Source organism: Phyllobates terribilis, unplaced genomic scaffold (assembly GCF_046119375.1).
Source record: "Phyllobates terribilis strain yellow unplaced genomic scaffold, ASM4611937v1 Scaffold_1__5_contigs__length_1240528914, whole genome shotgun sequence".
In the NCBI taxonomy this organism is placed as follows: domain Eukaryota; kingdom Metazoa; phylum Chordata; class Amphibia; order Anura; family Dendrobatidae; genus Phyllobates; species Phyllobates terribilis.
The window spans coordinates 337,134,506-337,711,221 of NW_027362761.1; the positions used below are offsets into that span (position 1 = coordinate 337,134,506).

The 576,716-nt window shown below is 45.0% G+C and overlaps 1 protein-coding gene across 1 annotated transcript; it reads right to left on the bottom strand.

Annotated features, from left to right (window-relative positions):
* Positions 1 to 16,366: 16,366 nt before the first annotated feature.
* On the bottom strand, positions 16,367 to 478,805 carry PIWIL1 (piwi like RNA-mediated gene silencing 1). Its single transcript, XM_073676134.1, has 21 exons — positions 478,715 to 478,805; positions 449,594 to 449,668; positions 406,410 to 406,518; positions 353,029 to 353,154; positions 348,672 to 348,883; positions 318,503 to 318,624; positions 300,959 to 301,039; positions 294,131 to 294,328; positions 246,638 to 246,749; positions 214,560 to 214,686; positions 202,845 to 202,962; positions 177,662 to 177,776; positions 163,429 to 163,616; positions 150,071 to 150,143; positions 108,091 to 108,291; positions 93,365 to 93,468; positions 91,925 to 91,995; positions 74,923 to 75,076; positions 69,095 to 69,220; positions 17,545 to 17,692; positions 16,367 to 16,763 (listed from the first exon to the last, which is right to left on the bottom strand). Exons 2-21 carry the CDS (start codon positions 449,657 to 449,659, stop codon positions 16,647 to 16,649), a joined length of 2,568 nt encoding a protein of 855 aa, XP_073532235.1. The 5' UTR covers positions 449,660 to 449,668; positions 478,715 to 478,805; the 3' UTR covers positions 16,367 to 16,646.
* Positions 478,806 to 576,716: the final 97,911 nt, after the last annotated feature.

Consider the following 576,716-nt stretch of genomic DNA (forward strand, 5'->3'; position numbering starts at 1 on the left):
GCATTCAAAAAGTCAAACAGTGCTCCTTCCCTTCCGAGCTCCCAAACAGTGGTATTCCTCCACATATGGGGTATTGGCTTACTCAGGAGAAATTGCACAACAAATATAAGGGTTCATTTTCTCCTGATACCCTTGTGAAAAGAAAAAAATTGGGTTTAAAGTAAAATTTTTGCAAAAAAAAGTTAAATGTTCATTTTTTCCTTCCACAATGCTTCAGTTCATGTTGTTTTGAGCACCTTGAGGGGTGCAGTTTTTAGAGTGGTGTCACTTTTGGGTATTTTCTGTCATACAGACCCCTCAAAGTTACTTCAAATGTGATGTGGTCCCTAAAAAAATGGTTTTGTAAATTTTGTTGGAAAAATGAGAAATCGCTGGTCAACTTTTAACCCTTATAACTTCCTAACAAAAAAAAATTATTTAAAAAATTGTGCTGATGTAAAGTAGAAATGGAGGAAATGTTATTTATTAATTTAAGGGCATAGTAATACAAAGTTTGAAAATTGTGAAATTTTCGCCAAATTTCATTTTTTTTCCCAAATAAATGCAAGTCTTATCGAAAAACTTTTGCCACTATCATGAAGTACAATATGTCACGAAAAAACCTTCTCAGAATCAGCGGGATCAGTTGAAGCGTTCCAGAGTTATTACCTCATAAAGTGACAGTGGTCAAATTTAAAAATGAGGCAAGGTCATTAACCTACAAAGTGGCTCGGTCCTTAAGGGGTTAAGTAAAACATTGTTTAAAAACAGTCAGTGAAATGTTTTACCTCACAGAAAGCTGTGAGGTAAAATCAGCTGTGATCCTTTGTTGTAATGCCTGCATACTCTGCTACATCCTCCCCTGGAAATGTGGTATGATCAGACCATGTTCCTGCAAGGTGAGACACAGCCATTACACAGTACACAGCAGGGGCACATTTATAAGATTATCTCGGCACAGGAACATTTTATTTAAACATATCAAATTGTGGAAGTTATTACTATTCCAATATCTATTGATTAAAATCAACTCCACTCGCCATGTTTGGAGGAAGAGGAAGTTTGAGTACAACTCCAAGAACACTGTCCCAACTGTGAAGCATGGTGGGGGAAACATTACACGGTGTGCAGAATTATTAGGCAAATGAGTATTTTGATCACATGATACTTTTTATACATGTTGTCCTACTCCAAGCTGCATAGGCTTGAGAGCCAACTACCAATTAAGTAAATCTGGTGATGTGCATCTCTGTAATGAGGGGTGTTTCAACACTATATAAGGTGTGCTTAATTATTAGGCAACTTCCTTTCCTTTGGCAAAATGGGTCAGAAGAGAGATTTGACGGGCTCTGAAAAGTCCAAAATTGTGAGATGTCTTGCAGAGGGATGCAGCAGTCTTGAAATTTCCAAACTTTTGAAGCGTGATCACCGAACAATCAAGCGTTTCATGGCAAATAGCCAACAGGGTCGCAAGAAGCGTGTTGGCCAAAAAAGGCGCAAAATTACTGCCCATGAATTGAGGAAAATCAAGCATGAAGCAGCCAAGATGCCATTTGCCACCAGTTTTGCCATATATCAGAGCTGCAACGTTACTGGAGTATCAAAAAGCACAAGGTGTGCGATACTCAGGGACATGGCCAACGTAAGGAAGGCTGAAAAACGACCACCTTTGAACAAGAAACATAAGAAAAAACATCAAGAATGGGCCAATAAATATCTTAAGACTGGTTTTTCAAAGGTTTTATGGACTGATGAAATGAGAGTGACTCTTGATGGGCCAGAGGCTGGATCAGTAAAGGGCAAGGGCAGAGAGCTCCACTCCGACTCAGACGCCAGCAAGGTGGAGATGGGGTACTGGTATGGGTTGGTATCATCAAAGATAAACTTGTGGGAACTTTTCGGGTTGAGGAAGGAGTGAAGCTCAACTCCCAGACCTACTGCCAGTTTCTGGAAGACAACTTCTTCAAGCAGTGGTACAGGAAGAAGTCGGTATCATTCAAGAAAAACATGATTTTCATGCAGGACAATGCTCCATCACATACATCCAACTACTCCACAGCGTGGCTGGCCGGTAAAGGTCTAAAAGAAGAAAAAATAATGACATGGCCCCCTTGTTCACCTGATCTGAACCCCATAGAGAACCTGTGGTCCATCATAAAATGTGAGATCTACAGGGAGGGAAAACAGTACACCTCTCGGAACAGTGTCTGGGAGGCGGCTGCACGCAATGTTGATCGAAAACAGACCAAGCAACTGACAGAATCTATGGATGGAAGGCTGTTGAGTGTCATCATAAGAAAGGTGGCTACATTGATCACTAATTTTTTTGTTTTTGCATATCAGAAATGATTATTTCTAAATTTTGTGCACTGATATTGGTTTACCTGGTGAAAATAAACAAGTGAGATGGGATTATATTTGGTTTTTATTAAGTTGCCTAATAATTCTGCACAGTAATAGTTACCTGCACAAACAGATATCCTCCTAAGATAGCCAAATCTAAAAAAAAACCCACTCCAACTTCCAAAAATATTAAGCTTGGATATTTATGAGTCTTTTGGATTGATTGAGAACATAATTGTTGATCAATAATAAAAATAATCCTCTAAAATACAACTTGCCTAATAATTCTGCACACAGTGTATATTTGGGGGTGCTTTTCTGCAAAGGGGACAGGATGACTCCACCGTATTGAAGGGAAGATGGATGGGGACATGTATCAAAAGATTTTGGCCAACAACTTCCTTCCCTCAGTAAGAGCATTCACGATGGGTTGTGGCTGGGTCTTCCAGCATGACAATGATCTGAAACACACAGCCAGGGCAACTAAAGAGTGGCTCCGTAAGAAACATTTCAAGGTTCTGCCGCTGCCTAGCCAGTCTCCAGACCTGAATGCAATAGAAAATCTTTGGAGGGAGCTGAAACTCAATGTTGCCCAGTGACATCTTTGAAACCTGAAAATCTGGAGAAGATCTGTATGGAGGAGTGGGCCAAAATTCCTGCTGCAGTGTGTGCAAATTTGGTCAAGAACTACACGAAACATCTGACCTCTGTAACTGCAAACAAAGGTTTCTGTACCAAATATTAAGTTGTTTTTCTAATGTATCAAATACTTATTTCATGTAATAAAATTCAAGTTAATTATGTAAAAATCCTACAATGTGATTTTCTGGATTTTTTTTAAGATTCTGTCTCTCACAGTTGAAGCGTACCTATGATAAAAATTACAGACCTCTCAATTCTTTAATGGTGTGAAAACTTTCAAAATCGGCAGTATATCAAATACTTATTTTCTCCACTGTATATGATTACATAGCAGGGCTTAGAACGAAGTAGCACGATTTGACTTATGGAGCTCAGATTTTGCTGGAATAGTAGTGGGTGCCTTTTGCGTGCCCTTAACCCCTTTGCAACCCATGCCGTATTAGTACGCACATTTGCGTACCCCCCGTTCAGTGAGGGCTGCTGCGCTGAGCCCTCACTGAACCGAGCACATGTCAGCTGATTCTTACAATCTCCGACAGCGGCATTTAACGCGCGCTTCCGAGTAGCGAGTCATAAGCCCCGCCCATCAGCGACCCCATCACATGATCGCGGGTCACCGAAGGGTGGACATGACAACCCAGGGTCTGCAGCAGACGCCTGTGGTTGTCATGATCTGGTCGCTATGAGCGCCACCTAGTGGTCGGCGCTCATAGCACAGGACCATTTCTGCTGCATGCAGGGGATCTGCTCGTCCCCTGTATGTAGCAGAGCCGATCGGATAGTGGCTGCTTCTAGTCTCCTATGGAGACTATTGAAGCAAGCAACAGGTGAAAAAGCACCTTCTCATTTAAAGATTTTTCTGTATTTTCATGACTTTGAAAATTGTACATTCACACTGAAGGCATCAAAACTATGAATTAACACACGTGGAATTATATACTTAACAAAAAAGTGTGAAACAACTGAAAATATGTCTTATATTCTAGGTTCTTCAAAGTAGCCACCTTTTGCTTTGATGACTGCTTTGCACACTCTTGGCATTCTCTTGATGAGCTTCAAGAGGTAGTCACCGGAAATGGTTTTCACTTCACAGGTGTGCCCTGTCAGGTTTAATAAGTGGGATTTCTTGCCTTATAAATGTGGTTGGGACCATCAGTTGTGTTGTGCAGAAGTCTGGTGGATACACAGCTGATAGTCCTACTGAATAGACAGTTAGAATTTGTATTATGGCAAGAAAAAAGCAGCTAAGTAAAGAAAAACGAGTGGCCATCATTACTTTAAGAAATGAAGGTCAGTCAGTCCGAAAAATTGGGCAAACTTTGAATGTGTCCCCAAGTGCAGTTGCAAAAACCATCAAGCGCTACAAAGAAACTGGCTCACATGAGGACCGCCCCAGGAAAGGAAGACCAAGAGTCACCTCTGCTTCTGAGGATAAGTTTATCCGAGTCACCACCCCCAGAAATCGCAGGTTAACAGCAGCTCAGATTAGAGACCAGGTCAATGCCACACAAGAGTTCTAGCAGCAGACACATCTCTTCAACAACTGTTAAGAGGAGACTTTGTGCAGCAGGCCTTCATGGTAAAATAGCTGCTAAGAAACCACTAAGGACAGGCAACAAGCAGAAGAGACTTGTTTGGGCTAAAGAACACAATGAATGGACATTAGACCAGTGGAAATCTGTGCTTTGGTCTGATGAGTCCAAATTTGAGATCTTTGGTTCCAACCACCGTGTCTTTGTGCGACGCAGAAAAGGTGAACGGATGGACTCTACATGCCTGGTTCCCACCGTGAAGCATGGAGGAGGAGGTGTGGGGGTGCTTTGCTGGTGACACTGTTGGGGATTTATTCAAAATTGAAGGCATACTGAACCAGCATGGCTACCACAGCATCTTGCAGCGGCATGCTATTCCATCCGGTTTGCGTTTAGTTGGACCATCATTTATTTTTCAACAGGACAATGACCCCAAACACACCTCCAGGCTGTGTAAGGGCTATTTGACCAAGAAGGAGAGTGATGGGGTGCTACGCCAGATGGCCTGGCTTCCACAGTCACCAGACCTGAACCCAATCGAGATGGTTTGGGATGAGCTGGACCGCAGAGTGAAGGCAAAAGGGCCAACAAGTGCTAAGCATCTCTGGGAACTCCTTCAAGATTGTTGGAAGACCATTTTCGGTGACTACCTCTTGAAGCTCATCAAGAGAATGCCAAGAGTGTGCAAAGCAGTCATCAAAGCAAAAGGTGGCTACTTTGAAGAACCTACAATATAAGACATATTTTCAGTTGTTTCACACTTTTTTTGTTAAGTATATAATTCCACATGTGTTAATTCATAGTTTTGTTGCCTTCAGTGTGAATGTACAATTTTCATAGTCATGAAAATACAGAAAAATCTTTAAATGAGGTGTGTCCAAACTTTTGGTCTGTACTGTATATAAACAAACCATATTGTCAATTTTGCTACTTTTTTTGTTACTTTAACACACTAAAAATGAATTTTTTTTATAAAAAAAAAAATCTTTTTTTGGCCAGCTCTAACTTTTTTATTTTTCAGTTGACAGCTGTGTGAGGGTTTTTATTTTTGGATCATTTGAAGTTTTTATTGGTAGCAATTTGGGATACATAACATTTTTTGATTTCTTTAAGGCTAGTTTCACAATACTGTGCTCCATGCTGAGCACTTATGTCGTGGTTTCCCTCTACATCACTAAAATATGTGATTCAGACAAAACCCCAACATAATCATACACTATAACAAGGCAGATGTTACTTTGGATTGTATACCAGCAGTATCCTGTCTCTTTAGGCATACACACAATTGACGTCTACAACACTTTAGTACACTAAAAAGACAGACACCACCCGAACACAGGCCAGACAAGAGCAGGGCTGTGGAGTTGGTAAGCCAAACGCCAAACCTCCGACTCCACGACTCCCTCATACATGGCTCATTTTTAAGTGATAAATTTACTGTAGCACAGATTCATCTCAGCTAAAAGTCTAGACCAGGGGTCTCAAACTCAGCTGGGCATATGGGCCGCACACGGAAAAAATTTAATTTGGGGGGCCGCATTATTTCCATGACAAAGTGACATTTTTAGTGATACCATTTTATTTTCTATACGCCTTTTGAACTGGTCATCTTGCAGACATGGTCTCCCCTCCAGGTCCCCCATCTTGCAGACATGGTCTCCCCTCCAGGTCCCCCATCTTGCAGACATGGTCTCCCCTCCAGGTCCCCCATCTTGCAGAAATGGTCTCCCATCCAGGTCCCCCATATTGCAGACATGGTCTTCCCTCCAGGTCCCCATATTGCAGACATGGTCCCCCATATTGCAGACATGGTCTCCCATCCAGGTCCCCCATATTGCAGACATGGGCCCCCATCCTGGTCCTTATCTTGCAGACATGTCCCCCATCCAGGTCCCCCCATACTGCGCACAGGGTCCCCCCCATACTGCGCACAGGGTCCCCCCCATATACTGCGCACAGGGTCCCCCCCCCCCCATACTGCGCACAGGGTCCCCGTCCCCCCCATGCTGCGCACAGGGTCCCCCCCCCCATACTGCGCACAGGGTCCCCGTCCCCCCCCCATACTGCGCACAGGGTCCCCGTCCCCCCATGCTGCGCACAGGGTCCCCCCCATACTGCGCACAGGGTCCCTGTCCCCCCAATACTGCGCAGAGGGTCCCCCCCCCCCCAATACTGCGCACAGGGTCCCCGTCCCCCCTATACTGCGCACAGGGTCCCCATCCCCCCCATACTGCGTTCAGGGTCCCCGTCCCCCCATACTGCATTCAGGGTCCCCGTCCCCCCATACAGCGCAGTGCCCCGTCCCCCCATACTGCGCTCAGGGTCCCCGTCCCCCCATACTGCGTTCAGGGTCCCCGTCCCCCCATACAGCGCACAGTGCCCCGTCCCGCCATACTGCGCTCAGGGTCCCCGTCCCCCCATACTGCGCTCAGGGTTCCCGTCCCCCCATACTGAGCTCAGGGTCCCCGTCTCCCCATACTGCGCTCAGGGTCCCCGTCTCCCCATACTGCGCTCAGGGTCCCCGTCTCCCCATACTGCGCTCAGGGTCCCCGTCCCCCCATACTGCGCTCAGGGTCCCCGTCCCCCCATACTGCGCTCAGGGTTCCCGTCCCCCCATACTGAGCTCAGGGTCCCCGTCTCCCCATACTGCGCTCAGGGTCCCCGTCTCCCCATACTGCGCTCAGGGTCCCTGTCCCCTCATACTGTGCTCAGGGTCCCCATCCCCCCATACCGCGCTCAGGGTCCCCGTCCCCCCATACTGCGCTCAGAGTCCCCGTCCCCCCATACTGCGTTCAGGGTCCCCGTCCCCCCATACAGCGCACAGTGCCCCGTCCCGCCATACTGCGCTCAGGGTCCCCGTCCCCCCATACTGAGCTCAGGGTTCCCGTCCCCCCATACTGAGCTCAGGGTCCCCGTCCCCCCATACTGCGCTCAGGGTTCCCGTCCCCCCATACTGAGCTCAGGGTCCCCGTCTCCCCATACTGCGCTCAGGGTCCCCGTCTCCCCATACTGCGCTCAGGGTCCCCGTCCCCCCATACTGCGCTCAGGGTCCCCGTCCCCCCATACTGCGCTCAGGGTTCCCGTCCCCCCATACTGAGCTCAGGGTCCCCGTCTCCCCATACTGCGCTCAGGGTCCCCGTCTCCCCATACTGCGCTCAGGGTCCCCGTCCCCTCATACTGTGCTCAGGGTCCCCATCCCCCCATACCGCGCTCAGGGTCCCCGTCCCCCCATACTGCGCTCAGGGTTCCCGTCCCCCCATACTGAGCTCAGGGTCCCCGTCTCCCCATACTGCGCTCAGGGTCCCCGTCCCCTCATACTGCGCTCAGGGTCCCCATCCCCCCATACCGCGCTCAGGGTCCCCGTCCCCCCATACTGCGCTCAGAGTCCCCGTCCCCCCATACTGCGTTCAGGGTCCCCGTCCCCCCATACAGCGCACAGTGCCCCGTCCCCCATACTGAGCACAGGTCCCTTGTGCAGTATTTCACATGACAGAGAAAAAAAAAAAAGATTCTCACCTGTCCTCCGTTCCCTCGGCGTCCTTTCTGCACCTGTGGCTCGCAGGCACAGACCCCATAACGATCACGGCTCTCTCCAGCAGCCGCGGACATCAGCACTGTAGAGCAGCGTATTAACGCGCAGAGACTGGCTCTCTGCACAGCAATACCAGTGTCAGCCGCCTGCCTATCAGAGGTCAGCAGCTGACTTCTGCGCATGGCAGTGACGTCATACGCCGCTGCGCTGGGACGCAGATGTCAGCTGCTGGCCTCTGATAGGCCGGCGACTGACACTGGTATTGCTGTGCAGAGAGCCGGTCTCTGCGCGGCAATGCGCTGCTCTACAGCGCTGATGTCGGAGGCTGCTGGAGATAGAAACACAGACATAAGTGCTCGGTGTAAAGCACAGGAAGAATATGAACCTAACTTTAATCTGTTTTTTTTTTGGGGGGGGGGGGGGGGGAGTTCAGGAATTCTTTTGTTACACTGTCTACAGTGCAATATAAGCGGTAAGACAGCTTCTTTGGGTCAGTACGAATAAAGCAATACCATATTTAGTGTGGGGGAGTGGTTTTGTTACTTTTGCTAAATATAAACAAAAAAACAAAACCTTTTTATAAAAAAAAAATTTCTGCCATATTATGAACTATAAGGCTATGTGCCCACGATGCAGAAATGCTCAGGATTTTTTCCCGAGGGTTTCCGCATCTCCCTGGCAGAAAAAAACGCATGCGGATTGTACATGTGTTTTCCTGCCAGGGACATGCGGAAATGAAGAGTTATTCATTGACATTTCCGCATGCGGATTGTACATGTGTTTTCCTGCCAGGGACATGCGGAAATGGAGCGGTTACCCACTGACATTTCCGCATGCGGATTGACAAGCGCTTTCCAAGCGATTAGCATCACTTGGAAAGTGCTTGTGACAACTAGGTCACACTATATAAATCCATGCAAACTGCATGAATTTATATAGTGTGACCCGAGAGAGTGGTTAAAAATAAAAAAATAAATATATACTTACCCTCCGATGGCCCGCGCTGGCTTGCTTCGCTCGGTGCCGGCAGCGGTGGATTGAAAGACCTGCCGACGTCAGCATCGCGTGACCCGTCACATGACTCTGACGTCAGCGCAGGTCCTTCAATCCACTGCAAAGTGCCGGGAAGCAAGGAGGAGCGCAGCGTGGGCCGCCGGAAGGTAAATATACATTTATTTTTTATTTTATTCTTTTTTTTCACAGATTTTTTAATGGTACCTGGGTGTGGATGAGACTCTCCTCTCATCTACACCCGGGTACCATCCGCACATTAGAACGCACTAATTAAGCAAGTACAGATGCAGTCTTGCGGAATTGGTGCGTTCCAATGCAAATCAATGGCGGCAAAAAAGCAGCATTTCAGCAAAATAATTGGTAGTGCTGCGTTTTTTTCCGCAATGATAATCCGCAGCGGAAATTTCCGCAGCATGTGCACAGCACATGCGGATTATCATTGGGGAACATTGCAGCCCTTCTACCATGCGTTTTTAATGCGTTTCTGCAGCTGCAAAAACGCTGCAGAAACGCATTAAAAACGCATCGTGGGCACACAGCCTAAGGGTTTGGTGTTTATGGAATGACAAAGTTTTTATTTGTACCACTTTGGAGTACATAACATTTTTGAATTGTTTTTTCATTCGGGTTTATTGGACACAGGATGAACAGAAAATAGAAATTTTTGAATTATTTGTATTTATTTTTTTAACGCTATTCACTTTGCTTAGTTCCACTACGGGGCTTGTACTCGTAATGATCCCATTGCTGATATCATACACAGTAATGATGCCTCCCCTCGAATCTCCCGTCATATTCCTGTAAAAAAAAATGCGCCTGCTGAGATCTGCCAGCCGATATCTGGCGACAATAGGGAATTTTTCCTATTGGTTTCTTTTGATCTCTGTGATAAATCCTATCACAGTGTTCAAAAGCTAAAAAAATAATAAATCAAATCCCTCTTTGTCACCCCCTTGGTTAGATAAAAATTATAAAATAAAAAAATATTTTTTTCCATTCTTTGCTGTTAGGGTTGGAGTTCGGATAAGGGTTTTGCTAGGGTTCGGATTAGGTTTGTAGTTAGGATTGGAATTTTCTTCAAAAGTAAAGCAAAAAAATGATGACAATATGACGACTAGTGTTGAGCAATGCTCGCTACTTGAGTTGGCATCGGGTGTTCGAGTGACATGCTCAAGTCCCTGCCCCCATGTTTCGCAGCTGTTATACAGCCAAAATAATAAAAAACAAACCACGAGGATTGCTTGCCATGCGTGGGCAATCCCTGCATGTATTTTTTTGGATGTCTAACAGAGCGAAATATGTGGGAGGGGACTCCAGCATTTGCAATACTCAATGCATACCCGAACACCGGATGCAAACTCAAGTAGCGAGCACTTTCGCTGAGCACTAGTGACAACATATTCAAAATGATGACCTAATGTTATCAAATTCTGTCATCTGGGTTCAAAATGCTCACTACACCCCAGGGCTGTGTAGTTGGTGTACATTTTGGTGGAGTCGGAATAAAGTGGACCGACCCCAACTCCTATATAATAAATTGGGTACAGTAGTTCAATGCAGTTTGTGGGCAATATTTTTTTCATAAGAATTTGGGAAAGTTATGAAATGTCCTATAAAATGTCTGTCCTATTCCTGATATAAGGGTATAGACTTTTAGCTGAGATGAGTCTGTGCTACAGTACATTTATCACTTAAACATGAGCCATGTATGAGGGAGTCGGTGTCATGGAAATTGAGGAGTCGGAGATTTGGCTTACCAACTCCACAGCCCTGCCTTAAAGAGAGAAAAAATAGCTGCTAAACTTTTATTCTTCTTTCTTACTTTTATTATCTTCTACAGTAACATTCTAACAAAATAAAGGGAGGTTTAAAAAACGATACTGACATAAAGTTGACATATGGGAAATGTTATTAACTTTTATTGTGTAGTATATCTATTTAGTGAAAGGGTATAAACATTCAAAGTTTGAAAATTGCTAATATTCTGAAATCTGTCAAATTTCTAAAATTTGATAGAAGCTTGAGAAACCGTTATCTGTTTTTCTTGTTGTGTACCGTATTTTCAGACTACAAGATGCGCTGGACCAAAAGACGTGCTCAAATTTTGGGGAGGAAATATTTTCTTTTTTTAAATGTTAAAATGGGAGTCTGTCTTATAGTCTGAATTTACCTTACCTGGGGGAGGTGGTGGCGGTGAAGTGGGGTCACAGGAGTCATGATCACTGCTGCAAGCATCCTGAGTGGGGCGATGCTGTGGGTCCAGGACTGGGAGGAGGGGGTGTTCCGGCGGTGTGAGGCAGCGGGCCCTGGGTTTCAAGAAAATATTGGTGGTGAGGCAGGAGCAGAGTCCCCACTCTGCACTGCTGGGACACCCCATCCTCCCAGCCCAGGGCCTGCAGCATCGTCCCTGCCTTCTGTGACCACCACTCACCCCCAAGTTAAGCTACATTCGGACTATAAGATGCACCCATATTTTTCTCGCAAATTTTGGGTAGAAAAAGTGAGTCTTCTAGTCTGAAAAGTACGACAATCAAAATACTGATGGTAAAAACTGACATTAGCCAAACACTAATTCTGATCCAAGACACATGAAAATTGGTCTGTTTCTTGCCCACACAAAAAAAATCACTGTCTGAATGATGCAGTTTTTTCATGTACTATGTGTTACATGTGCTACTGTGTTCTATCCAATTTTTTCCCAAATATAACCTGTACCCATCCATGGTGCTGTTCAAATGACTGTCCATAAAAAAAAAAAATCACAGTCCCTTTTTGATCCGAGTCAAGGATCAAAATTACCTATACAAGTCTATGGGTCTGTGAAAATCACAGACAGCAAACGTATGGCATTACTGTGCTGTCCGTGATCAACATTATATTGTGTAGGAGAAGCTTTGCAATTGATTTATTTTTTCTCACAAGAAAACCACTGGTTAAACTCTGATGATAAAAACAGACATAATGATGAAACTCAGACCAGAAAAATGACTGACATCTGAATGAGGTCTAATTGTCAGTTTTCCCTCAGGGCAATTCTGGTGTTGATGGAAATTAACTGCTGTGATTTCTTCCATACAGTAGTCTCCCTATCTCATAAGCAACATGGATATTATGCAGAGAGAACACAAATTGAACAAAGCAAATCATATATACTAACTTGGAAGGGTGAAATAAACACTGTAGTGCAGCAGTGATACATATTTGCTTGGAAAAATGGCAGACCATTCGGAAATAAGCAGAAAAACTAAAAGAACACCGAACAAAGGGTCAAAGAGACATCAGGGACATAGGTGGATAGAATAAAATACCTTTATTAATCAATGTGGTATATGGTGGCACTACGGAAGAAGAGTGCCACCAACCAAGAACAAAAACCACAATAGGGTTTGTGGTTAGCCACTTATGTGTTTGGTTAACTGATCACAACATAGCATTACACACTCTACACTATTGGCAGCCTTGTGTCACTATTCATATATTGAAATGTACGACATACTGGGTTTCTTTCTGTATGGTCCTTGATTCACTGTTTTTATAATATTATGTATTGTTTTTATCAAGTGCGGGCACTCTTCTTCGGTAGTGCCACCATATACAACCCCTGGCAAAAATTATGGAATCACCGGGCTCGGAGGATGTTCATTCAGGTATTTAATGTTGTTGAAAAAAAGCAGATCACAGACATGGCACAAAACTAAAGTCATTTCAAATGGCAACTTTATGGCTGTAAGAAACACTAAAAGAAATCAAGAAAAAAAATGTGGTACTCAGTAAGGGTAATTTTTTTCAGACCAAGCAGAGGGAAAAAATTATGGAATCACTCAATTCTGAGGAAAAATTATGGAATCATGAAAAACAAACACAGAAAAGAACACTCCAATACATCACTAGTATTTTGTTGCACCACCTCTGGCTTTAATAACAGCTTGCAGTTTCTGAAGCATGGACTTAATGAGTGACAAACAGTACTCTTCATCAATCTGGCTCCAACTTTCTCTGATTGCTGTTGCCAGATCAGCTTTGCAGGTTGGAGCCTTGTCATGGACCATTTTCTTCAACTTCCACCAAAGATTTTCAATTGGATTGAGATCCGGACTATTTGCAGGCCATGACATTGACCTTATGTGTCTTCTTTCAATGAATGTTTTCACCGTTTTTGCTCTATGGCAGGATGCATTATCATCTTGAAAAATGATGTCATCATCCCCAAACATCCTTTCAGTTGATAGGATAAGAAAACTGTCCAAAATATCAATGTAAACTTGGGCATTTATTGAAGATGTAATGACAGCCATCTCCCCAGTGCCTTTACCTGACATGCAGCCCCATATCATCAATGACTGTGGAAATTTGCATGTTCTCTTCATGCAGTCATCTTTATAAATCTCATTGGAACGGCACCAAACAAAAGTTCCAGCATCATCACATTGCCCAATGCAGATTCGCGATTTATCACTGAATATGACTTTCATCCAGTCATAGTCCACAAATGCTTTTCCTTAGCCCATTGTAATCTTGATTTTTTCTGTTTAGGTGTTAATGATGACTTTTGTTTAGCTTTTCTGTATGTAAATCCCATTTCCTTTAAGCGGTTTTGTAGCATCGGCGTCCCTGCCCTCTGCTAGCCAGGGACGCCGTCCCTCTCACCTCCGCGCTCCTCACGTGGGTCCCTCCAGCGCTCCTCTCTCTGTCGTCGCAGGGGCGTCCCTGCCCCATGTCAGACAGGGACACCGTCTCTCTCGCCCCGGCTCGGCTTCTCCCTGCGCTCTGTTCCCTGCTGTGGCCGGCGCGCGTTCCTCCTCCAGCAGAGTGCTTAGGGCGCGAACGCACTCCCCCCCCTCTTAAAGGGACTGCGCGCGTCTTCCTAAATGTCCCCGGCCAATGGCCAGAGGACTTCCCACATTTAAGGCACCTCCTCCAAAATGGAGGTGCCCGAGCAACAGTTGTCGCACTGTGTCTTCACCTCTGCTTCAGCCCTCAGGTCCCTCCGCTAGCCTGACTAGTCCAGCCTGATTTCTACCTGCTTACCTGGAAGCACCTGCCAGCACCCGCTGAGTTTATCTACCTGCTTACCTGGAAGCACCTGCCAGCACCCGCTGAGTTTATCTACCTGCTTACCTGGAAGCACCTGCCAGCACCCGCTGAGTTTATCTACCTGCTTACCTGGAAGCACCTGCCAGCACCCGCTGAGTTCATCTACCTGCTTATCCGGTAGCACCCGCCAGCACCTGCCGCGGCTATCCTCCTGCTTACCCGGAAGCACCTGCCAGTACCTGCCGTGTCTATCTGCCCGCTGGGTTGAAGGTCCCTGCCTGCTTACCCAGAGACTGTCCCCGTCACTTGCCGTGACCACCTGCCTGTCTACCCAGAGACTGTCCCCGTCACTTGCCGTGACCACCTGCCTGTCTACCCAGAGACTGTCCCCGTCACTTGTCGTGACCACCTGCCTGCTTACCCAGCGACTGTCCCCGTCACTGGCTGTGACTACCTGCTTGCCTTCCCTGGGAGTCACCCGCTTCCTTACAAGGACTTCCCCTTTGTATTGCAGCTCAGAGGTTCCACCTCCCGGACCCGTTACAGGTTTCTTACAGTTTGGTCACAGACATTGACTCCAGTTTCCTTCCATTCGTTCCTCATTTGTTTTGTTGTGCATTTCCTGTTTTGGAGACATATTGCTTTAAGTTTCCGGTCTTGACGCTTTGATGTCTTCCTTGGTCTACCAGTATGTTTGCCTTTAACAACCTTCCCATGTTGTTTGTATTTTAGACACAGCTGACTGTGAACAACCAACATCTTTTGCAACATTGCATAATGATTCACCTTATTTTAAGAGGCTGATAATCCTCTCCTTTGTTTCAATTGACATCTCTCGTGTTGGAGCCATGATTCATGTCAGTCCACTTGGTGCAACAGCTCTCCAAGGTGTGATCACTCCTTTTTAGATGAAGACTAACGAGCAGATCTAATTTGATGCAGGTGTTAGTTTTGGAAATGAAAATTTACAGGGTGATTCCATAATTTTTTTCCTCAGAATTGAGTGATTCCATATTTTTTTCCCTCTGCTTGGTCTGAAAAAAATTACCCTTACTGAGTACCATATTTTTTTCTTGATTTCTTTTAGTGTTTCTTAAAGCCATAAAGTTGCCATTTGAAATGACTTTAGTTTTGTGCCATGTCTGTGATCTGCTTTTTTTCAACAACATTGAACAACTGAATGAACATCCTCCGAGACCGGTGATTCCATAATTTTTGCCAGGGGTTGTATATACCACATTGTTTAATAAAGGTATTTTATTCTATCCACCTATGTCTCTTTGACCTTTTGTTCAGTGTTCTCCTTTTGAGCTTTATGGATATTATGCAGAAGTACTGATCAAGTATAGCTATGAATCCAGAACTAGGGTGAGCTAAAAAGTGCACTAAAAAACACAGTAGCAGCATCTCCATACAGTACCAGTTGAAACATTTGTTTATGAAATGGTATTCCTTGTTCTTATTGGAATGTGCACATTGTATATTCAGACAAAAGGTGAAAAACCACAAATGAACACACATGTAAACAGGAGTAAAGAAACACGTGAAACAAACCAAAAATATGTGTTAAACCTTAAATTCCTCAAAATATCCTGATTTTACTCTGAAGACTGCTTTACACACCCATGGCATTCCGCGAAACAGCTTCATCAAGGTGAAGCTGGCCGGGGGCCATGCTGGAATAGTCAAGTTTCTCACTACCGTTACAAGCTGGATTTCAAACTATATTTTCTCTAAAATGTTGCTGTGTTTCAAAGTAAATCATACTTAGCTACATTCTGTATTGTGTAAATTAATATCATCTGTCTAGGAATAATAAGAATAGAGTGGAACCCTTCTTTTAAATGCTGCTGGTAATCTCTAATCAGGTTTAAATCCCCTAAGGGGGGTTTTACAGTAGTGGATGTGCTAGCTGATTAACACAGTGTAGAGTAGGCTCAGCTCCTGATCTATACACCAGTGTACTATTACATCCTTGGGAGAGAAGGGTTCCATCTCCATGCCTTTTTTTCATCATCAGATAAAATCTAACTTACACAAAACAGATAATAGATCCACAAAACAATAGTGCATTTAAAGAGGAAAAATTAAAACCTATGAGACCCTTACATGTACTCAAATTGAGAATGAATAAAATGTAAAAAAATAAACACAAATCCAAGCAGAAAGTTTCAATAAATCAACTTTATATTTACTTAAAACAGCAATGTGCAGAAAGTAATTTTCAACAAGCTAAAGGAATCCTATTATTTTGAGAACAAAATAAAACATTTATCATGTTTCTGATCTTACAAATTAACTTTTGAGAAGAAATATTGTTTTATATATCCAGTTCATGCTATTTTTCCATAGCATATGAACTCAATACAAATTTATCAGTTGTCAAGTGGAACGGTACAAAACTTTATTTTGAATTACAATGGCCAAAAGCTTAAGGTACAGTAAGAAAAAAACTTGGCTGTTTTAGATACATGCCACACCAGTATTTCTATTTTTTTTTACAGCTCCTATGTTAAAATAAAAATAGAAATATAGCTTTAACTCAATAAACAAACACAAGCTCTGTGAAGTTACAGGTAGAAGAGCCGGTCAGCAAGAGACACATGTGGTTCTTTGTGTACACTCTGTCCCACCAAAAAGGCTAACTTATGGGCGTATTGACAAGGTGCAGGAACTCGGATGACTCCCTGGGAAATAAAACAAACAAACAAGAGAAATGGGATTCAGATGTCAGAAAGTGTGCTGTATGTTATAATAGCAGGATAGTTATATTATACTAAATGGAGGCTCAATGCTATCGCATCGGGAGGGTGGTAATGTCACGCTGCGCTCTGCCTGCTCACGCCGCGCTCTGCCTGCTCATATCACTGTGCTCTGCCTGCTCATACCGCTCCCGCTGTGCTCTCCCTGCTCATACTGCTCTGCTGTGCTCTCCCTGCTCATACCGCTCTGCTATGCTGCCCTGCCTGTTGACGCCGCTTGACACCGCTCTGCCCTGCTCCTTTTCCCTGTTCCTGTATCACGTCTTCTCAGACCAATCATTCAGTTTAATGAGGCTATGTTGTATCAAGATCTAGTGCGGTAGTAAGCTCTGAATTGTACAGGTGCAAAGCTGAGTTTGTCGCTTGGTTCTGTGACGTCACTGCATAAGACTACAGGGAATCCTACAGTCTCATAGATCTTATAGTACAAAGGTTGTCTGCTGAAATTCTGCCTGAGGAATCCCTGACATTAGATACGGCAGTCAGTGAACCATTCGGCTAATCCCGAAGGCGGCGTGTTCACGACGGTGTTCCGCTGGTGGTACCGCGCAAGAGGCTGGTACCACCAGCGGTTTCCATATTGAGACACCCATCACTAGGGTGTCCCAATATGGCGGTCGACGAACTTCCGCCGCTTGGAATTCTGGGATCCGGACCGAATAGGATGTGAAGACATTACAGGGTAAGTATATATTAAGATACTCACAGGCCAGTTGTAGTAAAGATGGCACAATTTGTATGTCAGTCTCTGCATGTAGTCTGGTTTCAAGGTTCCAGTGTCGAACACAACATTGTAGTGAGTAGGAGAAACGGTGCCTTGTCTCACTGATTGGCTGATTATGAAGAAATCATACCTAAAGCAGGAAGGCATAAAATTAATTTAAAACACCTTCCCTTTGCTTAAGTATTGTATTCAAACATTTAGGTATCACAGATGAAATTTCTGATACTCCAATAAAAAAAATATGTAGCTCAAAACAATCAAATCAAAAAGAGCAATACATAGTACTGTGTAAATGTTTTAGGCAGATGTGGAAAACATGCTGCATATTAAGAATACTCACAAAAATAGAAGTGTTAATAATTTAATTTTATTTATCAACAAAATGCAAAGTGAATGAACAAAAGAGAAATCTAAATCAAATCAATATTTGGTGACCACCAAAACAGCATCAATTTTTCTAGGTACACTTGAACACAGTTTATTAAGGAACTCAGCAGGGAGGTTGTTCCAAACATCTTGGAGAACTAACCACAGATCTTGCTTACACAAATAAACTTTTGTCTCTTTGTGTAATACCAGACGGACTGTCACGCAAGGTGTGGGAAGGAACAAGTGTACAACGACGGGAAGAGGGGGAAGGGAGCCCAACAACTAGGGAACTGGGAGTGAAGACCCCTAGGTAGATCTAATATCACCCTGACTACCCTAGCATCCCTATATAGGTTCCATAACTATCGACGAGCAGGAAACCTAATCCCTGAATGTCACTAGAGCTAGGCCCTAGGAAGGGAGGGGGGGGGAGTTGGGGAACTCTAGTCAGTCCCCACTGTAACTACTTACAACAAGGTAAACAAACAAAGGGGATACACTTAGCTTGAGAAGACACCAGAGAGATAAGTAGGTCCAATAATCTAGCTGACTATTACTACTCCAATCAAGGACAGAGGAACATAGAACTATCACCGGCGACTCTCTGAGTTTTTAACTACCAAGCAAGGGTGTGTCAATTAGCAGCAGAAGGTGGAGGTCGCTGCTGGGTCCTAAAGGAAGGATATCACTACACTACAGAGATAAGAGGATCAAGAAGGCATCTGCAATGCCAAGCGCAGTGACCTTCTACAGCCGGATCCAGAGCGAGCGTCTGTCACACTTGGTACACCCATGACACTGACTTGATGTTGATAATCAGGGCAGTGTGGGGGCCATATCATCAAGCCCAGGAATCCTTGTTCTACTTTATACTCTTAATGACATTGGTTGTATGTTTGGGGTCTTTGTTCTGATGTAGAATACATTTAAAGGCAATCAAATACCTCTCTGATAGCATTGTTTTATGGATCTGCCTGTGTTTCTCAGCGATGAGGTAACCAAGAAGTGGGCAACAATCAGGACCAAAGACGCAAGGAAATTTAGTGCAGCATGTGAAAGACACATCATGCTTACTTCCCTTCGAAATTGGAAGATGTCCAGCTGTGTCACAAACTCAAAACTGGCAAACAGTGGGATACAACTGCACCGATTTACAGTTCAGAAGAAGTCTGGCCAGAAGTGGTCTTCGTTGAACACTTTTTGGCAAAAAATACATACCTACCTCATACATTGAGACTAGGCCAAATGACTCAAATGTGCACAAAAACGTAAGAACTGGGGTGCAGAAAAATAAAAGTCAGTGTATTGGACTGATGATGAGTCAATATTTTCCTATAATACAAGGTAGTTTGTTTTCTGAAGGGATGGAGAGTGGTACAATGAGTGTCTGAAAGCAACAGTGAAGCATGGTGGAGGGTCCTTGCACGTTTGGGGCTGCATTTCAACAAATGGAGTTGGGGATTTGATTAAGATTAATGGTGTCCCCAATGCTGAAAAATACAGGCAGATACTTATTATTCTGACAGTGACCCGAAACATACAGCCAGTGTCATTAACCCCTAGCTGAAGCATTGCTATGTATAATAATAGCCAAGGTGATCGGAAGATCGTAGCTTCAAGTCTCCTAAATTTAGTAAAAGTATTTTTTTTAAAAAAAAAAACCCACAAAAGTTCAAGTCACTCTCCTGTTACTCTATTGAAAAAATAAATAAATACATATAAAAAGTACACATATTTGGTATTGCTGCATCCAGAAATGTCCGATCTATCCAAATATAAAATAAATTAATCCGATCGGTAAAGGCACGAGAAAAAAAATCTAAATGCAAGAGTTACGTTTTTTTGGCCACCGCAACATTGCAATAAAATGCAATAACAGAAGATCAAAACATTGTATCTACTCCAAAATGGTATCAATAAAAAAAAATCAGCTCAGGGTGCAAAAAATAAGCCTTCACACAGCCCCAGATACCGAAAAATGGAGACTTTACGAGTCTCGGAAAATGGAGACAAACGTAAAAACTTTTTTTTATACAAATTTCGGTGAATTTTTTTTCACCACTTAAAAAATAAAACTATACATGTTTGGTATCTGCGTACTCATACTGCCCTGGGGAATCATAGTGACAGGTCAGTTTTACAATATAGTGAACATGGTAAATAAAAAACCTCAAAAAACTATTGTGGAATTGCACTTTTTTTTGCAATTTCACCGCACTTGGAATTTTTTTCTCATTTTCCAGTAAACTATATGGTAAAATCAATGGTGCCATTCAAAAGTACAACTGGTCCCGCAAAAAACAAGACCTCATACGGCTACATTGATGGAAATATAAAAAAGTTATGGCTCTTGGAAGAAGGGGAGAAACAAAAAAAATAAACCCCCCAAAAAAAAGGAAAATGGCCATGGCGTTAAGAACTACCGCATTTTTCAGACGATAAGACGCACTTTTTTCCTCCAAAATTTTGGAGGAAAGTGGGAGGTGGGTCTTATAGTCCAAATACATATGTATACTAATGCTGTGGGTGGAGAGGCAGTGGGGCACAGGAGGCAGCAGCTGCCTGCTGCAGCTTACACTGTGCCCGCTACTAAAGAAAATGAATATTCTCTGCTCCCCACGCCCAGGGGCGGAAACGCTTAAAAAACGCATAGTAGGCACACAGCCTAACAGCCACGGGTGGAATCGCGATCCACCCGTGGCTGTTAACTAGTGAAATGCCGCTGTCAATCTCTGACAGCGGCATATAACATTGCCGCACCGGTAGCGCATCACTAGTTCTGCCCATCGGCACCTGTGTCACATGACCGCGGGTTACCGATAGGTTGGCATTACAACCCGGAGTCTGCAGGATGCTGTCATTGCCAGGATGCTATGAGCGCCGCCCACAGCAAGTGAGCACTTTTGCTACACACAGCAGGGCTGAGGCCCCGCCGTGTGCACGACAGGCAAATGGATGATGGCAGCTTCTAGTCTCCCATGGTGACTATTGAAGTAGGTAAAAAGTAAAAAAAAAATGTTTTTAAAAATATTAACAAAATAATTTAAAAATTCAAATTACCCCCCCTTTTGACCTATTCATAATAAAACAATTTTAAAAAAATCAAATCTACACATATTTGGTATTGCCACATTCAGAATCGCCCGATCTGTCAATATATAAGAAGAATTAATCGGATCGGTAAACAGCATAACGAGAAAAAAAAATCAAAACGCCAGAATTCCGGTTATTTGGTCGCCGCAACATTGCAATAACAAGTGATCAAAAGATCATATCTACCCCAAAATGGTATCAATAAAAACGTCAGCTCGCAAAAAATAAGCCCTCACCCGGCCCCAGATCCCAAAAAAAAGGAGACGCTACGGATCTCTGAAAATTGCGCCTTTTTTTTTTTTGCAAACTTTGGATTTTTTTCCCCACCACTTAAATAAAATAAAAAAGAACCTATACATGTTTGTTATCTATGAACTCGTAATGACCTGGGAAATCATAATGGCCGGTTAGTTTTAGAACTTAGTGAACATGGTAAAAAACAAAAACAAAACAATTGTGGAATTGCACTTTTTTTGCAATTTCACCGCACTTTGATCCCCCCCCCCTTTTCCAGTACAAGATATGGTGAAACCAATGCTGTCGTTCAAAAGTACAACTCGTCCCGCAAAAAAAGAAGCTCTCACATGGAAATGTGATGGAAAAATAAAAAAGTTATGGCTCTGGGAAGGCAAGGAGCGAAAAACTAAAACGCAAAAACCCAAGGTTGCGAAGGGGTTAAAACGGTCTCAATATTTAATCCCTGCAGTGAACATTGTAAAAGAAATTGTTTTTAAAAGTAAAAACAATGATTTTTTATCAATACAGCTCAATAAAATGTGATTTGACCTATCTAAACTATTAATATGGACATACCGGTTATAGACTGCTGAAAAAGTCCTACCTGTATGCCTCATATCAGATGCCTTGTTAATTTTATCACCTTATGTAAAGACCTCTTCCAGGCTACAGGGAGGACACTGCCTTGAAGACAACTCTGCCTCCAGAGCTTATTAAAAATGACAGGGAAGTAACCAGTGTGATATGTAATGGCCGCTCTCCTTATCTCACTGCAGAGCTGTGTGTGAATATACCAGACTCCTCTGCAGGTTCCTCTCATCTTCCATCTCACAGGCAGACGGGGCTGCAATATTGTCACAATACAACAGAGTTCAGAGAGTTGCAAAAAATGTGTTTGCAAGAAGGCAGATTTCAGTTCTCCTGTTCTGTGTTAGTCACTTGTCTCTCCCTGGTAATTCTCCATCATGTAAAATAACCTCTGGAGGCAGTTATCTTCCAGACAACATATTCCACATAGCTACATAAAGTGATAAAAGACAAATTAACAAGTCACTTTTATCAGCAGTATATATAACCTGTATGCCCAAATTAATAGCTTATTACCAGATAGTTTGAAAAACAACTTCGTTAGACCGTGGTCTAATAAGAAACTTTTTTTATTTTGCAGATATAGTTGATATACACTCTAGGGTTTTAGTAACTTTTGAGACTTTACAATTGTACTTTAAAATTCCATTGAACTCCTGTTACTGATATATGCAAATTAGACACTATATGCACTCACAGAAAAACCAAAGACAAGCAAAATACCCAAATAACTGGAAGTAATATTATATTATTATTAAGTAAATGGATAAATCGCACAGTTCAAAAAAAAATTTTGATAAATAATAAAGGGTATTTAGTTAACATAATTTTAATCAAAATAATGTAAAAGCCATCCTGCCACCTCACGGCAACCCTTATGGGACAGTCCTAACTCTAATATTAAAACTTTACCAGCTGTCAAGTGACATACATATGGATAAGGGCAGAGAGACTGAACCCCTAGTAGAAGCATAGGCCTGATTGGCAGAATGAACCTTTCTGCTCAGAAAAAGGGCGTCCACACCCTTATACGCACTTAAGCACACTAAACTACAAAGAAAAAATCTGAGAGTCTGAACTGAAACGTAAATTGTAGTTTAGTGTGGTTAAGTACATATAAGGGTGTGGCCGCCCTTTGTCTGAGCTGAAAGGTTCATTCTGCCTCTCAGGTCTATGCTTCTACTAGGGGTTCAGTCTCTCCACCCTTATCCATATGTATGTCACTTGACAACTGGTAAGGTTTTAATATTAGAGTTAGAACTGTCCCATAAGGGTTGCAGTGACGTGGCGGGATGGCTTTTACATTATTTTGATTAAAATTATGTTAACTAAATACCCTTTATTATTTATCAATTTTTTTGCACTGTGCGATTTATCCATTTACTTCCGGTTATTTGGGTATTTTGCTTGTCTTTGGTTTTTCTCTGTCTAGTGGCCTTATGTGAACATGCATTTACATTTTGCATGCACATCAATTTACTTTTCAGTTCAGACTCCCAGGTTTTTTCTTTGTAGTTTAGTGTGCTTCAGTGCATATAAGGGTGTGGCCGCCCTTTGAGCTGAAAGGTTCATTCAGCCTCTCAGGTCTATGCTTCTACTAGGGGTTCAGTCTCTCTGCCCTTATCCATATGTATTTCACTTGACAACTGCTAAGGTTTTAATATTAGAGTTAGATCTGTCCCATAAGGGTTGCAGTGACGTGGCGGGATGGCTTTTACATTATTTTGATTAAAATTATGTTAACTAAATACCCTTTATTATTTATCAAATTTTTTTTGCACTATGCGATTTATCCATTTACTTCCAGTTATTTGGGTATTTTGCTTGTCTTTGGTTTTTCTCTGTCTAGTGGCCGTATGTGAACATGCATTTACATTTTGCACGCACATCAATTTACGTTTCAGTTCAGACTCCCAGGTTTTTACTATATGCACTCACTCTTCTACCTTAGGGTGCTTTCACATAGTGTTGTGTGTCCCCGTCGGGGCATACGTCCTAAAATACCCTGCAAAACGGGGTCCGGACGTATGCTCTGACGGGGGCAATAGACAGCAATGGTGACGGCGGAGCGAACGTGCGCTCTGCCGTGCACTTTTTTAGGGAGTGTACGACCACAGAAGGCAGACACTCAGACGTAGGCTGCTGCGTTCTGAGTATACGTCCGGACCCCGTTTTGCAGGGAATTTTAGGACGTATGTCCTGACGGGGACACAGAATGTAATGTGAAAGCACCCTTAAGCCCCAAAGGCTGTTTCCACTTTAATGACCAGGCCAATTTTTACAATTCTGACCACTGTCACTTTATGAGATAATAACTCATCTCACTCATTCTGAGACTGTTTTTTCGTGACATATTGTACTTAATGATAGCGGTAACATTTATTTGATATGACTGGGGTTTATTTGTGAAAAAATGGGAAATTTAGAGAAAATTTTGCAATTTTCAAACTTTGAATTTTCATGCCTTTAAATCAGGGAGATATGTCACACAAAATAGTTAATAAATATAATTTCCCACATGTCTACTTTACATCAACACAATTTTGGAACCACATTTTTTTTTTGTTAGGAAGTTATAATTGTTAAAAGTTGACCAGCGATTTCTAATTTTTCCAATAAAATTTACAAAACCATTTTTTTTAGGGACCACATCACATATGAAGTGACTTTGAGGGGCCTTTATGGCAGAAAATACCCCAAAATTCTAGACACCATTCTAAAAACTCAAGGCGCTCAAAACCACATTTAAGAGGTTTGTTAACCCTTCAGGTGCTTCACAGGAAGTTTTGGAATGTGGAAGAAAACAATGAACATTTAACTTCTTTGTTTTTTTAGGGTATGTGCACACATTCAGGAACTGAAGCAGAAATTTCCTGAGAGTTTTTGACTCTCCCTGGCAGAAAAAATCGCATGCGGATTTACATGCGTTTTTTGAAGAGTTTTTGAGCATCAATGAATGATTTTTAGAGCTAAATAAAGTTGGTGGGACATTGCTTAAGCCCCTGGATTACAATAAGAGCTGGGGTGAGTATATTGGTTCATTTAAATGATTAAAGGATGTGTCTGTTGTATTTCAAATAAAGTGTTTACACTGTGTCTGTGTCTATCTGTTTCTTTACTTTGTTTGGTCATGAAAAGTTCTGATTGACACCTTGTCATCACCAAACAAGAGCTGGGTGTCAGCTAGTTCCATTCACACAATCATCATTAGCATTTCTATTAACCTAATTTGTGCGACTGCTGCGAGATATTTTTCCTTAGCCTGGGAAGGTGCCATTAGGCAAACATTTCCCTGGCCATAATTAACATCTCACAGCTGGTTCGTTAGCCACTAAGCCCCAGATCAGCACTCAGCAGCACTTTGGACACAACGTATTTATGTTGCATCCAAAACGCGGTGTTCTAATGCAGCACTTTTGTTGTCGGTACATGTGAATCCACCAAATATAATGACACTTCAATCGGTCAAAATCAGCAGCGGAGACTAGCGTGTCCGCTACAGAAATTGATACGCTGCGGGTGAGTTTGGGCACATGGCCACGGTCAGGAGCCGCTGCAGGTTTGACGCTGCGTGTATATACAGCGTCAAACCGCAGCGCCCAGATGTTACAGCATAGTGGATGGGATTTCTAGAAATCCCATGTCCGCTATACGTGCATCAGAGGCCGTGAATCACCTGTGGACACTAACATGCGACGCGTCTTTCAGGACCGCAGCATGTCAATTTCTCTTGTGGAGTCGCTAGTCTCCGCAACAGAAATTTGACCACTAGAAAGTATTGAATCAAGTAAATACACATGGTTCAGTGAACACATGTGGATTTACCTGCGTTCAATAGAATGCAACGTTTTGGAAGCAGCAAAAAATTGCATCCAAAGTGCTGCTACGTCTGAATTATGGGCACAAAGCCTAAAATTAAAAAAAAAAAATGGCGTGGGCTCCCGCATCAATTTTATAACCAGCAGAAAGAAAGTCGACCGCTGGGGGCTGATATTAGTAGCCGCGGAAGGGGCCAGTAGCCAACAATGTTCCCTGGCTATTAATATCAGCCCACAGCTGTATGTTCAGCCTTTACTGGCTAGATTACAGGGGAACCTCAGAAAAAAATTGATGTGAGGTCCCCCTATAAAATCTAGCCAGCAAAGGCTAAACTAGACAGCTGCGGGCTGATATTAATAGCCAGGGAAGGGGCCATGAATACTAGCCTCCTCCGCGGCTATTAATATCACCCCTCAGCAGTCCCAGAAATGGCGCATCCATAAGATGCACCAAATCTGGCACTTAGCTTCGCTCTTCCACGCTGCCCTGTAGCGGTGGCAGGGGGTAATGGGACTAGGGTTCACATCAACCTTGTATTGGCGGCTGACGTAAAGCCCAGGTTAGTAATGGAGAGTGTCTATAAGACACCCCCATTACTAACCGCGTAGTAGTAAAATGATCGGCGCATTTTCAATAAAAGACAAGGCCAGAATAAAGAATTTAAATGAAATAAAACAAACATGGTTTTAAATTTTTTTTTATTACCCGTCTCCGTGAAGCCCTCGATCTCCTGAAAAAAAACAAGCAACAATATTCCTCACCTGTCCGCCGTCAACGACGTAATCCACATAACGCCAAGGTCCCACGACGATACGGATCATTTCTACAGCCGTGACATCAGCAATCACTGATGTCACAGCTGTCTACAGCACTGTATACTGACAGGGGTGTAAAATCTATCAGTATACAGTGCTGCAGGAGAGGTCACTGGGGTTCATCAGCTGATGAGCCCCAGTGAGCTAGAGAGAGCGTTGGAAAATTCTTGTGAATCTTCCCACGCTCAGCATCAGCTGATTGGTCGTGAGCACGATCAGCTGATTAACGGCTTTAGCAATCAGCTGATGGTCACTTGACCATCAGCTGATTGCTGCGGCACTGATCACCTGATGGTTGCATGACCATCAAGTGATCAGTGACATCACCGCAGGTCCTGGAAGTACACTGCGGGGTGTGAGCCCGCGCCGCGCAGTGTACAGAGAGCCACCGACGGGACAGCATAGCCCAGAATGACACCAGGGGCCGCCGGAGAGGCGAGTATGAAGGTTTATTTTTTTATTTTTACTTTTTGATTCTTTTTACACTGCCGCTGGCACGCAGGCTGGGAGAAGCAGGCTGCTGCTTCTCCCATCCACGCTGCTCTCGCTGTTATCAGCCAGAGCAGCGGTCAGATGAGAGGAGCAGCAGTCTCCTCTCCCGACCCGGGTACCAGCCGCGGTGCGATTTTGAGCCTATTGTTCTACATTGAAACGCAGCAAATCCGCATGTATATATATTATACATTCGGGTTTGATGCGATTCAATGCAAGTCAATGGGCGAGATTTCGCCGCGAAATCGGCGCCTAAATTGGTTGTGCTGCGGTTTATGCCGCAATGTTAATTCGCAACGTAAATTTCAGCATCATGTGCACAACACTTGCGGATTATCATTTCTGTACATGGCAGACCTCATACAAAGCAGCTTTAATGCGTTTCTGAGGCGTTTTTTCCACCGCGGAAACGCATTAAAACCGCATTGTGTGAACTTAGCCTTACAAAAATATTACTTTAGATGCAATTTTTTTTATTTTCGCAAGGGTAACAGCCAAAATTTGTTATGCAATTTCTCCTGAGCACGCCGATACCCCATATGTGGGGGAAATCACTGTTTGGGCGCACGGCAGGGCTCGGAAGGGAAGAAGTGCCATTTGACTTTTTGAATGTAAAATTGTGGGAAAGACTAAGTGCAACACGAAGGGATGAGGGGAAGGTAGCCCAGACACTAGGGAAAGGAGAAGTGGAGACCCCTAGGCAGATCTAATAACACCCTGCCTACCCTACCATCTCTATATTGGTTCTACATCAATCGCCGAGCAGGAAACCTAAGCCCTGTATATCCATAGAGCTAGGCCCTGGATAGGAAAGGGGAGGGGGGTGAACACTGGTCAGTCCCCATTATAAACTAAAGACAACAAGGGAGACAAACAAAGGGGCGAAAATTTAGTTTGAGCTGACACCAGAGAGATAACACCAAACGTCCTTCAAGGGCACCAGAGAGGAAGCTAGACAACTGCTTTAGCTCCAAGCCTTCACAAGGGAAAATGAGAATATCACTGGCGACTCCCTGAAGCAGACTGAGAGTTTATAAACGCCCAGACCAGGGTGTGTCAATCAGAGCAGAAGGGAGATTGCTGCTGGGTTCAAAAGTCAGAAAGAATAAGATGGCGTCTGCAATGCCAAATGCAGTGACTTTTGCAGCCAGATGCAGGGCGACTGTCTGTTATATCTGTGGGGAAAAACCACTGTTTGGGCGCACGGCAGGGCTCAGAAGGGAAAGAGCGCCATTTGACTTTTTGAAAGTAAAATTTGCTTGAATAATTAGAGGACACCATGTAGCGCTTGGACAGCCCCTGATGTGCTTAAACAGTGGAAACCCCCCAAAAGTGACCCCATTTTGGAAACTAATCCACTCAAGGAATTTATGTAGATGTGTGGTGAGCACCTTGAACCGACAGGTGTTTCACAGAATTTTACAATGTGGATCTGTAAAAATGTTGTTTTACCCCCAAATATTTTCATTTTCACAAGGATAGCAGGAGAAACTGGACCCCAAAAATGTGTTGTGCAATTTCTCTTGAGTACACCAATACCCCACATGAGGTCGAAAACTACTTTTGAGGAACAGTGCAAAGCTCAGAAGGGGAGAAGAGCCATACAGGAGATCATATTTTGCTGGGCTGGTTTGACGGTGCCATGTCACATTAGCTAAGCCCCTGAGGTGCCAGAACAGCAGAATCCCCCCATAGGAACCCCCATTTTACAAACTACACCTCTCAATGAATACATCAAGGGGTGCAGTGAGCATGTTGACACCACATGTGCCTCACAGAATTTGACATCATTGGGAGGTGAAGAAAGAATAATTACATTTTTACCACCAAAGTTTTGATTTAGCCTCAGATTTGACATTTTTACACTGGGAAATTGGTAAAAAAAGACAACAAAATTCGTCAATTTCTGCTGAATGTAGATATACCCCAATTGTGGCTGTACAGTACTGCTTAGCTACACGGTGAGACTCAGGAGGGACGGAGTGCTATTTGCCTCCTGGAGACCAGATTTTCCTAGAATAGTAAGCAAACTCCATATACAGAGACCCTAAGTGCTAGAAGAGCAGAATCCCCCCCAAGTGACCCCATTTTGGAAATTATACCCCTTTTTGTGAATTTATCTACAAGGGTGTTTTCCAGAAACAAGCAGCAGTGGATGTTGCTGAGTGAAAATTGCAAAATGCCGTTGCAGTGACAGGTACGTTATGCCCAGCTAGTGCTTCTGGAGACATGCACCGGTAAATTAGGTGGGCTCTCATAGTTACAGAAATGCCAAACATGTGGACGCTAAGTGCGGTTTAGGCACACTGTGTGGCTCAAAAGGGAAGTGGGCATTTGTATTTGGGAGGACAGAATTTACTGAATTTCCTTTGGGGGGCAAGGGACATTTTCGTTTCCAGAGCCTTTGTACAAATAGTAAAGTGGAAGCCCTCTATATTTCTGTTAACAGATGACGGACCTGAGTGGGGACTTGCTTTTTTTGTGGATTGAGTCAAAGCTTTTATTGCAAACATTCCAAAATGTTAGGTAAAATGTTTCCATTTATCCTGTGCTCTACACTTAGCACTGAAATCGGGGTTTCCATTTAAATGTCTGAGTGATGTAATTCAGATGATACCCCAAGGGATCAATTCACTATAATGAGGCAGCAGAATTACTCTGGACTTTGTCTGTCCTCTGTGCATCGGTGTCCTTTTTTTCAGAGGCTCTCAAAACTGTGGCCGATGGCACTTTTATGCACGTCTAATAAAAACACGGACCCCGTGGGAAACAGGCCAAACAGCGTCCACAGTGCCTCATTACAGGGAATCTTCTGCCGGGGGTTCCGGCGGAATCACATATTTCAGAGATTTACATGGAAACCCTGGTGTAAGAGCTCAGTCAGGGCAGCATAAATGTGAGCCGAGCCATACTGCGATCTTTGGGAGACAGAATGAACAAATCAGCAGCAGGTGAAGAATTGGTTTTATTTATTTTTTATGCTGTTCCTCATGCAGTATGAGTGATTAAAGACTTTTTCTTCGGGTCGGTGCGATTAGAGTGATACCAGATTTATATTGGGTGTTTGTGTTCGGCTGTTGTCACACACTAAAAAACGTTTTTTTTTGCAAAAACTAGTTTTTGCATCGCCATATTTTGAGAGCTTTAATTTTTCCATATTTCGGCCGACAGTCATGTAAGGGCTTGTTTTTTGCGGGACAAGTTGATGTTTTTATTGGTACTATTTTCGGGCTCGTGGCATTTTTTTGATCTCTTTCTATTCCAATTTTTGGGAGGCAGAATAAACAAAAACCAACAATTCTGGAATTGTTTTTTCTTAATGTCGTTCCGCGTGTGGTGAATTTGATACGGCAGGTTTATTCTTCGGGTCAGTACGCTTACAGAGATACTACATTTCTATAGTTTTTTTTAATGTTTTGGCGCTTTTACACAATAAAAACTACTTTGTACTTTTATTGTTTATTTTTTCATAATATTTATTTATGGGTGTAATATATATTATTATTATGTGATTTCTTTTTAAATATTGTTACAATTTTTTTTTTTTTAACACTTTTTAACATAGTCCCATTATGGGACTTTTACTTTCTGCAGTCTGATCACTGCTATGCCTTATAGCTGTCAGCCCTGCAGACACAAGATAGTTAGATCATGTAGTGTGCATCATCTAACTACCTTGCTAGTGTGTGGTGACCCGGATGTTGTCATGACAACATAGAGTCACCATGGCAATGATCAGGACCCCACGATGATGTCGCGGGGTCTCAGATCCAAGAACAGAGGGGCTTTTGTCCCTCTGCTCGCTTGCTAAATGCTACGATCGCAGCATTTAGAGGGTTAAAGAGCCGGGAGTCAGCTGTCAAGAATCAGCTGACACCCGGCGGCGATCGCAAAGCATCTGTGCGCACGTCGAGACGTATCCATACGTCCCTGGTCAATAAGTACCAGGGCACAGAATACGTCAGAAAAAGGTTAAAGATGTACTCCACGGAGATAAAAATTTTTTATACTGTCCCTGCCCTCATAGACGATAAAGATGAGATGTGCAGTGCAGTTTTATGATATTTATAACCCTTGTAATCCTGAGTGACAGGATCTGCTCCGCCTTCCAGTCTGGGTCATTACATCATACACCAGTGTGCTACTCTCCCCTGTAAGGAACAGCCAGTGTGAGAAGAGGGGGAATGGCCACGCCTCCTGTTCTCTGCAGAGAATGCAGATAATCAGCTATTATTAGGAGTCTGGCTGATAACAGCATGCAGCTGTGCACTGCTGTAGTAACCCAGACTCAAGAGAAAACTTTCTGGACCCCCAGAAGAAGGCATTACGCTGAAACGTACGTTGGGGTTTTCTCTCGAGTCTGGCACCACATTTCTACACAGTTAACTACCCATTTACCCCTGTGTTCTGCGGGCCACAGGTGCAGAAAGGACGCCGAGGGAACGGAGGACAGGTGAGAATCTTTTTTTTTTCTCTGTCATGTGAAATATAGCACAGGGGACCTGTGCTCAGTATGGGGGGAGGGAAACTGTGCGCAGTATGGGGGGACGGGGACCCTGAGCGCAGTATGGGGGACGGGGACCCTGAGCGCTGTATGGGGGGACGGGGACCCTGTGCGCAGTATGGGGGGACGGACCCTGTGCGCAGTATGGGGGGGGGGGGGGTTGACGGACCCTATGCGCAGTATGGGGGGGGGGGGGGCGACGACAGACCCTGTGCGCAGTATGGGGGGGACCTGGATGGGGGACATGTCTGCAACATGGGGACCTGGATGGGAGATCATGTCTGCAATATGGGGACCATGTCTGCAATATGGGGGACCTGGATGGGGGACCATGTCTGCAATATGGGGGACCTGGATGGGGGACCATGTCTGCAATATGGGGGACCTGGATGGGAGACCATGTCTGCAATATGGGGGACCTGGATGAGAGACCATGTCTGCAATATGGGGGACCTGGATGGGAGACCATTTCTGCAATAAGGGGGACCTGGATGTGAGACCATGTCGGCAAGATGAGGACTAGTTCAAAAGGTGTATAGAAAATAAAATGGTATAAAAAAAAATGTCACTTTGTCATGTAAATAATGCGGCCCCCCAAATTAAATGTTTTTCCGTGGGCGGCCCATATGCCCAGCTGAGTTTGAGACCCCTGTATAGATGATACTACTATGATTTTTTGCCATCTGTATATAGGGAAAATATATATTCTTGTACCGTGTTAGCCAGTAGATAGAAAAATATTTAGATTTGAGAGTCCTCAGTGGTTGATACCTTTTAATGGCTGACTGAAAAGATGGTAACAAATTGCAAGCTTTCGAGACTACTCAGGTCGCTTCATCAGGCATAGTTTAACACAAAATCTGAAGAGTCACATATTTATACACAATAAGACACACAAGAGAAAAAAAAAATACAATAAGTAAGACAGGTGATGAAAAGCAGAGTTATTAGGGAAGAAATAAACAGTTCTGGCTATAAATATTTTAGCAGTTAATAGAAAAGGAGTGTGAAGGTTTTATTGTCCTGTGTCCAGTGTTGTGATGACCTCACAGGTCTGGGAGTCTGAGGAGCACATTCCTTAGTTGATGTAGAATGACATAAATCCATGCGACACATTCATTCCTGCTCTGAAAGTGTTAAAGGTCATCATCAGTTTATATTCTGAGACTCTCCTTTCTCTCTGAGATTTGAAGTTACCTTTTCATACTAGTAAAATACGAGTAGTCTCGAAAGCTTGCAATTTGTTACCATCTTTTCAGTTAGCCATTAAAAGGTATCAACCACTGAGGACTCTCAAATCTAAATATTTTGCCATCTGTAGTAACGTATACCTGTGGGAATGTGGAGCCATCTTGTGGTTTCCCACGTTTTTACATGTTTTTAATTAAAATGTCATCTTCCATGTTAATAATACAATTTGATATTTTGTTTACAAATATGGTTCTCTTGTAAACTTATTTCTGTATGATGTATTTATGATTATAGATGATCACTGTATTTCAGTGTCTATATTTCAGGTATATGCCAGATATTTTTAATGTATATTTGCTTTCACTTTTTACTCTGTTGGATGTCAGAATTTTACTAGTGCACAGTAATTCATCAGACATTATTGCTCTTTCTACAGTGTTTTCCATGTTCTATTTATAGCAAAAACTATTTTTGAATTACTGTTTTGTTCACTCGGCTTACAAAAAAACGGTACTGAAAGCGATCAAAAAATGTTATGTACTCCAAACAAATAAAAACTTCAACACATTGTGCAAAAATAAAACCCCCACATGACTGTCAGCAGAAATATCAAAAAATTGTAGCTCCCAAAATACGGCAATGCAATGTAAGTGATTTTTAGTGTGCGATAGTAGCAAAACATAAAATCCAATATAAAACTGTTATCACTGGGACTGACATGAGGAATAAAGCTGTGTTTTCAGTTATACCACACGATGAACAGCATAAAAGAAAAATATAAATAAATAAAATAAATTCTTGAATTGCTGCTGATTTGTTCATTCTGCCATCCAAAGATCAGAATAATGCTTGGTTCACATGGATCCTGTGTTTTTAACTGAGCATTTATATTTGGGTTTCTGTCTAAATCTCTGCAAAATTTCATTCAGACAAAACCCAGACAGAAAATTCACTATAATGAGGCAGATTGAGTGCATCATTTTAGGCAAGCACAAAAGCACGGTTGCCCAAAGTTTTGTGTACCAATGAAAAGAGTCCAGACAGAGTTTCTCTGCTTGACTCATTATAGTGAATGGATCGGATCTCTCGATGGTTTAACTTGAATCACATACAGTTAGGTCCAGAAATATTTGGACAGTGACAGAATATTAGTGATTTCGGCTCTGCATGCCAACATTTTGGATTTAAAAGGTTTAATTAAAGGGGTGTAAGATGACAGACGGTCAGGTCCTTGAGGGGAGATATGTGTCACCCAGGTTGGCAGCTTTGGTTATGTAAAACCGGGAAAGCATGCTCCAGCACGTTTAGTGCTGAGAGGGTTAATAGGGCGTATCAGGGCCGGTTTTTACGAGCAGCCATAAGAGATTGGTGAAAAAAGAGGACATGGGACAAAAAAGGCACCAATTTTTCACGATATTGCGCACATATTTAATTATTCGGTGTGTTTGGTGCCTTTTTTGTCCCATGTCCTCTTTTTTCGCTTGCCTATATGGGGACTTTGGCACAAACATGCAGTTAGATAAATTGTGGTGCTAGGTCAGACATTTTCTTTTTATAGCCATAAGAGATTGGTGGGAATGACTGCTCACTAGTATTGAGCGAGCATGCTCGACACTCGCCCGAGCATCTCACTACTCGGGATGTTCGGCGAGCACCGAGCATTTTCGGGTTAATCGGGTGGGAGCTCGGGTCACTGTAATGCCGCAGCCATGTAGGATGTGGGCATTACAGTGATTGGCTGGCCGCACAGCGTCACCTCGAGTATTTAAAACCGGGCGCCGCCATCTTGGACACAGTCGCTCCGGATCAGACAGTTTAGGGAGAGTGCTGCTGAGCTAGGGAGAGATTTATACTGCGAAATAGGTAGTGCAGGGTCTCTAAAGCCTGCAAAATCAAACAAACAGTCCTTCTGAGGACTAATATCCATCCCAGATTTCAGGCAGGCAGGCAGGCTGTATAGGAGACAACAAACACTGCATTACAGTCCTGTGTGCTGCTTCTCAAATTGATAGACTTAGCCCCAGGTCTCAGGAAAAATCCTTTTTTTTTCCATCTAAATACTCTTTTTTTTTCCTCAGTCAGACTGTACAAATACCCGTCTTATTAACCTTTTGGTATTCCCGCCCCCCTCCCCCAACAAAAAAATTTTTGTGTGTCTGTGAGTGTTCAGACACAAATATATCTGTTTAAAAGAGTCTGGTGTAGGCCAGATTACTAGAACTGTGGTTTTGCAGTTCCAAGGTTCAAATCTCTGTATTATCCACTTTTTTTGCCTTTTTTCCATAAAAAAACAGTTTGAGTGTCTCGCTGACTGTTCAGACACAAATATATCTAGAACTGTGAACTGTGGTTTTCCTCTTCCACGGTTCAAATCTGCGTGTAATCCACCTTTTTGCCTTTTTTACATAAAAAAAAAAGTTTGAGTGTCTCGCTGACTGTTCAGACACAAATATATCTGTTTAAAAGATTCTGGTGTAGGCCAGAGAACTAGGACTGTGGTTTTCCTCTTCCACGGTTCAAATCTGGGTGTTATCCACCTTTATGCCTTTAGTATATATATAAAAAAAACAGTTTGAGTGTCTCGCTGACTGTTCAGACACAAATATATCTGTATAAAATATTCTGGTGTAGGCCAGAGAACTAAAACTGTGGTTTTCTTCTTCAACGGTTTAAATCTGGGTGTAGTCCACCATTTTTACATAAAAAAAAATCAGTTTGAGTGTCTCGCTGACTGTTTAGACACAAATATATCTGTTTAAAAGATTCTGGTGTAGGCCAGAGAAATAGAACTGTGGTTTTCCTCTTCCACGGTTCTACTCTCCTTTTTATTACCCTTTTGCCATTGATAGTGCGAGTGTAAGCTATTTTACTTCATTTACAATGGGCAAGGCGCGTGGCAAGGGACGTGGAACTGAACGTTCTGGTGACGGTGCGTGCAGAGGATGGAGCCGTGGCCAAGGTGAAAATGTCGCAAAACCAACAGCCACATCTTCTCGCTTCCAGTTCTTGACCGAATTACTAGGGAAGCACACAACAACACCACTATTGCGAACTGATCAGTGTGAACAGGTTATTAATTGGATAGCAGATAATACTTCCAGTCACCTGGGCACCACCACCTCCGGTCCGTCTTCCACACGGTCAAGTGTTAGTAGCCGTGAATCTCGACCGCGTACTCCTCCTCACCCTGATGCTCCTTCCTCCCACCATGCCGAGTGTCGTCAGACAGCAACTGATCCCACAGTTGGACACTCTGAAGAGCTGTTCACTGGTCCATTTCCATATTTGGACCCCTCGCCTACTCCGCTTGAAGTGGTGGAAGAGGAGATCCCATGTAGCGATGGCCAAATATTTGAACAGCCACGGCCACAAGAAGGCGACGCTGGCAATTTGTCACAAGAGGTGGACGATGACGAGACACAATTGCCACGAAGTGAGGAGGAGGACCGTGTTGGGGAAGTGGAAGAGGAGGAGGTGGTGGATGATCTAGTAACTGACCCAATGTGGCAGGAGGACACGCAGAGCGAGGCCAGCAGCTCACAGGGGGAGGGAGGCAGAGTACCTCACAGGCAGGAAGAAGCAGTGTGGTGGCCGCAGACAGAAGACGGGCAACCGTTCCCCGTAACACCAACACGAGGGACGTTGCCAGTACAACCGGTAGGTCTTCCAGAGTCTGGAATTTTTTTAAACACTCTGCTGATAACCCCAAAAAGCCATTTGTACCACCTGCCAGGCCAGCATCAGCAGGGGTGACAAAACTACCAGCCTGACCAGCATGATCAGGCACATGTCAGCAAAGCACCCGACTTTGTGGGGCGAGCCCCACGGTCCACGACCAGTGTCAGGAGGTGTCACCACTGCTTCTTCCACTGTTGTGTAAGAGAACCCCCTGTTGTGCGTGCAAGGCAATCCCCTGTCCACACTGCATGCAAAGATGCCCCCTCCTCCTCACTTGTTATGGCAGTTTCTCAAGAAACAGCATCAACATCCACGTCCACGTCCCACCGCAGCTTTCAATTGTCCATATGCCAGACCTTTGAATGAAAGCGCAAATTCGCAGCCAACGCACCACAGGCCACAGTCCTAAATTCGCACATTTCACGACTGCTTGCGTTGGAAATGCTGACTTTTAGGCTGGTGGAGACGGAATCCTTCCACAACCTTAAGGCGGTGGCCGTCCATCGGTACTCGGTCCCCAGCCGACACTATTTTGCCCGGTGTGCCATCCCCGCACTACACAAGCACGTGTCCCAAAACATCTGCTGTGCCCTCAACAACGCAGTTACTGGGAGAGTCCACCTGACAACGGACACGTGGACAAGTACTTGTGGCCAGGGACGGTACATCTCCCTGACGGCACACTGGGTAAGCATAGTGGAAGCCGGGACCCAGTCGGACCTTGGGACGGAACACATCCTCCCCACATCGAGGATTGCGGGCCCTATGTCAGTCAGAGTTGCCCCCACAGTGTACAGCTCCTGTGCATCATCTTCCTCCTCCTCCTCAAGTTCAGCCACCATCTCAGATATCACCACATCAGTTACAAGCTGGAAGCACTGCAGTACTGCCTCAGCCAAGCGGCAACAGGCTGTGCTGAAACTCGTAAGCTTAGGTGATAAACCTCACACTGCTTGTGAGTTGTGGACAGCTGTGAAAGAGCAGGCAGATCTGTGGCTGAGACCGCTGAACCTACATCCAGGCAAGGTCGTGTGTGACAATGGCCGTAACCTGGTGGCAGCTCTGAGGCGAGGCGAGATCACACACGTACCATGCCTGGCTCATGTGCTTAACTTCGTGGTTCAGCGGTTTCTTAAATCGTACCCCGAGTTGCCAGATCTGCTCGTCAAAGTACACCGCTTGTCAGCGCATTTTCGCAAGTCGGCTACAGCTTCCGCCGCCCTTGCTGTGTTGAAGCAGCGTTTGTAGCTTCTGGCACACCGACTGGTGTGTGATGTCCCCACACGTTGGAACTCTACCCTCCACATGTTGCAAAGGAATTGTGAGCAGAAGAGAGCAGTTGTGGAGTACCAGCTGCAACAAGGCCATCGATATTCAGGTCAGACTCCACACATAAGACCTCAGGAGTGGACCTGGATGTCTGACATATGTACCATCCTGACAAACTTTGAGGAGTCCACCAAGATGGTGAGTGGCGATGACGCCATCATTAGCGTCAGCATCCCACTTGTCCGTCTTTAGCAACGCTCTCTGCAGAGAATTAAAGAGGATGCATTGGAGCCAGAGTATGATGAGATGGATCAAGAAGCCGTAGTGGGCGATTACACACAGCCCAGCCTCATCTAATCCCAATGTGCATTGGGGGACAATGAGGGAGAGGAGGAGGAGGAAGAGGAGGAGGAAGAACAGGAGCTGGTATCATGCGCTGTAGACGGTAGTACCTGTACAACTATCATACCGTCGGTTCAGCGTGGGTGGCCTGAGGACAGGGGGGAGGAGAGCATGGTCAGTCGTCATCTTGGTGAGGACACGGAAGTCTTGCCTGTTACCAGTCTGGCACGCATGGCTGACTTTATGTTACGCTGCCTTAACCGTGACCCTCGCGTTGTCAAAATGTTGGGTGACAGTCATTACTGGTTGGTGACACTTTTAGACCCCCGCTACAAGGAGAACTTTCACTCTCTTATTCCTGAGGTGGAGAGGTCTACAAAAATGGGGCAGTACCAGAATGCCCTTGCTGCAGAACTGTTAAAAAAAATTCCCATCTGAACACGCTAGCGGCAGAGGTCACAGTTCGTTGCCCAACCAAAGCGTACAGGCGAGAGAGACGCAACTCCAATCCAGCAGGGGCAGGGGAACACGGTCAACGTTCTGGGACAGTTTTCTGAGACCCGCCCAGCTTACAGGCCCTGAGGCGCAGGGTACTCTCACAAGGAGTGGAAAGTTTCAAAAGATAGTGAGGAAGTACCTTGCCGACCATACCAGCGTCCTCCGTGATTCCTCTGTGCCTTTTAATTATTGGGTATCCAAGCTGGACACTTGGAATGAACTCGCTCTGTACGCCTTGGAGGTCCTGGCCTGCCCTGCCGCTAGCATGTTATCGGAGCGTGTTTTTAGTGCCGCTGGGGGAATTATAACTGATAAGCGCACTCGCCTGTCAACTGACAATGCTGACAAGCTGACCCTTATCAAAATGAACAAGGGCTGGATTGGGCCAGACTTCTCATCACCACCAAATGACAGCAGAGTAACAAAGTCAAATCCACTGTGTTATTTCGGGAGGTGTATTCCCAAGCACCGCTTCTCACCCACACATGGGTATACGCTTCCTTATTTCGGCTGTTTTTTGCTCTTCTCCTTATCCTCAGCCTCCACCACCACTATACCACCAGGGTGACCGTGGTCCGTGTTGCCAGCATTGCAAGTTCCTCCGTCCTAATTTTTGGCAGCTTTTGCTTGGAAGGCATAGGCAAAGACTATGGGAGACCCACTCCCCAATAATGGGAATGTTTTTAATATGCTGTACTGCATGGCTCTTGTAAGGGGCATTGCAAGTTCCTCCGTCCTAATTTTTGGCAGCTTTTGCTTGGAAGGCATAGGCAAAGACTATGGGAGACCCACTCCCCAAAAATGGGAATAATGTTTTTACTATGCTGTACTGCATGGCTCTTGTAAGGGGCATTGCAAGTTCCTCAGTCCTAATTTTTGGCAGCTTTTGCTTGGAAGGAGTAAGCAAAGACTACGGGAGACCCACTCCCCAATAATGGGAATGTTATTAATATGCTGTACTGCATGGCTCTTGTAAGGGACATTAAAATCGTCTTGTTAAGCTACTGTGACCTCCACGTCTCTTCCAAGGGGCATTAAAACTGTCTTGTTAAACCACTCTGAACTCCACCACTCTTCCAAGGGGCATTGATATTGTCGTTTTATTCCACTGTGACCTCCACGTCTCTTCCAAGGGGCATTAAAACCGTCTTGTTAAGCTACTGTGACCTCCACGTCTCTTCCAAGGGGCATTAAAACTGTCTTGTTAAACCACTCTGAACTCCACCACTCTTCCAAGGGGCATTGATATTGTCGTTTTATTCCACTGTGACCTCCACGTCTCTTCCAAGGGGCATTAAAACTGTCTTGTTAAGCTACTGTGACCTCCACGTCTCTTCCAAGGGGCATTAAAACTGTCTTGTTAAACCACTCTGAACTCCACCACTCTTCCAAGGGGCATTGATATTGTCGTTTTATTCCACTGTGACCTCCACGTCTCTTCCAAGGGGCATTAAAACCGTCTTGTTAAGCTACTGTGACCTCCACGTCTCTTCCAAGGGGCATTAAAACCGTCTTGTGAAACCACTCTGAACTCCACCACTCTTCCAAGGGGCATTGATATTGTCTTTTTATTCCACTGTGACCTCCACGTCTCTTCCAAGGGGCATTAAAACCGTTTTGTTAAGCTACTGTGACCTCCACGTCTCTTCCAAGGGGCATTAAAACCGTTTTGTTAAGCTACTGTGACCTCTACGTCTCTTCCAAGGGGCATTAAAATAGTCTTGTTAAACCACTCTGAACGCCACGTCTCTTCCAAGGGGCATTAAAATCACCTTGTTAAGCTACTGTGACCTCCACGTCTCTTCCAAGGGTCATTGATATTGTCTTTATATTCCACTGGGACCTCCACCACTCTTCCAAGGGGCATTGATATTGTCTTTTTATTCCACTGCGCCCTCCACCACTCTTCCAAGGGGCATTGATAGACGAATTTTGGTAAGACCTTACCTGTAAAATCCTTTTCAGCAAAGGTAGGAAGGGAGACACAGATCCATTTCTAGTGGGTAGGCGGAGCCCCACAGAATAGTTCACCTCAGATTCGAAAAAAGTGACGGCCGGCCCCTCCAGCTTAGGCTCCTCCTACTCCCATGTCCTTCAGTCCGTAAACAAGCTAAGGAAGAGCAGACAACACCAGCGGAATAACACAACCCGTTCCGAAAATTCAGAAATGCGAGAGAACAGGTTATGCATATAACAGAAAAAACACACAGTCCCAGGCACTACTCACTGGACCTGACAACTGCGATGAGCTGGCAAAGCTGGAACAGAGCCCTAGCGCGCCGACCCCAGCCCAGATGACCGCCATCAGAGAGGAGTCGCGCCGCATCTGGAAAACAATAATACACTTCTGCCATGGGAGGGTGCTGTGTCTCCCTTCCTTCCTTCGCTGAAAAGGATTTTACAGGTAAGGTCTTACCAAAATCCGTCTTTCAGCAGCAGAAGGGAAGGAAGGGAGACACAGATCCATTACTAGTGGGATGTCCCAAAGCAGTCCAGAACTCAAGGGTGGGAAACAGTGGCAGAATCGCCAACACCCCAACAACTTAGGCAAGCGCGCAACAAGCGCCGAAAACGAGATAAAGAGATAACCTAAACCACCACCGCCTGCAGGACCCTGCGTCCCAAGGCCGCATCGGCGGAAGCACTCACGTCCTCTTTATAAAATTTAGTAAAAGTGTGAACGGAGCGCCAGGTAGCCGCCCGGCAGAGCTGCGCTGCCGAGGCCCCCTGACGAAAAGCCCACGACGAACCAACAGCTCTCGTTGAATGAGCTCGAACCTTAACCAGACAAGGCTCACCCTTGAGCCGGTACGCCTCCAGGATAGCCGAACGTATCCACCGAGCTATAGTGTCCTTGGAAGCCCGCTGACCACGCCGACGACCAGCAGGAATCACAAAAAGAGAGTCCGACTTCCGAAACCCTTGCGTGATTGTAAGATAGAACTTCAATGCCCGCACCAAATCCAACGAGTGCAAGGCCCGCTCCTTTGGACTCTTCGGACAGAGGGAAGGCAACACGATGTCCTGATTGACGTGGAAACGCGACACCACTTTAGGCAGAAAATCGCAACGGGTACGAAGCACCACGCGATCCGAGTGGAACTCCAGAAAAGGGGGCGAGCAAGACAGTGCCGACAACTCAGAAACCCTTCTCAAAGAGGTGACCGCCACCAGGAAGGCCACCTTCCAAGAAAGCAAGTAAAGCGTAGCTGAATCCATAGGCTCAAACGGCCCATGCTGAAGAGCCTCCAAGACTAGATTGAAACAAGGAGCCACAAACGCCCTCCGAGGCCGAAACTGACGTGCAACCCCGCGAAAAAAACGAAAACACATCCCTGCGCGAGGCAATAGCCTTCCGAAAAAGTACGGATAGTGCGGATACCTGACCCCGCAAGGTACCAACCGCCAGACCCTTGGCCAAACCACATTGCTGAAAAGCCAAGAAGTTGGGAATGAAAAAAACCCTCGGGTTCCTTGACGATCCAGAACACCATGAATAGAAGGCCTCCCAAGTTCTGTGATAAATCCTAGTCGTAGCTGGACCTCTGGCCGCCCGCAAGGTGGTAATGACCTCGGCCGAAAACCCACGACGGATCAAGATCTCGGTCTCAAGTGCCACGCCGTCAAACGAAGTGACTTCAGGTCCGGATGACGAATGGGCCCTTGGGTTAACAGGTCGGGGCGAAGAGGCAGTGGAAACGGAGGCGCCGCCAGAAGAGACACCAGCGTTGAATACCACGCCCTCCGCGGCCAATCCGGCGCCAACAAAATCGCCGAAATTCGTTCGAGTTTGATCCGCCGGATCACCAGAGGAAGTAAGGATACCGGCGGAAACACGTAGATCAGCTCGAACTGGTCCCACGGGGCCACTAGAACATCTACCGCCACAGCCTCCGGGTCCCTGTACTTGGACATGAACGTCGGAATCCTGGCGTTCAGCCTGGATGCCATCAAGTCCACTTGGGGAGTCCCCCAACGGGAGCACAGCAGTGCAAAAACTTCCGGATGAAGACTCCATTCTCCGGGATCCACCTGCTCGCGACTGAGGAAGTCCGCCGTGATATTCAGCACTCCTGGGATGTGAATTGCGGAGATGGCTGGAACCCTGGACTCGGCCCATACCAGGATCCGAGAGACCTCCATCATGAGTCTGGAACTCCTCGTCCCGCCCTGATGGTTGATATACGCGAAAGCTGTCGCATTGTCCGTCTGAATCCGGACTGGCAGACCGCTCAAAGGGACCGTCCAATGTCGGAGGCAGAGAAATATTGCTCTCAACTCCAGGATGTTGATCGGCAGAGACGACTCCTCTGACGACCGGACCCCCTGAACCCAGAGATCGTTCCAACCCCCCCCCCAGCCAGTCAGGCTGGCATCGGTGGTAATAACCGACCACCGTGGGATGAGGAAGGATTTCCCCAGGGATAAAGCCTCTGGACGTAACCACCATCCAAGAGACTCTCGCACCCTGCGGGAGATACCGACACAGCGATCCAGCGAAGCCGGCTATCGATCCCAACGGGTCAGAATAAGACCTTGGAGACCCCGGGAATGAAACTGTGCAAACGGTACCGCTTCCATTGCCGCCACCATCAGACCCAGAAGGTGCATACACTTCCGAAGGGACATCGCCATCGCCGACCTCATAGCCTGGACATGGTGACGAAGGTTCGCTTGTTTGTCCAGAGGCAGGGACACCACAGCCCGTACCGTGTCGAAATGCATCCCCAAGAACAGGATTGACTGCGACGGCTCTAATGACGACTTCTTCCAATTGACCAGCCACCCGAAGTCCTCCAGGTGCTGAAGGGAGAGATCGCGAGCTGTCACCGCCTCCTCCGCTGTGGGCGACACAATTAACAGGTCCTTGCCTTCGAAGGAGCGCCATGAGCGGCACCAGAATCTTTGTAAAAACCCTGGGCGCCGAGGCCAACCCGAATGGTAGGGCCACAAACTGGTAAAGGGCCTGACCTATGGCGAAACGCAGGAAGCGCTGGTGAGCCCTGCCGATAGGGACATGCAAATAGGCGTCGCGGATGTCGATCGACACCAAGAAATCGTACCGCGACAGGGCTGCCACGACAGAGCGAAGAGACTCCATACGGAATTTCCGGGTCCGGACAAGAAAATTCAATTCTTTGAGGTCCAGAATGGGGCAAAACTTGTCCTCCTTTTTGGGGACCACAAAAAGGTTGGAGTAAAACCCCCTTCCCCGGTCCTCCAGCGGAACCACCACACCCTGCTGCAGAAGAGAGTCGACCTCCCGCAGCAGTGCGGCAGCCAGCTTGGGCTCGGAAGGGATGCGTGACTGACGAAACCTGTCCGGGGGTCGAGAATGAAACTCTATGAAATAGCCTGCCAAGATAACCCGCGTCACCCAGGCGTCCGATACGTGGGACGCCCAAATCGACCCGAATTGTAGCAGACGACCTCCCACCTGAGAGCCCTCGAGAGGGTTCCTGGCGTCAGTAAGCTTTAGCGGGCTTTTTGTCAACCTCCCGTTTGTCCTAACGGAAATGTTGTTTCTAGGGTGTACGGGATTTCTGGGTGGTCTTCTTTCCGGAAGACGAGGGACGACCCGATCTCCAAGATGGCTGACCGAACCGTCCTCTGGGCCGAAAGGACCGACGACCACTACCGGCACTTGACTTGCCAGACGTCGAAGCCGCTGCTTTCCGCTGCAGCAAAGCCGTATCCTTGGCCTTGGCAATCAGCTCCGTGAGGTCCGAACCAAAAAGCTGACCGCCCTTGTACGCCAGACTCAGCAAACCTTGTTTGGATACTGCGTCTCCAGTAAACTGTTTAAGCCACAGTGCTCTCCTGACTGTGACGGCCGAGGATTGAGCCCTGGACAGAACCGAAGTAGTATCCAGCACTGCATCCCTGCCATATCGGGCCGCCTCTTCCAACAGCTGGAAGAGCCTTTCCACCTCAGACAGCGGAGTCCCATCCCACGCCGTCCGCAGCTGATCCAACCACCGCAGAGAAGCCTCACCAGCCCACATGGCCCCCAAGGCCGCTCGGAATCCATGACCCGCGGCCTCATAGATGGACTTCGCCGCTAACTCCGTCCTTCTGTGCAGCGGTTCCTGTAGACTCGACTTCCCTTTAACAGGAAGCAAAGAAGATTTGCTCAGCTGAGACAATGGCACGTCCACTTCAGGAGAGGGGACCCAATTAGCGATCGTCTCCGTGGAGCAGGGATACAGGGCATCAAAAAACCGCATCCCCTGGAAGCGTTTATCCGGACACAGGCGTTCTTTCTCCACCGGCAGCGTCGAACGAGCCCGACGCGACTCCTGATACAGCCGGGCCGACTTGCCAGGGCGCCTCGTCACCTCTTCAGACAGCTGTAACGCTTCCCGCATAGCCCCAATAAAAGCGTCCACGCGGCCCGAAAGCGAAGCAGAGCGACCCTGCCGATCCTCTTCATCAGAATCGGAGATCTCACCAGCAGAGTCTGTCGGTGATTTCGAAGCCTCCTACGCACTGCGCGGAGGAGACAGCGCCACCACAGGCCTGTGGCGCTTCTTGCCTCGTGACGTCGGTTGGGACCTAGCTGATACCCAATGACCAAGGAGGTCAGACAGACTGTCAATGGACCAGTGTCGAACCTGACGCCGTCGAAGACCCCGGCGTATCAGATACGCGTGACCGATCCTGAAGCGGACCGGGAGAGAGGTCCGCGCCCCCTGGTCCGACATGCCCCCACACAGTTGCGAGCGTCTCGGATAAGGCGGTAATAACCCCTTACAATGGGTACAGCAACCGAGGATGTGTGATTCCGCTACCACAGCCTGTTCCTACACAAAAAATCACCAAGCACTGAAGGGTTAAAGCTCCTCCTTAGAGGGAGAAGAGCTACCCCAGCTGCCGGCAGAGCAAAAGTTAACCTAACAGACTAGGGTGATGCACCCTCTGATCCCTGCACATCCAGAAAGGGTTAACTGCCCTGATGAGGCCAGACCCCGTTCAGAAGGGGTTAATGCTGCTGACCACGCAATACACCTTTGCCTTAAAAGGACAGAGGTGTGCGAGTCCCAGAGCCTCCTCAGCAGAGAGGTAGCAGCGCCGGATATAGCACACCCTGTCTGCCTTAACAGGCCAGCAGTAAGGTGCTCTGCGCTGCAATCGTGAGAAAAAGGAATCTTCTGCCTTAAAAGGCAGAAGTGACTCACCAACTGGCCGCGGTGACTGCTCTTCCCGGTGTAGAGAGCGGGGAGCAGGAGGCGCTGCACGAGGTAATGGACAACGGCAGAAGGACCCGGAAGAAGGGGCTGGGTCAGCTCCAGTGCGCGCTTTCCGGGCACTTCCTGCCTGAGGCTAAGATGACAGGCAGCAGAGAGGCGCGAAGCCACGCCTCCCGCCGCCGCATACTAACGGAGCCCGCGGCTCCTCCGTCCCTGCTCCCCTGCTAGCAGAGAGTTACACAAATGCCGTATGCAGAAGTGATATCCTTCCTGCAAGGACAAAAACAGCAGTCACCACTTGTAACAGTAACAGCGGCTGCCGCCGCAGCCGCTGAAGCACTCAGACCTTGAGAGCACTTACCCAGCTGAGCGCCACAGGGACCCCCAGGGATGTGTGGCGCCGTGGCCCTTTGCTCCCCCCCACGGCGGAGCGCGCAGGGACCCACAGAAGCGGTGTGCGTCTCCGCCAGGGAGCGCCCTGTATCCCCCTGGGGCCGGTAGGCTTCTGCGGGGACCTCCTTAGGGGGTACGCAGATCTGCCAGGGGAGGGTCAGCGGTCCCAGCAGCGCCAAGACCCCCTGAGACCTCTAGACCACGGGGGGTTCAGGTCCGGAAATGATAAAATAAATTTTTTTTCTGAGGAGCTGCAAAGGCAGCGACTATCCTCTGCAACCTCAAATTTTAGACTGAAGGACATGGGAGTAGGAGGAGCCTAAGCTGGAGGGGCCGGTCGTCACTTTTTTCTAATCTGAGGTGAACTATCCTGTGGGGCTCCGCCTACCCACTAGTAATGGATCTGTGTCTCCCTTCCTTCCCTTCTGCTGCTGAAATTGTATTTTAATTCCACTGCGACCTCCATGTCTCTTCCAAGGGGCATTAAAACCGTCTTGTTGAACCACTCTGAACTCCACAGCTCTTCCAAGGGGCATTGAAATGTTGTTTTTAATCACCTCTAACCTCCACGACTCTTCTAACGGGCATTGCATTTCCTCCTAATTTTAGTCAGATTTTGCTTTTCAATGCATAGGCGAACACTAAGGGAGACCCACTCCCCAATAATGGGTAGAAGGTTTTTAGTACGCTGTAATCCACGTCTGTTTCAAGGGGCATTGCAATTCCTCATAGTTTTTGGAAAGCCTTCCATTCACTGCTTAGGCCAACAGTGTACAGGAGACCCAGTTGCTATAAATGGAAAAAACGGTTTAGTAAAGGCCCTCTGACCTCCATGTCACTTCCAAGGGGCATTGGAGTGCCTCGAATTTTTTGGTAGGCATTGCACTCAGGGTATGCCCTATAACTGTGTAGCCGAACTGCTCCTTTTGGTACAGAAACATATCCTACAAGACATGTGTGGTTGACTGGCCTGATATTGATGTGAATGGTCCCTGTTCCTCCTGCTCTTTCTCCTTTGCCACCACCTCACCCATCATTCATCACCTGAAGCTTTGTTTGAAAGGGAGTCATAGAACTGGGATAGTAGCAGGAAAACATCCAGCAATCCTCGGAGGAGGTAAGATATGCGCCAAAACGCTGACCATCTCAGGCCTAGCCGCTACTACATACATGCGCTTGCATTCCAAGGAACAGAAAGCTAAGGAGTTGGATGGCCTCATGGTCATGAATCATTTACTCGTTGTGTAGGAGGCCGACCACTGCTGCTGTCTACCTTCTGAACTTTGTGTTGAAGCCTGATTGACCCAGGACCCGCAATCCTCTATGTCTGGAGGACGTGTTGTATCCCAGTGTCCAACTGTGTCCCGGCTTCCACAAAATTAACCCAGTGTGAAGGCGTCAGTGAGATGGACCATTCCTGGCCACATTCACTTGTCCACGTGTTTGTGGTTAGGCTGTCCTTCCCACTAAATGCACTGGGGATGGCACAGGTAATGTTTTGGTATGCGCGCTTGTGTATAAGGCGCACCGGGACAAATAGGGGCGGCTGGCGACCGAGTATGGACACCTGGCCGCCCCCCCTGGCGGCTGGGGACCAAGCGTGGACACCCAGCCGCCGGGCGGCTGGGGACTGAGTATGGATGCCAGGCCGTCGACGCAGCCATGACATGGTGGCTAGATTCCGCCTCCACATGCCTAAAAGGCCCAATTTCAAGTGCAAGCAAGCAAGCAGTATGGTATTGCAGCCTGGGGGGTGGGTGGCAGGCTGCATACTTTGCTTGCATTGCAGGGAATGGGGGAGGTACAATTGAACACTGCCCTGGGACAATGACTTGCACGGGGATAGTTGCAAGTCTGCATCTTCTGATGCGGCAAGGATCACTTCTGATGGGCACACTTTTAGGCAGTGACCTGGGTGTCAGAGATGCTTCCATGGTTCTTCCCCATGCTGTTCCCATGTCTTTTCAGCACTGTATGCATGTGTCACACGGCCAGATAAGGTTGTAAAATGTTAAAATGACATTTCCCGGTGAATGCATTTGTCACGGTTGAAAGCAATACAAAAGTGCAAAAACGTATAGAAAATGCTACTTGTGAACATATCCCAAGGTGTGGAGGAGTATTTTTGGTTATTTATTTTACCTTATACACAAGTCTTTACCCTGGAAAGGATGTTCCTTAACATATTTCACAGGAAAACAGTTTCAGTTTTGCTTTTGAACGTTTTATTGTGAGCCCGTAAAAGTGGCTCAATACCTCTGACCACGTTGTTGACAGCAGTGACCTGGGGGTCAGAAATGCTTCCTGAGGCGATCCCCAAGCTGTCCCCGTCATTTGAGCGCTGTCACTATCGTTTTGGTCACTTTTTAGGCTTTCTACAGACTGCCGGGGGTGCCGCCGCAAAAATGCTCGCGTCTCCCATAGACTAACATTGGGCTCGTTGCTCGGGTCGAGCACCCGAGTATCACGGTGAGCTTGGCCTGAGCTTCGAGCACCCGAGCATTTAGTGCTCGATCAACACTACTGCTCACATATCCCCACACCGGGGTGTGGTTTTATGTAAATAAAATGGAGGCCAAATGGCTCATTCAGAGTCTGTGTCTGGAGATGTGTGGATCTCCAGAGTGTTGGTCTGTGTTAGGACCTAAGGACTGGACTCTAACCTGAGCGGGAGAACGTGCAGCGCAGTATGGACATTTTACTTTGTGTTTCCACTTTGTGCCGGAAAGGCTGTTTTTTTGTCTGTCTTCCTGAGTGGTTTATGCTGTGCAATAAACCAGCCTGGATTTCACTGAAAAAGCTTCTGTGCCTACCTCTACCGCAGCCGAGTGAGTACCCTACAGGGGTTAAACAAAAATATCCAGTAAAATCTTTAGGAATTTCAGCCACTGTCCTACAAAGGCTCCTCATTTCAGGGGCTCAAAATAAAGTGGACAAATTAACTTTACCATAAAATGTTATTTTTTAATACTTTATAGAGAATCCTTTACAGTCAATGACTTCCTGAAGTCTGAAAGAGATGGACATCACCAAACACTGGGTTTCCTCCTTTTTGGTGCTTTGGCAGGCCTTTACTGCAGCTGACTCCAGTTGTTTCTTATTTGAGAGTCTTTCTGCCTTAAAGGAGTTTTCCCACGAACAAAAGGTCATTTTAATCAATAGAGCTTGGAATAATAATAAGTTCCACAGCGGGATGTATTTAAATAAAAATGTTCCTGTGCTGAGATAATCTTATAAATGTGCCCCTGTGTAATGGCTGTGTCTGACTGTGTACGGAACATGGTCTGATCATACCACATCTCCTGGGCAGGGGAGGAAGCAAATGAGTATACAGACATTACAGCAGGGGATCACATATGATTCTTTCTTTGAAGTAAAACATTGTTTAAAAACAGGCAGAGAAATGTTCTACCTCACAAAAAGATTCAGCTGTGATCCCGTGCTATAATGTCTGTATACTCATTTGCTTCTTGGCCTGCCCAGGAGATGTGGGAAGATCAGACCATGTTCCGTACACGGTCAGACACAGCCATTACACATTTATAAGATTATCACAGCATAGAAACATTTTATTTAAACACATCCAATTGTGGAAATTATTAATATTCCAAGATCTATTGATTAAAATGAACTTTCGTTTGTGGGAAAACCTCTTTAAGTTTTGTCTTAAGCATGTCAAATGCCGCTCAATGTGGTTGAGATCTGGTGATTGCCTCTGCCATTGCAGAATATTCCATTTCTTTGCCTTAAAAAACTCCTGGGTTCCTTCCACAGTCATTACCATCCACTGCATTTAAATGAATCTGAGCAGATAATATAGCCCCATACACTGCATGTGCTTGCGCCACCCTCATGACTGGAACCAGCCCAAACACTGCTGGCAGGAATAAAGTTTATTTCCTCCAAGTAGCGGGGCTCTAAGTGTGGACACCAGTCAAGTTCAGAACACTATTAACCAGCAAATTAACCCCATATGTATGTTAATAGTGTTTTTCACGTGACAGGTTTCCTTTAAAGAGCTTTTGAGATAAATGTCCATTTACTTTTGATACCTTGAAAAAGAGGCAGCTTACATAATAAAGAGCTTTAATTCCTAAACCCTTACTCCAATTAGGATGTGAATACCCTCAAATTAAAGCTGAGAGTCTGCACTTCAGGCCCATATTAATTATACAACTATCTTGAATATGTTGTGGCAAACGGCTAAAATGCCAAAACTTGTGTCACTGTCCAAATATCTCTGGACAGAAAGGTATTTCATAAATTTTGAGAGAAACCCCTACAGGGCTGGACTGGTCATCTGGCAAATGCCAGATGGGCTGGTCCGGCTGTGGGCTGTATCAATTGCAACTCTGTTAATGGTATCGATATCCTCAGGATGCTGGTACTGTTAACAGCAGTGGCGCAGCACGGAGACTCTGCTGTTATTTACTTCAGTAAGACACAGGATACTTTCGGTCCGGGGCCTGCTGGAGGCCAGCGCCACGTAGGTGACGTTGCTGGCGCAATTACGTCACTGCCAGCGTCCACTGCAAGACACGATAGAACAGGAAGCAGAAGCCATGGTGGATGCGGAGGTTGGATTAGGTGAGAATAAAGGTGTTTTTTTTTTTTGTGAGTTGTAGATCCAATAATGCTGTGGGGGGTCCATCATACAGTATTGGGTTGCAAGGGGGACCATTATACTGTATAGAAGCTGTAAATGAGTTCATCATACTTTACTAGGGATATGAGGGAAACCATCATACTGTATTGGGGCTGTGGGGGATCATAGAATGTTAGAGTTAGAAGGGACCTCCTTGGTCATTGTGTCCAACCCCTGCTCAATGCAGGATTCACTAAACCATCTCAGACAGATGTCTGTCCAGCCTCTGAAGACTTCCAATTAAGGAGAACTCACCACCTCGGGTGGCAGCCTGTTCCACTCATTGATCACCCTCACAGTCAATAAGTTTTTTCTAATATCTAATCTGTATCTCCTCCATTTCAGTTTCATTCCATCACTTCTCGTGTTTCCATGTGCAAATAAGAATGAGGATGATCCTTCTACACTGTGACATCCCTTCAGATATTTGTAGACAGCTATTAAGTCTCCTCTTAGTGTTCTTTTCTGCAAGCTTAACAATCCCAGATCCTTTAATCATTCCTCATAGGACATAGTTTGCAGTCCGCTCACCATCCTGGAAGCTCTTCTCTGAACTTGCTCCAGTTTTTCAATGTCTTTTTTAAAATGTGGTGTCCTGAACTGGATACAGTATTCCAGATGAGGTCTGACCAAATAGAAGTAGAGGGGGATACTTACTTCACGTGATCTAGACTGTATGCTTCTGTTAATACATCCCAGAACTGGGTTTGTCTTTTTTGCTGCTGCAACACACGGTTGACTCATGTGCGGTCTATGATCTATTAGTATACCCAAGTCTTTTTCACATGTGCTGTTGCTTAGTTCTATTCCTCCCATTCTGTAGATATAATTTTCGTTTTTAATGCCCAGATGTGGAATCTTGCAATTCAATATCAATACTATTATATTAGTCGCTGCTCATTGTTCAAGCTTATTTAGATCTTCATGAATTCTTTCTGTCTTCTCTAGAGTTAGCTATCCCTCTTAGCTTTGCATCGTCTGCAAATTTGAAATTTGATTAGTTTACCTTCAGCTCCCTCATCCAGATCATTTATAAATAATTTCCTTTTTTGAAGATAGGGACAACATTTGTGTGTGAGGTATCATTTTGTCTATGTTTATATTTTTACTGATTTTAGGAATGTTGTCTTATTACTCTGTATCATTCTGTGTATTCCCTATATCAGTGCTGGCGAACCTATGGCACTCGTGCCAGAGTGGGCACGCAGAGCCCTCCCTAAGGGCACGCGCGCCATCACCGCAGCACTAGCGCTCCTGGACCAGGACCTGGCCCAGCGGGTGAGTACTCAGAGCCCGCCGACGCCAGTCCCCAATTCAGCTAGATGTGCGTTCTCTGACACACATCTAGCTGAAGTGTATTTCAGCGCACGAGTTGCCAAGCCCGTGTGCCGCAATACACGCTGCTGGCCAATCAGAGGCCAGCAGCTGATGTCAGCGTACACGCGACCGGGCGCATGGCAATGATGTCATGCGCCCAGTCGCTAGGTCGCTGAAATCAGCTTCCGGTTACAGGAGAGGAAGGAAGGCGAGTAGGAGTGTTTATTACGTTTTTTTTATATGAACAGCGGTGCCAGCAGGATGGAATGGGGGGCGGGACAGAAATATATACATGGAATGAGGGGCGGGAGGTAAACAGCATATATACATGGAATGGGGGGTGAGGGAAACAGCAGATATACATGGAATGGGAGGGGGGAAGGAAAGAGCATATATACGTGTAATGAGGGGTGAGGGAAAGAGCATATATACATGGAATGGAGGGTGAGGGAAAGAGCATATATACATAGAATAGGGGGGTGAGGGAAAGAGCATATATATACAAGGAATGGGGGGTGAGGGAAAGAGCATATATACATGGAATGGGGGGTGAGGGAAAGAGCATATATACATGGAATGGGAGGGGGGAGGGAAACAGCATATATACATGGAATGGGAGGGAAAGAGCATATATACATGGAATGGGAGGGAAACAGCATACATACATGGAATGGGAGGGAAAGAGCATATATACAGGGAATGGGGAGGGAAACAGCATAAACCCTGGTTACCCTGGAAAGTACTGCTGGAGGAACCCATACGGAGAAGAATCTGGAGCCGCACTGCCATATCGATCTTTAACCCCTTAAGCCCCGCGGGTGGTTTGCACGTTAATGACCGGGCCAATTTTTACAATTCTGACCACTGTCACTTTATGAGGTAATTACTCTGGAACGCTTCAACGGATCCCCCTGATTCTGAGATTGTTTTTTCGTGACATATTGTACTTCATGATTGTGGAAAAATTTCTTCGATATCACTTGCGTTTATTTGTGAAAAAAACGGAAATTTGGCGAAAATTTTGAAAATTTTGCAATTTTCAAAATTTGAATTTTTAAGCCCTGAAATCAGAGCGATATGTCACACAAAAGAGTTAATAAATAACATTTCCCACATGTCTACTTTACATCAGCACAATTTTGGAACCAAAATTTTTTTTTGTTAGGGAGCTATAAGGGTTAAAAGTTGACCAGCGATTTCTCATTTTTCCAACAAAATTTACAAAACCATTTTTTTAGGGACCACATCACATTTGAAGTCACTTGGAGAGGTCTTTTTGACAGAAAATACCCAAAAGTGACACCATTCTAAAAACTGCACACCTCAAGGTGCTCAAAACCACATTCAAGAACTTTATTAACCCTTCAGGTGCTTCACAGGAATTTTTTGAATGTGGAAGAAAAAAATGAACATTTAACTTTTTTCACAAAAATGTTACTTTAGACCCAATTTTTTTTATTTTCACAGGGGTAACAAGAAAAAATGGACCCCAAAATTTGTTGTGCAATTTCCCCTGGGCACGCAGATACCCAATATTTGGGGAAAAAACACTGTTTGGGCGCACGGCAGGGCTCGGAAGGGAAGGAGCGCCATTTGACTTTTTGATTGTAAAATTTGCTTGAATAATTAGCGGACGCCATGTTGTCTTTGGAGAGCCCCTGTGTGCCCAAACTTTGGAGCTCCCCCACAAGTGACCCCATTTTGGAAACTAGACCCCCCAAGGCACCTTTATAGATGCATAGTGAGCACTTGGAGCCCCCAGGTGCTTCACAAATTGATTCGTAAAAATGAAAAAGTGAAAAAAAAAAAACAACACTTTTTCATTTTTACGAATCAATTTGTGAAGCACCTGGGGTTCCAAGTGCTCACTATGCATCTAGATAGGTGCCTTGGGGGGTCTAGTTTCCAAAATGGGGTCATTTGTGGGGGAGCTCCAATGTTTGGGCACACAGGGACTCTCTAAATACAACATGGTATCCGCTAACAAATTGAATGGAAAATCGGCTCAAATTGTTAGCGGACACCACATTGCGTTTGGAGAGCCCCTCTGTGCCCAAACTTTGGAGCTCCCCCACAAGTGACCCCATTTTGGAAACTAGACCCCCCAAGGCACCTTTCTAGATGCATAGTGAGCACTTGGAACCCCCAGGTGCTTCACAAATTGATTCGTAAAAATGAAAAAGTGAAAAAGACACTTTTTCATTTTTACGAATCAATTTGTGAAGCACCTAGGGGTTCCAAGTGCTCACTATGCATCTAGATAGGTGCCTTGGGGGGGTCTAGTTTCCAAAATGGGGTCACTTGTGGGGGAGCTCCAATGTTTGGGCACACAGGGACTCTCTAAATGCAACATGGTATCCGCTAACAAATTGAATGGAAAATCGGCTCAAATTGTTAGCGGACACCACATTGCGTTTGGAGAGCCCCTCTGTGCCCAAACTTTGGAGCTCCCCCACAAGTGACCCCATTTTGGAAACTAGACCCCCCAAGGCACCTTTCTAGAAGCATAGTGAGCACTTGGAACCCCCAGGTGCTTCACAAATTGATTCGTAAAAATGAAAAAGTGAAAAAAAAAACACTTTTTCATTTTTACGAATCAATTTGTGAAGCACCTAGGGGTTCCAAGTGCTCACTATGCATCTAGATAGGTGCCTTGGGGGGGTCTAGTTTCCAAAATGGGATCACTTGTGGGGGAGCTACAATGTTTGGGCACACAGGGAATCTCTAAATGCAACATGGTATCCGCTAACAAATTGAATGGAAAATCGGCTCAAATTGTTAGCGGACACCACATTGCGTTTGGAGAGCCCCTCTGTGCCCAAACTTTGGAGCTCCCCCACAAGTGACCCCATTTTGGAAACTAGACCCCCCAAGGCACCTTTCTAGATGCATAGTGAGCACTTGGAACCCCCAGGTGCTTCACAAATTGATTCGTAAAAATGAAAAAGTGAAAAAAAAAAAACACTTTTTCATTTTTACGAACCAATTTGTGAAGCACCTAGGGGTTCCAAGTTCTCACTATGCATCTAGATAGGTGCCTTGGGGGGGTCTAGTTTCCAAAATGGGGTCACTTGTGGGGGAGCTCCAATGTTTGGGCACACAGGGACTCTCTAAATGCAACATGGTATCCGCTAACAAATTGAATGGAAAATCGGCTCAAATTGTTAGCGGACACCACATTGCGTTTGGAGAGCCCCTCTGTGCCCAAACTTTGGAGCTCCCCCACAAGTGACCCCATTTTGGAAACTAGACCCCCCAAGGCACCTTTTTAGATGCATAGTGAGCACTTGGAACCCCCAGGTGCTTCACAAATTGATTCGTAAAAATGAAAAAGTGAAAAAAAAAACACTTTTTCATTTTTATGAATCAATTTGTGAAACACCTGGGGTTCCAAGTGCTCACTATGCATCTAGATAGGTGCCTTGGGGGGTCTAGTTTCCAAAATGGGGTCAATTGTGGGGGAGCTCCAATGTTTGGGCACACAGGGACTCTCCAAATGCAACATGATATCCGCTAACAAATTGAGCCGACAATTTGTTAGCGGATATTATGTTTTTTTTTTCACTTTTTCATTTTTACGAATCAATTTGTGAAGCACCTGGGGGTTCCAAGTGCTCACTATGCATCTAGATAGGTGCCTTGGGGGGTCTAGTTTCCAAAATGGGGTCACTTGTAGGGGAGCTCCAATGTTTGGGCACACAGGGGCTCTCCAAACGCAACATGGCGTCCGCTAACAATTTGAGCCGATTTTCCATTCAATTTGTTAGCGGACACCATGTCGCGTTTGGAGAGCCCGTGATGTGCCTAAACAGTGGAGCTCCCCCACAAGTGTCCCCATTTTGGAAACTATACCCCTCAAGGATTTTATTAAGGTGTATAGTGAACATTTTGAACCCAGAGGTACGGCACAGAATTTGTTTACATTAGGTCATCATATTGAATAAGTTGTCATTATTCTTGAGCGCAAGTGCTCGCTACTTGAGTTTGCATCGGGTACTCAGGTATGCACCATGTACAGCGTGTGCTCGAGTGACATGCTCGAGTCCCTGCTCCGCATGTTTCACGGTTATTAGACACCCAAAAAAAAACATGCGGGGATCGCTCGTGCATGGCAGGCAATCCCCGTAAAGTTTTTTGGCCGCGAAGCATATGGGGCAGAGACTCGAGCATGTCACTCAAATACCCACGATACTCAATGCATACCAGAGCACCCGATGCAAACTCAAGTAGCGAGCACTTGCTCTCAACACTAGTCGCCATATCGTCATCTTTTTTTCTTACTTTTGAAAAAAATCCCAACCCCAGCCCTAACCCTAGCACAACCCTAGCCCTAGCACAACCCTAGCCCCAGCACAACCCTAGCCCCAGCACAACCCTAGACCCAGCACAACCCTAGCCCCAGCACAACCCTAGCCCCAGCACAACCCTAGCCCCAAACACAGCCCTAACCCTAGCCCAATCCTAACCCAAGAGTTTATTTTGACGCCGTTCCTTGTGCGGTATAAGTGATTGGACGACTTTATTCTTCGGGTCGGTGTGATTACAGCAATGCCAGAATCATATGGGGTTTTTATGACTGACAGCTGTCACACACTAAAAGACGCATTTTTTGTAAAATCTAGTTTTTGCATCGCCATATTTTGAGAGCTATAATTTTTCCAGATTTTGGCAGACAGTCATGTGACGGCTCGTTTTTTGCGGGATGACTTGACGTTGTTATTGGTGCCATTTTCAGGCACGTGACATTTTTTGATCGCTTTCTATTCCGATTTTTGGGAGGCAGAATAAACAAAAACCAACAATTCAGGAATTGTTTTTTTTTTTATTCTGTTCCGCGTGTGGTAAAATTGATGAGGTAGCTTTATTCTTCGGGTCAGTACGTTTACAGCGGTACCACATTTGTATAATTTTTCTATGTTTTGGCGCTTATACACAATAAAAGCTATTTTATAGAAAAAAATATTTTTTAGCATCGCTTTATTCTGAGAGCTATAACTTTATTTTTCGGCTGATGGAGCTGTGTGGCGGCTTGTTTTTTGCGGGACGAGATGACGTTTTCAGCGGTATCATTTTTATTTATATGCGTCTTTTTGATCGCGTGTTATTCCACTTTTTGTTTGGCGGTATGGTGATAAAGCATTGTTTTTTGCTTCGTTTTTTTTTTTTTTTTTACCGTGTTCACTGAAGGGGTTAACTAGTGGGACAGTTTTATAGGTCAGGTTGTTCCGGACGCGGCGATACCAAATATGTGTACTTTTATTGTTTTTTTTTTAATAATATTTTTTGATGGGTACATTATATTTTTATTTTTGGTGTATTATTTTTTTTATAATATTTTTGCACATTTTTTTTTCCCCACTTTCACACAGTTTATACACTTTATTACTTTGTCCCACTCTGGGACTTTCACTTTTTTTTTTCTGATCGCCTGCATGGCACAGGAATGAAGCACCATCCCTATGCCATGAAGGCTGTCAGAAGTGCACAGTGGGAAGATTGCTTGGAGATGCACTGCGCATGCCCAAGCAATCTTCCTGCTCTCTGGTGACCCGGATGTTGTCATGACGACATCGGGTCGTCATGGCAACACCCGGGAAGCCTTTGCAGACTGCGCTGGAAGCCGGAAGAGGAGGTGAGTATCGCCGATCACCTCCCCTTGCCCCCGCAATGCCGCGATCGACTTCGATCGCAGCATCGCGGGGGTTAATGTGCTGGGAGCGGTGCAGGACCGCTCCCTGCACATAGTACCGGGTGTCAGCTGTGACAATCAGCTGACACCCGGCAACGATCGCGCCGACGTACTAATACGGGTCTGGCTCTTAAGTCCCAGGGCACAGACGCGTATTAGTACGTCAGATGTTATTAAGGGGTTAAGCAGAGGATTGTGATTCTCATTTCCCGGGGCATTTATCCCGTTACTGGACTATATCCGTGTTCCTGGACTATTTCATCCTCTGTGTGGTAGATTGTTTTATGGACCTTGTGGTTTGCAAGTAATAAAGGTTCTTGGGACTGTTCACCCATCTCTCGCTCTGTTGATTGTGTGAAAGCACAGTAGGACTCAGTGACTACTACTACAGGGGGGCGATTTACGATATAAAGGGTGCAGTAGAGTTGTGAATGGACAGTCAGCAAATGTCAGCAGGGGTTCATCAAGAGGCATGGACACATTCAGGCTGCAGATGGTAACCGAGCTAATTCAATTATCAAACTTTTTGTAAGGTAATTAAGACTCTAGGCAATAAGAGGAATAAACAAAATGATACAGAGCAACAAGACAACATTCCTAAAATCAGTAAAAATATAAACATAGACAGAATGATACCCCACAAACCATATCACACCATCACAATTTGTCATCCAATCTACTGAGACCTTTCCTGTTCTCCAGGATTTTTCAAAGATTCTGGCTAGTGGTTCTGAATCAAATATTGGCTCTGGCTGCTCCATTCCAAAACGATGATCTTCTGGCAAAGCCATTCTTTTGTTAATTTGGAGGTATGCTCAGGGTTGTTGTCTTGAAAGGTGAAATTTCTCTTCATCTTAGGGCTTTTAGCAGGGGTCTGAAGTTTTTGATGAAAATCGACTGATATTTGGAACTGTTCACAATTCCATCCACTTTCACTAAGGGCCCAGTTCCAACTGCCAAAAACAACCCCAAAGCATAATGCAGCCTCCACTATAGTTCACTGTGGGTAAGATGTTCTTTTGGTAATGCATAATGTTGGCTTTGCACCAAACATACCTTTTTGAATTACGGCCATAGAGTTCAATCTTGGTCTCATCAGACCATAATATGTTTTTCCACCTGCTTTTGGAAGACTTGATATAGGTTTTAGCAAAATATAGCCAGGCTTGGATGTTTTTCTATGTAGGAAAAGGCTTCTGTCTTTGTACCCTACCCCACAGGCCAGATATATGGAAAATACTAGAGACTTTTGTCACATGTAATATAAAACCAGTACTTGCAAAAAATTAATGCAGCTCCTTTAATGTTGCTGCTGGCCTCATGGCAGCCTCCTGGACCAATTTTCTTCTTGTATTTTCATCAATTTTTGAGAGATGTCAGGTTCTACATAATGTCACTGTGCCAAATTTTAAGGGAACCCGACAGCTGATACATGCTGTCCAATCCACGGGTAGCATGTATCAGACACTGGCTAAATTATATCAGATACAGTGGGGAAAATAAGTATTTGATGCCCGCCAATTTTGCAAGTTTTCCCACCTATAAAGAATGGAGAGGTCTGTAATTTTTATGGTAGGTATGAGAGACAAAGTCACAAAGTCTAAAAATAAAAAACAGAAAATCACATTGTATGATTTTTAAATAATTAAATAGCATTTTATTGCATGAAATAAGCATTTGATCACCTACCAACCAGCAAGAATTCTGGCTCTCACAGACCTATTAGTTTTTCTTTAAGAAGCCCTCCTACTCTTCACTCATTACTTGTATTAATTGGACCTGTTTGGACTCGTTAACTGTTTAAAAGACAACTGTCCACACACTCAATCAATCACACTCCAATCTCTGCACCATGGCCAAGACCAAAGAGCTAAGGACACCATGGACAAAATTGTAGACCTGCTCAAGGCTGGGATGGGCCAGGGGACAATAGGCAAGCAGCTTGTTGAGAAGGCAACAACTGTTGGCACAATTATTAGAAAATGGAAGAAACACAAGATGACTGTCAATCTTCATCGGTCTGGAGCTCCATGCAAGATCTCACCTCGTGGGGTAAGGATAAGTCTGAGAAAGGTCAGGAATCAGCCCAGAACTACACGGGAGGACCTGGTCAATGTCCTGAAGAAAGCTGGGACCACGGTAACACACTACACCGTCATGGATTAAAAGCCAGCAGGGCACACAAGGTTCCATTACTCACGCCAGCATATGTGACCAAAATAGAATTTTTTCGTATCAACTCCACTCGCTGTGTTTCGAGGAAGAAGGATGAGTACAACCCCAAGAACACCATCCCAACTGTGAAGCATGGTGGGGAAAACATCATACTTTGGAGGTGTTTTTCTGCAAAGGGGACAGGACTACTGCACCATATTGAAGGGAGGATGGATGGGGTCATGTATCATGAGATTTTTGCCAACAATCTGCTTCCCTCAGTAAGAGCATTGAAGATGGGTCGTGGCTTCGTCTTATCACATTACAATGACAAGAAACACTCAGCCAGGTCAACTAAGGAGTGGCTCCGTAAGAAGCATTTCAAGGTCCTGGAGTGGCCTAGCCAGTCTCCAGACTAGAATGCAATAGAAAATCTTTCGATGGAGCTGAAACTCAATGTTGCCCAGCGATAGCCCTGAAACCTGAAAGATCTGTATGGAGGAGTGGGCCAAAATCCCTGCTGCAGTGGGTGCAAACTTGGTCAAGAACTACAGGAAATGTCTGACCTCTGTAATTGCAAACAAAGGTTTCTGTAACAAATATTAAGTTCTGTTTTTTGAATGTATCAAATACTTATTTCATGCAACAAAATGCAAATTATTATATAAGAATCATACAAAGTGATTTTCTGGTTTTTATTTTTAGATTTTGTCTCTCACAGTTGAAGTGTACCTGTGTTACAGTGCTGGCCAAAAGTATTGGCACCCCTGCAATTCTGTCAGATAATACTTAGTTTCTTCCTGAAAATGATTGCAATCACAAATTCTTTGGTATTATTCTCTTCATTTAATTTGTCTGCAATGAAAAAAACACAAAAACAATTGTCCTAAAGCCAAATTGGATATAATTCCACACCAAACCTAAAAATGGGGGTGGACAAAAGTATTGGCACCCTTTGAAAAATCATGTGATGCTTCTCTAATTCGTGTAATTAACAGCACCTGTAACTTACCTGTGGCACCTAACAGGTGTTGGCAATAACTAAATCACACTTGCAGCCAGTTAACATGGATTAAAGTTGACTCATCCTCTGTCCTGTGTCCTTGTGTGTACCACATTGAGCATGGAGAAAAGAAAGAAGACCAAAGAACTGTCTGAGGACTTGAGAAACAAAATTGTGAGAAAGCATGAGCAATCTCAAGGCTACAAGTCCATCTCCAAAGACCTGAATGTTCCTGTGTCTTCCGTGCGCAGTGTCATCAAGAAGTTTAAAGCCCATGGCACTGTGGCTAACCTCCCTAGATGCGGATGGAAAAGAAAAATTGATGAGAGATTTCAACGCAAGATTGTGCGGATGGTGGATAAAGAACCTCGACTAACATCCAAACAAGTTCAAGCTGCCCTGCAGTCCGAGGGTACAACAGTGTCAACCCGTACTATCCGTCGACGTCTGAATGAAAAGGGACTGTATGGTAGGATACCCAGGAAGACCCCACTTCTTACCCAAAGACATAAAAAAGCCAGGCTGGAGTTTGCCAAAACTTACCTGAGAAAGCCTAAAACGTTTTGGAAGAATGTTCTCTGGTCAGATGAGACAAAAGTAGAGCTTTTTGGGAAAAAGCATCAACATAGAGTGTACAGGAAAAAAAAAGAGGCATTCAAAGAAAAGAACACGGTCCCTACAGTCAAACATGGCGGAGGTTCCCTGATGTTTTGGGGTTGCTTTGCTGCCTCTGGCACTGGACTGCTTGACCGTGTGCATGGCATTATGAAGTCTGAAGACTACCAACAAATTTTACAGCATAATGTAGGGCCCAGTGTGAGAAAGCTGGGTCTCCCTCAGAGGTCATGGGTCTTCGAGCAGGACAATGACCCAAAACACACTTCCAAAAGCACTATAAAATGGTTTTAGAGAAAGCACTGGAGACTTCTAAGGTGGCCAGCAATGAGTCCAGATCTAAATCTCATAGAACACCTGTGGAGAGATCTCAAAATGGCAGTTTGGAGAAGGCACCCTTCAAATATCAGGGACCTGGAGCAGTTTGCCAACGAAGAATGGTCTACAATTCCAGCAGAGCATTGTAAGAAACTCATTGATGGTTACCGGAAGCGGTTGTTTGCAGTTATTTTGGCTAAAGGTTGTGCAACCAAGTATTAGGCTGAGGGTGCCAATACTTTTGTCCGGCCCTTTTTTGGAGTTTTGTGTGAAATGATCAATGATTTGATTTTTGCTTCATTCTCTTTTGTGTTTTTTCCTTGCAAGCAAATTAAATGAAGAGAATAATACCAAAGAATTTGTGATTGCAATCATTTTCAGGAAGAAACTGAGTATTATCTGACAGAATTGCAGGGGTGCCAATACTTTTGGCCAGCACTGTAAAAATTATAGACCTCTCCATTCTTTGTAGGTGGGAAAACTTGCAAAATTGGCAGTGTATCAAATACTTATTTTCTACACTGTATAAATGTTTAACTCTGAAACGCTGTGGTGTTTCAGTGACAAACAGTGTAAAAGCCACGAAAGTATAGTCGGACAGGTTGATCTATAGCGGTGTTTCGTCTCTCGCTCCCCTGGAGTAACAGGTCTCTCCCTAAACTCGCTCGCAGGGAGAGACCTGTCACTTCAGTGGAGCGGGCAGCTAGACACCGCTGAGGACCTGCCTGTCAGACTAGTCTTCCGCGCGACTCTGTCCACGATGGTGTTTAAACTGTTCTTCTATGAAAAGCAGCAGAATTTCAGAGTTAAACATACAGTTGGGTCCAGAAATATTTGGACAGTGACACAAGTTTTGGCATTTTAGCTGTTTAACAAAACATATTTGAGATACAGTTATATAAGCAAAATTGGATTAAAGTGCAGACTCTCAGCTTTAGGCCGGGTTCTCACGGATATAGATTCTCTCTTAGGAGAGAAACTGGCGGATTATTCAAATGATACTCAGCTCAAACTCTTTCAGACTTTGTGCCGAGTGTCAATGCACTGTGCTCCTATTCTCTCGCATGAGAGAATCCCAGCACAGGTGCGGAAGAGACGGAGAAAGTAATTTCTCCATTGCTTGACATGCACCCATAGACTTGTATGGGTGCGTGCAATCTGATTCGCTGATGCACTCGCAGCATGCTGCAATTGTTTTCTCATGTCGAATCGATCTGCACTGCCCCACAGTATAATATTGGGCCAAGTGCTATCCGATAAAACATATCGGACATACTCGTCAGTAAAGGGTTAAAAGCTATTTACGCCTTTGCACCCAGCATTTTATTTAATTGATGATTTGCTTCATAAATGCAAAGTTAAGCACCTTTTTGCTGTACTTAAAGCCTATAAGTCGATTATTTAACCAAGTGATGAGCAAAAATGTTACAAATCCGTCAGAGCTGCTGCTCAAACTCCTCTCATTCAATGTTAGAGATAGTAGTAAAGGGCTGTACACAAATCTCCACAGCATGGAGAGGGAGAAACCATGTACCATGTCGTAGATTGTGAGCCCTCGCGGGCAGGGTCCTCGCTCCTCCTGTACCAGTCGCTGTCACATTGTGTTCAAGATTATTGTAATTGTTCTTGTATTATACCCCTTTTTCACATGTAAAGCGCCATGGAAAAAATGGCGCTATAATAATAAATAATAATACAGGAAGTGCAGATAAAACAGGATGCAAAAAAGTTGGAAAAACATGAAGAGGAAACAGATATAGGATAGAAGATGCGCTAATACATGAACTAATGAAGACATACGGACCACCGAAACACCGAAGATTGCAGACTAAAACTGCAAGTGGAATTTTATTAAGTAAAGGTAACGATAAACACGCAAATAATTTTTTCCTATTAAAGTTGGTAAAGCTTTTAAAGGGAACCTGTCAGGCCCGATAATGCTATCAACCTGCAGATATAGGGTTAGAGGGGTGATCCGGAAATTTTACTCTAATCCCTATCTATTTGATGCTGTAATATAAATTAATTTCTAATATGATTACATTACTGTTACCTAACTACACTATGTAAGAGCTGTTGTACTTTTTTCCCAACTTCCTGTGTGATGAAGCTTTGTTTGAGAGTCCCAGTGCATGCTGAAATACTCAAAGGAAGCATCATCAGAGCAGGAAGCAGAGGCTGCGGTCACTGTCACAGCCCCTGCCCTTTTCCTGAAATGAAGTGTCATCAGTGACAGTCGTTTCAGGAGTGGGGCAGGCCCTGCTTACTGTCATTGTACTGTGCGTTGCCGACTCAGATCACTAGTAGTGAGCCGGCAACATAGAAAAAAGCACACTGTAAGAGAACCGTGTCAGGGTAGCTGGCGTGCGGAGACTATTGCTGCGGCCCCGCAAGTGACAGCAGCCTCTGCCACATGCTCAGATGATGCTTCATTTCAGTATCCCAGCATGCACTGGGATTCTCAAACGCTGCATCATCACATAGGAAGTAGGGGAAAGAAAGTACAATAGTTAGGGAATAGTAATGCAAATAATGCAGCGTCAAATAGATATGGTATTTAGATTCAAATTTCTTTGACCTCTTGGCCTCCCTTTTAATCTGCAGGATAATAGTGTTATAAAGGTGCCAAACTGCTGTACTGAAAGTGTGGCAATTGGGAGAAAATTAACTTTATTTCTCCTGGGAGCCGCAGGCTTTCAATCATGCAGGTGTGTCCGGAGCAATCACAGTCACCGCTCATAGCACGGAGAACGGCAGCGGTAAGCATGCCCCAATACCAATCAGTGCAAAGGCGTAGTTACAGTTGTCGCTCTCAGTGCTATGAGCAGTGACTATAGCCACACCAGAATGACTGAAAGCTGGCGGCTACTGAAAGAAGTAAAGTTAATTTTCAAGCGGGTGCCACACTTTCAGTACTGAGACTGAGCACCTTCATAACGCAATTAATATGAACAATAACCCGATATCTGCAGGTAATAGCGTTATCGGTCATGACACCTCAAGAATTTAAACTTATGCAGATGGATTATCCTTTTTACTGAGGAACATATAGAAAATCATGGGCTACTCAAAAAAGGACTCAATTGCACAGAATAGCAAGACTCATGTCCCTTACCAGACACTGAACAAAGTAACAAAGTTACCAATTCCAGGAGGGAAACACAAAAAAACGAATAAAACTGACGTGTCAACCAGCCCATACAGACTATTTTGAGCCATTATATGTAATCAGCCAAATTTGCAATAAAGGTGGAGGTTTGTTTGTCTTGAACATAGGCGGATTATAATGAGGGCAATCTGGGCTACCGCCCGGGGCCTCGGGCCTCCAGGTGGGCCGGGGCTCCGGGGTGTCTATGGCCAGATTGCCCTCATTATATGAGCGGCGTCGCGGCACATACTGGCAGACAGTGGCAGGGGGGGGGGGGGGCGGCCTGGACCGCTCCCCCAGCAACGGCGCACGGATGCTGCTTTTTCTCCGGCCGGGCCAGCACTGCAGCTGTTAACTTCCCTGTGCTGGCCCGGCCGCGTCACTGCTAGGAGACACGGCCCTGTGCGCGGCCGTGTCTCCTAACTGTGACGTCACACATTGCGCGCCTGGCCAGCAGTGCTGCACAGGAAAGGAGCAGGGGGACTGGAGCCGAGTCGGGGGATGGTGAGTCTGTGTATGTGAGAGAGTGTGTATGTGAGAGAGTGTGTGCAGGCAGATATCATTGTGATGTCTGTTTATATGTATTTTTGTGTTTCAAACGTGTTTATGCGTATATGTACAGTACACACCAAAAGTTTGGACACACCTTCTCATTTAAAGATTTTTCTGTATTTTCATGACTATGAAAATTATACATTCACCCTGAAGGCATCAAAACTATGAATTAACACATGTGGAATTATATACTTAACAAAAAAGTGTGAAACAACTGAAAATGTGTCTTATATTCTAGGTTCTTCAAAGTAGCCACCTTTTGCTTTGATGACTGCTTTGCACACTCTTGGCGAGCTTCAAGAGGTAGTCACCGGAAATGGTTTTCATTTCACAGGTATGCCCTGTCAGGTTTAATAAGTGGGATTTCTTGCCTTATAAATGGGATTGGGACCATCAGTTGTGTTGTGCAGAAGTCTGGTGGATACACAGCTGATAGTCCTACTGAACAGACTGTTAGAATTTGTATTATGGCAAGAAAAAAAGCAGCTAAGTAAAGAAAAACGAGTGGCCATCATTACTTTAAGAAATGAAGGTCAGTCAGTTCGAAAAATTGGGCAAACTTTGAAAGTGTCCCCAAGTGCAGTTGCAAAAACCATCAAGCGCTACAAAGAAACTGGCTCACATGAGGACTGCCCCAGGAAAGGAAGACCAAGAGTCACCTCTGCTTCTGAGGATAAGTTTATCCGAGTAACCAGCCTCAGAAATCGCAGGTTAACAACAGCTCAGATTAGAGACCAGGTCAATGCCACACAGAGTTCTAGCAGCAGACACATCTCTTCAACAACTATTAAGAGGAGATTTTGTGCAGCAGGCCTTCATGGTAAAATAACTGCTAGGAAACCACTTCTAAGGACAGGCAACAAGCAGAAAAAACTTGTTTGGGCTAAAGAACACAAGGAATGGACATTAGACCAGTGGAAATCTGTGCTTTGGTCTGATGAGTCCAAATTTAAGATCTTTGGTTCCAACCACTGTGTCTTTGTGCGACCCAGAAAAGGTGAACGTGTGATGGTGTGGGGGTGCTTTGCTGGTGACACTGTTGGGGATTTATTCAAAATTGAAGGCATACTGAACTAGCATGGCTACCACAGCATCTTGCAGCGGCATGCTATTCCATCCGGTTTACGTTTAGTTGGACCACCATTTATTTTTCAACAGGACAATGACCCCAAACACACCTCCAGGCTGTGTAAGGGCTATTTGACCAAGAAGGAGAGTGATGGGGTGCTACGCCAGATGAACTGGCCTCCACAATCACCAGATCTGAACCCAATCGAGATGGTTTGGGGTGAGCTGGACCGCAGAGTGAAGGCAAAAGGGCCAACAAGTGCTAAGCATCTCTGGGAACTCCTTCAAGATTGTTGGAAGACCATTTCTGGTGACTACCTCTTGAAGCTCATCAAGAGAATGCCAAGAGTGTGCAAAGCAGTTATCAAAGCAAATGGTGGCTACTTTGAAGAACCTAGAATATAAGACATATTTTCAGTTGTTTCACACTGTTTTGTTAAGTATATAATTCCCGATGTGTTAATTCATAGTTTTGATGCCTTCAGTGTGAATGTACAATTTTCATAGTCATAAAAATACAGAAAAATCTTTAAATGAGAAGGTGTGTCCAAACTTTTGGTCTGTACTGTATATGTTTGTGTGTGCGTGACTACGTGCGGCCTCCTGCTGTGTATAGATGGCGCCGTGTGGCCTCCCGCTGTGTATAGATGGTGCCGTGCGGCCTCCCGCTGTGTATAGATGGCTACGTGCGGCCTCCATTTGTGTATAGATGGCTACGTGTGACCTCCCGCTGTGTATAGATGGCTACGTGCGGCCTCCCGCTGTATATAGATGGCTACGTGCGGCCTCCCGCTGTGTATAGATGGCACCGTGCGACCTCCTGCTGTGTATAGATGGCACCGTGTGGTCTCCTGCTGTGTATAGCTGGCTATGTGCGGCCTCCTGCTGTGTATAGATGGCTACGTGCGGCCCCCTGCTGTGTATAGATGGCTACGTGCGGCCTCCTGCTGTGTATAGCTGGCTATGTGCGGCCTCCTGCTGTGTATAGATGGCTACGTGCGGCCTCCCGCTGTGTATAGATGGCTACGTGCGGCCTCCTGCTGTGTATAGATGACTAAGTGCAGCCTCCTGCTGTGTATAGATGGCTACGTGCGGCCTCCCGCTGTGTATAGATGGCTATGTGCGGCCTCCCGCTGTGTATAGATGGCTACGTGCGGCCTCCCGCTGTGTATAGATGGCTACGTGCGCCCCCCCGCTGTGTATAGATGGCTATGTGCGGCCTCCTGCTGTGTATAGATGGCTACGTGCGGCCTCCCGCTGTGTATAGATGGCTACGTGCGGCCTCCCGCTGTGTATAGATGGCTACGTGCGGCCTCTTGATGTGTATAGATGGCTACGTGCGGCCCCCTGCTGTGTATAGATGGCTGCGTGCGGCCTCCTGCTGTGTATAGATGGCTACGTGCGGCCTCCTGCTGTGTACAGATGGCTACATGCGGCCTCCCGCTGTGTATAGATGGCTATGTGCGGCCTCCCGCTGTGTATAGATGGCTACATGCGGCCTCCCGCTGGGTATAGATGGCTACGTGAGGCCTCCCACTGTGTATAGATGGCTATGTGCGGCCTCCTGATGTGTATAGATGGCTACGTATGCTCCATATTGAGTCATACAATTAATGTAAGGCTACGTGCAGGTCCTTTTCAGACAATCGTGAGCTGCCGGCAAGGCAGGACACATCGGATAAAGACACCGGGGGCCATCAGTAAGTATAATATTTATTTTTTATTTTATTCTTTTTTTACAGGTTCTATGGTACCCGGGTCCAGAGGAGAGTCTCCTGTCCTCCACACCCGGGTACCATCCGCACATTGAAAAGCATGGATTCTGCATGTACACATGCAGTGATGCGGATTCCATGCGTTCCAATGCAAGTCAACGGCGGCGAAACCGCCACGCTTCCGCAAAATAATTGGTAATGCTGCGGATTTTTCCGCAATGATAATCCGCAGTGGAAATTTCCGCAGCATGTGCACAGCACATGCGGATTATCATTGGGGAACATGGCAGACCTTCTACCAAGCGTTTTTTAAGTGTTTCTGCAGCGGAATTGCCACTGCGGAAACGCTTAAAAAATGCATAGTGGGCACACAGCCTAAAAAAAAATATTATAATTAATATTGTGCCAAATTAATTTCACGTGAACTATCACATGATCTATCACAGGGGATCATGTGACATGTGATACATCTGTGGTGTGTGTGTAGGGGGCCCGTGCCTTCTAAACTGCCCGGGGCCCTTGCTACTCTTAATCCACCCCTGGTCTTGAAAACTCTTTTTAGTTACATTGCTAAAATTACCCTTTCCAATCTGAAGTACAACACAGTCAGTACAGCATCATTTTATTGCTAACTTGGCTAGTATTTTCTTATTTAAATTATCAGTTATAACTTTGCATCACATAATGCATTTTCTGAGCTGGCTTATAAAAAGTATACATTTTACATCCCTGGTCTTCTACATATTTTCATTATCTGAAGGAGGGGAATATTTGAGGATATTAAATAAAGGAAAAGAAAAAATAATGCATCAGAAAACAAGACATACCATTCAGGTCTTGTTACTTCTACATCAACAATGGTTCCAGGAGGTGGATTTTGAAGTCTTCCACCCAAATGAGCAAAGAATCTTGCACTAATTCTCTTCTTTACGACAACAACAGTTAGCTTGGGACTGAAAAAGAAAAAGTGTAGTTGAGAATTTTTTTCCCCATCATTATAAATAAACTGTTATTTCACAGCTATACTAGTAATATTATGTAATTAGCAGATTAAAAGTTGTTATGTAAATATACACATTTTTTTTTAGATATTTTTTATAAGAAACATTTTTTGTCTTTATTAGCTATTGAATTTGAAAAACATATTCAATTGATGATGTCAAAATGATTACTTCAAGCTATTGCTGTGGTTCTACAAACTTTAGATTCATAGGTTTTACATAACCTTTCCACCCCCTTTCGATTTTCCTTTTGTTTTCCCCCTCCCCTTCTTTCAAGGGTCATAACTGTTTTATTTTGCTGTACACACAGCCATATGAAGGCTTGTTTTATACGGCATGAGTTGTACTTTTAATTGACATAATTTATTTTATCATGTTATGTACTGGAAAGCGGGGAAAAAAATTCCAGTGCGTTTAAATAGCAAAAAAAGTGCAAACCCGTTTTTGTTTCTTTTATTTACCATGGAAGGGTCATTCCATGTCAAGTGAACCAATGAATTTTTCCTCTATATTTTCAATTCGAGATTTGGTTCTCTGGTAAAAGTGTGTTAGAAAATGCAAAATGTGAAGAAAAATATCTATATATTTTTTATTATTAATTTTCAAAGTTTTGAAAAAAATGTGAATTTCTGTGTTGTATGCCTCTACGTTTCTTCTCATAACTCAGGCCAGAACCAAGATAGAGAAATTGAAAAAACACCATTACACTCAGAACTGTACAGGCTTTTACCTGATATGTCACAAGAGAATCTTTGTTCATATTTTACCCATGAGGATTCAAAAGCAACATTTTGAATAGCATTTCCAAAAAAAAACTATATGATTTAAAATTTTCAAAAAATTCACATGTGCCTCCTATGCTCCTAGCCACATCTGTACCAAAATTCAAGTTGGGATCTCAAAGTAATCATACGTCAAAAAATAAAAATATATATGGACATCTCCAATTCATATCTGTTCAGCCTGTGGTCTGAAAGTGTAAGATCTATGTTTTCCATAGAAAAGAAAAAAAGTTTCAAGACTTGACCTGATCTTAAACCAGGCAAATTAAATAAATCTATAGTGAATACAGTGAAAGGTTTTTACAATAGTGATGATGTGAGCCGAATTATACCTGGCAAGAAAGACTGTGTGTCTATGAAAGTAAACGGTAAGAAAACTGATGTCCATAAGAGGCTGGTTCTTGCCAATTTGAAATAGACCTAAGAATTTTTTTTTTTTTGAATTCAACTTCTACCAAAATAGAATTTTCTAAATTTTCTGATTTGTGACCTAAGAATTGTGTCCTGGCTTGTAGTCGTGATGCACACTCACTCCTTTACTGAACTAATGACATGAAGGAGGTAAGCTGAAAGATACTCAGATTGGTGAGTCCAACCTTGGTGATTACAAAGTATGTGTCTCAAATAATCTGTCCAGAAAAGAGTTCAAACTGTTACCTAAATATCTGCAAAAAATGTCCCCCAGTAAAGGCTCTCCGAGAAAAAATATTACATCATTTTGAAGAGGCTATGGTAGATAGTATGACTTATAAACAGTGGATATCTGGTGACAGATGTACTTTGACACTGTTTCTAAAAGTGCAGAAGAGTTTGTAGAACGTTTTTTTATGACCAGCTGATAGTCCTTAAAGGGTTAGTCCAAAGCCCAAAAGTAAATTTCAATTAATAAATCTTTAAAAACTAGAAATTTTAGTAATTCAAGTCATGGTAAAATTCCCTACCATTCACTCTGTACTGCAACTTAGGGTTCTGTTTATAATACCCACTTACTATGATGATTCATTTGAGAATCATCAGTGCATGATGGGATACTCAAACGAATCATCATCTGCTGGATGAAATTGCTGTCACTCCCATTTCCGCCCTGAAACAAAGTGTCAGGGAAATATTAATGTCAGAAAAATGTTCTTCCATATTTGCCTGACATAGATGTTCAGCCCCTTCCTTATTCCCCTTTTGCTTAGCACAAAAGCCCCAATTAACACACGCCTGAGAAATAGCTTACACAAACAAATGGCAGCCAAGGAGTGTTATAACTTCGTTAGGAATCAAGCCTCTTGTCACTGGCACACGCAGGGGGGGTAATTACTGGCAGGATTGCACTAATTTGCTTTTAACTGGGAAAGTTGCTTTCCCGAGCTTAACAGAGAAATCTCCAGACAATCTGAATATGAAACGAAATCTGAAATATTGTAGGTTCCATGTGTCTGACACTAATGGGACCCATATTTCTAGTGACAGAAACAGCCGAGGAATGCATAGTTTTTCATTGTTGCAAGCCAAATCAGAGAGCTGTAGCGCAAAAACACCAGAATAGCAGACGGCAGCTATGCGATGTGTGGTCTCTAACTGAAGATAAAATCATAAGGGAAAATGGCGTCGTTAGCACGCTTCTGCGATCAACGACCGATGAGTTATCGCAGAAGTTAGCGTTTTTAATAAAAATGTAAAGGCTGGAGACCGGCCCACATGATGTCACCACAGGGGGTGTGTGGCCAGATCACCCCTTAGGTATAAGAGAACCCATGGACAGTACAGACTCACTCATTGCCGGGGGTATAAGGATCATAAGCAACGGGTCGCGTTCGATAACGCTCAAATCAACTGGGGAGCCCCTCCTCCACCTATGCTGATTCGCCCCTGCGAGCTGTACAGTGTAAGTTGTCTTCTTTTATCCTGTTTATTTTATGTAACTGCTTATGTATTTTTAATGTCTCCTTTGTAACATCCTTGTATATATTTTTCCTAAACACTGCCTCCCTTTTGGATTAAATATAAAATTTAATACTTCTGTTTTTTTTGTTCTGTAATAGTCCCATTCCCCGAAGCCATATACACTACCAAAATGCAGGTGTGCGGCTAGGCCTGTATTATATTTCAAACTCGGCCGGTGAAGCTGACAGTGACCGTACAGAGGGCGTAAACACAGATTCCAGGCTTTTGAACACAGAGGTGTGACGCCATACTCTCACTGGTTGCTTGCCGACATCCACGTAGAGAGTAGTCTGGATCGCGTGCTCGCGATTCGGGACGAAATACTGACAGCGTGGTGAGATATCGCGTGATCTCCCCAGTGTCATCCCTGTCTGTAATCCCTGACACAAAGTGTCATCGAAGGGGAAGTGGCTGGGACAACCCGAAACTCCCCTTTGTTTGCCGCCCTGAAATGAAGCGTCATCAGTGACGCTCGTTTCAGGGGCTGGTCCCTGTGTTTCCCTTGTGCAATGTCTCCCCCAGTATCCTCTGCAATGAGCGCAGCGTCCGGTCTGTTGTCTGCTAAGCTGAACATTAATATGCCGGCTCTGCTTACAGTCAGAATTAAAATACAAAAGTGTAGTTATGCTGAGTGCTTACTTCATGATTCAATAGCTGTTCATTTGTTCCAAAAAATTTATTTCAGGGATAAAAACTGACACCCTACTAAGTTTGAGCAAGGTCTACTACTTCTCGGATGGTTCTTCTGATTGCTTTGAAAATGCTTTTTATAAAATCATTTTACCTATGCCTGTTGCCCGGGGGACGCCAAGAGATCCCCGCCTACTTAATTTCAATATTCCCCCCTCCCCTGCACGTCACAGGCCTTTGTGATGTGCAGTTCCCGTGCCGAATCCAGCGCCTTCACAATTTACCTAGTACGCAAGGCGCGGTAATTCCGTCAGTCTGTGTATCCTTGTGGAGCAGGGATCTTCTACGCAGGCGCCGGGAAGGCGCAGTGACTCGTGGCTTTAATGAAAAAAGCGAGTTAGTGATGCACATTGCATCACTAACAACGCAATGGGGGCAGTTCAGATACTACAAAGGACATGACAGGTTCTCATTAAGAACAGAAATGTTCAGGAAGAATGGTAAATTCTCAAAGCACAATCGTTAACAATCCCTAAAAGAGGGAAGAATAGGAAGCATTTAAGGAAACCAGGATGGATGAACACAGAACTAACACATGTTAAAAAGGAAGAGAGATATGTTTATCAAATGGAAAGAGGGAGGCATATCTAAAGAAGAATATAATGCTGTCTGCAGAACCTGCAGGGAACGCATCAGATTAGCTAAAGCTGATAATGAATTAAGACTTGCAAGAAATCAACAAGGAAACTGTTCCAAACATCGTGGAAAACTTACCACAGATCTTCTGTGGATGTAGATTTGTGCAAATCCTTTTGTCTCCTCATGTAATCCCAGAAAGAATTGACAATGTTGAGATCAGGGCTTTGTGAGGGACATATCATTACTTCCAGAACTACTTGTTCTTTACACTGAAGAAAGAGATTGTCCAGGTTTGGAATGAATACGTGACTGCATACTGTCACAGGTTTACGGCGACAGAGAGGAGCTAGAAAACCGCGCGTCTGATTTCTCCTACTTCTGCACTGTTTAGAAGCACACCAAAAAATGTAAAGTAGGAAAGTCACCTCCAGATAAAATCTTCAAGCTTTATTTCATTGTCAAAAAGTTAAAATTTCCACATGTTAGTGATAAAAAAACACTCTGACGCGTTTCTGGCACCCGATGCGCCCTTAGTCATAGAGTATAGTGTTAGAAGCATTTCACCTTCATATTAAACGGTGTAGGTTTCTTCTAGCAGTGCAGAGGTTAATCTGTTCAGTTGAGAGCTCTTGGAAGCTTTCCTGGGTGATGCTCTTAGCTGTTCAGTGCCCCTCTACTGTATACACTGGCTTCTGGCAAGCAGGCATTGCCAGAGTTAGCTTCATGCTGCATGGTTCAAGAGTTGTGGAGCTTTGTTGTTTGAGAAGGCGTTTCGTGGATTTAGCTAAAGACTGTTGCGTGGTTTTGGTTGCGTGCAAATCCTCTCCTACTTTGGTTTTTCCCTTCCTTCACTTCCAGTGTTTTCCTCTGTTGTTTGTGAGAGCATATTTGTATGATTGCTATTTTCTTTTATCCCTGTATGTATTACCTTGTTAGTCTACTACTCCCCTCTTCCCTGGGTGGGGGAAGAGAACAGACTGAGTGGATTCAGGAGCTCAGCAAGGTACATAGCCCTGACGACTTCACCATTAGAAGTAATCTGAGTAACAGGGATAGCTAAGGAGGCCCTGGGATAATAGACAACAGTCATGACACAAAATTTTGAATCCTCACAGCATAAGACCCAAACACGTTTAGGATTATCTGATGCGAGAGGCAAGAGCAGGTGGTCACGTGACTAAAAGTATATGATTTGCATACTTCTTGACACATTCCAACTACATGTCAGCTTCCTCGCTCAATACAAGCGAATTGGGCAAGGCCACGCATGTCTTGTTGGCATGAATGTAATATTTCCAGTCACGTGACTGACCATTCTTGCCGCTGGCACATGAGAAGCCTAACAGCATGCGAGGCATAGAGTGACTGCAGACTAGTATGCACACATTCAAATAAATAAGGAACAATTCTATAAACTGATCTCACTCTAAGGGTTTAGTCAGACTGCTGTATTACTCGCGAGAGGATCACATCGCAATCCTCAGACTGGTAGTCTGATCTCCTGACCGGAGTGTGACAGCTGCATAGAAATATATGCTATCACACCCAGGTCAGGAAAGCCAACTACCAGTCCAAGGATCGCGATGCGATCATCACGCCAGTAATACGACCATCTGACTGCACCCTAAAGGTTAAGCTTCTCTTTTAGAATTAAGTTTTAAATGATACCTGTAGTCTTTGCCAGTAGCTTTTATACAGTTCACAAGTTGTTCAACTTCATAGCTAATAAATGTATTCAGCTGGCCATCTCCAACACCATCTCTGTAGATTATGATACGTGATGGTAGGATTTTGTTGCAGGCATACCAAGCATTTAAAGCAGCTGAAAAAAATGTCATAATTCACAAATTTAGGTGAGATAATCTGTCATGTCAGCAACTTCTACCCTCAGTTAGTGTCTCCTTCCCCCTTTAAAGGGGTTTGCCCACGAACAAAAGTTCATTTTAATCAATAGATTTTGGAATACTAATAACTTCTCACAAATGGATATGTTTAAATAAAATGTTCCTGTGCTGAGATAATCTTGTAAATGTATCCCTGCTATTCCCTGTGTAATGATTGTGTCTGACCGACCGTACAAGGACATGGTCTGATCATACCACATCTCCTGGGCAGGGGAGGAAACAAAAAGTATACAGACATTACAACATGGGATCGCAGCTGATTCTTTTTGTGAAGTAAAAAATTACCCTGCCTGGTTTTAAACACGGTTTTACTTCAAAGAAAGAATAATTTCCGATCCCCTGCTGTAATGTCTGTATATTCTTTTACTTCCCTCCTGCCCAAAAGCTGTGGTATGATCAGACCATGTCTCATGTCACTGTCAGTCACAACCATTACACAGTACATAGCAGAGTCACATGTATAAGATTATATCAGCACAGGAACATTTAATTTAAACATATCCAATTGTGGAAGTTATTATTATTCCTTTAACCCTTCTCCGACACATGACAAAAGTAAATCATGATCGGCAAGGGGTTACAGCAAATTGACATACAGTTACTGGTAGCAAAAAGGCTCTGTAAAAGTGACAGGACTCCACCCAAAAGAAATCCAGTGATGTTTGAACTTCCAAATAAAAATGCCCCCCTCCTCCTGAGCCCCACATGTTTGGCATTTACTGTAGTGAGGAGAGCGTGCTTAATTTATGGGTACATGGCTTCAGAAGCACAAGCTGGGCAAAATATATTGGGCACTACAATGAAGTAGATGAATTCCCAGAGGGGTGTAAATTCCTATAAGGGGTCACTTGAGTGGGGCTTGTGCTGTTCGGGCACTTAGGGTCTCTACAAATAGAATCCACAAACTATTCTAGGAAAATCTGTGCATCGAAAGTCAAATAGTGGTCCTTTCCTCCTGAGCCCTGCAGTGTGGTCAAACAGTACTGTACTGTAATTTTCATTAGAAAATATGTAATTTTTCATTGTTTTCTTCCACTTTGCTATTATTTTTGTGAAGCACCTGCAGGGTTAACAAACTTCCTGAATGCAGTTTGGAATATAGTGAAAGGTGACGTTTTTACAATTGGGTCCTGTTGTTTTTTTTTTTTCGACATATAGGATAGGATTTGTAAATTTCATTGTACACCGCTCATGAAAAATTATGAAACAAATTATGGGGCCATGTATACCTATTTCACCTTGTAAAATAAAAATCTGGGGCTAAAATAGTATTTTAGTGATAAAAATGTAATTATTATTTATTCAACACCAAAAGGTATAAAATTCTGTGACACACCTGTGGTGTCAATGTGCTCACTGCATCACTACATGTATTCTGTGAGAGGTGCAGTTTGTAAAATGTTTTTTTTTTTTAGAGGATTGTGCTGTTCTAGCACCTCAGGGGCTGTGCCAATGTGACATTCCATCCCCAAACTATACCAATAAGATCTGAGCTTCTATATGGGGCCCCTTCCTTTCTGAGCTTTGCACTCTGCTTCAAAAGTAGTTTATGACCACATATAGGGTATTGACGAAAACAGGAGAAATTAAGTAACACATATTGTGGTCCTTTATCTCCCACTAGTCCGTTTGAAAATTAAAAACAATTCTTTGAAATATTCGTGGGTTTAAAATGCTCAATACACCCCTATACAAATTATTCAAGAGGGGTAGTTTCCAAAATGGGGTAATTTGAAATAGGTTTCTGCTGTTTCTGAACCTCATGGGCTCTATAATTGTGAAGTCCACAGTCTATTCCAGCCAAATCTATGCTTGAAAAGTCAAATGGTGCTCCTTCCCTTCCGAATCCTGCCATGTGTCCAAAACTGTAATGTTCCCCCACAGAGGGGGTATCAGTGTACTCAGGATAAAATTCACAAATTGGGTATTCTCTTTTGTTATTCTTGTGAAATAGAAAGATTTGGGGCTAAAGAACATTTTAGTGAAAAATATGTAATTTTTCATTGCTTTCTTCCACTTTGCTATTATTTTTGTGAACCTGCAGGGTTAACAAACTTCCTGAATGCAGTTTTGAATATAGTGATAAGTGGCATTTTTACAATTGGGTGTTGTTGTTTTTTTTTGGACACATAGGATCTTCAAAGTCACTTCAAAACAGATCCCTATTTTGAAATGACTTTTAGTTTTCCCTAAAAGATAAGATTTGTAAATTTCATTGGAAAAATGACTGTTTAACTTTCAACTCTTCTAACTTCCTACCAAAAAAACATGTAAAGTAGACATGTGGTGAATGTTATTTATTAATTATTTTGTGCGGTATTATCATTTGTTTACAGAGCATAAAAATTCAATTATAAAAAGTTGCAAATTTGCATCAAATTTCCGTTATTTTCATAAATAAATGCAAATCATCTCAACCTAAATTTCTAACGATCATGAAGTACAATGTGTCAAGGTAAAACTATCTCAGAATCACTGGGATACGTTAAAGCATTCTAGAGTTATTGCCACATAAAGTGACACTGGTCAGTATTGAAAAATTTGGCCTGGTAAAAACAGGGTTTGGTGGGAAGGGGTTAAAGAAGCACTCCAATGAATATTTTTTTTACATTAAATGTGTGTATATTATAATCATCTAACGCTGCTCTCGCCAGGATTCTACACCGTTCTGCTTCTCAGTGACGTCACCCCCCTGCAGACTCTTTGGATCACACTGTGATGTGCGTGACCCAGAAGTAGCTTTTATACTGTAATTCTTCAGAGCGTCAGGAGAAAACGGCAGTAGGTGAATATATTAATACACTCACACTACACTGCATATACACAAAGTTAATGAAAAATGTTCACGGGGGTGCTTCTTTAAGCCATGTATTGTTATTTGCTATGTACCATCAAGTTAATTATTAAAGGGGTTCAAATTGATAAGTCTGCAGTCACTCTGTGTGAATTCAGACTAATGAATTCCCCCAGCGCACGCACTGTGCACTGCGCAGATTCACCAGTTTCTGAGCCGGGACCAGACGGTATACATACTCTGCCTTCAGAGCTTATTTTACATGAAGGGGGAGTTACCAGTGTGGGAGCAGAATTTATTTATCAATTCTGACTCCATTTTGGACATTCTATGTCCATCTCCTGCCTAACAAAATGGAGTTTGAGCCAGTATGTGTGTTTTGAGATAACAGAGGTCTTAGGAATTTCTTTGTCTAAAGACTTAGACATAACGGAGAAACAAAACTAAATGAGAAACACACCTAAACTCTTTAGCTGAGTGAGGACAGTATTACCTTTAGCCAATGAGATGTACAGTACAGACCAAAAGTTTGGACACACCTTCTAATTTAAAGATTTTTCTGTATATTCATGACTATGAAAATTGTACATTCACACTGAAGGCATTAAACCTATGAATTAACACATGTGGAATTATATACTTAACTAAAGAGTGTGAAACAACTGAAAATGTCTTATATTCTAGGTTCTTCAAAGTAGCCACCTTTTGCTTCGATGACTGCTTTGCACACTCTTGCCATTCTCTTGATGAGCTTCAAGAGGTAGTCACCAGAAATGGTCTTCCAGCAATCTTGAAGGAGTTCCCAGAGATGCTTAGCACTTGTTGGCCCTTTTGCCTTCACTCTGCGGTACAGCTCACCCCAAACCATCTCGATTGGGTTCAGGTCTGGTGATTGTGGAGGCCAAGTCATCTGGCGTAGCACCCCATCACTCTCCTTCTTGGTCAAATAGCCCTTACACAGCCTGGAGGTGTGTTTGGGGTCATTGTCCTGTTGAAAAATAAATGATGGTCCAACTAAACGCAAACCGGATGGAATAGCATGCCGCTGCAAGATGCTGTGGTAGCCATGTCATGTCCGTGCTCTCCCCACCCCAACCCTCTATTCATCATCGTTTACTCTCTACCATGCCCCATTTGCTCTCCCCACCCCCCACTCCCAATTCATCATGTGCTCTCCCTACTCCCAATTCACCATGTGCTCTTCCCACTTACCCTCCCAATCCACCATGCGCGCTTCCTCCCCCAACTCCCAATTCCCCATCATGTGCAGCTCATACTCCCCCCACTCCCAATTCCCCATCATGTGCAGCTCATCCTTACCCCACTCACAATTCTTCATGTGTAGCTCACCCCCCCTCCCAATGTGCAGCTCATCCTCCCCCCACTCCCAATTCCCCATGTGCAGCTCATACCCCCCACTCCCAATTCCCCATTTGCAGCTCACCCCCCCCCTCCCAATTCCCATGTGCAGCTTATCTTCCCCCCACTCCCATTTAATTAATTTTATTTTTTTAAAAATTGTCATACTTGCCCCTCATACGATCCCTGCAGCATCCTGGCGCTCCTGCTGCGACGAGGAGATGCACGCCGCCGCCGGGTTCTCCTGACTTCTGGTTAGGCGACGGCGTGTAAGCGCTGTCACGTGACCAGAAGTCAGGAGAAGTATGAAGTAGCTGCGCAGCTCTGGTAAGGAACCCAGCGCCGAGCCACCTAAGGCGGCGAATGGCACTTTATTACAGCATGGGGCCCCATGAGCAGAAGCACAAGAGGGGGGGGGCCCGATTGGGCCGGGGCTCCCCTTCTGTACTGCTGCTCACGGGTCCCCATACAGCAGTAAGGGCAGTAATGCCCTGATGGCGGCCCTGCATATGGGGGAGCAGCGTACTCACGAGAAATTGCACAACAAATTTTGGGGTCCATTTTCTTCTGCTATCCTTGTGAAAATTAAAATACTGGGGGCTAAAACAACATTTTTGTGGGAAAAATATATTTTTGCCATTTTTACAGATCCACATTGTAAGATTCTGTGAAACACCTGGGGGTTTAAAGTACTCACCATACATCTAAATAAATTCCTTGAGGGGTCTAGTTTTCAAAATGATGGCACTTGTGGGGGGTTTCAACTGTTTAGGCACATCAGGGGCTCTCCAAACGACAATGCGTCCGCTAATTATTCAAGCAATTTTACATAAAAAAAATCAAATGGCACTCCCTCCCTTCCGAGCCATGCCGTGCGCCCAAACACTGGTTTTCCTCCACATATGGGGTTTCAGCGTGCTCAGGAGAAATTGCACAACAAATTGGGACCCATTTGTTCCTGGTACCCTTTGCGAAAACAAAAAAATGTGGGTCTAAAGTAAAACTTTTGTGAAAAAAAAGTTACATATTAATTATTTCCTTTCACATTCAATTAATTGCTGTGAAGCACCAGAAGGGTTAATAAATTTCTTGAATCTGTTTTTGAGCACCTTGAGGGGTGCAGTTTTTAGAATGGTGTCACTTATGGGCATTTTCTGTCACATAGACCCCTCAAAGTCACTTAAAATGTGATGTGGTCCTTAAAAAAATTTTTTGGGTAACTTTTGCTGGAAAAATTTAAAATCGCTGGTCAACTTTTAACCCTTATAACTTTCTAAGAAAAAAACATTTTTGTTCCCAAATTGTGCTGATGTAAAGTAGATATGTGATATATCTCTCTGATTTAAGACATAAAAATTCAAAGTTTGAAAATTGCAAAATTTTAACATTTTTGATTTTTTTCACAAATAAATACCAGTTATATCAAATGAATTTTACCACTATCATGATGAACAATATGTCACGAAAAAAAACAATCTTAGAATGAGTGAGATCCCTTGAAGCATTCCAGAGTTATCTCATAAAGTGACACTAGTCAGAATTGTAAAAATTGGCTTGGTCATTAACGGCCTTCGGAGTTAAAAGGGTTAATACACTGTGTTCCAAATTATTATGCAAATAATATTTTCTCAGATTTTCCCAAATTATCTATATGAATTGCAGTCATTGTAATTTTCCAGTCAAATAACTATTAGAGTACAATTGAAAGGTTTTTGTACAAACTGCCTATGATAACAGTATATTTAAAAAAAAAATAAAACTCTCAAACTGCACTCAAAATTATTATGCACAGCAGAGTTTTCAACCTTTTCATTTTAATAAAGAACAAAAAAATGGTCATTTTTGAAATTATAAGCATTAGCAGGTTATTACAAACTGAAATCAAACAGTTTTCAACTCAAAACTTTATTCTAGGTGATGTTACATTTGCACATAGGACCCCTTGTTCGAAAGGAGCTTCTGAACTCTCTCGTCCATTGAATTTGTCAGGTTTTGGATGGTTTCTGCTTCAATTGTTTTGCATGAGGACAGAATACCCTCCCAGAGCTGTTGCTTAGATGTGAACTGCCTCCCGCCATCATAGACACTCCTTTTGATGATGCTCCAGAGGTTCTCAATGGGGTTGAGGTCAGGGGAGCATGGGTGCCACACCATAAGTTTGTCCCCTTTTATGCCCATAGCAGCAAGAGATGCAGATGTGTTATGTGCAGCATGAGACGGGGCATTATCATGCATGAAATGATCTCGATGGTCCAGATGGATGGAGTGGAGGATGGCTGGTTGATGGACACCCCATGCAAACACGGCTACGGCGCTAACAAGGAGGAGGTGGAGTAATGTTTTGGGCTGGAATCATGGGGAGAGAGATTGTCGGCCCTTTTAGGATTCCTGAAGAGGTAAAGATCAACTCCATAATGTATGTTGAGTTTCTCAAACAGCACTTCCTTCCATGGTTCAAGAAGAAGAACCGTGCATTCCGCAGCAAGATCATTTTCATGCATGATAATTGAACATTTCACAGTAAAACTAATAGGCTTATTGAAAGAATATTCAAAGCATATTATTATGTGGATCTGCAGCAAAATCCTCTTCTATATCCTCGTGAAAAACTGTGTGAATAAGCCCTAAAGAGGCCCATTTTTTTTACATTCTTAATTTATGGCGTACAAGATACCAAAGCAGGTTGCCATTTTTAACAGTGACAGGCTGACCCATTTGTTGGCAAGACAGGAACAATTACAGGCAAATGCAATGTTTAGCTAAGTCTGCACTTATTTTGGGCCTCGTCATTTGGTCAAATTATGACCTAAGTGGAGGTATATTTGAACACTGAAGGAACAGAGCAATATTCTGTTGTGATATTTTACTCAGTGCCATTTACCAATTACAAAAAATATGTAAAAAAAATGACATATTTGTAAAAAAAAAAAAAAAAAAAAGAAAATAAATTACAATTTAATTCTTTAGACTGAAATTTGATTTAATTCTAATGGCAAGTTACTTACACTACAAATATATAATTGAGAGGGTGTAGTTTCCAAAACTGGGTCACTTTTTGGAGATTTCTGCTGCTCTGGAAGCTCTTGGCATATGGAAACTGCTCCAGTGAAACCTGTGGTTCAAAATCCTAAAACTAAATTGCATTCCTTCTGTCTAAGCCCTGCTGTGTGCCTAAAAAAGAGATGATGGTCAAGAATGTTTGTGGGGTCTATTTTTTCACGTTTACCCTTAGTGAAAATGAAAAATTTTAGGCTAAAGCATTATTTTAGTAAAAATAGAATTTTTCAATTTTCTGGTCCAAAGATAAAAAATTTTGTGAAGCATATATGTGCTCAAAATGCTCACAATAATTCTGGTAGAAATGTAGTGTAGTCTCCAAAATGGGGTCACTTGTGCAGGATTTCTGTGTTTGCTAATTCAGCAGCTCTGCCAATGTGACAATCTGAAATCTATTTCAGCCAAATTTGCACTACAAAAAACTATAAACAAGCACTTTTGCAATTTACTGTTTATTAAACCCTTAGGCCACATTCATGCCAGCGCAGCACCTCCCCTCTTCTTCTGCTGCCTGATTCCTGAGGGAGTGAGGGAACGGAGGGCCCTGCGTTCCTGCTCCACCACTACCGCAACTCCCGGCTGCTGGTGCATAGCCTTCTCGCACCCACGTCTGCAGCATTCCTTCACTTTCGCCAGCTTCCTGAAAGGACCCTGACTCCCGTACCACCGCCCCCCAGGTAAGATACTGTACCTATTCAACTATAAGACGGACCACCATATTATAAAAAATATTTTTTTCCTATTTTCCAACCCAAAATTTGGGGTGCTTCTAATGGTCCGGTGCTTCTTATAGTCCGAAAAATACGGTAAATATTCTTCAATACACATATAAATAGACAGAAATATGTGAGTGAGATATATAATCAGTGCTTTGTGTGTGTAGCTTACTGTACATGTATTTAAGTAATACATTAATTAATGAAAAAAATGGCGTGGTGTCCTCATAATTTTTATTAACTAGGTGAGGGAAAGACGATAGCTGGGGGCTGATGTTGGAAAGAGGTAATAAACATGGATCTTCTCAGGCTGTTAATAACAGCTCCCGGCTGTGTACTTAGCCTTTACTATTTATTATTGCATTTTTCAGTAATAGATGGGTAAAATGGGGGGGGGGGGGAGCATTTATCTTAATATATACTTACCTTGTAATGTCTTCACATCCTGTTCCGTCCAGATGAGTCCAGAACCCAGAATTCCAAGCCTCGGAAGTTCGTCGACCGCCATATTGGGACACCCAAGTGATGGGTGTCTCAATATGGAAACCGCTGGTGGTACCAGCCTCTAGCACGGTACACCAGCGAAACACCGTCGCGAACGCTTCGTACATGCCGCCGCCGGGATCAGTCGAATGATTCACTGACCGCCGTATCTAATGTCAGGGATTCATCGGGCAGAATTGCAGCAGACAACCTTACTATAAGATCTATGAGACAGTAGGATTCCCTGTAGTCTTATGCAGTGACGTCACAGAACCAAATGACAAACTCAGCTCTGCAATTCAGAGCTTACTACCGCACTAGATCCTGATACAACATAGCCTCATTAAACTGAATGATTGGCCTGAGAAGACGTGATACAGGAACAGGGAAAAGGAGCAGGGCAGAGCGGTGTCAAGCGGCGTAAGCAGGCAGGGCAGCATGGTAGAGCGGTATGAGCAGGGAGAGCACTGCAGAGCAGCATGAGCAGGCAGAGCACAGTGGTAAGAGCAGGTGAGGGAAAGACGATAGCTGGGGGCTGATGTTGGAAAGAGGTAATAAACATGGATCTTCTCAGGCTGTTAATAACAGCTCCCGGCTGTGTACTTAGCCTTTACTATTTATTATTGCATTTTTCAGTAATAGATGGGTAAAATGGGGGGGGGGGGGGCATTTATCTTAATATATACTTACCTTGTAATGTCTTCACATCCTGTTCCGTCCAGATGAGTCCAGAACCCAGAATTCCAAGCCTCGGAAGTTCGTCGACCGCCATATTGGGACACCCAAGTGATGGGTGTCTCAATATGGAAACCGCTGGTGGTACCAGCCTCTAGCACGGTACACCAGCGAAACACCGTCGCGAACGCTTCGTACATGCCGCCGCCGGGATCAGTCGAATGATTCACTGACCGCCGTATCTAATGTCAGGGATTCATCGGGCAGAATTGCAGCAGACAACCTTACTATAAGATCTATGAGACAGTAGGATTCCCTGTAGTCTTATGCAGTGACGTCACAGAACCAAATGACAAACTCAGCTCTGCAATTCAGAGCTTACTACCGCACTAGATCCTGATACAACATAGCCTCATTAAACTGAATGATTGGCCTGAGAAGACGTGATACAAGAACAGGGAAAAGGAGCAGGGCAGAGCGGTGTCAAGCGGCGTAAGCAGGCAGGGCAGCATGGTACAGCGGTATGAGCAGGGAGAGCACTGCAGAGCAGCATGAGCAGGCAGAGCACAGTGGTAAGAGCAGAGCGGTATGAGCAAGCAGAGCGGTATGAGCAGGCAGCATGCGACATAAGCAGGCAGAGCGCGGAGTGAGCAGGCAGAGCGCGGGGTGAGCAGGCAGAGTGCGGCGTGACATTACTGCCCTCCCGATGCATCGGGCCTTCATTTAGTTTCAAATAAAGGACTTTAGTCTATCTGTGTGTTTATTAAATTTGACTATGGGGTTAGTAATGAGGGTGTCTTATAGACGCCTCTCCATTACAAACCCCTGGGCTTGATGTCTGCATCCATAAAACAGCTATAATACAACCCCACAAGTATTATCCCACTTGCCACCGCACCAGGGCAAGTGGGAAGAGTGGAGGCTAAGCGCCAGAATTGTCGCATGTGATGGATGCACCATTTCTGGGGCAGCTAAGGGCTGATGTTCTTACTCTGGGAGAGGGCAAATATCCATACCCTTACAAGCCTATTAATATCAACCCACAGCTGTTTGCTTAGCAATTGCTGGTTATTAAAAATAGGGGGGCCCCATATCATTTTTTTGTGGGGTCCACCCATATTAATTACCAGTAAAGGCTAAGTACACAGCTGTGAGCTGATATTTACATGCTGGGAAGATCCATGTTTATTACCCCCTTCTCATGCTATAAACATCAAACCCCAGCTGTTTGTTTTCCCTTAGCTGGTTGACAACAATATGGGGGACCCCACGCCATATTTTTCTTTTATTCTATCTAGATCTATTCTATTCTGACGGTTCACACTGTGATTTTACTGTACTTAGCTGATGAAATTTCGGGTTTCCTATGAGATGGGTGCCTAAAAATCGCATAGCACACGCATGGTACGTGTGGTGTGCGATTTTTTTCTCGCACCCATTGGCTTGCATTGGCGAGTCTCGTCCGATATACACGGCCACTTTCAGCATGCTGTGATTATTTTCCCACTCCGATCCGAAAAAAAAATCATAGATGAACGAGCTGAGAAAAAGAATCGTAGATTCACTGATTAACATATAGTCAAGAGTGCAATCCGATTTTTTATCAGACTGCACTTGTCCGTTTTAAACGCAGATGAGTATTAGCCCTTTGACTCAGGAATTGAGCCAGTCTGGCTAATTTAAAGAAGAGCTGCAAAGCTCATTCACATTGCGTTTTGGCACCAATTCATTCGTCCTGTCAGGGCTTATATCCAAACCCCCTCGCAAAATGGGATTGGGGCATATGCGCCGACGGGGCCATAGACTGTAATGGTGCAGACAGACTGAACCGTGTGACCTGTTGTGCATCATTTTCTAGCGCACACTCAAGACGCAGTCTACTACGTCTGAGTGTCTGCCTCCAGTAGGCGTATATGCCCAAAAATGATGCATGGCAGAGCACACATTCAGTCAGTCGTCACAATTATAGACTATAGCCCAGTCGGTGCATACGCCCAAATCACTTTTTGCGGAGGTTTCAAAAGTAAACTCCAACAGGGCCATCAAAAGTGTAACAAAACACAACGTGAAAGCACCCCGTGTCACTTATGGGGGGTTTGAGTCTGAACTTCAATATTATAACAGGGGTAAATGGGAAGGGGGAAATCAGCTCACCACGTTTAGATGCACATTGCTTTAACTGACGAGCACCGCACGGAGACGTCCTAGTTTGGGAAGTAAAAATCAAAAATGAAGGAAAAAAGACAGAATCTTCCAGTGATGACAAATAAGTTAAAAATTAGAAAAATCATCTTTATTGATTCAATAATAAAAAAGAGTAAATACACTGGTCACCACGGGATATCCAAAGTACACACCAACGCGTTTCAGCTAGAAGCCTTAATATTCTTTGCCCTTAAGGCTATGTGCCCACGTTGCGGAAATGAAGCGGAAAATTGACACTTCATTTCTGCATGTCCTTTCCCGGAAAAACGCATGCGGAATTTCGCAAGCGTTTATCACGCGTTTTCGACATGCGGAATTGCCTTGCGTTTTTTATTGCATTGAAAAGGCAATTCCGCATGCGGAAACGCAAAATTAATTGACATGCTGCGGATTTTTGTGTGCATCAAAAACGCTGCGGAAAAATCCGCAGCATGGGCATAGAACTTGCGGATTCTCATTGGGGACCATGGGGTGCGGATTACCAAGCGTTTTACAAGCGTTTCCGCTGCGGAAATTAAGCATCAAATACGCTTGTAAAACGCTATGTGGGCACATACCCTAAGGGTTAAAATTAAAATGAACTTAATTAAGCTACTCATTCACCTGTGTTTGTTCTGTATGTGGTATATAAGGAAGCCCTCCTTTTTTTATTCACATACCATGATTAAGGCTTCTAGCTGAAACGCGTCGGTATGTACTATAGATATCTCATGGTGACCAGTGTATTTATTATTGGATCAATAAAGATGATGTTTCTACTTTTTAACTGTTCAGTCATTGCTGGAGGATTCTGTCTTTTTTCCTTCATTTTTGAACTTCAATATGGCGCTTTTTTCCTTCTGAGTTTTCCTCTGTGTCTCAAAAGTAGTTTTCAACCATAAATGGGGTATCGGTATGCTCAGGAGAAGTTGCAGAACAAATTGTATGGTCCATTTTTACTCCTGTTACCCTTGTGAAAGTGAAAAATTTGGGGCAAAACAAACATTTTTTTGGGGGAAAAATATTTTTTCATTTTCTTAGTTCAATATTATAAACTTCTGTGAAGCACCTGGTGTTTCAAAGTGCTCACCAGTGGTTTTGTTTCCAAAATGGCATCACTTGTGGGGGGATTCCACTGTTTAGGCCATCAGGGGCTCTCCAAACCCATCATGGCATCCACTTTCGATTCCAGCCATTTTTGCTTTAAAAAAGTCAAACAATGCTCCTTCCCTTCCATGCGCCCAGTCGTTTTTCCCACACATAAGGGGTATCGGCGTGCTGAGGAGAATTGCACAAAAAAAATTTGGGGCCCATTTTCTCTTGTGAAAATAAAAAATTTGGGGCTAAAAGAATTTTTTTGTGGGAAAAATGAGATTTTTTATTTTCATGGCTCAACATTATAAACTTCTGTGAAGCACATGGGGGTAACAGTAGTTTTCCACCACATGCTGGGTTTCAGCATACTCAGGCGAAATTTTACAACAAATTTTATCCTGTTACCCTTCTGAAAATAAAAAAATTGGGGTTAAAGTAAATTTTTTGTGAAAAAAAAGTAAAATGTTAATTTTTTTCCTTCCGCGTTGCATTAATTTCTAAACGGTGAAGCACCTGTAGAGTTAATAAACTTCTTGAATGTGGTTTTGAGGACTTTGAGGGTTACAGTTTTAAGAATAGCATCACTTTTGGACTTTTAATATCATATAGGCCTCCTAAAGTCACTTCAAATGTGATGTGGTCCCTAAAAAAAATGGTTTTGTAAATTTTTTTGGAAAAATGAGAAATTGCTGACCAAATTTAATCCTTCTAATTTCCTAACAAAAAAACATCGTGTTTCAAAAATTGTGCTGATGTAAAGTAGACATGTAGGAAATGTTATTAACTATTTTGTGACAAAAATCTCTGGTCTAAGGACACAGGAAATAATAGTATGAACCTTTTCATTTCACAAATAAACGAAAGTCATATCAAACAAATTTTACCACTGTCATGAAGTACAATATGTAAAGAGAAAACAATCAGTTAAGCGTTCCAGAGGCGACCAAAAGTTTTGCATTTTTTTTAAAAGTGTGATTACTTCTGTCTGGTTGTTGTGATGCAATTTTCCTGGTGATTTTAGTAAACTGGAAGCAAATGGTTGTCAGCTATGAGGACGAAAATTGTGTTTGACATTGTTTTATCCCTTTATGTGTTACTTTTCAACATTTGCTGGCCAAATGTTTTGCATATTTTGTCATGGGTAGTCAAATTTTGCAGAATTTTTAGGTGTGTGTTTTTAGGTTAAAACATGGCAAAGACCAAGCCAAATTTATCAGTAGATGTCAGGAAGCTTATTATTCTGAAAGTGAAGTCAGGCAAAAGCCAAAGAGGTAGCTATGGAATTCAACTGAGTTAAGGGTCACGTATATCAAAGAAAAAGAAAAAGTTATGGAACAGCTGACAAACTTAGAAGTGGAAACCACAGAAAACTTCATCCAGAGTTGATCACATTATTAAGAAAAAGTCAGTATCTGGTGTCCATAAAAGTACTGTACAGATTTCGCATGAAATAGAATATGGGGTCAAAGTGAGTCGCCAAACTGTGGTCCGACAGCTAAGAGCAATAGTGTTGAATGCACGAGTTCCAGTCAAGAAGCCTTTCATTTCTGCAAAGAATCGGAAAGTCTTACTTGAGTTTGCCATAGAACACAGCCAATGGAGACAGATTGGTCTCAGATGTTGCGGTCGGATGACTCCAAGTTCAATCTGTTTGGTAGTGATGGCAAGAACTATATATACTGTCCAATTTGAAAATGTAATGATGTAAAGTACCAAACACCTACAGTAAAACATGGTGGTGGCAATGTCATGGTTTGGGACTGCTTTTCTGCATCTGCCATTGGCCCTTTGCATAAAATTTATGGAAATGTACAACGATATACTGGAGAATGTAATGTTGCCACATGGTAAAACCAATGTAGGCAGGGGATGGAAATTCCAGCAAGACACTGATCCTAAGCACAATTCCAATTTAGTAAAAAATTGGTTAGCAAAGAAAAAAGTTCGCCTGTTGCAATGGCCAAGTCAATTACCTGATTTAAACCCTATAGAGCACCTTTGGGATGAGTTAGGGCGACGAGTTGGGGCCCGTACCCACCAGATGACTTGCTTGCAGATTTGCAAATGGAATGGAGCAAGATCCCTCAAGTTGTCTTGAATACCCTAGTGGCTTGAATGCTCCGTCGGTGTGGTGCAGTAATTAAAACAAGAGGTTATGCTACAAAATGCTAAGTTATGGCATTGTAAATAATGAATTACTCTCTATGTTTTGATCAATAAATAGTATATGCAAAACTTTTGGCAGTCAGTTTTCTTTAATTAAATGATTATTATATTTAAAAGCATTTGGTTAAAATTAAGGTCTTGTATGATGACGACTTCATGCACTTTCAGTTCATCACCAGGAAAATGGCATCACAACAACCAGACAGAAGTAATCACACAAAAATGCAAAACTTTTGGTCGCCACTGTATTACCATATAAAGTGACACTGGTCAAAATGGTAAAGTTTGGCCTAGTCAGGAAGGGGAAAACTGGCTTGGGGCATAAAGGGGTTAAAACAAGGGCACAAATATATATAAAAAATATTATATACGGCTTCTTCTACTCGCAAAATATAATAGGGGCAAAAAGTGGAGTTTTATTTGTACTCCAGATGAATAAAAGAATTGGGACACAAGTCTTAATCATTAAACTCATGATTTTCATTCAGTCCCAATGCCACAGGTGTATGGCTGCGTGCCCACGATGCGTTTTTCATGCGTTTCTGCTGCGGAATTTCCGCAGCGGAAACGCGTCAAAAACGCATGGTAATCCGCACCCCATGGTCCCCAATGGCATTCTGCAATGTCAATGCACATGCTGCGGAGTTCTCCGCAGCGTTTCTGCAGCGCAAATAAATCCGCAGCATGTTCATTAATTTTGCGGAAGCGCCGCCATTGACTTGCATTGAGACGCATAGAATCCGTGTCTGTACATTTGTACAAGCGGATTATATGCGTCTCTATGTGCGGATGGTACCCAGTTCTGGAGGAGAGGAGACTCTCATCCAGACCTGGGTACCATTGTACCTGTGAAAAAAAAAATAAATAAATAAATAAAGTTATATTCACCTGTCCGGCGGCCCCTGCAGCGCTTATCTTCCAGGACCTGAGATGACGTTGCGGTCATGTGACCGCAGGCTGTCTCGCGAGATGCCGGCAACCTGGAAGAAGCCAGGATGAGAGCGACAGCACACGCGGCGGGGGATCGGGGGTAAGTATAGCTTTATTTTTACGGTCACACTGTATAAATCCATGCCTTTTGCATGGATTTATACAGTGTGACCTAGTTGTCAAGCACTTTCCAAGTGATGCTATCGCCTGGAAAGTGCTCGTCAGTCCGCATGCGGAAACACATGCGTTAACGCATGTGAATCCGCATGTATTCTGCAGGAAAAACGCATGCACAATCTGCATGCGTTTTTTTTGCCTGGGAGATGCAGAAATGCTGCAGACATTTTCTGCTTCATTTCTGCATCGTGATCACATAGACTATAACATCAAGCTTCTAGTCATGCAGAATGGCTTATTCTAAAGGTTTCATATTATTAGAGTGTGGCTGAGTAATAGGATGCAACAAGTCAGTTTGTAAAATCTCTTATTGTATTAAGCTGCAGATTAACCACAATATCTTCAAGTCAATAGTATTATTGGACCTGACAGGCTCTCTTTAACATCAGCACAAAAGCTTTGAACCAGGAGCATGATTTACATCACCAAACACAATGCAAAGTGTCAAATGGAGAAGTGTAAAGCATGCCACCACGGGACTCATCCATCAGACTGCTAGATAGAGAAGCATAAGTCTTGGTTTGGCAAATGCAAAAAAAAATACATCACCAAATTTTACATAAAGCAGTCAGGAAGGTAGAGAAAGGTTAATGATAGGGATTTTGCTTTTCTGGGGTTGGCTCCTTAGTTCTAGTGAAGGGAAATCTTAATGCTTCACCGTACCAAGACTTTTTGGACAAATTTGGGAAAGCCCTTTTCTGTTCCAGCATTACTGTGCCCCAGTGACAAAGGAAGGTCCATAAAGGGATGGTTGAGGGAGTTTGGTATGGAAAACCTTGACAGACCCACACATCGCCCTGACCTCAACCCCACTAGAAAGAAGTAGAAAAGATTAGAAGCCACGTCCTTTCGCCAACATCAGTATCTTACATCAGAAATGCTTCTCTAGGTGAATGGGCAACAATGCCTATATTCACATTATAAAATCTTGTAGAACGCCTTCTCAGCAGAGTGGAAGCTAATTTCACTTTTAAGGGTATAACAACTCTATATTAGTTCCTATGGATTTAGAATGTAATATAACAGTTATAAAAGCTCCTGCAGGTGTAATGTTATTCCAGATTATTTCTTCCATACAGTGTGCACAACAAGACTATCATAGCCACTGCATCAACTTTTCATTACAATACCTTGCATACAAACTTTAAGTCCATCAACGATCTCTTGCTTTTGATCTTGCAGAATGCAACGTGAAAACCACCTTAAAAATAAAAAATAATGAATCAAGAGAATAAATATAAAGCTTCTTTTGAACCACATGGGAACTTTAAAATGACATTCAATGTACAACATTCCTTGCTGCACTGCCCAAACCAGTGCACTAGTTTCTGCATTAAAGGGGTTGTCCCACGAAGAAATTTCATTTTAATCACTAGATCTTGGAATAAAATAAGTTCCACAATTGGATGTGTTTAAAAAAATGTTCCTGTGCTGAGATAATCTTATATATGTGCCCCTGCTATTTATTGTTTTTATTTACTGTGTCCGACCACGTAGATTTGTTCCAGTTCATGGTCCCACATAACATAGCTCCTGTAAGTGTAAGTCGCTTCCTCGCCTGGCCAGGAGCTGTGGTATCTGGCAACCATAAACTGGAGCAGATCTGCGTGGTTAGACACAGTAAATAAAGATGGCACATAGCAGGGGCACATTTATAAGATTACCTTAGTGCAGGAAGATTTTTTTAACACATTCAATTGTGGAACTTGTAAAATCTATTTATTAAAATGTACTTTGTTAGTCCGACAACCCATTTAAGCACAATACAATAGTTAACAGGTTTTAAAGCACACCTGCCAGCAGGATTGTGCTCAGTAAACTACATACACTAAATGCATTATGTAAAATAGGAGGCAGGTCAGTGAAGGCACAGCGAGCTGTCATAAGAGCATACAGATGAATATGTAAGCAGAGCACCAGATAGAGCGACCCCCCACAGGCCGCCCCGAAGCACAGGCATATCATTATCTCCAAACTGAAAGTAAAGATTACACAAGAACCACAGGACGGATTTCATCAACCAAGGGATCATATTAATCAATGTAAGTAATGTAGCCCAACTGACAATGTATGTACTTTACTGAGCACAATCCTGCTGACAGGTGTGCTTTAAGATGCAACACTTTTACAATAGAAAGATATCACTTTCCCGCACTTGTAATAGAATGAAACATATTTAATAAAAATATAAAGCATTTAGTGCTGTAAAAGGCACTGCAAATAAGACTATTTCCAAGCATATTGTTTTCAGACTAGCAGGTTGTGAGTGTTAGACCTTGTTCACATGTACTTTTTTTGTCTGTATATGACCATTGTTTATCAGTGCTCTGAATCTTGTTTTTCATTCATTTTTGCTCTGTATGTGCAATGTTATCATCAGTGTGGCATCCGTTTTCTCGCATGCAGAATTTTTTTTTCTTAAGATTCAATTACCCATTAAATAGTAAAAAACAGACATATTTTTTCTTTTTTTTGCAGACACTTATTTTATTTTATATTTTCAAAGCTTTATGTAATACTAAACCTGCTTATGCTTTCTCATTATTCTTTCGAATGTGGGTTTTCCTTACCGAGTCATCCTTTGATTCAAGCTGGCAACAAATCCTGCAATAGATCTTTTTCCAGCCAATGTGTCATGGTAGCAATCAATTCCAACAATCATTATTTCTTTCAGCTAAACAATAAAATAAAATAAGACAATTATTAAATCCATCATTAAAGGGGGTTGTCTAATACTGGACAACCCCTGCTTAACCACATCAGGGCCCAATTGAAAATTAAAACAATAGATACCCATCTACCAAAGCTGTGCCGTTCCAGCAATTTCGCCGCTGCAATTCCTGGCGGGTCATGTGATATTGTTGCGACATGGATCTGATGCAACCAATCAGCGGCAGCAGCTCATCAATACTCTGCCAGATCGGACTTCAACTCTGCTGATATAGTAAAGTAGAAGCAACCACTGATTGGCTGCAGCAGACCTACAACACAACATTATGTGACTCGCAAGGAATAAAAGCTGCGACATGACTAGAACATATAAAATACATATTGATAGGTCCGCCCTCACAAAAGGACTGGAAAGACTTGGTGTTCAAAAGAAAGACAGGTGACTACGCAACACAACCAGCTCCGCTTACATTAATGGCTGCCAACTACAGATAACCTTGAAAATGAACAGATTCGTCGAAACTTAAAGAAGTTGTCCAATACTTTATATAATCCCCCCCCCCCTAATGTATCCCCCCGGGGCCCATTACGTTGCTGTTTCTGCCTGTGAGCGGAGCTATCCTTGGCAGCTCACAGGCATCACGTGACCCCGCGCTGACGTCAAGACAAGTGAGGCGTGACTCAGCGCTGGGGTCCCCGCGGTGGCTGCTGGGTTGTGGGCGGTGTTACCTCCCGCGACACACACAGCATCAACCGCGCTCTTTCCCAATGAATGGGGAGAGGCACAGCGCGCGGTGGATGCCGGGTGTGACGTGGGGGGGCGGCATCCACCGTGGAACGCATAAGACAGAGACCCCCAGTTGCTGCCAGCACTTGTCGTGACTTCAGAGGATGTCAGAGCCGGGGGTCACGTGATGCCTGTGAGCCGCTCACAGGCAGTATCTGCAACGTAAGGTAATTACAAAAATCCTTAGGGGCCCGGAGGGATACATTGGGGGTGGGGAATATAAAGTACTGGAAAACCCCCTTTAATACACAATCTCTTATATACCGTATTTTTCGGACTATAAGACACACCGAACCATAAGACGCACCTAGGTTTTAGAGGAGGAAAATAGAAAAAAAAATTTAAGCAAGAAATGTGGTCATGATGCCCTGTTATGGGGGAGGGGGTCTGCTGCTGACACTGGTATTGAGGTAATGTCGCCCAATTCTGTTAATATCCTCCATCCTGGTATGTATGGCCCCTCCTTCCTGGTATACGTTTCCCTCATCCCCATCCTGGTATACGTGGCCCTCATCACCATCCTGGTATACGTGGCCCTCATCCCCATCCTGGTATACGTGGCCCTCATCCCCATCCTGGTATATGTGGCCCTCATCTCCATCCTGGTATGCATGGCACCCCTAGTTCCCCCATCCTGGCATGCATGGCACACCTTGTTCCCCCATCCTGGCATGCATGGCACTGCTTGACCCCCCCATCCTCGTATGCATGACACCCCTTGATTCTGGTATGCATGGCACTCCTTGATCCTGGAATGCTTGGCACCCCTTGATCCCCCATCCTGGTATGCATGGCACTCCTTGATCCCCCATCCTGGTATGCATAAGATCCCTTGATCCTGGCATGCATGGCACCCCTTGATCCTGGTATGCATGGCACCCCTTGATCCTGGTATGCATGGCACCCCTTGATCCCCCATCCTGGTATGCATGGCAACCCTTGATTCCACCATCCTAGTATGCATGGCACCCCTTGATCCCCCATTCTGGTATGCATGGCACCCCTTGATCCTGGCATGCATGGCACCCCTTGATCCTGGTATGCATGGCACCCCTTGATCCTGGTATGCATGACACCTTGATCCTGGTATGGATGGCACCCCTTGATCCTGGTATGCGTGGCACCCCTTGATCCTGGTATGCTTGGCACCCCTTGATCCTGGTATGCATTGCACCCCTTGATCCTGGCATGCATGGCACCCCTTGATCCTGGTATGCATGGTACCCCTTGATCCTAGTATGCATGGCACCCCTTGATCCTGGTATGCTTGGCACCCCTTGATCCTGGTATGCATGGCACCCCTTGATCCTGGCATGCATGGCACCCTTGATCCTGGCATGCATGGCACCCTTGATCCTGGTATGCATGGGACCCCTTGATCCTGGTATACATGGCACCCCTTGATCCTGGTATGCACGGCACCCCTTGATCCTGGTATGCATGGCACCCCTTGATCCTGGTATGCATGGAACCCCTTGATCCTGGTATGCTTGGCACCCCTTGATCCAGGTATGCACGGCACCCCTTGATCCTGGTATGCATGGCAATCCTGGTATGCATGGCACCCCTTGATCCAGGTATGCACGGCACCCCTTGATCCTGGTATGCATGGCAATCCTGGTATGCATGGCATCCCTTGATTCCCCCATCTTGCTATGCATGGCACCCCTTGTTCCCCCATCCTGGTATGCATGGCACCCCTTGATCCTGGTATGCTGGGCACCCCTTGATCCAGGTATGCATGGCACCCCTTGATTCCCCCATCTTGGTATGCATGGCACCCCTTGATCCCCCATCCTGGTATGTATGGCACTCCTTGATTCCCCCATCCTGGTATGCATGGCACTCCTTGATTCCCACATCCTAGTGTGCATGGCACCCCTCGATTCCCCCATTCTGGTATAATTGGCACCCCTTGACCCTGGTATGCTTGGCACCCCTTGATCCAGGTATGCATGGCACCCCTTGATCCTGTTATGCATGGCACCCCTTGATCCAGTTATGCATGGCAGCCCTTGATCCAGGTATGCATGTCACCCCTTGATGCCCCATCCTGGTATGCATGGCACCCCTTAATCCCCCATCCTGGTATGCTTGGCACCCCTTGATCCTGGTATGCTTTGCACCCCTTGATCCTGGTATGCATGGCACCCCTTGATCCTGGCATGCATGGCACCCCTTGATCCTGGTATGCATGGTACCCCTTGATCCTAGTATGCATGGCACCCCTTGATCCTGGTATGCTTGGCACCACTTGATCCTGGCATGCATGGTACCCTTGATCCTGGTATGCATGGGACCCCTTGATCCTAGTATACATGGCACCCCTTGATCCTGGTATGCACGGCACCCCTTGATCCTGGTATGCATGGCACCCCTTGATCCTGGTATGCTTGGCACCCCTTGATCCAGGTATGCACGGCACCCCTTGATCCTGGTATGCATGGCACCCCTTGATCCGCAATCCTGGTATGCATGGCATCCCTTGATTCCCCCATCTTGGTATGCATGGCACCCCTTGTTCCCCCATCCTGGTATGCATGGCACCCCTTGATCCTGGTATTCTGGCCACCCCTTGATCCAGGTATGCATGGCACCCCTTGATCCTGGTATGCATGGCACCCCTTGATTCCCCCATCTTGGTATGCATGGCACCCCTTGATCCCCCATCCTGGTATGTATGGCACTCCTTGATTCCCCCATCCTGGTATGCATGGCACTCCTTGATTCCCACATCCTAGTGTGCATGGCACCCCTTGATTCCCCCATTCTGGTATAATTGGCACCCCTTGACCCTGGTATGCTTGGCACCCCTTGATCCAGGTATGCATGGCACCCCTTGATCCTGTTATGCATGGCACCCCTTGATCCAGTTATGCATGGCAGCCCTTGATCCTGGTATGCATGTCACCCCTTGATGCCCCATCCTGGTATGCATGGCACCTCTTAATCCCCCATCCTGGTATGCATGGCACCCCTTGATCCTGGTATGCATGGCACCCATTGATTCTGGTATGCATGGCACCCCTTGCCTAGACCCTGGTATGCTTGGCACCCCTTGGTCCAGGTATGCATGGCACCCCTTGATGCTGGTATGCATGGCACACCTTGATTCCCCCATCTTGGTATGCATGGCATCCCTTGATCCCCCACCCTAGTATGTATGGCACCCCTTGATTCCCCCATCCTGGTATGCATGTTACCCCTTGATTCCCCCATCCTAGTATGCATGCCACCCCTTGATTCCCCTATCCTGGTATGCATGGCACTCCTTAATCCTGGTATGCATGGCACCCCTCTTCCTGGTATGCATGGCAACCCTTGATCCTAGTATGCATGGCACCCCTCCATCCTGGTATGCTTGGTACCCACTGATCCCCATCATGCTGCCCACAAAAAAAATAAACAATCAAACTCACCTCCTCTCTCCTCTAGCGCTGCATCCCGCTCTGCTGCAGACACTCTCACTGTGTGAGCCACGCATGGCAGGGTTCGCATGGCGAAGTGCTGTGCCGGAATAGTCACTGCTCCTCACGCCGGGACTCTATGTGTGGGGAGCAGTGACCATTCACTCTCTTCAATAGCGCGCACACTGTAGCCGCAGCACGGCTCCTACTGCGCTCGGCGGTCAGTGTGCAGGCTATTATAGACCATCAATATTCACTACAACCCATGTAAGTGGGTTGTAGCAAATATTCATGAGCTTTAGTAGCAGGCACACAGACCGCTGGCCGCACCAGGAGTCGCGCTGTGCCAACAGTGAGCACACTATTAAGGAAAATGAATATTCATTGCACTCCACGCCCAAATATTCATTTTCTTTAGCGCAGAAGGGCACAGCGAAGGCTGCAGCAGGCGGCTGCTGCCTCCTGTGCCCCGCTCCTCCCCACAGAACATATGTTCGAACTATAAGACGCACCCCCCACCCCCGCGCTAAGTGCGTCTTATAGTCCGAAAAATACGGTATGTTGGAATCATTAAATGCACTTGAGCTTTATTTTCTAATTTGCCTCACATTTCGGAGCCGAAGAGGTTTCCCATGAACAAGGTACACTTTAATCAATAGATTTTGGAATAAAAATAAGATTCATAATCAGATGTGTTAAAAAAATGTTCCTGTGCTGAGATAATCTTATAAATGTGCCCCTGCTGTGTACTGTGTAATGGCTGTGTCTGACTGTGCAGGGACATGGTCTGATTATACCACATCTCCTGGGCAGGGGAGGATGCAAAAGAGATATACAGATATTACAGCACAACATCACAGCTGTTGGTTTTTGTAAGGAAAAAACATTTCCATGCCTGTTTAAAAACTTGTTTTACCTCACAGAAAGAACCCTTTTTAGCGATCCCCTGCTGTAATGTCTGTATACTCTTTTGCTTCTCCCTCCTGCCCAGGAGATGTGGTATGATCAGACCATGTCCCTGTTCGGTCAGACACAGCCATTACTCAGCAGGGGCACATTTATAAGATCATTCTGTGACAAGAACATTTTGATTTAACACATCTAATTGTGGAACTTATTTCTATTCTAAGATCTACAAATTTAAATGTACTTGGCCGTGAGAAAACCCCTTTAAAAGGGTTGTCTGGTCCAAATAGATAACTCTGCAGTCACTCTATGTGACTGCAGACTTATGAATTCCCCCAGTGCACGCACTGTGAGCTGCGGGGATTCATCGGTTTCAAATCAGGGACCAAAGGATTTGTATGAGTCACAGATACTCCTGGCCATGCCCACTGACCAGGAGTATGTATAACTCATACATACCCTCCGGTCTCAGGTCTGAATCCAACGAATGGGGAAATTCTGCAGTTGGACCGGACAACCCCTTTAACATATTTGACATTGCTGGAATGGTGGCACAGTGGGAGATCAGTATTCATTTTTCTTATTTTAGATGGGACCCTGAAGTGATTAACCCCTTTACCCCCGAAGGCTGTTTGCACGTTAATGACCAGGCCAATTTTTACAATTCTAACCGCAATTTTTTAACTTTAAATTTTCATGTCCTTAAATCAGAGAGTCATGTTACACAAAATAGTTAAAAAATAACATTTCCCACATGTCTACTTTACATCAGCACAATTTTGGAACCAAAATTTTTTTTTGTTAGGAAGATTTAAGGGTTAAAAGTTTTCTAATTTTTCTAACACAATAAAAAAAAATTTTTTTTTAGGGAACACATCACATTTGAAGTCACTTTGAGGGGCCTTTATGACAGAAAATACCCGAAGGGACATCATTCTAAAAACTGCACTCCTCAAGGTGCTCAAAACCAGATTCATGAAGTTTTATTAACCTTTTAGGTGCTTCACAGGAATTTTTTGGAATGTGGAGGAAAACAATGAACTTTTAAAGCGCACCTGTCAACAGGATTGTGCTCAGTAAACCACATACACTGTCAGATGGGCGCCGTTACACTGATTAATATGATATCTTGCTTGATGAAGTCCGTCCCATGGTTCTTTTATAAACTTTATTTTCAGTTTGGAGATAATTAGATTCTCATGTTTCGGGGCAGCCTTTGGGGAGGCGCTTTATGTGGTGCTCAGCTTATGTATTCCACTGTATGCCTTCTGACAGGTACTGTGCCTTCAGTGACCTGCCTACTATATTAAAGGGAATCTGTCACCACCCTGGGACCTATCAGACCTCTAATATGGGCATACAGGTGATAGAAATGTAAATCTATACTTACCTGTATATCCCATATTAGAGGACTACTTGCTTTGTAATAGCTTTTTATTAAATTAGTTTTGGCAAGCTCTTCTTCCTGCCGTCTGTGTAGCCTTGTGGAGCAGGAAACTTGTGCGCAGGCGCCGGGAAGGCAGAGTGACTCACCAGCGCCTGCGCACAAGGCTACAAAGACAGCGGGAAGAAGAGCGCTATCTGTACAGGGTAAATTGCACAAGCCCGGGATCCGGCCGGGAACTACACGTCACAGAGCCCTGTGACGTGCAGGAGAAGGGGGGGAGGGATATGGATATGAAGCTAACAGGCAGGGATTTCTTTGCGTCACCCCGGATGCTAAGCTTGCCAAAACTTATTTAATAAAATGCTATTACAAAGCAAGTAGACCGCTAATATGGGACATACAGGTAAGTATTAGGGTTGAGCGAGTATGTTCTGTCCGAGTACGCTCGGGCCGAGCTCCGAGTATTTACAGCTGCTCGGTGATAAGGTTAAATCGCTCCCGTGTGCATGATTTGCAACTGTTTGACAGTTTTATTACATGTGAGGAATGTGTAAGAAATAGACATTCCTCACATGTAATAAAACTGTCAAACAGTCGCAAATCATGCACACGGGAGCGATTTAACCTTATCACCGAGCAGCTATAAATACTCGGAGCTCGGCCCGAGCGTACTTGGCGAAAGGGTTAATAGAACATATTTGCTCAACACTAGTAAGTATCGATTCACATATCACTTGTATATCACTGTATTCATTCACATATCACCTGTATGCCCATATTAGAGGACAGATAGGTCCCAGGCGGTGACAGATTCCCTTTAAATACTGCATGTGTAATTGTGGTATAAATCCTGAAATTTGCCTGCAGCAAAATGGCCCCGCCGCTCGCACAGTAGCACCTCTCGTTTGCCAAGACACGCTACTGCGCAAGCGCGGCAGGTGGCACCATATTGCTGCAGGCAATTTTTTTCCTCCAGCAAAATGGCGCCGGTGCGTACGCAGTAGCATCTATCGCTTACAGATAGATGCTACTGCGCTAGCACGGCTGGTGGCGCCAAATTAATGCAGGCAAGCGATAGATGCTACTGCACATGCGCCATTTTGATGGAGAAAAAATAAAGTTGCCTGCAGAAATATGGCGTCATAGGCTGCGCTTGGCGATAGATGATACTGCCCAAGCGCCGCTATTTTGATCGAGGAAAAAGAAATTTGGCTGCAGCAATATGGTGCCGCCGGCCACGCTTGTGCAGTAGCATCTCTCAGCAAGAAACAGATGCTACTACGCATGCGGCAGGGCCATTTTGCTGCAAGTAAATTTCAAATTGTACCACAATTACACATACAGTATTTAAAATAGTAGATAGGTCACTGAAGGCACAGTGACATGTTAGAAGGCATACAGTTGAACACATAAGCAGAGCACAACATAGAGCACAACATGAAGCACGAGAATCTCATTATCTACAAACTGAAAATAAAAATTATAAAAGAACCACGAGATGGATTTCATCTAGCAAGGTATCATATTAATCAGTGTAACGGCGCCCACCTAACAGTGTATGTAGTTTACTGAGCACAATCCTGCTGACAGGTGTGCTTTCACTTTTTTCACAAAAATGTTATTTAGACCCACATTTTTTTATTTTAGCATGGCTAAAAGCAAAAAATGGACCCCAATATTTGTTGTGCAATTTCTCCTGAGCACGCCGATACCGAATATGTGGGGGAAAACCACTGTTTGGGGGCAGGTCAGGGCTCGGAAGCGAAGGAGCGCCATTTGACTATTTGAATGTAAAATTTACTTGAATAATTAGCGGACGCCATGTCGTGTTTGAGGAGCCCCTGATGTGCCTAAACAGTGGAAACCTCAAAAAAGTGACACCATTTTGGAAACTAGACCCCATAAAGAACTTACCTAGATGTGTGGTGAGCACTTTGAACCCCCAAGTGTTTCACAGAAGTTTATAACGTAGAGCCAGGAAAAAAAAAAAATCACTTTTTTTCCACAAAAATTATCTTTTAGCACCAATTTTATTATTTTCACAAGGGTAACATGAGAAATTGGACCCCAAAAGTTGTGCAATTTCTCCTGAGTAGGATGATACCCCATATGTGGGGGAAAACCATTGTTTGGGCACACGGCAGGGCTCGGAAGGGAAGGAGCACCGTTTGACTTTTTCAACGCAAAACTCGCTGGAATTGAAAGCAGACACCATGTCACGTTTGGAAAGCCCCTGATGTGCCTAAACAGTGGAAACCCCCCACAAGTGACACCATTTTGGAAACTAGACCTCTTTAGGAACTTATCTAGATGTGTGGTGAGCACTTTGAACCCCCATGTGTTTCACAAAACAAGCCGCTTCGCGTGTGGTAAAATTGATAAGGCAGCTTTATTCTTTTGGTCAGTAAGTTTACAGCGATGCTACATTTAAATTGTTTTTTAATGTTTTGGCACTTTTACACAATAAAAATTATATTTGATAAAAAAATATATATTTTTTTGCATCTCTTATTCTGAGAGCTATAACTTTTACTTTTCGGCTGATGGAGCTGTAGGGCGGATTGTTTTTTGTGGGACTAGATAATGTTTTAAGCAGTACCATTTTTATTTACATTCGTCTTTTTGATTGCGTTTTATTCCACTTTTTGTTTGGCGGTATGATGATAAAGCGCTGTTTTTGCTTCATTTTTTTATTCATTTTTTTACAGTGTTCACTAAAGGGGACAGTTTTATAGGTCAGGTCGTTCCAGACGTGGACCAAATATGTGTACTTTTATTGTTTTTTTTTCATAATGATATTTATTTATGGGTACAATATATATATATATATATATATATATATATATATATATATATATATACAGTACAGACCAAAAGTTTGGACACACCTTCTCATTGAAAGATTTTTCTGTATTTTCATGACTATGAAAATTGTACATTTACACTGAAGGCATCAAAACTATGAATTAACACATGTGGAATTATATACTTAACAAAAAAGTGTGAAACAACTTTAAATATGTCTTATATTCTAAGTTCTTCAAAGTAGCCACCTTTTGCTTTGATGACTGCGTTGCACTCTTGGCATTCTCTTGATGATCTTCAAGAGGTAGTCACCGGAAATGGTTTTCACTTCACAGGTGTGCCCTGTCAGGTTTAATAAGTGGGATTTCTTGCCTTATAAATGGGGTTGGGACCATCAGTTGTGTTGTGCAGAAGTCTGGTGGATACACAGCTGATAGTCCTACTGAATAGACTGTTAGAATTTGTATTATGGCAAGTAAAAAGCAGCTAAGTAAAGAAAAACGAGTGGCCATCATTACTTTAAGAAATGAAGATCAGTCAGTCAGAAAAATTGGGAAACTTTGAAAGTGTCCCCAAGTGCAGTTGCAAAAACCATCAAGCGCTACAAAGAAACTGGCTCACATGAGGACCGCCCCAGGAAAGGAAGACCAAGAGTCACCTCTGCTTCTGAGGATGAGTTTATCCAAGTCACCAGCCTCAGAAATCATAAGGTAACAGCAGCTCAGATTAGAGACCAGGTCAATGCCACACAGAGTTCTAGCAGCAGACACATCTCTACAACAACTGTTAAGAGGAGACTTTGTGCAGCAGGCCTTCATAGTAAAATAGCAGCTAGGAAACCACTGCTAAGGACAGGCAACAAGCAGAAGAGACTTGTTTGGGCTAAAGAACACAAGGAATGGACATTAGACCAGTGGAAATCTGTGCTTTGGTCTGATGAGTCCAAATTTGAGATCTTTGGTTCCAACCACCGTGTCTTTGTGAGACGCAGAAAAGATAAACGGATGGACTCTACAGGCCTGGTTCCCACCATGAAGCATGGAGGAGGAGGTGTGATGGTGTGGGGGTGCTTTGCTGGTGACTCTGTTGGGTATTTATTCAAAATTGAAGGCATACTGAACCAGCATGGCTAGCACAGCACCTAGGGGTTCCAAGTGCTCACTATGCATCTAGATAGGTGCCTTGGGGGGTCTAGTTTCCAAAATGGGGTTACTTGTGGGGGAGCTCCAATGTTTGGGCACACAGGGACTCTCTAAATGCAACATGGTATCCGCTAACAAATTGAATGGAAAATCGTCTCAAATTGTTAGCGGACGCCACATTGCGTTTGGAGAGCCCCTCTGTGCCCAAACTTTGGAGCTCCCCCACAAGTGACCCCATTTTGGAAACTAGACCCCCCAAGGCACCTTTCTAGATGCATAGTGAGCACTTGGAACCCCCAGGTGCTTCACAAATTGATTCGTAATAATGAAAAAGTGAAAAAAAAACACTTTTTCATTTTTATGAATCAATTTGTGAAGCACCTGGGGTTCCAAGTGCTCACTATGCATCTAGATAGGTGCCTTGGGGGGTCTAGTTTCCAAAATGGGGTCACTTGTGGGGGAGCTCCAATGTTTGGGCACACAGGGACTCTCCAAATGCAACATGATATCCGCTAACAATTTGAGCCGACAATTTGTTAGCGGATATCATGTTGCATTTGGAGAGTCCCTGTGTGCCCAAACATTGGAGCTCCCCCACAAGTGACCCCATTTTGGAAACTAGACCCCCCCAAGGCACCTATCTAGATTCATAGTGAGCACTTGGAACCCCAGGTGCTTCACAAATTGATTCATAAAAATGAAAAAGTGTTTTTTTTTTCACTTTTTCATTTTTACGAATCAATTTGTGAAGCACCTGGGGGTTCCAAGTGCTCACTATGCATCTAGAAAGGTGCCTTGGGGGGTCTAGTTTCCAAAATGGGGTCACTTGTGGGGGAGCTCCAAAGTTTGGGCACAGAGGGGCTCTCCAAACGCAATGTGTGTCCGCTAACAATTTGAGCCGATTTTCCATTCAATTTGTTAGCGGATACCATGTTGCATTTAGAGAGTCCCTGTGTGCCCAAACATTGGAGCTCCCCCACAAGTGACCCCATTTTGGAAACTAGACCCCCCAAGGCACCTATCTAGATTCATAGTGAGCACTTGGAACCCCAGGTGCTTCACAAATTGATTCATAAAAATGAAAAAGTGTTTTTTTTTTTCACTTTTTCATTTTTACGAATCAATTTGTGAAGCACCTGGGGGTTCCAAGTGCTCACTATGCATCTAGATAGGTGCCTTGGGGGGTCTAGTTTCCAAAATGGGGTCACTTGTGGGGGAGCTCCAATGTTTGGGCACACAGGGGCTCTCCAAACGCAACATGGCGTCCGCTAACAATTTGAGCCGATTTTCCATTCAATTTGTTAGCGGACACCATGTCGCGTTTGGAGAGCCCGTGATGTGCCTAAACAGTGGAGCTCCCCCACAAGTGTCCCCATTTTGGAAACTATACCCCTCAAGGATTTTATTAAGGTGTATAGTGAACATTTTGAACCCAAAGGTACGGCACATTATTTGTTTACATTAGGTCATCATATTGAATAAGTTGTCATTATTCTTGAGCGCAAGTGCTCGCTACTTGAGTTTGCATCGGGTACTCAGGTATGCACCATGTACAGAGTGTGCTCGAGTGACATGCTCGAGTCCCTGCTCCGCATGTTTCACGGTTATTAGACACCCAAAAAAAACCATGCGGGGATCGCTCGTGCATGGCAGGCAATCCCCGTAAAGTTTTTTGGCCGCGAAGCATATGGGGCAGAGACTCGAGCATGTCACTCAAATACCCACGATACTCAATGCATACCAGAGCACCCGATGCAAACTCAAGTAGCGAGCACTTGCTCTCAACACTAGTCGCCATATCGTCATCTTTTTTTCTTACTTTTGAAAAAAATCCCAACCCCAGCCCTAACCCTAGCACAACCCTAGCCCCAGCACAACCCTAGCCCCAAACCCAGCCCTAACCCTAGCCCAATCCTAACCCAAGAGTTTATTTTTGACGCCGTTCCTTGTGCGGTATTAGTGATTAGACGACTTTATTCTTCGGGTCGGTGTGATTACAGCAATGCCAGAATCATATGGGGTTTTTATGACTGACAGCTGTCACACACTAAAAGACGCATTTTTTGTAAAATCTAGTTTTTGCATCGCCATATTTTGAGAGCTATAATTTTTCCAGATTTTGGCAGACAGTCATGTGACGGCTCGTTTTTTGCGGGATGACTTGACGTTGTTATTGGTGCCATTTTCAGGCACGTGACATTTTTTGATCGCTTTCTATTCCGATTTTTGGGAGGCAGAATAAACAAAAACCAACAATTCAGGAATTGTTTTTTTTTTTTATTCTGTTCCGCGTGTGGTAAAATTGATGAGGTAGCTTTATTCTTCGGGTCAGTACGTTTACAGCGGTACCACATTTGTATCATTTTTCTATGTTTTGGCGCTTATACACAATAAAAGCTATTTTATAGAAAAAAATATTTTTTAGTATCGCTTTATTCTGAGAGCTATAACTTTTTTATTTTTCGGCTGATGGAGCTGTATGGCGGCTTGTTTTTTGCGGGACGAGATGACGTTTTCAGCGGTATCATTTTTATTTATATGCGTCTTTTTGATCGCGTGTTATTCCACTTTTTGTTTGGCGGTATGGTGATAAAGCATTGTTTTTTGCTTCGTTTTTTTTTTTTTTTTACCGTGTTCACTGAAGGGGTTAACTAGTGGGACAGTTTTATAGGTCAGGTTGTTCCGGACGCGGCGATACCAAATATGTGTACTTTTATTGTTTTTTTTTTATTTTTTTTATAATAATATTTATTGATGGGTACATTATATTTTTATTTTTGGTGTATTATTTTTTTTATTTTTTTATAATATTTTTGCACATTTTTATTTTTTTTTTCCCACTTTCACACAGTTTATACACTTTATTACTTTGTCCCACTCTGGGACTTTCACTTTTTTTTTTCTGATCGCCTGCATGGCACAGGAATGGAGCACCATCCCTATGCCATGAAGGCTGTCAGAAGTGCACAGTGTGGAGATTGCTTGGAGATGCACTGCGCATGTCCAAGCAATCTTCCTGCTCTCTCGTGACCCGGATGTTGTCATGACGACATCGGGTCGTCATGGCAACACCCGGGAAGCCTTTGCAGACTGCGCTGGAAGAGGAGGTGAGTATCGCCGATCACCTCCCCTTGCCCCCGCAATGCCGCAGCATCACGGGGGTTAATGTGCTGGGAGCGGTGCAGGACCGCTCCCTGCACATAGTACCGGGTGTCAGCTGTGACAATCAGCTGACACCCGGCGGCGATCGCGCCCGCACAGCCTGTGCGCGCGCGCGATCGCGATGACGTACTAATACGGGTCTGGCTCTTAAGTCCCAGGGCACAGACGCGTATTAGTACGTCAGATGTTATTAAGGGGTTAATTTGACTCTCTCACATTTAGACTTAGTTATTGAACTGGAGGAGAAGAATGTTATGGGCAGCATGGTGCCTACATGTGGCCATGTATGATTCTGTGAACCACAGGGCAGGTTAAATTACCCTGTACAATTTAGCTTTGCATTTATACCGATATACTTTTAACAAGGAAGACCATGATTTTTGAGGTTACTATGGGCTACTTTTGTCCCCTTTTTTTCCTCTTTTTCTTTTCTATTATTATGCTACATTAATATATTACCTGTGAGCCTTTCTGTGAGCCTTACTGATACGTCTGTATTACTGTGTGGGAACTTTTCCCCTTTCTCGAGCCCATGCCACGGGACAGGGCTTTATTATATGTCTTTTTTAATGTTTTGTCTAATAATCAATAAAATTATGTTTTGTCTAAACATGTTGTTTGACCTCCTATGACTCGTAGTAGTTCTGTGTAGGTCTTACAATAAGATGACGTATAGCTCCTACAGTCCAGTGAATTGGTGAGCCTAGGCAGCGTGCAGAGTTCCTAGTAGGGCAAGCATAGGAGATAGGGCTGGTGTCCGAGCCTAGTCTACTATGACCTGTCGCTGCTGTATATACTGTAAGTGTTGTGCTCGGACACTTACACACCAGCAAATAAATATTGTGATGACCCAGTGGCTGAAGAGAACATTTATTAAAAAACTAAACGTTAACAGAGAAAATTGTATTTTGTTTAAAAATAAAAGCTTATATAATTAATAAGTTTTAATAAAAACTGAGACATTCCATTTACATATTCAAATTCAGGCATATTTTGGATTTATTATTATAAATTTAATAGGTATACTTACTGGGATTTCTACACTCCAGAGTTCTCCACCCATTTTACAATTCATTTGTAAAGCAATTTTTAAAGCAACTGAAAAAATGGTTTGAGGTTTGCTCAGGGTTTTTGCAAGGACACATTGACTTGGAACAGGGCACTCGGCACATAAATATTTCTTGACTGCATCATATCGATCCTTTCTGTTACTGGACAATACGCAGACAACCTATAAAACAAAACATTAAAAAAACACATCAAAATCTAGTAATAACTCATGAAAAATTATTATGCTATTACCCATTAGGGAGTGGAAATGCGATTCGCAGTAAAGTTGCAAAAATTATTAATGTTTCCCTATGGATATTCAAAAATAACCTTGTGATCACGGGAAAAAGCACTCCTTCCCACATTTAAAACACCACTCCAGCGTTTTTCTTCAGCGCTGGAGTGGTGCTTCTATTGTCTAGTGCCCCCGAGTTTAAATACTCAGATGTTGTTACCTTTTTTGGCACGGCTCTGGTCCCGCAGTGCCATCTTGTGACAGCAACTTATGACTGGTCGGAAGTCATAAGTTACGCCACAAGCTCTCAATGCTTGTATTGAGTTGTGATCTCCCGCTCGCTCCAGGAAACACTGGAGCGATACGACAGGTGACAAACTGCCAGAGACTGATGGGAACGGCGGTGATAAAAGGTGAAGATGGCTGATGATGAGTATAAGGTTACATTCCCAAGATGAGATTTTTATGCTGCAAATTTTTGAAAAAATGCAAGTAACCTTTTTACTTAATGGATGCAGAAAATGAAAAACTCACCAAAAGTTCATCGTGGGAAAGTAGCCTAAGAGTAGAGTCAGGGACCTTAAATTAGAAACACCATTCAAGCAGTAAAATAAAAACAAAATGCTATAGTGGTGTTTTAAGGTCATATTCACACTATCAGTATTTGGTCAGTACTTTACCTCAGTAATTGTAAGCCAAAACCAGGAGTGGGTAAAAATTGCAGAAGTGGTGACGTGTTTCTATTATACTTTTCCTCTGATTCTTTCACTCCAGATTTTGACTTACAAACACAGAGAGGTAAAAACTCACCAAATACTCATAGTGTGCAGGTGGCCTTAAAATAGGTTACTTGTGTTTTATTTCATTGTGTTTTTAACTCTGTGTTTTATGTCTCTTTTTGGTATGTCATGTTTTAAACAAAGCTGCTTTGCTTTTGATATTTCCTGGTACTAGGCTTTGACAAAGCTTTATTAATAAACTCAAGTGCGGATTACATGCGTTTTTGATGTGTTTCCACTGCAGAAACACACTGAAAATGCATGTACGTTTTTTACTTGCAGATATTTTGCATTTAATGAGAGACTATAGGAAAAATGTGCACAATAAACTCTGCATACTCCCAAGAGAAATTGACTTGTTGAGTATTTGAAACACGCACCACCGGTCACTTTACACTGAGTGAAAAAGAAGCACAGTGGGCATAAGATTTCTGTACATCCCATTCACTTTGTTGGAACTGTTAGATGATGTGTTTTTGACACAGTGAAAATATGCCGCGACAAAAACTCATCGTGGGCACACAGACTAATGAGTTCTTGTAGATTAACACTTTCAATGCTGGGTACTTTTTTGTTTTTCCCCCACTCCCTCTTTGAGGAGTCATATCTATTGCATTTTTGGTCCACATAGCCATATTAGGGCTTTTTTTATTTTTGCAATATGAGCTGTAGATTTTAATGACCCCATTTTTTTTTTACAAAAAATGTTCTGAAAAATCCAAGAGAGAAGAAAAATGGAAAAGAAATGCAATTCCACAACGGCTTTTTGGGTTTGCTATTGCAGGGGTCACAGTATGGTAAAAATGTCCTGAAGATATGGTTGTAGAGGTCAATACAATTTGCACAGTTTTTTTTATTTAAAGAGGACCTGTCGACAGAAAATTGGATTGCACTCTGACTAATGTTATTCAATGATTCCTTGCTCATTTGCAATATTTTTCTCAGCTCAGATCGGACTGAGAGAAAAATCGCAGCATGCTGCGAGTGGCTGAGTATATCGTGCGAGACTCGCCAATGCAAGTCAATGGGTGTGAGAAAAAAATCGTACAACAGCCATCTCCTAGAAAACCCGACATTTCATTAGCCGAGTACAGTAAATTCATTCACACTGTGACCCGTCAGAATAGAATGAATACATATACACAGTACATAGTATAGATAGAAATATGTCAGTTACATACATAATTAGTGCAGTGCGTGTGTAGTTTAATGTTCATGTATTTAGCTAATAATTGATTAAATGAATTAAAGAAAAAAATGGCGTGGGGTCCCCCGAAATTTTAATAATCAGCTGAGGGAAAGCTGACAGGCTAATCGGGGGGACCGCATCACTGATGTCATGCCTCACTTTGACGTGACATCGGCGGGGGTTAAGTGATGCCTGTGAGTGGTCAAGGATAGTGCCGCTCACAGGCAAACAGGGCAACTAAAGGTAATTACAAAAACCCTTTTGGGCACCGGCTGAATACATTGGGGGGATAATAAAAAGATGTGGACAACTTCTTTAATATTTGGTACAGAAATCTTTGTTTGCAATTACAGAGGTCAGACATTTCCTGTAGTTCTTGACCAAGTTTGCACCCACTGCAGCAGGGATTTTGGCCCAATCTTCCAAACAGATTTTCTCCAGAGTTGTAGCTGGGCAACACTGAGTTTCAGCTTCCTCCAAAGATTTTCTATTGGATTCAGGTCTGGAGACTGGCTAGGCCACTCCAGGACCTTAAAATGCTTCTTATGGAGCCACTCCTTAGTTGCCCTGGCTGTGTGTTTCAGTGCATTGTTATGCTGGAAGACCCATCCATGACCCATCTTCAATGCTCTTACTGAGGGAGGTTGTTGGCCAAAAATCTCGTGATACATGACCCCATCCTTCCTCCCTTCAATATGGTGCAATCGTTCGGTCTCCTTTGTAGAAAAGCACCCCTAAAGTATGATGTTTTCCCTACCATGCTTCACGGTTGGGACGGTGTTCTTGGGGTTGTACTCATCCTTCTTCCTCCAAACACGACGAGTGGAGTTGATACCAAAAAGTTCTATTTTGGTCTTATCTGACCACATGACCTTCTCCCATGCCTCCTCTGGATCATACAGATGGTAATTAGCAAACTTCAAATGGGCCTGGACATGTGTTGGTGTGAGCGGGGGGCCTTGCGTGCCCTGCAGGATTTTAATCCATGACAGCGTAGTGTGTTACTAACGGTAATGTTTGAGACTGTGGTCCCAGATCTGTTCAGGTCATTGACCAGGTACTCCTATGTAGTTCTGGGCTGATTCCTGATCTTTCTCAGAATCATCCTTACCCCACGAGGCGAGCTCTTGCATGGAGCCCCAAGCCAAGGAAGATTGAGTCATCTTCTGTTTCTTCCATTTTCTAATAATTGTGCCAACAGTTGTTGCTTTCTCAACAAGCTGCTTGCCTATTATCCTGTACTTCATCCCAACCTTGTGCAAGTCGATAATTTTGTCCCTGATGTCCTTAGACAGCTATTTGGTCTTGGCCATGGTAGAGAAGTTGGAGTGTGGACAGGTGTCTTTTATACAGGTAACGAATTCAAACAGGTGAAATTAATACAGGTAATGAGTGCAGAGTAGGAGGGCTTCTTCAAGAAAAACTAACAGGTCTGTGAGAGACAGAATTCTTTCTGGTTGGCAGGTGATGAAATAGTTATTTCATGCAATAAAATGCAATTTAATTATTTAAAAATCATACAATGTGATTTTCTAGTTTTTTCGTTTTTCTTTTTAGATTCTATCTCTCACAGTTGAAGTGTACCTACAATAAAAATCACAGACCTCTCCATTCTTTGTAAGTGGGAGAACTTGCAAAATCGGCAGTGTATCAAATACTTATTTTCCCCACTGTGTAAATTCTGAGGGTTCTGGATGTAAATTTACTACACTTGGCTGATGACATTTCCTGGTTCCTTTGAGATTTGTGAGAGAAAAAAACGGCTGGCATATGTTTGTCCGTGTGCCATTTGTTTTGTTTTTCTCGCACCCACTGACTTGCAGTGGTAAGTCTCGTCCGATATGCGCGGTCATACGCAGCATGCTGCAATTTTTGCCTCAGCCCAATGCCACATGAGGTAAAACTCGCAGACGGACAATAGCTCATTGAATAACACTGGTGCAAGTGCAGTGCAATTTTTTTTCTTGCATTGCACTGGTCAGATTTATACACAGATGTGAGCGAACCCTTAGGCTGTGTGCCCACAATGCAGATTTAATGCGTTTCCGCAGCTGCATTTCCACAGCGAAAACGCATTAAAAACGCTTGTTAAGTTGTCTGCCATATTTCCCAATGATAATCCAAATGTGCTGTGCACATGCTGTGGAAAAATCCGCAGCACAACCATTTCTTGTGCATAATCGTGGCAAAATCGCCACCATTTACTTGCATTGAACCGCATAACTTCCACATGTATAAGAGGAGACTCTCATCCGACCCGGGTACCATTAGTGAAAAAAAAGAATATACTTACCTCTCCGGTGGCCCCCGGTTTCCTCTCCGGTGGCGTCCTCAGTCCTCGGCGTCCTGCGGTGTTCTCAAAGCACCTGTGGTGACATCATTTAGTCATGTGATGGTCACGTGACCGCTGGCGCGACCTATTAGCTGACTAAATGACGTCACCGCAGGTCCTTTCAGAACACCGCGAGACGCCGATGACAGAGGATGCCACCGGAGAGGAGACCGGGGGCCACCGAAGAGGTAAGTATAATGTTTTTATTCTTTCTTTTACTATTCATGCGGCATTTAAAGCAGCATAAGTTGGTCACACAATATAAATCCATGCCAGTTGGATGGATTTATATTGTGTGACCAACTTTTCAAGCACTTTTCCAAGTGATGCTCAAAATCGCTTGGAAAAGCGCTTGAAAAAACGCATGCGGAAATGCATGCTAAAACGCTTAAAAAACCCTTCTCCCTGGCAGAAACGCTTAGGAAAAATCTGCATCAATTCTGCATCGTGGGCACATAGCCTTAGATGAATTCACTGATAGGTGTAGTTTGTAAAATGGGGTAGCATATGGGGGATTTCTCCTGTTCTGCCACCATAGGGTCTCTTCCACTGGGTCATGGCACCCGCAAATCAAAACACTAAAATATGCACTACAATATGGCGCTCCTTCCCATCTGAGCTTTGCACTGTGCCTGAAAAGTAGTTTCCAATTACATGTAGGGTATTGGTGCACTTAGTTGAAATTGCACAACAAACTGATGTTCATTTTTTCCTATTAAGCCTTATAAAAGTTAAAAATTAGGGGCTAAAACAACATTTTAGTGGTAAAAATGTAACTAATTCTTTCTTCCAGGTCCAATGGTATAAAATTCTGTGAGGCACATGTGGTGTCAACATGCTCACTGTACCCCTAGATAAATTCATTGGGTGGGTGTAGTTTGTAAAATAGGGTCACTTATGCAGGATTCTGCTGCTCTGGCACCTCAGGGGCTCGGCCAATGTGACATGGCACCCTCAAACCATTTGTCACAGGTTTTTCAGGTTAGACACACAGTTATACAGATGTAGAAGGTCGCTGCGTTTAGCTTTGCAAACATCTTCCTGATCCTTTCATGAGCCTTCTTCCTTTAGGACCCAGCGGTGATCTTCATCTTGCTTGGGGATTATACCTTTAGGACCCAGCAGTGATCTTCACCTTTTGCTGCTAATTAGCATGCCCTTGCTGTATCCTTAAATACACTCAGTGTGTTCTGATCTATTCAGGCCTGGAATTCTAGTAGTCGGCTAGAATTTTCTTGGAGTTCCTTTGTGGATTGTGGCCATGTTTCCTCCGGTTTCATCTTGAAGCTAAGTGTATTCCCTTGTATGTACTTTAGTTTGCAGTGGGGCTGACTAGTGCTTACCCCTTCCCCTCCCTACCTAGGTCCTAGCTTTAGGGTCAGGTTTCCTGCTCAGCGATAAGTGCAGAACCTATATAAGGTCCATAGAGGAGTCAGGGTTTGTCGTTTGAGGTTTTTAGGAGTCACCACATCCCCTTCCCCTACTTGCAGGGCACTCTTCCCTTTTCCTGTCGTAATACACTGGGTTCCCCTCATACCCAGCGTGACACCATTCCGGCAAAATCTGAACTCTAATATGGCACTCTTTCCCTTCTGAGCTTTTTTACTGAGCCTCAAGGGTAGTTTTTGGCCACATATGGGGTACTGGTGGACTCACGAGAGATTGCGTAACAAAATTCTACTGATCATTTTCTCCTATCCCTTTTAAAAAATTAAAAACTTGGGGCCAAAGCAACATTTTAGTGGGGGAAAAAAAACTATACTTTTCCAGAGTCAACCCAATGTTATACAGTTCTGTGAATCACCTGAAGTTAAAAAATGCTCACTACACACCTAGATGAATTCCTGAAGATGTGTAGTTTCCAGAATAGGGTCATTTGTAGGGGTTATTGCTGTCTTGGCATAACAGTGGCTGTTTAAGGCTATGTGCCCACGATGCAGAAATGAAGCAGAAAATTTCTGCAGCATTTCTGCATCTCCCTGGCAGAAAAAAAGCATGCAGATTGTGCATGCGTTTTTCCTGCAGAATACATGCGGAATTACATGCGTTAACGCATGTGTTTCTGCATGCGGACTGACAAGCACTTTCCAGGCGATAGCATCACTTGGAAAATGCTTGACAACTAGGTCACACTATATAAATCCATGCAAAAGGCATGGATTTATATAGTGTGACCGTAAAAATAAAAAAATAAAGCTATACTTACCCCCGATACCCCGCCGCGTGTGCTGTCGCGCTCGTCCTGGCTTCTTCCGGGTTGCCGGCATCTCGTGAGACAGCCTGCGGTCACATGATCGCGACGTCATCTCAGGTCCTGGAAGGAGAAGTGCTGCAGGGGCCGCCGGACAGGTGAATATAAACTTTATTTATTATTTTATTCTTTTTTTCACAGGTATAATGGTACCCAGGTCTGGATGAGAGTCTTCTCTCCTCCAGAACTGGGTACCATCCGCACATAGAGACGCATATAATCCGCTTGTACGAATGTACAGACACGGATTCTATGCGTCTCAATGCAAGTCAATGGCGGCGCTTCCGCAAAATTAATGAACATGCTGCGGATTTATTTGCGCTGCAGAAACGCTGCGGAAAAATCCGCAGCATGTACATTGACATTGCGGAATGCCATTGGGGACCATGGGGTACGGATTACCATGAGTTTTTGATGCGTTTCCGCTGCGGAAATTCCGCAGCGGAAACGCATGAAAAACGCATCGTGGGCACGCAGCCTTAATGTGATATGGCAATCCAAAAATGTTATTTTCACGGCTCAACGTTATAAACTTCTGCGAAGCACCCAAGATGTTTGGTCACTTGTGGGGGTTTCCCACTGTTGTGAGGTTGTGGGTTATAATTATCAACTAGGTAGGTTATCGATGCAAGTATTATTTATTCCTTATGTCTGTAGTTTTAGAACAACTCCGGGTTCATGACCAAAATACATTGTCCCCAGTCGGCAAAATCCCCTCCCCGGAGCTGGTAGTCCCACTGCCCCCGTACCAGGTGATACGCACTGTCTCCCATCTATTGGTTGGCCCACAGATTTCGTATCACCCGCCAGTATAGTCTGAAGTCACAGTCCACAATCCTCCAGACGACAGATAACACGACTGAAGCCCATGTATCCAGCAGCAACAGTCCTTAAGAAAATTCCTAAAAATCCAGACAACAGATCCCTCAACCATAGCCTGTTTATCCACTGCAGCCGGCAACTGATCTCCAAACTCCATAGGCCATCTATCCATGGGCTCCAGGACCTCAACCTAGATCTTCGCCCCTCGACGTCACTCCACCAACACCTCACTAAAACTTAATTGTCCAGCCTCTCCTGGGATAAGCCCCCTGGATTAGCAGAAGTGTTCACACCCTACCCCTTAAACACTTGCTTTTAGCTCAAGGAAGAATATTCCCGAAGCTCATCACCTGGGACTGCAAGTGAGACTCCCTTTAGTGAAGGCTCCGCTTGGTCTACAATCCCCATCCACACAATGGGACTTGTGGCTGGGAGAACAATGGAATGATTGCGCTCCTTGATTACCAATCTTGGGTCTGGCCTCATGTATGCAAAAGATTTAGCCTGCATGTCTTCCTCTGCTTAGTGTCACTGAATGGAAACACTTACTCCTGAGGTTGAACTGACAAGCAAGCAAATCTCTAATAAAAATACAGAAAGCAAATCTCTAATAGAACAGAACAATAATATTGACATAATCGGTGATCCGTGCTGGAAAAAATCTGCATCTCTTAGAGCCGCGGAGTCCGCTCTATGTTTATTGGTTCAATAGTCTTTAGAACAAGACGAGCTCCTCACAAGGCACATCAGGGGCTCTGCAAACACGATATGGCGCCCTGCTGTCTATTCCAGACAATTTTGCACTCCAAAAGTCAAATGGTGCACCTTCCCTTCTGAGCCCTGCTGTACAGTCAAACAGTAATGTTCCATCACAAATGGGTATTGGTGTGCTCAGGAGAAATTGCACAACAAATTGTACGGTCCATTTTCTCCTGTTACCCTTGTGAAAATGAAAAATTTGGGGCAAAAAAAAAATATTTTTGTGGGAAAAATTACTTTTTCATTTTCACGGCTTAACGTTCGTTCAAGGTGCTCACTACACCTCTAGATAAGTTACTAGTGGGGTTTAGTTTTCAGAAAGGGGCCACTTATGGGGGTTACCACTGTTTAGGCACATCAAGGGCTGTCCAAACACAACATGGCGTCTGCTGTCGATTCCGGCCAATTTTGTGTTCCAAAAGTCAAATAGTGCTCCTTCCCTTCCGACTTTTCCACCACACAGGAGAAAATGATCAACAAATTTTGAGGTCCATTTTCTCTTGTTACCCTTGTGAAAATGCAAAATTTGGGGTTAAAGTAACATTTTTGTGGGGAAAAAGCAAAATTTTCATTTTTTTTCCTTCCATATTGCTTTAATTTCTGTGAAGCACCTGAAGGGTTAATAAACTTATTGAATGTGTGAATGTGGTTTTGAGCTGAGAGGTGCAGTTTTTAAAATGGTGCTGCTTTTGGCTATTTTCTATCATATAGGTCCCTCAAAGTCACTTCAAATGAGTCCCTAAAAAAATTGGTTTTCTAAATTTTTTCGGTAAATTTGAAAAATTACTGATAAATGTTTAACCCTTCTAACTTCATAACAAAAAAAGTTATATTTTAAAACTGATTCTGATGTAAAGTAGACATGTAGTATATGGCATTTATTAACTATAGTGTGTGGTATAACTATCTGGTTTAAGGGCATAAAAATTAAAAGTTTTAAAATTGCTAAATTTTCGCCAAAATGCTGATTTTTTCACAAATAACTGCAAAAAATTTTTTACCCTAAATTTACCACTAAACTCATATGGGCAGCACGGTGGATCAGCGGTTAGCACTGCAGCCTTGCATCGCTGGGGTCCTGGGTTAAAATCCCACCAATGGCAACATCTGCAAGGAGTATGTATGTTCTCGCTGTGTTTGCGTGATGTTTCCTCCGGGTTCTCCGGTTTGGTCCCACATTCCAAAGACATACTGACATACTGGCAAGCTGCCCAGCTAGGAGAGCCCTTGAGGGCCGGGAATACTCTTCACCCAGCTCTCAGTAAATGGAGGGGGGACTTTGGCAGAGCCCTTCTCAAGCCCACGGTCGTCGGTGCCTAGTCAAGGAACAGATGAGAACCTTTGCTAGAACCTCAGGAAGTGTAACAAGAAGACAAAATGAGAAAGCTCCTGAAAAGATAGCAACACTACTGCTAGCATGACTCACCACCACAGCACATAAGAACTGCAATAAACAGCAAAGGACTGGGCAGGGAACAGGGTTAAATAGCCCGCCTATTGATCAGGTGTTGAATACCTCTTAATCATCCCCAGACAACCACTCCCTGCTAGCTTGCACAGCAGAATAGACAAGATCCAATCACTGCCTAGTGCCAGACACAGCAGCGTACTTCATTGCCTGGCAACCGGAGAAATCAGTGAGACACGGCATCCAGGGTCCTCAAACAAAAAACCTAAAGTGTCCTTGCTTGATTTTTTTTGGGGAAATCGGAAACAATTTAATAATTTTAAGGAGGGGTGCAAATTATATTTCCAACTTCGCCCAGTTTCTTCGAAGAATGAAGGTACTCGGGTGGGTTTTGTTATTATGAACCGGATCGGGTGGCTTTACCTGAATCCCATCTTAAAGGGAACCTGTCATGTCATAGGTACTATGTAAACGGCCCCGATTGCGTTGTTAGTGATGCAATGTGCATCACTAACACGCTTTTTGCATTAAAATTGGGGCAACTATAATGAGTTTATAACATTGTATATACTTATAATCATACTTGCTCGTTCAGTCATAGGGGTGTGATCCTCACATTCAGTCATCGACGGGCGCCACATCAGTCAGGGCTGGCGCCGCCCACGTATTTGAATTTTGCTCCCGGCGAGCGCTGAAGTTATGGGACGCTTGCGCAGTATGACACAGCCTCACTGCGCACGCGCGGGGAGCCATGTGTCAGAGCGCATGCACGGCTCCCAGTGATGCAAAGCTTTATTGCCGGCTGTGTCATACTGCGCAAGCGTCCCATATCTTCAGCGCTCGCCGGGAGCAAAATTCAAATACGTGGGTGGCACCAGCCCTGACTGATGTGGCGCAGCCCATTACTGAATGTGAAGATCCCACCCCTATGAAAGAACGAGCAGGTATGATTATAAGTATATAAAATGTAATAAACTCATTATAGTTGCACCAATTATAATGAAAAAAGTGTGTTAGTGATGCACATTACATCACTAACAAAGCAATGGGGGCAGTTTACATAGTAGCTAGGACATGACAGGTTCCCTTTAACTCCTTCACCGTGTTTGCACCTTCATGATCGGGCCAACTTTTTGAATTCTGACCACTGTCACTTTATGAGGTAATAAATCTGGAATGCTTCAACGGATTCCGGTGATTTGGAGATTGTTTTTCATGACATAAGGTACTTCATGATTGTGGTAAAATTTATTTGATATAACTTACGTTTATTTGTGAAAAAATTGGAAATTTGGCGAAAATTGAGAATATTTTGCAATTTTCAAAATTTTCATCTTTATGCCCCTAAATCTGAGAGTCATGTCACAAAAAATAGTTTAAAAATTTCCCACATGTCTACTTTACATCAGCAAAATTTTGGAACAAAATTTTTTTTTGTTAGGAAGTTAAAAGGGTTAAAAGTTGACCAGCGATTTCTCATTTTTCCAACAAAATTTACAAAACCATTTCTTTAGGGACCACATCACATTTGAAGTCACTTTGAGGGGCATTTATGATAGAAAATACCCAAAAGTGACACCACTCTAAAAACTGCACCCCTCAAGGTGCTCAAAACCACATTGAAGAAGTTTATTAACCATTCAGGTGCTTCACAGGAATTTTTGGAATGTGGAAGAAAAAAATGAACATTTAACTTTTTTCATAAAAATGTTACTTTAGGATATGAAACCACGATGCAGAAACGCTCCCGATTTTTCCTGAGCGTTTCTGCATCTCCCCTGGCAGAAAAAACGCATGCGGATTGTACATGCGTTTTTCCTACCAGGGACATGCGGATGTGAAGCGTTCTTCACATGCATTTCCCCGTGCGGGTTGACAAGCGCTTTCTAAGCAATTTTAGCATCACTTGGAAAGTGCTTGACAACTTGGTCACACTATATAAATCCATGCAACCGGCATGGATTTATATAGTGTGACCCCCAAAGAATGGTTAAAAATAAAAAAATAAATATATACTTAACTTCTGATGGCCCCCGCAGTCTTGCTTCGCTCCGTCCTGGCTGCCGGCAGATAGCGGTAGACTGAAGGACCTGCCGACGTCAGCATCGCGTGACCCGTCACATGACTATGACGTCAGCGCAGGTCCTTCAGTCCACCGCGATCTGCCGGCATGGGAAGGTAAATATAACATTTATTTTTTATTTTATTCTTTTTTTCACAGGTTCTATGGTACCCGGGTCCGGAGGAGAGTCTCCTGTCCTCCACACCCGGGTACCATCCGCACATTGGAACGCATGGAATGCGCATCTAAATATACAGTGATGCGGAATCCATGCGTTCCAATGCAAGTCAATGGCGGCGAAAACGCAGGGCTTCCGCAAAATAATTGGTGGTGCTGCGTTTTTTTCCGCAATGATAATCCGCAGCGGAAATTTCCGCAGCATGTGCACAGCACATGCGGATTATCATTGGGGAACATGGCAGGCCTTCTACCATGCGTTTTTTAAGCGTTTCTGCAGCTGCGGAACGCTTAAAAAACGCATCGTGGGCACACAGCCTTAGACCCCAATTTTTTTTTATTTTCGCAAGGGTAACAGGAAAAAATGGACACCAAAATTTGTTAAATTTCTCCTGAGAAAGCCGATACCCCATATGTGAGAGAAAACCACTGTTTGGGCGCACGGCAGGGTTCGGAAGGGAAGGAGCGCCATTTGACTTTTTGAATGTAAAATTTGCTTAAATAATTAGCGGATGCCATATTGTGTTTGGAGAGCCCCTGATGTGCCTAAACAGTGGAAACCCCCACACACGTGACACCATTTTGGAAACTAGACCCCTTAGGGAACTTATCTAGATGTGTGGTGAGCACCTTGAACCCCCAGGTGCTTCACAGAAGTTTACAACATTGAACAGTGAAAATAAACAAAAAAAATATCCCGCAAGAATGTTTTTAGCATAAAATTTTGCATTTTCACAAGGATAACAGGAGAAAATGAACCCCAAAAATTTTTTGTGCAATTTCTTTTAAGAATGCAGATACCCCATATGAGGTCGAAAACTACATTTGAGGTATAATGCAAAGCTCTGAAGGGAAGAAGAGCCATATTGGAGTTCAGATTTTGCTGGACTGGTTTGACGGTGCCATGTCACATTGGTAGAGCCCCTGAGGTGCCAGAACAGCAGAATCCCCCATAAGAAACCCCATTTTACAAACTACACCTTTCAATGAATTAATCTAGGGGTACAGTGATCATATTGACACCACAGGTGGGTCACGTAATTTTGTACCATCGGGCAGTGAAGAAAAAATAATAACATTTTTAACACGGAAATTGTTTCAGCCCCAGATATCACATTTTCACACTGGGAAATGGGTAAAAATGGCACCAAAATTTGTAACACAATTTCTGCTGAATTTAGAAATACCTCATATGTGGCTGTACAGTACTGCTTAGCCACACAGCGAGACTTGAGAGGGACGGAGCGCAGATTTTCCTAGAATTGTTTGCGGACTCCATATACAGAGCCCCTGTGTGGTAGAAGAGCAGAATCCCCCCTCAAGTGACCCCATTTTGGAAATTATACCCCATTGTGAATTTATCTACAGGTGTAGAGCCGATTTTGACTCCATGGGTGTTTCCACAAAAAAGCAGCAGTTGATGTTGCTAAGTGAAGATTGCAAACTGCCGTTGTAGTGACCAGTATGTTGTAGTGACCAGTACAATGGGGTTACCAGTACATTATGCCCAGCTCATGCTTCTGGAGACATGCACCCGTAAATTAGGCAGGCTGTTATCTCTACAGAAATGCCAAACGTGGAAGCTAATTGCGGTTTAGACACACACTGGAGCTCAGAAGGGAGGGGTACATTTCGATTTGGCAGCGCAGAATTCGTGGGATTTCTTTTGGAGGGCAAGGAGCCATTTCGTTTTTCCAGAGCCTTTGTGCTACCAGTAATATGGAAGCCCCTATATTATTGTTAATAGATGACGGACCTGAGTGGGGACTTGCTTTTTTTGTGAATGGAGTTGAAGCTTTTATTGGGAACATTTTACATAACATTTTGGATCACACTTATCCTGCGCTGTACGCTGAGCACTTATATCAGGGTTTCCATCTAAATCTCCAAGTGACGTGATTCACATGAAATCCCCAAGTGATCCAATCGCTATAATGAGGCAGCAGAGTTACTCTGGACTCCATCTCGCCTCTGTTCAGCAGTGTCCTTCTTTTTTAAGAAGTGCACAAAACTGTGGCCGACGGCACTTTTATGCAGGCCTAATAAAAAGACGGACACCATGGGATCACAGGCCAGATGGCGTCCACAGTGCCTCCATCTGCCTCATTACAGGGAATCTTCCGCCGTGGGTTCCGTCTGAATAACGTATTTCCGAGATTTACACGGAAACCCCGGTGTAAGCGCTCAGGCAGATCGCAGGATAAATGTGAACCGAGCCTTACTGCCATCTTTGGGAGGCAGAATGATCAAATAAGCAGCAGGAAAATAATTGATTTTATTTACTTTTTACGACTTTCCTCGTGCAGTGTAATTGATTAGACGACTATATTCTTCGGGTCGGTGCGATTACAGCGAAACCAGATTTATATCGGGTTTTTATGATTGACAGCTGTCTCACACTAAAAGATTGTTTTTAGCGTAAAAACAAGTTTTTGCATCGCCATATTTTGAGAGCTATAATTTTTCCATATTTTGTCCGACAGAGTCATGTGAGGACTTGTTTTTTGTGGGACGAGTTGACGTTTTTATTGGCACCATTTTCGGGCACGTGACTTTTTTTGATCGCTTTTTATTCCGTTTTTTGGGAGGCAGAATAAACAAAAACCATCAATTCAGGAATTGTTATTTGGGGATTTTTATTATGCCGTTCCGCGTGTGGTAAAATTGATAAGGCAGCTTCATTCTTTGGGTCAGTATGATAACAGAGATACCACATTTATGTATTTTTTTATGTTTTGCCGCTTTTACACAATTAAAACTATTTTATAGAAAAAATAATTATTTTGGCATCGCTTTCTTCTGAGAGCTGTAACGGTTTTATTTTTCTGCTAACGGAGCTGTGTGGCGGCTTGTTTTTTGCGGGACAAGATGCCGTTTTCAGCGATATCATTTTTATTCACAGGCGTCTTTTTGATCGCGTTTTATTCCACTTTTTTTTCGGCAGTATGATAAAGCATAATTTTTTGCCTTGTTTGTTATTTATTTATTTTACGGTGCTCACTGAAGGGGTTAACTAATGGGACAGTTTTATAGGTCGGGTCGTTACGGACGCGGCATTACCAAATATGTGTACTTTTTTTATTATTTTTTTTACACAAATAAATATATTTATTGGATTAATGTATTTTCTTTATTTTGTGATTTAAAAAAAAAAAAAAAAAAAAAATATTTTTACTTTTTTACCTTGTCCCAGGATGGGACATCATTCTCAAACTTTCAGATCGCTGATCTGATGCTCTGCATCAGACCAGTGTCTGACAGGCAGGAAGGAGGCGTCTCAGCTCCTGCTCTCGCTGAGTGGCCACCTTCCTGCAGGACCCTGAAGGACCCCGCGGCCATCTTGGGACCGGAGGTAACTATGGAGACCATCAATACAACGAGATCACATCGCGTTGTGCTGATGGGATCACAGAGGGAGCCCACTCCCTCTGCGATGCCCTGTGATGTCGCTGTCACTACTGACAGCGGCATTAGAGGGTTTACACGCCGCGATCAATTCTGGGGGTGTCAGCTCTCACACAGAGCTGAAACCAGCATGTGATCGCGACGGCGCTCAACGTGAGCTCACCCACCCCCGATCATTGGGCAGTACATGTACTTCTCTTTGCGGGAACGCAACTCCCGCAGAGCAGTACATGTACTGCACATGTCGGGAAGGGGTTAAGGCATTGTGTCAGCAGGACCTCACTGCGGAGGGCTACTGCTCCCAGTTTCGTAGGTGGGCCATAGAGACTGGGTGGAAGGATACCGCTCTTCGCAGTACTTTCCTGTCTGGGCTTAATGAACATATTAAAGATATGCTAGTGCACCACTATCCTCCCAAGTCATTGGATGCTGCCATGACTTTAGCTGTGCAGCTTGATTAGAGAAGATGGGAGGGATGTCGGGAAAAATTGTCCCTTGGGCGGAGTTCATCCATACCCTCTCCCGGTCCTGAGGCTGAGGGAGAACCAATGCAGCTTTGTGGAGTTGGTACCTCTCGCGAGCTAAGGCAGCAAAGATGGCGTCGGCAACAGTGTCTTTTGTGTGGTTCCTCGTGCCATCTGGTTCAAGAATGTTAACGCCTGGAGCTGGTGGGAAACGACTGCGTCTTACTGGGTTCAGGGATCCCCAGTTAGTCGCTCAGGTACCCCTAGCACAGAAATTACTTTTACCTATGGTTACCACAATTAGCTGTAAGAGTGTGGAGGGTTATGCTTTTGTTGATTGAGGGGCTGAGATAAGTTTTTTAAATGCTGCTGTGGCCAAGGAGTTAGAGGTTCCTCTTATCTCCTTGGATGTTTCTAGAACATTATCTTCTCTTGATAATTCTTCCTTTGCCCAGAGTATTGTGTATCGCACTGCCGAACGTATCTATCATCACAGTATGATTGCATAAGGAAGAGGCATGCTTTTTTATTTTACAAGATCTTCCTACTGCGGTGGTGTCTCCCTTGGCTTGGCACTCATAATCCTATTATTGACTGACAAAGGGGGGATATTGTTAAGTGGTCCTCCAACTGCCAGTCCATTTGTATTACCAAGCCTCCTAAGGTAGTAGGTTCCACCTCCCAGGTCCCGTGGTATGTGGCAGAGTTCCCACAGGTGTTCTCCGAAGAGGCCTTCCAGAAATTACCTCCACATAGGTAATTAAAGTTAACTAAGAGCAGAATTTTTAACCTGTCAGAACCCGAGAGGAAAGCCATGAGGGAATATATTTAGGAAAATGTGAAAAATGGGTTTATCCACTCTTCTAAATCCCCAGTTGGAGCAGGGTTCTCTTTTGTGGCCAAAAAGGATGGCGGTTTGAGACTGTGTATTGACTATCGTGAGTTCAACCGCATAACTGTATTTAATCAGTAACCTCTCCCACTCATCCCTGACCTCTTTAACCAACTGGTGAGGGCAAGTTGGTTTACTAAGCTTAAGCTCCTGGGGGCTTACAATCTGATTCGCGTCACAGAGGGGGATATGTGGAAATCGGCCTTCAATACCCCCGAGGGTCATTATGAGTATTGTGTCATGCACTTTGGGCTCTGTAATACTCCAGCTGTGTTTCAGATGTTTGTAAACAATATGTTCCGAGATCTTTTGGGTATTTGTGTCATTGTTTACATCGATGATATCCTATCTTCTCCAGAGACCTGGCTGCGCATAGGGACCAGGTGTGTACCATTCTGAAAAGATTAAAGGATCATTTTCTTTATGGCAAAAAAGAAAAATGTGTTTTCGAAGTGCAGGAGCTAGGGTTCCTGGAACTAATTCTGTCCCTCACAGGGAAGGTGAGGGCGTTGTTGGAGTGGGCAAAATCGGTTAACCTCAAGGGGTTGCGGTTTGCCAATTATTACTGGAGATTTATTAAGGGTTTTTCCAAGGTGGTGAAACCCCTCACCGATCTTACCCATAAGGGGGCAGATGTGTCTAATTGGGGTCTGGAGGCCATTAAGGCCTTTAATGCACTTAGGATGGCCTTTTTCTCCACTACAGGTTTGATCCAGCCTGATGTCAATAAGCCTTTTGTGGTGGAAGTGGATGCCTTTGAGGTAGGAGTGCGAGCGTAACTCTCCCAGGGTTCCACTAATCTAACGCATTTGAAGCCTTGTGTGTTATTTTCTCGGAAATTCTCTCCTCCAGAGCTCAGTTATGACATCGGCAATCACAAACTTCTTCCCATAAAGTTAGCTTTGGAAGAGTGGAGGCATCTACTTGAGGGAGCTAAGCACACATTCACAGTGCTTACTGACCATAAAAATATGTTTTTGTTTTTTAGAGAATGCCAAGACTCTGAACGAGACAAGCCCGGTGGGCCTAGTTTTTTTTACCAGATTACATTTTTCGATCCCTTACCTCCCTGAGACCAAGAATGTTTGGGCAGATGCTCTCTCTCAGAGTCTTCGTCCTTGTGAGTCTGAAATTACAGAACCGGATTTCATTCTTCCAAAGGGCATTGTAGTCTCTTCTGTCAATTTAGCTTGGGAGGTGGTTAAGGCACAGGTCCAGCTCACCTCAAGATAAATTATTTGTTCCGATGCAGTTAAGGCTGGGCTTACTCAGAGAGTTTCCAGCAGGCCACCCGGGCATTAACGGGACTTGTCAACAGGGCTGTGGAGTCAATAAGGCAAACCTCCGACTCCTCAGTTTCCATGACACTGACTCCAACTCCGACTCCACGACTCTCTCATATATAGCTCATGTTTAAGTGATAAATTTACTGTAGCTCAGATTCATCTCAGCTAAAAGTCTAGACCCTTAGATCAGGAATAGGACAGACATTTATAGGGCATTTCATAACTTTCCCAAATTCTTATGAAAGAAATATTCCCCACAAACTGCACTGAAATACTGTACGCAATTTATTATATATTTTAGGAGTTGGAGTCGGTCCATTTTATACCGACTCTAACTCCACCAAAATGGACACCGACTCCCGACTACTCAGCCCAGCTTGTCAACTGTTGAGCAGAAAGTTTTGGTGGCCGTTCTTGCGTAAGGATGTTGAAGCTTATGGTAAGGCAAGCAACATCTGTGCCAGGAACAAGGTGCCTCGCATCGCCCCGGCAGGGAAACTTCTCCCTTTGCCCATTCCTGTACGTCCTTGGACCCACATATCCATGGACTTCATTATGGATCTCCCTGACTCCAAGGGTATGACTACGATGTGGGTTATTGTGGACCGATTTTCTAAACAAGGCCTTGGTTCCTTTGGCTCAGTTGCCCAGTTCCCAGAACTTGTTCCTTGTTAAGGTGGTAAGATTACATGGGGTTCCAATGAATATTGTCTCCGATTGTGGGTCCCAGTTTATCTCCAGATTCTGGAAGGCTTTCTGTAAACGCCTCGGGTTGGAACTCTCATTTTCATCTGCATACCATCCTCAAACTAATGGGCAAATTGAGTAAACCAACCAGTGTCTTGAGTCCTATCTAATATGGTTTTGCTCCCATACTCCGCATGATTGGGAATCATTCTAGCCTTGGCAGAGTTTGCCCTAAACAATAGACACCACGAGGGGTCGGGAATGTTTTCGCTTCTTCTGTAATCTAGGATTCTATCCTAGGTCTCCATGTTTTGATGGAGAGGATAATGTACTTCCGGTGGTCTCTGCTACTATCCACCACCTCCACAGGGTTTGGGGAGAAGCCCATGTTCATCTCAAGTAAGCAGGAGAGAGCAAGAAAAGGCTGGCTGATGAGTGCTGTCTGCAAGTTTGCAAACTCAGAGTGGGGGACAGAGTTTGGATGTCTACTAAGAATCTCAATTTTCAAGCTTTAATTTCTATGCCCTTAAAATCAAGAGCGTTATGTCACACAAAATACTTAAATAAAATTTCCCACATGTCTGCTCTACATCAGAACAATTTTTGAAACATACTTTTTTTTTGTTAGAAAGTTAGAAGGGTTAAAAATTGACCAGCGATTTCTCATTTTTACAACGATGTACAATACAAAATTAGACTGTTTCGGTAAAAAAGTTAAATCTGACATTTTGGACTGACACCACAAAGTGCCACACAATATCAGTATGGAGGAAAGAAAAGCCATACAATCTTTAAAAGCCAACAACAATATCATCATCAAACCAAGAGATAAAGGAGGAGCTGTAGTCATTATGAACATGTCAGATTACATCCAGGAAGCACACAGACAACTCTTGGATACAAAATACTACAATCCACTTCAGGAAGATCCCACCAAAAAATACACAGAGGAACTAACACATAACATCAATGGGTTTGATTCTACTTCATCCTCACTACTGGAACTAATACCAGACAATCCCCAAACAGGTACCTTCTACATGTTACCTAAAATACATAAAAAAGGTAATCCTGGGAGGTCAATCATTTCTGGCATTGGGACATTAACGGAAAATATCTCAGGATGGGTGGAAAACATTCTGAAACCCTTGGTGAGACGCACACCCAGCTATATCCGGGACACCATGGATATTCTCTGCAAATTGTAAGCCCTGGGCCCACTTCCGGAGGACACAATACTAGCCAACATGGATCTAGAGTCTCTCTACTCCAACATTCCTCATGAGGATGGGATTGCAGCATGCAAACATTTCCTACAAAAAAACAATCTGGCCACAGAACCAACTCTGCAATTCATCAGGTTAGTGCTCCATCACAATTATTTCTCTTTTTCAGAACAATTTATACCAACAATGTATGGGCAGCGCCAAGTGAAGCAAAATGTCCCCACAATATACTAACCTATATATGGCTAAACTAGAGGAGGAGTTTTTGCCATCTTGCTCTATTAAACTCCTAGCATACTTCCGCTACATTGATGATCTGCTAATAATCTGGACAGGCTCAAAAGATGATCTGCTCACCTTCCATGATAACTTCAATATGTTCCACCCAACCATCAAGCTCATCCTCAACTCCTCAAAATCCCAAATACATTTTCTGGACACGACCATATACATCAAAGACAACACTATACAAACATCAATTTATCATAAGCCCACAGGAAGTCCGGCATATCTTAGATGGAACAGCTTTCATCCAAGACACACAAAAAAATCCATCATATACAGTCAAGCTCTGAGGTACATTCGAATCTGTTCAGACAGCAAGGACAGAAAACTGCAGCTACTATCACTGAGGAATACATTCCTACAACAAGGATACCATCCACTGGTAATAGATGAACAGATTCACAGTGCTACAAGAATACCAAGAAGCAGCTTCTTGGATTATAGACAGAGGGAGGACAACAACAGGGTACCTCTTGTGGTCACATACAACCCCCACATGAATATCCTAAGGAAAATTGGTGCTGATCTCCAACCCATATTCCACAGAGACCACAAACTGAAAGAAATATTCCCAGAACTACCACGTCTCTCGTACAAAAAAACCCGTATCTTAAGGAATCTCCTTGTCAGAAGTGCCCTCTCATCACGATCAGTGACGGGCACATTCCCATGTAAAAATAAAAAATGCAAAACTTGTACCCACATATTACCATCAAATACAGTCTGAATATGTAACACAAATCAGGACTACAAAATCATGGATGTCTTCTCATGTACATGCTCAAATGTGGTGTACATGATACAATGTACAAGGTGCACGGAAGGAGTTTATATTGGAGAAACGATGCAAAAACTGCAAACAAGAATGAATTTACACAGACACACAATTAAGAATGAACTGGACACATGGGTGGGAAAACATTTCTCAGCCCGGGGGCACTGTATGAAATATCTAAACGTTTTAATACTAAAAGGTCACTTCAAGGGCAACAGAGAAAGAAAAATGTGAGAATTCAAATTGATAACGATGTTCACTGACAACAGGACTAAATATAACACCTGGGTTTATGCCTCACTACAGGGACACAATTCACACCTCCAGATAATTAAACATTCCCAAGGCCTCTCATTTTGCAACAAAAAAATCAAATTTGATCTCCCTGACTAATCAGTAGGAGCCATCACAACTTACACCTCATGAACAAATGTCTTGTTGTAACATCTCTCAAATGTTGTGCCTTTTGTCTTATGAATTCATTTGTAATCTTGCCTGACGAAGGAGCCTCTGTGCTCTGAAAGCTTGCATATATATATATATATATATATATATATGTTTTTCCGGTTAGCCAATAAAGGTATCACTCCGAGAATAATTTTGTTATTTTTGGCAAAAAAGTAGTTACACTAATTTTTACAACAAAATTTACAAAACCATTTAATTTATGGACATCTCATCACATTTGAAGTGACTTTGAGGAGTTTACAGTTAGGTCCATATATATTTGGACAGAGGCAACATTTTTCTAATTTTGGTTCTAGACATTACCACAATGAATTTTAAACAAAACAATTCAGATGCAGTTGAAGTTCAGACTTTCATTTGAGAGTATCCACATTAAAATTGGATGAAGGGTTTAGGAGTTTCAGCTCCTTAACATGTGCCACCCTGTTTTTAAAGGGACCAAAAGTAATTGGACAATTGACTCCAAGGCTATTTCATGGACAGGTGTGGGCAATCCCTTCGTTATGTCATTCTCAATTAAGCAGATAAAAGGCCTGAAGTTGATTTGAGGTGTGGTGCTTGCATTTGGAAGGTTTTGCTGTGAAGTAAACATGCGGTCAAAGGAGCTCCTCCATGCAGGTGAAACAAGCTATCCTTAAGCTGCAAAAACAGAAAAAATCCATCCGAGAAATTGCTACAATATTAGGAGTGGCAAAATCTACAGTTTGGTACATCCTGAGAAAGAAAGAAAGCACTGGTGAACTCATCAATGCAAAAAGACCTGGGCGCCCACGGAAGACAACAGTGGTGGATGATCGCAGAATAATCTCCATGGTGAAGAGAAACCCCTTCACAACAGCCAACCAAGTGAACAACACTCTCCAGGAGGTAGGCGTATCAATATCCAAATCTACCATAAAGAGAAGACTGCATGAAAGTAAATACAGAGGGTTCACTGCATGGTGCAAGCCACTCATAAGCATCAAGCATAAAAAGGCTAGACTGGACTTTGCTAAAAAACATCTAAAAAAGCCAGCACAGTTCTGGAAGAACATTCTTTGGACAGATGAAACCAAGATCAACCTCTACCAGAATGCTGGAAAGAGAAAAGTATGGCGAAGGCGTGGTACAGCTCATGATCCAAAGCATACCACATCATCTGTAAAACACGTCGGAGGCAGTGTGATGGCTCGGGCATGCATGGCTACCAGTGGCACTGGGTCACTAGGGTTTATTGATGATGTGACACAGGACAGAAGCAGCTGAATGAATTCTGATGTATTCAGAGCAATACTGTGTGCTCAGATCCAGCCAAATGCAGCCAAACCGATTGGTCATCGTTTCATACTACAGATGGACAATGACCCAAAACATTAAGCCAAAGCAACCCAGGAGTTTATTAAAGCAAAGAAGTGGAATATTCTTGAATGGCCAAGTCAGTCACCTGATCTCAACCCAATTGAGCGTGCATTTCACTTGTTAAAGAATAAACTTCAGACAGAAAGGCCCACAAACAAACAGCAACTGAAAACCACTGCAGTGAAGGCCTGGCAGAGCATCAAAAAGGAGGAAACACAGAATCTGCTGATGTTCATGAGTTCAAGACTTCAGGCAGTCATTGCCAACAAAGGGTTTTCAACCAAGTACTAGATATGAACATTTTATTTACAATTATTTAACCTGTCCAATTACTTTTGGTCCCTTTAAAAACAGGGTGGTACACGTTAAGGAGCTGAAACTCCTAAACCCTTCATCCAATTTTAATGTGGATACCCTCAAATGAAAGCTGAAAGTCTGAATTTAAACTGCATCTGAATTGTTTTGTTTAAAATTCATTGTGGTAATGTATAGAACCAAAATTAGAAAAATGTTGTCTCTGTCCAAATATATATGGACCTAACTGTATATGACCAAAAAACGAAAAGTGATACCACTCTAAATACTGCATCCCTCAAGGTGCTCAAAACCCCATTCATTAAGTTTATCTAACCCCTTTAAAGCCCAAGACGTATTAATAAATATCTGTGCCCTGGGCTTTAAGAGCCTGATACGTATAAATACGTCTATGCGATCGCGCCCACACACAGGCTGTGCGGGCGCGATCGCCGCCGGACACCCGGCGCTATGTGCTGGGAGCCGTCCCGCACCGCTCCCGGCACATTAACCCCCGCAATGCGTGGCAAGGGAAGGTGATCGGTATACTCACCTCTCCTGCCGGCCTCCAGCGCTGTCTGCCGCGGCTTCCCAGATGTTGCCATGACGACCCGATGTCGTCATGACAACATCCGGGTCACCAGGAAGATATTTTGATCATGCGCAGTGCATGACCAAAATATCTTCTGCGCTGACAGTCTGTATGTATAGCACAGGGATGGTTCTCCATCCCTGTGCTATATAGGCGATCAGAATAAAAAAAGTGAAAGTCCCATAGTGGGACAAAGAATAAAAGTAAAAAAAAAGTGTTAGAAAGTGGAAAAAAAAAATTTGAAAAAATATAAAAAATAAATAAAATAATCCACCAAAAATCAAAATATAATGTACACATCAATAAATATTATTATGAAAAAAAAAACAAAACAAAAAATAAAAGAACACATATTTGGTATCGCCGCGTCCAGTACGACCTGACCTATAAAACTGTCTCACTAGTTAACCCCTTTAGTGAACACGGTAAAAAAATAAAAAACGAAGCAAAAAACAATCATCAAACCGCCGAACAAAAAATGGAGTAACACGCGATCAAAAACACGAATATAAATAAAAATTGTACCGCTGAAAACGTCACCCGGTCCCGCAAACAAGCCACCAAACAGCTCCATCAGCCGAAAAATAAAAAAGTTATAGCTCTCAGAATAAAGCAATGCAAAAAATATTTTTTTCTATAAAATAGCTTTTAATATGTAAAAGCGCCAAAACATAGAAAAATGATATAAATGTGGTACCACTGTAAAGGTACTGACTCGAAGAATAAAGCTATCTTATAAATCTTACCACACGCGGAACAGCATAAAAATAAAAAAAACAATTACTGAATTGTTGGTCTTTGTTTATTCGGCCTCCCAAAAATCGGAATAGAAAGCGATTAGTGTTGAACGAGCACTAAAATGCTCGGGTGCTCGAAGCTCGGGCCGAGCTCACCGTGATACTCGGGTGTTCGACCCGAGCAACGAGCCCAATGTTAGTCTATGGGAGACCCGAGCATTTTTGCGGCAGCACCCCCGGCAGTATGTAGAAAGACTAAAAAGTGCCCAAAACGATAGTGACAGTGCTGAAATGACATGGGGACAGCATGGGGATCACCCCAGGAAGCATTTCTGACCCCCAGGTCACGGCTGTCAACAACATGGTCAGAGGTATTAAGCCACTTTTACGGGCTCACAATAAAACGTTCAAAAACGAAACTGAAACGGTTTTCCTGTGAAATATGTTAAGGAACATTCTTTCCAGGGTAAAGACTTGTGTATAAGGTAAAATAAATAACCAAAAACAAAAATACTCCTCCACACCTTGGGCTATGTTCACAAGTAGCATTTTTTATGCGTTTTTGCACTTTTGTATTGCTTTCAACCGTGATAAATGCATTCACCAGGAAATGTAATTTTAACATTTTACAACTTTATCTGGCCATGTGCTGTGTGACACATGCATACAGTGCTGAAAAGACATGGGAAGAGCATGGGGAAGACCCCTGGAAGCATCTCTGACACCCAGGTCACTGCCTAAAAGTGTGCCCATCAGAAGTGATCCTTGCCGCATCAGAAGATGCAGACTTGCAACTATCCCCGTGCAAGTCCTTGTCTATCTGAGATGGATATTAGTCCTCAGAAGGACTGTTTGTTTCATTTTGCAGGCTTTAGAGACCCTACACAACCTATTTCGCAGTATAAATCTCTCCCTAGCTCAGTAGCACTCTCCCTACACTGTCTGATCCGGAGCGACTGTGTCCAAGATGGCGGCGCCCGGTTTTAAATACTCGAGGTGACGCTGTGCGGCCAGCCAATCACTGTAATGCCCACAACCAACATGGCTGCGGCATTACAGTGACTGGCTGGCAATCCCTGCATGTTCATTGGCTCTGTAAAGAGTGGCAAACATGCAGGGCGGAGACCCGAGCTCCCACCCGAGTAACCCAAAAATGCTCGGTGTTCGCCGAACATCCCAAGTAGTGAGATGCTCGGGCGAGTACCGAGCAGTGTCGAGCATGCTCGCTCAACACTAAAAGCGATCAAAAAATGTCACGTGCCTGAAAATGGCACCAATAAAAACGTCAAGTCATCCCGCAAAAAACAAGCCGTCACATGACTCTGTCCGCCAAAATATGGAAAAATTATAGCTCTCAAAATATGGCGATGCAAAAACTAGATATTACAAAAAAATACGTCTTTTAGTGTGTGACAGCTGTCAATCATAAAAACCCGATATGATTCTGGTATCGCTGTAATCGCACGACCCGAAGAATAAAGTTATCTAATCACTTATACTGTACGAGGAACGGCGTAAAAAATAAACTCTCGGGTTAGGGTTGTGCTAGGGTTAGGGTTGTGCTAAGGTTAGAGTTGGGCTGGGGTTAAGGTTGGGCTAGGGATAGGGTTGGGCTAGGGTTGGGATTTTTTTCAAAAGTAAAAAAATAAAGAAAAAAGATGGCGACTAGTGTTGAGAGCAAGTGCTCGCTACTTGAGTTTGCATCAGGTGCTCGTGTATGCACTGAGTATCGCGGGTGCTCGAGTGACATGCTCGAGTCTCCATCGCATATGCTTCGCAGCCAAAAAAAACCTTGTGGGGATTACCTGCCATGCACGAGCGATCCCCGCGTGTTTTTTTTGGGTGTCTAATAACCGTGAAACATGCGATACATGGTGCATACCTGAGTACCCGATGCAAACTCAAGTAGCGAGCACTTGCGCTCAAGACTAATGACAACTTATTCAATATGATGACCTAATGTTATCAAATTCTGCGTCGTACCTCTGGGTTCAAAATGTTCACTATACCCCTTGATAAAATCCTTGAGGGGTGTAGTTTACAAAATGTGGTCACTTGTGGGGGGTTTCCACTATTTAGGCACATCAGGGGCTCTCCAAACGCGACATGGCGTCCGCTCTCGATTCCAGCCAATTTTGCGTTCAAAAAGTCACACAGTGCTCCTTCCCTTCTGAACTCGGTTGTGCGCCCAAGCACTGTATTTTCCCCACATATGGGGTATTGGTGTACTCAGAAGAAATTGCACAAAAGTTTTTGGGGTCCATTTTCTCCTCTTACCCTTGTGAAAATAAAAAAATTGGGGCCAAAACATAATTTTTGTGGAAAAAGTTTGATTTTTTATTTTCACGGCTCCATGTTATAAACTTCTGTAAAACACTTGGGGGTTCAGGGTGCTCACCACACACCTAGATAAGTTCCCTGAGGGGTCTAGTTTCCAAGATGGTGTTACTTGTGGGGGGTTTCCACTGTTTAGGCACATCAGGGGCTCCCCAAACGCAATATGGCGTCCGCTAATTATTCAAGCAAATTTTACATTCAAAAAGTCAAATGGCGCTCCTTCCCTTCCCAACCCTGCCGTGCGCCCAAACAGTGTTTTTTCCCCACATATGGGGTATCTGTGTGCTCAGGGGAAATTACACAACAAATTTTGGGGTCCATTTTTTCCTGTTACCCCTGCGAAAATAAAAAAAATTGAGTCTAAAGTAACATTTTTGTGAAAAAAGTTAAAGGTTCATTTTTTTCTTCTACATTCCAAAAATTCCTGTGAAGCACATGAAGGGTTAATAAAGTTCTTGAATGTGGTTTTGAGTATTTTGGGGTGTGCAGTTTTTAGAATGCTGTCACTTTTGGGTATTTTCTGTCATAAAGACCCCTCAAAGTGACTTCAAATGTGATGTGGTCCCTAAAAAAATGTTTTTGTACATTTTGTTGGAAAAATGAGAAATCGCTGGTCAACTTTTAACCCTTATAGCTCCCAAATAAAAAAAAATATTGGTTACAAAATTGTGCTGATGTAGAGTAGACATGTGGGAAATGTTATTTATTAACTTTTTTGTGTGACATATCTCTCTGATTTAAGGGCATAAAAATTCAAATTTTGAAAATTGCTAAATTTTCAAAATTTTTGCCAAATTTCCATTTTTTTCACAAATAAACGCAAGTGATATCGAAGACATTTTCCACAATCATGAAGTACAATATGTCATGAAAAAACAATCTCAGAATCAGGGGGATCCGTTGAAGCGTTACAGAGTAATTACCTCATAAAGCGACAGTGGTCAGAATTATAAAAATTGGGCTGGTCATTAACGTGCAAACCACCTTGGGTTCTAAAGGGGTTAAATTGCTGGACAGGAATTAATGGAATGTGGAAGGAAAAAATGAGCATTCAACAGTTGGCGCTCATAGTACAGGAGCAATTCTGCTACATAGAGGTTATCTGCTCATCACCTCTATGTAGCAGAGGTGATCAGACAAATGCTGACTCTAGTCTTCTATGGAGACTATAGAAGAAAGCAAGAAGTAAAAAAAAAAAAAGTTTTTAAAAATATATATATAAAAAAAAAATAAAATAAAAGTTTAAATCACCCCCCTTTCAAAATAAAATAATAATAAAAAAACCACATACACATATTTGGTATCGCCGCGTTCAGAATCACCCGATCTATCAATATAAAAAAAAATTAATCCGATCGGTAAACGGCGTAACGAGAAAAAAATTCTAAACGCCAGAATTACGTTTTTTTGGTCGCCGCAACATTGCAATAAAGGGCGATCAAAACATCGGATCTACCCCAAAATGGTATCAATAAAAACTTCAGCTCGGCGCGCAAAAAATAAGCCCTCACCTGGCCCCAGATCCTGAAAAATGGAGACGCTACGGGTCTTGGAAAATTGCGCCATTTATTTATTTATTTTTAGCAAACTTTGGAATTTTTTTTCACCACTTAAATAAAAAAGAACCTATACATGTTTGGTGTCTACAAACTCGTAATGACCTGGAGAACAATAATGGCAGGTCAGTTTTAGCATTCAGTGAACGTGGTAAAAAAAAAAAAAAAAAACATCTGTGGTATTGAACTTTTTTTTGCAATTTCACCGCACTTGGAATTTTTTTCCCGTACACAATATGGTAAAACCAGTAATGTCGTTCAAAAGTACAACTCATCCCGCAAAAAATAAGCCCTCACACAGCCTTATTGACCAAAAAATAAAAACACTATGGCTCTGGGAACAAGGGGATCAAAAAACGAAAATTTAAAAACGGAAAATCCCAGCGTTGCGAAGGGGTTAAAGTTTGATGATTTAATTACTATACTCTGCTTAAAAACTTGAAAAAGGACATGTCTAGTGATGTAATAAAAAAAAATTATATACGTATATTTAAATATTTAATATTGCTTCTTTTACTTTAGTATTAAACATATGATCAGGATGAGACTGTATTTAGAAAATCACTTAAACATATGATCCCAAGGAGAGCCCAACTTGAATCCTTGTACAAATGCAACCAAGAACTCAAGTGACACATATGCCTTTTTTGAAAATTTTATAACATAGTTTTTTTTTTTCAAAATAGCGCATGAAAAACAAAATATCAACAAACGTAATCTTGTGACATATCAAATTAAAGCCTGTACCATTCTAAACAAAATGGTGCTTCTCCCATCTCTTTATCTTATTTCTAACCCGAGATATGATAAAAAAATTTACATCATACAAGCCCAAAATTCAGGCTTTCTCAAAACTTTAGAAATCCATAAAAAATTAACTAATAAAGATAAAAATGCAAATTTTTTTATTTTTTTGTAGTTCACTAAAGTAGCATTTAAAAAAAAAAAAAAGAAACAAAAAAAATTTTGAAAACATAGGGTAAAAAAAAATTCATATTTGGATCACTTGACATGAAATGACCCTTACACGGTATGTGGGGCCCATTATACTGTAAGGATGACTATGTGGGTCCCATTACACTCTATGGGCACTATGTGGGGCCCAATATACTGTATGGAGGACTATGTGGGTTCCAATATACTGTATGGAGTACTATGTGGAGACTACTATACTGTATGTAGCACCACGTGGGGCTCATTACCCTGTATGGAGGACTATGTGGGGCCCATTATACTGTACGGAGGACTATGTGGAGCACATTTCACTGTATGGAGGATGTTTTGTGCCCATTATACTGTATGAAGCACTATGTGTGTCCCACTATACTGTATGGAGTACTATGTGGGGCCTATTACACCGTATGGAGCACTATGTGGGGCCATTATACTGTCTGGAGGACTATGTGGGGCCCATTATACTAAAAAACCACATAGAAAAGAAAACCCTTACCCAATTAGAGACATATATTAACATGTAGCAAACTGATGGGTATATATAGGTAGGAATATGGATAAAGATATAAACCTAGAATGCCCCTAAGATAGCACTAAATTGCTTACCCTACTTGGCTGCGGAGGTTGGTACCCTAGATATGCAATGTGGTGACTGACCCACACTGGTCCTAATTAGTGAAGAGCGAGTATGTTCTGTTAACCCTTTCGCCGAGTATGCTCGGGCGAGCACAGAGTAGTTACAGCTGCTCGGTGTTATGTTTGAATCGCTCCCGTGTGCATGATTTGCGACTGTTTGACAGTTTTAATACATGTGAGGAATGTCTATTTCTTACACATTCCTCACATGTATTAAAGCTGTCAAACCGTTGAAAATCATGCCCACGGGAGTGATTTAAACTTAACACCGAGCAGCTGTAACTACTCGGCGAAAGGGTTAAACAGAACGTACTCACTCATCACTAGTCCTAATATATGCCATCTCAGTAAAATACAAACACATGCCACACAAACACCAAAAACCTAAAAACAATCTGCATCTTCCCCAAGCCTTAGGGTCTCTGTCCAAAAATGTATTTATAGGACACCAGCCTATAATGATCGGACAACAATCTATAATAATTCAATATTCAAAGAGTTATAATCACACAGCCAGTTGTCCACCAAGAAACATGCATGTATATATGTACAGGGTGGGCCATTTATATGGATACAGCTAAATTAAATGGGAATTCTTATTCAGAATTTCATAAGAAAAACAATGGTGTGCTTGGTTTTAACTTAACTTTATTCTTTCATGAGTTTTTTTACAAGTTTATGACCATATATAAAATGTGTTCAAAGTGCTGCCCATTGTGTTGGATTGTCAATGCAACCCTCTTCTCCCACTCTTGACACACTGATAGCAACACCGCAGAAGAAATGCTAGCACAGGCTTCCAGTATCCGTTGTTTCAGATACTGCACATCTCGGATCTTCACAGCATAGACAATTGCCTTCAGATGACCCCAAAGATAAAAGTCTAAGGGGCTCAGATCGGGAGAACTTGGTGGCCATTCAACTGGCCCACGACAATCAATCCACTTTCCAGAAAACTGTTCATGTAGGAATGCTCGGACCTGACACCCATAATGTGGTGGTGCACCATCTTGTTGGAAAAACTCAGGGAACGTGCCATCTTCAGTGCATAAAGAGGGCAACACATCATCATGTAGTAATTTCAGACATCCAGTGGCATTGAGGTTTCCATTGATGAAGAATGGCCCACTATCTTTGTACCCCATATACCACACCATACCATCAAGATACGAGATTTGTGAAAAAATCTGAAATTTGGCGAAAATTTCTCAATTTTCCAAATTTTATTTTTCATGCCCTCAAATCAGAGAGATATGTCACACAAAATAGTTAGTAAATGACATTTCCCACATGTCTACTTTACATCAGCACAATTTTGGAACCAAAATTATTTTTGTTAGGAAGTTATAAGGGTTAAAAGTTGACCAGTGATTTCTCATTTTTCCTACAAAATTTACAAAACCATTTTTAGGGACCACATCACATTTGAAGAGACTTTGACGGGTCTATATGACAAAGGGGGGAGGCCGAAGCACAAAAAATGATGATCCATAGCAACAACATATTAAAAAGGTATAAATTTATTAACAATAGGGGTGAAGATACACACATAAGATGCAAAGTATTAAAATGGCGCACACATTAGATGGAAGAACTCAGGATCAGGTAAAATATACATATGGCTACAGATACACAGCCGCCTGGACCTGAACTGACTTGAGTAAATAACAATTGTAATATAAAGCATAGTTCATGGAGACCTGGTAATATATATAAACCATACTAAATAGCATGAGAACATGTCCCTAATAAAGAGTATACCTGTTCCTGTTATGTGTGCGCCAACCCAGACGCGCATTTCGGTGATCAGCCTTTGTCAAGGGGTATGTACAGAGTGATAACAGTGCAGTATAAGAAGGCACGAACAACTAATGGAAAAGGTCCCACATGCCACGCCCCCCCGCTAATTAATCACGTAGCACCTGCATATCTGTGAGAGTCCCGCACGTGAAGCACAGACAGGATGTGGTGTACCGTTGTCATGGAGGCATGCGTGTAACATGGAAGTGACGCCCATAGATATTACCCAGGAGTGCAATGCGCAAACCGGAAGTGACACGCCCGTTCCCGCAGTAACCAGGACGCACTCCAGCGGCGACGTCACTGGCTGGAGTGAGTACAGGGACCACGGGACGCGCGCGTACAGGTAAGCGAGGTAGCCTAATGGGTTAAAGAGGCGGGGAGGAAGTACAACCATAAGGCTTTGGATACGTCTGCCCATGAATGGAAATAAAGATTTTGTGTTAATACATTTACTTTCCATACATGAGGCCTAATGTATATAGAGTTTATGGGCATTTAGACAGAATATCATATTAATGTAGTAATTTATCAATAATTTATCAGAATATATACAAAATTAGAATGCCTATTATCTAATCACCCATACATAAAGAAATAGGTGGAAATGCAATATAATATATTCACAGCAATAATTTCAATATACATAAGTAAGGCGAGATCTCATACATAGTAATAATCCATGACCAATTATAGCTGTAGAGAAAGATGTTTGTATAGAAATGCAATATAATATATTCACAGCAATACAATCAATATACATATGTGAGACGAGATCTCATACATAGTAATAATCCATAACCGATTGTGGTTGTAGAGGGAGATATTTGTATGCCTCAATAACACATAGTTCTTATCCTGAGTGATCATAGGCATCATGTAGACGCAGAGTGGGACATAGAGGGACGTATCTAAGGTTAAACATATAATTAAAAACAAATGAAATAAAAAATTACAGTGAATCCTCAGTGTGCATGTGGATGACAAAAGGGGAAAAGGAAGAGAAGAGGGAGGAAAAAAAAGGGGGGGGGGGAGACGAACGGAAGAGGAAGGGGGGGGGGAGGAAGAGATGGCAATCACAGAAAGGGAACGAAACTCAAATTCTCGTTAAGACCATGCGGATTGGTGGTATTGAGTGTCCAAATCCACCTGGCCTCAAGTTGGGCCAGGCGTCTAGAAATGGGCCCCCCACGAATCCCCATGTCTATGCAGTCAATTCCTTTTACTCTCAACAAGTTGCCATTACATTGATGGTACTGTTTAAAATGGTGTGGGATAGTTTTTAGACTAGGCATGTCAGTCTGCTCCAATGCCGCAAAAATACCCAAAATATGTTCCCTGATCCTTATTTTGAGTTGGCGTGTGGTCAACCCAATGTAAATAAGGCCACAGGGGCATGTAGCATAGTATATTACGTTCTTAGTAAGGCAGTTAATTCGTTGTTTAATTTTATATACTTTCTGACCGCTAGCATCACAGAAGTCAACGGCTCTGTCAACATTAATACACGCTCTACATTGGCCACATGGTGTACAACCATATCTTTTAGATGGAGTATCTAGGAAAGAAGGATTTGATTCACCCACATAGTGACTTCTAGTGAGGTGATCCCGAAGATTCCAAGATCTACGAAATGTAATAAATGGTGTAGAAGAAATTAATTTAGATAATATGGGATCACATTTTAGCACTGACCATGCTTTAATTAGTGCCCTTTTCATGGCAGGGATCTGTGTATGGAATTTAGTTATAAATCTAACTACCTCCTTCTGTGGCGTCTCGTGCATCTTGTATAATAGATCATGGCGTGATGAAAATTTCGCTCTATGGTACGCTTTTTTTAGAGATCTCCCACTATAACCACGTTCACGAAATCTAGATATCAAATCTTTGGCTTGAATTTCAAAGTCCAGGTCCATCGAACAGATCCTGGTCAAAAAGATTTATGACTCGCAAAGTAATAAGTTTAACCGGGATATGCGTGACTACCAAATGAAAACGGTTTACCGCTGGCGCCAGACCAGGAACAATTATTCCCATTCGTCAAGGACTCCATCCGTTGCTTCAGTGTCGTCCCTTAGTGAGGGTTCGGACACCTCATCATCATCCATGATGACTAGGTCAAGCATTGCTAAACAACACGACTACAATTTTCATCCATATAGAAGACATGAATCCATCTCAATAGTCAAGAGGAGAAAAGACAAGGTAATTAACCTCAGCAACCATGTCCTCTCTATGGATGATTTATCCTTACTCTCCAAGGGCCTCACCGTTTCCCCTTCCTCTGGGTTTGATCAATTCACAGCTATTAAAGATTTACATATTTTCGCTAGGTCATTGATGTTCAAACGATATTTCCACGATACTAATCTTGACAAATTGTTTCCAACAGAAGAGGAACAACTGGCCTTAAGAACTCTTGAAGAGCTTGCCACTGAACATGCCACCTCTGAGCATGGTAAGATTCCTCCATCTATTGCACCTCACTCCAAGAAGTTTCCTCCCCTCTCGAGTTGTACCAATGTGGATTTATTTGTACAAATTGTAACTAATGAGTTCCGCAACATACCTAGTCAAATCTATAGGGATAATCTTACCAGGGCTGAACGGACTAGATTACAATATTTGAGTAACCTGTCTGATGTCGTGCTGAAACCGGCGGACAAAGGGGGTAACATTGTAATCTGGCCTAAGAAAATGTACGAACGCGAGGCATTAAGCCAGTTAAATAATACCACATGTTACAAAAAACTTACCTACAACCCCTTGTCCGCCTTCAGCCGACAACTACAGGTTATTCTCAACAAAGCATTGAATAACAAAGTGATCACTCGTGATCTCTTTTTGGAATTAACTGTTAGTGAACCTACCATACCTACTCTCTATCTCCTACCTAAATTGCATAAAAATGCATGTACTCCCCCTGGTCGACCTATAATATCTGGGGGAGGAAACTACTTGGAGTAGGTCAATAGATGGATTGATTCTAAACTTCAACCCCTTGTTGAGACCCTGCCCTCTTTTATAAAGGACACTATGGACCTGTTACGCAAGGTGGATGGACTATACTTAGATACAGATACCATTTTGGTTACAGCTGACATCGAGTCGTTGTATACGAACATCAAACACAAAGATGGGTTAATGGCAACCAAATACTTTTTCAATGGGTCTGACATCCCAGAGTCAATTAAGGAACTGGTACTTGAATTATTAGAATTCACCCTCACTCATAACTTTTTTATTTTTAAGGGGTCCTTTTTTCTGCAGCTCCAGGGGACAGCGATGGGAGCGGCCTTTGCGCCCTCCTACGCCAATCTGTTCCTGGGGCTGTGGGAAAGGGACCTCTTCCTGTCAGATCGCTTGCCGGCGATGTGCCGCATCCTTTCCTGGACGCGGTACATCGACGACATTTTGATTATCTGGCAGGCTACCGATTCTGAATTGCTATCATTCATGGAAATGTTGAACGTCAATGACCTTAATATTCACATCACGTACCAATATAGTGCAGTGAAAGCTGAGTTTTTGGATGTTTCCCTGAGGAAGGCTATGGAGGGTCGGGTACAGACCGACATTTATAGGAAGCCTTCCTCAACCAACATGCTTCTACATGCTTCATCATCCCACCCCCACCATGTAATACAGTCGGTACCAGTCGGACAGTTCCTGCGTCTACGCAGGATATGTTCGACGGACCTGGACTTTGAAATTCAAGCCAAAGATTTGATATCTAGATTTCGTGAACGTGGTTATAGTGGGAGATCTCTAAAAAAAGCGTACCATAGAGCGAAATTTTCATCACGCCATGATCTATTATACAAGATGCACGAGACGCCACAGAAGGAGGTAGTTAGATTTATAACTAAATTCCATACACAGATCCCTGCCATGAAAAGGGCACTAATTAAAGCATGGTCAGTGCTAAAATGTGATCCCATATTATCTAAATTAATTTCTTCTACACCATCTATTACATTTCGTAGATCTAGGAATCTTCGGGATCACCTCACTAGAAGTCACTATGTGGGTGAATCAAATCCTTCTTTCCTAGATACTCCATCTAAAAGATATGGTTGTACACCATGTGGCCAATGTAGAGCGTGTATTAATGTTGACAGAGCCGTTGACTTCTGTGATGCTAGCGGTCAGAAAGTATATAAAATCAAACAACGCATTAACTGCCTTACTAAGAAAGTAATATACTATGCTACATGCCCCTGTGGCCTTATTTACATTGGGTTGACCACACGCCAACTCAAAATAGGGATCAGGGAACATGTTTTGGGTATTTTTGCGGCATTGGAGCAGACTGACATGCCTAGTCTAAAAACTATCCCACGCCATTTTAAACAGTACCATCAATGTAATGGCAACTTGTTGAGAGTAAAAGGAATTGACTGTATAGACATGGGGATTCGTGGGGGGCCCATTTCTAGACGCCTGGCCCAACTTGAGGCCAGGTGGATTTGGACACTCAATACCACCAATCCACATGGTCTTAACGAGAATTTGAGTTTCGTTCCCTTTCTGTGATTGCCATCTCCCCCCCCCCTTTTTTTTCCCCCCTTCCTCTTCCGTTCGTCTCCCTCCCCCTCCCCCCCCCCTTTTTTTCCTCCCTCTTCTCTTCCTTTTCCCCTTTTGTCATCCACATGCACACTGAGGATTCACTGTAATTTTTTATTTCATTTGTTTTTAATTATATGTTTTACCTTAGGTACGTCACTCTATGTCCCACTCTGCGTCTACATGATGCCTATGATCACTCAGGATAAGAACTATGTGTTATTGAGGCATACAACCACGATCGGTTATGGATTATTACTATGTATGAGATCTCGTCTCACATATGTATATTGATTGTATTGCTGTGAATATATTATATTGAATTTCTTGCATACAAACATCTTTCTCTACAGCTATAATTGGTCATGGATTATTACTATGTATGAGATCTCGCCTTACTTATGTATATTGAAATTATTGCTGTGAATATATTATATTGCATTTCCACCTATTTCTTTATGTATGGGTGATTAGATAATAGGCATTCTAATTTTGTATATCTTCTGATAAATTATTGATAAATTATTACATTAATATGATATTCTGTCTAAATGCCCATAAACTCTATATACATTAGGCCCCATGTATGGAAAGTAAATGTATTAACACAAAATCTTTATTTCCATTCATGGGCAGACGTATCCAAAGCCTTATGGTTGTACTTCCTCCCCGCCTCTTTAACCCGTTAGGCTACCTCGCTTACCTGTACGCGCGCGTCCCGTGGTCCCTGTACTCCCTCCAGCCAGCGACGTCGCCGCTGGAGTGCGTCCTGGTTACCGCGGGAACGGGCGCGTCACTTCCGGTTTGCGCATTGCACTCCTGGGTAATATCTATGGGCGTCACTTCCATGTTACACGCATGCCTCCATGACAACGGTACACCGCATCCTGTCTGCGCTTCACGTGCGGCACACTCACAGATATGCAGGTGCTACGTGATTAATTAGCGGGGGGGCGTGGCATGTGGGACCTTTTCCATTAGTTGTTCGTGCCTTCTTATACTGCACTGTTATCACTCTGTACATACCCCTTGACAAAGGCTGATCGCCGAAACGCGCGTCTGGGTTGGCGCACACATAACAGGAACAGGTATACTCTTTATTGGGGACATGTTCTCATGCTATTTAGTATGGTTTATATATATTATCAGGTCTCCATGAACTATGCTTTATATTACAATTGTTATTTACTCAAGTCAGTTCAGGTCCACGCGGCTGTGTATCTATAGCCATATGTATATTTTACCTGATCCTGAGTTCTTCCATCTAATGTGTGCGCCATTTTAATACTTTGCATCTTATGTGTGTATCTTCACCCCTATTATTAATAAATTTATACCTTTTTAATATGTTGTTGCTATGGATCATCATTTTTTGTGCTTCGGCCTCTCCCCCCTTTGTGTAGTGCTACACGATGATCCTTTACTGAATAGTCCTTAGGTGGGCAATTTGTTATAGATATGGAATATAGGGTGTGTACAAAGGCCACTATTACCATATTGCCTAAATCTACCAAGCTCTTGGGTCTATATAACAGAAAATACCCAAAAAACAATGAACATTTAACTATTTTTTCACTTTAGACCCAATTTTTTTTATCGCAAAGATAACAGGAAAAATGGACACCAAAATTTGTTGTGCAATTTCTCTTGAGCACACCGATACCCCGTATGTGGGGGAAAACCACTGTTTGGGTGCACGGCATGGCTTGGATGGGAAGGAGCGCCATTTGACTTTTTGAATGTAAAATTTGCTTCAATAATTAGTGGATACCAAGTTGCGTTTGGGGAGCCCCTGATGTATCTAAACAGTCAAAAAACCCCACAACTGACTCCATTTTGGAAACTAGACCCCTCAAGGAACTTATCTACGTATGTGGTGAGCACCTTGAACCCCCAGATGCTTCACAGTTTATAATGTAGAGCCGTCAAAATAAAAAATATCTAACTTTTTCCACAAAAATTATCTTTTAGCCCCAATTTTTTTATTTTCACAAGGGCAAGGGGAGAAAATGGACCCCAAAAACTGTTGCACAATTTCTCCTGAATATGCAGATACCCCATATGTGGGGCAAAAAACACTGTTTGGGCAGACGGCAGGGTTCAGGAGGGAAGAAGCACTGTGTGACTTTTTGAACATGCTGGGATTGCCCGTGCATGGCAGGCAATCCCTACATGTTTTTTTGGCTGTATAACAGCCGCAAAAAATATGGTTCAGAGACTCGAGCATGTCACTCGAGCACCAGCGATACTCGGTGCATACTCAAGCACCCGATGCAAACTCAAGTAGCGAGAACTTGCGCTCAACACTAGTCGCCATATCGTAATTTTTTTTTCTTTACTTTTGAAAAAATCTCAAACCCAACACAACCCTAACACTAGCCCTACAAATAACACTAACCCTAACCCTAACACAACCCCACCCTAATACAACTCTAACCGATAACACAACCCTAACCCTAACACAACCCTAGCCCTAGAGTTTATTTTGTACGCCGTTCCTCGTGTGGTATAAATGATTAGACTAATTTATTCTTCGGGTCGGTGCGATTATAGTGATACCAGATTATTATCAGGTTTTTATGTTTGGCAGCTGTCACACAATGAAAGACACTTTTTTTTTTTGCAAAAATACGTTTTTGCAATAATTTTTCCATATTTCGGCCGACAGAGTCATGTAAGGACTTGTTTTTTGCGGGACAAGTTGACGTTTTTATTAGTACTATTTTCTGGCAAATAGCATTTTTTGATCGCTTTCTATTCTGATTTTTGGGATGCAGAATAAACAAAAAACAACAATTTAGGAATTGTTGTTTTTTTTTTATGCCGTTCCGCGTGTGGTAAAATTGTTAAGGTATCGTTATTCTTCGGGTCAGTACGTTGACAGCAATACTACATTTATAACGTTTTTTTTATGTTTTGGTACTTTTACACAATAAAAAACAGTTTATAGAAAAAATATTTTTTTTTTGCATCGCTTTATTCTGAGAGCTATAACTTTTTAATTTTTCGGCAGATGGAGCTGTATGTTGCCTTGTTTTTTTGCGGGACAAGAGGATGTTTTCAGAGGTACCATTTTTATTTACATTTGTCTCGTTTTTATCGCGCTTTATTCCACTTTTTGTTTGGCGGTATGACGATAAAGCATCGTTTTTTGCTTTGTTTATTTATTTTTATAACTGTGTTCACTAAAGGGGTTAACTAGTGGGACAGTTTTATAGGTCAGGTCGTTCTGGACACGGCAATACCAAATATGTGTACTTTTATTGTTGTTTTTTTTCATAATATTTATTTATGGGTACAGTATAATATTATTTTTTTGGGATTATTACTTATATATATATATATATATACACATATATATATATATATATATATACACTACCGTTCAAAAGTTTGGGGTCATTTAGAAATGTCATTATTTTTGAAAGAAAAGCACATTTTTTTCAATGAAGCTAACATTAAATGAATCAGAAATACACTCTATACATTGTTAATGTGGTAAATGACTATTCTAGCTGCAAACGTCTTGTTTTTATTGCAATATCTACATAGGTGTATAGAGGCCCATTTCCAACAACCACCACTCCAGTGTTTTAATGGTACATTGTGTTTGCTAACTGTGTAAGAAGGCTAATGGATATTTAGAAAACCCTTGCACAGGTATATTAGCCCAGCTGAAAACGGTTTGGCTGATTTGAGAAGCTATAAAATTGACCTTCCTTTGAGCTAGTTGAGAATCTGGAGCGTTACATTTGTTTGTTCTATAAAACTCTCAAAATGGCCAAAAAAAGAGAACTTTCATGTGAAACTCGACAGTCTATTCTTGTTCTTAGAAATGAAGGCTATTCAGGGCAAAGTGGAAACGAAAAAGCCATATCTGAGACTGGCTAATAAAAGGAAAAGCTTAATATGGGCAAAAGAACACAGATATTGGACAGAGGAAGATTGGAAAAAAGTTTTGTGGACAGACGAATCAAAGTTTGAGGTGTTTGGATCACACAGAAGAACATTTGTGAGACGCAGAACAACTGAAAAGATGCTGGAAGAGTGCCTGACACCATCTGTCAAGCATGGTGGAAGTAATGAGATGGTCTGGGGCTGCTTTGGTGCTGGTAAAGTGGGAGATTTGTACAAGGTAAATGTGATTTTGAGTAAGGAAGGCTATCACTCCATTTTGCAACGCCATGCCATACCCTGTGGACAGCGATTTATTGGAGCCAATTTCATCCTACAACAGGACAATAACCCAAAGCACACCTCCAAATTATACATGAAGTATTTAGGGAAGAAGCAGGCAGCTGGTATTCTATCTGTAATGGAGTGGCCAGCGCAGTCACCAGATCTCAACCCCATTGAGCTGTTGTGGGAGCAGCTTGACCGTATTGTACGTAAAAAGTGCCCATCAAGCCAATCCAACTTGTGGGAGGGGCTTCAGGAAGCATGAGGTGAAATTTCTCAAGATTACCTCAGCAAATTAAAAGAGAATGCCAAAGGTCTGCAATACTGTAATTGCTGCAAAGGGAGCATTCTTTGACGAAAGCAAAGTTTGAAGGAGTAAATTATTCTTTCTAATAAAAATCATTATTTCTAACCTTGTCAATGTCTGGACCATATTTTCTATTCATTTTGCAACTCATTTGATAAATAAAAAGTATGAGTTTTCATGGAAAACATAAAATTGTCTGGGTGACACCAAACTTTAGAACGGTAGTGTATATTTTTTTACAACTTGTTTTTATCACTTACTGACACTTTCTTTCACTTTTACACTTTGTCCCACTATAGGACTTTAATTTTTTTGCAGGCTGATCGCTTGTATAGAATAGAGATGCGGCAGAATCCTTATGCTATGTAGGCTGTCAGCTCTGCGCTAGCACAAGTTAGATAGATGATGCACTATCTAACTTCCTGATGCCTGGTGACCTGGATGTCGACGACATCTGGTCACCATGGCAACGATTGGGACCCTGCGCTGACAGTGTGGGGTCTCCGAACCAAGGTAAGAGGGGCGCTCTTACCCCAGCCTGCCTCGGAAATGCTGAGATTGACTTCGATCGGGGTTCATGTGCCGGCAGCTGTGCGGGACTGCTCCAAGCACATAGTACACATAGTACCAGGTGTCAGCTGTCAAAATCAGCTAACACAAGGCGGCCATCGCGATCTGTGAGGGGTAATAATACGTACCGGGTCCTTAAGGCCCAGGTCACAGAGACGTATTTTTATGCCTTACGTCAAAAAGGGGTTAAACAGACGGCCTGCTGAGGCATTAGTTGTTCAGTGTGAGCTCTGGAGAGTCTAACTCCAGAGAAAGGAGCTTGGGGTTGTACGGACCTGAACCATCTGTGATTTGACCTCCCACAGGCCTCTGGACTGTGCTATTAATTTTTCTTTTGTTTACCCCTTCATGCGAAGAAAGGCCTGTTTGTTTTGCTGGACTTGACTGTGGTTTAAGACGTGCCTTAATAAACCACTGAGAAATTTAAAGCAACAGCGTTCCTGTGTCTACCTCCATGTGCAGCTGAGCGAGCCAATCTACCAATAACACTAAATGCTTACATTTGATGATTTGCTTAATTATTTAGAAGGGGCTGCATTTTTATAAATCATTTGATAGCTATACTGTGAAACCTAAATTATAAACTTACCATCTGTGTATCAGGTCGAACCTTCTGCTGCAAGACTTTCACATATGCATCTGTGCTATCATCAACTTCAACCCTGTCACAATATAAATAGGAAATGCAGAGTAGAGTAACTCACTACAATTCATTGGTAACAACAAATTAAATTATTACAAAGTGGATAGCAGAGGTTTGCTAATCTACCCACTAGCATCAATGAAAATTATCCCAAAGAATGTCAAATTGTAACATAAAAAATATTTCTTTCCATTATTGTTTTCCTACTCTTACACAGAAAAATAAAATGTAATAACGGCAAAAGCAATGACGTTCAGAAATTGCGTGCACTTCACTGACAGCTTTTCATGACTATGAGCACTACAGCTTGTCAATTCTTTCAGCGTTTTTTTTCACGGATAGAAAGCAATGAGACTGAAAAAAATGTGGCACAACATTTGTGCTGCGTCTTTGGTGAATAAAGATAATGTTATTAACATGTACTGTAAACAAATAACACAAATAGTCTTCCTTAACCCCTTAAAGACCGCCGATACGCATTAAAACAGCGGAAGCTAAGGGGCATTATTCCCTCATTGCTGTTTTAAAACGGCGATCGAGAATAAGGGTATAGGACCTCCCAGAGTCTGAAAATCTCCAGGGTCTCAGCTACCGGTAGCAGCAGAGACCCTGGAGAACACTATCAGGGCCGGATTTTCTGGTCCTCAATCACGTGATCGCCATTATTCAGATAATGACGGCGATCAGGAAAAAAAAACGGTGCCCGCTGTTAATATATATGTTATACATTTCAGAGGAGAGAGAAATGATGTCTCCGAACCTCCTTGTCATTTTCCAGAAAAAAAAGACTAGAGCATACAAGTTCCCCCGCCGAGAGAGATCTGCCGGGAGGCACCCAGCAACAGCAGAGGTATTTTTCCTATTGGTTTATTCTGATCACTGTAATAGGGTCTATCACAGTGATCAAAAGCCAATAATTAGTATGTCACCGTCCCAGGTCATCCCCTTAATCAGATTAATTTTATTTTCATTATAATTTTTATTTCTTTCATTTTTTTGCAGGTAGGGCTTAGGGTTGGGTTAAGGGCTAGGGTTGGTCTTAGGATTTTTTTAAAAAGTTTAAAAAAATAAAATTGATGACGATATGATGACTAGTGTTCGAGTTTGCATCGGGTGGTCAGGTATGCGCCGAGTATTGCGGGTGCTCGAGTCCCCGCCTCGCATGTTTCGCGGCTGTTAAGACAACCAAAAAACATGCGGGAATTGTCTGACATACGCGGGCAACAGCCACAAAACAGGTAAGGCGGGGACTCGAGAATTCACGATACTCGGCGAATACCGGTGCACCTGATGCAAACTCCAGTAGTGAGCACTTGCGCTCAACACTAATGACAACATTCAATATAATGAGCTAATGTTATCAAATTCTGTGTAGTGGGTTTAAAATCCTCACTATACCCCTGGATAAAATCTTTGAGGTGTGAAGTTTCCAAAATGGGGCCAGTTGTGGGGGATCTCTGCTGTTTGGGTGTCTTAGGGGCCTGAAAAAGTGACATGTCGCCCGCAATCTACTTCAGCCAATTTTTTATTCCAAAATTCAAATATTGCTCTTTCCGCTCCGAGCCCAGCTGTTTGTCCAAAGAGAACTTTTTGACTACATGTGGGGTATCACAGCGCTCATAAGAAAGTGGCTAACAAACTGTGGGTTCCACTTTTTGGTGTTACTACTTGCAAAAGTGAGACATTTTGGGCTAAAGCAAGATTTTTGTGAAAAAAACTTTTTCAAAATGACAACCTAATGTTATCAAATTTTGTGTCGCATCTGTAGGTTCAAATTGCTCACTATATCCCTGGGTAAAATACTTGAGGGGTGTAGTTTACAAAATGGGGTCACTTGTGGGGGGTTTCCTCTGTTTATGCACATCAGGGGCTGTCCAAAAGCAACAAAAAGTCGATCCTTGCCTTCCGAGCCCTGCTGTGCATTCAAACAGTAGTTTTCTCCCACATATCTCAGCATACTCATGAGAAATTGCACAACACATTTTGAGGTCCATTTTCTCTTGTTATCCTTGCAAAAATAATTTAGGGCTAAAGTAAAATTTTTGTGAAAAAAAATTAAAATGTTAATTTTTTCTTTTACATTCCATTAATTACTGTGAAGTTGATGAAGGGTTAATAAACTTCTTAAATGTGGTTTTGAGCATCTTGAAGGATGCAGTTTTTAGAATGGTGTCACTTGGGAATTTTCTGTCAAATAGGCCCCTCAAAGTCACTTAAAATTGGATGAGGTGCCTAAAAGAATGGTTTTGTAAATTTTGTTGGAAAAATGAGAAATCACTGGTCAACTTTTAACCCTTCTAACTTTCCAGCAAAAAAAAAAAAAAGTGCTCATGTAAAGTAGACATGTGGGAAATGTTATTTATTAACTAATTTTGTGTGATATACCTATCTGGTTTAAAGGCATAAAAATGAAAAGTTTGAAAATTGTAAAATTTTCAATATTTTCATAAATAATATCGACCAAATTTTATCACTAACATGAAGTATAATATGTCATGAAAAACAATCTCACAATCACTGGGATCCACATAAGGTGACAGAGGTGAGATTTCAAAAATTTGGCCTGGTCATTAACATGTTCCAACAGATCCCACTGATTCTGAGATTGTTTTTCATGACAAATTGTACATAATAATAGTGGTAACATTTATTTGATATAACTTGCGTTTATTTGTGAAAAAATTAGAAATTTGGAGAAAATTTTGAAATTTTCAAACTTTGAATTTTCATGCCCTTAAATCAGAGATAAATCACACAAAATAATTAATAAATAACATTTCCCACATGTCTACTTTACATCAGCACAATTTTGGAACCAAAAAGTTTTTTTGTTAGGAAGCTATAAGGGTTAAAAGTTGACCAGTGATTTCTCATTTTTCCAACAAAATTTACAAAACCATTTTTTAGGGACCACATCACATTTGAAGTCACTTTGAGGGGCCTTTATGACAGAAAATACCAAAAAGTGACACCATTCTAAAAACTGTGCTCCTCAAGGTGCTCAAAACCACATTCAATAAGGTTAATTAACTCTTCTCGTGCTTCACAGCAATTTTTGGAATGTGGAAGAAAACAATGAACATTTTACTTTTTTTCACAAAAATGTTACTTTAGACCCAAATTTTTATATGTTCACAAGGGTAACAGGAAAAAATGGACCCCAAAATTGTTGTGCAATTTCTCTTTAGCATGCCGATACCCCATATGTGGGGGAAAACCACTGTTTGAGCGCTCGGCATGGCTTGGAAGGGAAGGAGCGCCATTTGACTTTTTAAATGTAAAATTTCCTTGAATAATTAGCGGATGCCATATTGCGTTTGGAGAGTCACTGATGTGCCTAAACAGTGGAAACCCCCCACAAGTGACACCATTTTGGAAACTAGACCTCTCATGGAACTTAGCTAGATGTGTGGTGAGCACTTTGAACCCCCAAGTGTTTCACAAAAGATTATAACGTAGAGCTGTGAAAAAAAAAATCACTTTTTTTTTTAACACAAAAATGATCTTTTACTCCAATTTTTTTATTTTCACAAGGGTAACAGGAGAAATTGGGCCCCAAAAGTTATTGGGCAAATTCTCCTGAGTTTGCTGATACACCATATGTGGGAGAAAACTGTTTGGGCGCACGTCAGGGCTCGGAAAAGAAGGAGTGACCTTTTGGAATGCAGACTTTGATGGAATGCCTGTGGGTGTCATGTCGCATTTGCAGAGACCCTGATGTGCCTAAACAGTGGAAATATCCAAGTGACCCTTTTTTAGAAACTAGAACCCCCCACCAAATGAATATATCTAGATGTGTGGTGAACACCTTAAACCCCCTGGGGCTTCACAGAAAATGATAACGTTGACTTGTGAAAATAAAAAAATCACATTTTTTTCCAAAAAAAATCACATTTTTTTCCACAAAAATGTTATTTTAGGCAAAAACAATTATTTTCACAAGGGTAAAAGGAGAAAGTGGACCTCAAAATTTGTTGTGCAATTTCTCCTGAGCACGCAGATACCCCGTATGTGGGGTTAAACTATTGTTTGGGCGCACGGCAGGGTTCAGAAAGGAAGGAGTGACATTTTGAAATGCAGACTTTAATGGAATGGTCTGCGGGAGTCATACCACGTTTTGAGAGCCCCTGATATGCCTAAACAGCGGAAACTCCCCACAAGTGACCCCATTTTGGAAACTAGACCCCTCAAGTAATTTATTTATATGTGTGTTGAGCACCTTAAACCCACAGGTGCTTCACCGAATCTTAAAATGTGGATCTTTAAAAATGGATAAAATGTATTTTTCCTACGAAAAATGTTGTTTTAGTCCCCAATATTTTAATTTTTACAAGGATAGCAGGAAAAAATGGACCCCACAATTTGTTCTGCAATTTCAGAGTAAGTTGATACCCCATATGTGGTCGAAAACTACTTTTGAGGCACAGTGCAAAGCTCAGAAGAGAAGAAGCACAATATTGGAGTTCATATTTTGCTGGGCTGGTTTGCCGGTGCCATGTCACATTGACAAAGACCCTAAAGAGCCAAAACAGCAGAACCCCACATAAGTGACCACATTTTACAAACTACACGTCTCAATGAATTCATCTAGGGGTACAGTGAGCATGTTGACACCACATGTGCCTCACAGAATTTTACACCATTGGGAGGTGAAGAAAGAATAATGACATTTTTACCACCAAAGTTTTGTTTTAGCCCCAGATTTTACATTTTCATACTGGGAAATGGGTAAAAATGGCACCAAAATTTGTCACACATTTTTTGCTGAATGTACAGGGTGGGCCAATTATATGGATACACCTAAATTAAATGGGAATGGTTGGTGGCATCAACTTCCTGTTTGTTGCACATTAGTATATGGGAGGGGGAAAACTTTTCCAGATGGGTGGTGACCATGGCGGCCATTTTGAAGTCGCTCATTTTGGATCCAACTTTATTTTTTTCAATGGGAAGAGGGTCATGTGACACATCAAACTTATTGAGAATTTCATAAGAAAAGCAATGGTATGCTTGGTTTTAACGTAACTTTATTCTTTCATTAGTTTTTTACAAGTTTATGACCACTTATAAAATGTGTTCAAAGTGCTGCCCATTGTGTTGGATTGTTAATGCAACTCTCTTCTCTCACTCTTGACACACTGATAGCAACACCACAGAAGAAATGCTAGCACAGGCTTCCAGTATCCGTTGTTTCAGGTGCTGCACATCTCGTATCTTCACAGCATAGACAATTGCCTTCAGATGACCCCAAAGATAAAAGTCTAAGGGGCTCAGATAAGGAGACCTTGGTTGCCATTCAACTGGCACACGACGACCAATCCACTTCCCAGGAAACTGTTCATGTAGGAATGCTCGGACCTGACACCCACAATGTGGTGGTGCACCATCTTGTTGGAAAAACTCATGGAACGTGCCATCTTCAGTGCATAAAGAGGGCAACATATCATCATGTAGCAATTTCAGATATCCAGTGGCATTGAGGTTTCAATTGATGAAGAAAGGCCCCACTATCTTTGTACCCCATATACCACACAATACCATCAAAATACGAGACATTAAACACATTTTATAAGTGGTCATAAACTTGTAAAAAACTCATGAGAGAATAAAGTTACGTTAAAACCAAGCACACCATTGCTTTTCTTATGAAATTCTCAATAAGTTTGATGTGTCACATGACCCTCTTCCCACTGAAAAAAATAAAGTTAGTTCCAAAATGGCCACCATCCATCTGGAAAAGTTTTCCCCCTCCCATATACTAATGTGCCACAAACAGGAAGTTGATATCACCAACCATTCCCATTTAATTTAGGTGTATCCATAGAAATGGCCCACCCTGTAGAAATACCCCATATGTGGCTGTACAGTACTGCTTAGCCACACAGTGAGATTCGGATGGGACGGAGAGCTATTTGCCTCCTGCAGAGTAGATTTTCCTAGAATAGTATGCGGACTCCATATACAGAGACTCTAAGTGCTAGAAGAGCAGAATCCCCCCTCAAGTGACCCCAAAATGTATACCCCTTTGGGAATTTACTTACAGATGTGGTGAGGATTTTAACTACGTGGGTGTTTTCCAGAAACAAGCAGCAGTGGATGTTGCTGAGTAAAAATTGCAAATTGCCGTTCTAGTGACCAGTTGGTTATGCCCAGCTCATGCTTCTGAAGACATGCACCCGTAAATGATCTCATCACTACAGAAATGCGAAACATGTGGACGCTGACTGCAGTTTAGGCACACTGTGAGGCTCAAAAGGGAGGTGGGCATTTGTATTTGGGAGCACAGAATTTGTTGAATTTCTTTTGGGGGGGGCAAGGTCCATTTTGCTTTTCCAGAGCCTTTGTGCTACTAGTAACGTGGAAGCCCCCTATATTTCCGTTAACAGATGACGGACCTGAGTGAGGACTTGCTTTATTGTGGACTGAGTCGAAGCTTTTCTTGTGATCCACAATGTTATGTAAAATGTTCCCATTCATCCTGTGCTCTGCGCTGAGCACTGATATTGGGGTTTCCATTTAAATCTCCGAGTGACGTAATTCAGATGAAACCCCCGAGGGTTCCATTCACTATAATGAGGCAGCAGAGTTACTTTGGACTCCGTCTGGACTTTGTTTAGGGCTATGTGCCCACGATGCAGAAATGCTCAGGACTTTTTCAAGAGTGTTTCTGCATCTCCCTGGCAGAAAAAAACGCATGCGGATTGTACATGCGTTTTCCTGCCAGGGACATGCGGAAGTGAAGCGTTCTTCACTTGCATTTCCGCATGCGGGTTGACAAGCACTTTCCAAGTGATTTTAGCATCACTTGGAAATTGCTTGTCAACTTGGTCACACTATATAAATCTATGCAAACGGCATGGATTTATATAGTGTGACCTGAGAGAATGTAAAAAAATAAATATATACTTAACTTCTGATGGCCCCCGATGTCCTGCTTCCCTCCGTTCTCCCTTGCCGGCAGCAGTACACTGAAGGACCTGCCGACGTCAGCGTCGCGTGACCCGTCACATGACTATGATGTCAGCGCAGGTCCTTCAGTCCATCACGAACTGCCGGCATGCGAGGAGGAGCGCATCGGGGGCCGCCAGAAGGTAAGTATATATTTATTTTTTATTTTATTCTTGTTTTTTACAGCTTTCTATGGTACCCAGGTCCGGAGGAGAGTCTCCTCTTCTCTAGACCTGAGTACCATCCGCACATTAGAACGCATGGAATGCGCATCTACATATACAGTGATGCGTAATCCATGCGATCTAATGCAAGTCAATGGCGGCGAAAACGCAGCACTTCCGCAAAATAATTGGTAGTGCTGCGTTTTTTCCCCGCAATGATAATCCGCAGCGGAAATTTCCACAGCATGTGCACAGCACATGCGGATTATCATTGGGGAACATGGCAGGCCTTCTACCATGCGTTTTTTAAGCGTTTCTGCAGCGTTTTTGCCGCTGCGGAAACGCTTAAAAAACGCATCGTGGGCACACAGCCTAGCAGTGTTTTTTTTCAGTTCACCAAACTGTGGCTAACTGCACTTTTATGCACGCCTAATAAAAAGAGGGACACTGTGGGATCACAGACCAAACGGCGTCCACATTGCTTCGATCTGCCTCATTACAGGGAATCTTCCTCCGGGGGTTCCGTCTGAATAACGTATTTGAGAGATTTACACGGAAATCCTGGTGTAAGCGCTCAGCGCAGGATAAATGTTAGCCGAGCCATACTGCGATCTTTGGGAGGCAGAATGAACAAATCAGCAGCAGGTGAAGAATAGTTTTATTTCTTTTTTACGCTGTTACTCATGCGGTATAAGTGATTAGACGACTTAATTCTTCTGGTCGGTGTGATTACAGCAATTTTTATGACTGACAGCTGTCACACTAAAAACAGCTTTTTTGTTGTTGCAAAGACTAGTTTTTGCATCAACATATTTTAAGAGCTATAGTTTTTCCATATTTTGGCGATCAGAGTCATGTAAGGGCTTGTTTACTGCGGGACAAGTTGACGTTTTTATTGTTACCATTTTCGGGAGCGTGACATTTTTTGATCACTTTCTATTCCGATTTTGGGGAGGCAAAATAAACAAAAAACAACAATTCAGGAATTGTTTTTTTTATTATTCCATTCCGTGTGTGGTAAAATTGATAAGGCAGATTTATTCTTTGGGTCAGTACGATTACAGTGATAGCACATTAATATAGTTTTTTTTATGTTTTGACGCTTTTACACAATAAAAACTATTTTCTAGAAAAAACATTTTTTTTTGCATCGCTTTATTCTGAGATCTATAACTTTTTTATTTCTCAGCAGATGGAGCTGTATGACGGCTTGTTTTTTGAGGGACAAGATGACATTTTCAACGGTACCATTTTTATTTAAATTCGTCTTTTTGATCGCATTTTATTCCACTTTTTGTTAGGCAGTATGATCATAAAGCATAATTTTTTTGCCTTGTTTTTTATTTTTTTTTACCGTGTTCACTAAAAGGGTTAACTAGTGGAAAGTTTTATAGGTCAGGTTGTTACGGACACGGCGATACCAAACATGTACTTTTATTGTTTTGTTTTTTTCTGCATATTTTTTTCAGATTTTTAACTAGTCCCACTATGGGACTTTCACTTTCTGCAGTCTGATGTCTGCTGTAAGGTGTAGCAGTGCAGGGTCACTGCTATACCTTATAGCTGTCAGCCCTGCAGACACAAGATAGTTAGAGCATGCACTAACTACCTTGCTAGTGCCTGGTGACCTCATGACGACATCGGGTCACCATAGCAACGATCGGGACCCTGCGATTAGAGGCTGTTGTCCCTCTGCTCGCTTGCTAAATGCTGCGATTGCAGCATTTAGGGGGTTAAAGTGCCGGGAGCAGTGAGGGCACTACTCCTAGTACTGAGTGCCAGGTATCAGCTGTCAGAATCAGCTGACACCTGGCAACGATCGCTTGCGCACAGCCTGTGTGAGCGCAATCCGTCACTATACATACCTACTCATTAAGGCCCAGGGAACAGGTAGGTATAATTATGCCTCACATCAGAAAGGGGTTAATGTATAAGACCAACTAGGGACAATAGCAAGGCCAGACGAGGAGGATCAGGGGCACCATTAGGTGTATTAGAATTAGCGTGCCAACCCCTGAGGTTAGGTAAGGAGAGACAGATTAGGTACAAAAGAGGGGTAGAATTAGCACACTAATAGGTTCCTAGGTGTCTTTCATACCCTTATTATAATTTCATATATTTTTATCAACCACTAAAAAATTATTTGTTTTTCAATAAAAGGAATAAAGGTTATATTTTTTAGGGCTTTCTTTTTTCTGTTTTTCTCTGGTTGATGGGACTACAGTATAATTTTTTGTTTTTGCCAAAAGCTGAGAACCAGTATGTCAGGACGAATTGCAGAAGTGTAAAAAAAATAAGTGTCTACATTGAAAATATTGATCCTTTTCACAAACCTGATGTAAAAATAACTACAAATACAGATAGCGTGGTACAGTAAAAAAAAGTAATGTTCTAAACTCAGGACTCACCATATGGCGGCTGCACATCTTGCGGTGCTCAACTTAAATGAAATAGCTGCAATAAATCAGTCCAATGTAGAAATGTGGCACTCACCATCCGTAAAAAATACTTTTACATAATCACCATTAAAAACCATGCTGCTAGAGGACTTACAGGATGGGATGAGTCTAGCAGCATGATTTTTAATGGTGATTATATAAAATACTTTTTTACAGATTTCTACATTAGACTGATAAGCTTGATATATTTGAGAGTAAAATGAAATGCTTCTAAATGTACTTATGTACTTCAGTAATCATAGAAACATCTGAAAAGATATCTAAAATCATTGAAGCAGCAAACTTTGTGAAAAACAAAATTTGTGTCCGTTTCAAAACTTTTGGCCACTACTACAATATTTATGGTGATATGTACCGTATTTTTCGGACCATAAGACGCACTTTTTTTCCCCAAAATTTGGAAGGAAAGTGGGGGTGCGTCTTATGGTCCGAACCATACTTTACCGGTTGTGGTGGAGCGGGGATCGCAGGGTCCTCCGGCGGCGGCAGAGGCGAGATGCGGCTGGAGCCGGGGCCTGTACCTCTGCTGGTGTCCGGCGGTGAGGCAGAGGAGCCGGGGCCTCTGCCGGGCTGTGAGTGGCGTCTGGCGGTGAGGCAGACGAACCGGGGCCTTTGCTGGGCTGCGAGCGGTGTCCGGCGGTGCGGCAGAGCAGCGTGTGCGGCTTCCGGTGGCCATCTTCCCGAGGCCGTAATCCATGGGAAAATGGCCGCCGGTACCGGCACATGCGCCGACTTGGAGCCCCGGCCCCCATTTTCCTGCAGATCACAGCCTCAGGACGCCGGAAACCGCACACGCTGCTCTGCCGCATCGCCGGAAACCACTCACAGCCCGGCAGAGGCCCCGGCTCCTCTGCCTCAAAGCCGGATGCCGCTCACAGCCCGGCAGAGGCCCTGGCTCCTCTGTCTCACCGCCGGACACCAGCAGAGGTACTGGCCCCAGTCCACAAGCCAGGCCAGGCCCCAGTCCACAGGCAAGGCCACGCCCCAGGCCCGTCCACAAGCCCCAGGCCAGGCCCCAACCAGACACCAGCATCTCGCCCCTTCTGCTGCCGCCGGGTTCCAGAGGCAGGGAACGGAGGGACCTACGATCCTGCTCCACCACCCGCCAGGTAAGATACCTAATCAGACTATAAGACGGACTCCATCTTCTAAAAATTTTTTTTTTTCCTATTTTACACGGGTGCGTCTTATAGTCCGAAAAATACGGTAAACAGTGTAAAATGAGGGCAATTATTTTTTTTCTTTCATTTAACCCATAATAAAAGATAAAATACATTCAAATCTTATCATACACGTGAGGTGATGGGAAAATTTTTTTTATTACAAATTTACATATACAGCTGCCTCTCCGCTTCTTTATTGCACGTATACTATATACACACATGTATGCATTACAGGCTATTTTTTTACATGTATGTAAGATTCTGTTCAGATCTGTACATAAATGTGTGTAATGAGTACATGTATCACGTGTATTTTGATACTTCATATACACATTTGGTATTAATACACGAGATGGCCATGATGAGAGGACCCAGACGCGGTATTCTTATGCTGGCAGTTTCTGCCCATGGAGTTTGAGCTATGTGGATAGCGGTAGCTGTTAGGCTGTGTGCCCATGATGCGTTTTTTAAGCATTTCCGCAGCGGCAAAAACACTGCAGAAATGCTTAAAAAAAGCATGGTAGAAGGCCTGCCATGTTATCATTGCGGGAAAAAAACGCAGCACCACCAATTATTTTGCAGAAGCACTGCGTTTTCGCCGCCATTGACTGGCATTGGAACGCATGGATTCCGCATCACTGTATATGTAAATGCGCATTCCATGCGTTCCAATGTGCGGATGGTACCCGGGTGTGGAGGACAGGAGACTCTCCTCCGGACCCGGGTACCATAGAAACTGAAAAAAAAAGAATAAAATAAAAAATAAATGTTATATTTACCTTCTGATGGCCCCCGCTGCGCTCGTCCTCCCATGCTGGCAGATCGCGGTGGACTGAAGGACCTGCACTGACGTCATAGTCATGTGACGGGTCACGTGATGCTGACGTCGGCAGGTCCTTCAGTGTACCGCGATCTGCCGGCAGCCAGGACATAGCGAAGCAAGACTGCGGGGGCCATTGGAAGGTAAGTATGATATTTATTTTTTATTTTTTAACATTCTTTCGGTCACACTATATAAATCCATGCCGTTTGCATGGATTTATATAGTGTGACCAAGTTGACAAGCACTTTCCAAGTGATGCTAAAATCACTTGGAAAGCGCTTGTCAACCCGCATGCGGAAATGCATGTGAACAACGCATGTCCCTGGCAGGAAAAACGCATGTACAATCCGCATGTGTTTTTTTCTGCCAGGGAGATGCAGAAACGGTCAGGAAAAATCCGGAGCATTTCTGCATCGTGGGCACATAGCCTTACAGCTATGTTTCTAGAATTTATCACAGATTCCTCTCTCTGCATTCCAAAAGGTGACATCTGCAGTAAAAAATTCTCCGGCATAAATTGGCAAATGCCGAATGAGAAACATCATTAAATTTATACTGCGGATCTTCTCCCTACCGTTTGGATGCCATTTCATAAAATCTCATCCACAAGGACAGTACTATAGTATGAAGAGGATTTTCTGTCTGAAATATCATTTACAGAGCAAAGCTGCCTCATGTAAATAAACCCTCACTTGTATGTGTACAGGCACGGCTATATTCCGGTATGGAAGCACTTATTATCAGTGCACCAACTATGGTCTTTCTCCTCTAACATTTGGTTTGTCCCCTGATGAGCCCCGGATCGAGGAGGGGGCAAAACGCGTTGGGACTACTTTAAAAGTGACATTTTTTGCTGCTGGGTCTACATCACCCTGGGACTATTTTAAAGGGACATTGTTTGCTGCTGGGTCTATATCACCCTGAGTGACCAAGAAAGTGGATGCCCGGCTCGACTGAAAAATTTTATGTGAAGTCCACAAGTGTGAATTTATACTGTGATTGGGACTATATAGCCACCTGTCAAAGGGCCTAAAGAACTATCTTCTAAGACATCTGTCGGGGCCCCCAGATGGACTAGAGACCAGATAAGTCCATTCACTTGTCTTTGACCAATGTATTTCTGTCTAATTGTGTGGGATCCTGTGTGTGGCTATTGTGGGGCTCCCACTTATATATACTAGTGTTGGGAGACTAGTTCCTGTTCCTTGTTATATTTAGGGGATAAAATTTCCTTCTGTCTTTGCATTTTTTTCCCCTATTTACATACATGTTGTGTGATATTTGGCATGTCAATTATGACATGATTGTATTCGATGCTGGTCAAACTATGTCATCTGTGTGTTTGTTTAGGGAGATCTAGGGAAAGGTTAGGGACAGCCTCCGTGGAGCGGGGACACCAACTCGTATCGTTAGGGTGAAAATACTCCGCTGGTAGGTAGGGTATTCCATCCCACAAGGGTTATTTACGGTAAGTCTGATTGCAAACATATTTTTTCTACCCTGACTATCCTTCCCCATATATGTTTTTATTGATGTGTGTAGTTATGTTTTTGTCCCATTTGGACTATTTAGTACACTTTTAATGGTAATTATTAAAAGTTAAATTTTACTGGGTATTTTTTTCTGTTTGGTTTACATTGAAATATGTGGACCTCCACTTCACATTTTCCTTATTTGCTGTAATCTACATAATTAAATTATAAATAACTTCAATAAAGTCTTAAAACATCAAATTGCTATTACTTACAAAACTGCCTTGTTCATCCTTATTCCCAGTTGTTGAGACACTTTGAACAGATTTTGTGTAAGAATATTGGCAGCATCATAGTTTCTTCGACTGTAAATCAACAACCAGTTATCCAGAGGCTTCGCATGAATTAGAGTAGGTCCTTTTAATTCTTTTGACCAGTCGGCAAACTGAGCATCGACGTTCACCTATATAAGCAGAGCACATGTGAATATACTACTGGAGGAACTAAATATAAATAAACAATCATAGCTGTACCATACTGATTTTGTAAGCACAAAATGGTGAAGCGTTATCAATGCATATTTAACACTTTTATGGCTATAAAAATTGTATGAAATTATGTACTGTGAACTATATTTCCCTATGGCACATATCCACCACAAATGACTACTCGGATTCCCTATGACAACAAAAAAGCCAGAAGAAATGGGGAGCTATGAAAAAATACAAGAGAGCAGGAGGCTCTTATCCAATTAATAATTGGTACAATTGGTAGAAGGACACTACAGAGAATTCAGGAGCGGATTCAGATTCCATGGAGGTGTGGATGCCAGAAAGCTTGGAGACTAGCGGACAACAGGAAATAACTGACAAATCAGAGAGCTTTCTCTTGAAGGAACTTAGGGGAAGTAGACACTGGCGAATCCTCGCAGAGCAGAGTGCATGCGTTGGGAGGATTCACAGCTCTGTAGTCACACAGAGACAGCAGATTTGTCATGCTAAACCTGACAACCCCATTAAGAATATAAGGAAAGTATGAAAAAAGCTATTTTATAAAATCTTCATTAAATGCTTTTAACAAAAAAAAAAGAGAAAATATTTTCGACCCAAGTTTATTGCTAACATAAAATACAATGTGTCATGAAAAAAAGATATTTCAGGACCACCAGGATATAAGGAAGCATTCCAGAGTTATTACCACATAAATAAACACTGGCCAGGTTTAAAAAATGGGGCTTGGTCACTAAGCTCAAAATTGGCCCTGTCACTGATTAATATCTACACTGTGTGCAGAATTATTAGGCAAATGAGTATTTTGATCACATGATACTTTTTATACATGTTGTCCTACTCCAAGCTGCATAGGCTTGAGAGCCAACTACCAATTAAGCAAATCTGGTGATGTGCATCTCTGTAATGAGGAGGGGTGTTGACTAATGACATCAACACCCTATATAAGGTGTGCTTAATTATTAGGCAACTTCATTTCCTTTGGCAAAATGGGTCAGAAGAGAGATTTGACGGGCTCTGAAAAGTCCAAAATTGTGAGATGTCTTGCAGAGGGATGCAGCAGTCTTGAAATTTCCAAACTTTTGAAACGTGATCACCGAACAATCAAGCGTTTCATGGCAAATAGACAACAGGGTCGCAAGAAGCGTGTTGGCCAAAAAAGGCGCAAAATAATTGCCCATGAATTGAGGAAAATCAAGCGTGAAGCTGCCAAGATGCCATTTGCCACCAGTTTTGCCATATTTCAGAGCTGTAACGTTACTGGAGGATCAAAAAGCACAAGGTGTGAGAAAACTCAGGGACATGGCCAAGGTAAGGAAGGCTGAAAAACGACCACCTTTGAACAAGAAACATAAGATAAAACGTCAAGAATGGGCCAAGAAATATCTTAAGACTGATTTTTCAAAGGTTTTATGGACTGATGAAATAAGAGTGACTCTTGATGGGCCAGATGGATAGGCCAGAGGCTGGATAAATAAAGGGCAGAGAGCTCCACTCCGACTCAGACGCCAGCAAGGTGGAGGTGGGGTACTGGTATGGGCTGGTATCATCAAAGATGAACTTGTGGAACCTTTTCGGGTTGAGGATGGAGTGAAGCTCAACTCCCAGACCTACTGCCAGTTTCTGGAAGACAACTTTTTCAAGCAGTGGTACAGGAAGAAGTCGGTATCGTTCAAGAAAAACATGATTTTCATGCAGGACAAAGCTCCATCACATGCATCCAACTACTCCACAGCGTGGCTGGCCAGTAAAGGTCTAAAAGAAGAAAAAATAATGACATAGCCCCCTTGTTCACCTGATCTGAACCCCATAGAGAACCTGTGGTCCATCATAAAATGTGAGATCTACAGGGAGGGAAAACAGTACACCTCTCGGAACAATGTCTGGGAGGCTGTGGTGGCTGCTGCACGCAATATTGATCGAAAACAGATTAAGCAACTGACAGAATCTATGGATGGAAGGCTGTTGAGTGTCATCATAAAGAAAGGTGGCTATATTGATCACTAATTTTTTTGTTTTTTGTTTTTGTATGTCAGAAATGTTTATTTCTAAATTTTGTGCACTGATATTGGTTTACCTGGTGAAAATAAACAAGTGAGATGGGATTATATTTGGTTTTTATTAAATTGCCTAATAATTCTTCATAGTAATAGTTACCTGCATAAACAGATATCCTCCTAAGATAGCCAAATCTAAAAAAAAACCACTCCAACTTCCAAAAATATTAAGCTTGGATATTTATGAGTCTTTTGGGTTGATTAAGAACATAGTTGTTGATCAATAATAAAAATAATCCTCTAAAATACAACTTGCCTAATAATTCTGCACACAGTGTAGTCCCATCCTAATGTGTAGCAGATTGGTGGGGGTCCAGGTGCTGAGTCTGTACACCAATCTGTGTATGATGAGTTCAAGCAGGAAATCAACAATACTGCCTACTGAGTAGCACATTTTTTCTTTAAGTGTTATCTGTAAGGGACCTGGACACCCTCCAATCTGCTGCACATGTTAAGAAGGAGTAAATATTAAATGAAAAAGAAAAAAAACCTCAAACAATATTAATTATTATTTTAGAAAGGTGAGAAAATGATTCTAGACATCTATTGTCCGGTAAGTTTAAGTTTTGAGGACATTAAAAAAGAGATGACCTGCAAATATACAATGCAGAGAATAATATAATAATTAACAAACAGCATGGATTCACGAAAGTTACAGGGAATCTGTCAGCAAATTTTTATTATGTCTGCTGAAGGCAGCATGATGTAGGGGCTGAGAGAAATACTGCAGCGATGTGACACTTAGGCTGCGTGCACACGATGCGTTTTTCATGCGTTTATGCTGCGGAATTTCCGCAGCGGAAACGCATAAAAAACGCATGGTAATCCGCACCCCATGGTCCCCAATGGCATTCCGCAATGTCAATGCACACGCTGCGGATTTTTCTGCAGCGCTCATAAATCCGCTGCATGTTCATTAATTTTGCGGAAGAGCCGCCATTGACTTGCATAGAATCCGTATCTGTACATTTGTACAAGCGGATTATATGCGTTTCAATGTGCGGATGGTACCCAGTTCTGGAGGAGAGAAGACTCTCATCCAGACCTGGGTACCACTGTACCTGTAAAAAAAAGAATAAAATAATAAAGTTTATATTCACCTGTCCGGCGGCTTCTCTCTGCTTGCCGGCAGCGCTTCTCCTTCCAGGACCTGAGATGACGTCGCGGTCATGTGACCGCAGGCTGTCTCGCGAGATGCCGGCAACCCGGAAGAAGCCAGGATGAGCGCGGCGGCATCGGAGGTAAGTATAGCTTTTATTTTTTTATTTTTAAGGTCACACTGTATAAATCCATGCCGTTTGCATAGATTTATACAGTGTGACCTAGTTGTCAAGCACTTTCCAAGTGATGCTATCACCTGGAAAGTGCTTGTCAGTCCGCATGCAGAAACACATGCGTTAACGCATGTGGGTACGCATGTGAATCCGCATGTATTCTGCAGGAAAAACGCATGCACAATCTGCATGCGTTTTTTCGGCCAGGGAGATGCAGAAATGGTGCAGAAATTTTCTGCTTCATTTCTGCATCGTGGGCACATAGCCTTAAAGGGCTGTGTGTTATTTTAATAAATTCAGTGTTTTAGCAGCAAGAAATTATCACTACAGGATTAGCTGCCTTGTCAACTGCTCTGTATAACCATGCCCTCCAACGCTGATAAGCAGCTCTTTACTATTGTAAGTGTACACAGAAAGCTGCCAATCAGTGCTGTGGGCTGGGTTATACAGGAACACAGTGATTATAAACAGTGATTATATCAAAATGATTGCAAGTAGACAAGCAAGTGACACATTGTTGGAATTGGGGACTAAGCCCCAACATCATGCAAACATTAGATTACATGGCAAAAACCTGCTGACAGATAGAAACCCAGCATATTATTGGTTAGACATGACATACAGGGGTATGCCACGTCTAATCAATATGCTGGATTTCTATAAGCAGATAAGCACAAAACTGGATGTTTTTAAGCTGGCCGATATGATATATCTGGACTTTGCAATTGATACTGAGCCACACAGAAGTCTTGTTCTATCATCGTAATTAATACGGGGAAACTTGGTGGCTCAGTGGTTAGCACTGTATAGCCTGTGTTCAAATCCACCAAGGACAGCATCTGCAAGGCGTTTGTATGTTCTCCCCGTGTTTGCATGGGTTTCTTCATACGCTCCAAAGACTTATTGATAGGGAAACTATCTTTTGAGCCCCTATGGGGACAGTGATTAAGATGTTTGTAAAGAGCTGTGGAATTAATGGCACTATGTAAGTGAGTAAAAATAAATAAAAAAATAATGACCTTGTGGATGGGATTGAGAGAAAAGTATCAGACTTTGCTGATGGCACAAAACTTTGTAGGATAAAAACTGAGCTTGACAATTTAATATTACAAAATGATCTGGATACGGTGTCTGTATGAGCAAACACATGGCAGATGAGGTGTCATGTTGATAAATATAGAGTTATGCACCTGGGCCGGAGTAATCGTATTGCTGCATATAGAATGAAAATATACTCGGGACAACAGTACAGAAGGACTTAGGGATTTTGCTTACAAGTAAGCTGAGCAGAAGTACTCAATGTCTGGCAACAGCTGCAAAAGCAAACAAGATTCTAAGGTGTAGAAAAAGAGAGATAAAATCCTGTGATTCAAATGTATTATTACCCCTCTTTAAATCACTTGTGAGGCCACAGCTTGAATTTGGGATCCAGGTTTAGCTCTGCATTTTAAAAAGGACGTTGAGAAATCAAGAATCAGTTCATAGGTGGGCAACTAGATAATTATATGGGTTGGAAGGCCTCTCCTATAATGAGAAGTTAGAAAAATTAAGCTTTTTAGCCTGAGAGATCACCTCATTTACATGTACATACACAGAACATGTGTGGTCAACAAACAAAAGACTGGCATATGACTTACTGTATTTTTCAGACTATAAGACTCACATCACAATAAGACACACCCAAGGCTTAGAAAGCAGAATATATAAAAAACATTTTTCCTATTAATTAAAACTTTCCTGGTGGTGTAAGGCTGGAAGGTCCTTCAGCAGCTCAGCTCATGCAGCCTTCATTCAGATTCCTCTTCCTCTCCTACTCTGCACCGATCCGAAAAATCAATGTGGGGCATGAGAGAACAGTTCGCTGATCGGGAAGGATGCTGTGTCAGTGTTCACAGGAGACTGGCTCTGGACTACAAGACTCACACACTTTTTAGTGAGAGTTTTTCATGTTAAAAAGAGTATCTTATAGTCCGAAAAATACGGTATTTCATCCAAAGAACTAACAAAAGACCAGGGGACATTTATTTGGTGTGGAGGAAAGGCAATTTCAGCAGTTTTAAATAAGAAAGAGTTCTTAACAGTAATGGCTGCCTATTAATTTTTTTTTATAAGGCCACGGCCCACTATTGGTATTTGGTCAGTATTCGGTCATTATTTTTTCTCAGGAGTGGGAGCCAAAACCAGGAGTGGGTGACCAATGCAGAATTGGTGACTTGTTTCTATTATACCTTTTCTCTGATTGTTCCTCACCTGCTTTTGGCTTCCACCCCTGAGAAAAAATACTGCCCAAATACTGATAGTGAGCCGTGGACTAAATGGCATTGGGGGTTATAAATAAATCTAGTGATAGAAAATGTATAGCTGATGGAGAAAGAATGAACTTGAGGGACCTGTCTTTTATCAACCTTTGTAACTTTGTAAAACAGTGGCATGTAAAAGTTTGGGTACCACTGGTCAAAATTTACTATTATTGTGAAAAATTAGGCAAATTAAAAATGAAATGATCTCTAAAAAGGGCTAAAGTTTAAGGTGTTTTCCCACGAACAAAAGTTCATTTTAAAAATTGGCTGTCTAACCGTGTACAGAACATACCACATCTCCTGGGCAGAGGAGGAAGCAAAAGACAATACAGACATTACAGCAGGGGATAGCAGAGGATTCATTTTGTGAGGTAAAATATTGTTTAAAAACAGGCAGTGAAATGTTTTACCTCACAAAATGAATCCCCTGTGATCCCCTGCTGTAATGTTTGTATTGTCTTTTGCCTCCTCCCCGGTCCAGGAGATGTGGTATGATCAGACCGTGTTCCGTTCATGCATTAACCACTTTAAAGCTTGGGGCGTAATAGTACGCACCAGACCATCACCCCCAGTTCAGTGAGGGCTCCGGCGCTGAGCCAGCACTGAACCAGGCACATGTCAGCTGATTTATAGAGCCGACATGTGTCCGCAACAACCATGGGTGGAATCGCGATCCAGCTGTGGCTGTTAACCAGTTAAATGCCGCTGTCAATCTCTGACAGCGGTATTTAACAGCGCCGCGCCGGAAGCGCACCACTTACCCCACCATCGGTGACCCCGTCACGTGATCGCGGGTCATTGATGGGTGGGCATGACAACCCTGGGTCTGCAGCAGACCCCAGTGGTTGTCATGTAATGATCGCTGAGCGCCACCTAGTGGTCGGCGCTCATAGCACAGGAGCATTTCTGCTACATAGAGGTGATCTGCTCATCACCTCTATGTAGCAGAGGCGATCAGACAGTTGCTGGTTCTAGTCTCCTATGGAGACTATAGAAGCAAGCAAAAAGTATAAAAAAAAAAAAAAAAGTTTTTAAAAATATAAAAATTTTTTAAAAAATATAAAAGTGTAAATCACCCCCCTTTTGCCCCATTCAAAATAAAATAATTAAAAAAAAACCCCACATACACATATTTGGTATAGTCGCGTTCAGAATCGCCCGATCTATCAATATAAAAAAAGAATTAATCCGAACGGTAAACGGCGTAACGAGAAAAAAATTCTAAACGCCAGAATTACATTTTTTGGTTGCCGCAAGATTGCAATAAAATGCAATAACGGGCGATCAAAACATCGGATCTACCCCAAAATGGAATCAATGAAAACTTCAGCTTGGCGAGCAAAAAATAAGCCCTCACCCGGCCCCAGAACCGGAAAAATGGAGACAGTACGGGTCTTTCTTTTTTTTTTACGCAAACTTTGGATTTTTTTTTCACCACTTAAATAAAAAAGAACCTATATATGTTTGGTATCTACGAACTCGTAATGACCTGGAGAATAAGAATGGCAGGTCAGTTTTAGCATTCAGTGAATGTGGTAAAAAAAAAAAGTTTAAAAAAACATCTGTGGTATTGCACTTTTTTTGCAATTTCACCGCACTTGGATTTTTTTTCCGTTTTCCCGTACACGATATGGTAAAACCAGTAATGTAATTCAAAAGTACAACTCATCCCGCAAAAAATAAGCCCTCACACGGCCATATTGACCAAAAAATAAAAACGCTATGGCTCTGGGAACAAGGGGAGCAAAAAACGAAAATCCAAAAACGGAAAATCCCAGGGTCCTTAAGGGGTTAATATCAACAATTGGATATATAGATCCATTGTTATGCTAGTAAGCTAGATGGGTGTCCCAGAGTTTGATCATAACCAAAAAAATAGCCCCCATTTAAGTTGTACAAATAATTGTAAAGTACTAAAGTCTATTATCAATTTATTTAATCTTTATTGAACACATTTAGCAGAAACACTAAAAACTGTCCCTAAAATATCCCATTAAAAATCAATTGGGCAGTGTGGTTGACAATGCTAAGGCACAATTATATAAAGTCAAGATGAATATAGACAAATACACAGGAAGTTTATACAGAGCCAGATAAATACATAAATATAAATAAATACATAGATTAATCAATTCATATATAATCAGTAGAATAATCGCCTGTATAACAGTATATATGGTCAATGGGCCAGTTATTAGACAATATAATTAATCATATTCCAGTATCAAGTATATATTAATGAGAACATAAGTAATTAGAGTAATCACATGTCAATAAGACCACCATACAATGTACATATACATAGATTGATCCTACAAACCGTGTGCCATTTAGAGTCATAGTCATAGAATGGTAGAGTTGGAAGGGACCTCCTGGGTCATCTGGTCCAACCCCCTGCTCAAAGCAGGATTCACTAAATCATCTCATGTCTGTCCAGCCTCTGTTTGAAGACGTCCATTGAAGGGGAACTCACCACCTCTCGTGGCAGCCTGTTCCACTCATTGATCACCCTCGCTGTCAAAAAGTTTTTTCTAATATCTAATCTGTGTCTCCTCCCATTCAGTTTCATCCCATTGCTTCTAGTCTTTCCTTGTGCAAATGAGAATAAAGATGATCCTTCTACAATGTGACAGCCCTTGAGATATTTGTAGACAGTTATTAAGTCTCCTCTCAGTCTTCTTTTTTGCAAGCTAAACATTCCCAAATCCTGTAACAGTTCCTCATAGGACATGGTTTGCAGACCGGTCACCATTCTAGTCGCTCTTCTCTGAACTTGCTCCAGTTTGTCATTGTCTTTTTTAAAATGTGGTGCCCAAAACTGAACACAGTATTCCAGATGAGGTCTGACCAAAGAGGAGTAAAGTGCGATAATGACTTCACGTGATCTAGACTGTATGCTTCTGTTAATACATCCCAGAATTGTATTTGCCTTTTTTGCTGCTGCATCACACTGTTGACTCATGTTCAGTCTATGATCTATTAGTATACCTAAGTCTTTTTCACATGTACTGTTGCTTAGCTCTATTCCTCCCATTTTGTATATGCTTTTTTCATTTTTATTGCCCAGATGTAGTACTTTGCATTTTTCCCTGTTAAAAAACATTCTGTTAGTTGCTGCCCACTGCTCCAGTTTACTTAGGTCTTTTTGAATCCTCTCTCTCTCTTCTCTAGTGTTAGCTATCCCTCCTAGCTTTGTGTCATCAGCAAATTTAATCAGTTTACCCTCAATTCCTTCATCTAAATCATTGATAAAGATGTTGAACAATACAGATCCCAGGACAGAGCCCTGTCGTACCCCACTTGAGACATTCATCCAACTGGATGTGAAGCCATTTAGGACCACTCTTTGAGTCCGATCACTAAGCCAGATATGAATCCACCTAACAGTTGCCTTATCCATTCCATACTTGGCCATTTTTTCAATAAGGATGGTGTGAGATACTTTGTCAAATGCTTTTGCAGTATCCTCACTGCCCATTACCCCTACGCGCATTGTGGATTTTGACATGTGTTTAAGATCATTATTCATTTGTAGAAGCCATCCTCTTTTCAAATTCAGCTTTTTCCAGATGGTGTTATGTTTGTTTAAGAATTTGTTAAAATTTCATTTAATGCATTCTTCTTTCCACCCGTGAAATATGCATTGGCTGCAACACAACACCAAAGCATGATTGATCTATCTCCATGCTTAATGGTTGGCAAGATGTTCTTTTCCTGAAATTCTGTGCCCTTTTTCTCCACACATACCTTTGATCATTGTGGCCCAAGTGTTCTATTTTAACCTCATCAGTCCACAGGACTTGTTTCCAAAATGTATCAGTCTTGCTTAGATGTTCTTTTGCATAGTTCTGACACTGAATTTTTTGATGAGGATGCAAGAGAGGTTTTCGTCTGATGACTCTTCCATGAAGGCCATATTTATACAGGTTGCAACATCCCTGGCAGCGTGCTGGCATGGCTTACCATCTCTCACAATGCAAAACTGCCAACTTACCTACCAGTCTAGGCTGCGCACTATGCTCCTCTACTTGCTGCGTGTTTGTCTCTTGTCTGCTGGCTTAGGGCTGCGGTGCTGGAACTTCCTTATTCTTAAAGTTACAGTGTGCACAGTCCTAATGCGTCCCCAGCCTATTGCTGTGAGTCACTGGATAGTTAAACCTCCTGCACCCAGTGGGAGGTGCCTGAGCAACACTTTCTAACAGTGTGTTCTGTGCAACTGTGAGTTGCCAGGTCCTTTCCTGAATATTGCCTGTTTCTGCCACCCTAGGGGCTGAGTACCCAGGACTGTACCTGTGTCCTGTATCTTTCCTGTTCTGCCACCCTGGAGGCTTGAGTACCCAGGCCCATTAACTGTATCTGTGACTTCTAGTCTATTTCTGCCACCCTAGGGGCTGAGTACCCAGGCCTGTTACCTGTATCTGTGATTTTTAGTCTATTTCCGCCACCCTGGGGGCTAAATGCCCAGGCTCATTCCTGAATCTCATTTCTGTGTCAGTTCCTGTCTGAACTGTGTCCTAGCCAGTTACCTGTTGGTCTCTATAGGGAATTCTTTCCTTTTCCTGCAGTGTCTGAACCAGTTCCTAACTTCAACTTGTGTCCAACTGTGTCCACTCGCTACTTCATAGCAAGTACCTTGTGTGTATCTGGCTCTGATTTCCCGTTTCCCTGCCTCCGAATCTACCTCCTGTGTTCTAGGTATCTTCCTTTGTTTTCCCATCCGCACCTGCGGCTCAGCTCTGCTCTACTTCCCGTCCGCACCTGCGGTTCTGCTTTGTTCTGCCCCGCTTTCTGTCCGCACCTGCGGATCTGCTCTGCTTCCCGTCCACACGTGAGGCTCTGTTCTGCCCTACTCCGCTTCCTGTCCGCACCTGCGACTCTGCTTTGCCCTGCTCCGCTTCCCGTCCGCACCTGTGGCTCAGCTCTGCTCTGCTCCACTTCCCGTCTGCACCTGCGGCTCAGCTCCGCTTCCCATCTGCACCTGCGGCTCTGCTCCCCGTCTGCAACTACGGCTCTGCTCCACTTCCAATCTGCACGTTTGGCTCTGCTCTGCTTCCCGTCCGCACCTGCGGCTCTGCTCTGCTTCCCGTCCGCACCTGCGGCTCTGCTCTGCTTACTGTCTGCACCTGCGGCTCTGCTTCCTGCCCGCAACAGCGGCTCTCCTCTGTCCTGCTATGCTTCCCGTCCGCACCTACGTTTCTGTTACTGTATCCCAGTTTGTACTGGTCCCTATCCAGCCTGTTTACCTACCTGAAAGTACCCGCCTGTCTGTATACCAGCCATGCCTGCCAGTCTGCATACCAGCCAAACCTGCCCGTTCCTGCATTCCCCGGTGTGGGTCAACAGTTGTGTGAACGGGGTCTGACCTGGAGTAGCAGCTGGGCCACCTCCCTCGTCCCTACTCGGACCACGGAGTCGGTTAAGCCGTCGTGCGTCTGTGGTCGGATCTGGTAAGGCCCCTAGTCACGCCCCTCCAGGCAATCCTCAGTTCGTGGCCCAGTGGGACCACTAACCACACTCACGCCAAACAGTCCGGGAGTGACCGTAACAGAGGTGTCTCTGAATAGTAGAATAATGTACCACAATTCTAAAGTCTGTTAAATCTTTCTGAAGTTCTTTTGCAGTCAAGCGAGTGTTCTGATTTGCCTCTCTAGCAATTCTACGAGCAGCTCTCACTGAAATTTTGCTTGGTCTTCCAGACCTTATCCTAATCTCCACTGTTCCTGTTAACTGTCATTTTTTAATTACATTTTGAACTGGGGAAAGGGCAACTTGAAAACTCTTTGCTATCTTCTTATAGCCTTCACCTGATTTGTGGGCCTCCACCATTGTCAGAGTGCTAGGCAGTTGCTTAGAAGAACCCATGACTGCTGTTTTTTGGCACAAGGTTAGAGGAGGCTGGGCTTTTATAAAGTGGGGAAATTTTTATAAAGCGGGGAAATTTGCATCACCTGGCATTTCCTAATGATGATCGTGAACAAGGCATAACCTTAACAGGCTAATAAAGGTCTGAAACCTTGGTCAAAGTTAATTGAGCACACAAATTTCAAAGGGTGCCTAAACGTTTGCATCGGCCCATTAACCTTTTAGTAATTTTTAAAATGTAAAAAATGACTATATATGTAATTTTTTTTTGTATTTTTTTGCCTAAAGTACAAAGGAGTCATCTTTAACTTTAGCCCTTTTAAAGATCATTTCATCGTCAAATCTCTTAACTGTTCACAATAACAGTAATATTGACCAGGGGTACCCAAACTTTTCCATGCCAATGTAGATGCCCTTTGAAGTAGGCAACTACCATGGCGCTCTAAACCCTCAAGGTTTGACTGGCCATGACAAACTGGTAAAGACTAAGTGCAAAGTGTAAGAACTGCTTATGAAGCACACAGAGGGGGATGTGTAGGTATGCATCCCTTATGTCCATAGGGGGCAACAACTCCCTTTTCTATTTCATGAATGTGATTACTGACCGATCATTTCACTCAGAACTGTTGAACCATTAGGTCTAAGGTGAGTTTACCCATTCATCCTACATTTGGATCATAGAAAGGTTTGAATAAAAAATGAATGAAGAAAAGGTGGGGAACATATATGCCACCTAATAAATAAAAAAATATACACACGTGGTCAAAATTGTTGGTACCTCTCGTTTAATGAAAGAAAAACCCACAATGGTCACAGAAATAACTTGAATCTGACAAAAGTAATAATAAATAAAAAATCTATGAAAATGAACAAAATGAAAGTCAGTCATTGCTTTTCAGCCCTGCTTCCACATAATTAAATTCATAAAATAGGCCTGGACAGAAATGATGGTACCCCTGAAAATAATGTGACAAAAGGGACATGTTAAATCAAGTTGTGTCCACTAATTAGCATCACAGGTGTCTACAATCTTATAATCAGTCAGTGGGCCTGTATATAGGTCTACAGATACTCACTGTGCTGTTTGGTGACATGGTGTGTACCACACTCAACATGGACCAGAGGAAACAAAGGAAAGAGTTGCCTCAGGAGATTGAAAAGAAAATTATAGACAAGCATGTTAAAGGTAAAGGTTATAAGACAATCTCCAAGCAGCTTGATGTTCCTGTGACTACAGTTGCACATATTTATTCAGAAATTTAAGATCCATGGGACTGTAGCCAACCTCCCTGGACGTAGCCGCAGGAGGAAAATTGATGACAAATCAAACAGATGCATAATACGAATGGTAACAAAAGAGCCTAGGATAACTTCTAAAGAGATTAAAGGTGAACTTCAAGCTCAAGGGACATCAGTGTCAGATCGCAACATCCGTTGTTGTTTGATCCAAAGTGGACTTCATGGAAGATGACCAAGAAGAACACCATTGTTGAAAAAAAATCATAAAAAAGCCAGACTGGTATTTGCCAAACTACATGTTGACAAGCCACAAAGCTTCTGGGAGAATGTCCTATGGACAGATGAGACAAAAATGGAAGTTTTTGGCAAGGCACATCAGCTGTATGTTCACAGATGGAAAAATGAAGCATATCAAGAAAAGAACAATGTCACTATTGTGAAACATGGAGGAGGCTCTGTTATGCTCTGGGGCGGCATTGCTGCATCTGGCACAGGGTGTCTTGAATCTGTGCAGGGTACAATGAAATCTCAAGACTATCAAGGGATTCTAGAGAGAAATATGCTGTCCAGTGTCCTGTCTTGCAACAGGATAATGACCCAAAACACACAGCACTCCGTTCTCTCCTATGAGAAGCTGCTCACTGTCAATAGACTATGCACATAGAGAGCCTGGTGTGGGAAGGCAGGGTTAGCTTTCTGAGCTATGATTCATGCTGAAAATAAGAACTCCGAGTAACAACTGTTGTACCTAGTAAACCAAGTGATACATCTTTGGATTCAGGGTCTCCTTGCCTACATAATGCTGCTCTCAGATAGCCAGTGATGTGGAGTCAGAGTCGTCATCCATTTTGGTGGAGTCTGTGTCAGAGTTGGTATAAAATGGACTGACTCCGACAATATGTAATAAATTGGGTAAAGTAGTTCAATGGAGTATGTGCTGATATTTTTTCATAAGAATTTGGGAAAGTTATGAAATGTCCTATTGATGACTGTTCTATTCCCGATCTAAGGATCTAGGCTTTTAGTTGAGAAAAATCTATGTTGCACTTTATGTACATGCTCAGTCGTGAAGCTCCTCCTTGCAGTGCTGTGGAGTCAGAGTTGGGAGTCAGGGAAATTGAGGAGTTGGAGGTTTGGCTTAAAGACCCCACACCCCTGAAGGTAGCAAAAACCCGCTGACAGATTCCCTTTAATGTGAAATATTGTTTTCTTTTCAAACTCCTGACAGAGAATTGTAATGTGTTGAACAAACTCTTTAAATACTTACAATTTTATTAGATAGCAAAATTCTCTCTGGAGGTACAACTCTTCCAGTGAAGGACAGAAGTTTACTGTCAAAGTTTAATCCCCAATCACGAAGCTCTTTTTGGACATTGTCATCTCTGGTAGGAAAAAAAAACACAATTTTTGCAGCTATTACTAAATAAGATTAATTATATTTGCCATTTAAACTTAATATTAGAATAAATCAAACAAAACTGTTACCCTAAACATTTTTGAACAATGCAAAATTCTAACATTTTAAGAGGCATAATAAGCCACAGACTAATGTTGATAACTCAAATAATAATTGGACAGAAAAAAATGTATGCAACCCTTGTATACACATACAGTGGGGGAAAGAAGGATTTGATTCCTTGCTGTTTTTGTAAGTTTGCCCACTGACAAAGACATGAACAGTCTATAATTTTAAGGGTAAGTAATTTTAACATTCAGAGACAGAATATCCCCTCAAAAATCACATTGTATAAATTAATTTTTTTTGCATTTTGCAGTGAGAATAAGTATTTGATCCCCTACAAACCATTATGAGTTCTGGCTACTACAGACCAGTTAGACGCTCCTAATTAACTCGTTACCTGCATTAAAGACAGCGGTCTTACATAGTCACCTGTATAAAAGACTCCTGTTCACAGACTCAACTAATCAGTCAGACTCTAACCTCTACAACATGGGCAAGAACAAAGAGCTTTCTAAGAATGTCAGGGACAAGATCATAGACCTGTACAAAGCCGGAATGGGCTACAAAACCATAAGTAAGACGCTGTGTGAGAAGGAGACAACTGTTGGTGCAAGAGTAAGAAAATGGAAGAAATACAAAATGACTGTCAATTGACATTGATCAGGGGCAGCATGCAAACTCTCACCTCATGGGGTATCCTTGATCATGAGGAAGGTGAGAGATCAGCTTAAAACTACACGGGGGGGACGACGGGGACTTGTTAATGATCTCAAGGCAGCTGGGATCACAGTCACCAAGAAAACCATTGGTAACACGTTACTAGTGTTGAGCGAGCATGCTCGACACTGCTCGGTACTCGCCCGAGCATCTCACTACTCGGGATGTTCAGCGAGCACCGAGCATTTCCGGGTTACTCGGGCGGGAGCTCGGGTCTCCGCCCTGCACGTTTGGCGCTCTTTACAGAGCCAATGAACATACAGGGATTGCCAGCCAGTCACTGTAATGCCGCAGCCATGTTGTTTGTGGGCATTACAGTGATTGGCTGGCCGCACAGCGTCACCTCGAGTATTTAAAACCGGGCGCCGCCATCTTGGACACAGTCGCCCGGGATCAGACAGTGTAGCGTCAGTGCTGCTGAGTTAGGGAGAGATATATAGTGCGAAATAGGTAGTGTAGGGTCTCTAAAGCCTGCCAAATCAAACAAACAGTCCTTCTCAGGACTAATATCCATCCGATATATCAGGCAGGCAGGCTGTATAGGAGAAGCAGTGGTTATACCAACAAACAGTGCATTACAGTCCTGTGTGCTTCTGCAGGTCAAATTGCTAGACTTATCCCCCGGTCTCAGGGGCCTGGAAAAATCCTTCTTTTTTCATCTAAATCCTGAATTTTTTTTTTCCTCAGTCAGACTGTACAAACACGAGTCTTATTAACCTTTTGGTATCCCCCCCCAAAAAAAAATTGAGTGTGTCTGTGACTGTTCAGACACAAATATATCTGTTTAAAAGATTCTGGTGTAGGCCAGATAACTAGAACTGTGGTTTTGAAGTTCCACGGTTCAAATCTCAGTATTATCCAGCTTTTGGCCTTTTTTACGTAAAAAAAAAAAACAGTAATGGTGTCTCCCTGACTGTTCAGACACAAATATATCTGTTTAAAATATTCTGGTGTAGGCCACATAACTATAACTGTGGTTTTGCAGTTCCACGGTTCAAATCTCAGTGTTATACAGCTTTTGGCCTTTTTTCCGCAAAAAAAACCAGTAATAGTGTCTCCCTGACTGTTCAGACACAAATATATCTGTTTAAAAGATTCTGGTGTAGGCAACATAACTATAACTGTGGTTTTGCAGTTTCACAGTTCAAATCTCTGTGTTATCCAGCTTTTGGACTTTTTTCCGTAAAAAAAAACAGTAATATTGTCTCCTTGACTGTTCAGACACAAACATATCTGTTTAAAAGATTCTGGCTGCCACATAACTATAACTGTGGTTTTGCAGCTCCACGGTTCAAATCTCTGTATTATCCACCTTTTTTACATAAAAAAAAAAAAATTGAGTGTCTCGCTCAGTGTTCAGACACAAATATAACTGTTTAAAAGATTCTGGTGTAGGCCAGAGAAATAGAACTGTGGTTTTCCTCTTCCACGGTTCTAATCTCCTTTTTATTACCCTTTTTCCATTGATAGTGCGAGTGTAAGCTATTTTACTTAATTTACAATGGGCAAGGCGCATGGCAAGGGACGTGGAACTGGACATTCTGGTGATGGTGCGTGTAGAGGACGGGGCCGTGGCCAAGGTAAAAATGTGCCACAACCAACAGGCACATCTTCTCACTCCCACTTCTTGACCGAATTACTAGGGAACCACACTACAACACCAGTATTGCATATTGATCAGTGTGAACAGGTTATTAATTGGATAGCAGATAATACTTCCAGTCACCTGGGCACCACCACCTCCGGTCTGTCTTCCACACGATCAAGTTTTAGTAGCCGTGAGTCTCGACCGCATACTCCTCCTCACCCAGATGCTCCTTCCTCCCACCATGCCGAGTGTCGTCAGAAAGCAACTGATCCCACACTTGGACACTCTGAAGAGCTGTTCACTGGTCCATTTCCATATTTGTGCCCCTCGCCTGCTCCGCTTGAAGTGGTGGAAGAGGAGATCCCATGTAGCGATGCCCAAATATTTGAACAGGCAAGGCCAGAGGAAGTCGACGCTGGCAATTTGTCATAAGAGGTGGACGATGACGAGACACAATTGCCACGAAGTGAGGAGGAGGATCGTGGTGCGCAAGTGAAAGAGGAGGAGGTGGTGGATGATCTAGTAACTGACCCAACGTGGCAGGAGGCCAGCAGCACACAGGGGGAGGGAGGCAGATTACCCCAACAGGCAGGAAGAAGCAGTGTGGTGGCCGCACACATAAGGCGGGCAACACTTCCCCGTAACACCAACATGAGGGACGTTGCCAGTACAACCGGTAGGTTTTCCAGAGTATGGAATTTTTTTAAAGACTCTGCTGATAACCCCAAAAAGGCCATTTGTACCACCTGCCATGCCAGCATCAGCAGGGGTGACAAAACTACCAGCCTGACCACCACCAGCATGATCAGGCACATGTCAGCAAAGCACCCGACTTTGTGGGGCGAACCCCAGGGTCCACGACCAGTGTCAGTGGGTGTCACCACTGCTTCTTCCGCTGTTGTGCGTGTAAGAGAACCCCCTGTTGTGCGTGCAAGGCAATCCCATACAAGGCAATCCCATACATACATCCCATGCATACAGTACAGACCAAAAGTTTGGACACACCTTCTCATTTAAAGATTTTTCTGTATTTTCATGACTATGAAAATTGTACATTCACGCTGAAGGCATCAAAACTATGAATTAACACATGTGGAATTATATACTTAACAAAAAAGTGTGAAACAACTGAAAATATGTCTTATATTCTAGGTTCTTCAACGTAGCCACCTTTTGCTTTGATGACTGCTTTGCACACTCTTGGCATTCTCTTGGTGAGCTTCAAGAGGTAGTCACCGGAAATGGTTTTCACTTCACAGATGTGCCCTGTCAGGTTTAACAACTGAGATTTCTTGCCTTATAAATGGGGTTGGGACCATCAGTTATGTTGTGCAGAAGTCAGGTGGATACACAGCTAATAGTACTGCTAAATAGACTGTTAGAATTTGTATTATGGCAAGAAAAAAGCAGCTAAGTAAAGAAAAATGAGTGGCCATCATTACTTTAAGAAATGAAGGTCAGTCAGTCCGAAAAATTGGGAAAACTTTGAAAGTGTCCCCAAGTGCAGTTGCAAAAACCATCAAGCGCTACAAAGAAACTGTCTCACATGAGGACCGCCCCAGGAAAGGAAGACCAAGAGTCACCTCTGCTTCTGAGGATAAGTTTATCAGGGTCACCAGCCTTAGAAATTGCAGGTTAACAGCAGCTCAGATTAGAGACCAGGTTAATGCCACACAGAGTTCTAGCAGTAGACACATCTCTACAACAACTGTTAAGAGGAGACTTTGTGCAGCAGACCTTCATGGTAAAATAGCTGCTAGGAAACCACTGCTAAGGCCAGGCAACAAGCAGAAGAGACATGTTTGGGCTAAAGAACACAAGGAATGGACATTAGACCAGTGGAAATCTGTGCTTTGGTCTGATGAGTCCAAATTTGAGATCTTTGGTTCCAACCACCGTGTCTTTGTGCGACGCAGAAAAGGTGAACAGATGGACTCTACATGCCTGGTTCCCACCGTGAAGCATGTAGGAGGAGGTGTGATGGTGTGGGGGTTCTTTGCTGGTGACACTGTTGGGGATTTATTCAAAATTGAAGGCATACTGAACCAGCATGGCTACCACAGCATCTTGCAGCGGCGTGCTATTCCATCAGATTTGCGTTTAGTTGGACCATCATTTATTTTTCAACAGGGCAGTGACCCCAAACACACCTCCAGGCTGTGTAAGGGCTATTTGACTAAGGAGGAGAGTGATGGGGTGCTACGCCAGATGACCTGGCCTCCACAGTCACCAGACCTGAACCCAATCGAGATGGTTTGGGGTCAGCTGGACCGCAGAGTGAAGTCAAAAGGGCCAACAAGTGCTAAGCATCTCTGGGAACTCCTTCAAGATTGTTGGAAGACCATTTCCAGTGACTATCTCTTGAAGCTCATCAAGAGAATGCCAAGAGTGTGCAAAGCAGACATCAAAGCAAAAGGTGGCTACTTTGAAGAACCTAGAATATAAGACATATTTTCAGTTGTTTCACACTTTTTTTGTTATGCATATAATTCCACGTGTGTTAATTCATAGTTTTGATGCCTTCAGTGTGAATGTACAATTTTCAAAGTCATGAAAATACAGAAAAATCTTTAAATGAGAAGGTGTGTCCAAACTTTTGGTCTGTACTGTACATCCATCCATCCATACTGCATGCAAAGATGCCGCCTCCTCTCAGTCTTCACTTGCTATGGCAGTTTCTCAAGAAACAGCATCAACGTTCACGTCCCACTGCAGCGTTCAATTGTCCATATCCCAGACCTTTGAACGAAAGCGCAAATTCGCAGCCAACGCCCCACAGGCCACAGTCCTAAATTTGCATATTTCACGACTGCTTGCACTGGAAATGCTGCCTTTTAAGCTGGTGGAGACGGAATACATCCGCAACCTTATGGCGGTGGCCGTCCATCGGTACTCGGTCCCCAGCCGACACTATTTTGCCAGGTGTGCCATCCCCACACTACACAAGCACGTGTCCCAAAACATCTGCCGTGCCCTCAACAACGCAGTTACTGGGAGAGTCCACCTGACAACGGACACGTGGACAAGTGCTTGTGGCCAGGGACTGTACATCTCCCTGACGGCACACTGGGTAAACATAGTGGAAGCCGGGACCCAGTCGGACCTTGGGACGGAACACATCCTCCCCACACCGAGGATTGCGGGCCCTATGTCAGTCAGCGTTGCCCCCACAGTGTACAGCTCCTGCGCATCATTCTCCTCCTCCTCCTCATGTTCAGCCTCCATCTCAGATATCACCACATCAGTTACAAGCTGGAAGCACTGCAGTACTGCCTCAGCCAAGCGGCAACAGGCTGTGCTGAAACTCATAAGCTTAGGTGATAAACCTCACACTGCATGTGAGTTGTGGACAGCTGTGAAAGAGCAGGCAGATCTGTGGCTGAGACCGCTGAACCTACATCCAGGCATGGTTGTGTGTGACAATGGACGTTACCTGGTGGCGGCTCTGAGGTGAGGCGAGATCACACACGTACCATGCCTGGCTCATGTGCTTTACTTGATGGTTCAGCGGTTTCTTAAATCATACCCCGAGTTGCCAGATCTGCTCGTCAAAGTACGCCGCCTGTCAGCTCATTTTCGGAAGTCGGCTACAGCTTCCGCCGCCCTTGCTGTGTTGCAGCAGAGTTGCAGCTTCCAGCACACAGACTGGTGTGTGATGTCCCCACACGTTGGAACTCTACCCTCCACATGTTGCAAAGGATTTGTGAGCAGAAGAGAGCAGTTGTGGAGTACCAGCTGCAACAAGGCCATCGATATTCAGGTCAGACTCCACACATAAGACCTCAGGAGTGGACCTGGATGTCTGACATATGTACCATCCTGACAAACTTTGAGGAGTCCACCAAGATGGTGAGTGGCGATGACGCCATCATTAGTGTTAGCATCAGGGTGGATAAAAATCAATGGTTTTTTTAAAAAAATAAAAAAAATCGGATTTTTTTGATTTAAATCGGATTTTTTTGATTTATATCGGATTTTTTTCAATAAACTGCTTTTTGAGGAAAATATTTTACCATCCAAAGGTTCTTCCATCATGAGATAAAGCTGAGTTGTTTAACTCAGTAGAATAAAGGCTGTATATGTGTAACATTCACAATGCCATGCTCTTCCAGAGGTTTCTGTAGGATTAGTGGGCAGTTTCTCTCCTATATTATCACAGACGCTCGCTTTACTTACGCAGTTCTCAAAACTGAATTTGACTCCGCAGAGGTCCCAGCCTCTTCTTCACGGCAAAAATGTTACAACATGAACAGAGTTGAGAAAAAGACCTTAATCCTATTGTTCTACAAACCTATGAATACAGAATCAACCCCTTCAGTGCCAAGTCCAAGAAGTTAGACAATATGTTTCTGATTGTTTGGAGTGGAATAGATCTGCACAACACAAGAAGAATGTGAATCTAAGTGTGAGGAGGAGGAAGGGCAAGCAGACAAGAAAATGAAAGTGAAACTTTGAGCACAATACTGCAGCATAGCCACAGACAGACAAGTCTGGATCTGTTTGTGTGCACGATCTGAGGTTTATTACATTCTTTCCTTATAATGGCAGCAGGCCGTAAAAGAGACCCAGTTTGGGAATATTTTAATGAAGCTCCTTCGCCTATCGGTAAGGCAGGCATGCGTGCAAAATGCAAACGATGCAACAAAGAGATGCAAGGCCTGGTGGCGCGAATGAGGCAACATCATGAGAAGTGCGGTGATGAAGATGACCAAAGAAACACTTCTGAACAGGCCGGATCTGTTGGTAAACATTTTTATTGAATCCTGTTTCTAAAGACTGAACTGTCGTGTGAGAAAAATTATATTTCTTATTATTACTGCATGTTACTGTCATTTGGTACAGTTATGAAGAAAAACAAATATTCCTTTTGGGGCAGGGGCAGTGATGTGTTGTGTACAATAAGCATAAATTGTATAAACAATAAAATAACAGCATTGACTTTTTTCGTTTAGGGGAATTCATGGATTCTGGAAACTATCCACCTCCAAGATCACCATCATCCTGTTCTACAGTTTCAGAGTTATCCATCCAGGATAGTGCTTCATTAGCAGCAGCATCATCATCAGACACCCACAGCCACATATCACCATCACCCAAAAGGAAGAAAAAACCTTTACCTCCTGGAACCACCATAGATAGGTTTGTGATAAGAACTAGCAGATTATAAAAAGAGTTGATTGATGAAAAAATTGCCCAGTTTATTTATGCAACGAACTCTTCTTTCCGTCTGACTGAGAACCCACATTTCATTAATATGGTTCAGTCACTGAGACCAGGATACAGTCCACCCAGCAGAGCTGATGTTGCAGGGAAACTGCTGGATCAAGTGTATGACAGAGAAATGGAGCAATGTGCAACAGCTCTGGAGGGTAAAATTGTTAACCTAAGTATTGATGGGTGGAGTAATGTCCACAATGATCCTATTGTATGTGCTTGTATAACAACAGAAGAAGGTAAAGTCTTCCTTGCACAAACAACTGATACGTCAGGAAATGCACACACAGCAGAATACTTACAAGAAGTGGCAGTAAAAGCTATAACAACATGTGAACAAAAATTCAAATGTCTAGTATGCAGTTTGGTCACTGACAATGCTGCAAACGTATCCAAGATAAGAAGAAATTTAGAAGAGCAGGGAGGGAATACAAAGCTGCTAATAACATATGGTTGCAGTGCTCATTTGCTGCACCTTTTAGCCAAAGACTTAAGTGTTCCAGAAATAAAGGCTAATGTTGTTGAAATTGCTAAATACTTCCGTAATAATCATTTTGCAGCAGCAGCTCTGAAAAGGATGGGTGGAACCAAGCTAACGCTCCCACAAGATGTTAGATGGAACTCTGTGGTGGACTGTTTTGAGCAGTATATCAAAAACTGGCCTATTCTGATGACACTTTGTGAAGAAAATCGAGATAAAATAGATGGCACTGTCACGGCCAAAATCCTCAACATTGGGCTTAAGAGAAATGTTGAACATATGCTGAGCTTCCTGAAACCCATCTCTCAAGCTTTAAACAAAATACAGAAAAATAGCTGTTTTATTGCGGATGCTGTTGAAATTTGGAAGGAACTGAGTGAACACTTAAAAACAGAACTACACATGGACAGAATTAAATTACAAGCAATAAACAAACGAATGGGACAAGCACTGACTCCAGCTCATTTTTTGGCAAATATTGTCAATATCCAATATCAGGGTCAAAACCTAAGTGCTGAGGAAGAGGAGTTAGCTATGACATTGGTATCCAGCAATCATCCATCTTTAATGCCAACTATAATAAACTTCAGAGCTAAGGGGGAACCATTCAAGAAATATATGTTTGCTGAAGATATTTTAAGGAAGGTCACACCAGTAAACTGGTGGAAGTCACTTAAGCGCTTGGATTTAGAGACTGTTCCAAGTAATGATTTCACTTTTAACAGCAGTAGACGCAACTCCAATCCAGCAGAGGTAGGGGAACAGGCATTGAGGCGCGGGGTACTCTCACAAGGATTGGAAAGTTTCAAAAGATGGTGAGGGAGAACCTTGCCGACTGTACCAGCGTCCTCCGTGATTCCTCTGTGCCTTTTAATTATTGGGTATCCAAGCTGGACACTTGGAATGAACTCGCACTGTACACCTTGGAGGTCCTGGCCTGCCCTGCCGCTAGCGTGTTATCGGAGCGTGTTTCTGGTGCCGCTGGGGGAATTATAACTGATAAGCGCACTTGCCTGTCAACTGACAAGCTGACCCTTATCAAAATGAACAAGGGCTGGATTGGGCCAGACTTCTCATCACCACCAAATGACAGCAGAGAAACATAAAGTCAAATCCACTGTGTTATTTCGGGAAGTGTATTCCCATACACCGCTTCACACCCACACATGGGTATACGATTCCTCATTTCAGCTGTATTTTGCTCTTCTCCTTATCCTCAGCCTCCAACACCACTATACCACCAGGGTGACCGTGGTCCGCGTTGCCAGCATTGCAAGTTCCTCCGTCCTAATTTTTGGCAGGTTTTGCTTGGAAGGCATAGGCAAAGACTATGGGAGACCCACTCCCCAATAATGGGAATAATGTTTTTAATATGCTGTACTGCATGGCTCTTGTAAGGGGCATGAAAAGCGTCTTGTTAAGCTACTGTGACCTCCACCACTCTTCCAAGGGGCATTAACACCGTCTTGTTAAGCTACTGTGACCTCCACGTCTCTTCCAAGGGGCATTAAAACCGTCTTGTTAAGCTACTGTGACCTCCACCACTCTTCCAAGGGGCATTAAAAGCGTCTTGTTAAACCACTCTGAACTCCACAGCTCTTCCAAGGGGCATTAAAACCGTCTTGTTAAGCTACTGTAACCTCCACCACTTTTCCAAGGGGCATCAAACCCGTCTTGTTAAGCTACTGTGACCTCCACGTCTCTTTCAAGGGGCATTAAAACCGTCTTGTTAAACCACTCTGAACTCCACAGCTCCACAGCTCGAAGTCGATTGCGGAGGCAAGGGGAGGTGATCGCAGATACTCACCTCCTCTTCCGGCTTCCAGCGCCGTTTGCTGTGGCTTCCAGGATGTTGCCATGACGACCCGATGTCGTCATGACAACATCCGGGTCACCAGACAGCAGGAAGATTTTTTGGACATGCGCAGTGCATCTCCAAACAATCTTCTCCCTGTCCAGCGCTGACAGACTGCATGACACAGGGATGGTGCTGCATTCCTGTGCCATGCAGGCGATCAGAGAAAAAAAAGTGAAAGTCCCATAGTGGGACAAAGTAATAAAGTATAAAAACTATCAGAAAGTGAAAAAAAAAAAATTGTAAAAATATTAAAAATAAAAAAATAATCCACCAAAAATAAAAATATAATGTACCCATCAATAAATATTATTATAAAAAAACAAAAAAAAAACAATAAAAGTACACATATTTGGAATCGCCGCGTCCGGAACAACCTGACCTATAAAACTGTCCCACTAGTTAACCCCTTCAGTGAACACAGTAAAAAAAAAATAATAAAAAACGAAGCAAAAAACAATGATTTATCACCATACCGCCATACAAAAAATGGAATAACACGCGATCAAAAAGACAAATATAAATAAAAATGGTACCGCTGAAAACGTCATCTCGTCCCGCAAAAAAGAAGCCGCCATACAGCTCCATCAGCCGAAAAATAAAAAAGTTATAGCTCTCAGAATAAAGCTATGCTAAAAAAATAATTTTTTCTATAAAATTGCTTTTATTATGTAAAAGTGCAAAACATAGAAATACGATATAAATGTGGTATCGCTGTAAACGTACTGACCCGAAGAATAAAGCTGCCTTATCAATTTTACCACACGCGGAACAGAATAAAAAAAAAAAAAAAAAAAAGAAATAATTCCTGAATTGTTGGTTTTTGTTTATTCTGCCTCCCAAAAATCAAATGACTGCCAAAATCTGGAAAAATTATAGCTCTCAAAATATGGCGATGCAAAAACTAGATTTTACAAAAAATGCGTCTTTTAGTGTGTGACAGCTGTCAGTCATAAAAACCCCATATGATTCTGGTATCGCTGTAGTCTCACCGCCCGAAGAATAAGTTCGTCTAATCACTTATACCGAATGAGGAAAGGCGTAAAAAATAAACTCAGGTTAGGGTTGTGCTAGGGTTAGGGTTGTGCTAGGGTTAGGGTTGTGCTAGGGTTAGGGTTGTGCTACGGTTAGGGTTGTGCTACGGTTAGGGTTGTGTTAGGGTTAGGGCTGGGGTTGTGATTTTTTTCAAAAGTAAGAAAAAAAGATGACGATATGGCGACTAGTGTTGAGCGCAAGTGCTCGCTACTTGAGTTTGCATCGGGTGTTCTGGTATGCATTGAGTATCGTGGGTATTTGAGTGACATGCTCGAGTCTCCGCCCCATATGCTTCACGGCCTAAAAAGACGGATTTTGGTAAGACCTTACCTGTAAAATCCTTTTCAGCGAAGGAAGGAAGGGAGACACAGATCCATTACTAGTGGGTAGGCGGAGCCGCACAGGATAGTTCACCTCAGATTTATAAAAAGAGCAGATAACACCAGCAGAACAACACAACCCCTTCTGAAAAATCAGAAGTGCGAGAGAACAGGTTATGCATATAACAGAAAGAACACACAGTCCCAGGCACTACTCACTGGACCTGACAACTGCGATGAGCTGGCAATGATGGAACAGAGCCCTAGCGCGCCGACCCCAGTCCCAATAACCGCCATCAGAAAGGAGTCGCGCCGCATCTGGAAAACAATAATGCACTTCTGCCCTGGGAGGGTGCTGTGTCTCCCTTACTTCCTTCGCTGAAAAGGATTTTACAGGTAAGGTCTTACCAAAATCCGTCTTTCAGCAGCAGAAGGGAAGGAAGGGAGACACAGTTCCATTACTAGTGGGACGTCCCAAAGCAGTCCAGAACTCAAGGGTGGGAAACAGTGGCAGAATCGCCAACACCCCAACAACTTAGTCAAGCGCGCAACAAGCGCCAAAACTAGATAAAGAGATAACCTAAACCACCGCCGCCTGCAGGACCCTGCGTCCCAAGGCCGCATCGGCAGAAGCACTCACGTCCACTTAATAAAATTTAGTAAAAGTGTGAACGGAGCGCCAGGTAGCCGCCCGGCAGAGCTGCGCTGCCGAGGCCCCCTGATGAAAAGCCCACGACGAACCAACAGCTCTCGTGGAATGAGCTCGAACCTTAACCGGACAAGGTTCGCCCTTGAGCCGGTACGCCTCCAGGATAGACGAACGTATCCACCGAGCTATAGTGTCCTTGGAGGCCAGCTGACCACGCCGACGACCAGCAGGAATCACAAAAAGAGAGTCCGACTTCCGAAACCCTTGCGTGATTGAAAGATAGAACTTCAAAGCCCGCACCAAATCCAACGAGTGCAGGGCTCGCTCCTTTGGACTTTTCGGATTCGGACAGAGGGAGGGCAACATGATGTCTTGATTGACGTGGAAACGCGACACCACTTTAGGCAGAAAATCGCCAACGGTATGAAGCACCACGCGATCCGAGTGGAACTCCAGAAAAGGGGGCGAGCAAGACAGTGCCGCCAACTCAGAAACCCTTCTCAAAGAGGTGACCGGCACCAGGAAGGCCACCTTCCAAGAAAGTAAGGAAAGAGTAGCTGAATCCATAGGCTCAAACGGCCCATCCTGAAGAGCCTCCAAGACTAGATTGAGCCGCCAAGGAGCCACAAACGCCCTCCGAGGCGGAAACTGACGTGCAACCCCGCGAAAAAACGAGCGCACATCCCTGCCCGAGGCAATAGCCCTCCGAAAAAGCACGGATAGTGCAGATACCTGACCCCGCAAGGTACCAACCGCCAGACCCTTGGCCAAACCACATTGCAGAAAAGCCAATAAGTTGGGAATGGAAAAAACCCTCGGGTTCCTTGACGATCCAGAACACCATGAATAGAAGGCCTCCCAAGTTCTGTGATAAATCCTAGTCGCAGCTGGACCTCTGGCCGCCCGCAAGGTGGCAAGGACCTCGGCCGAAAACCCACGACGGGTCAAGATCTCAGTCTCAAGTGCCACGCCGTCAAAAGAAGTGACTTCAGGTCCGGATGGCGAATGGGCCCTTGGGTTAACAGGTCCGGGCGAAGAGGCAGTGGAAACGGAGGCGCCGCCAGAAGAGACACCAGCGTTGAATACCACGCCCTCCGCGGCCAATCCGGCGCCACCAAAATCGTCGGAATACGCTCTAGTTTGATCCGCCGGATCACCAGTGGAAGTAAGGATACCGGCGGAAACACGTAGATCAGCTCGAACTGGTCCCACGGGGCCACCAGAGCATCTACCGCGACAGCTTCCGGGTCCCTGTATCTGGACATGAACGTCGGAATCCTGGCGTTCAGCCTGGATGCCATGAAGTCCACTTGGGGAGTCCCCCAACAGGAGCACAGCAGTGCAAAAACTTCCGGATGAAGACCCCATTCCCCGGGATCCACCTGTTCGCGACTGAGGAAGTCCGCCGTGATATTCAGCACTCCTGGGATGTGAATCGCGGATATGGCCGGAACCCTGGATTCGGCCCAAACCAGGATCCGAGAGACCTCCATCATGAGTCTGGAACTCCTCGTCCCGCCCTGATGGTTGATATATGCGACCGCTGTCGCATTGTCCGTCTGAATCCGGAACGGCAGACCGCTCAAAGGGACCGTCCAATGTCGGAGGCAGAGAAATATCGCTCTCAACTCCAAGATGTTGATCGGCAGAGACGACTCCTCTGACGACCAGACCCCCTGAACCCAGAGATCGTTCCAAACCCCCCCCCCCCAGCCAGTCAGGCTGGCATCGGTGGTAATGACCGACCACCGTGGGAGGAGGAAGGATTTCCCCAGGGATAAAGTCTCCGGACGTAGCCACCATCCAAGAGACTCTAGCAACTTGCGGGAGATACCGACACAGCGATCCAGCGAAGCCGGCGATCGGTCCCAATGGGTCAGAATAAGATCTTGAAGACCTCGGGAATGAAATTGTGCATACGGTACCGCTTCCATTGCCGCCACCATCAGACCCAGAAGGCGCATACGCCTCCGAAGAGACATCGTCATCTCCGACCTCATAGCCTGGACATGGTGACGAAGGATCGCTTGTTTGTCCGGAGGCAGGGATACCACTGCCCGTACCGTGTCGAAATTCATCCCCAAGAACAGGATTGACTGCGACGGCTCCAATGACGACTTCATCCAATTGACCAGCCACCCGAAGTCCTCCAGGTGCTGAAGGGAGAGATCGCGAGCTGTCACCGCCTCCTCCGCTGTGGGTGACACAATTAACAGGTCGTCCAGGTAGGGGAGAATCGTAACTCCCTGCTTTCGAAGGAGCGCCATGAGCGGCGCCAGAATCTTTGGAAAAACCCTGGGCGCCAAGGCCAACCTGAACGCTAGGGCCACAAACTGGTAATGGGCCTGACCTATGGCGAACTGCAGGAAGTGCTTGTGAGCCCTGCCGATAGGGACATGCAAATAGGCGTCGCGGATGTCGATCGACACCAAAAAATCGTGCTGCGACAGGGCCGCCACGACGGAGCGAAGAGACTCCATACGGAATTTCCGGGTCCGGATAGGCAAATTCAATTCTTTGAGGTCCAGAATGGGGCGAAACTTGTCCTCCTTTTTGGGAACCACAAAAAGGTTGGAGTAAAACCACCTTCCCTGGTCCTCCGGCGGAACCGGAATCACCACACCCTGCTGCAGAAGAGAGTCGACCTCCCGCAGCAGTGTGGCAGCAAGCCTGGGCTCGGACAGGATGTGCGACTGACGAAACCTGTCCGGGGGTCAAGAATGAAACTCTATGAAATAACCTTCCGACATAACCCGCGTCACCCAGGCGTCCGATACGTGTGACGCCCAAATAGACCCGAAATGTAGCAGACGACCTCTCACCCGAGAGCCCTCGAGAGGGTTCCTGGCGTCAGTCCGTCTTAGCGGGCTTTTTGTCAACCTCCCGCTTGTCCTGACGGAAATGTTGTTTCCAGGGAGTACGGGATTTCTGGGAGGTCTTTTTTCAGGAAGACGAGGGACGATCCGATCTCCAAGAAGGCTGACCGAACCGAAAGGGCCGACGACCACTACCGGCACTTGACTTGCCGGACGTAGAAACCGCTGCCTTTCGCTGCGGCAAGGCCGTATCTTTGGCCGTGTCCTTAGCAATCAGCTCCGTGAGGTCCGAACCAAACAGCTGACCGCCCTTGTACGCCAGACTCAGCAAACCTTGTTTGGATACTGCATTTCCGGTCCACTGTTTAAGCCACAGTGCTCTCCTGACAGAGACGGCCGAGGATTGAGCCCTGGACATCACCGAAGTAGTATCCAGCACTGCGTCCCTGCCATATCGGGCCGCTTCTTCCTAGAGCTGGAAGAGCCTTTCCACTTCAGACAGCGGAGTTCCATCTTGGCATGCCATCCGCAGCTGATCCAACCACCGCAGCGAAGCCTCACCAGCCCACATGGCCCCCAAGGCCGCTCGGAATCCGTGACGCGCGGCCTCGTAGATGGACTTTGCCGCTAACTCCGTCCTTCTGTCCAGCGGGTCCTGAAGACTCGCCTTCCCTTTAACAGGAAGCAAAGAGGATTTGCTCAGCTGACACAATGGCACATCCACTTCAGGAGAGAGGACCCAATTAGTGGCGGCATCAAACAACTGCAACCCTTGGAAACGTTTATCCGGACACAGACGTTCTTTCTCCACCGCCTTGTTAAGTTCCTCGTGCATCGGCAGCGTCGAGCGAGCCCGACGCGACTCCTGATACAGCCGGGCCGATTTGCCAGGGCGCCCTGTCACCTCTTCAGACAGCTGTAACGCTTCCCGCATAGCTTCAACAAAAGCGTCCACGCGGCCCGAAAGCGAAGCAGAGCAACCCCGCCGATTCTCTTCATCAGAATCGGAGATGTCACCAGAAGAGTCTGTCGGCGATTCTGAAGCCTCCGACGCACTGCGCTGAGGAGACGGCGCCGCCACAGGCCTGTGATGCTTCTTGCTTCTAGACGTCGGTTGGGACTTAGCAGAGACCCAATGACCCAGGAGGTCAGACAGGCTGTCAATGGAGCGAGTGAGCGCCTCCACCTTAACATCACTGAGACCCCCAACTAGCGTCGAACCTGATGCCGTTGAAGACCCCGTGACCGATCAGATACGCGTGACCGATCCTGAAGCGGACCGGGAGAGAGGTCCGCGTCCCCTGGTCCCTAATCCGACATGCCCCCACACAGTTGGGAGCGTCGCGGATAAGGCGGTAATAACCCCTTACAATGGGTACAGTAACCAAGGATGTGTGAATTCCACAACCACAGCCTGTTCTTGCACAAAAAATCACCCGGCACTGAAGGGTTAAAGCTCCTCCTTAGAAGGAGAAAAGCTACCCCAGCGGCCTGCAGAGCAAAAGTTAACCTGACAGACTAGAGAGAAGCACCCTCTGATCCCAGAAGGGTGCACCTCCAGAGAGGGTTAACAGCCTGATGGGCAGACCCCGTTCAGAAGGGGTTAATGCTACTGATCCACACTACCCTTTTTGTGAGGTGTGCGTCAGAGCCATCTCAGTAGGGAAGAAGCAGCGCCGTATACAGCACACCCTGTCAGCCTAGGACATAAGGAAAGTGCTCTGTGCTGTAGAAGGAACTTTCTGCCTAAAAGGCAGGAGAGACTCACCAGCTGGGGTAGAGACTGCTCTTCTCGGTGTGATGAGAGCAAGGAGCAGGGAGTAGGAGACGCTGCGCGAGGATGGACGCTGGCCGGAAGTAGAATGGGCTGGGACATCTCCAACGCGCGCTTTTCCGGCACTTCCTGTCACGAGCTAAGAAGACCGACAGCAGAGAGAAGCTAAGCCACGCCCCCCGCCAAGCTACGGAGCGCGCGAATCCTCCGTCCCTGCTCCCCTGCCCGCCGAGGATCAAACGCTGCATGCAGAGGAGAAATCCCTGCAAGCCAGAAAAAAACAACAGTCACCACAAAACACACATACAGTGACAGCGGCTGCCGCAGCAGCCGCTGAAAGCACTCAATAAGAGAACTTACCCAGCTGAGCGCCACAGGGACCCCCAGGGATGTGTGGCGCCGTGGCCCTTCCTCCCCCCCACGAGCGGTTTGCGTCTACGCCAGGGAGCGCCCTGTATCCCCCGGGGCCAGCAGGGTTCTGCGGGGACCTCCTTAGGGGGTATGCAGATCCGCCAGGGGAGGGTCAGGGGTCCCAGCAGCGCTGAGACCCCCCCGAGACCTCTAGACCACGGGGGGTCCAGGTCTCCGGAATAAAAATAAGAAAATCTTCTGAGGAGCTGCTAAGGCAGCGACTATCCTTTGCGACCTCAAATTTAAAACTGAGGAACATGGGAGTAGGAGGAGCCTAAGCTGGAGGGGCCGGTCGTCACTTTTTATAAATCTGAGGTGAACTATCCTGTGGGGCTCCGCCTACCCACTAGTAATGGATCTGTGTCTCCCTTCCTTCCCTTCTGCTGCTGAAAACTTTGCTGGGATTGCCTGCCATGCACGAGTGATCCCCGCATGTTTTTTTTTGGGTGTCTAATAACCGTGAAACATCAAGGCGGGGACTCGAGCATGTCACTCGAGCACACGCAGTACATGGTGCATACCTGAGTACCTGATGCAAACTCAAGTAGCGAGCACTTGCGCTCAAGACTAATGACAACTTATTCAATATGATGACCTAATGTTATCAAATTCTGTGTCGTACCTCTGGGTTCAAAATGTTCACTATACACCTTAATAAAATCCTTAAGGGGTATAGTTTCCAAAATGGGTCACTTGTGGGGGAGCTCCACTGTTTAGGCACATCAGGGGCTCTCCAAACGCGACATGGTGTCCGCTAACAAATTGAATGGAAAATCGGCTCAAATTGTTAGCGGACGCCATGTTGTGTTTGGAGAGCTCCTGTGTGCCCAAACATTGGAGCTCCCCCACAAGTGACCCCATTTTGGAAACTAGACCCCCCAAGGCACCTATCTAGATGCATAGTGAGCACTTGGAACCCTTAGGTGCTTCACAAATTGATTCGTAAAAATGGAAAAGTATTTTTTTTCCACTTTTTCATTTTTACAAATCAATTTGTGAAGCACCTGGGGGTTCCAACTGCTCACTATGCATCTAGATAGGTGCCTTGGGGGGTCTAGTTTCCAAAATGGGGTCACTTGTGGGGGAGCTCCAATGTTTGGGCACACAGGGACTCTCCAAATGCAACATGGTGTCCGCTAACAAATTGTCGGCTCAAATTGTTAGCGGACACCATGTTGCGTTAGGAGAGCCCCTGTGTGCCCAAACATTGGAGCTCCCCCACAAGTGATCCCCATTTTGGAAACTAGACCCCCCAAGGCACCTATCTAGATGCATAGTGAGCACTTGGAACCCTTAGGTGCTTCACAAATTGATTCGTATAAATGGAAAAGTATTCTTTTTCCACTTTTTCATTTTTACGAATCAATTTGTGAAGCACCTGGGGGTTCCAACTGCTCACTATGCATCTAGATAGGTGCCTTGGGGGGTCTAGTTTCCAAAATGGGGTCACTTGTGGGGGAGCTCCAATGTTTGGGCAAACAGCGGCTCTCCAAACGCAACATGGCATCTGCTAATTATTCAAGCAAATTTTACAATCAAAAAGTCAAATGGCGCTCCTTCCCTTCCGAGCCCTGCCGTGCACCCAAACAGTGTTTTTTCCCCACATAAGGGGTATTTGCGTGCCCAGGGGAAATTGCACAACAAATTTTGGGGTCCATTTTTTCTTGTTACCCCTGTGAAAATAAAAAAAATTGTGTCTAAAGTAACATTTTTGTGAAAAAAGTTAAATGTTCATTTTTTTCTTCCACATTCCAAAAATTCCTGTGAAGCACCTGAAGGGTTAATAAACTTATTGAATATGGTTTTGAGCACCTTGAGGGGTGCAGTTTTTAGAATGGTGTCACTTTTGGGTATTTTCTGTCATAAAGACCTCTCAAAGTGACTTCAAATGTGATGTGGTCCCTAAAAAAATGGTTTTGTAAATTTTGTTGGAAAAATGAGAAATCGCTGGTCAACTTTTAACCCTTATAGCTCCCTAACAAAAAAAAATTTTGGTTCCAAAATTGTGCTGATGTAAAGTAGACATGTGGGAAATATTACTTATTAACTCTTTTGTGTGACATATCTCTCTGATTTAAGGGCATAAAAATTCAAATTTTGAAAATTGCAAAATTTTCAAAATTTTTGCCAAATTTCCGTTTTTTTCACAAATAAACGCAAGTGATATCGAAGAAATTTTACCACAATCATGAAGTACAATATGTCACAAAAAAACAATCTCAGAATCAGGGGGATCCGTTGAAGCGTTCCAGAGTAATTACCTCACAAAGTGACAGTGGTCAGAATTGTAAAAATTGGCCTGGTCATTAACGTGCAAACCACCCTCAGGAGTTAAGGGGTTAAGCTACTGCGACCTCCACCACTCTTCCAAGGGGCATTAAAACTGTCTTGTTAAGCTACTGTGACCTCCACGTCGCTTCCAAGAGGCATTAAAACCGTCTTGTTAAGCTACTGTGACCTCCACCACTCTTCCAAGGGGCATTAAAACTGTCTTGTTAAGCTACTGTGACCTCCACCACTCTTCCAAGGGGCATTGATATTGTCTTTTTATTCCACTGCGACTTCCACCACTCTTCCAAGGGGCATTAAAACTGTCTTGTTAAGCTACTGTGACCTCCACGTCTCTTTCAAGGGGCATTAAAACCGTCTTGTTAAGCTACTGTGACCTCCACTTTTCTTCCAAGGGGCATTGATATTTTCTTTTTATTCCACTGTGACTTCCACCACTCTTCCAAGGGGCATTAAAACTGTCTTGTTAAGCTACTGTGACCTTCACGTCTCTTCCAAGGGGCATTAAAACCGTCTTGTTAAGCTACTGTGACCTCCACCACTCTTCCAAGGGGCATTGATATTGTCTTTTTATTCCACTGCGACTTCCACCACTCTTCCAAGAGGCATTGATGTTGTCTTTTTATTCCACTGCGACTTCCACCACTCTTCCAAGGGGCATTAAAACTGTCTTGTTAAGCTACTGTGACCTTCACGTCTTCCAAGGGGCATCAAAACCGTCTTGTTAATCTACTGTGACCTCCACCACTCTTCCAAGGGGCATTGATATTGTCTTTTTATTCCACTGCGACCTCCACCACTCTTCCAAGGGGCATTAAAATTGTCTTGTTAAGCTACTGTGACCTTCACGTCTCTTCCAAGGGGCATTGATATTGTCTTTTTATTCCACTGCGACTTCCACCACTCTTCCAAGGGGCATTAAAACTGTCTTGTTAAGCTACTGTGACCTCCACCACTCTTCCAAGGGGCATTAAAACCGTCTTGTTAAGCTACTGTGACCTCCACCACTCTTCCAAGGGGCATTGATATTGTCTTTTTATTCCACTGCGACTTCCACCACTCTTCCAAGGGGCATTGATGTTGTCTTTTTATTCCACTGCGACTTCCACCACTCTTCCAAGGGGCATTAAAACTGTCTTGTTAAGCTACTGTGACCTTCACGTCTTCCAAGGGGCATTAAAACCGTCTTGTTAATCTACTGTGACCTCCACCACTCTTCCAAGGGGCATTGATATTGTCTTTTTATTCCACTGCGACCTCCACCACTCTTCCAAGGGGCATTAAAATTGTCTTGTTAAGCTACTGTGACCTTCACGTCTCTTCCAAGGGGCATTAAAACTGTCTTGTTAAGCTACTGTGACCTCCACCACTCTTCCAAGGGGCATTGATATTGTCTTTTTATTACACTGCGACCTCCACCAGTCTTCCAAGGGGAATTAAAACTGTCTTGTTAAGCTACTGTGACCTCCATGTCTCTTCCAAGAGGCATTATAACCGTCCTGTTAAGCTACTGTGACCTCCACCACTCTTCCAAGGGACATTAAAACCGTCTTGTTAAGCTACTGTGACCTCCACCACTCTTCCAAGGGGCATTGATAGTCTTTTTATTCCACTGCGATCTCCACCACTCTTACAAGGGGCATTAAAACTGTCTTGTTAAGCTACTGTGACCTCCACCACTCTTCCAAGGGGCATTAAAACAGTCTTGTTAAACTACTGTGACCTCCACCACTCTTCCAAGGGGCATTGATATTGTCTTTTTATTCCACTGCGACCTCCACCACTCTTTCAAGGGGCATTAAAACTGTCTTGTTAAGCTACTGTGACCTCCACGTCTCTTCCAAGGGGCATTAAAACCGTCTTGTTAAACCACTCTGAACTCCACAGCTCTTCCAAGGGGCATTGAAATGTTGTTTTTAATTACCTCTAACCTCCACGACTCTTCCAACGAGCATTGCATTTCCTCCTAATTTTAGTCAGCTTTTGCTTTTCAATGCAGAGGCGAACACTAAGGGAGACCCACTACCCAATAATGGGTAGAAGGTTTTTAGTACGCTGTAATCCACGTCTGTATCAAGGGGCATTGCAGTTCCTCATAGTTTTTGGAAAGCCTTCCATTCACTGCTTAGGCCAACAGTGTACAGGAGACCCAGTTGCTATAAATGGAAAAAACTGTTTAGTTAAGGCCCTCTGACCTCCATGTCACTTCCAAGGGGCATTGGAGAGCCTCAAATTTTTTGGTAGGCATTGCACTCACTGTATGCTCTATAACTGTGTAGCCGAACCGCTCCTTTTGGTACAGAAATATATCCTACAAGACATGTGTGGCTGACTGGCCTGATATTGATGTGAATGGTCCCTGTTGCTCCTGCTCTTTCTCCTTTGCCACCACCTCAACTGTCATTCTTCACCTGAAGCTTTGTTTTAACGGGAGTCATAGTACTGGGATGGTGGCAGGAACCTCATATTGATGTGCATGGTCCCTGTTCATCCTGCTCTTTCTCCATTGCCACCACCTCATCCATCATTCATCACCTGAAGCTTTGTTTTAACGGGAGTCAGAGAACTGGAATAGTAGCAGGAAAACATCCAGAAATCCTCGGAGGAGGTAGGATATGCGCCAAAACGCTGACCACCTCAGGCCTAGCCGCTACTACATACATGTGCTTGCATTCCAAGGAACAGAAAGCTAAGGAGATGGATGGCCTCATGATCATGAATAATTTACTCGTTGTGTAGGAGGCGGACCACTGCTGCTGTCTACCTTCTGAACTTTGTGTTGAAGCCTGATTGACCCAGGACCCGCAATCCTCTATGTCTGGAGAGCTCCCTGAGGAAAGATATTTGAAACGTACGTCGGGGCGACAGACGGGCTCTAGCGTCAATATACAGATTCAGGTAATTACATTTAGTATTTCCCTGTTGGCGTGACCTAATTAGGTTTTTCCACTGTTGTCTATGTTTTGATGCTTATGGGCTTTTTCCTGCATCTTTTTGCACAATATTTTATAACATTCCTTTCACTAGCGACCATGGCTTTACAAAGATAGATAATTTTATTGGCACTACTATGTTTAATTTCACTTATATCTTTGAACAAGCAATATGGTCGCATTTGTGAGTAGTATACTGCAAATTTGCAACTCCATATCCATAGCAACAGTAGTTGTGTATATATATATAAGCCCGTTCTTATATGTGAAGCACTGTGATTTGTTTTACCATGTTTTAATGCTGTCTTAATAAAATATTGATTTTTTAAGGTTTAAATACTCGTTTTCTTTTCTCGAGGGACTTGTGTCCCATTTGAGAAGAGTAGGTGTGTCAATGTGAATTGAGTTTAATAACCAGTAACAATTTTCAGGATTCCAAGTGCGGAACTTTGTTTTTAATGTCTGGAGAACGTGTTGCATCCCAGTGTCCAACTGTGACCCGTCTTCCACAATATTAACCCAGTGTGAAGGCGTCAGTCAGATAGACCATCCCTGGCCACATCCACTTGTCCACGTGTTTGTGGTTAGGCTGTCCTTCAAATAAGGGCGGCTGGGGACCGTTTATGGACACCCGGCTGCCCCCAGGCGGCTGGGGATCGTGTGTGGGCACCCGGCCGCGGGGCGGCTGGGGAATTAGTATGGACACCCGGCTGCCCCCTGGCGGCTGGGGACCAAGCGTGGACACCCGGCCGCCGGGGACTGAGTATGGATACCAGGCCGGCGACGCAGCCATGACGTGGTGGCCAGATTCCGCCTCCACATGCCTAAAAGGCCCAATTTCAAGTGCAAGCAAGCAAGCAGTATGGTATTGCAGCCTGGGAGTGGCTGGGTGGCAGGCTGCATACTTGCGCTTGCATTGCAAGGAATGGGGGAGGTACAATTGAACACTGCCTTGGGACAAGGACTTGCACGGGGATAGTTGCAAGTCTGCATCTTCTGATGCGGCAAGGATCACTTCTGATGGGCACACTTTTAGGCAGTGACCTGGGTGTCAGAGATGCTTCCAGGGGTCTTCCCCATGCTCTTCCCATGTCTTTTCAGCACTGTATGCATGTGTCACACAGCACATGGCCAGATAAGGTTGTAAAATGTTAAAATGACATTTCCTGGTGAATGCATTTGTCATGGTTGAAAGCAATACAAAAGTGCAAAAACGCATAAAAGATGCTACTTGTGAACATAGCCCAAGGTGTGGAGGAGTATTTTTGTTTTTGGTTATTTATTTTACCTTATACACAAGTCTTTACCCTGGAAAGGAAGTTCCTTAACATATGTCACAGGAAAACCGTTTCAGTTTCGTTTTTGAACGTTTTATTGTGAGCCCGTAAAAGTGGCTTAATACCGCTGACCACGTTGTTGACAGCAGTGATCTGGGAGTCAGAAATGCTTCCTGGGGCGATCCCCATGCTGTCCGCATAGAATTTGAACACTGTCACAATCGTTTTGGGCTTTTTACAGACTGCCGGGGGTGCTGCCGCAAAAATGCTCAGGTCTCCCATAGACTAACATTGGGCTTGTTGCTCGGGTCGAGCACCCGAGTATCACGGTGAGCTCGGTCCGAGCTTCGAGCACCCGAGCATTTTAGTGCTCGCTCAACACTACACATTACGCCTTAAAGGTTTAAAATCGTGCAGTGCCCGCAAGGTCCCCCTGCTCAAGAAGGCACATGTGCAGGCCCATCTGAAGTTTGCCAATGAACATCTAGCTGATTCTGTGAGATATTGGGAGAAGGTGCTGTGGTCAGATGAGACAAAAATTGAGCTTTTTGGTAATAACTCAACTTGCCGTGTTTGGAGGAAGAAGAAGGATGAGTACAACCCTGAGAACATCGTCCCTAATGTGAAGCATGGTGGGGGAAACATCTTACTTTGGGGGTGCTTATCTGCAAAGGGGACATGACGACTGCACCGTACTGAAGGGAAGATGGATGGGGTCATGAATCGCGAGATTTTGGCCAACAACCTCCTTCCCTCAGTAAGAGCATTGAAGATGGGTCATGGCTGGGTCTTCCAGAAAGACAATGACCCAAAACATATATCCAAGGCAACAAAGGAGTGGCTCAAAAAGAAGCACAGTATGGTCATGGAGTGGTCTAGCCAGTTTCCAAACCTTAATCTCATTGAAAACTTATGGAGGGAGTTGAAGCTCCGAGTTGCCAAGCGAAAGCCTCAAAATCTGAATGATTTAGAGATGATCTGCAAAGAGGAGTGGACCAAAATTCCTCCTGACTTGTGTGAAAATCTCAACATCAACTACAAAAAACGTCTGACTGTTGTGCTTTCCAACAAGGGTTTTGCCACCAAGTATTAAGCGTTGTTTGCCAGAGGGATCAAATACTTCTCACTGCAAAATGCAAAAAGAAATTATCTAATTTATACAATGTGATTTTCTTTCTTTTTTTTTTTTGGGGGGGGGGGGGGGGGGGGGTATTCTATCTCTCAATTTTAAAATTAACCTACCCTTAAAATTATAGACATTTCATGTATTTGTCAGTGGGCAAACTTACAAAAACAGCAAGGGATCAAATACTTATTTCCCCCACTGTACATAAAACATATCTACATTTGCATACATACAGTGCTTTGATAAAGCAATCATTCCCCATGAACTATTCTAATTTTTTTCAGGTTACACCCACAAACTTAAATATATGTTACTGGAATTTTATTTGATATACCAACACAAAATAGCAAGTATTTGTGAAGTGTAAAGTAAACGATACATGGTTTTCTAAATATTTTAAAAATCTAAATCTGAAAATTAAGATATGTATTTGTAGTCAGGCCTTGTAGTCTGATACCCCTAAATAAAATCCTAATTGCGAAGAGTGTTGACGACCTACTCACCTGTGAATATGGTCCAAAAATGTTCCCACTTGTTTTTCTCTCTGTTCTGGTACTAGTCGAGTGTGATTTGCTAGCTCTTTCATTACAGAATAATCAGCTCTCATTCTATCAGTTAAACCTAAAACAAACAAAAAAACAACATTGCTTTCAGTAAGGCGTCTTTTACTGAAAAAAACAGAGACTATATTCTCAATCATATTGCAACGCCATGTCACGTCTGATGTTAAGCCTTATGGGCACCTTTGTGTTAAGTTTAAAAATCCAAAAACTTTCCCTGTTCAGGATTTTTCTCCTGTGGTCCCCTCCTCTCTGGGGTTTAAATACTTTAAATACTTTTTCTATAGCACAAAATTTCAGGTGTAATGTGTTCCCCCCCCCCCCCCCCCCATGAATATTAGCAAAGTGCCTAGATACAGCCGAGCTATTCAGTTTCAGCAGGCCTGTGGAATCGGAAACATGCCTGCGTATTCTTTTTTTCAAGGGGTCCAAGGTACATCCCACATATTGGACATTACACATGTCACATTCCACCAAGTATATTACATTTTTAGTATTACAATTCATAAATTAATTTATTTTATATAGCTGTGCTGTGCTCAAAAGTTAACATACCCCGGCAGAATTTTTCCTTTCTTGGCCTTGTTTCAGAGAATATGAATGATAACAGAAAAACTTTCTCTACTCATGGTTATTGGTTGGGTGAAGCCATTTATTGTTAAACTACTGTGTTTTCTCTTATCATTGAGACACTCTGGGGAGATCTCAAGGGCGCAGTTCATGCTAGACAGCCCAGGAATTTACAGGAACTGGAGGCTTTTTACCAAGAAGAATGGGCAGCTTTTCCATCTGAGAAAATAAAAAATCTCATCCACAACTACCACAAAACACTTCAAGCTGTCATTGACGTTAGAGGGGGTAATACACGGTATTAAGAACTGGGGTATGTGAACTTTTGATTAGGGTCATTTGGATGTTTTTGGTTGTCATTAAGATTTAAAACGAGAAAACACAGCAATAAATGGCTTCACTCAACCAATAACCTTGAGTGGAGAAAAAGTTTTTTTGTTATCATTCATACTCTCTGAAACAAGGCCAAGAAAGGAAAAATTCTGCGGGGGTATGTAAACTTTTGAGCACAACTGTATGTTATACATGTGGAAAAGGAAGAAAATTCAGTGCTTCTTTTGACATGGTTACAGCACAGACACACTGTGTGTTTACATCTATAGAAACCTTTTATTTCCAACCATGTCTGCTTCTGTTCATCCTGATTTTTCACAAACAGACTTGGTGATATCATACTGTAGAACCAATTGTGGGTGCTTTTTCAGCAGCAGAAGGGAAGGAAGGGAGACACAGATCCATTACTAGTGGGTATGCGGAGCCCCACAGGATAGTTCACCTCAGATTTCTAAAAAGTGACGACCGGCCCCTCCAGCTTAGGCTCCACCTACTCCCATGTCCTTCAGTCTAAAATTTGAGGTCGCAGAGGATAGTCGCTGCCTTTGCAGCTCCTCAGAAAAAAAATGTATTTTATCATTTCCGGACCTGAACCCCCCCGTGGTCTAGAGGTCTCAGGGGGTCTCGGCGCTGCTGGGACCCCTGACCCTCCCCTGGCAGATCTGCGTACCCCCTAAGGAGGTCCCCGCAGAAGCCTGCCAGTTCCGGGGGATACAGGGCGCTCCCTGGCGGAGACGCACACCGCTTCTGTGGGGTCCCTGCGCGCTCCGCCGTGGAGGGGAGCAAAGGGCCACGGCGCCACACATCCCTGGGGGTCCCTGTGGCGCTCAGCTGGGTAAGTGCTCTCAAGGTCTGAGAGCTTCAGCGGCTGCCGCTGTTACTGTTACAAGTGGTGACTGCTGTTTTTGTCCTTGCAGGAAGGATATCACCGCTGCATACGGCGTTTGTGTAACTCTCTGCTAGCAGGGGAGCAGGGCCGTTAGTATGCGGCGGCGGGGGGCGTGGCTTCGCGCCTCTCGGCTGCCTGTCATCTTAGCCTCAGGCAGGAAGCGCCCGGAAAGCGCGCGCTGGAGCTGACCCAGCCCCTTCTGCCAGCATCCATTACCTCGTGCAGCGCCTCCTGCTCCCTACACCACCAGACACCGGGAAGAGCAGTGACCGCGGCCAGCTGGTGAGTCACTTCTGCCTTTTAAGGCAGAAGATTCCTTCTTCTCACTATTGCAGCGCAGAGCACCTTACTGCTGGCCTGTTAAGGCAGACAGGGTGTGCTATATCCGGCGCTGCTACCTCTCTGCTGAGGAGGCTCTGGGACTCGCACACCTCTGTCCTTTTAAGGCAAATGTGTATTGCGTGGTCAGCAGCCTTAACCCCTTCTGAACGGGGTCTGGCCTCATCAGGGCAGTTAACCCTTTCTGGATGTGCATGCTTCTGGGATCAGAAGTCTGTTAGGTTAACTTTTGCTCTGCAGGCAGCTGGGGGTAGCTCTTCTCCCTCTAAGGAGGAGCTTTAACCCTTCAGTGCTTGGTGATTTTTTGTGTAGGAACAGGCTGTGGTAGCGGAATCACACATCCTCGGTTACTGTACCCCATTGTAAGAGGTTATTACCGCCTTATCCGCGACGCTCGCAACTGTGTGGGGGCATGTCGGATCAGGGACCAGGGGGCGCGGACCTCTCTCCCGGTCTGCTTCAGGATCGGTCACGCGTATCTGATACGGCGGGGTCTTCGACGGCGTCAGGTTCGACACTGGTCGGGGGTCTCAGTGATGTTAAAGTGGAGGCGCTCACACGCTCCATTGACAGTCTGTCTGACCTCCTGGGTCATTGGGTATCAGCTAAGTCCCAACTGACGTCACGAGGCAAGAAGCGCCACAGGCCTGTGGTGGCGCTGTCTCCTCCGCGCAGTGCGTCGGAGGCTTCGGAATTACCGACAGTCTATGCTGGTGAGATCTCCGATTCTGATGAAGAGGATCGGCAGGGTCGCTCTGCTTCGCTTTCGGGCCGCGTGGACGCTTTTATTGGGGCTATGCGGGAAGCGTTACAGCTGTCTGAAGAGGTGACGAGGCGCCCTGGCAAGTCGGCCCGGCTGTATCAGGAGTCGCGTCGGGCTCGTTCGACGCTGCCGGCGCACGATGAACTTAACGAGGCGGTGGAGAAAGAACACCTGTGTCCGGATAAACGCTTCCAGGGGATGCAGTTTTTTGATGCCCTGTATCCCTGCTCCACGGAGACGATCGCTAATTGGGTCCCCTCTCCTGAAGTGGACGTGCCATTGTCTCAGCTGAGCAAATCTTCTTTGCTTCCTGTTAAAGGGAAGGCGAGTCTACAGGAACCGCTGGACAGATGGACGGAGTTAGCGGCGAAGTCCATCTACGAGGCTGCGGGTCATGGATTCCTAGCGGCCTTGGGGGCCATGTGGGCTGGTGAGGCTTCTCTGCGGTGGTTGGATCAGCTGCGGACGGCGTGGCAAGATGGAACTCCGCTGTCTGAGGTGGAAAGGCTCTTCCAGCTGTTGGAAGAGGCGGCCCGATATGGCAGGGACGCAGTGCTGGATACTACTTCGGTTCTGTCCAGGGCTCAATCCTCGGCCGTCACAGTCAAGAGAGCACTGTGGCTTAAACAGTTTACTGGAGACGCAGTATCCAAACAAGGTTTGCTGAGTCTGGCGTACAAGGGCGGTCAGCTTTTTGGTTCGGACCTCACGGAGCTGATTGCTAAGGCCAAGGATACGGCTTTGCCGCAGCGGCTTCTACGTCTGGCAAGTCAAGTGCCGGTAGTGATCGTCGGTCCTTTCGGCCCAGGGGACGGTTCGGTCAGCCCCCTTGGAGATCGGGTCGTCCCTCGTCTTCCGGAAAGAAGACCACCCAGAAATCCCGTACACCCTGGAAACAACATTTCCGTCAGGACAAACGGGAGGTTGACAAAAAGCCCGCTAAAGCGGACTGACGCAAGGAACCCACTCGAGGGCTCTCGGGTGGGAGGTCGTCTGCTACAATTCGGGTTGATTTGGGCGTCCCACGTATCGGATGCCTGGGTGACGCGGGTTATGTCGCCAGGCTATTTCATAGAGTTTCATTCTCGACCCCCGGACAGGTTTCGTCAGTCACGCATCCCGTCGGAGCCCAAGCTGGCTGCCGCACTGCTGGGGGACGTCGACTCTCTTCTGCAGCAGGGTGTGGTGGTTCCGGTTCCGCTGGAGGACCGGGGAAGGGGGTTTTACTCCAACCTTTTTGTGGTCCCCAAAAAGGAGGACAAGTTTCGCCCCATTCTGGACCTCAAAGAATTGAATTTTCATGTCCGGACCCGGAAATTCCGTATGGAGTCTCTTCGCTCTGTCATGGCGGCCCTGTTGCAGTACGATTTCTTGGTGTTGATCGACATCCGCGACGCCTATTTGTATGTCCCTATCGGCAGGGCTCACCAGCGCTTCCTGCGTTTCGCCATAGGTCAGGCCCATTACCAGTTTGTGGCCCTACCATTCGGGTTGGCCTCGGCGCCCAGGGTTTTTACAAAGATTCTGGCGCCGCTCATGGCGCTCCTTCGAAGGCAAGGAGTTACGATTCTCCCCTACCTAGACGACCTGTTAATTGTGTCGCCCACAGTGGCGGAGGAGGCGGTGACAGCTCGCGATCTCTCCCTTCAGCACCTGGAGGACTTCGGGTGGCTGATCAATTGGAAGAAGTCGTCATTGGAGCCGTCGCAGTCAATCCTGTTCTTGGGGATGCATTTCGACACGGTACGGGCAGTGGTATCCCTGCCTCCGGACAAACAAGCGAACCTTCGTCACCATGTCCAGGCTATGAGGTCGGCGATGGCGATGTCCCCTCGGAAGTGTATGCGCCTTCTGGGTCTGATGGTGGCGGCAATGGAAGCGGTACCGTTTGCACAATTTCATTCTCGGGGTCTCCAAGATCTTATTCTGACCTGTTGGGATCGATCGCCGGCTTCGCTGGATCGCTGTGTCGGTATCTCCCTCAGGGTGCGAGAGTCTCTTGGATGGTGGTTACGTCCGGAGGCTTTATCCCTGGGGAAATCCTTCCTCCTCCCACGGTGGTCGGTCATTACCACCGATGCCAGCCTGACTGGCTTGGGGGGGGGGGTTTGGAACGATCTCTGGGTTCAGGGGGTCTGGTCGTCAGAGGTGTCGTCTCTGCCGATCAACATCCTGGAGTTGAGAGCAATATTTCTCTGCCTCCGACATTGGACGGTCGCTTTGAGCGGTCTGCCGGTCCGGATTCAGACGGACAATTCGACAGCTGTCGCGTATATCAACCATCAGGGCGGGACGAGGAGTTCCAGACTCATGATGGAGGTCTCTCGGATCCTGGTATGGGCCGAGTCCAGGGTTCCAGCCATCTCCGCGATTCACATCCCAGGAGTGCTGAATATCACGGCGGACTTCCTCAGTCGCGAGCAGGTGGATCCCGGAGAATGGAGTCTTCATCCGGAAGTTTTTGCATTGCTGTGCTCCCGTTGGGGGACTCCCCAAGTTGACTTGATGGCATCCAGGCTGAACGCCAGGATTCCGACGTTCATGTCCAGGTACAGGGACCCGGAGGCTGTGGCGGTAGATGCTCTAGTGGCCCCGTGGGACCAGTTCGAGCTGATCTACGCGTTTCCGCCGGTATCCTTACTTCCTCTGGTGATCCGGCGGATCAAACTCGAACGAATTTCGGCGATTTTGGTGGCGCCGGATTGGCCGCGGAGGGCGTGGTATTCAACGCTGGTGTCTCTTCTGGCGGCGCCTCCGTTTCCACTGCCTCTTCGCCCGGACCTGTTAACCCAAGGGCCCATTCGCCATCCGGACCTGAAGTCACTTCGTTTGAAGGCATGGCACTTGAGACCGAGATCTTGACCAGTCGTGGGTTTTCGGCGGACGTCATTGCCACCTTGCGGGCGGCCAGAGGTCCAGCTACGAATAGGATTTATCACAGTAACTTGGGAGGCCTTCTATTCATGGTGTTCTGGATCGTCAAGGAACCCGAGGGTTTTTTCCATTCTCAATTTCTTGGCTTTTCTGCAATGTGGTTTGGCCAAGGGTCTGGCGGTTGGTACCTTGTGGGGTCAGGTATCCGCACTATCCGTGCTTTTTCGGAAGGTTATTGCCTCGCGCAGGGATGTGCGTTGGTTTTTTGCGGGGTTGCACGTCAGTTTCCGCCTCGGAGGGTGTTTGTGGCTCCTTGGCGGCTCAATATAGTCTTGGAGGCTCTTCAGGATGGGCCGTTTGAGCCTATGAATTCAGCTACGCTTTACTTGCTTTCTTGGAAGGTGGCCTTCCTGGTGGCGGTCACCTCTTTGAGAAGGGTTTCTGAGTTGGCGGCACTGTCTTGCTCGCCCCCTTTTCTGGAGTTCCACTCGGATCGCGTGGTGCTTCGTACCCGTTGCGATTTTCTGCCTAAAGTGGTGTCGCGTTTCCACGTCAATCAGGACATCGTGTTGCCCTCCCTCTGTCCGAAACCGAAGAGTCCAAAGGAGCGGGCCTCGCACTCGTTGGATTTGGTGCGGGCATTGAAGTTCTATTTTACAATCACGCAAGGGTTTCGGAAGTCGGACTCTCTTTTTGTGATTCCTGCTGGTCGTCGGCGTGGTCAGCGGGCTTCCAAGGACACTATAGCTCGGTGGATACGTTCGGCTATCCTGGAGGCGTACAGGCTCAAGGGCGAGCCTTGTACGGTTAAGGTTCGAGCTCATTCCACGAGAGCTGTTGGTTCATCGTGGACTAAATTTTATAAAGTGGACGTGAGTGCTTCCGCTGATGCGACCTTGGGACGCAGGCTCCTGCAGGCGGCGGTGATTTAGGTTATCTCTTTATCTCGTTTTCGGCGCTTGTTGCGCGCTTGCCTAAGTTGTTGGGGTGTTGGCGATTCTGCCACTGTTTCCCACCCTTGAGTTCTGGACTGCTTTGGGACGTCCCACTAGTAATGGATCTGTGTCTCCCTTCCTTCCCTTCTGCTGCTGAAAGACGGATTTTGGTAAGACCTTACCTGTAAAATCCTTTTCAGCGAAGGAAGGAAGGGAGACACAGCACCCTCCCATGGCAGAAGTGTATTATTGTTTTCCAGATGCGGCGCAACTCCTCTCTGATGGCGGTCATCTGGGCTGGGGTCGGCGCGCTAGGGCTCTGTTCCAGCATTGCCAGCTCATCGCAGTTGTCAGGTCCAGTGAGTAGTGCCTGGGACTGTGTGTTTTTTCTGTTATATGCATAACCTGTTCTCTCGCATTTCTGAATTTTCGGAAGGGGTTGTGTTGTTCCGCTGGTGTTGTCTGCTCTTCCTTAGCTTGTGTACGGACTGAAGGACATGGGAGTAGGAGGAGCCTAAGCTGGAGGGGCCGGTCGTCACTTTTTTCTAATCTGAGGTGAACTATCCTGTGGGGCTCCGCCTACCCACTAGTAATGGATCTGTGTCTCCCTTCCTTCCTTTGCTGAAAAGGATTTTACAGGTAAGGTCTTACCAAAATCCGTCTTTTTGCTACATATCTAATTGTGTTCGTGTCTATGATTTTTCTCAATTTTTCATCTTGGTTCAACATGGGGACATATTTTTTGATGATTTTTGTAATCTCATTATATTCTGTGCTGTATTGTGTACTGAATGTGATATTCTTATTATCTCCCGTTTTTTCTTTGGTTTTATTTGCAATGAGGTTCTCTCTGTTTACCAGTATCACTTATTTTACTTTTTCTAGTGACTTTTATGTATACCCTCTTTCCACCAAACGTTTTTGCACTATATGCATATATATTCCAATGCAGAGATGTTTGAGCAATTTCTCCTTGTTCTTATAAATTCTACCTTGGGAATATTACTCACTACATGAGCAGGATGACAAGAACTCGCTCTGAGGATCGTATTGCTGTTTGTGTCTTTCCTGAAGGGGATGAAAAGAACTTTTTTCTTCCCATAGGGCCATTGTAAGATTTGCCAGTGAAGGGGAAAATTCCCCCCCCCATACTGACACCTCTTTTCTGGATATAGAATTCTTTGTTGAAAGATAAATAGTTTTTAGTTAATAAGAAATCTACCGCTTGGATGACAAAGTTCTGGACTTCTTGTTTTAAACCACTGTAGTTTTTTCGGAAATATTCTAAATATGCTAAATAACTCTGACATTTATGATAAATTAGGGAAAGATCCTACCAGGGAATTCCAGGAGGAAATGTATAAACTATTACAAGAGGGAAAAGCAATGGGGGCCCTGGTTCAAAAGTTAGTCGACTTTTTATATGTGCAATTCCCGGTGACACCAATCTACCACGCTTTACCTAAAATCCATAAGAATATTTTTCCACCTGTGTTCCGACCGATTATTTCAGGTATAGGGTCGTTGACAGAAAGGCTAGGAGCGTGGATAAATCATCTATTGCAGCCAATGGTAAAAGATATCACTGGGTTTATTACAGACACAAAATCAGTAATAAAACCTTTGAAAATTTTGAGTGGGAAAATGACACGAGTTGGATTACTGCAGATGTGGTAGCTCTATACCCCTCAATACCCCACAAAATAAGCTTGGAATTTTTATAATATTTCCTAAAAAATTGCAGTGGTTTAAAGCAAGAAGTCCAGATCTTTGCAATCCAAGCTGTAGATTTCTTATTAAACTAAAAACTACTTTTCCTTCAACAAAGAATTCTATATCCAGAAAAGAGGCGTCAGTATAGGGGGAAATTTTTCCCCTTCGCTGGCAAATATTACAATGGCCCTATGGGAAGAAAAATATATGTTTTCCATCACAAACCCATACTATGAAAAACTACAATGGATGGGCAGGTATATTGATGATTTTCTGTTTGTGTGGAAGGGGAGTGAGGAGGAAGCCAAAGGATTTGTACAGTATATGAACACTAAGGCTGTGTGCACACGATGCGTTTTCGCAGTGTTTTTGCAGCGGAAATGCATTAAAAACGCATGGTAGAAGGGCAGCAATGTTCCCCAATGATAATCCGCATGTGCTGTGCCCATGCTGCGGATTTTTCCGCAGCGTTTATGCTGCGCTCAAAAATTCGCAGCATGTCCATTAATTTTGCGGAAACGTGACGTTTTCGCCGCCATTGACATGCATTAGAAAGCGCCAATACCGCAAGACTGCATTTGTACTTGCGTTATTGGCGCGTTCTAATGTGCGGATGGTACCCGGGTGTGGAGGACAGGAGACTCTCCTCCACACCCAGGTACCATTAAAAAGCTGTAAAAACAAGAATAAAATAAAGATATATTCACCTTCCACCTTCCGACGGCCCCCGGTCTCCTTCCCTCTGCTTGCGTGCAAGACTGAAGGACCTGAGGTGACGTCACAGTCATGGATTTATATAGCGTGACCTAGTTGTGAAGCACTTTCCAGGTGATGCTAAAAGCGCCTGGAAAGCGCTTGTCAATCCGCATGCGGAAATGCATGTGAATCCGCATGTATTCCGCAGGAAAAACGCATGTACAATCCGCATGCGTTTTTTCTGCCAGGGAGATGCAGAAATGATGCAGAAATTTTCTGCTTCATTTCTGCATCGTGGGCACATAGCTTCATTTCTGCATCGTGGGCACATAGCCTAATACTTTCAATTTGAATTTCACATATACAGTACAGACCAAAAGTTTGGACACAGCTGATAGTCCTACTGAATAGACTGTTAGAATTTGTATTATGGCAAGAAAAAAGCAGCTAAGGAAAGACAAACGAGTGGCCATCATTACTTTAAGAAATGAAGGTCAGTCAGTCCGAAAAATTGGGCATACAAAAAGCATAAAATCAGCTTCCTAGATGTTACTCTGTCAGCGGAGAAAGACAGGAATAAAGTTCTTATTATCCCCTTCAGGAAAGACACAAACAGCAATACGATCCTCAGAGCGAGTTCTTGTCACCCTGCTCATGTAGTGAGTAATATTCCCAAGGGAGAAATTACAAGAACAAGGAGAAATTGCTCAAACATCTCTGCATTGGAAAAAGAAATGGATATAGTGCAAAATAGGTTGGTGGAAAGAGGGTATAAACAAAAGTCAATGGAAAAAGTAAAAAAAAGAAGTGATACTGGTAAACAGAGAGAAACTCATTGCAAATAAAACCAAAGAAAATCCGAGAGATATTAAGAATATCACATTCAGTACACAATACAGCACAGAATATAATGAGATTACAAAAATCATCAAAAATGTTGAACCAAGATGAAAAATTGTGAAAAATCATAAACACGAACACAATTAGACATGTAGCAAAAAAAAGCACACACAATTGTTTTTTTGATATCACCAAGTCTGTTTGTGAAAAATCAGGATGAACAGAAGCAGACATGGTTGGAAATAAAAGGTTTCTATAGATGTGGACACACACTGTGTCTGTGTTGTAGCCATGTCAAAAAAAGCACTGAATTTTCTTCCTTTTCCACATATAAAATAAATTCATTTATGAATTGTAATACTAAAAATGTAATATACTTGGTGGAATGTGACGTGTGTAATGTCCAATATGTGGGATGTACCTCGGACCCCTTGAAAAAAAGAATACGCAGGCATGTTTCCGATTCCACGGGCCAGCTGAAACTGAATAGCTCGGCGGTATCTAGGCACTTTGCTAATATTCATGGGGGGACACATTACACCTGAAATTTTGTGCAATAGAAAAAGTATTTAAACCGCAGAGAGGAGGGGACCACAGGAGGAAAATCCTGAACAGGGAAAGTTTTTGGATTTTTAAACTCAACACGAGGGTGCCCGTAGGGCTTAACATCAGACGTGACATGGCGTTGCAATATGATTGAGAATATAGTCTCTCAGAGAAAACGCTAGGATCATGATCACATTTGCTATGCCGAGTTAAAAGAATCAAAAAATGTGGGGTGTTTTATGTGAATTTTATGTGCCGGAAAGTGATAGGTGGATAAACAAAACATAGAAATGCTAGGACCACGTTCACATTTGCCATCCTGAGCTAAATGAATTAAAAGGGTCAGTTATTCGGTGTGAAACTGTATGTGTCTAACAGTGATAGACAGGCGGATAAATAATGCATATGACATTGTATATAATGAAAGTAGTAGCAAACAGCATTAAAACACCACACATAGCTACAAAGTGTCATTGATATTAAATTCTAAAAGAAGCAATATGTGATCTTTGTTTTTATGGGTTAAAAAATAGAAAAAAAAACATCTGAAATAGAGGACATGCATACATATATTTTCCATTTATTTATTGTGTGTATGTTAATGATTCTGCATCTATATGTTATACAGAAGTGATCTATATACAACATGAAACTGGTGTAAAATGATAGTAGGATTGCCCAGACTAATGAGAACAGGGACTAATGAAATACAGAGGATGAGGACTCCAATTGGACCGGAAAGGGGCGGTTCCTTTTCCCCAGAAAGAAATTGTGAAACTTGGACTTCTTTATAAGACTTTTAAACACACATATAGAAGCAACTCCATGATTAAGACCTGTTTGGGTCGAAACATGTTGGTTTCTATGCCTTGTTTGTAATCATGAATGTATCCAAACTGCCTGACCTTCATGCTATCAGTTTTTAATATGAAGAATTAAACAGATGTTTTAAGAAACCTTGGATTTCCTGGGATCATTTGTCCAAAAAGGCACTGGATGCTTATTATTTTGTGCATATCGATTTTCACCCAGTGAATCCATGCAGTCCGGAGGACGCGGCAACCAGAGGAGGAGGTGAGCTGACAATCTCATCTTATATAAACAAAATCTATGGTTCAAAATTATGCAAAATGATATTACCTAAAAAAGTTGCAAGTTACCTGTTAAATTGCAGAATTCCGGAATCAGAATAATAGGCCCTGTTGGCATTTTTTCTGGGCCTCTTGTTTTTTTGGAATTGTGGATGAGAGCAGGCTGTTTCAGGTCTGTGATCTGCTTGTTATATTGCTATAAAGAAAGTATTAACACTTTAAACATTATATTAGATACACATAAAGGCAAAATAAAAAAAGTTCAAGTGAATAGAATACATAGATGGCAAAAGTGGTGTGAATAAATTCACACGATCCAGTCCATCGGTCACATCATTTATCTGTAGCCACTGAGCAGTAGCCCTGAAAACTGCCTCTTACATGATGGCATCCACGGTACTGAAACAACGGATACTGGAAGCCTGTGCTAGCATTTCTTCTGCAGTGTTGCTATCAGTGTGTCAAGAGTTGGAGAAGAGGGTTGCATTGACAATCCAACACAATGGGCAGCACTTTGAACACATTTTATAAGTGGTCATGAAATTGTAAAAAACTCATGAAAGAATAAAGTTACGCTAAAACCAAGCACACCATTGTTTTTCTTATGAAATTCTCAATAAGTCTGATGTGTCACATGACCCTCTTCCCATTGAAAAAAATAAAGTTGGACACAAAATGGCCGACTTAAAAATCGCCGCCATGGTCACCACCCATCTGGAAAAGTTTTCCCCCTCCCATATACTAATGTGCCACAAACAGGAAGTTGATATCACCAACCATTCCCATTTAATTTAGGTGTATCCATATAAATGGCCCACCCTGTACTGTTTGGAAACAAGGCAGAGCTCGAAAGAGAGGGAAGGGTATTAAAACTTTTGGAGCACAATTGTGACTAGAATAGATTGACAAAACAGGAGATACCTAATTTTGGAAACTACACCTCTCAAAGAATTAATTTTCAATAAGACTTAAGCTATGTGCCCACGATGCAGAAATACTCCGGATTTTACCTGAGCGTTTCTGCATCTCCCTGGCAGAAAAGACGCATGCGGATTTTACATGCGCTTTTCTTGCCAGGGACAAGAGGAAGTGAAGCGTTCTTCACATGCATTTCTGCATGCGGGTTGTCAAGAGCTTTCCAAGCGATTTTAGCATCACTTGGAAAGTGCTTGTCAACTTGGTCACACTATATAAATCCATGTAAACGGCATGAATTTATATAGTGTGACTGTAGAAGAATGTTAAAAAAAAAAAAAAAAAAATATTATACTCACCTTAAGATGGCCCCCGGTGTCCTCATCTGATCAGTCCGGTGTCCCTGGTGGTTTAAAAGGACCTTCCATGACGTCATTAAGTCACATGACGGGTTACGCGACCGCCGACGTCAGCAGTCGCGTGACCCGTCACATGACTAAATGACGTCATGTCAGGTCCTTTTAGACCATCGCGAGCTGCCGAGGACACAGGCCGGATCGCTATGAAGACCGCGGCCATCAGAAGGTAAGTATAATGTATATTTTTTATTTTATTTTATTTTTTTTTTACAGGTACTATGGTACCCGGGTCTGGAGGAGAGTCTCCTCTTCTCCAAACCAGGGTACTATCTGCATATTGAACCGCATGACATCTGCATGTGCACATGTAGTGATGCGGATATTATGCGATTCAATGCAAGTCAATGGCGGCGAAAACGCTGCGATTCCGCAAAATAATTGATAGTGCTGCGGATTTTTCTGCAATGATAATCCGCAACGGAAATTTCTGCAGCATGTGCACAGCACATGCAGATTATCATTGGGGAACATAGCAGACCTTATACCAAGTGTTTTTTAAGCGTTTCCGCACCGGAATTGCCGCTGCGGAAACGCTTAAAAAACGCATAGCGGGCACACAGCCTAAGAGATTGAACAAAAAGATCCTTTGAAACATTTAGGAATTGCAATAATTTTTCTACAAAGACGGATTTCAGGGGCTCAACAGAAATTGAACAAATTAACTTTACCATAAATAAAATTATCATTTTTAATATTTTGTAGAGAATCCTTTCCAGGAAGTGACTGCCTGAAGTCTGGAAGCGATGGACATCACCAAATGCTGGTTTTCCTCTTTGTGATGCTTCGCCAGACCTTTACTGCAGCTGACTCCAGTTGTTGCTTGTTTTGTCTTAACCCATTAAGGACCGAGCCACTTTGTAGGTTTATGACCGGCCTCATTTTATAAATCTGACGACAGTTACTTCATGAAGTAATAATTCTAGAATGCTTCAATGGATCTCAGTGGTTCTGAGACTGTTTTCTTGTGACATATTGTACTTCATGATAGTGGTAAAATTTATTCGAAATGCATTGCGTTTATTTTTGAAAATATCGGAAATTTGGTGAAAATTTCAGTTTTAAAACTTTTAATTCTTAAGCCTTTAAACCAGAGTTATGTCACACAAAATAGTTAATAAATAAAATTTACTACAAGTCTGGTTTGCATCAGCACAATTTTTGACACATAATTTTTTTTTTGTTAGGAAGTTATAAGGGTTAAAAGTTATTCAGCAATTTCTCATTTTTCCAACAAAATTTACAAAACCATTTTTTAGGGACCAAATCACATTTGAAGCGACATTGTGGGGAAGGGGGGGGGGTCTATATGACAGAAAATAGCCAAAAGTGACACCATTCTAATAACTGCACCCCTAAAAATTTGTGTTTTACTGCTAAAATGTTGTTTTAGACCCAATTTTTTGATTTTTAAAAGGGCTAATAGGAAAAAATTGACCTCACGGTTTGTTGTGCAATTTCCCCTGATTGGGCCAATACTCTACATGTAATCGGCAACTACTTTTCAGGCACAGTGCAAAGCTCAGAAAGGAAGGAGCGCCATATTATAGTGTAAATTTTACTGTCATGGTTTGTGGGTGCCATGACCCACTGGGAGAGCCAGAACAGCAAAATCCATCCATAAATGACCCTATTTTCCAATCTATACCTCTCAATGAAGTCATCGAAGGCTGCAGTGATCATATTGACACCACAGGTGTCTCACAGAATTTTATACCACTGGGCAGTGAATAAAGAATAATTACATTTTAACCACCAAAATTTAGTTTTAGCCCCAGATTTTACATTTTAACATGCAAAATTGGGTAAAAATGGCACCAAAATTTGTCACACAATTTATGCTGAACATGGCAATACCCCATATGTGGTTGTACAGTATTGCTTAGCCACATGGCGAGACATGGGAGGTATAGAGCGCTACTTGCCTCCTGGAGCGCAGATTTTCCTAGAATAGTTTGTGGACTCCATATACAGAGCCCATGAGTGCTAGAAGAGCAGAATACCCCCCTCAAGTGACGCCATTTTGGAAATTATACCCCTGCCAAACATGTGGACGCTAAATGTGGTTTAGGCACACTATGGGGGTCAGAAGGGAGGGGGGATTAGGATTTGGGAGCGCAGAATTTGCTGGATTTCTTTTGGGGGATGGATGGGGCATAGCGCTTTTCCAGAGCCTTTGTACCATCAGTAATGTGTAAGACCTATATTTTTCTGTTAATGGATGACAGACCTGAGTGGAGATTTGCTTTTTTTGTGGCAGTTTAAGTCTTCATTGGGAACATTTTACATAACATTTTGGATCACATTTACACGGTGCTCTACGCTGAGCACTTTTATCGGGGATTCCAATAAAAAATTACGTGATTCAGATGAAACCCCCAATGGGATTCATTCACTATAATGAGGCAGCAGAGTTACTATGTCTGGCCTCTGTTCAGCGGTCTCTTTGTCAGAAGTGCACAAAACTGTGGTCGACCGCACTTTTATGCACGCCTAAAAAGACGGACACCGCCAGATCATAGGCCAAACGCAGTCTCCATCTGCCTCATTTCTGCCTAATTATAGGGAATCTCTTGCTGGGTTTTCTGTTTGAATCATGTATTTCAGAGCAGGGCTGTGGAGTCGGTAAGCCAAACCTCCGACTCCTCAATTTCCATGTCACCGACTCCATGATTCCCTCATACATGGCTCATGTTTAAGGGATAAATTTACTGTAGCACAAATTAATCTCAGCTAAAAGTCTAGACCCTTAGATAAGGAACAGGACAGACATTTATAGGACATTTCATAACTTTCCAAATTCTTATACAAAAAAAATATTCCCCACAAACTGCATTGAACTACTGAACCCAATTAATTATATATTTCAGGATTTGGAATCGGTCCATTTTATACCAACTCCCGATTCTGACTCCAACAAAATGAACAAGGACTCCACAGTCCTGTTTCAGAGATTTACACGAATAATCCGATGTAACCGTTCTGAAAAGGATAATTGGCTGCTGTCACACACTAAAAGACGCTTTGTCCCCCAAAAAAATAGTTTTTGCATCGTCAGATTTTTCCATATTTCTGCTGACAGCCATGTGAGGGCTTATTTTTTGCAGTTGACGCTTTTAATGGTAAAATTTTTGGCCAAATGACATTTCTTGATTGCTTTCTAATCGGATTTTTGGGAGGCCCAATGAAAAAAACCCAGCAATTCAGGAATTGTTTTTTTGGGGGGGGTATTTTTATGCCGTTCCACGTGTGGTAAAATTGATTAGGCAACTTTATTGTTCTGGTCAGCAGGATTACAGTGATACTCCATTTGTATAATTTTTTTTCATGTTTTGGCGCTTTTACACAATAAAAACTTTGAGCTATAACTTTTTTATTTTTCCACTGACTGAGTTATACGGTGGCTTGTTTTTTTTGCAGGACAAGACAACGTTTTCAGCTATACCATTTTTATTTCTATTCGTCTTTTTGATAGCATTTCATTCCATTTTTCTGTCCAGCGGTTCCTGTAGACTCGCCTTTCCTTTAACAGGAAGCAAAGAAGATTTGCTCAGCTGAGACAATGGCACGTCCACTTCAGGAGAGGGGACCCAATTGGCGATAGTCTCCATGGAGCAGGGATACAGGGCATCAAAAAACCGCATCCCCTGGAAGCGCTTATCCGGACACAGGCGTTCTTTCTCCACCGCCTCGTTAAGTTCATTGTGCGCCGGCAGCGTCGCACGAGCCCGACGCGACTCCTGATACAGCCGGGCCGACTTGCCAAGGCGCCTTGTCACCTCTTCAGACAGCTGTAACGCTTCCCGCATAGCCCCAATAAAAGCGTCCACCCGGCCCGAAAGCGAAGCAGAGCGACCATGCCGATCCTCTTCATCAGAATCGGAGATCTCACCAGCAGAGACTGTCGGTGATTCCGAAGCCTCCGACGCACTGCGCGGAGGAGACAGCGCCACCACAGGCCTGTGGCGCTTCTTGCCTCGTGACGTCGGTTGGGACTTAGCTGATACCCAATGACCCAGGAGGTCAGACAGACTGTCAATGGAGCGTGTGAGCGCCACACTTTAACATCACTGAGACCCCCGACCAGTGTCGAACCTGACGCCGTCGAAGACCCCGCCGTATCAGATACGCGTGACCGATCCTGAAGCGGACCGGGAGAGAGGTCCGCGCCCCCTGGTCCCTGATCCGACATGCCCCCACACAGTTGCGAGCGTCGCGGATAAGGCGGTAATAACCCCTTACAATGGGTACAGTAACCGAGGATGTGTGATTCCGCTACCACAGCCTGTTCCTACACAAAAAAATCACCAAGTACTGAAGGGTTAAAGCTCCTCCTTAGAGGGAGAAGAGCTACCCCAGCTGCACAGACTAGGGTGATGCACCCTCTGATCCCAGAAGCATGCACATCCAGAAAGGGTTAACTGCCCTGATGAGGCCAGACCCCGTTCAGAAGGGGTTAATGCTGCTGACCACGCAATACACCTTTGCCTTAAAAGGACAGAGGTGTGCGAGTCCCAAAGCCTCCTCAGCAGAGAGGTAGCAGCGCCGGATATAGCACACCCTGTCTGCCTTAACAGGCCAGCAGTAAGGTGCTCTGCGCTGCAATAGTGAGAAGAAGGAATCTTCTGCCTTAAAAGGCAGAAGTGACTCACCAGCTGGCCGCGGTGACAGCTCTTCCCGGTGTCTGGTGGTGTAGAGAGCGGGGAGCAGGGAGCAGGAGGCGCTGCACGAGGTAATGGACGCCGGCAGAAAAACCCGGAAGAACAAGGGGCTGGGTCAGCTCCAGCGCGCGCTTTCGGGCGCTTCCTGCCTGAGGCTAAGATGACAGGCAGCTGAGAGGCGCGAAGCCACGCCCCCCGCCGCCGCATACTAACGGAGCCCGCGGCTCCTCCGTTCCTGCTCCCCTGCTAGCAGAGTTACACAAACGCCGTATGCAGCGGTGATATCCTTCCTGCAAGGACAAAACAGCAGTCACCACATGTAACAGTAACAGCGGCTGTCGCCGCAGCCGCTGAGGCACTCAGACCTTGAGAGCACTTACCCAGCTGAGCGCCACAGGGACCCCCAGGGATGTGTGGCGCTGTGGCCCTTTGCTCCCCCCCACAGCGGAGCGAGCAGGGACCCCACAGAAGCGGTGTGAGTCTCCGCCAGGGAGCGCCCTGTATCCCTCGGGGCAGGCAGGCTTCTGCGGGGACCTCCTTAGGGGGTACGCAGATCTGCCAGGGGAGGGTCAGGGGTCCCAGCAGCGCCGAGACCCCCTGAGACCTCTAGACCACGGGGGGGCCAGGTCCAGAAATGATAAAATAAATTTTTTTTCTGAGGAGCTGCAAAGGCAGCGACTATCCTCTGCGACCTCAAATTTTAGACTGAAGGACATGGGAGTAGGAGGAGCCTAAGCTGGAGGGACCGGTCGTCACTTTTTTCTAATCTGAGGTGAACTATCCTGTGGGGCTCCGCCTACCCACTAGTAATGGATCTGTGTCTCCCTTACTTCCCTTCTGCTGCTAAAATGTAGTTTCCGACCATATATGGTCAGGAGAAATTGAACTGTGGGGTCCATTTTTCCCGTTTGCACTTGTGAAAATTAGAAATTTGAAGCTAAATCAACTTTTTCATGAAAAAAAACTGCTATTTCATTTTCACGTCCCAATATTTTAAAATTCTTTGAGGCACCTGTGGTATCATGATGACATCCGGGTCATCTGACACCAGGAAGATACTTTGATCATGCGCAGTGCACGATCACAGTATCTTCTCCCTCTGAAGCTGTGACAGCCTGTATAGCACAGGGATAGTGGGACAATGTGTAGAAGTTAAAAAAGAATCAGAAAGTGAAGAAAAAAAACAAAACAAAAAAAATTGTAAAAATATGTATAAAAAAAATAAAAAATGAAAAAAATAATCCTCAAAAAATAAAAATAGAATGTACCCATCAATAAATAGTATTATGAAAAAAAAAGAAAAAAAACAAAACAATAAAAGTACATATATTTGGTATCGCCGCGTCCGGAATGACCTGACCTATAAAATTGTCCCGCTAGTTAACCCCTTTAGTGAACACGGTAAAAAAATAAAAAATGAGGCAAAAAACAATGCTTTATCATCATACCGCCCCACCCCCAAAAAAATGGAATAAAACGGCATAAAAAAAACGAATGTGAATAAAATGGTACTGCTGAAAACGTCATCTTGTCCTGCAAAATACAAGCCGCCATACAGCTCCAATGGCCGAAAAATGAAAGTTATAGCTCTCAGAATAAAGTGATGCAAAAAATATATTTTTCTATAAAATAGTTTTTATTGTGTAAAAGCGCCAAAACATAAAAAAAACTATATAAATGTGGTACCGCTGTAAACGTACTGACCCGAAGAATAAAGCTGCCTTATCAACTTTATCACACGCAGAACGGCATTTTTGTTTTTTGCTCATTCTGCCTCCCAAAAATTGGAATAGAAAGCAATCAAAAAATGTCATGTGCCTGAAAATGGTACCACCATGGTAAAAACGCCAACTCGTTCCGCAAAAAACAAGCCGTCAAATGACTCTGACGGCCGAAATATGGAAAAATTATAGCTCTCAAAATATGGTGATGCAAAAACTAGTCTTTGCAAAAAAAAAAAAAAAAAAGCGTCTTTTAGTGTGTGACAGCTGTCAATAATAAAAACCCGCTATAAATCTGGTATCGCTGTAATCGCACCGACCCAAAGAATAAAGTCGTCTAATCACTTACATGGCATGAGGAAAGACGTAAAAAAAAAAAACTTTAGGATTAGGGTTGTGCTAGGGTTAGGGTTGTGCTAGGGTTAGGGTTGTGATAAGGTTATGGTTGGGCTAGGGTTAGGGTTGTGCTAGAGTTAGGGTTGTGTTGGGGCTGGGATTTTTTCAAAAGTAAAGAAAAAAAGAAGTGATGATATGCCGACTAGTGTTGAGAGCAAGTGCTCGCTACTTGTGTTTGCATCGGGTGCTCGGGTATGCGGGTGCTCAAGTGACAAGCTCGAGTCTCCGCCCTATATGCTTTGGGGCCAAAAAAAACCTGGCGGGGATTGCCTGCCATGCACGAGTGATCCCCACATGTTTCTTTTTGGGTGTCTAACAACCGTGAAACATGTGGGGCGGGGACTCGAGCATGTCAGTCAAGCACCCGCAATACATGGTGCATACCTGAGTACCCAATGCAAACTCAAATAGCGAGCACTTGCGCTTAAGACTAATGACAACTTATTCAATATGATGACCTAATGTTATTAATCTCTGTGTCGTACCTCTGGGTTCAAAATGTTCACTATATTCCTTCATAAAATCCTTGAGGGGTGTAGTTTACAAAATGGGGTCACTTGTGGGGGATTTCCACTATTTAGGCGCATAAGGGGCTCTCCAAACGCGACATGACGTCCACTCTCAATTCCAGCCAATTTTGCGTTCAAACGGTCACACAGTGCTCCTTCCCTTCTGAACCCTGCCTAGTGACAAAACAGTGTATTTTCCTCACATATGGGGTATTGGCGTACTCAGGAGAAATTGCACAAAAATTTTTGGAGTCCATTTTCTCCTCTTACCCTTGTGAAAATAAAAAATTTGGGGCTAAAACATCATTTTTGTGGAAAAAGTTAGTTTTTTTTTATTTTCACGGCTCCATGTTATAAACTTCTGTGAAGCACCTGGGGGTTCAGGGTGTTCACCACACATCTAGATAAGTTCCCTGAGGGGTCTAGTTTCCAAAATGGTGTCACTTGTGGGGGTTTTTTACTGTTTAGGCACATCACGGGCTCTCCAAATGCAACATGGCATCCGCTAATTATTCAAGCAAATTTTACATTCAAAAAGTCAAATGGCGCTCCTTCCCTTCTGAACCCTGCTGTGCGCCCAAACAGTGGTTTTCTCCCACATATGGGGTATTGGCTTACTCAGGAGAGATTGCACAACAAATGGTATGGCGCAATTTCTCTTGTTACCCTTCTGAAAATTCAAAATTGGCGGCTGAAAAACACTTTTGTGGGGAAAATTTTAAAATTGTATTTTTACGGCTCAATGTTATTAACTTCTGTGCAGCACCTGGGGGTTCAAGGTGCTCACCACACACCTAGATAAGTTCCCCGAGGGGTCTAGTTTCCAAAATGGCGTCACTTGTTGGGGGTTTTCCACTGTTTAGGCACATCAGGGGCTCTACAAACGCAACATGATATCCGTTAATTATTCAAGCAAATTTTACAGTCAAAAAGTCAAATGGCGCTCCTTCCCTTCCGAACCCTGCCGTGCGCCCAAACAATGGTTTGCCCCCACATGTGGGGTATTGGCGTACTCAGGAGAAATTGCACAACAAATTTTGGGGTCCGATTTTTCCTGTTATCCTTGCAAAAAGAAAAAAATTGGGGTCTTCTACTTTCCAAAAATTCCTGTGAAGCACATGAAGGGTTAATAAACTTCTTGAATGTGGTTTTGAGCACCTTGAAGTGTGCAGTTTTTAGAATGGTGTCACTTTTAGGTATTTTCTGTCATAAAGGCCCTTCAAAGTGACTGCAAATATGATATGGTCCCTAAAAACAAATGGTTTTGTAAAAATTTTTGTAAAAATGAGAAATAACTGGTCAACTTTTAACCCTTGTAGCTCCTTAATAAAAAAAAAAATTTTGTTCCAAAATTGTGCTGAAGTAAAGTACACGTGTGGGAAATGTTATTTATTAACTATTTTGTGTAACATATCTCTCTGATTTAAGGGCATAAAAATTCAAATTTTGAAAATTGCTAAATTTTCGCCAAATTTCTGTTTTTTTTTTTTATTTTTACAAATAAACGCAAGTGATATCGAATAAATTTTACCACTATCATGAAGTACAATATGTCATGAAAAAACAGTCTCAGAATCAGCGGGATCCGGATTACCTCATAAAGAGACAGTGGTCAGAATTGTAAAAATGGGTCCGGTCATCAACGTGCAAACCACCCTCGGGGGTAAAGAGGTTAAGCTTGTGAAATGTATGCTCGATGGGGTTGAGATCTAGCGATTGAATCGGACATTGCAAAATATTCCACTTCTTTGCCTTAAATTCCTGGGTTACTTTCACAGTATGATATCTGTCATTGTCCATCTGTACCGTGAAGATTCGTCAAATCCAACTTGCTTTGGTTGAATCTGAGCAGAAAGTATAGCTATGTAGACTTCAGAATTCATCCGGTTGCTCCTGTTTTCAGTCACATCATCAATAAACATTAGTGACTCAGTGCCATCGGAAGCTATGCATGCCCGTGTCATCACACGGCCTCCACCATGTTTCATAGAGGATGTGGTGTGCTTTGTATCATGAGCTTTTCCAAGCCATCTCTGTATTTTCTTCTTCCCATCTTTCTGATACAGGTTGATCTTGGTTTCATCTGTCCAAAAAATGCTTTTCCTGAACTGGGCTGGCAGCTTTAGATGTTTTTTTTTGGCAAAGTCTGATCTGGCCTTTATATTTTTAAGGCTGATTAATGATTTGCACCTTGTGGGGAACCCTCTGTATATGCTCTCATGAATCCTTCTCTTTATGGTAGACTTAAGCCCCCGTCTCACATAGCGAGATCGCTAGCGAGATTGCTGCTGTGTCACGGTTTTGCGATGTCGCTATGTGTGACACTTTGCAACGATCAGGCCCCTGCTGTGAGGTCGCTGATCGCTGCAAAGTGTCCTGGACCATTTTTTGGTCGTTGCCCTCCCGCTGGTCAGCACACATCGCTGCGTTTGACCGGCGGGAGCAGCGATCAGGCTGGTAACCATGATAAACATCGGGTTACTAGGGGCACACGCGCACCTAGTAACCCGTAGTTTATCATGGTTACGAGCCTGCTAAAGTGAGCAGTAACCTCCCGCTCACTGTAGCAGAGTGGTAACCATGATAAACAACGGGTTACTAGGTGCGCGTGTGCCCCTAGTAACCCGATGTTTATCATGGTTACGAGCCTGCTAAAGTGAGCGGTAACCTCCCGCTCACTGTAGCAGAGTGGTAACCATGATAAACGGGTTACTAGGTGCGCGTGTGCCCCTAGTAACCCGCTGTTTACCATGGTTACCAGCCTGCTCCTGCTTCAGCAGGCTGGTAACCAGGAGCAGGACATCGTGGAAAGATTCTTTCCACGATGTCGCTGCTCCCCTGATCGTTGGTGAGCCTGCCAGTTTGACAGCTCACCAGCGACCACATAACGACGCAGCAACGATCCCTGACAGGTCGTATCGTTGTCGGGATCGTTGCAGCGTCGCTAAGTGTGACGGGGCCTTTACATACTGAAACACTGGCTTCCCGGACAGTGTTCTTCACTTGGGCTTCGGTGGATGTTGCAAAGGGGTTTTAATTCACCATGGAATGGATTCTGAGATCATCCACCACTATTCTTTTCCATTGACATCCAGACCTTTTTGAGTTCATAAGCTCACCAGTAAGCTCTTTTTTTTTTTGCAGAATGTACCAAACTGTTGATTTGGCCAGGAGTTTGCCTTATTAAGGCAAAGAAGTGAAATATAAGGCAATGGTCGAGTCAATCACCAGATCTCGACCCCACTGAGCATGCATATCATGCGCTTAAGACAAAACTTAATGCAGAAATACCCACAACCAAGCAATAACTTATGTCAGTTGCAGTAAAGGCCTGGCAAAGCATCATAAAGAAGGAAACCCAGCGGTTGGTGACTTTCATGACTTCTAGACTTCAGGCAATCATTGACTGCAAAGTATTTAAAACAGATTTTTTACTTTTAAACGTGAAATGAGGAAGTTTTGTTTAAAAAAAAATGGTTACAATTTGTAAATGTTTTAAAGGATATTTTTCGTTTAACCCCTTAACGACCACCGATATGCCTTTTAACGGAGATGTTTAAGGATGCTTTTTCCTCAGCGCCGCTTTTTAACGGCGCTGAGGAATAGAATCATAAAATGTTACAGTTGGAGGGGACCTCTAGGGTCATCTGGTCCAACCCCCTGCTCAATGCAAGATTTACTAAACCATCTCAGAGTCTGTCCAGCCTCTGTTTGAAGACTTCCATTGAAGGAGAACTCACCACCTCTCGTGGCAGCCTGTTCCACTCGTTAATCACCCTCACTGTCAAAAAGTTTTATCTAATCTCTATCTTCTCCCATTCAGTTTCATCCCATTGCTTCCAGTTTTTCTTTGTGCAAATGAGAATAAAGCTGATCCCTCTACAGTGTGACAGCCCTTGAGATAATTGTAGACAGCTATTAAGTCTCCTCTCAGTCTTCTCTTTTGCAAGCTAAACATTCCCAAATCCTCTAACCATTGCTCATAAGACATTGTATGCAGACCGGTCACCATTTTGGTCACTCTTCTCTGAACTTGCTAATAGTATAGTGCTGCCCCGCGGGTGAATTTCAGGCGGGTGTCAGCTATGTATGACAGCTCACACCCTGCAGTATTGGCTACAGTCGGTTTAGAAGACTATCAGGGCCGATGAACCCCTTAAATACCGCCGTCAATCGTGGCAGCGGTATTTAGGTTCGTACAAGGCGGTCACAAGACCCCTTAGTAAGCATCGGAACTCCGCGATGAGAATCACGGGATCCAATGGTTACGATGGTACCCTGCGTTCATTTGATGATCTCAGGGTACAGTGGAATGTGAGATCCAAGTGGGAAACTGGGTCTCACAGGGACAGCCAGCGAGACACTGACAGGTGTCATCCACTGCAGTACACAAGTATTGCAGTGTGAGACCAGGGATAAAAGTGAAAATTATACATGTCTCACAGTAAGAGTTAGTGAAAAAGTTAAAAAAAAAAAAAAAAAAAAAAAAAAGTGCACATAAATCACTAAAATCCGTTTCGCTACACGAAACGCAGTGTTTGTGATAAAACAAAAATAAACAAAAAAGTACACATAATTTTCTATTGCTGCGTCTGGAGAGACTCGACTCGCTCTATAAAAATGGCAGGTTATTTATTCTGTATGGCGAACGCAATTAAAAAAAGGCAAAAATGTCGTTTTTTCATCATACTGACTCACAAAAAAATGAATAAAAAGTGATCAAAAAGTCTTATGTAAAAAAAAATTGTATAAATAAAAATGCCAAACCGTTCCGCAGAAAATAAGCCCTAATATGGCTAATTCGGCAAAACAACAAAAAAGTTACAGCTCTCACAATATGATGATGCAAAAACAAATTCATTTTTGTAAAATATTGTTTTTAGTCTGTAAAAATAGCAAAGCATACAAAATACAACATAAATCTGGTATCGCTGTAATCATACCTACTCGACGAACAAATTGGTATTATCACTTTTACTGCATGGTGAACGGCGCAAAAAATAAAAACAATAACTGAATTGCTGTTTTTTGTGCGTCTGAAAAATCTGAATAAAAAGCAATCAATAACTATGTGCCCTAAAATGGTACCAAAAAATCTGCAAATCGACCCGCAAAAAATAAGCCCTCATACAGCGCTGCTCACCAAAAATTAAAAAATTACAGCTCTCAGAATATGCCGACGAAAAAAAACACTTTTTATGAAAAAACATTTTTACTGTGTGACAGCAGCAAAACCTAAAACCTCTTACCACCTACTGTCGCCTTCAACTGAAAAATATTTCCAGAATCCGTCCTTTCCTCAACCCTCAATCTAGTAAAATGGTTGTGCATGCCGTTATCATCTCCCACCTTGACTACTGCAACATCCTTCCCTGTGGCCTTCCTACTAACACTTTAGAGCCTCCTGTGGCCTTCCTACTAACACTTTAGCGCCTCTCCATTCTTAAAGGGAATCTGTCAACCCCTGGGACCTATCAGAACTTTAATATGGGTATACAGGTGATAAAAATGTGAATCCAGAGGTAAGCAAGTAGACATCTAATATGGGACATTCACATTTCTCTCACCTGTATGCCCATATTAGAGGTCTGATAGGTCCCAGGGGGGTGACAGATTCCCTTTAACTCTGCTGCCCGAGTAATTCATCTCTCTCCTCACTACTCCTCCGCTTCTCACCTCTGCAAACCTCTTTACTGGCTCCCAATTCCCCAGCATATCCAGTTCAAACTACTAATACTGACCTACAAAGTCATGCATAACTTGTCTCCTCAGTATATCTCTGAACTAATCTCTCGATATTTTCCCTCACGTAATCTCCAGTCCTCCCAAGACCTCCTTCTCTACTCCAGTTATTCGTTCCTCGCCAAATCGCCTCCAAGACTTCTCCAATCCTCTGGAATTCTGTGCCCCAACACATCCGATTACCTGTTACATTCGGATCCTTCAGACAGAACTTGAAAACCCACCTATTCAAGAAAGCTTACAGCCTGCCTTGACCCCGCAGCCTTCTCACCACCACCGGAGCTGCTGTATTACCCCCAACCTACTGTCTCCTTCCCCACCATCCTTTAGTATGAAAGCCCACAAGAGCAGGGTCCTTTTCCCTCTGTACATGTCCATCAATGTTAGTTTGCTTACTATAAGTGATATCTGTATTTTGTATGTAACCCCTTCTCATGTACTGCACCATGGAATCAATGGTGCTATATAAATAAATAATAATAAAAAATCCTGATATAAATCTGGTATCGCTGTAATCGCACCGACCCGAAAAGTAAATCCGCCTTGATCACTTATACCGCACGGTGAACCACGCAAATTAAATAAAAACCCTAATTTATCGAGCACAAAATCAGCCTCCACTCAGGTCATTCATGTATCACTGGAAATATAAGGAGTTCTCATGTAACTGGTAGAACAAAGACTCTGGAAGAGCGACATGGCTCTCGCACCCTCAAATAAAATCCAGTGAATTCTGCGCTCTTAAGTCTACAAGCCCCCTCCTGAGCCCCACTGTGCTTAAACCACAGTAAGTGGCCACATGTTTGGCATTATTGTTGTGGGGAGAGAGTACTTGACAATTTACAGGGTGCATGTCTCCAGAATCACAAGGTGGGACCAATGTATGGGGGCGCTACAATATATGGAGGCACAATGTGTGGGCACTAAAATGGCAAATTTGTAATTCTCCAAAAAAAAGCCTGGTGTGGATATTACAAAATAGTCACTGCAGCCGTAGATTGAGAGGTGTAATTTCTACAATGGGGTCACTTTTGGGGTTCTTCTGCTGTTCTAGCACCTACGGCACTTCGCAAACGTCGCCCGTAAACTATTATACCAAAATCAGCGCTCCCGAAGCCAAATAGCGCTCTTTCCGTTTCAACCCTCATGTGGCCTAACATTAATTTCTGACGACATATGGGAGATCACCACGTTCGGGAGAAATTGCGCAATAAATTATGGGGTGTGATAAAAGTCATTGGTGTGATATATGAGGGGAGGTATATGTCACGCAGGTTGCTCTCCTGTGTGAACTGAAACCTACTAAATTTCTGCCAGCATGTTACATGCTGGGGGTTAACTCTCTTAAAGGGTGTAGTTTTATGGGAATGGCAAAGAGGGTGGGAGGCCATTCCCCTACCTCCCCTCAGGGTGTGGCTGAGCAAGCTTTAAATCTCAGCCCCATTTTTTTTCTGTTGTTGTGGTTTGGAGACGCAAGGTCTCCAGACTGGGAAACCTTGAGCTCAGGACGGAGCTGTAGGCTGGGACTACAACCTGTGTGGGCGAATCCAACACTCATATGGTCTGTGCTATCGTTTAATCTTTTGTTTTGTCGTTTTGCCAGTAAGGCCGTGTTTATTCTGCTGGAGTTGTAGGGCTTTATGCCATACAATAAAGCCTGCAGAGAAATCCCGGGTTCCAGAGTCTACTTCCGGAAGTAGCTGAGCGAGTCGTCTTGCCACAGGGGTCAAGGGTCACCTTTTAACCCTTGTGTACATGACAAATTTGCAGCAAATACAAAACTTACATTTTTACCACGAAAATGTCATATCTCCACTATGGGTTCAAAATACTCTCTACAGTGAGAAAAATTCCTTAGGCAGTGAAGTTTCCAATATGGGGTCACCTGGGGGATTTTCAGTTGTTCTGGCATCTCAGGGGCTCAGCTAATCGAGTTCACAATCTATTATAAAGAAATCTGTGTTCTAAAAGCCAAGTAGCGCTCTTCCCATCCAACCTCTGCTGTGTGCTCACACAGTAGTGTACAACCACATATGGGGTATCACTGTGTTCGGTAAAAATTGCATTCCAAATTGTGGGGTCCATTTTCTCCTATTACCCCTCGTGTAAATTATAAATTTGGTGCTAAAACAGTATTTTAGTGGAAAAAAAATAATCTTTTGTTCTAACATCAAGAAGTTATAAAGTTTTGTGAATCACCTGTAGGTTAAAAGTGCTCAGTACACCCCTAGATTAATTGTTTGAGGGGTTTAGTCTCCAAAATGGGTTCACATGTGGGGGGTTTCTGCTGTTATCGCATGTCAAGGGCTCTCCGAATGTGAAATCACAATCTATTCCAGATAAACAGCGCTCTATAATTTCCTAGCCTTGCCATGTGCCCAAACAGAAGGTTTTTTTACCACATATGGGCTATCATCACGTTCGGGAGAAATTGTATAACAAATTATGGGGTCCGTTTTCTCCTACTATCCATTGTGAAAATAACAAAATTGGGGCTAAAACTAAATTTTTGTTAAAAAAAATTCTGTGTAGAACCTGTGGGTTCAAAATGCTGACTATAATCCTGGATCAAATCCTTGAGGGTGTAGTTTTGGGGTAACTTGGGGGGGGGGAGGGGAGTTCCACTGTTTAGGCACATCAGGGGCTCTCCAAACATGACATGACGCCTACAGGCGATTCCCTAAAAGTCTGGGTTCCAACGTCACTCCTTCCTTTCCAAACCCTGCTGTGCGCCCAAACAATAGTTTTCCCCTACATATGGGGCATCGGTGTACTCAGGAGAAGTGCTCCATTTTCTCCAGTTACCCTTGTGAAAATAAAAAATTTGGGGCTAAAAGTAAATTTTTGTGAAAAAAATGTGATTTTTTATTTTCACGGCTCTACGTTATAAACTGCTGTGAAGCACCTAGGAGTTAAAGATGCTCAACACACATCGAGATGCATTCCTTGAGGGTCTAGTATCCAAAATGGTGTAACTTTTGGGGGGTTTCCACTGTTAAGGCACATCAGGGTTCTACAAACGCGACATGGCGTCCGCTCTCGATTACAGCCATTTCTGCATTCAAACAGTCAAACGGTGCTCCTTCCATTCCGAACCCTGACATCTACCAAAACAGTAAGTTGTACATCAGATATGGGGTATCAGCGTACTCAGAAGAAATTTCACAACAAATTTTGGGGTTTGTTTTCTCCTGTTACTATTGTGAAAATGAAAAATTTGGGGCTAAAGTAACATTTTTGGGGAAAAAAGAAAAATGTAAATGTTTTTCCTTCAACAGTGCTTTAGTTACTGTGAAGCACCTGAAGGGGTAATAAACTTTTTGAATGTGGTTTTGAGAACTTTGAGGGGTGCAGTTTTAAGAATGGCGTCACTTTTGGGTATTTAATGTTATATAGGCCCCCAAAAGTCACTTCAAATATGATAAGGTCACTAAAAATTAGTTTTGTAAATTTTGCTGGAAAAATTAGAAATTGCTGATCAATTAAAATAAAATCAAATAAAATCCTGAGTGACCAATTGCCTCCAGAAGTCACATAATTAGTAAATTAAGTCCACTTGTGTGTAATTTACTCTCAGTTTTAACTACAGCTGTTCTGTGAAAGACTCAGAGGCTTGTTTGAGAATATTAGGGGTCAAACAGCGTCATCAAAACCAAAGAACAGAAAGTTGTGGAGAAGAATGAAGTAAGGATAGGTTCTAAAAAAATATCCCAAGCTCTGAATACCTAACAAAGCACTGTTCAATCCATCATCCAAAAATGGAAGGAGTATGGCACAACTGCAAACCTACCAACACATGGCTGTCCACATAAACTGACTTCCCAAGCAAGGAGAGCAGTAACTAGAGATGCAACCCAGAGGCCTATGGTCACTCTGGAGGAAGTGCAGAGATTCACAGCTCAGGTGAGAGCATCTGACCACAGGACAACTATTAGTTGTGTAATCAAAAAATCCGGCCTTTATGTAAGAGTGGCAAGAAGACATTCTTTGAAGGCAAGCCATAAAAAGTCCTGTTTGCAAAAAAGCCACATAGGGGACACAGATAGCATGGGGAAGAAAATGCGTTGGTTAGATGAGACCAAGGCAGAACTTTTTGAGCTGAATGAAAAAACACTGTGTGGTGGAAAACTAACACTACACATCACCCTGAAAACACCATCCCCACAGTCAAACAAGGTGATGGCAACATCAATACATGGGGATGCTTTTCCTCAGAAGGGACAGGGATGCTGGTCAGAGTTGATAGGAAGATGGATGGAGCTAAATACAGGGCAATCCTGAAGGAAAACCTGTTAGAGGCTGCAAGACTTGAGACTGTGGTAGAGGTTCACCTTCCAGCAAGACAACAGCCATAAACATACTTCTCGAGCTACAACTACAATGAAATGCTTTCGATCAAATTATATTCATGTGTTTGAATGGCCAGGTCAAAGTCCAAACCTAAATGCCATTGAGAATCTCTGGCAAGACTTGAAAATTGCTGTTCATCAGGGCTGTGGAGTCGGAGTCGTGGAGTCAGTGTCCATTTTGGTGACTCAAAATATATTATAAATTGGGTTGATTAGTAAAATGCAGTATGTGCTTTAAATGTCTTCACAACAATCTGAGAAAGTTATGAAAGACGGATTTTGGTAAGACCTTACCTGTAAAATCCTTTTCAGCGAAAAGGATAAGGTAAGGTCTTACCAAAATCCGTCTTTCAGCAGCAGAAGGGAAGGAAGGGAGACACAGATCCATTACTAGTGGGACGTCCCAAAGCAGTCCAGAACTCAAGGGTGGGAAACAGTGGCAGAATCGCCAACACCCCAACAACTTAGGCAAGCGCACAACAAGCGCCGAAAACGAGATAAAGAGATAACCTAAACCACCGCCGCCTGCAGGACCCTGCGTCCCAAGGCCGCATCGGCGGAAGCACTCACGTCCACTTTATAAAATTTTGTAAAAGTGTGAAAGGAGCGCCAGAGCTGCGCTGCCGAGGCCCCCTGACGAAAAGCCCACGACGAACCAACAGCTCTCGTGGAATGAGCTCAAACCTTAACCGGACAAGGCTCGCCCTTGAGCCAGTACGCCTCCAGGATAGCCGAACGTATCCACAGAGCTATAGTGTCCTTGGAAGCCGACGACCAGCAGGAATCACAAAAACAGAGTCCGACTTCCTAAACCCTTGCGTGATTGTAAGATAGAACTTCAATGCCCGCACCAAATCCAAAGAGTGAGTGCAAGGCTCGCTCCTTTGGACTCTTCGGATTCGGACAGAGGGAGGGCAACACGATATAATGATTGACGTGGAAACGCGACACCACTTTAGGCAAAAAATCACCACGGGTACAAAGCACCACGCGGTCGGAGGGGAACTCCAGAAAAGGGGACGAGCAAGACAGTGCCGCCAACTCAGAAACCCCTCTCAAAGAGGTGACCGCCACCAGGAAGGCCACTTTCCAAGAAAGCAAGTAAAGCGTAGCTGAATCCATAGGCTCAAACGGCCCATGCAGAAGAGCATCCAAGACTAGATTGAGCCGCCAAGGAGCCACAAATGCCCTCCGAGGCGGAAACTGACGTGCAACCCCACGAAAAAACGAACGCACATCCCAGCGCGAGGCAATAGCCTTCCGAAAAAGCACGGATAGTGCAGATACCTGACCCCGCAAGGTACCAACCGCCAGACCCTTGGCCAAACCACATTGCAGAAAAGCCAAGAAGTTGGGAATGGAAAAAACCCTCGGGTTCCTTGACGATCCAGAACACCATGAATAGAAGGCCTCCCAAGTTCTGTGATAAATCCTAGTCGTAGCTGGACCTCTGGCCGCCCGCAAGGTGGCAAGGACCTCGGCCGAAAACCCACGACGGGTCAAGATCTCGGTCTCAAGTGCCACGCCGTTCAAAATAAGTGACTTCAGGTCCGGATGGCGAATGGGCCCTTGGGTTAACAGGTCCGGGCGAAGAGGCAGTGGAAACGGAGGCGCTGCCAGAAGAGACACCAGCGTTGAATACAACGCCCTACGCGGCCAATCCGGCGCCACCAAAATCGCCGAAATTCGTTCGAGTTTGATCCGCCGGATCACCAGAGGAAGTAAGGATACCGGCGGAAATGCGTAGATCAGCTCGAACTGGTCCCACGGGGCCACTAGAGCATCTACCGCCACAGCCTCCGGGTCCCTGTACCTGGACATGAACGTCGGAATCCTGGCGTTCAGCCTGGATGCCATCAAGTCCACTTGGGGAGTCCCGGAAAGGGAGCACAGCAGTGCAAAAACTTCCGGATGAAGACTCCATTCTCCGGGATCCACCTGCTCGCGACTGAGAAAGTCTGCCGAGATATTCAGCACTCCTGGGATGTGATTCACGGAGATGGCTGGAACCCTGGACTAGGCCCATATCAGGATCCGAGAGACCTCCATCAGGAGTCTGGAACTCCTCGTCACTCCCTGATGGTTGATATACGCGACAGCTGTCGCATTGTCCGTCTGAATCCGGACCGGCAGACCGCTCAAAGGGAAAGTCCAATGTCGGAGGCAGAGAAATATCGCTCTCAACTCCAGGATGTTGTTCGGCAGAGACGACTCCTCTGACGACCAGACCCCCTGAACCCAGAGATCGTTCCAAACCCCCCCCCCAGCCAGACAAGCTGGCATCGGTGGTAATGACCAACCACCGTGGGAGGAGGAAGGATTTCCCCAAGGATAAAGCCTCCGGACGTAACCACCATCCAAGAGACTCTCGCACCCTACGGGAGAAACCGACACAGCGATCTAGCGAAGCCGGCGATCGATCCCAACGGGTCAGAATAAGATCTTGGAGACCCCGGGAATGAAATTGTGCAAACGATACCGCTTCCATTGCCGCCACCATCAGACCCAGAAGGCGCATACACTTCCGAAAGGACATCACCATCGCCGACCTCATAGCCTGGACATGGTGACGAAGGTTCGCTTGTTTGTCCGGAGGCAGGGACACCACTGCTCGTACCGTGTCGAAATGCATCCCGAAAAGCAGGATTGACTGCGACGGCTCCAATGACGACTTCTTCCAATTGACCAGCCACCCGAAGTCCTCCAGGTGCTGAAGGGAGAGATCGCGAGCTGACACCGCGTCCTCCGCTGTGGGCGACACAATTAACAGGTCGTCCAGGTAGGGGAGAATCGTAACCCCTTGCCTTCTAAGGAGCGCCATGAGCGGCGCCAGAATCTTTGGAAAAACCCTGGGCGCCGAGGCCAATCCGAATGGTAGGGCCACAAACTGGTAATGGGCCTGACCTATGGCGAAACGCAGGAAGCGCTGGTGAGCCCTGCCGATAGAGACGATCGACACCAAGAAATCATACTGCGACAGGGCCGCCACGACAGAGCGAAGAGACTCCATACGGAATTTCCGGGTCCGGACATGAACATTCAATTCTTTGAGGTCCAGAATGGGGCGAAACTTGTCCTGCTTTTTGGGGACCACGAAAAGTTTGGAGTAAAACCCCCTTCCCCGGTCCTCCGGCAGAACCGGAACCACCACACCCTGCTGCAGAACAGAGTCAACCTCCCGCAGAAGTGCGGCAGCCAGCTTGGGCTCGGACGGGATGCGTGACTGACGAAACCTGTCCGGGGGTCGAGAATGAAACTCTATGAAATAGCCTGCCGACATAACCCGTGTCACCCAGGCGTCCGATATGTGGGAATGCCAAATCAACCCGAATTGTAGCAGACGACCTCCCACCCGAGAGCCCTCGAGAGGGTTCCTGGCGTCAGTCCGCCTTAGCGGGCTTTTTGTCAACCTCCCGTTTGTCCTGACGGAAAAGTTGTTTCCAGGGAGTACGGGATTTCTGGGTGGTCTTTTTTCCGGAAGACGAGGGACGACCCGATCTCCAAGAGGGCTGACCCCTGGGCCGAAAGGACCGGTGACCACTACCAGCACTTGACTTGCCAGACGTAGAAGCCGCTGCTTTCCGCTGCGGCAAAGCCGAATCCTTGGCCTTAGCAATCAGCTCCGTGAGGTCCGAACCAAAAAGCTGACCGCCCTTGTACGCCAGACTCAGCAAACCTTGTTTGGATACTGCGTCTCCAGTCCACTGTTTAAGCCACAGTGCTCTCCTGACTGTGAAGGCCGAGGATTGAGCCCTGGACAGAACCGAAGTAGTATCCAGCACTGCGTCCCTGCCATATCGGGCCGCCTCTTCCAACAGCTGGAAGAGCCTTTCCACCTCAGACAGCGGAGTCCCACCTTGCCACGCCGTCCGCAGCTGATCCAACCACCGCAGAGAAGCCTCACCAGCCCACATGGCCCCCAAGGCCGCTCGGAATCCATGACCCGCAGCCTCGCAGATGGACTTCCCCGCTAACTCCGTCCTTCTGTCGAGCAGTTCCTGTAGACTCGCCTTCCCTTTAACAGGAAGCAAAGAGGATTTGCTCAGCTGAGACAATGGCACGTCCACTTCAGGAGAGGGGACCCAATTAGCGATTGTCTCCGTGGAGCAGGGATACAGGGCATCAAAAAAACGCATCCCCTGGAAGCGTTTATCCAGACACAGGCGTTCCTTCTCCACCGCCTCGTTAAGTTCATCGTGCGCCGGCAGCATCGAACGTGCCCGACGTGACTCCTGATACAGCGGGGCCGACTTGCCAGGGCGCCTCGTCACCTTTTCAGACAGCTGTAACGCTTCCCGCATAGCCCCAATAAAAGCGTCCACGCGGCCCGAAAGCGAAGCAGAGCACCCCTGCCGATCCTCTTCATCAGACTCGGAGACCTCACCAGCAGAGTCTGTCGGTGATTCCGAAGCCTCCGACGCACTGCGCGGAGGAGACAGCGCCACCACAGGCCTGTGGCACTTCTAGCCTCGTGATGTCGGTTGGGACTTAGCTGATACCCAATGACCCAGGAGGTCAGACAGACTGTCAATGGAGCGAGTGAGCGCCTCCACTTTAACATCACTGAGACCCCCGACCAGTGTCGAACCTGACGCCGTCGAAGACCCCGGCGTATCAGATACGCGTGACCGATCCTGAAGCGAACCGGGAGAGAGATCCGCGTCCCCTGGTCCGACATGCCCCCACACAGTTGCGAGCGTCGCGGATAAGGCTGTAATAACCCCTTACAATGGGTACAGTAATCGAGGATGTGTGATTCCGCTACCACAGCCTGTTCCTACACAAAAAATCACCAAGAACTGAAGGGTTAAAGCTCTTCCTTAGAGGGAGAAGAGCTACCCCAGCTGCCTGCAGAGCAAAAGTTAACCTAACAGACTAGGGTGATGCACCCTCTGATCCCAGAAGCATGCACATCCAGAAAGGGTTAACTGCCCTGATGAGGCCAGACCCCTTCAGAAGGGGTTAATGCTGCTGACCACGCAATAAACCTTTGCCTTAAAAGGACAGAGGAGTGCGAGTCCCAGAGCCTCCTCAGCAGGGAGGTAGCAGCGCCGGATATAGCACACCCTGTCTGCCTTAACAGGCCAGCAGTAAGGTGCTCTGAGCTGCAATAGTGAGAAAAAAGGAATCTTCTGCCTTAAAAGGCAGAAGTGACTCACCAGCTGGCCGCGGTGACTGCTCTTCCCGGTGTCTGGTGTAGAGAGCAGGGAGCAGGAGGTTGCACGAGGTAATGGACGCCGGCAGAAGGACCCGGAAGAAGAAGGGGCTGGGTCAGCTCCAGCGCGCGCTTTCCTGGCGCTTCTGTCTGAGGCTATGATGACAGGCAGCAGAGAGGCGTGAAGCCACGCCCCCCCGCCGCCGCATACTAACGGAGCCCGCGCTCCTCCGTCCCTGCTCCCCTGCCAGCAGAGAATCACACAAACGCCGTATGCAGCGGAGATATCCTGCAAGGACAAAACAGCAGTCACCACTTGAAACAGTAACAGCCGCAGCCGCCGAAGCACTCAAACCTTGGAGCACTTACCCAGCTGAACGCCACAGGGACCCCCAGGGATGTGTGGCGCCGTGGCCCTTTGCTACCCCCCACGGCGGAGCACGCAGGGACCCCCAGAGGCGGTGTGCGTCTCCGCCAGGAAGCGCCCAGTATCCCCCGGGGCCGGCAGGCTTCTGCGGGGACCTCTTTAGGGGGTACGCAGATCTGCCAGGGGAGGGTCAGGGGTCCCAGCAGCGCCGAGACCCCCTGAGACCTCTAGACCACGGGGGGTCCAGTTCTCCGGATAAAAATAAAAAATTCTTCTGAGGAGCTGCAAAGGCAGCGACTATCCTCTGCGACCTCAAATTTTAGACTGAAAGACATGGGAGTAGGAGGAGCCTAAGCTGGAGGGGCCGGTCGTCACTTTTTCTAATCTGAGGTGAACTATCCTGTGGGGCTCCGCCTAACCACTAGTAATGGATCTGTGTCTCCCTTCCTTCCCTTCTGCTGCTGAAATGTCCTATAAATGTCTGTTCTATTCCTGATCTAAGAATCTAGGCTTTTAGTAGAGATAAATTTGTGCTGCACTTAAAGCGCACCTGTCAGCAGGACTGAGCTCAGTAAACTACATACACTGTCAGGTGGGCGCCATTACACTGATTATGATACCTTGGTTGATGAAATCTGTCCTGTGGTTGTTGTGTAATCTTTATTTTCAGTTTTGAGATTATTATATTCTCGTACTTCAGGGTGGGCCTGTGGGGAGGGGCTTTATCTTGTGCTCTGCTTATATATTCACTTTCTGCGTTTTGGACAGGTCACTGATCCTTCAGTGACCTGCTTATTTTAAATACTGCATATGTAGATGTGTGGGTCAAATGCAGAAATTTACATGCAGCAAAATGGCGCCGCCACCCGCGCTGTAGCATCTCGCATTTGCAGATAGATGCTACTTAGCAAGCGTGGTCGGACGTCATTATCTCAAAACTGAAAATAACAGGTGCACTTTAATGTACATACTCAGTAGCGATGCAGTGCTGTGGAGTTGGAAATCAGAGAAATTGAGGAGTCAAGAGTTTTGGGTTATCGACTTCACAGCCCTGCTGTTTACAGGCTCTTGCCATCAAATTTCACTTAGCCAACACTAGTGTGAAAAGAAAAATGGGCAAAAATGTCAGCATCTAGAAGTGCAAAGCTGGTGGAGACAAACCCCATAAGACTTGCAGCAGCACTAATTGCAGCAAAAATTTGCCCTACTCAGGGGGTCTGAATACTAATGCATGTCACAATTTTCAGGTTTATATTTTTAAAATATTTAGAAAAACATGTATCATTTCCTTTATACTTCACAAATACGTGCTACTTTGTGTTGGCATATCACATAAAATAGCAATAAAACACATTTTCAGTTTATGGGTGTAATGTGAAAAAGAGGGATTTTTGGTACTCAACGTAAAATCTCTTTCTTGGAGCCTTCATTGGGGGACACAGAACCATGGATGTATGCTGTTGTCACTAGGTTGACACTAGGCAAAAAAAATTCCTCCTCCGCAGCATACAACCGCCTACAGGCACCAAGCTCACCAGTTAGTGGCTAAAGCAGTAGGAGGAACTTAAAACAATTAACTATGCAAGGCACAACCGTGAAAACTAAATTAGATGCCCAACAGAGCCCACTGTACCTATGCCCAAAATCAGGGAGGGTGCTGTGTCCCCCAATGAAGGCTCCAAGAAAGAAATTTTACGGTGAGTACCAAAAATCCCTCTTTCTTTACCTCTTCATTGGGGGACACAGGACCATGGGAAGTCCAAAAGCAGTCCCTAGGATGGGAGAACATAAAAAGGTAGCCACAGACTAGGTCTGACTGCAGGCAACTGCTGCCTGCAGAACCTTCCGTCCAAGACTGGCATCAGCCGATGAATAAGTGTGGACCTTCTAAAACCTTGAAAAGGTGTGGAGTGAAGACCATGTTGCGGACTTACAGAGCTGAGAAGCTGAAGCCTGATGGCGAACAGCCCAAGAGGCCTCCACCGCCCGGGTGGAGTGAGCCCTTACCCCCGGAGGGGGAGTTTTGTCCGAGACGCGATATGCCTCCAAAATGGTTGAACGTATCCAACGGGCGATGGTTGACTTGGAAGCAGGGAGACCCTTGCGACGCCCCTCAGGAATGACAAACAGGGCGTCCGAACGCCGAAGGGAAGCCGTTCTAGAAAGGAACACACGTAGATCTCTGACCAGATCCAATTTTTGCAGGGATTTCTCCCGAGGGTGCACTGGGGTCGGGCAGAAGGAAGGCAAAGCAATGTCCTCATTGATGTGGAAAGAGGAGACTACTTTTGGCAAAAAGGAAGGCTCTGGCCTGAGCACTACCTTGTCTTGATGGAAGACCAGAAAAGGCGACCGACAAGAGAGGGCTGCGAGCTCTGCAACCCTCCAAATAGAGGTAAAGGCCACCAGAAAAGCCACCTTCCAGGAGAGAAGAGAGGCTGAGATGGGGGCTGTTGAAGGACGCTCAGGACCATGTTAAGGTCCCATGGATCCACCGGGGGACGATAAGGCGGCGCCAGGTGAGCTACCCCTTGCAGAAAAGTGTTGACCTGAGGACGGAAAGCCAAGTTACGCTGGAATAGAATGGACAAGGCCGAAACTTGGCCTTTGAGAGTGCTTAGAGAGAGTCCCGCCTCCAGGCCAGACTGAAGGAAAGCCAAAATGACCGGTAGCGAAAAGGACATGGGAGCTAGCTGATCCTTCTCGCAGTGACGAAAAAAGGCTCTCCAGGTTCTGTGGTATATGCAAGAGGTTACGGGTTTCCTGCCACTAATTAGGGTCTGGATGACGTTGTCCGCAAAACCCGCCTTCCTCAACACTGCGGCCTCAACGGCCATGCCATTAAATTCAGAGAACGAGAACTCTGATGAAGAATAGGTCCCTGAGATAGGAGGTCTGAACGGTCCGGTAGTCTCCAGGGGCAGTCGACGAGCAGGTTTACTAGATCTGCGTACCAGACACGTCTGGGCCAATCCGGGGCTATTAGAATTACCGGTACTCCTTCTGTCTTGATCTTTTTGACGACCCAAGGGATCAATGGTAGGGGGGAAAGAGGTAGGGCAGCTGGAACTGAGACCATGAGATGACTAGCGCGTCTTGAGTGATCGCAAGGGGATCGCGGGACAAGGCTACGAAGGATGGAACCTTGTGGTTTAACAGAGACGCCATGAGGTCGACGTCCGGCGTGCCCCATCGTGAGCATATCTGATGGAACACCTCGGGATGGAGAGACCATTCTCCTGAGGCAAGGCCCTGCCGACTGAGGAAGTCGGCCGCCCAATTGTCGACTCCCGGGATGTGTACTGCTGAGATTGCCGGAAAAGTGTTCTCGGCCCAAACTAGCACTCTTGTCACTTCTTTTAAGACGGACTTGCTGCGCGTTCCTCCCTGACGGTTTATGTACGCCACCGCCGTGGCGTTGTCCGATTGTACGCGGACTGGTAACCCTGCAAGAATGTCCTGCCAGTGACGCAACGCCAGGTAAATTGCCCTTATCTCCAATATATTGATCGGTAGGGAGGCTTCGTGGAGACTCCAACGGCCCTGCGTTGTGTGGTGGAGGAAGACTGCCCCCTAACCGATAAGGCTGGCATCGGTCGTGACCACCTGCCAGCGAAGCGGTAGGAATGACCTCCTGGGTCTGAAGGAAGAAGGACAAGTCCACCATATTAATGACCTTCTCACATGGTAGAAGAGGTAACCTGATGCGTCGATCTAGAGACGACGGGTTCTTGTCCCATGCCGACAGAAGGACCAGTTGAAGAGGCCGAGTATGGAACTGGGCAAACGGGACAGCTTCCATAGCTGCCACCATTTTTCCCAAGACACTCATGCACAGGCGAAGACGGTGTGGATTTGGGTCAGAGAGAAGGTGAATCCCCCGAAGGAGAGAGTTTATCTTCTCCCTTGGGAGAATGACCCGGGCATGGGTCGTGTCGAACTGCATCCCTAGAAAGGTTAAGCACCGAGATGGGACCAGGGGGGATTTGTCTGTGTTGATCAGCCAGCCTAACCGAGAAAGCGTGTTCAGGGGGATCTGGAGACTGTGGAGGCAGTCCCTGAACGTGGGACCCTTGATCATTAGGTCGTCGACGTAGGGGATAAATACAATCCCCCTGGCTTGTAGAATGGCCATGACCGTCGCCATTACCTTTGTGAAAACCCTCGGGGCGGAGGCAAGCCCGAAGGGGAGAGAAGTGAACTGGTAATGTGCGTTCTGGAAGGCAAATCGAAGGAACTTCTGATGTGGTGCGCAGATTGGGATATGAAGATAAGCATCCTGAATATCCACTGAACATAGGTATTCCCCGGCCTCCATTGAGGCGATTACCGACCCGAGGGACTTCATTCTGAAGTGCCGTACACGTATCTGTCGGTTTAGTTGTTTGAGGTCTAAGATCGGACGTAGTGAGCCGTCCTTTTTTGGAACGACGAAAAGATTTGAGTAGAAACCCGAACACCTTTCTTGAAGGGGGACTGGAACTATAACTCCTGAGCGCAGAAGGGAGGCAATGGCCTGAAGGAAACCGGGAAGTAGAGATGGATGCGGGTGGCGGGACTTGAGAAATCGTGTTCTTGGTATGGCATTGAACTCGATCTTGTAGCCTGAGGTCACTATCTCGTTGACCCAGGCATCCTCTATTGCCGATACCCAATGGTCTCGGAACAGAAGTAGACGGCCGCCCACCCTGGGAGAAAACCCAGGTGGGGGTGACCCGTCATGCTGAGGAAAATCTGTTGGATCGTGATCGGGATCCAGAGGGCTTGGAAGAGCGACCCTTTGCGCGCCAGTTGGGAGTGGGCCTAAAGGTAGGCTTACGTTTGTCCTGCTGTGCTGGGGTACGGTCCTGTTGAGAGGAGGGTGCTGGTTGAGCGAACCGACAAAAGGACCGAAACTGAAGGTAACGTTTCCTAGGAAAGGGGCGATGATCTGGTCTAATTTAGACCCAAAAAGTCTGGAGCCCTGAAAAGGGAGATTTGTTAGTGATTTCTTGGAGGCCGGGTCGGCGTTCCAAGCCTTCAGTCAAAGAATCCTACGTATGGCAATGATATTGCTGGAGACGCGGGCTGAACAGGTAGCGGCGTCAAGGGACGCCATGAGAAGATATTTCCCTGCGTGGGCGATCTGATCCGCTAGGTCGGCCAGATCGCCTGGGGAAGCTCCGGTGAGGATGCCCTGCCTAAGCTGTTTGGCCCATGCGGAGACTGCTTTTGATACCCAAGTTGAGGCAAAGAAAGGACAAAAGGAGGTGCCAGCGGCCTCGAAGGCTGACTTAGCCAAGGCCTCAACCTGTCTATCCATAGTGTCCTTGAGGGAAGAACCGTCTGGAAGGGACAGTACCGTCTTAGCCGAGAGACAGGAGGATCCACAGAAGGGGACTCAACCATGTCCTGGACTCTAGAATATTGGTCCGTGTCGGATCCAGAGTCAGAATCTGATTCCGTGTCTGATCCCGGAGCGACCTCTGGGAAAGAGGGAGCAATTTGGAGTCTGGGGAGCTGGAGGATGAGCTTGTGTGAGTCCGATTCGGAGAACGTGCCCTCGGTCTGCCCTTAGAAGGAGGGGGCAGGGGTGCCTGCGAATCGTCCGTTGGAACGTTCGGAGCACCAGAGATTGAGATACCTTGGTGAGATCAGAGACAGATTGGGACATAGCAACAGCCCACTCCGGAGGAGGGGGAGTTACCTCGTCCTGGGTGGCAGGGGGGTCTTGGGGTGCCAGCATGGTGGGAGGCTTGCAGGTTGAGCAGAAAGCCGTTGTCAGACCCGCGGGCCACTAAGTACTGCAAAGAGCACAGGCGTAATATGTGACTGTGTGAGTGGGACGGACTAAAAGCTCCCTGGGATTGGGCATATGTGCCTAACCAGGAATACTGCAGAGGAGGGAGCCTATGATGTGGGGAAGTGGCAGAGTAGGGCCTACCCGGTCTGTAATGGGCACGGTCCCGTATCCCCCGTCGGAAAGTCCGGAGCCGCGGAGAAAGGAGCAGGGCTGCGATGATGAGGCAGTCACAGAATGATGCTGCCGGAGCCAGACCGAGAGCAGCGTAGAGGGACGGAGCCGGAGCGGAGCGTGCGGCCCTGAGCAAGCTAAGGGAGTTAAAGCTCCGATAGGCAGAAGGGATGGAGGCGGGCTTAAGAACTCGGCCGCTGATAGGCCCCCGGGATAAAAGTGGGAGTAACGGAAGTGTCATATTGCTCCTCGGTCCTGATTGGCCGGTTTTCGTCAGGGGCGTATACCCGAGAGAAAGAGTAAAGCCCAACCCGAACCGCCCTCCGACAGAGAAAGCGCGGGCAGAAATGCCACGCAAAGAAGGACAGAGAAACAGGGGGGGGGGGGGGGGGTGTCGGCGACTGTGGAGGACGCCATGCTATTGTGAGTCCGAGGCCCCCGGTTCGCTTCCCGATGTCTGTGAGGAGAGGGTGCATGTCCAAGCGCTGCTGTAAGTGAGCGTCGGCGGGGAAATGTGATGCCCCCCTTATTATCCCAGGATTTACAGGGCCCGTGCCAAAGCTGAGATGTGAGGGACCTGGGGCTGAGGAGGTAGCAGGGAGGGATTGTACCTTTCCCGATGACTCTTCTTCCGCTTTCCCTCTGAGGATGGACACAGGAGGTCCTCCGTGGATAGGGGGGATCCTGGCTCTTCTTCCTTCCCGCACTGACCAGTCCTGGACAGTGCAGGAGACAGTGTGAACCCCAGAATCTGGGGGAAGGTCACCGTAGTGACCACCGTCTCCCTCCCAGGCCGTTCCGCGGAGGGTGCTGGGGTGGGGAATGGGCAAGGACTGGCCACCGAGAATCACCCTGAGACACCCGAAGGTGACAGGGGATAGGTCCTGCCCAGCGGGTCCAAGAGTGGGCGATGTGGGAAATGCCACACTGCTCTCTTGGTCGCTTTAGAATGGGGATAGCAGGGGACACAGTGTTCCCTATTAACCCTGAAGAGCTGTATCAATGTAAAAATAAAGAAGAAAACATTAATAAAACACAACAGGGTTGGATCAGTAGGATCCAGGTCTACCTCCTACAGACACTAAGCTTAAACTGGTGAGCTTGGTGCCTGTAGGCGAGTGTATACTGCGGAGGAGGAGCTTTTTTCTTTTTTTTTGCCTAGTGTCAACCTCCTAGTGACAACAGCATACACCCATGGTCCTGTGTCCCCCAATGAAGCGATAAAGAAAACTTGGTTACGTTTTCAAATTTTGTTTAGATTTTTCAAACTTTATTTTTTGGGGCAGTGTGAAGTCTGGATGCTATGAGCTTCACATCCATGAAAACATAATTGGAGAAGGTTTCTCTGAATATTGAGGAAGGGCCAAAAATGAGGGCTTGACCAGCAATCAGCGGAAAAAGTTGGTAATTTAGTTGGTCATCTAAGACATAGCTGTATAGCTGTGGATTCCACTTTGAAGATTTAGGTAGATGAGGTGTGGGGGATCCCATAATAATCAATACCTACTTGAACTCAGAGCCCTCAGTTTCTATAGCCTCATCCACTTTCCCACCTCCCCAAGAGATGCATTTCTACATTTCATCCATAAACAAGTTTGCCTCCGAGGATGAGGTCTCAGATTCAGTCCCTTAAGGAGAAGCAGGCTCTTTTTAGGGACTAAGTGTGAGTTGATCGTTTGAGTACTGTGAAAAAGGTCACTGATTTGCTTGTTCAGTCATAGACAAATCATGTAGAAAGACTTGAGATGACCAACATTGCAATTTTGTATTACAAAAATACCAGTCAAATGGGTATCTATGTCAAGCACCAATTGATAGGTTCTTGGGACCTTGAATCCCCCTCATCAATCTACAAAACAGGTTAGGCAGTATCTATTATTAAGAAAAAATCAATAAAAACGTTAGGTACTATTTGCAATATTAAAAATTGTAAGTATTTGATAGATACAAAGTAAAATCATACATTTTTGTAATAATCGATGAAACTGATTTCACTGCCATCTGACTTCTTGAAAGTAGACTCCGGAGTAAAATCCCAGTTGATATCATCAATGCGATATGTGCGATTGTTGTATCTAAAATCATAAAAAAATTAATGTTTAAAGGTAGTATAAAAATAAAGCAGTCACTTAAGAAATACATGTCATATTCATAATAAATGCCTTCACGTAAAGCTAAGAGTGTGATCTCCTGTCCCTTCTGCTACACTAGTCACTACTCAATGTGACGCTAGTCACTGCTCACAGACTTACCGTAAGGCAGGATACTCAAGAGGTCAGGGGTCAGTATAAAGGGGGCTCATAATAGACAAAGCGAAAAGACAAAAGCATAGTCAGGTAACAGTACGAGGTCAGTGTATCACAAAGGTAGCGGATCAAGTCAAACAGATGGTAAAAATGGTAAATCCAAGGTTGATAATGGAGATCAGAATACAACTCAGAGAACAGAGCAAACATACACACACACACACACACACGAGCAAAGCTACAATGGGCAAAGGTGCTAATAGTCCTGTAATCACTCAGAATAGATGACACCCGGATGAGGTCTCACAGACACAGCCAGATAGGACGGCTGAGCTGTCAATCACAATACACACACCTCTGTCTCTTATTGGGTGGTAGAATTGTCACTCACAATCCAGCCAGCCCTCGATACCATAGGGCGGCAGAACTGTCATTCACAGCATCCTTAGGACACCTTGAGTGGTAGAATCATGACTAGAGATGAGTGAATCTTTAAAAGTTTGATTCATTTCAGATCTGCGAACTTCCCATTGTTCGCCGAACAGTTCGTTGAACACTTCAACGAACATTTCCGAATCCCATTGTATTCAATGGTAGACAAAACCAAACGCATACATAACACCTTCAAAGGGGCCAAAAAGCTGCCAAAAAAGCTTAAATTAGGGGCAGACACCAGGAAAAGTGGAATCAATTGACCCACAATACAAATAGTATAATTGTTTATTATTATAGCGCCATTTATTCTATGGCGTTTTACATGTGAAAATGGGTAAACAAAGCAAACAACAAGTACAATAATCTTGAATAAAAAAAAGAGTCACTGATAAGTACAGGAGGAGAGAGGACCCTGCCCACGAGAGAACACAATCTACAAAGGATGGGTGAGGATACAGTAGGTGAGGGTACAGACGGTCATGCAACGGTATGGTGGAGCGAGGGTTACTGCAGGTTGTATGCTTCTCGGAAGAGGTAAGTCTTCAGCTTCCTTTTGAAGGTTTCCACGGTAGACTAGAGTGTGTTGGGGTAGAAAGTAGGGGAGATGCACGGGACAAATCTTGTATAAGGTTTTGAATGGCTTTGTATGTCAAAGTTAGGGTTTTCAACTGGAGTCTATGGGCAACAGGGAGCCAGTGAAGGGATTGACAGAGGAGAGAAGCCGGGGAATAGCGGGTTGACAGGTGGATTTGTCGGCCAGCAGAGTTTAGGAAAGATTGGAGGAGTACAAGAATGGTAGAAGGGCGGTCACAGAGCAGGAGGTTGCAGTAGTCGAGGCGGGAAGTGATGAGGGCGTGCACTAGTGTTTTTGCAGATTCATGGTTGAGGAATGTGTGGATCCGGGAGATATTTTGTAGCTGGAGTCGGAAGGAAGTGGAAGGGGCTTGGATCTCAGGTTTGAAGAAGAGATCAGAGTCAGGCTTGCGGGACTGGGGAGAGTGGGCAACCATTGACTTTGATGGATAGGTCAGTTGGGGGGGGTTGAATGATATGGTGGAAAGATGATGAATTTAGTTTTATACATGTTAACTTTTAGAAATCTAGCAGAGAAGAAAGATGAAATAGCGGAAAGACTTTGTGGGATTCTGGTCAGTAAGGAGGTGACATCAGGTTCAGAGAGGTAGATCTGTGTGTCATCAGCATAGAGGTGATACTGATGAGATTCAGATACTTGAGGCGCACGCGGACTGTACTGTGCTGTCAGCGCAGGAAGAGGAGGATGGTGACTCTCAAGGCGAGAAGTGGAAGAACAGATAGGATGACAATGTGGTTGTTGATCTCTCTTGGTGTGAACCCAAAGGCAAGCAGCTGAGTAGCTCAGCAGTAGGCGGAGGAAGACGAGTATACGTTGCGGCTTACCACACAGACACTGAGTGATGCAACTAAGACAAGCACTGCATCCATAGCAACAACTGTGGCTGTGGCCAGCAGCGGTCGTGGGTCTGCAGTTCGCAGGGACAGCAAGGTTTGCTTAGCCTGTGTCTTTTGGGAGACAGCAAAGGATAACACGTCTTTGTTAAAACAGACTGAGTAGAAGGAAAAATTGCAATAATTTGACTACTACGTGCATGAACTGGCACATGAGCAATCAACATTCGTAAGACTGGGAATCTCAGTGCGCTAAAATGCAGATTACCGGGCCTGACCAACCACAGGCCGCCCCATCAAACGCATCTGCTGCTTCTTCCTCCTTCATCACCGTAGTAAGTGTTCTCACACAAGTCTAAGGCCGAAGAACTCCTACTTGTTTACACGCTATAGTCAGGTTGACTGAGAGCCAGTCAGATGATACGGAATTAGACATGCCTGATGATTTTGACCGATCTCAAACACCAAGCACACCATATCTTTCTCAATCCACCGTAACATCTCCGCCTGCACCTCTCTCACAGTACAGCAGTTTGCCGTATTCACCTTACTTCACCCTCTCTCAGCACAGCAGCCAGCCCTCAGTCCACAGTTGTGGTCACGTAAAAAATTGTTTACTACTACACATGCCAAAGCAAAGAGCTTGAACTTCACCATCTCCAATCTGTTGGCCATGGAAATGCGCCTGGTAGGTACAGACATTTTCTGAAAGTTGATGGCCGTCGCAGACCCCCAGTACCAGTTGCCCAGTAGCCATTACTTCTCTAAGAAAGATGTGAATGCACTACACCAGCATGTTGCAGACATTTCTTGAAAAAATCTGTCTGACAGGGTGAATTTTACCACTGACATCTGGACAAGCAAGTATGGCAGTGGCGTTACATCTCGCTGACTGGGCACTGGGTGACTCTGGTGGCTGTGGGGGCAGGCGGGGAATGGGCTGCTCAACAAGTTTTGGAATCCCCAAGACTTGCAGGGTGCTTGGGGATGGAGAACTAAACCACGACCCACCAGAAGATGGAGAACTAAACTAATATACAACAAGGGTTGGAGAACTAAACTACTAAACACTTAGGGATGGAGAACAAAACAAATACACACCAGAATATGGGAGAACTAAACTAATAGACAACAGGGGTTGGAGAACTAAACTGCTAAACACCTAGGGGGGGGGGGACTAAACCACTACACACCAGGGGATGGAGAACTAAACCACTAGACATCAAGGTGTCACTAAACATGTCTTGGAATCCCCAAGGCTTGCGGAAAAAACCTCTGTATCTAACACTTCCTCCACTGCTTCGGCCTCCTCCACCTCCTCTAGAGCCTCCACCTGCGCCCTTAACCTCTGCCTTAATGAAACACGCGTTCTGACAGTGCAGAGAGAAGTCCCCCCCACAAGGCATGACACAGTGTGTTATTTTGCATAGCTTGGGAGGTTCATGGTACCAGACAAACTGTTAGTGAAGGTGCAGGAGCCGAGGAACAAATGGAGGAAGACGAGGAGAAAGAGATGATGGACGCGCAACAATTAGGAGATTAAGAGGATAACTATCCCCTCTCTGTTGTCCGTGGTTGACAGGTGGGGATGGAGGAAGCAAGCTTGAGTGTTATCCTGCCACCAACATACTACGGACTTGGACCTCAGGAAAAAGACCGACCCATGAGCGCCTTTTTGCAGCACTATCTGCAACAGGATTTTTGCCCATATTGTTAGGATTAGCAATAGTGCTGACTACTGGGTTGCCGCTCTGCTCGATCTACGGTACAAGAGTTTTTGCCAGACGCGCCCTCACCCCTGGAAAGGGACACATCCATGCTGGAGTATAAAAACATGCTTGAAGACAATCTTGAGAGTGATTTTCCCCAAGACAGCAGTGAGGCACACAGTGTGCATCGCAGTTATAGACTTCCAACCCCGGAAACGTTGAGTCGTCAATGCAAAAACATTACCAGCATTGCAGCGCTGGGATCCTTGCCTTCTAACCTTACCAAGGACGACATGTGCAAGGAGTTTGCATGTTCTCCCCGTGTTTGCCAGGTCTCCCTCCAGGTACATATTTTTCTTCCCACACTCCAAAGATATACTGACAGGAAATTTAGATTGTGAGCCCCAATGGGGACAGTGCCACTAATGTCTGTAAAGCGCTGTGGTATTAATGGCGCGATATGATTAAACTGCATTTTGGTCTTCAAATATGAAAGAGTGGTCTGAGTTTGCCGGTCACACCATGGAGGTTTTGTCATGCCCGGCAGCCAACCTTCTGTCAAAATATGTCTTCAGCAAGGCTGGTGCTGTCCTGACAGATAAGCGCATCTGGCTGTCCCCTGAAAGTGTAGACCGCCTAACTTTCATCAAGATGAACAAGTCATGGATCTCCAATGACTTTTGCATCCCAGTCGCAGATTGTGCAGACTAGGCAATGGTGTAGTTTTTAGTGTGCTGCATTGTTCTCGCATTATTGCAGTCTGTGAGATCTTTGTCATGGCTTCTGTGCCTGCTGTTGCTACTGCTGCTGATGTTATCAATAATTTTTTTGAAATGTGGAGACTAAAAGTTGGGTCTCCATTTGGTAGGTTGCCTGTAGTGGAAGGGGTGTCAGAGCCACATTATACTATTTCTACTATGGGGAAACTAATAATGTCTGTAAAGCGCTGTTGTATTATTTGCACTGGCTATATAAGTGAGTAAAATAAATAAAGAGAAATTGATGCCACTTTAGTGGTATCTGCCCATAATTATTGGAAATGTTTAGTCTCCAAGTTGAGTTTCCTTCATGTGTTTTGCCTGAAATTGGCAGAGGTCTCAGATCACCAGGCCTACACCTGTTACTCATCCATCAGTTACAGATCAAAGTTTAAGCTAGAAATGCTGCTCCAAGCCCTGTCCAATGCTTAAATGTGGAATGATTTCAGGACCACGCTATTAGCACAACCAATTTAGATTCTAAAATTTGGACTCCTGGATGGAGCACAATATTAGCACAAACTATTTATCTGCTGAAATGTGGCCTGGTTTCTGGACCACGCTATTAGCAAAAAGAACTTATATTGTGAAATGTGGACTCTTGGCTGGAGCACAATACTAGCACAAAATAATTAAAAGCTGAAATGTGGTCTAGTTTCTGGAGCACAGTAGTAACACAACAAATTTAGATTTCATAATGCGAACCCCTGTATGGAGCTGAACATCAGCACGAAAGAATTAAAAGATTAAATGTGGCATGATTTCTGTAGCATAGTAAGACAATAAATGTTAAACCTCTGGATTTAAAATGCTCACTATACCCATTGATAGAATCCTTCAAGCTCTCCAAACACGACATGGCGTCCGCTAATTAGGTCAGCAAATTTTACATTCAAAAAGTCAAACAGTGCTCCTTCCCTTCCATGCCCTGTTGTGCGCCCAGTGTTTTTTTCCCCCGTACATGGGGTATCAGCGCACTCAAGAAATTCAACAATTTTCAGGGTCCATTTTCTCCTCTTGCCCTTGTGAAAATAAAAAAAAGATCATTTTTGTGGAAAAAGTTAGATTTTTTATTTTCACGGCTCTACATTATAAACTTCTGTGAAGCACCTAGTGGTTCAAGGTGCTCACCACACACCTAGATAAGTTCCCTGAGGGGATAGTTTCCAAAATAGTGTCACTTGTGGGGGGATTACACTGTTTAGGCACATCAGGGGGTCTCCAAAAGCAACTTGGCGTCCACTCTAGATCCCAGCCAATTTTGCGTTCAAAAAGTCAAATGGTGCTCCTTTCCTTCCTAGCCCTGCCGTGTACCCAAAGAGTGTTTTTTCCCTCACGTAAGGGGTATCGGCATACTCAGGAGAAATTGCACAACAAATTTTGCAGTCTATTTTCTCTTGATACGGAGTCTGACGTAAAATTTGTGTGTAAAAAGTTAAATGTTAATTTTTTCCTTCCATGTTGCTTCAGTTCATGTGAAGCACATAAAGGGTTAATAAACTTTTTGAATGTGGTTTTGAGCACCTTGAGGGGTGCAGTTTCCAGAATGGTGTCACTTTTTGGTATTTTCTGTCAGTCATAGAGACTCAAAGTCACTTCAAATATGATGTGGTCCCTAAAAAATGGTTTAGTAAATTTTGCTGGAAAAATGAGTAATCACTAGTCAAATTTAGACCCTTATAACGTCCTAACAAAAATGTTTTCATGCAACACCTGTGCTACTGTAAAGTAAAAATGTGGGAAGTGATATTTATTAACTATTTTGTGTGACATGACAATAAGAATTCAAAGTTTGAAAATTGCAAAATTTTCACCAAATTTCTATTTTTATCACAAATAAACACAAGTCACATCGAACAAATTTTACCACCATCAATAAGTACACTATGTCATGAAAAAAAACAATCTCAGAATCAGGGGGATCCGTTGATGCGTTCCAGAGTTATTATTTCATAAAGTGAGAGTGGCACAGTAGCAAGACAACAAATTTAGATTTTATCAAGTGAACACCTGTATGGAGAACAATATCAGAACCAAGGAATAAAATGCTGAAATGTGGCCTGCTTTATGTAGCACAGTAGTAAGACAAAAAATTTAGATTTTATCATGTGAACCCCTGTATGGAGAACAATATCAGCACCAAAGAATTAAACGCTGAAATGTGGCTTGCTTTATGTAGCACAGTAGTAAGACAACCAATTTAAATTTTATCATGTGAACCCCTGTATGGAGAACTATATTGGCACCAAAGAATTTAAAGCAGAGATGTGACCTGCTGAATGTATCATGGTAGTAACAGAAGAAATTACTGTATATACTCGATTATAAGCCGACCCGAATATAAGCCGAGGCACCTTGGTAAGCATTGCCCCCTCATCGCCAATCCTGGTATGCATGGCCGCTCATCCCCAATCCTGATATGCATGGACCCCTGTCCAGCTATGCATGGACCCCTGTCCTAGTATGCATGGAACACTGTCCTGGTATGCATGGACCCCTCATCCCCAATCCTGGTATGCATTGCACCCCATCACTGTACACATGAAAAAAATAAACACTTCTACTCACCTTCCTCCCCTCTGCTCCAGCGTTGCGTCTGGTTCTGCCAGCAGCTGATCTCAGCATTTGAGCAGAACATGATGTCACTGCCATGTGCTCTCAGACGCTGAGGTGAGCTGCTGGGATATTCTCTCCTCTCCACGAAGGGACTATGGGCGTGGAGAGGAGTGAATATGCATTTTCTTTAATAGTGTACATGGTCAGCGTCGGCCGTGGCTCGCCGATTTGCTGTGCCCGCTACTAAAGTGAATGGATATTCACTCTTCTCCATGCCCATGGGTGTGGAGAAGAGTCAATATTCATACTCTTTAATAGCGGGCACACAGGATCGCTGAGCCGCAGCAGGAAGCCGGCGACTGCGGCTACAGTGTGCGCTATTAAAGAAAATGAATATTCACTCCTCTCCACTCCCATGGGCATGGAGAAGAGTGAATAGTCATTTGCTTTAGCAGCGGGCACACGTGGTAGCAGCAGCAGCCACCTAATGCTTGTGCCCTGCTCCTCCACCGCTCGTAATACCCCTCTACAGCCGGTATATACTTACAGTATAGATATAAATTCACTAAGTATATCCTCAAATATAAGACGAGGGGGGCTTTTTCAGCCTAATTATTGTGCTGAAAGGTTGGCTTATACACGAGTATATACGGAAGATTTTTTGACTGTGGCCGAGCCCTGCATACAGCTGAATCTCACCGCAAAAAAATGACAAGCTGAGATGTGGCCTACTGTATGTATCACGATAGTAACAGAAAAAATTATAATTTTTACTGTGGAGCCCTGGATACAGCTGACTCTCAGCGCAAAAGAATTACAAGCTCAGATATGGCTTGCGTTATGTTGCATAGTAAGAACAGAAAAAAATTGAGTTTCAAAGTTATACTTCTACATGGAGCACATCAGCGGTGCACAACAGAGTTCTATGCTGAAATGTGGCCTTCTGTCTCTGGACCATACTAATAGCAAAAACGATTGTTCTGCTGGAAGGTCGCTTTCACAGCCACACAGAACCCTATCTATCTAAACTATCTGACTAAGAAGCAACCGCCTAGCTAACTATCTCAATCTCTCAGTATCCAGGAGAAGCCTCTCTGGGCTGTTACACTGACAAAATTGTGCTAAAACAAAATGTCCGCTCTTTATATGGAGAGGGACATGTGACTTCAGCAGCCAATGGCACAAGCCCTTGTGTCTTGATGTTGTGAATGAACTTAATGAGTTCAAGAGAAGCCTGGACGCCTTTCTTGAGAACAATAAAATTACATCTTATGCTTAGTGATAGTTAATTAATCCAGGGATTTAATCTGACTGCCAGATTGGAGTCGGGAAGTGAATTTTTCCTCAATGATGTAAATTGGCCTATACCGCATGGTTTTTTTTTGCCTTCCCCTGGATCAACGCTGCGGAATAGCTGCAGTGCACAAGAAATAGGCTGAACTGGATGGACGCTTGTCTTTTTTCGGCCTTATAAACTATAAACTATGTAACTATGTAAATGGTTCCTGCACCCTGATTGGCTTGCCGCAATCTGTTCACATTAAGTTAAGAAAGAAAAAAAAATTAAGATTAACAGCCCATCACTACACTGACCTCTCCTCAACCCCTTCTCTCATCAAAGACACCCTCCCTCCCTTCCCCTACTCATCATACAGCACCACTATCCTAACCAAAGTAATAAAAAATACAGTAGTGGAAAAGCGATCTTTTACTGCAGTTTTGCCGAATTGGGCTGATTTTTAGTGAAAACGCTCAGGTGTCCGATCACGAATCTGAATGTGCAATGTTCATGCCGAAATTTAAAAAAAAAAAATGAACGTTTTCTGAACATGTTCACTCATCTTTAATCACGACATCTTCATCTTAAAAATTCTAAATTCCCATGTGAAATCTATATTCAATGAAGACAGATTGTTACATTACTGAGATAGGAGATGGCAGTTAGTTTATAAAAAATTCTATGTAGAACGGAGGGGAGAGATCTGCCACTAGGACCTTTCTGCGCCTCCTCTCTACATATAATCATATCAATACCAACTGTCATCTCTTATTTTAGTAATCTAACAATCTGTCTTCACTGGAAACATATTTCACAAGAAATTGAGAATTTTGAAAATGAATGATCAGTCCAAGAGGAAAAAATGCAGATTTACCGGATAACATATATACCAAAGTTTCTTATTTGATTTATTTCATTTCTTTGATTTATGAAATAACAATTAAAACTCTTTAAGGTTGTTTCCTTATAAAAAAAAAAAACAGCAAAAAAAACATGTTATTTTCCGACACGTTTCAAGTAAGTATGACTCTTACTCATTAAAGAAAATATGTCACCAGGTTCTTGCTATGTAATTTGAGAGCCACATGATGTGGGGGCAGAGACTCTCACTTCAGTGATGTGTCATTTACTGTGCAGCTTAATGCAGTTTTAAAGCAGCACTACAGCGGGCGGGGTTTTTTATAGCTCTGTAGTGGCGCTTTAAGTGTAAGCCCCCAGCCCCGGGTTATGTACTCACCCTCCAGCCTCTTCACCAATTTTCAGCACTGCTCCAGTCTCGTGGAGCCATTTTGTGAGAGCAGCTTCTGACAGTCAGAAGTCAGCAGCTCCGCTCACGGGAGCCAAAACAAGGCTCTCATAGACTTGTATTGAAAAGTGACCTCCGTGCAGCTCCATGAAACACTGGGGCAGCGAGCAGGTCATGTTTCACAGGAGAAGGACCGGAGCGATGCTGGAAACCGATGAAGGCGGCGGAAGGTGAGTATATGACCGGGGGTATGGGACTTACATTTAAAGCACCACTCCAGAGGTGCAATAAAAAAAATACTGGAGTGGTGCTTTAATAAAACCACTGCTTTATCTACTGTAGACCTATGTACCAGTTCTCTGAATGCTGAGCGCTTTATAACCCTGCCCACAACACTGTGCATAGCCAGAAAGCCACTAATCGCTGTTGGGGGCAGGGTTACACAAAGCAGGAATACACAGCAAGAGACAACTAGTCCCCCCAGTGATAAGCTACTGCTGATTTAAAAACAGATTTTATTGAAACTATAACAAGCAGCGTAGTAAGGGAAACCTTACTGGAATCATAGTATCTAACCCTACTTCATGTTGCTTTCAGATTAAATATCATAAACCTTCAGACAGATTACTCTAGGTTTAAGATCACTAAAGCTAACAGCCTTAGTGAAACAAATCTCCCCTCCAGTACATTGCTAATGACTTTGTCACATTTCCCCCCTTCCTCTGCCTAAAGCCGTGGCTTTTGGCACCTTCAGTCACCAAACAGGTAAGTCTAGACAGGGTATCTGCATTACCGTGTACCTTCCCGGGCCTGTGCTCCACAAGAAAACTAAAGTCCTGGAGCGCTAGAAACCACCTAGTCGCCTGAGCACTCTTCCCCTTCCTTTCCCTCATCCATCTCAAGGGCGCATGATCTGACGCTAACCTGAACTTCCGACCTAACAGGTAGCACCTCTGTGTTTCAATTGTCCATTCGATGGCCATGCACTCTTTCTTTCCACAATAGTGTAGTTTTTTTCACAGGCAGAGAGTTTTCTGCTTAGATACAGGATGGGATGTTCCTCGCCATTTACTTCTTGGTACAACAGGGCTCCTAACCCGACCTCTGAGGCGTCCGTCTGGACTACGAACTGCTTACTGAAGTCAGGTGCGATCAAGACTGGCTGCTTCCACAGGGCGAGCTGCAACTCTTGGAATGCCATTTCTGCTTCAGAAGACCATTTGGCCATCGAAGTCTTCATGTCTTTAAGAACGTTGGTAAAGTTGGACGGCTATCATAGTGAAGTTCGACATAAATAGCAGATAGTATTCCACAATTCCCAGAAATGCCCGAATCGTTTTCTTCGACACCGGTTGCGGCTAATTTTGGATTGCCTTCACCTTATTCACTTGCGGCTTTATTTCGTGCCTTTCGATGATGTAGTGAAGTATTTTGCCTCTTCTTCCCTTATGGTGCACTTCTTTGGGTTTATGATATATCCTGCTTTCCTCAAGGAATCCAGTACCCCCTGGACCTTCTACAGGTGACTTCCCCAATCCAGGCTGAAGATAACAATGTAGTCTAGGTAAGCAGCGACGTAAGTTTTGTGAGAGGCTAGGATCCAGTAAGTGGCCCTCTAGAAGGTAGCTGGGGCTCCCTGCAGATCAAACGGCATCCTGGTATATTGAAAGCACCCATCAGGTGTATAGAAGTACATATTCTGCTTGGCACTTGGGGACAGGAGAATTGTATCTGGCTAAACCAAGCCTCACAATGAGTTCATCAACTCGGGGAATACGCGTCGAATTTGGAAACCTCATTTAGCTTCCAGTAATCGTTACAAAAGCGCCATTCTCCATCAGGCTTCAGCACCAGGGCAATGGTGCTGGACCAGCCGCTCTTTAATTACTCAATGACGCCCAGGCTCAACATTCTCCTGACCTCATGGTGGGCTTCGCCAATCCAATACAGCTTCTGGTTTACCCACACATGCGGTTGTGTCACGATTCCATGCTCCATAACCTGCACACATCCTGGCAACTATGAAAACAGTTCCTGCTTCTGTTGAAGCAGTTCTCGGCACTGTTGCTTCTGGACCCGTGACAGTGTCTCTGCCACTGTGACATCTTCGACCCTGGCTTCAGGATTGGCCCCCAAGCACATAGCTTTAACCGGTTCTCTGTCTCGCCACGATTTGAGCAGGTTGTTGTGGCATAATTGGTACGTCTTTCTTCTCCCTTGCTTGTGGACCGTGTAACTTCCGTCACTCAATTTTTCAACCACCTCATATGGCCCTTGCCACTTGGCCAGAAATTTACTTTAGACTATGGGTACCAACAATACACCCGGTCTCCAGGGCTGAACTGTCTCAGACTCACTCCGTGATTGTAGACCCTTGTCTGGGCCTGGGCTTCTTGTGATTGCAGGAGGCTCTCCTTCAAAATCAGCATCACCTTCTCGATCCGGTCCTACATCCGGTCCTGATGCCGTCCGTAAAGCAGCTCGAACGGTGAGGAACCCGTTGAGACCTGTGGGACTTCCCTAATGGAGAACAACCAGTAGGCAATACCAGTCTCAGCCATCCTTCTCCACAACCTTCTTAAGCAAGGGTAGTAGAGAAGGATGTTCAACCTGTCCACCAGCCCGTCCATCTGCGGATGGTACACCGACGTCCGGAGTTGTGTAATCTGGAGAGCTTTACACAACTCTCTCATTACTTTGGACATAAAATGAGGTCCTTGGTACGTTAGGATCTCCTTTGCCAGGCCGTCCAGGGGAAAACATGGACTAGCTCTCGGCTATACTCCTGGCGGAGGAGATACTCAGTGGTACCGCCTCCTGGTACTGTATTGCATAGCCCATTACCACTAGGATGTACTGGTGCCATCTGGCAAACTTAACTAAGGGCCTGACACGTGTAAGATGCCTCAGCGAGGTAGTCGTGGGCGAGCTGTGGGTCCTCCCTCTGATGTGTGGCCATGTATATGGTGCTCTCCACTTACTTCAGACCATCTGATCGTGGCAGTCTCCAGGCATTTCTCTTCTGGGACCAGGGCAGCAATAAATTCAGAGGACACGAGGTTTTCAACCATACCTGGGTGTTTACTTGGAGAAGAGGAATATGTACAATATTTACAGGCAGAAATAATGGATAAGACCAGACAGGTTATCGTCTCCCTCACAGGCGCTGGCAACATCTTCAGCCCTCGTTCCCTCCTTAAGTGAAGCATCTCTGTGACTCTAATCTCTAGCCCAAGAGAATCTTCCTCACCAACGACAGTATATCCGGATCCTATATCTCCCCCATGTCTTAGCCCGGAGTCCTATCTTCCTCCTCTGCTGCCTACAGACTGAAAGTGCCCTGGGTCCTCAATACCTCCGTTGAGTTTCTCCGGCCGGCTAACAGGACTCTTGCGTAGGGATCCTACTGTCTGGGGTACAGAGCTCCCGTCTACCCTAGCAGCCACCACATAATCTGGCTGCCCGTTCTTTTCACTGTCCAAGCTCTCAAGGAATCTTTCTGGAAACTCAATACTCATTGCCTAGAGTGCCCACCCTCTCTGGGCTGTTCTTTTACCTAATTAACTCTTCACTGTCATCCTGCTAGTAGACTCTCACTAACAGATGTACCCGACAGTGGCATCTTGTGGCAGGTTACTCTACTGACTGGACCACTACAGATAACCCCTTAGCTTGATCTAACAACAGTTCAGAGAGGTCTAACTCCGGGAGCATTCCCTTTTAACTACATCAGTGCCAAAGGAAGGCTACGTCCTTCCCCACTACTACACAAAGTCCATGGAAATACGGTCAAATGGGACCTCTATAATAAGCATTGGCACTGTGGGACTCTGGAAGTGGGATATGGAAGCAGTTAGCTGACAGGTAGAGCAGGACCGGCAGTAGTTAACAATCTCTCTGTGACATCCAGGCCAGTAGAACCTCTGAAGGACCCGCTCTTGAGTTTTGTCTACTCCCAGATGCCCATCCAAGACATGAGAATAGGCCAGGTCTAGTCTAGTCCCTATGCTGCCAAGACACGCACTGGACTCCGCATATAATATATGTCAATGCATAAGTTTAAGTAGCATAGTGAGTTTCTACAGAATATACACTACCGTTCAAAAGTTTGGGGTCATTTAGAAATTTCATTATTTTTGAAAGAAAAGCAAATTTTTTTTTCAATGAAGCTAACATTAAATTAATCAGAAATACACTCTATACATTGTTAATGTGGTAAATGACTATTCTAGCTGCAAACGTCTTGTTTTTATTGCAATATCTACATAGGTGTATAGAGGACCATTTCCAACAACCACCACTCCAGTGTTTTATTTGGTACATTGTGTTTGCTAACTGTGTAAGAAGGATAGTGTATGTTTAGAAAACCCTAGCTCTATTTCAAGTGTTTATTTCTGTTAATGTTGATGATTATGGCTTACAGCCAATGAAAACACAATAGTCATTATCTCAGTAAATTAAAATAATTAACAAAAAACACCTGCAGAGGCTTCCTAAGCATTTAAAAAGGTCTCTTAGTCTGTTTCAGTAGGCTCCAGAATCATGGGGAAGACTGCTAACTTGACAGATGTCCAGAAGGCAGTCATTGACACACTCCACAAGGTCCCAGAGTTCCGATTTTCATTTGGAAATCAAGGTCCCAGAGTCTGGAGGAAGAGTGAAGAGGCACACAATCCAAGCTGCTTGAGCTCTAGTGTGAAGCTTCCACAATCTGTGATGGTTTGGGGAGCCATGTCATCTGCTGGTGTAGGTCCAATGTGTTTTACCAAGACCAAAGTCAGCACAGTTGTCTACCAGGACGACAAGCTTTTTGGAGATGGAAATTTCATTCTCCAGCAGGACTTGGCACCTGTCCACACTGACAAAAGTACCAATACCTTGTTTAAAGACAACAGTATCACTGTGCTTGATTGGCCAGCAAACTCGCCTCACCTTAACCCCATAGAGAATCTAATGTTTTAAGGATTTTTTTATTACTTACTGCAAAGTCAAAAGTTTACAAACACTAACATTACTATGCCTTTAAACAATTCTGGACTGCCCATATAATGATGTCATGTGTTTGGAAGCTTCTGATTTTTTTTTTTGTGGCAACATCTGAGTTAATTAGAGACATACCTGTGTATGTATTTTAATGCAGACCAGAAATACACTGCTTCTTTGTGTAGCATCATGGGAAAGCCTAAAGAAATCAGCTAAGATGTCAGGAAGAGAATTGTGGACTTGCACAAGTCTGGCTCATCGTTGGATACAATTTCAAGATACCTAAAGGTGCCTTGTTCATATGTACAAACAATTATACAAAAGTACAAACAATATGGGAATGTCCAGCCATCATACCGCTCTAGAAGGAGACGGGTTCTGTGTCCCAGATATGAACGTGCTTTGGTCTGACAAGTGCATGTCAACCCAAGGACAAAAGCAAAAGACCTTGTGAAGATGATGGCGGAAGCTTGTAAGATTGTGTCAATATCCACAGTAAAACGAGTACTGTATCAACATGGGCTGAAAGACCACTCTGCCAGGAAGAAGCCATTACTCCAAAAGAAACATAAAAAAGCCAGAATAATGTTTGCAAATGCACACAGGAACAAAGACCTTAATTTTTTGAGACATGTTCTGTGGTCTGATTAAACTAAAATGTAACTTTTTGGGCATAAAGGGCCCTATAAGTACCCCATTTATTGTCACGGGACATGCTTGCGGCCCCTTAAAGGGCTGACAGTCCACACTGCAGCCGGAATAAGTATTCTATGAACAGCGCCTGCCTATGCTGCAGTCCATCTGTTCAGAGGACATAGGATAATGGGAGACTATATGTCCAGGAAGGTGACCCCTCCAACAGAGCGTCACCAGCAGCCTTTGGCAACCCATAAGCAATCCTTTGGCACCTTAGACTCCCCCAAGTTGTGGCTCTACTACCCCTCTTCTGAGATTCGGACTCCATTTGGGTACCCCAGTATGGGGATGCAACACTGCCTGGCTTCCTTAGCAACCTCTCGACCACCTGCTACTTTTTGACGAGGCCAACTAGGTCATCCGCATTCTGGAGGTCTCCCTGGACAACCCAGGTCTGAGGTGGCCTAGGAAGGGAGTGGCTAAATCTATCCATAACAACCCACTCGACCATATGGCCTGGAGTGGCGGAATCCAGCTGCAACCACTTCTGTAGAAGATGCAGTAAGTTGAACATTTTGAAGCAAGGGGTTTTGTCACCACAAAACGCCCAGTGGTGAACCCTTTGTGCTCTGATTGACACTTTTCACTACTGAGCGTGTCAAAATTTGAGTTTTTAATTTGGCATACTCCTGTGCATCCCGTAATGTCAGGTCATAATAAGCCTTTTGGGGCTCACCTCTTAGGTAGAGGGCCAGCATCTGCGCCCACTGCTCTGGTGGCAGCTTCTCACTCTCTGCCACAAGTTCAAATACAGTCAAAAATGCCTCCACATCATCCCCTGGGGAAATCTTTTGCAGGGCTCATCTTACCACTTTCCGAACCTATGAGTCATCACCTGGACTTGGGGGAGGGGCTGCCAGCCTCCAACGAACGGCCTCTGCAAGGAGATCCATCTACCCTGTAAGGACCTACTGTTGCTGTCACTGCTGCTGTTGGAGCTGCTGCACCAACAGTTTGTTTACTGTTGCACCAGGTGCTGCTGCTGTGCTTGCTGCTGCTGTTGATGCTACTGTTGGACTTGGACTAGATGTTTCATCAGCTCCTCCATGCTGTCTGACGTCGTTTCCTGGCTTATGGCTGCCTTCACCCAGGTCAAGCGGTTTGTCCACAGCAGTCACACGCACTTTGCGGGGAAAATGCCTGCATGTCTAGCACCAACGGTGGTAGATCGGCTCACTCAGCTACACACGGATATAGACACAGGAACACTATCTCTTTAAATCTTCCACTGGTTTATTATATACATGCAGCATAAACCAGTGCAAAGCAAAAATAAACATGGGCTTTCGGGCAAACAGGAAAACAAAACAAAATGGTATACAGTCTGTGTATCGGCGAGGGTCCGCCTGCTCAGGATTACCAAAACCAGGTTCAGTATGGTTTAATATGAACACTTCTCTGGAGCTGTCACCTTTAGACACACAAAACACCTAATGACCCAAAAGGCTGGCTATTTATCCTCTGGACCCCACCCTGGACTGGAGATATGGCGAACAACCTCCCACCTGCTCTTTGGTTGTTCACATAAAACCTACCCTTAAAATGTCCGATTAACCCCTCTCAGCAGTAAGTGTGCTTGAGTAAATTTCTAGGTTTCAGATCACTGAAGCTAACAGCCTCAGAGAAACATATCTCCCCTCCATTACTTTGCCATTGACTTTGTAACTATATACAGGGTGGTCCAAAAGTAGCTGGACAGAAAGTGTAATAAGGTTATGAAGGGGGGGATTTATCAAACAAAATCCAGTAATTTTAGATAACATTATGCGGAGTGATGAAGCTTCTTTCAAATTATCCGGCCATATTAACAGACGTAATTGTATTTACTGGTATAATGAGAACATGCATTTAACAGTAGAGCAACAACTAAATGAGCCTGGTGTCAATGATTGGGCTGGTATTTCAAGTTTTGGTGTTTTAGGACCAATATTTTTTGATAGAACAGTCACAGGAGATAAGTATCTCGAAATTCTAATGAATCAAGTTGTTCCCCAGTTACAGCAACAGCCTAATTCAAATGACCTTTATTTCCAACAAGATGGGGCCCCTCCACATTATTCAAGAGTAATCCGCGAGTATCTTGATGAAACATTTCCTAATAAATGGATTGGCCCAAGAGGCCCACTTGATTGGCTGGCACGTTCACCAGACCTGACCCCAAAGGATTTTTTTCTTTTGGGGAGTACTCAAGGACAAAGTTTATAGTCAAAAAACAAAAAGTGTCAGTGATTTGAAAAATTACACAAGAGATGCATTTCAAGAAATTAATACCCAAAGAGACTTGTGCAAAAAAGTTTGTCGAAGCGTAAGAGGCAGACTTCAAAGCTGTGCAAATTGTAATGGAAACAGTTTGAGCACCTGCGTTGATAAAATTTAAGGGCTTTTGTATTATTGTTCAGTATAAAATTTAATTGTCAATGTTATGCTTGTGTTAGTAAATATAATTTTAAATATAAATCAAAATAAATGTTATTATTTTCAGTCCACCTACTTTTGGACCACCCTGTATATCTATCTATATTGCATACACTAAAGAGTGCGCACACAATATATGGTTATCATGACAGGTCAGGGTATTAGCTCCTGTGATCGCCATCTCATAAGTCAGACGTCAGACTTTCAGGCACTCCAAAACATAGTTCACACCAGGCAGGTTTGATGCAACTGGCTGCCACCACTTTTATTGACATTGTACAGAAATCAGGAAAACAAAACAGAAAAAATACAAATGAAAACTCTAGGTGAGCTGTCCTATACACTTAAACCCTGATTTAAAGGGGTATTCCCATCTCCAAGATCCAAATATGTAATAGGTGTTGTAATAATATTAGCAAATACCTCCAACTAATGTAGTATAGTTCTTTGGATTAGCTATGTCGCTTAACCTATGTGCAGGGCATTGGTGTAGCTTAGGTATCCATGGTTATGACCACTCATATAGTGACAGTTAGTTGGTTAGAGGTTGTAACCATGGATACCTAAGCTACTGCAATGCCCTGGACATGGGGTAAGCGACATAGCTTGTCCGAAGAACTATACTACATTTTTAACAGGAGGTATTTGTTAATATTATTACACCTTCTACATATTTGGGATAGGATCTTGGAGAATACCCCTTTAAGAGAATTGAGCCTAATGCAGAAATTCCCCAACAACTGCTTTACTCACAAAGCAGATTTCCAAGAAGCATATAGAGCCATCAGCTTGTGGACTCTACCCTCTTAGACCATAATTGAGAAGGTGAATAGTCACACAATTATCCTTAAAACCTAAAATTGCTCAATAGAGAGGGGAAAATACACAGTTTCCTGCTACCAAACACCCTGACTAATTTGTTTACATAGTCTAAGATAAGAAGCAAAGGGAAATGTACACACCTACACACCATCAACACCTTTCCCCTGGTCCTGTTATGCTATATAATTTAACTCAAAAAATCATATAAACTTTTACACATCCACTATTAGGCTATGTGCCCACGATGCAGAAATGCTCCGGATTTTTCTTGAGCGTTGGCATGCGGATTTTACATGCGTTTTTTCTGCCAAGGACAAGCGTATGTCACGCGTTTTGCACATGCGATTTCACATGTGGTTTGTTAAGCGCTTTTCCAAGAGATTTTAGCATCACTTGGAAAAGTGCGTGACAACTTGGTCACACTATATAAATTCATGCAAAAGGCATGGATTTACAAAGTGTGACCAAGTAAATAGTTAAAAAAAGAATAAAAATGGTAAAAAATATAAAACATTATACTCCCCTTCCGATGCCCCCGGTCTCCTTCTCCGATGCGTTCGGTGTCTTGGGCGGCTCACGGTGGTGTAAAGGGACCTTCCATGACGTCATTCAGTCATGTGACAGGTCACGCGACCGCCGCGGTCGCTTGACCAGTCACATGACTAAATAAAGTCATGGAAGGTCCTTTTACACCATCACGAGCAGCCGGGGAGCCAGGACGCACCGGAGAGAAGACCGCAGGCCATCAGAAGATGAGTATAATGTTTATTTTTTATTTTAAATTCTTTTTTTTTTTTTTTTTTTACAGGTACTATGGTACCCAGGTCTGGAGGAGAGTCTCTTCTCCAGACCCAGGTACCATCCGCACATTGAATCGCAGAATATCCCCATGTGCACATGTAGTCATGCGGATATTAAGCAATTCAATGCAAGTCAATGGGGCCGAAAACACTGCGATTAAACAAAATTAATGATAGTGCTGCGGATTTTTCAGCAGTTGAAATTTCCGCAGCATGTGCACAGCACATGTGTATTATTATTGGGGAACATTGCAGACCTTTTACCAAGCATTTTTAAGCGTTTCCGCGGCGGAACTGCAACTGTGGAAACGCTTAAAAAGCGCATCGTGGGCACCAGGGCTGTGGAGTCGGTAAGCCAAACCTGCGACTCCTCAATTTCCCTTACACCGACACCGACTCCACGACTCAGACTGCCACATACATTGCTTATATTTAAGTGAAAAATTTATTGTAGTACAATGTGAACATCAGACATTTAATCATTTTTATGATACAATAATCAAGATATTTAGATAGAATATAATGATGGATAGCTGGAGGGATAGATGAATGGATAGATAGATAGAGGGATGGATAGATAGAGAGATGGATGGAGGGATGGATGGAGGGATGGATGGTGGGATGGACGGTGGGAGGGATGGATGGATAGATGAGGGATAGATGGAGGGATAGAGTGTGATAGACAGATGACAGCTACAGACAGCAAATAGTACATTGCACATATCGCACATATAGTTCACACACATTGTACAGAGAGCACATAATAATCACCTACAATATTAGCATTAGTTACCTTCCTGTGACAGAGATGAGCAGTAGTACTTTCACTTTCTCCAGCTGCCCCCCCCCCCCCCCTGCCCCTCGCTGGCTACGGCCATGATTCACACAGCGTTTTTGCGGATCCGTTTTTTTTGCAGTAAAATGCAGTGTCTCTGGGCATCCCAGCAAAGTCAATGGGTTTCAAGATATGACATTCAGACACATCGTTTTGTGAGGATCCGTTTTTGGGCTCAAAAACGGATCCTCACAAAGAATGAGCATGTCAGTTTGTTCGGCGTTTTTCTAATCTGCTTTTGCTATTGAAAACATTATCTATGAGCTCAAAAACCTTTCAGGTGGTGCAGTTTTTTAAAAAGCTGATCTGCTTTTGCAGCTGAAAAACGTATCCTCAAAAAACGCAGCAAAAACGCTGTGTGTGAATGTAGCCTTAGATCAGGAATAGAACAGCCAATTATAAGACATTTCATAACTTTCCCAAATTCCTATGAAAAAATATTCCCCACAAACTGTATTGATCTACTGCACCCAATTTATTATATATTTTAGGAGTCGTTGTCGGTCCATTTTATACCGACTCCACCAAAATGAGCACCGACTCCACGACTATGACTCCACAGCACTGGTGGGCACGCAGCCTAATAGTGATGTCCACACTGAGCGGCAATTAAATCTAAGATTATATGTATGGATGCAATTTATTATGATTATACAGTATATAAGTTACTGACAATATCAAAATTATGATGTACAATAAAAAATTATATTGCGGTACCATGTTAGGCAGAAAAATCAATGTTTTTATGCCTGAAATGACAAAAGTATCCTAGGAGTGATGATTAGAGATGAGCGTTGTTCTACTCGAACTGTTCGCCAATCTCAAATTCGAGCTGTTTTGGGCAGTGTTCGAGCCGTTCGGCGAACACGAACAATTTGAGAAAAATTCGGCTGTTCGAGGTTATGTTCGATAACTGTTCGTGCACCAAAATCATAACTGGATTTTTTCTCAGTAATGATGAAAATTAATGTTAATACGCAGTTTGAGTGTACAGCGGGGGTGGGGGGAGGGGCAGGGGATGGATCTCTGCAGGAATAATGAAGATCTCCATTTTTTTTTCTCTTTCCCGCATTTACAGTGGGGAGGTGCAATCTGTCAGCCTATCAGCAGCGCACACACGGAGCGAAGTGCTTTTTTTCACACAAGCAAGGGCTTGTGTCATTGGCAGTGTATGTCACATGTCCTTGCCCTATAAGACCAAGCCATTTTCTCCGTCGCCACCATTTTCTCACTGCTGCAGCTGCGTGTTAGACGGCACCGCTGTTGCTGTGTGCGCTATACCTTGTTAATTTCAAGCCAATTTTTGCACAAATCTACAGATAGCTTGGGAGTAGGGAATAGTTGTGATTGTAGTCCTTTTAAGGACTAGGTTACAGCATTTCCTACGACTTTTATCAGGCAGGTCTGTGCTCTTAAATAGATAGGTTGTGGGAGTAAAGACTAATTGTAATTGGAGTCCTTTTCAGGACTAGGTTACATCAGTTCCTATCAGTTTTTGCCAGGCAGGTCTGTGCCAGTGCTGTGCAAGTTTTTTTCACAGCATTTGGCTGAATCTAGCAAAGCTAATCCTTTTTGGCCTATTGCAGAGTGTGTTAGTCAGTGGAGTAGCCTATCTGTGTTGCAAGATATACCACCTGTGTATAGAATACCAATTTTTTTACTGCACCTAGTGAAGTAAAATCTTTTGGGCATAGCATCATTCTATTAGTCCATCTATACTGACCTCCATCAGGTTGCAAATTGAATATAATTTTTTTCTGCATCTAGCTCTGAAAAAATATTTGGCCTTCTAGCAGTGTGTGGGACTTTCTCTATTAGTCCATCTATACAGACCTCCATCAGGTTGCAAACTGAATATAATTTTTTTCTGCATCTACCTCTGAAAAAATATTTGGGCTTCTAGCTGTGTGTGGGACTTGTTCTATTACTCCATCTATACTGACCTCCATCAGGTTGCAAATTGAATATAATTTTTTTCTGCATCTAGCTCTGAAAAAATATTGGGCTTCTAGCTGTGTGTGGGACTTGTTGTATTAGTCCATCTATACTGACCTCCATCAGGTTGCAAACTGAATATATTTTTTCTGCATCTACCTCTGAAAAAATATTGGGCTTCTAGCTGTGTGTGGGACTTGTTCTATTAATCCATCTATACAGACCTCCATCAGGTTGCAAACTGAATATAATTTTTTTCTGCATCTAACTCTGAAAAAATATTTGGCCTTCTAGTAGTGTGTGGGACTTTCTCTATTAGTCCATCTATACTGACCTCCATCAGGTTGCAAACTGAATATAATTTTTTTCTGCATCTAGCTCTGAAAAAATATTTGGCCTTCTAGCAGTGTGTGGGACTTTCTCCATTAGTCCATCTATACTGACCTCCATCAGGTTGCAAACTGAATATAATTTTTTTCTGCATCTAGCTCTGAAAAAATATTTGGCCTTCTAGCAGTGTGTGGGACTTTCTCTATTAGTCCATCTATACTGACCTCCATCAGGTTGCAAATTAAAAATAATTTTTATCTGCATCTAGCTCTGAAAAAATATTTGGGCTTCTAGCTGTGTGTGGGACTTGTTCTATTAATCCATCTATACTGACCTCCATCAGGTTGCAAATTGAATATAATTTTTTTCTGCATCTAGCTCTGAAAAACTATTGGGCTTCCAGCTGTGTGTGGGACTTGTTCTATTAATCCATCTATACAGACCTCCATCAGGTTGCAAACTGAATATATTTTTTTCTGCATCTACCTCTGAAAAAATATTGGGCTTCTAGCTGTGTGTGGGACTTGTTCTATTAATCCATCTATACAGACCTCCATCAGGTTGCAAACTGAATATATTTTTTTCTGCATCTACCTCTGAAAAAATATTGGGCTTCTAGCTGTGTGTGGGACTTGTTGTATTAGTCCATCTATACTGACCTCCATCAGGTTGCAAACTGAATATATTTTTTTCTGCATCTACCTCTGAAAAAATATTGGGCTTCTAGCTGTGTGTGGGACTTGTTCTATTAATCCATCTATACAGACCTCCATCAGGTTGCAAACTGAATATATTTTTTTCTGCATCTACCTCTGAAAAAATATTGGGCTTCTAGCTGTGTGTGGGACTTGTTCTATTAATCCATCTATACAGACCTCCATCAGGTTGCAAACTGAATATATTTTTTTCTGCATCTACCTCTGAAAAAATATTGGGCTTCTAGCTGTGTGTGGGACTTGTTCTATTAATCTATCTATACAGACCTCCATCAGGTTGCAAACTGAATATATTTTTTTCTGCATCTACCTCTGAAAAAATATTGGGCTTCTAGCTGTGTGTGGGACTTGTTCTATTAATCCATCTATACAGACCTAAATCAGGTTGCAAACTGAATATATTTTTTTCTGCATCTACCTCTGAAAAAATATTGGGCTTCTAGCTGTGTGTGGGACTTGTTCTATTAATCCATCTATACAGACCTCCATCAGGTTGCAAACTGAATATATTTTTTTCTGCATCTACCTCTGAAAAAATATTGGGCTTCTAGCTGTGTGTGGGACTTGTTCTATTAATCCATCTATACAGACCTCCATCAGGTTGCAAACTGAATATATTTTTTTCTGCATCTACCTCTGAAAAAATATTGGGCTTCTAGCTGTGTGTGGGACTTGTTCTATTAATCCATCTATACAGACCTCCATCAGGTTGCAAACTGAATATATTTTTTTCTGCATCTAGCTCTGAAAAAATATTGGGCTTCTAGCTGTGTGTGGGACTTGTTCTATTAATCCATCTATACAGACCTCCATCAGGTTGCAAACTGAATATATTTTTTTTCTGCATCTACCTCTGAAAAAATATTGGGCTTCTAGCTGTGTGTGGGACTTGTTGTATTAGTCCATCTATACTGACCTCCATCAGGTTGCAAACTGAATATATTTTTTTCTGCATCTACCTCTGAAAAAATATTGGGCTTCTAGCTGTGTGTGGGACTTGTTCTATTAATCCATCTATACAGACCTCCATCAGGTTGCAAACTGAATATATTTTTTTCTGCATCTACCTCTGAAAAAATATTGGGCTTCTAGCTGTGTGTGGGACTTGTTCTATTAATCCATCTATACAGACCTCCATCAGGTTGCAAACTGAATATATTTTTTTCTGCATCTACCTCTGAAAAAATATTGGGCTTCTAGCTGTGTGTGGGACTTGTTCTATTAATCCATCTATACAGACCTCCATCAGGTTGCAAACTGAATATATTTTTTTCTGCATCTACCTCTGAAAAAATATTGGGCTTCTAGCTGTGTGTGGGACTTGTTGTATTAGTCCATCTATACTGACCTCCATCAGGTTGCAAACTGAATATATTTTTTTCTGCATCTACCTCTGAAAAAATATTGGGCTTCTAGCTGTGTGTGGGACTTGTTCTATTAATCCATCTATACAGACCTCCATCAGGTTGCAAATTGAATATAATTTTTTTCTGCATCTAACCCAGCCAATAGTTTTGGCCTAACACCACAGTTTGGCCACTCAGCTCTGCTCGGTTCCCATCCATTGTTTTTTTGTGCAAACAACTCCAGAGTTGTGAATTAGTTAACCACCAAAATGAGTGGAAAAAGGCCTGCTGCTGGTGGAAAGGGGAATAGGCGTGTTGGGAAGGGGAAAAAAGGTTGTGTCCGTGGGGTAGGTGTTAAAGCAACAGTAACATCTGCAGAAGAAAGACCATCTTCCAGCCAAACTAAAATGTCTACTTCTTTTAGCGGACAATGTGATAAGATCCCTTTCTTACGGCCACGCCAATCGCTACAAATTCCAGATGAGGCACAAAAACAGCAGGTGCTTCAACGGATATCAAGTGCTCCATTAAGTGGGCTCTCCTCCACATCAACTTCAACATCACAAATACTCCAGTCCTCAAAGGTGTCACCCCAATCGCACTTGCTTCCTCACAGCTCCCAAATCTCCAGCTGCCCGTCTGAGTATGAGGTAGAACAGATGGTTGAGTCTGCAGAGCTGTTTACTCATACTATAGCCTGGGAATCAGAGGTCGACTCCAGCGCTTCTGTGAATCCAGACGAGGAAATGATCTGCACTGATGCCCAGAATCTTTATGAGTCGGATCCAGGACCAGACGCAGAAGGTTCTGACCATAATGTAGACCCTCATTCCCAAACTGTAACTCCTGTTGGTGGAGACAATGAGGAAGACGATGATAAGACTCAAATACCTGATTGGAGCGACAACTTTAGTTTTTTGTCAGGGCAGGAACAGGTTGGCTCTGAGGACGACGGGTGTGATAACGCACAGGGTGATGATGATGAGGTTGGAGATCCCACTTACTGTCAACCCACAGTCAGCCAAGAGATGAGGTCAGCAGAGGAGGTGGAGGAAGATGCTAGTGACGACGAGGTCAGGTTGCGCCTTCCTGGACAGAGACGTAGTACTGGAAGCACGTCAACAACTGCATCCTCAAACACAACTCTGCCTCTCACCACAAGTCGTGGTGGCTCTTCAGGTCGCATGGGTGCTAAGCCTTGCATAGCCTGGGCATTTTTTCAGATCGATAAAGATGACCCAACTCGTGTTATCTGTAACATTTGTCAGCAAAAGCTAAGTAGAGGCCAAAAAATACATAGTTTGAGTACTTCATGCATGAACCGGCACATGGACATGAAGCATAAGTTGCAGTGGGAAGCTCAGTGTGCTACAATGCGGCCTAGCCAACCACCGTCTGCCATATCTTGTGCATCCGCGGCCTCTTCATCCTCTGTGACTGGGGGGACAGCAGTCACACCTGTTTTGGGGCGCAGACCTGCCACCTCTTTACCCGCAACAGCCAGCGTGATTGGCAGGTCATCATTTTCTTTGGAGGTGGTAACACCAGCTGGTGTTGAGCGCTGTACGACATCGATAGCACCACCTTTGGATCAAGGCAACCTAACATCTCCGCCTGCATCTTCCTCACAGACCGGCAGTTTGCCGGGGACACCCTTATCAACCCCGTCTAAGCACAATAGCCAGCCCTCGGTCCCTCAGATGTGGACAAGTAAAAGACCATTTCCTCCTAGCCATGAGAAAGCTAAGAGGTTGAATTTCACCATCTGCAAGCTCTTGGCTACAGAAATGCTGCCTTTCCGCCTGGTGGACACAGAGGATTTTCGAGACCTTATGTCCGTCGCAGTGCCCCAGTACCAGATGCCCAGTCGGCACTACTTCTCAAAGAAAGGTGTGCCTGCGCTCCACCAGCATGTCGCACACAACATCACCGCTTCTTTGAGAAACTCTGTGTGTGACAGGGTGCATTTCACCACAGACACTTGGACGAGTAGGCATGGACAGGGGCGTTACATGTCGCTGACTGGGCACTGGGTAACTATGGTGACAGCAGGACAAGGGGCTGCTGTCCAAGTCTTGCCGTCCCCACGAGTTGTGCGTCAATCCTCTTTATGTCAAAGTTCCTCCACTGCTTCTGCCTCCTCAACCTCCTCTCGGTCTTCCACCTGCACCCAAAGCCTGTCTGGTCATGCCACAAGCTTTCTAACTGCGCAGAAGGGATCCTGCACACCTCCTTACTATGCTGGCAGTAGGGCTCAACGTCATCAGGCGGTTTTTACATTGAAATGTCTGGGAAATGTGAGTCACACAGCTGAGGAGTTGTGGTCAGCTCTGGAGAACCAATTTCATGAATGGTTGTCTCCACTGGACCTGAAACCAGGGAAGGCCGTGTGCGACAATGCTGCAAACCTGGGTGCGGCCCTTCGCCGGGGCAATGTCACACACGTGCCTTGTATGGCTCACGTGTTGAACCTGGTTGTACAGCAATTTTTAGCCCACTATCCCAGACTAGATGGCCTTCTGCAGAGGGCACGGTCGCTGTGTGCTCACTTCCGCCGTTCGCATCCCGCAGCTCAGCGACTTACATCTCTACAGAAGTCGTTGGGCCTGCCACTTCACCGGCTAAAATGCGATGTGCCTACCCGGTGGAATTCAACTCTGCACATGTTGCAGCGACTGTGGCAGCACCGACAAGCCCTGGTGCAATACGTTCTGACGTATAGCCTGGGCCAACGAGATTCAGAGGTGGGGCAAATCACGCTGGAGGAGTGGTCTCAGATCAGGGACCTATGCACCCTTCTGCACAGTTTTGAAATGGCGACGAAGATATTTAGTGCTGACGATGCCATTATCAGCATGACAATTCCAGTGATTTACATGTTGGAGCACATGTTAAACAGAATTCGGAGTCAGGTGGTGGCACAAGAGGAGGTGGAGGAAGTAGAGGAGGAGGAGTTGAATGCGGAAGGGCTAACATCTGCAAGGTCCAGACGGTTGGCAGCACCAAGGCGGCAGGCATGTGAGGGTGGGGGAGATGGTTTTACTAGGGCGCATGGTAGCAGCCCAACTAGTGAGGAAGGTGCAGGAGCCCAGGAAGAAGTGGAGGACGAACTGATGGAAGACTCATCAGATGAGGGAGACCTTGATCACATTTCTGTTGTGCGAGGTTGGGGGGAGAGGACAGAGGAAGGAAGCATGATTGTTACCTCGCCACCAACACAACAGGGACTTGGTGCTCCTGGATGCGCAACACACATGAGTGCCTTCTTGCTGCACTACCTGCAACATGACCCTCGAATTGTGAGAATTAGAAATAATCCTGACTACTGGGTTGCCACACTGTTAGATCCCCGGTACAAAAGTAAATTTGCAGAAATTATTCCTGCCATAGAAAGGGATGCACGCATGCAGGAGTATCAGCAGAGACTGTTGCAGAATCTTACATGTGCTTTTCCACAAAATACCAGTGGTGCACGTAGTGAATCTCACAGTTCCAACTTGCCAACCGTGGGACCGTCAAGTGTTCAGCACTCAAACCGTAACAGAACCACAGTATCTGCTGGTAACATCAATTTTGCGGACTCATTTCACCACTTTTTTAGCCCATCCTTTGCAAGGCCACAGGAGACAAGAAGTCTGACACATAGTCAACGCCTAGAGACGATGGTACAGGAGTATCTCCAAGTAAACATTGAAGCCACGACTGTGTCACTGGACCCTTGCTCTTTTTGGGCTTCCAATCTGGATAAATGGCCGGAGCTAGCCACTTACGCCTTGGAGATCTTGTCATGCCCCGCAGCCAGCGTTCTGTCTGAACGTGTGTTCAGCGCTGCTGGTGGTGTGCTGACAGATAAGCGCACGCGGCTCTCCACTGATAATGTAGACAGACTCACGTTCATAAAGATGAACAAATCATGGATCCGAAACGACTTTTCTACCCCTGTGTCATCCTGGGGAGAGTAAAAGCTTGATGATTGGTTAAAATCACCCTACCAACCGTTTTAAGCTTTCAAATTACTAATCATGTTTATCTGTATCTTGGCTGGAAAATAATTTGGGCTTTGTAGCAGTGTGCAGCACTGATTATATTAGGCCATCTATAATAAGCTCCACCAGATTTAAAATTACTAATCATGTTTATCTGTATCTTGACTGGAAAATAATTTGGGCTTTGTAGCAGTGTGCAGCACTGATCCTATTAGGCCATCTATACTAAAGCTTCACCAGATTTAAAATTAATAATAATTTTTAGCTGCATCTAGCCCGGAAAATAATTTTGGGGCTCCGAGATGCGCAAGACACATAAGTGCCTTCTTGCTGCACTACCTGCAGCATGACCCTCATATTGTCAGAATTCGAAGTAATCATGACTACTGGGTTGCCACACTCTTAGATCCCTCAAACTTTTCGATCAACCTTTTCATTTTAATAAAGACCAAAAAATGGTCATTTTTGAAATTATAAGCATTAGCAGGTTGTTAGAAACTGAAATCAAACAGTTTTCAACTCAAAACTTTATTCTAGGTGATGTTACATTTTCACATAGGACCCCTTGTTCGAAAGGAGCTTCTGAACTCTCTCGTCCATTGAATTTGTCAGGTTTTGGATGGTTTCTGCTTCAATTGTTTTGCATGAGGACAGAATACCCTCCCAGAGCTGTTGCTTAGATGTGAACTGCCTCCCGCCATCATAGACACTTTTAATGATGCTCCAAAGGTTCTGAATGGGGTACAGGTCAGGGGAGCATGGGGGTCACACCATAAGTTTGTCCCCTTTTATGACCATATCAGCCAGAGATGCAGATGTTTTATGTGCAGCATGAGATGGTGCATTATCATGCAGAAAAATGATCTTGCTGTGAAATACACGGTTCTTCTTCTTGAACCATGGCAGGAAGTGCTGTTTGAGAAAATCCACATACATTATGGAGTTCATCTTTAGCGCCTTCAGGGATCCTAAAGGGGCCGACAATCTCTCTCCCCATGATTAGAGCCCAAAACATTACTCCACCTCCTCCTTGTTGGCGCTGTAGCCGTGTTTGCGTGGGGTGTCCATCAATCAGCCATCCTCCACTCCATCCATCTGGACCCATCGAGCGCTGCACGGCACTCATCCGTGAACAAAACAGTTTTGAAATCAGTCTTCATGTAATGTTTGGCCCACTGGAGCCGTTTCTGCTTGTGTGAAGTGGATAGAGGAGGTCGACAGGATGGCGTATGCACAGCTGCAAACCTCTGAAGGACCCTGCATCTTGTTGTTCGGGGGACGTTGGAGGCACAAGCAGCTTCAAAAACTTGTCTGCTGCTATGACAAGGCTTTTTTGCCGCTGCTTTCAACCTGACGTAATTGCCTGTAGGAAAGAGTCCTCAATTTTCCCTTATCAGCACGCACACGTGTGTACTGTGAATCAGCTACATACTTCTTGATTGCCAAGACACTTCATCCTGATCATCGCACAATGTTGATTGTAGTCATGCCTTGACCTAAACACTCCACAATTTGTTGCTTCTCAGCAGCCGACACATCCTTTTTCTTTCCCATTTTGGCAGAAAATGTAGGCTGCTTAATAATGTGAGACAACCTTCTTAAGTAGTCTTGCCTTTCATTGGACACACCTGCCAAACTAATTAGCACAGGTGTCTGCAATTGCTTACAGTGATATAAAGAGCCCTGACACACATCACCATCAATGAGTTTAACTGACAAACAAACAAATTCTTCCCTTATCACTCCTAAACACTTTTTGCATAATAATTTGGAACGCAGTGTACATGTGCTTTTCCACAAAACACCAGTGGTTCACGTAGTGAATCTTACAGTTCTAACTTGCCAACCGTGGTCTGTATGGAGTTGTTCAATAAAGGGCCCAAAATTAAGATAACATAGATGGGAGAGGTCTCTATGAATAGGAATTCCTAAGTATTTGATACCCTGTGAGGGCCAGGCAAAGGGAAAGTTGGACTGGATGGAATCCTATATGGATTTGGGGAGGGAGACATCAAGAGCCTCAGACTTCGCTGCATTGATTTTAAAATTTGACCATGTAACAAAGTGATCTATTTCAGCCATAACAGCATGGATGGATATATGTGATTGAGTGATATATACTAGGACATCATCAGCAAATAGAGAGCACTTGTACTCGGTGCCTCCCACCTCAATCCACCTAATATTGGGGTTATGGCGAATTGATGAGAGCAGGTGCTCCGTCACTAGGATGTATAAGAGAGGGGACAGAGGACATCCCTGCCTTGTCCCATTGGTGATTGTGAAAGGTGATGAAAATGTTCTGATGCACCCCCTGGGCCTTGGGACACCCGGAGCCGGACCCTTTTTGGTGGATGCTGGTGGTTGTAGTCTTCGTGGCGGCGACCCGGTTCCGTGGCTCAGGGTGGTCAAACCAGTGGCGGAACTATTTATGTGGTTTTGATGTTTAAATGTCCGACTACGCCACCTGTGGATTGCGGTCAGAGTGAACAGGCGCTGCAGGGCAGACCGCTGAGGCTGGTGTTGTGGGTGCAGCAGAGCGTAGCATAACTCCCCACGGGAGGAGTATAGCCTCAGGGCAGTGTATGCGGAGGATGGGGGTGATGGTGCAGGGCAGCAGCAGTAACGACACGGAGTCAGTGATGCAGTCCAGGGCCTTTACTCACAGTTCTTATTATCCAGACCACGTCTGCAGGTAACGGCTGCCCACGTCGTACTGTGCTCACCAGGTGAGGGGCTCAGACAACTCCCAGATAACTTTGGAGCGCTTCACAGGACCCCCTTTGTGTGTCCTTTGTCTGGCCTTTCATACCAACCCTTCTGTCCGGCTGCCTCGGGCCTCCTCTTGGTAAACTTGGCGCCAGTTTCCCTGACCCTATGTGGTGCCTTCCTAGCGGGTGTAGCGAGGGGGTGCGCCACATAAAATGTCACAGCCTCCGGTTTCTAGCTGAGGGTCGTTTCCTGCCTCCACTAGTTTCGGGGACCGGTCTCCCCCTTTGGCCTGACCCCTCCACGCAGGTGGATTCGGGCGTGCGGTGGCGACTCGCCCGTCCGCACCCCTGGGATCCCTTCATTCCTCGTTCCTGGAGCCTTCTCCGCTCCTCTTCCTTCCTTCTCCCTCTTCCAGGCCTGGGCCTCTGTTACTAGGCCCGCCTCCGGAGCAGAGCTCATGCAGAGCCCCTGCTCCCTGCCACTTCTGCTCAGACTTCTCTGCACTGAACTAAGATGGTGCCCACCTTTTATACTCCCTTCTCAATGCACCCAGGAACTGCTTCCTCCCTGCTCCTGCACTACAGGGTTCCCCTTCCTCAGTGTTCCCTCCCCCCACTCCAGTCAGGGACAGGGACTGTCGTGCCCATCTCAGAGGCATATTGGTCGCCCTGCCCCACGGCAATGTGGTGTAATGCATGCAGGTGTCGGGTCCTGATCCACACTACATCCTTACCTGAGAGTGAGATATCACACCTCTGGGTGAGGTGCAATACCTCTGTAGCAACCGAGCCCTCAGGGTGCTACAGTTCCATTTATCTTCAGCCTAGGTGACGTATTGTGATACAGGGCCGTGATTTTGGCTATAAAAGGGTCCCCTAGACCCCTACCCCAAGCTTTTTAAGAGAATCATATATGGCGTGCCAGGAGACTCTATGGAATGCTTTCTCAGCATCCAACGAGAGTATCTAATTACAAATTTTTAACTGCATCTAGCCCAGGAAATACTTTGTGCCTAGTAGCAGTGTCTGCTAGTCAGCGGATTATCCCGGCTGTTAAGCAAGCTACACCACCTGTAGTTTAGACACTTAATTTTTTCAAAGGAAATGCTTCGGGACCATGGGATACTCAGTGAAGAGCATCAGGAGGCACCCCAAGGCATAGGGGCTGGGACTGGCAGTAGGATGCCTTGCGGTGGACAGCCGAGCTCGATCCTTATAAAAGCTTTTTAACTGCAGCAGCTTTAGTGGACGCTACTGGAGCTGGAATTACGCGGCTGCTGGCATGAGACTTGCCCTCCAATAGATCCTTGTAAATGGATTTAAAGTGTATTCATGCAAAATAGAGAGACAATTTAAATTAAAAAGCTTAGAGCTGCCTCCACCACAGGGGGGCTCGCTCGACCCACCAGCGGACAGGCACCAGTATTGGGAGAGGGGGGCTGGCCATCAGGGTTCACCGCGGCTCTGGCACAAACCCGGCGACACGGAGGTGGCACGGGCAGGAGCGGACTGGCCGTGTCGGCTTCTCACTTTTTGGATTTTAGAAGGGCATGACATGCCTATATCTGTGTCTCCCCCTCCTTTTACTCCTCCACCTCTTTTATTTTCGCATGACTATATGTACTTGTCACTTTTCCATGTGTTAGTTATGTCTTCTGAGCAGTTTGTCAGCTTTTGGACACCTTTGAAGGTGTTTTCTATGTGTTTTTGTTTGCCTGCCATTGGTTTTAACGGTGTTCGACGAACAGTTCGGCGAACACACGGGTGTTCGACGAACCGAACCGAACTCGAACACTACGGGGGTGGCTCAACACTAGTGATGATACCTTTATTGGCAAACTAGAAAAATTATATTTGCAAGTTTTCAGAGAAACAGAGGCTCCTTCATCAGGAGGGTTTACATTTTGTAAACCTGCCTTAAAGCTCCACTTCAGCATTTTTTTCAAGGCTGGAGTGACGCTTTAAATGTATGCCCCCTCCCCCGTTCTTATACTCACCATACAGTGGCTTCACCTTTTATCAACGCTACTCCAGTCCCATCTTGTGCCCTTGAAGGGGTTTTCCCACAAACAAACGTTTATTTTAAAAATTGTCTGTCTCTGACCGTGTATGGAACATACCACAGCCCCTGGGCAGGGGAGGAAGCAAATGACAATACAGACATTACAGCAGGGGATCGCAGAGGATTCATTTTGTGAGGTAAAACATTTCACTGCCTGTTTTTAAACAATACTTTACCTCACAAAATGAATCCTCTGTGATTTGCAAATATAATTTTTTATCATGTCACTCACTGCTTCTAGCACCACCCTTAAATGAGATGTCTTCAGCAGGGCTGTGGAGTCAGTAAGCCAAACCTCCAACTCTTCAATTTCCCTGACTCAGACTCCACAGCTCTAGCTCACTACTGAGCATGTACATAAAGTGCAGCACAGATTCATCTCAACTAAAAGCCTAGATCCTTAGATCAGGAATAAGGCTGTGTGCCCACAATGCGTTTTTTAAGAGTTTCCGCAGCGGCAAAGACGCTGCAGAAACGCTTAAAAAACACATGGTAGAAGGCCTGCCATGTCCCCCAATGATAATCCGCATGTGCTGTGCACATGCTGCGGAAATGTAGGCTGCAGATTATCATTGCGGAAAAAAAAGCAGCACTACCAATTATTTTGAGGAAATGCTGCGTTTTCGTCGCCATTTACTTGCATTAGAACGCATGGATTCTCCTCCGGACCTGGGTACCATAGAAAACTGTAAAAAAAAAAAAAAAGAATAAAATAAAAAATAAAGACGAATTTTGGTAAGACCTTACCTGTAAAATCCTTTTCGGCGAAGGAAGGAAGGGAGACACAGATCCATTACTAGTGGGTATGCGGAGCCACACAGGATAGTTCACCTCAGATTAGAAAAAAGTGACGACCGGCCCCTCCAGCTTAGGCTCCTCCTACTCCCATGTCCTTAAGTCCGTACACAAGCTAAGGAAGAGCAGACAACACCAGCGGAACAACACAACCCCTTCCGAAAATTCAGAAAAGCGAGACAACAGGTTATGCACATAACAAAAAAAACACAGTCCCAGGCACTACTCACTGGACCTGACAACTGCGATGAGCTGGCAATGCTGGAACAGAGCCATAGCGCACCGACCCCAGCCCAGATGACCGCCATCAGAGAGGAGTCGCGCCGCATCTGGAAAACAATAATACACTTCTGCCATGGGAGGGTGCTGTGTCTCCCTTCCTTCCTTCGCTGAAAAGGATTTTACAGGTAAGGTCTTACCAAAATCCGTCTTTCAGCAGCAGAAGGGAAGGAAGGGAGACACAGATCCATTACTAGTGGGACGTCCCAAAGCAGTCCAGAACTCAAGGGTGGGAAACAGTGGCAGAATCGCCAACACCCCAACAACTTAGGCAAGCTCACAACAAGCTCCGAAAATGAGATAAAGAGATAACCTAAACCACCGCCGCCTGCAGGACCCTGCGTCCCAAGGCCGCATCGGCGGAAGCACTCACGTCCACTTTATAAAATTTAGTAAAAGTGTGAAAGGAGAGCCAGAGCTGCGCTGCCGAGGCCCCCTGACGAAAAGCCCACGATGAACCAACAGCTCTCGTGGAATTAGTTCAAACTTTAACCGGACAAGGCTCGCCCTTGAGCCGGTATGCCTCCAGGATAGCCGAACGTATCCACCGAGCTATAGTGTCCTTGGAAGCCCGCTGACCACGCCGACGACCAGCAGGAATCACAAAAAGAGAGTCCGACTTCCGAAACCCTTGCGTGATTGTAAGATAGAACTTTAATGCCCGCACCAAATCCAAAGAGTGCAAGGCCCGCTCCTTTGGACTCTTCGGTTTCGGACAGAGGGAGGGCAACACGATGTCCTGATTGACGTGGAAAAGCGACACCACTTTAGGCAGAAAATCGCAACGGGTACGAAGCACCACGCGATCCGAGTGGAACTCCAGAAAAGTGGGCGAGCAAGACAGTGCCGCCAACTCAGAAACCCTTCTCAAAGAGGTGACCGCCACCAGGAAGGCCACCTTCCAAGAAAGCAAGTAAAGCGTAGCTGAATCCATAGGCTCAAACGGCCCATGCTGAAGAGCCTCCAAGACTAGATTGAGCCGCCAAGGAGCGACAAAAGCCCTCCGAGGCGGAAACTGACGTGCAACCCCGCGAAAAAACGAACGCACATCCCTGCGCGAGGCAATAGCCTTCCGAAAAAGCACGGATAGTGCAGATACCTGACCCCGCAAGGTACCAACCGCCAGACCCTTGGCCAAACCACATTGAAGAAAAGCCAAGACGTTGGGAATGGAAAAAACCCTTGGGTTCCTTGACGATCCAGAACACCATGAATAGAAGGCCTCCCAAGTTCTGTGATAAATCATAGTCGTAGCTGGACCTCTGGCCGCCCGCAAGGTGGCAATGACCTCGGCCGAAAACCCACGACGGGTCAAGATCTCGGTCTCAAGTGCCACGCCGTCAAACGAAGTGACTTCAGGTCCGGATGGCGAATGGGACCTGGGGTTAACAGGTCCGGGCGAAGAGGCAGTGGAAACGGAGGCGCCGCCAGAAGAGACACCAGCGTTGAATACCACACCCTCCGCGGCCAATCTGGCGCCACCAAAATCGCCAAAATTCGTTCGAGTTCGATCCGCCGGATCAGCAGAGGAAGTAAGGATACCGGCGGAAACACGTAGATCAGCTCGAACTGGTCCCACGGGGCCACTAGAGCATCTACCGCCACAGCCTCCGGGTCCCTGTACCAGGACATGAACGTCGGAATCCTGGCGTTCAGCCTGGATGCCATCAAGTCCACTTGGGGAGTCCCCCAACGGGAGCACAGTAGTGCAAAAACTTCCGGATGAAGACTCCATTCTCCGGGATCCACCTGCTCGCGACTGAGGAAGTCCGCCGTGATATTCAGCACTCCTGGGATGTGAATCGCGGAGATGGCTGGAACCCTGGACTCGGCCCATACCAGGATCCGAGAGACCTCCATCATGAGTCTGGAACTCCTCGTCCCGCCCTGATGGTTGATATACGCGACAGCTGTCGCATTGTCCGTCTGAATCCGGACCGGCAGACCGCTCAAAGGGACCGTCCAATGTCGGAGGCAGAGAAATATTGCTCTCAACTCCAGGATGTTGATCGGCAGAGACGACTCCTCTGATGACCAGACCCCCTGAACCCAGAGATCGTTCCAAACACCCCCCCCCCCAGCCAGTCAGGCTGGCATCAGTGGTAATGACCGACCACCGTGGGAGGAGGAAAGATTTCCACAGGGATAAAGCCTCCGGACGTAACCACCATCCAAGAGACTCTCGCACCCTGCGGGAGATACCGACACAGCGATCCAGCGAAGCCGGCGATTGATTCCAACGGGTCAGAATAAGATCTTGGAGACCCCGGGAATGAAATTGTGCAAACGGTACCGCTTCCATTGCCGCCACCATCAGACCCAGAAGGCGCATACACTTCCGAAGGGACATCGCCATCGCCGACCTAATAGCCTGGACATGGTGACGAAGGTTCGCTTGTTTGTCCGGAGGCAGGGACACCACTGCCCGTACCGTGTCGAAATGCATCCCCAAGAACAGGATTGACTGCGACGGCTCCAATGACGACTTCTTCCAATTGACCAGCCACCCGAAGTCCTCCAGGTGCTGAAGGGAGAGATCGCGAGCTGTCACCGCCTCCTCCGCTGTGGGCGACACAATTAACAGGTCGTCCAGGTAGGGGAGAATCGTAACTCCTTGCCTTCGAAGGAGCGCCATGAGCGGCGCCAGAATCTTTGTAAAAACCCTGGGCGCCGAGGCCAACCCGAATGGTAGGGCCACAAACTGGTAATGGGCCTGACCTATGGCGAAAAGCAGGAAGCGCTGGTGAGCCCTGTCGATAGGGACATGCAAATAGGCATCGCGGATGTCGATCGACACCAAGAAATCATACTGCGACAGGGCCGCCACGACAGAGCGAAGAGACTCCATACGGAATTTCCGCGTACGGACATGAAAATTCAATTCTTTGAGGTCCAGAATGGGGCGAAACTTCTCCTCCTTTTTGGGGACCACAATAAGGTTGGAGTAAAACCCCCTTCCCCGGTCCTCCAGTGGAACCGGAACCACCACACCCTACTGCAGAAGAGAGTCGACCTCCCGCAGCAGTGCGGCAGCCAGCTTGGGCTCGGACGGGATGCGTGACAGACGAAACCTGTCCGGGGGTCGAGAATGAAACTCTATGAAATAGCCTGCCGACATAACCCGCGTCACCCAGGCGTCCGATACGTGGGACCCCCAAATCGACCCGAATTGTAGCAGACGACCTCCCACCCAAGAGTCCTCGAGTGGGTTCCTGGCGTCAGTCCGCCTTAGCGGGCTTTTTGTCAACCTCCCGTTTGTTCTGACGGAAATGTTGTTTCCAGGGTGTACGGGATTTCTGGGTGGTCTTCTTTCCGGAAGATGAGGGACGACCAAATCTCCAAGAGGGCTGACCGAACCGTCCCCTGGGCCGAAAGGACCGACGACCACTATTGGCACTTGACTTGCCAGACGTAGAAGCATCTGCTTTCCGCTGCGGCAAAGCCGTATCCTTGGCCTTGGCAATCAGCTCCGTGAGGTCCGAACCAAAAAGCTGACCGCCCTTGTACGCCAGACTCAGCAAACCTTGTTTGGATACTGCGTCTCCAGTCCACTGTTTAAGCCACAGTGCTCTCCTGACTGTGAAGGCCGAGGATTGAGCCCTGGACAGAATCGAAGTAGTATCCAGCACTGCGTCCCTGCCATATCGGGCCGCCTCTTCCAAGAGCTGGAAGAGCCTTTCCACCTCAGACAGCGGAGTCCCATCTTGCCACGCCGTCCGCAGCTGATCCAACCACCGCAGAGAAGCCTCACCAGCCCACATGGCCCCCAAGGCCGCTCGGAATCCATGACCCGCGGCCTCGTAGATGGACTTCGCCGCTAACTCCGTACTTCTGTCAAGCGGTTTCTGTAGACTCGCCTTCCCTTTAACAGGAAGCAAAGAGGATTTTCTCAGCTGAGACAATGGCACGTCCACTTCAGGAGAGGGGACCCAATTAGCGATCGTCTCCATGGAGCAGGGCATCAAAAAACCGCATCCCCTGGAAGCGTTTATCCGTACACAGGCGTTCTTTCTCCACCGCCTCGTTAAGTTCATCGTGCGCCGGCAGAGTCGACCGAACGAGCCCGACGCGACTCCTGATACAGTCAGGCCGACTTTCCAGGGCGCCTCGTCACCTCTTCAGACAGCTGTAAAGCTTCCCGCATAGCCCCAATAAAAGCGTCCACGCGGCCCGAAAGCGAATCAGAGCGACCCTGCCGATCCTCTTCATCAGAATCGGAGATCTCACCAGCAGAGTCTTTCGATGATTCCGAAGCCTCTGACGCACTGTGCGGAGGAGACAGTGCCACCACAGGCCTGTGGTGCTTCTTGCCTCGTGACGTCGGTTGGGACTTAGCTGATACCCAACCAGTGTCGAACCTGACGCCGTCGAAGACCCCGACGTATCAGATACGCGTGACCGATCCTGAAGTGGACCGGGAGAGAGGTCCGCGCCCCCTGGTCCCTGATCCGACATGCCTCCACACAGTTGCGAGCGTCGCGGATAAGGCGGTAATAACCCCTCATAATGGGTACAGTAACCAAGGATGTGATTCCGCTACCACAGCCTGTTCCTACACAAAAAATCACCAAACACTGAAGGGTTAAAGCTCCTCATCAGAGGGAGAAGAGCTACCCCAGCTGCCTGCAGAGCAAAAGTTAACCTAACAGACTAGGGTGATGCACCCTCTGATCCCAAAAGCATGCACATCCAGAAAGGGTTAGCTGCCCTGATGAGGCCAGACCCCGTTCAGAAGGGGTTAATGCTAGTGACCACGCAATACACATTTGCCTTAAAAGGACAGAGGTGTGCGAGTCCCAGAGCCTCCTCAGCAGAGAGGTAGCAGCGCCGGATATAGCACACCCTTGTCTGCCTTAACAGGCCAGCAGTAAGGTGCTCTGCGCTGCAATAGTGAGAAAAAGGAATCTTCTGCCTTAAAAGGTAGAAGTGACTCACCAGCTGGCCGCGGTGACTGCTCTTCCCGGTCTGGTGGTGTAGAGAGCGGGGAGCAGGAGGCGCTGCACGTGGTAATGGACGCCGGCAGGAGGACCAGGAAGAAGAAGGGGCTGGGACAGCTCCAGCGCGCGCTTTCCGGGCGCTTCCTGCCTGAGGCTAAGATGACAGGCAGCAGAGAGGCGCAAAGCCACGCCCCCTGCGGCCGCATACTAACGGAGCCCGCAGCTCCTCCGTCCCTGCTCCCCTGCTAGCAGAGAGTTACACAAATGCCGTATGCAGCAGTCACCACTTGTAACAGTAACAGAAGATAGAAAAAACTAACAGGAGGGTTCTAACAGTACCCCCTCTTTAATGAGGATCCTGCGGATCCTCCAGGCCCAGGCCTATCCGGAAACCTCCTGTGGAAAGCTTTAACAAGCCTAGGAGCAGAGACATCATCCGTCCTTACCCAGGAGTTGTCTTCAGGACCGAAACCCTTCCAGGAGACAAGATACTGTAATCTCCCTCTATGCCATCTAGAATTGAAGATACGCGAAATTTCATATTCGCCGTCTTCCACCACAAGAGGAACTGTGACAGTGGCATCCCTATCAGATACGTCAGCCTTTTTCAACAAGGAAACATGAAACACAGGATTAATCTTCCAGGAAGTAGGGACATCCAACCTAACAGCAGACTGGTTAACAACCTGAAGCACTTTAAATGGACCCACAAACTTAGGACCCAGTTTTTTAGAGGGAATCCTCAACCGCGGGTTCTTCGAGGACAACCAAACCATGTCACCCACAGTAAATAAAACCTCTTTACGTTTCCTGTCAAAATACTTCTTGGACATTTTGTTAGCCTCTTGAAGGTTACAACGTACATTAGTCCAAACGCTCTCCAAATCACCGAAAAAATTCTCCTCCTCCAGCACCGCCGACCCCAATTTGGAGAACGAACGGATGTCTCCCAGTACAACAAAAAAAAAGAGAACACCCAGCAGAGGAGGATGTATGATTGTTAAGAGCAAATTCTTCGAGAGGCAGAAACACCAACCACACCTCTTGATTGTCCGCCACAAAACAACGCAAAAACTGTTCAACATCCTGGTTCTTTCTTTCAGTCTGTCCATTAGACTCAGGATGATAACCAGATGAATTGACAAATGGACTCCCACCTGTCACAAAAAGCACGCCAAAAGCGAGCCACAAACTGAGGTCCTCTATCAGACACAATATCCGTGGGAACGCCATGGAGCTTGACAATCTCTTTAACAAACGCCTTAGCAAGTGTCTTGGCGCAGGGCAACTTAATGAATGGAACCAAATGACACATCTTACTAAAACGGTCCACGGCCACCCAGATGACAGTAAAACCCTCGGACACAGGAAGATCAGTAATAAAATCCATAGTGAGATGAGTCCAAGGCGCACTAGGAACCTCCAGAGGGCAAAGCAACCCGGCAGCAGGAGTATGTGAAGCCTTTGACCTAGCACACACAGTACACTGACGCACCCACTTGATGACTTCCTTTTGCCATCCAGGCCACCAAAAACTGCGACTGATCAGTCTCTTACCGTCTCCGAAATTCCTGGATGACCTGCCAACAGAGACTCATGAGACTCCACAAACAAATCTCTCCTAAAGGCTCTAGGCACGAACAACCTCCCATGGGGAGTGTTAGATGAAGCATCATCTTGAGCTTTCAGAATCCCATTCTCCAAAACGGAGTCCAAAGCCGCCATCACAACTCCTTTCTGTAAAATGCTCTCCTCCTCCTCGGCACCGACCGTAGGAGAGAAGCTGCGAGATAAAGCATCGGCTTTAACATTCTTAGTACCAGGGATATAGGTAACAGAAAAATGAAACCGAGAAAAAAAAAGTGCCCACCTAGCTTGACGGGCATTCAAGCACTTGGCAGCATCCAGATAGTTCAAATTCTTATGATCTGTGAAAACCTGAATAGGAAATCTAACGCCTTCCAAAAAATTACGCCAATGTTCAAACGCGAGTTTAATAGCGAGCAACTCCCGATTTCCAACATCATAATTCAGTTCGGTTTCCGAAATTTTTTTCAAAAAGTAGGCACAAGGATGTACTCCACCCTTGTTCTCCAGAGACAAAACTGCTCCGACCCCCACCGATGAAGCATCGACCTCGACCAAAAAAGGCTTGGTCTCATCAGATTGCATAAGTATAGGGGCAGAACTGAGCCTCTCTTTGAGATACTCAAACGCTTCAATGGCCTCAGTAGTCCACTGGGCCGTATTCGCACCTTTCCTGGTGAGATCGGTTAGAGGTTTAACAATTACAGAAAAATTCTTAATGAATTTCCTGTAATAAATGTCAAACCCCAAAAATCTCTGTATAGCTTTCAAACCAATAGGCCTAGGCCATTCCTGCACAGCCTGAACCTTCACAGGGTCCATCTCAAAGCCCTCGCTGGAGACAATGTAGCCCAAAAAACTAATTTTCTGCACAGCGAACTCACATTTCTCCAGCTTAGCAAAGAGTGAATTATCACCCAATAACTGCAAAACTTCACGTACACTCTGCCAATGGGACTCCAGATCTGGTGAATAAATCAAAATGTCATCCAAATACACAACCACATTCTTACCAATCAGAGGTCTCAGGATGTCATTAATAAGGTTCTGAAAAAAATGCAGGTACATTGGTAAGACCAAAAGGCATCACCAGATTCTCAAAATGACCTACCGGAGTGTTAAAAGCAGTTTTCCATTCATCACCCTCCTTCACACGTAACATATTGTATGCCCCAATTTTGGAGAACCACTTGGCTCCCACTAACTGGTTAAACAAGTCAGGAATTAACGGTAATGGGTAGGAACTGCGTAAGGTAATCTTATTAATTTCACGAAAATCCAGACATGGACGAAAACCGACGTCCTTTTTTTAAACAAAGAAGAACCCAACTGCCTTAGAAGGTCTAATGTGACCAGCAGCCAGGCTAGTCTGTATGTACTCCTCCAAGGCCTTTCTTTCAGGGACAGTCAGATTAAACAAGCGACTTTTGGGAAGAGTAGCACCCGGAACAAACTCAATGGCGCAATCATAATCCCTATGAGGAGGTAAAACTTGTGACTTCTCCGAAAAAAACATTCAAAAATCTTCAATAGGTACAGGTAATTCCACTTTTTCCACAGCCGCAATGCGACCATTACAACATTTATCATAGCACTTCGGACTCCAAGACTTAATCACATTAGTAGACCAGTCCAATAAAGGATTGTGCAGTTTTAACCAAGGTAATCCTAGAACAACTGGAGAGGGTAAATTATCCAAAACAACCAAGTCCAAAATTTCTTGGTGAACTCCATTGATAGTGAGAGGAAATGCAGCAGTCTTGTGAGTAATACATTTCAAAGGAGTGTTATCAATTGAAACCACAGAAATAGGTGATGACAAAGGTTTGGATTTCAATTTAAGGTTTTCCAAAAACCCTTTATCAATCACATTAAGTGTTGAACCACAATCCACAAACAGATGCAATTCAATCAAATCTCCCTGCAGAGTAGTACTCCCAGAAAGAAATACTCCCGCAGAGCGTAAACAAGCTATACGGGTGTAACTGACCCTTTTTTTTTTCTTTACTTAAACGACACTCACAATACTTAATCAAATGGTCACCTTTACCACAATAAAGACACAATCCCTCGGCGATTCTCCGGTCTTTTTCCCGACAGCGGAGTGATCTCCCCCCAACCTCCATCGGTTCCCCGTCAGAGCAGATTTTCTGGGGACTAGGACCTGACATTACAGGAGTCTTTACCTCATTGAGCCTGCACCTCAGTCTCCTGTCTATACGAACGGCTAACTGCATAGCTTCCTGCAGAGTCTCAGACGCAGGGAATGCAATTAGCAAATCCTTAACCCTTTCACTCAGACCTGCAAGAAATAAACATCTCAGCACCCAATCATTCCACTTAACTTCTGAAGCCCATCTCCTGAAGTGTGTGCAATAATTTTCAACATCATCAGACCCCTGATTCAAACGTCTAAATTCTGATTCAGCAGATGAGATTCGATCAGGAACATCATATAATAGCCCCATAGCAGAAAAAAATTCTTCAACAGAACTTAACCACGGATCATTAGGCTGGAGAGAAAAGGCCCAACCCTGTACTTCTTTGCACATAAGTGACATAATAAAACCAATGCACTGTGATTCATTCCCAGAGGATCTTGGTCTCAACAAAAATATAACAAACAAGCATTTTTAAAATAAAAAAAAATCTTGCTGTTTACCACAAAAAACATCAGGAAGTCCTACCTTGGGTTTGACAAAATGCGCTCCAGGACAGCTACTCACGTGTTGCTGAAGCTCGGCCACCTCCAGAGACAATCTCTTCAGGCGTTGAGCCAACTCCTGGACGGAAACCATACTGATCCCCGAATTTCTTTCCTTTTAGTTTTTTTGGGCTGGACTTACTGCTATGATCTGCAACAAGAACTAAGGAAAGATGTCCCTACAATAAGACTAAGCTGAATCCCTACGATGTAGCGGCCTATTTGTTCCTAGTGAACAGACCCGCCTTCGTCCTCGGCTAGTCTGAACGAAGACCTATAGAATTAAGGGAGGGGTCCCTAAACGAACTAAGGACTGGGATAAAAATGGGACACCTCCTAAACAGAAATTGTTGTAGAGCACAAAAGACAAACTGACAAAAAGTACTAGAGGTCCCAGAGGACCAAGAAAACTGACAGAGATAGGCACCGAAGCACCAGGCTAGCAAAACAGTCAAACAACACTGAAGTCCAGCAAAGCCAGAAGGGCGGAGCTGGAATATATAGGCAGATGGTCACGTGACAGCAAAACACAAGTTAGAAAAAACTAACAGGAGGGTTCTAACAACTGTATATCTGCAGACAAAAAGAAAGAAGGCTGACAGCACTCAGTAAGTTGGATGCTCGTTTAAAGTTCCAAGGAACCCACTTGGAGGATTAATAGCATAAAGCAGACCTGGGCAAAGTGCGGCCCGTGGGTCACATCCAACCCTCTGGCTGTTCCAGTCCAGCCCGCGGACCGAGACAGCCGAGGGACTGATAACAGTGGCCCATGGGCCGCATTGTGCCCTTCCCTGCTCGCGCGCACGCCATCACAATCCACGGTGAATGCATTGGTGGAGGAGGGGCCGCCGCCTCCCTCTTCCACCAATCTGTGTTAGAAACAGCTGGCGTCAGCCTGCGCACTGCGGAGAGTCAGTGCATTGCAGCCAGGAGCTGGGGGGGGGGCTTGGGCTCTTATGCTGGACACGGAAAGCTTTAATGCTGGACACAGGGGGGGCTTTAATGCTGGACATGGGGGGGGGGGGGCTTTAATGCTGGACACAGAGGGGGCTCTCATGCTGGACACAGGGGGGGCTGTCATGCTCGACACGGGGGTGGGGTCTCATGCTGGACACGGGGAGTCTCATGCTGGACACAGAGGGGGGCTCTCATGCTGGACACTAGGGAGGGCTGTCATGCTGGACACGGGGGGGCTTTAATGCTGGACACTGAGGGGCTGTCATGCTGGACACGAGGGAGGGCTGTCATGCTGGACAATGGGGAGGGCTGTCATGCTGGACAATGGGGAGGGCTGTCATGCTGGACACTGGGGAGGCTCTCGACCTCTCATACTGGACATGGGAGAATGGGTGGTGCTCATGCTGGACATGGGAGGGCTGTGTGGGGCTCATACTGGACACGGGAGGGCTGTGTGGGGCTCATGCTGCACACAAGAGGGCTGTGTGGGTCCCATGTTGAACATTGGGGGGCTGTGTGGGGCTCATGCTGTATATAAAGAGGTTGTGTGGGGCTCAAGCTGTATATAGGTGGACGTCAGCACACTTAATTCTGCTCAATATTAAGTTATACAATTAATATTAATGTAATCATTAATAATATAATAATTAGAATTAATATGTTAATATTAATATTGAGCAGAATTCATTTCAGATTATTGGTTCAGCCCTCCCCAACACTCACGGTCTCTCATGTGGCCCTTCGGGAAAATTAATTGCCAACCCCTGGCATAGAGGCAAACAAACAGCTTCCAGTCCAGGACGATGCATTTCAAAAGTTGAAGTTTATTCTGCATCATACATTTCGACCTGTTATAAGTCTTTATAAACTATACCCCGATACATACAGAGCACCAATCACCACAGAAGCCAAACTCACTCATTTAACCCCGTTACACCCCAAGGTGGTTTGCACGTTAATGACCAGGCCAATTTTTACAATTCTGACCACTGTCACTTTATGAGGTAATAACTCTGGAACGTTTCAACGGATCCCACTGATTCTGAGAATGTTTTTTTGTGACGTACTGTACTTCAGGATACTGGCAAAATTTCTTTAATATGACTTCGGTTACTTTGTGAAAAAATTGGAAATTGGGCAAAAATTTTGCAATTTTCATGCCCTTAAATCAGAGAGATATGTCGCACAAAATAGTTAATAAATAACATTTCGTACATGTCTACTTTACATCAGCACAATTTTGGAACCAATTTTTTTTTTTGTTAGGAAGTTATAAAGGTTAAAAGTTGACCAGCGATTTCTCATTTTTGAAGTGACATTGAGGGGCCTTTATGACAGAAAATAACCAAAAGTGACACCATTCTAAAAACTGCACCCCTCAGGCTGTGTGCCCACTATGCGTTTTTCAAGCGTTTTTGATGGGGAATTTCCGCAGCGTAAACGCTTGCAAAACGCTTGGTTATCCGTGCCCCATGATCCCCAATGAAAATTTTCATGTTCTGTGCCCATGCTGCGGAATTTCCGCAGCGGATTTTCCTTGTGGAAAAATCCGCAGCATGTCCATTATTTGTGCGTTTCTGCATGCGGATTTGAGGTCCCAAAAATGCAAGTCAAATCCGCATGTAAATACGCTACCAAAACGTGTCAAAAACGCGTGTAAAATCCGCAAGCATTTTTGACTGCCAAGAACATGCAGAAACGCTGCAGAAATTTTCCGCTTCATTTCTGCATCGTGGGCACATACCCTCAAGGTGCTCAAAACCGCATTCAAAAAGTTTCTTAACACTTCAGGTGCTTCATAGGAATTTTTGGAATATGGAACAAAACAATGAACATATAACTTTTTTTCACAAAAATGTTACTTTAGACCCCATTTTTTTATTTTTGCAAGTGTAACAGGAAAAAATGGACCCCAAAATTTGTTGTGCAATTTCTCCTGAGCACGGCGATACCCCATATGTGGGGGAAAACCACTGTTTGGGCCCACGGCAGGGCTCGGAAGGGAAGTAGCACCGCTTGAATTTTTGAATGTAAAATTTGCTTGAAAAATTAGCGGACGCCATGTAGCATTTGGGGAGCCCCTGATGTGCCTAAACAGTGAAAACTCTCCATAAGTAACACCATTTTGGAAACTAGACCCCTCACGGAACTTATATAGATATGTGGTGAGCACCTTCAACCCCCAGGTGCTCCACAAAACTTTATAACATTGAGCCGTAAAAATAAAATTTTCATATTTTTACCACAAAAATGTTGTTCCGCCCGCAATTTTGCATTTTCATTAGGGTAACAGAAGAAATTGCACCAAACAATTTGTTGTGCAATTTCTCCCGAGTATGCCGATACTTCATATGTGAGGGAAAATCACTGTTTAGGCGCATGGCAGGGTTCGGAAGGGAAGGAGCACCATTTGAACAGGGCTGGAACCGAAATCTGACTGTTATGAGTTTGTCAAGTATGCTTTAAGCCTCACAAGATTAATCTGTGCACTGGTGTGGTTCACTTTAACATTGAGTAGGGCGCGAGCTTTATAAAACAACCAATTGTTCTACAATTTCATCTACAAGTTGTATATGATCATAACAATCAGTATCAATGATCCTTAAATGTAGAAGGTGGTCACAGTAAGAACTCAATAATCAAATGTGCTTTTTTGGCTGCATACTACTGCCTCTCTGCATTTTAAGTGCTACAAGTACAGTACTGCTCTTTGCAGCAAGAATACAAAAGAACAAGGTTTATTTATAATACGTAAAACCGTAATAAGGTAATATTTTGGTGCTCGTGAAGTCAAATACCATTTCTTTCTATAGCATTATATTCTGAATCAAATCACAATATTTTCAAATTACAATAGCTGTCCCAGATCAAATTATTTTAATGTTAGGGAGCACTGAACTAACTTGGTAAGAACTATCTGTCCAATCAGTTCTTTGCTGCAGGCATCATAGAAGGCATGTGATCCAATTTTTGAGTGCAAATTGTACATTACATCCAGAACAGTTTCACTTCGAAGGACTTTATGGCTCACATCAATGCACAACATGATACTAGTCTCATACTGCAAAATTGAAGTGGTAAAGCCTTGCCACACAGATAGGCTGAAAATAATGAGAATAAAATATAGTTAATAACATGGAAGTAAATATACAATTATATACAGCATATGCTCTAGGTGAAGTCAATTTGTACATATGCATTGACTGTGGCAAAGCTATTTAAATAGTTTTATATGGAAAACATAAGATTTAAATGGGCTGGGTGACTCCGAGAACAGCAAGGCCGACTTCGCAGGAAAGGCGCCGCCTCCTCGAGATCAGTATTAATCACTTTTATTTAAAAAATTCCTGAATTGACTAAACAGATAATGGACAACCCCTTTAAAGGGAACCAGTCACTTCGGAAAACACTACTAACCTGCAGATATAGAGTTAATCTGCTGATAGACGGATTTTGGTAAGACCTTACCTGTAAAATCCTTTTCAGCGAAGGAAGGAAGGGAGACACAGATCCATTACTAGTGGGTAGGCGGAGCCCCACAGGATAGTTCACCTCAGATTAGAAAAAAGTGACGACCGGCCCCTCCAGCTTAGGCTCCTCCTACTCCCATGTCCTTCAGTCCGTACACAAGCTAAGGAAGAGCAGACAACACCAGCGGAACAACACAACCCCTTCCGAAAATTCAGAAATGCGAGAGAACAGGTTATGCATATAACAGAAAAAACACACAGTCCCAGGCACTACTCACTGGACCTGACAACTGCGATGAGCTGGCAAAGCTGGAACAGAGCCCTAGCGCGCCGACCCCAGCCCAGATGACCGCCATCAGAGAGGAGTCGCGCCGCATCTGGAAAACAATAATACACTTCTGCCATGGGAGGGTGCTGTGTCTCCCTTCCTTCCTTCACTGAAAAGGATTTTACAGGTAAGGTCTTACCAAAATCCGTCTTTCAGCAGCAGAAGGGAAGGAAGGGAGACACAGATCCATTACTAGTGGGACGTCCCAAAGCAGTCCAGAACTCAAGGGTGGGAAACAGTGGCAGAATCGCCAACACCCCAACAACTTAGGCAAGCGCGCAACAAGCGCCGAAAACGAGATAAAGAGATAACCTAAACCACCGCCGCCTGCAGGACCCTGCGTCCCAAGGCCGCATCGGCGGAAGCACTCACGTCCACTTTATAAAATTTAGTAAAAGTGTGAACGGAGCGCCAGGTAGCCGCCCGGCAGAGCTGTGCTGCTGAGGCCCCCTGACGAAAAGCCTACGACGAACCAACAGCTCTCGTGGAAGGAGCTCGAACCTTAACCGGACAAAGCTCGCCCTTGAGCCGGTACGCCTCCAGGATAGCCGAACGTATCCACCGAGCTACAGTGTCCTTGGAAGCCCGCTGACCACGCCGACGACCAGCAGGAATCACAAAAAGAGAGTCCGACTTCCGAAACCCTTGCGTGATTGTAAGATAGAACTTCAAAGCCCGCACCAAATCCAACGAGTGCAAGGCCCGCTCCTTTGGACTCTTCAGTTTCGGACAGAGGGAAGGCGACACGATGTCCTGATTGACGTGGAAACGCGACACCACTTTAGGCAGAAAATCGCAACGGGTAAGAAGCACCACGCGATCCGAATGGAACTCCAGAAAAGGGGGCGAGCAAGACATTGCTGCCAACTCAGAAACCCTTCTCAAAGAGGTGACCGGCACCAGGAAGGCCACCTTCCAAGAAAGCAAGTAAAGCGTAGCAGAATCCATAGGCTCAAACGGCCCATGCTGAAGAGCCTCCAAGACTAGATTGAGCCGCCAAGGAGCCACAAACGCCCTCCGAGGCGGAAACTGACGTGCAACCCTGCGAAAAAAAGAACGCACATCCCTGCGCGAGGCAATAGCCTTCCGAAAAAGCACGGATAGTGCGGATACCTGACCCCGCAAGGTACCAACCGCCAGACCCTTGGCCAAACCACACTGCAGAAAAGCCAAGAAGTTGGGAATGGAAAAAACCCTCGGGTTCCTTGACGATCCAGAACACCATGAATCGAAGGCTTCCCAAGTTCTGTGATAAATTCTAGTCGTAGCTGGACCTCTGGCCGCCCGCAAGGTGGCAATGACCTCGGCCGAAAACCCTCGACGGGTCAAGATCTCGGTCTCAAGTGTCACGCCGTCAAACGAAGTGACTTCAGGTCCGGATGGCGAATGGGACCTTGGGTTAACAGGTCCGGGAGAAGAGGCAGTGGAAACGGAGGCGCCGCCAGAAGAGACACCAGCGTTGAATACCACGCCCTCCGCGGCCAATCCGGCGCCACCAAAATTGCCGAAATTCGTTCGAGTTTGATCCGCCGGATCACCAGAGGAAGTAAGGATACCGGCGGAAACACGTAGATCAGCTCGAACTGGTCCCACGGGGCCACTAGAGCATCTACCGCCACAGCCTCCGGGTCCCTGTACCTGGACATGAACGTCGGAATCCTGGCGTTCAGCCTGGATGCCATCAAGTCCACTTGGGGAGTCCCCCAACGGGAGCACAGCAGTGCAAAAACTTCCGGATGAAGACTCCATTCTCCGGGATCCACCTGCTCGCGACTGAGGAAGTCCGCCGTGATATTCAGCACTCCTGGGATGTGAATCGCGGAGATGGCTGGAACCCTGGACTCGGCCCATACCAGGATCCGAGAGACCTCCATCATGAGTCTGGAACTCCCCGTCCCGCCCTGATGGTTGATATAAGCGACAGCTGTCGCATTGTCCGTCTGAATCCGGACCAGCAGACCGCTCAAAGGGACCGTCCAATGTCGGAGACAGAGAAATATTGCTCTCAACTCCAGGATGTTGATCGGCAGAGACGACTCCTCTGACGACCAGACCCCCTGAACCCAGAGATCGTTCCAAACCCCCCCCCCAGCCAGTCAGGCTGGCATCGGTGGTAATGACCGACCACCGTGGGAGGAGGAAGGATTTCCACAGGGATAAAGCCTCCGGACGTAACCACCATCCAAGAGACTCTCGCACCCTGCGGGAGATACCGACACAGCGATCCAGCGAAGGCGGCGATCGATCCCAACGGGTCAGAATAAGATCTTGGAGACCCCGGGAATGAAATTGTGCAAACGGTACCGCTTCCATTGCCGCCACCATCAGACCCAGAAGGCGCATACACTTCCGAAGGGACATCGCCATCGCCAACCTCATAGCCTGGACATGGTGACAAAGGTTCGCTTGTTTGTCCGGAGGCAGGGACACCACTGCCCGTACCGTGTCGAAATGCATCCCCAAGAACAGGATTGATTGCGATGGCTCCAATGACGACTTCTTCCAATTGACCAGCCACCCGAAGTCCTCCAGGTGCTGAAGGGAGAGATCGCGAGCTGTCACCGCCTCCTCCGCTGTGGGCGACACAATTAACAGGTCGTCCAGGTAGGGGAGAATCGTAACTCCTTGCCTTCGAAGGAGCGCCATGAGCAGCGCCAGAATCTTTGTAAAAACCCTGGGCGCCGAGGCCAACCCGAATGGTAGGGCCACAAACTGGTAATGGGCCTGACCTATGGCGAAACGCAGGAAGCGCTGGTGAGCCCTGCCGATAGGGACATGCAAATAGGCGTTGCGGATGTCGATCGACACCAAGAAATCGTACTGCGACAGGGCCGCCACGACAGAGCGAAGAGACTCCATACGGAATTTCCGGCTCCGGACATGAAAATTCAATTCTTTGAGGTCCAGAATGGGGCGAAACTTGTCCTCCTTTTTGGGGACCACAAAAAGGTTGGAGTAAAACCACCTTCCCCGGTCCTCCAACGGAATCGGAACCACCACACCCTGCTGCAGAAGAGAGTCGACCTCCCGCAGCAGTGCGGCAGCCAGCTTGGGCTCGGACGGGATGCGTGACTGACGAAACCTGTCCGGGGGTCGAGAATGAAACTCTATGAAATAGCCTGCCGACATAACCCGCGTCACCTAGGCGTTCGATACGTGGGACGCCCAAATCGACCCGAATTGTAGCAGACGACCTCCCACCCGAGAGCCCTCGAGTGGGTTCCTGGCGTCTGTCCGCTTTAGCGGGCTTTTTGTCAACCTCTCGTTTGTCCTGACGGAAATGTTGTTTTCAGGGTGTACGGGATTTCTGGGTGGTCTTCTTTCCGGAAGACGAGGGACGACCCGATCTCCAAGAGGGCTGACCGAACCATCCCCAGGACCGACGACCACTACCGGCACTTGACTTGCCAGACGTAGAAGCCGCTGCTTTCCGCTGCGGCAAAGCCGTATCCTTGGCCTTAGCAATCAGCTCCGTGAGGTCTAAACCAAAAAGCTGACCGCCCTTGTACGCCAGACTCAGCAAACCTTGTTTGGATACAGCGTCTACAGTCCACTGTTTAAGCCACAGTGCTCTCCTGACTGTGACGGCCGAGGATTGAGCCCTGGACAGAACCGAAGTAGTATCCAGCACTGCGTCCCTGCCATATCGGGCCGCCTCTTCCAACAGCTGGAAGAGCCTTTCCACCTCAGACAGCGGAGTCCCATCTTGCCACGCCGTCCGCAGCTGATCCAACCACCGCAGAGAAGCCTCACCAGCCCACATGGCCCCCAAGGCCGCTCGGAATCCATGACCCGCGGCCTCGTAGATGGACTTCGCCGCTAACTCCGTTCTTCTGTCCAGCGGTTCCTGTAGACTCGCCTTCCCTTTAACAGGAAGCAAAGAAGATTTGCTCAGCTGAGACAATGGCACGTCTACTTCAGGAGAGGGGACCCAATTAGCGATCGTCTCCGTGGAGCAGGGATACAGGGCATCAAAAAACCGCATCCCCTGGAAACGTTTATCCGGACACAGGCGTTCTTTCTCCAAAGCCTCGTTAAGTTCATCGTGCGCCGGCAGCGTCGAACGAGCCCGACGCGACTCCTGATACAGCCGGGCCGACTTGCCAAGGGGCCTCTTCACCTCTTCAGACAGCTGTAACGCTTCCCGCATAGCCCCAATAAAAGCGTCCACGCGGCCCGAAAGCGAAGCAGAGCGACCCTGTCGATCCTCTTCATCAGAATCGGAGATCTCACCAGCAGAGTCTGTCGGTGATTCCGAAGCCTCCGACGCACTGCGCGGAGGAGGCAGCGCCACCACAGGCCTGTGGCGCTTCTTGCCTCGTGACGTCGGTTGGGACTTAGCTGATACCCAATGACCCAGGAGGTCAGACAGACTGTCAATGGAGCGTGTGAGCGCCTCCACTTTAACATCACTGAGACCCCCAACCAGTGTCGAACCTGACGCCGTCGAAGGGTCTCAGTGACGCCGTCGAAGACACCGCCGTATCAGATACGCGTGACCGATCCTGAAGCGGACCGGGAGAGAGGTCCGCGCCTTCTGGTCCATGATCCGACATGCCCCCACACAGTTGCGAGCGTCGCGGATAAGGCGGTAATAACCCCTTACAATGGGTACAGTAACCGAGGATGTGTGATTCCGCTACCACAGCCTGTTCCTACACAAAAAATCACCAAGCACTGAAGGGTTAAAGCTGCTCCTTAGAGGGAGAAGAGCTACCCCAGCTGCCTGCAGAGCAAAAGTTAACCTAACAGACTAGGGTGATGCACCCAGAAGCATGCACATCCAGAAAGGGTTAACTGCCCTGATGAGGCCAGACCCCGTTCAGAAGGGGTTAATGCTGCTGACCACGCAATACACCTTTGCCTTAAAAGGACAGAGGTGTGCTAGTCCCAGAGCCTCCTCAGCAGAGAGGTAGCAGCGCCGGATATAGCACACCCTTGTCTGCCTTAACAGGCCAGCAGTAAGGTGCTCTGCAATAGTGAGAAGGAAACTTCTGCCTTAAAAGGCAAAAGTGACTCACCAGCTGGCCGCGGTGACTGCTCTTCCCGGTGTCTGGTGTGTAGAGAGCGGGAAGCAGGGAGCAGGAGGCGCTGCACGAGGTAATGGACGCAGGCAGAAGGACCCGGAAGAAGAAGAGGCTGGGTCAGCTCCAGCGCGCGCTTTCCGGGCGCTTCCTGCCTGAAGCACTCAGACCTTGAGAGCACTTACCCAGCTGAGCGCCATAGGGACCCCCAGGGATGTGTGGCGCCGTGGCCCTTTGCTCCCCCCCACGGTGGAGCGCGCAGGGACCCCACAGAAGCGGTGTGCGTCTCCGCCAGGGAGCGCCCTGTATCCCCCGGGGCCGGCAGGCTTCTGCGGGGACCTCCTTAGGGGGTACGCAGATCTGCCAGGGGAGGGTCAGGGGTCCCAGCAGCGCCGAGACCCCCTGAGACCTCTAGACCCAGGGGGGTCCAAGTCCGGAAATGATAAAATAAAAAATTTTTCTGAGGAGCTGCAAAGGCAGCGACTATCCTCTGCGACCTCAAATTTTAGACTGAAGGACATGGGAGTAGGAGGAGCCTAAGCTGGAGGGGCCGGTCGTCAATTTTTTCTAATCTGAGGTGAACTATCCTGTGGGGCTCCGCCTACCCACTAGTAATGGATCTGTGTCTCCCTTCCTTCCCTTCTGCTGCTGAAAAACAGCATTACATTCAGCTCAACCACCTTATTCAAAGTGCGGATACCGGGAGAAAATGAACTTATTTCCTACTGGGATCCGCTGACTTTTAGTCGTGGAGAGAGGCTACAGTCACTGCTCACTGTACTGTGATCAGCGGGCGTAAGCACAACCCTGCACCTTGATTGAAAGCTCACTCTTTAGATTGTGCTATCCAATATCAAACTTTGTAAAACTTTATACAAAATAACATGATGCAGCAAATAATTTACATACTTGTGTGTTCTGACTTCTGTAACATCATTTGGGTTATAATAGTTCCGGCCTATTTGCTTCATATTCATCATCTTCAGAAGCCTATAAAAAAAAATGGTAAAATTAAAGTTCTAGGACATTTTTTTTACTTAAAGGGGATGTTTGTTCTAAAATAAAAAGTCTGCAGTCACTCTGTGTGACTGCAGACTTATGAATCCCCCCAGCACGCGCACCGTGAGTTGCAGGAATTTGCCGGTTTCTGAGCTGAGAACGGCGGTGATGTATGTGATATGCATAATCCCGTGCAAAAGCCGTCTAATGGGCAGGGACCTCGCTCCATACAACAGTATGGAGAGAGGCCACGCCCATTAGACGACCACATCCAGTGGACCGCTGCGCTTTTGCTGCAAACACTTGTATGGAGCGAGGCTGTGGCCTGTAGACAGCTTCTGCCCAGGAGTATGCATATCACATACATCACAGCTGTTTCCAGCTCAGAAAAAGACGAATCCTTGCAGCACACAGTGCATGCGCTGGGGGGATTCATAAGTCTGCAGACGCAAAGAGTGACTGCAGACTCTTCATTTTAGACCGGACAACCCTTTTAAATGTGTGCATTTTAATCTGAAAAGCATTCTGCAAAAGAGGTTTATTAACCTTTTACCAAACTCCACCATACATGTACAGTGTATATCGGGGCGCAGGCGTAATGAGCTCCGGTCACCACATCTCTCAATAAAAATACAGAGTAAATGGGATCAAATGTCATATGTACAAAACAATGACAATGATAACTATACACCATATACCACTGTATAACATATAGAAAACATGCGAACATACCCCTTCATTGATAGAAAATCTAAAAAAAGGTTACAGGTCTCTAAAAAAAATGGGGAAATAAACCAAATTCTTCTAACCACAAAAATGTCCCTAAAGGTGTCCTTTGCATAATCAGTAGATGAACAAATTAGGCAATGGACATTTATTTTTTTATAGCAAACAAACTAGAGATCACATGAAAATATTCACATTTTATTTTTATTAAAGCGGGTTAGTCATCAGATGTCACATTAAAAACTGCAGATACTGAACCAATCTCTGTGACCCGATGACTCACTTTGAAAATACCCTTCAGAAACAGTAAACATCAGTCAGGCTCGGTTGGCACTTACTGAATATGCGTGGACTCATGACCTCTCTCCATCTTTAGCTGCATTCATAGAAAGCTTGTATTGATATTATGATTATTTAGACAATTCAATATAAATTTTCAAAAAAAGCACAGAAGTTTCAGTAGGTCCAAAAACGTAATAATTTAATATTGTATACAGTTTGTATTGTTAAATTTGTTTAAACAAGTACTTTAACCTTTCCCGACATATAACGTACAAGTACATCATGATCGAGAGGAAGTTCTTGCAAACAGATGCACATATACATCATGATGATCAGACTGTGATTAAGATAGGAGCGCCACTAAACTGACAGACAAGCTCCCGCAGCAACAATGTCAGTCACAGCACAGATTCTGTCTGTTTAACACCAGTGCACCTGTGGCATCTAAGTGACTAAGAGAGCCATAAGCAGGGTCTAATAGGCTTTGTATCAGTGTAAAACTGACAGATCTAACATGTGGGTATCAGGTCACAAAGTAGGGTTAAGTATATATATGAAAAAAAAAAAGATAAAATTTTTAAAATTATCTTTAAAAAAAAAAACCACTACCCCGAATTCCCGAAAAGTTGAGACCCTGTGTAAAGAAAACTAGAAAGCGATCATTTGCAAATCTCTTCTAGCCAAGCAGTCCTCGGGTTGCTAACCAGGTGCGTTCTATGTTTCTTCGCAATCCGAATATGTACAGTATGTAAATTGGAACATTCTTGGGGGAAAAAAAATAATGCATCACACCACCGCTGCTTGCTACGGCTGTCCGCTGCTCACCAGTCCTTTTCGTTCCACCATTGCGCATCGCCTCTATGGGCTTCTTCACTATAGCCCAGTATTTCACGCCGCGTCCAGGCCTTGGAAGTTAATGTACATCATTAGGTTGAAACGTCGCATTTGTCACTTGGTTTAATTACCAGCTCAGGACATGTTGGACAGAGATTGTAGTGCAACGGATTCTGCTCTTGAAAGATTCAGATGAGGTTTTAATCTGGTCTGAGAGTGTCCAACAATTTTGGTGAGATCTTCGCTCATCTGTTGTGCGAAAGCTTCGATATATATGGGTACTTGTTGAGAGAAACTACTATACTTAATGATCTATATTGTGCAATGTGGAATCAGAGGTCTTAAAACTTAACCCTTTAACCCCAAAGCCTTTTTTCACCTTCCTGACCAGGCCAATTTTTTTTAATTCTGATCAGTGTCAAATTATGAAGTAATAACCAGGAACATTTCACCGGATCCTGGTGATTCTTAGATTGTTTTTTCGTGACATATTGTACTTCATGCTAGTGGTAAAATTTATTTCATATGACTTAGGTTTATTTGTGAAAAAATCGTAAAGTTGGAGAAAATTTAGCAATTTTAAAAGTTTTCATTTTTATGCCCTAAAATCAGAGAATCATGTCACACAAAATAGTTAATAAAATTTCACACATGTCTACTTTACATCAGCACAATTTTTGAAACAATACATTTTTTTGTAAGTTATAAAGGTACGTGCACACGATCAGTGTTTGCTGCTGATTGGACGCAACGCACTTGCGCTGCATCCAATCCGCAGCGACTAGATGTTAGAGCATAGTGGATGGGATTTCAAGAAATCCCATGTCCACTAAGTGTCTGTGTGCTCCTGCGGATCACCCGTGGAGATTGACATATGGTGCGTTTTTCCAGATCGCAGCATGTCAATTTCTATAGTGCAATGTATAGGAAGGATGCGGTGAATCCGCATGTGTTCAATGAATACATGTGGATTCACCTGCGTGCAGCGCTTTGGACGCAGCATAGAATATGCTGTGTTCAAAGCGCTGCCAATACCGACCGTCTGCACATACCCTAAGGGTTAAAAGTTGACCAGTGATAACTCATTTTTACAACAAAATTTACAAAACCTTTTTTTTTAGGGACCACATCACATTTGAAGTGACTTTGAGGGGTCTAAGTCAGTGATTTTCAACCAGTGTTCCGCGGCACACTAGTGTGCCGCGACACATGGTCGGGTGTGCCGCGGGGAAAGTTCCCCAAACTATGGTGCCCCCTGTGTTTTGTTTCCCGGCAATGCGCAGTCACGCCTTCTTACAATGTAGGAGACATGTACAATAACACATGCGCAAGCTTTGAACCTCGCGCGACTTAATGACGTCACCGAGGCCGGAGCGTCATCCTGAGAGCGGAGAGACTCTCGCATTTGCCCGCCGCCAAGGTAATGCCCGCCAATAATGCTGACTATATGAGCTTTTGCCTGAGTATATGAACTGTTGGCAGAATACTCAGCATATGAGCTGGTACTTTTAGTACTCCAGCAGTATACTGCATATAACAATGAGAAATGTAAAATGAGAAATACTATAGTCATGAGGCTGGAGTACTACAAGTACCAGCTCATATGCTGAGTATATGAGCTAGCACTTGTACTGTGGCCTCATGGCCATAGTACTTCTCATTGTACCCCTTTATATTGCAGTATATGAGCCACATAATAATCAGCACCATATACTGTGGCGCTGTACAGTGCACATCACCACAGTATATGATGCTGATAATCATGTGCTCATATACGTGGGACTGTATTTATGAGGTTACATGGGATTGAATATATGAGGGGGTTATCCTTTTTTATTTCACTTTTTTAAAATAAATAATTTATTGAAAGGACCTCTGCCAGGCAGATTTCACTCTTGAGGGCTAAAAAAGTAGCTCTTGTGGTGGTAAGAAGCTGATTTAAAACCCCCAAGAGTGAACTCCGTGAGAGTTGTATGTATGGAATAATAAATTATATTAGTACCGTTCTTCAGCAGTCATGTCCTGCTTGAATTGACTCTAGTGGCGTAGCACTTGGCAGCCGGCTCTATTCTACTTATAGAGAAAGCTGAGTGCTACGTCACTAGTGTCAATTCAAGCAGGAAATGCAGACCGTAGTAATATAAGTTATTATCACACACATACAGCTCTCGCGAAGTTCACTCTTGGGGGGTTTAAATCAGCTTCTTGTCACCACGAGAGCTGCTTTTTAAGCCCTCAGGAATGAAATATGCCTAGCAGAGGTCCTTTAAGTGTGGCAGATAATGTAATACTCTTCTATTTTAGTGTGTGGCTTAGCACACTATCTCAGCAGTGATGGAGAAGTATTTGAGAATGGAAAAGGCAAATGCCGAACAGGACCCTGGACACAATTCTAACCCAAATGAAGGCCCTAGTATGAGAGTTCGACAAAAGAAAAAAGACAAGACGGTGAGCTCAAGGCAATATAGTGAAAGCTATCTTTCATTTGGATTTACTTCCACTGGGGATGCGACAGCACCAACACCACTGTGCTTGGTGTGTGGTGAGAAGCTTTGCAATAGCGCTATGGTGCCAAGCAAACTTAAACGCCATCTCCAAACGAAACACCCTTCTGTTCAAAATAAACCGATGGAGTATTTTGTACGCTTACGTACAAACAATGAGAAAGGGGCAACTTTTTTGAGAAAAAGCACAAAGGTAAATGAGAGCCCTCAAAGTTAGCTACCTTGTTGCTGAACTCATAGCTAAATCAAAAAAGTCCCACACTGTGGCAGAAACATTAATACTACCAGCTTGTAAAGCTATTGTAAATGAGATGCTTGGCCCTGAAGCAGCTAAAGAGATAGCTAAAGTGCCTCTCTCTGATAACACAATTGCCAGACGGATTGATGACTTGTCTGCGGACATTGAAACAGTTGTTTTGGAAAAGGTGCGCATCAGTAAGAAATTTGCCTTGCAACTTGATGAGTCGACGGATATCAGTGGACATTGTCAGTTGTTGGCCAATGTGCGTTTTGTGGATGGTGAAGCCATTAGAGAAAACTTCCTATTTTGCAAGGCACTGACAGAAAAATCAACAGGAGAGGCAATATTCCAAGTCACATCGGAATATCTTGATAAAAGTGGACTTACATGGGAAAACTGCACAGGTGTCTGCACTGATGGAGCCGCAGCCATGGTCGGGCGCATCAAAGGCTTTGTAAGTAGGGTTAAAGAAAGAAACCCAGATGTTCTTGCTACCCACTGTTTCTTGCACCGTGAGGCCCTCGTTGCAAAGACCTTACCAGCAGATCTAGCTCCTGTGTTGGATGATGTTGTGCGCATAGTGAACTTTGTGAAGACGCGACCTTTGAGATGTCGCTTATTTGCGTCTTTGTGTACAGAAATGGGAGCGGAACATAAAATCTTATTGCTCCACACGGAGGTCAGGTGGCTGTCACGCGGCAAAGTGCTGGCCCGTGTGTATGAGTTGCGAGAGGAACTTAAAATATTTCTTACAAACGAGAGGTGCGATTATTCAAAGCTGCTTGCAAGTGATAAGTGGTGTGCAAAGCTGCCATACCTGGCTGATATATTTCAATATCTGAATGAGCTAAACACACGGATGCAAGGTCGAAATGAAAACCTGCTTACAAGCACTGATAAAATGAACGGATTCCGTTTAAAGGTGCAGCTCTGGCAACAACATGTGCAGGGTGGCAACCTTCAGATGTTCCCACTCACCGAGAAACTGCATGATGACAATACTGCTGCAATGTGCGAAGCGATTGGCAGACATTTGAAAACTCTTGAGGAGAAGTTGTCGTTCTATTTCTCTTCAGCCTTCACAGAATGCCTTGACTGGGTTAGGGACCCATACAGCTCATTATCCGTTGCTGGAAAGGACATGACTTTAAAGGAGCAAGAGGAACTCGTTGAACTGAAGCAAGATCGCGGTTTAAAGCTAAAGTTTGCTGATCTTCCTTTGGACAGTTTTTGGTTATCTGTTGCCAAGGAGTTCCCCATTCTGGCCAACAAATCTATTTTGACATTGCTCCCATTTTCAACCACATATCTATGTGAGCTGGGCTTCTCAAGCTTGACTGCGATAAAAACTAAAAACAGGGAGAAACTGAGAACTGTTGAGGAAGAGCTTCGTGTGTGTCTTTCCACCATTCCTGCCAGGATATCCCTTTTGTGTTTATCGAAACAGGCCCAGGTTTCACACTGAGTGAGTAAAATAAATTTAGAATCTATATTATTAACTATATGTATAATATGACTGTTTTAGTGCCATTTTGTGCTATTTTGGTTGGTGGTGTGCCCCAGGATTTTCTAAGTATAAAAAGTGTACCGCGGCTCAAAAAAGGTTGAAAATCACTGGTCTAAGTGACAGAAAATACTCAAAGTAAGAACATTCTAAAAACTGCACCCCTCAAGGTGCTCAAAACCACATTCAAGAAGATTATTATCCCTTCAGGTGCTTCACAAGAATTAATGGAATGTGGAAGGAAAAAATGAACATTTAGCTTTTTTTTCACAAAAATTTTACTTTACACCCAATTTTTTTTACTTTCACATGAGTAACAAGAGAAAATGGATCCCAAAATTTGTTATGCAATTTGTCCTCAACACACCGATACCCAATATGCTTGGGAAAACCAGTGTTTGGGTTTTTGAATTTAAAATTTGCTGGCATAATTAGAGGACACCATGTCGCGTTTGGAGAGCCGCAGATGTACCTAAACGGTGGAAAACCCCACAAGTGACACCATTCTGGAAACTAGACCCTTCAGAGAACTTGTATAGATGTGTAGAGAGACACTTAAACCCCCAGGTGCTTCACAGAAGTTTATAATGTTGAGCCATAAAAATAAAAAAAAAATCACATTTTTCCCACACAAATGTTTTTTAGCCCCATATCTTGCATTTTCACAAGGGTAACAGGAGAAATTGCACCATGCAGTTTGTTGTGCAACTTCTCCTGAGTACACGGATACCCCATATGTGGGTGAAAATCACTGTGCGCATAGCAGGGATTGGAATGGAAGAAGTGCCATTTGAGTTTTTGAATGTAAAATTTTTAGGAATAATTAGCATACGCCATGTCGCGTTTCGAGAGCCCTTGATGTGGAAACCCCCCCAAGTGACACCATTTTGGAAACTAGATCCCTCAGGGAACATATCTAGGTGTGTGGTGAGCACCTTAAACAACCAAGTGCTTCATGGAAGCTTATAACGATGAGCAGTGAAAATAAAGAAATCACATTTTTCCACAAAAAAAAAAAATTAGGCCCAAATTTTGCATTTTCACTAGGGTAACAGGAAAAATAGCACTATGCAATTTGATGTTCAATTTCTGATGAGTAAGTCAACACCCAATATGTGGAAGAAAACTACTGTTTGGGCGCACGGTAGGGCTTCGAAGTGAAGGAGCGCCATTTTTTATTTTTTGAATATAAAATTTGCAGGCATTATCAGCGGACACCATGTTGCAGTTGGAGAGCCCCCGATGTGCCTAAAAACTGGAAAACCCCACAAGTGACACTATTTTGGAAACTAGACCCCTCACGCAGCTTGTCTAGAGATGTGTGGTGAGCACCTTGAAAGCCAAGGTGCTTCACAGAATTGATAATGTTGAGACGTGAAAAAACAAACACTTTTTCCCGCAAGAATATTTTTTAGCCCCAAATTTTGCATTTTCACAAAGTTAGCAGGAGAAAATGGACCCCAAACTTTGTTGTGCAATTTCTCCAAAGCATGCAGATACCCCATATGTGGTCAAAAACTGCTTTTGAGTCATAGTGCAAAGCTCAGAAGGGAAGAAGCGCCATTTTGGAGTTCAGATTTTGCTGGACTGGTTTGAGGGTGCCATGCAGGGCCGGCGTCAGCACCCGGCGCACCCGGGCAAGTGCCGGGCCCCTGAGCAGGCAGGGGGGCCCACTCGCCGTCGGGCACCCCGCCACACTATGGGACCCGTGAGCGGAGTCAGCTCCCGCCGCCATCCCCCCCTCCGCTTGCTCAGAGCACCGGGAGCCGACGCAATACTTACCTCTCCCCGTGCCGCCGCAGCAGGACTTGTCTCTTCCTCGGCTGCTGCACAGTGACGTCTCAGGTCAGAGGGCGCGGTGACGTCTTTCCACCGCGCTCTCGCCTGAGCCGTCACAGCGCAGAGCGGGAAGACACCGGAGTCCGGAGCAGCGGCAGGTGAGAAGTGAGGCATTTGATTTTATTTATTGTATGGAGGCATGGGGCATTATATGATGGGGTGGGGTGGGGGTGTGTGACATCCTGCATGGAGCATTATAAGGGAGGGGGGGTGTGACATCCTGCATGGGGCATTATAAGGGAGGGTGGGTGACACATCCTGCATGGGGCATTATAAGGGAGGGGGGTGTGACATCCTGCATGGGGCATTATAAGGGAGGGGGGGGGTGACATCCTGCATGGGGCAGTTTTTTTTGTTTTGGCGCTTTTACACAATAAAAACTATGTTATACAAAAAATAATTATTTTTTCATTGCTTTATTCTGAGAGCTGTAAATTTTTTATTTTTCCACTGAATGAGCTGTATGGCAGCTTTTTTTTTGCAGGACAAAATGACATTTTCAGTAATACCATTTTTAAGTACATTCGTCTTTTTTATCACGTTTTATTCCACTTTTTGTTAAGCGGTATGATAAAGAATAGTTTTTTGACTCGTTTTTCATTTATTTTTTTTACGGTGCTCACTGAAGTCAGACAGGTTTATAACATGCAGGTTGTTCTGGACACGGGGATACCAAATGTGTACTTTTTTAAAAAAAATTTACACAGACAAATGTATTTATTGTATTAATATTTTTTCTTTTTTTTTTGCTCTTTATTTTGTGATTTTTTTCTGTTTTAAATAATATTATAATTTTTATTAACTTTTTTTTTTACTGTTTCACATTGTCCCAGTATGGGACATCAACTTTCCGTGCCCTGATCGCTGATCTACTACTCTGCAATGTTTTTGTACTGCAGAGCATCGGGTCAGTGTCTGAGAGGCAGGAAGGAGGCGTCTCAGTTCCTGCTCTCTGAGTAGTTGCTGAGAGTCCACCTTCCTGCAGGATCCGCCATCGCTTTGTGTTGATGTGAGCAGACAGGAAGTGGGCTCCCTTTGCGATGTCGCTGTCACTATTGGCTGTGGCATCACAGAGCTCAAACCCCCGCGATAGGTACTAGCACCGATTGTGGGCATCACCGAGGGGTGTCCGCTCTCAGCGTGAGCCCGCACGATCAAGGCGCAGTATAAGGTGCTTTCGGGAACACAGCTCCATATAAAGTGAAGGAAATAAGTGATGGCCCCCGGTGTGCTAGTCTTGGCTTGCCGGCAGATCGCGGTAGACTGAAAGACCTGCGCTGACGTCATTTAGTCATGTGACGGCAGGTCCTTCAGTGTACCGCGAGCTGCTGGCAAGAGAGGACGGATCGAATAAAGACTCCAGGGGCCATCAGAAGGCAAGTATATATTTATTTTTTACCATTCTTTAAGGTCACACTATATAAATCCATGCCGTTTGCATGGAATTATATAGTGCGACCAAGTTGTCAAGCACTTTCCAAGTGATGCTAAAATCACTTGGAAAGCGCTTGTCAACCCACATGCGGAAATGCATGTGAAGAACGCTTCACATCCGCTTGTCCCTGGCAGGAAAAACGCAAGTACAATCCGCATGCGTTTTTTCTGCCAGGGAGATGCAGAAACGCTCAGGAAAAAATCCAGAGCATTTCTGCATCGTGGGCACATAGCCTTAGATAAATTTATTTGCATTTTGCAGTGAGAAATAAGTATTTGATTCCTCTGGTAAACAACACTTAATACTTGGTGGCAAAACTCTTGTTGGCAAGCACAGCAGTCAGAAATTAAATGTAGTTGATGATGAGGGTTGCGCACATGTCAGGAGGAATTTTGGTCCACTCCTCTTTGCAGATCAACTCTAATTCATTCAGATTTTGAGATTGTCGCTTGGCATCTCGGAGCTTCAACTCCCTCCATAAGTTTTCTATGGGATTAAGGTCTGGAGACTGGCTAGACCACTCCATGACCTTAATGTGCTTCTTTTTGAGCGACTCCTTTGTTGCTATGGATGTATGTTTTAGGTCATTGTCTTGCTGGAAGACCCAGCCACGACCCATTTTTAATGTCCTGGAGGAGGGAAGGAGGTTAAAGCCTGGGGCGTGGTTAAAGCCTGGGGCATATTGGTACGCACCAGGCCATCACCCCGGATTCAGTGAGGGCTTCCGGTGGTGAGCCCGCACTGAACCGAACACATGTCAGCTGATTTATACAGCTGACATGTGCCCGAAACAATCACAGGTGGAATCGCGATCCACCCGCGGCTGTTAACCAGTTAAATGCAGCTGTCAATCTCTGACACGTCGGAAGCACTTCACTTACCCCGCCCATCAGTGACCCCGTCACGTGATCGCAGGTCACTGATGGGTGGGCATGACAACCCTGGGTCTGCAGCAGACCCCAGTGGTTGTCATGTAATGATCGCTATGAGCGCCACCTAGTGGTCGACGCTTATAGCACAGGAGCATTTCTGCTACATAGAGGTGATCTGCTTCTCACCTCTATGCAGCAGAGGCGATTGGACAGTTGCTGCTTCTAGTCTCCTATAGAGACTATAGAAGCAAGCAAAAAGTGTAAAAAAAAAAAATATTTAAAAAAATATAAAAAAAGAAAAAAAAAATATAAGAGTTTAAATCACCCCCTTTTCACCCCATTCTAAATAAAATTATAACAAAAAAACCCCACATACACATATTTGGTATCGCCGAGTTCAGAATCACCCGATCTATCAATATAAAAAAAGAATTAATCCGAACGGTAAACGGGGTAACGAGAAAAAAATTCTACATGCCAGAATTATGTTTTTTGGTCGCCGCAACATTGCAATAAACGGCGATCAACACATCGGATCTACCCCAAAATGGCATCAATAAAAACATTAGCTTGGCGTGCACAAAATAAGCCCTCACCCGGCCCCAGATCCCGAAAAATGGAGACGCTACGGGTTTCGGAAAATGGCGCCATTTTTTTTTGCAAACTTTGGAATTTTTTTTCACCACTTAAATAAAAAAGAACCTATACATGTTTGGTATTTACAAACTCGTAATGACCTGGAGAATAAGAATGGCAGGTCAGTTTTAGCATTCACTGAACGTGGTAAAAAAAAATAAAAAAAAAACCATCTGTGGTATTGCACTTTTTTTGAAATGTCACGGCACTTGGAATTTTTTTTCCCGTTTTCCCATACATGATATGGTAAAAGCAGTAATGTCATTCAAAAAGTACATCTCGTCCCGCAAAAAATAAGCCCTCATACGGAGAATATTGACCAAAAAATAAAAACGCTATGGCTCTGGGAACAAGGGGAGTAAAAAAAACGAAAAAACAAAAACGGAAAATCCCAGGGACCTTAAGGGGTTAATGTCCTTGCGGAGGGAAGGAGGTTGTCACTCAGGATTTTACAGTACATGGCTCCATCCATTCTCCCATTGATGCAGTGAAGTAGTCCTGTGCCCTTAGCAGAGAAACACCCCCAAAACATAATGTTTCCACCTACATGATTGACATTGGGGATGGTGTTCTTTGGGTCATAGGCATTTCTCTTCCTCCAAATACGGCGAGTTGAGTTAATGCCAAAGAGCTCAATTTTTGTCTCATTTGACCATAGCACCTTCTCCCAATAACTCACAGAATCATCCAGGTGTTCATTGGCAAGCTTCAGACGGGCCTGCATGTGACGATACAGAGTAAAATCTTAATTATGCCAGACATACTTTCTGATGGCAAGAGAAGTATTCCGTTATTTTTATGTTGACACTTTAATCTCTGTTCTTTAGTTGATTAACACAGACTATTATTTGAATAACCCTGAATGCTATCTGCTCTTTGATTCTGAAACAATGATGTATAATTACAAGAGCCCCTGTGAAATCAACTATGTAAATGGATTATCTCAAACAATGATAGGTGAGCCCTGCACCTTTACCTCTGACACGTGATATACACACAAAGCTTTGGGGGAGGAGGGTGAGAGCAGTTCTGCCATTCAGGGAGCTGAGCCCAGAGAAGCAGAAGGGACATGTGTTTCTGAGACAGAGGGACTCTTGGGACAGAGATTCAGACAGACTTTGGAAGGAGAATGAGAGACATCCTCCATGACAGCAGATGAATTACATGGCATTAACAAAATGACACAGATTTGAATTCTATAATATTCTAGCCTACAGGTATCGGCCCTGATTGGAAAGATTTGGATCTGCTCCATCAGAGAGATCATGGATACATTTTGGGGAGTCAAGAGGATGAAGAAGTCACCTGGCCCCATGGATATGTTGTTTTGGGGTTCCCAGGAGGGACCCACCGGTAGCCTAGAACCCACAGAGACATTTGGCGTTGCCAGGAGGGACCCACCGGTAGCCTGGCCCCATGGAAACTCTCAGAGCGGCCAGATTTGGACCCTTGGATCTCCTGGTCTTGTACCTCGATGGACTGCTAGCTTCATAAGCTTGCCGATACCTTCTCTCTATGGGGGCCCGCCAGAAGCAGGGGGCCACTGGTTGAGGTAGTTGGCCCTGGAAGTCTCCAAAGTCGCAGCTGTTCTATCCCAGGCGGGCAGAGTGGAAGGGTATGTGCACACATGTTGTGTTTTTTCTGCACGTTTTCTGCACCAAAATTTGCATGAAATCTGATAACTTATCTCTGGCAGAAAATTAGCTGCGTCAAAAAACGCAGGATTACCTGCATTTTTTGTTGCGTTTTTGCAGCGTTTTTTTTCACTGTCCTTCTGTCTCTATTTAGTAATGCACATAAAGTTCTGTGGAAAATAAAGACTCCCATTCTATTTTGCCATCAAAAACGCTGCAAATACGCAGCAAAATACGCAGGTGCGTTTTTTAAGCATTTTTTCATCCCCCCATTACTTCCTATGGGTGAAAAAATGCTGAATCACTGAAAATACACAAAAAGCAAGATGTGGGAACAGCGAATTCTGGTTTCTCATACACTTTGCTGGTACTGCCAGACGCAGCTGAAAATTTACATAAAAATCTGCAGCAAATACGCAGCAAATCACAACATATTTGCACATACCCAAAGGGTGAGACTGTGTAATGTTGTACTATCTTGGGTATTTGCTGGGACTGTTCTGTGTGTTTATTGTCCGCTTTTTGGTTCAATAAAGTGTTGCCATGCTGTTTTACCCTCACACTGTGTTGTCTGAGAAGCGTTACGCCCACGGAAGACCCCGGGTCTTCACACTGCACATGTGCATTCTTGAGCAGGGGGACCTTGCAGGATTTTAAACCTTTAAGGCGTAATATGTTACCAATGGTTTTCGTGGTGACTGTGGTCCCAGCTGCCTTGAGATTATTAACAAGTTCCCACCGTGTAGTTTTAGGCTGATCTATCACCTTCTTCATGATCAAGGATACCACACGAGGTCAGATTTTGCATGGTGCCCCAGATCGATGTCGATTGACAGTCATTTTGTATTTCTTCAGTTTTCTTACTATTGCACGAACATTGTCTCCTTCTCACCCTGCGTCTTACTTATGGTTTTGTAGCCCATTCCAGCTTTGTGCAGGTCTATGATCTTGTTCATGACATCCTTAGAAAGCTTTTTGGTCTTGCCCATGTTGTAGAGGTTAGAGTCTGATTGATTAATTGAGTCTGTGGACAGGAGTCTTTTATACAGGTGACTATGTAAGACAGCTATCTTTAATGCAGGTAACGAGTTGATTAGTAGCGTCTAACTGGTCTGTAGGAGCCAGAATTCATAATGGTTTGTAGGGGATCAAATATTTCTCACTGCAAAATGCAAATAAATTTATCTAACTTATACAATGTGATTTTCTTGATTTTTGGGGGGATATTCTATCTCTCAATGTTAAAATTAACCTACCCTTAAAATTATAGACTGTTCATGTCTTTGTCAGTGGGCAAACTTACAAAAACAGCAAGGGATCAAATAATTATTTTCCTCACTGTATATATGGCGCATATCGGGAAGGAGTTACAGAGTAACCGTCGTTTTCATTTTTATTTCATAAATCAATAGTACACGTGAAAATAGGAGATGAGAGCTGCTATTGATGATATTCTATGTATACAGGAGGAGAGAGGATCTGGAGACAAAGCTCCTCCCTCCTCCTATTTAGAGTCTTCAACTGCCATCTCCCATCTCTGCATTCTTCACGGAATGCAGATTTACTTGTAAATTTATAATTCTGAAAGTAAAAGATCAATCCAAGAGGAGAAAGACGCAAATTCCTCAGACAACATATATTACAAAGTATTTTCATGTGTACTATTGATAAATAAAATAAAAATTAAAACGATGGTTACACTTTAACCCCTTTACCACCTCAGGTTTTTCCGTTTTCGTTTTTAGTTTCCTGTCTTCCCAGAGAGACACCATTTGTTTTACCACATCATGTACTGGAAAACTGGGGAAAAAATTCAAAGTGTGGTGAAATTGCAAAAAATAGTGCAATTCCACAATTGTTTTTTTTTTTTTTCACCATATTCACTAAATAAGCATATATACAGTTAAAACCAGAAGTTTACATACACTATATAAAAAGATACATATGCATGTTTTTTTTCAATATCTGACATGAAATCAGAATAAACCTTTCCCATTTTAGGTCAACTAGGATTACCATAATTTTTAATATTTGCCAATTGCCAGAATAATGAGAGAGAGAAAATGTTTTAAGGCATTTTTATTACTTACTGCAAAGTCAAAATTTTACATACATTTCATTAGTATTTGGTACCATTGCCCTTAAACTGAATGACTTTAGTCAAATGTTTTGGATATCCTTCCACAAGTTTCTCACAATAGTTGGTCGGAATTTGGGCCCATTTCTTCTGACAAAACTGGTGTAATTGATCCAGGTTTGAAGGTCGCCTTGCTCGCACCTGCCTTTTCAGCTTTGCCCATACATTTTCAATAGTATTGAATCAGGGTTTTGTGATGACCACTCCGAAACATTGACTTTGTTATCCTTAAGCCACTTTGTTACCATTTTGGCAATATGCTCAGGGTATTTGTCCATTTGGAAGACCCATTTCAGCCCAAGTTTTAACTTCCTGACTGATGTCTTGAGATGTTGCTTCAGTATTGCCACATAATCTTCTTTTCTCATGATGCCATCTATTTTGTGAAGTGCACCAGTCCCTCCTGCAGCAAAACAACCCCACAACATGATGCTGCCACCCCTGTGTTTCACAGTTGGGATGGAGTTTTTAGGCTTCCAAGCTTCTACCTTTTTCCTCCAAACGTACCGATAGTCATTATGCCCAAAAAGTTAAATTTTAGTTTCATCAGACCACAGGATATATCTCCAGAAAATAAGGTTTTTGCTCCTGCGTGCATTTCCAAACATTAATCTGTTTTTTATGCATCTTTTGAAGTAATGGCTTCTTCCTGGCAGAGTGGCCTTTCAGCCCATGTTGATACGGTACTCATTTCACTGTGGTTATTGACACAATCTTAACCAGCTTAAGCCATCATCTTCACAATGGTGTTTTGCTTTTGTCCTTGAGTTGATATGCACATGTCGGACCAAAGCACGTTCATCTCTGGGACACAGAACTCGTCCTCTTCCAGAGCGGTATGATGGCTGGACATTCCCATCTTGTTTGTACTTGCGTATAATTGTTTGTACAGATGAACGAGGCACCTTCAGGTATCTTGAAATTGTACCCAAAGATGAGCCAGACTCGTGCAAGTCCACAATTCTCTTCCTGATATTTTAGCTGATTTCTTTTGACTTTCCCATGCTACAAAAGAAGGAGTGTGTTTCAGGTGTGCATTAAAATACATCTGCCAAAAAGCTTTCAAACACATGACATCATCATATGGACAGTCCAGAATTGCTTAAAGGCATAGTAATCAGGGCTGTGGAGTCGGTAAGCCAAACCACCGACTCCGACTCCTCAATTTCCATGACACTGACTCCAACTCCGACTCCATGACTCAAACTCCCTCATACATGGCTCATGTTTAAGTGATAAATTAACTGTAGCACAGATTCATCTCAGCTACAAGTCTAGACCCTTAGATCAGGAATATGAGATTTCATAACTTTCCCAAATTCTTATGAAAAAATATTCCCCACAAACTGCATTGAACTACTGTACCCAATTTACTACATATTTTAGGAGTTGGTCCATTTTATACGGACTCCGACTCCACCAAAATGGGCTCCGAATCCACAGCCATGATAGTCATCTTAGTGTATGTAAACTTTTGACTTTGCAGTAAGTAATAAAAATGACTTAAAACATACTCTCTCTCTCTATTATTATTTTTCACTATTAGGGGACTTCAATCTTCTATCGTTCGTTCCATATACTGACGTACCTGTGGTATTGCAGTTTAAAGTCAATATTACACTCTCCTATGAAGTCAGGGCAGGGTGAGCTTCATAGGATGCCTTTGGGCTAAGTCCAAACTACGTCCTCATGTGAGCCAGTTTCTTTGTAGCGCTTGATGGTTTTTGCAACTGCACTTGGGGACACTTTCAAAGTTTGCCCAATTTTTCGGACTGACTGACCTTCATTTCTTAAAGTAATGATGGGCACTCGTTTTTCTTTACTTAGTTGCTTTTTTCTTGCCATAATACAAATTCTAACAGTCTATTCAGTAGGACTATCAGCTGTGTATCCACCAGACTTCTGCACAACACAACTGATGGTCCCAACCCCATTTATGAGGCAAGAAATCCCACTTATTAAACCTGACAGGGCACACCTGTGAAGTAAAAACCATTTCCGGTGACTACCTCTTGAAGCTCATCAAGAGAATGCCAAGAGTGTGCAAAGCAGTCATCAAAGCAAAAGGTGGCTACTTTGAAGAACCTAGAATATAAGACATATTTTCAGTTGTTTCACACTTTTTTGTTAAGTGTATAATTCCACATGTGTTAATTCATAGTTTTGATGCCTTCAGTGTGAATGTACAATTTTCATAGTCAGGAAAATACAGAAAAATCTTTAAATGAGGTGTGTCCAAACTTTTGGTCTGTACTGTAATTTGTGAGCGTATGATGGCCACAGCCAGAATGGATGCTGAGGCATCTGTTCACCATAGGGACAGATTGTAAAGAAACTTATACTGCATGGTGTATGTTTCTTTGGAATAATCCTGTATATGTGGAGGGTACACAGATGCATACCGGTCAGATGGGAGGCTAAAAAAACAAACTTTTGGACTTCATCAGGCAAATTGGGGCCTATGGGAAAATAACAGTATATGTCGGGAAAAGTTCCTAACGTATACTGTAGCCTAGGTGCACAAATGCAATGTACACCTCACCTAAGATGGCAATCATTGAGGCCTTCAACAGTGATTGGACCTAAGTCCTATCGCTGCTGTTACAGGATGATGCCGACTGTGTAATCTCCTGAATGAGGGCCATATACTGGCACCTGGCATATGACGTACAATTAGGTTATAATTTGGGAAGGCGTTAAATATGTTTGACTCCATACTGCTAGTTATTTTTTTCTTGTGGATGAAAGGACTGCAAATGATTCAAGGGTGCTTATACATAAAGGAAAGACATTGCTGCTTAAGAGCTTACCTTCGGAAGATAATGTTGTAAAAGTGAAAGCAGGTTGGTGAAGTTGGTGGTAACTCATTTGTCAAAGTAATTGTAATCTTTACCATTTCTCCATTGCGTGTGCGGCTAACCACCTCATTGACCTAGAAAAAGGAGGAAATAAAAATAAATTGAAGTTCTCCAATTTATTCAGATATATAAGGTGTCTTCAATCTAGGATCTTCTTACTTTCTTTTCTCTGACACTGCACCACTCTCCAATGGTATTGCCACAAAGATAGAAGGCTGGAAAATTCCATATCTCAGCCTTTGAAGCATGTTAACTTTCTACTTGCTTTTACTTGTAGCTGGAATAAATCCAAACGCTGCCAAAAGACCACACTGACTCTAAGGGCTCGCTCACACAAGCGTATAACACTGCCGAGTGCTATGCGATGTTTTATCGGATAGCACTTGGCCCAATGTTATACTATGGGACAGTGAAGATTAGCGCTTTTTATATCTCATGACGATTCAGCATGCTACCAACATGAGTTAAAACAGTGAGATAAAGTTATTTGAATGCAGATAATCCTAACATGTTAATTGGTTTCTGGATATTATACGTCATTTGTATGTTTAAACTAGCTGTGCCAATTTCAGAGATGCTCTGCCTATAAATGGAGTAGGTGGACATTACATGTGGTATCTCTGACGAACTTCTCAGAAACCCGCTGGGATTTTTAGTGCATGTCACATACCATACTTGTAAAGTCACGAGTCTACAGCTCCATTTTTTGAAGGGACAATATTAGTGGAATGTGTTACCAGCCGGGGCACCATCCACATACATTCTGTGGATTTATACAGTAGTTTACTTTATATGGCAGTTTACAAACTTTGGATACAGTCACCATGCACAGTACCTTTAGACACTAGCTGTGAACAGGTTGGCTAATCCTTGGTTTTATGTACTTATTAACCCCTTAAATACCGGGGACGTATTAGTACGCATATTTGCGTACTGCCCCTTCAGTGAGGGCTGCTGCGCTGAGCCCTCACTGAACGGAGCACATGTCAGCTGATTCTTACAGCTGACATGTGCCCGCAACAGCTGCGGGTGGAATCGCGATCCACCCGCGGCTGTTAACATGTTAAATGCCGCTGTCAATCTCTGACAGCAGCATTTAACGCGCGCTTCCGGGTAGCGCGTCATAAGCCCCGCCCACCCCATCACGTGATCGCGGGTCGCCGATGGGTGGGCATGACAACCCAGGGTCTGCAGCAGACGCCTGTGGTTGTCATGATCTTGTCGCTATGAGCGCCACCTAGTGGTCGGCGCTCATAACACAGGGCCATTTCTGCTGCATGCAGGGGACCTGCTCGTCCCCTGTATGTAGCAGAGGCGATCGGATAGTTGCTGCCTCTAGTCTCCTATGGAGACTATAGAAGCATGCAAAAAGTAAAAAAAAAAGTTTTTAAAAATATAAAAAAAAATAATAAAATATAAAAGTTTAAATCACCCCCCTTTTGCCCCATTCAAAATAAAATAATAAAAAATAAACCCCACATACACATATTTGGTATCGCCGCGTTCAGAATCGCCCGATCTATCAATATAAAAAAAGAATTAATCCGATCGGTAAACGGCGTAACGAGAAAAATATTCTAAACGCCAGAATTACGTTTTTTGGTCGCCGCAAAATTGCAATAAAATGCAATAACGGGCGATCAAAACATCGGATCTACCCCAAATGTTATCAATAAAAATGTCAGCCCGGTGCGCAAAAAATAAGTCATCAACCAGCCCCAGATCACGAAAAATGGAGACGCTACGGGTCTTAGAAAATGGCGCTTTTTTTTTTTACCAAATTTCGGAATTTTTTTTCACCACTTAAATATAAAAGAACCTATACATGTTTGGTGTCTATGAACTCGTAATGACCTGGAGAATAAGAAGGGCAGGTCAGTTTTAGCATTCAGTGAACGTGGTAAAAAAAATAAATAAAAAACAACTGTGGTATTGCACTTTTTTTGCAATTTTACCGCACTTGGAATTTTTTTCCCATTTTCCCGTACAGGATATGGTAAAACTAGTAATGGCGTTGAAAAGTACAACTCGTCCCGCAAAAAAAATAAGCCCTCACATGGCCATATTGACCAAAAAATAAAAACGCTATGGCTCTGGGAACAAGGGGAGCAAAAACGAAAATGCAAAAACGGAAAATGCTCCGGGGCTTAAGGGGTTAACCTCATGTACACTACCATTCAAAAGTTTGGGGTCATTTAGAAATTTCATTATTTTTGAAAGAAACGCACATTTTTTTCAATAAAGCTAAAATTAAATGAATCAGAAATACACTCTATACATTGTTAATGTGGTAAATGACTATTCTAGCTGCAAGCGTCTTATTTTTATTGCAATATCTACATAGGTGTATAGAGGCCCATTTCCAACAACCACCACTCCAGTGTTTTAATGGTACATTGTGTTTGCTAACTGTGTAAGAACGCTAATGGATGTTTAGAAAACCCTAGAAAACCCTTGCACAAGTATGTTAGACCAGCTGAAAACTGTTTGGCTGATTTGAGAAGCTACAAAATTGACCTTCCTTTAAGCTAGTTGAGAATCTGGAGCATTACATTTGTTTGTTCTATGAAACTCTCAAAATGGCCAGAAAAAGGGAACTTTCATGTGAAACTCGACAGTCTATTCTTGTTCTTAGAAATGAAGGCTATTCCATTCGAGAAATTGCCAAGAAACTGAAGATTTCCTACAACGGTGTGTACTACTCCCTTCAGAGGAGAGCACAAACATGCTCAAACCACAGTAGAAAGAGAAGTGTGAGGCCCCGCTGCACAACTGAGCAACAAGACAATCGACGCCTCACAGCTCAATTGGCAGCTTCATTAACCCCTTAACAACATCTGACGTACTAATACGCGTCTGTGCCCTGGGACTTAAGAGCCAGACCCGTATTAGTACGTCATGGCGATCGCGCGTGCACACAGGCTGTGCGGGCGCGATCGCCGCCGGGTGTCAGCTGATTGTCACAGCTGACACCCAATACTATGTGCAGGGAGCGGTCCTGCACCGCTCCCAGCACATTGACCCCCACGATGCTGCGATCGAAGTCGATCGCAGCATTGCGGGGGCAAGGGGAGGTGATCGCAGATACTCACCTCCTCTTCCGGCTTCCAGCGCTGTCTGCAAAGGCTTCCCGGGTGTTGCCATGACGACCCGATGTCGTCATGACAACATCCGGGTCACCAGACAGCAGGAAGATTGTTTGGACATTGCATCTCCAAACAATCTTCTCCCTGTCCTGCGCTGACAGCCTGCATGACACAGGGATGGTGCTGCATTCCTGTGCCATGCAGACGATCAGAGAAAAAAAAGTGAAAGTCCCAGAGTGGGACAAAGTAATAAAGTATATAAACTTTCAGAAAGTGAAAAAAAAAAAAAAAAAATTGCAAAAATATTAAAAATAAAAAAAATAATCCACCAAAAATAAAAATATAATGTACCCATCAATAAATATTATTATAAAAAAAAAACAAAAACAATAAAAGTACACATATTTGGTATCGCCGCGTCCGGAACAACCTGACCTATAAAACTGTCCCACTAGTTAATCCCTTCAGTGAACACGGTAAAAAAAAAAAAAAAAAAAAAAAAAAAAGCAAAAAACAATGCTTTATCACCATACCGCCAAACAAAAAATGAAATAACACGCGATCAAAAAGACAAATAAATAAAAATGGCACCGCTGAAAACGTCATCTCGTCCCGCAAAAAACAAGCCAACATACAGCTCCATCAGCCGAAAAATAAAAAAGTTATAGCTCTCAGAATAAAGCTATCCTAAAAAATATTTTTTTCTATAAACTTGCTTTTATTATGTACAAGTGCAAAACATAGAAAAACTATATAAATGTGGTACCGCTGTACCGAAGAATAAAGCTGCCTTATCAATTTTACCACACGCGGAACAGAATAATAAAAAAAAAAAAAACAATTCCTGAATTTTTGGTTTTTGTTTATTCTGCCTCCCAAAAATCGGAATAGAAAGCGATCAAAAAATGTCACGTGCCTGAAAATGGCACCAATAACAACGTCAACTCATCGCGCAAAAAACGAGCAGTCACATGACTATCTGCCAAAATCTGGAAAAATTATAGCTCTCAAAATATGGCGATGCAAAAACTAGATTTTACAAAAAATGCGTCTTTTAGTGTGTGACAGCTGTCAGTCATAAAAACCCCATATGATTCTGGTATTGCTGTAATCACACCGACCCGAAGAATAAAGTCGTCTAATCACTTATACCGCACGAGGAACGGCGTCAAAAATAAACTCTTGGGTTAGGATTGGGCTAGGGTTAGGGCTGGGTTTGGGGTTAGGGTTGTGCTAGGATTAGGGTTGTGCTAGGGTTAGGGTTGTGCTAGGGTTAGGGTTGTGCTAGGGTTAGGGTTGTGCTAGGGTTAGGTCTGGGGTTGGGGTTAGGGTTGTGATGGGGTTGGGATTTTTTTCAAAAGTAAGAAAAAAAGATGACGATATGGCGACTAGTGTTGAGCGCAAGTGCTCGCTACTTGAGTTTGCATCGGGTGCTCTGGTATGCATTGAGTATCGTGGGTATTTGAGTGACATGCTCGAGTCTCTGCCCCATATGCTTCACGGCCAAAAAAAACTTTACGGGGATTGCCTGCCATGCACGAGCGATCCCCGCATGTTTTTTTTTGGGTGTCTAATAACCATGAAACATGCGGAGCAGGGACTCGAGCATGTCACTCGAGCACACGCTGTACATGGTGCATACCTGAGTACCCGATGCAAACTCAAGTAGCGAGCATTTGCGCTCAAGACTAATGACAACTTATTCAATATGATGACCTAATGTAAACAAATTCTGTGTCGTACCTCTGGGTTCAAAATGTTCACTATACACCTTAATAAAATCCTTGAGGGGTATAGTTTCCAAAATGGGGTCACTTGTGGGGGAGCTCCACTGTTTAGGCACATCACGGGCTCTCCAAAAGCGACATGGTGTCCGCTAACAAATTGAATGGAAAATCGGCTCAAATTGTTAGCGGACGCCATGTTGCGTTTGGAGAGCTACTGCGTGCCCAAACATTGGAGCTCCCCCACAAGTGACCCCATTTTGGAAACTAGACCCCCCAAGGCACCTATCTAGATGCATAGTGAGCACTTGGAACTCCCAGGTGCTTCACAAATTGATTCATAAAAATGAAAAAGGGTTTTTTTTTTCACTTTTTCATTTTTACGAATCAATTTGTGAAGCACCTGGGGGTTCCAAGTGCTCACTATGCATCTAGATAGGTGCCTTGGGGTGTCTAGTTTCCAAAATGGGGTCACTTGTGGGGGAGCTCCAAAGTTTGGACACACAGGGGCTCTCCAAACGCAACATGGTGTCCGCTAACAATTTGAGCCGATTTTCCATTCAATTTGTTAGCGGATACCATGTTGCATTTGGAGCTCCCCCACAAGTGATCCCATTTTGGAAACTAGACCCCCCAAGGCACCTATCTAGATGCATAGTGAGCACTTGGAACCCCTAGGTGCTTCACAAATTGATTCGTAAAAATGAAAAAGTGAAAAAAAAAACACTTTTTCATTTTTACGAATCAATTTGTGAAGCACCTGGGGGTTCCAAGTGCTCACTATGCATCTAGATAGGTGCCTTGGGGGGTCTAGTTTCCAAAATGGGGTCACTTGTGGGGGAGCTCCAATGTTTGGGCACACAGGGGCTCTCCAAACACAACATGGTGTCCGCTAATTATTCAAGCAAATTTTACAATCAAAAAGTCAAATGGTGCTCCTTCCCTTCCGAGCCCTGCCGTGCGCCCAAACAGTGTTTTTTCCCCACATACTGGGTATCTGCGTGCCCAGGGGAAATTGCACAACAAATTTTGGGGTCCATTTTTTCTTGTTACCCCTGTGAAAATAAAAAAAATTGGGTCTAAAGTAACATTTTTGTGAAAAAAGTTAAATGTTCATTTTTTTCTTCCACATTCAAAAAATTCCTGTGAAGCACCTGAAGGGTTAATAAAGTTCTTGAATGTGGTTTTGAGCACCTTGAGGCGTGCAGTTTTTAGAATGGTGTCACTTTTGGGTATTTTCTGTCATAAAGACCTCTCAAAGTGACTTCAAATGTGATGTGGTCCCTAAAAAAATGGTTTTGTAAATTTTGTTGGAAAAATGAGAAATCGCTGGTCAACTTTTAACCCTTATAGCTCCCTAACAAAAAAAAATTTTGGTTCCAAAATTGTGCTGATGTAAAGTAGACATGTGGGAAATGTTATTTATTAACTCTTTTGTATGACATATTTCTCTGATTTAAGGGCATAAAAATTAAAATTTAGAAAATTGCAAAATTTTCTAAATTTTCGCCAAATTTCCGTTTTTTTCACAAATAAACGCAAGTGATATCGAAGAAATTTTACCACAATCATGAAGTACAATATGTCATGAAAAAACAATCTCAGAATCAGGGGGATCCGTTAAAGCGTTCCAGAGTAATTACCTCATAAAGTGACAGTGGTCAGAATTGTAAAAATTGGCCTGGTCATTAACGTGCAAACCACCCTCTCGGCTTAAGGGGTTAAATAGTACACGTAAAACGACAGTGTCAACTGAGGCGACTCCGGGATGCTGGCCTTCAGGGCAAAGTGGCAAAGAAAAAGCCATATCTGAGACTGGCTAATAAAATGAAAAGATTAATATGGGCAAAAGAACACAGACATTGGACAGAGGGAGATTGGAAAAAAGTTTTATGGACAGACGAATCAAAGTCTGAGGTGTTTGGATCACACAGAAGAACATTTGTGAGACGCAGAACAATTGAAAAGATGCTGGAAGAGTGCCTGATGCCATCTGTCAAGCATGGTGGAGGTAATGTGATGGTCTGGGGTAACTTTGGTGCTGATAAAGTGGGAGATTTGTACAAGGTAAAAGGGATTTTGAATAAGGAAGGCTATCGCTCCATTTTGCAACGCCATGCCATACCCTGTGGACAGCGCTTGATTGGAGCCAATCCTACACAGGACAATGACCCAAAGCACACCTCCAAATTATGCATGAACTATTTGGTATTCTATCTGTAATGGAGTGGCCAGCACAGTCACCAGATCTCAACCCCATTGAGCTGTTGTGGGAGCAGCTTGACCGTAGGGAACGCAAAAAGTGCCCATCAAGCCAATCCAACTTGTGGGAGGGGCTTCAGGAAGCATGGGGTATAATTTCTCAAGATTACCTCAGCAAATTAACAGCTAGAATGCCAAAGGTCTGCAATGCTATAGTTGCTGCAAAGGAAGCATTCTTTGACGAAAGCAAAGTTTGAAGGAGAAAATTCAGATAAAAATCATTATTTCTAACCTTGTCAATGTCTGGACTATATTTTCTAATCATTTTGCAACTCATTTGATAAATAAAAGTATGAGTTTTCATGGAAAACACAAAATTGTCTGGGTGACCCCAAACTTTTGAACGGTAGTGTACATAACATTATATTAGCTTGTATTGTCATTTTGCGCGAATAGTCTTTTAACTATATATTTTTTTTAATTCTCACATGGAATGAGAATATTATTCAGCTGCAGGTGATACAAAAAAGGTGTACACTATTAAGAGCAAAAGTGGATAAATTATATACATTTTATATATTGCTTTTATAATTCAGAGGGAACATGTACACACATTAACCCCCTTCACCCCAGGCGATTTTCTTTTTCTTTCAAGAGCCAGAATTTTTTTTTCCCGTCCACATGGACGTATGAAGGCTTGGTTTTTGCAGGACGAGTTGTACTTTTGAATGAAATAATTCATTTTAACATGTGAAGCAGAAAAAAATTCCAAGTGAGTTGAAATGTAAAAAAAAAAGTGAAATTCCACAATTGATTTTTTATTTATCATGTTCTCTATATGGTAAAACTAACCTGGCAATATGATTCTCCCACTATAGGGACTCAGATACCAAAAATGTAGTTATTATTATTATTATAATTTAACCATTTAGTGACCGAGCTAATTTTGACCTTAATGATCAGGCCAAATTTTTCAAATCTGACCAGTGTCACTTTATCTAGTAATAACTCTGGAACCCTTCAACGTATCCGAATGATTCTGAGATATTTTTTGTGACATATTGTACTTCGTGATAGTGGTAAAAATTTGTTCAATATGACTTGTGTTTATTTAGGAAAATAGTTTTTGTGAAAAGTTTAAAAAAAAAAAAGCAATTTTCAAACTTTTAATCACATCCTTAAACCACCTAGTCTTGCTGCACAAAATAATTAATAAATAACATTATCCATATGTTTATTTTACATTTGTATCACTTTTCAAATGTCATTTTATTTTGTTAGGATGTTGGAGGGGTTAAAAATTTAGCAGCAATTTCTCATTTTTTCAAGAAATTTGCAAAACCTGTCTTTTTAAGGGACTATTCAGACTTAAATGGACTTTGAGGGGCCTATATATTGTTAACTCCCCAAAAATGATAACCCCTTAGTGACCGAGCCAATTTCGAACTGAATGACCAGGCCAAATTTTTAAAAGTGTCACTTTATGAGGGAATAACTCTGGAACGCTTCAACGGATTCCACTGATTCTGAGGCAGTTTTTTCGTGACATATTGTACCTCATGATAATGGTAAAATTTCTTCTATTTAACTTGCACTTATTTGTGAAAAAAATGGAAATTTGGCAAAAATGCTGCAATTTCCAAACTTTTAATTTTTATGCCCTTAAACCAGAGTTATGTTACACAAAATAATTCATAAATAGTATTTACCACATGTCTACTTTACATCAGCATAATTCTTGAAACATATTTTTTTTAAAGGGTTAAAAGTTGGCCAGTGATCTTATTTTTCCAATAAAATTTACAAAACAATTTTTTTAGGGACCACATCATATTTGAAGTGACTTTGGGGGGCCAATATGACAGAAAATATCCAAAAGTGACACCATTCTAAAAATAGCACCCCTCAAAAGTCCCGAAAAACACATTTTATACGTTTATTAACCCTTCAGGTGCTACACAGGAATTTAATGCAAAGTGGAATGGAAAAAAATGTTTAATTTACCTCTAAAATCCTGCTTTAACCCCAAATTTCTCACTTTTGCAAGAAGTAACACCAAAAAGTGGACGCCAGTTTGTTATCCACTTTCTTACGAGCGCAGCGATTCAGTCATCCATCATTGTCCTCTCCCCCACATCCATCATTGTTCTCACCCATCCCATCATTGTCCTCTCCCCCACATCCATCATTGTCCTCTTCCCCACATCCATCATTGTCCTCTCCCCCACATCCATCATTGTCCTCTCCCCCACATCCATCATTGTCCTCTCCCCCACATCCTTCATTGTTCTCTCACCCATCCCATCATTGTCCTCTCCCCATCCCCATCATTGTTCTGTCCTCTCCCCCACATCCATCATTGTTCTCTCACCCACCCATCATTGTCCTCTCCCCACCCCCAACATTGTTCTGCCCCACCACCCCATCATTGTTCTTCCCCACCTCCATCATTGTTTACCCACACCACCATCATTGTTCTCCAATTCTATAATTGTTTTTCTCACCTCTATAATTGTTCTCCCATCATTGTCCTCTCCCCCACTCCCATCATTGTCCTCTCCCCCGCTCCCATCATTGTCCTCTACCCCACTCCCATTGTTGTCCTCTCCCCCACCCCGATCATTGTTCTCCCCCACATCCATCATTGTTCTCCACCTCCATCATTGTTCTCCACCATCCCATCATTGTTCTCCCCCACCTCATTCAAACCCACGTCCTTCATTGTTCTCCCCCACCACCATCATTATTCTCCCCACTTCCACCATTGTTCTCCCCACTTCCATCATCATTGTTCTCCCCCACATCCATCATTGTTCTCCCAAACATCCATCACTGTTCTCCCAAACATCATCATTGCTCTCCAAATCCACCTCCATCATTGTTCTCCCCCACCTCCATCATTGTTCTCCCCAACTTCCATCATTGTTCTCCCTCACCTCCATCATTATTCTCCCCCACATCCATCATTGTGTCAGAGAGAAAGTTGCCGGTGATGATGATGCTGTGGGGGAACGAATGGAGAGGTGAGTATAGTGGTGTTATTTGTTTACCAATACACGGGGGAGAACAATGATGGATGTGGGGGAGAGCAATGATGGATGTGGGGGAGAACAATGATGGATGTGGGGAGAACGATGATGGAGGTGGGGGGGAACAATGATGGAGGTGGGGGAGAGTAATGATGGAGGTGGAGTAGAACAATGATGGAGGTGGAGAACAACGATGTATGTGGCGAGAACAATGATGGATGTATGTGGCGAGAACAATGATGGATATGGGGGAGAACAATGATGGAGGAGAAAAACGATGGATGTGAGGGAGAACAATTATAGAGTTGGGGAAGAGGACAGCGATGGAGAGGACAATGAGTGGGGAGAGGACAATGATGGGAGTGGGGAGAGGACAATGATGGGAGTGGGGAGAGGACAATGATGGGAGTGGGGAGAGGACAATGATGGAGGTGGTGGAGAACAATTATGGAGGTGGGAAAAAACAATGATGGATGTGGGGAAGAACAATGATGGGGTGGTGGGGTAGAACAATGATAGGGGTGGGGGAGAGGACAATGATGGGGTGGGGGAGAGGACAATGATGGATGTGAGGGAGAGGACAATGATGGATGTGGGGAGAGGACAAAGATGGATGTGGGGGAGAGGACAATGATGGATGTGGGGGAGAGGACAATGATGGATGTGAGGGAGAGGACAAAGATGGATGTGGGGGAGAGGACAACGATGGATGTGAGGAAGAGGACAATGATGGATGTGGGGGAGAGGACAATGATGGATGTGGGGGAGAGGACAATGATGGATGTGGGGGAGAGGACAATGATGGATGTGGGGGATGTGGGGGAGAGGACAATGATAGGAGTGAGGAGAGGACAATGATGGGAGTGGGGGAGAGGACAATGATGGATGTGGAGAACAATTATGGAGGTGGGGAGAACAATTATGGAGTTGGAGAACAATGACGGGGTGGTGGAGAACAATGATGGTGGGGGAAAACAATGATGGAGGTGGGGAAGAACAATGATGGGGTGGTGGGGGAGAACAATGGAGGTGGATGCGGAGAACACTGATGGGGATGGGGAGAACAATGATGGATGTGGGGAGAGCAATGATGGATGTGGGGGAGAACAATGATGGATGTGGGGAACAACAATGATGGGGGTGGGAGAGAACAATGATGGATGTGGGGCAGAATGATGGGAGGTGAGGGAGAACAATGATGGGAGGTGGGGGAGAACAATGATGGGAGGTGGGGGAGAACAATGATGGATGTGGGGGAGAACAATGATGTATGTAGGGGAGAGCAACAATGATGGAGGTGGGGGGCAACAATGATGGAGGTGGGGGAGTAATGAGGGGGGAAAAATGATGGGGTGGTGAACAAAGATGGAGGTGGAGTAGAACAATAGAGGTGGAGAACAATGATGGATGTGGGGAGAACAATGATGGATGTGGGGGAGAACAATGATGTATGTAGGGGAGAACAATGATGAGGAGAAAAACGATGGATGTGAAGGAGAACAATTATAGAGTTGGGGGAGAGGACAGCGATGGAGAGAGGACAATGATGGATGTGGGGGAGAGGACAATGATGGATGTGGGGGAGAGGACAATGATGGATGTGGGGGAGAGGACAATGATGGATGTGGGGGAGAGGACAATGATAGGAGTGAGGAGAGGATAATGATGGGAGTGGGGGAGAACAATTATGGAGGTGGGTGAGAACAATGATGGAGGTGGGGAGAACAATGATGGAGGTGGTGGAGAACAATGATGGAGGTGGGGAGAATAATGATGGATGTGGGGGAGAACAATGATGGATGTGGGGGAGAACAATGATGGAGGAGAAAAACGATGGATGTGAGGGAGAACATTTAGAGTTGGGGAGAGGACAGCGATGGAGAGGACAATGATGAGAGTGGGGAGAGGACAATGATGGGAGTGGGGAGAGGACAATGATGGGAGTGGGGAGAGGACAATTATGGGAGGGGGAGAGGACAATGATGGAGGTGGTGGAGAACAATTATGGAGGTGGGGAGAACAATTATGGAGTTGGAGGAGAACAATGATGGGGGTGGTGAACAATGATGGAGGTGGGGGAAAACAATGATGGAGGTGGGGGAAAACAATGATGGGGTGGTGGGGTAGAACAATGATGGGGGTGGGGAGAGGACAATGATGGATGTGGGGGAGAGGACAATGATGGATGTGGGGGAGAGGACAATGATGGATGTGGGGGAGAGGACAATAATGGATGTGGGGGAGAGGACAATAATGGATGTGGGGGAAAGGACAATGATAAGAGTGAGGATAGGACAATGTTGGGAGTGGGGGAGAGGACAATCATGGAGGTGGGGGAGAACAATTATGGAGGTGGGGAGAACAATTATGGAGTTGGAGAACAATGACGGAGTGGTGGAGAACAATGATGGTGGGGGAAAACAATGATGGAGGTGGGGGAAAACAATGATGGAGGTGGGGAAGAACAATGATGGGGTGGTGGGGCAGAACAATGATGGCAGTGGGGAAGAGGACAATGATGGGGTGGGTGAGAGGACAATGATGGATGTGGGGGAGAGGACAATGCAATCATGGATGTGAGGGAGAGGACAATGATGGGAGTGGGGAAGAGGACAATGAAGAGGTGGGGAGAGGGCAATGATGGGGGAAAGGACAATGATGGATGTGGGGAAAGGATAATGATGGATGTGGGGGAGATGACAATGAGGGATGTGGGGGAAAGGACAATGAGGGAAGTGAGGGAGAGGACAATGAAGGAGGTGGGGGGGGGAAATGAAGGAGGTGGGGGAGAGGACAATGAGGGATATGGGGGAGAGGACGATGAAGAGGGTGGGGGAGAGAACAATGAGGGGGTGTCGGCTTGGGATGGGAGTAAGTGGGACTTATAATGGACTTATTGGTAGGGGGAAGAGGGCGTTAGATATGGATGAAAAATGAATTAGGTGGAGGAGGAAGCTAAGTTCCTGATAGCGTCCTGCCCCATCTCACAATTCATTATGACACTATCAGGGACTTAAAATGTATTGGGGATTGGGAGAGGAGGCAGTAAGGTGCATAGGACATTTTATAATGAACTGAATGGTGGGAGAAGACGCTATTCAGAGACTTGTAATGAATTGGGAAGGTCCCTTAGGAATGCCTTTGTCTAACAGACTTATGTAAGAGAAAATATAAGAAAGTTTAAGAAAATGAATTTTCAAGCAAGATAGTTAAAATATAGCATTTATTAGATATATATTAAAAAAAATCCCTTTTTCTTTCAAGTAAAAAAACCCTAATGGGCTAAATAGTGAACCCTGGGTCTTTTGAATTATCATCAATGAATTATGATAGTGTATACATGCGAACCACACCTCAACATATCAAATGCCAAGTGTGTAGGGTTTAGAAAAATCAACCTCAATTCATCTAGAGCATGGGATTAAACACTACCCTTGCTAATATTGGTTGGTTTTTTTTTATTTTTTATATAACCATCATATAGGGATACCATGTGTGCGCTCAAAAAAAAAAAATAGGTATACAATGAACTCCCATATGACCTTTAAGCACAGAAGGTACCATGGATTATACAGTAAAATCCCACATGACCTCTATTCAATAAGGTACCGTGGATTATGTCAGGGGAAATCAACAAAGCCCGACTGAAGGAATCCTTCGGGTTATAGTTATATCAAACAAAATGAAACAATCTCACCCAATCCTAAAGTGCATCATGGCTTGATTCGTCCTAGTGTAATGTCATCCTATAATTCATGACCAAAACATACTGGAGGTATCCTGCTCCCAACGCGTTTCCTCCTAAAGTAGATTCATCAGGGGAGACTGAAAAAGGGGGCTGAGGGTCTCCACCATTTCAAACAGCCCCCATCCTCCTCTCAAAAGACCCAGGGTTCCACCTGTCACTTCCTACACCGTGTCTCCTTTAAAATGCCGCGCTAAACGACACGACGCTACGTCACTTCCGGTCACATGGGCTGGTATATCCGGTATCTGGAACACAAACCATCGGGTGGAACGCATATGGAATCCCGCCGACGTCACATCCGGTGACGTCCTTCCTGTTTCCGGTAAATGGAACGCATGCATATTGAATTGAAGCGCATCTCAGGCACACTAGCGCTTCAAACCAACCAGAACCGCCGATCCAACTCCACACAGCGGTGATTGGGGAGGGAGAGACACAATAAACCGCTCTCTCAGACACACAGACTGGGAGGTATAATACCCCTCCTCTCCTACATTTACAAATATATATTCGCCACTACAATCCTGCAGCAATATATCAAACAATGGGACCGGATAATTTATAACAATTCAACTTTTTAGAAAAACAGGAAGCATCTATCGTCCCACCCCTTAAGGGTTAAGCATGGCCTCCCACCATAGGGCTTATTTTAACCAGACAACTAGGTAGGCATGAGTAGGAAGCTAAGACCAACACGTATTTGTTTAAGAAAATGAAACCTAACTGAGACACACCTAGACTATTCTGATGGGAGTAGACAGTATTACCTTCAGCCAATGAGATGTATGTATGCTAATGTAAAGGGAGGCCAGCCCTGATGCTCAATGTAATAGGATGGCTCTAAGGGGAACGTATTTGAATTTTACATTTTAATTTGGAACAGGCACAACGTCTCAGAAAGTCCCACATTATGTGGCGATGACAAAACCTGGCGCCCAAACAGGGACCCGCTAATGCAAAAGACTGCTGACCCAACCAATTTGCTGGACCCCAGACAGACGGATAACTCGGGACAGCTGCAGCAATTGGTAAGAAGTTTTATTCTTACACTACCTGAATTTGTCACTCTGTTTTGGTAGTTAGGGGAACGCCTTGTGACCTCTGTCTGACCAGCCTGCTTCCAGCCTACAACTTTGGTAAGAATACCACCCCAAATATAATTCTTTAAAGCTACAGGTATTTTTTCCTGTAACCCAGTGATTAAGGGGTATGAGGGTATTCTCTTACCATATTAATTTAAATAGCATCTAGCACTTTATATACTGCAGGTCTGGTCTTTCTTTCCATTGTGCCACTCAGGCACGCCACTGTTTGGCCAGCCTACTGTCAGCCTGCCAGTCATGGTATGACTATCACCCTTAATAAGCTCTCGGAGCCACAGGTGTACTACATATTTTTCTGTGACTTTGGCTATAATAGTAAGCGATTGATTATCTTCTGTCTAGTAACGGGGGCTACAGGTGTAGTGTCTTACTTCCATGGCTTTTTAGGTACCATTTCTTGCAACTTTGCACAAATTGAATGAGTATATAACACCTTATATAGTGGGCTGCGCTTAGTCTGGTCGTTCATATCATTGTTCACCTTGCACTTTACCCTGATGTTTTGGGCTCTCTTTTTTAAATGAACTTTGTCTAATAAAATATGTACTATTTTCTAAGCCGTGATGACTCTGCCTTTCTCTCTATAAAAAATTGTGTTGGGTAAGTATGTCGCAGGTCATTCGATCTGTTCATAGTAAGTGGGTCCATTATTGTTAAGACAATGAACCCTGATGAGACATTGTGTACTATGTTGAATTCCTATGTTGTATGGGGAGCGTGGATTTGGCATTTCACTGGTCATCTGTAAGTTGTGTTGGATTGTCGGATTAGTTGACTGTACCCTGTGGAGCAGACGTTGGTGGTTGTCTGAAGCAGCCTCTTGTATTGCTAAAGAAACCCATATGTTTCCAGCTCCTAGATGTAGGAACTGATGCTTTTCGTTTGAATATATATGTCAGGCATGGAGTGACAGGCAGGAAACCATAGTGAGTGTGGTATGAGTCCTCGCTGGTTTGCCTCTCTAGTCCTGTATTCCTGTTTTCAGAGAAACAGAAGATGGGTAATCTGTTCAATAAGGGGCAGATTTAACATTGTAGAGGTGCTGTACATAATAGAAAAACCATAGTGAATGTGGTAAGAGTCCCCGCTGGATTGTCTTTCTAGTCCTGTATTCCTGATTTTTAAAGAAACAGAAAGAAAGAAAAGAAATTGGTGCAGAAAATGCTTAGGTTTTGTTCAGTGTCTGGTTGTCCACCGGGTGGCAGATTTGATGAAGGTTTCTTGAAAGTATTGAAGGAAAAGCAAGGTTGTTTAAATGATGCAGCCTTATTAGACCAGGCTGAGATATGGTAGAAAAATTCTAAATGTTTAACTACAGGCGAAAGGAAGGAAGGAAGAAAAACATGGTGATAAGTTTTTGTATATTAAAATATGGAACAAAGACAGCGTTGATCCCCCTGCTACTCCCAACTCCACACCTGTACATTGTGCCCCCTGTTGGCACATAGGAACCATTAAACCTTCTACTCCTAAACAATGATTCTACCCTTTTTGTTAACGCCCCACAATCCATTTGAATAGTGTGGAGCCCCATGGCCAGTATTTCAAGTGCTATGCCCCCATAAACCTCGGCCAGGCCCCCAATGAACATTATGCCCGCCCTGGATGGGACTAACGCCCCTTCAGGATCTGCCCTGCCTTCCAGCTCCTCCCCTGAAAACCCAAAGGGATGCAGCAGTTATACGTCAGTCTTTTGCTGCCATCCAAGACTCACTAGGACAATTATTCAGTCAGAGTGGGCAGCTCACCTCACACCGCAGACTGGGGGACCTGATACTGTAGAACCCCAGGAGGGTATGTGACGTCCCTGGAATCCTAGTGAAATGCTGGCCATGAGTAGAATGCCTGACCCTGAAATATTTCCCATGCCATTTGTTAGAGAAGGTAAAGAAAATTAGAAAGGCTTTCTCTAGTTGGTGGGATTTGGAGGACCCGGTGTTAGCAAAAGACGGATTTTGGTAAGACCTTACCTGTTAAATCCTGTTCAGCGAAGGAAGGAAGGGAGACACAGATCCATTACTAGTGGGTAGGCGGAGCCCCACAGGATAGTTCACCTCAGATTAGAAAAAGTGACAAACGGCCCCTCCAGCTTAGGCTCCTCCTACTTCCATGTCCTTCAGTCCGTACACAAGCTAAGGAAGAGCAGACAACACCAGCGGAACAACACAACCCCTTCCGAAAATTCAGAAATGCGAGAGAACATGTTATGCATATAACAGAAAAAACACACAGTCCCAGACACTACTCACTGGACCTGACAACTGCAATGAGCTGGCAATGCTGGAACAGAGCTCTAGCGCGCCGACCCCAGCCCAGATGACCACCATCAGAGAGGAGTCGCGCCGCATCTGGAAAACAATAATGCACTTCTGCCATGGGAGGGTGCTGTGTCTCCCTTCCTTCCTTCGCTGAAAAGGATTTTACAGGTAAGGTCTTACCAAAATCCGTCTTTCAGCAGCAGAAGGGAAGGAAGGGAGACACAGATCCATTACTAGTGGGACGTCCCAAAGCAGTCCAGAACTCAAGGGTGGGAAACAGTGGCAGAATCGTCAACACCCCAACAACATAGTCAAGCACGCAACAAGCGCCAACACTAGACAAAGAGATAACCTAAACCACTGCCGTCTGCAGGACCCTGCGTCCCAAGGCCGCATCGGCGGAAGCACTCACATCCACTTTATAAAATTTAGTAAAAGTGTGAATGGAGAGATAGGTAGCCGCCCGGCAGAGCTGCGCTGCCGAGGCCCCCTGACGAAAAGCCCACGACGAACCAACAGCTCTCGTGGAATGAGCTCAAACCTTAACCGGACAAGGCTCGCCCTTGAGCCGGTACGCCTCCAGGATAGCCGAACGTATCCACCGAGCTATAGTGTCCTTGGAAGCCCGCTGACCACGCCGACGACCAGCAGGAATCACAAAAAGAGAGTCCGACTTCAGGAACCCTTGCGTGATTGTAAGATAGAACTTCAAAGCCCGCACCAAATCCAACGAGTGCAAGGCTCGCTCCTTTGGACTTTTCGGATTCGGACAGAGGGAGGGCAACACGATGTCCTGATTGACGTGGAAACGCGACACCACTTTAGGCAGAAAATCGCCACGGGTACGAAGCACCACGCGATCCGAGTGGAACTCCAGAAAAGGGGGCGAGCAAGACAGTGCCGCCAACTCAGAAACCCTTCTCAAAGAGGGGACCGCCACCAGGAAGGCCACCTTCTAAAAAAGCAAGTAAAGCGAGGCAGAATCCATAGGCTCAAACGGCCTGTGCTGAAGAGCTTCCAAGACTAGATTGAGCCGCCAAGGAGCCACAAACGCCCTCCGAGGCGGAAACTGACGTGCAACCCCGCAAAAAAACGAACACACATCCCTGCGCGAGGCAATAGCCTTCAGGAAAAGCACGGATAGTGCAGATACCTGACCCCGCAAGGTACCAACCGCCAGACCCTTGGCCAAACCACATTGCAGAAAAGCCAAGAAGTTGGGAATGGAAAAAACCCTCGGGTTCCTTGACGATCCAGAACACCATGAATAGAAGGCCTCCCAAGTTCTGTGATAAATCCTAGCAGTAGCTGGACCTCTGGCCGCCCGCAAGGTGGCAATGACCTCGGCCGAAAACCCACGACGGGTCAAGATCTCGGTCTCAAGAACCACGCCGCCAAACGAAGTGACTTCAGGTCCGGATGACGAATGGGCCCTTGGGTTAACAAGTCCGGGCGAAGAGGCAGTAGAAAAGGAGGCGCTGCCAGAAGAGACACCAGCGTTGAATACCACGCCCTCCGCGGCCAATCCGGCGCCGCCAAAATCGACGGAATTCGTTCGAGTTTGATCCGGCGGATCACCAGAGGAAGTAAGGATACCGGAGGAAACAAATAGATCAGCTCGAACTGGTCCCACGGGGCCACTTGAGCATCTACCGCCACAGCCTCCGGGTCTCTGTACCTGGACATGAACGTCGGAATCCTGGCGTTCAGCCTGGATGCCATCAAGTCCACCTGGGGAGTCCCCCAACGGGAGCACAGCAGTGCAAAAACTTCCGGATGAAGACTCCATTCTCCGGGATCCACCTGCTCGCGACTGAGGAAGTCCGCCGTGGTATTCAGCACTCCTGGGATGTGAATCGAGGAGATGGCTGGAACCCTGGACTCGGCCCAAACCAGGATCCGAGAGACCTCCATCATGAGTCTGGAACTCCTCGTCCCGCCCTGATGGTTGATATACGCGACAGCTGTCGCATTGTCCGTCTGAATCCGGACCGGCAGACCGCTCAAAGGGACCGTCCAATGTCGGAGGCAGAGAAATATCGCTCTCAACTCCAGGATGTTGATCGGCAGAGAAGACTCCTCTGACGACCAGACCCCCTGAACCCAGAGATCGTTCCAAACTCCCCCCCCCGAGCCAGTCAGGCTGGCATTGGTGGTAATGACCGACCACCGTGGGAGGAGAAAGGATTTCCCCAGGGATAAAGCCTCCGGACGTAACCACCATCCAAGAGACTCTCGCACCCTGCGGGAGATACCGATCCAGCGAAGCCGGCGATCGATCCCAAAGGGTCAGAATAAGATCTTGGAGACCCTGGGAATGAAATAGTGCAAACGGTACCGCTTCCATTGCCGCCACCATCAGACCCAGAAGGCGCATACACTTCCAAAGGGACATCGCCATCGCCGACCTCATAGCCTGGACATGGTGACAAAGGTTCGCTTGTTTGTCCGGAGGCAGGGACACCACTGCCCGTACCGTGTCGAAATGCATCCCCAAGAACAGGATTGACTGTGACGGCTCCAATGACGACTTCTTCCAATTGACCAGCCACCCGAAGTCCTCCAGGTGCTGAAGGGAGAGATCGCGAGCTGTTACCGCCTCCTCCGCTGTGGGCGACACAATTAACAGGTCGTCCAGGTAGGGAAGAATCGTAACTCCTTGCCTTCGAAACTTTGCAAAAACCCTGGGCGCCGAGGCCAACCCGAATGGTAGGGCCACAAACTGGTAATGGGCCTGACCTATGGCGAAAAGCAGGAAGCGCTGGTGAGCCCTGCCGATAGGGACATGCAAATAGGCGTCGTGGATGTCGATAGACACCAAGAAATCGTACTGTGACAGGGCCGCCACGACAGAGCGAAGAGACTCCATAGGAATTTCCGGGTCCGGACATGAACATTCAACTCTTTGAGGTCCAGAATGGGGCAAAACTTGTCCTCCTTTTTGGGGACCACAAAAAGGTTGGAGTAAAACCCCCTTCCCCGGTCCTCCGGCGGAACCGGAACCACCACACCCTGCTGCAGAAGAGAGTCGACCTAACGCAGCAGTGCGGCAGCCAGCTTGGGTTCAGACGGGATGCGTGACTGACGAAACCTGTCCGGGGGTCGAGAATGAAACTCTATGAAATAGCCTGCCGACATAACCCGCGTCACCAAGGCGTCCGATACGTGGGACGCCCAAATCGACCCGAATTGTAGCAGACAACCTCCCACCCGAGAGCCCTCGAGAGGGTTCCTGGCGTCAGTCCGCCTTAGCGGGCTTTTTGTCAACCTCCCGTTTGTCCTGACGGAAATGTTGTTTCCAGGGAGTATGGGATTTCTGGGTGGTCTTTTTCCCGGAAGACGAGGGACGACCCGATCTCCAAGAGGGCTGACCGAACCGTCCCCTGGGCCGAAAGGACCGACGACCACTACCGGCACTTGACTTGCCAGACGTAGAAACCGCTGCTTTCCGCTGCGGCAAAGCCGAATCCTTGGCCTTGGCAATCAGCTCCGTGAGGTCCGAATCAAAAAGCTGACCGCCCTTGTACGCCAGACTCAGCAGACCTTGTTTGAATACTGCGTCTCCAGTCCACTGTTTAAGCCACAGTGCTCTCCTGACTGTGACGGCCGAGGATTGAGCCCTGGACAGAACCGAAGTAGTATCCAGCACTGCGTCCCTGCCATATCGGGCCGCCTCTTCCAACAGTTGGAAAAGCCTTTCCACCTGAGACAGCGGAGTCCCATCTTGCCACGCCGTCTGCAGCTGATCCAACCACCGCAGAGAAGCCTCACCAGCCCACATGGCCCCCAAGGCCGCTCGGAATCCATGACCCGCGGCCTCGTAGATGAACTTCGCCGCTAACTCCGTCCTTCTGTCCAGCGGTTCCTGTAGACTCGCCTTCCCTTTAACAGGAAGCAAAGAGGAATTGCTCAGCTGAGACAATGGCACGTCCACTTCAGGAGAGGGGACCCAATTAGCGATCGTCTCCGTGGAGCAGGGATACAGGGCATCAAAAAAACGCATCTCCTGGAAGCGTTTATCCGGACACAGGCGTTCTTTCTCCACCGCTTCCTTAAGTTCATCGTGTGCCGGCAGCGTCGAACGAGCCCGACGCGACTCCTGATACAGCCGGGCCGACTTGTCACTTCTTCAGACAGCTGTAACGCTTCCCGCATAGCCCCAATAAAAGCGTCCACGCGGCCCGAAAGCGAAGCAGATCAACCCTGCCGATCCTCTTCATCAGAAATCTCACCAGCAGAGTCTGTCGGTGATTCCGAAACCTCCGAAGCACTGCGCGGAGGAGACAGCGCCACCACAGGCCTGTGGCGCTTCTTGCCTCGTGATGTCGGTTGGGACTTAGCTGATACCCAATGACCCAGGAGGTCAGACAGACTGTCAATGGAGCGAGTGAGCGCCTCCACTTTAACATCACTGAGACCACCGACCAGTGTCAAACCTGACGCCGAAGACTCCGGCTTATCAGATACGCGTGACCGATCCTGAAGCGGACCGGGAGAGAGATCCGCGCCCCCTGGTCCCTGATCCGACATGCCCCCACACAGTTGCGAGCGTCGCGGATAAGGCGGTAATAACCCCTTACAATGGGTACAGGAACCGAGGATGTGTGATTCTGCTACCACAGCCTGTTCCTACACGAAAAAAAAAAAACAGGCACTGAAGGGTTAAAGCTCTTCCTTAGAGGGAGAAGAGCTACCCCAGCTGCCTGCAGAGCAAAAGTTAACCTAACAGACTAGGGTCCAGAAAGAGTTAACTGCCCTGATGAGGCCAGACCCCTCAGAAGGGGTTAATGCTGCTGACCACGCAATACACCTTTGCATTAAAAGGACAGCGGTGTGCGAGTCCCAGAGCCTCCTCAGCGGGGAAGTAGCAGCGCCGTATATAGCACACCCTGTCTGCCTTAACAGGCCAGCAGTAAGGTGCTCTGCGCTGAAATAGTGTGAAAAAGTAATCTTCTGCCTTAAAAGGCAGAAGTGACTCACCAGCTGGCCGCAGTGACTGCTCTTCCTTATCGGTGTCTGGTATAAAGAGCGGGGAGCAGGGAGCAGGACGTTGCACGAGGTAATGGCCGGAAGAAGAAGAGGGGGCTGGGTCAGCTCCAGCGCGCGCTTTCCTGGCACTTCCTGTCTGAGGCTATGATGACAGGCAGCAGAGGCGCGAAGCCACACCCCCCGCCGCCGCTACTAACGGAGCCCGCGCTCCTCCGTCCCAACTCCCCTGCCACCAGAGAATAACACAAACGCCTGCAGCGGAGATATCCTCCTGCAAGGACAAAAAAGCAGTCACCACTTGAAACAGTAACAGCGGCTGCCGCCACAGCCGCTGAAGCACTCAAACTTGAGAGCACTTACCCAGCTGAGCGCCATAGGGACCCCCAGGGATGTGTGGCGCCGTGGCCCTTTGCTCCCCCCCACGGCGGAGCGTGCAGGGACCCCACAGAAGCGGTGTGCGTCTCCGCCAGGGAGCGCCCTGTATCCCCCGGGGCCGGCAGGCTTCTGCGGGGACCTCCTTAGGGGGTACGCAGATCTGCCAGGGGAGGGTCAGGGGTCCCAGTAGCGCCGAGACCCCCTGAGACCTCTAGACCACGGGGGGTCCAGGTCTCCGGAGTAAAATAAAAAAATTCTTCTGAGGAGCTGCAAAGGCAGCGACTATCCTCTGCGACCTCAAATTTTAGACTGAAGGACATGGGAGTAGGAGGAGCCTAAGCTGGAGGGGCCGGTCATCACTTTTTCTAATCTGAGGTGAACTATCCTGTGGGGCTCCGCCTACCCACTAGTAATGGATCTGTGTCTCCCTTCCTTCCCTTCTGCTGCTAAAAGCAAGGGATACTTTCTACTACTTGTGGTAGAGCCAATAGGAGCTCCATCCGCAGATGATAATTCACTAGATTCTGGTAAGCAGTATGTGAGAAAACTCACCCAGTGGGGGCAGGACAGGTTAGCTTCCCAGTCTGCCACTCTTTATGATATCCAGCAGGATGACACAGAGTCAGTAGAAAAATATTATATCCGGCTCTGGCAGTGATAGTAAAACTTATGAGAACACGTCCGAGGTCCACATCCAATTACTGTCCTGTGCCTTTGTTGAAGGTTTAAAGCCCGTGATTAGAGAGCCACTAATAGTGTCCCACCCAGAGTGCTGGGCCATTATACTCCAAGTAGCCATCGGTGTGGGAACAATAAATGCCCTGAATAATAAGGCAAAAACCTGGTCCAGAGTCCCTCTTATGTATCACCAGACCAGGCAAGGACGAAGAAATTTCACATGTTATAATTGTGAAAAGCCTGGACACAGAAACTGCAGTCTCCCTCTTAGACTCATGATAATTGTTCTGATTTTCTCCCTCACTGTGTACGTCTCTCATGAAGTTACTGCCATTCTTTTTCAGTACTGCTGGACATCTCAGAATTTATTGAGTCCTCCTTATGCCTGACAGCATCACATTTACCTTTGCACTATTCTGAATCCAGCCACCTTCTTGCCTCTGGAGGGGGTAGGGTTGATAGTGATAATGTGGGTGGCATGCTAGTTGAGCCACAAGAGGAACATGACTGTGTACAAATAATGTCCCATGGCGGGTTTCAGTCATGTTACCGATGTCCCACTAGATAACCTAGACCATGGGCTCTTTGCGGATGGATCGCAGTAGGCCGGTTCAACACTGGATGTGCGGTTTCCCTCGAAACCATAAATGTAAAAGCAGAATCGCTGTGAGCTTTTAGTCAGGGAACCCTTCCTAGTCTAAAAATCGCAGCTCTCAGCTGCCCCAGAAATTAAATGAATGGGAATTAGGGTTAATGGGATTAGTGTTTATGTGTCAATGACACCAAGCCCTTTGTTTAGTGATCAAGAGGTGTCAACCAGACACCCTAATTACTAAACCTGTCAGCTATATGTAAATAGTTAAATAAACACACACACTGAGAGTAAAACACTTTATTTGAAATAAAACAGACAAATTCTTTAATCATTTAAATTAATCAATATACTCAGACTAGGTCCGACGGTAATCCAAGGGTTAAAGCGATGTCCCACGTTTCTTTTTTCAAATATCTTTATTTAGCTTCAAAAAGCATTTATTGATGTACAAAAACGCACCAAAATAACAGCAAAACGCGTGTTTTTGCCGCAGCGTTGTTCATGCCAAGAGATGCAGAAACCTTGCAGAAATTTCTGCAATCAAATCCTGAACGTGCGTACATACCCTAGAGAGAGAAAGGAGTGGCCCTTTACGCAGATGATTTGCTGCTGTTTGTAGATTATATAAACTCCTCACTACCCATCATAATGGAAATAATAGGAAACTATCTCTGGCCTAACCATTAACTGGTCAAAATCTGCCATGCTTTCTATAAATGGTTCCCCTACGATTGATCTCGGCATAACAGTCGTTAATAAATTTAAATACCTGGGCATTCTTATTACGAAGGAGGCCAATGACTATATTCCCTTAATAAGTCTGTTTGTTTCAAAGTCGAGAAATAAAGTGAGGACGTGAGTGAAGCTCCCTCTTTCTGCCTTCGGTAAAAAGAATCTCATAAAGATGTGTGTGAAGAATGGCAGCAGAGAGATCCCGCAGAATCCCATCGCTGCCACCATTGTGAACAATGGCAGCAGAGAAATCCCGCAGTATCCCACCACTGCCACCAATGTGATAAATAACAGCAGAGAGACCCCGCAGAATCCCAACGCTGCCACCATTTGCGAGGGATCCGTACCTACCCTCCCGCCCGACGTGACAATTACGTCAGTCGGAACACGTGATACGGATCTGCCCTTTGCACCAACGTGACGTTCTGCAGCCCCTCAAGGACGCGTAAGGTCAGATTGGTACAGTTCTCCACAGACAACCCCTGTCCACAAGGGTACAGGAAGGCACCAGGAGTGAGAAGAGGTGGCCCACTCAGTCACTGACGTGGCCCCACACTTGCTCACACCCCTGACAGGCTGATAGGCCCCTTCACTAGCTCCAGTGAAGCAGTCTTGTCGGCCTGGTAGAGCCACCACCAGTTTCTATTACATATAGGTGCCCTGTCCGTTAATGGGAATTATATCGGGCCAGAAACCCGCCCCGGTAGCATGAGGATTGAGCCAAACATTGGACGTGTGAGTTCGTGGATCGAGATAAAAGAGCAGCTCAAGGTTAATGTATATATTTATCGCCTTATGGGCACACTAGACATTACATTATATACATAATGGTTATACATATATAATGGTCAGAGAAGCAAACACAATAGTAGTGGTACAAAAGATAAAAGCAGAACTTAAGAGTCAGTTACCAGTCAGACGGAAGATCTAGCTTGTAGGGGAGGGGCTGCCACATGGAAGGCTTGTGGGGCCCTCTCTCTTTGTTTCAGGACTTCTCCCTCACGATATATACTCGCGACCTCCTAGGGACAAAGACAATGGAGCCAGGGATGCTGGAGCTCTTAACCCCTGTGGGTCATTACCACTCCTGCCATCTGGCTGGACCTAAATCTCCACCCCTGGTCTCTCTCAGCTACAAACTCCAAAAACTAAAATGGGCTATAACTTCCTTAATTGACGGTCCTAGGGAGCAGGGTTCTGGTGTCCATGGAGACGAAGCACAGTGGCCCTAGGAGCTCCCGAAAGGCTGTGCTGTGTATCTCTCCATCCGTACGCGCTAGACAGGACTGGAAGCCAGGGTGATGATCCCCCGATTCGGGTGTTTCCAAAAATCTATTTGGTGTATCACTGGGATGTATCGTATTCCCATAACTCGGTATTGAATTATAATTGTCTGACACAAAGGACCGCATGGCTTGAGGTCCACAGGGGTCTTCCTGTGCAGTTCCACAGCTGCTGTGAGGTATTTGTCACTCTCTGCCTCTCGACCCCCTCGCTTGCAGAAGTGTCTGGTTTCAGCTTTACATTTGTAGACCTCCATAATCCCCCACCAAGCATGGCACAATGATAGACATGGGATTATAACTTGAGTATTCTTCACAATGTGCCTTATGCCCTCTATACTTTATGTGCTCCAAAATTCCCCCATCTAAATCCAAAAATCTTGGTTCAGAAAGATGCACAACATTTTTAGAGATCTAGTGTGGAAGGAAGGTATATCAAGAATAAAGCAAGAAAATCTACAGCTTGCAAAGAATCGAGTGGGGACCTCGTCCTTCCCCATGCATGGGGGTATTTCTTAGAGCCCTAATTTCACGATTTCAATGGGTGGGCATTAGATGAGAGGAATGAGACAGGGAACTCAGTTCTTGGATTTTTGGGGGGTCAAGAACCTACTGGATTTAATTTAGTCACATAAATTTGAAGCCAATTCAAAACAATTCCACACCCTCCTTTTAGTACATGTCTGGTGGACCTGTAATAAAATACTATGATTGCAGGATTGCTCTAAACATACTCCCATATGGGACAATCCTTATTTGAGAGAATTCAATTATCTAGAGGGGTTTGGAGGTTGGGAATAAAGTATGTGTTTCAATTATATCAAGACAGGCACTTTTGCTTTTTGATTTGGGCAATTCTGATTTTTATAAATAACTGAAACTGTGACATGCGGTGAGTGCCGAGGAAAGTATATCTGATCATTCTATCTCCTCGAGCAATATGGTGGATTATGTGGTTCAAGCCAAAACAACGAAATGCATTATCTCCTTGCTGCTATCTAATATATTGGCTTTGGTTAAGTCATGTTGGGAGAGAGATATGGGGCCTATCTTGGTGAAAAATTAAATGACATCCTGGAGTCATCAGGGAAAAATCTCTATTAGGGTATGTGCACACAATCTGTACAGGCAGGGCTTTGAATGCAGCATACTTTGTGCCGCGTAAAAAGCGCTGCGTTATATGAACGTAGGTGAATTCGCATGTGTTCATTGAACAATGCGGATTCACCGCATTCAATACATTGTAGCGATCCAATTTCTCTTGTGGAGACTAGCAAATCCGCAAGAGAAATTGACATGCTGCGGTCTGGAAAGACGCGCTGCATGTTCGTGTCCGTGGGTGATCCGCAGGTGCACGGAGAAGCATAGTGGACATGGGATTTCTACAAATATCACCCACTATGCTGTAATATCTGGCCGCTGTTGGCTTTTAGTGTGTGATAGCAGCCAAATATGAAAACCCGATCTGGTCTCGCTCTAATCACACCGACCCAAAGAATAAAGTCGACTAATCAATTACACCGCACGAGGAAGGGCGTAAAAAATAAATAAAACCAATTCTTCACTTGCTGTTGATTTGTTCATTCTTCATCGCAAAGACCACTGAGCACTTACACCGGGCTTTCCGCGTAAATCTCTGAAATACGTGATTCAGACGGAACCCATGGCGGAAGCTTCCTTATAATGAGGCAGAAGGCACTGTGGACGCCGTCTGGCCTATAATCTGTCGGCGTCCGTCTTCTTATTAGGCATACATAATAGTGCCGTTGCCCACGGTTTTGTGCACTTCCAAAAAGAAAAATGCTGAAAACAGGTCAAATGGAGGCAGATTACCTCTGCTGCCTCACTATAGTGAATGGATCCCTCGAGAGTTCATCTGAATCATGTCACTGTATTGATATAGATGGAAACCCCGATATAAGTGCTCAGCGTAAAACGCAGGATAAATGTAATCCGAAAATTTATGTAAAATGTTCACAACAAAAGCTTCAACTCAATCCACAAAAAAAAAGCAAGCCCCCACTCAAGTCCACCATCTGTTATCGGAAAAAAGTGAGTTCCACGTATCTGGTACTGTAAAATGAAAATTTATTTTTAAAGATCAACGTTGTAAAATTCTGTGAAACACCTGTGGATTCAAGGTGCTCACCAAACATCTAAATAAATTCCTTGAAGGGTCTAGTTTCCAAAATGGGGTCACTTGTGAAGGGTTTCACATCAGGGGCTCTCCAAACGCGGAATGACACCAGCAGACCATTCCACCAAAGTCTGAGTTCCAAAATGTCACTCCTTCCTTTCTGAGCCCTGCCGTGCGCCCAAACAATAGTTTTCCCCCACATATGGGGTATCTGCGTGCTCAGGAGAAATTGCACAACCAATATTGGGTTCCATTTTTTCCTGTTACCCCTTTGAAAAGGAAAAATTTGGGGATAAAAAACATTTTTGTGAGATGGTTTTTTTTTTATTTTCACTGCTCCATGTTATAAACTTCTGTGAAGCACTTGGGGGTTCAAGGTGCTCACCACACATCTAGATAAGTTCTCTGAGGGGTCTATTTTCCAAAATGGTGTCACTTGTGGGGGTTTCCACTGTTTAGGCACATCAGGGGCTTCCCAAACGCGACATGGCGTTTATTCAAAGAGTAAAATGACACTCCTTCCCTTCCAAGCCATGCCGTATGCCCAAACAGTGATTTTACCCCACATATGGGGTATTGGCTTACTCCGATGAAATTGCACCACAAATGGTTTGGTGCAATTTCTCCTGCTACTCTTATGAAAATGAAAAATTTGGGTCTGAAAAAAAAATGTTGTGGTAAAAATGTTATTTTTACAGCTCAATGTTATAAACTTCTGTGAAGCACCTGGGGTTCAAGTTGCTCACCACACATCTAGATAAGTTCCCTGGGGGGTTTAGTTTAAAAAATGGTGTCATTTGTGAGGGGTTTCCACTGTTTAGGCACATCAGGGCTCTCCAACGCGACATGGCATCCGCTAATTATTCAAGCAAATTTTATATTCAAAAAGTCAAATGGGGCTCCTTCCCTTCCGAGCCTAGTCGTGCGCCCAGTGATTTTTTCCCCCACATATTGGGTATCGGTGTGCTCAGGAGAAATTGCACAAAAAATTTTGGGGTCGATTTTTCCTGTTACCCTTGCGAAAAAAAAAAAAAAAAATAGGTCTATAGTAAAATTTTTATGAAACAAAGTTAAATGTTCATTGTTTTCTTCCACATTCCAAAAATTCCAGTAAAGCACCTGAAGGGCTAATAAACTTCTTGAAATGTGGTTTTGAGGTGCAGTTTTTAGAATGGTGTGACTTTGGGGTATTTTCTGTTATAAAGGCCCCTCAAAGTCACTTCAAATGTGATGTGGTCCCTAAAAAAATGGTTTTGTAAATTTTGTTGGAAAAATTACAAATCGCTGGTCAATTTTAACCCTTATAACTTCCTGAGAAAATAAAATTTTGGTTCCAAAATTGTGCTGATGTAAAGTAGACATGTGGGAAATGTTATTTCTTAACTATTTTGTGTGACATATGTCTCTGATTTAAATGAATGTTCACAGTTTGAAAATTGCTAAATTTTCTAGACTTTTGCCTAATGTCCAAATTTCATCAAATACATTTTACCACTACCATGAAGTACAATATGTCACGAAAAAACAATCTCTGGATCAGTGGGATCCGTTGAAGCATTATTACCTCATAAAGTGACACTGGTCAGAATCGTAAAAATTGGCCTGGTCATTAACGTGCAAACAGCCTTCGGAGGTAAAGAGGTTAAATAATAGTAATCATAACACAGTTGTGAAGAAGGACGGACAGGGGACCTATGACTCCGCCTATAATTAAATGTAGTATTACCAGTAGTTAAAGTGAAAAACAATTATAGGGCAAGATTTAAAATTTTTTTTTTGGTTAGAACCTTATAAGCCTTGAGATAACTAGAGGGACCAGTGCATTTTTATATTTTAGATCTGAAACCGCATATAATGGAAACCTTTCATCAGACTCCCTTCTTTACATATTTAAATAGAAAGAGACCTGTCAAATGAAAATACGGAGAGGTGACACACTGCAGACATTCCTCCCCAAAGCTATCTTTTTTTAAAACCATAAAACCACATTTTAGAGAAAAAATGAGGACACTTGCTGTTGCTTAATGCAGTCCATGGTGGGGGAACAATAAATTGATGTCAGGAATGCTTTCAGTGCTTGGTAAATTAACAAATTAAACGTCAGAAGTTGTGCTTACAGGGGTCCAGATTGTAGACTCTCATTCTTACTAGAAGTTAAATTAACAATTTTCTTATAAATTACCTTATTCAGTTTTTTTGGCAAGAAAAGAACAGCTCCATCAAAACCACGTGCTTTTCCTATTAATTCATCGTGCTGGTAAAGTAGAGCTGACCTCAGAGATCTGGATTCCATCTGTGGACAGTAGTCCACATGGTACTGGTACAAAACCCACTGGGGTCTAGCAATCAATTTGACATGGTTTGTGCACAGCTGAAGAGAGTTGCCAGAAACACCTAAATAAAAAAAATAATAGGAACCTATTTAAAATACTTCTAAATATAAAAGGTGCCATTAAATATATATTATACAGTACAGACCAAAAGTTTGGACACACCTTCTTATTTAAAGATTTTTCTGTATTTTCATGACTATGAAAATTGTACATTCACACTGAAGGCATCAAAACTATGAATTAACACATGTGGAATTATATACTTAACAAAAAAGTGTGAAACAACTGAAAATATGTCTTATATTCTAGGTTCTTCAAAGTAGCCACCTTTTGCTTTGATGACTGCTTTGCACACTCTTGGCATTCTCTTGATGAGCTTCAAGAGGTAGTCACCGGAAATGGTCTTCCAACAAGCTTGAAGGAGTTCCCAGAGATGCTTAGCACTTGTTGGCCCTTTTGCCTTCACTCTGCGGTCCAGCTCACCCCAAACCATCTCGATTGGGTTCAGGTCTGGTGACTGTGGAGGCCAGGTCTGGTGACTGTGGAGGCCGGGTCATCTGACGTAGCACCCCATCACTCTCCTTCTTGGTCAAATAGCCCTTACACAGCCTGGAGGTGTGTTTGGGGTCATTGTCCTGTTGAAAAATAAATGATGGTCCAACTAAACGCAAACCGGATGGAATAGCATGCTGCTGCAAGATGCTGTGGTAGCCATGCTGGTTCAGTATGCCTTCAATTTTGAATAAATCCCCAACAGTGTCACCAGCAAAGCACCCCCACACCATCACACCTCCTCCTCCATGCTTCACGGTGGGAACCAAGCATGTAGAGTCCATACGTTCACCTTTTCTGTGTCGCACAAAGACACGGTGGTTGGAACCAAAGATCTCAAATTTGGACTCATCAGACCAAAGCACAGATTTCCACTGGTCTAATGTCCATTCCTTGTGTTCTTTAGCCCAAACAAGTCTCTTCTGCTTGTTGCCTGTCCTTAGCAGTGGTTTCCTAGCAGCTATTTTACCATGAAGGCCTGCTGCACAAAGTCTCCTCTTAACAGTTGTTGTAGAGATGTGTCTGCTGCTAGAACTCTGTGTGGCATTGACCTGGTCTCTAATCTGAGCTCCTGTTAACCTGCGATTTCTGAGGCTGGTGACTCAAGATAAACTTATCCTCAGAAGCAGAGGTGACTCTTGGTCTTCCTTTCCTGGAGCGGTCCTCATTTGGGCCAGTTTCTTTGTAGCGCTTGATGGTTTTTGCAACTGCATTTGGGGACACTTTCAAAGTTTTCCCAATTTTTCGCACTGACTGACCTTCACATCTTAAAGTAATGATGGCCACTCGTTTTTCGTTACTTAGCTTCTTTTTTCTTGCCATAATACAAATTCTAACAGTCTATTCAGTAGGACTATCAGCTGTGTATCCACCAGAATTCTGCACAACACAACTGATGGTCCCAACCCCATTTATAAGGGTATGTGCACACGATGCAGAAATGAAGCAGAAAATTTCTGCATCATTTCTGCATCTCCCTGGCAGAAAAAACGCATGCAGATTGTGCATGCGTTTTTCCTGCAGAATACATGCGGATCCACATGCAGATTGACATGCGTTTCCGCATGCAGATTGACAAGCGCTTTTCAGGCGATTTTAGCATCACCTGGAAAGTGCTTGACAACTAGGTCACACTATATAAATCCATGCAAACAGCATGGATTTATATAGTGTGACCCGAGAGAGTGTATATACTTACCTCTGATGGCCCGCGCTGTCCTGCTTTACAAAGTTCCCGGCTGCCGGCAACTTTGAATTGAAAGACCTGCCGACGTCAGCGTCACGTGACCCGTCACATGACTCTGACGTCACCGCAGGTCCTACAACTCACTGCAAGTGCCGGGAACCAAGCGGGAGCGCTGCGCGGGCCGACAGAAGGTAAGAATACATTTATTTTTTATTTTATTCTTTTTTTACAGCTTTTTTAATGGTACCTGGGTGTGGATGAGACTCTCCTCTCCTCCACACCCGGGTACCATCCGCATATTAGAACGCGCCAATAACGCAAGTACAAATGCTGTCTTGCGGAATTGGCGCGTTCTAATGCAAGTCAATGGCGGCGAAATCGCCGCGTTTCCGCAAAATTAATTGACATGCTGCGGATTTTTGACCGCAGCGTTAACGCTGCGGAAAAATCCGCATCATGGGCACAGCACATGCGGATTTCCATTGGGGAACATTGCTTCCCTTCTACCATGCGTTTTTCATGCGTTTCCGCGGCGTTTACGCAACTGCAAAAACGCCGCGGAAACGCATGAAATACGCATCGTGTGAACTCAGCCTTAGGAAAGAAATCCCACTTATTAAACCTGACAGGGCACACCTGTGAAGTGAAAACCATTTCCGGTGACTACCTCTTGAAGCTCATCAAGAGAATGCCAAGAGTGTGCAAAGCAGTCATCAAAGCAAAAGGTGGCTACTTTGAAGAACCTAGAATATAAGACATATTTTCAGTTGTTTCACATTTTTTTGATAAGTATATAATTCCACATGTGTTAATTCATAGTTTTGATGCCTTCAGTGTGAATGTACAATTTTCATAGTCATGAAAATACAGAAACATCTTTAAATGAGAAGGTGTGTCCAAACTTTTGGTCTGTACTGTATATATATATATATATATATATATATATATATATATATGTATACAGGGTGGTCCAAAAGTAGGTGGACAGAAAGTGTAATAAGGTTATGAAGGGGGAGATTTATGAAACATGGTGTAAAGTGAAACTGGCTCAGTTGACCTTAGCAACCAATCAGATTCCACTTTTCATTCCTCACAGACTCTTTGGAAAATGAAAGGTGGAATCTGATTGGTTGCTAAGGGCAACTGAGCCAGTTTCACAGATCTAGTTTTCACAGATAGATCTCCCCCAAATCTGTTTTCTTTTCAGATAACACATAATGGCAAATAATTTAAATACAGATCAAAGAAAATGGATTTTAACAGAGTATCAGAAATCTCAAAATGCTGAAACCGTTAGAGCAAATTGGGTTGAAACATTTGGTACTCAAGCCCCAAAGAGACAAACCATTTACCGCATTCGTGACAAATTCAATGCCACGGGCTCAATCCTTAATGCTCCAAAAACAGGTCGACCCAAAACAGTCTGTACAGAAGCTAATAAACAACTTGTTGCTGAAACATTTGTTCAGAGTCCAAAAAAGTTCACCAGAAGAGCCTCTTTTGAATTGGGAATTTCACGAGCTTCTATCATGCGAATCCTGAAATCTATTGGGTGGAAAGCTTATCGTCCACGTCTAATTCATGATTTATTGGAGGATGAAAATCTCCCCCTTCATAACCTTATTACACTTTCTGTCCACCTAGTTTTGGACCACCCTGTATGTATGTATGTATATATATATATATATATATATATATATATATATATATATACATATACATACATACATACAGGGTGGTCCAAAAGTAGGTGGACAAAAAGTGTAATAAGGTTATGAAGGGGGAGATTTATCAAACATTAAATTGCAGCCGCGTGTCTGGATCATCCTCCAATAAATCATGAATTAGACGTGGACATACATACACACAACCCATATTTTTCGCTTTATAAGACGCACTAACCCCCCCCCCTCAGATTTGGGGGTAAATAGGGGTGAATCTTACACAGCAAAATCATCTTACCGGCTGCGGTGGAGTGGAGTTCTTGATATGTTGCGGGGTACCAGAGAAGCTGGGGAGGCAGGACGGGGTGCTTTGAGGCGGCTGCGGGCCCCATGCAGCCTGCCAAGTTCTGCTGGAGGTGTTCGGTGGTGTGGGGGCTCCGCCGACATTTAGTGGCAGAACTAAATATATACACACACACAGTATGCACACACACACAGCATTTGCCTATGCTGGCCTTCGCCATATAGTTGCAGTTAAGAGATTTCATAGCATAGCAAGCATGACTTTTTTTTCTACAAAGAATCGTCCTATGGAAAACTATACAACTATAAACCATAGATTAACAATTACAAAGGATTTCCAAGCTTACAATTTCCAAGTTCCAAAACATTTTAGTACCCTAGATAAATTATTACCTGCAAAATCATTCTATTTTTGCTAATGTAACAATACAAAACTTTAAATTGAGTACATTTTTTTTTAGAGATGATAAAACAAAAAGTGGGACCATATAAACATATTACCAGATTTTGATTCTATGACATGTTCGATTGATTGTCTAGTGCAAACACCCATATCATGGAAGTCACGTCTGCGGCCACCACGCTCTCCAATTGACACATCTTGAAATCCAGCCGAAATGTCCAAATCTATAGTTTGGTAATAAAGTAACAGGTTAATACACTGCTGCTTTTAGAATCTTTACACAAAAATGTACATATTTTAATCCAACAAACCTAGTTGTAACTATATTGATAATTTTAAAAAGAAACTATTAGAACAAGGGAGTTAAGGCTAAGTTACCATGAAGAGCATATGGTGAATTTTTGATGTTGCATATTTTCGCTGAGCAAGAAGCTCAGCATTTTACAGTTTCACCAGGAAAACATGACATACCAAAAAAATACTAAATCAATAGCAGAAAAACACATGTAAATAAAACCATACTCAAAAACACAAAGAAAAACTGCAAGTAACCTAATGTAGCTAATTGGTGCAGAAATGCTGTAACATCAAAAATGCACTAAAAACTCAGAACTTAAAGGGGTTTTCCGGTCTAAATCGATAAGTCTGCAGTTATTCTGTGTGGCTGCAGACTTATGAATCCCTCCCAGAGCACGCATTGTGAGCTGTGAGGATTTGCCAGTTTCTGCGCCGGGATCAGCGGGTGCGTATGCATTATGCATACTCCTGGCCAGAGCCCTATTAGTGGGCATGGCATCGCTCCATACACGTGTATTGAGGCCGCGCCCACTGGAGGGCTGCGTCACTAGACGGGGCGCAGCTTTGCTCAATAGAAGTGTATGGGCAGAGTCCGTGCCCACTAGTTGGGCTCTGGCCGGTAGTATGTATAAAGCATACATACCAGCTGGTCAGAAACTGCCGAATTTTTGCAGATCACAGTGCGGGGGCTTCATAAGTCTGCAGTCACACAAGAGTAACAGCACACTTATCAATTTAACTTAAAAATTGCTAGTATAAGAGCTAGGAATAGTTGAATGAGCTTTCCCACATGCGTGGTTAAATGGTTAACCATACCCCTCCACCCCCCCCCAGCCTGTTTTCAACTTCATGACCAGTCTAATTTTTTCAATTCTAACCATTGTCACTTTATGTGGTAATAGCTTTGGAACGCTTCAAAGTATCCTAGTGATTCTGATGTTTTTTCGTGATATATTGTACTTCATGATAGAGGTAAAATTTGTTCGATATGACTTGCGTTTATTTGTGAAAAATTGGAAATTTGGCGAAAATTTAGCAATTTAATTTTTATGCCCTAGACCAGAGATATGTCACACAAAATAGATAATACATAACATTTACCACATGTCTACTTTACATCAGCATCATTTTTTTAAACATACATTTTTTGTTAAAATAATGAGAAAGCAAGCAAAGATGTCTCCAGCAGGACCAGGGTTGTATATATCTTGTTAAAACTTCACTTTTAATTTCAAATTGTAAAAGCCAAGGATGAGTTACAGATAGTGTTAAGCATTCCGACACTGAAATATCGGGTATCGGCCGATATTCGCGGTATCGGAATTCCGATACTTTTACAATATCGAATACCGGAATCGGAAGTTTCCATAATGCCTGCACTCTGCAGTGTCTCTGAAGGATGACGAGCTGGATGGCAGCGCTCAGCTGCGATCCAGCCTGTCATCAGAATGCCATCCCAGCGTGAGAGAATTCTCCTGATTGTTTAAAAGCCGGCGGGCGGTAAAAAGCCGCCGGCTTTTGAACAATCACACAGCCCCATACTGCTTCCCCGCAGCCTCCCACCCCGATCCTCCGCTCCCCTCGCCACCTCCCATCCCGATCGTAAGTTAGGACCGGGCGGGGAGCGCAGCACCAAGGAGCGGGGAGCGAAGGACCAGGGCGGGGAAGCCGGCAGTGAAAAGACTTCACCGCCGGCTTTCCCGTTCTGTGCTGCGCTTTTCCGCCGGTTATTTCAAATGAACAGCTGAGGTATCAGGTGATGCCGATCAGCTGTTCATTTGAAGTAGCCGCGGTGCCCTCAGAGGGTTCATGTGAGTTCATGCTTGACTGCATTGCATGAACTCACATGAACTTTCCCACGGCCGCACAGGTCAGCCTCACCTCCCAGACTCGTCATGATTAGTGTGTGTGTGGGTGTCTGTGCGATGTCTGCGGGTGTGGGCGGGTGTGCGCGCAGGCAAACATAGGCCGATGTGACACTACTACTCCCATCGGCCTATGTCTGTTCCCCGTCCACTCGTGCCAGCAGGATCAGCTCGATGGGAGCAGTAGTTCCCATCAGCCTGATCCAGCTATTTAAACTGCCCCATGGTCTCCAATAAATGTTAAATACATGTCATTGGTGGCCAGTGGTTACCTACAATAAATTAGTTTATACATTACCTGTCCCCGCCGATCACCACCTAAAATAAAATAAAAAAATACACCTATACTCACCTAGACACCTAATTCCCCGAAGCCACCGATCTCCTGTAATAAAATATAAAATAATAAGCCACAACCTTATCCTTACCCTTCCGTAGTAGTCCACGAGTGTCCCACGAAGATCTCCAGTTTAGAGCAGCCACATAGAATGTGACCGCTCTGAACCGCTGCCGCCGCTAGAATGATGGGGCCGTAAAGCAGCCCCGTCATTGCATAAGCGGGTTCGCCGGAGTTCAGGCAGCGCTGCTCCGGTTAGCTACTTTACGGCCCCGCTGTACCGTGAGAAATTCCCACGGTACAGCAGTGCCGTAAAGGAGGTCTCCGGAGCTGCGCTGACTGAATGCACTCCGGTGACCACAGTCAGTGGCTCCAGCTGCCGGGAGCGGACGTGTTCCCGGCAGCGTGAGCTTACAGCAGCCATGCACAGCTGTCACCATCTCCAGATGTGACAGCTGTGCATGGGAGATCAGCGCAGGAACGTGGACAGGTAACTATTTTTTTTTTAGTAAACTAAGAATCAAATAAAATGGTGTTTTATTTCAAATAAATAATTTTTTCTGGGTGTAGTGTGTGTTTTTTATTTTTAACACTTTGTAGGTTAGTAATGGGGGTGTCTTATAGACGCCCATCATTACTAACCTCGGCTTCATGGCAGCTGGCGCTGACATGAACCCCACCACTATTACCCCCTGCCACCGCACCAGGGCAGCGTGGAAGAGCGAGGCTAAGTGCCAGAATCCTATGGATGCGCCATTTCTGGGGCGGTTGACGGCTGGTGTTTCTAGCCTGGGAGGGGGCCAAAATTCATGGCACCCTTCCTGGGCTATTAATATCAGCCCCCAGCTGTCTGCCTAGCCTTTGCTAGCTATTAAATTAGGGGGGACCCCACGTCATTTTTTTGGGGGGTCCCCCATTTTAATAGCTAGTAAAGGCTAGGTATTCCGCTGGGGGCTGATATTAGTAGCCTGGGAAGCTCCGTGGGTATTACCCCCTTCCCAGGCTTCAAACATCTGCCCCAGCTGTCTGCTTAACCTCCGCTAGAGCCTAAAATTACGGGGAACCCTACGCCAATTTTATTTTTAATAAATCCTTTATTTTAACACTAAATGACACTTGAGGGGTTAATAAAGATGCAGTCCCTAAATTATTATTTATTTTTTAATTAATTTTTCCCAAAAATTTTGACGTGGGCTTTGCCATATTTTTGTATGCCAGCCAGGTACAGCAGGCAGGAACGGGCTGCCCCCAACTCCCAGCTGCCTATTTGTACCTGGCCGGACACAACAATATAGGGAAGCCCTTTTTTTCTTTATTATTTCATGAAATAATTAAAAGAAAATTGATGTGGGGCTTCGCACTATATTTGTGTCCAGCCAGGTACAGCAGGCAGGAACGGGCTGCCCCCAACCACCAGCTGCCTATTTGTACCTGGCCGGACACAACAATATAGGGAAGCCCTTTTTTTTTATTATTATTTCATGAAATAATTAAAAAAAAATGACGTGGGGCTTCGCCCTGTTTTTGTGTCCAGCCAGGTACAACTAGGCAGCTGGGGGCTGGAATTCGCAGCGCTGGGAGGCCCAAGCTTTCTGGGCCACCCGCGCTGCAAATTGCAGTCCGCAGCCACCCCGGAAAATGGCACGTTCATAGAAGCGCCATCTTCTGGCGCTGTACCCAACTCATCCAGGGCCCTGGTGCGGTGGCTCACTGGGTAATAAAGGGGTTAGGGCCAGCTTGGTATTATCAGCTGGCCCTAAGCCCGAAATTCATGGGGTCACGCCAATATTAGACATGACCCCCATGAATTTCTAGTAAAGTATTTAAAAAAAAACACAACACCCAGAAAAAAGTCCTTTAATTGAAATAAACACACAATTCTTTATTGTTCTAAATTAAACCATACTTACCGTCACGCCCATTCCAGCTGAAGCCAACGATCTCCTGCAATAAAAGAAAAATAAAAAACCAACATCATCCTTACCTTTCCATGGTTCCAACGACAGCTTCAGCTCTGCTACATCGAGATGACCTGCTGGACCGCAGCAGAACGCTGCCATCCAGCCTGTCATCCCGCAGACACTGAGAAGCACAGGCATGCTTGCGCTCCTCAGTGTCTCGCTGTGACGGCATAAAGATGAGCCGAGGTCATGGTCAATGAACTCGGCTCACCTCATGCACGTCACTGACAGCGTGGGAAAATTCTCCTGCACTCAGCGCTTCAGCATGAGAATTTTCCCACGCTGTCAGTGACGTGCATGAGGTGAGTTCATGTCCAATGAACTCAGCTGACCTCATGCACGTCACTGACAGCGTGGGAGAATTCTCACGCTGAAGCGCTGAGTGCAGGAGAATTTTCCCACGCTGTCAGTGACGTGCATGGGGATGAGCCGAGTTCATTGGACATGAGCTCACCTCATGCACGTCACTGACAACTTGGGAGAATTCTCACGCTGAAGCGCTGAGTGCAGGAGAAGTCTCCCACGCTGTCAGTGACGTGCATGAGGTGAGGTCATGTCCAATGAACTCGGCTCAAGCATGCAAAGCTGACCGATCTGTTTCTGTTCCTGTCTTTTCCTCTGGTTAACCGTCTATTAACTTTCCAGGGGTAAACTTCATTAGTTTCATCAGTTCATTTTCCAGTTTTTCAATTTTTTGAAGGATTTCTTTGTTTAATGCTGTAATTTCTTCATTGTGCCCATAAGAATTTATTGAGCCACGTACAGAATTAATTTCCTCCTTTATTTTTATAAGTTCCATATCTTCATATTTAATAATCAAAGACATCAGATTTAACGAACATGTAGAGAGTATTTCATCCCACTCCTTTTTGAAATTTTCTGGATAAGGAAAAGTGCAGGATTTTTTTATCCTTAATCCCCGCGGGATCATGTTTCTAGAGACATAGGATTTTAAAAAAGTGCAATCCCACCACATTTTTGTTTCTTTTCTCATTTTTGATTCCAATTCTTTAAAAAGAGATTTAAAATCGCAGTTTGAAGAGCCGCTAGTTGTGAGTGTACTGGCTTCTGTATTTACAGAAAAAATGGAGGCTAATTTCTGTTGTCGTTTGTTTTCATCATTATAGTTCTCCATTTCAATATAAGGAGAATGCTTTTTTGCTGTAGTTAATTTTAGCTGCCAATAATGGGTTAATTCTCCTCTGGGCTGTGGTCCAACACCTGAAGCAATCACCAAGAAGTGTGTTTTATTTAACTTCAGCTAGTAGGCTTAGTTCTCACATTATTCCATGAATAAGGTTTAGCCGAAACGCGTTGGAATGTGCTGTACCTAAGAGCCGCTATATTGCTCATTCTGTAACTCATCCTTGGCTTTTACAATTTGAAATTAAAAGTGAAGTTTTAACAAGATATATACAACCCTGGTCCTGCTGGAGACATTTTTGCTTGCTTTCTCATTACTTGAACCTTGGTAGCCCATGACCTGGGCGTCTCCGTTGCAAGACTTCGTTGGGACTGGATGAGTCTGGCTATTACATGGTGAGCTGACATACGTTTTCCCTTTCCCCTTGTTTTTTCATTTTTTGTTAAAAGGGTTGAAAATTGATCAGCAACTTCTCATTTTTCTTACAAAATTTACTGAACTGTTTTTTTTAGGGACCCCATCACGTTTAATTTGACTTTGAGGGGCCTATATGACAGAAAATAGTAAAACTGCACCCCTCAAACTGCTCAAAAACACAATTTATTAACACTTCAGGCTCTTCACAGAAATTAAAGCAATGTAGAAGGATAAAATGAGCACTTTTTTCCACAAAAATGTTACTTTAGCCACAATTTGTTTATGTTCACAAGGGTAACAGGGGAAAATAGGCCCAAAAATTTGTCGAGCAATTTCACTTGAGTACGCCAATACCCCAGATGTGGGGGAAAACTACTGTTTGGGAGCACAGCAGGGCTCAGAAAGTGTACCATGTGACTTTTTGAACACAATTGTCTGGGATCGAGAGCGGACGTCATGTCTCGTTTGGAGTGCCCCTAATGTGCTTAAACAGTGGAAACTCCCCATAAGTAACCCCATTTTTGGAAACTAGACTCAAGGAATTATCTAGATGTGTGGTGAGCACCATGAACCCACAGATGCTTCACAGAAGTTTATAATGTTGAGCTGTGAAAATAAAAAGAATCAGTTTTCCAACAAAAATGTCGTTTTAGCCCTAATTTTTTTATTTTCACTAGACTAACAGGAAAAAATGAACCACAAAATTTGCTGTGCAATTTCTCCTGAGTATGCCAATACCCCATATGTGGGCGAAAGCAAGGAGTGACGTTTAAAAACGCAGACTTTGATGGAAAGGTCTGCGGATGCCATGTCGCGTTTGGAGAGCCCCTGATGTGCCTAAACAGTAGAAACCCCCCACAAGTGACCCTGTATTGGAATTGATCTAGTGTTTTCCTGGTATGTGAATTCTATAATGTGGTGGCATGTGTGAGTTGTGTAGAGTGCATCAGGTTGGCATACATGAGTTGTGTAAGTCAAAAATAAATTTAGTAGTCCAAGGATGAGTGGAACAGTTTGAAACATTCTTTTTATGCACAGGCCAAGTTTGTCGGGCAGGTGTCGCATTGATAAGTGGTGTCCTTTCTTGTCCCCCCTTCTGTAACACACTCCGCACTTTTTTGTGGCCTTCCTTTTTCGCTTTCATTTTAGTTTGAGGGACCTCAGCTGGGAAATGTTGCCATTTTACAATACGACACCTTCAATTCCAAAAGTTCTGGGGCCCGCTCCTACCTGACTTCCAAATATTAGGGCCTTGATCACTACCTCCTGGAGCTGAAGTAATTTGCCGGTATAGCCGGCAAACCATGATAGCTCAAAAGCGTTATATAGTGCCATCTGTACAATGTGCACGGACAGCTTTTTGTACCACAGCTTTTCACATGACACACTAGGGCTGGAGGACTTGATCAGGGAGATCAATTCCCCCCATGATCTTGTTAAACCCCAGGTCTGGTTTGTGGAACTGTGTAGAGACACCTCGTACAGTGGTGTGGGTGCTGACATCACCATGTATGGTGGTCAAGAAAAGCACATCCCTCTTGCCTGTGTACTTGACCACCAGCATGTTGTCGCTATATTGGGCTCTGCTCTCACTCTTTCTGGGCAGCTGCCCAATTAGCGTCTATGGGAGGCCTCTCTGGTTTTTGCGTACAGTACCACATGCTGCGGTAGCTCTGGCAAAAAGGGATTTGAAGTGTGGGTTGCTGGTATAAGGTTATGATCACACCAGGCGTTTTTTCAGCATTTTTTTTTTCTGCAGTAAATCCTGATCTCTTGGCAGGAAAGAATCTGCGTCAAGAAATTAGGTTTTGGTGCGGGGGTTTTTTGGGCGTTTTTCAGGATCCTAAAGTTCAGCTTTGCTTTCACCACAGAAACATGAACACAGGTCACTAATGCAGGACATATGTGAAACCATATTAACCATAATTTCAAATGTAACAGTGAGGCTGAGTTCACACGATGCGTATTTCATGCGTTTCCGCGGCGTTTTTGCAGTTGCGTAAACGCCGCGGAAACGCATGAAAAACGCATGGTAGAAGGGAAGCAATGTTCCCCAATGGAAATCCGCATGTGCTGTGCCCATGATGCGGATTTTTCCGCAGCGTGAACGCTGCGGTCAAAAATCCGCAGCATGTCAATTAATTTTGCGGAAACGCGGCGATTTCGCCGCCATTGACTTGCATTAGAACGCGCCAATTCCGCAAGACAGCATCTGTACTTGCGCTATTGGCGCGTTCTAATATGCGGATGGTACCCGGGTGTAGAGGAGAGGAGAGTCTCATCCACACCCAGGTACCATTAAAAAAGCTGTAAAAAAAGAATAAAATAAAAAATAAATGTATTCTTACCTTCTGTCGGCCCGCGCAGCGCTCCCGCTTGGTTCTCGGCACTTGCAGTGAGTTGTAGGACCTGCGCTGACGTCAGAGTCATGTGACAGGTCACGTGACGCTGACGTCGGCAGGTCTTTCAATTCAAAGTTGCCGGGAGAACGGAGTGAGCAGGACAGCGCGGGCCATCGGAGGTAAGTATATACACTCTCTCGGGTCACACTATATAAATCCATGCTGTTTGCATGGATTTATACAGTGTGACCTAGTTGTCAAGCACTTTCCAAGTGATGCTATCGCCTGGAAAGCGCTTGTCAATCTGCATGCGGAAACGCATGTGAATCTGCATGTGGATCCGCATGTATTCTGCAGGAAAAACGCATGCACAATCTGCATGCGTTTTTTCTGCCAGGGAGATGCAGAAATGATGCAGAAATTTTCTGCTTCATTTCTGCATCGTGTGCACATAGCCTAAGGGAGGTTAATTGTTCAGGAATAGTTTAACTAAGACACTGGCAGTGCATTGAGTTTGTAGGACACTATTTATTTTCACACTATGGTTTGACATTGAGTTGCTCAGGGATTGTTCAATTTCACACCTCCGTGGGTCACGGGTATTGTTTAATCTCAAACCTAGCTCAGTCAATGTTTACATTGTACACATCAATAATTTAATTAAACTATCCTAATCCAAACTACCATCTCAGGTGACCAAGACAAGATGGTAAAATCACAAAAATAAATGAGTCTCACATGCTGCTGTACTTGCTTTTTTTCACTAAAAATGAAGCAAAACATGATAGCTATGTTCATACTAGGCGTTCTTTCAGCGTGTTTTCACCACCCATTACTTTCAATGGGTGAAAAACACAGAAAAAACGCAAAGAAAAAAACAATGAAAGAAGTGACATGCTTTTGACAGCAGGGTTTATACTTTATCCTGACTCCATTTTGATTTTCGGACGTGTGACTCCTTGCTTTCTGAAATGGAGTTTGAGCCAGTATGTGTGTTTTAAGATAAGAGGATTTTAGGAATGTCTTTGTCTAGTGACTTAGAGATAAGTAAGAAAAGAAACTAGAAGGTAGAGAGGTTCCTAAAATCCAAAGTCTGGGTGAAGACAGAATTACCTTTAGCCAATGCCAATGAGATGTATGTATGCTAATGCCGGCACATATTTAGAGATAAGTGGAGTAAATTATATTGTTACCATGTATGACTATTAACAACCTATAAAATCCTGACCACATACGGAAATAAAGAGACCTCTCCTGATTCTCAATGTATCAGTGTAGTTCTTACGTGTACGTATTTGAATTTAACATTTTAATTTGGAACAGGCACAACATCTCAGAGCATCCCACATTATGCGGCGATGACAAAACCTGTCTCAGCGAACAAGGACCTGCTAATTTTAAGGACAGCTTTTTCCAAACGTTTTGCTGGCGCCTAGATAGACTGACAAATTAGGACAGCTGCAGCAAGGTAACAAGTTTTATTCTTAAACTACCTGAATTTGTCTTTCTCTCTTGGTTCTGGTCTGAGTTGGGTAAGTTTGTCTGCAGATCATTCAATCTGTTCATAGTAAGTGGGTCCATTATTGTTAGACAGAGAACCCTGATGAGACCTTGTGTACCGTGGTGAATGGGGACTGTGGATTAGGCATTTCACTGGTCATCTGTACGTGGGGTTGGATTGTAGTGATTAGTTGATTGTACCAGTGGAGCAGACGTTGGTGATTGTCGACAGCAGTTGTATTGCCAAGGAAACCGTTATGGTTTTGGCTCCTAGACGTAGCTGCTGGTGTTTTTTGTCCGATTATATATATGTCAGGCAACGAGTGATAGAGTAGAAAGCCATAGTGAGTGTGGTAAGAGTCCCCACTGTTTTTTTTCTCTAGCCCTGTATTTCTGTTTTTAAAGAAACAGGAGATGGGTAATCTGTTCAGTAAGAAACAGATTGAGCATGGTAGGACTGCTGCTGAATTCGTAAAAGAAAGAAAACAAATTTGTACAGAAAATGCATAGGTTTTGTTCAGTGTCTGGTTGTCCACCGGGTGGCAGATTTGATGAAGGTTTCTGGAAGTGTATTGGAGGAACAACAAGATTGTTTAAATGATGTTGGTTTACTAGACCAAACTGAGATATGGTGGAAAAAAACTCTAAATCTGTAACTAGAGGCAAGTTGGAGGAAGAAAAATATGGTGATACGTAATAAAGATGGCGTTGATCTTTCTGCTGCTCCCAGTTTGACTCCAACCCGTTACATTGTCCTTGAAGGATGGACATGCTGTGTATGCAGAAATCAGAATCCAGATTGGGGGAGACCTGTAGTGTATGTGGTGTCCCCTGTTAGCACATAGGAATCATTAAACCTCCTACTCCTAAGTAAGGATTGTATCTTTTGTTAACGCCCCAAAACTCATTTCTATACTGTGGGCCCCCCTTGGCCAGTGCCCCATGTGCTAGGTCCCCACAAGTCTCAGCCATGCCCTCAATGAATATTATGCCTGCAGTGGATGGGACAAACGCCCCTTCAGACCCTGCCCTCCAGCTCCTCCCCTGACAACCCAAATAGATGCAGAAGTTATACGTCAGTCTTTTGTTGCCATCCAAGATTCACTAGGACAATTACTCAGTCAGGGTGGTCAGCTCAACTTAACCCTCCTTCCATCCCCTCCCATCGCCCGCAGCTCTCGCTCAGACTACCACCAGCCCTCACACCCCAGTCTGGGAGACCCGATACTATAGGGTGTATGGCGTCCCTGGAATCCTAGTGCTGGCCATGATGAGTAGAATGCCAGACACTGAAATGTTTCCCATGCCATTTGTTACAGAAGGTAGAGAAAATTAGAAAGGCTTTCTCATGTTGTTGCTGGGATTTAGAGGACATGGTGTCAGCAAAAGACAAAGCATATCTTCTACCCCCTTGTGGCGTTGGCAATAGGGCCCCATCCGTAGATGATATTTCACTAGATTCGGGGAAGCAGTATGTGAAAACTCATAGAGTGGGGTCAAGCCAGATTAGCCTCTCAGTCAGCCACCCTTCATGATATTCAACAGGATGACATCTCCGTCCCCCAGCACTTTCTCTCCTCTGTCCCCCAGCACCTCCTCCCTCTCCACTCATCTCAGCTGAAGACACTGCCTCATTCAGAATGACACCATCAGACAAAGCTTTTGCCATAAGTCAACACAGTCCCTCCTCATATCTACTCAACTCTCCTCCTCCAAAACCAGCTTCACCGTCATCATGGAAGATCAACTTTCCTCTTTACTCTCCAAGTCACATCTCACCACCTGCAAAGTTGACCCAATCCGGTCCCACCTCATCCCAAATCTTACCGCAGTCTTCATCCCAACCCTAACCCACCTCTTTAATCTGTCACTAGCAACTGGTGTCTTCCCCTCATGCTTCAAACATGCCTCGATCACATCCATCCTCAAAAAGCCATCCTTTGACCAATCCTCTCTGTCTAGCTATTGCCCCATATCATTTCTCCCCTATGCCTCAAAACTACTGGAAAGAGTCCATTTTGACCTGTCCTCCCACCTCTCCTCCAGCTCCTTCTTTGACCACTTCCAATCTGGCATCCGACCGAACCATTCTACTGAAAATGACCTGACTAAAGTCACCAACGACCTACTGACCGCCAAATCCAAGAAACACAACTCTGTCCTTCTCCTTATGGACCTGTCATCTGCCTTTGACACAGTAGACCATTCCCTCCTACTACAGACTTTCTCATCTCTCGGCATCACTGACGCGGCCTTATCTTGGATCTCCTCATACCTAACAGACAGCGTTTCCCACTCACACACCACCTCCTCACCTCACCCCCTATCTGTCGGTGTTCCCCAAGGCTAAGTTCTAGGATACCTGCTCTTCTCCGTCTACACCTTCGGCTTGGGACAGCTCAGAGTCTCACGGCTTTCAGTATCACCTCTATGCTGATGACACACAGATCTACCTCTCTGGACCTGATATCACCTCCTTACGAACCAGAATCCCACACTGCCTGTCCGCTATTTCATCCTTCCTCTGTTCGATTCCTAAAAATTAATATGGATAAAACAGAATTCATTATCTTTGCACCATCTCGCTTAAACCCCCCCCCCCCCCAGATCTGACCCATCTATCAAAGTCAATGGCTGTCCACTCTCCCCAGTCCCACAAGCTCTCTGCCTCGGGGTACCCCTTGACTCTGATCTCGGCTTCAAACCTCATATCCAAGCCCTTTCCACTTCCTGACGACTGCAGCTCAAAAATATTTCCCAGATCCGCACATTCCTCAACCACGAATCTGCAAAAATACTAGTGCATGCCCTCTTCATCTCCCGCCTCGACTACTGCAACCTCCTGCTCTGTGGCCTCCCTTCTGCCACTCTCGCACCCCTCCAATCTATCCTAAACTCTGTTGCCCGACTAATCCACCTGTCCCCACGCTATTCCCCGGCCTCTCCTCTCTGTCAATCCCTTCACTGGCTCCCCATTGCCCAGAGACTCCAGTTCAAAACCTTAACTATGGCATAAAAAGCCATCCACAACCTGTCTCCTCCACACATCTGTGACCTAGTCTCCCAGTACTTACCTACACGCAACCTCCAATCCTCACAAGATCTCCTTCTCTACTCCCCTCTTATCTCCTCTTCCCACAATTGCATACAAGATTTCTACAGTGCATCCCCCCTACTCTGGAACTCTCTACCCCAACACTTCAGCCTCTCGCCTACCGTGGAAACCTTCAAAAGGAACCTGAAGACCCACCTCTTCCGACAAGCCTACAACCTGCAGTAACCCTCGCTCCACCATATAGCTGCACGACCCTCACCTACTGTATCCTCACCCATCCCTTGTAGATTGTGAGCGGGCTCCTCTCTCCTCCTGTACCAGTCGCTCACTCATAGAATGGTAGAGTTGGAGGGGACCTCCTGGGTCATCTGGTCCAACCCCTTGCTCAAAGCAGGATTCACTAAATCATATCAGACAGATGTCTGTCCAGCCTCTGTTTGAAGACGTCCATTGAAGGGGAACTCACCACCTCTCGTGGCAGCCTGTTCCACTCATTGATCACCCTAACTGTCAAAAAGTTTTTTCTAATATCTAATCTGTGTCTCCTCTCATTCAGTTTCATCCCATTGCTTCTAGTCTTTCCTTGTGCAAATGAGACTAAAGATGATCCTTCTTCAATGTGACAGCCCTTGAGATATTTGTAGACAGCTAATAAGTCTCCTCTGTCTTCTTTTTTGCAAGCTAAACATTCCCAAATCCTGTAACCGTTCCTCATAGGACATGTTTTGCAGACCGGTCACCATTCTGGTCGCTTTTCTCTGAACCTGCTCCAGTTTGTCAATGTCTTTTTTAAAATGTGGTGCCCAAAACTGGACGCAGTATTCCAGATGAGGTCTGACCAAAGAGGAGTAAAGTCCGATAATGACTTCACGTGATCTAGACTGTATGCTTCTGTTAATACATCCCAGAATTGTATTTGCCTTTTTTGCTGCTGCATCACACTGTTGACTCATGTTCAGTCTATGATCTATTAGTATACCTAAGTCTTTTTCATATGCACTGTTGCTTAGCTCTATTCCTCCCATTTTGTATATGCTTTTTTCATTTTTATTGCCCAGATGTAGTACTTTGCATTTTTCCCTGTTAAAAACCATTCTGTTAGTTACTGCCCACTGCTCCAGTTTATTTAGGTCTTTTTGAAGCCTCTCTCTCTCTTCTCTAGTGTTAGCTATCCCTCCTAACTTTGTGTCATCAGCAAATTTAATCAGTTTACCCTCAATTCCTTCATCTAAATCATTGATAAAGATGTTGAACAATACAGGTCCCAGGACAGAGCCCTGTGGTACCCCACTTGAGACATTCATCCAACTGGATGTGAAGCCATTTACGACCACTCTTTTGAGTCCGATCACTAAGCCAGTTATGAATCCACCTAACAGTTGCCTTGTCCATTCCATACTTTGCCATTTTTTCAATAAGGATGGTGTGAGATACTTTGTCAAATGCTTTGCTAAAGTCAAGATATACACTGTGTTCCAAATTATTATGCAAATAATATTTTCTCAGATTTTCCCAAATTACCTATATGAATTGCAGTCATTGTAATTTTCCAGTCAAATAACTATTAGAATACAATTGAAAGGTTTTTGTACAAACTGCCTATGATAACAGTTTATTTAAAAAAAATAAATAAAAAACTCAAACTGCACTCAAAATGCATGTTCCAAATTATTATGCACAGCAGTTTTCAACCTTTTCATTTTAATAAAGAACAAAAAAATGGTCATTTTCCACCCAGTCAGTCATCCACCTCATTTTTGTTCAAATTATTGTACTTGTTATTTGCTATGCATACCCCTTTACAGCCCATGACGTATTAATACGCGTCTGTGCCCTGGGACTTAAGAGCCTGACCCGTATTAGTACGTCATGGCGATTGCACGCGCACACAGGCTGTGCGGGCGCGATCGCCGCCGGGTGTCAGCTGATTGTCACAGCTGACACCCGGTACTATGTACAGGGAGCGGTCCCGCACCGCTCCCGGCACATTAACCCCCGCAATGCTGCGATCGAAGTCGATCGCAGCATTGCGGAGGCAAGGGGAGGTGTTCGCAATACTCACCTCCTCTTCCGGCCTCCAGCGCTGTCTGCCGTGGCTTCCCGGGTGTTGCCATGACGACCCGATGTCGTCATGACAACATCCGGGTCACCAAGCAGCAGGAACATTGTTTGGTCATGCGCAGTGCATGACCAAACAATGTTCTCACTGTGCAGCGCTGACTGCCTGCATGGCACAGGGATGGTGCTCCATCCCTATGCTATGCAGGCGATCAGAATAAAAAAAAGTGAAAGTCCCACAGTGGGACAAAGTAAAAAAGTGTAAAAACTCCCAGAAAGTGAAAAAAAAATTGTAAAAATATTAAAAAAATAAAAATAAAAAAATAATCTACAAAAAATAAAAATATAATGTACCCATCAATAAATATTATTATGGAAAAAAAAGCAAACAAACAATAAAAGTACACATATTTGGTGTCGCCGCGTCCGGAACGACCTGACCTATAAAACTGTCCCACTAGTTAACCCCTTCAGTGAACACGGTAAAAAAAACGAAGCAAAAAACAATGCTTTATCATCATACTGCCAAAGAAAAAATGGAATAACACGCAATCAAAAAGACGAATATAAATAAAAATGGTACCGCTGAAAACGTCATCTTGTCCCGCAAAAAACAAGCCGCCATACAGCTCCATCATCCGAAAAATCAAAAAGTTATAGCTCTCAGAATAAAGCGATGCAAAAAAATAATTTTTTCTATAAAATATCTTTTATTGTGTAAAAGCGCCAAAACATAGAAAAACTATATAAATGTGGTACTGCTGTAAAAGTACTGACCCGAAGAATAAAGCTACCTTATCAATTTTACCAAATGCAGAGCAGAATAAAAAAAAAAAAAAAAAAAAAATTCCTGAATTGGTGTTTTTTGTTTATTCTGCCTCCCAAAAATGGGAATAGAAAGCGATCAAAAAATGTCACGTGCCTGAAAATGGCACCAATAAAAACATCAACTTGTCCCGCAAAAAAAAAGCTGTCACATGACTGTCTGCCAAAATCTGGAAAAATTATAGCTCTCAAAATATGGCGATGCAAAAACTAGATTTTACAAAAAATGAGTCTTTTAGTGTGTGACAGCTATCAATCATAAAAACCCCATATGACTCTGGTTATCGCTGTAATCGCACCGACCCGAAGAAAAATGTCGTCTAATCACTTATACCGCACGAGGAACGGCGTAAAAAATAAACTCTCGGGTTAGGGTTGTGCTAGGGTTAGGGTTGTGCTAGGGTTAGGGTTAGGGCTAGGGTTAGGGTTGTGATGGGGTTGGGATTTTTTTCAAAAGTAAGAAAAAAAGTTGACGATATGGCGACTAGTGTTGAATGCAAGTGCTCGCTACTTGAGTTTGCATCGGGTGCTCTGGTATGCATTGAGTATCGTGGGTATTTGAGTGACATGCTCGAGTCTCCGCCCCATATGCTTCGCGGCCAAAAAAAACTCTGCGGGGATTGCCTGCCATGCACGAGCGATCCCCGCATGGTTTTTTTTTTGGGTGTCTAATAACCGTGAAACATGCGGGGCAGGGACTCGAGCATGTCACTAGAGCACACGCAGTACATGGTGCATACCTGAGTACCCGATGCAAACTCAAGTAGCGAGCACTTGCGCTCAAGACTAATGACAACTTATTCAATATGATGACCTAATGTTATCAAATTCTGTGTCATACCTCTGGGTTCAAAATGTTCACTATACCCCTTGATAAAATCCTTGAGGGGTCTAGTTTCCAAAATGGGGTCACTTGTGGGGGGGTTTCCACTGTTTAGGCACACAGGGGCTCTCCAAACGCGACATGGTGTCCGCTAACAAATTGAATGGAAAATCGGCTCAAATTGTTAGCGGACACCATGTTGCGTTTGGAGAGCCCCTGTGTGCCTAAACATTGGAGCTCCCCCACAAGTGACCCCATTTTGGAAACTACACCCCCCAAGTGAGCACTTGGAACCCCCAGGTGCTTCACAAATTGATTCGTAAAAATGAAAAAGTGGAAAAAAAAATACTTTTTCATTTTTACGAATCAATTTGTGAAGCACCTGGGGGTTCCAAGGTGTCTTGGGGGGTCTAGTTTCCAAAATGGGGTCACTTGTGGGGGAGCTCCAATGTTTAGACACACAGGGGCTCTACAAACGCGACATGGTTCCAATTTGTTAGCGGACACCATGTCGCATTTGGAGAGCCCACATTACCACTACCCACCCCCTTGTTGCCTTCGGAGGGGGTAGGGGGTGGGTAGTGGTAATGTGGGTGACCTGCTAGTAAAGCCACAAGAGGAACATGACTGTGTACAAATAATGACCCACGGGGAGGTTCAGTCAAGTTACCGATGTCCCATGAGATGACCCAGACCTTGAGCTCTTTATGGATGGATCGCGACATGCAGAGGATGGCCGGTTCTACACTGGATATGCTGTTTCCTTCCATGAAACCATGAAAGCAGAATCGCTGCTCCTACACATGTCCAACCAGGAAGCTGAACTCCGTGCCCTTGAGAAAGCCTGCAGACATGCTAAAGACTAGACTGCCACCATTTATACAGACAGCCGCTATGCTTTGAAGACTATAGACGTATATGGAGAGCTCGATCTTTCCTCGCATTGGCAAGTAAGCCTATCAAGAATAATAAATCCGTCCAACGCCTGATGGAGGACCTACCTTTACCTGAGAAAATTGCCATAGTGAAAGTTAAATGACATGCAAAGGACGACTAAATTACAGCTAAAGGCAACCACCTGCCAGACCAGACTGCAAAATCTGCAGATTACCAACCAAGAGACAACACTGCCGAGTGGCAGCTGCACAGGTGGACTCTGCCGCAGACCCACCTGTGACCTACGACCTTTTCCAGAAGCCACAACAGGCTGGTGTTGAAGAATTCACCAGATGGTAAGAGAAGGGAGCCGTGCAGTCATCAGAAGGATTGTTGCATATGGAGGACAAAGTTTCCCTTCCCCGAGTTCGGTAGCCCATGATGGCTCAAGCCACCCACGGCAATACGCATCAGTCATTGATTGCCGTGACAGACATCGTTCACAGCCATTGGTATGCTCCTGGGTTCAGTGTTACTGCAGCCAAACATGTTCAGACTTGTCTGACCTCTGCACTCAACGTGAGACACATCACCAAGACGCCTTTGAGACACACACCGAGGTTCCTGAACCTGTTCCAGCATCTTCAGAAGGACTACATTCAACTTCTCAAGATGCAAACCTACATGTATTTACTTGTGTGTGTTAATTTCTTCTCAGATGTACAGAAGCGTACCCAGTGTCTAAAGCCACTGTTAAAGGCTACAGCGAAGAAACTAATCACAGAAGTCGTCTGCAGATACAAGGTGTCTGAGACCATAAAGAGTGATAGAGGCACCCACTTTACCGGTGAAGTAATGCAGGAAATGTCTGCCCTGGGAGTGGAAAAAGCCTTACACACTATGTACTATCCACAAAGTAGCATAGAGAGATTGAATGGGACCCTGAAACTGAAAATCCAGAAAGCCATGGCTGAAATGGGCAGACCATGGACAGAATGATTTGCCCCTTGCACTAGTGATGTGTCGGTCGCGAAAGATTCTACACAAAGAGCCGTCTCCCTGCTGTGACTGACGGGAGCCGACACCCCAGTGTTCGAAGGTCGTAACTCCGCCCACCTGAGAGAAACCCCACCCACTCTTCAATCTAATTGGCTACTTGTAAGTGGGTGTGGCTTCGGCTATGGGTGGGCAGAGTTTCGGCGGCATCTATGTCATCTTAAATATGTGTTCACCTTTCATGAACACATATTTAATAGGGATCTATTTAGGATCCAAAAGAGCTCTTTTTGGTGAGTGGAGCCAGAAGACCCAGATAACCAAAAAGAGCCGGACTTCCCATCACTATCTTGCACTCTTCTTAGCAAGGTATACTCCCAACAAAAAGACAAGCCTCAGCCCATATAAGGTGTTATTTTGGGTCAGCCCCTAGGCTAGGGTTGCATTTTCCACAGCAGCTCCAGACATGATAGGCTGTCTTATGCTATTGCCAGGGCTGTGAAGTCGGAAAGTCAAACCTCCGACTCCTCAATTTCCATGACACCGACTCCAACTCAGACTCCCTCATACATGGCTCATGTTCAAGTGATAAATTTACTGTAGCACAGATTCATCTCAGCTAAAAGTCTAGACCCTTACATCAAGAATAGGACAGACAATTTATAGGACATTTCAGAACTTTCCCAAATTCTTATTAAAAAAATATTCCCCACAAACTGCATTGAACTACTGTACCCAATTTATTATATATTTTAGGAGTTGGTCCACTTTATACCAACTTCGACTCCACCAAAATGAACATCGACCCCGACTCCACGACTCCTTCTCCCGACTCCACAGTCCTGGTTATTGCACTTACAAAACGCTTGTCTAACATTTACTCTTCTTTTCTAGATCTAGATTCTGTGGGAGGGAGCCACCCTCTGCAGCCCAGAGACTGGATGGTGGTCAAAAAACCTGTCAGAAGAGCCTCGATTTGATGGGCCCTTCCAAGTCCTGATGACAACTGAGATGGCCGTAAAAGCTTGAGAGGAAGCCCAACTGAATCCACAACTCACACTGCAGGAAGACAGCTGAGCCCAAGAAAGCCACCGAGTGATGCGGACTCACACCCGGTGCCTTATGCATAAATATCCTGGGGGGCATTGAACGATTAGGACACTTATCTTAAGGAAATCAGGGATCGACCTATTCTAGATAAGACTGAAAGCCCGCAACTTAATACTTCCAAAGACTTATTCCTGGTGCCCTTCCCTATAAGGCCATGTGAAGGACAAGGCTCCAAAAGTTCATAATTTCTACTGCATCTATGGGAGTCCTGTTAAAAAATTATGAAATGGAGTTTTGAGACAAAAGTTGTTAGGAGTATATTTGTTTCAGCAACCATGAGATCTACAACATTTTAAAGAGAAAGACGGATTTTGGTAAGTCTTTACCTGTAAAATCCTTTTCAGCGAAGGAAGGAAGGGAGACACAGAATTTTTACTAGTGGGTAGGCGGAGCCCCACAGGATAGTTCACCTCAGATTTATAAAAAGTGACGACCGGCCCCTCCAGCCTAGGCTCCTCCTACTCCCATGATTCTCCAGTCCGTACACAAGCTAAGGAAGAGCAGATAACACCAGCGGAGCAACACAACCTCTTCTGAAAACTCAGAAAAACCGAGAGAACAGGTTATGCATATAACAGAAGAAACCACACAGTCCCAGGTACTACTCACTGGACCAGACAACTGCGATGAGCTGGCAATGCTGGAACAGAGCCTTTGCGCGCCAACCCCAACCCAGATAACCGCCATCAGAGAGGGGTCGCGCCGCATCTGAAAACAATAATAAACTTCTGCCATGGGAGGGTGCTGTGTCTCCCTTCCTTCCTTCGCTGAAAAGGATTTTACAGGTAAGGACTTACCAAAATCCGTCTTTCAGCAGCAGAAGGGAAGGAAGGGAGACACAGAATCTTTACTAGTGGGACGTCCCAAAGCAGTCCAGAATTTAAGGGTGGGAAACAGTGGCAGAGTAGCCAACACCCCAACAACTTAGATAAACGCGCAACCAGCGCTAAACTCAAGTTAAAGAGATAACCTAAACCACCGCAGCCTGCAGGACCCTACGTCCTAGGGCCGCATCAGAGGAAGCACTGACGTCCACCTTATAAAATTTTGTAAAAGTGTGAACGGAACTCCAGGTAGCTGCCCGGCAGAGTTAAGCTGCCGAGGCCACTTGGTGAAAGGCCCACGACGACCCCACAGCTCTAGTGGAGTGAGCTCGAACCTTAATAGGGCAAGGCTCGCCTCTGAGCCGGTACGCCTCTAGGACAGCCGACCGTATCCACCGAGCTATAATGTCTTTGGAAGCCCGCTGACCACGCCGACGACCAGCAGGAATCACAAAAAGAGAGTCCGACTTCCGAAACCTTTGGGTGATTGAAAGATAAAACTTCAAAGCCCGCACTAAATCCAACGAGTGCAAGGCCCGCTCCTTTGAATTCCTCGATTCTGGACAGAGTGAGGGCAACACGATGTCCTGATTAACATGGAAACGTGACACCACTTTAGGTAGAAAGTCACAACGGGTGCGAAGCACCACACGATCCGAGTGGAATTCCAGAAAAGGGGGCGAGCAAGAAAGTGCCGCCAATTCAGAAACCCTTCTCAAAGAGGTGACCGCCACCAGGAAGGCCACCTTCCAAGAAAGCAAGTAAAGCGTAGCTGAATCCATAGGCTCAAACGGCCCGTGCTGAAGAGCCTCCAAGACTAGATTGAGCCGCCAAGGAGCCACAAACGCCCTCCGGGGCGGGAACTGACGTGCAATCCCGCGAAAAAACGAACGCACATCCCTGCGCGAGGCAATAGCTTTCCAAAAAAGCAAGGATAGTGCAGATACCTAACCCCGCAAGGTACCAACCGCCAGACCCTGGGGCCAATCCACATTGCAGAAAAGCCAAGAAGTTGGGAATGGAAAAAACCCTCGGGTTCCTTGATGATCCAGAACACCATGAATAGAAGGCCTTCCAAGTTCTGTGATAAATCCTGGTCGTAGCCGGACCTCTGGCCGCCGGCAAGGTGGCGATGACTTCGGCCGAAAACCCACGACCGCTCAAGATCTCGGTCTCAAGAACCACGCCGTCAAACGAAGAGACTTCAGGTCCGGATGGCGAATGGGCCCTTGGGTTAGCAGGTCCGGGCGAAGAGGCAGTGGAAACGGAGGCGCCGCCAGAAGAGACACCAGCGTTGAATACCACGCCCTCCGAGGCCAATCCGGCGCCACCAAAATCGTCGGAATACGCTCTAGTTTGATCCGCCGGATCACCAGTGGAAGTAAGGATACCGGCGGAAACACGAAGATCAGCTCGAACTGGTCCCACAGGGCCACCAGAGCATCTACCGCCACAGCTGCCGGGTCCCTGTATCTGGACATGAACGTCGGAATCCTGGCGTTCAGCCTGGATGCCATCAAGTCCACTTGGGGAGTCCCCCAACGGGAGCACAGCAGTGCAAAAACTTCCGGATGAAGACCCCATTCCCCGGGATCCACCTGCTCGCGACTGAGGAAGTCCGCCGTGATATTCAGCACTCCTGGGATGTGAATCGCGGATATGGCCGGAACCCTGGATTCGGCCCAAACCAGGATCCGAGAGATCTCCATCATGAGTCTGGAACTCCTCGTCCCGCCCTGATGGTTGATATATGCGACCGCTGTCGCACTGTCCGTCTGAATCCAGACCGGCAGACCGCTCAAAGGGACCGTCCAATGTCGGAGGCAGAGAAATACCGCTCTCAACTCCAAGATGTTGATCGGCAGAGACGACTCCTCTGACGACCAGACCCCCTGAACCCAGAGATCGTTCCAAACCCCCCCCCCCCGCCTTCCCCCAGCCAGTCAGGCTGGCATCGGTGGTAATGACTGACCACCGTGGGAGGAGGAAGGATTTCCCCAGGAATAAAGTCTCCGGACGTAACCACCATCCAAGAGACTCTAGCGCCTGGCGGGAGATACCGACACAGCGATCCAGCGAAGCGAGCGATCGGTCCCAACGGGTCAGAATAAGATCTTGAAGACCCCGGGAATGAAATTGTGCATACGGTACCGCTTCCATTGCCGTCACCATCAGACCCAGAAGGCGCATACACCTCCGAAGAGACATCGTCATCTCCGACCTCATAGCCTGGACATGGTGACGAAGGATCGCTTGTTTATCCGGAGGCAGGGATACCACTGCCCGTACCATGTCGAAATGCATCCCCAAGAACAGGATTGACTGCGAGGCTCCAATGACGACTTCTTCCAATTGACCAGCCACCCGAAGTCCTCCAGGTGCTGAAGGGAGAGATCGTGAGCTGTCACAGTCTCCTCCGCTGTGGGTGACACAATTAACAGGTCGTCCAGGTAGGGGAGAATCGTAACTCCCAGCTTTCGAAGGAGCGCCATGAGCGGCGCCAGAATCTTTGTAAAAACCCTGGGCGCTGAGGCCAACCCGAACGGTAGGGCCACAAACTGGTAATGGGCCTGACCTATGGCGAAACGCAGGAAGTGCTGGTGAGCCCTGCCGATAGGGACATGCAAATAGGCATCGCGGATGTCGATCGACACCAAAAAATCGTGCTGCGACAGGGCCGCCACGACGGATCGAAGAGACTCCATACGGATTTTCCGGGTCCGGACATGCAAATTCAATTCTTTGAGGTCCAGAATGGGGCGAAACTTGTCCTCCTTTTTGGGAACCACAAAAACGTTGGAGTAAAACACCCTTCCCTGGTCCTCCGGCGGAACCGGAATCACCACACCCTGCTGCAGAAGAGAGTCGACCTCCCACAGCAGTGCGGAAGCAAGCCTGGGCTCGGACGGGATGCGTGACTGACGAAACCTGTCCGGGGGTCGAGAATGAAACTCTATGAAATAACCTTCTGACATAACCCGCGTCACCCAGGCGTCCGATACGTGTGACGCCCAAATAGACCCGAACTGTAGCAGACGACCTCCCACCCGAGAGCCCCCGAGAGGGTTCCTTGCGTCAGTCCGCCTTAGCGGGCTTTTTGTCAACCTCCCGCTTGTCCTGACGGAAATGTTGTTTCCAGGGAGTACGGGATTTCTGGGAGGTCTTTTTTCCGGAAGACGAGGGACGATCCGATCTCCAAGAAGGCTGACCGAAATGACCCCTGGGCCGAAAGGACCGACGACCACTACCGGCACTTGACTTGCCGGACGTAGAAACCGCTGCCTTTCGCTGCGGCAAGGCCGTATCTTTGGCCTTGGCTTTAGCAATCAGCTCCGTGAAGTCCGAACCAAACAGCTGACCGCCCTTGTACGCCAGACTCAGCAAACCTTGCTTGGATACTGCGTCTCCGGTCCACTGTTTAAGCCGGCCGAGGATTGAGTCCTGGACATCACCGAAGTAGTATCCAGCACTGCGTCCCTGCCATATGGGGCCGCTTCTTCCAAGAGCTGGATGAGCCTTTCCACTTCAGACAGCGGAGTTCCATCTTGCCATGCCGTCCGCAGCTGATCCAACCACCGCAGCGAAGCCTCACCAGCCCACATGGCCCCCAAGGCCGCTCGAAATCCATGACCCGCAGCCTCGTAGATGGACTTTGCCGCTAACTCCGTCCTTCTGTCCAGCGGGTCTTGAAGACTCGCCTTCCCTTTAACAGGAAGCAAAGAGGATTTGCTCAGCTGAGACAATGGCACATCCACTTCAGGAGAGGGGACCCAATTAGTGATCGTTTCCGTGGAACAGGGATACAGGGCATCAAACAACCGCAACCCTTGGAAACGTTTATCCGGACACAGACGTTCTTTCTCCACCGCCTTGTTAAGTTCCTCGTGCATTGGCAGCGTCGAGCGAGCCAGACGCGACTCCTGATACAGCCGGGCCGATTTGCCAGGGTGCCCCGTCACCTCTTCAGACAGTTGTAACGCTTCCCGCATAGCTTCAACAAAAGCGTCCACGCGGCCCGAAAGCGAAGCAGAGCGACCCCGCTGATTCTCTTCATCAGAATCGGAGATCTCACCAGAAGAGTCTGTCGGCGATTCTGAAGCCTCCGACGCACTGCGCGGAGGAGACGCCGCCGCCAAAGGCCTGTGACGCTTCTTGCTTCTAGACGTCGGTTGGGACTTAGCAAAGACCCAATGACCCAGGAGGTCAGACAGACTGTCAATGGAGCGAGTGAGCGCCTCCACCTTAACATCACTGAGACCCCCAACTAGCGTCGAACCTGACGCCGTTTAAGACCCCGGCGTATCAGATACGCTTGACCGATCCTGAAGCGGACCGAGAGAGAGGTCCGCGCCCACTGGTCCCTGATCCGACATGCCCCCACACAGTTGCGAGCGTTGCGGATAAGGCGGTAATAACCTTACAATGGGTGCAGTGACCAATAATGTGTGAATTCCACTACCACAGCCTGTTCTTGCACAAAAAATTACCCGGCACTGAAGGGTTAAAGCTCCTCCTTAGAAGGAGAAAAGCTACCCCAGCGGCCTGCAGAGCAAAAGTTAACCTGACAGACTAGAGAGAAGCACCCTCTGATCCCAGAAGGGTGCACCTCCAGAGAGGGTTAACAGCCTGATGGGCCAGACCCCGTTCAGAAGGGGTTAATGCTACTGATCCGCACTACCCTTTTTGTGAGGTGTGCGTCAGAGCCATCTCAGTAGGGAAGAAGCAGCGCCGTATACAGCACACCCTGTCAGCCTAGGACATAAGGAAAGTGCTCTGCGCTGTAGAAGGAACTTTTCTGCCTAAAAGGCAGGAGAGACTCACCAGCTGGGGTAGAGACTGCTCTTCTCGGTGTGATGAGAGCGGGAAGCAGGGAGTAGGAGACGCTGCACGAGGATGGACGCTGGCCGGAAGAAGAAGGGGCTGGGACATCTCCAGCGCGCGCTTTCCCGGCACTTCCTGTCATGAGCTAAGAACCGACAGCAGAGAGACGCTAAGCCACGCCCCCCGCCGAGCTACGAACGGAACGCGCGAATCCTCCACCCCTGCTCCCCTGCCAGCCGAGAATCAATGCTGCATGCAGAGGAGAAATCCCTGCAAGCCAGAAAAAAACAGCAGTCACCACAAACACATATACAGTGATAGCGGCTGCCGCAGCAGCCGCTGAAAGCACTCAACAAGAGCACTTACCCAGCTGAGCGCAACAGGGACCCCCAGGGATGTGTGGCGCCGTGGCCCTTGCTCCCCCCCACGGCGGAGCGCGCAGGGACCCCACACGAGCGGTGTGCGTCTCCGCCAGGGAGCGCCCTGTATCCCCCGGGGCCAGCAGGGTTCTGCGGGGACCTCCTTAGGGGGTATGCAGATCTGCCAGGGGAGGGTCAGGGGTCCCAGCAGCGCTGAGACCCCCTGAGACCTCTAGACCACGGGGGGTCCAGGTCTCCGGAATAAAAATAAGAAAATCTTCTGAGGAGCTGCGAAGGCAGCGACTATCCTCTGCGACCTCAAATTTAAAACTGAGGAACATGGGAGTAGAAGGAGCCTAAGCTGGAGGGGCCGGTTGTCACTTTTTATAAATCTGAGGTGAACTATCCTGTGGGGTTCCGCCTACCCACTAGTAATGGATCTGTGTCTCCCTTCCTTCCCTTCTGCTGCTGAAAGATTACGTCATAATGTGTATCTATAACGCGCCCCCAGCTAATATGACAGTTCTTAAGAAGGCGATAAGCTTTGCCCTAAATTATCCGGATGCACATATTATGTGCATGGGAGATTTTAACCTTGTCATGGACAGAGGTCTTGATAGACTCAGATTGGATGAAGGAGCCTCCGGGCTGACCTCCTCTCCATCCCAGTTATCAATGTTCATGGAAGGCAATGGCTGGTTGGATCTGTGAAGGGTACATCATCCTGATGTGAGAGAATATACTTGCCACTTGTCCACTAGAAGCACTTTACCCTGTATAGCCTATATATTTGGATCTGGTAACTTGGCAATGTGGGTGAGGGATGTGGAACATGGTAACGGGTATTTCAGATCATAGTCCGGTAATACTTAAACTCAGGTTTGGCCAAACAAATCATAATTTATTTTGGAAGCTAAACCCATTCTGACTGAAATTGATAGGCTCCAACGATAGAACTCTAGATCAGTTGAATTGTTTCATTTCATCTCACCCTGAACCCCAAGATATTAACTTGTTCTGGTATGTCCATAAAGCATATTTAAGAGGATGTTTATCTTCTACAATATCTTATATTAAACGGGTGACATCAAAGGAGGATGATGAAATCGAAAAACGACTGAGGGATTCGGAAACAACTTATATAACTAATCAAACAAATAAAAATAGAATTGAGTGGTTGAACTCCTATACGTTATATACCCAATATATGGACACCAAATCTAAGAGTAAATTATTCTTTACTCGCCAGTCATATTTTGAATTAGGGAACCAGTCCAGCAAACTACTAGCATTTAAAGTACGCCAGCATAACACATCTAATACCATACTTCAAATTCGAAAACCAGATAACTCGATAGTAACCTCAAAACTACGCTAAGGCCAGAGTCATACTACCGTATAACACGGCCGAATGCTATGCAATAGAACATCGCATAGCACTTAGACCTGTGTTATTCTATTGGGCAGTTCAAATCTGTGATTATTTATTTTCTCATGCCGATTTGGCATGAGAGAACAATCGCTCACTTGCACCCATACAAGTCTATTAGTGGGTGTGAAACATCGGACTGCATTCAGATGTTAACCCAGTGCAGTACGATATATGCCGAAATTACTTTCTGTCTCCTCCGCACCTCTGCTTCTATTCTTTCATGCAATAGGTACCTCATAAAACTTTAGGACGTTGAGCCATGGAAATAAAAATTTACATTTTTACATTAAAATGTTACATTAGCTGCAAATTTTTCATTTTCACAAGAGGTAACAGGAGAAAATGGACCCCACAATTTGTTACCCAGGCACTGCTTATTATGCACTGTGCAGTGACTGCAGTCGCGCTGGCATATTCCCTACGACTGAAAGCCCAAGGCTGCTGAGAGGAATAAAGTTAATTTCCTTCCGGCAACGGGGCTCTAGGTGCGGGCACTGGGCAGCTTCAGAATGTTAGTAACCTGTACATTAACCCCATATCTGAAGGTCAATAGCGTTTTTCACATGACTGGTTTCTTTTAAAATACAGGATTTACCAGCGGATTAGCCAATCATGTGAACTCCCATCCTGTGCTGAACATCACTAAATGAGTCTCATGCAACTGCTAGACCGACCATGCCCCCTGCTGTGATAAGCAGCTTGCTTTCAATAGACAATGTACATAGAGAGCTGTGCTGTGGGCGGGGTTAGCTTTCTCACCTCTGCTTCATGCTACATCTAAGGACTCTGATTGTGTCACAACTGTTGCACCCAGTAAACTCAGTGATACATCGTTGGAATCAGGGTCTCTAATCCTACATTATGTTGCTTTCAGATGAGGTAGCAAAACCCTGGTGACAGATTCCTTTTAAACTTAGTAAATTCACAGTGAAATTTACTAAAAAAGTGTCACAAAAAGACACAAAAAGTAAAAAGATCTCATTCAACTAAAAACATTTAAAATTATTAAAAATGAAAATCTTTAACCCCTTCACGACCTTTGACATAAGTTTACGTCATGGTCGGGAAGGTGTTCACGACCTATGATGTAAACTTACGCAATGGCAATCGTGCGGGCACCCCGGTGTATAACCCCCGGCGGATGATTGCCTATAACACTGTTCTACATATTTTCAAAAGTTGTCAGGTTCAGTTATGAAATAACCCATTTCTTAATGATTTTGACCTCGTGAATTCAATTCTGTCAATGAAAATTTTTTGTTGGCTCTTGTTTCTATGATTTCAAAGAGTTTTCCAGCCTTTCTTGTAACATTCTGTATTGCTTAGTAGCATGTTGGCCTGTTTCTCATACATTTGGTTGGGCCAAAAAACAACATTACCACCTTTATCGGTGAGCTTGAAAACCACATCACGCCAACTTTGAAGGTCATTTAGGGTCATTTGTTCATTTACATCTACATTTTGCACTCAATTTGTTTCTTTTTTGTGAAAGTTGGACGATATTCGCTGTGACTAATTTAGTGAAAATATCCATGGCCAGACACAGAGCCAAGGTGAAGCACCAGATTTCAAGCATCTAATGTTATGCTTCACTTACTTTTGTGGCGGCTGCCCAGCGAATCTAATGTACTCCAGAGCGTAGTGACCAGGAATGTCTGAAGAGCAGTGACGTTACTGATGTCACCATTCTTCAGAGGGAAATGTGACTCGGCACCTCTGAAGAACGGTGACGTCAGTAACGTCACTGCTATTCAGATGTTCCTGTTCACTCTGGACTAAGTTGTACTTGGTGGGCTAAGGAGGACCTGTGTGGGAACTTTTTAAGTAATGAACGAGGGATAGTGTCTTGTTATTTTTGTGTTTATTGTTTACAGGTTTCCAATTGTGGACTATGTCAAATTTGGTTGGACTGCATCAGATTCGGTGGACTACGTCGGACCCAAGTGGAAGTTTTTCTTTTCAATAAATTGGTGAGCGAGGGATAGTGTCGGTTAGTGTTTATTTCATTTAAGTATTTTTGTATGTATTTTTATTACTTCTGTAGGCTAGTAGTGGGAGTGTATGATAGACAACTCTCTATTAATAACACCAGGGCTTGATGTCAGCTGTGTTTTTGGACAATTCACAGCTGACATAACCCCAACTACCATTACCACAATTGCCAATGCACCAGGGCATAGGGAAGAGCCGAGGCAAAGCACCAGAATTGGCGCATCTCACGTGATGCACCACTCCTGGGGAGGCTGAGGGATGGTATTTTAAATCTTGGAAGGGCCCTTCCCAGCTTGATAATATCAGTTCTCAGCTGTCTGCTTTCCAAAAAATGGGGAGGGGCCCACTTAATTTTTTTTCATTTATTTAATCATAAAAAGCTGTCAGAGGGTTGTGCAATTGGCAGGGTCCTCTCTCCTCTTGTACCAGTTGGTGACTTGTATTGTTCAAAGATTATTGTACCTGTTTTTTATTATATTTAAAATCCTTAATTTATTACAAAATAATTTAAAAGATCATACAGGTTGGGAATACATCTCAAAGCCGTTTCTCAGTGAATAAGGGCTTTTTGCCAGAAACGCGTTGAGATGCATTTCCAACCTGTATGATCTTTTAAATCATTTTGTAATAAATTGAGGATTTTAATTATTTTTGGGACTCACCAAAATTATTTTCTGATGTGAAGCCGTAAGTCACGGCGACTGGTTGGAGACCCATAACATTGTAAGACGGACTGAGTCATATAAACAGGACACGGTGAGGCTGCTTTTTTGTTTATTTACCCTGTTTTTTATTGTGTATTCCCCTTTTCACATGTAAAGCGCCATGGAATAAATGGCACTATAATCATTAATAATGATATGTCTATATATCTGTCTGTCTTTATCTATTATACATCTCTATTATCTATCTATATAGCATTCCCAAATCCTAATGCCCCCCTCACTTCTGAGCCCCACAGTGTTCCTAAACTACATTTAGCGTCCAAATGTTTGTCAATTCTATAGCGATGAGATGAGGCTTAATATATGGGGTCCATGTCCCAGTAGCACGAGCTGGGCACAATGTACGGGCACTAAAATGACAAGATATGTAATTTTCACACAGCAACATCCACTGCTGCTTGCTTCTGGAAAACACCCATGGAGTCAAAATCGTCACTACAACTGTAGTTAAATTTCCAGAGGGGTGTAATTCCCAAAATGGGGTCACTTGACAGGGGATTCTGGTCTTCTGGCACTTAGGTACTTTGTATATGGAGTATGAGAACTATTCTACAAAAATTTGTTCTCAAAGAGTCAAAAAGGGCTCCGTTCCTCCCAAGTCTCGCCATGTGGCTAAGCAGGATTGTACAGCCAAATATGGGGTATTGCCACGTTGAGCACAAATTGTGAGACATATTTTGATGTCAATTTTACCCTTTTCCCCATGTAAAAATGTAAAATCTGGGGCTAAAAAAAAATGTTGGTGCTAAAAATGTAATTATTTTTTCTTCACCGCTTAATGGTAAAAACATTTGTGACACACCGTGGTGTTAATATGATCACTGCATCTTTAGATGAATTCATTGAGAGGTGTAGTTTGTAAGATGGGATCACTTATGGGGGTTCTGCTCTTCTGGCACCTCAGGGGCTCTCCCAGTGGATCATGGCACCCGCAAACCGTAACAGCAAATTCTGCATTATAATATGGCAACCCTTCCTTTCTGAGCTTTGTGCTGTGCCTGAAAATTATTTCCCGATTACATGTAGGGTATTGGCGCACTCAGCAGAAACTGAAGAACAAACGGAGGTCCATTTTTTCCTATTAGCCCTTATAAAAATTAAAAATTTGGGGCTAAAAACGGTAAAAACGTAATTATTCTTTTTTCATCACCCAATGGTATAAAAATTCTGTGAAGCACATGGTGTCAGTATGCTCAATGCACCCCTATAAAAATTCAATGAATGGTGTGGTTTGTAAAGTGGGATCACTTATGGGGTAGGGTTTAATTTATGGCATGTCAGGGGCTTTGCCAATGTGATATGGCACCCTCAAACCATTTCAGCAAAATCTGAACTGCAATATGACGCTCCTTCCCTTCCGAGCTTTGTACTGTGCCTCATAAGTAGTTTTCGACCACATGTGGGGTATTGGCGTACTCAGGAGAAATTGTGTAATAAAGTATAACGTTCACTTTCTCTTATTATCCCTTTTGAAAATTATAAACTTGGGGCTAAAGCAACATTTTAGTGGACATAATGGTAATTTTACATTAACTCAGTCCAATCTTGTACAATTCGTCTAAGGTTTAAAAATGCTCACACCACCCCAAGATGACGTTTCCAAAATAGGGTCACTTGTGGTGGTTTCTGCTGTTTTGGCATGTTAGGGGTAGAGATGAGCGAACCTTTAACCAGGACGGAGACAATTTTTTCCTTAATGACCAAGCCAAATTTTACAATTGTGGTCACTGTCACTTTATGAGGTAACAACTCTGGAACACTTCAATGGATCCCACATGTCTACTTTACATCAGCACAATTTTGGAACCCAATTTTTTTTTTTGTTAGGGAGTTATAAGGGTTAAAAGTTGACCAGAGTTTGGGGAGCCCTTGATGTGCCTAAACAGTGGAAACCTCCAACAAGTGACCCCATTTTGGAAACTAGACACCCCCCCCCCCGGGTGAACTTACCTAGATGTGTGGTGAGAACCTTGAACCCCCAGGTGCTTCACAGAAGTTTATAACATTGAGCCGTAAAAATACAATTTTCACATTTTCCCCATAAAAATGTTTTTCAGCCCCCAATTTTGCGTTTTCATAAGAATAACAGGAGAAATTGCGCCATACAATTTGTTGTGCAATTTCCCCTAAGTGCCTGTTTAGGCACACGGCAGGGTTCAGAAGGGAAGGAGCACGGTATGACTTTTGAACACAAAATTGTCTGGAATCGAGAGCTGGCGCCATGTCGCGTTTGGAGAGCCCCTGATGTGCCTAAACAGTGGAAACCCCCCACAAGTGACCCCATTTTCAAAACTACACCCCTCAAGGATTTTATAAAGGGCTATAGTGAACATTTTGAACCCAGATAAACGACACATTTGATAACATTAGGTCATCATATTGAATATGTTGTCATTAGTGTTGAGCGTAAGTGCTCACTACTTGAGTTTGCAGCGGGTACTCGGGTATGCATCATGTATCGCGGGTGTTCGAGTCACAAGCTTGAGTCCCCGCCCCGCATATTTCACGGTTGTTAAAAGACACCCAAAAAAAAAACCATACAGTGATTGCTCGTGTTTTTTTGGCCGTATACCAGCCGTAAAACATGCGGAGCGGTGACTCGAGCATGTCACTCGAGCACCCGCGATATTCTGTGCATACCTGAGCACCCAATGTAAACTCAAGTAGCGAGCACTTGCGCTCAACACTAGTCGCCATATCGTCATCTTTTTTTTTTTCTTTACTTTTGAAAAAATCCCAACCCCAACAAAAGCCTAACCCTAACACAATCCTAACCCTAACCGTAACACAACCCTAACCCTAATCCTAACACAACCCTAACCCAAACACAACACTAACTCTAATCCTAATAAAACCCTAACACAACCCTAACTCAAGCCTAACCCTAATTCTAACCCTAACTGCAAAGAATGGAAAAAAAAATATTTTTTATTTTATAATTTTTATCTAATTTTTTTATTTTTGTTTTGATCACTGTGATAGGGAAAATTCCCTGTTGCTGCGGGGTACTGGCTGGCATATCTCGGCGGGTGCACTGCGCATGCACCTGCCTTTTTTTCTGCAGCAAGATGCCAGAGGGCCACGGGACGATCAGGGAGAGATCAGGGGATGGCGGAGGTAACGGGTTCGAGGGCCTTCATTTTTCTCTCCTCTGACATGTATATCATGTCAGAGGAGAGAGAAATTATTGTAACCACGGGCACACTTTTTTCTTTGTGATCACCGTTATTCGGTGAATAACGGCGATCACGTGACAGGGGACCGTAAAAAACTGCCTTGATCATATTCTCCAGGGTCTCCGCTACCCCTGGTAGCGGAGACCCCAGAGAATTTCCGACTCTGGTGGAGCGCTACAGCATTATTCCTTAGCGATGTATTTTCACGGCACTGAGGAATAAGTACCCTTAACTGCCGCTGTAAAAATGCGTTACGGCGGTTGTTAAGAGGTTAAATGCTTGGTTCGTCCTGGCTCGGCGAACTTCCCAATATTTGCAAAATATTTAGTTGAACGGTTCGACGAACATACCGAACCCCATTGGATTCAATGGGAGGCAAAACAAAACGCATACACAACACCTTCAAACGGGCTCAAAAGCTGCCAAAATAGAATTAGGGGCAAACACCAGGAAAGTGGCATCAATTGACCCAGAGTACAAGTATTATAAATATTATTATTATTATAGAGCCATTTATTCCATGGTGCTTTAGATGTGAAGAGGGGTCGCCGACTGGTACAGGGGGAGAGAGGACCCTGTCCGCAAGGGCTCACAAACAATCTACAATGGATGGATTAGGATACAGTAGGTGAGGGTACAGCTGGTCGTGCAGCGGTATGGTGGAGTGAGGATTACTGCAGGCTGTAGGCTTGTCGGAAGAGGTGGGTCTTCAGCTTTCTTTAGAAGGTTTCCACGGTAGGCTAGAGTCTGATGTGTTGGGGTACAGAGTTCCAAAGTAGGGGAGATGCATGGGACAAATCTTGTATGCGATTGTGGCAAGAATAGATAAGAGGGAAGTAGAGAAGGAGATCTTGTGAGGATGGGAGGTTGCACGCAGGTAAGTACAAGGAGACTAGGTCACAGATGTATGGAGGAGACAGGTTTTGGATGGCTTTGTATGCCAAAGTTAGGGTTTTCAACTGGAGTCTCTGGGCAACAGGGAGCCAGTGCAGGGAATGACAGAGGGGAGAAGCCAGGGAATAGCGGGGTGACAGGTGGATTAGTCGGCCAGCAGAGTTTAGGATAGATTGGAGGGGTCCGAGAGTGGTAGAAGGGAGGCTACAGAGCAGGAGGTTGCAGTAGTCAAGGCGGGAGATGATGAGAGCGTGCACTTGTGTTTTTGTAGATTCTTGGTTGAGGAATGTGCCGATCCGGGAGATATTGTGGAGTTGGGAGTCAGCAGCAAGTGGAAAGGTCTTGGAACTGATGTTTGAAGGAGAGATCAGAGTCAAGCTTGCGGGACTTGGGAGAGTGTGCAGCCATTGACTTTGATGGAAAGGTCAGATGGGGGGGATGAATGAGATTGTGGAAAGATGATGAATTCGGTTTTATGCATGTTAAATTTTAGATATCTAGCAGAGAAGAAAGATGAAATAGAAGACATACATTGTGGGATTCTGGTTAGTAAGAAGGTGATATCAGGTCCAGAGAGGTAGAACTGTGTGTCATCAGCATAGAGGTGATACTGAAAGCCGGGAGACTCTATGCGCAGTACCAAGCCAAAGGTGTAGATAGAGAAGAGCAGGGGTCCTAGAACTGAACCTTGGGGGACACAAACACATAGGGGGCAAGATGAGAAGGTGATGAGTAAGTGGGAGACACTGAATATCCTGTCTGTTAGGTACGAGGAGATCCAAGAAAGGGCCAGGTCTGTAATGTCAAGAGATCAGAAAATCTGTAGTAAAAGGGAATGGTCAACTGTGTCAAAGGAAGATGACAGGTCCAGGAGGAGGACAAACGAGCGTCGCTTGGATTTGGCGGTTAGTAGGTCACAGGTGACTTTAGTCAGGGCAGTTTCAGGGCAATGGTGCGGTCGGAAACCAGATTGTAAGCAGTCAAAGAGGGACCAGGAGGAGAGGTGGGAGGAGTCGAGGACAGTTCAAAATGGATGTGCTGTTCGAGTAGTTTGGAGGCATAGGGGAGAAGTGATATAGGATGATAGTTAGACACAGAGGATGGTTCAAGGGAGGGCTTTTTGAGGATGGGTGTGATCGACGTATGTTTGAAGCAGGAGGGGAAGACACTAGTGATGAGCAAGCATGTTCTGTTAACCCTTTCGGCGAGCATTCTTGAGTGCTCGCCGAGTATCTTCAGTGTGCTCGGGTGTAATGTTTGAGTCACTCCATATGCATGATTTGCGACTGTTTGACAGCTTTAATACATGTTAGGAATGCCTAAGAAACAGGCATTCCTCACATGTATTAAAGCTGTCAAACAGTCGCAAATCATGCGCGCGGAGTGACTCAAACATAACACCCGAGCACGCCAAAGATACTTGGAAAACCCGCGAGCATGCTCATAAATCTCGAGTAACGAGCATGCTCTCATCACTCTAAGGGTATGTACCCACGTAGCGTTTTACAAGCGTATTTGATGCGGAATTTCCGCAGCGGAAACGCTTGTAAAATACTTGGTAATCCACACCCGATGGTCCCCAATGAGAATCCGCAAGCTCTATGCCCATGCTGCGGATTTTTCTGCAGCATTTTTGATGCGCACAAAAATCCACAGCATGTCAATTAATTTTGCGCTTCTGCATGCGGAATTGCCTTTTCAATGTAATAAAAAACGCAAGGCAATTCCGCATGTCGAAAACGCGCGATAAACGCTTGCGAAATTCCGCATGCGTTTTTCCGGGAAAGGACATGTGGAAATGAAGCAGAAATTTTCTGCTTCATTTCCGCAACGTGGGCACATAGCCTAAGACACGAGTTGTTAGTGACAGATTGAAGAAGTGGGTTAGGGTTGGGATCAAGACTGTGGTAAGGTTTGGAATGAAGTGGGACGGGATTGGGTCAAGTTCACAGGTGGTGAGATGTGATTGGAGTGTAAATGTGTGGCATATACTGAAGTAAATTTTACGTCTTATGCATGGTGTTTAGATTTTTGGCAGGGTTTCGTAGTTATCCCTGCTGTATTTGCTCAAAATTGGGAGCCCATCTGTATTGTGCTGTTGTTTGTGTGATGTCTCCTTTTATATTGTATTTTATTGATGCCAATAAAGTTTGAATTTGTAATTACTTTGGCAGCTTTTACTAAACTTTGCAAGTTGAAGGTTTAGACAAAATGCAGACTATCGGGCCTCGTCAAACACTGGCCGCCCAATCAACCGCATTTACTGCTTCCTTCACCTCCGTCCCCATGGCATGTGTTCTCACACAAGTCATCGGCCACAGAACCTCCACTTGTTTATCCGCTACAGTCGGGGTGAGTGAGAGCCCATCGGCTGTTACGGAAGTGGACGTGCCTGATGTTTTTGACTGACTTCAGACACCGAGCAACCAGGGCTGTGGAGTCGGTAAGCCAAACCTCCAACTCCTCAATTTACATGACGCCGACTACACGACTCCGACTCCCTCATACATTGATCATGTTTAAGTGATAAATTTACTGTAGCACAGATTCATCTCAGCTAAAGTCTAGACCCTTAGATCAGGAATAGGACAGACTTTTATAGGACATTTCATAACTTTCCCAAATTCTTATGAAAATATATTCCTCACAAACTGCATTGAACTACTGTACCCAATTTATTATATATTTTAGGAGTTGGAGTTGGTCCATTTTATACTGACTCAGACTCCACCAAAATGGGCTCAGACTCGGACTCCACAACCCTGTGGAGAACGAAATAAATACACACCAGGACATGGAGAACCAAACTAATAGGCAACAGGGGTTGGAGAACTAAACTACTAAACACCTAGGGTGGGAGAACTAAACCACTACACACCAGAAGATGGAGAACTAAACCACTAGACACCAAGTCTTGGAATCCCCAAGGCTTTCGGGACAAACCTCTGTATCTAACACTTCCTTCAGTGCTTCTGCCTCCTCCACCTCCTCTAGGGCCTCCACCTGCACCCTCAACCACTGTCTTAAAGGGGTCTTCCCACGATCAAAAGTTGATTTCAGAAATTGGCTGTCTCTGACCGTGTACGAAACATACCACATCTCCTGGACAGGGGAGGAAGCAAAAGACAATACAAACATTACAGCAGGGGATCACAGAGGATTAATTTTGTGAGGTAAAAAATTTCGCTGCCTGATTTTAAACAATATTTTACTTCAGAAAATTAATCCTCTGTGGTCGCCTGCTGTAATGTTTGTATTGTATTTTGCTTCTTCCCCTGTCCAGGAGATGTGGTATGTTCCGTACACGGTCAGACACAGCCAATTTTTAAAATTAACTTTTGTTAGTGGGAAAACCCCTTTAATGAGACATATGTTCCAACAGTGCAGAGAGAATCCCCACCACCTCCATACTGCGCAGCAAGGGCTCACCACAATTAGGCAGTGTTTCATTTAATGTTCCTTGGAGATCGCAGTCATACAGATCAAGAGTTGTGGATAGCTATCCATGTCGAGTTTGAGCAACCAGTGAACCTGGAGCCAGGGAAGGCTGTGTGAGATAGCGGTGCAAACCTGGTGGCAGTCGTATGCCGGGGCAACCTCACACACGTGCCTTGCATGGCTCACATCCTCAACCTGATGGTACAGCAACTTCTCCTCCACTATCCTGGCCTGGATGCGCTGCTCCAGAAACCACAGTCGCTGTGTGCTCACTTCCACCATTCGCAACCCGCGGGACATCGACTTGCGTTGCTGCAGAGATCTTGCGGCCTACTGTTTGATATGGGATGTGTCGACATGGTGTAATTCAACTCTGCACATGTTGCAGCGACTGTGGCAGCAGCCCTGAAGCAGTATCTCATGTTGTATAGGCTGGGCAAACGCAGTACGGACGTGGTGCAAATCAGACTTGCGAAGTGGACACAGATGAAGGACCTCTGCACCCTTCTGCACATTTTAGAGATGGCTACTAAGAGTGTTATCGATAACAATGCCTTCATCAGCATCACTATTTCGGTCATCTACATGCTTCAGCACACTTTGAAAAGTCTGCGGGAGGAGGTGGTGGTCCCATGGGAAGAGGAGGAAGCAAAGCAAGATGCAGAAGGGCTAACAATATCTCTAAGTTCCAGACGGTCGTCGCACAGGCAGTTGCCATGGGAGAGTGGATTACAGTGATCAGGGGGGCTAATGGTACCAGACAACCTGTTAGTGAAGGAGCCGAGGAACAAATGGAGGAGGATGAAGAGGAAAAGATGACGGACGCGAGTAGAAGAGGATAATGATCCCCCCTCTGTTGTCCGTGGTTGACAGGAGGGGATGGAGGAAGCAAGCTTGAGTATTATCCTGTCATCAACACACTATAGCCTTGGACCTCATGAAAGAGACCGACCCATGACTGCGTTCTTGCAGAACTACCTGCAACAAGATTGTTGCACGTATTGTTAGGATTCTAAATAGTGCTGACTACTGGGTTGCCACTCTGCTCGATCCACGTTACAAGAGTAAATTTGGTCAAGATGCGTCCCTTCCATGGAAAGGGACGTGCCCATGCTGGAGTATCAAAACATGTTTGAAGACAATCTTGGTTTTCCCCAAGGCAGCAGTGAGGCACACAGTGTGCATCGCAGTTATAGACTTCCAACCCCGGGAATGTTGAATCTTCAAAGCAAAAACATTACATGCGATCCACCGCATGTAATGACACTTCAATAGGTAAAAATTTGCAGCGGAGACTGGCGTCTCCACTATAGGAACTGACATGCTGCAGGTGAGTCTGGGTATGTGGCCACGATCAGGAGCTGCGTGTTTATGCAGGGTCAAATTCGCAGCAGCCAGATGTTACAGCATAGTGGATGGGATTTCTAGAAATCCTATGTCCACTATGCATGCATCTGAGGCTGTGGATCACCCATGGACACCGTCAAATTCTCTTGTGGAGTTGCTAGTCTCCGCAAGAGAAATTTGACCACTAGAATGTATTGAATGCGGTAAATCCGCATGGTTCAGTGAACACATGCGGATTTACCTGCGTTCAATAGAACGCAGTGTTTTGGATGCAGCAAAAATATGCTGCTTCCAAAGCACTGCTACGTCCGGATCGTGGATACATAGCCTAAAATTTTTTAAAAATGGCGTGGGCTCCCGCATTATTTTCACAACCAGCAGAGGGAAAGCCAACAGCTGGGAGCTGATATTAGTAGCCAGGGAAGGGGCCATTAGCCAAAAATGTTCCCTGGCTAATAATAACAGCCCACAGCTGTTTGCTTAGCCTTTACTGGCTAGATTACAGGGGGACCCCAGAAAAAAAAATTGACATATGGTCCCCCTATAAAATCTAACCAGTAAAGGCTAAACAGACAGCTGTGGGCTGATATTAATAGCCAGGGACGGGGCCATGGTTCCTGGCCCCCTCCGCAGCTAATAATATCAGCTCTCAGCAGTCCCAGAAATGGCGCATAAACAAGATGCACCAAATCTGGTGCTTAGCGTCGCTCTTCTCACTGCCGTGTAGCGGTGGCGAGTGGGGTAATAAGGTTGGGGTTCATGTCAGCCTTATATTGGCGGCTGACATGAAGTTCAGGTTAGTAATGTGGGCGTCTATAAGACACCCACATTACTAACCCCGTAGTAAGGTTTACAATGCTTTTTCAGTTAAGACTCGGCCAGAATAAAGTCTTTTATTGAAATAAAATTACACACGGTTTTAATAATTTATTATTCTCCTAATCCCCGAATCCCTCGTCTCCTGTAAAAAAAAAAAAAAGCAAAAATAAAAAAACAACCATATCCCTCACCTGTCCGCCGTCATGACGTAATCCGAGTGTCCCTCGGCGATCCGGGTCATTTCTACAGCAGCCACATCAATCACTGATGTGACTGCTGTAGAAGACAGAACTATACACTGACAGGAGTGTAATCATTCCTGTCAGTGTACATCGCTGTGCTGCTAGCTGAGTTCACCTGAGTTCATCAGCCGAAGATTAGCTGATCAGCTCCAGTGACCTCATTTACAGCATCAGTGATACGTGGGAATATTCCCACACAGCACCGATGCCGTAACGTGAGGTCACGGAGCTCGTCAGCTCATCGCCAGCTGATGAACTCCAGTAAACTCAGTCACGGTAGCGCAGCGATGTACACTGCTGGGAGTGAGCGCGCTCTCTTCAGTGTACCGCCGGGGGACATCGGGAGGACGCCGGACAGGTGAGAATGAAAGGTGTTTGTTATTTTAATGTAGATTTTTACTCTTTTTTTTTTAACACCGCGCACAGACGCCGGCTCGGCTGAGAAGACTACTTCTCCCCTCAGCCGCGCCGCTCTCGCCGTTATCAGCGGAAGCGGCGGTCGGATGATGGGAGAAGTAGTCTTCTTCCCCGGTCAGCATACCATTCTTTTGTGCGTTTTTGCGGCGTATTTGACTCACTGACTTGAATTGAGTCAGTCAAATACGCAGCAAACATCCGCAGCAAATCCACAGATATATTTATACCTGTGGGTTTGCTGCGGTTCAATTGACCCCTATGTGCGAGAAACACTGCAGAAACGCTACAAAGAATGGACATGCTGCGGATTTATGCAATGACAATCCTGAGCGGAAAATTCCGGATGATGTACACAGCACATCAGGATTGTCATTGGATTACTTGACAGATGGATTACCTAGCGTTTTTGGTGCATTTCCGCACAGAGAAAACGCAGCAAAAACGCATCAAAAACGCAGTGTGCACATAGCCTTAGAAGCAACCTCCCAGCAGCCTCTCTCTGTTTTACACACAAAATGGCACTAAAACATGTCCACTCTTTATATCTTTATATACAGGGGGACAGGTGATTTCAGCAGCCAATGGCACAAGCCCTTGTGTCTGAACATTGGGAATGGTTCCTGCACACTAATTGGCTAGCTAGAGTTTGCACACATTAATTTAGGTGGGGGGGGGGGGGGGTTAAATTAGATTACAAGCACGCCGCTCCTCTGACCTCTCCCCTTCCGTCATCAAACACCCCCCCACTCATCATACAGCACCATTATCCTAGCCAAAGTGCTGAAAATACTGTAGTGGAAACGCAATCATTTGCCAAATTTTTACCGAATTTGCCTATTTTAAGTACAACCGCTTGAGTGTCTGATCACGAATCCAAATGTGCAACGTTAGTGCCAAATTTGAAATTGGCGAAAGCTTTTCGAACATGTTCATTAATCTCTAGTTAGGGGTTCTTCAAATGTTACATCAGGGCTGTGGAGTCGGAGTCGTGGAGTCGGAGTTAGTTTTGGTTGGAGTCGGAGTCGGTAGAAATGTACCGACTCAGACTCCAGCTTTAAAAAAAATGTATTAATATTTCATAATTGAACTTTCATATGAATTTTATAAATGTTACTCAAATATATATGTTCTATCAAACTATGAACAACAGTGATAAGTAGTTCTGCTGGAGATAGAGACATTTCTTACTTCTTGTGTGTCACTGTTCTCCACTGCCCTTATCTAATCTTATACTTGGTTAACTTCATGCTGCCCCAACCCCCCTACTTACAATATATGAAACGGAAGGTGAAAATGTGTTGCAAATTCTTAGTAGTAAAGCTCCTCCTCTAGACTAGATGTTTACTAGGTGTGCGTCATCCAAGCATCTCACAGCTGCTACTCAGAAGAGGAAGACTGTAAGAAGTATTATCCTTTCAACAAACTTTGCATCAGTTAACTGTGAGTACATGAGGAATAACAGTATTACTGACCACTATATCAGTTGTAAGACCTGGCAATAATTTTGTACAATTGTTTTTAGGAAAAACAATTGTCATTTGGATTGTGAATGCAGAATTAAAAACCTGAGAATGTCAAAGAAGCGTCACATTAAATCAGCTGTATTTGAACATTTCACCATCACTCAAGATAGAAAACATTATGTCTGACAATGCTTCAAATATGATAAGTACTATTAAGCTAATGAATGAGAGTAATGATGGTGACCAGCAGCTAGAAGAACATTCTGGGTCCACAGACACAGAAATGTTTGAAATAGAGGAACACAGTATTGTAACTGAGGAGCAAATTGAAGTTGCTTCAGATGAACAGCAACATGAGAGTTTAGATGATCTTGTTGAAACTGTGTCAATACGTTCTTTCATTCATCACATGCGCTGTGTTGTGCATACGCTACAGCTGGCTATAAGAGACAGTCTGCAAGAAGGACATGCTGCTGCACTGATTGGCAAGGTGAGAAAATTGGCTACTGTTGCCAGAACCCCTAAAGTTGACTCAATTTTGAAGAGACGTGCTGGAAAAGGGGCAATTATTGATCAAGCCACACGATGGGGCAGTACTTACTTAATGATTCAGCGCTTGGTTGAACTGAAAACCTTTCTTGTAGACATGGTTAACCCTCGACTGACGCTAAATGAAAGTCAGTGGAATCAGGTGACTGAGCTGGAAAAATTGCTAGAGCACCCATTTACAGTGACTAAAAAATTACAAGCAGAGGACTTAACTCCAGGTATTTTCTTAAAGGAGTGGAAGAACCTGATGTTTCGCCAGTCCCAAAGAGGAGGGTTAATTGCAAGTGGCATTGCTACATCAATGAAATGGAGAGAGGAGCTACTATTACAACATAACATTCTTTTGGCAGCTATTTATGTAGACCCAATGCATCGGATTCTTCTAGATGATCAACAGCTAACTAAAGGAAAAGAAGCTCTGTTTGAAATAGCAGTAAGGATGAAAGGGTTGCAGAACAGTCAGGAGGAACAAGAAGAATTTGGTCGTCCTGCCACATCTTCACCCTCATCATCAACTGATGAAGAATTTAATTTCGAAAAATATTTGGATCACAAGGACCGTGCAAAGAGTTCCCGCATAGAAGAACAGTCATCCCCATCAAAGAACACAGCCAGTACATTTCAGCAGAATTTTTCATGTGCACTAAAAGAAATTGAGAAATTTGACCGTTCATCAAAAATAACAGTGCAACAAGCGATTCCTCTGTATCCTGACATTGTCAGAGATGTTGCCTGAGTGGTTACTGCTTTGCCACCAACCCAAGTTAGTGTAGAGAGGTTGTTCTCTGCTCTCAAAATAATTAGATCAGATTTGAGGGCATCCATGAAGGAGGATCTGACAGAGGCAATACTTTTTCTGAGGACAAATTTATAGATTTCTTCTTATTAACTGCATAACAGTATTTATTGCATATTTACTTACAAGAGTTTAGAAAAGTTTATAAAAGTTATTTGCTATATTCTAATTGTATTCTAATAAATATAGTTTTTGCTCTAAGTGGTCTGATTACTTATATGATGGTGAGAAACTGAATAAGCACGATGTTAATATTTTACAACAGTAAATTTATTGTTACAAATTGATCATTTATGAAGGAGTCGGAGTCGGAGCCGGAGTAGGAGCCGGAACCTGATAAAAGACGGATTTTGGTAAGAACTTACCTGTAAAATCCTTTTCAGCGAAGGAAGGAAGGGAGACACAGACATTACTAGTGGGTAGGCGGAGCCCACACAGGATAGAACACCTCAGATTACAAAAAAGTTTTGACCGGCCCCTCCAGCTTGGGCTCCTCCTACTCCAGCTCTCCAGTCCGTACACAAGCTAAGGAAGAGCAATTAACACCAGCGGAGCAACACAACCCCTTCTGAAAAACTTAGAAAAAAGAAAGACAGGTTATGCATATAACAGAAAAAAACACACAGTCCCAGGTACTACTCACTGGACCTGACCATTGCGATGAGCTGGCAATGCTGGAACAGAGCCTTAGCGCGCCGACCCCAGCCCAGATAACCGCCATCAAAGAAGGGTCACGCCGCATCTGAAAACACAACAACACACTTCTGCCATGGGAGGGAGCTGTGTATCCCTTCCTTCCTTCGCTGAAAAGGATTTTACAGGTAAGTTCTTACCAAAATCCATCTTTCAGCAGCAGAATGGAAGGAAGGGAGACACAGACATTACTAGTGGGACGTCCCAAAGCAGTCCAGAAATTAAGGGTGGGAAAAAACAACAAAGGCAGATTCCCAACAACTTAGATAAATGCGCAACCAGCGCTAAACACAAGTTAAGGAGATAACCTAAACTACAGCCGCCTGCAGGACCCTACGTCCTAAGGCCGCATCCGCGGAAGCACTGACGTCCACCTTATAAAACTTTGTAAAAGTGTGGACGGAGCGCCAGGTAGCCCGGCAGAGATGAGCTGCCGAGGCCCCTTGATGAAAAGCCCACGATGAACCCACAGCTCTCGTGGAGTGAGCTCGAATCTTAATTGGGCAAGGCTCGCCCTTAAATCGGTAAGCTTCTAAAATGGCCGACCGAATCCATCGAGCTATAGTGTCCTTGGAAGCTCGTTGACCACGACGACGACCTGCTGGAATCACAAAAAGTGAGTCCGACTTCCGAAAACCTTGAGTAATAGACAAATAGAACTTTAACGCCCGCACCAAATCCAAAGTGTGCAAGGCCCGTTCCTTCGCATTCCTCGGCTCTGGACAGAGCGAGGGCAACACAATATCCTGGTTAACATGAAATTGTGACACCACCTTAGGTAGAAAGTCGCCCCATGTGCGAAGCACTACACGATCCGGGTGAAACTCCAGAAAAGGAGGCGAGCAAGAAAGAGCCGCCAACTCAGAAACCCTTCTCAAAGAGGTGACCGCCACCAGGAAGGCAACCTTCCAGGAAAGCAATGAAAGGCTAACAGAGTCCATAGGCTCAAAAGGCCCATGTTGAAGAGCCTCCAAGACAAGATTGAGCCGCCAAGGAGTCACAAGTACCTTCCGCGGTGGAAATTGACGGATTACCCCGCGAAAAAAGGAATGTACGTCCCTACGCGAGGCGATAGCCTTCCGAAACAGCAAGGATAGAGCGGAAACCTGACCCTTCAGGGTGCTAACTGCCAAACCCTTGTCCAGCCCATACTGCAAAAAGGCCAACAAATTGGGAATGGAAAAAATCCTCGGGTTCCTTGAAGAACCGGAACACCACGAGAAGAAGGCTTCCCAAGTCTTGTGATAAATCCTAGTGGTAGCAGGACCTCTGGCCGCTCGCAGAGTGGCAATGACTTCGGCTGAAAATCCTTGACAGGTCAAGATTTCGGTCTCAAGAGCCACGCCGTCAAACGCAGAGACTTCAGGTCCGGATGACGAATGGGCCCCTGGGTTAACAGGTCCGGGCGAAGTGGAAGCGGAGGCACTGCCAGAAGCGACACCAGCGTTGAGAACCACGTCCTCGTTGGCCAATCTGGGGCCATCAACATAGCCGAGACTCTCTCCAGTTTGATCCGACGTAACACCAGAGGAAGTAAGGATATCGGCGGAAACACATAGATCAGCTCGAATTGGTCCCACGGAGCCACTAGAGCAGGGGTCTCAAACAGACGCTGCTTTATGCGGCCCGCAGGCACAGACCCCTTGACGATCCCGACCTGGTCCAGGAGGAGCCGCCGACAGCAGCGCTGAATTGCCACACAGAGACCGTCTCCCAGCACTGCATTTCCAATGCCAGCCGCTGGCCAATCAGAGGCCAGCAGCTGATATCTGCGTGTCGGCGCAGCGAGTATGACGTCATTGCCATGTGCAGATGTCAGCTGCTGGCCTCTGATTGGCCGGCGGCTGACATTGAAAATGCTGTGCTGGGAGACAGTCTCTGTGCGGCAATGCAGCGCTGCTGTCGGCGGCTCCTCCTGGACCAGGTCGGGATCGTCAAGGGGTCGGACTCTGTGGTGCCTGCGGGCCACATCTGCAGGAAGGCCGCCGAGGGAACGGAGGACAGGTGAGAATCATCTTTTTTTTTTTCTATTTTATGTGTGTGAAGAACAGCACAGGGGGCACATAGCCACAAGAGGGGACCTGGATGGGGCACAGAGCCACAAGAGGGGACCTGGATGGGGCACATAGCCTCAAGATGGGGACCTGGATGGGGCACATAGCCACAAGATGGGGACCTGGATGGGGAACATTGCCACAGGATGGGGACCTGGATGGGGCACATAGCCCCAAGATGGGGACCTGGATGGGGCACATTAGTACAAGATGGGCGCCAGGATGGGGCACGTTGCCACAGGATGGGGACCTGGATGGGGCACATAGCCACAAGATGGGGACCTGGATGGGGCACAGAGCCACAAGATGGGGACCTGGATGGGGCACATTAGTACAAGATGGGCGCCAGGATGGGGCACGTTGCCACAGGATGGGGACCTGGATGGGGCACATAGCCACAAGATGGGGACCTGGATGGGGCACAGAGCCACAAGATGGGGACCTGGATGGGGCACAGAGCCACAAGATGGGGACCTGGATGGGTCACAGAGCCACAAGATGGGGACCTGGATGGGGCACAGAGCCACAAGATGGGGACCTGGATGGGGCACAGAGCCACAAGATGGGGACCTGGATGGGGCACATAGCCACAAGATGGGGACCTGGATGGGGCACATTAGTACAAGATGGGCGCCAGGATGGGGCACGTTGCCACAGGATGGGGACCTGGATGGGGCACATTAGTACAAGATGGGCGCCAGGATGGGGCACGTTGCCACAGGATGGGGACCTGGATGGGGCACATAGCCACAAGATGGGGACCTGGATGGGGCACATTAGTACAAGATGGGCGCCAGGATGGGGCACGTTGCCACAGGATGGGGACCTGGATGGGGCACATTAGTACAAGATGGGCGCCAGGATGGGGCACGTTGCCACAGGATGGGGACCTGGATGGGGCACATAGCCACAAGATGGGGACCTGGATGGGGCACATAGCCACAAGATGGGGACCTGGATGGGGCACATAGCCACAAGATGGGGACCTGGATGGGGCACAGAGCCACAAGATGGGGACCTGGATGGGGCACAGAGCCACAAGATGGGGACCTGGATGAGGCACATTAGTACAAGATGGGCGCCAGGATGGGGAACGTTGCCACGTTGCCACAGGATGGGGACCTGGATGGGGCACATAGCCACAGGATGGGGACCTGGATGGGGCACATTAGTACAAGATGGGGACTTGGATGGGGAACATTACTACAAGATGTTTTCCATTATTACTATATGATGCTAATTGTAAGACAATATTACTGTATGTGGCCAATTGGGGGAAATAAAATTGTAAAAAAAATAAAAAATAAAATAAAGCATGAAAAAATATTGGGCACTAAAAATGCTGTTTTATATGTAAACTAAAGTAAACACAAAAAAGTGCACGTTTATTATCACCACATCCATAACGACCCAAGCCATAAAAAAATAAACACGGCAAAAATGTTCAAAAGGTGTATACAAAAAAAATGGTATCACTAAAAATGTCACATTGAACAAAGAATGCGGCCCCCCAAATTCAAATTTTTTCCATGTGCGGCCCATATACCCAGCCGAGTTTGAGACCCCTGCACTAGAGCATCCACAGCCACAGCCTCCGGGTCCTTGTACCTGGACATGAACGTCGGTAACCTGGCGTTGAACCCAACGGGAGCACAGTAGTGCAAAAACTTCCGGATGAAGACTCCATTCTCCGGGATCCACCTTCTCGCGACTGAGGAAGTCCGCCGTGATATTCTGGACTCCTGGGATGTGAATCGCGGAGATGGCTGGAACCCTGGCTTCGGCCCATACCATGATCCGAGAGACCTCCATCATGAGCCTGGAGCTCCTCGTCCCACCTTGATGGTTGATATACGCGTCCGCCGTCGCGTTGTCTGTCTGCACTAGGACTGGCAGACCGCTTAAAGGGACCGTTCAGTGTTGGAGGCAAAGGAAAATCGCCCTCAACTCCAGGAGGTTGATCGGCAGGACAGACTCTTCTGACGACCATACTCCCTGAACCCAGAGATCGTTCCAGACCCCCCCCCCAGCCCGTCAGACTGGCATCGGTGGTTATGACCGACCACCGCGGAAGGAGGAAGGACTTCCCCTGGGATAATGCTTCTGGATGTAACCACCATCCTAGAGACTCTCGCACCCTGTGGGAGATGATGACACTGCGATCCAGCGAAGCCTGTGATCGATCCCAACGGGTCAGAATGAGCATTTGGAGACCCCTGGAATGAAATTGAGCAAACGGGACCGCTTCCATTGACGCCACCATCAAACCCAGAAGGTGCATACACCTTCAAAGTGACATTGCTGTCGAAGACTTCATAACCTGTACATGTTGACGAAGACTTGCTTGCTTGTCCGGAGGCAAGGACACCACTGCCCGTACCGTGTCGAAGTGCATCCCCAAAAACAGGATTGACTGCGACGGTTCCAGAGATGACTTCTTCCAATTGACTAGCCACCCGAAGTCCTCCAGGAGCTGAAGGGATAGATTGCGAGCCCTCACCGCCTCCTCCTCTGTGGACGCCACAATCAAAAGGTCGTCTAGGTAGGGAAGAATTGTCACCCCCTGAGTTCGAAGGATCGCCATGAGAGGCGCCAGAATTTTTGTAAAAACTCTGGGCGCTGATGCCAACCCAAATGGCAGGGCCACAAACTGGTAATGGTCCTGACCTATGGCAAAACGTAGGAAGCGCTGGTGAGCCCTTCCGATGGGAATATGCAAATAAGCGTCGCGAATGTCGATTGACACTAAAAAATTGTTCTGCGACAGAGCCACCACAACTGAGCGAAGCGACTCCATGCGGAATTTCCGGGTCCGGACATGCAGATTCAATTTTTTGAGATCCAGAATGGGGCGAAATTTGTCCTCCTTTTTGGGGACCACAAAGAGGTTGGAGTAAAACCCCCTTCCCCAATCCTCCGGCGGAACCGGCACCACCACACCATTCTGCAGAAGGGAATCGACCTCCCGCCGTAGAGCGGTAGCTAGCTCGGGCTCTGACGGAATGCGAGATTGACAAAATCTGTCCGGGGGTCGAGAAAGAAACTATGAAATAGCCTGCCGACACAACCCGCGTCACCCAGGCGTCTGAAACGTGGGACGCCCAAGTCGACTCGAACTGGAGCAGGCGACCCCCCACTCGAGGACCCTCGAGTGAAACCCTGGCGTCAGTCCGCCTTAGCGGGCTTTTTGTCAGCTTCCCGTTTGTCTTGACGGAAGTTCTGTTTCCAGGGAGTGCGGGATTTCTGAGAGATCTTTTTTCCCGAAAACAAGGGACGACCCGATCCCCAAGAGGGCTGACCGAACCGTCCCCTGGGCCGAAAGGGCCGCCGACTACTACTGGCACTAGACTTGCCAGACGCAGAAGCCACAGCTCTACGCTGCGGTAAAGCCGTTTCTTTTGCCTTGGCCTTCGCAATCAGTTCCGTGAGGTCAGACCCAAACAGCTGACCACCCTTGTAAGCTAAACACAGCAAACCTTGCTTGGAAACCGCATCTCCGGTCCACTGCTTAAGCCACAGTGCTCTTCTGACTGTGACAGCCGAGGATTGCGCCCTGGACAGCAGTGACGTAGTATCCAGAACTGCATCTCTGCCATATCGCGCTGCCTCTTCCAACAACTTCAAAAGCCCTTCTACCTCGGATAGCGGGGATCCATCTTGCCACGCCGTCCGTAGGCGGTCCAACCACCTCAGGGAAGCTTCACCAGCACACATGGCTCCTAAAGCCGCTCTGAATCCATGACCCGCGGCCTCGTAGATGGATTTAGCCGCCATCTCCGTTTTTCTGTCCAGCGGATCCTGCAGACTCGCCTTCCCTTTAACAGGAAGTAATGAAGATTTGCTAAGCTGGGATAAAGGGACATCCACTTCAGGAGAAGGAATCCAATTAGCAATCGACTCCGTAGAACACGGATACAGTGCCTCAAAAAAACCGTGCCCCCTGAAAACGCTTATCTGGACACAGGCGTTCCTTCTCCACCGCCCCATCAAGTTCATCCAGAGATGGTAACGTTGACCGCGACCTATGCGACTCCTGAAAAAGCCGGGCCAACTTACCAGGGCGTCTAGCTACCTCCTCCGGTAACTGTAACGCCTCCCTCATAGCTCCAATAAAAGCATCCACACGGCCCAAAAGAGAGGCAGAGCGCCCCTGCCGATCCTCTTTATCCGAATCGGACATCTCCCCAGCAGAGCTTGAAGGGGAACCCTCCATATCAGAGATCTCCGAGTCGCTGCGCGGGGAGGACAGTACCGGCCTGTGGCGCTTCCTGCCATGAGAAGACAGTTGGGATCTAGCTGACACCCAATGACCTAGAAGGTCAGACAGGCTATCAATAGAACGAGTGAGAGTCCCCCGACCTGCGCTGCACTTGACGCCGTCGAGGACTCCTGCGAGTCAGATACGCGAGACTGATCCTGTAGCGGACCTGGGAGACGGACCGCGCCTCCTGGACCCTGATCTGACATGCCCTCACACAGTATATAGCAGGCTTAAGCCTGTCAGTAACTAGGACAGTGTGGCTTCTAAAAGGAAAGAAACGAATGCTGAAGGGTTAAGGCTCTTACAGGGAGAGCTACCCCAGCTGTCCCCCAATTAAGGGTTAACCGCCTACCAGGGGGTTAATGCAGCAGACTCCCCACAACCTCTGCTAAATGAAAGAGGTGTGCGAGTCCCAGACAAAAAAACCTCTATATGAGGTAGCAGCTGCAGGGCAGCGCAGTCTGCCACCTAATTGTGCCGCAGAAAGGTGCCCTGCGCTGTGGGGGTGAGGAGGTTAAGCTTCTGCCCTGACAGGCAGAAGCGACTCACCCAGCTGGCCGCGGTGCAGCGTTCCTTCGGTTCTGACGGGAGGAGAGGAGAGTGAGGAGCCGGAGGAGGCCGTCAGAAATGGCCGCCGTGCAGTGAAGAGAGAAGCCGGAAGGGGAGGGACAGGAGAAAGCGCGCGCTCAGAGCGCTACCTGCCCGCGAAAAGACCGGGAAGGCGCGAAGCCACGCCCCCCGCCGGCATTCAAAAAGGCGCGCGACTCCTCCGCTCTCCGCTCCTGCCCCGCTTCACATGTCCTGCAGGGATCCACCTGCGGACGAAAAACACACAGTCACCAACGGTACATGTAACAGCGGCCGTCGCAGCAGCCGCTGAAGCACTCAAACACATTTACAAATGCTGAGTACTCACCCAGCTGAGCGCCACAGGGACCCCCAGGGATTTGTGGAACTGTGGCCCTTAGCTTCCCCCCAGGACGGAGTGCGCAGGGACCCCAATGGCGCGGTTTGCGTCTCCTCCGGGAAGCGTCCCTCATCCCCCGGGGCCGGCAGGGTTCTGCAGGGACCACCATAAAGGGTATGCAGATCCGCCAGGGGAGGGGTGGGGGTCCAGCAGCGCTGAGATCTGAGGAGCTGCTCCAGCAGCGACTATCCTCTGCGACCTCAAATTTTAGACTGGAGAGCTGGAGTAGGAGGAGCCCAAGCTGGTCAACACTTTTTTGTAATCTGAGGTGTTCTATCCTGTGTGGGCTCCGCTTACCCACTAGTAATGTCTGTGTCTCCCTTCCTTCCATTCTGCTGCTGCTGAAATCCAGGAGTCGGAGTAGCAACTGTGGCTTACCGACTCCACAGCCCTGTGTTACATGATATCCAGACAAAATGGCGCTCCAAAATTCAAATAGTGTTCCTTCCCTTCCAAGCTCTGCCATGCACCCAAACAGCTTTCCACCAGATATGGAATATTAATGGCTTTAGCTTACGTACAATTTTAGTGGGAAAAAGTAACATTTTCATTTCTATTCCTTCGAAATTGCTTCAATTCCAGTGAAGCACCTGAAAAGTTAATAAACTTATTGAATGTGATTATGAGCACTTTGAGGGGTGCAGTTTTTAAAATAATGTCACTTTTGGGTATTTTCTGTCACATAGGCATTCAAAGTGACTTCAAATAGAATGTGGTCACTAAAAAAATTAGTTTTGTCAATTTTGTTGGAAAAATGAGAAATTGCTGATAAACTTTTAATCCTTCTAACTTTTTAACAAAAAAAATGAATTTTCAAAAATGATGCCGATGTAAAGTAGTGTTTTTCGGACTGTAAGACGTACCTAGGTTTTAGAGGAGGAAAATAGAAAAAAAATTGAAGCAAAAAATGTGGTCATAATGCACTGTTATGGAGGAGGGGGTCTGCTGCTGACACTGTTATAGGGGTAATGTCCCCCAATTCTGTACTAATATCCCCCAACCTGGTATATATATGCCCCCATCCTGGTATATATGGCTCCCCCGTCCTGTTATACATTGCCCCCATCCTGGTATACATGGTCCCCCATTCTGGTATGCATGGCACCCCCAAGCCGATATGTATATCACACCCATCCCGATGGGGGGTATGCATGGCATCCCCATCCTAGTATACATGGTCCTCCATCCTGGTATGTATGTATGGCTTCCCCATCCTGGTATGTATGGCACCTACATCCTGGTATGCACACCCATCCTGGTATGCACGACACCTGCAGGCTTGCTGCGGTTCAATTGACCCCAATGGGCAGGAAACACTGCAGGAAAGCTTCAAAGAATGGACATGATGCGGATTTAAACGCAATGACAATCTTGAGCAGAAAATTCTGGATCATGTACACAGCACATCAGGATTGTCATTGAATTAGCTGGCAGACGAATTACCTAGCAATTTTTGGTGCATTTCCGCGTGGAGAAAACGCATCAAAAACGCACATCCTGGTATGTATGGCACCCCAATCTCCATCCTGGTATGCATGGCACCCCCTTCTTAGTATGCATGGCACCCCCTTCCTAGTATGCATGGCAGCCACATCCTGGTATGCATGGCACCCACATCCTGGTATGCATGGCACCCCCATCCTGGTATGCACGGCACCCCTATCCCCATCACAGTGCACACATAAAACAAAATAAAAGATTTTACTCACCTCCCCTCTGCTCCAGCGCTGCGCACTGTTCTGATGCCAGCCACGATTTCACCATGTGAGCAACGCATGACGTCACTGCCATGTGCCCTCACACGCTGAGGTCAGCTGCCGGAAGATTGACTGCTCCCCATGCCCGGACTATGGGCGTGTGGCGCACTGAATATTTATTCTCCTTAATACCGTGCACAGAGTCAGCCTCAGCCATCACCCCTGCAGCGGCCAGGCGATCATAAGTGCCCACTACTAAAGAGAATGAATATTCACTAACTACTTCCCATGCCCATGGGAGTGAGAGTAATGAATATTCATGCTCTTTACTAGCGGGCACACGTGATCGCAGAGCCGCTGACACTGTGAACGCTATTAAGGAGAATGAATATTCAGTGCTCCCCATGCCCATGGGGAGCAGTAAATATCTTAACAGCGGGCACAGTGTTAGCCGCAGCAGGCGGCTCCTGCATCCTGTGACCCGCTCCTCCTTCGCCGCTCTCCCTACATCCCCTCTACCATCCACAGCCGGAATGTACATCTGGACTATAAGACGCACCCCCACTTTACTCCAACTTTTGGAGGAAAAAAGTGCGTTGTATAGTCCGAAAAATACGGTATATTTTGTGATAAAACTATCTGGTTTTAAAATTTTAAAGTTTGAAAACTGCAACATTTTCAACAATTCCTCAAAATTCCAATATTTTCACAAATAAATGAAAAAAATGTCTACCTAAATTTACCACTAACAAAGTACAATGTGTCATGAAAAAATCTTCTCAGAATCACTGGAATCCGTTCAACCATTCCAGAATTATTACCCCATAAAGTGACACTGGTCAGAATAGTAAAACTTGGCTTGGTCAAGAAGGTGAAAACAGGCTGTGGGAGTGAAGGGGTTAATTACCTCGAGCTTTAGGTCTAATAACTGCAGGGGCTCCTTTTTGACGTCCTCGTCCAACAAGTTCAGTATTAGTAGGTGACGGCTTTTCAGAATCCGGCCCAGGAACACCAGGCTGTGTACACAATATTACAATATTTTCATCTCACAAAGATTAAAAAAACAGATTTTACTAAATAAATAAGTTATCAATACAACAAATGATAACCAACTGACTACTGGGGGTCCGATTGCCAAAACCCACACCAAACCCAAGAAAGGGAGGTCAAGTGGAGATTTAGCATGCACTGCTTTTTCCCAGCAATCAAACCCCCAGCGACCAATAAGCTATCCTTTAGGCACCAATTCATTAAGACCTGAGCTTTTCACACCTGTCTTCATTAGAGTTTGTGCGGAGTGAGAGGTGGCTGATTCATTAAAAGGTACACACCTCTTAATGAATTAGGCGAGGTGTGAAGTGGAGTGTGCTTCAGTGTAGGCACAAAACTTACTCCAGTTAGAGTAAGCATGGTTCGTCACTCCCCAGCTCTGCCCACTTTGTTGGAGCTAGGCAAAAATAGCATAACAATGCCAAAAGTTGCAACATTTTTGAGCATCCTCACATTGCGCAAAACCTTTGAAATTTTCAAAGCTTTTTACAAGACAAATCTGGAGTAAAAGCTTTGATGAATTGGGTCAAAAAAATTATATCACTTTGTATTGTTTTACCTCATTTGAACACAATATTTTATAGTTCAGGGCTTCTAATGTTATTTTGCTCAGCAGCATCACATCTTTAACCCCTTTACGACCTTGGACGTACTCATACGTCCAAGGTCGCCTCCCCGTTTAATACGGGCTGAAGACCTACTATGTGCAACACAGGCGATCGGATAATCATAGCTTCTTAGCTTCTAGTCTCCCATATTGAAGCAAGTAAAAAGTAGAAAAAAATGAAATGTTTTTAAAAATATATATAGAAAAAAAAAATATCTAAAAGTTCAAATCACTCCCCTTTCACCCCATTCAAAATAAAAAATCAAATATACACATATTTGGTGTCACCGCATTCAGAACCACCCGATCTATCAATATAAAAAAATAATTAATCAGATCAGTTAACGGCGTAATGAGAAAAAAAGTCTAAACACCAGAATTACGTTTTTTGGGGTTGCTGAAACATTGCAATAAAATGCGATCAAAAGATAGTATTTTGGTGTAGATACTATCAATACAAACGTCAGAGGGCAGGGACGCCGGCGCTACAGTAACCCCCCCTTTAGGCCCCCCCTTTTTTAGGCCAGAGAGAAATTTAGCTAGGATGAGAGGGGCATGGATGTTCTCCCGGGGCTCCCACGTTCTCTCTTCAGGACCAAACCCCTTCCAATCTACTAGAAAAAAGGTCTTCCCTCTTACCCTTTTGGTGGCCAGAATGTTCTCTACCTCAAATTCGTCTTCAGCGGAAACCGGAGCAGGAGGCGTACCTGTAGACTTGGAAAAAGAGTTAAGTACCACAGGTTTGAGGAGAGATACATGGAAGGAGTTAGGGATCCACAAGTTGGCCGGGAGTTTCAATTTATAGGCCACCGGGTTGATCTGACTGATGACCTCCAGAGGACCGATGAACCGAGGCCCTAACTTATAGGAAGGAATCTTGAGCCGGACATACTTGGACGAGAGCCAGACCTTATCCCCTGGACGGAATTGAGGAGGATCCAGACGTTTTTTGTCAGCATGTCTTTTCATACGCTCGGATGACAGAAGGAGTGCGGATCGGGTACTCTCCCATATGGAGGAAAATTTGTTAACAAGAGATTCCGCAGCCGGATTGTCCACCGAGGTGGAGACGGGAAATGGGATCCGAGGATGCTGACCGAAGACAACAAAAAACGGGGATTTGGAGGAAGATTCGCTCTCGTGATTGTTGTAAGAAAATTCGGCCCATGGCAGGAGATCCACCCAGTCTGAATGGTGGGCATTAACGAAGTGCCGGAGGTAACTGGTCAGGTTCTGATTGATCCGCTCCACTTGACCATTAGACTGTGGGTGGTAAGCGGAGGAGAAGTCCAGGGTGACGTCTAGCAGTTTACAAGTGGCTCTCCAGAAGCGTGAGGTGAACTGTACCCCACGATCCGACACGATGTGGAGGGGCAGGCCATGAAGACGGAAAATGTGGCGGATAAAGTCTTTAGCCAGCTCGGGTGCAGACGGGAGGCCTGGCAGGGGAACGAAATGAGCCATCTTGGAAAAGCGGTCAGCGACCACCCAAATGACCGTACAACCGGCAGAGACGGGGAGATCAGTTATAAAGTCCATTGCTATATGCTGCCAGGGGGCAGCAGGTACTGGGAGCGGAAGGAGGCGACCGGCTGGCAGATGTCTCGGAACCTTGTTGCGGGCGCAGGACACACAGGCAGAAACAAAGTCTATTACGTCCTTGTGCAGGGTAGGCCACCAGTAGTGCCGGGTAATAAGCTGGAGGGTCTTTTTCTGACCGGCGTGGCCAGCTAGTTTAGACGAGTGACCCCAGTGTAGGATCTTCTCCCGATCAAGTACTGATACGAACGTCTTACCGGGAGGGAGACGATTTAGACTCACGGGAGCCACCTGCATTACTCTGGCGGGATCGATGATGTGTTTCGGTTCCTCCTCGAGATCAGACACCAGAAAGGATCGGGACAAGGCGTCCGCCTTGATGTTTTTGTCAGCCGGGCGAAAATGAAGAATAAAATCAAAGCGAGCAAAAAACAAGGACCACCGAGCTTGGCGTGGGTTAAGTCTCTGGGCATGCTGGAGGTAAGCCAAGTTCTTGTGGTCAGTGTAAATTATTACCGGGTGAAGAGCCCCTTCGAGCAGGTAACGCCACTCCTCCAATGCCAGCTTGATGGCCAATAACTCTCGATCTCCTATGGAATAGTTGCGCTCAGAAGAGGAGAAGAGTTTGGAGAAGAAGCCACAAGTTACCATTCTCCCGGAAGATGATTTTTGGGTAAGTACCGCTCCGGCTCCAGAGGAGGAGGAGTCAACCTCCAGGAAGAACTGCTTGTTGCCATCTGGGCGATGCAGCACCGGGGCGGAAGAGAAGGCCTGTTTTAAGGAAAGAAAGGCCTCCTCTGCTTCGGGTGGCCACTCTCTGGGATTAGTGCCCTTACGGGTGAGCGCGGAAATTGGGGCAGTACGGGAAGAGAAGTGCGGTATGAAGAGGCGGTAGTAGCTGGCGAAGCCCAGGAACCGCTGAATGGCCTTCAACCCCTCCGGTCGGGGCCATTTCTCGATGGCAGACAGTTTCTCTGGATCCATTCGAAGGCCGGTCTGAGAAATAATGTAGCCCAAAAACGGAAGCGAGGTATGCTCAAAGAGGCACTTCTCATATTTAGCGAAGAGGTGATTCTGCCTGAGCCTGCGCAGGACCTGACGAACGTCTCTCCGGTGAGTCTGGAGATCCGGAGAGAAGACCAAGATGTCGTCCAGGTACACCACTACGCAGGAGTAGAGAAGATCCCGGAAGATGTCATTGACCAACTCTTGAAAGACGGCAGGAGCGTTACAGAGACCAAAGGGCATTACCAGATATTCATAGTGGCCGTCCCGGGTGTTGAATGCAGTCTTCCATTCATCCCCTTGACGGATACGGACCAGGTTGTACGCCCCACGGAGGTTCAGTTTGGTGAAGATTCTAGCCCCCCTCAGACGATCAAATAATTCTGGAATGAGCGGAAGGGGATACTTATTCTTCACCGTGATCTGGTTAAGGCCTCTATAGTCTATACAGGGACGGAGAGAGCCGTCCTTTTTTACGAAAAAGAAGCCTGCTCCCGCCGGGGAGGTAGATTTCCGGATGAATCCCCTGGCCAAATTCTCCTCAATATATTCGGACATCGACCGGGTCTCAGCAGCGGACAATGGGTAAATACGCCCACGGGGAGGCGTAGTACCGGGTAACAGGTCGATAGGACAGTCGTATGGTCTATGAGGGGGTAATGTCTCTGCCTCCTTTTTATTAAAGACATCAGCAAATGACCAATAGGGAATCGGAAGTCCAGGTAGATTAGTTGGGGTAGGAGAAGGACGGGCGGGATGAACAGGAACCAAACAAGTCTTATGACAGTCCTGTCCCCAGCGAAGGACTTCTCCGGTCTGCCAGTCCAGCACGGGTGCATGTCTCTGGAGCCAAGGTAGACCTAGTAAGAGGGCGTGAGAGAGTCCAGGCAGAACATGAAAAGAGATGCTCTCAGAATGCAGCATTCCCACCTGCAGAGTTACGGATTCGGTGATGAGTTGGATGGGACGTGGTAAGAGGCCCCCATCCACAGCAGCGACAGATAATGGTATAGCCAGAGGTTTGGTGGGAATGCGGTATTTTTCTACCAGGGCCTGTGAAATAAGATTCCCGGCCGCTCCAGAGTCAAGTTGGGCTAGTTCGAAATAACGATTCTCCCCGCAGATAATTGAGACTGACAGCAGCAGAGATGGAGAGGATTTATTCTTGTCTAGGTCGACCTCTCTGAGCGAACCTAGACACAGGCGTTTCCCGACCTCTCCGGGCAGGTACGGATCCGGTGCTCCTTACTGCCACAGTAGAAGCAGCTCCCCTCGGCACGGCGTAAGTCCTGACGGGTTTTGACCATCTTGGTCTGGTCGACCTGCATAGGCTCAGGAGAGTGTACCTGGGGAGAAACGGAGGGAGTGACGGACTTCTGAAAAGTAGGAGCTAGACGTGGAAACCTTCTCTCACGGGTGACTTCTTTGGCACGCTCCTGGAACCGTAGGTCAATCCGGGTGGCAAGAGTTATTAGGTCATCGAGAGTGGTAGGAATGTCTCGACCGGCAAGTTCATCTTTGATACGGCCGGACAGACCCTCCCAGAAGACAGATACCAGAGCGTCGTTATCCCAGGCCAGCTCCGAGGCAAGGGTACGGAACCGTATGGCATATTGGCCCACGGTGAGACTTCCCTGACGGAGGCGTAGCAGAGATGATGCGGATGAGGTCTTCCGTCCAGGTTCGTCGAAGACTTTCCGGAAAGCCGTGAGAAAGGCAGGCAAGTCGGACACCAGGGGGTCTCCTCTCTCCCATAGAGGATTTAGCCAGGCCAGGGCCTCCCCGGTGAGATGGGACATGATGAAGGCAATTTTGGCCCGGTCGGAGTTAAACTGGTGGGACAGGAGTTCAAAGTGCAGGGTGCACTGATTTATAAAGCCCCGAGCCTGAGCGGAGTCGCCTCCGAAGCGAGGAGGTGCAGAAAGCCGGGGTCCGGGGTAGGATACCATAGTATTGGTGGGCAGCGGAGCTGCCGGATTGCGAGTCATGGCTCTGGCGGTGGTTGCTGGTGGAGCAGTCAGAGTGTCCAGGCGAGTATTGACATTCCGCAGGTGACCCAGGATGGACTCCTGTTGGGACCTCTGACGGGACAGTTCATGACACAGGTCCGAGAGTGAGGGAGCTTGGGTGCCACCGGGTTCCATGGCCCGAGCAAACTGTAACGGGTCTGGGAGGCGGAACCTCTGAGCTACTATACAAGGGGGCGGTCCTTGTAAGGGAGCGGGTGGCGACCAGGGAAGACGGGCAGGCAGTCACAGCAGGTGACCGGGACAGTCTCTGAGTGAACGGGTGGAGGTCACGGCAAGTGACCGGGGCAGTCTCTGGATGAACGGGCAGGAGGTCACGGCAAGTGACCGGGGCAGTCTCTGGATGAACGGGCAGGAGATCACGGCAAGTGACCGGGGCAGTCTCTGGATGAACGGGCAGGAGGTCACGGCAAGTGACCGATGCAGTCTCTGGGTAAAGGGTAGGTACGACCTGTGATGGCAGAGCCTCCAGGTAGGCTAGCAGGCAGGTAACAGGTGTGCGCTCCCAGGTGAGCGGGCAGGAGTCTCTGGAATGGCAGGTGGTCACAGCACGTGACGGCGGAGCCTCCAGGTAGGCTAGCAGGCAGGTAGCAGGTGTGCGCTCCCAGGTTAGCGGGCAGGAGTCTCTGGAATGGCAGGTGGTCACAGCACGTGACGGCGGAGCCTCCAGGTAGGCTAGCAGGCAGGTAGCAGATGTGCGCTCCCAGGTGAGCGGGCAAGCTGGTCCATAGACAGACTGACAGGAGTTGGAGGGCAGACCGTCGGACCTCAGGCTAGCAGGCAGGTAGCAGAGGAGCGCTCCCAGGTGAGCGGGCAAGCTGGTCCTTAGACAGACTGACAGGAGTCGGTAGGCAGACCGTCGGACCTCAGGCTAGCAGGCAGGTAACAGAATATCAGGCAGGAATCAGACAGCAAACTGGCAGGAATCTGGCAGGTAACTGGCAACGGGACCTGAGGGCTGAAGCAGAGTAGTGAACAGTGCAACAACATTGCTCGGGCACCTCCATTTTGGAGGAGGTGCCTTATATATGGTGAAGTCCTCCGGCCATTGGCCGGGGACTCCTTAGGACGGCGCGCGCGGCCCCTTTAAGAGGGAGGGAGCGCGCGCGCACGCGCGCCCTAAGCACAGTGGCCGGGAAGGAGCGAGCGCTGCCAGCAGAGCGGGAGGAGGACGCCGGGCTCGGAGCAGAGGGGTGAGGGGAACAGCGTCCCTGCCTAGCAGAGGGCAGGGACGCCGGCGCTACAGTTGGTAAGCCAAACCTGCGACTCCGACTCAATTTCCCTTCCCGACTCAAGACTCCCACATATATTGCTTACAGTTAGGTTCATATATATTTGGACAGAGACAACATTTTTCTAATTTTGGTTCTAGACATTACCACAATGAATTTTAAACAAAACAATTCAGATGCAGTTGAAGTTCAGACTTTCAGCTCTCATTTGAGGGTATCCACATTAAAATTGGATGAAGGGTTTAGGAGTTTCAGCTCCTTAACATGTGCCACCCTGTTTTTAAAGGGACCAAAAGTAATTGGACAGATTAAATAATTGTAAATAAAATGTTCATTTCTAGTACTTGGTTGAAAACCCTTTGTTGGCAATGACTGCCTGAAGTCTTGAACTCATGGACATCACCAGACGCTGTGTTTCCTCCTTTTTGATGCTCTGTCAGGCCTTCACTGCGGTGGTTTTCAGTTGCTGTTTGTTTGTGGGCCTTTCTGTCTGAAGTTTAGTCTTTAACAAGTGAAATGCATGCTCAATTGGGTTGAGATCAGGTGACTGACTTGGCCATTCAAGAATATTCCACTTCTTTGCTTTAATAAACTCCTGGGTTGCTTTGGCTTTATGTTTTGTGTCATTGGCCATCTGTAGTGTGAAACGACGACCAATCAGTTTGACTGCATTTGGCTGGATCTGGAACCAGGCATGTAGAGTCCATCCGTTCACCTTTTCTGCGTCGACTCATCAGACCAAAGCACAGATTTCCACTGGTTTAATGTCCATTCCTTGTGTTCTTTAGCCCAAACAAGTCTCTTCTGCTTGTTGCCTGTCCTTAGCAGTGGTTTCCTAGCAGCTATTTTACCATGAAGGCCTGCTGCACAAAGTCTCCTCTTAACAGTTGTTGTAGAGATGTGTCTGATGCTAGAACTCTGTGTGGCATTTATCTGGTCTCTAATCTGAGCTGCTGTTAACCTGCGATTTCTGAGGCTGGTGACTCGGATAAACTTATCCTCAGAAGCAGAGGTGACTCTTGGTCTTCCTTTCCTCGGGCGTTCCTCATGTGAGCCAGTTTCTTTGTAGCACTTGATGGTTTTTGCAACTGCACTTGGGGACACATTCAAAGTTTGCCCAATTTTTCGGACTGACTGACCTTCATTTCTTAAAGTAATGATGGCCACTCGTTTTTCTTTACTTAGCTGCTTTTTTCTTGCCATAATACAAATTCTAACTGTCTATTCAGTAGGACTATCAGCTGTGTATCCACCTGACTTCTGCACAACACAACTGATGGTCCCAACCCCATTTATAAGGCAAGAAATCCCACTTATTAAACCTGACAGGGCACACCTGTGAAGTGAAAACCATTTCCGGTGACTGCCTCGTCTGTGAAATCAAACTGTCCACTTAGGAAGCAACACTGATTGACAATCAATTTCACATGCTGTTGTGCAAATGGAATAGACAATAGATGGAAATTATTGGCAATTATCAAGACACCCTCAATAAAGGAGTGGTTCTGCAGGTGGGGACCACAGACCACATCTCAGTACCAATGCTTGCTTTCTGGCTGATGTTTTGGTCACTTTTGAATGTTGGTTGTGCTTTCACACTCGTGATAGCATGAGAAGAACTCTACAACCCACAGACGTTGCTCAGGTAGTGCAGCTCATCCAGGATGGCACATCAATGCGAGCTGTGGCAAGAAGGTTTGCTGTGTCTGTCAGCGTAGTGTCCAGAGGCTGGAGGCTCTAACAGGAGACGGGCCAGTACATCAGGAGACGTGGAGGGGGCCGTAAGAGGGCAACACCCCAGTAGCAGGACTGCTATCTCCGCCTTTGTGCAAGGAGGAACAGGAGGAGCACTGCCAGAGCCCTGAAAAATGACCTCCAGCAGGTCACAAATGTGCATGTGTCTGCACAAACTGTTAGAAACCGACTCCATGAGGGTGGTATGAGGGCCTGACGTCCACAGATGGGGGTTGTGTTCACAGCCCAACACCGTGCAGGACGCTTGGCATTTGCCACAGAACACCAGGATTGGCAAAGTCGCCACTGGCGCCCTGTGCTCTTCACAGAAGAAAGCAGGTTCACACTGAGCACGTGACAGTTGTGACAGAGTCTGGAGACGCCGTGGAGAGCGATCTGCTGCCTGCAACATCCTTCAGCATGACCAGTTTGGCAGTGGGTCAGTAATGGTGAGGGGTGGCATTTCTTTGGAGGGCTGCATAGCCCTCCATGTGCTCGCCAGAGGTAGCCTGACTGCCATTAGGTACCGAGATGAGATCCTCAGACCCCTTGTGAGACCATATGCTGGTGCGGTTGGCCCTGGGTTCCTCCTAATGCAGGACAATGCCAGACCTCATGTGGCTGGAGTGTGTCAGCAGTTCCTGCAAGATGAAGGCATTGAAGCTATGGAATGGCCCGCTCGTTCCCCAGACCTGAATCAAATTGAGTACATCTGGGACATCATGTTGCACCACAGACTGTCCAGGACTTGGCGGATGCTTTAGTCCAGGTCTAGGAGGAGATCCCACAGGAGACCATCCGCAACCTCATCAGGAGCATGCCCAGGCGTTGTAGGGTGTAACGGGTCTGGGAGGTGGAACCTCTGAGCTACTATACAAAGGGCAGTCCTTGTAAGGAAGCGGGTGGCTCCCAGGGAAGGCGGGTAGGTAGACACGGCAAGTGACAAGGACAGTCTCAGGGTAGAAGGGCAGGGCGGTCACAGCAAGTGACGGGGACAGTCTCTTGACAGGCGGGTGGTCACGGCAAGTGACGGGAACAGTCTCTTGACAGGCGGGTGGTCACGGCAAGTGACAACAGGGTAAGAGTCTCTAGGCAGGCAGGGGGTCACGGCAAGTGACGGCAGAGCCTCCAGGTAGGCTAGCAGGCAGGTAGCAGGTGAGCGAGTAAGAGTCTCTGGACAGGCAGGTGGTCACAGCAAGTGACGGCTAAGCCTCCAGGTAGGCTAGCAGGCAGGTAGCAGGTGAGCGCTCCCAGGTGAGCGAGTAAGAGTCTCTGGACAGGTAGGTGGTCACAGCAAGTGACGGCTAAGCCTCCAGGTAGGCTAGCAGGCAGGTAGCAGGTGAGCGAGTAAGAGTCTCTGGACAGGCAGGTGGTCACAGCAAGTGACGGCTACGCCTCCAGGTAGGCTAGCAGGCAGGTAGCAGGAGAGCGCTCCCAGGTGAGCGGGTGAGAGTCTCTGGACAGGCAGGCAGGTATCAAGCAGGTATCTGGCAGGTACTTCCTGGTCCGCGGGCAGACTGATCCATAGACAGACTGGCAGGTGCTGGTAGGCAGACTGTCGGACCACAGGATTGCAAGCAGATAAGACAGAAATCAGGCAGATATCAGGCAGGTATCAGGCAACGGGACCTGAGGGCTGAAGCAGAGTTGAAAGGCTTTGCAACAACATTGCTCGGGCACCTCCATTTTGGAGGAGGTTCCTTATATATGGTGAGGTCCTCCGGCCATTGGCCGGGACTCCTTAGGACGGCGCGCGCGGCCCCTTTGAGAGGGAGCGCGCGCGCGCCCTAAGCACAGTGACCGGGAAGCAGCGCGCGCTGCCAGCAGAGCGGGAGGAAGACGCCGGGCACGGAGCGGAGAGGTGAGGGGAACGGCGTCCCTGCCTAGCAGGAGGCAGGGACGCCGACGCTACATAGGGAGGTCATACAGCCACGTGGAGGCCACACACAATACTGAGCCTCATTTTGACTTGTTTTAAGGACATTACATCAAAGTTGGATCAGCCTGTAGTGTGTTTTTCCACTTTAATTTTGGGGGTGACTGCAAATCTAGGCCTCCATTGGTTAATAAATTTGATTTCCATTGATGATTTTTGTGTGATTTTGTTGTCAGCACATTCAACTTTGTACATAACAAAGTATTCAATGAGAATATTTCATTCATTCAGATCTAAGATGTGTTATTTGAGTGTTCCCTTTATTTTTTTGAGCAGTGTATAACACTATGTAAAAAAACAATTTAAGTAGCAAAAAACAGTTTTCAACAAAAACATAGAACAAATTCATAGACTGCACAAATGTTATTTACTAAGAAATAAAATTGCCTCCATCAGATAATAATTTTAAGGCTAGAGAACAACCTCTCTACACTAACTTAGGTTGGAGGTAAAGCCGTAACCACATGGGCAACATCTCTAACAATTTCCGGGTATAAAGGAATTGCCCCATGCACAGTCAGTTTTGATGAACGGTTGAATTTTTCTATTTCTTTGAAAGCAAGTGAAACATTTTGCTGAAATATGGTCAATCTGCTTGCTATAGGAGACGGAGTGAAATCTTTTTCCTTGCGGCATAGTTTTGCCTGCTCCATGTCATCCAAATACTTGTCAAAGATGAGAATGAAGATATGGCAGCAGTACAACTGTCAGGACCCCAATTCCTTTTGCGCCTGGCAGTTCTCCTGTAGGCCACTCATCCTAACTGCTACCTCAGTCAGAGCTTCTTTTCCTTTAGTTAGCTGTTGATCATCAAGCAGTATACGATCACTTGGGTCCACATAAACAGCTGCCAGAAAATTTTTATTTTCCAATAGCTGTGTCTCTCTCCATTTCATTGAAGCAGAAATGGGCCATCTGCGATTAAACCTCCTCTTTGGGACAGGCAAAATAGCAAGTTCTTCCACTCCCTTATGAAAATGCCAGGAGTTAAATCCTCAGCTTGTAATTTTTTAGTCACGGTAAATGGGTGATTAAGCAATTCCTTCAATTCAGCCACCTGTGTACATTGACCTTCATTTAGGGTTACCTGAGGGTTCGCCATATCTCTAAGAAACAGTTTTAGTTCAAGCAATCGCTCAATTATTAAATAAGTGCTGCCACACCGAGTGGCTTAATCGACAATTGCCGCCTTCCCAGCATGTCTCTTCAAAATGGAATCAATTTTAGGGGTTCTGGCGGCAATAACCAATTTCCTCACTTTTCCAATCAGATTTCCAGCATGTCTCTCTTGCCGACTATCTCTTATTGCCATCTGCATCGTGTGCACAACACAGAGCATGTGATGAATATGAAAGTGTTTTGAAGCAGCTTCAACAAGATCATCTATTTCTAAAGTATAATTTTGCTGTTCTTCTGTTGTAATATCTGTTTGTTCCTCAGTTACCTGAACAGCACTGTGGCCTTCCATCTCAAACATACCGAATCCTAAATTTTCTTCTAGCTGTTCATTACTCTCATTCATCAGTTTAATAGTACTCATCAAGATAGATAGATAGATACAGGGATGGATGGATAAATATATGGATATAGATGATAGATAGCCATATGGATGGATAGTTGGAGGGATAGATGAAAGGATAGATAGATAGATAGATAGATAGATAGATAGATAGATAGAGGGATAGATAGATAGATAGATAGATAGATAGATAGATAGATAGATAGAGGGATAGATAGATAGAGGGATAGATAGATAGAGGGATAGATAGATAGAGGGATAGATAGAGGGATAAATGAAAGGATAGATGGATAGATAGAGGGATAGATAGAGGGATAGATAGAGGGATGGATAGAGGGATGGATAGATAGATGAATACATGGAGGGATAGAGTGTGATAGACAGATGACAGCTACAGACAGCAAATAGTACATTGCACATATCGCACATATAGTTCACACACATTGTACAGAGAACACATTATAATCACCTACAATATTAACATTAGTTACCTTCCTGTGACAGAGATGAGCAGTAGTACTTTCACTTTCTCCAGCTCGGGGCCCAGGAATCGGATCATGTGCAGGGCAGGCACCCCCCCCCTCCTCTCTCTGGTGAAGACGGCAGAAGACAGGACAGAGGAGGGGAGATTGCCCCCTGCAGTCTGGAGCCGATGCAGGACGAGAGCACTGCAGCATACAAGTGAGTTTTGATAAGGTGCATGCCCCTGCTTCTAGGTGGGGGGGGGGGGCAGCAGCCCCCCCTGCCCCTCGCTGGCTACGGCCATGATTCACACACAGCGTTTTTGCGGATCCGTTTTTTGCAGTAAAATGCAGTGATTCTAGGCATCCCAGCAAAGTCAATGGGTTTCAAGATATGACATTCAGACAGATCGTTTTGTGAGGATCCGTTTTTGGGCTCAAAAACGGATCCTCACAAAGAATGAGCATGTCAGTTTGTTCGGCGTTTTTCTAATCTGCTTTTGCTATTGAAAACATTATCTATGAGCTCAAAAACCTTTCAGGTGATGCGGTTTTTTAAAAAGCTGATCTGCTTTTGCAGCTGAAAAACGTATCCTCAAAAAACGCAGCAAAAATGCTGTGTGTGAATGTAGCCTTAGATCAGGAATAGAACTGCCATTTATAGGACATTTCATAACTTTCCCAAATTCCTATGAAAAAATATTCAGCACATTCTGCATTGAACTACTGCACCCAATTTATTATATATTTTAGGAGTTGGTCCATTTTATACCAACTCCGACTCCACCAAAATGAGCACCGACTCCGACTCCACAGCCCTGCCGGAAAGGCGCTGGACGTCTGGAGCCGAGCCGGGGGATGGTGAGTGTGTGATTGAGTGTGTGCAGGCAGATATCATTGTGTGATGTCTGTTTATATGTATTTTTGTGTTTCAAATGTGTTTATGTGTGTATGTATATGTCTGTATATGTTTGTGTGTGCGCGTGAGACCTTCCGCTGTCTCTGGGGGGGGGGGGGCGCCGTGCGGCCTCCTGCTGTCTTGGGGGACGCCGTGCGGCCTCCCATTGTCTCTGGGGGGGGGGGGGCGCCGTGCGGCCTCCCGCTGTCTCTGGGGGACGAAGTGTGGCCTCCCGCTGTGTATAGATGGCTACGTGCGGCCTCCTGCTGTGTATAGATGGCTACGTGTGGCCTCCCGCTGTGTATAGATGGCTACGTGCGGCCTCCTGCTGTGTATAGATGGCTACGTGCGGCCTCCTGCTGTGTATAGATGGCTACGTGCGGCCCCCTGCTGTGTACAGATGGCACCGTGCGGCCTCCCGCTGTGTATAGATTTCTACTTGCGGCCTCCCGCTGTGTATAGATGGCACCGTGAGGCCTCCCGCTGTGTATAGATGGCTACATGCGGCCTCCCGCTGTGTATAGATGGCTACATGCGGCCTCCTGCTGTGTATAGATGGCGCCGTGCAGCCTCCCAATGTGTATAGATGGCTACGTGCGGCCTCCCGCTGTGTATAGTTGGCACCGTGCGGCCTCCCGCTGTGTATAGTTGGCACCGTGCAGCCTCCCGCTGTGTATAGTTGGCACCGTGCGGCCTCCCGCTGTGTATAGTTGGCACCGTGCGACCTCCCGCTGTGTATAGATGGCTACGTGTGGCCTCCCGCTGTGTATAGATGGCGCCGTGTGGCCCCTTGCTGAGTATAGATGGCTACGTGCGGTCTCCTGCTGTGTATAGATGGCTACGTGCGGCCTCCCGCTGTGTATAGACGGCTATGTGCGGCCTCCTGCTGTGTATAGACGGCTACGTGCGGCCTCCCAAAGTGTATAGATGGCGCCGTGCGGCCTCCCGCTGTGTATAGATGGCTACATGTGGCCTCCTGCTGTGAATAGGAGGATTGTGGCAGCTCATATTGTGTGTAGGATCTCATACTGTATATAGGGGATGTCAGCATACTTAATTGTGCTCAATATTAAGTCATACAATTAATGTAAAAAAAATTCTTATAATATATTAATATGGTGCCAAATTAATTTCACGCGAACTATCACATGATCTATCACAGGGGATCATGTGACATGTCACGTGCTATATCAGGTGTGTGTTGAAGGGGGGGGAGAGCGCCTTCTAAACTGCCCAGGGCCCTTGCTACTCTTAATCCACCCCTGGTAATGGTTATGAGTAAGAAATGTAATGGCCGCTCTCTTCTCTCCTTATCTCACTGCAGAGCGGTGTGTGACTCTAAAGCCCCCGTCTCACATAGCGAGATCGCTGCTGTGTCACGGTTTTGGTGACGCAACAGCGACCTCACCAGCGATGTCGCTATGTGTGACACTTTGCAGCGATCAGGCCCCTGCTGTGAGGTCGCTGATCGCTGCAAAGTGTCCTGGAACATTTTTTGGTCGTTGCCCTCCTGCTGGTCAGCACACATCGCTGTGTGTGACCAGCAGGAGCAGCGATCAGGCTGGTAACCATGATAAACATCGGGTTACTAGGGGCATACGCGCACCTAGTAACCCGTAGTTTATCATGCTTACCAGCCTGCTAAAGTGAGCGGTAACCTCCCACTCACTGTAGCAGAGTGGTAACCATGATAAACAACGGGTTACTAGGTGCGCGTGTGCCCCTAGTAACCCGATGTTTATCGTGGTTACCAGCCTGCTAAAGTGAGCGGTAACCTCCCGCTCACTGTAGCAGAGTGGCAACCATGATAAACAACGGGTTACTAGGTGCGCGTGTGCCCCTAGTAACCCAATGTTTACCATGGTTACCAGCCTGCTCCTGCTTCAGCAGCAGGCTGGTAACCAGGAGCAGGACATCGTGGAAAGATTCTTTCCACGATGTCGCTGCTCCCCTGATCGTTGGTGAGCCTGCCTGTTTGACAGCTCACCAGCGACCACATAGCGACGCAGCAACGATCCTTGACAGGTCATATCGTTGTCGGGATCGTTGCAGCGTCGCTAAGTGTGACGGGGCCTTAAGGTCGGGGAAGGGGGGGGGGGAGGTCACACTTTCTGTATTTGGCCAGTGTTTTACATCAGTATTTGTAAGCCAAGATCAGGAGTGGAACAATCAGAGGAAAAGTATAATAGAAACAGGTGCATTTCTTCTGCATTTTTTACCTACTCCTGGTTTTTGGCTTACAAATACTGATGTAAAACACTGACCAAATACTGAACATGTGAATGTGGCCAAACTGACATATCTGCAGGTTCCTCTCAGAGCTTCAGCTTCCATCTCACAGGCAGACACAGTTGAAACATTGTTGCAATACAGCAGAGCTCAAAAAGAAGCAAAAGGTGTTTGCAAGAAGACAAATTTCAGTTCTCTTGTTCTGTGTTAGGCTGAAGCTAAGTGCCCACGATGCAGAAATGCTGCAGATTTTTTCCGCATCTCCCTGGCAGGATTTTACATGCGTTTTTCCTGCCAGGTAGAAGCGTCTGTCAAGCGTTTTTGCATGCATTTCTGCATGCGGGTTATCAAGCGCTTTTCCAAGCGATTTTAGCATCACTTGGAAAAGTGCTTGACAACTTGGTCACACTATATAAATCCATGCAACCGGTTGGATTATAGGGTGACCAAGTAATAGTTAAAAAAAAGAATAAGAATGGTAAAAAATAAACATATACTTTTCTCCGCTGCGTCCGAGCCGGCCGACGTCAGCGGTCGCGTGACCTGTCACATGACTAAATGACGTCACCGCAGGTCCTTTTAGACCACCGCGAGACACCGGGGAGACTGGACGCAGCGAAGAAAACACTGGGGACCATCGGAAGTTAAGTATATGTTTATTTTTTATTTAAAATTCCTTTTTTTACAGGTACTATGGTACCCGGCTCTGGGGAGAGTCTCCTTTTCTCTAGACCCGGGTACCATCCGCACACTGAATCGCTTAATGTCCACATGTGTACATGTAGTCATGCGGATATTATGCGGTCCAATGTAAGTCAATGGCTACTAAAACGCAGCGATTCCACAAAATTAATGGACGTGCTGCGGGTTTTTCCGCAATGATAATCCGTTGCGGAAATTTCCGCAGCATGTGCATAGCACATGCGGATTGTCATTGGGGACCATGGCAGACCTATTACCAAGCGTTTTTTAAACATTTCCGCGGCGGAAATTACACTGCAGAAACGCATAGTGGGCACGCAGCCTTAGGCACTGGCAACTCCCCCTTTATGTAAATAAGCTCTGGAGGCAGTTATCTTCCAGACAGCATCCTCCCCATAGCCTGAAGGTCATTTACATAAAGTGATAAAAGACTGCTGAAAAAAGTCTTTCCTGTATGTCTCATATTAGATGCCTTGTTGATATCAACAAGGCATCTGATATGAGACATACAGGGATGACTTTTTTCAGCAGTCTATAACCTGAATGGTTAATGGTTTAGATAGGTCAAATGTGGTGATTCCCTTTAAAGGGATTGAACAAAAATATCCTGTGAAATGTTTAGGAATTGCAACCATTTTTCTATAAAACCTCCTAATTTCCAGAGCTAAAAATTAATTGAACAAATTAACTTTACCATATATAAAATGTTCATTTTTAATACTTTGTAGAAAATACTTTGCAGGCAATGAGTGACTGAAGTCTGGAAGCCATGGACGTCACAAAACGCTAGTTTTCCTCCTTTGTGATGCTTTGCGGGGCCTTTACTGCAGCTGACTATAGTTGTTTGTTTATGGCTCATTCTGCATTAACACCTTCACGACCTTGGACATATCCATACATCCTGGTTGGGAGGGGCTCCTGACCTAGGACATATGTGTACGTCCTGGCGATTGTGAGGGCACAGGGGCTGTGCATGCACGATCGCAGCCGGGAGCTTGGCTTACATCACAGCCGAGACCCAGCTCTCACAGTCAGGAGCGGTACCTGCACCGCCCCCCGCTCTTTAACCCCCTAAATGCCGCAATCGATATCAATCGCGACGTTTAGGAGCCCCCTCCCTCTACCTTTTGATCAGTGGCCCGGCAACGTCATCACCACCGGGTTACCAAGCTACGGAAAGCCTGTTAGTGCAACACTGACAGGCATAATGGATTGCAGTGCTGGTGCTTTGAAATGCATTATACCAGCGATCACACTGATAAAAATGACAGCCCCATACAGGGACTAAGTAAGAAAGTTTTAAAAAAAAAATGTAAAAAAATATTTAAAAAAAACAGAAAATAATAATTAAAAAGAAGGAAACAAAAAAAGTATGCATATTTGGTATTGCTGCAGCTGGAACGACCCAACCTATAAAACGTTCATACTACTTAACCCCTTCAGTGAACACCATAAAAAAAAAATATTGATGCAAAGAACTATGCTTTTTCATCATACTGCCAAATAAAAAGTGAAATAAAACGCAATCAAAATGGCAAATGTAAATAAAATTGTATTGCTGAAAACCTCACCTTGTCCATCAAAAAACAAGCTGCCATATAGCTCCATCAGTGGAAAAATAAAAAAAAATTCTACCTCTCAGAATATAGCAATGCAAAAATTATTTTTTTCTATAAAAGTTTTTATTGTGTAAAAGCACCAAAACATAAAAAAAATATATAAAAGTGGTACCGCTGTTATCGTACTGACAGGAAGAATAAAGCTGAATTGTCAATTTTACCCCAAGAACGACATAAAAATAAACAATTCCTGAATTGCTGGTTTTTATTCATTTTGTATCCCAAAAATCGGAATAGAAAGCGATCAAAAAATGTTATGTGACCGAAAATGGAACAAATAAAAACGTCAACTCGACCTCACAAGCCCTCACATGACCGTCGGCAAAAATATGGAAAAATTATAGCACTCAAAATATGGCAATGCAAAAACTTGTTTTTGCAACAACAAAAAAAAATGTCTTAGTGTGTGATCCAAACGCGACATGACGTCTGCTAACGATTCCAGACAATTTTGTGCTAGAAAAGTCAAACAGCGCTCCTTCCCTTCTGAGCCTTGCCGTGCGCCCAAACATTAGATTTCCACCACATTTGGGGCATCGGCATACTAAGTAGAAATTGCACAATAGATTGTATGGTGCATTTTCTCCTGTTACCCTTGTGAAAATACTAAATTTAGGACTAAAGTAACATTTTTGTGGGAAAAAGTAAAATTTTCATTTTTTCTTTCCTCATTGCTTTAGTTCCTGTGAAGCACATAAAGGGTTAACCCCTTTACAACCCAAGGTGGTTTGCACGTTAATGACCAGGCTAATTTTTACAATTCTGACCACTCACTTTATGAGGTAATTACTCTGGAACGCTTCAACGGATCCCCCTGATTCTGAAATAGTTTTTTCGTGACATATTGTACTTCATGATAGAGGTAAAATTTCTTCGATATCACTTGCATTTATTTGTGAAAAAAAACTGAAATTTGGCGAAAATTTTGAAAATTTTGCAATTTTCAAAATTTGAATTTTTAGCCTCTTAACCCTTTAAATACCAGGGATGTATTAGTACGCATATTTGCGTACTGCCCGTTAAGTGAGGGCTGCTGCGCTGAGCCCTCACTGAACGGAGCACATGTCAGCTGATTCTTACAGCTGACGTGTGCCCGCAACAGCCGCGGGTGGAATCGTGATCCACCCACGGCTGTTAACATGTTAAATGCCGCTGTCAATCTCTGACAGCAGCATTTTATGCGCGCTTCCGGGTAGCGCGTCATAAGCCCCGCCCACCCCGTCAAGTGATCGCGGGTCGCCGATGGGTGGGCATGACAACCCAGGGTCTGCAGCAGACGCCTGTGGTTGTCATGATCTTGTCGCTATGAGCGCCACCTAGTGGTCGGCACTCATAGCACAGGACCATTTCTGCTGCATGCAGGGGACCTGCTCGTCCCCTGTATGTAGCAGAGGCGATCGGATAGTTGCTGTTTCTAGTCTCCTATGGAGACTATAGAAGCATGCAAAAAGTAAAAAAAAAAGTTTTTAACCGGTTCCCGACCGCCCACTGTAGATAAACGTCGGCGCTTGCCGGGCTCTGTGCAGTGCCGACGTTTAAAAACGGTGGGTGGTCTCGCAGTGCTCAGGACCCCCAGGGTCCTGCAAGCACTGCGATTCGGGTGCAGAGCGTTAGCTCTGACAGGGTACATCATCGGGACCTGATTAGATCAGGTCCCAGTGATGTTAACCCTTTGCTGTCTTCTATATGCTGTGATCTATAGTGATCACGGCATATAGGAGACAGCAGGAAGAGAGGGGGTCGTCTTACTTACCTCCGAAGACCTCCGTTTCGTTTGAGGACCTGGGGTTGCTATGGCAGCTGGAGGTCACATGACCGCCTCCAGCTCTGCCATATATGGTGTCCTTCCTGTCTGACTTCAGCCTGTATGTAGCTGATGCCAGACAGGAAACTGACTGAAACAGTCAGTGAAGATCTCATATAATATAATATATGTGTATTACCTTACATGAGATCAGTGATCAGAAAAATAAAAATTAATGTCCCATACAGGGACTAAGTAAAAATGTAAAAAAAAATTAAAAAAAAGTTTTTAAACTATTAAAAAAAAAAATCACAAAATAAATAAAAATAAATAAATAAAATATTAAACCAATAAATCCGTAAATTATTACAAAACCAAAAAAAGTACACATATTTGGTATCGCCGCGTCCGAAACAACCCGAGCTATAAAACTGTCACACTAATTAACTCCTTCTGTGCACACCGTAATAAAAATAAATAAAAAACGAAGCAAAAAAATATGCTTTTTCATCATATCGCCAAACAAAAAGTGGAAAAAAATGCGATAAAAAAGCAGAATAGAAATAAAAATGGTACCACTGAAAACGTCATCTTGTTCCGCAAAAAAAAGCCGCCATACAGCTCCATCAGCCAAAAAATAAAAAAGTTATAGCGCTCAGAATAAAGCAATGCAAAAAAAATATTTTTTTTTCTATAAAATTGTTTTATTGTGTAAAAGCGCCAAAACATGAAAAAAATACAGTAAGTGTAGTATCGCTGTAAACGTACTGACCCGAAGAATAACGCTGCCTGATCACTTTTACCACACGCAGAACGGCATAAAAAAAAACTCAAAAAACAATTCCTGAAGTGTTTGTTTTTGTTAACTTTACCTCCCAAAAAACGGAATAGAAAGCGATCAAAAAATGTCACGTGCCCAAAAATGGTTCCAATAAAAATTTCAACTCGTCCCGCAAAAAACAAGCCATCACATGACTCTATCGGCCGAAATATGGAAAAATTATAGCTCTCAAAATATGGTGATGCAAAAACTAGATTTTGCAAAAAAAGCGTATTTTAGTGTGTGACAGCTGTCAGTCATAAAAACCCGATATAAATCTGGTATCTCTGTAATCGCACCGACCCGAAGAATAAAGTAATCTAATCAGTTATATCACACTAGGAACGGCATAAAAAATAAATAAAACAAATATTATTCACCTGCTACTGATTTGTTTATTATGTCTCCCAAAGATCCCAGTAAGGCTCTGCTCACATTTATCCTGTGCGCTGCGCTGAGCACTTACACCAGAGTTTCCGTGTAAATCTCTGAAATACGTGATTCAGCCAGAACCCATGATGGAAGATTCCCTGTAATGAGGCAGATATAGGCCACTGTGGATGCCGTCTGGCCGGTGATCCCATGGTGTCAGTTTTTTTAGGCGTGCATAAAAGTGCGATTGGCTAGTTTTGTGCACTTCTGAAAAAAAGGACACCGCTAAACAGAGGCCAAAAGGAGTCCAGAGTAACTCTGCTGCCTCATTACAGTGAATGGATCCCGCAGGGGTTTCATCTGAATTACATCACTTGGAAATTTAGATGGAAACCCCGATGTAAGTGCTCAGCCTAGAGCGCCGGATAAATGTTACGTAAAATGTTCCCAATAAAAGCTTCAACTCGGTCCTCAAAATAAGCTATTCTCCACTCAGGTCCGTCATCTGTTAAAAATATAAGGGACTTCCAAGTTACTGGTAGCAGAAAGGCTCTGGAAAAGAGAAATGGTCCTTGCCCCCCAAAAGAAATTCAGAAAATTTTGTGCTCCCAAATCCAAATGCCTATTCTACAATAATTTGTCCTCCAATTGTCAAATAGCGCTCCTTCCCCCTCAAATCTCACTGTATGGCTAAGTGGTACGATACAGCCACATATGGGGTATTGACACTTTTAGAAGAAATTGTGTGACACATTTCGGCTCCATTTTTACCCATTGCCCTGTGTGAAAATGTAAAATCTGAGGGTAAAACATTTTTTTGTGGTAAAAATATAATTATGCTTTTTTCACTGCCCAATGGTATAAATTTAAAAATTAAAAAATGCTCACTACTTCCCTAGATGAATTCCTTGAGAGGTGTAGTTTACAAAATGGGGTCACTTGTGGGGGTTTCTGCTGTTTTGGCATGTCAGCGACTCTTCAAATGTGACATGGTGTCTGCTGCCTATCCCAGCCAACATAGCGCTTCTTTCTCTTCCGAACCCTGCCGTACACCAAAGAAGTGGTTTTCCCCCACATATGGGGTATCGGCGTACTCAGGAGAAATTGTACAACAAATTTCATGGTGCAATTTATCCTGTTACCCTTATGATAATGCAAAATTAGGGAATGAAAAACATTTTTTATGGGAAAAATGTGAAAATTTTATTTTTACAGCTCAATATTATAAACTTCTGTGAAGCAGCTGGGGGTGCAAGGTGCTCACCACACATCTAGATAAGTTCCCTAAGGGGTATAGTTTCCAAAATGGTGGCACTTGTGGGTGGTTTCCACTGTTTAGGCACATTAGGGGCTCCCCAAATGTGACACGGCGTCCGCTAATTATTCAAACAAATTTTACATTCAAAAAGTCAAATGGCGCTCCTTCCCTTTCAAACCCTGCCATGTGCCCAAACAGTAATTTGCCTCCACATATGGGGTATCGGCGTGTTCAGGAGAAATTGCACAACAAATTTCATGGTGCAATTTTTCCTGTTACCCTTATGATAATACAAAATTAGGGAATGAAAAACATTTTTTTGAGGGAAAAATGTGAAAATTTTATTTTTACGGCTCAATATTATAAACTTCTGTGAAGCACCTTGGGGTTCAAGGTGCTCACCACACATCTAGATAAGTTCCCTAAGGGGTCTAGTTTCCAAAATGGTGTCACTTGTGGGGGGTTTCCACTGTTTAGGCACATCAGGAGCTCTCCAAACGCAACATGGCGTCCGCTAATTATTCAGACAAATTTTACATTCAAAAAGTCTAATGGCGCTCCTTCCCTTCCGAACCCTGCCGTGTGCCCAAACAGTGGTTTTCCCTCACATATGGGGTATCAGCACGCTCAAGAGAAATTGCACAAAAAAAATTGGGGTCCATTTTTTCATGTTACCCCTGTGAAAATAAAAAAATTGGGTCTAAAGTAACATTTTTGTGAAAAAAGTTAAATGTTAATTTTTTTCTTCCACATTCCAAAAATTCCTGTGAATCACCTGAAGGGTTAATAAAGTTCTTGAATGTGGTTTTGAGCACCTTGAGGGGTGCAGTTTTTAGAATGGTGTCACTTTTGGGTATTTTCTGTCATAAAGACCCCTCAAAGTGACTTCAAATGTGATGTGGTCCCTAAAAAAATGGTTTTGTAAATTTTGTTGGAAAAATGAGAAATCGCTGGTCAACTTTTAACCCTTATAGCTCCCTAACAAAAAAAAATTGGGTTCCAAAATTGTGCTGATGTAAAGTAGACATGTGGGAAATGTTATTTATTAACTATTTTGTGTGACATATCTCTCTGATTTAAGGGCATGAAAATTCAAAGTTTGAAAATTGCAAAATTTTCAAAATTTTCGCCAAATTTCCGATTTTTTCACAAATAAACGCAAGTGATATCGAAGAAATTTTACCACTATCATGAAGTACAATATGTCACGAAAAAACAATCTCACGAAAAAACAATCTCAGAATCAGGGGAATACGTTGAAGCGTTCCAGGGTAATTACTTCATAAACTGGCAGTGGTCAGAATTGAAAAAATTGGCCCGGTCACGAAGGAAAAAACAGGCTCTGGCGCGAAGTGGTTAAAAATCTAAAAAAAAATAAAAAAATAGAAAAGTTTAAATCACCCCCCTTTTGCCCCATTCAAAATAAAATAATAAAAAATAAACCCCACATACACATATTTGGTATCACCGCATTCAGAATCGCTCGATCTATATAAAAAAAGAATTAATCCGATCGGTAAACGGCGTAACGATAAAAAAATTCTAAACGCCAGAATTACGTTTTTTGGTCGCCGCAAAATTGCAATAAAATGCAATAACGGGCGATCAAAACATCGGATGTACCCCAAATGTTATCAATAAAAATGTCAGCCCGGCGTGCAAAAAATAAGCCATCAACCAGCCCCAGATCCCGAAAAATGGAGACGCTACGGGTCTTAGAAAATGGCGCTATTTTTTTTTTTTTTTACCAAATTTTGGAATTTTTTTTCACCACTTAAATATAAAAGAACCTATACATGTTTGGTGTCTATGAACTCGTAATGACCTGTAGAATAAGAAGGGCAGGTCAGTTTTAGCATTCAGTGAATGTGGTAAAAAAAAATGAATAAAAAACAACTGTGGTATTGCACTTTTTTTGCAATTTTACCGCACTTGGAATTTTTTTCCCGTTTTCCCGTACAGGATATGGTAAAACTAGTAATGGCGTTGAAAAGTACAACTCGTCCCGCAAAAAATAAGCCCTCACATGGCCATATTGACCAAAAAATAAAAACGCTATGGCTCTGGGAACAAGGGGAGCAAAAACGAAAATGCAAAAACGGAAAATGCTCCGGGGCTTAAGGGGTTAGTTCAGAGACATACAGTACAGACCAAAAGTTTGGACACACCTTCTCATTTAAAGATTTTTCTATATTTTCATGACTATGAAAATTGTACATTCACACTGAAGGCATCAAAACTATGAATTAACACATGTGGAATTATATACTTAACAAAAGAGTGTGAAACAACTGAAAATATGTCTTATGTTCTAGGTTCTTCAAAGTAGCCACCTTTTGCTTTGATGACTGCTTTGCACACTCTTGGCATTCCCTCTTGTACGTCACACAAAATAGTTAATAAACAACATTTCCCACATGTCTACTTTACATCAGCACAATTTTGGAACCAAAATTTTTTTTTATTAGGGAGCTATAAGGGTTAAAAGTTGACCAGCGATTTCTCATTTTTCCAACAAAATTTACAAAACCATTTTTTTAGGGACCACATCATATTTGAAGTCACTTTGATGGGTCTTTATGACAGAAAATACCCAAAAGTGACACCATTCTAAAAACTGCACCCCTCAAGGTGCTCAAAACCACATTCAAAAACTTTATTAACCCTTCAGGTGCTTCACAGGAATTTTTGGAATGTGTAAGAAAAAAATTAACATTTAACTTTTTTCACAAAAATGTTACTTTAGACCCAAGTTTTTTTTTATTTTCGCATGGGTAACAGGAAAAAAGACGGCTTACCTATAAAATCCTTTTCAGCGAAGGAAGGAAGGGAGACACAGATCCATTACTAGTGGGTAGGCGGAGCCCCACAGGATAGTTCACCTCAGATTAGAAAAAGTGACGACCGGCCCCTCCAGCTTAGGCTCCTCCTACTCCCATGTCCTTCAGTCCGTACACAAGCTAAGTTAGAGCAGACACCAGCGGAACAACACAACCCCTTCCGAAAATTCAGAAATGCGAGAGAACAGGTTATGCATATAACAGAAAAAACACACAGCCCCAGGCACTAATCACTGGACCTGACAACTGCGATGAGCTGGCAATGCTGGAACAGAGCCCTAGCGCGCCGACCCCAGCCCAGATGACCGCCATCAGAGAGGAGTCGCGCCGCATCTGGAAAACAATAATACACTTCTGCCATGGGAGGGTGCTGTGTCTCCCTTCCTTCCTTCGCTGAAAAGGATTTTACAGGTAAGGTCTTACGAAAATCCGTCTTTCAGCAGCAGTAGAAGATCCATTACTAGTGGGATGTCCCAAAGCAGTCCAAAACTCAAGGGTGGGAAACAGTGGCAGAATCGCCAACACCCCAACAACTTAGGCAAGCGCGCAACAAGCGCCAAAAACGAGATAAAGAGATAACCTAAACCACCGCCGCCTGCAGGACCCTGCGTCCCAAGGCCGCATCGGCGGAAGCACTCACGTCCACTTTATAAAATTTAGTAAAACTGTAAACGGAGCGCCAGGTAGCCGCCCGGCAGAGCTGCGCTGCCGAGGCCCCCTGACGAAAAGCCCACGACGAACCAACAGCTCTCGTGGAATGAGCTCGAACCTTAACCGGACAAGGCTCGCCCTTGAGCCGGTACGCCTCCAGGATAGCCGAACGTATCCACCGAGCTATAGTGTCCTTGGAAGCCCGCTGACCACGCCGACAACCAGCAGGAATCACAAAAAGAGAGTCCGACTTCCGAAACCCTTGCGTGATTGTAAGATAGAACTTCAAATCCCACGAGCGCAAGGCCCGCTCCTTTGGACTCTTCGGTTTCGGACAGAGGGAGGGCAACACGATGTCCTGATTGACGTGGAAAAGTGACACCAGTTTAGGCAGAAAATCGCAACGGGTACAAAGCACCACGCGATCCGAGTGGAACTCTAGAAAAGGGGGCAAGCAAGACAGTGCCGCCAACTTAGAAACCATTCTCAAGGAGGTGACCGCCACCAGGAAGGTCACCTTCCAAGAAAGCAAGTAAGGCGTAGCTGAATCCATAGGCTCAAACAGCCCATGCTGAAGACTAGATTGAGCCGCCAAGGAGCCACAAACGCCCTCCGAGGCGGAAACAGACGTGCAACCCCGGGAAAAAACGAACACACATCCCTGCGCGAGGCAATATATTTCCGAAAAAGCACGGATAGTGCAGATACCTGACCCCGCAAGGTACCAACCGCCAGACCCTTGGCCAAACCACATTGCAGAAAAGCCAAGAAATTGGGAATGGAAAAAACACTCGGGTTCCTTGACGATCCAGAACACCATGAATAGAAGGCCTCCCAAGTTCTGTGATAAATCCTAGTCGTAGCTGGACCTCGGCCTTAAACCCACGACGGGTCAAGATCTCGGTCTCAAGTGCCACGCCGTCAAACGAAGTGACTTCAGGTCCGGATGGCGAATGGGCCCATGGGTTAACATGTCCGGGCGAAGAGGCAGTGGAAACGGAGGCGCCGCCAGAAAATACACCAGCGTTGAATACCATGCCCTCCGCGGCCAATCCGGCGCCACCAAAATCGCTGGAATTCGTTCACAGCAGTGCAAAAACTTCCGGATGAAGACTCCATTCTCTGGGATCCACCTGCTCGCGACTGAGGAAGTCTGCCGTGATATTCAGCACTCCTGGGATGTGAATCGCGGAGATGGCTGGAACCCTGGACTCGGCCCATACCAGGATCTGAGAGACCTCCATCATGAGTCTGGAACTCCTCGTCCCGCCCTGATGGTTGATATACGCGACAGCTGTCGCATTGTCCATCTGAATCCGGACCGGCAGACCGCTCAAAGGGACTGTCCAATGTCGGAGGCAGAGAAATATCGCTCTCAACTCCAGGATGTTGATCGGCAGAGACGACTCCTCTGACGACCAGACCCCCTGAACCCAGAGATCGTTCCAAACCCCCCCCCAGCCCGTCAGGCTGGCATCGGTGGTAATTACCGACCACCGTGGGAGGAGGAAGGATTTCCCCAGGGATAAAGCCTCCGGACGTAACCACCATCCAAGAGACTCTCGCACCCTGCGGGAGATACCGACACAGCGATCCAGCGAAGCCGGCGATCGATCCCAACGGGTCAGAATAAGATCTTGGAGACCCCGGGAATGAAATTGTGCAAACGGTACCGCTTCCATTGCCGCCACCATCAGACCCAGAAGGCGTATACACTTCCGAAGGGACATCGCCATCGCCGACCTCATAGCCTGGACATGGTGATGAAGGTTCGCTTGTTTGTCCGGTGGCAGGGACACCACTGCCCGTACCGTGTCGAAATGCATCCCCAAGAACAGGATTGACTGCGACGGCTCCAATGACGACTTCTTCCAATTGACCAGCCACCCGAAGTCCTCCAGGTGCTGAAGGGAGAGATCGCAAGCTGTCACCGCCTCCTCCACTGTGGGCGACACAATTAACAGGTTGTCCAAGTAGGGGAGAATCGTAACTCCTTGCCTTCGAAGGAGCGCCATGAGCGGCGCCAGAATCTTTGTAAAAACCCTGGGCGCCGAGGCCAACCCGAATGGTAGGGCCACAAACTGGTAATGGGCCTGACCTATGGCGAAACGCAGGAAGCGCTGGTGAGCCCTGCCGATAGGGACATGCAAATAGGCGTCGCGGATGTCGATCGACACCAAGAAATCATACTGCGACAGGGCCGCCACGACAGAGCGAAGAGACTCCATACGGAATTTGCGGGTCCGGACATGAAAATTCAATTCTTTGAGGTGCAGAATGGGGCGAAACTTGTCCTCCTTTTTAGGGACCACAAAAAGATTGGAGTAAAACCCCCTTCCCCGGTCCTCCGGCGGAACCGGAACCACCACACCCTGCTGCAGAAGAAAGTCGACCTCAGGCAGCAGTGCGGCAGCCAGCTTGGGCTCGGACGGGATGCGTGACTGAAGAAACCTGTCCGGGGGTCAAGAATGAAACTCTATGAAATAGCCTGCCGACATAACCCGCGTCACCCAGGCGTCCAGTACGTGGGACGCCCAATTCGACCCGAATTGTAGCAGACCTCCCACCCGAGAGCCCTCGAGAGGGTTCCTGGCGTCAGTCCGCTTTAGTGGGCTTTTTGTCAACCTCCCTTTTGTCCTGACGGAAATGTTGTTTCCAGGGTGTACGGGATTTCTGGGTGGTCTTTTTTCTGGAAGACGAGGGACGACCCGATCTCCAAGAGGGCTGACCGAACCGCCCCCTGGGCCGAAAGGACCGACGACCACTACCGGCACTTGACTTACCAGACGTAGAAGCCGCTGCTTTCCGCTGAGGCAAAGCCGTATCCTTGGCCTTGGCCTTAGCAATCAGCTCCGTGAGGTCCGAACCAAAAAGCTGACCGCCCTTGTACGCCAGACTCAGCAAACCTTGTTTGGATACTGCGTCTCCAGTCCACTGTTGAAGCCACAGTGCTCTACTGACTGTGACGGCCGAGGATTGAGCCCTGGACAGAACCGAAGTAGTATCCAGCACTGCGTCCCTGCCATATCGGGCCGCCTCTTCCAACAGCTGGAAGAGCCTTTCCACCTCAGACAGCGGAGTCCCATCATGCCACGCCGTCCGCAGCTGATCCAACCACCGCAGAGAAGCCTCACCAGCCCACATGGCCCCCAAGGCCGCTCGGAATCCATGACCCGCGGCCTCGTAGATGGACTTCGCCGCTAACTCCGTCCTTCTGTCCAGCGGATCCTGTAGACTCGCCTTCCCTTTAATAGGAAGCAAAGAGGATTTGCTCAGCTGAGACAATGGCACGTCCACTTCAGGAGAGGGGACCCAATTAGCGATTGTCTCCGTGGAGCAGGGATACAGGGCATCAAAAAACCGCATCCCCTGGAAGCGTTTATCCGGACACAGGCGTTCTTTCTCCACCGCCTCGTTAAGTTCATCGTGCGCCGGCAGCGTCGAACGAGCCCGACGCGACTCCTGATACAGCCGGGCTGACTTGCCAGGGCGCCTCGTCACCTCTTCAGACAGCTGTAATGCTTCCCGCATAGCCCCAATAAAAGCGTCCACGCGGCCCGAAAGCGAAGCAGAACGACCCTGCCGATCCTCTTCATCAGAATTGGAGATCTCACCAGCAGAGTCTGTCGGTGATTCCGAAGCCTCCGACGCACTGCGCGGAGGAGACAGCGCCACCACAGGCCTGTGGCGCTTCTTGCCTCGTGACGTCGGTTGGGACTTAGCAGAGACCCAATGACCCAGGAGGTCAGACAGACTGTCAATGGAGCGAGTTAGCGCCTCCACTTTAACATCACTGAGACCCCCGACCAGTGTCGAACCTGACGCCGAAGACCCCGGCGTATCAGATACGCGTGACCGATCCTGAAGCGGACCGGGAGAGGGATCCGCGCCCCCCTGGTCCCTGATCCGACATGCCCCCACACAGTTGCGAGCATCGCGGATAAGGCGGTAATAACCCTTTACAATGGGTACAGGAACCGAGGATGTGTGATTCTGCTATCACAGCCAGTTCCTACAGAAAAAAAACCCAAGCACTGAAGGGTTAAAGCTCCTCCTTAGAGGGAGAAGAGCCACCCCAGCTGCCTGCAGAGCAAAAGTTAACCTAACAGACAATGGTCCAGAAAGGGTTAACTGCCCTGATGAGGCCAGACCCCTCAGAAGGGGTTAATGCTGCTGACCACGCAATACACCTTTGCCTTAAAAGGACAGCGGTGTGCGAGTCCCAGAGCCTCCTCAGCGGGGAAGAAGCAGCGCCGAATATAGCACACCCTGTCTGCCTTAACAGGCCAGCAGGAAGGTGCTCTGCGCTGCAATAGGTGAAAAAAGGGGTCTTCTGCCTTAAAAGGCAGAAGTGACTCACCAGCTGGCCGCGGTGACTGCTCTTTCCACAGTGCTCGGTGTCTGGTGTAGAGAGCGGGGAGCAGGAGGTTGCACGAGGTAATGGCCAGAAGAAGAGGGGGCTGGGTCAGCTCCAGCGCACGCTTTCCTGGCACTTCCTGTCTGAGGCTATGATGACAGGCAGCAGAGAGGCGCGAAGCAACGCCCCCCGCCGCCGCATACTAACGGAGCCCACGCTCCTCCGTCCCTGCTCCCCTGCCATTATACAAAAGCCTGCAGCGGAGATATCCTCCTGCAGGGACAAAAAAAAAACAGTCACCACTTGAAACAGTAACAGCGGCTACTGCCGCAGCCGCTGAAGCACTCAGACCACAGAGAGCACTTACCCAGCTGAGCGTCACAGGGACCCCCAGGGATGTGTGGCGCCGTGGCCCTTTGCTCCCCCCCACGGCGGAGCGCGCAGGGACCCCACAGAAGCGGTGTGCGTCTCCACCAGGAAGCGCCCAGTATCCCCCGGGGCCGGCAGGCTTCTGCGGGGACCTCCTTAGGGGGTACGCAGATCTGACAGGGGAGGGTCAGGGGTCCCAGCAGCGCCGAGACCCCCTGAGACCTCTAGACCACGGGGGGTCCAGGTCTCCGGAGTAAAATAAAAAATTCTTCTGAGGAGCTGCAAAGGCAGCGACTATCCTCTGCGACCTGAAATTTTAGACTGAAGGACATGGGAGTAGGAGGAGCCTAAGCTGGAGGGGCCGGTTGTCACTTTTTCTAATCTGAGGTGAACTATCCTGTGGGGCTCCGCCTACCCACTAGTAATGGATCTGTGTCTCCCTTCCTTCCATTCTGCTGCTGAAACTACTGTTTGGGCGCACAGCAGGGCTCAGAAGGGAAGGAGCAGTTTGACTTTAACGCAAAATTGGCTGGAATCGAGAACGGGCGCCATGTTGGAGAGCCTCTGTTGTGCCTAAAGCGTAGAAATCACCCACAAGTGACCCCATTTTTTTAAACAAGACCCCCTCAAGGAATTTATCTAGATTTGTGGTGAGCACCTTGAGCCCCCAGGGGCTTTATAATTTTATAACGTTGAGCCGTGAAAATAAAAGATCACATTTTCCCACAAAAATGTTATTTTAACCCCAAATTATTCATTTATACAAGGGTAACAGGAGAAAATGGACCATACAATCTGTGCAATTTCTCCTGAGTACACCGATACTACATACGTGGTGGAAATCTACTGTTTTTGGCGCACAGCGGGGATCGAAAAGAAAGGAGCGCTATTTGACTTTTGGAGTGCAAAACTGTCTGGAATAGAGCACGGCCACCATGTCATGTTTGCAGAGGCCCCGATGTGCATAAACTGTGGAAACCCCCACCACAAGTGACCCCATTTTGGAAACTACACCCCTAAAGGAATTTTCGTAGGTGTGGTGTGCACCTTCAACTCACAGGTGCTATACGGAATTTTAAAACATTGGACTGTGAAAATTTAAAAAACATGTTTTTTTCCTCAGAAATGTTGTTTTAGCCACAAATTTTTCATTTTCACAAAGGTAACAGGAGTAAATGGACCCCACAATTTATTCCGCAATGTCTCTTGAGTTTGACAGTGCGCCCTATGTGGTCAAAAACTACTTTTTAGGCACAGTGGTAAGCTCAGAAGATAAGAAGCGCCATATCAAGAGTGCAGATTTGCCAGGAATAGTTTTCAGGTGCCATGTCACTCTGGCAGAGCCTCTGAGGTGTCAGGACAGCAGTACCCACATAAGTGACCCCAATTTAATGAACTACACCTCCTAAAGAATTAATGTAGGGGTGCAGTGATTATGTCGACACCACATTTGTTTCACAAAATTTTATACCATTAAGCGGTGAAGAAAAATAAATTGCATTTTTACCACTATAAAGTTGTTTTAGCCCCAGATTTTACATTTTCACAAGGAGAAATAGGTAAAAATGACCACATAATTTGTTACACAATTTCTTTTGAATGTGGCAATACCCCATATGCGGCTGCACAGTATTGTTTGGCCACACAGCGAGTCTCAGGAGGGAAGGACTGCTATTTGACTCTTGGAGAACAAATTTTAGTAGAATAGTTATATATGCCAGAAAACCAGAATCCCCCTCAATTGAAAGCAATGTGGAAATTACACCCCCTGTGAATTTTGTATAAGGTGTAGTGATGATTTTGACTCCATGGGTATTTTCGAGAAACAAGCAGCAGTGGATGTTTCAAGTGAAAATGCAAATATGCCATTGTAGTGCAGCCCAATACATTGTGCCCAGCTCATACTTCCGTAGTCTCGCACCCAGTAAATTAAGTGGGCTCTTCTCGCTACAGTAATGACAAAGATGTGGATGCTAACTGCGGTTTAGGCATACTGTGGGGCTCAGGAGGAGAGGGCATTTGGGAGCGCAGATTTTGGTGGATTTCTTTTGGTGGAAGCCACGTCACTTTTCCAGAGCCTTTATGCTGCAAGTAATGTGGACACCCCCTTTATTTCTATTAACAGAAGACAAACCTGAGTGGGGACCTGTTTCTTTGTGGGTTGAGTAGAAGCTTTTATTGGTGGCATTTTGGGGTACAGAACATGTTGAATCAAACTTATCCAGTGCTATATGAGGTTGGGCTGGAGAGCCATCAACACACTAGACCATCGGTAATTAATATCTTATCCTTTGGAGTTTGGACACTTGTCAGATTTCTTGTGGAGTGAATTGTGTATATGAGACATTATATGGCATATGGACTTGTGGTATACACAGTGCTGGCCAAAAGTATTTGCACCCCTGCAATTCTGTCAGATAATACTCAGTTTCTTCCTGAAAATAATTGCAATCACAAATTCTTTGGTATTATTATCTTCATTTAATTTGCTTGCAAGGAAAAAACACAAAGAGAATGAAGCAAAAATCAAATCATTGATCATTTCACACAAAACTCCAAAAAAGGGCCAGACAAAAGTATTGGCACCCTCAGCCTAATACTTGGTTGCACAACCTTTAGCCAAAATAACTGCGAACAACCGCTTCCGGTAACCATCAATGAGTTTCTTACAATGCTCTGCTGGAATTGTAGACCATTCTTCTTTGGCAAACTGCTCCAGGTCCCTGATATTTGAAGGGTGCCTTCTCCAAACTGCCATTTTGAGATCTCTCCACAGGTGTTCTATGGGATTCAGGTCTGGACTCATTGCTGGCCACCTTAGAAGTCTCCAGTGCTTTCTCTAAAACCATTTTATAGTGCTTTTGGAAGTGTGTTTTGGGTCATTATCCTGCTGGAAGACCCATGACCTCTGAGGGAGACCCAGCTTTCTCACACTGGGCCCTACATTATGCTGCAAAATTTGTTGGTAGTCTTCAGACTTCATAATGCCATGCACACGGTCAAGCAGTCCAGTGCCAGAGGCAGCAAAGCAACCCCAAAACATCAGGGAACCTCCGCCATGTTTGACTGTAGGGACCGTGTTCTTTTCTTTGAATGCCTCTTTTTTTTTCCTGTACACTCTATGTTGATGTTTTTTCCCAAAAAGCTCTACTTTTGTCTCATCTGACCAGAGAACATTCTTCCAAAACGTTTTAGGCTTTCTCAGGTAAGTTTTGGCAAACTCCAGCCTGGCTTTTTTAGGTATCGGGGTAAGAAGTGGGGTCTTCCTGGGTATCCTACCATACAGTCCCTTTTCATTCAGACGCCGACGGATAGTACGGGTTGACACTGTTGTACCCACGGACTGCAGGGCAGCTTGAACTTGTTTGGATGTTATAATCCAGCAGAGACCAAAAGACTTATTATGAAGATATCAACTAGATATAGCAAATAAGTACATAAAATATAACTTTTATTAATGAAAAGTCTAAAAAGAAATTTATAACATGATGCCCATATGGTGTATCATAAGTAAAAAGATATAAATATCTACGATATGGCTGGACAGAATATCAGGCCCTATTAGGTCCAGCATAAGTAAGAATAATGAAGGTATTCAAGCTATGAAGTCCAAAAAGAGAACCCCACAGATACGCAAAAAAACAAGGTATATCTCACCAAATGCCCATATAGCAATATAGACGGTGATTATACCTATATCTGTGTATACCCATAGACAAAACCAGCCATTATTAAATGGTAAATAAGTATACAATCAAATAGACCTATGAGGGGCCTTCTATTATCATCCAGGCACTCAATCCTCATAAAACATGGAAGTCAGAAGATACCACCGTCATCTGGTGACATTTGCTCTATAGACGTATTTTTAAATCTAGTGACAAAAGACTTGGTTGACCTTGAATACGGTAGAAACGATCGAAGCCATAATCTATCTAAGGGGGAAATGGAATGTTTGCTGAGATTGGAAGGGGACAAAAATATTGTAATAAAACCGTCTGACAAAGGCGGGAATTTAGTCATCATGGATACTGACCATTATCGTGCAATGTGTTTGGACATTTCCCCCTTTTGGACTTCATAGCTTGAATACCTTCATTATTCTTACTTATGCTGGACCTAATAGGGCCTGATATTCTGTCCAGCCATATCGTAGATATTTATATCTTTTTACTTATGATACACCATATGGGCATCATGTTATAAATTTCTTTTTAGACTTTTCATTAATAAAAGTTATATTTTATGTACTTATTTGCTATATCTAGTTGATATCTTCATAATAAGTCTTTTGGTCTCTGCTGGATTATATTTATATTATAGCATGGCAGGCTTTCTCACTGTTGGTATTAATACTGATGAATGGATAGATGAAGCAAAGGAGGTATTCTCAGATAGATTGTTCACTCAAAAAAAATATACTCCCTCTTTCAATTCAGCGTTCAAAGAACTTACAAAACTCTATAAGGATCAAATAGCATCCTGGTGGGAGGTACAGTCTCTTGAAAATTATATTAAGGCGGGTATTGTACCTAGACACCTGCGGATTGCCCTCTCACCTGGATATCGCTATAAGAGTTCTACCTTAATGACTAAGTGGGAAAGGGAAGCCACTGAGAGCTCGATCAGGTTTATGAAGATACTATTGGAAGAAGAAAAATCAACTTTATTCACACTTAATGAGTCTTTGAAAGAGCAGATAGAGGTCACAAAAAAATTTTCCTCAGAGCCAGAATTTATACAGAAGGAATTAAGTTTGCAGAATACGATTGAACGTTTTCAGTTCCATCTAAAAGAGAGAAAACATAAGTTCTTCAGTAAAGATCTGGCAGAATTTAAAGATAATAAGGCCTACACCTTTCCAGTGATTAGAAATACAAGGACCACTGATATTGACCCTTCTTCTTCGGAAACTGAGGTATCGGAAACTGAGGGGAAGGGTAAAAATCACAAAATTAGGGGGAGAGGTAGAGGATTTAATCAGGGGAGGAGCTCCAGTAAGAGATCACCACAGAGGAGCAATTTTTTAGACCTACAATATCCTCTCAGAAGCAGATTCAACAACCCCAACTAGAGCTTCAGATTATTAATCTCTCTAAAAGACAGTTGTTAGAAAACGAAATGTGTGTCCTCAGCAAGGGCCTATCCTTCGTCCCTACTACCGATTTTGATGCTTTTGAAGTGGTTAAGGATTTACATTTGTTTGTTCGTAAATTAAAATGGAAAAAGCACTTTATTAGGGAAGGCAAGAAAAGTAGTAGGGACTTGGGGATTGAAGAAGATCTACTGGAGGACGTAAGACTTCTGTACCACTTGGGAGATTTAAACCCCAATATTGATGGAAAAGGCCCATTTACGGCCTTAAAGAATAGGAGTCAGAAGATACCACCATCATCTGGTGACATTTGCAATGTGGATACTGACCATTATCCAAAAATATTGTAATAAAACCGTCTGACAAAGGCGGGAATTTAGTCATCATGGATACTGACCATTATCGTGCAATGTGTTTGGGGTTACTCGAACAGAAGGAGGGTTATCGGAGACTATCACATAACCCAACTAAGGATTTACATAACAAACTCAGGGAGTTGGTACAGGAAGGTTTCATTAACAAAGTGATTGATAAAAATGAAAAGGACTATCTGGTCCCAGCCTACCCGATCACAGCGACTTTTTATGGTCTTCCTAAAGTCCATAAAGGTCTGGAACCACTAAAAGCAAGACCCATTGTGTCTGGAATTAACAGCCTCACACATAAGGCAGGCACATATATTGATAAAATTCTGAGACCATTTGTGATAGCTTTAAATTCGTATGTGCGTGACACAGCGGACCTCTTGAGGAAACTCGAGGGTGTTGTATTGGAGCAAGACATGATTTTGGGGAGTGTGGATGTAGAAGCCTTATACTCCTCGATCCCCCATGAATTTGGTTTAAGAGCCGTTGACTACTACCTAAGATCAAGGGGTAGACAATTCACTATACATAATGAGTTCACCTTGAAACTCCTTGAATTTTGTCTCAATAACAACGTCTTCACGTTCGATGGGGAATATTTCCACCAGCTCAGGGGCACAGCAATGGGGAGCCCATGTGCTCCCTCTTATGCTAATTTGCTCCTGGGCTGGTGGGAAGAAACCATGGTTTTTAATGAGTGTGACCTAGCCAACGGGGTTGTCATGTGGCTGCGATTTATTGACGATGTTTTTGTGATATGGAACGGAACACCGGATAGTTTCCGTGAATTCGTCGCAAGACTTAATGACAACCCGATTGGTCTACTATTTACATCGGAAGTGAATAGAACAAAATTGGCCTTTTTAGATGTATTGGTTCACAGAGAGGCTAATGGCGAATTAAGGACAGAAACCTATAGAAAACCAACAGCAACTAATACCCTCCTGAGATGGGAAAGCAATCATCCAGTCCCACTCAAGAGAGGTATCCCAAAGGGTCAATTTTTAAGGCTCATGAGGAATTGCTCTGATGTTAATGACTATGAAAGACAAGCTTGGGACTTGAGAAACAGATTTCTAGATAGAGGATACCCTAAAAAGGTTCTGAATCAGGCCTATAGAGAGTCTTTGGTGAGAGAGAGAAGTGAGCTATTGGTTCCAAAAGCCAAACATCAAGAAGAGTCTACAATTAGATTCATAACACGATTCTGTAATAAATCTCAACAGGTCAAACAGATTTTTAAGAAACATTGGGGTATCCTTCGTATGGATGAGGACGTTGGAGATAAATTGGCCTCACAACCACAAATTACCTATCGTAGAGGGAGGTCCCTTAGGGATCGTCTCGTCCATAGTCATTTTATGTCTGAGCGTAGTCCCACATGGTTGGATCGAGGGGTTTCTGGCTGCTATCGGTGTAATAACTGCAAGGCATGTTCTGCCATGACCCAGGGTAATACTTTCAGGAGCTTTGTCAAGGGGAGGGAGTTCAAGATTAGGGAACTCATAAATTGTCGATCGAAGGGAGTGATATACAAAGCGACTTGTATATGCAAATTGGAATATATTGGGAAGACACGAAGGGAGTTTAAGAAAAGGATATTAGAACACTTACGTGATATAAAAAACAAGAAAGATACCCCAATAGCTAATCATGTAAACACTATGCACCAGGGGGATGCCAATGTCATTAAATTTATGGGCATTGAAAAGGTGACACCTTCGATAAGAGGAGGAAACTGGGATTTACGCATTTTACAAAAGGAAACTCGTTGGATCTTTACCCTGGGCACCACTACCCCACTTGGTATGAATGAGATTCTTTCCTTTGCCCCATTCCTTCCAGAATAGGGATAGAATAGGGTTAAGTAGATAGGGAAAGCCACCGTAGAGTGGGGGCGCCATTTGCGCAGGATTTGTAGGGTGCCAACCTCCACGTAGGTAGGGTAAGCAGATTAGTTATCACTATAGTTGTTCATTAGGGCCTCCCCCCCTTTTTCTTCTGTTTCTCTTGAGAGGTCCGCTGTGGCTTTGGTGATTGATTAATATATTATTCTTTGAAACTATTTGTCCCACGGGAACCCCCATGTAACATACCGAAGCATTGCACTTATATGGTCTTTTCTATCTCGATAAAAACCTTTTTAATCCATGATCTATTTGTATAAATTTATGGAGAGAACTGTACGTGTTTACTTAGACAATTAGGCAGTTTTTCTGGTGACTAACAGATAGAGCCTTCTTACACATTATTATTATTTGGGGTATTTGTTTTGATAGAGATGTGGACAACGGAGGGTGGCCTTTTCCCGCTGTTGAAAATCCTTTATCCCACTTAATATGATTGCTGGATCGCATGGGGGAGGAACCTGTGGGTTCCAGCATGGCGTGAGGCGGCACCACGTATTGGTAAGGTGATGCGTGTTTCCTAGCAGCACGCTTGCGTTCCATATCCATGGGAACGCGTGACGTTGACTTCCGGTAACGGGGTATTCTGGGACCGGAAGTGCGTTCCATGCCCATGGTAACGCGTGATGTTTACTTCCGGCAGTGTGGTATTCTGGGACCGGAAACACGTCACGGTCAGCGCGGTAATTATGAAGGAGCGCGGCTTAACGCACGCATATAAAGCAGGGCATAATGTGTACCCACTTGAGGCATTAGAATATGATTAAGGAACCAATGCAGGAATGAGGAACGATATACCCTTAATGAAGAGGAACTATATACCCCTGATGAAGAATTGAAACGCGTCGGGATGTTCCGTGGATAAACTGATCACCTATAATGTAAAGGGGGAGCAGACATAAAAAGACCCCGGGTGAGATGTTTCCATGTTCTATGAGGATTTAAATGCCTGGATGGTAATAGAAGGCTCCTCATAGTTCTATTTCTGTATACATACCTACCATTTAATAATGGCTTGTTATGTCTATGGGTATATGCAGATATAGGTATGATCACCGTATATATTGCTATATGGGTATTTGGTGAGGTATACCTCGGCTTGGAATGTTCCATGGATTAACTCATCACCTGGAATGTAAAGGGGGAGCAGATATATATAAAAAGACCCCGGGTGAGATGTTTCCATGTTTTATGAGGATTGAGTGCCTGGATGATAATAGAAGGCCCCTCATAGCTCTATTTGATTGTATACTTATTTACCATTTAATAATGGCTGGTTTTGTCTATGGGTATACACAGATATAGGTATAATCACCGTCTATATTGCTATATGGGCATTTGGTGAGATATACCTTGTTTTTTTGCGTATCTGTGGGGTTCTCTTTTTGGACTTCATAGCTTGAATACCTTCATTATTCTTACTTATGCTGGACCTAATAGGGCCTGATATTCTGTCCAGCCATATCGTAGATATTTATATCTTTTTACTTATGATACACCATATGGGCATCATGTTATAAATTTCTTTTTAGACTTTTCATTAATAAAAGTTATATTTTATGTACTTATTTGCTATATCTAGTTGTTTGGATGTTAGTCGAGGTTCTTTATCCACCATCCGCACAATCTTGCGTTGAAATCTCTCGTCAATTTTTCTTTTCCGTCCACATCTAGGGAGGTTAGCCACAGTGCCATGGGCTTTAAACTTCTTGATGACACTGCGCACAGAAGACACAGGAACATTCAGGTCTTTGGAGATGGACTTGTAGCCTTGAGATTGCTCATGCTTCGTCACAATTTGGTTTCTCAAGTCCTCGGACAGTTCTTTCATCTTCTTTCTTTTCTCCATGCTCAATGTGGTACACACAAGGACACAGGACAGAGGTTGAGTCAACTTTAATCCATGTTAACTGGCTGCAAGTGTGATTTAGTTATTGCCAACACCTGTTAGGTGCCACAGGTAAGTTACAGGTGCTGTTAATTACACGAATTAGAGAAGCATCACATGATTTTTCAAAGGGTGCCAATACTTTTATCCACCCCCTTTTTTAGGCTTGGTGTGGAATTATATCCAATTTGGCTTTAGGACAATTATTTTTGTGTTTTTTTCATTGAAGACAAATTAAATGAAGAGAATAATACCAAAGAATTTGTGATTGCAATCATTTTCAGGAAGAAACTGAGTATTATCTGACAGAATTGCAGGGGTGCCAATACTTTTGGCCAGCACTGTATACCTGATGTTACTGCACATACTCTAACCTAGTGGGTGACTGTACTGGAAATATAGTCGGTGATATTATGTGATATTGCCATCATAGAACTTGTGAGTTATACTATTTAAATATATTATCGACCTCCAGAAATACAGTATAGACCAAAAGTTTGTTAAACTGGATCATCGCGATATACATGACTATATATATGTGGATATGTACAGTACAGACCAAAAGTTTGGACACACCTTCTCATTTAAAGATTTTTCTGTATTTTCATGACTATGAAAATTCTACATTCACACTGAAGGCATCAAAACTATGAATTAATACATGTGGAATTATATACTTAACAAAAAAGTGTGAAACAACTGAAAATAGGTCTTATATTCTAGGTTCTTCAAAGTCGCCACCTTTTGCTTTGATGACTGCTTTGCACACTCTTGGCATTCTCTTGATGAGCTTCAAGAGGTAGTCACCGTAAATGGTCTTCCAACAATCTTGAAGGAGTTCCCAGAGATGCTTAGCACTTGTTGGCCCTTTTGCCTTCACTCTGCGGTCCAGCTCACCCCAAACCATGTCGATTGGGTTCAGGTCTGGTGACTGTGGAGGCCAGGTCATCTGGCGTAGCACCCCATCACTCTCCTTCTTGGTCAAATAGCCCTTACACAGCCTGGAGGTGTGTTTGGGGTCATTGTCCTGTTGAAAAATAAATGATGGTCCAACTAAACGCAAACCGAATGGAATAGCATGCCGCTGCAAGATGCTGTGGTAGCCATGCTGGTTCAGTATGCCTTCAATTTTGAATAAATCCCCAACAGTGTCACCAGCGAAGCACCCCCACACCATCACAACTCCTCCTCCATGATTCACGGTGGGAACCAGGCATGTAGAGTCCATACGTTCACCTTTTTTGCGTCGCACAAAGACACAGTGGTTGGAACCAAAGATCTCAAATTTGGACTCATCAGACCAAAGCACAGATTTCCACTGGTTTAATGTCCATTCCTTGTGTTCTTTAGCCCAAACAAGTCTCTTCTGCTTGTTGCCTGTCCTTAGTAGTGGTTTCCTAGCAGCTATTTTACCATGAAGGCCTGCTGCACAAAGTCTCCGCTTAACAGTTGTTGTAGAGATGTGTCTGCTGCTAGAACTCTGTGTGGCATTGACCTGGTCTCTAATCTGAGCTGCTGTTAACCTGCGATTTCTGAGGCTGGTGACTCAAGATTAAACTTATCCTCAGAAGCAGAGGTGACTCTTGGTCTCCCTTTCCTGGGCGGTCCACATGTGAGCCAGTTTCTTTGTAGCGCTTGATGGTTTTTGCAACTCCACTTGGGGACACTTTCAAAGTTTGCCCAATTTTTCAGACTGACTGACCTTCATTTCTTAAAGTAATGATGGCCACTCGTTTTTCTTTACTTAGCTGCTTTTTTCTTGCCATAATACAAATTCTAACAGTCTATTCAGTAGGACTATCAGCTGTGTATCCACCTGACTTCTGCACAACACAACCGATTGTCCCAACCCCATTTATAAGGCAAGAAATCCCACTTATTAAACCTGACAGGGCACACCTGTGAAGTGAAAACCATTTCCGGTGACTACCTCTTGAAGCTGATCAAGAGAATGCCAAGAGTGTGCAAAGCAGTCATCAAAGCAAAAGGTGGCTACTTTGAAGAACCTAGAATATAAGATGCATTTTCAGTTGTTTCACACTTTTTTGTTAAGTATATAATTCCACATGTATTAATTCATAGTTTTGATGCCTTCAGTGTGAATGTACAATTTTCAAAGTCATGAAAATACGGAAAAATCTTTAAATGAGGTGTGTCCAAACTTTTGGTCTGTACTGTACATATCCACATATATATAGTCATGTATATCGCGATGATCCAGTTTAACTATACATTACAGCTGTAAGGCTGTGTGCCCACGTAGCGTTTTACAAGCGTTTTTGATGCGGAATTTCCGCAGCGGAAACGCTTGTAAAATGCTTGGTAACCCGCACCCCATGATCCCCAATGGGTTTCCGCAACTTCTATGCACATGCTGCGGATTTTTCCGCAGCGTTTATGCCGCGTTCAAAAATCCGCAGCATGTCATTTAATTTTGCGTTTCCGCAAGCGGAATTGCCTTTGTCCAATGCATAAAAAACGCAAGGCAATTCCGCATGTGGAAAACGCGTGATAAACGCGCGAAAAAAGCGCGATAAACGCGTGCGGAATTCCGCATGCGTTTTTCCGGGAGAGGACTTGCATTTATGCAGCAGAAATTTTCTGCTTCATAAATGCAACGTGGGCACATAGCCTAACTCTCCACACTGAATGTACTTTTCTTTTTGGTCTTGTGTATGAGGGGTGACACTCCTAGCCTTAAAACTGGGTTTCTGCGCTGGTACGTTATGATTTTTTCCTGTTGTACATGTCAGTATTTGTTGTGAATACAGTTGTGAAGGAAGGAGCCAACAGCTCCTCTTTCCGCCATTCAGCGGGGTATATAATTGTGGAGTAAGGAGCCTCTGGCTCCTCCTTCCCCCTTTCAGTGGTGTCTATAGTTGTAGAGGAAGAGGCCGCCGGAGCCTCTTTCTGTCATTCAGCGTACGCAACTGAGACAGCAAACGCAATGTCACTACTTTGCCTCTGCCATGCAGAGCCTCAGTGCACACAGCAAAAACCAAAGCAGTGCGCCGGGTGAACAAGAGCAAGGGTTTTTTTCTCAGTATCTGTGAACGTGTGTGGCCTTCTAATGTATATAGGGAGGAATGTGTGGGATCATACTGTTTATAGGGAGGGCCACTTGTTTTCATACAGTAGGAAGGCTGTGAGGACAATCATACTGCATGTGAAACATGATACTGTGTCTAAGGGAGTGCTGTGAGGACCATCATACCGTGTTTGGCGAGCTGTGAGGACAGCTATACAATGTGTGGGCAGGGCTGTGAGGGCTGTCATACCGTGAGTGGGAAGGGCTATAAGAAGATCATACCGTATGGGAGAGCTGTTGATCAAGTTACAAGGGAATAACAGGAGCATATGTTTTATACACTAAAAAATAGTAAATTCTATGGTTTTGATTAGCTGCTACAGTTAAGAATACATGTTACAAAGCTCTATCATTACATGTATTAGCAGTAGCAGCGAGTCAGTATACTTAATTCTGCTCAATACCAAGTGATACAATTATTATGAAATTAATAAGAATATTAATAAATTAATAGTAATAATAATTAATATTAGCAGAATTAATTTCAGTCTATTGGTTCGGCCCTCCGCAACAGTCTCTTAAGTTGCCCCTTGGGAAAATTAACTGCCCACCCCTGCTGTATGGAATAGCCCAGCAAATACACTATTCAGTTGAATCCAATAACTGCAGTGTATACTGCACACTGTCTTTATGCAATGTGACCTAATGTGCGAAGGCTTACATAAAATATATATGTAGGGAGCTTTTCCAGGTGTATAAATTAAGGTAATAATGCAGGATGACAAGAATTCTGTAAAAAAAAATATATGTATATTATTATTTTTTAAAAATACAATAACCTTGGGTGGTTGAGAGTCCTGGACCTGTGCTCTTCCACGTGCCCTTGCTCTGGCTCTTCCAGTCATGATTTAATCCTGCAAAAAATAAACACAGGTAATAAAAAGTGCACAAAATATTTAACCTTCTCAAATATAGTAAAACGTGGAAGTTATATTTGAATTTATATTACTGAAGAGTAACCACATTTTGCAGACTATAAGATGCACCGGACCATAAGACGCACGCCTCCTGAAGCAGCAACCCTGCCACCTGTGACACCGCTCCTCCACAGCAGTTAGACCTCCCCCATCCCCGGTAAGCTACATTCAGATAAAATGCACCCAGATTTTAAAAGGTGCGTCTTATAATCTGAATAATACAGTATATATTTTTTTTCCCCAAAAGGACTCATAGGTGCTCTTATTTACAGTTTCAACAGGGTAATTGTGCAAGTATTCAAAATTTTTCAGTGTATTTGTATCATCAGACAGTGGTAAATTGGGTGTATCCATCCATTTCTTCAATACCATTTTAATTGTTTTCTCTTACATTTTGTACACCTAAAAATGATAATTGCAAAATATTTGTTAATCATCAGAAGTTTATATGGATTTGCTCTTTTCTCCAAACACCCACTTTGTTGTAAAATAACAAAATTCACTTTAGTTACCCTCAGGGCTAGGTCCCCGACACTGCCCTGTTCTGTTGATTGACATTGACATGACATTAGTATTGCAGACAAGAACAGAAACCGAAGCAGCAACGGAGATCCGACACTGTATCCAAGGAGGGCAAGTAAAGCAGTTTCTTTCTTTTTTCTCCCTTTTATATATTACCCTTTTAACACCTTTCTGACATGGTAATTTCCATTTTTGCGCTTTAGGCTGTGTGCCCACGATGCGTTTTTTAAGCGTTTCCGCAGCGGCAAAAACGCTGCAGAAACGCTTAAAAAACGCATGGCAGAAGGCCTGCCATGTCCCCCAATGATAATCCGTATGTGCTGTGCACATGCTGCGGAAATTTCCGCTGCGGATTATCATTGCGGAAAAAAACGCAGCACTACCAATTATTTTGCGGAAGTGCTGCGTTTTCGCCGCCATTTACTTGCATTAGAACGCGCCAATTCCTCAAGACTGCATCTGTACTTGCGTAATTGGCGCGTTCTAATGTGCGGATGGTACCCGGGTGTGGAGGAGAGGAGAGTCTCATCCACACTCAGGTACCATTAAAAGCTGTAAAAAAAGAATAAAATAAAAAATAAAAATTATATTCACCTTCCGACGGCCCCCGGACTCCTTCTCTCTGCTTGCCGAGAGATCGCGCAGGACTGAAGGACCTGCGGTGACGTCACAGTCATGTGACGGCAGGTCTTTTGAGTACAGCGTACCGCGATCTGCCGGCAGCCAGGACAGGAGCGCAGCAAGACAGCAGGGGCCATTGGAAGGTAAGTATAGGTTTATTTTTTATTTTTGCATGGATTTATATAGTGTGTCAAGCACTTTCCAAGTGATGCTAAAATCGCTTGGAAAATGCTTGTCAACCCGCATGCGGAAATGCAAGTGTAGAACGTTTCATTTCCGCATGTCCCTGGCAGGAAAACGCATGTACAATCCGCATGCGTTTTTTTCTGCCAGGGAGATGCAGAAACGCTCAGGAAAAAATCCTGAGCATTTCTGCATCGTGGGCACATAGCCTTAGGGTATGTGCACACGATGCAGAAATGAAGCAGAAAATTTCTGCATCATTTCTGCATCTCCCTGGCAGAAAAAACGCATGCAGATTGTGCATGCGTTTTTCCTGCAGAATACATGCGGATCCACATGCAGATTCACATGCGTTTCCGCATGCAGATTGACAAGCGCTTTCCAGGCGATGTTAGCATCACCTGGAAAGTGCTTGATAACTAGGTCACACTATATAAATCCATGCAACCGGCATGGATTTATACAGTGTGAACCGAGAGCGTGTATATACTTACCTCCGATGGCCCGCGCTGTCCTGCTCAATCTGTTCTCCCGGCTGCCGGCAACTTTGAATTGAAAGACCTGCCGACGTCAGCGTCACGTGACCCGTCACATGACTCTGACGTCACCGCAGGTCCTACAACTCACTGCAAAGTGCCGGGAACCAAGCGGGAGCGCTGTGCGGGCCGACAGAAGGTAAGAATACATTATTTTTTATTTTATTCTTCTTTTTACAGCTTTTTTAATGGTACCTGGGTGTGGATGAGACTCTCCTCTCCTCCACACCCGGGTACCATCCGCACATTAGAACGCACCAATTACGCAAGTACAGATGCTGTCTTGCGGAATTGGCGCGTTCTAATGCAAGTCAATGGCGGCGAAATCGCCGCGTTTCCGCAAAATTAATTGACATGCTGCGGATTTTTGACCGCAGCGTTAACGCTGCGGAAAAATCCGCATCATGGGCACAGCACATGCGGATTTCCATTGGGGAACATTGCTTCCCTTCTACCATGCGTTTTTCATGCGTTTCCGCGGCGTTTACGCAACTGCAAAAACGCCGCGGAAACGCATGAAATACGCATCGTGTGAACACAGCCTTAGTGTTTTCTTCCCTTCTTCCAGCAACCATAACTTTTTATTTTTCTGTCTACAAAGCCATAAGGGCTTGTTTTTTTGCAAGACAAGTTGTAGCTTTGTATGACACCATTTATTTTACCATTCACTGCACTGGAGAACAGGAAAAAATATTCCAAGAAATGAAACTGCACAAAAAGCCGTGACTATATTATGGTGTTTTTCTTTTTATTGCGCAGGAAAAATTAATTGGCAGTATGATTCTCTAGGTCAGTACAATTACGGCAATGCCAAGCTTCTAATAGTTTTTTTGCTTAACCCCTTACTTACCGGGGACGTATTAGTACGCATATTTGCGTGCCCCGGGTTCAGTGAGGGCTGCTGCGCTGAGCCCTTACTGAACGGAGCACATGTCAGCTGATTCTTACAGCTGACTTGTGCCCGCAACAGCTGCGGGTGGAATCGCGATCCACCCGCGGCTATTAACATGTTAAATGCCGCTGTCAATCTCCGACAGCAGCATTTAACGTGCGCTTCCGGGTAGCGCGTCACAAGCCCCGCCCACCGGCGACCCCGTCACGTGATCGCGGGTCGCCGATGGGCGTGCATGACAACCCAGGGTCTGCAGCAGACGCCTGTGGTTGTCATGATCTTGTCGCTATGAGCGCCACCTAGTGGTCGGCGCTCATAGCACAGGACCATTTCTGCTGCATGCAGGGGACCTGCTCGTCCCCTGTATGTAGCAGAGGCGATCGGATAGTTGCTGCTTCTAGTCTCTTATGGAGACTATAGAAGCATGCAAAAAGTAAAAAAAAAGTTTTTAAAAATATAAAAAAAAATAAAATAATATAAAAGTTTAAATCACCCCCCTTTCGCCCCATTCAAAATAAAATATATATAAAAAAAAAAAAACACATACACATATTTGGTATCGCCGCGTTCAGAATCGCCCGATCTATCAATATAAAAAAAGAATTAATCCGATCGGTAAACGGCGTAACGAGAAAAAAATTCTAAACGCCAGAATTACGTATTTTGGTCGCCGCAAAATTGCAATAAAATGCAATAACGGGCGATCAAAACATCGGATCTACCCCAAATGTTATCAATAAAAACGTTTGCCCGGTGCGCAAAAAATAAGCCATCAACCAGCCCCAGATCACGAAAAATGGAGACGCTACGGGTCTTAGAAAATGGCGCTATTTTTTTATTTTTTACCAAATTTTGGAATTTTTTTTCACCACTTAAATATAAAAGAACCTATACATGTTTGGTGTCTATGAACTCGTAATGACCTGTAGAATAAGAAGGGCAGGTCAGTTTTAGCATTCAGTGAACGTGGTAAAAAAAATAAACAAAAAACAACTGTGGTATTGCACTTTTTTTGCAATTTTACCGCACTTGGAATTTTTTTCCCGTTTTACCGTACAGGATATGGTAAAACTAGTAATGGCATTGAAAAGTACAACTCGTCCCGCAAAAAATAAGCCCTCACATGGCCATATTGACCAAAAAATAAAAACGCTATGGCTCTGGGAACAAGGGGAGCAAAAACGAAAATGCAAAAATGGGAAAATGCTCCGGGGCTTAAGGGGTTAAAGGGAAGGTGCCGCGATTTTTTAATTTTGTATGAATAAACATTAATTATATAATCAATTATTTTTTAATACAAAATTAAATGTAATGCTTCAAATGGAAACTGTCACCCTCGGGACTTATCTGACCTCTAATATGGGCATACAGGTGATAGAAATGTGAATCTATACTTACCTGTATGCCTCATATTAGAGGTCTGTTTGCTGTGAAATGGCTTTTTATTCAGTGAGGATTCCGATGCTTGCAGGCAGGGGAAGAAATCCCCGCCTATTGTGTTAACTGAAATATTTCCCCCCCTCCCCTGCCCTGTGACGTGCAGTCGCCGCGAGCCAGATCCCGTGCCTGCGCACATTGCATTTTACGAAAGGCACAGTTGTACTTGCAGTCACTGTGACTTCCCAATGAATGCAGAAGAGGAAAAGCGAACGGTAGATGCTGAGCTGTGACGAGCAGGGAAACCCTGCCCACAGCCCATCAAACAGCGGGGAGCGCGTCACTTTGTCACCCCCAACTTGACATATCAGCGGATGCCAGAGGAGGCTGCAGCCGGGGGTCACGTGATGCCTGTGAGCGGTCAGCGATAGCGCCGCTCACAGGCAATATTGACAGTGCAAGCTATTTGCTAAAAGTCTTATTTCCACTGTTTACATCCATGGGAAGCATGTTCTATAGTACTGGACAACTTCTTTAATGTAAAGGGTGCCAATACCTGGGACACAGCATACTTAAGGTTTTTCTATTTTTCCCTCCCATTGTTTTTGGTTTTAAATTATTGTTTATCATTTGCTCTTTTGTATTTAACACGAGTGCTCTATACAAAAAAACAGTTTCACTTGATTAATTTTTTTCAGGAGATATTCCACATTATGTACTTAAACTTCATGGGTGCCAATAACGATGAGCAGAACTGTGTATGTTCGAACCCTTCCCATTGTATGGTAACATGATTAAGGGTTTCACTACCTGAAACTAGTATTTTTTATCTATTAACATAGCGTTTTAAATTCACCGACTGGAGTGTTTTCTATTCACACAAATAAAGAAGTGTTTTTTTGGCATTTTTGAGGACATGGATTTTTCTTTCTTTGTAATCATTCACATCCAAATAAATTTTACTATATTTACTCGGCCCACAAAAAAATAAGCCATGACATGACTCTTGTCGGCAGAAATCTGTAAAAATTATAGCTCTCAAAACACGGCGATGCACAATAAAAACCGTCTTTTAATGTGTGATAGCAGTCAAACATAAAAAAAATCTTTATTAATCTGGTATCGCTGTAATCGCACTGAACCAAAGAATAAGTCTATGTGCGCATGGTCAGGATTTGAAGCAGAAATTTCCTGCGCGTTTTCACATCTCCTTGGCAGGAAAAACGCATGAGGATTTTCCATGCGTTTTTGATGCGGTTCTTGCAAGTGTTTTTTTAAGCGTTTTTTGAAGCATTTTTGTACATCAATGAATGCTTTCTGGAGCTAAATAAAGTTATTTGGTGGGACAATGCTTGAACCTTCGATTACCATCAGAACTGGGGTGAGTATATTGGTTAATTTGAATGATTAAAGAATGTGTCTGTTGTATTTCAAATAAAGTGTTTACTCTGTGTGTTTATTTAACTCTTTACTTTACTTTAATTAGGTTTGGTCATGAAAAGGTCTGATTGACACATTGACATCACCAAACAAAAGAGCTAGGTGTCAGCTAGTCCCATTCACCCAATCTTCATTAACATTTCTATTTATGTAATTTATGCGACCACTGTGAGCTGGTATTTTTAGCCTGGGAAGGTGCCATTTGCAAACATGGTCCCTGTCTATAATTAACAGCTCACAGCTGGTTCATTAGCAGCTACGTCCCTCCGATCAGCACTCAGCACCAATTTGGACGCAGTGTGTTTTTGTTGAGTCCAAAATGCGGTGTTCTAATGCCGCACTTTTGTTGTCGGTACATGTGAATCTTCAGCATATGACACTTCAATTGGTCAAAATCTGCAGCGGAGACTAGCGTGTCCGCTACAGAAACTGACATGCTGCGGGCGAGTTTGGGTACGTGGCCACGATCAGAGGCCGCTGCAGGTTTGATGCTGCGTGTTTATACAGCGTCAAACCCGCAGTGTCCAGATGTTACCGTATAGTGGATGGGATCTCTAGAAATCCCATGTCCACTACGCGTGCATCTGAGGCTGCAGATTACCTGTGGACACTGACATGCAGCGCGTCTTTCAGGACCGCAGCATGTCAAGTTCTCTTGCGGAGTCGCTAGTCTGTGCAACATAATTTTGACCACTAGAAAGTATAGAATGCAGTAAATACGCATGGTTCGGTGAACACATGTGGATTTACCTGCATTCAATAAAATGCTACGTTTTGGACATCATGAATATTAGCCCCCTCCGCGGCTATTAATATCACCCCTCAGCAGTCCCAGAATGGCGCATTCATAAGATACGCCAAATCTGGTGCTTAGCCTCCGCTCTTCCCACTGCCCTGTAGCGGTGGCGAGTGGGGTAATGTGGTTCACATCAGCCTTGTATTGGCGGCTGACGTGAAGCCCAGGTTAGTAATGGAGGGCGTCTATAAGACTTTACTAACCGCGTAGTAAAATGGTCGCCACTTTTTCAATAAAACACATCCAGAATAAAGTATTTTAATGAAATAAAAAAAAAAAACGGTTCTACAATTTTTTTATTACCCTCTCAGTCCCCGAATCTCTCGATCTCCTGAAAAAAATGTAAAAAAACAAACAACCATATCCCTCACCTGTCCGCCGTCAACGACGTAGTCCACGATCACCGCCATTGAGTGTCCCACGACGATCCGTGTCACTTCGACAGCATTGACATCAGCAATTACTGATGCCACTGCTGTGGAAGACAGAAGTATACTGACGGGTGTAAAATCACCCCTGTCAGTATACATGCTGCTGCAGGAGGTCACTGGGGTTCATCAGCTGATGAGCCCCACCACCATCACCCTGGGAACTTTCTTCATGGTGAGGTCATGTGAGCGATCAGCTGATCGCCCACATCACCGCAGTTCCTGGCAGCTCAGTACACTGCTGGGAGCGAGCGCACTCCCGCAGTGCACTGCTGGGAGGAGAGCATCGCCGCCGGGGACCAGGAGGACTCCGGGGGGGGGGGGGTTGTGGTAGGGCGCCAGACAGGAGAGTATGAAGGGTTTATTTACCTTTTTTTTTTTTTTTTGACCGTTGCTATACCTGGCAGACCTATTAACAAGTGTTTTCGCAACGTTTCCGCGAGCAGAAAACTGCCGCGAAAACGCTTCAAAAACGCTTCATGTGCACATAGCCTAAATTTGTTTAACCACTTATACCGCATGAGGAATGGAGTAAAAAATTAAAACAATTCTTGACCTGCTATTGATTTGTTCATTCTACATCTCAAAGTTCGCAGTAAGTCTCGGCTCACATTCATCCTACGCTCTATGCTGAGCGCTTACACCGGATTTTCCATGTAAATACGTGATTCAGCCGAAACCCAAGACAGAGGATTCCCTATGGTAGATGGAGACACTGTGGACTCTGTTCCATGATTCTGCAATGTCTGTATTTTAAGTGTGCATAAAAGCATGGTTAGCTACAATTTTATGCACCACTGAAAAGGACACATCTGAACAGAGGCCAGACAGAGTCCAGAGTAACTCTGCTGGATCATTAGTGAATGGATCTGTAGAGGGGTGTAATTTCCAAAATGGAGTCACTTGAGGGAGAATTCTGCTCTTCTGCCACTTTGGGGCTCTGAATATGGAGTTCTCAAACTTCTACGAAAATTTGTTCTCCAAGAGTCAAACAGCACTCCGTCCCTCCCGAGTCTCGCCATGTGGCTAAGCACTGTATAAGCACTGTAGAGCCACATATCGGGTATTGCAAAGTTCAGCAGAAATTGTGTGACAAATTTTGTTGCTACTCATTTCCCCATGTGAAAATGTAAAATCTGGGGCTAAAACAAAATTTTTGGTGGTAAAAACATAATCATTTTTTTCTTCACTGTCCAATTCTGTGAAATTCTGTGACACACTCGTGGTGTCAATATCATCATTAGATGAATTCATTGAGAGGTGTGGTTTGTAAAATAGGATCACTTATGAAGGGTCATGGAACCAGCAAACTATAACAGCCAAATCTGCACTATAATATGGCGCTCCTTCCCTTCATAGCTTTGCACTGTGCCTGAAAAGTAGTTCCCGATTACATGTAGGGTATTTCCTATTAGCCCTTATAAAAATTAAAAACTTGGGGCTAAAGCAACATTTTAGTGGTAAAAATGTAATTATTCTTTTTTTACCGCACAATTGTAAAAAATTCTGTGAGGTACATGTGGTGTCAATATGCTCACTGCACCCCTAGATTAATTCATTGAGAGGTATAGTTTGTAAAATGGTGTCACTTATGGGGGGTTTCTGCTGTTCTGTCACCTCAAGGGCTCAGCCAATGTGACATGGCACCCTCAAACCATTTCAGCAAAATCTAAACTCCTATATGGCACTCCTTCCCTTCTGAGCTTTCCACTGCGCGCCAAAAGTAGAAATTGTGCATCAAATTATAAGGTTCATTTTCTCCTATTTGAAAATTAAAAACTTTGGGCTAAACCAATATTTTAGTGGGGAAAAATGGTAATTTTCCATTGACTTAGCCTAATGTTATACAATTCTGTGAATTGTCTGAGGGTTAAAAATGCTCACTACACCCCAAGATGAATTCCTCAAGAAGTGTAGTTTCCAAAATGGGGTCACTTGTGGCGATTTCTGCTGTTTGGCATGCCAGGGGCTCTTCAAATGTGACATGGCGTCACCAATCTATTCCAGCCAAAATGGCGCCCAAATAGTAGTTTTCCCATCACATTATAGGGTATTGGTGTACTCAGCAGAAGTCGAACATATTTTGGGGACAATTTTCTCATGAAAAGGAAAAATCTGGGGCTAAAGCAACATTTTTGGGGGGGAAATGTATTTTTTAATTTTCATGGGTCTACCTTACAAAAATTTTGCGACGCATTTGTGGGTTCAAAGTTCTTTAGATAAACTCCTTGGGAGGTGTAGTTTCCATAATGTGTGTGTGTGTGGGGGGGGGTTCTGCCGTAAAAACATCAGGGGCTCTTCAAACGCGACATGGCGTCCGCTATTTACTCCAGCTAATTTTGCGCTACAAAAGTTAAAGGGTACTCCTTCCCTTCCGAGCTCTACCGTGTACTCAAATAGTAGCTTTCCATCACATATGGGGTACAGGCATACTCAGGAGAAATTGCACAACACATTGTAGGGTCCATTTTCCCTGTTACCCTTTTGAAAATACAAAATTTGGGGCTAAATAAATATTTTGGTGGAAAAAAGTAAAATTTTAATTTTTTCTCTACATTGCTTTAATTCTGGTGAAACCCCCAAAGAGTTAATAAACTTCTTGAATCTGGTTCTGTGCACTTTGAGGTGTAGTTTTTAAAATTATATTTTGTGTCACATAGGGCCTTTGTTGGAAAAATGAGTAATTGCTGATAAACTTTTTAACCCTTCTAACCTTCTACCAAAAATAAATTATGTTTCAAAAATGATACTGATGTTAAGTAGATTTGTGTTATATCTTATTTATTATCTATTTTGTGTGGTATAACTGTCTGGTTTAAGGGCATAAAAATGTAATGTTTGAAAATTGCAGATTTACATTTTTTTGTCAAATTTTCGATATTTTCATAAATAAATGCAAATCATGTCAACCTAAATTTACCACAATATTAAGTACAACATGTCACAAAAACACAATCTAAGACTCACTGGGATATGTTGAAGTGTTCCCGAGTTATTACCACATAAAGGGACACTGGTCAGAATTGAAAAAAATGTCCTGGTCAGGAGCATGAAAACCGGCTGGCGGGTGAAGAAGTTAAAAATATATATAAATATATATACACATATTTATGACTGTGTGTGTATATATGTGTACATATATATATATATATATATATATATATATATATATATAAATATATATACACATATTTGTGACTGTGTGTGTATATATGTGTATATATATATATGTGTATATATATATATATATATATATATATATATATATATATATATATGTACGCACACACAAATTTAAAGAGAATCTGTCAGCAGGATTTTGATAAGTAAACTACAGGCATTGCCATGTTGGCACTGTTACACTGTGTACAGAGGACCAGTGCGAGAGTGCGCAAAAGAGGCTGTCATTGCCGCTGCACCTGGTTCTCTCTACACAGTGGGTGGCGCATGTGCAGATTGAGAACATCGCTTGCTGATAGATGAAGGTTCAGTGACCTGTCATTTAAAGGGGTTTTCCCACGAACAAAAGTTCATTTTTAAAATTGTCTGTGTCTGACCGTGTAGGGATCATACCACAGCTCCTGGGCACGGGAGGACGCAAGAGAGTGTACAGATATTACAGCAGGAGATCGCAGAGGATTCATTTTGTGAAGTAAAATATTGTTTAAAAACAGGCAGTGAAATATTTTACCTCACAAAATGAATCCTCTGCGATCCCCTGCTGTAATATCTGTACACTCTCTTGCGTCCTCCCTTGCCCAGGAGCTGTGGTATGATCAGACCGTGTTCCGTACATGGTCAGACACAGCCAATTTTTAAAATTAACTTTTGTTTGTGGGAAAACCCCTTTAAGCACAGAATGATGACCAAGATGCTCGTACTTTGGGGCGGGCCTGTGGGCAGGTCTTTTCTTGGTGCTCTGGCCTAGAGCACCAAGAAAAGACCTGCCCACATGCTGAACCGAAGCACGAGCATATCATTAAATGAAAACTTCAAGTAAAGATTACACAAGAACTCCAGAAAGGATTTCCTCACCACAGGTATCACTTTAATCATTGCAACAGTGCAAACATGACAATGCCTGTAGTTTACTTAGCAAAATCCTACTGACAGGTTCCCTTTAAATCGTCTCCCTTTCTCCCCATTAAAGATAAAGAAATGGGAAAAATGTAAAAAAATATACAAGTGGTATCACTACATCTGTAAAAGCCTGGTCTATCAAAATATTAAATTAATTAACCTGATCGATAAACAGCGTAGTGAGAAAGAAAACACAAGAATTATGGTTTTTCGGACACTGCAACACCACAAAAAAAAGCAAGAGGTGAACAAAACCTACCCCAAAATGGTATCGATAAAAACAACAACTCAGAGAGAAAAAAACAAGCATTCACTTATCTCCATCGTAAGAAAGTTGAACCCCTTCACCTGCTGGCAATTTTCCATTTTTCGTTTTTTCCTCTCCTTTTAAGAGTAACTTTTTTTAAATTTCCGTCAATACGGTTGTACTTTTGAATTACATCATTGATTTTAAAAAAGATATTCCTAGTGCGGTGAAATTGCAAATAAAGTGCAATTCCTCAATTGATTTTTGGGTTATTTACCATGTTTACTATATGGTAAAACTGACTTGTCACTATGAGGCTGTGTGCCCACGTAGCGTTTTTCAAGCGTATATGCTGCGGAATTTCCGCAGCGTAAACGCTTGAAAAACGCATGTAGATCCGCACCCCATGGTCCCCAATGGCATTCCGCAATGTCAATGCCCATGCTGCGGATTTTTCCGCAGCGTATATGCTGCAGTCAAAAATCCGCAGCATGTTCATTAATTTTGCGGAAGCGCCGCGGAATCAATGTGCGGATGGTACCCAAGTCTGGAGGAGAGGAGACTCTCATCCAGACCTGGGTACCAAAGAACCTGTAAAAAAAAGAATAAAATAAAGTTTATACTTATCTTCTGATGTTTTCCCTCCGTCGCGCTGTTGTCTGAAGGACCTGCCACGTCATTGAGTCATGTGACCCACCACATGACTCAATGACGTCACCGCAGGTCCTGCACACAGCAGCGTGAGCCGCTCAAGCCTCCGGACGGGGCAGAGAATGAATCAGAAGGTGAGTATAAAGTTTATTTTTTTTTTTTTTACCATTCTGAACAAGTTGTCAAGCACTTTTCCAAGTGATGCTTGGAGAAGTGCTTGATAACCCGCATGCGGAAATGCATGCAAAGACGCCTCACAAACGCTTCTACCTGGCGGGAAAACCGCATGTAATATCCGCATGCGATTTTCCCGCCAGGGAGAAGCGTAAAAAATATGCTTCAGGTCCGCAACGTGGGCACATAGCCTGATTCCGCAGGTCAGTATGAGTACGCAAATACCAAACGTATAGTTTATTTATTTAAGTGCTGGGAAAAAAAATCTGAAATTTGTATGAAAAAAAGTTTTTGGGTTTGTCGCCATTTTCCAAAACCCGTAACGTTCTATTTTTTCGGGATCTGGGGCTGGGTGATGGCTTATTTTTTGAGACTTGAGCTGATGTTTTTATTGATACAATTTTTGGGTAGATATGATGTTTAAAGCTCCTGTTATTGCATTTTATTGCAAGGTTGTGGCGACCAAAAAACGCAATTCCGGAGTTTTGATCTTTTTTCTGGTTACGCCATTTACGGATCTGAATATTTTACTTTATATTTTGATAGATTGGACATTTCTGAAAGCAGCGATACCAAATGTATTTTTTTTTATTTTTAATGAGGCAAAAGGGGGTGATTAAACTTTTTTTCCACTTTTTACTTTATTTAATAGTCCCCTTAGGAGACTTGAAGCAGCGATTGTCTAATCGCTTGTGCTGTACATAGCAGTGCTTCAGCACTGTTTTGTATAGCAGAAGTGACGATTATGAACACCGGCCACGGGTTGACTCACAATGACAGGCACGGGGGTCTTCTGCAAACCCCCAGCTGTCATAACAACCCGTTGGCGCCCCGCAATCACGTAATAGGGGCAATGATGGCCGGGACTTGTGACGCGCTTCCAGCCAGCGCGTGTTAAATGCCTGTCAGTGATTGACAGCGGCATGTAACTTGCTAACAAGTCTTTCGGTTCCACCCCCAGCTGATAAGGGCACTTGATGACTGATTTAGCAGGGAAAGATGCAGGCACAGCGCTGGAGCCCAGATCAAAGGGAGGGACACGACTGATGACGTGTATATCAAATTTCGGAATATGGCCAAAAAAGTATTTTATTTTACAAATTTTCGATTTTTATGCATGTTTGGTATCTCCGTAATCGTAGTGACATGGAGAACAACATTGCTGGGCAATGTTGACTGCATAGTGAGCATTGTAAATATAAAAAATGGTGGAATGATTTTTTTTTGCGGTTTAAACACACTTGCAATTTTTTTCCCCAACTTCCAGTACATCACATGATAAAAATGGATGGTGCCATGCAAAAGTACAACTCGTCCCGCAAAAAACAAACCCTCATCAATCTATGTCGACATAAAAATTATAAAGTTATCACTCTTTAAAGAAGCGGAAAAAACAAAAATGGGAAAGTCATGTCGGGAAGGGGTTAATGAATCTGGAGTGTCAGAAAAGTGTCTTGGACCTCTGCACAAACCTTACTACATTCAAGGAAGGACTGGAGTAAAATTTCTGGTGTAAAGTACACTACAGCTCGCCAAGAATTAGACGAGTTGTGGTGTCACACCCCTGTGACGCCTATTTTGGCAGAGCAGGCAAAACTGGCTCAACCTCGAGTTGCACAGAAATTTGACAACTTTTTAAAGTGTTTTACACTGGATGGCATAAACACTTTGATGATTCCATGAACTAATATTTTTTATTTTTTCAATTGTAGGGAAAAAAAACTTTTAATGACAAATTCCTTTTTAAACGGAACCTGTCAGTAGTATCAACCCTCCTAAGCAGTTTATATGGACATGCAGATCATAGGAAGCGGAATAATATGATACCTTGATATCTGCGATCTGATGTCTTATTCCAGAAAAATCCACGTTTTTTTTGTATGTAAATGATCTTATCATCCCCCCTTCTCGGCACAGCCCCTCATCATCATCCCTTCTCTACACAGCCCTTCATCATCATCCCCCCTTCTCCACACAGCCCCTCTCAAATAACATCAAACCTTTTCCTGTGAAAGCCCCCCAATAAGCAGCCCCATAAGTAGCAGCGGCCATTTCCATCTGCAACCCTCCAACATACAGCCCCATTTAGTAACATCATCCATGTTTCTTTGCCCCCAAAATACATCCTCAGACCATTCACACTTTGTCCTGAGTCTTCATTCCCATCTCCTCACACGGCTCCATGGTGCAGAACTTAGTCCTCTCCTCACGGCTCCATGGTGCACACTCTCAGTTCTCTCCACTCCAGCAGCCTCAGTACAACGCTGCTTCCTGCTATCAGGTCGGCACTGGACTAAAGGCGGCCTTGAGAAGGGGGTGACGATGAGGAGCTGTGTGTAGAAGGGGGGATGATGATGATGAGGGGCTGTGCGGAGAAGGGGGGATGATGATGAGGGGCTGAGCGGAGAAGAGGATGATGATGAGGGGCTGTGCTTGGAAGGTGATGATCACGAGAGGCTGTGCAGAGAAGAGGCGGATGATGATGAGAGACTGTGCGGATGATGAGGGGCTGAGCGGAGAAGGGGGTTTGATGAGGAGCTGTGCGGGAAAGGGGATCATGAAGAGGAGGGGAGGTGTTGGGAAGGGGATCATGAGGAGGAGGGGGATGTGCAGTAAATGGGGTAATATCACATGCGCAGGGCTGCATACTGAGTGCCTGTATGGAGAAGGGGGTGATGTTACTCAACTGGGGATGCATGCTGAGGGGCTGCGCAAGGAAGGGGATGATATTATTGCTTATTAGGGACTGTGCAGGGAAGGGAGTGATGTCACTCGTTGGGGGCTGGTGGTGATGTTACTTCGTTGGGACTGTATGCTGGAGGACTGATGCATGACGGTGCTCCATGGAGTTGCATGCTGAGATGCTGCAAAGGGAAGGGGATTAACTCAATCACATGGGGCAGCATGCTGGGGGTCTGTGTGGTAAATGGGGGTAATGTCACTCGTGTGGGGCTATATGAAGTGCCGCTGATCAGGGTAGTGGGTGATGTTACTTGTGTGTTGCTGCATGTGGAAGGGGTTGGTCTGCATAGGGAAGAGGGTGATTCCTGTCACAGGGGCTGCAAGTTGATGGGGCTCTGGGGGAGCGGAGGGTGATATCACTCGCATGCTTTTTGTTTTCATCATTACTTATCTCTAAGGTGGCTTAACCCCTTAGTGACAGAGCCAATTATGTCCTTAGTGACCAAGCCAAATTTTACAATTCTGACCACTGTCATTTTATGAGGTAACTCTGGAACGCTTTAATGGATCCCACTGATTCTGAGAATGTTTTTCCGTGACATATTGTACTTCATGATTGTAGTAAAATTTCTTCCGATATGGCTTGCTTTTATTTGTGAAAAAAAAAATGGAAATTTGGCTACAATTTAGAAAATTTAGCAATTTTCAAACTTTGAATTCTTATGCCCTTAAAGGGAATCTGTCACCCCCTGGGACTTATCGACTTATCTGACTAACTAATATGGGCATACAGGTGATAGAAATGTAAATCAATACCTACCTGTCTGGCTCATATTAGAGGTCTTGTTGCTGTGAAATGTCTTTTTATTCATACAAGTTTCTGGTGGGTTCTAGTCCCAGGGACCGGAAGAAACCCCTGACTGCTGTGAGAATTATATTGTTTCCCCCCCCTCCCCTGCACATCACAGTGCCCTGTTACATGCAGTTGCGGCAGCCACACTTCACTTTTTACAGAAGGCGCACTTGTACTATGTACTATGCAGTCATAGTACAGCAGGGTTCTTGTGCACAGGCGCCGGGAAGTCACAGCACAGGATTTGGCCGCCGCAAATTTTTCCAACAAAATTTACAAAACCATTTTCTTTAGGGACCATATCACATTTGAAGTGACATTGATGGGTCTATATGACAGAAAATACGCAAAAGTGACACCATTCTAAAAACTGCACCCCTCAAGGTGCTCAAAACCACATTCAAGAAGTTTAATTCTTCATGTGCTTCACAGCAGGGCTGTGGAGTCGAGAGTTGTGAGCCCATTTCGGTGGAGTCGGTATAAAATGAACAAACTCCGACTCCTAAAATATATAATAAATTGGGTACAGTAGTTCAATGCAGTTGTGGGGAATATTTTTTCATAAGAATTTGGGAATATTTTGAAATGTCCTATAAATGTCTGTCCTATTCCTGATCTAAGGGTCTAGACTTTTAGCTGAGATGAATCTGTGCTACAGTAAATTTATCACTTAAACATGAGCCATGTATGAGGGAGTCGGAGTCGTGGAGTCGGTGTCATGGAAATTGAGGAGTCGGAGGTTTGGCTTACGGACTCAACAGCCCTGATTCACAGGAACTGAAGCAACGTGGAAGGAAAAAATGAGCATTTAACTTTTTTCACTAAAATTTTACTTCAGACCCCAATTTTCTTATTTTTAGAAGGTTAACAAAAGAAAACGAATCACAAAAATTTGTTGTGCAATTTCTCCTGAGTGCACCGATACTCCATATGTGGGGGAAAACCACTGTTTGGGCGCACGGCAGGGCTTGGAAGGGAAGGAGCACTGTTTTGAGTTTTTGAACGTAAGATTGTCTGGAATCGAGAACGGTAGCCACCTTGGAGAGCCCCTGTTCTGTCTAAAGAGTAGAAATCACCCACAAGTGACCTCATTTAGGAAACTAGACCCCTCAATGAACTTATCTAGATGTGTGATGAGCAGTTTGAACCACCAGGTGCTTCACAGAAGTTTATAACATAGAGCTGTGAAAATAAAAAAATCTAACTTTTTCCACAAACATGATCTTTTAACCCCAATTTTATTATTTTCACAAAGGTAAGAAAAGAAAATGGACCCCAAAAATTGTTGTGCAATTTCTCCTGAGTAAGGTGATGAGCAGACGCCATGCTGCGTTTGGAGAACCCCTGATGTGCCTAAACAGTGGAAATCCCCCACAAGTGACCCCATTTTGGAAGCTACACTCCGCAAGGATTTTATCCAGGGGTATAGTGAGCATTTTGAACCCAGAGGTACGACACAGAATTTTATTACATTAGATCGTCATATTGAATGTTGTCATTAGTGTTGAGTGCAAGTGCTCGCTACTTGAGTTTGCATCGGTACTTGGGTATGCACCAAGTATTGCGGGTGCTCAAGTGACATGCTCGAGTCCCCGTCCAGCATGTTTCACGGTTGTTAGACACCCAAAAAAAACATGCTGGGATTGCTCGTGTATGGCAGGCAATACCCACAAGGTTTTTTTGGCTGTGTAACAGCCGCAAACCATGCGGGGCGGAGACTTGAGCATGTCACTCGAGCACCCGCGATACTCAGTGCATACCCAAGTACCTGATGCACAATACAACCCTAACCCTAATCCTGACCCTAAGCCTAACTGTAACCCTAACACAACTCTAACCCTAACACAACCCTAAGCCTAACACAACCCTAAGGCTATGTGCCCACGATGCAGAAATGCTCAGGATTTTTTCCTGAGCATTTCTACATCTCCCTGGCAGAAAAAAACGCATGCGGATTGTACATGCGTTTTCCTGCCAGGGACATGCGGAAATGAAGTGTTCTTCACTTGCATTTCCGCATGCGGGTTGACAAGCGCTTTCCAAGTGATTTTAGCATCACTTGGAAAGTGCTTGTCAACTTGGTCACACTATATAAATCCATGCAAACAGCATGGATTTATATAGTGTGACCCCAAAGAATGGTTAAAAATAAAAAAATAAATGTATACTTACCCTCCGATGGCCCCCGGTGTCCTGCTTCACTCTGTTCTCCCTTGCCGGCAGCGGTGGATTGAAGGACCTGACTCTGACGTCAGCGCAGGTCCTTCATTCCATCGCGAAGTGCCGGGAAGCAAGGAGGAGCACAGCGTGGGCCGCCGGAAGGTAAATATATATTTATTTTTTATTTTATTCTTTTTTTTACAGATTTTTTAATGGTACCTGGGTGTGGATGAGACTCTCCTCTCCTACACACCCGGCTACCATCCGCACATTAGAACGCGCCAATTAAGCAAGTACAGATGCAGTCTTGCAGAATTGGCGCGTTCTAATGCAAGTCAATGGCGGCGAAAACGCAGCACTTCCACAAAATAATTGGAAGTGCTGCGTTTTTTTCCGCAATGATAATCCGCAGCGGAAATTTCCGCAGCATGTGCACAGCACATGCAGATTATCATTGGGGGACATGGCAGGCCTTCTACCCGCTGCGGAAACGCTTAAAAAACGCATCGTGGGCACACAGCCTAACACAGCATCGGATGCTTGGGTATGCACAGAGTATTGCGGGTGCTCGACTAAAATGCTCGAGGCCCCGCCCCGCATGTTGACACGCCAAAAAAAAAAATTCAGGGGATCCCCGTGTATGGCAGGCAATTCCCACGTGGTTTTTTTTTTGCTGTATAACAGCCGTGAAACATGTGGGGTGGGAACTCGAGCATCTCACTTGAGTACCCGCAATACTTTGCATATCCGAGCACCCGATGCAAACTCAAGTAGCAAGCACTTGCGCGCAACACAAGTCATCATAGCGTCATAATTTTTATCTTCTTTACCTTTGAAAAAATCCCAACCCCAAAACAACCCTAACAAAACCTTAACCCAACACAACCCTATCTCCAACCAGAACAGAACCCTAACCTAAACCCTAACTCCAACCCCAACACAACCCTAAGGCTGCGTGCACACGATGCGTTTTTGCGTTTCCGCTGCGGAAATGCATAAAAAAAGCATGGTAATCCGTGAATCTGCATGTGAATCCACATGTATTCTGCAGGAAAAACGCATGCACAATCTGCATGCGTTTTTTCAGCCAGGGAGATGCAGAAAGGCTGCAGAAATTTTCTGCTTCATTTCTGCATTGTGGGCACATAGCCTAATTCTAACCCTAATCCTAACCCCAAGTGCAAAGAATGGAAAAAATAAATACATTTTTATTTTATAATTTTTCTCTAACAGGATGACAAAGGGGGATTTGATTTACTTTTTTTTTTTGCTTTTGATCACTGTGATAGGCTCTATCACAGTGATCGAAAGGAACCAATAGGGAAAATTCCCTATTGTTGCCGGGTACCGGCCGGCAGATATCGGCGTGCATACTGCGCCCGCCATTTTTTTTCTTACAGGAAGACGATGGAGGGCCAGGGGACGGATCAGGAGATCCGGGGGATATTAGAGGTACCGGGGAGGCTCAGGGGGCATCACTGCTTTCTCCTCTAACATGTATATGATGTCTTTAAGCTGAAGAAACTTATACAGATAATATTGACTGTAATTCTCATCATTTTACAGTGAATGCAGCCATTGTCTTAATATCAGAATTGTGGGCTGTAGATATTAATCATTAACAGTCATAATAATTTATTATGATTTTTAAATTTGTCTCTAAAAAAAATTTTGCTCAATTTTTTGATAAGCTGTCCAGAAAAAAAAGTCAAGTTGGCAACCCTACCAGCATCCCAATACATAGTGGAGGCAACCCTGCCAGCGTGAATATATTGGAGAAGGGAGCCGCTGGTTCCTCCCACTATTTGGCGCAAGCAACTGTGGCAGCAGATGCGATGAGCGATTTCACTACATTGCGTCTGGAACGTCAGTGCACATAAGAAAGACAGATGCAGAGTGCCAGGATAATGAGATCAAGGTGAGTATTTTTTTTTTTGCGTGGATGTGGGGGGTCTCATCGATATAGAGGGGCTGTGTGTGGGGGCTCATACAGTATATAAGGGGCAATGTGTGAGTTTTCATACTAACTAGAGGGGCTATGGTGACCATAATACTGTCTGGGTTGTTGTGTGGCATCATACTGTGTATAACGCCTGTGAGAACCATTATACCATGTATGGAGCTCTCTGAGGTCATACAGTGTGGTTGGATGTGAGACAGTCCTGTGTGTGGGGAAGGCTGTGAGGATCATCATTACTGTCTCTGTGGGGGGGAGATATGGGTGTCATCACTGTCGGGGAGGCTGTGTGGGGGGGGCTGTGATGACCATCAAACCATGTGGGGGGGGGGTTGTGAGATCATCACACCAAAATAAATTGGCCACCCCTGATATACTTAAGCCCTTTCTGACATTGGGCGTACTATTCCGTACCTGCGCCATGGGCCTTTTGGGCCAGATACGGAATAGTACGTCCTGGCGATATCACCTGCACACAGGCTGTGCGGGTGCGATTGCCGCCGGGTGTCAGCTGATCATCACAGTTGACACCCAGTGCTATGTGCAGGGAGCGGTCCCGCACCGTTCCCTGCACATTAACTCCCGAAATGCTGCAATCTACAGTACAGACCAAAAGTTTGGACACACCTTCTCATTTAAAGATTTTTCTGTATTTTCATGACTTTGAAAATTGTACATTCACAGTGAAGGCATCAAAACTATGAATTAACACATGTGGAATTATATACTCAACAAAAAAGTGTGAAACAACTGAAAATATGTCTTATATTCTAGGTTCTTCAAAGTAGCCACCTTTTGCTTTGATGACTGCTTTGCACACTCTTGGCATTCTCTTGATGAGCTTCAAGAGGTAGTCACCGGAAATGGTCTTCCAACAATCTTGAAGGAGTTACCAGAGATGCTTAGCACTTGTTGGCCCTTTTGTCTTCACTCTGGGGTTCAACTCACCCCAAACCATCTCGATTGGGTTCAGGTCTGGTGACTGTGGAGCCCAGGTTATCTGGCGTAGCACCCCACCACTCTCCTTCTTGGTCAAATAGCCCTTACACAGCCTGGAGGTGTGTTTGGGGTCATTGTCCTGTTGAAAAATAAATAATGGTCCAACTAAACGCAAACCGGATGGAATAGCAAGCCGCTGCAAAATGCTGTGGTAGCCATGCTGGTTCAGTATGCCTTCAATTTTGAATAAATCTCCAACAGTGTCACCAGCAAAGCACCATCACACCATCACACCTCCTCCTCCATGCTTCACGGTGGGAACCAGGCATGTAGAGTCCATCCGTTCACCTTTTCTGCGTTGCACAAAGACACAGTGGTTGGAACCAAAGATCTCAAATTTGGACTCATCAGACCAAAGCACAGATTTCCACTGGTCTAATGTCCATTCCTTGTGTTCTTTAGCCCAAACAAGTCTCTTCTGCTTGTTGCCTGTCCTTAGCAGTGGTTTCCTAGCAGCTATTTTACCATGAAGGCCTGCTGCACAAAGTCTCCTCTTAACAGTTGTTGTAGAGATGTGTCTGCTGCTAGAACTCTGTGTGGCATTGACCTGGTCTCTAATCTGAGCTGCTGTTAACCTGCGATTTCTGAGGCTGGTGACTCGGATAAACTTATCCTCAGAAGCAGAGGTGACTCTTGGTCTTCCTTTCCTGGGGCGGTCCTCATGTGAGCCAGTTTCTTTGTAGCGCTTGATGGTTTTTGCAACTGCACTTGGGGACACATTCAAAGTTTGCCCAATTTTTCGGACTGACTGACCTTCATTTCTTAAAGTAATGATGGCCATTCGTTTTTCTTTACTTAGCTGCTTTTTCCTTGCCATAATAGAAATTCTAACAGTCTATTCAGTAGGACTATCAGCTGTGTATCCACCTGACTTCTGCACAACACAACTGATGGTCCCAACCTCATTTATAAGCCAAGAAATCCCACTTATTAAACCTGACAGGGCACATCTGTGAAGTGAAAACCATTTCCGGTGACTCCCTTCTTGAAGCTCATCGAGAGAATGCCAAGAGTGTGCAAAGCAGTCATCAAAGCAAAAGGTGGCTACTTTGAAGAACCTAGAATATAAGACATATTTTCAGTTGTTTCACACTTTTTTGTTAAGTATATAATTCCACATGTGTTAATTCGTAGTTTTAATGCCTTCAGTGTGAATGTACAATTTTCATAGTCATGAAAATACAGAAAAATCTTTAAATGATAAGGTGTGTCCAAACTTTTGGTCTGTACTGTAAATCGATTGCACCATTGAGGGAGCAAGGGGGGAGGTAAGACCCGATACTTACCTCCTCTCCGGCGTCCCGCGGCGTCTTAGTCCGGTCCTGGATGTTGTCATGGTGACCCGATGTCGTCATGACAACATCCGGGTCACCAGAATGCAAGAAGTTACTTTGGTCATGCGCAGTGCATGACCAAAGTAACTTCTGCTCGTGCAGCGCTGACAGGCTGCATAGTATAGGGAGCTGCTGCTCTCTATGCTATACAGCCGATCAGGCTGCAAATTGTGAAAGTCCCAGAGTGGGACAATGTGTAAAAGATCAAAAAGTGTCAGAAAGTGAAAAAAAAAAAAAAAAAAAATAATAATCCCAAAAAAATAAAAATATATTGTACCCATAAATGAATATTCTTATGAAAAAAAAAAACAAAAACAATAAAAGTATACATATTTGGTATCGCCGCATCCAGAATGACCTGACCTATTAAACATTCCCACTAGTTAACCTTTTTAGTGAGCACGGTAGGAAAAAAAAAAAAAGCAAAAAACTATACTTTCATCATATCGCCAAACAAAAAATGGAACAAGACGCGATCAAAAAGACACATGTAAATAAAAATGGTACCGCTGAAAACTTCATCTTGTCCCACAAAAAAAAGCTGCCATACAGCTCCAACGGCCGAAGAATACAGAAGTTATAGCTCTCAGAATAAAGCAATGCGGATATAAATGTGGTACCGCTGTAAACGTACTGACCCAAAGAATAAAGCTGCTTTATCAATTTTACCACACGCAGAACGGCATAAAAAAAAAAACAATTCCCGAATTGTTGGTTTTGTTTATTCTGCCTCTCAAAAATCAGAACAGAAAGCCATCAAAAAATGTCACGTACCCAAAAATAGTACCAATAAAAACGTCAACTTGTCCTGCAAAACACAAGCCGTCACATGACTCTGTCGGCCGAAATATGGAAAAATTATAGCTTTCAAAATATGGCGATGCAAAAACTAGTCTTCGCAAAAAAAAAAACGTTTTTTTAGTGTGTGACAGCTGTCAATCATAAAAAAAACTATATCAATCTGGTATTGCTGTAATCGCATACACCCGAAAAATAAAGTCGTCTAATCACCTATACCACACGAGTATACCAAAACTATGTCCATCAGCCTCTGGAATGTAGCCGGGGCCCGTGTAACCCAAAAGGCAAGACAACATAGTGATAGAGACCCCCTCCGGTGTTATAAAGGCGGTCTTCTCCTTCGCCGATTCTGTCAGAGGCACCTGTCAGTAACCCTTGGTCAGATCGAGCGTGAAGTACTGGGCCTGCCCCAGTGTCTCAATTAGCTCGTCCACTCGTGGCATTGGATAAAGGTAAAAGTTTGACACCTCATTTAATTTTCGGAAGTCGCTACAGAATCATAACGATCCGTCCGGCTTCGGAATCAGCACAATGGGGCTAGCTTACTCACTCCAGGATTCCTTGAATATTCCTAGTTTGAGCATCTGTTTTACTTCCGCCGCAATGGCTTGCCTCCGGGCTTCTGGTACACGGTACGGTTTCATTCGCACCCTTACCCGAGGCTCGGTGACAACGTTATGTTGGATGACACAGGTGCGGCCAAGCAGTTCGGAGAATACATCCATATTCTGTTGCACTAATGTCTGAGCCTCCCGCCGCTGCTGCTTAGTGAGGGCCTCACTTATCTTTACCTCTCCTCCGGGCTCGTCCCTGACCGGTGACAGAGGGTTCCCAGATGGTAGGACCGGAGTCGCATCCGTAATCATACATTCCCAGTCTTTCCGGGCTTTTAGCAAGTTCACATGATACAGTTGTTCCGGTTTTCTCTTTCCGTGTTGGTACACTGTGTAATTTACCTCCCCAACCTTCTCCCGGACTTCATATGGCCCTTGCCACTTGGCCAAGAGCTTACTCTCGGCAGTGGACACTATTACCAATACCCAATCCCCTTCTTTAACCCCTTTACCCCCAAGGGTGCTTTGCACGTTAATGACCGGGCCAATTTTTACAATTCTGACCACTGTCACTTTATGAGGTAATTACTCTGGAACGCTTCAACGGATCCCCCTGATTCTGAGACTGTTTTTTCGTGACATATTGTACTTCATGATAGTGGTAAAATTTATTCGTTATCACTTGCGTTTATTTGTGGAAAATAACGGACATTTGGCGAAAATCTTGAAAATTTCGCAATTTTCAAAATTTTAATTGTTATGCCCTTAAATAAGAGAGATATATCACACAAAATAGTTAATAAATATCATTTCCCACGTGTCTACTTTACATCAGCACAATTTTGGAACCAAATTTTTTTTTTTTAATAGGGAGCTATAAGGGTTAAAAGTTGAGCAGAGATTTCTCATTTTTACAACAAAATTTACAAAACCAATTTTTTAGGGACCACATCACATTTGAAGTGACTTTGAGGGGTTTTTATGACAGAAACTACCCAAAAGTGACACCATGCTATAAACTGCACCCCTCAAGGTGCTCAAAACCACATTCAAGAAGTTTATTAACCCTTCACAGGAATTTTTGGAATGGGGAAGAAAAAAATGAACATTTAACTTTTTTCAAAAAATGTTTCTTTACACCCAATTTTTCTTATTTTTGCAGTTAACAGGAAAAAATGGACCCCAAAATTTGTTGTGCAATTTCCCATGAGCATGCAGATACCCCATACTTGGGGAAAAAATACTGTTTGGGCGCACGGCAGGACTCAGCAGGGAAGGAGCTCCATTTGACTTTTTGAATGTAAAATTTGCTTGAATAATTAGCGGACGCCATGTTGCGTTTAGAGAGCCCCTGATGAGCCTAAACAGTAGAAACCGCCCCATAAGTGATACCATTTTGGAAACTAGACCCCTCAGGGAACCTATCTAGATGTGTGGTGAGCACCTTGAACCCCCAGGTGCTTCACAGAAGTTTATAACATGGAGCCGTAAAAATAAAAGTTTCACATTTTTCCCACAAAAATGTTTTTCAGCCCCCAGTTTTGCATTTTCATAAGGGTAACAGGAGAAATTGCACCATGCAACTTGTTGTGCAATCTCTCCTGAGTAAGCCGATACCCCATATGTGGGGGAAAACCACTACTTGGGCTGACGGCAGGGTTCGGAAGGGAAGGAGCGCCATTTGACTTTTTGAATGTAAAAGTTGCTTGAATAATTAGCGGACGCCATGTTGCATTTGGAGAGCCCCTGGTGTGCCTAAACAGTAGAAAACCCCCACAAGTGACACCATTTTGGAAATTAGACCCCTCAGGGAACTTATCTAGATGTGTGGTGAGCACCCTTAACCCCCAGGTGCTTCACAGACGTTTATAACATGGAGCCGTGAAAATAAAAAAAATCAAACTTTTTCCACAAAAATGATCTTTTAGCCCCAATTTTTTTATTTTCACAAGGGTAAGAGGAGAAAATGGAACCTAAAACTGTTGTGCAATTTCTCCTGAGTACGCCAATACCCCATATGTTGGGAAAATACACTGTTTTGGCACATTTCAAGGTTCAGAAGTGAAGGAGCACTCTGTGGCTTTTTAAATGTGAAATTGGCTGGAACCAAGAGCGGATGCCATGTCGCACTTCGGGAGCCCCTGGTGTGTTTAAATAGTGGAAACCCCCCACAATTGACTCCATTTTGGAAACTAGACCCCTCAAGGATTTTAGCAAGGAGTATAGTGTACATTTTGAAGCCAGAGGTATGACAGAATTTGATAACATTAGGTCATCATATTGAATAAGTTGTCATTAGTCTTGATAGCAAGTGCTCGCTACTTGAGTTTGCATAGGTGACTCGGGTATGCACCATGTATCGCGCGCAGGTGCTCGAGTGACATGCTCGAGTCCCCGCCTCGGATGTTTCACTGTTGTTAAGACACCCAAAAAAAACATGCGGGGATCGCTCGTGCATGGCAGGCGATCCCAGCAATGTTTTTTTTGGCCACGAAGCATATGGGGCAGAGACTTGAGCATGTCACTCGAACACCCGCGATACTCAGTGCATACTCGAGCGCCCGATGCAAACTCAAGTAGCGAGCACTTGTGCTCAACACTGGTCGCCATATTGTCATTTTTTTTCTTTACTTTTGAAAAAATCCCAACCCTAATACAACCCTAACCCTACCCTAACCCTAGCTCAACCCTAACCCTAGCCCAACCCTAACCCAACCCAAATACAACCCCAACCCTAGCCCAACCCAAATACAACCCCAACCCTAACCCTAACCCCAACCCTAATACAACTCTAACCCTAACACAACCCTAACCCTAGAGTTTATTTTTTACGCCGTTCCTCTTGTGATATAACTGATTAGACGACTTTATTCTTCGGGTCGGTGCGATTACAGCGATACTAGATTCATATCGGGTTTTTATGATTGACAGCTGTCACACACTAAAAGACTTTTTTTTGCAGACTAGTTTTTGCATCGCCATATTTTGAGAGCCGTAATTTTTTCCATATTTTGGCCAACAGAGTAATGTGATGGCTTGTTTTTTGCCGGACAAGTTGACGTTTTTATTGGTACCATTTTCGGGCATGTGACATTTTTTTTTTTGATCGCTTTCTATTCCGATTTTTGGGAGGAATAATAAACAAAAAACAGCAATTCAGGAATTATTTTTTGGGGGGGGTTATGCCGCTCCGCGTGTGGCAACATTGAAAAAAAAAGGCTTTATTCTTCGGGTCAGCAAGTTTACAGCGGTACCGCATTCATATAGTTTTTTTATGTTTTGGCGCTTTTACACAAGAAAAACTTTTCTAGAAAAAAAGATTTTTTTTTTATCGGTTTATTCTGAGAGCGGTAACTTTTATTTTTCGGATGATGGAGCTGTATGGCGGCTTGTTTTTTGCGGGACAAGATTACGTTTTCAGCGGTACCATTTTTATTTAAATTCGTCTTTTTGATCGCGTGTTATTCCATTTTTTGTTTGGCAGTATGATGATAAAGCATTGCTTTTTGCTTCATTTTTCATTTTTTTTTTTACCATGTTCACTAAAGGGGTTAACTAGTGGGATAGTTTTATAGGTCAGGTCGTTCCAGACGCGGCAATACCAAATATGTGTACTTTTATTGGTTTATTATTTTTTTCATAATAAATATTATGGGTACAATATATTTTTATTTTTTGGGGATTATTTTTTTATTTTTTTTTTTATATTTTTACATTTTTCTTTTCCTCTTTACTACTTTTTTTTTTACTGTTACACACTGCAGCCTGATCGGCTGTATAGCATAGAGAGCTGCAGCTCCCTATGCCATGCAGCCTGTCGGCACTGCACACAGGGAGACATTACTTTGTTCATGCACTGCGCATGACCAAAGTAACGTCCTGCCTCCTGGTGACCCGGATGTTGTCATGACGACATCCGGGAGCTGCCGCACACATTGCTGAAGGCTGGAGAGGAGGTGAGTACAGGCGCTTACCTCCCCCTTGCCCTCGACTTTGATCACAGCATTGCGGGGATTAATGTGCAGGGAGCGGTGCGGGACCGCTCCCTGCACATAGCACCAGGTGTCAGCTGTGTCAATCAGCTGACACCTGGTGGCGATGGCCCTCAGCGCTTGTGTACGGGCACGATCACATTATGCTTAATAGTACGTAGCTGGTCCATAAGTCCCAGGGTACAGCTACGTACTATTACTGACGTGGTCGGAAAGGGGTTAATCAGTGTAATGTCGCCCACCTGATAGTGTATGTAGTTTACTGAACACAATCCTGCTGACAGGTGCGCTTTAAAGAAAAATAAAAAATATACCTAAAAGAGTACTGGATAGTTTAAGAAATGTTTATTAGGTTAGTTAGAGTAGAGAAGGGCCCTACCAAAAGAGTCTACCTTGTCATGGTGGCGGATTAAAAATCTTTTGGCCAAAACAAAAGCTGCTGGCTGTTATGTGATATGGTATTCAATGGGAACTGTTATTGTGATTGGTGAGGATGTGGTGCGTAAGATGAGTTTTTCCAAGAATGAGCGGTGGGACTTGGAAATTTCAAGGGGTGGAGGTGGAGCAGGGGTGGAGGCAGAGCTGGGGTGGAGGCAGAGCTGGGGTGGAGCCTGGGCAGAGTCTCAAGGGGGCTTAAAAATGTAGCCAGTATGGGTTCCTGAAATTCCTGGTGGCAGACATGACTATGAGGTCCTCAAAAAATCAACTTCATTCTAGTCACCTCACTAGTGAGCCATCTAGAGTGGAGTGGCTACAATAAGGTCCTCAAAAAATCAACTGGATCTAAGAGCGGGTGGTGATTTGCGGGAAGGGTTGTGGTAGTAACAGCGCAGTCAACAGAAACATAATTTACATCACAAAAGTTGTGTGAATTATGCCAGAAATATTCTCCAGTGACGCCGGACATATCTGTAATAATTTATAGCACTTCTGTGTTGTTAATTATGATGATTTTGTCGGTGCGCCCACTCTTGAAAATGTAGGTGCTGCGGACAGGACTGGTGGTCACACAGCAAAAGTCAAATTTTGGCAAGACTATATAATCAGCGTTGAATGTAATTATTTATATAAAAAAAAAGCAATAATAAAAATGCAAGTTTTATTAATCAGGGGAAAAAATAATTTTCCCCATAGTAATACATGAAAAAATATAACAGAATAAAAAAAAATTATGTATGACCTTGGATGTTGGCTCCAGCAAAAACTTGAACAATTCCCTAAACAAGCATTAAAAAGCCAGATGAGGTGACTAGAATGGAGTCTATGAGGAGCTCCTGGAATGAACTCCATCCAGTCACCTCAGTACTGAAATGTCTAGAGTGGAGACTACAGTGAAATCCTCCAAAAAAAAAAATGCACCCTAGGCCCCTAACACTTACCCTCCTTGCCGCCATGTTGAGAGCTCATCCAAGCTCCAGTGTGCGCTCTTCTACACCAGTTATACTTCAAAGGATTTACATACACCGCAGCACACGTCTACAAAATTAGGCTTTTCTCGTTTTCTGATTTACCACACACCTCTCCCGCCATTTGTAAGGTCACTGTACTCTACACCCAGCGCTGCAGGGAACTTCTCTGACCAGTCAACGCGACCACACTTCGTGAATTAGCGACTTTAACAAACACAATTTTATGTACGGCAACAAAAATGTGCGGTCTACGAAACAACCTAAACTTGAATGGAATTGGAAATAACTAAATCACCTTATTAGAAGTTGTCGCCTTCGTAATGCGCTGACAGAGTACAATACCGCCCAAGCGTTCACCCTCTGCTCCTCCGACTTTCTATCTGCGCAATCGGCTAATCCATTCACATATAACGCTACGCTTACTAAAGAATCCTTCCGCGCTTAAAATAGCGCCATCAATTAAGGTAATTGTTTAGAGTGGCTGAGAATGATCACATAGTAATACTTAGCTTCACTGTGGAGTAAATGACACAATGTGTGTTACTAGAAATGGTTTTAATGTGTGTCCATAGGAACTCTTTTTATTGCGCGGAGGAAGCATGATGATTTTACGGTCTGACAATGTATTTTAGCCAATAGAAAGTCACCAATTTTCGCGCGTTTTTAGGTGATTGGTCGCCGCGTCTTGTCAGTTGTGGCAGGATGTAGCCAATAGGAGGGTGTGAGGGAACAGTGTGAGGTAAAAGTATGACTGCTACTTGGTGAAGATTTGTAAACGTCCTTTCTAACTAAAAAGTCGTGTTAGAGCGCTGCTGCCATTACCTGCTCTCCTTTCCATCATGGTGACAGCTGCATACCAGTTACATAGAGTTCTCTCTGTCCACTGTAGCATGCCATATACAACCTACCTGTTTGGTCCCAGCATATACCCCACCTGCTAAGCTTTCTATGGTCAGAGGGGCACCAATGATTTGTTTCAAGGTCTTTTCTAAACGTGATCAGGAGCAGAAATACATTTTAAAAGGAAACCTATACACGCGTTCAATCGCTCTCCACCACTCCGGAGGTCCCTGACGGACTCCGCTTACTTTCTGCAGCCATCACATGTTAGGCTGTGTGCTCACTATGCGTTTTTTAAGCGTTTCCGCAACGGCAATTCTGCTGCAGAAATGCTTAAAAAAGCTCTTGGTAGAAGGTCTGCTATGTTCCCCAATGATAATCCGCATGTGCTCTGCACATGATGCGGAAATTTCCACTGCAGATTATCATTGCGGAAAAATCCGCAGCACTACCAATTATTTAAAATAAAAAATATACATTATACATACCTTCTGATGGCCCCCGGTCTCCATAGTGATCCATCCTGGCTTCCCGGCAGCTCGCGATGGTCAAAAAGGACCTGCCATGACGTCATTTAGTCATGTGACGGATCACTCGACCGCTGACCTCGGCGGTCGCATGACCCGTCACATGACTAAATGGCGTCATGGCAGGTCCTTTTACACAACCGCAAAACACCGGGAAGACCGGACGCATCGGATGAGGACACCGGGGGCCACCAGAAGGTAAGTATAATTTTTATTTTTTACCATTCTTTTACGGTTAGCGAAATTGCACAATTCTATTGATATTTCATAGGTTGCGTTGTCTTCTTGTAGGCTCTGTACCTGTCCATGCAAAGTGCCACTTAGCCAGATAAATTGAATTATACTTCTCTATGGATCTATGTATGTTTGCATCTGTGTGCTCATGTCTTGATACAGTCACACTTTACCTGTACAATAGTGCTATCTGCTGGTAAAAAATGATATTGACTAGTAATAATGTTTTTATCTTTGAAATGTCTTTCTTTACAATATGTTGATACAAGACGAGGGTACAGAAGAATGTGACTGCAAGCATTTCAGATCTGGTCATTCTCTTCAACTTGAACTTGCAAAAAAAGGTGTTACCCTTTCTCATTGAACTATCAGTAACTTGTTAGTACAAAGTATTGCAAAGTGCATTGCCTTAGGCCGCATTCACACATCCATATTTAAAGGGAACCTGTCATGTCCTGTGTAGTATCTAAACTGCCATTGCGTTGTTAGTGATGCAATGTGCATCACTAACACGCTTTTTCCATTAAAATCGTCGTGTTGTGTAAATATGTAAAAAACACTTTATATGTTTATATCATACCTGCTCGTTTAGTCGTAGGGGTGTGATACCAAGCATTTAGTCAGGGTTGGCTCCGCCCACACCATTTGAATTCTGCTCCCGGCTTGCGCTGACGTCACTGTGGCGCTTGTGCAGTATGTCATGGCCAGTCACGCTTGTAGATCTGGGAGCCGCAAATGCGCACGGGAGCAAGAGAGAATGACTCGCTCCAGCAAGCGGGCACCGGACCTCCTCTGAGTTCAGTGAGTGACAGGACACCACTCGCTGAGCGCAGGTCTGGGGCCCGCTCGCTGCAGGAGTCATTCTCCCCGGGCCTCGGTGTGAGCGGTCGCATGGATTACAGCGGGGGACACTTAGGACAGGTGAGTATATGGATTTTTTTAATTTTATTCTTATATTTACAGGTGGAGACACCGGGAGCAGACTACTACTCTCATCATTATTCCCTGCTGGTGCTGATCGCAGCACCGGCAGGGGACTATGATGAGGGCAGCGTTCAGCACCCGGCGCTTGGGAACAGCGCTAATTGTACCGCTGAATTCCAAGCGCCGATACAAGTGGATGGCATCTATGTGCGGTATGTGTTTACATAGACCCATTGACTTGAATTGGTCCGTGTGATCCATGCTGCCGGCCAAAAACGGACATGTCTACATGTGGATCACACGGTCCATGGAAACACACTGACGTGCGCAGACCAATTCAAATGAATGGGTCTACGTGTGTCAGTGTCTCCGGTACGTGTGGAAACTCTCACCACATGTACCCCATACACTGGCATATGAAAGAGCCCTTAGGCCTCATTCACATACGTGTTGTATCCGTTGTTTTCACTGATAGAATATGTACCCATTGTAAGCTATGGTGCTATTCGCATGTCTGTCTTTTTCTGGTATCACGGATGAAAAGAGTCAATACAAGTGTATGGGTCCATGAAAAACGCATACAGCACACGAATGGCATTTGTGTGCCATCCATGTGCTGTCCGTATTTACCGTTGCAAAGTATAGGACAAGCTTTGTAATGTATTCATTTATGTATCCATCTGTGAAATACGCTGATGGAAAAAACTAACGAACAGACGATACACTGATCCAAAATGCCGATGACACCAGTACCATTTTTTCACATGCATGTTTAAACACGGACCTCATTCAAACTTCAGTGCTTTTTGACGTACGTAAAAACACATTAGTTTGGTCAGTTTTTATTATAGTTTAATCAGTGATTTTCTCATATAAATAAATATAAATATTAAAAACAAAAAATGCAAACACTCCTACCCATTATAATGTTAAAAACAGACAACACACGCGTTGCACACGTATGGCACGTGTGTGCTGTCAGTGACTTTTTACAGACCCATAGACCCATATGCACAGCGTATACATGGCCTGCCGCCTCAGGAGCATGGCCCCACATGAAGATCATCCATTATGGGCTCCATCGACCTGTCAGAAATCGTTCCTGTGGAGGCCTGAGTGGTACTGTATAAACACAAGGTACCATATACTGTAAGAAAACACCACATCCCTCCATCTTTTTTTTTCTTTTTCTTCTTTTCTGTTAAGAGCTGTTATACACTACATCTGGGGATTTTGTATTTTTGGCGAGAGACTTTGCTATATTTGATTATCTCCAACATTTGTCGGGATCCCTTTCAGAGTTGGTTACCTACAGTGGACACTATGGGACTTCTGCAGGCTTCAAAATATTAAAGACTAAGTCACACTTGGGCTTGTTTTTTTTTGTACATGTGTTGTTTCCTTTAAAAGCTGGTCATGTGTGAGACCTTGTTCCTATAATCCTGGTAGGGGTTTCCTTTCATGTATGCCTTAATTACTTAAATTTGCAGTTACTCTTATTTTTATTTTTGAATTGTACTACTTCATGCCTTGCACAAGATTGTCAATAACTTCTGAACTTGTTACAGCTGCCAAGACACTAAATATAGATGGTTTCTTCTGCTATGTGCAACTAGGTTACTTGGGTGTTACCTCTTTATCTTCTTAAGTTCTTGGAGTTAGCAAAGGGTTGTAGGAAAACAATCCTTATATAAGGGAGAACAGTCTGGGTAACAAAGTTCAGGAGCTGGAGAATGGAACTAGGCTAACAACTAGACACAATACTCAAGCAATGAGTGAGAGATCCATGCTGCTTTAAGTAGGCCCAAAGAGGAAACAAAATGGATTCCACAGGTTCAGAATCTGTCATCTTAGTAAAGGGCAATTGCAGAACACAGCAGCAGCCTCCAGTGGTAAGGAGTGGGATTGCAGCACAATTATTAAGTTGTACAATAGCAGCCAATAGTAGTCAAACTGTAGAAGGACAAAAGGAATCCTGACATTACTCCCCCCTTTCAACAGCAGCCTCGAGACGATGCTTGGCTTGGTTTATGTGGGTATTTTTGGTGAAACTCTTTAAGCAGTCGAGGAGCATTGATATTTTCTACAGGTTCCCAGGAGTTATCTTCAGGGCCGTACCCTTGCCACTTTATAAAGTACTGCAACTTGTTTCTGAATATTGTGGAATCCAGGACCTTTTCAACTGTGCAATGTTCTTGCCCATCCACTTCAATAGAATCGGGAGGAGGTAGACGACACCCTGGAAACGATTTGGAACAAATGGCTTTTGTAAGGAGACATGGAACACTGGATCTTCATTGTTCTGGGAAGTTGAAGGCGAAAGCTACCGAGGATAACTTGTCCAATTATTTTAAAAGGATCAATAGATTTTTGACCCAGTTTTGGTGAGGGAAAGCCATACTTCATCACCCACTTGGAAGCTTGGAGAAGGTCTGCACGATTTATCTGCTGCTTCCTTATATTTCTCCTGGGCAATACTTAAAGTGTACTTTAGTATTTCCAGATTCTGTTGCAGGGATTGTATTCTGCCGGTGACAGCAGGGATAGGTGTTTCTCTGGGAAAATTAGGACCAATACTTGGATGATAACCAAAATTTGTAAATAATGGTGTTTGTTTGGTCAAAGCATTTTGAGAATTGTATGAAAATTCTGCAATAGGAAGGAAATCAACCCAGTCATCCTGAAAATGACAAATGTAGCATCTGAGATATTGCTCTAAAGTTTGGTTTGTGCGTTCATTCTGACCATTAAACTGGGGATGGAATGCAGAAGATAAACTGACATCAATGTCCAATGCTGCACAAAAATTCTTCCAGAATCTCGATGTTAATTGTGTTCCACGATCAGAGACTACTTCATCTGGAATACCATGAAGACTAAACACATTTTGAATTACAAGATTAGTAGTCTCTTTAGCAGAAGGCAAATCAATGCAGAAGACAAAATGTGCTGCTTTGGTGAGTCAGTCCACCACTACTAGGATTGAACTCTTTGCCTTTGAAACTGGTAGTTCCACAATGACGTCCATAGATACACACGTGGTCAAACTTGTTGGTACCCCTCGTTTAATGAAAGAAAACCCACAATGGTCACAGAAATAACTTGAATCTGACAAAAGTAATAATAAATTAAAAATCTATGAAAATGAACAAAGTTAGACATTGCCTTTCAACCCTGCTTCCACAGATTTTTTTTAAAAATTAAACTCATGAAATAGGTCTGGAAAGAAATGATGGTACCCTTGAAAATAATGTGACAAAAGGGACATGTTAAATCAAGTTGTGTCCACTAATTAGCATCACAGGTGTCTACAATCTTGTAATCAGTCAGTAGGCCTGTATATAGGGCTACAGATACTCACTGTGCTGTTTGGTGACATTGTGTGTACCACACTCAACATGGACTAGAGGAAGCTAAGGAAACAGTTGTCTCAGGAGATTAGAAAGAAAATTATAGACAAGCATGTTAAAGGTAAAGGTTATAAGACCATCTCCAAGCAGCTTGATGTTCCTGTGACTACAGTTGCACATATTATTCAGAAATTTAAGATCCATGGGACTGTAGCCAACCTCCCTGGACTTGGCCGCAGGAGGAAAATTGATGACAAATCAAATAAGACGGATAATACGAATGGAAACAAAAGAGCCCAGGATAACATGATCAGTTTTAATACCTTTAGTCTCACAGTTTCTGGAACATAGATGCAATGATTATGAGTCCATACTTTATTTTGAAAGGTAACAGATATATCATCTGGTGGATGCAGAAGAAGGGCAGGGCAGAACGGCGGCTCAGTGGTTAGCACTGCAGCCTTGCAGTGCTGGGGTCCTGGTTTCAAATCGCACCAGGGACAACATCTGCAAGGAGTTTGTATGTTCTCCCCATGTTTTCATGGGTTTCCTCCAGGTTCTCTGGTTTCTTCCCACACTCCAAAGACATAATAATAGGGAATTTAGATTGTGAGCCCCAGTGGGGACAGCGATGTATGTAAAGCGCTGCGGAATATGTTGGCGCTATATAAAAAATAAAGATTATTATTATTAAGAACTGTCTGTCTTGTATGCTTCCCGTATATCTTCCAGCAAGTCTTTGTTATGGATCAGCCCCCAGGAAGTTGGGCTCAGGCTGAATAGTTGTTGGTGGTGCTGCTGTAGAAGGATCTTTGGAGAAGATCCAAGATAAAGCATCAGCCTTACCATTACGTGAGCCAGGTCTGTAAGACATAACAAAGTTGAATCAGTTAAGAAAAAGACTCCATCCAGCTTGGCAGGGGACAAACATTTGGTAGACCTGATAAATTCAAGGTTACGATGGTCAGTTAGAATAACAACTTGTTGAGCTGATCTTTCTAGATGATGTCTCCATTCCTTGAAAGCAGCAATGATAGCTAAGAGCTCTTTGTTCCTCACATCATAATTCTTTTCTTACACAGTCAAACTTCTAGAGAAATAGGCACAAGGATGTAGCAAATCTTTTGCTCCTGTGATAGAATGGCCCCTACTGCACCGTCTGAAGCATCCACTTCTACAATAAAGGCATGTTCAGGATTGTGATGAGTCAATATAGGAGTTGTGAACTTTGTCTTCAGCCAAGAAAAAGTATCTTGTGCTTGAGGAGACCAAACAAATGATATGCCTTTCTTTTTAATTCAGTGATTGGTGCAATTATACCTGAAAAATTCTTAATGTCTGTAAAAAATTGGGAAAGCCCTCAAATTGTTGTATTTCTTTCACGTTTTCTGACGTTGGCCACTCAGTGATAGCTTGAATCTTGCTAGAGTCCATTTGCAATCCTTGAGTAGAGATTATATAGCCCAAGAACTGCATCTCTGTTTGATGGAACTCACATTTTTCCAGCTTAATATAAAGATGCTGTGTTCTTAGACGCTCTAGCACAGTTTTCACATGATTCTGATGCTCTTCTGCAGAATTATAAAATATCAGTATATAATCTAGATAAATTGCTACAAATTGATCAATCAAGTCTCTGAAAATGTCATTAACGAAATACTGAAACATTGCAGGAGCATTGCAAGCTCCAAACGACATGACTAAGTACTCATAGTGTCCATAACGTGATCTAAATGCCGTTTTCCATTCATCACCTAACATGAACCAAGTTATATGCCCCTTGAAAATCTAGTTTCGTGAACAACTCTGCATGACGAACTCTGTCCAGCAATTCAGGGATCAAAGGCAGAAGGTAATGATTCTTTACAGTAATTTTATTCAATTCTCTATAATCAACGCAGGGTCTTAAGAAACCTTACTTTTTGACAAAAAAATATAGGCGCACCTCCTGGTGATGAAGATGGATGAATAAACCCTTTAGTTACATTTTCATCGAGGTATTCCTTGAGAGTTTTAATTCCTGCTCTGCCAGTGGGTAAATGCTTCCAAAGGGTAATGCTGCTCCCAGCAATATATCAATTGGACAATCACACAGCCGATGAGGGGGGAGTTTGTCGGCATTTTTCATGTCACATACATCAGAAAATTCCCTATATATACATGGTAGTTTAGAATATTGTTCAAGATCCTCTATAATTTATTCATTTGGTAAAGACTGTGGGCAGTGTACAGTAGAGGGAAAATACACTTGTTTGGTTTCCCAATTGATTGTAGGATTTTGAGTCTGTAGCCGTGGCAACCCCAGGATTATTGGAAAATGCGGAGATGAGATTAGTAGGAAGGATAAAACCTCATGGTGATTAGGGTCCATAACTATCTCTAGGGGTTCAGTCTCTTGATTCACTGGTCCCGAATTTAGTGGAGATCCGTCAACAGTTTCCATAATAGATGAAAGTCCTTTTTGAATTTTTACCCCATGTTCCTTTGTTCCTTTGCAAAAGAGATGTCCATAAAATTTCCTTTTGCTCCTGAATCAACCATGGCAAATGTGGAAATACATTGAGAATCAATTTGAAACTTGACGGAAAGGAAGCAATGAGAGTCTTTGTTTTCTTTTTTAATGTTGAGTGCAGTAGAGGAAATTGAATGGATGACAGTATTCACTGGAGGCTCTGGTTCAAACAAGACTGATTCTTTGTTGGAAAAGTTGGGATCCTCTACCACTGCCACTGTTTTACGTAGTCGAGAAGGACAATTGATGAGAACGTGGTCAGTCTTGCCACAATAAAAACACTGTTTTTCCCAAAGTCTCCATTCTTTTCACTCATCACTTTCACGCTTTAACAGGCTGTCAACCTACATGCATTCAACTTCAGATATGTGAGGACTCTTTACCTCAAAGTCTCTGGGACTGGGGGATGAAGCTGGTAGATAACGGTTACTGTTACAGGACCAGTTTGAATTCCACTTTTCCAATCTTCTCTCTGATAATCGGGTGTCTATACGAATACAATGGTGAATGAAGTCATCAAAATTTATGGGCGCATCGGCCTGGGTTAGTTCACCTTTGAGTGCACTGGAGAGTCCGTTCTTAAAAAAAGATAATTTTGTAGCATTATTCCATTCGGTATCAATAACCCACCATCTGAATCTGTGGCATACTCTGCAACAGAGCACTTACCCTGACGTAGAGCCATAAGTGTAGCTGAAGCTGTTGTACAACGATTAGAGTCATCAAACACCTGGCTCATGGCTGCCAGATCATTAATTCGTTCATCATGAGTTTCAATAAGGGGGCTGGCCCAAGCTAAAGCTTTGTGTCAGTACAATACCTTTGATCTGCCACTATGGAAATGAGCAGGGTGAGCACCAAAGTACAATCTGCACTGGTTGATGAATCCATGAAATTTGTCACGGTCTTCAACAAACCTGAAAGGCGGCAGTGGAAGGGTGGGTGGAGGGACCGGAGCTATACATTGATTTTGTAATTGAAGGATCTGCTCAGACTGCAGTGCAATCTTATTGCTTAGATCTTGCACAATATTCTGTAGATCCTGTGTAGCTTGTCCAAAAATTTGAATGTTATGAGTTGTCTGAGTTTCAAATGCTATGTATTTTGTTTTTAGTGTTTGCATATCTACATAGATGTTGGTAAGCCAACAGTTCATGTTATTATTTCCCACATGCTTAACTTCTTCAATTCCATTTCTCATAGCTCCCCCCTCAGCTCAGATACTTTATGAACACATATTACTGTAATCCATAAAAATGTTAAGGACCCTTCCCAATGCTGCAGCTATCACCCTCGTAACAGCATCCTCACTTTTGATTACGGATGTAAAGCTTTCAGCAAAGATCCACCCTAGCAGATTGTCACTTCCGCTATTTTATTTCATTCACTAGGACAGGGTGGGTTTTGTCAGCCAGAGAAGCTTGAGACAATACCATAAAATCCATCAATTTCATTCAGTGTGCTAAAACCATAATGCGTCTCATGTTGCCTTCTACCAATGCTGATATGGCCTTTGACAGGGTCAATTGGACATTTCTAAGAGCAACACTGCAGCATATAGACCATAAAGAGTTTATCCAATATGCTAAGTTACTGTTTTTGCCATTAATTCTTCACTTTGATGCCCTAAAACCCCATATTCCTTTTCTGCTAATTTACATGTTATGCTTTTCTGCTTCACTTCCTATGCCCTATCACCCGCTCTGCTGTCACAGCCATCACTTCCTTTTCAGAATACTTTACTCCTTTTTGACATTTTCAATCAGCCCTTGTGCTGGACTGCAAACCAGCAGTGATACCCCCCACCCTCATAACTCCACCTAAACCCCATCTACTCCTCCTTCAGCTCCAGACACAGCCCCAGCATATTGTCGTGTCCAGGACACTGCCACAGGTAAGTTACTGCTACAGTAAATAGTAATAACACAAAGCACTAGAACATCAGCCTGGAAATAAAGTTTATCCCTTACTGCTTACTGCTTATACCTTACTTGCTGACTAATCATGGTCTACTGTAAAAGGATGTATGGGCAGAGGTATATGTATGAATGCATACATTATAGAGAATATACTGCATGATGTATATACATTACACACTGTATAGAGGAGGGCATTTATGTACATACATGGTTTTAATTACTTCTTTTTTTAACGGCCTTCTGCTCCATCTCGAGCCATGGCAACTTGATGGATGAACAATCTTGTGCAAGCCTAGATAGGTCCACCAAGGGTTTCTCCACTGTTATCTTGATAATATCAAGCCATCAGGTTGCTGGAGTTCCTCTTCTCCTTGTTCCTTCTATTCTTCCGACCATGATCTCCTTCTCCAGTCATTGCTGTCTTTGTATGATATGTCCAAAAATAGACAAGTCTTAGCTTGGTGATCCTTCCTTCGAGTGACATGTCTGGCTTGATTTGTTCCAAAATTGATTTATTTGTTCTTTTTGCCATCCATGGTATTGATAACATCCTTCACCAGCACCACATTTTGAAGGCGTTGATTCTTCTTCTATCTTGTTTATTTATCATTCAGGTTTCACATTCGTATGTTTCCACAGGAAAAAAAAATATGTATAAACCGTGTCTTCGTCACCATTGAAATGTTCCTTGATTTTAAGACCCTGTCCAGTGACTTCATTGTTGATTTGCCCATAGCTATTCTATTGACTTCCGGTGTGTCATTGCATCTTGTGTGCTTATTGATCTGAGTAGATTGAAGTCCTTTCCAACTTCCAGTTCGTCGCCGTCCATCTCAAATGTGTCCCGATTGTACCTGGCAGTAGTCACTATCTTTGTCTTTTTTTTTGTATTGAGCTGCAGTCCCATGTTTGAGCTTTCCATCTTGACACACTTGTTACTATCAATGCTGAGTATTTAAGATTGTTGAAGATTCATCCAGCAATTTTGGTTCCTTCTTCTTTTTTAGCAAGTCTAGACTTCCTCAAAATTGCTTCTCCATATTAATTGAAGAGAAATGGTGACAATACGCAGCCTTGTCTGACGCCTTGTTCTACTTTGAACCATGCTGTGTCTTTGTTTTCCATTCGGACTGTTGCTTCTTGGTCGATGTAAAGGTTCCTAATAAGGCTGATCAGATGGTTCAACACACCCATATCCTTCATGGTATGTCAAAGTATCTGATGATCAACAAAGTTGAAGGCTTTGTTGTAGTCGATGAAGCAATAATAGATCTCCTTGTTGTATTCTTTGGCCTTTTCCATTATCCATCTAATGTTATCAATCACATCTCTTGCACCTCTGCCTTTTACTCTGTCTTCCTTCCTATTCCTTCCTATTCTGCATTCGATCAAGGATGACTGTGAGATGCAAAGATGGATTGTTCTCAGTGGGAAAAACAAAATAATAATCTTGTAGTTATGATACCTTTTAATGGCTAACAAAAATAAAATAAGTGATGTTACAAAACAAGCTTTCGAAACTACTTATGTCTCTTCATCAGGCATAGTATAACAAAGTATCTGAAGAAACCCAAATATGTACACAATAAGAGCAGGGACATGACATAGTAAATGGACATTTAAAAAACAAACAATCTGAGCTAAAATTGTACCAAAACCTTTTTTTTTTTAAACAGATAGAGCAAAGTTACATTCACTGGGTTTGGCTAATGTCAAAAATTCATAGTTACATAGTTTATAAGGCCGAAAAAAGACAAGCGTCCATCCAGTTCAGCCTATTTCTTGTGCACTGCAGCTATTCCGCAGCGTTGATCCAGGGGAAGGCAAAAAAAAAACATGCGGTATAGGCCAATTTACATCATTGAGGAAAAATTCACTTCCCGACTCCAATCTGGCAGTCAGATTAAATCCCTGGATTAATTAACTATCACTAAGCATAAGATGTAATTTTATTGTTCTCAAGAAAGGCGTCCAGGCCTCTCTTGAACTCATTAAGTGAGTTGGACATCACCACTTCCTCTCCCAGAGAGTTCCAGAGTCTCACGGCTCTGACCGTAAAGAATCCCCTTCTATGCTGGTGCAGGAACCTCCTTTCCTCCAGACGCATAGTGTGCCCCCTCGTCTTTGTCACCATCCTTGTTATAAACAGGTCATGGGAGAGATCTCTGTACTGCCCCCTGATGTATTTATACATGTTTATGAGGTCTCCCCTAAGCCTTCTCTTTTCCAACGTAAATAGGCCTAATTTTGACAACCTCTCTGGGTATTCTAGTCCCTCCATTCCCTTTATTACCTTAGTCGCCCTCCTTTGTACCCTTTCTAGCTCCAATATGTCTTTCCTGAGCACCGGAGCCCAGAACTGTGCACAATATTCTAAATGCGGCCTTACCAGCGCTTTATACAGAGGAAGAACAATGTTCTCATCATATGTGCCTATTCCTCTTCTGATGCATGCCATGACTCTATTTGCCTTCGCAGCTGCTGCCTGACACTGGGCACTCCAATTTAATTTGCTGTTAACCAAGACGCCCAGGTCCTTCTCCATGTCAGATTTCCCCAACGGTTTCCCATTTAATATGTATGGGTGACTGCTGTTTTTTTTTCCCATGTGCATGACCTTACATTTATCGGCATTGAACCCCATTTGCCATTTTTTGGCCCAACTCCCCAATTTATCTAAATCCTGTAGCTGTGCCCTATCCTCATCTGTATTAACTGCTTTACAAAGTTTAGTATCATCTGCAAATATTGCTATTTTACTATGCAACCCTTCCACTAGATCATTAATAAATATATTAAATAATATAGGGACCAAGACAGACCCTTGAGGCACCCCGCTAGTAACCCTGACACACCCTGAGCTTACTCCATTGATAACCACCCTCTGCTTTCTATCACTCAGCCAGCTATTTACCCACTTGCACACATTATCCCCCAGACCAAGCATTCTCATTTTATATACCAACCTTTTGTGTGGCACGGTATCAAACGCTTTGGAGAAGTCAAGGTATACAACATCCACTGACTCTTCCCGGTCCAGCTGTGAACATTTTGCCTAGAGTATTGTAACTTATTCAAACCCTCCCTATCTTTATCTCCCTTTCTTTCTTTAGATCCCTTAACTCTGTCCATGGTTCTTTTATCTGTACTGGGAAGCCAGCTAGAGTTGGGCGCTTCCAATTATTTAGACATAAGTAAAAATGTGGTATAAACCTTCCTGAACTTTGTTCAGAGTACCTATCTTCCCACATAGCTTGGGCCATCGACTGGTGCAGAGATGGGCAGTGTAAATTATAGATTCACATGATACAAAGTTTTACTCCCATGCCTCTGGCAACCTTGCCATGGATTATTGAAGCCATTTTGGCTTCCCTGAGATTTCATCCAACTGTCGGCCCCACAATGCGCACCTTTAATATGTCTGCGGTTCATGCACATGCACTACGTCCACCTGGCCGCTGCTAACAATCACAGGGCATATGTAACTTCCATTATTTCATTCTCTCCTCAATCAAACAGCACAGGCCCCGATCACCGACTTCAGCGCAGATGATCTGGCCAATTATTTCAAAGAAAAAATTGACCATATCTGTCAGGAAATTTTCTCCCAATCCCCAAACGTTTTGCTTGCATTTCCCTGCCACATTGTATCTTGCTCACTTTCTGATTTCGAACCAGTCACGGAAGATGAAGTGATCAGACTCCTTGAATTTTCTCGCCCTACCACCTGCACCAGTGACCCTATTCCCTCACATCTCCTTCAGTCCCTTGCTGTTATGATCTGCAACATAAACTAGGGAAAGAAGGGGAGAGCTGTCCCTACAGTAAGACTAAGCTGAGTCCCTACGTTGTAGCGGGCGACCTGTTCCTTGTGAACAGACCCGCCTTCGTCCTCGGCTAGTCTGAACGGAGACCTATAGAGAAAGGGAGAGGTCCCTAAAAGAACTAAGGACTGGGACAAAAAATGGGACACCTCCTAACAGAAGTTGTTGCAGAGCAAAAGATAAACTGACAAAAGTACTAGAGGTCCAGAGGACCAAGCAAACTAGAGATAGATAGGCACAAAAGCACCTGGCTAGAAAGACAGTCTAAACAACACTGAAGTCCAGCAAGGCCAGAAGGGTGGAGCTGGAATATATAGGAAGGAGGTCACGTGACCGCAAAACACAAGATAGAAACAAAAACAAACAGGAGGGTTCTAACGGTACCCCCTCTTTTATGAGGATCCTCCGGATCCTCCTGGCCCAGGCCTATCCGGAAATCTCCTGTGGAAAGCTCTGACAAGTCTAAGGGCAGAGACATCATCCGCCTTAACCCAGGAGTTATCCTCGGGACCGAAACCTTTCCAAGCGACGAGATACTGCAATCTCCCTCTATGCTCTCTGGAATTCAGGATACGAGAAATTTCATATTCGCCGTCTTCCACCACCGGAGGAACTTTGACAGTGGCCTCCCTATCCGATACATCAGCCTTTTTTAACAAGGAAACATGAAACACAGGTTTAATCTACCAGGAGGAGGGAACCTCCAACCTAACAGCAGACTGGTTAACTACCTGAAGTACCTTAACCACTTCGCACCAGAGCCTGTTTTTGCCTTCGTGACCGGGCCAATTTTTTCAATTCTGACCACTGTCACTTTATGAAGCAATTACTCTGGAACGCTTCAACGGATCCCCCTGATTCTGAGATTGTTTTTTCGTGACATATTGTACTTCATGATAGTGGTAAAATTTCTTTGATATCACATGCGTTTATTTGTGAAAAAATCAGAAATTTGGCGAAAATTTTGCAATTTTCAAACTTTGAATTTTCATGCCCTTAAATCAGAGAGATATGTCACACAAAATACTTACTAAATAACATTTTCCACATGTCTACTTTACATCAGCACAATTTTGGAACCAAAATTCTTTTTTGTTAGGGAGCTATAAGGGTTAAAAGTTGACCAGCGATTTCTCATTTTTCCAACAAAATTATTAAAACATTTTTTTAGGGACCACATCATATTTGAAGTCACTTTGAGGGGTCTTTATGACAGAAAATACCCAAAAGTGACACCGTTCTAAAAACTGCACCCCTCAAGGTGCGCAAAACCACATTGAAGAATTTTATTAACCCTTCAGGTGCTTCACAGGAATTTTTGGAATGTGGAAGAAAAAATTAACCTTTAACTTTTTTCACAAAAATGTTACTTTAGACCCAATTTTTTTTATTTTCACAGGGGTAACAGGAAAAAATGGACCCCAAAATTTTTTGTGCAATTTCTCTTGAGCGTGCTGATACCTCATATGTGAGGGAAAACCACTGTTTGGGCGCACGGCAGGGCTCGGAAAGGAAGGAGCGCCATTAGACTTTTTGAATGTAAAATTTGTCTGAATAATTAGCAGACACCATGTTGCGTTTGGAGAGCTCCTGATATGACTAAACAGTGGAAACCCCCCACAAGTGACACCATTTTGGAAACTAGACCCCTTAGGGAACATATCTAGATGTGTGGTGAGCACCTTGAACCCCAAGGTGCTTCACAGAAGTTTATAATATTGAGCTGTAAAAATAAAATTTTCACATTTTTCCCACAAAAACGTTTTTCATCCCTTAATTTTCCATTATCATAATGGTAATAGGATAAATTGCACCATGAAATTTGTTGTGCAATTTCTCCTGAACACGCCGATACCCCATATGTGGGGGAAAACCACTGTTTGGGCGCACGGCAGGGTTTGGAAGGGAAGGAGCGCCATTTGACTTTTTGAATGTAAAATTTGTCTGAATAATTAGCAGACGCCATGTTGCGTTTGGAGAGCCCCTGATGTTCCTAAACAGTGGAAACCCCCCACAAGTGACACCATTTTGGAAACTAGACCCCTTAGGGAACTTATCTAGATGTGTGGTGAGCACCTTGAACCCCAACGTGTTTCACAGAAGTTTATAATAATCAGCTGTAAAAATAAAATTTTAACATTTTTCCCGCAAAAACGTTTTTCATCCCTTAATTTTGCATTATCATAAGGGTAATAGGATAAATTGCACCATGAAATTTGTTGTGCAATTTCTCCTGAACACGCCGATACCCCATATGTGGAGTGGAGGAAAACCACTGTTTTGGCGCACGGCAGGGCTCGGAAGGGAAGGAGCGCCATTTGACTTTTTGAATGTAAAATTTGTTTGAATAATTAGCGGACGCCATGTTTCATTTGGGGAGCCCCTGATGTGCCTAAACTGTGGAAACCCCCCACAAGTGACACCATTTTGGAAACTAGACCCCTTAGGGAACTTATCTAGATATGTGGTGAGCACCTTGCACCCCCAGCTGCTTCACAGAAGTTTATAATATTGAGCCATAAAAATAAAATTTTCACATTTTTCCCACAAAAAATGTTTTCCTTTCCCTAATTTTGTACTATCATAAGGGTAACAGGATAAATTGCACCATGAAATTTGTTGTTCAATTTCTCCTGAACACGCCGATACCCCATATGTGGGGGAAAACCACTGCTTTGGTGTACGGCAGGGTTCGGAAGAGAAAGGAGCGCTATGTTGGCTGGGATAGGCAGCAGACACCATGTCACATTTGAAGAGTCGCTGACATGCCGAAACAGCAGAAACCCCCACAATGACCCCATTTTGTAAACTACACCTCTCAAGGAATTCATCTAGGGAAGTAGTGAGTATTTTTTAATTTCTAAATTTATACCATTGGGCAGTGAAAAAAGCATAATTATATTTTTACCACAAAAAAATGTTTTACCCTCAGATTTTACATTTTCACACAGGGCAATGGGTGAAAATGGTGCCAAAATGTGTCACACAATTTCTTCTAAAAGTGGCAATACCCCATATGTGGCTGTATCGTACCGCTCAGCCATATGGCGAGATCTGGGGGGGGCGGAGTGCTATTTGACAATTGGAGAACAAATTATTGTAGAATAGGCATTTGGATTTGGGAGCACAAAATTTTTTGAATTTCTTTTGGGGGGCAAGGGCCATTTCGCTTTTCCAGAGCCTTTCTGCTACCAGTAACTTGGAAGTCCCTTATATTTTTAACAGATGACGGACCTGAGTGGGGACTAGCTTTTTTTGAGGACTGAGTTGAAGCTTTTATTGGGAACATTTTACGTAACATTTATCTGGCGCTCTAGGCTGAGCACTTACATCGGGGTTTCCATCTAAATTTCCAAGTGATGTAATTCAGATGAAACCCCTGCGGGATCCATTCACTGTAATGAGGCAGCAGAGTTACTCTGGACTCCGTCTGGCCTCTGTTTAGCGGTGTCCTTTTTTTCAGAAGTGCACAAAACTGTGGCCAACCGCACTTTTATGCACGCCTAAAACAAATGACACCGTGGGATCACAGGCCAGACGGCATCCACAGTGGCCTATATCTGCCTCATTACAGGGAATCTTCCGTCATGGGTTCCGGCTGAATCACATATTTCAGAGATTTACATGGAAACTCTGGCGTAAGTGCTCAGCGCAGAGCGCAGGATAAATGTGTGCCGAGCCATACTGCGATCTTTGGGAGACATAATAAACAAATCAGTAGCAGGTGAAGAATTGGTTTTATTTATTTTTTATGCCGTTCCTAGTGTGATATAACTGATTATATTACTTTATTCTTCGGGTCGGTGCGATTACAGAGATACCAGATTTATATCGGGTTTTTATGACTGACAGCTGTCACACACTAAGAGACGCTTTTTTTTTGCAAAATCTAGTTTTTGCATCGCCATATTTTGAGAGCTATAATTTTTCCATATTTCGGCCGACAGAGTCATGTGATGGCTTGTTTTTTGCGGGACGAGTTGACATTTTTATTGGTACCATTTGTGGGTACGTGACATTTTTTGATCGCTTTCTATTCCGTTTTTTGGGAGGTAAAATTAACAAAAATTAACAATTCAGGAATTGTTTTTTGAGGGTTTTTTTTATGCCGTTCTGCGTGTGGTAAAAGTGATCAGGCAGCGTTATTCTTCGGGTCAGTACGTTTACAGCGATACTACACTTACTGTATTTTTTTTTATGTTTTGGCGCTTTTACACAATAAAATAATTTTAGAGAAAAAATATTTTTTTTGCATTGCTTTATTCTGAGAGGTATAACTTTTTTATTTTTTGGCTGATGGAGCTGTATAGCGGCTTGATTTTTGCGGAACAAGATGATGTTTTCAGCGGTACCATTTCTATTTCCATTTTGCTTTTTGATCACATTTTTTTCCACTTTTTGTTAGGCGATATGAGGAAAAAGCATCGTTTTTTGCTCCGTTTTTTATTTATTTTTATTACAGTGTACACATAAGGAGTTAATTAGTGAGACAGTTTTATAGCTCGGGTTGTTTCGGACGCGGCAATACCAAATATGTGTACTTTTTTTATTTTTGCATAAATATATGGATTTATCGGTTTAATATTTTATTTATTTATTTTTATTTATTTTGTATTTTTTTTTAACAGTTTCAAAACATTTTTTTTTACTTTTTTTTTACATTTTTACTTAGTCCCTGTATGGGACATTAATTTTTATTTTTCTGATCCCTGATCTCATGTAATGTAATAGACATGTATTACATTATATGAGATCTTCACTGACTGTTTCACAGTCTCCTGTCTGGCATCAGCTACAGGCTGAAGCCAGACAGGAAGGACACCATATATGGCAGAGCTGGAGGCGGTCATGTGACCTCCAGCTGCCATAGCAACGCCAGGTCCTGAAAGCAATCAAGGGGTCGTCGGAGAGGTAAGTGGACGACCCCCTCTCCTCCTGCTGTCTTCTATATGCCGCGATCACTATAGATCGCGGCATATAGAAGACAGCAAACGGTTAACATCACTGGGACCTAATCTAATCAGGTCCCGATGATGTTCCCTGTCAGAGCTAACGCTCTGCACCGCTCTCACAGCGCTTGCAGGACCCTGGGGGTCCTGAGCACTGCGAGACCACCCACCGTTTTTAAACGTCCGCGCTGCACAGAGCCCAGGCAGCGCGGACGTTTATCTACAGTGGGCGGTCGGGAAGCGGTTAAATGTCCCCACAAACTTTGGACCCAATTTTTTAGAGGGAATCCTCAACCGCAGATTCTTTGAGGACAACCAAACCATGTCACCCACAGAAAACAAAACCTCTTTACATTTCCTCTTAAAATACTTCTTGGAGTTTTTGTTAGCCTCTTGAAGGTTACAACGTACATTAGTCCAAACTCTCTCCAAATCACCGGAAAAATTCTCCTCCTCCGGCACCGCCGACCCCAATTTGGAGAACGAACCAAAAGACAGATGTCTCCCAGTACAACAAAAAAAAGGAGAACACCCAGCAGAGGAGGAAGTATGGTTGTTAAGCAAATTCTGCGAGTGGCAGAAACTCAGACCACCCCTCTTGATTGTCTGCCACAAAACAACGCAAAAACTGTTCAACATCCTGGTTCTTTCTTTCAGTCTGTCCATTAGACTCAGGATGATAACCAGATGAAAATGACAAATGGACTCCCAACCTGTCACAAAAAGCACGCCAAAAGCGAGCCACAAACTGAGGTCCCCTATCAGAAACAATGTCGGTGGGAACGCCATGGAGCCTGACAATTTCCTTAACAAACGCGAGTGTCTTAGCGCAGGGTAGCTTAATGAATGGAACCAAATGACACATCTTGCTAAAACGGTCCACGACCACCCAGATGACAGCGAAACCCTCGGACACAGGAAGGTCAGTAATAAAATCCATTGCCAAATGCGTCCAAGGCGCATTAGGAACCTCCAGAGGGCAAAGCAACCCCGCAGCAGGGGTATGGGAAGCCTTTGACCTAGCACACACCGTACATTGACGCACCCACTTGATGACTTCCTTCTGCCTCCCAGGCCACCAAAAACTGCGACTGATAAGTCTCTTAGTCTCAGAAATTCCTGGATGACCTGCCAACCGAGACTCATGATACTCCACAAACAAATCTCTCCTAGAGGTTCTAGGCACAAACAACCTCCCATGAGGAGTGTTAGATGGGGCATCCTCTTGGGCTTTCAGAATCCCTTCTTCCAAAACGGAGTCCAATGCTGCTACCACAACTCCTTCCTGTAAAATGCTTTCCTCCTCCTCGGTACCAACCATGGGAGAAAAGCTGCGAGATAAAGCATCGGCTTTAACATTCTTAGTACCAGGGATATAGGTAACAGAAAAATTAAACCGAGAAAAAAAAAGTGCCCACCTAGCTTGACGGGCATTCAAGCGTTTGGCAGCATCCAGATAGATCAAATTCTTATGATCTGTGAAAACCTGAACAGGAAATTTAGCACCTTCCAAGAAATGACGCCAATGTTCAAAAGCAAGTTTAATAGCCAGCAATTCCCGATTACCAACATCGTAATTAAGTTCGGTTTCTGAAAATTTTTTCGAAAAAAAAGCACAGGGATGTACTCCATCCTTGTTCTCCTGAGACAAAACTGCACCGACCCCCACCGAAGAAGCATCAACCTCGACCAAAAAAGGCTTGGTCTCATCAGGCTGCATAAGGATAGGGGCAGAACAGAACCTCTCCTTGAGATACCCAAAAGCTTCAATGGCCTCAGTAGTCCACTGGACCGTATTCTCTCCTTTCCTGGTGAGATCGGTCAGCGGCTTAACAATTATAGAAAAATTCTTAATGAATTTCCTGTAATAATTGGCGAAACCCAAAAATCTCTGTATTGATTTCAAACCAATAGGCCTAGGCCATTCCTGCACAGCCGGAACTTTCACCGGGTCCATCTCAAAGCCCTCGCTGGAGATAATGTATCCCAAAAAACTAATTCTCTGCACAGCGAACTCACATTTCTCCAGCTTAGCAAAAAGTGAATTATCACTCAATAACTGCAACACCTCACGTACGCTCTGCCAATGGGACTCCAGATCTGGTGAATAAATCAGAATGTCATCCAAATACACAACCACATTCTTACCAATCAAAGGTCTCAGGATGTCATTAATAAGGTTCTGAAAAAACGCGGGAGCATTGGTAAGACCGAAGGGCATCACCAGATTATCAAAATGACCTACCGGAGTGTTAAAAGCAGTTTTCCATTCATCACCCTCCTTCATTCATAACAAATTGTATGCCCCCCGGAGATCAATTTTAGAGAACCACTTCGCCCCTACTAACTGGTTAAACAAGTCCGGAATTAACGGCAATGGGTAGGAATTGCGTACGGTAATCTTATTAATTTCACGAAAGTCCAGACATGGACGTAAACCACCGTCTTTTTTTTAACAAAGAAAAATCCAATGGCCACAGGCGACTTAGAAGGTCTAATGTGACCAGCAGCCAAGCTCGTCTGTATGTATTCCTCCAAGGCCTTTCTTTCAGGGATAGTCAGATTAAATAAGCGACTCTTGGGAAGAGTAGCTCCAGGAACTAACTCAATGGTGCAATCATAGTCCCTATGAGGAGGTAAAACTTGCGACTCCTCCTCTGAAAAAACCTTCCAAAAATCCTGAATAGGTACAGGTAATTCCCCTTTTTCCACAGCCGCAATGCGACCATTACAACATTTATCATAGCACTTAGGACTCCAAGACTTAATCTCATTAGTAGACCAGTCCAGTAAAGGATTGTGCAGTTTTAACCAAGGCAAACCTAAAACGACTGGAGAGGGTAAATTATTTAATACCACCAAATCCAAATTTTCTTGGTGAATGCCATTGATAGTGAGGGGAAATGCAGCAACCTTGTGAGTAATACATTTCAAAGGAGTGTTATCAATTGCAATCACAGAAATAGGTGATGACAAAGGTTTGGATTCCAATTTAAGTTTTTCCAAAAAACCCTTATCAACCACATTAAGTGTTGAACCACAATCCACAAATACCTGAAATTCAATCAAATCTTCCTGCAATGAGGTACTCCCTGAAAGAAATACTCCCTTAGAGTTCAAACAAGCAATACGGGCGTAACTGACCTTTTTTTTTTCTTTACTTAAACGAAGCTCACAGTTCTTAATCAAATGGTCAGATTTACCACAATAAAAACACAATCCCTTGGAAAACCTGTGGTCTCTTTCCTGAGAGCGGAGTGACATCGCCCCAACCTCCATCGGTTCTCCGCCATCCGAGCAGACCCTCTGGGAACTAGGAGCTGCCATTGCAGGAATCTTTTCATCATAAACCCTGGCACGCAGTCTCCTGTCCACACGTATAGCTAATTGCATGGCTTCTTGCAAGGTTTCAGGTGCAGGAAGTGCAATCAGCAGATCCTTAACCTTTTCACTTAGACCAGCAAGAAAAAAACATTTTAACGCCGAATCATTCCATTTCACTTCTGAGGACCACCTTCTGAAGTATGTACAATAATTTTCAACATCACCTGACCCCTGATTCAAACGTCCCAGTTGTGTCTCAGCAGATGAGACTCGATCAGGATCGTCATACAATAGCCCCATAGCAGAAAAAAAATCCTCCACTGACCTAAAACACGGATCATTAGGTTGGAGAGAAAAGGCCCACCCCTGTGGTTCCTTGCGCAAAAGTGACATGATAAACCCAATGCGCTGTGATTCATTCCCAGAGGACTTTGGTCTCAAACGAAAATATAATAAACAAGCATTTTTAAAGGAAAAAAAATCTTGTTCTTTACCATCAAAAATATCAGGGAGTCCTACCTTCGGTTCCACAAAATGCGCTCCAGGACAGCTACTCACGTGTTGCCGGAGCTCGGACACCTCCAGAGACAATCCCTGCAGGCGTTGAGCCAAATCTTGAACAGAAACCATACTGATCCCCGGATTTCTTTCCTTAAAGTTTTTTTTTTTGTTTGGGCTGGACTTACTGTTATGATCTGCAACATAAACTAGGGAAAGAAGGGGAGAGCTGCCCCTACAGTAAGACTAAGTTGAGTCCCTACGTTGTAGCGGGCGACCTGTTCCTTGTGAACAGACCCGCCTTCGTCCTCGGCTAGTCTGAACGGAGACCTATAGAGAAAGGGAGAGGTCCCTAAAAGAACTAAGGACTGGGACAAAAAATGGGAAACCTCCTAACAGAAGTTGTTGCAGAGCAAAAAAAAAAACTGACAAAAGTACTAGAGGTCCAGAGGACCAAGCAAACTAGAGATAGATAGGCACAAAAGCACCTGGCTAGAAAGACAGTCTAAACAACACTGAAGTCCAGCAAGGCCAGAAGGGCGGAGCTGGAATATATAGGAAGGTGGTCACGTGACCGCAAAACACAAGATAGAAACATAAACAAACAGGAGGGTTCTAACACTTGCTCCAGCTGTCACCGCTCACCTAACTAAAATTTTCAACCTCTCCCTCTCATCTGGTATCTTTCCCTCTTCTTTTAAACACGCCAGCATACATCCATTACTTAAAAAACCATCCCTTGACCAGAACTGCACGGCCAACTACAGACCTGTTTCCAATCTTCCCTTTATCTCTAAACTCTTGGAACGCCTGGTCCATTCCCATCTAATCCGCTATCTCTCAGACAACTCTCTTCTTGACCCTTTACAATCTGGTTTCCGCTCTTTACATTCTACTGAAACTGCCCTCACTAAAGTCTCTAATGATCTACTAACAGCTAAATCTAATGGTCACTATTCCCTGCTGATTCTCCTGGATCTCTCTGCAGCATTCGACACTGTGGATCACCAGCTCCTTCTCTCTATTCCCCGCACTGTCGGCCTCAAGGACACTGTTCTCTCCTGGTTCTTCTCCTATCTCTCTGACCGCTCCCTCTCTGTGTCTTTCGCCGGCTCCTCCTCCTCTCTCCTTACCCTTACTGTAGGGGTTCCTCAAGGATCAGTCCTAGGCCCCCTTCTTTTCTCCTTATACACCGCTCCCATTGAACAAACAATCAGCAGATTCGGTTTTCAGTACCATCTCTATGCTGATGACACCCAATTATACACCTCTGCTCTGGACATCACCCCTGCATTACTACAAAAGACCAGTGATTGTCTTTCTGCTGTATCTAACATTATGTCCTCCCTCTGTCTAAAACTGAATCTGTCAAAAACTGAACTACTCGTATTTCCTCCCTCCACTAACCTACCTGTGCCCGATATTGCCATTTCCATTTGTGGCTCAGCCATTACTCCCCAGCAACAAGCCCACTGTCTTGGGGTAATTTTTGACTCAGATCTTTCCTTCACTCCTCACATCAAATCACTCGCTCGTTTATGTCATCTACACCTCAAAAACATCTAAAAAATCAGGACTTTTCTCACCTTTGACTCGCAAAAACTCTTACTGTCACTCTTATTCATTCTCGTCTGGACTACTGCAACTCTCTACTTATCGGGCTCCCTCTTACTAAACTCTCCCCTCTCCAATCCGTCCTTAACGCAGCAGCCAAGATCATATTCCTTGCCAACCGCTACACCGAAGCCTCTTCCCTGTGCCAGTCATTGCATTGGTTACCCATCCAATATAGAGTTCAATTTAAACTTATTATGCTTACCCACAAAACGCTCCATGCTTCAGTACTAGTGTTGAGCCACCCCCGTAGTGTTCGAGTTCGGTTCGGTTCGTCGAACACCCGTGTGTTCGCCGAACTGTTCGTCGAACTGTTCGTCGAACACCTTCGAACACCGTTAAAACCAATGGCAGGCAAACAAAAACACATAGAAACACATAGAAAACACCTTCAAAGGTGTCCAAAAGCTGACAAACTGCTCAGAAGACATAACTAACACATGGAAAAGTGACAAGTACATATAGTCATGCGAAAAGAAAAGAGGTGGAGGAGTAAAAGGAGGGGGAGACACGGATATAGGTATGTCATGCCCTTCTAAAATCCAAAAAGTGAGAAGCCGACACGGCCAGTCCGCTCCTGCCCGTGCCACCTCCGTGTCGCCGGGTTTGTGCCAGAGCCGCGGTGAACCCTGATGGCCAGCCCCCCTCTCCCAATACTGGTGCCTGTCCGCTGGTGGGTCGAGCGAGCCCCCCTGTGGTGGAGGCAGCTCTAAGCTTTTTAATTTAAATTGTCTCTCTAATTTGAATGAATACACTTTAAATCCATTTACAAGGATCTATTGGAGGGCAAGTCTCATGCCAGCAGCCGCGTAATTCCAGCTCCAGTAGCGTCCACTAAAGCTGCTGCAGTTAAAAAGCTTTTATAAGGATCGAGCTCGGCTGTCCACCGCAAGGCATCCTACTGCCAGTCCCAGCCCCTATGCCTTGGGGTGCCTCCTGATGCTCTTCACTGAGTATCCCGTGGTCCCGAAGCATTTTCTTTGAAAAAATGAAGTGTCCAAACTACAGGTGGTGTAGCTTGCTTAACAGCCGGGATAATCCGCTGACTAGCAGACCCTGCTACTAGGCACAAAGTATTTCCTGGGCTAGATGCAGTTAAAAATTTGTAATTAGATACTCTCGTTGGATGCTGAGAAAGCATTCCATAGAGTCTCCTGGCACGCCATATATGATTCTCTTAAAAAGCTTGGGGTAGGGGTCTAGGGGACCCTTTTATAGCCAAAATCACGGCCCTGTATCGCAATACGTCACCTAGACTGAAGATAAATGGAACTGTAGCACCCTGAGGGCTCGGTTGCTACAGAGGTATTGCACCTCACCCAGAGGTGTGATATCTCACTCTCAGGTAAGGATGTAGTGTGGATCAGGACCCGACACCTGCATGCCTTACACCACATTGCCGTGGGGCAGGGCGACCAATATGCCCCTGAGATGGGCACGACAGTCCCTGTCCCTGGCTGGAGTGGGGGGAGGGAACACTGAGGAAGGGGAACCCTGTAGTGCAGGAGCAGGGAGGAAGCAGTTCCTGGGTGCATTGAGAAGGGAGTATAAAAGGTGGGCACCATCTTAGTTCAGTGCAGAGAAGTCTGAGCAGAAGTGGCAGGGAGCAGGGGCTCTGCATGAGCTCTGCTCCGGAGGCGGGCCTAGTAACAGAGGCCCAGGCCTGGAAGAGGGAGAAGGAAGGAAGAGGAGCGGAGAAGGCTCCAGGAACGAGGAACGAAGGGATCTCAGGGGTGCGGACGGGCGAGTCGCCACCGCACGCCAGAATCCACCTGCGTGGAGGGGTCAGGCCAAAGGGGGAGACCGGTCCCCGAAACTAGTGGAGGCAGGAAACGACCCTCAGCTAGAAACAGGAGGCTGTGACATTTTATGTGGCGCAGCCCCTCGCTACACCCGCTAGGAAGGCACCACATAGGGTCAGGGAAACTGGCGCCAAGTTTACCAAGAGGAGGCCCGAGGCAGCCGGACAGAAGGGTTGGTAAGAAAGGCCAGACAAAGGACACACAAAGGGGGTCCTGTGAAGCGCTCCAAAGTTATCTGGGAGTTGTCTGAGCCCCTCACCTGGTGAGCACAGTACGACGTGGGCAGCCGTTACCTGCAGACGTGGTCTGGATAATAAGAACTGTGAGTAAAGGCCCTGGACTGCATCACTGACTCCGTGTCATTACTGCTGCTGCCCTGCACCATCACCCCCATCCTCCGCATACACTGCCCTGAGGCTATACTCCTCCCGTGGGGAGTTATGCTACGCTCTGCTGCACCCACAACACCAGCCTCAGCGGTCTGCCCTGGAGCGGCGGTTCACTCTGACCGCAATCCACGGGTGGCGTAGTCGGACATTTAAACATCAAAACCACATAAATAGTTCCGCCACTGGTTTGACCGCCCTGAGCCACGGAACCGGGTTGCCGCCACGGAGACTACAACCACCAGCATCCACCAAAAAGGGTCCGGCTCCGGGTGTCCCAAGGCCCAGGGGGCGCGTCAGAACATTTTCATCACCTTTCACAATCACCAATGGGACAAGGCAGGGATGTTCTCTGTCCCCTCTCTTATACATCCTAGTGACGGAGCACCTGCTCTCATCAATTCTCCATAACCCCAATATTAGGTGGATTGAGGTGGGAGGCACCGAGTACAAGTGCTCTCTATTTGCTGATGATGTCCTAGTATATATCACTCAATCACATATATCCATCCATGCTGTTATGGCTGAAATAGATCACTTTGTTACATGGTCAAATTTTAAAATCAATGCAGCGAAGTCTGAGGCCCTCGATGTCTCCCTCCCCAAATCCATATAGGATTCCATCCAGTCCAACTTTCCCTTTGCCTGGCCCTCACAGGGTATCAAATACTTAGGAATTCCTATTCATAGAGACCTCTCCCATCTATGTTATCTTAATTTTGGGCCCTTTATTGAACAACTCCATACAGACCACGGTTGGCAAGTTAGAACTGTAAGATTCACTACGTGAACCACTGGTGTTTTGTGGAAAAGCACATGTACACTGTGTTCCAAATTATTATGCAAAAAGTGTTTAGGAGTGATAAGGGAAGAATTTGTTTGTTTGTCAGTTAAACTCATTGATGGTGATGTGTGTCAGGGCTCTTTATATCACTGTAAGCAATTGCAGACACCAGTGCTAATTAGTTTGGCAGGTGTGTCCAATGAAAGGCAAGACTACTTAAGAAGGCTCTCTCACATTATTCAGCAGCCTACATTTTCTGCCAAAATGGGAAAGAAAAAGGATGTGTCGGCTGCTGAGAAGCAACAAATTGTGGAGTGTTTAGGTCAAGGCATGACTACAATCAACATTGTGCGATGATCAGGATGAAGTGTCTTGGCAATCAAGAAGTATGTACCTGATTCACAGTACACACGTGTGCGTGCTGATAAGGGCAAATTGAGGACTCTTTCCTACAGGCAATTACGTCAGGTTGAAAGAGCAGCAGCAAAAAAGCCTTGTCATAGCAGCAGACAAGTTTTTGAAGCTGCTTGTCTCTCCAACGTCCCCCGAACAACAAGATGCAGGGTCCTTCAGAGGTTTGCAGCTGTGCATACGCCATCCTGTCGACCTCCTCTATCCACTTCACACAAGCAGAAACGGCTCCAGTGGGCCAAACATTACATGAAGACTGATTTCAAAACTGTTTTGTTCACGGATGAGTGCCGTGCAGCGCTCGATGGTCCAGATGGATGGAGTGGAGGATGGCTGGTTGATGGACACCCCACGCAAACACGGCTACAGCGCCAACAAGGAGGAGGTGGAGTAATGTTTTGGGCTGGAATCATGGGGAGAGAGATTGTCGGCCCCTTTAGGATCCCTGAAGGCGCTAAAGATGAACTCCATAATGTATGTGGATTTTCTCAAACAGCACTTCCTGCCATGGTTCAAGAAGAAGAACCGTGTATTTCACAGCAAGATCATTTTTCTGCATGATAATGCACCATCTCATGCTGCACATAAAACATCTGCATCTCTGGCTGATATGGGCATAAAAGGGGACAAACTTATGGTGTGACCCCCATGCTCCCCTGACCTCTACCCCATTCAGAACCTTTGGAGCATCATTAAAAGGAGTGTCTATGATGGCGGGAGGCAGTTCACATCTAAGCAACAGCTCTGGGAGGGTATTCTGTCCTCATGCAAAACAATTGAAGCAGAAACCATCCAAAACCTGACAAATTCAATGGACGAGAGAGTTCAGAAGCTCCTTTCGAACAAGGGGTCCTATGTGAAAATGTAACATCACCTAGAATAAAGTTTTGAGTTGAAAACTGTTTGATTTCAGTTTCTAACAACCTGCTAATGCTTATAATTTCAAAAATGACCATTTTTTTGGTCTTTATTAAAATGAAAAGGTTGATCGAAAAGTTTGGGGGATCTAAGAGTGTGGCAACCCAGTAGTCATGATTACTTCGAATTCTGACAATATGAGGGTCATGCTGCAGGTAGTGCAGCAAGAAGGCACTTATGTGTCTTGCGCATCTCGGAGCCCCAAAATTATTTTCCGGGCTAGATGCAGCTAAAAATTATTTTTAATTTTAAATCTGGTGGAGCTTATTATAGATGGCCTAATAGGATCAGTGCTGCACACTGCTACAAAGCCCAAATTATTTTCCAGTCAAGATACAGATAAACATGATTAGTAATTTGAAAGCTTAAAACGGTTGGTAGGGTGATTTTAAACAATCATCAAGCTTTTACTCTCCCCAGGATGACACAGGGGTAGAAAAGTCGTTTCGGATCCATGATTTGTTCATCTTTATGAACGTGAGTCTGTCTACATTATCAGTGGAGAGCCGCGTGCGCTTATCTGTCAGCACACCACCAGCAGCGCTGAACACACGTTCAGACAGAACGCTGGCTGCGGGGCATGACAAGATCTCCAAGGCGTAAGTGGCTAGCTCCGGCCATTTATCCAGATTGGAAGCCCAAAAAGAGCAAGGGTCCAGTGACACAGTCGTGGCTTCAATGTTTACTTGGAGATACTCCTGTACCATCGTCTCTAGGCGTTGACTATGTGTCAGACTTCTTGTCTCCTGTGGCCTTGCAAAGGATGGGCTAAAAAAGTGGTGAAATGATTCCGCAAAATTGATGTTACCACCAGATACTGTGGTTCTGTTACGGTTTGAGTGCTGAACACTTGACGGTCCCACGGTTGGCAAGTTGGAACTGTGAGATTCACTACGTGCACCACTGGTATTTTGTGGAAAAGCACATGTAAGATTCTGCAACAGTCTCTGCTGATACTCCTGCATGCGTGCATCCCTTTCTATGGCAGGAATAATTTCTGCAAATTTACTTTTGTACCGGGGATCTAACAGTGTGGCAACCCAGTAGTCAGGATTATTTCTAATTCTCACAATTCGAGGGTCATGTTGCAGGTAGTGCAGCAAGAAGGCACTCATGTGTGTTGCGCATCCAGGAGCACCAAGTCCCTGTTGTGTTGGTGGCGAGGTAACAATCATGCTTCCTTCCTCTGTCCTCTCCCCCCAACCTCGCACAACAGAAATGTGATCAAGGTCTCCCTCATCTGATGAGTCTTCCATCAGTTCGTCCTCCACTTCTTCCTGGGCTCCTGCACCTTCCTCACTAGTTTGGCTGCTACCATGCGCCCTGGTAAAACCATCTCCCCCACCCTCACATGCCTGCCGCCTTGGTGCTGCCGACCGTCTGGACCTTGCAGATGTTAGCCCTTCCGCATACAACTCCTCCTCCTCTACTTCCTCCACCTCCTCTTGTGCCACCACCTGACTCCGAATTCTGTTTAACATGTGCTCCAGCATGTAAATCACCGGAATAGTCATGCTGATAATGGCATCGTCAGCACTAAACATCTTCATCGCCATTTCAAAACTGTGCAGAAGGGTGCATAGGTCCCTGATCTGAGACCACTCCTCCAGCGTGATTTGCCCCACCTCTGAATCTCGTTGGCCCAGGCTATACGTCAGAACGTATTGCACCAGGGCTTGTCGGTGCTGCCACAGTCGCTGCAACATGTGCAGAGTTGAATTCCACCGGGTAGGCACATCGCATTTTAGCCGGTGAAGTGGCAGGCCCAACGACTTCTGTAGAGATGTAAGTCGCTGAGCTGCGGGATGCGAACGGCGGAAGTGAGCACACAGCGACCGTGCCCTCTGCAGAAGGCCATCTAGTCTGGGATAGTGGGCTAAAAATTGCTGGACAACCAGGTTCAACACGTGAGCCATACAAGGCACGTGTGTGACATTGCCCCGGCGAAGGGCCGCACCCAGGTTTGCAGCATTGTCGCACACGGCCTTCCCTGGTTTCAGGTCCAGTGGAGACAACCATTCATGAAATTGGTTCTCCAGAGCTGACCACAACTCCTCAGCTGTGTGACTCACATTTCCCAGACATTTCAATGTAAAAACCGCCTGATGACGTTGAGCCCTACTGCCAGCATAGTAAGGAGGTGTGCAGGATCCCTTCTGCGCAGTTAGAAAGCTTGTGGCATGACCAGACAGGCTTTGGGTGCAGGTGGAAGACCGAGAGGAGGTTGAGGAGGCAGAAGCAGTGGAGGAACTTTGACATAAAGAGGATTGACGCACAACTCGTGGGGACGGCAAGACTTGGACAGCAGCCCCTTGTCCTGCTGTCACCATAGTTACCCAGTGCCCAGTCAGCGACATGTAACACCCCTGTCCATGCCTACTCGTCCAAGTGTCTGTGGTGAAATGCACCCTGTCACACACAGAGTTTCTCAAAGAAGCGGTGATGTTGTGTGCGACATGCTGGTGGAGCGCAGGCACACCTTTCTTTGAGAAGTAGTGCCGACTGGGCATCTGGTACTGGGGCACTGCGACGGACATAAGGTCTCGAAAATCCTCTGTGTCCACCAGGCGGAAAGGCAGCATTTCTGTAGCCAAGAGCTTGCAGATGGTGAAATTCAACCTCTTAGCTTTCTCATGGCTAGGAGGAAATGGTCTTTTACTTGTCCACATCTGAGGGACCGAGGGCTGGCTATTGTGCTTAGACGGGGTTGATAAGGGTGTCCCCGGCAAACTGCCGGTCTGTGAGGAAGATGCAGGCAGACATGTTAGGTTGCCTTGATCCAAAGGTGGTGCTATCGATGTCGGACAGCGCTCAACACCAGCTGCTGTTACCACCTCCAAAGAAAATGATGACCTGCCAATCACGCTGGCTGTTGCGGGTAAAGAGGTGGCAGGTCTGCGCCCCAAAACAGGTGTGACTGCTGTCCCCCCAGTCACAGAGGATGAAGAGGCCGCGGATGCACAAGATATGGCAGACCGTGGTTGGCCCGGCCGGCTAGGCCGCATTGTAGCACACTGAGCTTCCCACTGCAACTTATGCTTCATGTCCATGTGCCGGTTCATGCATGAAGTACTCAAACTATGTATTTTTTGGCCTCTACTTAGCTTTTGCTGACAAATGTTACAGATAACACGAGTTGGGTCATCTTTATCGATCTGAAAAAATGCCCAGGCTATGCAAGGCTTAGCACCCATGCGACCTGAAGAGCCACCACGACTTGTGGTGAGAGGCAGAGTTGTGTTTGAGGATGCAGTTGTTGACGTGCTTCCAGTACTACGTCTCTGTCCAGGAAGGCGCAACCTGACCTCGTCGTCACTAGCATCTTCCTCCACCTCCTCTGCTGACCTCATCTCTTGGCTGACTGTGGGTTGACAGTAAGTGGGATCTCCAACCTCATCATCATCACCCTGTGTGTTATCACACCCGTCGTCCTCAGAGCCAACCTGTTCCTGCCCTGACAAAAAACTAAAGTTGTCGCTCCAATCAGGTATTTGAGTCTTATCATCGTCTTCCTCATTGTCTCCACCAACAGGAGTTACAGTTTGGGAATGAGGGTCTACATTATGGTCAGAACCTTCTGCGTCTGGTCCTGGATCCGACTCATAAAGATTCTGGGCATCAGTGCAGATCATTTCCTCGTCTGGATTCACAGAAGCGCTGGAGTCGACCTCTGATTCCCAGGCTATAGTATGAGTAAACAGCTCTGCAGACTCAACCATCTGTTCTACCTCATATTCAGACGGGCAGCTGGAGATTTGGGAGCTGTGAGGAAGCAAGTGCGATTTGGGTGACACCTTTGAGGACTGGAGTATTTGTGATGTTGAAGTTGATGTGGAGGAGAGCCCACTTAAAGGAGCACTTGATATCCGTTGAAGCACCTGCTGTTTTTGTGCCTCATCTGGAATTTGTAGCGATTGGCGTGGCCGTAAGAAAGGGATCTTATCACATTGTCCGCTAAAAGAAGTAGACATTTTAGTTTGGCTGGAAGATGGTCTTTCTTCTGCAGATGTTACTGTTGCTTTAACACCTACCCCACGGACACAACCTTTTTTCCCCTTCCCAACACGCCTATTCCCCTTTCCACCAGCAGCAGGCCTTTTTCCACTCATTTTGGTGGTTAACTAATTCACAACTCTGGAGTTGTTTGCACAAAAAAACAATGGATGGTAACCGAGCAGAGCTGAGTGGCCAAACTGTGGTATTAGGCCAAAACTATTGGCTGGGTTAGATGCAGAAAAAAATATATTCAGTTTGCAACCTGATGGAGGTCAGTATAGATGGACTAATACAACAAGTCCCACACACAGCTAGAAGCCCAATATTTTTTCAGAGGTAGATGCAGAAAAAAATATATTCAGTTTGCAACCTGATGGAGGTCAGTATAGATGGACTAATACAACAAGTCCCACACACAGCTAGAAGCCCAAATATTTTTTCAGAGGTAGATGCAGAAAAAAATATATTCAGTTTGCAACCTGATGGAGGTCAGTATAGATGGACTAATACAACAAGTCCCACACACAGCTAGAAGCCCAAATATTTTTTCAGAGGTACTGTAGATGCAGATAAAAATTATTTTTAATTTGCAACCTGATGGAGGTCAGTATAGATGGACTAATACAACAAGTCCCACACACAGCTAGAAGCCCAAATATTTTTTCAGAGGTAGATGCAAAAAAATATATATTCAGTTTGCAACCTGATGGAGGTCAGTATAGATGGACTAATACAACAAGTCCCACACACAGCTAGAAGCCCAAATATTTTTCAGAGGTACTGTAGATGCAGATAAAAATTATTTTTAATTTGCAACCTGATGGAGGTCAGTATAGATGGACTAATACAACAAGTCCCACACACAGCTAGAAGCCCAAATATTTTTTCAGAGGTAGATGCAGAAAAAAATATATTCAGTTTGCAACCTGATGGAGGTCAGTATAGATGGACTAATACAACAAGTCCCACACACAGCTAGAAGCCCAAATATTTTTTCAGAGGTACTGTAGATGCAGATACAAATTATTTTTAATTTGCAACCTGATGGAGGTCAGTATAGATGGACTAATACAACAAGTCCCACACACAGCTAGAAGCCCAAATATTTTTTCAGAGGTACTGTAGATGCAGATACAAATTATTTTTAATTTGCAACCTGATGGAGGTCAGTATAGATGGACTAATACAACAAGTCCCACACACAGCTAGAAGCCCAAATATTTTTTCAGAGGTAGATGCAGAAAAAAATATATTCAGTTTGCAACCTGATGGAGGTCAGTATAGATGGACTAATACAACAAGTCCCACACACAGCTAGAAGCCCAAATATTTTTTCAGAGGTACTGTAGATGCAGATACAAATTATTTTTAATTTGCAACCTGATGGAGGTCAGTATAGATGGACTAATACAACAAGTCCCACACACAGCTAGAAGCCCAAATATTTTTTCAGAGGTACTGTAGATGCAGATAAAAATTATTTTTAATTTGCAACCTGATGGAGGTCAGTATAGATGGACTAATAGAGAAAGTCCGACACACTGCTAGAAGGCCAAATATTTTTTCAGAGCTAGATGCAGAAAAAAATTATATTCAGTTTGCAACCTGATGGAGGTCAGTATAGATGGATTAATAGAACAAGACCCACACACAGCTAGAAGCCCAATATTTTTTCAGAGGTAGATGCAGAAAAAAATATATTCAGTTTGCAACCTGATGGAGGTCAGTATAGATGGACTAATACAACAAGTCCCACACACAGCTAGAAGCCCAAATATTTTTTCAGAGGTACTGTAGATGCAGATACAAATTATTTTTAATTTGCAACCTGATGGAGGTCAGTATAGATGGACTAATACAACAAGTCCCACACACAGCTAGAAGCCCAAATATTTTTTCAGAGGTACTGTAGATGCAGATACAAATTATTTTTAATTTGCAACCTGATGGAGGTCAGTATAGATGGACTAATACAACAAGTCCCACACACAGCTAGAAGCCCAAATATTTTTTCAGAGGTAGATGCAGAAAAAAATATATTCAGTTTGCAACCTGATGGAGGTCAGTATAGATGGACTAATACAACAAGTCCCACACACAGCTAGAAGCCCAAATATTTTTTCAGAGGTACTGTAGATGCAGATACAAATTATTTTTAATTTGCAACCTGATGGAGGTCAGTATAGATGGACTAATACAACAAGTCCCACACACAGCTAGAAGCCCAAATATTTTTTCAGAGGTACTGTAGATGCAGATAAAAATTATTTTTAATTCGCAACCTGATGGAGGTCAGTATAGATGGACTAATAGAGAAAGTCCGACACACTGCTAGAAGGCCAAATATTTTTTCAGAGCTAGATGCAGAAAAAAATTATATTCAGTTTGCAACCTGATGGAGGTCAGTATAGATGGATTAATAGAACAAGACCCACACACAGCTAGAAGCCCAATATTTTTTCAGAGGTAGATGCAGAAAAAAATATATTCAGTTTGCAACCTGATGGAGGTCAGTATAGATGGACTAATACAACAAGTCCCACACACAGCTAGAAGCCCAAATATTTTTTCAGAGGTACTGTAGATGCAGATACAAATTATTTTTAATTTGCAACCTGATGGAGGTCAGTATAGATGGACTAATACAACAAGTCCCACACACAGCTAGAAGCCCAAATATTTTTTCAGAGGTAGATGCAGAAAAAAATATATTCAGTTTGCAACCTGATGGAGGTCAGTATAGATGGACTAATACAACAAGTCCCACACACAGCTAGAAGCCCAAATATTTTTTCAGAGGTACTGTAGATGCAGATACAAATTATTTTTAATTTGCAACCTGATGGAGGTCAGTATAGATGGACTAATACAACAAGTCCCACACACAGCTAGAAGCCAAAATATTTTTTCAGAGGTACTGTAGATGCAGATAAAAATTATTTTTAATTTGCAACCTGATGGAGGTCAGTATAGATGGACTAATAGAGAAAGTCCGACACACTGCTAGAAGGCCAAATATTTTTTCAGAGCTAGATGCAGAAAAAAATTATATTCAGTTTGCAACCTGATGGAGGTCAGTATAGATGGATTAATAGAACAAGACCCACACACAGCTAGAAGCCCAATATTTTTTCAGAGGTAGATGCAGAAAAAAATATATTCAGTTTGCAACCTGATGGAGGTCAGTATAGATGGACTAATACAACAAGTCCCACACACAGCTAGAAGCCCAAATATTTTTTCAGAGGTAGATGCAGAAAAAAATATATTCAGTTTGCAACCTGATGGAGGTCAGTATAGATGGACTAATACAACAAGTCCCACACACAGCTAGAAGCCCAAATATTTTTTCAGAGGTACTGTAGATGCAGATAAAAATTATTTTTAATTTGCAACCTGATGGAGGTCAGTATAGATGGACTAATACAACAAGTCCCACACACAGCTAGAAGCCCAAATATTTTTTCAGAGGTACTGTAGATGCAGATACAAATTATTTTTAATTTGCAACCTGATGGAGGTCAGTATAGATGGACTAATAGAGAAAGTCCGACACACTGCTAGAAGGCCAAATATTTTTTCAGAGCTAGATGCAGAAAAAAATTATATTCAGTTTGCAACCTGATGGAGGTCAGTATAGATGGATTGATAGAACAAGACCCACACACAGCTAGAAGCCCAAATATTTTTTCAGAGGTAGATGCAGAAAAAAATATATTCAGTTTGCAACCTGATGGAGGTCAGTATAGATGGACTAATACAACAAGTCCCACACACAGCTAGAAGCCCAAATATTTTTTCAGAGGTAGATGCAGAAAAAAATATGTTCAGTTTGCAACCTGATGGAGGTCAGTATAGATGGACTAATACAACAAGTCCCACACACAGCTAGAAGCCCAAATATTTTTTCAGAGGTACTGTAGATGCAGATAAAAATTATTTTTAATTTGCAACCTGATGGAGGTCAGTATAGATGGACTAATACAACAAGTCCCACACACAGCTAGAAGCCCAAATATTTTTTCAGAGGTACTGTATATGCAGATACAAATTATTTTTAATTTGCAACCTGATGGAGGTCAGTATAGATGGACTAATAGAGAAAGTCCGACACACTGCTAGAAGGCCAAATATTTTTTCAGAGCTAGATGCAGAAAAAAATTATATTCAGTTTGCAACCTGATGGAGGTCAGTATAGATGGATTAATAGAACAAGACCCACACACAGCTAGAAGCCCAAATATTTTTTCAGAGGTAGATGCAGAAAAAAATATATTCAGTTTGCAACCTGATGGAGGTCAGTATAGATGGACTAATACAACAAGTCCCACACACAGCTAGATGCCCAAATATTTTTTCAGAGGTACTGTAGATGCAGATAAAAATTAGTTTTAATTTGCAACCTGATGGAGGTCAGTATAGATGGACTAATAGAATGATGCTATGCCCAAAAGATTTTACTTCACTAGGTGCAGTAAAAAAATTGGTATTCTATACACAGGTGGTATATCTTGCAGCACAGATAGGCTACTCCACTGACTAACACACTCTGCAATAGGCCAAAAAGGATTAGCTTTGCTAGATTCAGCCAAATGCTGTGAAAAAAACTTGCACAGCACTGGCACAGACCTGCCTGGCAAAAACTGATAGGAACTGATGTAACCTAGTCCTGAAAAGGACTCCAATTACAATTAGTCTTTACTCCCACAACCTATCTATTTAAGAGCACAGACCTCCCTGATAAAAGTCGTAGGAAATGCTGTAACCTAGTCCTTAAAAGGACTGCAATCACAACTATTCCCTACTCCCAAGCTATCTGTATATTTGTGCGAAAATTGGCTTGAAATTAACAAGGTATAGCGCACACAGCAACAGCGGTGCCGTCTAACACGCAGCTGCAGCAGTGAGAAAATGGTGGCGACGGGGAAAATGGCTTGGTCTTATAGGGCAAGGACATGTGACATACACTGCCAATGACACATGCCCTTGCTTGTGTGAAAAAAAGCACTTCGCTCCGTGTGTGCGCTGCTGATAGGCTGACAGATTGCACCTCCCCACTGCAAATGCGGGAAAGAGAAAAAAAAATGGAGATCTTCATTGTTCCTGCAGAGATCCATCCCCTGCCCCTCCCCCCACCCCGCTGTACACTCAAACTGCGTATTAACATTAATTTTCATCATTACTGAGAAAAAATCCAGTTATGATTTTGGTGCACGAACAGTTATCGAACATAACCTCGAACAGCCGAATTTTTATCAAATTGTTCGTGTTCGCCGAACGGCTCGAACACCGCCCAAAACAGCTCGAATTTGAGATTGGCGAACAGTTCGAGTAGAACAACGCTCATCTCTATTCAGTACCCCCCTACATCTCCTCCCTTGTCTCAGTCTACCACCCTACACGTGCCCTCCGTTCTGCCAATGACTTAAAACTAAAATCCTCCATAATCCGAACTTCCCACTCCCGTCTCCAAGATTTCTCACGTGCTGCGCCAATTCTTTGGAATGCATTACCCAGGACAGTTCGATTAATTCCCAATACCCACAGTTTCAAAGCGGACCCTAAAAACCCATTTCTTTAGACTGGCGTATCGCCTCCACACACTATCTGTCCATCCCAGTTGTCCGTCCCAGTTTTCCCTCATATTAAAATCTTCTTCAATTTCAGGTTCATACCATCTATGCACATAATAGCCTCGGTCAGGACTACACACATACTGGCAGGCGACCAGTCCATGTATTATTTATCCTATATAGTATATCAAGGCTGCATTATACAATATATGTACATTCTACATTTTGTGTCTCCCCCATTTCCTCATAGACTGTAAGCTTGCGAGCAGGGCCCTCACTCCTTTCGATATGAGTTATGTTTGTTCTGTATTGTTGTATAAGTCCCCCCTAAAATTTGTAAAGTGCTGCGGAATATGTTGGCGCTATAAAAATAAAAATTATTATTATATTATTATTATTATTTTTTTCCTCTTTCAGATTTTTGGCCACAGGAGAGAGCTTTGCATCACTGCATCTTCAATTTAGAGTGGAGTTGGAAAATCCACCATTTCTAAAATTGTTAGCAGCACATGCAGCGTTATCTGGCAGAAGATGCAGCCAATAGTGATGCCTTCCCTAACCGATGACACTTGGCTTCAGGTCGCAGCAGCCTTTTAGACTGTTGCAAACTTCCCGAACTGCATAGGTGTACTTGATGGAAAACATGTGAGAGTGATTCAGCCACCGCAGTGAGAATCTGTCTTCTTCTATTAGGCCGGCGTCAAACTACCGTATAACACGGCCGAGTGCTATGCAATAAAACATAAAAAAAAAACATTGGATAGCACTCTCATGCGAGAGAGTCACAGCACAGTAGCATGACACTCTTCTCACACTCGCAGCAGAGTTGGGGCCAAGGGTCATTAGCTTTCGCATGGGATGCAATTCGCTGGTGTGACTCCAGCCTTATAAGAAGTATTTCTCTGTGATCCTGATGGCAAAGGCAGACGCACATCACAAGTTTGTGGCCATTAATGTTGGTGCCTATGGCAGAACAGGGGACTCCCTGGTGTTTAGAACTTCACGGCTCAGACTGCAAATTCTTTGAGATGGTGTTACGCTCTCAGCTCCTCAACCTCTTCCAGGGACCATGCATCCAGTCCCTTTTGTGATGGTATCAGATGAGGCTTTCCCTCTGATGACAAACATGTTGCGCCCATACCCATGAAGAGGACTCAATGCCCAGAAGAGGATTTTTAACTTTCGGCTGAGGCAGGCACAAATTTTCGTGGAATGCACCTTCGGAATCATGGTAAGTCAGTGGAGGATCTTAAACACAGCAATCCAGTTGAATATTGGGACAGTTGATTCTGTCATCAAAACTTGCGGTGGTCTTCACAATTATGGTAGGGACTACAGTTCTGAAGTAGATGTGGAGACACTGCACCCAGCTTTTGAGACAGTAATCAACTGGAGTCCTGGACATCCCACCATTACACTGTTTCATGAGTTCTGCAGGTGCCGTGCCCTGGCTATACTCCTGTGTTGGTGGTGCGCAGCCTGTACAGCAGAGATCCACTTGAGAGAAGACATGAAGCACATGACGGATAATGCTTCAGGACCCGAATGTCAAAGGATTATATTTGTTTAATGTCTCTATAATAGTGTTTATGTTAAAATTCTTAGAAAATAAATTAGATGGTCAATAGTTCATCAGATGATCACATGACATATGTTGACATCAGGCCCGGAGTCAGCACCCGGGCATGTGTCGGGACCCTGAGCAGGTGGGGGGGCCCCACTTGCCGTCGGGCACCCACGTCCGCTATGGGACCCGTGAGCGGAGGAGAGCGGTGCCATTGCCTCCCCCCCCCACTTGCTGAGGGCCCCAGCCGGGACAATACTTACCACCCCCAGTGCCTCCGCAGCAGATCCGGTGTCTTCCGTGGCTGCTGCACTGTGACGTCTCAGGTCAGAGGGCGCAATGACGTCTTTCCACCGCGCTCTCTCCTGAGCAGTCACAGCGCAGAGCGGGAAGACGGCGACGCGACTGAGGAGTCCGGAGCAGTGGCGGACGGTGAGGAGAAGTGAGGTGAGTATATTTTTATGTATGGAGGCATGGGGCATTATATGGGGGGGAGGTGACATCCTGCATGGGGCATTTTATGGGGGGGAGGTGACATCCTGCATGGGGCATTATATTTGGGGAGAGGTGACATCCTGCTTGGGGCATTACTTGGGGGGGGGGCATCCTGCATGGAGCATTATGTGGGGGAAACAGTCTGCATGAGGCATTATGTAGGGGGGAACATCCTGCATGGGGCATTATGTGGGGGGGACATCCTGCATGGGGCATTATGTGTGGGGGGGGTGACATACTGCATGGGGCATTATGTGGGGGGCACAGCCTGCATGGGGCATTATGTGCAGTGGGGGAACATCCTGCATGGGGCATTATGTGGGGGGGTTGACATCCTGCATGGGACATTATGTGCGGAGGGGACATCCTCCATGGGACATTATGTGGTGGGGGGACATCCTGCATGGGGCATTATATGGGGTCCATTATTCTGTATGGAGCAATATATGGGGCCCATAATACTGTATAGAGGACTATGTGATGCCCATAATACTGTATGGAGGGCTATACTGTCCGGTCTGCACTGTGTGCTGCGAGGATTCGCCGGTTTCTGAGCTGTTGTAGAATTTACAATAGATATCCCTCATGTAATGTAAGAAGGGCAATCTTTGGCATTGTACTATATATATATTTCATGAATCGTGGTATGTGTTAAAGGGGCCCACTGAGACTCTTTCGCCCAGGGCCCACAAAAACCTGGAGCCAGCCTTGGTTGACATGGTTAATTTAGTAAATTAGTGGCTGCTAAAGTAAAGGATTAAAGAAATCCTTTGTTCTGGCATTAGCTGATCACCAGTGGGGTGCCGTACCTATTCAGCTGTAGGGGAACAATAACCTTTGTTGTGTTAAGGCACTGTCACACATAACGAGATCGCTAGCGAGATCGTTGATATGTCACGGTTTTTGTGACACATTAGCGATCTTGCTAGCGATCTCGTTATGTCTGACAGGTAGCAACGATCAGGCCCCTGCTGTGAGATCGCTGATCGTTACAAAGCTTCCTGGACCATTCCTGGGTCCTTGCGCTCCCGCTGGGCAGTGTGCATCGCTGTATTTGACACCTTATCAACGACCTCGTTAGCGATTCAGAACTGAGACACGTAGGAGTGCATAAATTGGACTTTTCCGCGCCCCTCGTCCCCGATTGGTGGTCGCTACAGCGTTCTCGTTTTCCGCCGTGCATAAAGAAGGCAACAGAATAGCGATTCCATCCTTTGTTTCTGACCTCGTGCGGGATTGCAGATCCTAGCAGAATTCTCCGGGCTGTTGATATCCGTTCATTCGACTGAGTCCTGATTTTGCGGATTGTTGTAGCGTTCTCCAGCTGTGACTGGCCGTACATCTGGTCTTGTCAATCTTGGTCAATCGGAGATGAGGGGGCGCGGAAAAGTAATTTTATGCACGCCTTTGTGACACAGTACAGTCCTTATCAAGGTGTGGATCGTTGAAATAGCTGCTGTGTGAAAGCGTCCCAACGACCGCCGAGATCGTTAGTTAGATCGCTGGGGCGGCCAAAATCGTTGGGAAGTTCTGCATGTTTGACAGCTTCCCAGCGATCACGAAACGACTCTCCAGCGATCCCAAACCGTGACGTAATAACGATCTCGCTAGCGATCTCGTTATGTGTGACGGGGCCTTTAGTGTCCTGAGTCAGTTGGTAATAAACCACTTGATCCATTCCGTGGTATCACCTTAGGAAACAAAGGTACATCATAGCTGTCTGATAGGGATGGGGTGTATACAGGTAGTCTGTTGGTGGTTAAAAATCATCTAAGTCATCCTCTATATCTGGAAAGCACACTCTCCCATTTCTGCTGGGCTGAAATTTCTTGAGACCATGTGCACATGTTGAGTATTTAGTGTTTGTTTAACTTCAGTATTTTAAGCCAAAATCAGAAGTTGTTAAAAAATCCAGAAGTGGTGCACATGTTTCTTACTTTTCCTCTGATTGTTCCACTCCTGGTTTTGAATTCCAAAAGGTAAAAAACTCACCAAATAATCAATGTGTGCACGTGGCCTAAAGGTACAAGTTAGGTCCCGGAATTTGTTTTGCAGAAAGAAGCTGACTCAAAGAAGATCGCAAAAAATAATTCTAATAATAATAAAGGCAAAAAAAATTATATATTTTTAAGGCAAAAATAGCAAACGCCTCTTTATCCAAAAATTGTAACAGAAAATGTCAACAAACAACAAACATTAAATAACAATATACATAAAAACGGTAACAATATTGTGGTAAAGCGACTTACTTAGCTGTATGCGGAGGGAAACAAGTGATACTGTCTCTTTAAATTTTCAGTTGGTTTATTTAGCAGCATAAACCAATTCATAGTCCATGAAACATAAATGTAGCCCATAGAGCATAATGGCAAAACAAAATAAGAAAGAATCCAGCACGCCCTGGAGTGGAGATACGGTGGATAGCTTCCCTCCCAGCACTTAGCTATCTACCTGTAAAGCATGCCCTTGTAACTCTGCTATTAACCCTCTCTGCATCTAATGTGCAGGAGAAACCTCCATGTTTTACATGACTGAAGCAAAAAGTCTCAGAGACACATATCTCCTCTCCAGTATTCTGCCAGTGACCTTGTCAAATATTCCCCCCCTCTGCCCAAAGCCGGGGGTTTGGCACCTTCAGACACAAGACAGGGAATTCTAGAGAGGGCATCAGCATTCCCATGTAATTTCCCAGGCCCATAGTCCACGTGGAAATTAAAGTCCTGGAGACCTAAAAACCACCTAGTCACCCGGGCATTCTTACCCTTCTTTTCCTTCAACCACCTCAAAGGGGCATGGTCTGACACGAGCTTAAACTTACGGCCTAATAGGTAATATCTCAGTGTAACTACGGCCCATTTTATGGCTAAACACTCTTTTTCTACTATCGCGTAGTTCTTCTCGCAGGGAGAGAGCTTCCAGCTCAGATAGAGAATGGCATGTTCTTCCCCATTTATCTCCTGAGAGATCACGGCTCCTAGGCCAACTTCTGAAGCATTTGTGTAGACCACGAACTCCTTCTCAAAGTCTGGTGCGACCAGGACCGGCTGCTTGCACAGTGCCAGCTTCAGTTGTTGGAACACCGTCTCCATTTCATCCGTCCATTTCACCATTGTTGATCTGGTGCCTTTGAGGAGATCTGTAAGTGGAGCAGCCATCATGGCAAAATTTTGGTCAAACCACCGGTAACATCCCACCATTCCCAGGAACGCTCTCACTTGTTTTTTGGAGAGCCTTTGCGGCCACTTCTGGATTGCTTCCACTTTATTGACTTGTGGCTTTATCTCGTCTCTCCCAACAACATAGCCCAAGTACTTAGCTTCTTCCTTTCCAACTGCGCATTTTTTCGGATTTACTGTAAATCCCGTCTTTCTTAGAGCATCCAGAATTGCCTGTACCTTAGGTAGATGACTAGCCCAGTCCGGGCTAAAGAACACAATGTCATCAAGGTAGGCTGCGGCATACTTCTTATGTGGGGCTAGGATCCGATCCATAGCCCTCTGGAAGGTGGCTGGGGCCCCCTGCAGTCCAAACAGCATCCGAGTGTATTAGAAACGGGAATTGGATGTTTCGCCCCCAGCAGCTCGCCCCCAGCAGCTCGCCCCCAGCAGTTCGCCCCCAGCAATTTGCCCCCGGGTACATTTCGCCCCCGCACATTTCGTCCCCAGCATTTGGCCCCCAGGATGTTTTGCCCCCGCACATTTCACCCCCGCACATATCGCCCCCAGTTCACCCACGGATGTTTCGCCCTGCGAAACGTCCAGGGGCGAAATGTGCGGGGGCGAAATGTGCGGGGGCGAAATGTGCAGGGGCAAAATGTATCTGGGGACGAACTGCTGGGGGCAAATTGCTGGGGGCGAACTGCTGGGGGCGAAACTTCCTATAACCATTGGAAACAACTATCAGGCGTCAAGAAAGCAGTCTTCTCCTTGGCCGTCTGAGACATGGGAATCTGCCAGTAGCCCTTCGTCACGTCGAGGGTGGTGATATACCTCGCCGGTCCAAGCTTCTCAATGAGTTCGTCGATGCGGGGCATCGGGTATGCGTCACACTTGGACACATCATTCAGCCGGTGGTAGTCGTTACAAAGCCTCCACTCCCCATTTTCTTTTGGCACGAGAACAATGGGACTTGACCATCCACTCTTCAACTCCTCTATCACCCCGAGTTCTAGCATCCTTTTCACCTCGGTTGAGATCACCTCTCGGCATGCTTCAGCAACCCTGTAGGGCTTCAGGTTCACTCGTATATGCGGCTGTGTTAGCAAGTCATGCTCTACTACCTGAGTACGCCCCAGCAACTCTGAGAACAAGTCACGATTCCGCTGTAGCAGTTCTCGACATTGTTGCTTCTGGGCCGGTAATAGAGTCTCTGCTATCGTGACCTCTTCCACCTTGCCTTCGGGAGCAGCTTCCAGGCAAGTAGCTTCCACCGGTTCCCGGTCTCTCCACGGCTTGAGCAGGTTCACATGGTACGCTTCATGCGGCTTTCTTCGGCCAGGTTGGTGGACTTTATAATTAACTTTGCTGATTTTCTACACCACCTCATATGGGCCTTGCCATTTGGCCAGGCTCTCAACGGTAGGGATTAGGACCAAACACGGTTCCCAGACTGGAACTGCCTCGGCTTCACCGATCGGTTATAGACCCTTGCCTGGGCCTCCTGCTCCTGGAGGAGATGCGCCTTCACGATAGTCATCACTTTTGCCATTCTTTCCTACATCACTTTCGCCATTCTTTCCTGCATCTGGGCGACATGTTCAATGATGCTCCGGTGTGGCGTAACCTCTGCTTCCCAGATTTCCTTAGCGATATCCAAGAGCCCTCGCAGATGTCATCCATACAGTAACTCAAACGGGGAAAAACCGGTGGAGGCTTGCGGAACCTCCCTTATCGAGAAGAGCAGGAACGGCTGTAGGTAATCCCAGTCACTTCCATCCTGCTCTACAACCTTCTTGAGCATTGCTTTTAGGGTTTTATTAAAGCGCGTTACTAGGCCGTCTGTCTGCGGATGGTAAACGGAGATTCACAGCTGTGTGATCTGGAAGACCCTACACAGCTCCTTCATTACCTTGCTCATGAACGGGGTTCCTTGATCAGTTAGTATCTCCTTTGGCAGACCGGTCCTGGCAAATATATGGACAAGTTCCCTGGCTATGCATTTACCTGATGAGTTCCTTAGCTGTAACGCTTCTGGATACCGGGTCGCATAGTCCATGACCACCAGAATGTATTGGTGGCCCTGGGCTGATTTGACTAAGGGCCTCACTAGGTCCATAGCAATTCTTTCAAAGGGAACCTCTATCACTGGTAGTGGAACTAAGGGATTACGGAAATAGGAGGTGAGCGCGGTTATCTGGCAGGTGGGGCAGGACCTACAATAGTCTTAAGATTTCCCGGTAACATCCTGGGCAATAAAACCTCCTCATTATTCTCTCCTGGGTTTTCTCAACCCCTAGGTGTCCCCCCCAGAGTATGTGAGTGGGCCATGTCCAACACACTCCGATGGTATGGCCCTGGAACCAACAGCTGTTCCACTACCTCTTCACCTTTCAGTTTAGTTACCCGGTATAATAGCTCCCCCTAAACTGCAAAGTGTGGCTCTTGAGCAAGACCATTACAAACAGTAACATTGTCCCACGCCCCTTTCAAGGTCAAGTCCCGAACTTGAGCTGACCCAAAGTTCTCTCTGGGCACCTCCAATTCAGGGAGGTCGACCTCCTCGGTCACAGTCTTGTCCTTGTCGCCGGCAAGAACACATAGTGGGAACTCATCCACTTCCGATGTCAACTGGGGTATTTCTCTTGGTTCATGGGTTTTATCCATGTGACTCAGTCTGGATCCCTTCCCCCCACAAGTCCCAGAACAAGGGAAAATCACGCCCCAATATGACGGGATGTATCAGGTCTTTGACCACCGCGACCTTGTGGGATTTGGCGCCACAGTCTGTTCCGACTGTCATACTGGCCACTGGGTAATTCTTGGCGTCCCCATGAATGCAGCGGATGCCCACAGTTTTGATAGGGATCAGCTGGTGGGGAAGCCTGGCACTGATTAGGGTCACCAGATTCCCAGAGTCCAATAGTCCAAGCACACTTACACCATTAATGTACACGGCACTCGCCTGCGGCCCCTCACTGGGTTGACCGTCCACACTGCAGGCTGGATAAGCATAATATGAACACCGTCTACCTAGGCTGCAGTCCATTGGATCAGGGGACATATGACACCGGGCGGCTATGTGTCCAGGGTTGTGACACCGCCAACAAACGACATCCCTCACAACAGTCTTTGCGGCACCTACAAAGGAAGTGGGATGCTCCCCAGTTGTGGCTCCCAGTTGTGGCTCTGAACCCCTTCCGTGGTGAGCCCGCCCCCTTTAGGATATCCCAGTATGGGGAAGTGACTATACCCGGTTTCCCAAGGGATTTCTCAATGACCTGGTACCTCTCTACGAGGTCGTCTCCGTTCTTGGGATCACCTTGGGCAACCCAAGTCTGTACCGACTTGGGAAGGGAGTGTATGAACCTGTCAATCACCACCCGCTCGATCATCTGGGCAGGAGTGGAAGACTCTGGCTGCAACCACTTCTGAACGAGATGCAGCAGGTCAAACATCTGTGAACGAAGGGGGTTTGTTGCCAACATACGCCCAATGGTGGACTCGTTGGGCTCTCATTGCCATATTCACTCCCAGGCGTGCCAAGATTTCTGTTTTTAGTTTGGCATATTCTTTGGCATTCTGCAGTGCTAAGTCATAATATGCCTTTTGGGGTTCCCCCGACAAATATGGAGCCAGAAACTCTGCCCACTGTTCTGGTGGAAGTCTCTCTCGTTCTGCAACCCATTCAAACACAGTCAGAAATGCCTCCACATCATCCCCTGGGGTCATCTATTGCATGGCTCGTCTTACCGTTTTCTGGACGCATGCATCATCACCTGGAGTTGGGGGGAGGGGCTGCCGGCCTCCCACGAATCGCCTCTGCAAGTAGCTCGATCTGCTGCTGCTGCTGTCGGTACTGGTCTTGCTGCTGCTGCTGTTGACGGAGCTGGTCTTGTTGCTGCTGCTGCTGTTGTTGGATCTGTTACATCAGTAGTTTATTTGTCTCCTGCTACTGCTCCCGTTGCTACTGCTGTATATTCTGCTGGCTCTGCTGGTACTGCTGCATGCTCTGCTGGTGCTGCACCTGCTGTGCTTGCAATAAATGTTTAAGCAGGTCCTCCATTTTGTCCGGCGTCACTTGCTGGCTTACGGCCGCCTTCACCCAGGACATTCAGCGCCTCCTCCAACAGTCTCATGTGTTCTCTGATAATGCTGCCGCATTTCTATAATGTCAGCAAAGGGATAAAAACCACAGGTATTTAATAGAACAATGAGCAAAAAGCGGCAAAATGTGATATATAGATTAAAAATTAACTTTTATTCAATTGTTTTAAAAAATCATGATGAATAAAAATAGAATATAAAGTATAAGGAAGAAGCAATGGCGAGTCTTACAAAAGGTACTCAGCCGCCTAAAGAAAGCACATCTGTGGAACAGGTTACACTTCTAATATGGTTCCTTTTAACCTAGGAACATAGCAGGCCACAGTTACATAACACACTGGACCACCACTTTAATTTCAGCTAAGTGGTTTTAGTCCAAGTCAAAAAAGGGACTGTCATACGATGAATGTTTCCATAGGTATATATCAAAGTATCTAAATAGACAGTCATGCATTAGAACTCTCCTACACCCATACTATTAACTCAGAGATGGGTGAGGGAAAAAAAAAAGAAAGGACTGATTGTATTATAGAGTCTGGATGTGACATAAAGAAATTGGTGAATTATTAATACATGGAACAATCTCACCGTTAAGATGTCAGTATCATCGCTGATGACTCATGTCTGTGCAGTTTTGGGGCAAACCCTTTGGATGTGACTTTAACCAGTCGAGTGCAGGACTCCTTTCATCTGGCAAAAAGGTTACAAACCAACAGGGTAAAGAGTGCCTTCCCGACGCGTTTCCTCATCTCATTGATTCATCAGGGGAGAGAGCGGTGGTATCGATGGGTCTATCAGCCCGAAAATGAAAATTCCACGGTTGCTGAGTAGTGCCCGCGCTTCTTTTAAATGTACCGGTATTACCGCCCTGCAGCGGCAACGTCACTTCCGGTTTCGGCCCCTCGACTTCTGGTGTTTGGAGCGCATGAGCCGGCAAGTGACACGCAAGCGTCGCTTCCGATGACGTCGACAGCTGGTCGAGTGGACGCTTGCGGTGTTGTAATGGTAACATGATATAGAACGCCCAAACCCGGCTACAGGGTGACGGGTAAGTATCATCTACGGCGAGTCTATCAGGTCACCTATTAGAATAATGCCGCTAACGGGATGATGGGAGTTGAAAACATCACGTAGCGCCCCAGATATGGTGGGAACAAACGGTTTGTCACGGGGTTCAAGAGCAAAGAGGGGTGCAGAGGAAATAGTTTCTCAATTCTGTAGGTACAATTCTCTCATCTAAGAATCCAATGGGATTATGTGGACAATGGCTTTCGGCCGTGCAGAGGAAGAATAATAGGGGGAAATTGGAGGAGAGGTCCAATACTGATGGAGTCCACTAGGTATGTATACGTGGGCCCCCACTCCACAGCGCAGCAGACCCCACCAGACAATATTAAATCAGGACCAGAGTCTAATCATTTTTATGGAGTAGTGATAGGTAGTTAGCCAACGGGAGAGAGGTAAACCCAAAGTAGATATATATATCCCACTTAATAAAAGGGCAGTAATGATAGGGAATAACAGGCAGGGACTAATAAAAAGAAATATAGAAAAAATGACCCTATTCTTACCCTATGGTGTACTCTCCCTACCTGACAGTGGAGGTTGGCACCCTAGGACCTGCGCAAATGGCGCCCCCACTCCTCGGCGGCTGTCCCTACACTCCTGTCCCTATGGAGTCCCTAGGTCAAAGGAAACATCTGAATGACAATTGTTCGTTAAGACCCAGGGGAGCAACAGTATTAAGTTTAAAAATCCACTTGGTCTCTCTTTGTAAAATTAATTTATCCCAGTCTCCCCCTCTAGGTGAAGGTGAAATTTTATCAATACCCCAATAAATTGTCATTCAGATGTTTCCTTTGACCTAGGGACTCCATAGGGACAGGAGTGTAGGGACAGCCGCCGAGGAGTGGGGGCGCCATTTGCGCAGGTCCTAGGGTGCCAACCTCCACTGTCAGGTAGGGAGAGTACACCATAGGGTAAGAATAGGGTCATTTTTTCTATATTTCTTTTTATTAGTCCCTGCCTGTTATTCCCTATCATTACTGCCCTTTTATTAAGTGGGATATATATATCTACTTTGGGTTTACCTCTCTCCCGTTGGCTAACTACCTATCACTACTCCTTAAAAATGACTAGACTCCGGTCCTGATTTAATATTGTCTGGTGGGGTCTGCTGCGCTGTGGAGTGGGGGCCCACGTATACATACCTAGTGGACTCCATCAGTATTGGACCTCTCCTCCAATTTCCTCCTATTAATCTTCCTCTGCACGGCCGAAAGCCATTGTCCACATAATCCCATTGGATTCTTAGATGAGAGAATTGTACCTACAGAATTGAGAAACTATTTCCTCTGCACCCCTCTTTGCTCTTGAACCCCGTGAAAAAACGTTTGTTCCCACCATATCTGGGGCTCTACGTGATGTTTTGAACTCCCATCATCCCGTTAGCGGCATTATCCTAATAGGTGACCTGATAGACTCGCCGTAGATGATACTTACCCGTCACCCTGTAGCCGGGTTTGGGCGTTCTATATCATGTTACCATTACAACACCGCAAGCGTCCACTCGACCAACTGTCGACGTCATCGGAAGCGACGCTTGCGTGTCACTTGCCGGCTCATGCGCTCCAAACACCGGAAGTCGAGGGGCCGAAACCAGAAGTGACGTTGCCGCTGCAGGGCGGTAATACCGGTACATTTAAAAGAAGCGCGGGCACTACTCAGCAACCGTGGAATTTTCATTTTCGGGCTGATAGACCCATCGATACCACCGCTCTCTCCCCTGATGAATCAATGAGATGAAGAAACGCGTCGGGAGGGCACTCTTTACCCTGTTGGTTTGTAACCTTTTTGCCAGATGAAAGGAGTCCTGCACTCGACTGGTTAAAGTCACATCCAAAGGGTTTGCCCCAAAACTGCACAGACATGAGTCATCAGCGATGATACTGACATCTTAACGGTGAGATTGTTCCATGTATTAATAATTCACCAATTTCTTTATGTCACATCCAGACTCTATAATACAATCAGTCCTTTCTTTTTTTTTCCCCTCACCCATCTCTGAGTTAATAGTATGGGTGTAGGAGAGTTCTAATGCATGACTGTCTGTTTAAATACTTCGATGTATACCTATGGAGACATTTATTGTATGACAGCCCCTTTTTTGATTCGGACTAAAACCACTTAGTGTTAATTGAAGTGGTGGTCTAGAGTGTTATGTAACTGTGGCCCGTTATGTTCCTAGGCTAAAAGGAACTATATTAGAAGCGTAACCTGTTCCACAGATGTACCTTGTTTAGGCGGCTGAGTACCATTTACAATTGGTCTATCTTTTTTGCTCTCACCCATCTTTGAGTTAATAGTATGGGTGTAGGAGAGCTTTAAATACATAACTGTCTATTTAGATACTTTGATATATACCTATGGAAACATTCATCGTATGACAGTCCCTTTTTTGACTTGGACTAAAACCACTTAGCTGAAATTAAAGTGGTGGTCCAGTGTGTTATGTAACTGTGGCCTACTATGTTCCTAGGTTAAAAGGAACCATATTAGAAGTGTAACCTGTTCCACAGATGTGCTTTCTTTAGGCGGCTGAGTACCTTTTGTAAGACTCGCCATTGCTTCTTCCTTATACTTTATATTCTATTTTTATTCATCATGATTTTTTAAAACAATCGAATAAAAGTTAATTTTTAATCTATATATCACATTTTGCCACTTTTTGCTCATTGTTCTATTAAATACCTGTGGTTTTTATCCCTTTGCTGACATTATAACATTTTAGAGTGGGATGGCCGGTTTTTTGTCTACGGGCATTGATACCAGCCAGTGGGTCACCGAGGCCAAAGAGGTTTTTTCTGAACGTACATTCTCTCAAACCAAATATACACCCACATTTTCAGCCGCATTTAGAGAACTCACAAAAATCTACAAACAGCAGATCAGCTCATAGTGGGAGGTACAGACCCTGGAAAATTACATTAAGGCAGGAATTGTACCGCGCAATCTCCGCATCACCCTACTACCCTCCTTTCAATATAAAAATCCAGGCTTCCTGAACCTTTGGGAGAAAGAGGCTACAGAAAGCTCCCTTAGATTCATGAAACTATTGTTGGAAGAAGAAAAAGTAACGTTAAATACTCTAAACGTCTCTCTAAAAACACAATTAGAAACCACAAAGAAATTTGCTTCTGAACCAGATTTTGCAGTGAAGGAGACTCTACTCAAGAACACACTGGAGAGGTACCAGTACCATCTAAAAGAACGTAAACATAAATTCTTCATAAGAGATCTACAAGAATTTAAAGATAATAAAGCTTATACGTATCCTACTAATAGAGCCTTTAGACAACCAGATACTGAGTTATCTTCCACCGACACAGACCTATCTGAATCGAAGGGTAGGGACAGATCTCAAAGGGGGAAACAAAGAGGGAGGGGGGGCAGAGGACGAGGTAATAATAGGAGACTCACCCCATGAGCACATTTTTTAGAAGAGGGCTACCCCCTACGCAGCAGATCCTACCTGACAAATCCCCTTACCCCCCAGTGACCGCTCAAAATAACTCTCAGGTCATTAACCTCTCTTCGAGAACCTTATCTGTTGTCGAAATGACGGTCCTAAGTAAAGGCTTGAGTTTTGTACCTACCACTGATCATGATTTGTTCGAAACGATTAAAGATATAAACCTATTCGTGAGAAAACTAAAATGGCGTAAACATTTCATTAAAGATGAGAAACTTCTATGTACTAATATTGGAATCCAGAAGGACCTACTGGGGGACATTAGGACCCTTTTCCATCTAAGCGACCCAGACCCTAATATAGAAGGGAAAGGTCCATTTACCAGTTTGAAAGCTAAAAGTACTAAGATGCCTCCCCCCCAAAATGACCTCGGCCCTATCGATGTATTCTTGAGCATGGTGACCAATGATCTAAAAACCAAAAATAAACAACCATTATGGAAAAGATATAATTTGACACAACAAGAAACACGGACCTTAAACACCTTAGAAAAAGATCGGATGATAGTTATAAAACCATCTGATAAAGGCGGAAACGTTGTCATTATGAATTTGGGTGAGTATCATACAATGTGTAATAATATCTTGCAAGATAAGGAATGTTATTGCGTTCTAGACTCTAACCCCACTAAAAAACTAGCTCTAGAACTGTGCGATCTGGCCAAAGAGGCTCTAGAGAATGGAGTAATTACGAAACAAGAACGAGACTTTATATGCCCAAGCCATCCGGTAATGGCAACCTTTTATAGCTTGCCTAAGATAGACAAAGGACTAACACCCCTTAAGGGACGCCCAATTGTGTCAGGGGTCAACAATTTGACCCAAAATCTTGGCATCTATCTGGACAAAATTCTTGGCCAGTTTGTGACGGGTTTAAACTCATTTGTAAGCGACACAACAGCTTTACTCCGTAGTTTAGAGAATGTATCGGTGGATCCAGAGGTCAAACTAGCTAGCATTGACGTGGAATCACTCTACTCATCCATTCCACACACTAAAGGATTAGAGGCAGTACAGTATTTTTTGAGGGGGAGAGGCTGTCAATATGATGAACATAACAGATTCATCTTGGAGGGGTTGAAGTTTTGTCTGTCGAGGAATGTTTTCTTATTTGACAGTAAGTACTTCCACCAGCTCAGGGGTACAGCAATGGGCAGCCCGTGTGCCCCATCATATGCCAACTTGTACCTGGGCTGGTGGGAGGAAACTGTGGTCTTTGGGGATGCGCCTGTTGAGGGGAGTGAACATATATTGCTCTGGACTCGTTATATTGACGACATCCTGATATTATGGAAAGGTGAGACTGTACATTTTGAAAACTTTGTCAATAAACTCAACCATAATAGTCTGAATCTACATTTCACCTTTGAGATAAATGAACACAAACTACCCTTCCTAGATATTTTGATCCAAAAAGAAAAAGATGGAGTATTGAGTACAAAAACTTTTAGAAAAACAACAGCTACAAACTCCTTGCTCAGATGGGAAAGCAACCATCCCGCCCCCCTCAAGAGGGGCATCCCTAAGGGACAGTTCTTGCGTATCCGCAGAAACTGCTTCGATGATGCCTCTTTTGTCGAACAGGCTAGGGACTTGCGCACTCGCTTCCGGGAGAGAGGGTACCCAAATAAAGTTTTGTCCAGGGCCTATGGGGAGTCATCAGGCAGGGAACATACTTCCCTACTACAACCCGTTCAGAAACCCCCAGAAGAGGACAACTCCTGCAGGCTGGTCACGACTTTTTCTAATGGTGCAGAAAGGGTCCGCCAAATACTGTTGAAGCACTGGCATATTCTCCAAATGGACGTTGACATAGGGACCCTAGTTGGCAATATACCCCGAATCACCTACAAAAGAGGCAGATCTCTTAGAGATAGACTGGTTCACAGTCATTTCACTAACCATCAAACAGAAAATTGGCTATCAGGGTCCACAAAGGGATGTTTTAAATGTAGTGGATGTGTAGCCTGTCAATCGATCACACAAGGGAGAAATTTCATGAGTAATAACACAGGGGAGTCATTCACAATGAAACAATTCATCAATTTCAGATCCAAAGGTATCATCTACAAAGCCACATGCGTTTGCGGTCTTGAATATGTCGGCAAAGCAAAAAGAGAATTCAGGAGGAGAGTGGGCGAACATCAACGGGACATTGCCCTGAAAAGAGATACACCCATAGCGAGACACGTTAACTCCACACACCCTAACCAGCCTGATGTCATGAAGTTTATGGGTATTGATAAAATTTCACCTTCACCTAGAGGGGGAGACTGGGATAAATTAATTTTACAAAGAGAGACCAAGTGGATTTTTAAACTTAATACTATTGCTCCCCTGGGTCTTAACGAACAATTGTCATTCAGATGTTTCCTTTGACCTAGGGACTCCATAGGGACAGGAGTGTAGGGACAGCCGCCGAGGAGTGGGGGCGCCATTTGCGCAGGTCCTAGGGTGCCAACCTCCACTGTCAGGTAGGGAGAGTACACCACAGGGTAAGAATAGGGTCATTTTTTCTATATTTCTTTTTATTAGTCCCTGCCTGTTATTCCCTATCATTACTGCCCTTTTATTAAGTGGGATATATATATCTACTTTAGGTTTACCTCTCTCCCGTTGGCTAACTACCTATCACTACTCCTTAAAAATGACTAGACTCCGGTCCTGATTTAATATTGTCTGGTGGGGTCTGCTGCGCTGTGGAGTGAGGGCCCACGTATACATACCTAGTGGACTCCATCAGTATTGGACCTCTCCTCCAATTTCCCCCTATTATTCTTCCTCTGCACGGCCGAAAGCCATTGTCCACATAATCCCATTGGATTCTTAGATGAGAGAATTGTACCTACAGAATTGAGAAACTATTTCCTCTGCACCCCTCTTTGCTCTTGAACCCCGTGACAAACCGTTTGTTCCCACCATATCTGGGGCGCTACGTGATGTTTTCAACTCCCATCATCCCGTTAGTGGCATTATCCTAATAGGTGACCTGATAGACTCGCCGTAGATGTTACTTACCCGTCACCCTGTAGCCGGGTTTGGGCGTTCTATATCATGTTACCATTACAACACCACAAGCGTCCACTCGACCAGCTGTCGACGTCATCGGAAGCGACGCTTGCGTGTCACTTTCCGGCTCATGCGCTCCAAACACCGGAAGTCGAGGGGCCGAAACCGGAAGTGACGTTGCCGCTGCAGGGCGGTAATACCGGTACATTTAAAAGAAGCGCGGGCACTACTCAGCAACCGTGGAATTTTCATTTTCGGGCTGATAGACCCATCGATACCACCGCTCTCTCCCCTGATGAATCAATGAGATGAGGAAATGCGTCGGGAGGGCACTCTTTACCCTGTTGGTTTGTAACCTTTTTGCCAGATGAAAGGAGTCCTGCACTCGACTGGTTAAAGTCACATCCAAAGGGTTTGCCCCAAAACTGCACAGACATGAGTCATCAGCGATGATACTGACATCTTAACGGTGAGATTGTTCCATGTATTAATAATTCACCAATTTCTTTATGTCACATCCAGACTCTATAATACAATCAGTCCTTTCTTTTTTTTCCCTCACCCATCTCTGAGTTAATAGTATGGGTGTAGGAGAGTTCTAATGCATGACTGTCTGTTTAAATACTTCGATGTATACCTATGGAGACATTTATTGTATGACAGCCCCTTTTTTGATTCGGACTAAAACCACTTAGTGTTAATTGAAGTGGTGGTCTAGAGTGTTATGTAACTGTGGCCCGTTATGTTCCTAGGCTAAAAGGAACTATATTAGAAGCGTAACCTGTTCCACAGATGTACCTTGTTTAGGCGGCTGAGTTCCATTTACAATTGGTCTATCTTTTTTGCTCTCACCCATCTTTGAGTTAATAGTATGGGTGTAGGAGAGCTTTAAATACATGACTGTCTATTTAGATACTTTGATATATACCTATGGAAACATTCATCGTATGACAGTCCCTTTTTTGACTCGGACTAAAACCACTTAGCTGAAATTAAAGTGGTGGTCCAGTGTGTTATGTAACTGTGGCCTGCTATGTTCCTAGGTTAAAAGGAACCATATTAGAAGTGTAACCTGTTCCACAGATGTGCTTTCTTTAGGCGGCTGAGTACCTTTTGTAAGACTCGCCATTGCTTCTTCCTTATACTTTATATTCTATTTTTATTCATCATGATTTTTTAAAACAATCGAATAAAAGTTAATTTTTAATCTATATATCACATTTTTCCACTTTTTGCTCATTGTGCCCGCATTTCTAACACCAACTGTGGTAAAGCGACTTACTTGGCTGTATGCGGAGGGAAACAAGTGATTCTGTCTCTTTAAATTTTCATTTGGTTTATTTAGCAGCATAAACCAATTCATAGTCCATGAAACATAAATGTAGCCCATCCGGCATAATGGCAAAACAAAATAAGAAAGAATCCATCAAAGTCCTTGCACCAGCCGGGTTGCGGCCCCTCAGGATTAGCAAAAACCACACGGTTCAGTTTAAGCAGGAACAACCACAAGCTCCTCTCAATGGAGCTGGCCTCCAGGTACTGACCAGCTCCTGAGTCAAATGGCTGGCTTTTTATAGCCCCTAAACCACGCCCTGGAGTGGAAATAGGGTGGATAGCTTCCCTCCCTGCACTTAGCTACCCACCCGTAAAGCATGCCCTTGTAACTCTGGCTACTAACCCTCTGTGCAGGAGAAACCTCCATGTTTTACATGACTGAAGCAAAAAGTCTCAGAGACACGTATCTCTCCTCAAGTATTCTGCCAGTGACCTTGTCGCAATATATAGTTTGGCCTTTGAAAATATTTTCTTAAAATTAATGAACATGATGGAAAGTGGGAGGGGACAGGACTAGTTTGTACACACTTGGGGTAGTAATGGAGCTGCTGGAGGCTGAGGGACTGGATAGGTTTCCAACAAAGTTGGGTTGTGAACTTGAGCCACTTAACAAAGGGGAGTGAAGATATGAAAGAAAATTAAAAAGCTGGTCAAAAGAAGAAGTGGAAGGAAGAGAGGAAGCATGGGGAGCAGGAAGAGAAGAAGCATGGAGAGCAGGATACATAGTAAAATAACTGTCAGAATGGCTAAATGATTGTTGTCTATGTTGTCGGGTTCTGGGGTCATATGGGGAGGCTGGTGGATGGCCTTCTGCAAGATTATTAATAGCCATAATTATTTATGCGGAGTTGAGGTTGCAGTTTGGCGAGGCAAAGAGGTCCATGACAGCGAAGACCATGGAAACACATAACCATTGTCTGTCACGTGGTAGATCATGGAAACTGATGCGCCTATATGACCCCACTGTCAATAGGCCTAATTAAAAACAGTGCCTCCTCAGCCACCGCCTCCACATTTTCTCTTTGCCTCTCTGTTTGTGGCAGATGTCTTCTAGATGATTGCTTGCGGACTGCAGGTCTAGAATCGCTTTGTTCCACTGACTCAGGTTGTGTCTTCAGAGAGGCTTCACTAGGGGCTTGACTGGAAGTGGCTCCTTCCTCTTCTGGCTGGGTAGAGGCACATATCTGATGTGTGTCGTCTTCCCTTTTTCCCTGTTCCTGTATTTCCAGGTCTGCAGGGTCTGTGGAAGGAATGTTGACCTCTGTTCTGAAAAAAATAAAGATTCAAACATGACAATCTTGACATAGATTTAATTAGCTGACAAACGTTTCAAAGCAGTTAAAAAAAACAAGAGCAAAGAAATTTGTAAAAAAACAACGAGGTGACATAAAAACAAAAATTTCTCTCAATGTTTTGGAGAGTACTGGATTACTCTCTTCACTCTCATGTCACTGACAAGTCTGGGTACAGATTAGAACTCTGTAGCCATCTATTTAAGAATCACTGTTGAAGAAAGCAAACTGTCATCATCATTGCGTCTTTCAGCAGCGCAACAAGAATACGTTTATTCCTTCTATTTTTGGGGGAGAACAAAATACCAATAAAAAATATGATGTTAAAGTTGAATTTTTTTACTTATGGTCTTAACTCACGGGTATTGAGGAGAAACTGTAGTTCATTATAATAGGTGCCTTTTCTTTCCTTAGGGGATGAGCCACTCTCTCCTCAGAGGCGGATACTTGACAGCTTGGGGCCCCTGTGCAAGAATGTGTCTAGGCCCCCCCTCTTTTTATGGCGACAAAGCTATAGATATATACAGTACAGACCAAAAGTTTGGACACACCTTTTCATTTAAAGATTTTTCTGTATTTTCATGACCATGAAAATTGTACATTCACACTGAAGGCATCAAAACTATGAATTAACACATGTGGAATTATATACTTAACAAAAAAGTGTGAAACAACTGAAAATATGTCTTATATTCTAGGTTCTTCAAAGTCGCCACCTTTTGCTTTGATGACTGCTTTGCACACTCTTGGCATTCTCTTGATGAGCTTCAAGAGGTAGTCACCGGAAATGGTCTTCCAACAATCTTGAAGGAGTTCCCAGAGATGCTTAGCACTTGTTGGCCCTTTTGCCTTCACTCTGCGGTCCAGCTCACCCCAAACCATCTCGATTGGGTTCAGGTCTGGTGACTGTGGAGGCCAGGTCATCTGGCATAGCACCCCATCACTCTCCTTCTTGGTCAAATAGCCCTTACACAGCCTGGAGGTGTGTTTGGGGTCATTGTCCTGTTGAAAAATAAATGATGGTCCAACTAAACGCAAACCAGATGGAATAGCATGCCGCTGCAAGATGCTGTGGTAGCCATGCTGGTTCAGTATGCCTTCAATTTTGAATAAATCCCCAACAGTGTCACCAGCAAAGCACCCCCACACCATCACACCTCCTCCTCCATGCTTCACGGTGGGAACCAGGCATGTAGAGTCCATCCGTTCACCTTTTCTGCGTCGCACAAAGACACGGTGGTTGGAACCAAAGATCTCAAATTTGGACTCATCAGACCAAAGCACAGATTTCCACTGGTCTAATGTCCATTCCTTGTGTTCTTTAGTCCAAACAAGTCTCTTCTGCTTGTTGCCTGTCCTTAGCAGTGGTTTCCTAGCAGCTATTTTACCATGAAGGCCTGCTGCACAAAGTCTCCTCTTAACAGTTGTTGTAGAGATGTGTCTGCTGCTAGAACTCTGTGAGGCATTGACCTTGTCTCTAATCTGAGCTGCTGTTAACCTGTGATTTCTGAGGCTGGTGACTCGGATAAACTTATCCTCAGAAGCAGAGGTGACCCTTGGTCTTCCTTTCCTGGGGCGGTCCTCATGTGAGCCAGTTTCTTTGTAGCGCTTGATGGTTTTTGCAACTGCACTTGGGGACACATTCAAAGTTTGCCCAATTTTTCTGACTGACTGACCTTCATTTCTTAAAGTAATGATGGCCACTCGTTTTTCTTTACTTAGCTGCTTTTTTCTTGCCATAATACAAATTCTAACAGTCTATTCAGTAGGACTATCAGCTGTGTATCCACCTGACTTCTGCACAACACAACTGATGGTCCCAACCCCATTTATAAGGCAAGAAATCCCACTTATTAAACCTGACAGGGCGGCACACCTGTGAAGTGAAAACCATTTACGGTGACTACCTCTTGAAGCTCATCAAGAGAATGCCAAGAGTGTGCAAAGCAGTCATCAAAGCAAAAGGTGGCTACTTTGAAGAACCTAGAATATAAGACATATTTTCAGTTGTTTCACACTTTTTTGTTAAGTATATAATTCCACATGTGTTAATTCATAGTTTTGATGCCTTCAGTGTAAATGTACAATTTTCATAGTCATGAAAACACAGAAAAATCTTTAAATGAGAAGGTGTGTCCAAACTTTTGGTCTGTACTGTATTCCCGTGCCTTACTACACAGTGCCGTCTCTCGTTATGTACAGCTCCGTCCCTTACATATTAGATTATATAGCACCCTGTTCTTTATTACATAGAGTCCTCTCTTGTTAGATAAATAATGCATTGACTGATGATGGAGCATGGGAAAACTTATTTTCTATTGGAGGAGGATGATGGACTGGTCTTCTGGTCACCGGCTGCTCCGTTAGCTCCTCCATCAGCAGTCATTTTATATCTAACAAGAGAGGACTATGTAATAAAAGAGGTCGCTGTGAATAACAAAAAATACCAAAAATACGTTATGTAAGGGACAGCACTGTACATAACAGCAGAGTAAGCTACATAATAAGGGAGTCCCTCATACGTAACTATAGAGGATGGTACGTAATAAGAACGGTGTTACACATAATAACAAGTGAGTACACTATATACTAATTGACTGCTATACATAATAAGTGAGTACACTATATACTAAGGGACTGTACTATACTGTACATAATAAGGCTACATTCCTGTATCCGTGTGCAGTGTCGGTGTGCTGCCCGCTTTTACAGACGCATTAAGCATGTCCTATTCGGATCCTTAAAATCGGATCAGAACAGGACATTCTCTGACACTCACAGATCTCATTCTCAGATCCGTGATTTTCATGGATGTGTGAATGGACCTATAAAACTCTATGAGTCTGTGTGATATCCGATGAAAAATCTGTCTGCACACGGACATTTCACATAAATTTCAGAATGTGGCCTTAGGAATTTTACAAATAACATTATCACTCCAAGTCATACAATACAGATACAGAATAATATTTACATCCATGAACTTACCACTGACGTCTCATCTGATTAGAGCCGTTTTCTGCTGTTTCTTCTCCATCTGGTCAGACCCTCATGTCGACATATCCCAGCCAAAACTCATTTTGTCACGTTGGTCAGTGCAGCTCTAATAACAAGGTCACATATATTGTATACATGCATGTGTCTCCCCCGCACTGCGCCCCTGAATACTGATATGTACTCCACCATGGGTGTACCCAGGATCAAAACTGGGGGGGGGGGCAAGCCATGGTCACAGATACCGAAGAGAAATATATATATAGTACAATGCAAAGATTTCACTTCTTACATTACATGAGTGATATCTATTGTAAATTCCACAATAGCTCAGAAACCAACGAATCGCTCCACACAGTATACTGGGCCCCATAAAATGCTCCATACAGGATACTGGTCCCCATATAACGCTCCATACAGGATACTGGCCCCCATATAACGCTCCATACAGAATATTGGCCCCCATATAACGCTCCATACAGAATACTGGCTCCCATATAATGCTCAATACAGGATACTGGCCCCCATATAATGCTCCATACAGAATACTGGCCCCCATATAACACTCCATACAGAATACTGGCCCCCATATAACGCTCCATAGAGGATACTGGCCCCCATATAATGCTCCATACAGAATACTGGCCCCCATAAAATGCTCCATACAGAATACTGGCTCCCATATAACGCTCCATACGGAATACTGGCCCCCATATAACACTCCATACAGGATACTAGCCCCCATATAACGCTCCATATGGAATAGTGGCCCCCATATAACGCTCCATACAGGATACTGGCCCCTATGTAATGCTCCATACAGAATACTGGCCCCCATATAACGCTCCATGCAGGATACTGGCCCCCATATAACGCTCCATGCAGGATACTGGCCCCCATATAACGCTCCATGCAGGATACTGGCCCCCATATAACGCTCCATACAGAATACTGACCCCCATATAACGCTCCATGCAGGCTGTTCCCCACACATAATGCCTCATGCAGGCTGTTCCCCCCACATAATGCCCCACGCAGGCTGTTACCCCCACATAATGCCCCATGCAGGCTGTTCCCCCCATATAATGCCCCATGTAGGATGTCACCCCCCCTTATAATGCCCCATGCAGGATGACACACACACCCCCTTCCTTATAATGCCCCATGCAGGATGTCACATCCCCCCCTCACTTATATTGCCCCATGCAGGATGTCACACACCCCCCTCCCTTATAATGCCCCATGCAGGATGTCACATCCCCCCCTCGCTTATAATGTCCCATGCAGGATGTCACACACCCCCCCTCCCTTATAATGCCCCATGCAGGATTTCACACAACCACCCCATATAATGCCCCATGCAGGATGTCACACACCCCCACCTCACCCCCTCCCTTATACTGCCACAGGCCTCCATACAATAAAAAAAAAATCAAATACTCACCTCATGTCTCACCTGCTGCCGCTGCTCTGGACTCCAGCATCACCGGCGTCATCCCGCTCTGCGCTGTGACTGCTCAGGAGAGAGCGCAGTGTAAAGACTTCACCACGCCCTCTGACCTGAGACGTCACAGTGCAGCAGCCGCGGAGGATGCAGGAGCTGCTGCGGAGGCACGGGGAGGGGTAAGTATTGTGCCGGGTGCCGGGGCGCTGAGCAAGCGGGGGGAGCGGGCGCTGACACCGCTCTCCTCCGCTCACAGGTCCCATAGCGCGTGGAGTGCCTGATGGTGAGGGGCCCCCCCGCCTGCTCAGGGCCCCGGCCTTTGCCCGGGTGCGCCGTGTGCTAACGCCGGCCCTGTTGTGCAGCGTGTGTCCCTCCTTCTGGGGGGGGCAGCTGCCCCCCCCTGCCCCACGGTGGGTACGCCCATGTACCCCACCATTCAACATGCTATTAGCCACGCACCAATCAAAGTATAAAGTGATAAGCAGCCCATTAACTACTGTATAATCTATGCTATCCAATAAATATAAATTATTCAGTCTCTGTGACTCTCCCCAATTAACTTTAAGGCTATGTGCATGCGCTGTTTTTGTTGCGGAAAATATGCAAGGTTTTACAGTACAAACAAAGTGAATGAGATCTCTGAAGTCTCATGCACATGTTGCTTATTTTTTCCTTCCAGATTTTCAGCAGATTAAAATCATAATAATGTAAAAATCTTGCAGCTTATTTCACCCATACTAATGACTGAGGGAAAATATGCAACAAAAACGTGGCAAAAAAAATATTTTACACAGCGTTCTTCCTGCTAACACATTAGGACATGCCACAATTTTCTCCTGCAAATCCTGAACATGTGCTCATGGCCTTAGTCCCTGTCCTGTGTCCCCCCATTCATTATAGGTCCTTGATAGCATCATAATGAATTTGGAGATGGGAGGAGACATTATCAGGTACTTAACATCCTCCACCACCTCCCAATTGATTACAAGTCCCTCCCACCTTTCAATTCATGATAAAGTGTCATATGCACCTTACCCCCTCCTCTCCCACTCCCCAATAAATTTTAAGTCCCTGATAGTGTCAAAATGAATTGTGAGATGGGGAGAACGCTATCAGGTACTTAGCACCCTCCTCCACATCCAATCATTGTCCTCTCCTCCACATTCCTCACTGTCCTCTCCCCACATCCCTCATTGTCCTCTCCCCCACTCCCATTATTATCCTCTCTCCCACATTCATCATTGTCCTCTTCCCCACCCCCATCATTGTCCTCTCCCCCACTCCCATAATTTTCCTCTCCCCCACTCCCATCATTGTCCTCTCCTCCACTCCCACCATTGTCCTCTCCCCACATCCATCATTGTCTTTTCCCCCACCCCCATCATTGTCCTCTCTCCCACATCCATCATGGTCCTCTCCACCACCCCATCATTGTCTTCTTCCCTACACCCATCGTTGTCCTCTCCCCCACCTCCATCATTGTCCTCTCCCCACTCCCTTCATTGTCCTCTACCCCATTCCCATCATTTCCCTCTTCACACTGTCCCTCCACTCCTTACTGAGCCTCCTCTCTACACTGTCCTTCCAATTCTGCCCCTTCTCCATACTGATCCCCATATTGCTCCTCTTTTATAGACAGCACCCCATACTGCCCCATTTCCAGTCACAGACTCCCCATATTGATCCATCTGCACACTGAGTTCCCCCTATACTGCCCAATCTCCACACCGAATCTTCACATGCTGCCCAAGCTCCATACAGAGCTGCCCCCCATTCTGACAGATGTCCATAATGACCCCCCATACTGTCTTATTTCTGCAGAGTGACCACCAACACTGCCCCATCTCCATATTGAGCCCCCTATACTGCCCCATCTCCATATAGATTCCACCTACACTGCCCCATCTAAACACAAAGACCTTTTCTCTGACCTATCTCTATATAGAGCCCCCCTATGCTGCCCAACCGCCATTCAGAGTCCCCCTATTCTGCCACATCTTGATACAGAGCACCCTATACTGCCCTATCTCCATATAGAACCCTCCTATACTGCCCCATCTCCATGCAGAACCCCCTATACTGCCCCATTTCCATACAGAATCCCACCTATAATGCTCCATCTCCATACAGAATCCTCTATACTGCCCCATCTCTATATAGAGCCATTCTATATTGACCCATCTTTATATTTAGCTCCCCTATACTGTCCCATCTCTATATAGAGTCCTTCCATAGTGCCCCATCTCTATATAGAGCCCCCTGTACTGCCCCATCTTCATATTAAACTGCCATATACTAACATATTTCCATATTGAGCCCCTTATACTGCAGCATCTCTTTAAAGACCCAGCTGTACTACAGCATCCCCATACTGGACCCTTTCCATATTAAAACCCTCTGTGTATTATATGCCGATGTGTTCAGCTCTACGAGTGCTTATGACGCGCCCCCTGGGCCATGTGTGTAGGGGAAATACCCGGAGCCGGATCTCTGTATAAGGCTGGGGGTTGTAGTCTCCGTGGCGGCGACCCGGTCCCGTGGCTCAGGGTGATCAAACCAGTGGCAGTCTATTTATGTGGTTTTTATGATTAAATGTCTGACTACGCCACCCGTGGATTGCGGTCACTGAGAACCGCAGCTGCGTGGCAGACCGCTGAGGCTGGTGTGGTGTTCGCAGCAAAGGGTAGTATAACTCCCCACGGGAGGAGTATAGCCTCAGGGCAGCGTCTGTAGATGGTGAGGGTTGTGGTGCGTGGGCGCAGCAGAAATGACTCAGAGTCCATGCAGTGCGGTTCAGGGTCTTTACTGTTGGTAATGAAGAAGGCCCTGCCGGGTGTACTGGCTAACATTAGAGGCCTGGTCAATCTGTGAGCGAACAAGAGTCCCCCTGGCCAGGTGGAGATATAGGCCTTCCCGTCTGACTGCATTCTTCCTGGCTACCCTACTGTAGTTGTGTAGTAGCCCACGTCCCTGAGTGTACCGTGTGGTGCTCACCCGTATGGCTGGTGACTTCGGGCCTTTGGTTCCTTCCGCTCCTCAATGGCGGTACTGGTCCCTTGCGTGTGACTGAGCATCCGGGCTTTCTATGGCCAGAGGACCTGAAATCCCCTGCCAGGTGGTTTCTGCTGCTGGATGTAGATATCCCCACAGCCTCGGACTCCGTTGTCCGGTTCTCTGTGTCTTTCTGCCAGGACGAGCTCTGCTCCAGTCCCTGGTCTTCAGCTCCTGGCTCCTACAGAGCTCCTAGCTGCTGCTCTGTCCCTTTCCTGGAACTAACTCTTCTAACCCCGCCCCAGATCCAGTTTATAAAGGGCAGGTTCCTCCCCTCCCTGGACTGGGGCAGTAGGTGTGGCATGCAATATTGCTCCTGACCAGGAAAGCCATGCTTGCTCTCAGACATGGTATTTCTACCACTGTGGCAACCAGACCCCTGGGGTGCCACATTCCCCCCTAGTGAATTTTAGTACTCCGGGACTAAACACATTTTATGAAAACATAACATAACAGGGTATAAGCAATAACACAACATATATATAAGAAGTTTAGTCTTTATAGGTCACGGCGCTTCCGTAACCAGGTGTCCATGTCACCCAAGATGCATTTTGAGGGACCCGTCCCAAACCCTCCACGTAGGCCCTGGGGTGGCTACAGGGCATTGATGATCCCGCGTTGGACCACATCTTCAGCCACCTCCACGGGTTTTTGTTCTGTGGTCTGGGACAAAAAGGGGCACTTTACAGGTGCAACTATTTACAAGGTACAGTTCCGGTTATTCATTGTCCATAACCTGTCAGTCCATGAACCCTGTCGGGTAACTAGAAAAACATAATTAGTATGCAAGCAACAAACATTTTAACATTTGCAATTTACAGGTATTTATATCACATTTTAAATTCTCCAGCGAGCGGGCATCTGACCCCTAGTGCTCCTGGTGGACCTACGTAACACGCTCTCTGGTGTCCTTTCTGGGTCCCCTGTTTCTACCCCTTGTGTAGTGGGCTCACTAGTGTCTGCACTACAGGTATTTGGTGCTGTTATGGGTAGGTTGGGCAGCTTTCTGCGTACTCTTTGGCTTACCACGGGCACGGCAGGCTCACTACTAGCAGAGGGTTGATCCTCCTGGGCTGCTGGTATGGAATCTTCTGCCTCCAGGACTGGTTGCTCTCCCAACTCTACTTGCTCTTCTGTAGGCCCTTGAGGGGCTGGCTGGTGGAAGGTAAGGACGGGTACCACAATAGCGTTGTTAATTTGTGTCCAGGACCGGGGGAATTCTCCGAGTACTGTACTGACCATTTCTTCCCTTTCCTCTGTGGGTTGATGGCTATCTTGGTCTTCATCAGTGCTTTGCAGCTGCTCGGGGCACTTCTTCAGGTGGTCTCTGGAGACAGTGGCTGTGGTCTCTCCTCCATCCTTACTGATAACGCAGACTTTCGGATTTTCATGGCTTGAGGGCCGTACTGTGTACGGTTCTTTCTCCCACTGGTCATTCAACTTATGGAGCCGCCTCTTCCTCTTCAAGACCTGCTCTCCAGGTGCCAGGGGAACAGCGGGAACAAGCTGGTTGTAAGTCCTCTCTTGCCTTTCTCTTGCTTGAGACAGACCTCTCTCAACACTCTCCTGCACTTTCCGGTACTGCTGCTGCCTTTCTGTATCCCAGTCTGCCTCTGGCGAGGTGTCCTCGGGGGTCAGGACTCCCATATCCAGGTCAATAGGCCGCTTACCAGGTCTTGCTCTCATTAGGTAAGCCGGGGTGCAGTTGGTGGAATTTACTGGGATGTGGTTATACAAATCCACCAGATCAGGAAGTTTTTCAGGCCACAGACTGTGTTCTTCCAGGGGCAACGTTTTCAGCAAGTCTATCACCACCTGGTTCATCTTCTCGCATAATCCGTTGGTTTGGGGGTGATAGGGCGTTGTCCTTATCTTCTTGCAGCCATAAAGGTTGCAGAACTCCTGGAAGACCTCCGCTTCGAAGGCTGGACCTTGGTCAGTCAACACTTGCTCCGGATACCCGTGTGGACGGCAGAAGTGCTGCTGGAAGGCACTAGCTGCTGTCTGAGCTGTTAAGTCCTTGACAGGGACCACCACCAGGAATCGGGAGTAGTGGTCTACGATGGTGAGGGCGTAGACGTACCCGGACCTACTTGGAGCCAGTTTCACATGGTCCAGGGCTACCAGTTCTAGTGGCTGCTTGGTGATGATGGACTGCAGGGGAGTCTTCTGGCTGGCACGGTCCTTTCTTCTTAGGCTGCACGGGCCGCAGGGTCTGCACCATCTCTCAATGGCCCCTCTCATGCCTACCCAGAAGAACCGTTCACGCAACAGGAACTCCAACTTCTTCCATCCAAAGTGCCCTGCTCCGTCGTGGTATGCCTCCAGGACCATAACCGCGTCTCGTCTCGGGACCACTACCTGCCAGGTCAGCTCATGTGTCCGGGAGTTGACAATTCTCCGGCACAGCTTCCCCTTGTAGAGAAACATTTTACTCTTCTCCTTCCAGAGCTGTTTGGTTTCTTCCGGAGCGTCCAGGTCAAGGCGGGCATCAGCCTGTGTCAGCATCTCTTTTACCAGGTGGACGGCTGGGTCGCTGTCTTGCGACTCCGCCCAGCTGTGGTGGGGTTAGGGATTGAATGTGGCAGAGCACCTGTTCCTTACACGGTGGGAATACTGGGTAATCCCATGACGATGGAACGCAGGGAGTTCAATCTCTTCCAGTTCTTCTGGATCTTCCCCTCCGTCCAGCAAGTTCGGCATCCTGGACAGGGCGTCTGCGTTGGCATTTGTGCGTCCCGCCCGATATTTGATGGTGAACTCATAGTTGGATAGGCGGGCCATCCATCTCTGCTCCAGGGCACCTAGTTTTGTAGTGTCCAGGTGTGTCAACGGGTTGTTGTCCGTGTACACGGTGAACTTGGAAGAGGCAAGGTAATGTTTAAAGCGCTCTGTCACTGCCCATACCACTGCAAGGAACTCTAGCTTGAAGGAGCTGTAATTTTCAGGATTCCGTTCCGTGGGCCGGAGCTTCCTGCTGGCTTAAGCTATTACCCGTTCTCTGCCCTGTTGGATCTCGGACAGCACCGCCCCTAGCCCGGTGTTGCTCGCGTCTGTGTGGAGAATAAAAGGCTGGCCGTAATCAGGGTACGCCAGGATTTCATCCCCTGTGAGGGCCATCTTCAGCTAGCGGAAGGACTCATCCTCCAGCTTGTCCCATTTGAAGGGCGGCTTCTGGTTTTTGGTCTTCCTGGACTGGCCTATCAGGAGATCCTGCATAGGAGCGGCCATTTTGATGAACCCGGAGATGAATCTTCGGTAGTAGCCTACCAACCCGAGGAACTGCCGCACTTCCTTTATGCTGGAGGGTCTTGGCCAGTCCTTAATCACTGTGATCTTATCAGAGTCTGGAGCTACTCCGTCAGCACTCACCACGTGCCCCAGGTACTGTACCTTCGACTTCAGTAGATGACACTTGGAGGGTTTCACCTTTAGGCCGTAGCCTGCCAGGGCGTCAAACACTTCTGCCAGGTGTCTCAGATGGTCCTCGTATGTTTTGGAATACACGATGACATCGTCCAGGTATTGCAGGACCGTCTTGAAATTCCTGTGCCCCAGGCAGCACTCCATCAACCGCTGGAAGGTTCCTGGCGCGTTGCAGAGCCCGAACGGCATACAGTTGAATTCGCTGAGACCCATCGGGGTGGTGAACGCGGTCTTCTCCTTGTCTGCCTCTGCTACAGGAACCTGCCAGTACCCGCTAGTAAGGTCCAAAGTGGAAAAGAAGTTAGCAGTTTTTAATGCAGCTAAGGACTCTTCTATTCTAGGTAACGGGTACACATCTTTGTGTGTGATACGGTTGACTTTCCTGTAGTCTACACACATTCTCATGGTGCCATCTTTCTTTTTCACAAGAACTAGTGGAGCTGCCCAGGGGCTACAGCTGTCCCTGATTACCCCAGCCTCCTTCATTTCTCGCAACATTCCCTTGGCATTCTGATAGTGTGCAGGGGGTACAGGTCGGTATCTTTCCTTTATGGGTGTATGGTCTCCCGTGGGGATGTGGTGTTCTACCCCCTTTACCTGCCCAAAGTCTAGCGGGTGTTTGCTAAAAACTCTTTCGTACTCCTGAACGACCCGGTAGACTCCCTGTTTGTGGTGTGGGGGAGTGGAGTCGGTGCCCACATGCAGTTTCTGACACCAGTCCTCCATTTGTTTCTTGGAGCCGTTACCCTCCTCTGGTTGAGATGGAGGCAAGGGTTCCACAGCCTTTACAGAGTTTGGGTTAACGGTGAACAATTTGGCTAGTGTGGCATACCGGGGCAAGCATACTTCTCTTTCCCCAATGTTTAGGATGCGGACGGGCACCCTCCTATGGCGTACATCAACCACCCCCCGTGCTGTCAAAATGGTGGGCCTACTGTCATAGTAGACGGGTTCTACCATGGCTTGGTAGTCCCTCCCTCTTAACCCGATTGCAGTCCGGTACCAGATCATCATCTCACTTTTTGGGGGCATGGCGATAGGGAACGGGTCACTCATCCTAACGCTACCAATCTCACCACCAGACAGTTCTACCTGTTGCCTTTTCATCAGCGCTCTGATCTCTTTTTGTAGGACACGCTGCTGGCTGGAGCTGGCGTTCACCGCAACCTGCTGTAATATGAGAATTATCTCTGCAAGGCAATTTTCAATAACATTAGTACCCAAGGTTATTTTAGGGTGGCTTTCACGACGGTCAATGTCCACCGTAATCAGTCCTCCCGCTGGCAGTTCAACTTTACCAATTTTTATGGTCACCTCCTTGATTCCCACCTGCGGTACGGGTTGACCATTGCTCGCGATGATGCTCAAATTGTCATCTGGGTAGCGGGTGATATCTGAGTCATTCCAGTACCGCTTAAAGAGCACATAGGGGATGGTGGTTACCTGTGACCCGGTGTCCAGTAGTGCACTCATAGGAATGTCATCCAGCACCACAGGCAAGACCGGTCGTCCCCCTACGTACTTATCACGCTAGCTCGATCGGCCCTCTGCCCCAGGTTGGGCCCGTTTAAATGACAGTACCTTGCCATATGTCCTGGTTGATTGCAGCGGCGGCAGATGGGTTGTCCGTCCTGGTTGTAGCGGTCGCTGGGCCTTCCTCTGGACGATGGGATCCTTCTCTGTCGACTCCAAGGGACGTCCTCCGGACTGTAAGCCAGCTGGATCTTTCCTGGGGAAGACACCTGTAAAGACTGTACAGTTCTGGTTAGCGCGGCAACGCTTTTAGTCAGCTCTTGGACCTGATGGTGCAGGTCTGCAGCCGGGTCTTTGTCCAAAGCCTGTGCATCAGCTCCCACAGGCTCTGCAGACAATGGCGCCGCCTCCTGGTCATAGGTGATAGCAGGGCGCCTATGGGTTACAGCGCCACCTGGTGCCGTTTCTCGGAGCACCCGGGTGGCCCTGTCTTTGAACTGCGCAAAGTCCAAATCAGGGTTCTGCAGGGCCATTACACGCAGCTGGGTTCGGTGGGCACTGGACTGTAGACCCTCAATGAACTGTTCAGTCAACAGCTTATCCTCATTCCGCATGCTGTCAGGGTCTGCTTGCTTAATGGCTCTCGGGGCCTCCTGCAAATTCAAAGCATAGTCCCGAATACTATCTTGTGCCCGCTGTTTACATCCATAGAATTTTAGTTTAATCTCTGCTGAGGTGCGGGTGTCAAAAGTGTCCTTTAGACGGGCCAGTATTTCCTTTACAGTCCCCTTTTCCCTGGCTGACCAGGACTTTACTTCTCTTTGGGCTGCCCCGATTAACTGGCCTGTCAGGATGCTCACTTTTTGTTCCTTGGACAGGGGGTATACTTTGAATAAGCTATACAGTCTTCTCTTTAAAGTCGCTCAGGTTATGCGACTCCCCTGAGTACTGGGGTAACCATGCCGCTCCAGGGATATACGGCATCGTGAACGGCATCACTGCGGCGGCAGCCGCGCTGGCGGTGGAAGCTCCCTCCATTCCTGGTGTCTTCCTCCCCCCTAGGTAACTCTGGCCTACCTTCCGTTGCTTCTTCCCTGTAGGCCGCGGCTCCGCAGGCGATCGTTGGGGTCGAGGACCTTGCGTCACGCGCTGATGACGTCGACGTCCGCTCGGCTCCTTCCAGGACCTTGAGCAGCGTCAGTGCGTAAGGCGGGGCTTCAGCTCTCGCGCGCTTTTGACGTCCATGTCCCTCTTCTTCCCGTGCGGCGTCCCAGAAATGGCGCCCAATGGCGGGAAAATGGTGGCGGAAGGCGGGAAAACGGCTGCGGATGGCAGGAAACTTCACCACGGTAATAGCATAGTCTTTCTTCAGGCACGCAGTACCCGGTGGTTGCGGGCACGAAATCCTGCCGACTACGCCAAAGTTGACGCGCCCCCTGGGCCGTGTGTGTAGGGGAAATACCTGGAGCCGGATCTCTGTATAAGGCTGGGTGTTGTAGTCTCCGTGGCGGCGACCCAGTCCCGTGGCTCAGGGTGGTCAAACCAGTGGCAGTCTATTTATGTGGTTTTTATGATTAAATGTCCGACTACGCCACCCGTGGATTGCGGTCACTGAGAACCGCCGCTGCGTGGCAGACCGCTGAGGCTGGTGTGGTGTGCGCAGCAGAGGGTAGTATAACTCCCCACGGGAGGAGTATAGCCTCAGGGCAACGTCTGTAGATGGTGAGGGTTGTGGTGCGTGGGCGCATCAGAAATGACTCAGAGTCCCTGCAGTGCGGCTCAGGGTCTTTACTGTTGGTAATGAGGAAGGCCCTGCCGGGAGTACTGGCTAACATCAGAGGCCTGGTCAGTCTGTGAGCGAACAAGAGTCCCCCTGGCCAGGTGGAGATATAGGCCTTCCCGTCTGACTGCACTCTTCCTGGCTACCCTGCTGAAGTCGTGTAGTAGCCCACGTCCCTGAGTGTACCGTGTGGTGCTCACCCGTATGGCTGGTGACTTGGGGCCTTTGGTTCCTTCCGCTCCTCGATGGCGGTTCTGGTCCTTTGCGTGTGACTGAGCCTCCGGGCTTTCTATGGCCAGAGGACCTGAAATCCCCTGCCAGGTGGTTTCTGCTGCTGGATGTAGATATCCCCACAGCCTCGGACTCCGTTGTCCAGTTCTCTGTGTCTTTCTGCCAGTCCCTGGTCTTCAGCTCCTGGCTCCTACAGAGCTCCTAGCTGCTGCTCTGTCCCTTTCCTGGAACTAACTCTTCTAACCCCGCCCCAGATCCAGTTTATAAAGGGCAGGTAAAGCCATGCTCGCTCTCAGACATGGTATTTCTACCACTGTGGCAACCAGACCCCTGGGGTGCCACACTTACTGTCTCCCAGCTTCTGCACCCATGCTGTCCGGTCCTTTGTGGCACTTTCATGACGTCTGCAGCATGATGAGATGACCTCATCAAGCTGCACGTTGGGTAGGGAGTAGATCCCGGAAGTGTGGGCTCTCGCATTTGTTATGTTCTGCTACCAAAGCTAAGGAAAGAGAGGAGATCTGTCCCTACTATAGGACTCAGCTTAATCCCTACGATGTAACAGGGAACCTGATCCTGCGATCAGACCTGCTAAAGTCCTAATCTAGTCTGTACGGAGACCTATAGATGTGGGGAGGGAATCCCTACAAGTACTAAGGACTGGGAGGAATATGGGACACCTTCTAACAGAAATAGTAGCAGACAGACGAACAAACAAAATAGATAGAACATAGAGGTCCGTAGACCAAGCAAACTAACAGAGTTAGATACTGAGCACAGGCTAGCTAGAAAGTAGATATACAATGAAGTCCAGCAAAGCCAGAAGGGCGGAGCAGGATTAAATAGGCCAACAAGGTCATGTGACCAGCAAAGGAAAAAAAACCTAACAGCAAGGTTCTAACAGTACCCCCCCTTCTAAGAGGATCCTCCGGATCCCCTAGGACCAGGCTTATCAGGAAATCTCCTGTGAAACGCTCTGATAAGTCTGGACGCGGAAACATCATCCGACCTCACCCAAGAGTTATCCTCGGGTCCGAAACCTTTCCAGGCCACAAGATACTGCAAACTACCTCTATACCGTCTAGAGTCAAGGATGCGAGAAATTTCATATTCCCCGTCCTCCACCACCGGAGGAACAGAGGCAGAGGCGTCACCATCCGACACAACAGCTTTTTTTAACAGAGAGACATGAAAGACCGGATTAATTCTCCAGGAGGTAGGAACCTCCAACCTAACAGCAGATTGGTTGACAACCTGAAGCACCTTAAAGGGCCCTACAAACTTGGGACCCAATTTCTTAGAAGGAATCCTCAACCGCAGATTCCTAGAGGACAACCAAACCATGTCACCAACAGCGAACAAAACCTCCTGTCGTTTCCTATCAAAGTAGTCTTTAGATTTTCTGTTGGCCTCCTGAAGATTACCACGCACATCCGTCCAAACTCTTTCCAAATCACCGGAAAAATTCTCCTCCTCAGCCACGGCAGATCCCAACTTGGAGAACGACCCAAACGACGGATGTCTCCCAGAACAACAAAAAAAAGGCGAACAACCAGCAGAAGAAGATGTATGATTGTTCAGAGCAAATTCGGCAAGTGGCAGAAACTCAGACCACCCCTCTTGATTGTCTGCCACAAAACAACGCAAGAACTGCTCAACATCCTGGTTTTTCCTTTCTGTCTGGCCATTAGATTCAGGATGATATCCGGACGAAAACGACAAATGAATTCCCAACCTGTCACAAAAGGCACGCCAAAAACGAGCCACGAACTGAGGACCCCTATCAGAAACAATGTCAGTAGGAACGCCATGAAGTCTGACAATTTCCTTGACAAAGGCCTTAGCGAGAGTTTTAGCGCAGGGCAGTTTGACGAAGGGAACCAAGTGACACATCTTGCTAAAACGGTCCACGACCACCCACATGACAGTAAAACCCTCAGAGGGGGGAAGGTCAGTTATAAAGTCCATAGCCAAATGTGTCCAAGGAGCACTGGGGACCTCCAAAGGACAAAGCAACCCCGCAGCAGGAGTATGTGAGGACTTAGATCTAGCACATATAGTACATTGGCGCACCCACTTAATGACTTCCTTCTGCCATCCAGGCCACCAAAAACTGCGACCCACCAGTCTCTTGGTCTCAGAGATTCCAGGATGACCTGCCAACCGAGATTCGTGACACTCAACAAACAAATCTCTCCTAAAGGTCCCAGGCATAAACAACCTCCCATGAGGAGTGTTAGATGGGGCATTCTCCTGAGCTTTAAGAATCTCATCTTCCAAAACGGAGTCTAAAGCAGCTATCACAACACCTTCTTGTAAAATGTTTTCCTCTTTCTCAGCACCGACTATGGGAGAAAAACTGCGAGACAAGGCATCCGCCTTAACATTCTTAGTACCAGGGATGTAAGTAACGGAGAAATTAAACCGCGAGAAAAACAGTGCCCACCTAGCCTGACGGGCATTCAGGCGCTTGGCAGCATCAAGATATATCAGATTTTTATGATCCGTAAGAACCTGAACGGGAAATTCCGCACCTTCCAAGAAGTGGCGCCAGTGTTCAAATGCGAGTTTAATAGCCAATAATTCCCGATTACCAATATCGTAATTCAATTCAGTCTCCGAAAATTTTTTTGAAAAAAAGGCACAGGGATGTAATCCATCCCCGTTATCCTGAGACAATACTGCGCCAACCCCCACAGAGGAAGCATCAACCTCAACCAAAAACGGCCTAGTAACATCAGGCTGCATAAGGATGGGAGCAGAGGTGAACCTCTCCTTGAGATACACAAAAGCTTCAATGGCCTCAGAAGACCACTGAACCGCATCAGCACCTTTCCTGGTGAGATCAGTCAGAGGTTTGACAATACTAGAAAAAATTTTTATGAATTTTCTATAGTAATTGGCGAAACCCAAAAACCTCTGTATCGATTTCAAACCAATAGGCCTAGGCCATTCCTGCACAGCCTGAACCTTAACCGGATCCATCTCAAAACCTTTGCTGGAGATAATGTAGCCCAAAAAACTAATTCTCTGTACAGCGAACTCACATTTCTCCAGCTTAGCAAAAAGCGAATTGTCCATTAATAACTGTAATACCTCACGTACGCTCCGCCAATGAGACTCCAGATCTGGCGAATAAATCAAAATGTCATCCAAATACACAACCACATTTTTACCGATCAAAGGTCTAAGGATGTCATAAATCAGATTCTGAAAAAATGCAGGAGCATTAGTAAGACCAAAAGGCATAACCAGATTCTCAAAATGACCCACAGGAGTGTTAAAAGCAGTCTTCCATTCATCACCCTCCTTCATGCGCAACAGATTGTATGCCCCCTTAAGGTCAATTTTAGAGAACCACTTGGCCCCCATTAACTGGTTAAACAGATCAGGAATCAATGGCAGTGGGTAAGGATTGCGTACCGTAATTTTGTTAATCTCACGAAAATCCAGACAAGGACGTAAACCGCCGTCCTTTTTTTTTACAAAAAAAAATCCAACCGCCACAGGAGACTTAGAGGGCCTAATGTGACCGGCGGCCAAACTTGTCTGTATGTATTCCTCCAAAGCCTTCCTCTCAGGAATAGTAAGGTTAAATAAACGACTTTTAGGAAGAGTCGCTCCAGGGACAAATTCAATAGAACAATCATAGTCTCTATGGGGAGGCAAAACCTGCGATTCTTTCTCAGAAAAAACTCTCCAAAAATCCTGAATAGGAACAGGCAATTCTCCCCTATCCAAAGCTGCAATACGCCCGTTACAACACTTGTCATAACATTTATGGCTCCAGGATTTAATTTCACTGGTAGACCAATCCAGTACAGGATTGTGAAATTTTAACCAGGGCAAACCCAATATTACTGGAGAAGGCAAGTTATTCAACACTACCAAATCCAATTTCTCATGGTGAACACCATTAATAGTGAGAGGAAATTCACTGACCTTGAGAGTAATATTCTTCAAAGGGGAGCCATCCACAAAAACCACAGCAATGGGGGATGATAAAGGTTCAGGTTTTAAATTGAGTTTTTCCACGAATCCCCCATCAATTACATTCAGTGTAGACCCGCAATCAACAAACACCCGAAATTCCATTAATTTTTCCTGAGCAATCGTGGAAGCAGCTAAAAATATACCCTTGGAATTTAAACAGGCAATACGGGCGTGACTGACCATTTTTTTTTCTTTCTTCATACGAAGCTCACAGCCTTTAATCAAATGACCAGATTTTCCGCAATAGAAACACAAGCCTTCCGAAAAACGACGGTCTTTTTCTTGAGAGCGAGGTGCCACCGATCCAATCTCCATCGGTTCACCACTGTTAGTACACACATTATCATAACCAGAAACTGACATAGCAGAGGATTTGCTCTCATTAACCCTAGCACACAGTCTTCTATCCACCCGTATAGCTAATTGCATAGCCTGTTGCAAATCCTCAGGTGTAGGATAAGCAATTAGCAGGTCTTTAACCCTTTCACTGAGCCCAGCAAGAAATAGACTTTTCAGAGCAGAATCGTTCCACCCTGTTTGAGTGGACCAACGACGAAAATGTGTACAATATTTTTCCACATTACCTGATCCTTGTTTTAAACGTCTCAACTCAGTCTCAGCTGATGCGACATGGTCAGGATCATCATATAATAGTCCCAAAGCAGAAAAAAAACTATCCACTGATCTGAAGCATGAATCACTAGGTTGCAAAGAAAAGGCCCACTCCTGAGGCTCTTTGCGCAAAAGTGACATTATGAACCCTACACGCTGGGATTCATCCCCAGAGGACTTAGGTCTCAAACGAAAATACAATAAGCAAGCATTTTTAAATGAAAAAAATTCTCGGTGTTCACCAAAAAATAAATCCGGCAAACATACCTTAGGCTCCAAGAAATGTGCTCCAGGACAGTTACTCACGTGCTGACGGAGCTCGGCCACCTCCAAAGAGAGTCCCTGCAGGCGATGAGCCAAATCCTGAACCGACACCATGATGGAACAGAAAAATCTTTCCTTAGAGAATTTGCTGGCTGGACTTACTGTTATGTTCTGCTACCAAAGCTAAGGAAAGAGAGGAGATCTGTCCCTACTATAGGACTCAGCTTAATCCCTACGATGTAACAGGGAACCTGATCCTGCGATCAGACCTGCTAAAGTCCTAATCTAGTCTGTACGGAGACCTATAGATGTGGGGAGGGAAACCCTACAAGTACTAAGGACTGGGAGGAATATGGGACACCTTCTAACAGAAATAGTAGCAGACAGACGAACAAACAAAATAGATAGAACATAGAGGTCCGTAGACCAAGCAAACTAACAGAGTTAGATACTGAGCACAGGCTAGCTAGAAAGTAGATATACAATGAAGTCCAGCAAAGCCAGAAGGGCGGAGCAGGATTAAATAGGCCAACAAGGTCATGTGACCAGCAAAGGAAAAAAAAACCTAACAGCAAGGTTCTAACAGCATTATCATTTGCATTTGCATATGTAAAGACACAAATACAAATGAATGCTTTCAGAAGGTGCTCTTCCTTCCCCCACCCCCTGAGTCAGCACCTCCACCCAGGTATAATTTCTTTTGTTCTGATCGTAGCTCTGATCGGCTACATCACATAGAATTGGTAGGTCATGTATCTAGAGACATAAAAATTTAATTGTTATTTCAAATGACAAAATAGTTTTTCACATTTTTATGCCATTCTCGAGTGATTGAATATTTTTTTGTTAAGTAAAAAAATTATTTCCATAAAATAGCTAAATATATATAGAAAAAGTGATCAGACCATTGAGAACAAAAAAACAAGACATCACATGGCTATATTTATAGAAAAATACAAAAGTTATAGTTTGTGTAAAAAGCGGATGATAAAAAATGTTCACAAATGATACATCGCCCGGTCAATAAGGGGTTAAATGAACTTGCATAAAAATTATGATATTTAAAATAGACATACAGTATATACACACAGAGACAAACAGACAGACATAGAATAATTTACACATCTTAAATATATGCCCTCAAAAAATATAGAAACACCAACATAATGAGCCTGTTCACATCAATGCCCATTCTTGCATACCATGACATATTTAAATGTTTATTGGCACAAGAGCTTCTTTATACTTTAGCTTCTTCATCTATAAAAGAGATGAACGCTTTGCTGTTGTTCTAATTCAGGTTGTGTTTCAAAAGACTTTATTAATACCTGATACAGTGACTTGGAAAAGTATTCACCCCCTTGGCTTTTTAATTTTTTTTGTTACATTACAACCTGTGTTTAGACATTTTTTAATCCGATTTGTGTGTGAGGCATAGTTGATGAAGTGACAAAAATAAAGGCAAAAATTACATTTATGGGATACAATAAATAACAGTTGGTATCTGCATAGATATTCACCCCTTTTGCTAAGATTTCCTTAAAACATTGTTGTTGCAAGCAAGATGTGGAAAGCTCATAAAGGCTTATCCAAAGCGACTTGCAGCAGTAATTGCCGAAAAGGAGGCTCTACAAAGTATTGACTTTAGGGGATGAATACTTATGCACACTAAATCTTTCTGTTGTTTTGTCCTATTTGTTATTTGCTTCACAATAAAATGAAAAACAAATGTTTACAATTGTAGGCATGTTCTTTACATGAACTGTTGCAAAACCTCAAACAAAACATTGAAATTCAGGGTTGTGAGGTAGCAAAATACGAAAAATGCCGAGGGGGGGGGGGGGATTTTTTTCTCTAGCCACTGGATGTTTTATAAATAATTAATTTTAAAAAATTACGTGACGTCCCCCCTACATATTATAAACTTGCACCGTGAGTGCCTTTCATGTGGCACTAAAGGTTGTTTTTAGCCTCTTTGAACCTATTAAATAAATAATTAAAAAAAAAAATTATGTGGGGTCCCCCCATTTTTGCTAACCATCTAAGGTAAAGCAGACAGCTGGGGGCTTGTATTTTTAGGCTGTGAAGGGGTCAATATCCATGGGCCTTCCCAGCCTGATACTATCAGCTCGCAGCTGTCTCCTTTACCTTGGCTGGTTTGCAAAACTTGGGAGGGGAGACCCCACATAATTTGTTAAAATTCTGTAATAATTATTTATTTTTAATCCTGTCTAACTGCAATGTAGAGTAATATAACTAACGCCATCGTAACTGGTTTCTAGCGCCATGCCTGTTCTCTTTTAAGTCACATGACTTGTATTGCGACTTTCTGGAACACACAGGGACTTTACCAAAAGTCACTTTCTTAATGTAAGTTGTGAAGCTCCATAGGCTTACACTGAGAATGCAGCAGCACCCCAAAAAGCAATCCCTGTGTGACCCAGTAAAGAGAGCAATGCTCATGTGATCTACAAGAGGACCAGAGTAGCGCTGTAAACTGGGGAAGACGCGATCGGTAAGTATATTAACTCACCTAAAAAATTTTGTTGGGAGTGCTTCTTAAACAGTAGTGAAGACATGCAGGGAGTTGTTATTACTGACCATCATCAGACCGATGCGATGGTGTGCAGAGCAGAGATGTCAGCCCTCCCTATCTTCTCCCGAGGATGAGCTATGCAGCGATGAAGATGCTGGAGAGAAGACATCACACAAAGAGTGAGTGGAAGGCAAATCGGGACAGTCCCGCTGGACCTGAGACAATTGAGAGCTATGAGAGTTTTGATGTTCCTTACCCTCTGTCCTCCTATATTGTGACTTGGAGGAGGCTGCCTTAGTCTGGATATTGGCAATAAAGTTTAGACCCTGGTTGTTTGTCGCCACCAAAGGAGGAAGTTACTTGGTGCATAGTCTGTCAGAGAAATTTGATGACCTTGAAAACCATAGGTCAAAAATAACCTATGTTTAATAAGTGCTCCTTAAACAGTAAAAGATCTTTTACAATTCACCTCAACATGGCTCCCCAGTGCTCTACAACTACCTGTCTCCAGAAAGAGCTCATCGCCACAGACCAGACAAATTAAACTCTAGAGAGCGTGCCTGACCAGCCACCTTTAACTACTTAATTACCAAGACAATGCTAACATCTTGGATGCATACAGGAGATGTTCTTGTTTCCAATATAATGGACGTAATCTAATAATTTTTCAGACTTCTCTGCCAGTGTCTCTGCCAAGCATAAGGCCTTCTCGCCAATTTGCAAAACTTTGAGATAAATATAGGCTTTACTCTCCTTTATCCAGCTAAACATCTAGTGTCATTAAATGAATTAATTTCCTTCTTTGAAGATCCAAGGACTGCTCAAGTTAGGGTACTTTCACATTGTGTTCAGCCACCTGGTCGTTGGTAACGTCGGGGCTTATGTTCGAACACCCCCCCAAAATGGGATTTGGGCATATGTGCTGACAGGGCTATAAACTATAATGGTGCCGGCAGAATGTCTGTACGCTCTGACGTGCATCATTTTTGGGCATATACATCTACTGGAGGTGAACACCCAGACGTACAGTACAGACCAAAAGTTTGGACAAACTGTTATGTTCTGCTACCAGAGCTAAGGAAAGAGAGGAGATCTGTCCCTACGATAGAACTCAGCTGAATCCCTACGAAGTAACAGGGGACCTGATCCTGCGATCAGACCTGCTAAAGTCCTAAGCTAGTCTGTACGGAGACCTATAGATGTGGGGAGGGAATCCCTACAAGTACTAAGGACTGGGAGGAAAATGGACACCTCCTAACAGAAATAGTAGCAGACAGACGAACAAACAAAATATATAGAACATAGAGGTCCGTAGACCAAGCAAACTAACAGAGTTAAATACAGAGCACAGGCTAGCTAGAAAGTAGTTATACAATGAAGTCCAGCAAAGCCAGAAGGGCGGAGCAGGATTAAATAGGCCAACAAGGTCATGTGACCAGCAAAGGAAAAAACCTAAGAGCAAGGTTCTAACAGTACCCCCCCTTCTAAGAGGATCCTCCGGATCCCCTAGGACCAGGCTTATCAGGAAATCTCCTGTGAAACGCTCTGATAAGTCTGGACGCGGAAACATCATCTGACCTCACCCAAGAGTTATCCTCGGGTCCGAAACCTTTCCAGGCCACAAGATACTGCAAACTACCTCTATACCGTCTAGAGTTAAGGATGCGAGAAATTTCATATTCCCCGTCCTCCACCACCGGAGGAACAGAGGCAGAGGCGTCACCATCCGACACAACAGCTTTTTTTAACAGAGAGACATGAAATACCGGATTAATTCTCCAGGAGGTAGGAACCTCCAACCTAACAGCAGATTGGTTGACAACCTGAAGCACCTTAAAGGGCCCTACAAACTTGGGACCCAATTTCTTAGAAGGAATCCTCAACCGCAGATTCCTAGAGGACAACCAAACCATGTCACCAACAGCGAACAAAACCTCCTGTCGTTTCCTATCAAAGTAGTCTTTAGATTTTCTGTTGGCCTCCTGAAGATTACCACGCACATCCGTCCAAACTCTCTCCAAATCACCGGAAAAATTCTCCTCCTCAGGCACGGCAGATCCCAACTTGGAGAACGACCCAAACGACGGATGTCTCCCAGAACAACAAAAAAAAGGCGAACAACCAGCAGAAGAAGATGTATGATTGTTCAGAGCAAATTCAGCAAGTGGCAGAAACTCAGACCACCCCTCTTGATTGTCTGCCACAAAACAACGCAAGAACTGCTCAACATCCTGGTTTTTCCTTTCTGTCTGGCCATTAGATTCAGGATGATATCCGGACGAGAACGATAAATGAACTCCCAACCTGTCACAAAAGGCACGCCAAAAACGAGCCACAAACTGAGGACCCCTATCAGAAACAATGTCAGTAGGAATGCCATGAAGTCTGACAATTTCCTTGACAAAGGCCTTAGCGAGAGTTTTAGCGCAGGGCAGTTTGACGAAGGGAACCAAGTGACACATCTTGCTAAAACGGTCCACGACCACCCAGATGACAGTAAAACCCTCAGAGGGGGGAAGGTCAGTTATAAAGTCCATAGCCAAATGTGTCCAAGGAGCACTGGGAACCTCCAAAGGACAAAGCAACCCCGCAGCAGGAGTATGTGAGGACTTAGATCTAGCACATATAGTACATTGACGCACCCACTTAATGACTTCCTTCTGCCATCCAGGCCACCAAAAACTGCGACCCACCAGTCTCTTGGTCTCAGAGATTCCGGGATGACCTGCCAACCGAGATTCGTGACACTCAACAAACAAATCTCTCCTAAAGGTCCCAGGCACAAACAACCTGCCATGAGGAGTGTTAGATGGGGCATTCTCCTGTGCTTTAAGAATCTCATCTTCCAAAACGGAGTCCAAAGCAGCTATCACAACACCTTCTTGTAAAATGTTCTCCTCTTTCTCAGCACCGACTATGGGAGAAAAACTGCGAGACAAGGCATCCGCCTTAACATTCTTAGTACCAGGGATGTAAGTAACGGAGAAATTAAACCGCGAGAAAAACAGTGCCCACCTAGCCTGACGGGCATTCAGGCGCTTGGCAGCATCAAGATATATCAGATTTTTATGATCCGTAAGAACCTGAACGGGAAATTCCGCACCTTCCAAGAAGTGGCGCCAGTGTTCAAATGCGAGTTTAATAGCCAATAATTCCCGATTACCAATATCGTAATTCAGTTCAGTCTCCGAAAAATTTTTTGAAAAAAAAAGGCACAGGGATGTAATCCATCCCCGTTATCCTGAGACAATACTGCGCCAACCCCCACAGAGGAAGCATCAACCTCAACCAAAAACGGCTTAGTCACATCAGGCTGCATAAGGATGGGAGCAGAGGTGAACCTCTCCTTGAGATACACAAAAGCTTCAATAGCCTCAGAAGACCACTGAACCGCATCAGCACCTTTCCTGGTGAGATCGGTCAGAGGTTTGACAATACTAGAAAATTTTTTTATGAATTTTCTGTAATAATTGGCGAAACCTAAAAACCTCTGTATCGATTTCAAACCAATAGGCCTAGGCCATTCCTGTACAGCTTGAACTTTAACCGGGTCCATCTCAAAACCTTCGCTGGAGATAATGTAACCCAAAAAACTAATTCTCTGTACAGCGAACTCACATTTCTCCAGCTTAGCAAAAAGCGAATTGTCCATTAACAACTGTAATACCTCACGTACGCTCCGCCAATGAGACTCCAGATCCGGCGAATAAATCAAAATGTCATCCAAATACACAACCACATTTTTGCCGATCAAAGGTCTAAGGATGTCATTAATAAGATTCTGAAAAAATGCAGGAGCATTGGTAAGACCAAAAGGCATCACCAGATTCTCAAAATGACCCACAGGAGTGTTAAAAGCAGTCTTCCATTCGTCACCCTCCTTCATGCGCAACAGATTGTATGCCCCCTTAAGGTCAATTTTAGAGAACCACTTGGCCCCCATTAACTGGTTAAATAAATCAGGAATCAATGGCAGTGGGTAAGGATTGCGTACAGTAATTTTGTTAATCTCACGAAAATCCAGACAAGGACGTAAACCGCCGTCCTTTTTTTTTACAAAAAAAAATCCAACCGCCACAGGAGACTTAGAAGGCCTAATGTGACCGGCGGCCAAACTTGTCTGTATGTATTCCTCCAAAGCCTTCCTCTCAGGAATAGTAAGGTTAAATAAACGACTTTTAGGAAGAGTCGCTCCAGGGACAAATTCAATAGAACAATCATAGTCTCTATGGGGAGGCAAAACCTGCGATTCCTTCTCAGAAAAAACTCTCCAAAAATCCTGAATAGGAACAGGCAATTCTCCCCTATCCAAAGCTGCAATACGCCCGTTACAACACTTGTCATAACATTTATGGCTCCAGGATTTAATTTCACTGGTAGACCAATCCAGTACAGGATTGTGAAATTTTAACCAGGGTAATCCCAATATTACTGGAGAAGGCAAGTTATTCAACACTACCAAATCCAATTTCTCATGGTGAACACCATTAATAGTGAGAGGAAATTCACAGACCTTGAGAGTAATATTCTTCAAAGGGGAACCATCCACAGAAACCACAGCAATGGGGGATGATAAAGGTTCGGGTTTTAAATTGAGTCTTTCCAAGAATCCCCCATCAATTACATTCAGAGTAGACCCACAATCGACAAACACCCGAAATTCCATTAATTTTTCCTGAGCAATCGTGGAAGCAGCTAAAAATACACCCTTGGAATTTAAACAGGCAATACGGGCATGACTGACCATTTTTTTTTTCTTTCTTCATACGAAGCTCACAGCCTTTAATCAAATGACCAGATTTTCCGCAATAGAAACACAAGCCTTCAAAAAGTCTACGGTCTTTTTCTTGAGAGCGAGGTGCCACCGATCCAATCTCCATCGGTTCACCACTGTTAGTACACACATTCTTATAACCAGAAACTGACATAGCAGAGGATTTGCTCTCATTAACCCTTGCACGCAGTCTTCTATCCACCCGTATAGCTAATTGCATAGCCTGTTGCAAATCTTCAGGTGTAGGATAAGCAATTAGCAGGTCTTTAACCCTTTCATTGAGCCCAGCAAGAAATAGACTTTTCAGAGCAGAATCGTTCCACCCTGTTTGAGTAGACCATCGACGGAAATGAGTACAATATTTTTCCACATTACCTGATCCCTGTCTCAAACGTCTTAACTCAGTCTCAGCTGATGCGACACGGTCAGGATCATCATATAATAGCCCCAAAGCAGAAAAAAAATATCCACTGATCTGAAGCATGTATCACTAGGTTGCAAAGAAAAGGCCCACTCCTGAGGCTCTTTGCGCAAAAGTGACATTATGAACCCTATGCGCTGGGATTCATCCCCAGAGGACTTGGGTCTCAAACGAAAATGCAATAAGCAAGCAATTTTAAATGAAAAAAATTCTCGGTGTTCACCAAAAAATAAATCCGGCAAACATACCTTAGGCTCCAAGAAATGTGCTCCAGGACAGTTACTCACATGCTGACGGAGCTAGGCCACCTCCAGAGAGAGTCCCTGCAGGCGATGAGCCAAATCCTGAACCGACACCATGATGGAACAGAAAAATCTTTCCTTAGAGAATTTGCAGGCTGGACTTACTGTTATGTTCTGCTACCAGAGCTAAGGAAAGAGAGGAGATCTGTCCCTACGATAGAACTCAGCTGAATCCCTACGAAGTAACAGGGGACCTGATCCTGCGATCAGACCTGCTAAAGTCCTAAGCTAGTCTGTACGGAGACCTATAGATGTGGGGAAGGAATCCCTACAAGTACTAAGGACTGGGAGGAAAATGGACACCTCCTAACAGAAATAGTAGCAGACAGACGAACAAACAAAATATATAGAACATAGAGGTCCGTAGACCAAGCAAACTAACAGAGTTAAATACAGAGCACAGGCTAGCTAGAAAGTAGTTATACAATGAAGTCCAGCAAAGCCAGAAGGGCGGAGCAGGATTAAATAGGCCAACAAGGTCATGTGACCAGCAAAGGAAAAAACCTAAGAGCAAGGTTCTAACACAGACCATCTCATTTAAAGATTTTTCTGTATTTTCATGACTATAAAAATTGTACATTCACACTGAAGGCATCAAAACTATGAATTAACATGTGGAATTATATACTTAACAAAAAAGTGTGAAACAACTGAAAATATGTCTTATATTCTAAGTTCTTCAAAGTAGCCACCTTTTGCTTTTATGACTGCTTTGCACACTCTTGGCAGAAATGGTCTTCCAACAATCTTGAAGGAGTTCCCAGAGATGCTTAGCACTTGTGGCCCTTTTGCCTTCACTCTGCGGTCCAGCTCACCCCAAACCATCTCGATTGGGTTCAGGTCTGGTGACTGTAGAGGCCAGGTCATCTGGTGTAGCACCCCATCACTCTTGTTCTTGGTCAAATAGCCCTTACACAGCCTGGAGGTGTGTTTGGGGTCATTGTCCTGTTGAAAAATAAATGATGGTCCAACTAAACGCAAACCGGATGGAATAGCATGCCGCTGCAAGATGCTGTGGTAGCCATGCTGGTTCAGTATGCCTTCAATTTTGAATAAATCCCCAACAGTGTCACCAGGAAAGCACCCCCACACCATCACACCTCCTCCTCCATGCTTCACAGTGGGAGCCAGGCATGTAGAGTCCATCCGTTCACCTTTTCTGCATCGCACAAAGACACTATGGTTGGAACCAAAGATCTCAAATTTGGACTCATCAGACCAAAGCACAGATTTCCACTGGTCTAATGTCCATTCCTTTTGTTCTTTAGCCCAAACAAGTCTCTTCTGCTTGTTGCCTGTCCTTAGCAGTGGTTTCCTAGCAGCTATTTTACCATGAAGGCCTGCTGCACAAAGTCTCCTCTTAACAGTTGTTGAAGAGATGTGTCTGCTGCTAGAACTCTGTGTGGCATTGACCTGGTCTCTAATCTGAGCTGCTGTTAACCTGCGATTTCTGGGGCTGGTGACTCAGATAAACTTATCCTCAGAAGCAGAGGTGACTCTTGGTCTTCCTTTCCTGGGGCGGTCCTCATGTGAGCCAGTTTCTTTGTAGCGCTTGATGGTTTTTGCAACTGCACTTGGGGACACTTTCAAAGTTTTCCCAATTTTTCTGACTGACTGACCTTCATTTCTTAAAGTAATGATGGCCGCTAGTTTTTCTTTACTTAGCTGCTTTTTTCTTTCCATAATACAAATTCTAACAGTCTATTCAGTAGGACTATCAGCTGTGTATCCACCAGACTTCTGCACAACACAACTGATGGTCCCAACCCCATTTATAAGGCAAGAAATCCCACTTATTAAACCTGACAGGGCACACCTGTGAAGTAAAAAACATTTCCGGTGACTACTAGTGTTGAGCGAGCACTAAAATGCTCGGGTGCTCGAAGCTCGGGCCGAGCTCACCGTGATACTCGGGTGCTCGACCCGAGCAACGAGCCCAATGTTAGTCTATGGGAGACCCAAGCATTTTTGCGGCGGCACCCCCGGCAGTCTGTAGAAAGCCTAAAAAGTGCCCAAAACGATAGTAACAGTGCTCAAAAGACACGGGGACCGCATGGACATCGCCCCAGGAAGCATTTCTGACCCCCAGGTCACTGCTGTCAACAACGTGGTCAGAGGTATTAAGCCACTTTTACGGGCTCACAATAAAACGTTCAAAAACGAAACTGAAACGGTTTTCCTGTGAAATATGTTAAAGAACTTCCTTTCCAGGGTAAAGACTTGTGTATAAGGTAAAATAAATAACCAAAAACAAAAATACTCCTCCACACCTTGGGCTATGTTCACAAGTAGCATTTTTTATGCGTTTTTGCACTTTTGTATTGCTTTCAACCGTGACAAATGCATTCACCGGGAAATGTCATTTTAACATTTTACAATCTTATCTGGCCATGTGCTGTGTGACACATGCATACAGTGCTGAAAAGACATGGGAACAGCATGGGGAAGACCCGTGGAAGCATCTCTGACACCCAGGTCACTGCCTAAAAGTGTGCCCATCAGAAGTGATCCTTGCCGCATCAGAAGATGCAGACTTGCAACTATCCCCGTGCAAGTCCTTGTCCCAGGGCAGTGTTCAATTGTACCTCCCCCATTCCTTGCAATGCAAGCGCAAGTATGCAGCCTGCCACCCACCCACCCCCAGGCTGCAATACCATACTGCTAGCTTGCGCTTGAAATTGGGCCTTTTAGTTTGGAGGAGGCCGAAGCTGGCCACTACCTCAGGGCTGCTTTGGCAGTGAGGTATCCATACTCAGTCCCCGGCGGCCGGGTGTCCACGCTCAGTCCCCAGCCGCCAGGGGACGGCCGGGTGTCCATACTCGGTCCCCAGCCGCCCCGCGCCCGGGTGTCCACACACACCATCCCCAGCCGCCTGGGGGTGGCCGGGTGTCCATAAACGGTCCCCAGCCGCCCCTATTTCCACCCACACTTTTCTTAGCCCGGCCTGCTGCAGGGCAGCATTAGAAGAGCCCACCAGAGAACCAGACTCCTCCGGTGGGCCCTGGCTTCTCCATCAAGGGAGTTGAGAGTGCCAAGGTGAGGAGCATGATGATGATGATAGAAGTTAGCATCTGCTTTGTTTTCTTGGAATGCAAGCGTAAGTGTGCAACCTGCCACCCACTCACCCCCAGGCTGCAATACCATACTGCTAGCTTGCTTGCACTTGAAATTGGGCCTTTTAGGCATGTGGAGGCAGACGCTGGCCACCATGTCATGGCTGTGTCGGTGGCCTGGTATCCATACTCAGTCCCCAGCCGCCAGGCGGCCGGGTGTCCAGGCTCGGTCCCCAGCCGCCAGGGGGCGGCCCGGTGTCCATACTCGGTCCCCATCCGCCCCACGGCCGGGTGTCCACACACGGTTCCCAGCCGCCCCTATTTCCCCTTGGAACTTCCCCCCACACTTTTCTTAGCCCGGCCTGCTTTAGGGCAGCATTGGACGAGCCCACCAGAGAACCAGACTCCTCCGGTGGGCCCTGGCTTCTCCATCAGGGGAGTTGAGAGTGCCAAGGTGAGGATCATGATGATGATGATAGAAGTTAGCATCTGCTTTGTTTTCTTGGAATGCAAGCGTAAGTGTGCAACCTGCCACCCACTTACCCCCAGGCTGCAATACCATACTGCTAGCTTGCTTGCACTTGAAATTGGGCCTTTTAGGCATGTGGAGGCAGACGCCGGCCACCATGTCATGGCTGTGTCGGTGGCCTGGTATCCATACTCAGTCCCCAGCCGCCCGGCGGCCGGGTGTCCACGCTCGGTCCCCAGCCGCCAGGGGGCGGCCGGGTGTCCATACTCGGTCCCCAGCCACCCCGCGGCCGGGTGTCCACACACGGTCAGGCGGCCAGGTGTCCATAAACGGTCCCCAGCCGCCCCCATTTCTCCTTGGAACTTCCCCCCACACTTTTCTTAGCCCCGCCTGCTTTAGGGCAGCATTGGACAAGCCCACTAGAGAACCAGACTCCTCCGGTGGGCCCTGGCTTCTCCATCAGGGGAGTTGAGAGTGCCAAGGTGAGGAGCATGATGATGATGATAGAAGTTAGCATCTGCTTTGTTTTCTTGGAATGCAAGCGCATGTATGTACTAGCGGCTAGGCCTGAGGTGGTCAGCATTTTGGCGCATATCTTACCTCCTCCGAGGATTGCTGGATGTTTTCCTGCTACTATCCCAGTTCTATGACTCCTGTTAAAACAAAGCTTCAGGTGATGAATGATGGATGAGGTGGTGGCAAAGGAGAAAGAGCAGGAGGAACAGGGACCATTCACATCAATATAAGGCCAGTCAACCACACATGTCTTGTAGGATATGTTTCTGTACCAAAAGGAGTGGTTCGGCTACAAAGTTATAGGGCATGCAGTGAGTGCAATGCCTACCAATAATTTCGAGGCACTCCAATGCCCCTTGGAAGTGACATGGAGGTCAGAGGGCCTTAACTAAACCTTTTTTTCCATTTATAGCAACTGGGTCTCCTGTGCACTGTTGGCCTAAGCAGTGAATGGAAGGCTTTCCAAAAATTATGAGGAACTGCAATGCCCCTTGAAACAGACGTGGATTACAGCATACTAAAAACCTTCTACCCATTATTGGGGAGTGGGTCTCCCTTAGTGTTCGCCTATACATTGAAAAGGAAAAGCTGACTAAAATTAGGAGGAAATGCAATGCCCGTTGGAAGAATGGTGGAGTTCGCAGTGGAATAAAAAGACAATATCAATGCCTCTTGAAAAAGTGGTGGAGGTCGCAGTAGCTTAACAAGACGGTTTTAATGCCTCTGGGAAAAGTGGTGGAGGTTGTACTAGCTTAAAAAGATGGTTTTAATGCCCCTTGAAAGAGACGTGGAGGTCGCAGTGGAATGAAAAGACAATATCAATGCCCCTGGGAAAAGTGGTGGAGGTCACAGTAGCTTAACAAGACGGTTTTAATGCCCCTTGGAAGAGACGTGGAGGTCGCAGTAGCTTAACAAGACGGTTTTAATGCCCCTTGGAAGAGACGTGGAGGTCGCAGTAGCTTAACAAGACGGTTTTAATGCCCCTGGGAAAAGTGGTGGAGGTCGCAGTAGCTTAACAAGACGGTTTTAATGCCCCTAGGAAGAGACGTGGAGGTCGCAGTAGCTTAACAAGACGGTTTTAATGCCCCCAGGAAGAGACGTTGAGGTCGCAGTGGAATGAAAAGTCAATATCAATGCCCCTTGGAAAAGTGGTGGAGGTTGCAGTAGCTTAACAAGACGGTTTTAATGCCCCTTGGAAGAATTGTGGAGGTCGCAGTGGAATAAAAAGACAATATCAATGCCCCTGGGAAAAGTCGTGGAGGTCGCAGTAGCTTAACAAGAGGGTTTTCATGCCCCTTACAAGAGCCATGCAGTACAGCATATTAAAAACATTATTCCCATTATTGGGGAGTGAGTCTCCCATAGTCTTTGTGTCATGGGTGTGTCGCCACGAAGATCGTCGCGACTACACAGCCTGACTTCTCGCAGCTGAGTTTTTGGTGCTTTGTGTTTTTTGGTTGTGAGGGAGTTAATTCTCTCTCTCTGTGCTTGACGAGGCTCAGCCTCGCCCAGCTGCAGTTAATGCTGCAGTATTGGGATTCCTTCAAATACCTGCTGGTCTGATAGGGAAGTTGTCGGTGAAAGCATTTCTTGCAGACCTTCAGAGTGGATCGTTGTTTGGTGGAGTTCGGAGCGAGGAGTATGCGGTGTGGTTTGTTCCCTTCCTCCCTTTATCATTTATCTCCTAACCTGTTGTTCCCTCTGTAATTGTGGTGTTAGTTTTTGTATGCAAGGTGGTTTTTGGTTTTCCCCTTGTACTGTCTCGTTTGTCTAGTACTGTGTTTTGGGCATTTTCTATCCTGTTCCCCATTGTTGTGATCGGGGTCCTTCTCAGGACTAGATTACTTAGGTTCAGGGATATTCAGGAGTTTAGGGTTACGCTGGCGGCCTGGACCTCTGTACCATTAACAGTACCTCCAGGTTGAGGGATTAGTCAGGGCCCCCGTCTAGGGTCAGCTCAGGCCCCTGACCCCCCTGTACGCTGAGACAGCGTGACATTTTCACCGACCGACAAAAAAAAAAAAATTTTTTTTTCCAACCACCATGGATCCAGTAGCCAGTCTAGCTCGGCAGTTGCAGAGTTTGTCCATGGAGTTGGCAGACGTTAACTCCAAGGTTTTGTGTCCTCTGGAGCAAGCCGGACCAGAACCTAAAGTAGCTCTCCCTGACAGGTTCACTGGGGGGCTGACAAGTTTTTTGTTTTCCGGGAGGCATGCAAGTTGTACTTTCAGCTGCGGCCTCGGTCATCGGGGAGTGAGGAGCAAAGGGTGGGAATTGTCATCTCGCTCCTACAAGGGGACCCACAATCTTGGGCGTTCTCTCTTCCCCCGGGCTCCCCGGCTCTCCAGTCAGTGGATAGGTTTTTCGCTGCTCTGGGACTCGTATATGATGATCCAGATCGGATCTCCCTTGCTGAATCTAAGTTACGTAGGATCCACCAGGGAGATCGTCTGGTGGAGGAATTCTGTTCGGAGTTCCGTAGGTGGGCCACGGACACCCAGTGGAATGACCCGGCTCTTAGGAGCCAGTTTTGTCAAGGGTTATCTGACAAATTAAAGGATGAGTTGGCACAGTATGACTCTCCCGCCTCACTGGAAGCCGCTATGGCCCTTGCTATTCGCACTGACAGACGGCTTCGGGAGAGGTGCGGGATAACTCCGCCCCCTGGGATGACTCCACCTCCTACAAGGTCCCCTCATATGGAGGTTCCCCTGGTCAGTCCAGAGGAGCCTATGCAGTTAGGAGGGACATCTTTCCGGGGGAGGGGACCGGCGGTGCACCACAAGACTGGAAGGTGCTTCTTCTGCGGGAGAAAGGGACATTTTATTGGGGGGTGTCCATCCCGTCCTTTGCAGAGTAAAGAGTCGTCGGAAAACTATTGATCCCAGGTTGTGTGGTGGACGGCAATCTGGGAGTAGGTATTTCGTCCCTAGGTTCGTCTCAGTTTCTCGTACCGGCGGAGGTGGTGGTGGGTACGAGAACTGAGAGGATATCTGTTCTTCTGGATAGTGGGGCCGGGGCTAATCTGGTGGACGCTCGATTTGCCCGGGTTCAAGGTATGCTTTTGAATATGTTGGCTAAACCCATCCCCATATTTTCGATCGACGCCAGGCCTCTCGGTCAGGGAAGTTTTTTGCAAGTGGTGCATAACGTAAATCTTCAAGTGGAGGCGATACATAAAGACCTGTTGTCTTGTTACGTGTTGGAGGGTCTTCCCACTCCTATTGTGTTGGGCCTTCCTTGGTTAACTAAGCATAATCCGGTTATTAATTGGCAATCCAGAGAGATAAGCCAATGGAGTGAATTCTGTAATAAAAACTGCATGAATATGGTCATCAGTGCTGTACTCCTAGGGTCTTACCTCCATTTCTGGCGGACTTTGAGGATGTATTCTCGGAGAAAGGGTGTCAGGAACTACCTCCTCATCGCGTGTATGACTGTTCTGTAAAATTGCTCCCTGGGGCCAAGTTACCTAAATCTAGGTTGTATAACCTATCTGGTACGGAGAGGCAGGCCATGAAGGATTATATTTCTGAGAGTCTGGCTAAGGGGCATATTAGACCTTCATCTTCCCCGGTGGCCGCGGGGTTCTTCTTTGTGAAGAAGAAAGATGGAGGCCTACGCCCTTGCCTGGATTTCCGTGAACTTAATCGGATTACGGTCCGAGATCCGTATCCACTCCCACTTATCCCCGATCTCTTTAATCAGATCGTGGGCGCCAAATGGTTCTCTAAGTTGGATCTCAGGGGGGCGTACAATCTGATTAGGATAAAGGAGGGGGATGAGTGGAAGACGGCGTTTAACACTCCGGAGGGGCATTATGAGAACCTTGTCATGCCATTCGGTCTGACTAATGCCCCGGCGGTGTTCCAACACTTTGTTAATGACATTTTTCGCCGCCTGGTGGGTCAGTTTGTGGTCATATATCTGGATGACATCTTAATTTACTCGCCTGATCTTGTGTCTCATCAGGAGCATGTTAGGCAGGTGTTACAGATCTTGCGGGATAATAAACTGTACGCCAAATGGGAGAAGTGTGTGTTCGCCGTACAGGAACTCCAGTTTTTAGGTTTCCTGGTGTCAGCGTCCGGTTTTCGTATGGACCCAGGGAAAGTGCGGGCAGTTCTTGAGTGGGATCTGCCAGAGAATCTTAAGGCACTACAACGTTTCCTGGGGTTTGCTAATTATTACCGGAAATTCATTCGTAATTTCTCATCCATGGTTAAACCTCTCACAGACATGACAAAAAAGGGGACGGATTTTTCTAGGTGGTCTGACAAGGCTTGTCAAGCATTCTCCTCCTTGAAAAAATGTTTTGCCTCAGCACCCATACTCATTCAACCTGATGCGTCACAGCCGTTCATTGTAGAGGTAGACGCTTCTGAGGTAGGGGTGGGAGCAGTTTTGTCACAAGGTTCGTCCCCTGGTAAGTGGCGTCCGTGCGCTTTTTTCTCAAAAAAATTGTCTTCCGCTGACAGGAATTACGATGTCGGCAATAGGGAACTCTTGGCTATTAAGTTAGCTTTTGAGGAGTGGCGCCATTTTTTGGAGGGGGCAGTCCATCCGGTCACCGTCATCACTGATCACAAGAACCTGCTTTATCTGGAGTCCGCAAAACGTCTGAATCCCAGACAAGCCAGGTGGTCGTTGTTTTTTACCAGGTTTAATTTTGTCGTTACATATCGTCCTGGGTCAAAAAATGTGAAGGCGGATGCCTTATCTCGTAGTTTCCCTGGGGCCGGGAATACGGATGATCCGGTTCCTATCCTTCAAGAGGGGGTGGTGGTGTCGGCAGTATGCTCTGAGCTTGAGGAGGAGGTATTGGAGGCTCAGGGGGACGCCCCTGTTGGACCTCCAGGGAGACTGTTTGTTCCAGATCAGCTACGACAAAAGGTGATCGAGGCACACCATAACTCGGCTTTGGCAGGACACCCAGGGAGTAAAGCAACTGTGGATCTCCTCTTGCGTCGGTTTTGGTGGCCTAACTTACATAAGGAGGTGGTAACTTTTGTTGCGTCCTGTGGGGTTTGTGCGCGCTCTAAGACCCCACATACCTGTCCGTCTGGGGCCCTCTTACCTTTGAAGATCCCGGAGCGTCCTTGGACTCATCTGTCTTTGGACTTTATTACGGACCTCCCGCCGTCCTCGGGTAAAATGGTCATACTCGTTGTAGTAGACAGGTTCAGCAAGATGGCACATTTTATCGCTCTTCCTGCTCTTCCTAATGCTAAAACTCTTGCGCAGGTGTTCATTGGAGAGATTGTGAGGCTTCACGGGGTACCCTCCGATGTGGTGTCGGATCGGGGGTCTCAGTTTGTGTCCAAATTCTGGAAGGCTTTTTGTACTCGGCAGGGGATGCATTTATCGTTCTCATCGGCTTTTCATCCTCAGACCAATGGTCAGACGGAACGTCTGAACCAGAGTTTGGAGACATATCTCCGGTGTTTTGTGTCAGAGAACCAGGAGGACTGGGCTTCTTTCTTACCTCTGGCGGAGTTTGCTCTTAATAATAGGCGGAGCGAATCCACTGGTAAGTCCCCGTTTTTTGGGGCATATGGTTTTCACCCCCCAGTTTTGTACTTTCAGTAGAGGGGGCTCTTCGGGGGTTCCTGAGGAGGAACGATTTTCGTCATCACTCGCTTCAGTATGGAGAGGTGTACTGAATAATCTGAGTACTATGGGGAACCGATACAAACGTATGGCTGATAGGAGGAGAGTATCTGGTCTGGACCTAAGTGTGAACGATCGGGTATGGTTGTCTACCAAGAATATAAAACTCAAGGTTCCCTCCTGGAAACTGGGTCCCAGGTTCATCGGGCCATACAGGATCAGTTCTATAATTAATCTGGTGGTATTCCGTCTTGACCTCCCCCCTACGTTTAAAATTCATAACGTGTTCCACAGATCTTTGCTTAAGAGGTATATGGCGCCAATGATACCGTCACCTTTACCTCCTCCTCCAGTGGTGATCAATGGAAATTTGGAGTTTCAGGTATCGAAAGTCATCGATTCACGTTTTAGTCGCCGGTCCCTTCAGTATCTGGTTCATTGGAAAGGGTATGGTCCTGAGGAGAGAATGTGGGTTCCTGCGTCAGATATTAACGCAGACCAGTTAATTTGGGCCTTCCACATGACTCACCCGGATAAACCTGGCCCTGAGGGTCCGGAGGCCCCTCGTAGAAGGGGGGGTACTGTCATGGGTGTGTCGCCACGAAGATCGTCGCGACTACACAGCCTGACTTCTCGCAGCTGAGTTTTTGGTGCTTTGTGTTTTTTGGTTGTGAGGGAGTTAATTCTCTCTCTCTGTGCTTGACGAGGCTCAGCCTCGCCCAGCTGCAGTTAATGCTGCAGTATTGGGATTCCTTCAAATACCTGCTGGTCTGATAGGGAAGTTGTCGGTGAAAGCATTTCTTGCAGACCTTCAGAGTGGATCGTTGTTTGGTGGAGTTCGGAGCGAGGAGTATGCGGTGTGGTTTGTTCCCTTCCTCCCTTTATCATTTATCTCCTAACCTGTTGTTGTTCCCTCTGTAATTGTGGTGTTAGTTTTTGTATGCAAGGTGGTTTTTGGTTTTCCCCTTGTACTGTCTCGTTTGTCTAGTACTGTGTTTTGGGCATTTTCTATCCTGTTCCCCATTGTTGTGATCGGGGTCCTTCTCAGGACTAGATTACTTAGGTTCAGGGATATTCAGGAGTTTAGGGTTACGCTGGCGGCCTGGACCTCTGTACCATTAACAGTACCTCCAGGTTGAGGGATTAGTCAGGGCCCCCGTCTAGGGTCAGCTCAGGCCCCTGACCCCCCTGTACGCTGAGACAGCGTGACACTTTGCCTATGCCTTCCAAGCAAAAGCTGCCAAAAATTAGGACGGAGGAACTTGCAATGCTGGCAACACGAACCACGGTCACCCTGGTGGTATAGTGGTGGTGGAGGCTGAAGATAAGGAGAGGAGCAAAATACAGCCGAAAAGAGGAAGCGTATACCCATGTGTGGGTGAGAAGCGGTGCATGGGAATACACCTCCTGAAATAACACAGTGGATTTGACTTTATGTTACTCTGCTGTCATTTGGTGGTGATTGTAACATACCTGGCGGCGTCCTTGCATAGTGGTCCATCTCCCACTGTGCAAGAGTGCGCACTTGATCTCCAGTCCAGACTGCCACTCTGGTTTCTTTCCATGTTGTCTGCTTTGCTTTGCTCTTGCTGTTTAGGGCGACGCCCGCCGAATTTCCTGATTCTTGTAGCTGCTGCAGACACACCCCTAATGCGTCCTCAGCCTATTGCTGTCTGTCACCTGGTATTTAAACTAGCTGCTTCTTGGAATCCATGCCTGAGCATCTTGTTCTGTCAGTTGGCTTCTGGTCGCTGACATGCCAGGTCCTGTCTATGTTTCCTGCCTTACGGTATCAGTTCCCGTGTCTGAACTGTGTCCTGTCTGTGCACGCTAGCCAGCTGTCTCTCTGCCTTCCTGGAGGCTGTATTTCCAGGCCCGTCTGAACACGCTCCTAGCCTGTTTGTCTGGCCCTCTGGGGCCGCATACCCAGACTCGCTCCTGTATTTGTTGCAGTACAGTTCCTGTCTGAACTGTCTCCTAGCTTCCTACCTGTTTTATCTTTATGTCCGTTTGTTCCCTTTTTCTGCAGTATCTGAACCAGCACTTGGCTTTACCTAGGCTCGTTCCTGCATTTTGTTGCAGTAACTGTTCTTGTCTGAACTGTCTCCTAGTTTCTTATCTGTTTTGTCTTTATGTCCGTTTGCTCCCTTTTCTGCAGTGTCTGAACCAGCACTTGGCTTTACCTAGGCTCGTTCCTGCATTTTGTTGCAGTAACTGTTCTTGTCTGAACTGTCTCCTAGTTTCTTATCTGTTTTGTCTTTATGTCCGTTTGTTCCCTTTTTCTGTAGAGTCTGAACCTGCACCTAACTTCTACTCGTTGTCATTGTACTTCTGTTTGTGAGTTGGAGTCCTTTCGCTACTTCTTTGCAAGTACCTTGTGTGTATCTGGTTCTGCCTTTCTTTTCCAGTCTGTTCCGTGTGAACAGAGCCCTGTCCCCTTTGCTTTGTTTTTGTTTACAGCTTCGGCGATTTATCTCTGTCCAGTCTTACTTACCGCTTCGGCGGTTCCTGCCTGCTCAGCCTTGTCCACCGCGTCTGCGGTTTCGCTCTGCTCAGCCTTGTCTACCGCGTCTGCGGTTTCGCTCTGCTCAGCCTTGTCTACCGCGTCTGCGGTTTCGATCTGCTCAGCCTTGTCTACCGCGTCTGCGGTTTCGCTCTGCTCAGCCTTGTCTACCGCGTCTGCGGTTTCGCTCTGCTCAGCCTTGTCTACCGCGTCTGCGGTTTTCCTCTGCTCAGCTTTGTCCACCGCGTCTGCGGTTTCGCTCTGCTCGGCCCTGTCTGCCGCGTCTGCGGTTTCGCTCTGCTCAGCCTTGTCTGGTTTCGCTTTATTCTGTTTGATTACCGCATCTGCGGCTCTGAACTCGTCTCCCAGTCTGTACTGGACCCTACCCAGCCTGTGCTCTAGCTTGCCTGTTCCTGTATTCCCTGGTGTGGGTCAACAGCCGTGTCCGGAGTCTGACCTGGAGTAGATCCTGGTCCCTCTGCTCGGTTCCTCCCTGGTGCACTGGCGTCGTATGCAGTCGTGCGACCTTGGTCGGATCGAGCAGATACTTAGTTACGCCCCTCCAGGCACTCTCCGGTTCATGGCACAGTGGAACCACTAAACACCCACACGCCAGTCAGTCCGGGCGTGTGCATTACAGCATGCTCAGGCCATGGTTCCCGTTGAGCCCCACGGCCTTTGCTCTCTGAGACATTTTTCAGCGAATACGTGCATCTAGAAGAAATTTATTTATTTATTATTTTTTTTTGCTACCAACTGAGTTCCAGGCGAATTACGCACCCGTCCAGATGGATCTATCTGCACTCGTTCCTGCGGATCCGCCACGGTACTATGGGGATCCAAGACTGAGTCGTGCATTTGTGGAGCAATGCTTGCTACACTTCAAGTTCTACCCTCTTTGTTTTCCCACCGATCGGGTTAAGGTGGGATTCATGATGTCTAACCTAGCGGGTGATGCCTTGGAATGGATCAA

Excerpts from the sequence above, each read along its gene's own strand:
- PIWIL1 (XM_073676134.1), bottom strand. The coding sequence starts at position 449,659 with ATGACTGGAAGAGCCAGAGCAAGGGCACGTGGAAGAGCACAGGTCCAG. Across the intron at positions 75,077-91,924 it reads ACTTAAAGTTTGTATGCAAG|CTGCTTTAAATGCTTGGTAT; the intron begins GTATTGTAATGA and ends CATTTTTTTCAG. Across the intron at positions 17,693-69,094 it reads GAAGTAACAAGACCTGAATG|GTATGATTTCTTCATAATCA; the intron begins GTATGTCTTGTT and ends TTCCTGCTTTAG.